This window comes from Daucus carota, chromosome 1 (genome assembly GCF_001625215.2).
Source record: "Daucus carota subsp. sativus chromosome 1, DH1 v3.0, whole genome shotgun sequence".
Classification (NCBI taxonomy): Eukaryota; Viridiplantae; Streptophyta; class Magnoliopsida; order Apiales; family Apiaceae; genus Daucus; species Daucus carota.
In genome coordinates, this window is record NC_030381.2 from 33,002,249 (window position 1) to 33,483,097 (window position 480,849).

At 33.5% G+C, this 480,849-nt stretch overlaps 45 protein-coding genes, 9 long non-coding RNA genes, 3 other non-coding genes and 1 pseudogene across 234 annotated transcripts; 34 read left to right on the plus strand and 24 right to left on the minus strand.

The window, feature by feature from the left end:
• The first annotated feature begins 8,182 nt into the window (after nt 1-8,182).
• LOC108196329 (cysteine proteinase inhibitor 1) lies at nt 8,183-8,767 on the plus strand. Its single transcript, XM_017363568.2, has one exon. The coding sequence runs from the start codon at nt 8,281-8,283 to the stop codon at nt 8,647-8,649; it is 369 nt and encodes a 122-aa protein (XP_017219057.1). The 5' UTR covers nt 8,183-8,280; the 3' UTR covers nt 8,650-8,767.
• A 5,100-nt stretch (nt 8,768-13,867) lies between these two features.
• On the plus strand, nt 13,868-17,368 carry LOC108210045 (inositol monophosphatase 3). Its single transcript, XM_017381296.2, has 12 exons — nt 13,868-14,018; nt 14,142-14,197; nt 14,317-14,367; nt 14,970-15,050; nt 15,155-15,258; nt 15,350-15,434; nt 15,744-15,798; nt 15,882-15,925; nt 16,234-16,302; nt 16,390-16,490; nt 16,568-16,624; nt 16,905-17,368. Exons 1-12 carry the CDS (start codon nt 14,006-14,008, stop codon nt 16,993-16,995), a joined length of 807 nt encoding a protein of 268 aa, XP_017236785.1. The 5' UTR covers nt 13,868-14,005; the 3' UTR covers nt 16,996-17,368.
• Nucleotides 17,369-17,564: 196 nt separating this feature from the next.
• Nucleotides 17,565-19,305, minus strand: LOC108195890 (cytochrome b561 and DOMON domain-containing protein At5g47530). The gene is made up of 3 exons (XM_017362904.2): nt 18,587-19,305; nt 18,243-18,497; nt 17,565-18,163 (listed from the first exon to the last, which is right to left on the minus strand). The coding sequence occupies exons 1-3, from the start codon at nt 19,196-19,198 to the stop codon at nt 17,843-17,845; spliced, it is 1,188 nt and encodes a 395-aa protein (XP_017218393.1). The 5' UTR covers nt 19,199-19,305; the 3' UTR covers nt 17,565-17,842.
• Nucleotides 19,306-20,280: 975 nt separating this feature from the next.
• LOC108210659 (uncharacterized) lies at nt 20,281-22,514 on the minus strand. Its single transcript, XR_001804884.2, has 3 exons — nt 22,251-22,514; nt 21,004-21,304; nt 20,281-20,610 (listed from the first exon to the last, which is right to left on the minus strand). It is a non-coding gene; the product is annotated as an uncharacterized LOC108210659 (long non-coding RNA).
• Nucleotides 22,515-22,795: 281 nt separating this feature from the next.
• Nucleotides 22,796-22,875, plus strand: TRNAL-CAG (transfer RNA leucine (anticodon CAG)). The gene has a single exon. It is a non-coding gene; the product is annotated as a tRNA-Leu (tRNA).
• Nucleotides 22,838-28,756, plus strand: LOC108208796 (pentatricopeptide repeat-containing protein At4g16470). Of its 10 annotated transcripts, none has more exons than XM_064080358.1 (8): nt 22,838-23,169; nt 23,756-25,719; nt 26,797-27,041; nt 27,173-27,236; nt 27,468-27,598; nt 27,699-27,843; nt 28,303-28,458; nt 28,534-28,756. In XM_064080358.1, the coding sequence occupies exons 1-2, from the start codon at nt 22,955-22,957 to the stop codon at nt 25,062-25,064; spliced, it is 1,524 nt and encodes a 507-aa protein (XP_063936428.1). In that variant the 5' UTR covers nt 22,838-22,954; the 3' UTR covers nt 25,065-25,719; nt 26,797-27,041; nt 27,173-27,236; nt 27,468-27,598; nt 27,699-27,843; nt 28,303-28,458; nt 28,534-28,756. The 10 variants fall into 10 exon arrangements, with proteins under 10 accessions (XP_063936428.1, XP_063936443.1, XP_017234879.1 ...); XM_064080373.1 differs by having other exon boundaries at nt 27,468-27,519; nt 27,755-27,843; XM_017379390.2 differs by having other exon boundaries at nt 27,520-27,598.
• A 1,550-nt stretch (nt 28,757-30,306) lies between these two features.
• Nucleotides 30,307-36,469, plus strand: LOC108193180 (phosphatidylinositol N-acetylglucosaminyltransferase subunit C). 21 transcript variants are annotated; one of them, XR_010284788.1, is made up of 4 exons: nt 30,307-30,438; nt 31,587-35,812; nt 36,015-36,128; nt 36,205-36,469. XR_010284788.1 is itself a non-coding variant. In XM_064080384.1 (2 exons), exon 2 carries the CDS (start codon nt 31,605-31,607, stop codon nt 32,514-32,516), a length of 912 nt encoding a protein of 303 aa, XP_063936454.1. In that variant the 5' UTR covers nt 30,307-30,438; nt 31,587-31,604; the 3' UTR covers nt 32,517-36,469. The 21 variants fall into 21 exon arrangements, 1 of the variants encoding a protein (XP_063936454.1); XR_010284796.1 differs by having other exon boundaries at nt 36,015-36,114; XR_010284797.1 differs by having other exon boundaries at nt 36,062-36,128.
• A 50-nt stretch (nt 36,470-36,519) lies between these two features.
• Nucleotides 36,520-41,337, minus strand: LOC108193127 (pentatricopeptide repeat-containing protein At5g64320, mitochondrial). 6 transcript variants are annotated; one of them, XM_017359673.2, is made up of 6 exons: nt 38,723-41,330; nt 38,516-38,613; nt 38,348-38,377; nt 37,396-37,562; nt 36,828-36,917; nt 36,520-36,714 (listed from the first exon to the last, which is right to left on the minus strand). In XM_017359673.2, the coding sequence occupies exon 1, from the start codon at nt 41,010-41,012 to the stop codon at nt 38,814-38,816; it is 2,199 nt and encodes a 732-aa protein (XP_017215162.2). In that variant the 5' UTR covers nt 41,013-41,330; the 3' UTR covers nt 36,520-36,714; nt 36,828-36,917; nt 37,396-37,562; nt 38,348-38,377; nt 38,516-38,613; nt 38,723-38,813. The 6 variants fall into 6 exon arrangements, with proteins under 6 accessions (XP_017215162.2, XP_063936451.1, XP_017215170.2 ...); XM_064080381.1 differs by having other exon boundaries at nt 37,396-38,613; nt 38,723-40,861; nt 41,182-41,337; XM_017359681.2 differs by lacking the exon at nt 38,348-38,377.
• Nucleotides 41,338-42,317: 980 nt separating this feature from the next.
• Nucleotides 42,318-55,261, minus strand: LOC108193248 (protein ANTAGONIST OF LIKE HETEROCHROMATIN PROTEIN 1-like). Of its 8 annotated transcripts, none has more exons than XR_001801124.2 (3): nt 49,207-49,792; nt 48,717-48,799; nt 42,318-42,990 (listed from the first exon to the last, which is right to left on the minus strand). XR_001801124.2 is itself a non-coding variant. In XM_064080463.1 (3 exons), exons 2-3 carry the CDS (start codon nt 54,621-54,623, stop codon nt 42,464-42,466), a joined length of 612 nt encoding a protein of 203 aa, XP_063936533.1. In that variant the 5' UTR covers nt 54,624-54,641; nt 54,857-55,253; the 3' UTR covers nt 42,318-42,463. The 8 variants fall into 8 exon arrangements, 3 of the variants coding, with proteins under 3 accessions (XP_063936533.1, XP_063936529.1, XP_017215319.2); XR_001801123.2 differs by having other exon boundaries at nt 49,196-49,783; XM_064080463.1 differs by lacking the exons at nt 48,717-48,799; nt 49,207-49,792 and adding exons at nt 54,539-54,641; nt 54,857-55,253.
• Nucleotides 55,262-56,257: 996 nt separating this feature from the next.
• On the minus strand, nt 56,258-58,356 carry LOC108193166 (pentatricopeptide repeat-containing protein At5g64320, mitochondrial-like). The gene is given in 1 exon segment (XM_017359705.2): nt 56,258-58,356. A coding segment is annotated over 1 exon segment (1,590 nt). The 5' UTR covers nt 57,848-58,356.
• A 79-nt stretch (nt 58,357-58,435) lies between these two features.
• LOC108193283 (protein ANTAGONIST OF LIKE HETEROCHROMATIN PROTEIN 1-like) lies at nt 58,436-64,195 on the minus strand. The gene is made up of 3 exons (XM_017359881.2): nt 64,011-64,195; nt 63,641-63,728; nt 58,436-59,112 (listed from the first exon to the last, which is right to left on the minus strand). The coding sequence occupies exons 2-3, from the start codon at nt 63,723-63,725 to the stop codon at nt 58,634-58,636; spliced, it is 564 nt and encodes a 187-aa protein (XP_017215370.2). The 5' UTR covers nt 63,726-63,728; nt 64,011-64,195; the 3' UTR covers nt 58,436-58,633.
• Nucleotides 64,196-67,641: 3,446 nt separating this feature from the next.
• Nucleotides 67,642-144,902, minus strand: LOC108202719 (uncharacterized). Of its 6 annotated transcripts, none has more exons than XM_064080416.1 (12): nt 144,762-144,902; nt 137,079-137,362; nt 135,655-135,849; nt 134,183-134,377; nt 132,712-132,906; nt 131,278-131,433; nt 129,797-129,991; nt 128,325-128,519; nt 126,851-127,045; nt 124,577-124,771; nt 123,689-123,883; nt 67,642-68,362 (listed from the first exon to the last, which is right to left on the minus strand). In XM_064080416.1, the coding sequence occupies exons 2-12, from the start codon at nt 137,359-137,361 to the stop codon at nt 67,866-67,868; spliced, it is 2,496 nt and encodes an 831-aa protein (XP_063936486.1). In that variant the 5' UTR covers nt 137,362; nt 144,762-144,902; the 3' UTR covers nt 67,642-67,865. The 6 variants fall into 6 exon arrangements, with proteins under 6 accessions (XP_063936486.1, XP_063936481.1, XP_063936478.1 ...); XM_064080411.1 differs by lacking the exon at nt 67,642-68,362 and adding an exon at nt 100,912-101,593; XM_064080408.1 differs by lacking the exon at nt 67,642-68,362 and adding an exon at nt 122,267-122,968.
• On the minus strand, nt 72,357-78,433 carry LOC108193158 (pentatricopeptide repeat-containing protein At1g74630-like). 2 transcript variants are annotated; one of them, XM_064080434.1, is made up of 3 exons: nt 76,422-78,433; nt 76,246-76,290; nt 72,357-72,571 (listed from the first exon to the last, which is right to left on the minus strand). In XM_064080434.1, the coding sequence occupies exons 1-3, from the start codon at nt 78,340-78,342 to the stop codon at nt 72,495-72,497; spliced, it is 2,043 nt and encodes a 680-aa protein (XP_063936504.1). In that variant the 5' UTR covers nt 78,343-78,433; the 3' UTR covers nt 72,357-72,494. The 2 variants fall into 2 exon arrangements, with proteins under 2 accessions (XP_063936504.1, XP_063936502.1); XM_064080432.1 differs by lacking the exon at nt 72,357-72,571 and having other exon boundaries at nt 72,701-76,290.
• LOC108193237 (protein ANTAGONIST OF LIKE HETEROCHROMATIN PROTEIN 1-like) lies at nt 83,112-97,144 on the minus strand. 2 transcript variants are annotated; one of them, XM_064080467.1, is made up of 3 exons: nt 96,747-97,144; nt 84,930-86,586; nt 83,112-83,784 (listed from the first exon to the last, which is right to left on the minus strand). In XM_064080467.1, the coding sequence occupies exons 2-3, from the start codon at nt 85,009-85,011 to the stop codon at nt 83,258-83,260; spliced, it is 609 nt and encodes a 202-aa protein (XP_063936537.1). In that variant the 5' UTR covers nt 85,012-86,586; nt 96,747-97,144; the 3' UTR covers nt 83,112-83,257. The 2 variants fall into 2 exon arrangements, 1 of the variants encoding a protein (XP_063936537.1); XR_010284848.1 differs by lacking the exons at nt 84,930-86,586; nt 96,747-97,144 and adding an exon at nt 86,839-87,608.
• Nucleotides 89,269-120,061, minus strand: LOC108202756 (pentatricopeptide repeat-containing protein At5g64320, mitochondrial-like). 13 transcript variants are annotated; one of them, XM_064080440.1, is made up of 4 exons: nt 119,280-120,061; nt 118,010-118,050; nt 95,698-95,832; nt 89,269-92,689 (listed from the first exon to the last, which is right to left on the minus strand). In XM_064080440.1, exon 4 carries the CDS (start codon nt 91,143-91,145, stop codon nt 90,234-90,236), a length of 912 nt encoding a protein of 303 aa, XP_063936510.1. In that variant the 5' UTR covers nt 91,146-92,689; nt 95,698-95,832; nt 118,010-118,050; nt 119,280-120,061; the 3' UTR covers nt 89,269-90,233. The 13 variants fall into 13 exon arrangements, 11 of the variants coding, with proteins under 11 accessions (XP_063936510.1, XP_063936516.1, XP_063936513.1 ...); XM_064080446.1 differs by having other exon boundaries at nt 119,646-120,060; XM_064080443.1 differs by lacking the exons at nt 118,010-118,050; nt 119,280-120,061 and adding exons at nt 95,936-95,976; nt 97,601-98,005.
• A 104-nt stretch (nt 144,903-145,006) lies between the features above and the next one.
• On the minus strand, nt 145,007-148,188 carry LOC108202732 (pentatricopeptide repeat-containing protein At1g74630). Of its 2 annotated transcripts, none has more exons than XM_064080429.1 (3): nt 146,159-148,187; nt 145,983-146,027; nt 145,007-145,182 (listed from the first exon to the last, which is right to left on the minus strand). In XM_064080429.1, exons 1-3 carry the CDS (start codon nt 148,077-148,079, stop codon nt 145,007-145,009), a joined length of 2,142 nt encoding a protein of 713 aa, XP_063936499.1. In that variant the 5' UTR covers nt 148,080-148,187. The 2 variants fall into 2 exon arrangements, with proteins under 2 accessions (XP_063936499.1, XP_063936501.1); XM_064080431.1 differs by having other exon boundaries at nt 145,041-145,193; nt 146,159-148,188.
• Nucleotides 148,189-160,727: 12,539 nt separating this feature from the next.
• Nucleotides 160,728-164,335, plus strand: LOC108204782 (OBERON-like protein). The gene is made up of 3 exons (XM_017374392.2): nt 160,728-160,961; nt 161,570-162,734; nt 163,398-164,335. The coding sequence occupies exons 2-3, from the start codon at nt 161,591-161,593 to the stop codon at nt 163,967-163,969; spliced, it is 1,716 nt and encodes a 571-aa protein (XP_017229881.1). The 5' UTR covers nt 160,728-160,961; nt 161,570-161,590; the 3' UTR covers nt 163,970-164,335.
• A 2,980-nt stretch (nt 164,336-167,315) lies between these two features.
• Nucleotides 167,316-169,537, plus strand: LOC108197972 (uncharacterized). The gene is made up of 3 exons (XR_010284882.1): nt 167,316-167,518; nt 167,687-167,938; nt 168,684-169,537. It is a non-coding gene; the product is annotated as an uncharacterized LOC108197972 (transcript).
• Nucleotides 169,538-171,466: 1,929 nt separating this feature from the next.
• LOC108204401 (CASP-like protein 2B2) lies at nt 171,467-173,513 on the plus strand. The gene is made up of 3 exons (XM_017373809.2): nt 171,467-171,884; nt 172,075-172,207; nt 173,098-173,513. Exons 1-3 carry the CDS (start codon nt 171,658-171,660, stop codon nt 173,347-173,349), a joined length of 612 nt encoding a protein of 203 aa, XP_017229298.1. The 5' UTR covers nt 171,467-171,657; the 3' UTR covers nt 173,350-173,513.
• Nucleotides 173,514-174,029: 516 nt separating this feature from the next.
• LOC108204399 (uncharacterized) lies at nt 174,030-187,696 on the minus strand. Of its 11 annotated transcripts, none has more exons than XM_064080492.1 (7): nt 187,540-187,696; nt 186,168-186,589; nt 178,807-178,909; nt 177,464-177,747; nt 175,419-175,804; nt 174,747-174,969; nt 174,030-174,334 (listed from the first exon to the last, which is right to left on the minus strand). In XM_064080492.1, exons 4-7 carry the CDS (start codon nt 177,744-177,746, stop codon nt 174,195-174,197), a joined length of 1,032 nt encoding a protein of 343 aa, XP_063936562.1. In that variant the 5' UTR covers nt 177,747; nt 178,807-178,909; nt 186,168-186,589; nt 187,540-187,696; the 3' UTR covers nt 174,030-174,194. The 11 variants fall into 11 exon arrangements, with proteins under 11 accessions (XP_063936562.1, XP_063936551.1, XP_063936559.1 ...); XM_064080481.1 differs by having other exon boundaries at nt 178,795-178,909; XM_064080489.1 differs by having other exon boundaries at nt 177,903-178,909.
• Nucleotides 187,697-188,273: 577 nt separating this feature from the next.
• Nucleotides 188,274-190,597, plus strand: LOC108213381 (two-pore potassium channel 1). Of its 2 annotated transcripts, none has more exons than XM_017385174.2 (3): nt 188,274-188,399; nt 188,610-189,662; nt 189,765-190,597. In XM_017385174.2, the coding sequence occupies exons 2-3, from the start codon at nt 188,770-188,772 to the stop codon at nt 189,898-189,900; spliced, it is 1,029 nt and encodes a 342-aa protein (XP_017240663.1). In that variant the 5' UTR covers nt 188,274-188,399; nt 188,610-188,769; the 3' UTR covers nt 189,901-190,597. The 2 variants fall into 2 exon arrangements, with proteins under 2 accessions (XP_017240663.1, XP_063936569.1); XM_064080499.1 differs by having other exon boundaries at nt 188,288-188,399; nt 188,732-189,662.
• Nucleotides 190,598-194,204: 3,607 nt separating this feature from the next.
• Nucleotides 194,205-197,972, plus strand: LOC108226947 (microtubule-associated protein 70-5). The gene is made up of 10 exons (XM_017401972.2): nt 194,205-194,546; nt 195,336-195,421; nt 195,583-195,648; nt 195,749-195,919; nt 195,995-196,165; nt 196,307-196,462; nt 196,555-196,701; nt 196,783-196,854; nt 196,948-197,660; nt 197,764-197,972. The coding sequence occupies exons 1-10, from the start codon at nt 194,468-194,470 to the stop codon at nt 197,774-197,776; spliced, it is 1,674 nt and encodes a 557-aa protein (XP_017257461.1). The 5' UTR covers nt 194,205-194,467; the 3' UTR covers nt 197,777-197,972.
• A 920-nt stretch (nt 197,973-198,892) lies between these two features.
• On the minus strand, nt 198,893-200,604 carry LOC108204279 (protein PYRICULARIA ORYZAE RESISTANCE 21). The gene is made up of 3 exons (XM_017373624.2): nt 200,378-200,604; nt 200,025-200,109; nt 198,893-199,889 (listed from the first exon to the last, which is right to left on the minus strand). Exons 1-3 carry the CDS (start codon nt 200,387-200,389, stop codon nt 199,180-199,182), a joined length of 807 nt encoding a protein of 268 aa, XP_017229113.1. The 5' UTR covers nt 200,390-200,604; the 3' UTR covers nt 198,893-199,179.
• A 5,356-nt stretch (nt 200,605-205,960) lies between these two features.
• LOC108204280 (heavy metal-associated isoprenylated plant protein 7) lies at nt 205,961-208,996 on the plus strand. Its single transcript, XM_017373625.2, has 5 exons — nt 205,961-206,207; nt 206,646-206,817; nt 206,928-207,127; nt 208,367-208,457; nt 208,543-208,996. Exons 1-5 carry the CDS (start codon nt 206,199-206,201, stop codon nt 208,866-208,868), a joined length of 798 nt encoding a protein of 265 aa, XP_017229114.1. The 5' UTR covers nt 205,961-206,198; the 3' UTR covers nt 208,869-208,996.
• Nucleotides 208,997-211,663: 2,667 nt separating this feature from the next.
• LOC108217240 (tubulin-folding cofactor A-like) lies at nt 211,664-216,675 on the plus strand. 3 transcript variants are annotated; one of them, XM_017390106.2, is made up of 4 exons: nt 211,664-211,774; nt 214,711-214,924; nt 215,127-215,213; nt 216,331-216,675. In XM_017390106.2, exons 2-4 carry the CDS (start codon nt 214,772-214,774, stop codon nt 216,430-216,432), a joined length of 342 nt encoding a protein of 113 aa, XP_017245595.1. In that variant the 5' UTR covers nt 211,664-211,774; nt 214,711-214,771; the 3' UTR covers nt 216,433-216,675. The 3 variants fall into 3 exon arrangements, with proteins under 3 accessions (XP_017245595.1, XP_017245767.1, XP_017245654.1); XM_017390278.2 differs by having other exon boundaries at nt 211,681-211,774; nt 214,759-214,924; XM_017390165.2 differs by lacking the exon at nt 211,664-211,774 and adding an exon at nt 211,828-211,933.
• Nucleotides 216,676-216,817: 142 nt separating this feature from the next.
• Nucleotides 216,818-220,792, plus strand: LOC108217141 (ras-related protein RABA4d-like). Its single transcript, XM_017390021.2, has 2 exons — nt 216,818-219,185; nt 220,154-220,792. The coding sequence occupies exons 1-2, from the start codon at nt 218,959-218,961 to the stop codon at nt 220,590-220,592; spliced, it is 666 nt and encodes a 221-aa protein (XP_017245510.1). The 5' UTR covers nt 216,818-218,958; the 3' UTR covers nt 220,593-220,792.
• Nucleotides 220,793-229,218: 8,426 nt separating this feature from the next.
• On the plus strand, nt 229,219-233,979 carry LOC108204577 (oligopeptide transporter 3). Its single transcript, XM_017374089.2, has 6 exons — nt 229,219-230,037; nt 230,253-230,350; nt 231,735-232,304; nt 232,475-232,730; nt 232,858-233,040; nt 233,154-233,979. Exons 1-6 carry the CDS (start codon nt 229,564-229,566, stop codon nt 233,766-233,768), a joined length of 2,196 nt encoding a protein of 731 aa, XP_017229578.1. The 5' UTR covers nt 229,219-229,563; the 3' UTR covers nt 233,769-233,979.
• A 668-nt stretch (nt 233,980-234,647) lies between these two features.
• On the minus strand, nt 234,648-238,355 carry LOC108221272 (SNF1-related protein kinase regulatory subunit beta-2-like; annotated as a pseudogene).
• Nucleotides 238,356-242,869: 4,514 nt separating this feature from the next.
• LOC108202301 (sister chromatid cohesion protein PDS5 homolog A) lies at nt 242,870-261,148 on the plus strand. 2 transcript variants are annotated; one of them, XM_017370691.2, is made up of 33 exons: nt 242,870-243,112; nt 245,079-245,282; nt 245,390-245,571; nt 246,579-246,705; nt 246,807-247,025; nt 247,351-247,567; nt 247,644-247,789; nt 247,888-248,036; nt 248,386-248,535; nt 248,630-248,678; nt 248,912-249,103; nt 249,201-249,383; nt 249,833-249,987; nt 250,131-250,257; nt 250,347-250,496; nt 250,581-250,640; nt 250,811-250,947; nt 251,095-251,212; nt 251,392-251,523; nt 251,630-251,826; nt 252,869-253,022; nt 253,202-253,345; nt 254,408-254,488; nt 254,597-255,250; nt 255,334-255,438; nt 256,981-257,060; nt 257,579-257,630; nt 257,722-257,808; nt 257,892-257,929; nt 258,349-258,411; nt 258,484-258,656; nt 260,215-260,612; nt 260,697-261,148. In XM_017370691.2, exons 1-33 carry the CDS (start codon nt 243,020-243,022, stop codon nt 260,745-260,747), a joined length of 5,067 nt encoding a protein of 1,688 aa, XP_017226180.1. In that variant the 5' UTR covers nt 242,870-243,019; the 3' UTR covers nt 260,748-261,148. The 2 variants fall into 2 exon arrangements, with proteins under 2 accessions (XP_017226180.1, XP_017226187.1); XM_017370698.2 differs by having other exon boundaries at nt 255,337-255,438.
• Nucleotides 261,149-262,244: 1,096 nt separating this feature from the next.
• On the plus strand, nt 262,245-265,007 carry LOC108205085 (protein C2-DOMAIN ABA-RELATED 11). Of its 3 annotated transcripts, none has more exons than XM_017374869.2 (4): nt 262,245-262,391; nt 262,626-262,778; nt 263,711-263,806; nt 264,563-265,007. In XM_017374869.2, exons 2-4 carry the CDS (start codon nt 262,665-262,667, stop codon nt 264,851-264,853), a joined length of 501 nt encoding a protein of 166 aa, XP_017230358.1. In that variant the 5' UTR covers nt 262,245-262,391; nt 262,626-262,664; the 3' UTR covers nt 264,854-265,007. The 3 variants fall into 3 exon arrangements, with proteins under 3 accessions (XP_017230358.1, XP_017230359.1, XP_063936602.1); XM_017374870.2 differs by having other exon boundaries at nt 262,251-262,391; nt 262,614-262,778; XM_064080532.1 differs by lacking the exon at nt 262,245-262,391 and having other exon boundaries at nt 262,514-262,778.
• A 190-nt stretch (nt 265,008-265,197) lies between these two features.
• Nucleotides 265,198-268,006, plus strand: LOC108205084 (DNA oxidative demethylase ALKBH2). The gene is made up of 4 exons (XM_017374868.2): nt 265,198-265,517; nt 266,468-266,584; nt 266,673-266,862; nt 267,678-268,006. The coding sequence occupies exons 1-4, from the start codon at nt 265,278-265,280 to the stop codon at nt 267,872-267,874; spliced, it is 744 nt and encodes a 247-aa protein (XP_017230357.1). The 5' UTR covers nt 265,198-265,277; the 3' UTR covers nt 267,875-268,006.
• Nucleotides 268,007-271,634: 3,628 nt separating this feature from the next.
• Nucleotides 271,635-273,760, plus strand: LOC108221281 (WEB family protein At1g12150). Its single transcript, XM_017395171.2, has 2 exons — nt 271,635-271,868; nt 272,100-273,760. Exons 1-2 carry the CDS (start codon nt 271,635-271,637, stop codon nt 273,612-273,614), a joined length of 1,749 nt encoding a protein of 582 aa, XP_017250660.1. The 3' UTR covers nt 273,615-273,760.
• Nucleotides 273,761-276,013: 2,253 nt separating this feature from the next.
• On the plus strand, nt 276,014-284,084 carry LOC108200440 (C2 and GRAM domain-containing protein At1g03370). Its single transcript, XM_017368594.2, has 9 exons — nt 276,014-276,769; nt 277,311-278,561; nt 279,425-279,607; nt 279,728-280,011; nt 280,105-280,221; nt 280,442-280,704; nt 281,813-282,053; nt 283,233-283,502; nt 283,611-284,084. The coding sequence occupies exons 1-9, from the start codon at nt 276,421-276,423 to the stop codon at nt 283,800-283,802; spliced, it is 3,150 nt and encodes a 1,049-aa protein (XP_017224083.1). The 5' UTR covers nt 276,014-276,420; the 3' UTR covers nt 283,803-284,084.
• A 2,361-nt stretch (nt 284,085-286,445) lies between these two features.
• Nucleotides 286,446-289,156, plus strand: LOC108204560 (protein phosphatase 1 regulatory inhibitor subunit PPP1R8 homolog). The gene is made up of 3 exons (XM_017374103.2): nt 286,446-286,600; nt 286,844-287,483; nt 287,986-289,156. The coding sequence occupies exons 2-3, from the start codon at nt 287,008-287,010 to the stop codon at nt 288,815-288,817; spliced, it is 1,308 nt and encodes a 435-aa protein (XP_017229592.1). The 5' UTR covers nt 286,446-286,600; nt 286,844-287,007; the 3' UTR covers nt 288,818-289,156.
• A 3,603-nt stretch (nt 289,157-292,759) lies between these two features.
• On the plus strand, nt 292,760-293,352 carry LOC108196939 (uncharacterized). The gene is made up of 2 exons (XR_001801875.2): nt 292,760-292,977; nt 293,054-293,352. It is a non-coding gene; the product is annotated as an uncharacterized LOC108196939 (long non-coding RNA).
• A 723-nt stretch (nt 293,353-294,075) lies between these two features.
• Nucleotides 294,076-299,321, minus strand: LOC108205480 (glucan endo-1,3-beta-glucosidase 6). The gene is made up of 3 exons (XM_017375459.2): nt 298,854-299,321; nt 297,083-297,832; nt 294,076-294,620 (listed from the first exon to the last, which is right to left on the minus strand). Exons 1-3 carry the CDS (start codon nt 299,201-299,203, stop codon nt 294,266-294,268), a joined length of 1,455 nt encoding a protein of 484 aa, XP_017230948.1. The 5' UTR covers nt 299,204-299,321; the 3' UTR covers nt 294,076-294,265.
• On the plus strand, nt 295,493-296,074 carry LOC108205486 (uncharacterized). Its single transcript, XR_001803991.2, has 2 exons — nt 295,493-295,694; nt 295,771-296,074. It is a non-coding gene; the product is annotated as an uncharacterized LOC108205486 (long non-coding RNA).
• Nucleotides 299,322-301,947: 2,626 nt separating the features above from the next.
• Nucleotides 301,948-305,338, plus strand: LOC108221290 (subtilisin-like protease SBT5.4). The gene is made up of 10 exons (XM_017395180.2): nt 301,948-302,037; nt 302,125-302,240; nt 302,359-302,621; nt 302,714-302,813; nt 302,959-303,496; nt 303,607-303,701; nt 303,811-304,056; nt 304,133-304,247; nt 304,373-304,586; nt 304,663-305,338. Exons 1-10 carry the CDS (start codon nt 301,948-301,950, stop codon nt 305,208-305,210), a joined length of 2,325 nt encoding a protein of 774 aa, XP_017250669.2. The 3' UTR covers nt 305,211-305,338.
• Nucleotides 305,339-305,530: 192 nt separating this feature from the next.
• LOC108204939 (probable galactinol--sucrose galactosyltransferase 2) lies at nt 305,531-309,631 on the plus strand. The gene is made up of 14 exons (XM_017374638.2): nt 305,531-306,013; nt 306,107-306,339; nt 306,537-306,627; nt 306,829-306,877; nt 306,980-307,071; nt 307,152-307,259; nt 307,338-307,466; nt 307,640-308,050; nt 308,142-308,283; nt 308,363-308,430; nt 308,539-308,673; nt 308,779-309,008; nt 309,080-309,168; nt 309,250-309,631. Exons 1-14 carry the CDS (start codon nt 305,664-305,666, stop codon nt 309,535-309,537), a joined length of 2,415 nt encoding a protein of 804 aa, XP_017230127.1. The 5' UTR covers nt 305,531-305,663; the 3' UTR covers nt 309,538-309,631.
• Nucleotides 309,552-314,354, minus strand: LOC108204938 (disease resistance protein RPV1). The gene is made up of 5 exons (XM_017374637.2): nt 313,056-314,354; nt 311,873-312,971; nt 311,496-311,777; nt 310,471-311,388; nt 309,552-310,286 (listed from the first exon to the last, which is right to left on the minus strand). The coding sequence occupies exons 1-5, from the start codon at nt 313,577-313,579 to the stop codon at nt 309,657-309,659; spliced, it is 3,453 nt and encodes a 1,150-aa protein (XP_017230126.1). The 5' UTR covers nt 313,580-314,354; the 3' UTR covers nt 309,552-309,656.
• Nucleotides 314,355-318,814: 4,460 nt separating this feature from the next.
• LOC108211625 (tubulin-folding cofactor A) lies at nt 318,815-321,600 on the minus strand. 2 transcript variants are annotated; one of them, XM_017383275.2, is made up of 4 exons: nt 321,453-321,600; nt 321,068-321,253; nt 320,805-320,891; nt 318,815-319,085 (listed from the first exon to the last, which is right to left on the minus strand). In XM_017383275.2, the coding sequence occupies exons 2-4, from the start codon at nt 321,218-321,220 to the stop codon at nt 318,984-318,986; spliced, it is 342 nt and encodes a 113-aa protein (XP_017238764.1). In that variant the 5' UTR covers nt 321,221-321,253; nt 321,453-321,600; the 3' UTR covers nt 318,815-318,983. The 2 variants fall into 2 exon arrangements, with proteins under 2 accessions (XP_017238764.1, XP_017238772.1); XM_017383283.2 differs by having other exon boundaries at nt 321,068-321,270; nt 321,453-321,579.
• A 3,332-nt stretch (nt 321,601-324,932) lies between these two features.
• Nucleotides 324,933-333,090, minus strand: LOC108204374 (probable inactive receptor kinase At5g58300). Of its 50 annotated transcripts, none has more exons than XM_064080623.1 (17): nt 332,809-333,089; nt 332,518-332,591; nt 332,341-332,366; nt 332,078-332,204; nt 331,540-331,614; nt 330,847-330,978; nt 330,188-330,258; nt 329,285-330,006; nt 329,048-329,159; nt 328,831-328,975; nt 328,632-328,740; nt 328,064-328,191; nt 327,608-327,685; nt 326,559-327,507; nt 326,129-326,185; nt 325,954-326,026; nt 324,933-325,371 (listed from the first exon to the last, which is right to left on the minus strand). In XM_064080623.1, exons 11-14 carry the CDS (start codon nt 328,738-328,740, stop codon nt 327,439-327,441), a joined length of 384 nt encoding a protein of 127 aa, XP_063936693.1. In that variant the 5' UTR covers nt 328,831-328,975; nt 329,048-329,159; nt 329,285-330,006; nt 330,188-330,258; nt 330,847-330,978; nt 331,540-331,614; nt 332,078-332,204; nt 332,341-332,366; nt 332,518-332,591; nt 332,809-333,089; the 3' UTR covers nt 324,933-325,371; nt 325,954-326,026; nt 326,129-326,185; nt 326,559-327,438. The 50 variants fall into 50 exon arrangements, 49 of the variants coding, with proteins under 49 accessions (XP_063936693.1, XP_063936689.1, XP_063936660.1 ...); XM_064080619.1 differs by having other exon boundaries at nt 332,777-333,089; XM_064080590.1 differs by having other exon boundaries at nt 332,690-333,088.
• Nucleotides 333,091-334,329: 1,239 nt separating this feature from the next.
• Nucleotides 334,330-335,460, minus strand: LOC108213258 (uncharacterized). The gene is made up of 2 exons (XR_010285083.1): nt 335,316-335,460; nt 334,330-334,942 (listed from the first exon to the last, which is right to left on the minus strand). It is a non-coding gene; the product is annotated as an uncharacterized LOC108213258 (long non-coding RNA).
• A 3,753-nt stretch (nt 335,461-339,213) lies between these two features.
• LOC108196181 (probable calcium-binding protein CML22) lies at nt 339,214-342,062 on the minus strand. Its single transcript, XM_017363346.2, has 5 exons — nt 341,906-342,062; nt 340,190-340,429; nt 339,868-340,070; nt 339,619-339,793; nt 339,214-339,522 (listed from the first exon to the last, which is right to left on the minus strand). The coding sequence occupies exons 1-5, from the start codon at nt 341,919-341,921 to the stop codon at nt 339,401-339,403; spliced, it is 756 nt and encodes a 251-aa protein (XP_017218835.1). The 5' UTR covers nt 341,922-342,062; the 3' UTR covers nt 339,214-339,400.
• TRNAG-UCC (transfer RNA glycine (anticodon UCC)) lies at nt 341,533-341,604 on the plus strand. Its single transcript has one exon. It is a non-coding gene; the product is annotated as a tRNA-Gly (tRNA).
• A 6,575-nt stretch (nt 342,063-348,637) lies between the features above and the next one.
• Nucleotides 348,638-365,599, plus strand: LOC108205317 (protein arginine methyltransferase NDUFAF7 homolog, mitochondrial). 2 transcript variants are annotated; one of them, XM_064080716.1, is made up of 14 exons: nt 348,638-348,767; nt 348,847-348,923; nt 349,167-349,278; nt 350,307-350,389; nt 351,144-351,209; nt 351,552-351,652; nt 356,006-356,124; nt 356,328-356,365; nt 357,130-357,218; nt 358,790-358,973; nt 359,103-359,219; nt 364,216-364,260; nt 364,390-364,518; nt 365,111-365,599. In XM_064080716.1, exons 1-14 carry the CDS (start codon nt 348,722-348,724, stop codon nt 365,243-365,245), a joined length of 1,341 nt encoding a protein of 446 aa, XP_063936786.1. In that variant the 5' UTR covers nt 348,638-348,721; the 3' UTR covers nt 365,246-365,599. The 2 variants fall into 2 exon arrangements, with proteins under 2 accessions (XP_063936786.1, XP_017230725.1); XM_017375236.2 differs by having other exon boundaries at nt 358,793-358,973.
• Nucleotides 365,600-367,590: 1,991 nt separating this feature from the next.
• LOC108221293 (glycine-rich cell wall structural protein) lies at nt 367,591-368,043 on the plus strand. The gene has a single exon (XM_017395185.1). The coding sequence runs from the start codon at nt 367,591-367,593 to the stop codon at nt 368,041-368,043; it is 453 nt and encodes a 150-aa protein (XP_017250674.1).
• A 2,238-nt stretch (nt 368,044-370,281) lies between these two features.
• LOC108221300 (kinase-interacting protein 1) lies at nt 370,282-373,330 on the plus strand. The gene is made up of 2 exons (XM_017395192.2): nt 370,282-370,403; nt 370,875-373,330. Exons 1-2 carry the CDS (start codon nt 370,310-370,312, stop codon nt 373,328-373,330), a joined length of 2,550 nt encoding a protein of 849 aa, XP_017250681.1. The 5' UTR covers nt 370,282-370,309.
• A 714-nt stretch (nt 373,331-374,044) lies between these two features.
• On the plus strand, nt 374,045-382,241 carry LOC108204984 (uncharacterized). Its single transcript, XM_017374715.2, has 13 exons — nt 374,045-374,446; nt 374,643-374,792; nt 375,297-375,467; nt 376,026-376,169; nt 376,933-377,038; nt 377,124-377,272; nt 377,374-377,499; nt 378,451-378,594; nt 378,791-378,878; nt 379,419-379,792; nt 380,439-380,759; nt 381,308-381,538; nt 381,718-382,241. The coding sequence occupies exons 1-13, from the start codon at nt 374,180-374,182 to the stop codon at nt 381,850-381,852; spliced, it is 2,406 nt and encodes an 801-aa protein (XP_017230204.1). The 5' UTR covers nt 374,045-374,179; the 3' UTR covers nt 381,853-382,241.
• A 10,989-nt stretch (nt 382,242-393,230) lies between these two features.
• On the minus strand, nt 393,231-394,142 carry LOC108221318 (RNA polymerase II C-terminal domain phosphatase-like 4). The gene has a single exon (XM_017395207.2). The coding sequence runs from the start codon at nt 394,140-394,142 to the stop codon at nt 393,231-393,233; it is 912 nt and encodes a 303-aa protein (XP_017250696.2).
• Nucleotides 394,143-395,800: 1,658 nt separating this feature from the next.
• On the plus strand, nt 395,801-402,889 carry LOC108201426 (uncharacterized). 9 transcript variants are annotated; one of them, XR_010285150.1, is made up of 6 exons: nt 395,811-396,059; nt 396,254-396,493; nt 400,053-400,303; nt 400,515-400,776; nt 401,303-401,841; nt 402,333-402,889. It is a non-coding gene; the product is annotated as an uncharacterized LOC108201426 (long non-coding RNA). The 9 variants fall into 9 exon arrangements; XR_010285171.1 differs by having other exon boundaries at nt 400,595-400,776; XR_010285161.1 differs by having other exon boundaries at nt 396,294-396,493.
• A 4,345-nt stretch (nt 402,890-407,234) lies between these two features.
• Nucleotides 407,235-407,795, minus strand: LOC108221327 (RNA polymerase II C-terminal domain phosphatase-like 4). The gene has a single exon (XM_017395215.1). The coding sequence runs from the start codon at nt 407,793-407,795 to the stop codon at nt 407,235-407,237; it is 561 nt and encodes a 186-aa protein (XP_017250704.1).
• A 977-nt stretch (nt 407,796-408,772) lies between these two features.
• LOC108201445 (uncharacterized) lies at nt 408,773-418,208 on the plus strand. 12 transcript variants are annotated; one of them, XR_010285181.1, is made up of 7 exons: nt 408,851-409,144; nt 409,291-409,364; nt 411,184-411,414; nt 415,402-415,657; nt 415,880-416,141; nt 416,668-417,206; nt 417,698-418,208. It is a non-coding gene; the product is annotated as an uncharacterized LOC108201445 (long non-coding RNA). The 12 variants fall into 12 exon arrangements; XR_010285190.1 differs by having other exon boundaries at nt 411,224-411,414; XR_010285177.1 differs by adding an exon at nt 408,773-408,844 and having other exon boundaries at nt 408,993-411,414.
• A 3,168-nt stretch (nt 418,209-421,376) lies between these two features.
• On the plus strand, nt 421,377-431,347 carry LOC108201398 (uncharacterized). Of its 21 annotated transcripts, none has more exons than XR_001802902.2 (8): nt 421,377-421,506; nt 421,669-421,716; nt 422,089-422,318; nt 427,001-427,087; nt 427,208-427,405; nt 427,688-428,844; nt 429,364-430,294; nt 430,634-431,044. It is a non-coding gene; the product is annotated as an uncharacterized LOC108201398 (long non-coding RNA). The 21 variants fall into 21 exon arrangements; XR_001802900.2 differs by having other exon boundaries at nt 422,106-422,318; XR_010285209.1 differs by having other exon boundaries at nt 422,141-422,318.
• A 3,699-nt stretch (nt 431,348-435,046) lies between these two features.
• On the plus strand, nt 435,047-438,613 carry LOC108205522 (uncharacterized). Its single transcript, XR_001803992.2, has 3 exons — nt 435,047-435,461; nt 436,857-437,658; nt 438,151-438,613. It is a non-coding gene; the product is annotated as an uncharacterized LOC108205522 (long non-coding RNA).
• Nucleotides 438,614-441,446: 2,833 nt separating this feature from the next.
• On the minus strand, nt 441,447-442,355 carry LOC108221336 (RNA polymerase II C-terminal domain phosphatase-like 5). Its single transcript, XM_017395221.1, has one exon. It carries the CDS (start codon nt 442,353-442,355, stop codon nt 441,447-441,449), a length of 909 nt encoding a protein of 302 aa, XP_017250710.1.
• A 2,623-nt stretch (nt 442,356-444,978) lies between these two features.
• On the plus strand, nt 444,979-467,136 carry LOC108202646 (uncharacterized). Of its 11 annotated transcripts, none has more exons than XR_010285235.1 (9): nt 444,979-446,374; nt 451,068-451,153; nt 452,634-453,347; nt 453,628-457,465; nt 459,510-459,702; nt 460,060-460,299; nt 464,666-464,751; nt 465,576-466,289; nt 466,577-467,136. It is a non-coding gene; the product is annotated as an uncharacterized LOC108202646 (long non-coding RNA). The 11 variants fall into 11 exon arrangements; XR_010285236.1 differs by having other exon boundaries at nt 460,208-460,299; XR_010285226.1 differs by having other exon boundaries at nt 453,628-457,161; nt 457,281-457,465; nt 459,510-460,299.
• A 4,490-nt stretch (nt 467,137-471,626) lies between these two features.
• LOC108196977 (RNA polymerase II C-terminal domain phosphatase-like 5) lies at nt 471,627-472,538 on the minus strand. The gene has a single exon (XM_064086113.1). It carries the CDS (start codon nt 472,536-472,538, stop codon nt 471,627-471,629), a length of 912 nt encoding a protein of 303 aa, XP_063942183.1.
• Nucleotides 472,539-480,849: the final 8,311 nt, after the last annotated feature.

Genomic DNA, 480,849 nt, shown 5'->3' on the forward strand with positions numbered 1-480,849 from the left:
GAGCTCCTTCCTGCGTATGTTTGTCTTCACACAAAATCATGTTAAGCAATCAATGCATTAAACATACCTGAGGGCGCGCCTTGTCAGAGGGAGGCGCGCAACCTTTGACTTCTTTCGTTTTCACAATGTTTAGGGGCGCGCCCATAATAGGGAACCAATAGAAGGACAACTATCTGAGGGCGCGCTCTGTTAGAGGAGGGCGCGACTATTCGGCACGGCGAAGAGGCGCATTCCTCATCGAGGTAGTCGAACACCACAATACCTGCAGCTTTATACATGCAGTAGTTATAGGGAACCAAATAATGAAGGGGTTTAGTATTTACCTGACGGCGCGCCCGGTCAGGGGAAGGCGCGCACCTTTTATAACTTTTCAAGCTAGGCTCCATTTGAATAACCCCCTTTCGTAGCTTTCCCTTTCATATCATCACATGTGGTTGGGCCCTCAAGATGCGCCTCCCGCGAACTTCGAGGCGAGCCTTATTAGGGGAGAGCTCGTCGTTCACGTATCCTTGTCACTTTTAGTTCTCATTGCATCCTAGGGTGTCTCCTCTTCGATAAAGGCACGACTCATGAAATTCTTTGAAATTTCTTCCCCGCTATTTGGCATGTTCCGTGTGCGCTATCTCCCTTTTATCGCCGATACAAAATATCTTTTTATGTACTCTTTAAGGCGCGTCTTCATCAAACTAATTTTCCTGTGTTGGTTGTTTTTTTATTTTCGCCGCCGCTGCCCGCTTCTGGCCTCTACAGTTACAGTAGCGTCCGTCCTGTATCAATTTTTTGAACCTGGCCTAACATCAATCATGTTTCTGGATTTGTGTTTGCTGTCACAGACATCAGTTAGCAATAATATATGTGAATATATTACTAATCGGCCTGCAATACATATGCCATATTACTAACATAATATTAAATATATTTAATAAGATAAACATGTAACTAAGATATTTTTCTAATTAAAATATACTAATGCATGCTAAATATATTTATACCCTTATATATAAAAAATTAATGAAAGAAAAGAAAGTACATATATTATATTAGATAAATAAATAAATAAAAAAGAAAGTACGTACTATATATAAAAAATAAATAAAGGACATATATAAAATAATGAAAATAAAGAAAGTATATACCATATCAAAAATAAAGAAAGGATATATATAAAATAATAATAATAAATAAAATTTATATAAAACAATAAAAATAAAATATACATATATAAAAATAAGAATATATATTATATAAAATAATAAAAACAAAAAAAAAGTACGGGGAGGAAAGCTTATCTTTATTTTTTGCAGGCTACTTATGTCACCTCGTCCTTGCCATTCTTTTTCATTCGAACTCCTGCATCTCCACGGTTGGCATAATTGCATAGGTCTCCTAGGGTTGTTTTTACACAAATATATCACGCCGACGTGCATCCATTATTGCCTCCGCTTTAATCTTCATATATAAACCTGAATGTACAATAACAATTCTACGCAAATCTAATTTTCAATCCTAAACCAACATATCAACGCAAAAAGTTAGTCAAGCATAATATGAATATTAAACTCATATCACAATAATTAAAATCATATATAATAATATAATATAATCTAATAAAAAAATATGGAAAACTTATCTCATAATTTCCGATGATCGTAGGATACGGTGACACTTCATCCTCCTTCGATAGCCATAGCAGTCGCCTGTGATTGTTTTTGTACACGTTCCTTTGTGTCCTTTAATCTCTTCCTCAAGACAAATACTGTATACTTTTCTTATTCCAAATCAAGTTAATTCATATATAAGTAATAAACTCAACAAATAAAACATTAAGTTACACATCATATTCTGAATACCCATGAAATACAATCTATAAATATATAAAATAATAATTTATACGACATCTTCTGATATAATCCACACAAAATAATATATATATATATATATATATATATATTTAAATATAATATATGAAAAAATAAATAAGATTAACCTTTATCTCTCAAAATAAACAGGTTATCTAATATTCTACGAAAATATAATGAGTAAAAAGGATGAGTATCATCATGCATGATTTTTTTTAACGATATAAATCTCTTTCTAGTTCGTGAGATAATTAAAATTAAAAATAAATAAAGAGAGAAAACTTATCTCTGATGTCGCAAGTTCATGTCGATCAACAGTAAATTTGAAGTTGCGTGCTTCAGTGTAAGGATGTGCGCACTACTCAGAAATCAATACGCGTGGCCAAACTATGTCACTTGCATAAAAGTCTCTTGTCATGCTCCCTCCGTTTCGACAGGTCTAACCACCACCGGATCATACGCTCGGTTTCGTTTGTCCTCCACAAACGATTAATAAAATAAACCCCTCCTTCTAGCGCCAATTTGTTGATGGAGGAATTTGGTAATCAACAAAGATGAGGTTCATGGCCGGAACCAAGATCTGTGACGGTGGTTTTGGTCGCCGGAGTGCGGTGGTTGTGTGTTTTAGGGGGTGGCTGAGATTAGGGTTTTGAGTTGGTCTCACGTGCTCTCAACTCATGATCCCCCAATGTGCCTACGTACCCCTATATTTATAGGGGATCAAGCCGTACGTAGTTCTATTGAACCAAGACTCCTAGTTTGATCAAGACTAGGCCTCTTGGGGATAAGACCAACCTTAAGCCGGTGACTTATCACTTAGAGTTCTACTCCAGTTAGAATTAAGCCTTGAGGCCAACTACCTCAGACTCCTAGTCCAAGTACATCACGGATACGGCATTATCTCCACTACGAGAGATAACACTAACCGCTACTTTTCGTAGCATGGAGGAGACGTCTGGTAGAGCCGTGACCAATCCTTGAGGTGTAGGGATGCGCCCTTCCCCCTTAGTGAAGGTTCTCACTAAGAGGTAAGACAAGTAAGGAGCCAAGTTACACGATCGTCTCAATCCCCCAATGAGGGCTAACTCACCAGAATACAGGATCTAGACATATGATCGGCCTTCGTGTCACCCCTGAGGGCCTTCAAGAGCCATGATCACCTCAAGCCCCCACACGAGGGTTAACTCGGCAGATAGCAGGATTGAGGATTGTAGATCATGCCCGGATGAGCCCGGGAACTATCAGATGAGCCTGACAACTACCAGATGAGCCTGGTAACTAGTCTTCATGTCCCTCGGAAGGTTAGGTCTTCATATCCCTCGGAAGGGTCGTCATTGAGACTCACTCATCCTCTCACACAATATATTTAGTATTATTTACATGTGGACGCGACCCCTGAGGGCGCGCCCTTTGCTTTGCCATCCTGCCTTACCTGATTCCCGTCGAAAGCTGTAGTCAAACGTCTCCGCGAACCAAGGCCGCGCCCTCTGGGTCACAACGAGAAGGGCGCGCCTTTTGCCCAAATCCTATGGCCAAATTCGGCCATAACAATATCTTTGACCAAATCATTCTGATCAGAAATAATTTATCTAAAATATTTAAATTTTATTTTTTTACAATATTAGATATTAATAGCTAAATATCTAACAAAACCTCCTTCAAGTGACTGGTCTATGCAACCCGTGGCCATCAACGCCAGGGATCAGGACCCGTGTTTCTGATTCTTACTTTTCTGAGGATTGATGAGTAAATACTACAGGCTATCAGAAATCCACTTCATTTGGGTTTCAGCCTCAGCCTTGATAGACTGTGTGACTGTTGTATTTCGTTCGAATATTTATTCCCTTTATACAAGTCTCCATTGCGGAGCTGTCTATCAGTTCGGTGTATACTGATTACTGAATACCCTTGTTCTTTGCTTGCGGGAACATCATATGAAATAATAATAGTACCGCAGCTAATTGAGGACATTCGGACCTCTGTTAACGCTAGAGCTGAACAAGAAATCACGCGACTAGCAAGTGAAGAGACAAATGTCTAGCTAGCACGTAGGGAAGGTGCATGCAATAAATCAAGGAAAAACCTCAATGAGAGATCTGAGGCCAAGTATGGGCGTGGTCTTGTAATCGCTGTATCCAGCAGCCTTGAAGAGTTCTTCCCATTCCCTTTGAGTTCTTTCTTTTCTGCTGGTATTAACCATCATCAACATATCAAAAATAGTTGTGTTTGGATTGACGTGTAATCTCCTTTCTTGCTGTCGACTACAATATCTATGATAATCACCTTCCCATCCCTTTTTTTGCTTGACATCGACTCCTTCCATCGACTCAGTATTGTCAGGCATTCAGCAGTGCAATATCCACTGTCAAATTTCCATTCAGGCTGGATTAAAATTCTTTACAGTTCACCATCAAGCAAAGTAGTACTAATTATAAAAAATCTTGTTGTATTTCGGAAGTCCTATTAGGAGTACACAATATATATATGCAGGGGCGGTGCTGGTAAGAGACCTCTCAGGCCCCTAAAAATAAAGGGTCCTGAATTTATAAAAGTTAGTTATACATGATTTTGTTATCGAGAAGAGCTTATCTTTTACATGAATTTTTCCAAGTATACTTCTTGTATAGAAAAAAAGTTATTTACCTTGAACAGGCAGAGTATTAGGCCTATCATCAAAGCTAATTTGTTGATAGCCTATTAACAAATTGATTTTGTTATACCTTAAATTCATCATGTGCCTATTAACAAGCATGCACACGAGGCGATAAACAAATTAGCTTTGTTAATAGGCAGAGCATGGATTAACTCTGAGATAGTCATTGGTTTGCCATGCTTGTTAATACCATCTGGAATCTCTAGTTGAATCGCGCAGTTGGGACACTGAGAAATTTTTAAAATGAAATTTTTTAGTTAGTAAACCAATTCGAGTTGAGCTTTTTGTCTGTTCCATTTAAGCTCGGCTCACCTAATCTCGAACCTGCTCGAGTTTGACCCGCACTCGTCTGATGCGACTTGGACAAAATTTATATATTTTTTTAAAATTTGACATATTATGGATAATTTAAAATATTTTGTTACAAATTTAAATTGTTATCATTATAAATTTGATAAGATGGAATAAGATACTTCTTCTGTCCCGGCTGGTTCTTTACGTTATTTTTTGGCACGCATTTTGAGACTCCTGTAAAGTATAGTTTCCTCTTATTTTTTTAAATTCTTTTCCCTAATATACGAATTTGATGTTTAAACTTTTATTTAAAAAACATTACAATATTATATTTTATAGGAGTCTCAGAATGCATACAAACAGTGTACGTAAACAACCAGCCGGGACGGAAGGAGTGTATAAGACAAGGATATCGTATAATTTAATTGAGAGTCCGAGTGTAAGTGTAGATCTATATGATTATTAGATATTAATTTGTATATTATTTGTAAAATTATAAATTAATACTTTGTCTCAATCATTTTCTTATATTTTTCTTTTTAATATGTGCCTATCAATTATTTATATTTGAAAACTAATGATAAATAATAAAATTTTATAATATAAAAAATAATTACATCCACTATATTTCTTCACTATACTCACTTATATATTAGATTTCAATCGGGCTCACCACTTTATTTTTCTTTCGTTTTCCCATTATTTTATAAATTTTTCTTTATTTCTGTATCTAATTCAATTCATTTATAAATATATGGGAGGAATTCGGGATTGGTTGAATAAAAATATGTGAGAATTGTTTATGAGTCGATTTTAAGTGCGATTGTATGATTATTACGAACTTGAAGACTTGTACAACTGCATAATATTTGTAAAAAGATCTTAAATATAAAATACTCCGTCATACGGCTGTGGATGGTATTAATATAATTAGAAAATGATTTTGTAATGCAATATTTTTGTAGGAAAAAACAAATACTATGTCATACTACTGCGAAACATATATTAATATAATAGAAAATGATTTTATAAATTGTAGAAAAATACAAATTACTATGTATACTGTTGCGGAACATATATTAATATAATAGAAAATGATTTTATTATGCAATATTTTTGTAGGAAAATGCAAATTACTATGTTATACTGCTGCAGAACATATATTAATATAATAAAAAACGATTTTATAATACAATATTTTTGTAGGAAAGTACAAATTAATACATCATACTGCAGTGAAACATATATTAATATAATTGAAAATGATTTTATAATACAATATTTTTGTAGGAAATACCGATATTGTTGTAGAACATTGAAAGTATATTATCAACTAATATAACAAGCAATTTGATCAGAAGGTATTAATTAATTAATTTTAACACAATAATTATTGCATTTAATGCATCCATTAATTACCTATAATCAAGTAAAAAAAATATTAAATAACTAATATTAAATGCAGTATTTGATCATGACCATTGATTAAACAATAATCTAATAATTCTATATTAGTTTTAATTTCTAATTAAATATGAGTTCTAATTTCAACCTCACCTTATGTATATAACTTGTAAATTTATAAATTACATTCAACGAACAAGAATCATAGACGAAGAGCATCTCCAACGGGGTTAACTATAATTTTGACTAAATTGAATCCGTAAGACATTTTATAAAATTTGTTTGACCTGTAATATACCGTGTTTGGATGATATTGGCTATATTTATTGGTTATATATTAAAAATAGTATTTAAATTCTTTAAAATTTTATTGGGATGTTAAGAATTCAAAACGAGCACAACAGACCACGTACACCCTGATTAAAAAAAAAATTAAAATTTTTATTAGGATGTTAAGAATTCAAAACGAGCACAACGGACAACATATGACTTTAATTACTCCTAACTCCTATGATGCTTCCATCAATGACGGCAACAACCAGCTCTGTGGCCCACCTATCTTAAAGCCTTGCGTCGGTGACACAGAATCACCAAATGTTCTCGACGATGATGAAGGTAATTCAGATTCAGAATCACCAAATGTTCCCGACGATGATGAAGTTTTGTCAACGAGCTCGAGCTTGAACAAACTTTTTGTTCGTTAAGAAGGCTCGGCTCGTCAGGAAAAAGAAAAAAGCTCGGCTCTGTTCGATCAAAACTCGGCTCTGCTAAAACCATTTCAAACCTGGAGAGACTTTCTGTGTCTCTTCAACAATTTGTTCTGCTTTTCCGAAGATCATAAATTTGCTTAGAATAATACATTCCAAACACTAACCAGAGAGTACAGAGATTTTCAAACTGGCTAAAGCCTAAAAGGGTTACGCTTCATCTCACTCTCCTCTCCATCCAAGACTTGCTCCCATCTCTTTCAAGGTAATATGCGAGTTTTTTTTGGGTATTTCTTTGTACTATTTTTGGGGCAGGCCTTAAGACAAACGTTATTTTGTCTTGAGAATTTTGGCAATACTTGCTATTGCAACTCTATTTTTCAGGTATCTCTTCGTTTTTTTGTTTGTTACTTTCATTTTCTGATTTATTTGAGTGGAATAGTGAAAAGGTGTTTGACTTTAATCTTGTTTGTTTGTGGGTATGTGTTTGTTTGTTTAATCATTGTGTTTTGTTTGGTTTTTGGTGTTTTTGGCGATTTTTCGTGTTACAAATGAGACGCTTCGTTGTTCGCTTCGCATACGACGAGGCAACTTGACCGATAGCATAGCGGTGGTGGCCGATGGTGGCGGTGACGGCGGTTTCGGGACGGGATCCGGTTTCAGAAAGGAAAGCGCTAATTGTGCCTTAATTGAGGGCGTAAATTGTGCCTCCTGTTGAGGGCGTAAATTGTGCCTCTTGGGCGTAAATTGTGCTCTTTATTGAGAGCGTTAATTGTGCCTCATTTGAGGGCCTTAATTGTGTCTTAATTAAGGACATTAATATTTTATTATTATGCCTTAATTAAGAGCTTAATTGTCTCAATCATGAGTTATCATGATTGTGGGAATATTTTGATATAATCTGTTAAATATATCGACTTATATTCTTTTTGTTTCTCTTGTTTTATTTTCAGGATTCTTGGAAGAAGACCGGTTTTCTTTTCGGACATTAAAGTTTTATTGTCTAAATTTTCCCGGTCATCTTGCATGTCCGACGGTTAGATAATAAGCTTTCTTGAATGAAAAAATTATCACGGTGAACTGCCGACACTCGTTGAGATTCATTCTCATTTTCAAAAAAAAAAAAAAAAATTACTCCTAACTCCTGTGTAATTGTAGGTAGAAATTAATTAGGATATCTCAGAAAATCTTAATAAATACTACAGATATTTTCCTGACAAAAGAAAAACTAAAAATCTCCCAAATCCAATACATAATGCCAAACAAAATTAACATACGTTACAAATGACAGCCAACCAGAACTCCTATATATCCTCCTAAATCCCAAAGTCTAAAACCAACAACAACCGCTCTGCAATCTCAAATGGCTCTAAACCTCCACATTCTCCTCCTCATTCTTTCCCTTTCTTTCATTCCTGCCCATTTTTCCGACGTCGCTGTTGCTCGAAAAGCCATCGTAGGCGGATGGGAACCGATCAAGGACCCGAAAGATCCAAAAATTCAAGAAATTGCCAAATTCGCAGTCACGACATACAACAAGGAGAGTAATAAAAATTTGGTGTACCAAGAAGTCCTCAAGGGCGAAACTCAAGTTGTTGCGGGCACAAATTATCGATTAGTTATTGCTGCTAAAGACGACAAGGTTCTGAACAATTATGAGGCAGTTGTGTTCGACCAGCCCTGGACTCATACCAGGAATCTTAGTTCCTTTAAGAAATTGTTGCAGCTGTAGTAACGTTTTTAGATGCATGTTATGTAGTATCAGATTTGTGTTATTCATGTTAATTGTTCGATGTTTTACCCTGCGAAATACAGTTCAATACAGACTGTTAATATGATTTGATGAACAAGCGATTACTTCATTGTAGGCCCAGAATATCCGATTTTATGTGGTTGGTTTGCAGGTAGATTTAATTTGTACTTATCCGCGTGCCTTTTAAATGTTTATAAGCTCGGGGCAAAAATAAAAAAGGTAATGCTAGGTAAATAAAATTTGTTCCCAAATTCTTTTCTAAAAAACATATAATTGATTTTAATCGGGTAGCTAATTTATCTATATTTTTTTTAATTGTATCTCCATAAAAATACTGGACGTCCCATTATTTATTAGTATGAATGTTGCTAATCACACATTACCAAATAAATTTGCAAAAAAAAAATTTGGGTACAAATTTGATACTTAACATTTTTCAAAATAAAAAATGTTGTTATACTGAGCAGGAGTGCATATGTGATATATGTTAAAGAGATCTGATTATGGTAATCAAATACCTTAAAAATTATACTCCCACCGTCCCACGCGGCACAGATTTTAATGCTCCTGTAAAATGTAATTATGCAATTTATTTTCAAATTTTTTTTTTGAATTAAAATTTGGATGTTAAATTTTTATTCAGAAAAAAAATCTCAAAAATAAGTTATAGAACTATATTTTATAAGAGCATTGAAATGCGTGTCGAACAATTGAATAGAAACGTATAGAATTAAATGGGACAAAGGGAGTACTATTTTTGTAATTCGTTATTTATACTACTGTTTTTCAATGAGTTTATGGGCACACAATAAGCACTAACTCCTGTGAGTTTGGTTCACTTTTATTGGTCATCTAATCATAAATATAGATGGATCCATGTATTTACACCGATTACACCAAACTCATCAAATTTAGTGTTTATTGTGTGCCTTTGACATGTATTAGAAAGACCCTTTATACTATATTATCATTCATATTATTAATGATTTTTTTAAGAAAATTAATTTAATTGTGAAAAGTTATGCCAAATCGAAAAATCAATCGAATTCACTGAACGTAAAACAGTCATATCATTAATTAATCCAAGCTCGTAGAGAGACAAACAATAGATTTGTTGAATCGCCGCGTCACAACAAATCGGGACTATTGACCATAATTAGAATTCTGCATGAAAAAATTTATTACTTAAAGGAAAATCTTGAAAATCCCGCTCTTGGACACTAAGAGAGGTGTATTTTGTTGAGATTTTATAAAATTCTTTTCATTCATGAAATTGAATTGTATTTTGCTGATTTTAAAAGACGTATCGAAATCTTGGGGTATTCAGTTAGAATTTTAAATTATCCAAAAAAAACTTGATAATATTCGATCAGGATTTTAAATTATGCTTAAAAATATGATGATATTCAATAAGATTAATTAAAATTTATTAAGATCTGATGGTATTAAAATGTTGATAATTTTTTTGATTTCATAAAATGATGGATTTTATGAGATTTTCAGTGTATTTTATTCTTTTAATTCATGGGAACTTGAAATATTGTGCTTAAATCCTACAGACAATACATCAACTCAACAATATTTTATATCGAATCCGCATAAAAATAAAATCAGATACAGTCCATTAAAATTCATGAAGTATTATTAATTTTTTAATATGTCACTTGGATACATCAGAGTAGATTACACCAGAACACGCCAATGTTCCGCAGGGAGAAGATAAGACAAAATCAAAACAAATCCTTTGATGAATTCTCGATGAAAATCTGATTCTTGAGAAATAAAACTCACGAAGAAGAGATTTAATAAACCAAACAAATGACCTTGCCAGCTACGAGAATTATTGGAAAACCAAGAAACAATTAAAGAGATTAATGAATTAGGGGCTTTATACCAGTGAAAATTGATTGAAAACGCTAGAAACTTCTATGAAAGGAAGAGAGAAGACGAGCTTTTACCTTCCGGTTAGGATACTCACCAGAACACGTGGCAAAGCCTCCCTCTAAACAATCGGGACATGCGATCAGGAAAAGAGAAGACGAGCCTTTACCCTCTAGTGAGTATCCTCACCAGAATACATGACAAGACCCCCCCTCTAAACAATCAGGACGACTCTTTTGAAGATACGAAAAGTCGTGGCTAGTGTTATCTCCAATCAGGTAGTTGGCCTCAAGGCTAGTGCTTAGGGGAGTAGGACTCTCCTAATGAGCATATTGGAATCGACTTGGCAGAAGAAACTTGAAGACCTTAGAAGACAATTGGATAAGTTACCCCTTTATTTTCAAGAATATTCGTACATCTAATCGAATTAGGTGTCCTAGACCCCATAAAACTACGTCTGGCTTGATCCCTATAAATAGGGTACGTAGGCATATTGAAGGGATATATCGAAAGTTGAGAGCACGAGAGCAACCAGCTATCCCTTTGATCTCAGCTACCCCTAAACCCACAACCGCCACACACCGACAACAAAATCACTGTCCCGGATCTTGATTCTGACCACGAACCTCATCTTTGTTGATTACGAAATTCCTTCATCAACACTTATGTATGCACCTGATCAAGAACATATATTTTTCATCACATACAAATGTATTTATTTTATCTTCGATGTCTTTTGAATTACCTGATGCGAAATTCCTCCATCAACACTTATGTATGCACCTGATCAAGAACATATACTCCCTCCGTCCCTTTTTACTTGTCCCTTTTGAAAAAATAACGCATCTTAAGAAAATGTTAGGTGGATATCTTGTTTTCATACATATCCCTAATAAATGTAAATGTCCGCTGTACAATTGTGTACATTTAATTTCCCCCTTAGATAGAGTTGTGTATATATATATGCTAGTCAAACATTGGAAGTTGTTACATTTTGAAAAAACATACAAAAAGTTGCTTTGAAAGAGAAGTGGACAAGTAATTTGGGACAAAAAAAAATTTCAAAAGGGACATGTAAAAGGGGACGGAGGGAGTATATTTTTATCACATACAAATGTCTTTATTCTATCCTGGATGTCTTTGGAATTACCTGGTGCGAATAAAATCTAACAAAAATTGGTTGATATGATGTTCAAAAAATAGATTGATAAAGATCGTAAATGTCAATACGGATGATATGTTAATAAAAAAATCCAGGACGAACTATGAAGTTTAAAAGATGTTCAACAAATACAGGACGAACTATGAAGATCCTCATTAAAATATGTTCAACATTCCGAAAAGGTGTTAAATGAAAATAAAATTTTAAAAATGTGTTTTTGAAGCTGAATCTTCATCAGCTCAATACACCTTCTCAACACCAACTATCACAATGATAAATCTGGTTAAAAATTATCTACTCCCTCTTTCCGAGAGGGAGGGGTGAGCCATCAGTGAAATACCACTCCAGAAGAGATAGAATTCTAACCTTGTGTCGGGACCTACGGGCCAAAAAACAGTCTCAGGTAAATAATTTTTATGGGGCGTAGGCCTCCCAAAAGGTAACGGAGAGGTGCAAAGGTTTTCTCGGATCGGACAAAGATTGTCCCTCGAATGAAAAGACAGAAGGGAGCTTGACTACAAGACCCACAAGTCGGCTTAGTGATCCGACAGTGCCGAGTGGAAGACCCGTCGCTACTCTAAGAATAACAAGCTGATCTTTCCCAAGAGCTCACATCGACCGGAAGGTCTGACACCTCGACGCCAGCTGTTCACCACCTGAGACTGTAATATGCTCCAAAACATTTGGATGTTCGCACATTAAAGTAATAGATGAGCTGGGTTCACTATGTATATTGTTTATATACTATTGTGTTGGTTGGAAGGTTTTATTTTCTTTATTAGAATTACAAAATTAAACCAGAACAACAAATAAGATATATAAAGTTAAAAAAAAAGTTTGAAATTGCATCTCTCACAATATTCATGCGAAAATCAATATCATTACTCCGTAAATGTGACACGAGTTTTGAGAGACGATATTTCAAGTGTTATATAATTCTGGGAGTAGCGTATTTTTTAAATAGCATAATTTTTATGTTATAATAAATATAAAATTTATCTTATATATGGTGGTGAGATGGAAGCATGCAGTGTGCCATTTTAACTATATAGATGGTATATGATTCCCTGCGATTTCAAGTTGATAGGAGAGATGGGACAAAAGAATAAAGAACTTCAAATCTGGCATATTCCAGGCATCTGAATATATATTTCTACTAACTTACAATCTTGCCCTCCCCCTTCTGCAGAACAAAAGATTTGGCATTTCACCTCTTTAATTCTCCGTATTGGGCCTCCCTTATTTTTTCCACTGACGTGATAAATTTTAAAAAATAAGGTTAGTTAGATATATTTCATTTTACTATAAACTATTGATTAACTAATATGTGACAAATTAGAAGTTCACAAAAATTAATAATTAAAATATACTCCCTCTGTCCCATTTAATTGTATACGTTTCTTTTCAACTGCTCGACACGCATTTCAATGCTCTTATAAAACATGATTCCGTAACTTATTTTTGAGATTTTCTTTTTCTGAATAAAAATATAACATCCAAACTTTAATTCAAAAAAAGAAAATTTTAAAAATAAATTACACAACTACATTTTACAGGAGCATTAAAGTCCGTGCCGCGTCCCCGTCCCCCAATGTATACTACTCAGGGGGACGGAGGGAGTAACTTTTTGGTCTTAGTATAGTCATCTCGACTGATTTATAAATCTCAAAAAATTAATAAATTTAGTGGGCCGGTAGTGTTATTAGTTCATGTAACTTTTGTTAGATGTCGAGTGAATTGAACCTGATCTACATGGTTAATATTTTTTGATTTTATCACAGTATTATTATTTTCACAGAGTGAATACAAATTTCTAGAAAATCTATGTTTTCAATTAAAATAGGAAAATATATTCAAAAGTAAAGTTTTACCGATCATTTTCTACAAAAATAACATCATTTAATTTGATTCACCGAAAAAAATACCTTAAACTTATTTATGACTTCAAATCAGTTTTTAATATATTTTTAATTTTAAACTGAATATTAATTTATTACACAAATATATATTTTTTAATTTAAAGTTGAAAATAACCTAAGAGTTTGAGGTTATCGATTGACGATTGATGTGTTAGCAATTTGAGCAGAATTCAGCAAAAAAGAAACAAAAAAAAAAGTAAAAAACACAAACATTAGTAGATTCTCTATTTGGGTATATTTGTCCATTAAAAATATATCCTGTTTCACCGGTGTTGTATAAAGTGGCTTGTATGCCCACAAACCAAAATCACAAATCACACACTAGAAAACTCTTGGAATATCTCATCATCAGCCCTCTCTTGCTCATCACAACATGGCTCAAAATGGTTCTTTTCAAGCTCCTCATCTCTCTTTATATTTGCATATATGTTACAAGGACTGACATTAGTACTAGTATTTCGTAATTGATTTTCTGATTTTATTTTCTTGAATTTATAATTTTGTTTCAGATTCACACTCAGAGTACCTTGCCATTGCAGTTGATGCAGCCAAGAAAGCTGGGGAGGTACATCAAAATTCAATCTTTTTTATACCCTTTTCATTTGATGCATCAATTTGCTATATTTTTATGTTTTCTTGGATTATTTGTTGATATGTGCACTTGTTTGTGTGTGTGAATTGTAGATCATTCGTAAGGGATTTTATCAGACCAAGAATGTGGAACATAAAGGGCAGGTAGATGTTTCTTCTTTTTATTTATTTTTTGATTTTGATGTTTAAAGTACCAATGTATATGTGTTTCTTCTTGGAGTGCCATTATTTTGAAAAGTAATTTTCATGTTTAATTTGCTATATGATAAGGCTAAGAGGGAGCTTAATGGAAATGTGTGGTGGTGAGTGATTTTTCTAGATGGGCATTAGGTATTAGTATTTCAATAGACGTGATGACTAATTTCAGCTATTTTCGGGTTTTTGTGAGTCGTGATCAGGCAGTCTCCTGATAAGGCACTGCTGATTGTTCTGTGGGAAATATGGATTACAAGTGACTATATTACAAGAAAATGGCTTTACTGAAACAATTTTTGTTTGAAGTGCTTTGCTAGAATAATTAAACATAAAATTATGAATGACTGAATTAGATGGAAGAGGATAGCATGTTGGTTACGTAGGAGACTTTGTTTATATTTTGTGGATGAAATTTTGTGACTTATAATGACTTCTTAAATTAGATGCTATAGCAGATGTGCAATGTCTATATATCTACGTTATCCAATATATTAAAATTTCAAGAACGGTCCAACAATATTAGCCAATTAAATTTGTTTTTTGTCATGCAGGTAGATTTGGTAACAGAGACGGATAAAGCATGTGAAGATCTCATTTTTAACCATCTTAAGCAGAAACTCCCTGATCATAAGGTGAATTATCCTCTTAAAAAAATTATTTGTATATGAGGTGTTCAGAGTTGTTTCCTAGTCAAAAGGGTCTGAAATTCTTGTTGTAATTGTCTATATATTGTTAGTTCATTGGTGAAGAAACAACTGCGGCTAATGGTGTAACAGAGTTGACTGATGAACCCACATGGATCGTTGATCCCCTTGACGGCACGACTAACTTTGTGCATGGGTAATTGCCTAACATTCGTTATATCTCTTATATCCTATAGTGAATCTAGATTGTAATATCGATTTAATGGGCCAAATATAATTACTTTTAGGTTTCCTTTTGTATGTGTCTCAATTGGTCTTACAATCGCAAAGGTTCCAACAGTTGGTGTGGTTTACAATCCAATCATGAATGAGGTGAGAATACTTGTACCGTGTGAAACTGTATTTACTGAATTTTGGTTAAGGATATAGCATCAGAGTCTTGTTCAATCATCTAGTTGATAAAATGTTTTAAAAAAATTACCCTCGTCATTGGTTCCAAGTCATCCATGCTCTTTTTATCATGTTTGATCATATTGATTTCTTAGAGGTTACTTCTATATGCACTTATACTGACATTAACAGTAAAACTGTTTGTTGACAAGTTGCTGTTGTTGACAATTTTATTTTTGCTAACATTTGCTGGTTATTGAATTATAAGATGTTTTGTCTTTTGATATGTAGCTATTTACTGCCATTCGTGGAAAAGGTGCTTTTCTTAATGGAGAACCTATTAAAGGTATCTACTGTGCTCAACTCTGTAAAAGATACCTAATTGCGCTTGGGTTGTTATATCATCATTCTCTGTTCTTGGATTTGCAGTATCTGCTCAATCTGAGCTTGTGAAGTGCCTTCTTGCAACGGAGGTAATCTCCTTTGTTCTTTCTTAAGAGATTGTGCTGCTATATGTATCTGTATATAGCTTAGGCCTTAATTTGGCCCTCTCAGTAATACTTCTATTTGTGCTTTCCATTGCAGTTCTGGTTGGCCAAGTCATTAATATTTAGATGGAATAACTCTCATTGTCTTCACTTTAACCATATTTTATAGTATTTGCTTACCTAATTACAGTAACACCAGGAAGCTTTTGTGTCTTGAATTCTGTCAATGTCATATTATCCTGAATGTCAGCAATTGTTCAAGAAATGAGATAGTTATGTTTGCTTGGTTGCAGGCTGGAACAAAACGAGACAAAAATACCTTGGATGCCACAACAAATAAAATTAATAGCTTACTGGCCAAGGTAAAATCAAAAATCTGCTTAAATTTTATGAAGGAGACATATTAGCAGTAACAGCCTGTTATTAAATGACAATTTATATGCAATTAGGTGAGATCTATTCGGATGAGTGGTTCTTGTGCGCTGAATCTCTGTGGGATTGCCTGTGGAAGGCTTGATCTCTTCTATGAACTTGGATTTGGTGGACCATGGTATGACCTTGTTCTCTACTCTTATTGAAGTTTGATGTGCCACTGCTCCATAATTTTCACAATGATAACTTATGCAGGGATGTGGCGGGAGGTGCTGTGATAGTAGAAGAAGCGGGAGGAGTTGTATTTGATCCGTAAGAATTTGCCTCGCTGAACAACATAAATTGGATGTCCACTGAGATTTTCTGCTATGAAATCAAGACTTGTTTCTGTGTTTGTGTGCAAAAACTTTTAACGTTTCTTCTCCAAACTCGATATAAAGGATTTCACAGTCATCTATATTACAAATTTGATAGTACTAGGGTTTTTCTAATTACTATGTTAGTATTAGTATATTTGTTATATTAGTATATTTGTTATTAGAGGAGGCTTGACAAAAATTAACTTCTATATATTGGAATGGTTCTTTCTCAGGTCTGGTAAAGGTTTTGATATCACATCTCAGCGAGTAGCAGCTTCAAATCCACATGTGAAGGATGCCTTTATCAAGGCATTGCAAGAGTAAGAATAGAGCATCTCTGCAACTAGCAGAAGCTACAATTTAGTTCTCAACTTCTGGAATGTATCAACAAAGAGCTCTATCATTTTCAGCACAGGGTCCTTATAAGTAGCCAAGAGTAACATTTAAAACATTATTACAATGATTCATCCAATTAGCCTGCAATCTTCAGCAGTGCGAAATTATATGTGATATTCAAATAAAGAAAAAGCCCAGGGAGTTGGTACTACATATTGGTTCACATAAGTCATGTATAATCAAATCTGATACCAGGTAGCTTCTCGTAAAATTTTCAATTGTAATGAATAGATTCTAAACAATATTCACTTGTTAGAAAATATACTCGAAATTGCATGAGTAGAAATTCCGTTTTCAGTCATTATTTGTTTTAAACACTGCAGAGAGTATTGCTGATAGCTTATGAAATTTGTTTGAGTTTGTCTCTGTAATTTCCCAAGAATCAGGAGTTCAAAAGTAGGTGTCTGACCCAAACCTAGACAGGGATGAACTATAATATCTTTTTGAGGAGAATTCTAGATCATTATTATATAACATTTTTCCCTGGCAACTGACTCTGATATGAATACCTCTGCATGTTTCTAGTTGGTTCTTCAGCAGTTGCCAGAAACCACCAAGAAAATATATATAGCATGAAAACAAAAGTAGAAACTTAAAAGGGAAATACATACAATATGTATGCTACAAAAACTTAAATATGACTATCTGTCTATAGTGACACATATTTGCTATACTCACCACCAAGATATTACCTATAGCTCAGAAATACAGAGAGGTGCAATACAACATTGCATTGTGACAAACAGAACAACCTAATAATTTCATCGTATCTGAACTACACCCTAGGGTTTGGCCTTCCACCATAAGCATTGTACCGAGCCATGCCATTCGGGGTCTTTTCAACACTGGTCTCGTTTTTCCTTTTCAATACGACACGCCAGGTGAGCACCTCCAAAATTGCAGCACTGATCGACAAAATGACTATGATTGTAATATATCCTCTTTGCCATTTCTTGTCTGGATTCAGGATGTCGAATCCTTTGAATATGTTGATGATGCTCAAGAGAATGACCATGTACCCTGTTGTGTGGTGGTAGATATTCCAGTACAACCTGTATTTGTGATCTTTCTGTGGCCTTACGAGCAAAGCTAATACCTGAAAGTTTTGAACCAAAAATTACTTACTAAACTTCCTTCGCTAATCAAGTTAAGACTGATGCTAAGATCTTATATACCTGGAGTGTCCCGAAAACGAAGAGAGTAATGCCAATGTATCTATGAGAGGAGTACTGAATCCCAGGGGACTCGCTACCAAGTCTGAGACCAGTTCCCCAACCAACCAGACCAATTATGTAGGCTGTGGTCTGGCAAGAAACATGAAGGTAAAACCATCCAGGGTCTGCTACTTCGAATACCTTTACATATCTTGCTATCAGAGCACCAACAGGCATCATAATACCCCAACTGATAGTATTCAGCACCCCGTGAATCTGAAATATGCAGAGAAAGATTATAAGATCGGTGTGTTGTGGTATTACGCCTAGTTTCATTGAAAAACAGTTAAATAATAATGACTTACATTCTGTTGCTTGGTCTTAGAACTCCCTCCTCCCCTGGTAGCTCCAGGCTGACCAGAAAGTAAATTCAGACTCCCCGAAGATCGAATGTTTTCTCCTGTAGTGGCATGCATCCCAGGGTTATCACTTGCAACAGGGCCACTCTGCCAAACCTGGTTCAAAGTGCTAGTATTTTGAATCTTTAACGTAGCAAAAATGATGATCTCATTATTGTCAAAAGTGGCTGATAAATCTGAGACTGGAAATTTAAGATCCCCCTCCTGCAATGAAGTCTTGTAGTCCGTTACAGAGGACGTGTAAACCCTCATGCTTCCATCAGATTTCTGATAAGCAACAAGAGCCTGGGCTCCAATCATGCCTGAACCATCTGGATTGATCCCCCACGCAGCCCAACGGGTAGACATTATCTTTGTCTGTCGGTAAGCAATCTGGAAAAAACCCGAAGAAGGGTCATAGGTCCAGTGAAGAAAGGCCTCCAGGTAAGGAAGATCATTGCAGGATTCAAATAGTCTATTGCCTGCAAAACTATACTTGGCACATTTCTGAGCAGAGGTTGATGCAATCAGAGATACAAGCATACAGAAAATCAGAACCCCTCGTCGCAATTTTCCCATTTGGACCTCTTGAATCTCTTTTTCTGGTACTATGAAAAATCTTTGAAGGTGAAACCTGTGAGAACATAGGGGACAGAAGGTGGTGTAGTTATAGACTATAAAGCAATGAAGTGAATAATGGAGTGGTGGTGGTTTGAATATTTGGTGTGGAAGATTCTATCGTATGATATTGACAAGCCTTGTTGCTGTGTTGTGATTTGGCACTTGTTAATATCTTGCTTAGGTTTCAACAACTATGCCATAACATCTCAACTTATCTAACTTCAACTGCAATGTAAAGTAATCATGAGCTTTACATCTAAGTTTTCTTGGTCAATGTTTTGTCCTTGCAATTTTATGTTTAAATTTTTAACAAAGGTGAAATCACCAAATCACACATATCTTTGCATACCTAATTATCCAACTACTTATGTGTGAAGTTGAGTTATTTTATTATGTTGTGTTTGGTAATTATATGTGTGTTTGTGTATAGTGTGAGCAGGCATGGTCAAACATAAAACCCTGATTGGGCTCAAATCCAAAACCTTGGACTTGATTACAAGAATGATGGGCTTTATGTTGATGAGCCTGGCATTTTCCTTTTGGCAAGTATTACTCATATTAGTGAGCTAGAAATTCACTGTGATCATCTGTATTCTTTGTAGCTAATTCTATGAATGCTAGAATATTACAGGTGTCCTGAGTCAGGATAGAAATTACATTTTACTTTGGTGCAGTTTGGATTAAGGATGAGAATAGAGGGTATGAGAAAGATGATTAACGGGAATGAGAATGGTATGAAATTCAAAGGGGTATGATTTAACCACATAAAAAGATTAACACTGTGTTTGGTTGGGAGGAATGAAATTTGTTAAGAATGGAATGAGATTAGGAATGGAATGGTGAAGGAATGGAATGGTGAAGGAATGGAAAGAAGGTTGAATGGAATGATCAATTCAAAACTCTTGTTTGGTTCATTTTTTTTATGATTGGAATGGAATGAACCATTCCATTCATTTGAGTTGTTTGGTTACTCGAAGGAATGGAATGATAATTAATTATTTTTTTAGCAAATTTTTTCATATGAATTTTAACTTCCAGAATTTATAAATCAAATAGACAAATGGATTAATTTCATGTCAATAGCATACTTCACATTTCATTACACAAATTAGTAGTACCTAAATCAACTATAATAAATATTAAAAATTTACAAAAAACCAAACTTTCGCCACTACTAATTCTCCTTCATAATTTACAAATAAAATACAAAATTTCTCCAAGAAAAGGTCAAGATTTTGAACTATTACTAGCCCTGCCACTTCTCCAGCATGACCAAGATCACTTTCCAAGCCAGCATCAGGGAATAAAGCACTCTGAACAATATCAGAAATTTAAGATGAAGCCGCATTCAGTCAAAGATGCAGATCTGGCTGCGAACAAATTTAGTAGTTTAGCCAAAATTCAGAAAATTGAATGAACTGCATAGTAAAGAACTTGACAGGAAACTTTGTTAGTCCACATTGACAAAACCACAACACTGTTTTGTTGGAACTTGGAACACTTCAAATGCTACCAATCAGGACATTACAAAACACATACTTTATATACAACAATATAACCAAGAGTGGTAAGAATAGTTATAGGTATAAGCTTTCCAGTTGATAGTTATAAGTATAAATTTAGGAAACCTCTAATCGAAAAAACTCCTCCAAATAGTTTTTTCAAAATTAGCTTTTTAAATCCAAGCCGCTACTTCAATACACTAACTATCAAACACCAATATTGCAATGTTTTAAAATAGGCAGAGATTTTGGTGAATATACCAGTGACTAACAAGCTGATGAAAACCAGAGTCATGTGCCAATAAATGAGCTTTAGCGAGCTTCCAAGCCAAACACTTGTCGCATCAAACCCTGGAGAATATGCTTTCTTCCACTGAGGTTTCCCATTCATTGGAGATCGGACAAGCTCAATGGCTACTGGCTTCAATGTGCCAATAGGAGTTAGAAAAAACAAGGCCCTTGATCCATATAGAGATGTCCCTTTTATCTGCCTCACTTTCTTCACATATGGTAGTAGCAAATCATGGTAATCTATCATGAAAAGTTTCTTCTGCTTTATGGCCTGCATTGATATTTATAATTATCATATATAAGCTGATTGATATGTATTATTATCGTATATAAGGGTTTTTGAACCCTTGAACCACTCCCTATAGAGTCTTATGCCACAGATGGTGAGATTTAGGCTCCTAATTTTTAACCTGGCAACCAAAGTTGTTTCGACACATCAAAATGAATGACCAGCTTTGTACCCAACAGTCCAAAATGAAGCAATAATAACAAAACATTTCAGACTCATTAAACACAATTCTTTCTTAAACACCAAACAAATAACCAGCTTGTCTGGCTAGAAATTCTTCCATCCATTCACCATAATCCAGTCATGCATTAACCGTAAATCCTACTGAACCCCCATGAAAGCACTGCAGTCTTACCAAGATAACAGAAGCACCCATTTTCAGAATAATAAGCTATACCCTTGTTTATATGACCAAACAAACCTAAAAAAATCCCTAAAAAAATGCCAGATCACTCTATTGATTGTGGCGCAGTACTCTACTCCTTCAAGCAACCCCGTAAAATTGTTCCTCAACCAATTCACTTCTCCGATCCCTAAATCAACACTTCTACTTTTGATTTTTTGGTTTTATTAAGTACATTACCCCCTGAAGTGCAACCATAAAAAACACTCCAATACCTCGGGCCGTAACAATTAAAATCATAAAAAAAAAACCATACTTTTAGTTAGTGAAAGTCTTGCCATTGCTGTAATTCATCATATAGTTGTTAGAGGCTTTTTATCGAACACCTAATACACATCATTCAAACACAAAAATCATATAATCAGTAATAAACACAAAAAATCGAAAAGTAACTGGAATGTCAGTGATAGAAAGAAACATTAACACATAAATTAGCCAGATTAACAGAGAATTCATCTAAATCAATCTACAAATTACACAATTTAACAAGATTAGTGAAAAATATTCAAATGGATAAGCTCGAACCAGTATGCTCAGATTGATTTAGGTTTCAAAATGGTTGCAAATGGTAAAGTGAATCGCTGAAATGCGTCGATCGGATTTTGAGCTTATTGAAATCGGCGGAGTCGAAGATGCGAGAGTTTGAATCGTCCTTGCCTGAATAGCGAGAGTCTGAAGCTCGATCGGATGCTTCGAGCGTGTTTTTTTGTTTTAGCCGAGAGATTAGAATGGGCTTATCCCACCGTTTTCAGCAGGAAAAGAATATAAAACAATGCTCCAGAATGGAATGAGTTAAAGAATGGACCATTCCATTCCTTTGGCCCAACCAAACAGCAATTTTTTTTGTTGGGCTGAATGGATCATTCCATTCTGTCCAAGATCCATTCCATTCATGCCAACCAAACAGAGCCTAAGATTTTTTACATCCAAATAACTAATCTAAATGAACTGAGGTTCCGATTCCCGTTAACTGGATTTATCATGAACTAAACATCTTCTTTGTTTTCTTAAGCAAATGTTTCTGGTGTAAGTAATACTTTAATATTGGTTTCTTACGTTGTTAACAACAAGTCAGTTTGGCCGAGTGGTTTAAGGCGCCAGATCCAGGTTCTGGTCCGAAAGGGCGTGGGTTCGAATCCCACAGCTGACATTTTTTTTCCCCCTCCCTCCAAAATTTCAAGACCTAATTTGGGTACAAATAGAGAAGATAAAATTTTGAATTTTGAGCTATGAAATCAACAATCACGAGCTTCCCAAAACCCAAATCATACATGTATTTTTTCAGCTTGAAACATCCCAGAAATCCTTTGATTTTTTATGCTAAATCAACCCTTTTCAACAGGCTTCACACTCACCCTTCTTTCTCTCCCGGAGAGATTGTGGGGCCCATGTTCTCCGGCAAGACCACCACCACTGTCTCGCCAAGACTCCCTCCTCTCACCAGGTACCACAAAGTTTCTAACTTTAACAATATGTATGTGTGTATCACTGTTTGTTATATGTTAATTTGTTGGTTTCATTTTGTGTTTTAGAATGTGTAGATTTTCATGTATGTAATGATGTGGGTAGGGATTATGCTGTATTAAAGCTTGGTGAGTTTGGATAAAAATGTATGTCCAAGCTCGAAGTCGATTTGGGTCATGTTGAAGCTAAATGAGTATTGGCATGTTGTTTTCGGGGTTTGTTTCTGTAATGTTGAGTTGGATTCGTGTTAGATTTTGGCTCTGTGAGATAATGTGAACTACATATGTGGAGTATTTTTTACTGAAGTATATGTTAGTGTGCTAGTGATGATTTTGTTGATACACAAGTGAATTTGTTTATCGAGTTTGTAAGCCCATGGAATGGAAGTTTTTTTATTTATTAACCTGTCTTATTAGTCGGTGCCAACTGTTTTAGAAATTGCGAGTCTCTAATATGAGAGTGTCTGTGGGACTTTTGAAGTGTATAATTGTAATGTGTCTGATGACTAGAGTCACGAGACACCTGATTTTTGTTTCCACTGCTTGATTGTAATTATCAATGTTAAGATGTTCGCAGGATGAGGCCAACAAACACTTCATGTATTTGGACAAAACGTTGAAAGGTTTGATATACTCGGGAAGGCTGGTACATGCAATTGATTTGTTGTGTCGCTCAGAGGTGGCAGTGGAATCTCAAACATATCGTCTTCTTTTGCAAGAATGCATATTTAAGGGAGACTATAGTAAAGGAAGAAGAATCCATGCGCAGATGGTTGTTGTTGGATTTGTTCCTGATGAATTTCTTAAGGTCAAGTTACTTATACTGTATGCAAAATCTGGGAATCTAGATACTGCTCATATACTCTTTGATCAATTACGTGAGAAAACTTTGATTTCATGGAATGCAATGATAGCAGGTTATGTTCAGAACAGTCTTGAAGTTGTGGGATTGAATCTTTATCATAGTATGAGACAGTGTGGTTTTCTACCTGATCAGTTCACATTCTCATCAGTCTTGAGAGCCTGTGCCACTTTGACATTACTCGAACAAGGGAAACGAGTCCATTGTCTCTTGATAAAGAGTCAGATTACTGAAAATGTCGTAGTTAATTGTGCCCTTATTGATATGTATTTTAAGTGCAGCTGCCCCTATGATGGTCAGTTAGTATTTGATACATCTCCTGTGAGGAATGTTATTACATGGACTTCTTTGATATCTGGATATGGTCAGCAGGGAAGAGTAATAGAGGTTTTGGCATCCTTTAATAAGATGATATCTGAAAATTTTAAGCCAAATTATGTGACTTTTCTTGCAGTCCTTTGTGCGTGTAGCCATGGAGGTTTGGTTAACGAAGGTTGGGAATATTTTTTGTCGATGACAAGAGATTTTGGCATTAAACCAAGAGGGAAACATTATGCAGCAGTTGTTGATATCTTAGCAAGAGCTGGAAGGCTAGAAGAAGCCTACACATTTGTAAGAGACTCACCTTGTAATGAACGCTCGGTAATATGGGGTTCTCTTTTGGAGGCTTGTAAAATGCATGGTAACATGGACATGTTGAAGTTTGCTGCAAGTAAATATTTTGAGTTGGAACCTGATAATGCAGGGAAGTATGTTGTCTTGTCTAATGCTTATGCAGCTGTTGGCTTATGGGACAAGGTCTCTAAAATAAGGAGTGAAATGAAGGAAATGGGATTAAAGAAGGAGCCAAGTTATAGCATGATTGAGGACCAAAATGGGGTACACTACTTTTATATGGGTCGTAATCCTCACAAAAATATTGAAGGAATATACGAGGTTATTAAAGCATTGACTTGCATCCTAAAGGATGATGGCCATGTTCCTGACATAAGCAGCGTCTGGCAAGAAGATTAATGCAGTCAGCTTAAATAAAGTTGTAGATGAGGGGGGACCTCATAAGTTCTTCTGGGGAGGCTAATTTACTCGAAAGATCAGGAACCTATGTGGACTTTGTTTTTTGATTTAGGTACAGCCTGGTAGGAGTTCGATGCAATCAGCAGGTACTACTCAAAGAAAAAGGCTGAACCATATAAGTTTCTGAGGTACTATTTGAGAGACATGGATCACCGAGAGTTTGAAGTTGAAGATAATTTTGCAAAGTAAATAATATTAGTATGGGGCACAATGTATCCGCTAATAACATGACTTACTAATTTGAATGGTTCTTGGAATACATGTGTGGCCAGTGGCAAGGGCAAGCAACATCATGATGGCATAATTGTCTCAGAGTTTTTGGTTCGTTCAGGCCATGTTGTTGTTTTCTTAACATAAGCTGGAGAATTTTTAGGAAATGTTTATCTTCAATTGGTGTAAGTGGCTGCTTAAGGATGTCATTTGAAGGAATTGCATAATTTTTACCTTCCAGGTAGCTGAGGATCGCTCTCCTGTTCCTGTTCAAACCATTTAGGTTGGCCATCTTCGTAGAAGTCAATTTTATGCTCCACATCTCTATTTTCTGTACACCTGGTCTGAAACCTGGGATAGAAGTGTCAATTGATAACAGAAAAAGGTTAGTATGTGCATGGTTCTAGCAAAAGTCATTCTTCATCAACCGTTGAAAAGAAATATTTTTTTTTATATCCACATGATATAGATATCCTCTATTAGATTGAAAACCTGATTTGCCTAATGGCGCCTAGGCGAACGCCTTTTAACCTAGGTGTGTAGTCAATTCTTTCTGACTTGATTTACCTATGCGCCTTGACAAGGATGCACCTTGTTATGGAATCAGCACTGCAGAGTAGAAATAAAAATATCTTGACATGGACCATCTAACTTTGAGGGTCTCTACTTTTCTTTGTTTTACTCTAACTTAAGTGGGCAAAAATATATTCACATCCTATGGATGAATTCCAAACTGGACCACCTGATCTGCACCTCTATTTACCATATCGCTGAGTAATGTTTTTGTTTTGTTTGGAACAAACATCATTGGTACATTGCTTCCCATTTAATGGAGTGTGATATTTTCTAGATGTGTGTGCCTCACATAAAAATATGTAATTGGGGGAACAGAAACTAACATTTGTATATTTATTATTATTACTAATTTGAACCTTTGTTATACCAACTGGACGAGAAGATAATTAATACCCATTTACTTGCTGCTCATTTTTCTTAATAACCATTGGAAGTGTATGCGTATTGGCAGCTTCATGCTCATATAAGTTCTGTTGTGGCAGTTATATCATGTTGTCTAGTAAGACTGTTAAGAGTCATTGAAGAGCATGTTTGCACTATCTTATGAATAATTTCTTTGTTGAGAACATATCTTGAGATTTAGTTTCTTGTAAAAATACATGGCAGTAGTTAGGCATGAGCAAAAAACGAACCAAAAGCCACAATAAGCCGCACCAATGAAAAATTGAATTAAACAAAAATTAAACTGATAATTTGGGTTCTAAAATATTTGCACTCAAGATTGGCTATGAAATGTGGAAGCTTTTGTTGACCTCCGAGATGAACCGGAAGACTGCAAAAAATATGGAAATGTTGAAAAGTTTTTTTTTTTTTTTTTTATAATAATTATCTTACTCATTTGTGAAGAAAGTTTTCTTATAATTATATATTTTGTATATGAATTTAGGGATCTGCTGAGACCTTTAGATGACTGTTATTGAAGAGTAGCTGAATAGGTGCACTACAATCAGAAAACAGAAACCAGGTTCTGAGAACCCCATTGCAAATTTGTGATAAGACCCATGTTTGGATTCTATTGTCTGTAATTCATTTGGATCGTGATGTAACACTGTATTACTTGCGAAATAACTTTGGCAAATGATAAACTGTGATGTAACTCTGAATTACTTGCAATGTAACTTTCACACCAAGGTACCGTGCAATGTTATTTTCAGTTGTTTTATGCTACTGTTTTTACAGTTTTGTTGCATAGCTGATGCTTCATCAGTAAGTGTATGGAATCATTTTTTACTGTATTCTGGCTTTCTGCTGTCTTCTTTCAGAATGCTTTTATTGGGCGTACTAATTTCTGCTGAACAGACTGATTCTACTGGAATGTAAATTAAGGTATATTATTACTTTTTAATTTTGCAGGCTAGCATTTCCTGTTACACTCTAAACTAGCAGTATGAGCTTATAAATTAATCTGCTATCAAGTACAAACTTGTGGATTTCCAGACTACTTTCGCCATTCTGTTGCTGCCTCCGCAGTTTCTTTATTACACTGTTGCTGCTGCTGCAGCCTGCTGGACTGGTTTTTCTGCTGCCATATAAATTCATATCTCTGCTGTTTTACAGATTCCATACAGTTGTAGCCTTGCTTCTAAACTATGATCATTTTGCAAAGCAGGTATTCACAGAGACTAGAGCACTTGTGCCACTACATTCTTTTTATTCATCAAGAGCTCTCAAACAGCATTGCTAACGAGGTTTTTGTATTTTCAGCGTTGTTGAGAAGTTTAGATCTATTCATTTGCATCTTATGTATATTAAGAGCTTATTTGAAATATATTTTATACTTGGCAGCAGAAGCTTAGTTCGCCATTCTTATGAATTTGAAGCTGACCTTCACCCTTTAACTTCAGGGTAGTTCTGCATGGTGCCATCCTTTCTTGTCTTTGCTTACTCTGCAGTCTGCCATGTGAAATTTACACTTTGTTTCGACACTTACAGGGTGAGGAACTGAGTATCTGTATATGTTAATATCATCTTCTGGCACTTGAACTTGAATTGTAAATTCGGTAATGAAGACTCCAAATACAATTAGATTGATGGCATGGACTATGGTCAAACTGGACTGTTGCCATTTATTTGAGCTTTCAAGTTTTGATGTCTTTTGAATTGAATTTGATGATTCCTTGGATTTGTATTGGTGATAACACCTAATTCGTACTATTTTAGACCGAACCACACCAACCGTGTTTGGTTCCTATATTTTAAAACCACACTCTATTGGTTTTGGTCTGTTTTTAAGTTAAATCGCACCATGCTCACTCCTACCAGTATTTATGTTCAGGCATTTCTTGCACAGATACAATATGGCAACAGTCTTATTTAAGCATTTTGCTTTACGTACTGCTGTCTTTGATGGATCATGATCAGTATGTGGTAATGTTTTTTTCAACTTGTCCAGTGACTGAAGCTAGAGATATGCAAGAAGCAGAAGCTTTTGGAGGATATGTATAAATTTCAAGGGTGTTGATTTTCTGATGGGGACCAACACATTTTAGAATGTGCCTTCTTTTGTTAGGCAGACAGGAAAACTAAAGCAAAAGCCGTCGATAGCCAAGTAAGAAAACGCTACTGACGATGCATTTAGGTTTGGTGTGGCTTATTGTTGAATGTTTATGCTTTCATGTTGCAGGTCCAGAGCTGTTTGGTTGTGCTTTTAAGTTATATCAGATGGAGATACTATTGTACAAGTACTGGTAGACTAGATGGAGAAAAAACAATGTGTTTCTTCACTATTTTTCAATCATCTTTAAAGACTTGATTTCATGTACCTCTTGGTTTATATATGAGATTCAAATGTAGACGGCGAGTAAAGATAAAACAGCACTGCAAGATGGTTATATAGAAAGACAATACATAAGGCTTAGATAAACCTTTTTTGTCGATAACCTCAGACCAATCAATCGAATATATTAATAGACCAATCAATCGAATATATTAATACGTAATCGATCGAACACTAGTCGAAAATGGCTCTTCCGCTCAGAAACGAAATGGTCCAAATGTTCTTGGAAATTATTGCTCCCATTGGATCATTTGTATCTATATGCATCAGGATCCCGATTCGTGGATCTCTCGGTTCGAGAAATCAAAATAAGACCCACATGTAAATGTTGAATGTTTCTTTATTTAAGCATAAACATAAAATTGTTTCTTTATTTAAGCATACAAATTTCTATCGCTTTTTTTTTTTGATATATTTAAAAACAAATTGAATTAACTTGAAAGGAGTTTGGCCGGGACAAATTTCCAACCGGTCATACAATTAGGCCGGAAAGCAAATAAATGAGTTAAACATTTAGCCGGCTTGTATCTGAATCGTTTAAAAGATTTAATACAAATATTTTGAAAAAAAATAAATTTAGTAATTTTCAGAGCAATCCAGCATATATCAATTTTTGATGTCCTGTACATTACAGTAATATCACAGTCAGACTTTTACGCAATTAAACTTACATGTAGTCTAATATTTGAATATTTTAATTGAACCAACTGAGATTGAGATCGAAGGTATAAATTCTTACATAACATGAACAATTTTATGTTATGAAAAGATAGAGTTTTTGCGATTTTCACTGTCATTCCATTCCATACTAAGCATTCCAAATTCCCGAATATACCATGTTAAATATTTTAAAATATTTTAAACAATACATGTTAATCATTTCTTAATGACAAAACAACTCAAAATATACTAAACTTTCACAAAGAGATAAACCAAACAATTTAAGAAATTGAGTATAGAAAATACACTTCCATCCGAAAACGGAATCCATTGAATAAAAAATAAGATCAAAGGAAGAAATAAGGTCTCTTACTATGCTGCTGGATAATAAGGATGAAGGCGACTAATTCTTGATTTATTTTGTCAGAAAATAAAGTCGGTTTCGGGAGTTCACTGATTTAGGATCGTGATGGCACGTCTCCGATTTATCGTTAGAGAATATTTATGAGATTGACCAGCTAGTTGTGTTAGTTTGATATATTCTTATGAATAATAAAAAGTAAAAATGAGATAATTAGGATTTTTGGATGATTAATATAATTTCTTTTAACATATAAACTTCTTATCAGGATATATTTCTTGAAATTAATATTAAATGTTTTTTTCTTCACTAACCGTAAAATAAAAGTAAATATTATCTAGTAAGAAAAATTAATCACTTTAAAATACATACTAAACAAAATAACAAAAGAACAAAAAAGTGTTAATTTGATCTTTTTTACTTTACACAGTTGATTATAATAATATTTTATGACATGGGAGGATGATTTTGACGAGATAAAATATTTAAATATTTGGATGAGAATTAAAAATTTCCTTAAAAATTTAATTAAACATTTAATTTACCAGACAACTATTCACTAATATGAAGTCTCAAAAAAAGCATTAAACTTCAAATATTAAGGGAGATATCTAAAGATCTAAGTAAATCAAGAAATTCAGTAATTAGTAGAGTAGTGCTGACCGGAACCTAAAAATTGGAATGCTGAATAAGATTTTCACAGCATAATACAAGCCTGTCTTCCCAGCCAGGTTAGAACTCTTCATCTTTCTCTCTTTTTATTCATTTTCTTTGACTGAATATACATATATAGACAAAAACAACTTAATTGATTATAACCCTGAAAGATTAATGTATGTGTAATGGAAATCTGTTGTATGCTTAGTTCTTGCATTTTCCTGATTACCCATTAAGAGTTATGCTAAAAAGATTGAATCGTGGGTCTCATTTTGTTAAATTACAATCTTTGTACAAAGACTCTAGTTTTACAATCTGTAATTCAAGTGGTGTGCGGGGAATATTGTTGGTACTTCTAAAGTTGTAAACTTGTAATGATAAAAATGGGTCACACCCACAAACAGATTGGAAGAATTAACTTGAGTCATTTGGCATTGAACAGCTTCGAAAATGGCTTAGAACATGTTTGGCTATTTTTTATACAATTACACATGACTTGAGGTTACTCGAATGTAAAAGTTGAAATTTGAATTTTAAGTTGGTATCTCTTTGGATAATTTTGTTGTTATATATAACTTATAAGTTATTAATGAAACTAAGACAGGTATGCAGATGGGTGTACTCATACTTTTGATGTATATTCTACTTTGACTAATAAACTTGGAGTTGCCGGGGAGTTTAAGTTAATTGTATTGGGAATGAAAGAGAAAATAGTTTTTAGGGAGCCTCTTTTAATTTCTATGGTGAGGTATTATGGCAGGCTCGTTTACCTGGTCAATCAACATGGTTACTTTTTGATATGAGAATGTGTTTAGTTCTGAACCTAGTTATAGGTCATTTAATGTTGTCTGGGGTATATTGGTGGTCGGGGATTGTTTGGTAGTTGCGACCCTAGTTTTATGTTGATTCTTGCTCATTTGTTTTAAGTATTATTGTTGAAGACCAATTGCTTGATGAAAGTGTGAGAGTAAATTTTTCAGGACAAATGATATTCTAATGCTTCAGTCATTTTTTATGCATCACATGTTGTTAGATTTTTTTTTACCTTAAAACCAAGTTTAATGACCGAAGTTATTATAATAGCTTCTTATATGTGATGAAACTAGTCAGTACTTTCAAATTTCTCATACGTTGAGAACATACATAACTTAATAAAAGTTAAGTTGCGATGAACTCTAAACTCCAAGGGTAGTGCAATCTCAAGATTTTTGTATTGGTTTAGGTACACTGCATAATTCAGATGGAGACTGGTCGGACCGACAGCCCTGCATCCAGCCAACCTAAGTGGAGAAAAGTTGCATATGGGGGGATGCAACCGGGGTTTGATGATAACCACATCGATGAGTCTTTCCTTGCAGAAATGGTCATGAATGCTAATGTTGTTAAAAGGTCAATGCTGAAGGTGATGTTAGACTCGGTTTCCATCTCCCAATATCTTTGCGTTGTTGCTTTAGTGGTCTTAGTTTGGACTTACACTCTTCAATCTATTATCAGTGAAAATCTTCTGTTGCTTCTTGATGTTATTGTGCTTGGATTAGGTTTTTTGGTTCTTGTATCAACTGCAGAAACGCTTTCCTTTAGTCTTCTTCTCAATTATTTTCTTAAAATATCCTTTTTCATAACTGCCTTGTATGTGTTGTCTCCGATCTATCATACACTGACCAGGTCTATAAGTTCAGACTCAATCATAGCACTTACAGCTTCACTTATAGTACTCCATCTGTTCCTGCATAACTACTCAGGATCTACTGTTAAAGCTCTTGGTGCTCTAGAAAATCCTAGTTTTACAAGCAATATCTCACTAAATGCCTCAATTGTTGCTTCCCTTTTGATTGCCTCTCGCCTTCCATCCAGACTTCATGTTTTCGCTATTGTGTTCTTCTCCGTACAAGTTTTCCTCTTTGTTCCGCTCGTCACTTACTGTATCAAGAAATATTCTTTTAGGTTGCACATTTTTGTCTCCTTTGTGTTGATGATGGTGACATTGACCTTTGTTTATCGGTTGCACACATTACTTTTTGTACTTTTTTTTGGTGTTTTGGTTTTTGTTAATTTGGTGTGTCCTTATTGGTTGATAAGAATTCAAGAATACAAGTTTGAGATCAATGGTCCATGGGATGAAGCTAAGCTCTGTTTTGATATAACCGAATGAAAATCCCTTTTGTAACTTTGAGATTCATTGTAATTGATTATCAATGAGAAGTACTATCAAGCAATATTACTATTCTTCTCCTTTGTACTATTTCACTGCCTAATTAAGATTTCAGGGATTTTGTTAAATATTTTAAGCATGACTATTCTTAATACTACTTCAATTAAACTGAATGAAAATCCCTCTTGTGACTTTTAGATTCACTGTAATTGATTATCAATGAGAAGTATCGTCAAGCAGTATTACTCTTTTTCTCCTTTGTTACTGTTTTACTGTCTAATTAAGATTTTAAGGATTTTGTTAAATCTTTTAAGCCTGACAATTTTAAGGATTCACAGTTGCAGAGAAGTGTTAATAAGCCATTTGTTTATTTTCTTACTGTTTCTCCAAATTTTTATAAAATTTTCTCCATTGTGCATTGCATCATATCTTAGACATTCATGATAAACTCCGATCCTAACTTTCTTGTCCAGTTACAGGCTAGTGGCGAAGAAAATACACAATCTATGTCCTACTATTAAAGCAAGGCTGTGTTCTTTCACAACTAACAATATGTGTTGCTGGCCTACTGAAAAAGTATAGATTGGTATATTTATGATATTAAAGAGCATGTAATACATTTAATTAAATATTGACATGGTATAACTTGCTTAGTTTAATAAGTTATATATGAATATATTTGTTCTTTTTATTGTAAAAATAATTTTAAAGTCACATTGGTTAATTGTTTGATTAAATCAATCCGACTGATATTGTTATTCAAATAGTTAGGACTGCAAATTAATTAAGTGTAGGTATTAGATTAAGTGTAATCGGCTGAATAGTGAATATAAACGGTATCTGGTAGAAAAAGCGGACACGATTTCATACTTGTTCAATTCAAGTTTGAGTTGAGGTTGACTTGAGTCTTAAATCTGTTGCTGTACAGTCTAACAATTTATACTTATGTTGATATATTGTAAGAAAGTTGAAATAATTCATCCCCTTCACATACTATGATATCACAGAATGCAAATTACAAGCAAAACTAAGTCCATATCTACTGCGCTACTTATAGTTATTGAGCTACTAGTTTATGCAAATATATATTTTTATGAAATTGGGATTATGTGCATCACGATTGCTGGATCATAAGCATCTTGTCAGTGGGAGTAAAACAGGAGAACTTCAATGCTGGGATCCGAAGACTGGAAAGCCAGGAGGCAGCTCACTTATACTAAGTTTAAATCATGAAGAATTGAATTGTGTTTTATGCTATTGTTGGTGTTGCTACAACATGCTCACTGGGGACCAAACAAGCCATTTGTAGTTATATCCTCAATTTCGTAAGGCCTTGCAGAGTGGTTGCAATAAACAATTTTATGTTCGAACTTCAAGGTAAGACATGGTTCTTTTTATGTTCATTGAGCAGCTTAATCGACTTGGCTACAAGTAGTCATGTCCACCTTGAATTTCCTTGGAGAAGTTTACCAATCTTTAGTTTTCATATCCTAACAAAATCAAATCAAGGCATGTATCTTGTTCTTTTTGGTTTTACACATATCAATTCACTTTATTGCCATTCTTAGCCAAACTTATAAACTCAGACTCATAGGGTGAAATCTCCATGATCATATATGCTTTTTTTATTCGTTGGTGTTGAGGTAATTGTTTTTTAGCTGCAGTTTGGTCAGTTTAACATTTAATTTTTTATGTGCGAGTATAAAGTTACGTTTGTATGCACCTTCATAATCTTATGTCTATAAATACAGCTGGTTATGTACAATAATTTTTCAGGATTTCAGTTGCATAAGTTTCTCTTAGTAAGTCTTTTGCGCATCATCTTACTGTGAATACTTTTCTGGGTAGAGTGACTTGATCTGTCAAATTACAGGGTCACTAGAAATGGATTACTGTATATCCTTTGCATATAAAAAATCCATGTCATTGTTATGTAAGTACTGGTAAAATGTCGTCGTTTTGTTAGTTCTAGTAAAGATGGCGATGCACGCAAATGGGACGTTACATTGAGAATTGTGTTATTTGCCGCAGTGGACATGTACTTGCAGTATCATGTGTAAAATGGGGTGGAGATGGAGTTATATGTACAGGATATTGTTACCATTTTGACATTTATAGCTAATTGGTATTGTTCAAGTGTGAAATCTTTAAAGGCATACTTGCGATTTAAATTTGATTCTTGCTTCATGTAGTTGTTTCCTGTGTTATGCAGTTGTTTCTAGTGTTAGCTACAAACATTTATTGGGGCATCAACTATATACATATAAATTTACGTTTGTAGTCTAGCACAAGCTCTACTGCACACTTGATTTATATGGTTCCATGGGATCACAAAGTTTTGTTGCTTTTGCAATTTTCCTTCAGAAGGGTTAAGGATCATTAGGTCCTCAAAAGCGGGATTGAGTTTAATTTTTTTTTTTTTTTGTTTACCTTTTTATACTGGTGTACTGCATCATATTATTAATCAAATCAATTACTTGTAAATGTTTATATATATCTTTGCATATATGTTGTGCATCTGCTCAATGATATATTGTCTTATGGATTTAGTATATTTTTGGTCTGTATACATGTAATTGTGCCACGGGATCAGTCGCGAAGAGTGAATTTTTCCATTATATGATGAATCTTATTCTCATGTTTAGTGATTTATAGACTGAATATTAGATATGTATACATAGAGTCTTACTTCTACTCTTAGATGAATCTGATATATAGAGCTTATCTTGCAAGTTTGTAGGTTTTATAGATCAGTGAGGTTTATCATGGAGCTTGACCCTATATATGTAATTATCTGTATTTAAGTAACATAAAGTGTTGTTAATGAAGAGAAATGTACTAACTTTTGGACAGTGGACATATACTTACAGGAGAGTATTGTTATATTACTCTTATCATTTGTAAGTTCATATAAGTAGACCTTAAAATTCCAGACTTTGCCGTATTAATATCCTATATATTAGGGGCAGAGCCACTTGGAGCCCAGGTACTCCATGGCCTACCCTATATCAAGGGTGGAGCCATATATAGAATTTCTATGTTATTTGTTTTGGTAAACTTAGTTAATTGATTTGTCAAAGAAGTTATAAAATAAATTCTTAGTTCGAAACTTTGAGAAGCAAAAAAGATGAGAATTGCAATTGTATCAGAAAAGCGGTTGAAAGCAGACTACTCCCAGTTCTATAAGGTTGAAAAATTGATTATTAATTTAAGAATATATATTTTGTTCAGTGCAGATCTCATGATTGTACGACTGAAGGGAAAAGACACAGGGCAACTTAAACCATAAACTAAAGGTATATGCTTTCTCTTGGCTTGGTTGAATATATATTTTGCTCATAGAATTCAGTAGTAATTTATCTGAAAGGTTGTAACATGTGTAGAAAATACTTCTTTTGCTTATCTATGCCATTTTTTACTATTAAGTAGAGCAGATACGGCCGATGCAAAATTCTAATTACTGTAATCCTGCATTCTTGATTGATGACTGTTTACTAGACATTACATTTCTTAACGCCTTGGAGAGTGTTGATTCTCAAACACAGCTTCTGTGCAACTGGAAATAATGATTGTTTACTCGTGTCCAGCATTTGAATCAGTAATAAATATCAGGTTTTTATCTATTACCATACATTTTGTCTTTGGCAGGAGACTGACATACACGTAACAATGTGTTTTCTTTTGCTAGGGAAAGACGAGGACGTTGAAGCAAAAGTAGTTGATAGAAAAGTGCATAACACAGCCGTAGATCACAGATGCATGGCTTCTGGTTGAATGTTTATCCTCTGATTTTGCTTGTTTGTACTCTGCAATCAAATAAAGTTTAGATAGCATTGTACAACTGTTGATAGACTAGATGAGAGACGAACATAGCATGTAGAATCTGATTAACCAACTGTCAAGATTTTCATATACTCTTTAATTTTATCCTCAATATATTTTAATTCACTGTATGCGGAGCTGAAATAATCTCTAAAAGCTTAAGTTTAGAGCTGAAACAGAATTTACAACAAAAACATGACTTGTCGATTGCAAACATAGAATAATTGTTTTCATTTCTCTTCCTGAACATATAAATGATTCCTTTACTGTAAATTGTAAACATTATACAGCATAACTTCAAGTACACGCCCAAGAACAGCAGCACGCCACCGCCCACAAAAGCTCATCTACACAAAAGCAGCCCCTGCGAGCAGACCTGCAGAGGCAGAAAACACATTGCAAGTCAATATCCAAAGACATTAGTATATTACTATGTTTGATGTGTTTACTGGATATCGCGAGAGAAGTCACGGTGTTTGGTAAATATACCTTCTCTGGCATAATGTAGAAATTGAGTGGCAAGTATATTAGTACTTCACAAGCCATCGTGTATGACCTTGATACTGTAGTTGACGGCATCTGCAGACAGCAGTCGTTAATTGTCAAAGTACAGGGAATTAGAGAATCTCACTTGACAAAACGAAATTGTTTTATAAAACTTGGTTATAACTATATGATCACATTTCACATTACACATCACACAGACTGCTTACAGGTATTAGACATATCTACCATAGTATACATATAAAAACGAGTGGCCTACACAGAAATAACACGAAGTTTGCATGTTCAAGACCTGCATGAGGCTATGAATTTTAATTTGTTAAAGGTTTTGGTTATCATACACTTTGCTTCTGTTTCCTCCTTACAATGTTTTTCTAACATTACCTTTTTTACTTAACAACTAGTATTACGACAAAACGGAATGCAAAATGACATACATTAAGCAATTAGCATAAAGGTTCTAATAATGATTAAAAGGAAAGAGGGAACGAATAGAACCTTTTCACTATGATTTTTTTAAGGAAAGACTAATGCAGTCTTTTGTAGCACTTACCTTAAATAAGATAGAGAAGTCTCCGCTTTCAGCAGCCATTGATGGACAATTCATTCTTCAACAGGCACAAACTAAAAGTCCCGGGCTCCGCCCACTGCTTGGGAGGGGTTGAGAAGATGCTATGCACTATGCAGTATTTGAAAAGACCGAGTAGTATCTATTTTTACCTAAATTCAACTTATCTGGCGATTAGTCTAGTATGATAAAGACTTAGAGTATATAAACTGGCAAATGACTCATGCATCGCAAAGGTTGCACATTAAGAAATGTTTTCAATTGACCTTCATGTTGGATGGTAACTGTTTACCGCTACACATAACAAGCAGCAAACAGCAATTTCAAAGAGAATAAATCATTTTGTGTGTGTGTCTGTGTGTGTTTCTTGAAGTGTTAAGAACTTGAGATGTTAAAAACAATGAAAAGCCTTTGACCTTCCATTTATTATACCACTTATTTGAAGAAAACAGATACATTACAAAAATCTTTACTGTAAAATATGTAGCAACTCTGTCAATAAAAAAAATTTAGACAGCTTACTGATGAACTTATCTAGCATTTAAAATATAAAAAATGGACTAAGTGAGTTCTCTCTTTCTTTGTTAGGTCATCCTAGCATCATGTTATGTTTGATTTATTTTGTCTGATGTCATAAATCATGATTCTTGGGGCCTCCTCATATCTTTCTTTCAATAATTACATGTGTAAACAAGGGAGGATTTATGTATTTATCCTTTTTTTCCTTGTTTTACAGAAATGACAGATGAATCAATACAACGATAAAATTGCTTTCTTAGCTCGGTTAGAGCACCAGTTTAGTGGGGAGTCTTCAGTTTAACCTTCAATCCAAGCATCTCTGATTTTTCTCATTGCTTGCTAGATTTTACCATAAATTGTAGACCAAGGAAAGGAATAGATAGTAACGCAAGTATCAAGACTTAATAGAATTGATTACCTATATTTTTCCCGTTAAGTGGCCTGACTCCTGAGAATATAGGGCCAAAAGTATAAAATAATCTTACATGACAAGAAATCATGCAACCTGAATAACACACCCTGCAAATATCTGATGAACAGAGGTCATAAGACTGCCAGGATTTTACTCCAGTGTTAATTAACTTACCTCAACAATGCTTGAGAAAAATCTAGACAGTGAGGCGGTGCTTCTCCTTGTCTAGAGTAGGTAAGATACCATTCTTTTCTTTCTTGCTTGAGAGGTAGCTGCTCAGATATAGGCAGTACTACTAATATTAGTTTGTTACAGTACAACTGTACACGAGTACAAATAGCGTTAGCCATGTAATAATTTCACATCATAGATATGCATTACCTGGATTTCAGTTTGAATAGTTCTGTCGAACAAATTCAGCAGGCAGGACTCGTGGAGACTCAATATATTTGATGGGCATAAATATGTCATTTTAGATCCCCAATCTTCTCCAAGTGAGTTCCAAACGATGAACTATTGAGATCTCCTCATACTTTTTCATGACGGAATATCTGATCAAAAAATACCATGTGACATCATTAGGTATGAATCCATTGCTCACGCCTCTGCATAAAAGTGCATATGCATTATCAAGCATGTCTGCTTTACAAAATGAACAGATCAAAGTGCTATAAGTGATAGCATCTGGACGGATTCCTTCAAGTTGTATCTTCTCAAAGAGGTTCAGAGCTTCTTGCACATGCCCCATCTTGCACAAACCATTTATGAGGCTATTATAAGTGACTACATCAGGTTTCAGTCCTCGCTGTATAATATCTTTTAAAAATTCAAATGCATTTTCTATTTTTCCAATTCTACATAAGCCACTGATCAAAATGTTGCATGATATGATTTTGGGATTCAGTCCCTTCCGGATCATTTCCTCAAAGAGTCCCAATGCTTTCTCAACAGACCCCTCCATGCATAGTGCCTTTATCATGGAGTTGTATGTAATTTCATCGAGGGCACAACCTCTATATAACATATCATTTATAAGTTTTAGTGCTTCCTGCAATTCACCTCTCCTCAAAAAAGAATTAATTAAGGTATTGTAAGTTACAGTGTTGGCAATGACACCTTCCAATAACATATCTCGAACTAATGCTAAGGCATCTTCTATCTGATCAACCCTACAGAGCCCATATATCAGAGAATTGAAAGTGAACACATCTGGTTTACATCCACCGTTTACCATGTCAGCGTATAGTTCCAGAGCCTCCTTAACCTTCTCATCCTTAGCTAAAGCATGTATCAGGCAGTTGTATCCAACAGTGTTTAAGCGGATCCCCAATGCGGACATTTCACAGACAGCTTCTTCTGCTTCCTTCAATCTGCCGACCTTGCAGAACCCATTGATCAAACTCGTGTATGTTATTAGGTTGGGCTTGCAACCCATAATTTCCATCTCTTTCATCAAATTTCGTGCTAAAGAAAAAGATTTTCTCGAACATAGACCACGGATGATTATGTTATATGTATAGATATCTGGATTGCAACCAACAGCGGGCATCCTCTGCCTCAAAACAGCATTGGCATCATCAAACTGTCCATTGGCCACATAACCATTAATCAGAGTATTGAACAAAACAACATTAGGCTCAGGCACTCTCTCCAGCAAAGCTCTAGCTTTATCAACTTGACCAGTTCGGCATAATCCATCCATTAAAATTCCATAAGTAAACTTGCTAGGAGTGAAGCCTCGGAGAAGCATTCTATCGACCAATTTAGCACCTTCAGGTATCCTCTTAGCACGGCAAAGACCATGAATAACATCATTAAAAGTATCAACATCAGGTGTGCAACCCATCAGAAACATTTCCTCCAAATATCTTATCACGTCATTTATTCTATTTACCTTGCAAAGCGCATGTATAAGTGTCTGGTAAATAACTGAATTCGGCACACACCCATGTTTTGTCATATCTCTTAAAAGTGAACATGCAGAATCCACCTCATTAACCATACAAAGCGCTTTCATCACCACACCAAACGTGAAAACAGTTGGAGAGATCCCCTTGTGCAACATTTCATAAAAAATATTCGGTGCAACAGCCGGGCAATCCCCAGCAACCAATATATCCAGAACAACATTATAAGACCTAAAACTAGGTTCGCAACTAAAAACTTCCCTCATATCAAAAAGTAACCGCGTCGATTGACCAGGTAAACCAGCTCTACCATAATGCCTCATTATAGAAATAAAAAGTGACTCCTGAAAAACTACCCCGTCATCTTTCATCCGCAGCAACAATCCATCAATCAACTTAAACTCCCCGGCCGCTCCAAGTTTATTAATCAAAGTACAATACACATCAAATGTATGAGTATACCCCATTTGAGTACCCGCCTTACGGAACAAATCCATAGAAGTAGGGACATCAAGGGGGAGCTGAAGCAACTTATTAAGCTGATACGGTGTAAGTCGATTAAGGGACTTTCGAAGCTGTTCAATGTCAAATGGTTCAAGCAAACTTTCCCAATCTGTTTCAGGGGATGACCCATTCTTATAATCAGAATTACCAACAACATTTCCATCATCCCCAATTGAACTACAATATGTAAAGATTGGATTTTTATACAAAGATTGAACCTTTTTGACAAAATGACACCCAAGATTCAATCTTTTGAGCATAACTCTTATTGGGTAATTGTAAACAAGCAAAAGCTAAGCAAACAACTGATTGGCATTACACATACATAAACTTTTCAGGGTTATAAGCAATTGTGTGTATACATGTATGTATATGTGTATATAGAGTTGAAAAATATATGAGAAACAGAGCCGAATGAAGAGCTCTAACCTGGGAACAAGTGTTTGTATTTGCTGCAAAAAGCTTCTGCACTACAGTGAGCAGCGGGTCGGGTCCAAAGTCAAATTTTCAAATCAATTGGGTGTTTGTATCTCATGTATGTGCATGTCAGGCAAATGTATATTTGACTTGTAATCTTTTAGTCAAAAGACATCCATCTTTGCCCAATTTACTTTAAGGATCGCATTATTGAAAAAATGGGATAAGGATCTAAATACTCCCTCCATCCCTTTTTAGTTGTCATTGATTTTGTACCAGTCAAATTGACTAAAGTTTGACTAAAATTTATTAATATTTAATCAATTGACAAAATAAAAAAACTGAAAATAACTTTTAATCTATTTTAAAATGTAATTTTCAGTTTTTAAAAATAATGAGTAAGTGACTTATAATCATTAGTCAAAACTTAATCAATTTAACCAACAAAAATAGAAATGTGACAACTAAAAAGGAACGAAGGGATTAATTAAAGCCTATAATTCAGGAACATTTAAATTAATTATCCCTAAATAAAGGTTTTTTTTTCACAAATAACCAAGTTTGGAATTTTTTTGCGAAAATACTATAATTTCTTTAAAATTTGTAAAAATACAATATTCCAAATAAAAATTAAAACAATACCATTTTCTAAAAAAAAATTTACAAAAATACAGAAGTTGCATACTGCTAACAATCGAAACCAAAAATGCAATTTTGAAAAAATCTGTTAAAAATTACATTTGATTCGTCACAACCGGTTTCAAAAGTTGTTAAAATGATCCTTGAGAAGTCGATACTAACATCACAAAAACAACAAAAAAATCAACTAAAAACAACCATAGAATTAATTGAAAGCAATCAACGATAATGTAAAAGCCCGATGGCCCTTCAAAAAAGACCTTACTTGGTAAAACTCTGGCTTTGGAGTAACCAATAAGCACCACATCAATCTGAGCACATATGGAACTCATAAATGAGAGGCTCTGATATGTACTAGAAAAACTGGTTCACAAACAGTAAGGTATACCAAGAACTCACATTCTGAACGTAAGCACAGGCATGTTCGGATCATCAGTTTGCGTAACTAGTACATTAGCAAAGGCGTCCTTCACTAATATCTCAGATATGCATATAAAAGAGTATACATGTATAATAAAGATACTAAACAAACTCATCAACTAAATATTAGTGACCACAAAAACATATAATTACACAACCACGAAAAAAAAGCGGAAACCAAAGAAATATCTGGAAGACATGATTCAAAGCTTTCTAACAATTACAAAACTAATCTTTAAAATCTGTGATGCAAAAAGTCTGGATGATGACCTTCCAACAGAGATAGCTCACGTTGCCTCTCATCATTCATGTCAATGACAATGTTATGCAAGATGCAGCAGGCCTTGGTCATACTTTGAAGCTTTTCGGATTTCATTCCAGCTGTAAGAACCTTCCATTCTTTCTTTAGCCTATTAAATGTCTCAGCACTCATTCCCTCTTCAGGGGCAGAAGCAGGCCCACGGAGGTGGCGATGGCCATTTTCTGCCAAGACCTCCACAAAGGACCATGTGACCTTAGCAGCGGTAAATGAGTGCGTCCCAATTTCACCACCAATTGAATTCAGCGACTTGCCCAATTTTAGCCTTCTCATAGCTATGGCTACTTTATCAACCACAGTTAATTCCCTGTTATCGTTAAATTTATATATTTGTGAATTTGACATAGGCTCCATCACAAGAGAGCATAAGTATCTGAAGGTTCTCATTGAGATCCCGCAGTATACTTCGACTCTAGTCGAGTCTTCCGCGAGAGGAAAATGTCCTGCAAAGAAGAGAAGAAAATGCATTTTTATACATACGATTAAGACACTGCCATAATGTGTTTATCAGGCTTAAAACTTGAACATATTAGATTAATGTATAACACCATACTATTCCATTCATTTCAGTATACATACACACATCGACCTGTAAACTGTATAAACAAAATGAAGCTAGAATGTCAAAAATGTAAATCAGTAAACTGCTTGTGATTAACACACAGGGATATATCGCTTTCAGTAAGGTTCCAATCTGCAAAGAATGCTACAGCTTTCATATCAAATCAGAATCAATATGAACTGATTATAAGTGGATACTTTCGGTATTCATAGCAAGTTACAAGCTCCCAGGAAAACATTATATCTACCATAATATAGCTGTTTGACTGAAAAAACCCTTACAAGAACTAATTATATAACAACATATTCGAAAACAACAGATTAGATATTGTTCCAAAGACTAAGACAACTGGAAGCAGTTTGACCTTAATTACTACTTTGACCTTGTGGAACCGGAAATAGAAGTATTTTGAATAGCGACTTGCCCAAAATCAATCCCTTGCAACTTTGGAAAAAAAGCTAGTCCTGAATTCTCACTGGTGAGTTATAAATCATATAATCAGAAGATGATTATACTCGGTATAGTTTGGATTTACCTCATATTTTCTTCTATGTATGCCCCAATGCCAAAATCTGAAATGCTTTCTTTCCCATATTATAGAGTATAAACAAAGAAACTAAAATATCCACAAGAACTACATACGAATCACATCACCTTCCTCAACTCCTTTCAAATCTAATGACTCTAATCCCATCAGCAAAATTTATATACACATAACATAACTCCCAGAATTAAAATTTAAATGTTTATATCTTCATTGTACTAAGCAACAATTAAATTCTAGGTCAAATAAGACTCCGAACCACAGACTGAGGATTTATTCATTCTCCATCTAAAGTAATTTTCAATAAATCAAAAGACGAATCAACTGGTCACAAATTAGAATTTCATCATACACAGATGAACAAGCAAACATAAAATTACTTCGGGAAAAAAAAGGTAGTACATACCAAACCATAACGAAATCGACAAGAACAATTCATCACCACCAAATGAGAACTTAAGAATTTGAAGATTTACATACCAGCAATCCTCTTCACGAATTCGGCAAACCAAATAACGTAATTCAAAGGGAATTTGCCACGATTAGCTTCACTTCTTTCCATTCTTTTGTGGTTTGAGGAATGGAGATTGATTTTCCTTACCACCGTACAATAACTCTAAAGTTTGCGACTTTAAAGTTTGTTGGAACACAGAAGTATATAAAGAGTGAGATGGATGGGTCTGGGATGACGTCAGCGCGTTGATGGAGGTTAAAAGAAATAGAATAGTATAAGGAGTATGTTTGTAAATACCTAGGTTGCACGGAGACGGGTACGGGAACATATACGGGTACGGGGACGGGGACATAAAACGACAATTTTAAATTTAAAGGGTACGGGGACGGCACATAATATATTAATAAAAAATTAAATTTTTTATATAAATAGGACAGATGCAACTTTCTCAAATATTAATATCACCGGAGATCAACTCATTCTCCATTTCAGGCTCACAAAGGAGGTTGATTGTTAGATCCACTTCCACTTTCAGCATGTCCAGATCCAAAACCACTACTTTCATGTTGTGATTCCATTGAAAACTAATGAGTTATGTTTATTTGTTTGAGAGAGAAAGTAGTTTGAGAAGAGTTATGATTGTATGCATATATGAAGAACGTGTGTATAATGTATATAACTTGAATAGAAGCCGTTGAGTTAGGGTTTTCTATGTTATGTTTAATTGGGGACGGGTATCTTTATCATTTTACTCCAAGAAACATCCCCAATTTTAACCTGCTGTCCCCAGCTTTTTGGGGACGTCCCCAAGCCGTCCCCATGCCGTCCCCGTCCCCGATACGTCCCCAAACTGCGGTACTCCACCTAGTAGGCGTCCCCGTGCAACATAGGTAAATACTGGGGGTGGGCTTCATATATACAAATTTATCCTAAGGAAATTGTAATTGGGCATAAAATAAATTTTATTTCAAAGTTGTAGCTCATATATGAAGTAAAATAAAGTAATTAAAATATACTCACTCCATCCCATAAAGCATGAGCTAATCAATTTTACGCACATTTAAAAAATTTGAGTATGACTATTTGATATGTATTCACAAAAGATGAGTTAGTGAATGATGACTAAGCATTTACGTGAACATGTGGTTATAGCTATCTTAAAACATACTATGTGGGTGTTTGGGCGGGGCTTTTAAGCCCCACTTCTAGAGTTTTAAGTTAGAAGCACTTATTCGTACCGTTTGTGTAAAAAGTCGAGAAACACTTATAAAAAAGTTAGGATTTTGTTTCATGACTTCTACTTTTTTCCCAAACACTTTAATCACTTATAAGTCTTGACTAACTTCTACTTCACCTTTTTTTACTTTAAGCAGAAAACACTTATTTTAAGTTCACCCAAACAGCCCCTATATAAAGTTAGGTACATTCTTCTCGGGACATCCTAAAAAAGAAAGTGGGCCAAACAAAATGGGAGAGGAAGTATTATTTAAATATAATTTATATTCAAAATATAGTTTCCAGTATTTTATTCATTATTATGTATTTCTCTTTGCCCATTGCACTTCTTTTTGTTAAAACCAGAAAACATTTGTTCAATTTAGCTTGACCATTTTACTATTATCAGTATCTATATAGTATATTATATAAATGAAAATTTCCATACAATATATACATAGCACTATTTCCGGAATCTAATATTTAGTGGTCACAATCGTAATGTGTCTAGTCAGTAGCTAACTAACATATTCAGTGGTGTCACGGAAGAAATTTGCAACATCCCACGTCACTAAGTTATATCAATGCCTTTATTAGCACAAACTTACAACTAATATTGTATCGGAATTGATAGCTCTTTTGTATCAACTTATAGTTGGTTGTTGAATGATGTAGTATGTGTGGCTTGGACTATAACAAATTTTGTTCGAGGTTGACCCTGCCAAAAGTGCTTTAAAGGACTTCTTTAGTTTTTGGGCTCGACGAGGACGTTGAACTTATATAATGTGGAAAACTGTAGCATCCCATAGTTGGTAAGTCTGGACGCATTTATAAATGTTGGAGAAAAGTCGCTAGCTCTTTTGGTTTGGTCTGTGGTGAGTTGTTGAACCATCTCCTTCACTTTGGCTTGGGGTGATACACAATTAATGTATTATAGAATTTTGTTATAATTATGTATTTCTTTATATATATTCAAGTTGATTGAAATTATTAAATTAAATGGTACGATGTATAAACCTTCATAAGCTATAACTTTAATATAATAGACGTACTTGACTACGTCTAGACATATAAATTTATGACAAAAATCTAATTTATTATAAGACATGATTATAATAGAACCTCAAGTACATAGATCCGCCAATTTGGTATACAACAGAAAAAAAATGACACGAGAAATATGGATATGGATTCACCATTTTGTTATACGAATACGAAAGTATACAGTTATAAAATTGGACCTTTAGGAAAATCCCTTTATATTTTGATGTGTTCAGGTCAGAACTCTCAGGTGCATTGCCTAAATGCACATAAGTTTTGACCTGAACACGTCAAAATATAGAGGGATATTTCTAATGGTCCATTTTATGATCGGGTACTTTCGTATTCGTATATCGAAATGGTAATCTTTATCCATATTTTTCGTGTCATTTTCCTTTTGTGTTGTCTAGCAAATTAATGGCTTTATGTATTTTCGGTTTTTATTATAATTATGTCTTCTAAATAATTATATTTTTTTCTCATAAATTGATATGTGTAGTCAAGCAGGTCTACTATATTAATGTAGTAGCTTCAGAAGGTTAATACATTTTATTATTTAACTTAAATAATTTTTCACTCAACTTGAACTTATATATATATGTATGTATGCATGTATGTATGTATCTTTGTGTGTAATTACAATAAAATTATATAATACATTAATTGTATAACACCCTAATCCTACGAGAAACAAATGGTTCAACAACTCACCACAGAGCAATCCAAAAAAGCTAGCGACTTTGCTACAACGTTTATAAAAGCGTCCAAACTTACCTACCGTAGGATGTTATAGTTTTTCCACACAATTAGTTTGACGTCCTCGTGGGGCCCAAACGCCGAAGATATTTTGTGAAGCACTTTTGGCAGGGTCAAGCTCTGACAAAATCCATTACAGTCCAAGCTAATATACTACATCATTCAACAACCCACTATAAGCTGATCCAAAAGAGATATCAATCCCGGTGCAGTATTAGTTATAAGAAGCTTTCTAAAAGTCGGCGTTTAATCGGGATTAATTGTTGTTCGGTCGGCCACAGTCTCGATTAAGCGTTAATCAGTGAAAAAATCATTTTTTCCTCAAAATCGGTCAAAAACGAGATTAACCGGTTAAAAGACGGGATTAATCCGAAAAAATTGGTGTATTTAAAAATTTTAAAAATACAAAGTAATTTTTTTAAAAATTATAAATTATTTTCTAATAAAATGAAAGGCACAATGACAATCATAGAAGTTAAAATTGTTTTATTTACCTTTCACTTTTCAAATATTAGCCTCTAAACTCTAATTACAAAAATCTTCAAAATCTTCCTTCGTAGATTTAATCAAATTCAAATTTATATATGAGATGATTGGACTTGTATGTATATATAGGAACGTTTTGTGTAATAAAAAATCATTAATCTTTCAATTTTATAAGACTATAAATTTATAGTATATATAATTATATTAATATATATATAATTTAAAAAATAATATTAAATTGATTACTATTAATGCTCCAATTAATCACTCTGATTAATCCATGATTATCCGATTAATCGTTGGACAGTGGCTTCACCGACTACGTCCGATTCCCGCTTTTAACAACACTGGTTATAAGTTGTGCTCATAAAGGCATTAATATAACATCCCTAACTTAGTGACATGGGATGTAACAAACTTTCTCAGTGACACCGCAAAATATGTTACTTAGCTCTTGTGATTCCTATATAGCCCTTATGGATATTTTAATTTCCTTTTTTGTACTTCGTAATACGGGAAAGAAAGTAGTTCCGATTTTGGCATTGGGGCTTACATAAAAGAAAATATGAGGCAAATCCAAACTATACCGAGTATAATCATCTTCCGATTATATGATTTTCGAAATCCTTTTTCCTTTAGGTAAAAAAGGTAAATTTATTAAATGACGATGTTTAGGATAAAGTCATGCATCATTGAGAAACATTGGCACTTGATAACATTATTGGTGAAATTATTTGTTTTCCCATTTTATGTGAATAAGATGCATTTATAAATCACCAATGAGAATTCATGACTAAGTTTTACTCCAAGGTAGCAAAGGATTGATTTTAGGTAAGTCACCATTTAACATACTTCTATTTGTATAGGATGTAAGGAACGGAATGGTGGAAGGAATGAAATTTTTGAACAACTTTTCATAATATAGTTCAAATTTCATTCCATTCCTTCGAGATTCATTCACCCAACCAAACACAATATTATAGACAACTTCACGAATTTAAATGGCTTTGTACTGAAGTACTATATAAGATAGGCACCTCTGATCTTAGTAATATGTTGCACGAAAGAAAGATAACATATCAGTATATACCACAGATCACCAACTTTGTACCTGACAGAAACAGAGAGTAATTGAAGTAAACCTGCCAAGTTTACTTGAGCAGCTCCAGTTATCCATCATCTTCCTGTGGAGTACTGTAATAACAAACAGTGTCATTCAAAAAGTATATTTGGAAAAACTTGTAATAAATCCTATCAATTAAGCACAAGAAACAGATGTTTCTAAACATAATTGGGTGGCACTTTATATTACATGGACTCAATGTAATAACTAACAAAAATTATATAACTCCATCACAAGGATGTAGGACACAATATGCTAGTGTCTGAGTTAACTTTATTTGCAACAGATATTCTGCACTGTTTCACACAGTGAACATGATTAATCCCACCAAAAAAGTACCTGTGTTCTAAATAAAGAACTTAGAGAATTTCAGACAATGATACAAAAGTTCTGCTTTTCTTGCTGAGGCTTCAACTTTGTTCACATTGTAATTACATAAGTGAATATATAAATTCTCCATCCATTACCTAGTACCTACTCTGCATGAGTTTCTGTAAATGCTTTGCCGATTCACATCTGGAGTTCCAATCAACGCCGTCTGAACAAACAAATCAGACCCAAAACCTCTGATCATCAGTATCTAAAGTATCCGGTGGTTGGGGACTTGTTTCAAGCAGGTGGCGGGAATACGAGATCTCATCAGTGACCTAATAGCTTGGTTAGGAAAACAACGTTGATATCTGAAGCGGCTTTGACGATTAAAGCAGGGATTTGGAGAAAATGGTTGTGGGCAGTAATTACTTTATGATTAGTTTATAGATTCTATGAAAAAAAATTGAATCCACGTATTTTTTGCACCCAAATTTTTTTGCCAAAGACAAGTGTTCTACGTTAAGGTAGAGAACCTGCATAGATGATTGACAAGATTGAATTTGGAGCCGGAAAGGTTTGTTCAACTTATTAAAGAGGGTCTTGTCATTCTTGATCATAAGTTCGACTGGGGAGGGATGGTTGTATGCTCTTGGTCATAGTCATATAGGTTCGATTTCCGAAAGCAGAAGAATAGCCGGTTCACATGGATTTATCCCGTGCATACCCAAAAGATAGCGGCTGCTACTTCTTCCGTTAAAAAAAAAATATTCTGGAACCCAAATTTCATAATCAAAGATAACTTCGAATGAGTAGTACACACAATTAATTTTAATTTTTTAAACATATTTTATGATAATTTATTGCGTCTTCTAAGTTCTAATTTCACATTCATCTCGAACAACAATTTCAAATTTTTGTCAAATCAGAATCAACATTAACATCATATCTTCCCTGAAGATTATTTTTTGCAACTTCATGGGTTTATATCATGGGTATATGACTGAATTGGTTTCAGCCGCATTGCTTGTTAATGAACCTCGTTGAATTGATTTATATCATCAACCCATGAAGTTTCATCATCTAAACTGAAGCGCCCACAAGTTTCCTCATTTCTTTCTATCCATATTCCCCATGTTATAACCACTACATTAGCAAAGGTGTCCTTTTCTAACATCTCAGATATACATATAAAAGAGTACACATGTAAAACAAAAATACTAAACAAACGCATGAACTAAAAATTAATTACTACAAAAATAAATAATTACACAAAATACAAATAAAAAAGCAGAAACCAAATAAATATTCGGAAGAGATGATTCAAAACTTTTTTGTCAATTACAAAACTAATTTTTCTGAGTCATAAAGCCTGGATGATGACCTTGTGACAGACATAGCTAACGATGCCTCTCATCATTCATGTCAATGACAATCTTATGCAAGATGCGGCAAGCCGTGGTCATATTTTGACGCTTCTCTTGTAAGAACCTTCCGTTCTTCCTCTAGCCTATCCACTGCCTCAGCAGTCCTTATTTCCTTAGTGGCAGTGGCTGGCCCATGGAGGTGGCGAAGGCCATTTTCTACCAAGGCCTCCACAAAGGACCGTGTGACCTTATCAGCAGTAAATGAGTGCTTACCAATTTCCTTACCGATTGAGTTCAGTGACTTGCCAAATTTAAGCCTTCTCATCGCTATGGCTACTTTATCAACCACGGTCAATTCTCTGTTATCGTTAAATTTGCATATGTGTGAATTGGACATTGGCTCCATCACAAGAGAGCATAAGTATACGAAGGTTCTCATTGAGATCCCACAGTATTTTTCGACTCCAGTCGAGTCTTCCGAGAGGAAAATGTCCTGCAAAGAAGGGAAGATGATGCATTTTTATATATACGACTAAGAAACTGCCATAATGTGTTTATCATGCTTAAAACTTGAACATATCAGATTAATTCAAAACACCATACTAGTCCATTCATTTCAGTATACATACACATATTGACCTGTGAACTGTATAAAACAAAATGAAGCTAGAATGTCAAAAATGTAAATCAGTAAACTGCTTTTGATTAACACACAGGGAATATCACATTCAGTAAGGTTCCAATCTGCAAAGAATGCTACAGCTTCCATATCAAAATATCAAATCAGAATCAATATGAACTGATTATAAGTGGATACTTTCGGTGTTCCAAAGACTAAGACAACTGGAAGCAGTTTGACCTTAATTACTAGTTTGACCTTGTGGAACTGGTAACAGAAGTATTTTAAATGGCGATTTACCTAAAATCAATCCCTTGCTACTTTGGAAAAAAAAGCTAGTCCTGAATTCTCACCGGATATTTACAAATCACATGATCAGAAGATGATTATACTCACTATAGTTTGGATTTAACTCATATTTTTTTTCTATGTATGCCCCAATGCCAATTTCTGAACTGCTTTTTTTTTTTTTTTTTTCCATATAGAAGAGTATAACCAAAGAAACTAAGATATCCACAAGAACTACATAGGAATCACGTCAACTTCCTCAACTCCCTGCAAATCTCAGGACTCTAATCCCATCAGCAAAATTTATGCTCCCTCCGTCCCATATAATTCTATACACTTCCATCTTTTGGATGTCCCACCCAATTCTATACATTTCAAAAATTTCTTAAAACAGTAAACTTTTATAAATGAAAAACCCACTCACCCACTACTTTTTCAAATCTATCAATTTTATATTGATGGGACCCACTAATTTACGCACTATTCTTTCTCTTCTCATTATTTAATATTATTTTTATACACTTTTCTTAGTCTCCGCGCCCAATCCATATGTATACTTCCTCGAGGGAGTATACACATTACATAACTCCCAGAATTAAAATTTAAATGTTTATATCTTCATTGTACTAAGCGACAATTAAATTCTAGGTCAAATAAGACTCCGAACCACAGATTGAGGATTTATTCATTCTCTATCTAAAGTAATTTTTAATAAATTAAAAGATACATCAACTAGTCACAAATCAAAATTTCAGCAAACACAGATCAACAAACAAACGTTACTTCCTTAAAAGAAAGGTAGTACATACAAACGATAACGAAATCGACAAGAACAATTCATCACCGCCAAATGAGAACTTAATTATACACGAGAATGTTAAGATTTACATACCAGCAATCCTCTTCACGAATTCGGCAAACCAAATAACGTAATTTGCCACTATTAGCTTCACTTCTTTCCATTCTCTTGAAGCAAAGTTCTTAAAAACTTAAAAGGAGATAAAAAGAAAGTGGTTCGAGGAATGGAGATTGATTTTCCTTACCACCGTACAATAACTCTAAAGTTTGCGACTTTAAAGTTTGTTGAAACACAAAAGTATATAAAGAGTGAGATGGATGAGTCTGGGGTGACGTCAGCGTGTTGACGTAGCTTAAAGAAAATAGAATAGTAAAAGCAGGATTATGTTTGTGAATACCGGGGGTGGGCTTCATATATACAAATTTATCCTTGGGAAATTGTAGTTGGGCATAAAAAAATGTTATTTCAAAGTTGTAGCTCATATATGAAGTAAAATAAAGTAATTAAAATATACTCACTCCATCCCATAAAGTATGAGCTAATCAATTTTACGCACATTTCAGAAATTTGAGTATGACTATCCGATATGTATTTGCATTCACAAAAAGATGAGTTAGTGGATGATGACTAAGCATTTACTTGAATATGTGGTTATAGCTGCTTAGTCATTATCCACTAACTCATCTTTTTGTGAATGCAAATACATATCAATAGTCATACTCAAATTTCTTAAATGTGCGTAAAATTGATTAGTTCATGCTTTATGGGATGGAGTTAGTATATTTTGATTAGTTTATTTTACTTCATATATGAGCTACAACTTTAAAATAACATTTTTATGCCCAATTACAATTTCCTAAGGATAAATTTGTATATATGAAGCCCACCCCAGTATTCACAAACATACTCCTACTTTTACTATTCTATTTTCTTTAACCTCCGTCAACACGTTGACGTTACCCCAGAATCATCCATCTCACTCTTTATATACTTTTGTGTTCCAACAAACTTTAAAGTCGCAAACTTTAGAGTTATTATACGCTGGTAAGGAAAATCAATCTCCATTCTTCAAACCACTTTCTTTTTATATCCTTTTAATTTTAAGAACTTTACTCTTAGAGAGTGGAAAGAAGTGGAACCGAATGTGGCAAATTCCCTCTGAATTACGTTATTTGGTTTGCCGAATTTGTGAAGAGGATTGTTGGTATGTAAATCTTCCAATTTTCATGTATATTAAGTTATTCTCATGAAGTGGTGATGAACTCTTCTTGTCGATTTCGTTATGATTTAGCATGTATTACTTTTTCTTTTCCGAAGTAATTTTATCTTTGCTTGTTCATCTGTGTTTAATGAAATTTTAATTTGTGACTAGTTGATTTGTCTTTTGATTTATCGAAAATTACTTTAAATAGAAAATGAATAAATCCACAATCTGTGGTTTGGAGTCTTATTTGGCCTAAAGTTTAATTGTCGTTTAGTACAATGAAGATATAAAGATTTAAATTTTAATTATGGGAGTCATGTAATGTATTTAAATTGTGCTGATGGGATTAGAGTCTTAAGATTTGCAAGGAGTTGAGGAAGTTCATGTGATTCCTATGTAGTTGTTGTGGATATCTTAGTAAACGACAATGAAGATATAAAGATTTAAATTTTAATTATGGGAGTCATGTAATGTATTTAAATTGTGCTGATGGGATTAGAGTCTTACGATTTGCAAGGAGTTAAGGAAGTTGATGTGATTCCTATGTAGTTGTTGTAGATATCTTAGTTTCTTTGATTATACTCTTTAATATTGGGGAAAAAAGCAGTTCAAATATTGGCATTGAGGCATAAATAGAAAAAAAATGAGTTTAATCCAAACTATAGTGAGTATAATCATCTTCTGATTATATGATTTGTAAATCACCAGTTATGATTACTACTCGGTATATTTTGGATTTACTCATATTTTCTTCTATACATGCCCACGAACTACTTTATTTCCTGTATTACGGAGCACAAACAAAGAAAGTAAAATATCCACAAAAGCCACATAGGAATCGCATCAAGTTCCTCAACTCTTTGCAAATCTTATAACTCTAACCCCAATAGCACTTTAAATAAATTACATGACTCCCGGATTTAAAAGTTGAATGTTTATATCTTCATTTGTACTAAGCGAAAATTAAATTCTAGGTCAAATAAGATTCCGACACTGTAGGTCGGGGATTTAAACATTCCCTATCTACACTCATTTTTAGTAAATCAAATTACAAACCAACTAGTTCCGAATTATAATATCATCAAACACAAATGAACAAGCAAACATAAAATTACTTTGCAAAAACAACAGGTAGCTCATACCAAACCATAACGAAATCGACAGGAACAGTTCAGCACCACCAAATCAGAACTTAATATACATGAGAATTTGAAGATTACATACCAGCAATCCTCTTCACGTATTGGGAATACCAAATAACGTAATTCACATCAGGGAATTCTCCAATATTTGCTTCACTGCTTTCCATTCTCTTAAATCAAAGTTCCTAAAGACTTCAAATTAAAAAGAGATAAAAAGAAAGTGGTTTACGACTTTAAAGTTTGTTGGAACACAAAAGTATATAAAAAGTATATGTGTTCTAAAGCAAGAACTTAGAGAATTTCAGACAATTATACAAAAGTTCTGCTTTTCTTGCTGAGGCTTCAACTTTGTTTACATAGTAATTATGTAAGTGAATATATAATTTTCTCCATCCATTACCTAGTACCTACTCTCCATGAGTTTCTGTAAATGCTTTGCCGATTCACATCTGGGGTTTACAATTACGAGCCCAGAGTATCTCCCGTACATTTCAATCAACGCCGTATGAACAAACAAATCAGACCCAAAACCTCTAATCATCAGTATCTAAAGTATCTGGTTGGGGACTTGTGTCAAACAGGTGGCGGGCATACGAGACCTCATCAGTGACCCGTGAAAACATTTTACTAGCTATGTTAGGGTAACATCTAAAGTGGTTTTGAGGATAAGCAGAGATTTGGAGAAGATGATTGCGGGAGATGAGTGTTCTCAGGGTTGAATGTATCGGCGTTCCTCACGAAGATCCCGTTTAATATTTGAAACATATTTTCAGTATTTGGGGATAACATTCTTGATTTTTTTTAAATCAATGACATATTGAAAAAATTCTCATGAATTGAGGTGTATTTTATTCGAATTTTAATAGTCTGATTTTAAAAGATTGTATGTAATTTTAAATTACGCGAATTTTTGAAAAAATGTTGCAGAATTGATATAGATTATTTAAAATTTAAGTACAATATTTCAAAATCTCATGGATTTTGGTGGGATTTCAAAAAAATTAAAATTCACTCAAAAATCTCGCAAAATCCATCATTTTATGAAATCCATAAAAATCCAATAGTATTTGTATATCATTTGAATTTTAAACAATCCAAATTAAATGAAAAAAAGCCCTAAATAACTGAATTTTTGAGTTTAATGCCCCGTAGAACAAAATTTGAAAAAGTGGCCCCAGTTGACATGTGAAAACACTTAAAATTGCCCGCAAGGGTTGGTTCAGCTGGTTAAAGAGGGGACAAGTATCCTCTTGATCACTGGTTCGACTCCCGAAGGGAGCACGTAGTTTGCAGGCTATTGCGTGGGTTTACCCAGTGCGCACCCCCGAAGTGTAGCGGCTGTGGGTTCCTACGTTAAAGTTTGCAGGCTCGCATAGGTTTACGGGTTTTCTCTTTTCTTCTTTTATTAAACCTTTTCAAACTTCACAGTTTACATAAGTAAAGTTAACATTGAGTACACTGAGTAGACGAAGTACAGAGAAAACAGGTTGCGGGTTGCGGGTTGGGTCAAGCTAATATAAAGAAAAATCAATTGAGATGATGGATTATAATGTAAGTTTTACATTCTTTTGAAGAATTGCAATTCAATTTATATATATTTTCAATGTATATGTTCTATGTGTTTGTTAAAGTGTCTATGATGATTTACATATGAAGCAGTGGTTAGAAATAGCTAGTATTATTTCTAATTGAGTTGTAGTCACATATTACCAGTTAAGTTCGAGTTATGTAATGCATATTTGGAGCTTAATTTTAGAATTTGAAGCTTATCTATTACTTTACTATGAGAAATCTGCTTAGGTTATCCATGTGTATGAAGAATACGTAAGTTTAGGACCAATATAATTGGAAATGGCACTAGTTTAGGAGCATCTTCTACCTGATCAACCCTACAGAGCCCACATATCAGAGAATTGAAAGTGAACATATCTGGTTTACATCCTCCGTTTACCATGTCAGCGTATAGTTCCAGAGCCTCCTTAACCTTCTCATCCTTAGCTAAAGCATTTATCAGGCAGTTGTATCCAACAGTGTTTAAGCGGATCCCCAATGCTGACATTTCACGGACAGCTTCTTCTGCTTCCTTCAATCTGCCGACCTTGCAGAACCCGTTGATCAAACTCGTGTATGTTATTAGGTTGGGCTTGCAACCCATAATTTCCATCTCTTTCATCAAATTTCGTGCTAAAGAAAAAGATTTTCTCGAACATAGACCACGGATGATTATGTTATATGTATAGATATCTGGATTGCAACCAACAGCGGGCATCCCCTGCCTCAAAACAGCATTGGCATCATCAAACTGTCCATTGGCCACATAACCATTAATCAAAGTATTGAACAAAACAACATTAGGCTCGGGCACTCTCTCCAGAATAGCTCTAGCTTTATCAACTTGACCAGTTCGGCATAATCCATCCATTAAAATTCCTTAAGTAAACTTGCTAGGAGTGAAGCCTCAGAGAAGCATTCTATCGACCAATTTAGCACCTTCAGGTATCCTCTTAGCACGGCAAAGACCATGAATAACATCATTAAAAGTATCAACATCAGGTGTGCAACCCATCAGAAACATTTCCTCCAAATATCTTATCACGTCATTTATTCTGTTCACCTTACAAAGCGCATGTATAAGTGTCTGGTAAATAACTGAATTCGGCACACACCCATGTTCTGTCATATCTCTTAAAAGTGAACATGCAGAATCCACCTCATTAACCATACAAAGCACTTTCATCACCACACCGAACGTTAAAACAGTTGGAGAAATCCCCTTGTGCAACATCTCATAAAAAATATTCGGTGCAACAGCCGGGCAATCCCCAGCAACCAATATATCCAGAACAACATTATAAGACCTAAAACTAGGTTCGCAACTAAAAACATCCCTCATATCAAAAAGTAACCGCGTCGATTGACCAGGTAAACCAGCTCTACCATAATGCCTCATCATAGAAATAAAAAGTGACTCCTGAAAAACTACCCCTTCATCTTTCATCCGCAGCAACAATCCATCAATCAACTTAAACTCCCCGGCCGCTCCAAGTTTATTAATCAAAGTACAATACACATCAAATGTATGAGTATACCCCATTTGAGTACCCGCCTTACGGAACAAATCCACAGAAGTAGGGACATCAAGGGGGAGTTGAAGCAACTTATTAAGCTGATACGGTGCAAGTCGATTAAGGGACTTTCGAAGCTGTTCAATGTCAAATGGTTCAAGCAAACTTTCCCAATCTGTTTCAGGGGATGACCCATTCTTATAATCAGAATTACCAACAACATTTCCATCATCCCCAATTGAACTACAATATGTAAAGATTGGATTTTTATACAAAGATTGAACCTTTTTGACAAAATGACACCCAAGATTCAATCTTTTGAGCATAACTCTTATTGGGTAATTGTAAACAAGCAAAAGCTAAGCACACAACTGATTGGCATTACACATACATAAACTTTTCAGGGTTATAAGCAATTGTGTGTATACATGTATGTATATGTGCATATAGAGTTGAAAAATATATGAGAAACAGAGCAGAATAAAGAGCTCTAACCTGGGAAAAATATCTTGCATATAGTGTTTGTATTTGCTGCAAAAAGCTTCTGCACTAATTATTCAGTGAGCAGCGGATCGGGTCTAAAGTCAAATTTTCAAATCAATTGGGTGTTTGTATGTGCATATAATTCAGCACACAATAAAGCTGATCATGGCTTATGGACCAGAAAGCTGCTTCTTCAGCTTTTTCAAAGAAATTTTCTTTCAACATTGCTACACACTATGGTTTCAGCCGCATTGCTTGTTAATCAATCTCGTCGAATTGATCTATATCATCTACCCATAAAGTTTCATCATCTAATTGAAGCGCCCACAAGTTTCCTCATTTCTTTCTATCTATATTCCCATGTTATAACTAGTACATTAGCAAAGGCGTTCTTTTCTAATATCTCGGATATTCATATAAAAGAGTACACATGTAAAACAAAAATACTAAACAAACTCATGAACTAAATATTAATGACCACAAATAATAATCACACAAAATACAAATAAAAAAGCGGAAACCAAAGAAATATTCAGAAGAGATGATTCAAAACTTTCTAACAATTACAAAACTAATCTTTAAAATTTGTGAGTCATAAAGCCTGGGTGATGACCTTGTGGCAGAGATAGCTAACCATGCCTCTCATCATTCATCTCAATGACAATGTTATGCAAGATGCGGCAAGCTGTGCTAATACTTTGACGCTTCTCAGCTTTCATTACAAGTGTAAGAACCTTCCATTCTTCCTTTAGCCGCCTATCCATTGTCTCAGCAGTCATTCTTTCCTCAGTAGCAGTGGTTGTCCCATGGAGGTGGCGAAGGCCATTTTCTACCAAGGCCTCCACAAAGGACCTTGTAACCTTATCAGCAGTAAAAGAGTGCGTACCAATTTCCTTACTGATTGAGTTCAGTGACTTGCCAAATTTTAGCCTTCTCAACGCTATGGCTACTTTATCAACCACGGTCAATTCTCTATTATCGTTAAATTTGTATGTGTGTGACTTGGACATTGGCTCCATCACAAGAGAGCACAAGTATCTGAAGGTTCTCATTGAGATCCCGCAGTACTCTTCGACTCTAGTCGAGTCTTCCAAGAGAGGAAAATGTCCTGCAAAGAAGAGAAGAAAATGCATTTTTATAAATACGACTAAGACACTGCCATAATGTGTTTATCATGCTGAAAACTTGAACATATTAGATTAATGCATAACACCATACTAGTCCATTCATTTCAGTATACACACACATATCGACCTGTAAACTGTATAAACAAAATGAAGCTAGAATGTCAAAAATGTAGATCAGTAAACTGCTGGTGATTAACACACAGGGATATATCACATTCAGTAAGGTTCCAATCTGAAAAGAATGCTACAGCTTTCATATCAAATCTGAATCAATATGAACTGATTATAGGTGGATACTTTCAGTATTCATAGCTAGTTACAAGCTCCTAGGAAAACAAACCCTTACAAGAACTAAGTACATAACAACATATTCGAAAACAACAGATTACATATTGTTCCAAAGACTAAGACAACTGGAAGCAGTTTGACCTTAATTACTAGTTTGACCTTGTGGAACTGGAAATAGAAATATTTTGAATGTACTTACCTAAAATCAATCCCTTGCTACTTTGGAAAAAAAAGCTAGTCCTGAATTCACTGGTGATTTATAATTCACATAACCAGAAGATGATTATACTCAGTATAATTTCGATTTACCTCATATTTTCTTCTATGTATGCCCCAATGCCAAAATCTGAATTGCTTTCTTTCCCATATTACAGAGTATAAACAAAGAAACTGAAATATCCACAAGAACTACATACGAATCACATCAACTTCCTCAACTCCTTGCAAATCTAAGGACTCTAATCCCATCAAAAAAATTTATATGCACATTACATAACTCCCAGAATTAAAAGTTAAATGTTTATCATCTTCATTGTACTAAGCGACAATTAAATTCTAGGTCAAATAAGACTCCGAACCACAGATTGAGGATTTATTCATTCTCTATCTAAAGTAATTTTCAATAAATCAAAAGACAAATCAACTAGTCACAAATTAAAATTTCATCAAACACAGATGAACAAGCAAACATAAAATTACTTCAGAAAAAAAAAAGGGTAGCACATACCAAACTATAATGAAATCGACAAGAACAGTTCATCACCACTGAATGAGAACAACTTAAAATCCATGAAATTTTAAAGATTTACATACCAGCAATCCTCTTCACGAATTCGGCAAACCAAATAACGTAATTCAAAGGAAATTTGCCACAATTAGCTTCATTTCTTTCCATTCTCTTGAAGCAAAGTTCTTAAAAACTTAAAATTAAAGGAGATATAAAGAAAGTGGTTTGAGATGGAGATTGATTTTCCTTACCACCGTACAATAACTCTAAAGTTTGTTGGAACACAAAAGTTTATAAAGAGTGAGATGGATGGGTCTTGGGTGAAGTCAGCGTGTTGATGGAGGTTAAAAGAAATAGAATAGTAAGAGTAGGAGTATGTTTGTGAATACTGGAGGTGGGCTTCATATATACAAATTTATCCTTAGGAAATTGTAATTGGGCATAATATAAATTTTATTTCAAAGCTGTAGCTCATATATAAAGTAAAATAAAGTAACTAAAATATACTCACTCCATCCCATAAAGCATGAGCTAATCAATTTTACGCGCATTTAAGAAATTTGAGTATGATTATTTGATATGTATTTGCATTCACAAAAAGATGAGTTAGTGGATGATGACTAAGCATTTACTTGAACATGTGGTTACAGCTATCTTAAAACATACTATATAAAGTGGTGTCACAGAAAAAATTTTCAACATCCCACGTCACTAAGTTATATCAATGCCTTTATCAGCACAAACTTACAACTAATATTGTATCGGAATTGATAACTCTTTTGTATCAACTTATAGTTGGTTGTTGATTGACGTAGTATGTTTGGCTTGGACTGTAACAAATTTTGTCTGAGGTCGACCCTGCCAAAAGTGCCTTAAAAGGATTTCTTCAGTTTTTGGGCTCGACGAGGACGTTAAACTTATATAATGTGGAAAAACTGTAACATTTCATAGTATGTAAGTGTGGACGCATTTATAAATGTTGTAGAAAAGTCGTTAGCTCTTTTGGTTTGGTCTATGGTGAGTTGTTGAACCATCTCCTTCACTTTGGCTTGGGGTGTTACACATTGAATGCAGTATAGAATTTTGTTATAATTATAAGTATGTATTTCTTTATATATATTCAAGTTGATTGAAAAATTATTTAAATTAAATGGTACGATGTATAAATCTTCATAAGCTATAACTTTAATATAATAGACCTACTTGACTACGTCGAGACATATAAAATTATGACAAAAATCCAATTTATTATAAGATATGATTATAATAATAACCTCAAATACATAGATCTGCCAATTTGGTATACAACAGAAAAAAAATGACACGAAAAATATGGATATCGATTCACCATTTTGTTATACGAATACGAAAGTATACGATCGTAAAACGTGTTCAGGTCAGAACTCTCAGGTGCATTGCCTAAAGCATATAATGCACCTGAGAGTTTTGACCCGAACACGTCAAAATATAAAGGGATATTTCTAATGGTCCATTTTATGATCGGGTACTTTCGTATTCGTATATCGAAATGGTAATCGTTTTCCTTATTTTTCGTGTCAATTTTTCTTTTGTGTCGCATACCAAATTAATGGCTTTATCTATTTTAGGTTTTTATTAAATTATGTCTTCTAATAAATTAGATTTTTTCTCATAAATTTATATGTATATTGTATAGTCAGATAGGTCTATTATATTAATGTAGTAGCTTACGAAGGTCAATACATTTAATTAGTTAACTTAAATAATTTTTCACTCAACTTGAAGAGATACATATATATGTGTGTGTGTGTGTATCTTTGTGTGTGTGCTTAATTATAATAAAATTATATAATTATATAATATATCAATTGTATAACACCCTAATCCTACGAGAAGCAAATGGTTCAACAACTCACCATAGAGCAATCCAAAAAAGCTAGCGACTTTGCTAAAACGTTTATAAAGGCGTCCAAACTTACCACAGTAGGATGTTACAGTTTTTCCACACAATTAGTTTGACGTCCTCGTGGGGCCCAAAAGCTGAAGAAATTTTGTGAAGCACTTTTGGCAGGGTCGAGCTCTGACAAAATTCATTACAGTCCAATCCTAATATACTACATCATTCAACAACCCACTATAAGTTGATCCAAAAGAGGTATCAATCCCGATGCAGTATTAGTTATAAGTTGTGCTCATAAAGGCATTGATATAACATACCTAACTTAGTCAGGTGGCAGTAGCAAACTTTCTCCGTGACACTACGGGAAAGAAAGTAGTTCAGATTTTGGCATTGAGGCATACATAAAAGAAAATATGAGGCAAATCCAAATAACAACAGAAAGTCACCCTAGACCCATCCATCTCACTCTTTATAAACTTTTGTGTTCCAACAAACTTTAAAGTCGCAAACTTTAGAGTTATTGTACGGTGGTAAGGAAAATCAATCTCCATTCCTCAAAGCACTTTCTTTTTATATCCTTTTAATTTTAAGTTTTTAAGAAATTTACTTTAAGAGAGTGGAAAGAAGTGAAGCTAATTGTGGCAAATTCCCTCCGAATTACGTTATTTGGTTTGCCGAATTCGTGAAGAGGATTGTTGGTATGTATATCTTCATGTATATTAAGTTCTCATTAAGTGGTGACTGTTCTTGTCGATTTCGTTATGGTTTGGTATGTATTACCTTTTCTTTTCCGAAGTAATTTTATCTTTGCTTGTTTATCTGTGTTTAATGAAATTTTAATTTGTGACTAGTTGATTTGTGTTTTGATTTACTGAAAATTACTTTAGATAGAGAATGAATAAATCCTCAATCCGTGGTTCGGAGGCTTATTTGGCCTAAAATTTAATTGTCGCTTAGCACAATGAAGATATAAACATTTTAATTTTAATTATGGGAGTCATGTAATGTATTTAAATTGTGCTAATGTGATTAGAGTCCTAAGATTTGCAAGGAGTTGAGGAAGTTGATGTGATTCCTATGTGGTTCCTATGTAGTTGTTGATTACTACTCGGTATATTTTGGATTTACCTCATATTTTCTTCTATGTATGCCCAATAACTACTTTATTTCCCGTATTACGGAGCACAAACAAAGAAACTAAAATATCCACAAAAGCCACATAGGAATCGCATCAAGTTCCTCAACTCTTTGCAAATCTCATAACTGTAATCCCAATAGCACTGTTTAAATAGATTACATGACTCCCGGATTTAAAAGTTGAATGTTTATATCTTCATTTGTACGAGGCGAAAATTAAATTATGGGTCAAATAAGATTCTGACACTATAGATTGGGGATTTAATCATTCCCTATCTACACTCATTTTTAGTAAATCAAAATACAAACCAACCAGTCCCGAATTATAATTTCATCAAACACAGATGAACAAGCATACATAAAATTACTTTGCAAAAACAACAGGTAGCACATACCAAAACATAACGAAATCGACGGGAACAGTTGAGCACCACCAAATCAGAACTTTATATACATGAGAATTTAAAGATTAACATACCAGAAATCCTCTTCACGAATTCAGCAAACCAAATAACGTAATTCACATCAGGGAATTCTCCAATATTTGCTTCACTGCTTTCCATTCTCTTAAATCAAAGTTTTTAAAAACTTCAAATTAGAAAGAGATAAAAAAAAAAAGTGGTTCGAGGAATGAAGATTGTTTTTCCTTACCACCGGAGAATAACTCTAAAGTTTGCGACTTTAAAGTTTGTTGGAACACAAAGGTATATAAAAAGTATATGTGTTCTAAAGCAAGAACTTAGAGAATTTCAGACAATGATACAAAAGTTCTGCTTTTCTTGCTGAGGCTTCAACATTGTTTACATAGTAATTACACAAGTGAATATATACATTTCTCCATCCATTACCTAGTACCTACTCTCCCTGAGTTTCTGTAAATGCTTTGCCGATTCACATCTGGGGTTTACAATTACAAGTCCAGAGTATCTCCCATTTTCAATCAACGCCGTCTGAACAAACAAATCAGACCCAAAACCTCTAATCATCAGTATCTAAAGTATCTGGTTGGGGACTTGTGTCAAACAGGTGGCGCGCATACGAGACCTCATCGGTGACCCGTGAAAACATCTTACGTAATAGCTAGGTTAGGGCAACAACGTTGATATCTAAAGCGGTTTTGGAGATAAGCAGGGATTTGGAGAAGATGATTGAGGTTAGATGAGTGTTCTCAGGGTTGAAACCCTGTATCGGCGTTCTTCACAAAGATCCTGTTTAATATTTGAAACATATTTGGGGATAACATTCTGATTATTTTTTTTAAATCAATGTTCTATTGAAAAAAAATCCTCATAAATTGAGGTGTATTTTATTCAAATTTTAATAGACTGATTTTCATCTATACATTTTAATGTATTGTATGTAATTTTGTTTGACGCAAATTTTGAAAAAATGTCGTAGAATTGGTACAAATTCTTTAATATTTAAGTATAATACTTCAAAATCTCATGAATTTTGATGGAATTTCAAAAAATTTAAAATTCAATGAAAAATCTCATAAAATCCATCATTTTATGAAATCCATAAAAATCCAATACCATTTATATATCATATGAATTTTAAACAATTCAGATTAAATATCATTGGATTTTTTAGTATAATTTAAAATTCTAATTGAATATTATCAGATTTTATAGCATAATTTAAAATCACAATCGAATATTCAAAATTTTTTAATGAATTTTAAACAATCGCAATTGAATATACGCAGATTTCATGAATGAAAAAAAAATATATTTTTTAAAATTCCAATCGAATACACCCCCTAAGTAATCTCGAATTTATAAATCAATGGATAAGTTGTGATTCATGATTTTTATAATCATGGCTCCAATATTTTTATTCACACTTTTTTATATTCTTTATCTTAATCGAGTAATAACAAAAATCTAAAAGATTATCGGGCTTGTTTTATAATTTCCCAACCTCTTAAATTTTTTTATAAAAATATTGTTGCAAACTTTCAATATTTTAAAAATACCATTTATTTATTGTTTTGATACAAAAAATATCATTTATTATAAATTATTTATAAAAATACGACTTGCAACTTCTGCAGCCTCATTTGCAACAACATTTTGCGACAGTTGCAAATGAGAAATTGATTTACAACTTGCTTAACAAATACGACTTGCAAATTCTGCAATCTCGTTTTTCAACACCATTTGCAACATTTGCAAATGAGAAATTTCATTTGCAACTTATGCAACGTCATTTGCAACAGTTGCAAACTGATGTTGCAAAAGCGGGTTGCAAGTGGTACTTTTATAAATAACTAGTTAAGAAACCGCGCGTTGCGGTGGCCTATAAAAAATATATTAATGATTCAATATTAATATTTGTAAAATGCTAATACTAATATATAAAATTGTAAAATTGGACTATAATTCATGGTAAAAAAATGAAAATAAATTTCTACACGTAATTAACAATTTAAAGCACGACGAATCTTAATTTATTTGTGTTTTTTTTAAAAAGTAATCATGTTCTTACATTGTCACCTTCCTCCAATTTTTTTCCGATTGATTGTGCACAAAAACATGTAACTTAAATCCGTGAGATAACAGTCTATAACTACCCTTACTTGTAACAATAATACTGTATGAACAGTTTTCACTTAAAAGTTGCTTGAACGGAGAAAACAGATAATGATGAATAATATTTTTCCTTGTACAATGTAAATCATATAAAAAATTAACAACAACAAACATGTCCGATGAACAAAAGAAAATATTATAAAAGAATAACCAACAAACATACATCACTAATAGTTAATTTATTGATATCATCCATCAATATCATGTCAAGACTATATTTTTCTCCCGTGTTTGGATTTGTCGACTCCCACATAACGGTCTATAACTAATTTTGCTTGAAACAACCTTTATTTTTTTAATACCGTATAAACAGCATTCACTTATCATTGTAGAAGAACGGCACCACCGATTTAGAAATCGAGCAAGAAAATTATCACCAGAGAGAGGTAGGGTTGTGGTATTGAGAGAGAATGTTGTGTTTAGATGATCCAAAACCCTACAACCTATAATTATAAGTGCAGAAAGACTTGTGTGTGTTACTCTTTTCCATAATTAAATAATCCGAAACAAAATCAGATTAAAACTTTCAAGCTGCTATATTCCATAAATAATCTGAAACAAAATCAAATTCTGAAACTTGCGAAAATTCCAGAAAATTAGAAAAATAGAACAGAGCGATGTGAGAGGCGCCACCTACACGCCCCTCGCTTCTCCTTTATATAGAAACAAAATCAAATTAAAACTTTCAAGCTACTATGTTCCATAAATAATCTGAAACAAAATCAGATCCTGAAACTTGCTTCTAATATATCCGAAACTAAAAAAGGTAGTTCTAATTTTTGATATTTTTTATCCAAAAATTTCAGTTATATAGAAACAAAATCAGATTAAAACTTTCAAGCTACTATATTCCATAAATAATCTGAAATAAAATCAGATTCTTGAACTTGCTTCTAATATATCTGAAACTAAAAAAGGTAACTCCAATTATTGATATTTTTTATCCAAAAATTTCAGAAAATTAGAAAAATAGAACGGAGCGATGTGAGAGGCGCCACCTACACGCCCCTCGCTTCTCCTTTATATAAGTATATTGATTTGAAAAAAAAATTGTATATTAAAAAATTTTCAACCGCACAGTATTTTTATAAATAATTTATAAGGAGTTGGTATATTTATAAATATCCCAAAACTGATATTAGAATTTAAAATTTAATCTTTATTTAATTTTAATTATTCTTCCTCACATTCACTACGAGAAGAATGGGGAAGACTTCTTTATCGTGTTGATGGTGATTAAAGATACGAGCATTTACTTTCAAAAAAAAAAAAAAAGATACGAGCATTAATAAATAATTAAAATATTTATGATTGAAATTTAAATAATTTCTTCATATTAAATTTAGAAACTTGTTTTTTGTCATACAAATTTAGGAATTTAGTTTAAGATAAATGTAGGAGTATAATACAAAATTAATTTCTTTAATAAATAAAATTTAGTTTTGGAAGGTGTTTATAGAAAAACGTATTTATTTTAAAAAATATGAGGACTTTTTTATTTAATATTTTTTAGCTATTTGCATCTTATAATCACTGGAACCAAAGATGACAACAAATGAGTAGACTTACTCCTTCCGTCCAATTCATTTCTATAACGTCTATAGGATGTCTCATTATTTATATACATTCTTAAAATAATATCATTTAATAATATATTTATACAATCTATTTATAGGATGTCTCATTATTTCTATATATTCTTAAAATAATAATTTTTAATGATATAAAACATTATTACGAAAATATATAAATATATAAATATATACATTCTCAAAATAATAACTTTTAATAATATAAAACATTATTATGAAAGAATATAAATAAAGACAAACCTTCTTTCTACGAAAGAATATAAAAATCTACTTGATCTTCGTAACAAACCATCTGAACAAAAGCATGTAAAATAAAGATACTAAACAAACTCATGAACAAAAGATCACGGACCACAAAAATAAAGAATCACACAACATACGAATAAAAAGTTGAAACCACATAAATATTTGGAAGAGATGGTGCAAATCTTTCTAACAAATACAAAATTAATCTTTAAAATTTGTGAGTCATAAAGTCCGGATGATGACCTTGCGACTGAGATAGCTCACGATGCCTCTAATCATTCATATCAGTGACAATGTTATGCAAGATGCAGCAGGCCTTGATCATACTCTGAAGCTTCTCAGGTTTCATTCCGGTTGTAAGAACCTTCCATTCTTCCTTTAGCCTATCCAATTTCTCAACACTCATTCCCTCTTCAACGGCACTATCCAATGTCTCAGCACTCGTTCCCCCTTCAGTGGCAGCGCCAGGCCCATGGAGGTGGCTAAGGCCATTTACTGCCTCCACAAAGGACCGTGTGACCTTGTCAGCAGTAAATGAGTGCATCCCAGTTTCATCACCGATTGAGTTCAGCGACTTCCCCAATTTAAGCCTTCTCATAGCTATGGCCACTTTAGCATCCACGGTTAATTCCCTGTTATCGTTAAATTTGTATTTCGGTGAATTGCCCAGAGGCTCCTTCACAAGAGTGCATAAGTCTCTGAAGGTTCTCATCGAGATCCCACAGAATGTTTCAACTCTGTTCGAGTATTCCCGTGGAGTAAACTGTCCTGCAAAGAAGAGAAGATAATGCATTTACATATGTCAATTTAACCTGATGAAACAATCACTCATGAGACCGGAAACATACTTGGTTCAGCCTGTTTGAACTACTACACAAAATGAGAAGAAAATTTATTTCATCACATTATATTCTGTACAGCGGAACAGTCATAAAATTTTGAACTCGCAACCCAGTATAATAAGAGGATATTTGTATAAGAATATGGAAAAAAGATTGTGGACAATCAAGACAACATTAACAACTATCACACACATATGCTAAAATACTCATGCGCACATGCTATCTTTAACTTGATTCTTGGGTTAACACCAAAATAGGATTAAGTGGAAAGTACAGCCTTAAGAATTATTAGATTCGAAAGATGCAAGGACACTAAATTAGAAGAAGAATACCAGCAAACCTGAAATAGAGGTCAGAAATTCCGAAGTAACATTTAAAAATACTTAGAAATTGTGAAGTTTAACAGCGAACACACACAAAACAAGCGGTTCAATTCCACTGATAGCTTAAAGTGTCTAGACTTAGCAACGAGAGGGAAGAATGTGAGAGTCTTAGGTTTGCAAGACATCTATGTCCTTTTTTAACAAAAAGCTTCTGGCTAGTCAGAGAAAGTTTGTTTTCCTTTAAAAAATTCACCTCCATAAGTCAATAAAACTACATTGTATCTTGAGTTCTTGACAGAAACGTCATGTAATTATCGAAAATTATGATTTATTGCATTTGACCTACCGGTTGGTTCACAGCCTGCTTCTTTTGGTGGGACTAGATTTATTGCATTTGACCTGCCAGTATCCTGTTTCTGGTGCACTAAGCTACTCCTTAACTTCTTAGGAAAGCTCTTTATAGGATTTCCCTGGGCAGGCTTCTCCTCTTCATCTATACTTGAACCATGACCATTGTTCTTTGGAACAAGGTTGGAATCTAAGGATAAAAGAATATTTGATCAGTAAAGAAAATACAATCCAAACTTTAACAAGAAATAAAATGGTCAACTCTGTAAGTTGAAATAATATCTGAAATACATATAGAGGATACTTGCAGAGTCAGAATAGAAATTTTTTACTGAGATAACCATAATGAGAATAAAACATAATCCTAGATAAATAATCTTTTACGAAACCAGTGCACAGTCAAATTTTACAATACCAGTGCACAGTCAAATATGAAATACAGATGCAACAAATATACATATAATTCCTGAAATTGTAGTCCAGTGGATCCCCGGACCCATAACCCTTAGTAAAAAGATAAGGATTCGACACCCTGTGGATATAACTGTTTGAGCAAGTACTTAAATTTCTTGTGATTGACCTTACCCCAAAGAAAGAAATAAACATTTATATATAACTAGAAAATTCAAGACTTAAAAACAATTATTCTGTCTCAATAATACTTCTCATAGATGAAATACATGGATACTACCATTATTATATTGTGAATCCCCTAGATATGTCAATTTGAACTAATTAAACAATCACTCATGAGACTGGAAACATACTTGGTTCTGCCCGTTTGAACTACTACACGAAATGCGAAGAAAATTTATTTCATCACATTGATTTCTGTACAATGGAACAGTCATAAAATTTTAAACTCAAACCCGGTATAATAAGAGGATATTTGTATAAGAATATGGAAAACAGATCGTGGACTATCAAGACAACTTTTAACAACTATTACACACATATGCTAATACTCATGCGCACATGCTATATTCAACTTGATTCTTGGGTTAACACCAAAATAGGATTAAGTGGAAAGTACAGCCTTAAGAATTATTAGATTCGAAAGATGCAAGGATACTAAATTAGAAGCAGAATACCAGCACCTGAAATAGAGGTCAGAAATTCCGAAGTAACATTTACAAATACTTAGAAATCGTCAAGTTTAACAGCGAACACACACTAAACAAGCGGTTCAATTCCACTGATAGCTTAAAGTGTCTAGACTTAGCATCGAGAGGGAAGAATGTGTGAGTCTACGTCCTTTTTTTATCTAAAAGCTTCTGGATAGTCAGAGAAAAGTTTGTTTTCTTTTAAAAAATACATCTCCATAAGTCAATAAAACTACATTTTATCTTGAGTTCTTGACAGAAACGTCATGTAATTATCGAAAATTAAGATTTATTGCATTTGACCTACCGGTTGGTTCACTTGCTGCTGCTTCGTTTGGCGGGACTAGATTTATTGCATTTGACCTGCCATTATCCTGTTTCTGGTGCACTAAGCTACTCCTTAACTTCTTAGGAAAGCTCTTTATAGAATTTCCCTGGGCAGGCTTCTCCTCTTCATCTATACTTGAACCATGACGTTTGTACCTTGGAACAAGGTCGGAATCTAAGGATCAAAGAATATTTTGATTAGTAAAGAAAATACACTCCCAACTTTAATAAGAAATAAAATGGTCAACTCTTTAAGTTGAAATAATATCTGAAATACATATAGAGGATACTTGCAGAGTCAGAATAGAAATTTTTTTCTGGGATAACCATAAATGAGAATAAAACATAATCCTAGATAAATAATCTTTTACGAAACCAGTGCACAGTCAAATTTTAAAATCTTAGGTTCCTTATTGTCTTACATCAATAAGCACCAAATACTATACATGAAATACAGATGCAACAAATATACATATAGTTCCTGAAATTGTAGTCCAGTGGATACCCGAACCCATAACCCTTAGTAACAAGATAAGGATTCGACACCCTGTGGATACAACTGTTTGAGCAAGTACTTAAATTTCTTGTGATTGACCTTACCCCAAAGAAAGAAATAAACATTTATATATAACTAGGAAATTCAAGACTTAAAAACAATTATTCTGTCTCAATAATACTACTTATAGATGAAATACATGGATACTACCATTATTATATTGTGAATCCCCTAGATATGTCAATTTGAACTAATTAAACAATCACTCATGAGACCGGAAACATACTTGGTTCTGCCCGTTTGAACTATTACACGAAATGTGAGGAAAATTTATTTCATCACATTGATTTCTGTACAATGGAACAGTCATAAAATTTTAAACTCAAAACCCAGTATAATAAGAGGATATTTGTATAAGAATATGGAAAACAGATTGTGGACTATCAAGACAACTTTTAACAACTATTACACACATATGCTAATACTCATGCGCACATGCTATATTTAACTTGATTCTTGGATTAACACCAAAATAGGATTAAGTGGAAAGTACAGCCTTAAGAATTATTAGATTCGAAAGATGCAAGGATACTAAATTAGAAGCAGAATACCAGCAAACCTGAAATAGAGGTCAGAAATTCTGAAATAACATTTACAAATACTTAGATAATGTCAAGTTTAAGAGAGAATACACACTAAACAAGTGGTTCAATTCCACTGATAGCTTAAAGTGTCTAGACTTAGCAACGAGAGGGAAGAATGTGATATTCTTAAGTATGCAAGACATCTATGTCCTTTTTTATCTAAAAGCTTCTGGCTAGTCAGAGAAAAGTTTGTTTTCTTTTCAAAATACATCTCAATAAGTCAATAAAACTACATTGTATTCTTGAGTTTTGGACAAAAACTTCATGTAATTATCAAAGATGCAATTCCTTCACTCTCCTATGCTGTAAATCCATCACTTAAGCGAACTTATTAAAGAGAAAATTTTTGAATACTAAAAGTTAAGAATTTGCACCTGAGCTTAAGAAAAATGTTATCCACAGATGCATGCATTTAGATTTTCTTATTTCTTTAACCTCTAATATAGATGATAAGACGACGCCTGAAAAATTGATTGTCAAATGCTTATCATGAATGACACTGGACGACTTTCTTAATTCAAAACACAAAGTTTCTCCTTGCATTCAACACAGAGTAATACAATTCCAAATCAAACAATTACTCCTTACATGTTACAGAAGTGATATGTACCTGATATAGCAGGCGGCGAGTCAACATTTCTCACCAATGATATGAGCCACTGCACTACATCGTCCCGGTTTCTCCACTGTGTATATGCATTAATGGTTGCATTCGACCCAAAAGCCTCAAGATACTCCTTCGCAACTACATACATCATCCGACCTTCTCTGTTCTCATTACCAACAGCAGCAAGCAGTGAAATTCCTGAATACGATCTCAAGTGATATTCGACATTGACCTCAGAAATAGTTCTCTCTTCCCAGGCATTGTAGTTATGTTTTTTCCCACCCATCCTAATGACAGACACACACTCAGACAATAAGAATCAAAGTGTAACAATATAAATAGTTAATTACTCAAACACATAACCACCAGCAAACCCCCCCCCCCCCCCCCCCCCTCCCCACCCCACCCCACTCCAAACAAAAATCAAAAATGAAAATAATTACCCAAATCAATTAGAGGTAAAATTCAGCATGACAACCGAAAGGCTCTTCTTTCTTGTAAACACCCCAACCCACCCCACACACACACACACACTTACTTTTCAATCCCAACAATAACACAAAATGAATAAAAGAACTGACAAACTTGGAAATAATTATCTGATTAATATCCATCTCGAAAGGAATACAAACAAATCTATTAGTAGCAGTTGTGCACAAGGTTGAATGACCCCCGAAGGACCTCGACAAGGTGTAGGAAAAACAGAAAACTCAACCAGAGATGTGTTACATATATACAATATAGAGTCAGCCAGTCAGGGAAAACATATAAAAAAATCATTAAACAGATAACTGCTTTATAAGATAATGCAGGGTAAAAGTTATTAAAATATAAATGAAAAAATTGGGAATAGCACCTACCTTGAGTGGCAACGAGTACAAGTTTATGCAAACTATGGCACAGCGTGAGGCACTAAGAAGAAGATTTTTTTGTTTCAAATTAAAAAAATGGCTTTCACCTATACAAGACTAACATAACAACCAGAAGATATAAACACTGTGGAAAAATTCAATTTTGATTGCGATAGAGCCATTGAATGCTGCTGAGGTGATATCTTTGGACAATACTGTACTGACAAATCTTAAAAGTAACATTAAAGAGTAACGTACAATCGAGATAGGTAAAGAGGAAGAGAAAGTCAAGGACTCAGAGATTGGAATATGCTTACATCTTCTGCAGAGATGGCAATTTGACAACATCTCGTAAATGTAAAACCGAAAAAAAAAAACACTGTTGATATATGTGCATAAAGAATAAACATACAGAAAACCAGATGCACACACATAAACCAAGTAAAATGGTCAGCAGCAAAAAACTATTAATTACATCGCTGCATATTACCTCGAGCTAAATTTCCTTTGCTTCTCTGAAAGAACAATTTTTTAGCTAATGTTCTTCTGCTTCTCTGAGAACAATTTTGAAAGATAACATAACACTTATACCCCGAAAACACAATTAGGCATACATTTTCAATTTGGGATAATTGAATCTAGACGTTCTTTTTGTTTCTTTTGCCAAGTAGATATAGATATTTTTTAATTACGCGAGGATAATTTGAATCTTGCGGATTTTGTTGATTTCAATTGGAACTTCAAGTTCGATATGAATATCCAGCTATTATTTCCATAGAACAAAATCAGTGTAAAGGTTTAATGTTTTTCTGAAGTAATCAAATTATACAAAAGTATATATGTTGTAGAGGACAAGATATTAATATTGTATATTATTAAGAAATTGTATTTAAGCGATAAAAATCAATGGGCTACCTTTATCACAATAATAACTATATCTCAGAGTCCCAACCCCCAATATTATCATTTTTATAATGGAGACAAATTATTGTCCCGAGATGTGCTCATGACCCACTGTCCACCTAGAAACAGGCTTTCGAATGAGGTGAATTGATAGAGTATAATTTCGAGTAAGCGGTCCTAAAAAGAGATTATTATTACATAGAGTTTGGACCATAAACTTGTATTATAATAAGGAGTTTATTCTTATATAGAGTAATACTATACAAAGGTTCCATTGTATATGATCCACATAAGCCCACCTCCTACCACACTAAGATTTTAGGATTGTTGATTGCTTAACATGGCATCAAATTTCGGTCAAGAAAGTGGTCTCGGGTTCGACTCTTCTCGCCTAATTTGTATGATTTAATGTGTTGATAAAAAAAAGTAGTTGAAGCTTAGTTAATAACATATTACCTATTTCATTTAATTCCAACAAATAATTTATATGCCTCAAGATTTTTTTTACCAATGTGGTTATTTCCATACATAAGAGATTTTTGTAATAAGAATAAGATGCCAAAATTTTACTAAAAATACCGCTTTCTCCAAAAAAGAATGGCATAATAAAAAATATTGAGTATGTGTGTGCGTGCGCAAATGAAACTTAGATACACTCTGATCACGTGGTCAATTTTTCTTAATATCATTTGATGTCTACCTTAATCATAATTGTTTTGTATTTCTTTACATTTCTCCTCACATGCCTGAAATAGGTTTTGTCTCTTGAAAATGTAACATAAAACAAATTTTACAGGAATATTAATTGATTCTTATTTATATACAAGTGTAAATTGTTATTAGTTATTAGCTTAATAATTGCAGTTAATGATTATTTGTTATTAGTTAATAATCACATAGCAAAATAAATTTAAAACATGAAATATAAAAAGAATAGCTCAGTTTAGTCTATTAAAAAAATAAAATTTTAACCTAAACAATACAGTGTGGTACTCCATGTTGATAAGCCCGGCTCAAACTATGTTGAGGCCCTGTCCATATATCATAAAGTGATGCCCCAGGATATATTCAACTATAATATGTTTTTTTTTAAAATTACACATTCTAAGTGTATATAACAGGGTGTAATATTTTAATAATACATAAACAATTTTTTCTATATAATTCTAAACTCATAGAATTAAAAAACTTCATCTTTCAAAATTTAATATAGTTAAAAAAAAACACTAGAAATGTATTCTAGAGATACATAATTCAAGATCAAGATTTATTTTTAATCTTCTATTTGATGTTAAGTTTTGTTATAATGATTATTATTCAATTATTGTGATTTTGTGTTTGTGATTATCATTATTATACTATAAAAGTTGAAAATTACATGTATTATGTTTAAAAGTTAATGAACAATCATTGTTGATGGAAAATAATGAAAAATAACATCAACAATACTTAAACTTATGATAACAGAGCAAAATAATCACAGAGCAAAATAAATTTAAAACCATCTAAAAATAAAATTTTAACCTAGATCAACTCTATATACAGTTATTACCAGTTAAGATATGGATACATTAGATATAGAATATTACTACTTAAAGTTATCAAGAAAAGAAACATTACTTGCACAAGTTTTGATCTTTATAACTTTTTCTTATCAAGGTTAAATAATGAATACATTGTATAGAATTAGAAGTTTCGATCTTGTATACTTTATCTTGAAGTCTACTTTTATATGAGCTCAACCATATATTCTAAATGGAAATAATTAGAAGATCCATACTTTATCAATCCTTTCCAAATCCATTAGTCTTTAGAGTCTATTCATTACTTTACGTCTTCAACTCAACTCAGTACTTCATTATTAGTATAGAAGTCCTTGCTATTTAAACGCGTTAGGCCCAGAGTATTAATCCTATTATTTGACCCAACATATGTACTATAGACGATGGAAAAAATCCAGTTAGGCTATAACTATAAAGTATAAATTGTGGTATCTATTTTTTTAATCAAAATTAGAAAGAGCGTGCATAATATATGTAATATAGTCATCCTACAAAAAATAATGAAATAAACCAATTATGTTATGCAGAAGGTGTGAAACAAAAACAAAATTTACAGTAATTATTTTAGTACATCGAAATGACGCTGAAGATGTGAAACACAAATAAAATTAACGGTAATTATTTTAGTACATCTAAATGACGTACCGTCCAAGGCCAGCAGTTCCCACTGAGTATAGGAGTCTGAATAACCTGCACAGTGTTAACCTCCATTTCATGAAACCCAACATTACTACTAATCATTAGATACAATAAGACCTGTAACTGCATTTGTAATTGGTAGACAATTTCCCCTTTTTTGGAGCATCACCAGTAATCCTTACATGAGCATGTCCCTGCAACAAAATGATGAAACCGATTCCGGTCCCTAATGATGATCTTCCTATTATAAACTATGGAGATTATTTTTATGGCTGAATGGCAGTCATCACAAACACGGAGATTCTTAACAATTCGAATTGAGACTCCTGGAGCTGTATTAAGAATACCAAAAGCTATTGCAAGCTTTTCGCTGTGACGAACAAGCAATGTCTCTTTCTCTTTATCATTAATATCTTGCAGAACAGAGGTTGTTAAAGGTACATAGCCTGCTTCTTTCAATCTATTCATAATCTCAGATAACATCTTATAGATTTCAACAGATTGCAAGTGTGATTCATCACCAGAAATAAATTCATGGACTTCGTTCCCAATTTCAATTGAACTGCTCCCTGGGATCCTCTGGATTTTGTTGTTTTTCATAATCCTTCTCACATTGACAACCTTGTCCCACTGTTTGGCTTGAGAATATATATTTGACAACAGAACATAATTCCTGTCAACATTGGGTTCTAGTGCTACAAGTTTTATTATAGCTTCTTCTGCCAGTTCTACATTCCTATAAATTTTACACGCTCCAAGAAGGGCTCTCAAAATTACTGCATCCGGTTCGAAAGGCATGCTTCTAATAAGTTCTCTAGCTTCCTGAAGTCTCCCTGATCGGCCCAGAATGTCAACCATGTTTCCATAGTGTTCAATTTTGGGAGGAATACAATAGATATCACTCATAGCATTAAAATATGTCCACCCCTTGTCAAATAAGCCAATGTGACTACATGCTGTCAGCACACCTATGAAGGTGATATCATTGGGTTTAGTTCCTTCAGATATCATTTTAGAAAAAAGATCAAGTGCAGCCTCACCGTACCCATGGTTAGCAAGCCCCATTATCATTGCACTCCAGGCAAAAACATCCTTCTTACTCATCTGCTTAAAACAACCCACTGCATTGTCTATATCCCCACACTTTGCATACATGTCAACAAGAGATGTACCGAGCCTTATACCTATTTCGATACAACTTCTTTTAATGTACTCATGGATCATCTTTCCCATACCTAAAGCACCTATATCTCCACATGCACACAACACACTAACCATTGTGATCTGATCAGGCACTACATTCGATAACTGCATTTCATGAAAAAGTTTCAAAGCATTACTGGAGCACCTGGATTTTGCGCAGGTTGGGAACATGGAGCTCCAAGAAACAAAATCCTTTCTAGCACTTGTATCAAACAAATCTTGGGCAGATTCAATATCACCAATCGAAGCATAGCCATGAATCATAGTATTCCAAGAAACTAAGTCTCTATCAGAAATCTTATCAAAAAACTCTTCAGCCAATCCCATCTCCCTAACTCTAACATATTCTCCCAACATAACATTACAAGAAATACAATCCGGATCCTTAATTTCATCAAACACTTTCCTCGAAACATCCACCAAACCAAATCTCCCATACATTTCAATCAACGCCGTCTGAACAAACAAATCAGACCCAAAACCATGTTTCAAACAATAAGCATGTAAAGATTCCCCATTCTCACTATCAACCAATCTCCCACATGATTGAAGAACCACCGATAAGCTAAAACTATCAATACAAATCCCATCAAAACGACACATTCGCATAAAAAGTGACAGACTCTCTTCAGGGTTGTTTGATTTTAGGTAACCTCTAATCATAGTATTAAACATGAAAGTATCTGGTTGAGGAATTGTGTCAAACAGATTGCGGGCATACGAGATATCATCAGCGATCGGTGTCAATATCTTACCTAATAGCTTGGTTAGGACAACAACGTTGATGTCTAAAGCGGTTTTGAGAATTAAAGCATGGATTTGGAGAAGATGGTTGAGGTTAGTTGAGTGTTGTATAAGGGACATTACATTGTGTTTGATGGTTTTATAGGTTGGTCTCATGTTTGAATGTAACTGTATTAACTACTTTTCGCGGTATACTTACACTTGTACGTACCACCATGAGCTGGACAGTTCTAAAAATCGTCCATTTGATCAATTAATCACCCGATTTATTTACAAGATATTTTTATTGATTCAGTCTTTTAAATATGATTAAAAATAATATATATTTGTAGAACTAGTATAATTGGTAAAATAAATATTATGTCTTTTTGTAATTGAACATTTTTTGAAAAAAAATGTTTCATAAACAGTAACATATAATTGTTAGATTAACACTTGATAAAAGCTATTGAATCAGTTCAATAATTTTGATAACAAGTTATTAAATGAGACCAGATTAATAATTTTAATGATGTGTAAGATCTCAGTATGATTTTATGGTAATACTATATGGGGTTTTAAATCAAATATATGAACTGACTCTAACAATTCCTAATGGTCACCTACACAATTACACCCTAAAATTAAGGCTGAAACACACAATAGCCATTCAAGTTTACACCAATATGCATGTCAACCCTCAAAGTTCAAAAATGTTCGGTCCAGCCACCAAAGTTACAAGAATGTAACTACTAGCCACATGAGACAGAGAGTGCATGGCACACTCCCTGCCTGAGACTTGAGAGTACACTGACATATACTCCCACACTATGCATGTCCTTTTACTCCTCCATCTCAGTTATTATTTCAGTTCTATTAGTTAAAATTATGTTAGTCCGAGTTTGAGAAAATACATTTTTTCGCCAACCAACTCATTGTTTGTTTAGAAATTTGCCACCGAACTATAATTTTTTTCCTTTTTGTCACTAATGTTAGGTTCGGATTTTTTTTAGTCACTAAGCCTAGGCTCAGATTTGATTACTAACATTATGTTAATTTTTTAGTATTATTAAACTATAGTGATAGTCTGCAATATATTATGAAGATCTGATATATGTCTATATCTTTGTATGTAGCACTTACGCATGTCCCCTAGATAGTTCACCTTGTAGGACGAGAGTTTGACATATATTTTAAGGCTCCTACAAAATTTAGTTTCATGAATTATTTTAATTTTTTTTCTAAGTAAAAGTTATGATTGTCTATTGTTTATATTATATATAGTTTCATAAAAATCAAGGTTAGATATCATCTACAATTATTTATACCATTGTACAAAAATAAGGACGAATATCATAAAAAAAGTAAACGATATACAATTAATCTTTATTTTACCCCTCATTTATGTTATTATTAGAGCAACCCCAATGCAAGTTCTCCTTACTCATATTTGGTCTAGGTGGACAAGATTTAGGGGTTAGGATCAAAAATCAATCCTCCAACGCAGCTTCCCATCCCATAAAAATTTTAGGGGAGAGAAAACTCATCCCCTTATTTGAGAGAGCAAAAAGCCAACCCCTTGTTAAAATAATTTATGAAACTTAATCGTTTAGGAGCCTTAAAATATGTGTCAAATTTTCGTCCTCCAAGGTAAACTAGCAGGGGCACATATGGAGTACTACATATAAAGATATAAACACATATCAGATCACCGTAATATTGCGGACTACCATTATGTTTCAATAATGCTAAAAAGAATAATATAATGTTAATAATCAAATCCGAACCTAACGTTATTGACAAAAAAAAATCCGAACCTAACATTAGTGACAAAAAGGAAAAAAATTATAGTTCAGTGACAAATTTCTTAACAAACAATAAGTTGGGTGGCGAAAAAATCTACCGTCCGAGGTTTCTAACCTGCTTTGATTAGCAGTGTCCGTGTATGACTAGAAGATGGCCGGGGCAGCTGTGTTTCTCAGTCGATTATTCTTATTAATATATTAATATATTATTATTAATAAAGTTACATATCATTCGAATTTGTGTGTAGATATTTAGTTTTTATTTTGCAAAATCGAGCAGCATATATCTTCAGTACATTAAAATAAAAAGCATCAAGTTTGGTCCTAAGATAATATCGTAACATTCTATTTATAAGTTATTTTTTTAATTAAAGTTAATCATTATTATAATTTATAATAAACCAAAAATATATTTAATTTAACACACTCGATGATTTTATTTTAAATAAAACACGTTTATTTTATAATTATAAAATCAAACACATTTACTTTTTAGTTATAAAATCTTTTTGTTAAAAAATATATATTATTCTTGAATAACCTTTTCATTAAAAAAAATATATTAAAATTATTTTAATAAATATTATAAATCACATAAAAGTATAACACGGATTATGAACTAAAATATTATATGAGAAAGATATTTATAGTCTAGGCAGACCCGTCTCGATCAAAGAAAGAGGTCATGTTTAAATTTAAATATGGGCACTTTTATTAATAAGATACATACCACATAAATATGTTTTATTTTAAATTAAATTAGAACTTGAAACAAAAACCTTTAACAATACATGTACATCGTCGAGCCTTATTTAAATTTTTTGTTAAATATATTAATTTATTTAATACAAAAAATAAATTATTATTACTATAATATATAATTTGTGATAAGAAATAAAAATTATATATTAATTATTTTACTAAAATTAATTAACAATTTAATACAAGAAGCTCAAAAAATAATTCAATAAATAACACATAAATTTAAAATAAAATACTAACATAAAAATATACCAAAAATATACCAAAAGCGCTAAAAAAAAACTTTATTAATTAATAATACTAGGTGCATTTATTTTAAAAAGAACAATGGGTGTTGCTGCATAGTACTATGGAGGCCATAACGGTGAAAGGAAAAGGGAAAGGTACATGCATCTGTGCAGAGTGTATGTCAGACAGTAAGACTACTCTCAGGCAGGGAGTTTGCCATGCACTCTCTGTCTCATGTGGCTAGCAGTTACATTCTTGTAACTTCGGTGGCTGGACCGAACATTTTTGAACTTTGAGGGTTGACATGCATATTGGTGTAAACTTGAATGGCTGTTGTGCGTTTTAACCTAAAATTAAAAGTGAGAAAAATCTTGAATTCAAACCGAAATCGAACTCAGAAATAAAAAAAAAAAAACCTGACAAAAATCGAACTGCATAAAATCGAGCCGAGCCGAAACTAAAAATTTTAAAACCGAACCGAATCTAACGGATGATGTTCCAGTTTTAAGTGAAAACCGAGCCAAATAAAATCTAACCAAACCGATTATATAAATAAATATTATTAAATATTATTTATTTATATAATATAATTTTATAAGATAAATATATAAACCAAATTAATGTCATAGTGTATTATGGGTTATCAATATGTTAATCGTATGTCGCGGAGTAGTGTAACAGTAGCTAGTGGGGAAGTGAGTATAAACCTCATAAGTTTAAACATATAAGTATGATTGTTATATTCTGAGTGAATAAGCACAAACATATGAGTCACAAGCATGATATTATTAAGTTACTTTATATGATTAGGTTTTTGTTTATATTTTCGTTTTGTTGGATACAATTAAACATACCTAAATAGTTCTTTATTCGAGCAATTGTCTAAATTTAAATTTAAAATTTCTCATTAACATTAATCAAGTTAACCAATTTATTTATCAAACTGGAAGTATGTTTCTTGATTTTATTTTTTGCGGTTTAAAACTGAAAACGAACTGACCGAACCGGAGTTTTAAAACCGAAATCGAAAATGACAGTTCAATTACGGTTGCGGTTTCAACTTTTAAAACCGAGGACTTTCGGTTTCGGTTTTACCCAAACCGAACCGAACTGAGGTTTGCTCTTCCCTAGTTAAAACAACTTTATTCAATTTTTTGAATAATACTAGCTCATCATTGAAAATATCTTACAAAATCTCTTTTCAATGTTATTAATGAATTCTCATGAAATTATTAAATATCTAATTTAAGAAAAAGGAGGAAATTGAAGATATTAACATGATTATAACTACATGAACACAACTTCATTAAATAAAAAATAGCAATAACCTTCCACGTCACTATCATGACGGATCTTTCTTGAACCATCGAGTCGTCAATAATAACATAGCAATAGGTTACAAGAAGTGCATGCCTTAAACTCTTAAGATGACTTCGACTCATCAACAATAACATAGCAATAGATTATAAGAAGAGGATGCCTTGGACTCTTAAGATGACTTTTAATTTTGGTCTGAGTTTATGATAAGAGTTTGGGATATGTAGACCCCGAGCTTAAATGGATGACGGACCTATAAATAGTAATCCCCCAACTGGTTTAAAAAGACCACAAACGCAAACCAAGAACAGCTTAAAAAAGTCCATAGACGGGCTTGCAGAATACATGATCCAAATAAAAGTATATATAATTCAAATATGAAAAACAGGTCAACTTATCATAAATCTCAAATTTTGATGATCACATTTTAGCAAACTGTCTCTATATATCAGCTTAATATTATTGTCTAATTGTTATAATAATGTGTTGTATTTCAGAATCTAATCAAGTTTTGTAGGGTATTAAAGTATCAGAATAATAGCAAGCTTCTATTTAAAAAACAAATGCTACGACAGAGAACAGAATTCTACGTAGAATTATATTCATTCTACGTAGAATTCTACGTAGAGAACACAATCTGAGCACATATGGAACTCATAATGAGAGGCTTTGATATGTACTAGAAAAACTGGTTCACAAACAATAAAGTATACCAAGAACCCACATTCTGAACGTAAGCACAGGCATGTTCGGATCATCAGTTTGCGTAACTAGTACATTAGCAAAGGCGTCCTTTTCTAATATCTCAGATATGCATATAAAAGAGTATACATGTATAATAAAGATACTAAACAAACTCATCAACTAAATATTAGTGACCACAAAAACAAATAATTACACAACCACGTAAAAAAAGAGGAAACCAAAGAAATATTTGGAAGAGTCATTTCAAAGCTTTCTAACAATTACAAAACTAATCTTTAAAATCTGTGATGCAAAAAGCCTGGATGATGACCTTCCGACAGAGATAGCTCACGTTGCCTCTCATCATTCATGTTGATGACAATGTTATGCAAGATGCAGCAGGCCTTGGTCATACATCGAAGCGTTTCAGGTTTCATTACAGTTGTAAGAACCTTCCATTCTTTCTTTAGCCTATTAAATGTCTCAGCACTCATTCCCTCTTCAGGGGCAGAAGCAGGCCCACGGAGGTGGCGATGGCCATTTTCTGCCAAGACCTCCACAAAGGACCATGTGACCTTAGCAGCGGTAAATGAGTGCGTCCCAATTTCACCACCAATTGAATTCAGCAACTTGCCCAATTTTAGGCTTCTCATAGCTATGGCTACTTTATCAACCACAGTTAATTCCCTGTTATCGTTAAATTTAAATATTTGTGAATTTGACATAGGCTCCATCACAAGAGAGCATAAGTATCTGAAGGTTCTCATTGAGATCCCGCAGTATACTTCGACTCTGGTTGAGTCTTCCACGAGAGGAAAATGTCCTGCAAAGAAGAGAAGAAAATGCATTTTTATACATACGACTAAGACACTGCCATAATGTGTTTATCAGGCTTAAAACTTGAACATATTAGATTAATGCATAACACCATACTATTCCATTCATTTCAGTATACACTATACATACACACATCGACCTGTAAACTGTATAAACAAAATGAAGCTAGAATGTCAAAAATGTAAATCAGTAAACTGCTTGTGATTAACACACAGGGATATATCGCTTTCAGTAAGGTTCCAATCTGCAAAGAATGCTACAGCTTTCATATCAAATCAGAATCAATATGAACTGATTATAAGTGGATACTTTCGGTATTCATAGCAAGTTACAAGCTCCCAGGAAAACATTATATCTACCATAATATAGCTGTTTGACTAAACAAACCCTTACAAGAACTAAGTAAATAACAACATATTCGAAAACAACAGATTAGATATTGTTCCAAAGACTAAGACAACTGGAAGCAGTTTGACCTTAATTACTAGTTTGACCTTGTGGAACTGGAAATAGAAGTATTTTGAATAGCGACTTGCCTAAAATCAATCCCTTGCTACTTTGGAAAAAAAGCTAGTCCTGAATTCTCACTGGTGACTTATAGATCATATAATCAGAAGATGATTATACTCGGTATAGTTTGGATTTACCTCATATTTTCTTCTATGTATGCACCAATGTCAAAATCTGAAATGCTTTCTTTCCCATATTATAGAGTATAAACAAAGAAACTAAAATATCCACAACTACATACAAATCACATCACCTTCCTCAACTCCTTGCAAATCTCATGACTCTAATCCCATCAGCAAAATTTATATACACATTACATAACTCCCAGAATTAAAATTTAAATGTTTATATCTTCATTGTACTAAGCGACAATTAAATTCTAGGTCAAATAAGACTCCGAACTACAGACTGAGGATTTATTCATTCTCTATCTGAAGTGATTTTCAATAAATCAAAAGACAAATCAACTGGTCACAAATTAGAATTCATCAAACGCAGATGAACAAGCAAACAAAAAATAAATTCGGGAAAAAAAGGTAGTACATACCAAACCATAACGAAATCAACAAGAACAATTCATCACCACCAAATGAGAACTTAAGAATTTGAAGATTTACATACCAGCAATCCTCTTCACGAATTCGGCAAACCATATAACGTAATTTAAAGGGAATTTGCCACAATTAGCTTCACTTCTTTCCATTCTTTTGTGGTTTGAGGAATGGAGATTGATTTTCCTTGCCACCGTACAATAACTCTAAAGTTTGCGACTTTAAAGTTTGTTGGAACACAAAAGTATATAAAGAGTGAGATGGATGGGTCTGGGATGACGTCAACGTGTTGATGGAGGTTAAAAGAAATAGAATAGTATAAGGAGTATGTTTGTGAATACTGGGGGTCGGCTTCATATATACAAATTTATCCTAAGGAAATTGTAATTGGGCATAAAATAAATTTTATTTCAAAGTTGTAGCTCATATATGAAGTAAAATAAAGTAATTAAAATATACTCACTCCATCCCATAAAACATGAGGTAATCAATTTTACGCACATTTAAGAAATTTGAGTATGACTATTTGATATGCATTTGCATTCACAAAAAAATGAGTTAGTGGATGATGACTAAGCATTTACCTGAACATGTACTTATAACTGCTTAGTCATCATCCACTAACTCATCTTTTTGTGAATGCAAATACATATCAAATAGTGATACTCAAAGTTCTTAAATGTGTGTAAAATTGATTAGCCCATGCTTTATATATGAGCTACAACTTTAAAATAACATTTATTTTATACTCAATTACAATTTCCTAAGGATAAATTTGTATATATGAAGCCCACCCCCAGTATTCACAAACATACTCCTACTTTTACTATTCTATTTTCTTTAACCTCCGTCAACACGTTGATGTTACCCCAAATCCATCCATCTCACTCTTTATATACTTTTGTGTTCCAACAAACTTTAAAGTCGCAAACTTTAGAGTTATTATACGGTGGTAAGGAAAATTAATCTCTATTCTTCAAACCACTTTCTTTTTATATCCTTTTGATTTTAAGTTTTTAATAACTTTACTTTAAGAGAGTGGAAAGAAGTGAAACCGATTGTGGCAAATTCCCTCTGAATTATGTTATTTGGTTTGCCGAATTCGTGAAGAGGATTGTTGGTATGTAAATCTTCCAATTTTCATGTATACTAAGTTGTTCTCATTAAGTGGTGATAAATTGTTCTTGTCGATTTCGTTATGGTTTAGTATGTATTACCTTTTCTTTTTCGAAGTCATTTTATCTTCGCTTGTTCATCTGTGTTTAATGAAATTTTAATTTGTGACTAGTTGATTTGTCTTTTGATTTATCGAAAATTACTTTAAATAGAAAATGAATAAATCCTCAATCTGTGGTTCGGAGTCTTATTTGGCCTAAAATTTAATTGTCGTTTAGTACAATGAAGATATGAACATTTAAATTTTAATTATGGGAGTCATGTAATGTATTTAAATTGTGCTGATGGGATTAGAGTCCTAAGATTTGCAAGGATTTAAGAAAGTTGATGTGATTCCTATGTAGTTCTTGTGAATATCTTAGTTTCTTTGATTATACTCTTTAATGGTGGGGGTGGGGGTGGGGGTGGGGGTGGGTTCAGATATTGGCATTGCGGCATACATAGAGAAAGAAAATGAGTTTAATTCAAACTATAGTGAGTATAATCATCTTCTGATTATATGATTTGTAAATCACCAGTGATGATTACTACTCGGTATATTTTGGATTTACCTCATATTTTCTTCTATGCATGCCCACGAACTACTTAAATCATTCCCCGTCTACACTCATCTTTAGTAAATCAAAATACAAACCAACTAGTTCCGAATTATAATTTCATCAAACACAGATGAACAAGCAAACATAAAATTACTTTGCAAAAACAACAGGTAGCACATACCAAACCATAACGAAATCGACAAGAACAGTTCAGCACCACCAAATCAGAACTTAATATACATGAGAATTTGAAGATTTACATACCAGCAATCCTCTTCACGTATTGGGCATACCAAATAATGTAATTCACATCAGGGAATTCTCCAATATTTGCTTCACTGCTTTCTCTCTTAAAGCAAAGTTCTTAAAAACTTCAAATTAGAAAGAGATAAAAAGAAAGTGGTTCGAGGAATGAAGATTGTTTTTCCTTACCACTGGACAATAACTCTAAAGTTTGCGACTTTAAAGTTTGTTGGAACAAAAGTATATAAAATGTATATGTGTTCTAAAGCAAGAACTTAGAGAATTTCAGACAATGATACAAAAGTTCTGCTTTTCTTGCTGAGGCTTCAACTTTGTTTACATAATAATTACATAAGTGAATATATAAATTTCTCCATCCATCACCTAGTACTCCATGAGTTTCTGTAAATGCTTTGCCGATTCACATCTGGGGTTTAGAATTACGAGTCCAGAGTATCTCCCGTACATTTCAATCAACGCCGTATGAACAAACAAATCAGACCCAAAACCTCTAATCATCAGTATCTAAAGTATCTGGTTGGGGACTTGTGTCAAACAGGTGGCGGGCATACGAGATCTCATCAGTGACCCGTGAGATCTCATCAGGTAGCTGGGTTAGGGTAACATCTAAAGTGGTTTAGAGGATAAGCAGAGATTTGGAGAAGATGATTGCGGTTAGATGAGTGTTCTCAGGGTTGAATGTATCGGCGTTCTTCACGAAGATCCCGTTTAATATTTGAAACATATTTTCGTTATTTGGGGTTAACATTCTGATTTTTTATTTTTTTTTAAATCAATGATCTATTGAAAAAATTCTCATAAACTGAGGTGTATTCTATCGTATTTTAATGGACTGATTTTAAAGGATTGTATGTAATTTTGATTTACGCGAATTTTTGAAAAAATGCTGATATATTTTTTTTAAGATTTAAGTATAATATTTCAAATTTTAATGGATTTTGGTGGTATTTCAAAATAATTAAAATTCACTCAAAAATCTCACAAAATATATAATTTTATGAAATTCATAAAAATCCAATAGCATTTGTATATCATTTGAATTTTAAACAATCCAAATTAAATGAAAAAAGGCCATAACTGAATTTTTGAGTTTAATGCCATGTATAACAAAATTTGAAAAAGTGGCCCCAATTGACATGTGAAGACATTTTTAAAGGGATATGGCGAAATTCACCTGCTGATTCTTACAGACATTAAAACAATGAAATTCACTTGCTGATTCTTACAGACATTAAAACAATGAAATTGTACTATTAGTAAAGCACATCAACTCAAGTTCATTCTTACTTAAAACAGAAAATGTTATGGTAATCTTCACTCCCATCACTCCCATCATACTTTTTGAAAGGGCAAGGAGTCTGAGATAACTTGATGAGCACAGAGAGAGATAGCTTTTTTCCCCCTTCTACTGAACTGAAGTTTTGGTTATCAATACACACACCTTTCTTATGTATACAAAAACTTGTTTTCCCATAATTTGTAAAACAAAAACGGGGTTAGGGTTTATAAGTAGAAATTGGGGTTTTTAATTTGTAAATTAATTGTGGTTGATTGGCTGTGTGTGAAAGGAAAGGGCATGAAAATGTGGGGAGGAGGCCGGAGTCTCGCGTCGGCGACGGAGACTCACGGCGGCAGAAGGGGAGAGAGATAGGCGGCGGTGGTGAGCTTGGTGCGGGGAGGAGATTGAGGAGGTGAGGTGTGTGTACAGGATAGAGAGAGCAACGAGGGAGGTCGCCGGAAATTTCTCCGGCCAGGCCAGTGAGGGAGATGAGGGAGAGAGGAGAGATGGAGGAAGGAGTTTTTTTATATCATCCTTTTAACTTTAGTTCCATTTTAATTTCATTTTTCTTTTTTTAATGTAGGTACAAATCAGCTGGTGATGTGTCGCCATGTCAGCATGATTCAGCGGGTGATGTGTCACCACATCAACAAGATTCTAACTCTGTTAGTATCTACTTAACGGAAGGACTAGATTCCAGCGTTTGGAAAAGTTTAATGACCCGGTTTGAGGAATCTTTTGTTTAGGGACCTATCGAATAAAAGTGGATTAGTTTAGGGACGTATGAATATATTATCCCCATTTTTAAAATAGCGTTTTAAGTAAAGGGTAAACGCTATTGCGTGTGTTTACGGCTTTTTTCTTTTCTTCTTTTATTAAACAAAAAATAAATAATACAATATAAAGGATAAAAACACTAGACGAGTTGGCGTTTTACCGTTATATATATAAGCATAAGACGCCTCACGAACTAAAGTAGCGTCTATAAGTTTTATATATGGGTTTTGTTCCATAGCCCCCGTATGCCATATAAGCCTTAACCAACACACAGAATCAGAATCGTTAGATTCAATTTTTTTTTTTTGCCATCCGTTATAATTTTTCGCGGATCGGACTTCTCCATTCCGCTGATATAAAGAGAATTCAATTGTTATAATGGATTATAATGTAAGTTTTACATTCTTTTGAAGAATTGCAATTTGATTTATATATATTTGTCTTTATATGGATTTTCAATGTATGTGTTCTATGTGTTTGTTAAAGTGTCTATAAGGATTTACATATGAAGCAGTGGTTAGAAATTGCTAGTATTATTTCTAATTGAGTTGTAGTCACATATTACCAGTTAAGTTCCAGTTATGTAATGCATATTTGGAGCTTAATTTTAGAATTTGAAGCTTATCTATTACTCCCTCCATCCCATTTTATGTGACCTCATTTCCTTTTTGAGACGTCCAATGAATCTACAATACTTACTATTTTTGAACACTATTTTTCACTATTACACCCACTACCTCTATATTTTATACTCTCTTTTTATTAAATAAACACTATTACACCCACTACTTTCCTCCACTATCTCAAATCTATTATTAAATATTGATGGGTCCCATCACTTTACTCACTTTTCAACTACATTTACTACCTTTTTCTTAATCTCCGTGAAAGTCAAACCAGTTCACATAAATTGGGACGGAGCGAGTACTTCACTATGAGAAATCTGCTTAGGTTATCCATGTGTATGCAGAATACGTAAGTTTAGGAGCAATATAATTGGAAATGGCACTAGTTTAGGAGCATCTTCTATCTGATCAACCCTACAGAGCCCACATATCAGAGAATTGAAAGTGAACATATCTGGTTTACATCCTCCGTTTACCATGTCAGCGTATAGTTCCAGAGCCTCCTTAACCTTCTCATCCTTAGCTAAAGCATGTATCAGGCAGTTGTATCCAACAGTGTTTAAGCAAATCCCCAATGCTGACATTTCACGGACAGCTTCTTCTGCTTCCTTCAATCTGCCGACCTTGCAGAACCCGTTGATCAAACTCGTGTATGTTATTAGGTTGGGCTTGCAACCCATAATTTCCATCTCTTTCATCAAATTTCGTGCTAATTAAGAAAAAGATTTTCTCGAACATAGACCACGGATGATTATGTTATATGTATAGATATCTGGATTGCAACCAACAGCGGGCATCCTCTGCCTCAAAACAGCATTGGCATCATCAAACTGTCCATTGACCACATGACCATTAATCAAAGTATTGAACAAAACAACATTAGGCTCAGGCACTCTGTCCAGCAAAGCTCTAGCTTTATCAACTTGACCAGTTCGGCATAATCCATCCATTAAAATTCCATAAGTAAACTTGCTAGGAGTGAAGCCTCCGAGAAGCATTCTATCGACCAATTTAGCACCTTCAGGTATCCTCTTAGCACGGCAAAGACCATGAATAACATCATTAAAAGTATCAACATCAGGTGTGCAACCCATCAGAAACATTTCCTCCAAATATCTTATCACGTCATTTATTCTGTTCACCTTACAAAGCGCATGTATAAGTGTCTGGTAAATAACTGAATTCGGCACACACCCATGTTTTGTCATATCTCTTAAAAGTGAACATGCAGAATCCACCTCATTAACCATACAAAGCGCTTTCATCATCACCACACCGAACGTGAAAACAGTTGGAGAAATCCCCTTGTGCAACATCTCATAAAAAATATTCGGTGCAACAGCCGAGCAATCCCCAGCAACCAAAATATCCAGAACAACATTATAAGACCTAAAACTATATTCACAACTAAAAACATCCCTCATATCAAAAAGTAACCGCGTCGATTGACCAGGTAAACCAGCTCTACCATAATGCCTCATTTTAGAAATAAAAAGTGACTCCTGAATAAATACCCCTTCATCTTTCATTCGCAGCAACAATCCATCAATCAACTTAAACTCCCCGGCCGCTCCAGGTTTATTAATCAAAGTACAATACACATTGAATGTATGAGTATACCCCATTTGAGTACCCGCCTTACAGAAAAAATCCACAGAAGTAGGGACATCAAGGGGGAGTTGAAGCAACTTATTAAGCTGATACGGTGTAAGTCGATTAAGGGACTTTCGAAGCTGTTTAATGTCACATGGTTCAAGCAAACTTTCCCAATCTGTTTCAGGGAATGACCCATTCTTATAATCAGAATTACCAACATTTCCATCATCCCCAATTGAACTACAATATGTAAAGATTGGATTTTTATACAAAGATTGAACCTTTTTGACAAAATGACACCCAAGATTCTTTTTTGAGCATAACTCTTATTGGGCAATTGTAAACAAGCAAAAGCTAAGCACACAACTGATTGGCATTACACATACATAAACTTTTCAGGGTTATAAGCAACTGTGTGTATACATGTATGTATATGTGCATATAGAGTTGCAAAATATATGAGAAACAGAGCAGAATAAAGAGCTCTAACCTGGGAACAAGTGTGTGTATTTGCTGCAAAAAGCTTCTGCACTAATTATTCAGTGAGCAGCGGATCGGGTCTAAAGTCAAATTTTCAAATCAATTGGGTGTTTGTATGTGCATATAATTCAGCACACAATAAAGCTGATCATGGCTTATGGACCAGAAAGCTGCTTCTTTAGCTTTTTCAAAGTAATTTTCTTTCAACATTGCTACACACTATGGTTTCAGCCGCATTGCTTGTTAATCAATCTCGTCGAATTGATCTATATCATCTACCCATAAAGTTTCATCATCTAATTGAAGCGCCCAAAAGTTTCCTCATTTCTTTCTATCAATATTCCCATGTTATAACTAGTACATTAGCAAAGGTGTTCTTTTCTAATATCACGGATATTCATATGAAAGAGTACACATGTAAAACAAAAATACTAAACAAACTCATGAACTAAATATTAATGACCACAAATAATAATCACACAAAATACAAATAAAAAAGCGGAAACCAAAGAAATATTCAGAAGAGATGATTCAAAACTTTCTAACAATTACAAAACTAATCTTTAAAATTTGTGAGTCATAAAGCCTGGATGATGACCTTGTGACAGAGATAGCTAACCATGCCTCTCATCATTCATCTCAATGACAATGTTATGCAAGATGCGGCAAGCTGTGCTAATACTTTGACGCTTCTCAGCTTTCATTACAAGTGTAAGAACCTTCCATTCTTCCTTTAGCCGCCTATCCATTGTCTCAGCAGTCATTCTTTCCTCAGTAGCAGTGGCTGTCCCATGGAGGTGGCGAAGGCCATTTTCTACCAAGGCCTCCACAAAGGACCTTGTAACCTTATCAGCAGTAAAAGAGTGCGTACCAATTTCCTTACTGATTGAGTTCAGTGACTTGCCAAATTTTAGCCTTCTCAACGCTATGGCTACTTTATCAACCACAGTCAATTCTCTGTTATCGTTAAATTTGTATGTGTGTGAATTGGACATTGGCTCCATCACAAGAGAGCACAAGTATCTGAAGGTTCTCATTGAGATCCCGCAGTATTCTTCGACTCTAGTCGAGTCTTCCGAGAGAGGAAAATGTCCTGCAAAGAAGAGAAGAAAATGCATTTTTATAAATACGACTAAGACACTGCCATAATGTGTTTATCATGCTGAAAACTTGAACATATTAGATTAATGCATAACACCATACTAGTCCATTCATTTCAGTATACATACACATATCGACCTGTAAACTGTATAAACAAAATGAAGCTAGAATGTCAAAAATGAAGATCAGTAAACTGCTGGTGATTAACACACAGGGATATATCACATTCAGTAAGGTTCCAATCTGCAAAGAATGCTACAGCTTTCATATCAAATCTGAATCAATATGAACTGATTATAGGTGGATACTTTTAGTATTCATAGCTAGTTACAAGCTCCTAGGAAAACAAACCCTTACAAGAACTAAGTACATAACAACATATTCGAAAACAACAGATTACATATTGTTCCAAAGACTAAGACAACTGGAAGCAGTTTGACCTTAATTACTAGTTTGACCTTGTGGAACTGGAAATAGAAATATTTTAAATGTACTTACCTAAAATCAATCCCTTGCTACTTTGGAAAAAAAAGCTAGTCCTGAATTCACTGGTGATTTATAATTCACATAACCAGAAGATGATTATACTCGGTATAATTTGGATTTACCTCATATTTTCTTCTATGTATGCCCCAATGCCAAAATCTGAATTGCTTTCTTTCCCATATTACAGAGTATAAACAAAGAAACTAAAATATCCACAAGAACTACATACGAATCACATCAACTTCCTCAACTCCTTGCAAATCTAAGGACTCTAATCCCATCAAAAAAATTTATATGCACATTACATAACTCCCAGAATTAAAAGTTAAATGTTTATCATCTTCATTGTACTAAGCGACAATTAAATTCTAGGTCAAATAAGACTCCGAACCACAGATTGAGGATTTATTCCTTCTCTATCTAAAGTAATTTTCAATAAATCAAAAGAAAAATCAACTAGTCACAAATTAAAATTTCATCAAACACAGATGAACAAGCAAACATAAAATTACTTCAGAAAAAAAAAGGGTAGCACATACCAAACTATAATGAAATCGACAAGAACAGTTCATCACCACTGAATGAGAACAACTTAAAATCCATGAAATTTTAAAGATTTACATACCAGCAATCCTCTTCACGAATTCGGCAAACCAAATAACGTAATTCAAAGGAAATTTGCCACAATTAGCTTCATTTCTTTCCATTCTCTTGAAGCAAAGTTCTTAAAAACTTAAAATTAAAGGAGATATAAAGAAAGTGGTTTGAGATGGAGATTGATTTTCCTTACCACCGTACAATAACTCTAAAGTTTGCGACTTTAAAGTTTGTTGGAACACAAAAGTTTATAAAGAGTGAGATGGATGGGTCTTGGGTGAAGTCAGCGTGTTGATGGAGGTTAAAAGAAATAGAATAGTAAGAGTAGGAGTATGTTTGTGAATACTGGAGGTGGGCTTCATATATACAAATTTATCCTTAGAAAATTGTAATTGGGCATAATATAAATTTTATTTCAAAGCTGTAGCTCATATATAAAGTAAAATAAAGTAACTAAAATATACTCACTCCATCCCATAAAGCATGAGCTAATCAATTTTACGCGCATTTAAGAAATTTGAGTATGATTATTTGATATGTATTTGCATTCACAAAAAGATGAGTTAGTGGATGATGACTAAGCATTTACTTGAACATGTGGTTACAGCTATCTTAAAACATACTATATAAAGTGGTGTCACGGAAAAAATTTTCAACATCCCACGTCACTAAGTTATATCAATGCCTTTATCAGCACAAACTTACAACTAATATTGTATCGGAATTGATAACTCTTTTGTATCAACTTATAGTTGGTTGTTGATTGACGTAGTATGTTTGGCTTGGACTGTAACAAATTTTGTCTGAGGTCGACCCTGCCAAAAGTGCCTTAAAAGGATTTCTTTAGTTTTTGGGCTCGACGAGGACGTCAAACTTATATAATGTGGAAAAACTGTAACATTTCATAGTATGTAAGTGTGGACGCATTTATAAATGTTGTAGAAAAGTCGTTAGCTCTTTTGGTTTGGTCTGTGGTGAGTTGTTGAACCATCTCCTTCACTTTGGCTTGGGGTGTCACACATTGAATGCAGTATAGAATTTTGTTATAATTATAAGTATGTATTTCTTTATATATATTCAAGTTGATTGAAAAATTATTTAAATTAAATGGTACGATGTATAAATCTTCATAAGCTATAACTTTAATATAATAGACCTACTTGACTACGTCGAGACATATAAAATTATGACAAAAATCCAATTTATTATAAGATATGATTATAATAATAACCTCAAATACATAGATCTGCCAATTTGGTATACAACAGAAAACAAATGACACGAAAAATATGGATATCGATTCACCATTTTGTTATACGAATACGAAAGTATACGATCGTAAAACGTGTTCAGGTCAGAACTCTCAGGTGCATTGCCTAAAGCATATAATGCACCTGAGAGTTTTGACCCGAACACGTCAAAATATAAAGGGATATTTCTAATGGTCCATTTTATGATCGGGTACTTTCGTATTCGTATATCGAAATGGTAATCGTTTTCCTTATTTTTCGTGTCAATTTTTCTTTTGTGTCGCATACCAAATTAATGGCTTTATCTATTTTAGGTTTTTATTAAATTATGTCTTCTAATAAATTAGATTTTTTCTCATAAATTTATATGTATATTGTATAGTCAGATAGGTCTATTATATTAATGTAGTAGCTTACGAAGGTCAATACATTTAATTAGTTAACTTAAATAATTTTTCACTCAACTTGAAGAGATACATATATATGTGTGTGTGTGTGTGTATCTTTGTGTGTGTGCGTAATTATAATAAAATTATATAATTATATAATATATCAATTGTATAACACCCTAATCCTACGAGAAGCAAATGGTTCAACAACTCACCACAGAGCAATCCAAAAAAGCTAGCGACTTTGCTAAAACGTTTATAAAGGCGTCCAAACTTACCACAGTAGGATGTTACAGTTTTTCCACACAATTAGTTTGACGTCCTCGTGGGGCCCAAAAGCTGAAGAAATTTTGTGAAGCACTTTTGGCAGGGTCGAGCTCTGACAAAATTCATTACAGTCCAATCCTAATATACTACATCATTCAACAACCCACTATAAGTTGATCCAAAAGAGGTATCAATCCCGATGCAGTATTAGTTATAAGTTGTGCTCATAAAGGCATTGATATAACATACCTAACTTAGTCAGGTGGCAGTAGCAAACTTTCTCCGTGACACTACGGGAAAGAAAGTAGTTCAGATTTTGGCATTGAGGCATACATAAAAGAAAATATGAGGCAAATCCAAATAACAACAGAAAGTCACCCTAGACCCATCCATCTCACTCTTTATAAACTTTTGTGTTCCAACAAACTTTAAAGTCGCAAACTTTAGAGTTATTGTACGGTGGTAAGGAAAATCAATCTCCATTCCTCAAAGCACTTTCTTTTTATATCCTTTTAATTTTAAGTTTTTAAGAAATTTACTTTAAGAGAGTGGAAAGAAGTGAAGCTAATTGTGGCAAATTCCCTCCGAATTACGTTATTTGGTTTGCTGAATTCGTGAAGAGGATTGTTGGTATGTATATCTTCATGTATATTAAGTTCTCATTAAGTGGTGACTGTTCTTGTCGATTTCGTTATGGTTTGGTATGTATTACCTTTTCTTTTCCGAAGTAATTTTATCTTTGCTTGTTCATCTGTGTTTAATGAAATTTTAATTTGTGACTAGTTGATTTGTGTTTTAATTTACTGAAAATTACTTTAGATAGAGAATGAATAAATCCTCAATCCGTGGTTCGGAGGCTTATTTGGCCTAAAATTTAATTGTCGCTTAGCACAATGAAGATATAAACATTTAAATTTTAATTATGGGAGTCATGTAATGTATTTAAATTGTGCTGATGTGATTAGAGTCCTAAGATTTGCAAAGAGTTGAGGAAGTTGATGTGATTCCTATGTAGTTCCTATGTAGTTGTTGAAAACTACTCGGTATATTTTGGATTTACCTCACATTTTCTTCTATGTATGCCCAATAACTAGTTTATTTCCCGTATTACGGAGCACAAACAAAGAAACTAAAATATCCACAAAAGCCACATAGGAATCGCATCAAGTTCCTCAACTCTTTGCAAATCTCATAACTGTAATCCCAATAGCACTGTTTAAATAGATTACATGACTCCCGGATTTAAAAGTTGAATGTTTATATCTTCATTTGTACGAAGCGAAAATTAAATTATGGGTCAAATAAGATTCTGACACTATAGATTGGGGATTTAATCATTCCCTATCTACACTCATTTTTAGTAAATCAAAATACAAACCAACCAGTCCCGAATTATAATTTCATCAAACACAGATGAACAAGCATACATAAAATTACTTTGCAAAAACAACAGGTAGCACATACCAAAACATAACGAAATCGACAGGAACAGTTGAGCACCACCAAATCAGAACTTTATATACATGAGAATTTAAAGATTAACATACCAGAAATCCTCTTCACGAATTCAGCAAACCAAATAACGTAATTCACATCAGGGAATTCTCCAATATTTGCTTCACTGCTTTCCATTCTCTTAAATCAAAGTTCTTAAAAACTTCAAATTAGAAAGAGATAAAAAAAAGTGGTTCGAGGAATGATGATTGTTTTTCCTTACCACCGGAGAATAACTCTAAAGTTTGCGACTTTAAAGTTTGTTGGAACACAAAGGTATATAAAAAGTATATGTGTTCTAAAGCAAGAACTTGGAGAATTTCAGACAATGATACCAAAGTTCTGCTTTTCTTGCTGAGGCTTCAACTTTGTTTACATAGTAATTACACAAGTGAATATATAAATTTCTCCATCCATTACCTAGTACCTACTCTCCCTGAGTTTCTGTAAATGCTTTGCCGATTCACATCTGGGGTTTACAATTACAAGTCCAGAGTATCTCCCATTTTCAATCAACGCCGTCTGAACAAACAAATCAGACCCAAAACCTCTAATCATCAGTATCTAAAGTATCTGGTTGGGGACTTCTGTCAAACAGGTGGCGCGCATACGAGATCTCATCGGTGACCCGTGAAAACATCTTACGTAATAGCTAGGTTAGGGCAACAACGTTGATATCTAAAGCGGTTTTGAAGATAAGCAGGGATTTGGAGAAGATGATTGAGGTTAGACGAGTGTTCTCACGGTTGAATCCCTGTATCGGCGTTCTTCACGAAGATCCTGTTTAATATTTGAAACAGATTTTCCTTATTTGGGGATAACATTCTGATTATTTTTTTTAAATCAATGATCTATTGAAAAAAAATCCTCATAAATTGAGGTGTATTTTATTCGAATTTTAATAGACTGATTTTCATCTATACATTTTAATGTATTGTATGTAATTTTGTTTTACGCAAATTTTGAAAAAATGTCGTAGAATTGGTACAAATTCTTTAATATTTAAGTACAATACTTCAAAATCTCATGAATTTTGATGGAATTTCAAAAAATTTAAAATTCAATGAAAAATCTCATAAAATCCATCATTTTATGAAATCCATAAAAATCCAATACCATTTATATATCATATGAATTTTAAACAGTTCAGATTAAATATCATTGGATTTTTTAGTATAATTTAAAATTCTAATTGAATATTATCAGATTTTATAGCATAATTTAAAATCACAATCGAATATTCAAAAATTTTTAATGAATTTTAAACAATCGCAATTGAATATACGCAGATTTCATGAATGAAAAAAAATATATTTTTTAAAATTCCAATCGAATACACCCCTAAGTAATCTCGAATTTATAAATCAATGGATAAGTTGTGATTCATGATTTTTATTTATAATCATGGCTCTAATATTTTTATGCACACTTTTTTATATTCTTTCTCTTAATCGAGTAATAACAAAAATCTAAAAGATTATATGGCTTGTTTTATAATTGCCCAACCTCTTAAATTTTTTTATAAAAATATTGTTGCAAACTTTCAATATTTTAAAAATTCATTTATTTATTTTTTTGATACAAAAAATATCATTTATTATAAATTATTTATAAAAATACGACTTGCAACTTCTGCAACCTCATTTGCAACAACATTTTGCGACAGTTGCAAATGAGAAATTGATTTACAACTTGCTTAACAAATACGACTTGCAAATTCTGCAATCTCGTTTTGCAACACCATTTGCAAAATTTGCAAATGAGAAATTTCATTTGCAACTTATGCAACTTCATTTGCAACAGTTGCAAACTGATGTTGCAAAAGCGGGTTGCAAGTGGTACTTTTAAAAATAACTAGTTGAGAAACCGCGCGTTGCGGCGGCTTATAAAAAATATATTAATGATTCAATGTTAATATGTGTAAAATGCTAATACTAATATATAAAATTGTAAAATTGGACTATAATTCATGGTAAAAAAATGAAAATAAATTTCTACACGTAATTAACAATTTAAAGCACGACGAACCTTAATTTTATTTGTGTTTTTTTAAAAAAGTAATCATGTTCTTACATTGTCACCTTCCTCCAATTTTTTTTCGATTGATTGTGCACAAAAACATCTAACTTAAATCCGTGAAATAACAGTCTATAACTACCCTTACTTGTAACAATAATACTGTATGAACAGTCTTCACTTAAAAGTTGCTTGAACGGAGAAAACAGATAATGATGAATAATATCTTTCCGTGTACAATGTAAATCATATAAAAAATTAACAACAACAAACATGTCCGATGAACAAAAGAAAATATTATAAAAGAATAACCAACAAACATAATCATCCATCAATATCATGTCAAGACTATATTTTTCTCCCGTGTTTAGATTTGTCGAATCCTACATAACGGTCTATAACTACTTTTGCTTGAATCAACCTTTATTTTTTTAATACCGTATAAACAGCCTTCACTTATCATTGTAGAAAAACGACACCACCGAGTTAGAAATCGAGCAAGAAAATTATCACCAGAGAGAGGTAGGGTTGTGGTATTGAGAGAGAGTATGTTGTGTTTAGATGATCCAAAACCCTACAACCTATAGGGGTATTTATAAGTGCAGAAAGACTTGTGTGTGTTACTCTTTTCCATAATTAAATAATCCGAAACAAAATCAGATTAAAACTTTCAAGCTGCTATATTCCATAAATAATCTGAAACAAAATCAAATTCTGAAACTTGCGAAAATTCCAGAAAATTAGAAAAATAGAACAGAGCGATGTGAGAGGCGCCACCTACACGCCCCTCGCTTCTCCTTTATATAAGTATATTAATGATTTGAAAAAAAATTGTATATTAAAAAAATTTCGTAAATAATTTATAAGGAGTTGGTATATTTATAAATATCCCAAAACTGATATTAATCTTTATTTAATTTTAATTATTCTTCCTCACATTCACTACGAGAAGAATGGGGAAGACTTCTTTATCGTGTTGATGGTGATTAAAGATACGAGCATTTACTTTCAAAAAAAAAAAAAGATACGAGCATTAATAAATAATTAAAATATTTATGATTGAAATTTAAATAAATTTCTTCATATTAAATTTAGAAACTTGTTTTTTGTCATACAAATTTAGGAATTTATTTTAAGATAAATGTAGGAGTATAATACAAAATTAATTTTTTTAATAAATAAAATTTAGTTTTGGAAGGTGTTTATAGAAAAAAGTATTTATTTTAAAAAATATGAGGACTTTTTTTATTTAATATTTTTTAGCTATTTGCATCTTATAATCACTGGAACCAAAGATGACAACAAATGAGGAGACTTACTCCTTCCGTCCAATTCATTTCTACAACGTCTATAGGATGTCTCATTATTTATATACATTCTCAAAATAATATCATTTAATAATATATCTATACAATCTATTTATAGGATGTCTCATTATTTCTATACATTCTTAAAATAATAATTTTTAATGATATAAAACATTATTACGAAAATATATAAATATATACATTCTCAAAATAATAACTTTTAATAATATAAAACATTATTACGAAAGAATATAAATAAAGACAAACCTTCTTTCTACGAAAGAATATAAAAATCTAGTTGATCTTCGTAACAAATCATCTGAACAAGAGCATGTAAAATAAAGATACTAAACAAACTCATGAACAAAAGATCACTGACCACAAAAATAAAGATACTAAACAAACTCATGAACAAAAAATCACTGACCACAAAAATAAAGAATCACACAACATACGAATAAAAAGGTTGAAACCACATAAATATTTGGCAGAGATGGTGCAAATCTTTCTAACAAATACAAAATTAATCTTTAAAATTTGTGAGTCATAAAGTCCGGATGATGACCTTGCGACTGAGATAGCTCACGATGCCTCTAATCATTCATATCAGTGACAATGTTATGCAAGATGCAGCAGGCCTTGATCATACTCCGAAGCTTCTCAGGTTTCATTCCGGTTGTAAGAACCTTCCATTCTTCCTTTAGCCTATCCAATTTCTCAACACTCATTCCCTCTTCAACGGCACTATCCAATGTCTCAGCACTCATTCCCTCTTTAGTGGCAGCGCCAGGCCCATGGAGGTGGCTAAGGCCATTTACTGCCTCCACAAAGGACCGTGTGACCTTATCCACGGTAAATGAGTGCATCCCAATTTCGTTACCGATTGAGTTCAGCGACTTCCCCAATTTAAGCCTTCTCATAGCTATGGCCACTTTAGCATCCACGGTTAATTCCCTGTTATCGTTAAATTTGTATTTCGGTGAATTGCACAGAGGCTCCTTCACAAGTGTGCATAAGCCTCTGAAGGTTCTAATCGACATCCCAAAGAATTTTTCAACTCTGTTCGAGTATTCCCCTGGAGTAAACTGTCCTGCAAAGAAGAGAAGATAATGCATTTACATATGTCAATTTAAACTGATGAAACAATCACTCACGAGACTGCAAACATACTTGGTTCAGCCTGTTTGAACTACTACACAAAATGAGAAGAAAATTTATTTCATCACATTATATTCTGTACAGCGGAACAGTCACAAAATTTTGAACTCGCAACCCAGTATAATAAGAGGATATTTGTATAAGAATATGGAAAAAAGATTGTGGACTATCAAGACAACATTAACAACTATCACACACATATGCTAAAATACTCATGCGCACATGCTATGTTTGAAATTGATTCTTGGGTTAACACCAAAATAGGACTTACAGGAAAGTACAACCTTAAGAATTATTAGATTCGAAAGATGCAAGGATACTAAATTAGGAGCAGAATACCAGCAAACCTGAAATAGAGGTCAGAAATTCAAAAGTAACATTTACAATTTACAAATACCTAGAAAATGTCAAGTTTAACAGCGAACACACACTAAACAAGCGGTTCAATTACACTGATAGCTTAAAGTGTCTAGACTTAGCAACGAGAGGGAAGAATGTGAGAGTCTTAGGTTTGCAAGACATCTATGTCCTTTTTTATCAAAAAGCTTCTGGCTAGTCAGAGAAAAGTTTGTTTTCTTTTAAAAAATTCATCTCCATAAGTCAATAAAACTACATTGTATCTTGAGTTCTTGACAGAAACGTCATGTAAATATCGAAAATTAAGATTTATTGCATTTGACCTACCGGTTGGTTCACAGCCTGCTTCTTTTGGTGGGACTAGATTTATTGCATTTGACCTGCCAGTATCCTGTTTCTGGTGCACTAAGCTACTCCTTAATTTCTTAGGAAAGCTCTTTATAGGATTTCCCTGGGCAGGCTTCTCCTCTTCATCTATACTTGAACCATGACGGTTTTTTTTTGGAACAAGGTCGGAATCTAAGGATCAAATAATATTTTGATCAGTAAAGAAAATACACTCCAAACTTTAATAAGAAATAAAATGGTCAACTCTGTAAGTTGAAATAATATCTGAAATACATATAGAGGATACTTGCAGAGTCAGAATAGAAATTTTTTTCTGGGATAACCATAAATGAGAATAAAACATAATCCTAGATAAATAATCTTTTATGAAACCAGTGCACAGTCAAATTTTACAATCTTAGGTTCCTTATTGTCTTACATCAATTAGCACCAAATACTGTATATGAAATACAGATGCAACAAATATACATATAGTTCCTGAAATTGTAGTCCAGTGGATACCCGGAACCGTAACCCTTAGTAACAAGATAAGGATTCGACACCCTGTGGATACAACTATTTGAGCAAGTACTTAAATTTCTTGTGATTGACCTTACCCCAAAGAAAGAAATAAACATTTATATATGACTAGGAAATTCAAGACTTAAAAACAATTATTCTGTCTCAATAATACTGCTCATAGATGAAATACACGGATACTACCATTATTATATTGTGAATCCCCTAGATATGTCAATTTGAGCTAATTAAAATATCACTCATGAGACCGGAAACATACTTGGTTCAGCCCGTTTGAACTACTACACGAAATGTGAAGAAAATTTATTTCATCACATTGATTTCTGTACAATGGAACAGTCATAAAATTTTAAACTCAAAACCCAGTATAAGAAGAGGATATTTGTATAAGAATATGGAAAACAGATTGTGGACTATCAAGACAACTTTTAACAACTATTACACACATATGCTAATACTCATGCGCACATGCTATATTTAACTTGATTCTTGGGTTAACACCAAAATAGGATTAAGTGGAAAGTACAGCCTTAAGAATTATTAGATTCGAAAGATGCAAGGATACTAAATTAGAAGCAGAATACCAGCAAACCTGAAATAGAGGTCAGAAATTCCGAAGTAACATTTACTAAATACTTAGAAATTGTCAAGTTTAACAGCGAACACACACTAAACAAGCAGTTCAATTCCACTGATAGCTTAAAGTGTCTAGACTTAGCAACGAGAGGGAAGAATGTGAGAGTCTTAGGTTTGCAAGAAATCTATGTCCTTTTTTTATCTAAAAGCTTCTGGCTAGTCAGAGAAAAGTTTGTTTTCTTTTCAAAAATACATCTCCATAAGTCAATAGAACTACATTGTATCTTGAGTTCTTGACAGAAACGTCATGTAATTATCGAAAATTAAGATTTATTGCATTTGACCTACCGGTTGTTTCACTTGGTCCTGCTTCTTTTGGTGGGACTAGATTTATTGCATTTGACCTGCCAGTATCCTGTTTCTGGTGCACTAAGCTACTCCTTAACTTCTTAGGAAAGCTCTTTATAGTATTTCCCTGGGCAGGCTTCTCCTCTTCATCTATACTTGAACCATGACGTTTGTTCTTTGGAACAAGGTCGGAATCTAAGGATCAAAGAATATTTTGATCAGTAAAGAAAATACACTCCAAACTTTAATAAGAAATAAAATGGTCAACTCAGTAAGTTGAAATAATATCTGAAATACATATAGAGGATACTTGCAGAGTCAGAATAGGAATTTTTTCTGGGATAACCATAAATGAGAATAAAACATAATCCTAGATAAATAATCTTTTACGAAACCAGTGCACAGTCAAATTTTACAATCTTAGGTTCCTTATTGTCTAACATCAATTAGCACCAAATACTGTATATGAAATACAGATGCAACAAATATACATATAGTTCCTGAAATTGTAGTCCAGTGGATACCCGGACCCGTAACCCTTAGTAAAAAGATAAGGATTCGACACCCTGTGAATACAACTATTTGAGCAAGTACTTAAATTTCTTGTGATTGACCTTACCCCAAAGAAAGAAATAAACATTTATATATAACTAGGAAATTCAAGACTTAAAAACAATTATTCTGTCTCAATAATACTGCTCATAGATGAAATACACGGATACTACCATTATTATATTGTGAATCCCCTAGATATGTCAATTTGAGCTAATTAAAATATCACTCATGAGACCGGAAACATACTTGGTTCAGCCCGTTTGAACTACTACACGAAATGTGAAGATTTTTTTTTTCATCACATTGATTTCTGTACAATGGAAGAGTCATAAAATTTTAAACTCAAAACCCAGTATAATAAGAGGATATTTGTATAAGAATATGGAAAACAGATTGTGGACTATCACGACAACTTTAACAACTATTACACACATATGCTAATACTCATGCGCACATGCTATGTTTGAACTTAGAAATTCTTCGGTTAACACCAAAATAGGATTAACTGGAAAGTACATTGTTAAGAATTATTACATTCGAAAGATGCAAGGATACTAAATTAGAAGCAGAAAACCAGCAAACCTCAAATAGAGGTCAGAAATTCTGAAATAACATTTACAAATACTTAGATAATGTCAAGTTTAACAGAGAGAATACACACTAAACAAGTGGTTCAATTCCACTGATAGCTTAAAGTGTCTAGACTTAGCAACGAGTGGGAAGAATGTGACATTCATAAGTATGCAAGACATCTATGTCCTTTTTTATCTAAAAGCTTCTGGCTAGTCAGAGAAAAGTTTGTTTTCTTTTCAAAATACATCTCAATAAGTCAATAAAACTACATTGTATTCTTGAGTTTTGGACAGAAACTTCATGTAATTATCAAAAATGCAATTCCTTCACTCTCCTATGCTGTAAATCCATCACTTAAGCGAACTAATTAAAGAGAAAAGTTTTAACTACTAAAAGTTAAGAATTTGCACCTGAGCTTAAGAAAAATGTTATCCACAGATGCATGCATTTAGATTTTCTTATTTCTTTAACCTGTAATATTAATGATAAGACAACACCTGAAAAATTAATTGTCAAATGCTTATCATGAATGACACTGGACGACTTTCTTAATTCAAAACACAAAGTTTCTCCTTGCATTCAACACAGAGTAGTACAATTCCAAATCAAACAAATACTCCTTACATGTTACAGAAGTGATATGTACCTGATATAGCAGGCGGCGAGTCAACATTTCTCACCAATGATATGAGCCACTGCACCACATCGTCCCGGTTTCTCCACTGTGTATATGCATTAATGGTTGCATTCGACCCAAAAGCCTCAAGATACTCCTTCGCAACTACATACGTCATCCGACCTTCTCTGTTCTCATTACCAACAGCAGCAAGCAGTGAATTTCGTGAATACGATCTCAAGTGATATTCGACATTGACCTCAGAAATAGTTCTCTCTTCCCAGGCATGGTAGTTATGTTTTTTCCCACCCATCCTAATGACAGACACACACTCAGACAATAAGAATCAAAGTGTAACAATATAAATAGTTAATTACTCAAACACATAACCACCATCAAACCCCCCCCCCCCCCCCCCCACCCCACCCCAAACAAAAATTAAAAATGAAAATAATTACCCAAATCAATTAGAGGTAAAATTTAGCATGACAACCGAAAGGCTCTTCTTTCTTGTAAACACCCCCCCCCCCAACCCACCCCACACACACACACACTTACTTTTCAATCCCAACAATAACACAAAATGAATAAAAGAACTGACAAACTTGGAAATAATTATTTAATTAATATCCAACTCGAAAGGAATACAAACAAATCCATTAGTAGCAGTTGTGCACAAGGTTAAATGACCCCCGAAGGACCTCGACAAGGTGTAGGAAAAACATAAAACTCAACCAGAGATGTGTTACATATATACAATATAGAGTCAGCCAGTCAGGGAAAACATATAAAAAAATCATTAAACAGATAACTGCTTTATAAAATAATGCAGGATAAAAGTTATTAAAATATAAATGAAAAAATTGGGAATAGCACCTACCTTGAGTGGCAACGAGTACAAGTTTATGCAAACAATGGCACAGCGTGAGGCATTAAGAAGAAGGTTTTTTTGTTTCAAATTAAAAAAAGTGGCTTTCACCTACAAGACTAACATAACAACCAGAAGATATAAACACTGTGGAAAAATTCAATTTTGATTGCGATAGAGCCATTGAATGCTGCTGAGGTGATATCTTTGGACAATACTGTACTGACAAATCTTAAAAGTAACATTAAAGAGTAACGTACAATCGAGATAGGTAAAAGAGGAAGAGAAAGTCAAGGACTCAGAGATTGGAATATGCTTACATCTTCTGCAGAGATGGCAATTTGACATCTCGTAAATGTAAAACCGAAAAAAAAAAACTGTTGATATATGTGCATAAAGAATAAACATACAGAAAACCAGATGCACACACATAAACCAAGTAAAATGCTCAGCAGCAAAAAACTATTAATTACATCGCTGCATATTACCTCAAGCTAAATTTCCTTTGCTTCTCTGAAAGAACAATTTTTTAGCTAATGTTCTTCTGCTTCTCTGAGAACAATTTTGAAAGATAACATAACACTTATACCCCGAAAACACAATTAGGCGTACATTTTTAATTTGGGATAATTGAATCTAGACGTTCTTTTTGTTTCTTTTGCTAAGTAGATATAGATATTTTTTAATTACGCGAGGATAATTTGAATCTTGCGGATTTTGTTGATTTCAATTGGAACTTCAAGTTCGATATGAATATCCAGCTATTATTTCCATAGAACAAAATCAGTGTAAAGGTTTAATGTTTTTCTGAAGTAATCAAATTATACAAAAGTATATATGTTGTAAAGGACAAGATATTAATATTGTATAATATTAAGAAATTGTATTTAAGCGATAAAAATAAATGGGCTACCTTTATTACAATAATAACTATATCTCAGAGTCCCAACCCCCAGTATTATCATTTTTATAATGGAGACAAATTATTGTCCCGAGATGTGCTCGTGACCCACTGTCCACCTAGAAACAGGCTTTCGACAGAGGTGAATTGATAGAGTATAATTTCGAGTAAGCGGTCCTGTAAAAAGATTATCATTACATAGAGTTTGGACCATAAACTTGTATTATTATAAGGAGTTTATTCTTATATAGAGTAATACTATACAAAGGTTCCATATTTGTATATGATCCACATAAGCCCACCTCCTACCACACTAAGATTTTAGGATTGTTGATTGCTTAACATGGCATCAAATTTCGGTCAAGAGAGTGGTCTCGGGTTCGCCTCTTCTCGCCTAATTTGTATGATTTAATGTGTTGATAAAAAAACTAGTTGAAGCTTAGTTCATTACATATTACCTATTTCGTTTATTTCCAACAAATAATTTATATGCCTCAAGATTTTTTTTACCAATGTGGTTATTTCCATACATAAGAGATTTTTGTAATAAGAATAAGATGCCAAAATTTTACTAAAAATACCGCTTTCCCCAAAAAAGAATGGCATAATAAAAAATATTGAGTATGTGTGTGTGCGCGCAAATAAAACTTAGATACCCTTTGATCACGTGGTCAATTTTTCTTAATATCATTTGATGTCTACCTTAATCACAATTGTTTTGTATTTCTTTACATTTCTCCTCACATGCCTGAAATAGGTTTTGTCTCTTGAAAATTTAACATAAAACAAATTTTACAGGAATATTAATTGATTATTATTTATATACAAGTGTAAATTGTTATTAGTTATTAGCTTAATAATTGCAGTTAATGATTATTTGTTATTAGTTAATAATCACATAGCAAAATAAATTTAAAACATGAAATATAAAAAAAAATAGCTCAGTTTAGTCTATTAAAAAAATAAAATTTTAACCCGAACAATACAGTGTGGTACTCCATGTTGATAAGCCCGGCTCAAACTATGTTGAGGCCCTGTCCATATATCATAAAGTGATGCCCCAGGATATATTCAACTATAATATGTTTTTTTTAAAATTACACATTCTAAGTGTATATAATGGGGTGTAATATTTTAATAATACATAAACAATTTTTTCTATATAATTCTAAACTCATAGAATTTAAAAACTTCATCTTTCAAAATTTAAAATAGTTAAAAAAAACACTAGAAATGTATTCTAGAGATACATAATTCAAGATCAAGATTAATTTTTAATCTTCTATTTGATGTTAAGTTTTGTTATAATGATTATTATTCAATTATTGTGATTTTGTGTTTGTGATTATCATTATTATACTATAAAAGTTGAAAATTACATGTATTATGTTTAAAAGTTAATGAACAATCATTGTTGATGGAAAATAATGAAAAATAACATCAACAATACTTAAACTTATGATAACATTTCTAAAATTTAATATAAAATTCAAGTACAATAAATTTTAAGTGAGGGATAAAGTCAGTTTTGTTAAAAGTAATAATTAAATGTATATTTAATTATATTAAGGTGTTGTGGATTTTGGGCCCCTCTATGGAAGGGTGCCCTGTTCAGTTGCACTGTTTGTTTGCACTAGCTAAAAGCTAGGCTGTGAGTTGAATCCAAGTACCAATGCAAAAGCAACAGTGAAATGCTAAATGCATATCACAATTCTCAAAGTGAAGCCCATTTCATTTCCTATAGCTTCAAAGCAGTGCAAATTAAAAGATGAATATAGTAAGTAGAAATGTAAAAAATAGTGAATATATTTAATGTATTATTCACATACAGAAATATGTGGGTAGGGTGGCACTTCATAAAATACCCTCTTATATGGAGTTCCGTAGCATACTATTATGAAAATATACATAAAATACATATTTATTAATATTATATGAAATATAATTATAAATTTAATTACTAATCAAAAACGAAATTACATAACTTTTTTTATATCAAGAATCACTGAAAATTATATAAATTCCAACATTGTTCTACAACAAAATAATAATTATCCAGAATTATTCTACTGTAGAACCAGTTTTGAGAATCAACCTTTTTGTTCAAATTTCAAGTGTTAAATATATATATATATATATATATATATATATATATATTATATATATATACATATATAGGTCCGGCAACCAAAGAATTAATAGTTTGGCTTTAATAAGATAGCACAAATGGTTGCAATTTTTTTAACGGGTAATTGTTAACAAGGGTTAATTGAGTGAAATGAGTGGTCGCACACTAGGCCACTCCTCAGTGGTTTCAATTTTTTATTTTTAATTCATTAAAGACTTTTATGAATAATTAGATTATAATGATTCTCATAATAAGCTTTTTCTTAATACCTTGAGTTTTAGGTGAACTGGTCTCTCAAAATGATATTAGATTGGCGACCGAGTTCGACTCCCTGCCACCCCTATATTCTCATAATTTATCATGGACATGAAGGCAAAGTTATGACCAAATATGGCACCCATGATCCCCTCTTCAACCAAAAATGGGCTTTTAGAGGGGTAGTATTATAATATAATGATCTTAGTAAAATTAAACTTTGGGGTTGTCGGAGAACTGATAACTTAACATGAATTAATAAATCATTGTTAATTCATACTTTTAATTGCTCACTAGTTTAATTTAGTTGATAGTACGAACAACAATTTTTCTCCAAACTTCTAAATAGAAAGAAGTAATAAACTTGATTTGATATTGTATTCATTCCTTCCCTGAGAACAAACTTTACATAAACTCACTACAACAAATCCAAATATTATTTTTATAACTTAATGAGCAATCACCACAATAGCATAAAAAATCTTGGAAAATTTTGTTGATCAATTAGGACATGTCTGAGAGACTTCTAATTAATCTTAGACGACCAATTTTGTTGATCAATTAGGTGGATGTTGAATAAGACATGTCTGAGAGACTTCTAAAGTATCTTCTTGGGCAAATTCTTCTACGTTGTGCTTCCAAATTTTATCCGGGAAAAATTAGAAAGGAAACAATAGTTTCTTTTCTGCAGCTTTCCAAGTATTTCCTAGGGAAGAGAGAAAGAAATGTTATTCTCTACAAAACTTTCCTCCCAGAAAATGGGAAGATATAAAGGGGTAGAAAAAAGAATTAAGCATCTATGTTCTTATAATTTTAGAAATCACTATCAATCTTTATTGCAATTTTTTTTAATCCTTTCATATCAACGATTTCTTTCCTCACCTTCAGAAAACTTAGGAACACGCAAAGGAAATTAATTTGAAGTTCTTTCCATTTAATTTCCTTGCTTAACCTAAAATTTCATTAGTTTGGTTCAGTGATTTTGATTTCTCAAAGGTACATATGATTTGTCAAAAATTCAAATGAAATATTTAATGACATCTGATGATATGATGAGAACCTTGGTGGATGAGTTACCATCAATTTAATCCGAAATCACTTTGTCATAGTCGTCATTCGTTTTTGTTACTTTGTATAATTTGGTATCTTAATTCTGAATTCTGATTTCAGCAGAGAATATAATTCAAATTGGTATGATATATTGATACATATGATATAACAGAAGAAATATTTGCATGATTAAGCCGCAGAGTATTAACAACTTTCTTTAAATGTGCATTTAATCATAACTATATATTGAGAATTGTATTCTTGCTTTTATCCTTTACCTTTTAATTCTCCAAATAATATTGTTACTTATTATTGTTGCTAGTTTAGGAAACATTTTTTATTCTTTTTGATTGCTTGACTCGTATTTTTTTTGTCAAGGCTTGACTCGTAATTTTAATTCTTTATAATTTCTTGACTCACTATCGGTGTATTTTTTTTTTATGGTAATATAAAATCCATACCATCAAGATTAACAACATATGGAACTACAAATATAATAAAATTTGATGTAGTGGAAATTATGTATTTAAATTACATTGTAAAATTGCCTTGCTTGACCATATCTCCAACAAAAGTTCTGAAAATCTATTACAGTAATGATATATATGTACAATATTAAATTAGGTCAGAGAAAAGGTTGCTTAAAGAAGATGTCGTAGTTAAAGAAAAATTGTTCATTTAACTTTTAATCAGTCTCAACTTGCAACTACTTCATATTAGACTCATAAATGATACAAAAGAGTACATATTTACATCCACAATAATAATAATAAGAATAATAATAATGACGACGACGACGACAATAATAACAGATCGTGCAAGTTTTAGTTTTTCCCACGGGAAGGTTCATAGTTCAAAACCTATGGATTGTGTGAGTTTTAGCTTTCTATACCGAATATTGACTTCCAGAAAAATGGAAATTTCAAAATGTATCAGGCCCTTAAATTACAATAGAAGAGACCGTTGCATTACATTGAACAGGTGACTTGGCTCAGTAGTATAATCCTCTGTTTTTTACATTTTGGTACGGGTTCGGAATTAGTAGGCCAATATAATAGATTTAACAAGTTGGGGTATGTGGTCACGCACCCTGTAACACACTCCACTTGTGCCAGGTCTATGAGCTATGAGTTATGTATTATACCTGATGTTCGATGGTTAAAAAGTAAAAACGAAAAGATTTCAATATTAATCACCATTTTAATTAAGTTGTTTCTCAATTAGCAACCAAAATATATTCAAGTTAGCATTACAGTTTACACACATGCATAGACCTACATATGACATACGCCTTTTATATTATCGTAAGGTTGACTACTTGGAACAGGAGCAAGCAACATAAATCAGAAGCAAGAGAAAGAGTACAGGTATTTGCATACCGGAAAGTAATGGACTGCCAAGGAACAGGGGTTTGCTCTTTTATACAAGGCCATCTTCATACCAAATCCGGAAAAGAAACTGGGGTTAATCACCCTTGTGGAGCTGAACCAGCCACAGCTTAGGTGAATGTTTGCGATAGTGCACTTTCGCGAGACACATATGCAATGCACTGTAACGTTTATTTCGGAATCCACAAGGCGGCGTGCATATATGCTCCTCTTCGAGCACAATGTGCCCATCCATTTTACTGACCCAATCTCCCATACATTTCAATCAACGCCGTCTGAACAAACAAATCAGACCCAAAATCATGTTTCAAACAATAAGCATGTAAAGATTCCCCATTCTCACTATCAACCAATCTCCCACACGACTGAAGAACCACCGATAAGCTAAAACTATCAATACAAATCCCATCAAAACGACACATTCTCGTAAAAAGTGACAGACTCTCTTCAGGGTTGTTTGATTTTAGGTAACCTCTAATCATAGTATTCAACATGAAAGTATCTGGTCGAGGAATTGTGTCAAACAGATTGCGGGCATACGAGATATCATCAGCGATCGGTGTCAATATCTTACCTAATAGCTTGGTTAGGACAACAACGTTGATGTCTAAAGCGGTTTTGAGAATTAAAGCATGGATTTGGAGAAGATGGTTGAGGTTAGTTGAGTGTTGTGTAAGGGACATTACACATTGTGTTTGATGGTTTTATAGGTTAGTCTCATGTTTGAATGTAACTGTACTAACTACTTCTCGCGGTTTACTTCTCGGGTTGGAGAACTTGCTCAAAGAATGGTTCAGAAGAAGAAAAATATTGGGTTTCCTTTGGTATACATGTTGATTAAGTTGGCTTTGATATTGCCTGTTGCAACTGCCACCGTGGAAAGAGCTTTTTCAGCTATGAATCTTATTAAAAGTATACTTCGAAATGCAATGGGAGATGCTTGGTTAAATGATTGTCTTGTGACATACATCGAAAGGGACATTTTCGAGACTATAAGTAATGAAGCAATCATGCAGAGATTTCAAGACATGAAGAATAGAAGAATGCTACTGTGAATTGTAAAATATGTAAAGTGTACTACTTTTGATTTTCAACTATTATCTATTATAGTGTCTTAGAAAAATATTTTGACCCCCCCCCCCTAAAGTTTATGGCTGGCTCCGCCACTGACCATGACATGTTTTTTTTTATGTTTTAGTCTTGTTCTAAAGCTTAACGAAGCTGAAAGGAAACGAATCAGTCAGATCATTTGTCAACTTTTTTTTAACTTAATTAATGATTTTATCTGGAGCCAAATCGGTTAGCTAGATAATGATGAAGAAGCCATTCAGAGCATCTCCAATGATGCTCTTAAGTTATTCTTTAAAAAATAATACATCGAATATCGTGACAATTTCAACCATGCTCTCTGTACTTATTTTTAACTAATATTTTATTATTACTTAAGAGAAAAGTCGGAGAGAGAATTAGAGCAAAGTGAATGAAATAGAATGAAGTGATTATTTTATTCAATGAAAATAAGTTAGGAGCACTTATATGCTCTTTAAAAGAAAGAAGAGAGATGAAGCTCTTAAATTTTTAAAGAGCTACTAGTAGCCAATTGGAACTCTTATTTTTCATATCCTCCTAAAATTTAGATTTAAGAGCTTGTTTAAAAAGTACATTGGAGATGCTCTCAGCACCACAATCAACCAATATATGTACCCTTTATATTACTTTATCTCCTCCGCAAGTCATATATATTATAATATAATTTTGTTATTAATATATTTTCACTATTTTATTATATAATAACCAGATTTAGCATGTGATATCTTCAATTTTATTATCAAATATATAATTATAATAAAAAATAATATAAGTTTAATCAAATAAACAACAATACCTAAATATTTCATAGATGTTATTATGTTTCATTTTGAAAATTACATAAACAAATATATTATTTAACAAAATAAGAAATACGCCTTCATTCATATTTTCAAGAAACAAATACATCAAATGATATTATTCATCCATTATTCAGATAACTTATTTATTCAGATATATTAATCGTTAAGATAATTTACATTCGGATTTGTCAAATGACCCCCTAATCATCCAAAATGTTCAGTTGATTCAATCTTTTAAATATGATTAAAAATAATATATATTTGTAAAACTAGTATAATTGGTAAAGTAAATAATATGTATTATATTATTTTAATATATTTGATTGTTTTTTTGATAATATTTATTATTAGATTCAGTATTCAAAAATGGTTCTACCCATTAAATCCGATTTTCATTTTTTGCATTATTGGTCCTATTTTTTAACTTGTAAATGATCATTTGCTTTTGTAACCACATTAAATTAATGCCCGGAGTTTCCTAAATTATAATTAAATTGATTTAATGTTAATTAATAACTGATCAATTATTCAGATGTTGAGGATTTTTGTAGGAGTTATACAAAGATGAGATGCGGTAAGAATAATAGTTCGTTTGTCTTTTTTTAATTGAACATTTTCTGGAAAAAATTATTTCTTAAAGAGTAACATATAATTGTTAGATTAACACTTGATAAAATCTATTAAATCAAGTTCAATAATTTTAACAATATTAATTGATAACAAATTATTAAATGGGACTAGATTAATAATTTTAATGATGCGCAGGATCTCAATATAATTTTATATAGTAATACTGTATGGGTTTTGAAATCAAAATATATGAACCGACTCTAACCAATCCTAACCTGACCTTCTCAAATGGTTAGTCTATTTCAACTTCACTGGTCCCATTAGCATGCCATCTACACAAAAAGTTTTACATACAAAGAGGATGAGTCGCTCCGGTGTAAATGGAAAACCAGTAACTAGCCCAGCTCTATTTTTAATTTCATTACGGTATATTTTTACTGCTGGTCAGTGCTATACATGGCTAGATATTTACAAGAAATATTTAACAACTCATTATCTTGAAAATACTTACATTCTCTATTGAGATTGATTGCATACTTCATTCATATCTAATTAGAGTGGCTCTGAGAATATAGTTTGAGTTGTAAATTCTCTTATTTTGTTATCAAAATTATAATTTATAGTCACTAAAACTAGCGGGGTTCTCGGATAACAAGAAGAGGAGTTAGATAGTATAGTCACACTAGGTGCATAGGGTTCGATAAACATGAGGAATTCACGGAGTAGAGCTCAAAGAATTCAGAAGTTCTGAAGGAGTAGAGCACAAGTATCTGAAGGTTCCCATTGAGATCCCGCAGTATTCTTCGACTCTAGTCAGTCTTCCGAGAGAGGAAAATGTCCTGCAAAGAAGAGAAGAAAATGCATTTTTATAAATACGACTAAGACACTGCCATAATGTGTTTATCATGCTGAAAACTTGAACATATTAGATTAATGCATAACACCATACTAGTCCATTCATTTCTGTATACATACACATATTGACCTGTAAACTGTATAAACAAAATGAAGCTAGAATGTCAAAAATGTAGATCAGTAGACTGCTGGTGATTAACACACAGGGATATATCACATTCAGTAAGGTTCCAATCTGCAAAGAATGCTACAGCTTTCATATCAAATCTGAATCAATATGAACTGATTATAGGTGGATACTTTCAGTATTTATAGCTAGTTACAAGCTCCTAGGAAAACAAACCCTTACAACAATATATTCGAAAACAACAGATTACATATTGTTCCAAAGACTAAGACAACTGGAAGCAGTTTGACCTTAATTACTAGTTTGACCTTGTGGAACTGGAAATAGAAGTATTTTAAATGGCTGACTTGCCTAAAATCAATCCCTTGCTACTTTGGAAAAAAAAGCTAGTCCTGAATTGACTGGTGATTTATAAATCACATAACCAGAAGATGATTATACTCGGTATAATTTGGATTTACCTCATATTTTCTTCTATGTATGCCCCAATGCCAAAATCTGAATTGCTTTCTTTCCCATATTACAGAGTATAAACAAAGAAACTAAAATATCCACAAGAAGTACATACGAATCACATCAACTTCCTCAACTCTTTGCAAATCTCAGGACTCTATTCCATCAGAAAAATTTATATGCACATTACATAACTCCCAGAATTAAAAGTTATATGTTTATCATCTTCATTGTACTAAGCGACAATTAAATTCTAGGTCAAGTAAGACTCCGAACCACATATTGAGGATTTATTCATTCTCTATCTAAAGTAATTTTCAATAAATCAAAAGACAAATCAACTAGTCACAAATTAAAATTTCATCAAACACAGATGAACAAGCAAACATGAAATTACTTCAGAAAAAAAAGGTAGCACATACCAAACTATAATGAAATCAACAAGAACGGTTCATTACCACTTAATGAGAACAACTTAAAATCCATAAAATTTTGAAGATTTACATACCAGCAATCCTCTTCACGAATGTTACAGTGGTTTGGGTGAAGTCAGCGTGTTGATGGAGGTTAAAAGAAATAGAATAGTAAGAGTAGGAGTATGTTTGTGAATACTGAGGGTGGGCTTCATATATACAAATTTATCCTTAGGAAATTGTAATTGGGCATACTATAAATTTTATTTCAAAGTTGTAGCTCATATATAAAGTAAAATAAAGTAACTAAAATATACTCACTCCATCCCATAAAGCATGAGCTAATCAATTTTACGCGCATTTAAGAAATTTGAGTATGATTATTTGATATGTATTTGCATTCACAAGAAGATGAGTTAGTGGATGATGACTAAGCATTTACCTGAACATGTGGTTATAGCCATCTTAAAACATACTATATAGATTTAGGTACATTCTTCTCGGGACATCCTAAAAAAGGAAGCGGGTCAACAAAATGGGAGAGAAGAAGTATTATTTAAATTTAATTTATATTCAAAATACAGTTTCCAATATTTTAATCTTTATTATGTATTTCATTTTGCCCATTGCACTTCTTTTTGTTAAAACCAGAAAACATATGTTCAATTTAGCTTGATCATTATACTATTATCAATATCTATATAGTATGTTATATAAACGAAAATTTCCATACAATATATATATATATAACACTATTTCTGGAATCTAACATTTAGTGGTCACAATCGTAACGTGTCTAGTTAGTAGCTAAGTAACATATTCGGCGGTGTCACAGATTAAATTTGCAACATCCCACGTCACTAAGTTTATAAGTTATATCAATGCCTTTATTAGCACAAACTTACAACTAATATTGTATCGAAATTAATAGCTCTTTTGTATCAACTTATAGTTGGTTGTTGAATGATGTAGTATGTGTGGCTTGGACTATAATAAATTTTGTCCGAGGTCGACCCTGCCAAAAGTGTCTTCTAATAAATTAGATTTTTTCTCATAAATTTTTATGTATATTGTATAGTCAGATAGGTCTATTATATTAATGTAGTAGCTTGCAAAGGTCAATACATTTAATTAGTTAACTTAAATAATTTTTCACTCAACTTGAAGAGATACATATATATGTGTGTGTGTGTATCTTTGTGTGTGTGCGTAATTATAATAAAATTATATAATTATATAATACATCAATTGTATAACACCCTAATCCTACGAGAAGCAAATGGTTCAACAACTCACCACAGAGCAATCCAAAAAAGCTAGCGACTTTGCTAAAACGTTTAAAAAGGCGTCCAAACTTACCACCGTAGGATGTTACAGTTTTTCCACACAATTAGTTTGACATCCTCGTGGGGCCCAAAAGCTGAAGAAATTTTGTGAAGCACTTTTGGCAGGGTTGAGCTCTGACAAAATTCATTACAGTCCAATCCAAAAGAGGTATCAATCCCGATGCAGTATTAGTTATAAGTTGTGCTCATAAAGGCATTGATATAACATACCTAACTTAGTCAGGTGGGAGTAGCAAACTTTCTCCGTGACACTACGGGAAAGAAAGTAGTTCAGATTTTGGCATTGAGGCATACATAAAAGAAAATATGAGGCAAATCCAAATAACAACAGACAGCCACCCTAGAGTCTAGACCCATCCATCTCACTCTTTATAAACTTTTGTGTTCCAACAAACTTTAAAGTCGTAAACTTTACGGTTATTGTACGGTGGTAAGGAAAATCAATCTCCATTCCTCAAAGCACTTTCTTTTTATATCCTTTTAATTTTAAGTTTTTAAGAAATTTACTTTAAGAGAGTGGAAAGAAGTGAAGCTAATTGTGGCAAATTCCCTCCGAATTACGTTATTTGGTTTGCCGAATTCGTGAAGAGGATTGTTGGTATGTATATCTTCATGTATATTAAGTTCTCATTAAGTGGTGATGAACTGTTCTTGTCGATTTCGTTATGGTTTGGTATGTATTACCTTTTCTTTTCCGAAGTAATTTTATCTTTGCTTGTTCATCTGTGTTTAATGAAATTTTAATTTGTGACTAGTTGATTTGTGTTTTGATTTACTAATAATTACTTTAGATAGAGAATGAATAAATCCTCAATCTGTGGTTCGGAGTCTTATTTGGCCTAAAATTTAATTGTCGCTTAGCACAATGAAGATATAAATTTTAATTATGGGAGTCATGTAATGTATTTAAACTGTGCTGATGTGGTTAGAGTCCTAAGATTTGCAAGGAGTTGAGGAAGTTGATGATTACTACTCGGTATATTTTGGATTTACCTCATATTTTCTTCTATGTATGCCCAGTAACTACTTTATTTCCCGTATTACGGAGCACAAACAAAGAAACTAAAATATCCACAAAAGCCACATAGGAATCGCATCAAGTTCCTCAACTCTTTGCAAATCTCATAACTGTAATCCTAATAGCGCTGTTTAAATAGATTACATGACTCCCGCATTTAAAAGTTGAATGTTTATATCTTCATTTGTACGAAGCGAAAATTAAATTATGGGTCAAATAAGATTCTGACACTATAGATTGGGGATTTAATCATTCCCTATCTACACTCATTTTTAGTAAATCAAAATACAAACCAACTAGTCCCGAATTATAATTTCATTAAACACAGATAAACAAGCATACATGAAATTACTTTGCAAAAACAACAGGTAGCACATACCAAAACATAACGAAATCGACAGGAACAGTTGAGCACCACCAAATCAGAACTTTATATACATGAGAATTTAAAGATTAACATACCAGAAATCCTCTTCACGAATTCAGCAAACCATGTAACGTAATTCATATCAGGGAATTCTCCAATATTTGCTTCACTGCTTTCCATTCTCTTAAATCAAAGTTCTTAAAAACTTCAAATTAGAAAGAGATAAAAAAGTGGTTCGAGGAATGAAGATTGTTTTTTCCCTACCACCGGAGAATAACTCTAAAGTTTGCGACTTTAAAGTTTGTTGGAACACAAAGGTATATAAAAAGTATATGTGTTCTAAAGCAAGAACTTGGAGAATTTCAGACAATGATACAAAAGTTCTGCTTTTCTTGCTGAGGCTTCAACTTTGTTTACATAGTAATTACACAAGTGAATATATAAATTTCTCCATCCATTACCTAGTACCTACTCTCCCTGAGTTTCTGTAAATGCTTTGCCGATTCACATCTGGGGTTTACAATTACAAGTCCAGAGTATCTCCCATTTTCAATCAACGCCGTCTGAACAAACAAATCAGACCCAAAACCTCTAATCATCAGTATCTAAAGTATCTGGTTGGGGACTTCTGTCAAACAGGTGGCGCGCATACGAGATCTCATCGGTGACCCGTGAAAACATCTTACGTAATAGCTAGGTTAGGGCAACAACGTTGATATCTAAAGCGGTTTTGAAGATAAGCAGGGATTTGGAGAAGATGATTGAGGTTAGACGAGTGTTCTCACGGTTGAATCCCTGTATCGGCGTTCTTCACGAAGATCCTGTTTAATATTTGAAACATATTTTCCTTATTTGGGGATAACATTCTGATTATTTTTTTTAAATCTTGAAAAAAATTCTCATAAATTGAGGTGTACTTTATTCGAATTTTAATAGACTGATTTTTATCTATACATTTTAATGCATTGTATGTAATTTTGTTTTACGCAAATTTTGAAAAAATATCGTAGAATTGGTATAAATTCCTTAATATTTAAGTACAATACTTCAAAATTGCATGAATTTAGGTGGAATTTCCAAAAATTTAAAATTCAATGATAAATCTCATAAAATCCATCATTTTATGAAATCCATAAAAATCCAATACCATTTATATATCATATGAATTTTAAACAATCCAAATTAAATATCATTAGATTTTTTAGTATAATTTAAAATTCTAATTGAATATTATCAGATTTTATAACATAATTTAAAATCACAATCGAATATTCAAAAAAATTTAATAAATTTTAAACAATCGCAGTTGAATATACGCAGATTTCATGAATGAAAAAAAACATATTTTTTAAAATTTCAATCGAATACACCCCTAAGTAATCTCGAATTTATAAATCAATGGATAAGTTGTGATTCATGATTTTTATAATCATGGCTCTAATATTTTTATGCACACTTTTTTATATTTTTTATCTTAATCGATTAATAACAAAAATCTAAAAAATTATAGGGCTTGTTTTATAATTGCCCAACCTCTTAAATTTTTTTATAAAAATATTGTTGCAAACTTTCAATATTTTAAAAATATCATTTATTTATTTTTTTGATACAAAAAATGTCATTTATTATAAATTATTTATAAAAATACGACTTGCAACTTCTGCAACCTCATTTGCATCAACATTTACGACAGTTGCAAATGAAAAATTGATTTACAACTTGCTTAACAAATACGACTTGCAAATTCTGCAATCTCGTTTTGCAACACTTACAACATTTGCAAATGAGAAATTTTATTTGCAACTTATGCAATTTCATTTGCAACCGTTGCAAACTGATGTTGCAAAAAAGGTTGCAAGTGGTACTCCTTCTGTTTCTTTAAACATTTCTCCTTTTCTGAATGGCACAGGTTTTAAGAAGCTTTGTACAAATACACTAATTGCACATGAAACACTGCAACTGAACAAGTATATTATATGTTCAATCCATCACAAATGCTTTTAACCAATCAATTTGCAAGGAATGATATTGAGCAACCAATCGGAGCTTACCATTTACATACACATGGATTATGCTAGAATATCGTACACATGCAGACATAACGTGAAAACCAGCGTCTCGTTCATTTTTGTTTTTTATGTACTAAAATAGAAATGAGAAAAGTTTTTTGAATTTCCTTAAAAGGAAAGTAGGAAAAGTTTTAAGAGACGGAGAGAGTACTTTTATAAATAATTTGAAAAAAAATTGTATATTAAAAAAATTTCAACCGCACAGTATTTTTGTAAATAATTTATAAGAAGTTAGCATATTTATAAATATTCCAAAATTGATATTAGAATTCAAAATTTAATCTTTATTTAATTTTAATTATTCTTCGTCACATTCACTACGAGGAGAATGGGGAAGACTTCTTTATCGTGTTGATGGTGATTAAAGATACGAGCATTTACTTTCAAAAAAAAAAAAGATACGAGCATTAATAAATAATTAAAATATTTATGATTGAAATTTAAATAAATTTCTTCATATTAAATTTAGAAACTTGTTTTTTGTCATACAAATTTAAAAATTTAGTTTAAGATAAATGTTGGAGTATAATACAAAATTAATTTTTTTAATAAATAAAATTTAGTTTGGAAGATGTTTATAGAAAAAAAGTATTTATTTTAAAAAATATGAGGACTTTTTTTATTTAATATTTTTAGCTATTTGCATCTTATAATCACTGGAACCAAAGATGACAACAAATGAGTAGACTTACTCCTTCCGTACAATTCATTTCTATAACGGGATGTTTCATTATTTATATACATTCTCAAAATAATATCATTTAATAATATATCTATACAATCTATTTACAGGATGTCTCATTATTTCTATACATTCTTAAAATAATAATTTTTAATAATATAAAACATTATTACAAAAATATATAAATATATACATTCTCAAAATAATAACTTTTAATAATATAAAACATTATTACGAAAGAATATAAATAAAGACAAACCTTCTTTCTACGAAAGAATATAAAAATCTACTTGATCTTCGTAACAAACCATCTGAACAAAAGCATGTAAAATAAAGATACTAAACAAACTCATGAACAAAAGATGACGGACCACAAAAATAAAGAATCACACAACATACGAATATAAAGTTGAAACCACATAAATATTTGGAAGAGATGGTGCAAATCTTTCTAACAAATACAAAATTAATCTTTAAAATTTGTGAGTCATAAAGTCCGGATGATGACCTTGCGACTGAGATAGCTCACGATGCCTCTAATCATTCATATCAGTGACAATGTTATGCAAGATGCAGCAGGCCTTAATCATACAACGAAGCTTCTCAGGTTTCATTCCGGTTGTAAGAACCTTCCATTCTTCCTTTAGCCTATCCAATTTCTCAACACTCATTCCCTCTTCAACGGCACTATCCAATGTCTCAGCACTCGTTCCCCCTTCAGTGGCAGCGCCAGGCCCATGGAGGTGGCTAAGGCCATTTACTGCCTCCACAAAGGACCGTGTGACCTTGTCAGCAGTAAATGAGTGCATCCCAGTTTCATCACCGATTGAGTTCAGCGACTTTCCCAATTTAAGCCTTCTCATAGCTATGGCCACTTTAGCATCCACGGTTAATTCCCTGTTATCGTTAAATTTGTATCTCGGTGAATTGGACAGAGGCTCCTTCACAAGAGTGCATAAGTCTCTGAAGGTTCTCATCGAGATCCCACAGAATATTTCAACTCTGTTCGAGTATTCCCGTGGAGTAAACCGTCCTGCAAAGAAGAGAAGATAAGGCATTTACATATGTCAATTTAAACTGATTAAACAATCACTCACGAGACCGGAAACATACTTGGTTCAGCCTGTTTGAACTACCACACAAAATGAGAAGAAAATGTATTTCATCACATTATATTCTGTACAGCGGAACAGTCTTAAAATTTTGAAATCGCAACCCAGTATAATAAGAGGATATTTGTATAAGAATATGGAAAAAAGATTGTGGACTATCAAGACAACATTAACAACTATCACACACATATGCTAAAATACTAATGCAAACTAGGACTTACAGGAAAGTACAACCATAAGAATTATCAGATTCCAAAGATGCAAGGATACTAAATTAGAAGCAGAATACCAGCAAACCTCAAATAGAGGTCAGAAATTCAGAAGTAACATTTACAATTTACAAATACCTAGAAAATGTCAAGTTTAACAGCGAACACACACTAAACAAGTGGTTCAATTCCACTGATAGCTTAAAGTGTCTAGACTTAGCAACGAGACGGAAGAATGTGAGAGTCTTAGGTTTGCAAGACATCTATGTCCTTTTTTATCAATAAGCTTCTGGCTAGTCAGAGAAAAGTTTTTTTTTTTTTTTTTTTTTTTAAATTCATCTCCATAAGTCAATAAAACTACATTGTACCTTGAGCTCTTGCCAGAAACGTCATGTAATTATCGAAAATTAAGACTTATTGCAGTTGACCTACCGGTTGGTTCACTCGCTGCTGCTTCTTTTGGTGGGACTAGATTTATTGCATTTGACCTGCCGGTATCCTGTTTCTGGTGCACTAAGCTACTCCTTAACTTCTTAGGAAAGCTCTTTATAGGATATCTCTGGGCAGGCTTCTCCTCTTCATCTATACTTGAACCATGACGTTTGTTCTTTGGAACAAGGTCGGAATCTAAGGATCAAAGAATATTTTGATCAGTAAAGAAAATACACTACAAACTTTAATAAGAAATAAAATGGTCAACTCTGTAAGTTGAAATAATATCTGAAATACATATAGAGGATACTTGTAGAGTCAGAATAGAAATTTTTTTCTGGGATAACCATAAATGAGAATAAAACATAATCCTAGATTGTGGACTATCAAGACAACTTTAACAACTATTACACACATATGCTAATACTCATGCGCACATGCTATGTTTGAACGTGATTCTTCGGTAAACACCAAAATAGGATTAACTGAAAAGTACAACGTTAAGACTTATTACATTCGCAGGATGCAAGGATACTAAATTAGAATCAGAATACCAGCAAACCTCAAATAGAGGTCAGAAATTCTGAAATAACATTTACAATTTACAAATACTTAGAAAATGTCAAGTTCAACAGCGAACACACACTAAACAAGTGGTTCAATTCCACTGATAGCATCAAGTGTCTAGACTTAGCAACGAGAGGGAAGAATGTGAGAGTCTTAGGTTTGCAAGACATCTATGTCCTTTTTAATTAAAAAGCTTCTGGTAGTCAGAGAAAAGTTTGTTTTCTTTTAAAAATTTATCTCAATAAGTCAATAAAACTACATTGTATCTTGAGTTTTTGACAGAAACGTATCGAAAATTAAGATTTATTGCATTTGACCTACCGGTTGGTTCACTTGCCGCTGCATCTTTTGGTGGGACTAGATTTATTGCATTTGACCTGCCAGTATCCTGTTTCTGGTGCACTAAGCTACTCCTTAACTTCTTACGAAAGCTCTTTATAGGATTTCCCTGGGCAGGCTTCTCCTCTTCATCTATACTTGAACCATGACGTTTGTGCCTTGGAACAAGGTAGGAATCTAAGGATCAAAGAATATTTTGATCAGTAAAGAAAATACACTCCAAACTTTAATAAGAAATAAAATGGTCAACTCTGTAAGTTGAAATAATATCTGAAATACATATAGAGGATACTTGCAGAGTCAGAATAGAAATTTTTTTCTGGGATAACCATAAATGAGAATAAAACATAATCCTAGATAAATAATCTTTTACGAAACCAGTGCACAGTCAGACTTTAAAATCTTAGGTTCCTTATTGTCTTACATCAATTAGCACCAAATACTGTATATGAAATACAGATGCAACAAATATACATATAGTTCCTGAAATTGTGGTCCAGTGGATACCCGGACCCATAACCCTTAGTAACAAGATAAGGATTCGACACCCTGTGGATACAACTGTTTGAGCAAGTACTTAAATTTCTTGTGATTGACCTTACCCCAAAGAAAGAAATAAAGATTTATATATAACTAGGAAATTCAAGACTTAAAAACAATTATTCTGTCTCAATAATACTGCTCATAGATGAAATACATGAACACTGCCATTATTATATTGTGAATCCCCTAGATATGTCAATTTGAACTAATTAAACAATCACTCATGAGACCGGAAACATACTTGGTTCTGCCCGTTTGAACTACTACACGAAATGTGAGGAAAATTTATTTCATCACATTGATTTCTGTACAATGGAACAGTCATAAAATTTTAAACTCAAAACCCAGTATAATAAGAGGATATTTGTATAAGAATATGGAAAACAGATTGTGGACTATCAAGACAACTTTTAACAACTATTACACACATATGCTAATACTCATGCGCACATGCTATATTTAACTTGATTCTTGGGTTAACACCAAAATAGGATTAAGTGGAAAGTACAGTCTTAAGAATTATTAGATTCGAAAGATGCAAGGATACTAAATTAGAAGCAGAATACCAGCAAACCTGAAATAGAGGTCAGAATTTTGAAATAACATTTACAAATACTTAGATAATGTCAAGTTTAACAGAGAATACACACCAGTGCACGGTCAAATTTTACAATCTTAGGTTCCCTATTGTCTTACATCAATTAGCACCATATACTGTAAATGAAATTCAGATGCAACAAATATACATATAGTTCCTGAAATTGTAGTCCAGTGGATACCCGGACCCATAACCCTTAGTAACAAGATAAGGATTCGATACCCTGTGGATACAACTGTTTGAGCAAGTACTTAAATTTCTTGTGATTGACCTTACCCCAAAGAAAGAAATAAACATTTATATATAACTAGGAAATTCAAGACTTAAAAACAATTATTCTGTCTCAATAATACTGCTCATAGATGAAATACATGGATACTTGTGAATCCTCTAGATATGTCAATTTGAACTAATTAAACAATCACTCATGAGACCGGAAACATACTTGGTTCAGCCCGTTTGAACTACTACACGAAATGTGAAAAAAATTTGTTTCATCACATTGATTTCTGTACAATGGAACAGTCATAAAATTTTAAACTCAAAACCCAGTATAATAAGAGGATATTTGTATAAGAATATGAAAAACAGATTGTGGACTATCAAGACGACTTTAAAAACTATTACACACATATGCTAATACTCATGCGCACATGCTATGTTTGAATTTGATTTTTCGGTTAATACCAAAATAGGATTAACTGGAAAGTACAACGTTAAGAATTATTACACTTGAAAGATGCAAGGATACTAAATTAGAAGCAGAATACCAGCAAACCTCAAATAGAGGTCAGAAATTCTGAAATAATATTTACAATTTAAAAATACTTAGAAAATGTCAAGTTTAACAGCGAACACACACTAAACAAGTGGTTCAATTCCACTGATAGCTTAAAGTGTCTAGACTTAGCAACGAGAGGGAAGAATGTGAGAGTCTTAGGTTTGCAAGACATCTATGTCCTTTTTTTATCTAAAAGCTTCTGGCTAGTAGAGGAAAGTTTGTTTTCTTTTCAAAAATACATCTCCATAAGTCAATAGAACTAGATTGTATCTTGAGTTCTTGACAGAAACGTCATGTAATTATCGAAAATTAAGACTTATTGCATTTGACCTACCGGTTGGTTCACTTGGTCCTGCTTCTTTTGGTGGGACTAGATTTATTGCATTTGACCTGCCAGTATCCTGTTTCTGGTGCACTAAGCTACTCCTCAACTTCTTACGAAAGCTCTTTATAGGATTTCCCTGGGCAGGCTTCTCCTCTTCATCAATACTTGAACCATGACGTTTGTTCTTTGGAACAAGGTCGGAATCTAAGGATCAAAGAATATTTTGATCAGTAAAGAAAATACACTCCAAACTTTAATAAGAAATAAAATGGTCAACTCTGTAAGTTGAAATAATATCTGAAATACGTATAGAGGATACTTGCAGAGTCAGAATAGAAATTTTTTTCTGGGATAACCATAAATGAGAATAAAACATAATCCTAGATAAATAATCTTTTACGAAACCAGTGCACGGTCAAATTTTACAATCTTAGGTTCCTTATTGTCTTACATCAATTAGCACCATATACTGTATATGAAATACAGATGCAACAAATATACATATAGTTCCTGAAATTGTAGTCCAGTGGATACCCGGACCCATAACCCTTAGTAGCAAGATAAGGATTCGACACCCTGTGGATACAACTGTTTGAGCAAGTACTTAAATTTCTTGTGATTGACCTTACCCCCAAAGAAAGAAATAAACATTTATATATAACTAGGAAATTCAAGACTTAAAAACAATTATTCTGTCTCAATAATACTGCTCATAGATGCAATACATGGATACTACCATTATTATATTGTGAATCCTCTAGATATGTCAATTTGAAATAATTAAACAATCACTCATGAGACCGGAAACATACTTGGTTCAGCCCGTTTGAATTACTACACGAAATGTGAAAAAAAAATTGTTTCATCACATTGATTTTTGTACAATGGAACAGTCATAAAATTTTAAACTCAAAACCCAGTATAATAAGAGGATATTTGTATAAGAATATGAAAAACAGATTGTGGACTATAAGACGACTTTAACAACTATTACACACATATGCTAATACTCATGCGCACATGCTATGTTTGAACTTGATTCTTCGGTTAACACCAAAATAGAATTAACTGGAAAGTACAACGTTAAGAATTATTACACTTGAAAGATGCAAGGATACTAAATTAGAAGCAGAATACAAGCAAACCTCAAATAGAAGTCAGAAATTCTGAAATAATATTTAAAATTTAAAAATACTTAAAAAATGTCAAGTTGAACAGCGAACACACACTAAACAAGTGGTTCAATTCCACTGATAGCTTAAAGTGTCTAGACTTAGCAACGAGAGGGAAGAATGTGAGAGTCTTAGGTTTGCAAGACATCTATGTCCTTTTTTTATCTAAAAGCTTCTGGCTAGTCAGAGCAAAGTTTGTTTTCTTTTCAAAAATACATCTCCATAAGTCAGTAGAACTACATTGTATCTTGAGTTCTTGACAGAAACGTCATGTAATTATCGAAAATTAAGATTTATTGCATTTGACCTACCGGTTGGTTCACTTGGTCCTGCTTCTTTTGGTGGGACTAGATTTATTGCATTTGACCTGCCAGTATCCTGTTTCTGGTGCACTAAGCTACTCCTCAACTTCTTACGAAAGCTCTTTATAGGATTTCCCTGGGCAGGCTTCTCCTCTTCATCAATACTTGAACCATGACGTTTGTTCTTTGGAACAAGGTAGGAATCTAAGGATCAAAGAATATTTTGATCAGTAAAGAAAATACACTCCAAACTTTAATAAGAAATAAAATGGTCAACTCTGTAAGTTGAAATAATATCTGAAATACATATAGAAGATACTTGCAGAGTCAGAATAGAAATTTTTTTCTGGGATAAAGATAAATGAGAATAAAACATAATCCTAGATAAATAATCTTTTACGAAACCAGTGCACGGTCAAATTTTACAATCTTAGGTTCCTTATTGTCTTACATCAATTAGCACCATATACTGTATATGAAATACAGATGCAACAAATATACATATAGTTCCTGAAATTGTAGTCCAGTGGATACCCGGACCCATAACCCTTAGTAACAAGATAAGGATTCGACACCCTGTGGATACAACTGTTTGAGCAAGTACTTAAATTTCTTGTGATTGACCTTACCCCAAAGAAAGAAATAAACAATTATATAACTAGGAAATTCAAGACTTAAAAACAATTATTCTGTCTCAATAATACTGCTCATAGATGCAATACATGGATACTACCATTATTATATTGTGAATCCTCTAGATATGTCAATTTGAACTAATTAAACAATCACTCATGAGACCGGAAACATACTTGGTTCAGCCCGTTTGAATTACTACACGAAATGTGAAAAAAAAATTGTTTCATCACATTGATTTTTGTACAATGGAACAGTCATAAAATTTTAAACTCAAAACCCAGTATAATAAGAGGATATTTGTATAAGAATATGAAAAACAGATTGTGGACTATCAAGACGACTTTAACAACTATTACACACATATGCTAATACTCATGCGCACATGCTATGTTTGAACTTGATTCTTCGGTTAACACCAAAATAGGATTAACTGGAAAGTACAACGTCAAGAATTATTACACTTGAAAGATGCAAGGATACTAAATTAGAAGCAGAATACCAGCAAACCTCAAATAGAAGTCAGAAATTCTGAAATAATATTTACAATTTAAAAATACTTAAAAAATGTCAAGTTTAACAGCGAACACACACTAAACAAGTGGTTCAATTCCACTGATAGCTTAAAGTGTCTAGACTTAGCAACGAGAGGGAAGAATGTGAGAGTCTTAGGTTTGCAAGACATCTATGTCCTTTTTTTATCTAAAAGCTTCTGGCTAGTTAGAGCAAAGTTTGTTTTCTTTTCAAAAATACATCTCCATAAGTCAATAGAACTACATTGTATCTTGAGTTCTTGACAGAAACGTCATGTAATTATCGAAAATTAAGATTTATTGCATTTGACCTACCGGTTGGTTCACTTGGTCCTGCTTCTTTTGGGGGGACTAGATTTATTGCATTTGACCTGCCAGTATCCTGTTTCTGGTGCACTAAGCTACTCCTCAACTTCTTACGAAAGCTCTTTATAGGATTTCCCTGGGCAGGCTTCTCCTCTTCATCAATACTTGAACCATGACGTTTGTTCTTTGGAACAAGGTCGGAATCTAAGGATCAAAGAATATTTTGATCAGTAAAGAAAATACACTCCAAACTTTAATAAGAAATAAAATGGTCAACTCTGTAAGTTGAAATAATATCTGAAATACATATAGAGGATACTTGCAGAGTAAGAATAGAAACTTTTTTCTGGGATAACCATAAATGAGAATAAAACATAATCCTAGATAAATAATCTTTTACGAAACCAGTGCACGGTCAAATTTTACAATCTTAGGTTCCTTATTGTCTTACATCAATTAGCACCATATACTGTATATGAAATACAGATGCAACAAATATACATATAGTTCCTGAAATTGTAGTCCAGTGGATACCCGGACCCATAACCTTTAGTAGCAAGATAAGGATTCGACACCCTGTGGATACAACTGTTTGAGCAAGTACTTAAATTTCTTGTGATTGACCTTACCCCAAAGAAAGAAATAAACATTTATATATAACTAGGAAATTCAAGACTTAAAAACAATTATTCTGTCTCAATAATACTGCTCATAGATGCAATACATGGATACTACCATTATTATATTGTGAATCCTCTAGATATGTCAATTTGAACTAATTAAACAATTACTCATGAGACCGGAAACATACTTGGTTCAGCCCGTTTGAATTACTACACGAAATGTGAAAAAAAAATTGTTTCATCACATTGATTTTTGTACAATGGAACAGTCATAAAATTTTACACTCAAAACCCAGTATAATAAGAGGATATTTGTATAAGAATATGAAAAACAGATTGTGGACTATAAGACGACTTTAACAACTATTACACACATATGCTAATACTCATGCGCACATGCTATGTTTGAACTTGATTCTTCGGTTAACACCAAAATAGGATTAACTGGAAAGTACAACGTTAAGAATTATTACACTTGAAAGATGCAAGGATACTAAATTAGAAGCAGAATACAAGCAAACCTCAAATAGAAGTCAGAAATTCTGAAATAATATTTACAATTTAAAAATACTTAAAAAATGTCAAGTTTAACAGCGAACACACACTAAACAAGTACTTCAATTCCACTGATAGCTTAAAGTGTCTAGACTTAGCAACGAGAGGGAAGAATCTGAGAGTCTTAGGTTTGCAAGACATCTATGTCCTTTTTTTATCTAAAAGCTTCTGGCTAGTCAGAGCAAAGTTTGTTTTCTTTTCAAAAATACATCTCCATAAGTCAATAGAAGTATAGAACTACATTGTATCTTGAGTTCTTGACAGAAACGTCATGTAATTATCGAAAATTAAGATTTATTGCATTTGACCTACCGGTTGGTTCACTTGGTCCTGCTTCTTTTGGTGGGACTAGATTTATAGCATTTGACAACTTCTTACGAAAGCTCTTTATAGGATTTCCCTGGGCAGGCTTCTCCTCTTCATCAATACTTGAACCATGACGTTTGTTCTTTGGAACAAGGTCGGAATCTAAGGATCAAAGAATATTTTGATCAGTAAAGAATATACACTCCAAACTTTAATAAGAAATAAAATGGTCAACTCTGTAAGTTGAAATAATATCTGAAATACATATAGAGGATACTTGCAGAGTCAGAATAGAAATTTTTTTCTGGGATAACCATAAATGAGAATAAAACATAATCCTAGATAAATAATCTTTTACGAAACCAGTGCACGGTCAAATTTTACAATCTTAGGTTCCTTATTGTGTTACATCAATTAGCACCATATACTGTATATGAAATACAGATGCAACAAATATACATATAGTTCCTGAAATTGTAGTCCAGTGGATACCCGGACCCATAACCCTTAGTAGCAAGATAAGGATTCGACACCCTGTGGATACAACTGTTTGAGCAAGTACTTAAATTTCTTGTGATTGACCTTACCCCAAAGAAAGAAATAAACATTTATATATAACTAGGAAATTCAAGACTTAAAAACAATTATTCTGTCTCAATAATACTGCTCATAGATGCAATACATGGATACTACCATTATTATATTGTGAATCCTCTAGATATGTCAATTTGAACTAATTAAACAATCACTCATGAGACCGGAAACATACTTGGTTCAGCCCGTTTGAATTACTACACGAAATGTGAAAAAAAAATTGTTTCATCACATTGATTTTTGTACAATGGAACAGTCATAAAATTTTAAACTCAAAACCCAGTATAATAAGAGGATATTTGTATAAGAATATGAAAAACAGATTGTGGACTATAAGACGACTTTAACAACTATTACACACATATGCTAATACTCATGCGCACATGCTATGTTTGAACTTGATTCTTCGGTTAACACCAAAATAGAATTAACTGGAAAGTACAACGTTAAGAATTATTACACTTGAAAGATGCAAGGATACTAAATTAGAAGCAGAATACAAGCAAACCTCAAATAGAAGTCAGAAATTCTGAAATAATATTTACAATTTAAAAATACTTAAAAAATGTCAAGTTTAACAGCGAACACATACTAAACAAGTGGTTCAATTCCACTGATAGCTTAAAGTGTCTAGACTTAGCAACGAGAGGGAAGAATGTGAGAGTCTTAGGTTTGCAAGACATCTATGTCCTTTTTTTATCTAAAAGCTTCTGGCTAGTCAGAGCAAAGTTTGTTTTCTTTTCAAAAATACATCTCCATAAGTCAATAGAACTACATTGTATCTTGAGTTCTTGACAGAAACGTCATGTAATTATCGAAAATTAAGATTTATTGCATTTGACCTACCGGTTGGTTCACTTGGTCCTGCTTCTTTTGGTGGGACTAGATTTATTGCATTTGACCTGCCAGTATCCTGTTTCTGGTGCACTAAGCTACTCCTCAACTTCTTACGAAAGCTCTTTATAGGATTTCCCTGGGCAGGCTTCTCCTCTTCATCAATACTTGAACCATGACGTTTGTTCTTTGGAACAAGGTAGGAATCTAAGGATCAAAGAATATTTTGATCAGTAAAGAAAATACACTCCAAACTTTAATAAGAAATAAAATGGTCAACTCTGTAAGTTGAAATAATATCTGAAATACATATAGAAGATACTTGCAGAGTCAGAATAGAAATTTTTTTCTGGGATAAAGATAGATGAGAATAAAACATAATCCTAGATAAATAATCTTTTACGAAACCAGTGCACGGTCAAATTTTACAATCTTAGGTTCCTTATTGTCTTACATCAATTAGCACCATATACTGTATATGAAATACAGATGCAACAAATATACATATAGTTCCTGAAATTGTAGTCCAGTGGATACCCGGACCCATAACCCTTAGTAACAAGATAAGGATTCGACACCCTGTAGATACAACTGTTTGAGCAAGTACTTAAATTTCTTGTGATTGACCTTACCCCAAAGAAAGAAATAAACAATTATATAACTAGGAAATTCAAGACTTAAAAACAATTATTCTGTCTCAATAATACTGCTCATAGATGCAATACATGGATACTACCATAATTATATTGTGAATCCTCTAGATATGTCAATTTGAACTAATTAAACAATCACTCATGAGACCGGAAACATACTTGGTTCAGCCCGTTTGAATTACTACACGAAATGTGAAAAAAAAATTGTTTCATCACATTGATTTTTGTACAATGGAACAGTCATAAAATTTTAAACTCAAAACCCAGTATAATAAGAGGATATTTGTATAAGAATATGAAAAACAGATTGTGGACTATCAAGACGACTTTAACAACTATTACACACATATGCTAAACTCATGCGCACATGTTATGTTTGAACTTGATTCTTCGGTTAACACCAAAATAGGATTAACTGGAAAGTATAACGTTAAGAATTATTACACTTGAAAGATGCAAGGATACTAAATTAGAAGCAGAATACCAGCAAACCTCAAATAGAGGTCAGAAATTCTGAAATAATATTTAAAATTTAAAAATACTTTAAAAATGTCAAGTTTAGCAGCGAACACACACTAAACAAGTGGTTCAATTCCACTGATAGCTTAAAGTGTCTAGACTTAGCAACGAGAGGGAAGAATGTGAGAGTCTTAGGTTTGCAAGACATCTATGTCCTTTTTTTATCTAAAAGCTTCTGGCTAGTCAGAGAAAAGTTTGTTTTCTTTTCAAAAATACATCTCCATAATTCAATAGAACTACATTGTATCTTGAGTTCTTGACAAAAACGTCATGTAATTATCGAAAATTAAGATTTATTGCATTTGACCTACCGGTTGGTTCACTTGGTCCTGCTTCTTTTGGTGGGACTAGATTTATTGCATTTGACCTGCCAGTATCCTGTTTCGGGTGCACTAAGCTACTCCTTAGCTTCTTACGAAAGCTCTTTATAGGATTTCCCTGGGCAGGCTTCTCCTCTTCATCTATACTTGAACCATGACGTTTGTTCTTTGGAACAAGGTCGGAATCTAAGGATCAAAGAATATTTTGATCAGTAAAGAAAATACGCTCCAAACTTTAATAAGAAATAAAATGGTCAACTCTGTAAGTTGAAATAATATCTGAAATACATATAGAGGATACTTGCAGAGTCAGAATAGAAACTTTTTTCTGGGATAACCATAAATGAGAAGAAGACATAATCCTATATAATTAATCTTTTACGAAACCAGTGCACGGTCAAATTTTACAATCTTAGGTTCTTTATTGTCTTACATCAATTAGCACCATATACTGTATATGAAATACAGATGCAACAAATATACATATAGTTCCTGAAATTGTAGTCCAGTGGATACCCGGACCCATAACCCTTAGTAGCAAGATAAGGATTCGACACCCTGTGGATACAACTGTTTGAGCAAGTACTTAAATTTCTTGTGATTGACCTTACCCCAAAGAAAGAAATAAACATTTATATATAACTAGGAAATTCAAGACTTAAAAACAATTATTCTGTCTCAATAATACTGCTCATAGATGCAATACATGGATACTACCATTATTATATTGTGAATCCTCTAGATATGTCAATTTGAACTAAGTAAACAATCACTCATGAGACCGGAAACATACTTGGTTCAGCCCGTTTGAATTACTACTTGAAATGTGAAATAAAATTGTTTCATCACATTGATTTTTGTACAATGGAACAGTCATAAAATTTTAAACTCAAAACCCAGTATAATAAGAGGATATTTGTATAAGAATATGAAAAACAGATTGTGGACTATAAGACGACTTTAACAACTATTACACACATATGCTAATACTCATGCGCACATGCTATGTTTGAACTTGATTCTTCGGTTAACACCAAAATAGGATTAACTGGAAAGTACAACGTTAAGAATTATTACACTTGAAAGATGCAAGGATACTAAATTAGAAGCAGAATACAAGCAAACCTCAAATAGAAGTCAGAAATTCTGAAATAATATTTACAATTTAAAAATACTTAAAAAATGTCAAGTTTAACAGCGAACACACACTAAACAAGTAGTTCAATTCCACTGATAGCTTAAAGTGTCTTGACTTAGCAACGAGAGGGAAGAAAGTGAGAGTCTTAGGTTTGCAAGACATCTATGTCCTTTTTTTATCTAAAAGCTTCTGGCTAGTCAGAGCAAAGTTTGTTTTCTTTTCAAAAATACATCTCCATAAGTCAATAGAACTACATTGTATCTTAAGTTCTTGACAGAAACGTCATGTAATTATCGAAAATTAAGATTTATTGCATTTGACCTACCGGTTGGTTCACTTGGTCCTGCTTCTTTTGGTGGGACTAGATTTATTGCATTTGACCTGCCAGTATCCTGTTTCTGGTGCACTAAGCTACTCCTCAACTTCTTACGAAAGCTCTTTATAGGATTTCCCTGGGCAGGCTTCTCCTCTTCATCAATACTTGAACCATGACGTTTGTTCTTTGGAACAAGGTAGGAATCTAAGGATCAAAGAATATTTTGATCAGCAAAGAAAATACACTCCAAACTTTAATAAGAAATAAAATGGTCAACTCTGTAAGTTGAAATAATATCTGAAATACATATAGAAGATACTTGCAGAGTCAGAATAGAAATTTTTTTCTGGGATAAAGATAAATGAGAATAAAACATAATCCTAGATAAATAATCTTTTATGAAACCAGTGCACGGTCAAATTTTACAATCTTAGGTTCCTTATTGTCTTACATCAATTAGCACCATATACTGTATATGAAATACAGATGCAACAAATATACATATAGTTCCTGAAATTGTAGTCCAGTGGATACCCGGACCCATAACCCTTAGTAACAAGATAAGGATTCGACACCCTGTGGATACAACTGTTTGAGCAAGTACTTAAATTTCTTGTAATTGTGGACTATCAAGACAACTTTAACAACTATTACACACATATGCTAATACTCATGCGCACATGCTATGTTTGAACTTGATTCTTCGGTTAACACCAAAATAGGATTAACTGGAAAGTACAACGTTAAGAATTATTAAATATGAAAGATGCAAGGATACTAAATTAGAAGCAGAAAACCAGCAAACCTCATATAGAGGTAAGAAATTCTGAAATAACATTTACAAATACTTAGATAATGTCAAGTTTAACAGAGAGAATACACACTAAACAAGTGGTTCAATTCCACTGATAGCTTAAAGTGTCTAGACTTAGCAACGAGAGGGAAGAATGTGACATTCATAAGTATGCAAGACATCTATGTCCTTTTTTATCTAAAAGCTTCTGGCTAGTCAGAGAAAACTTTGTTTTCTTTTCAAAATACATCTCAATAAGTCAATACAACTACATTGTATTCTTGAGTTTTGGACAGAAACTTCATGTTATTATCAAAAATGCAATACCTTCACTCTCCTATGCTGTAAATCCATCACATAAGCGAACTAATTAAAGAGAAAAGTTTTGAATACTAAAAGTTAAGAATTTGCACCTGAGCTTAAGAAAAATGTTATCCACAGATGCATGCATTTAGATTTTCTTATTTCTTTAACCTCTAATATTAAAGATAAGACGACGCCTGAAAAATTAATTGTCAAATGCTTATCATGAATGACACTGGACGACTTTCTTAATTCAAAACACAAATTCTCCTTGCATTCAACACAGAGTAATACAATTACAAATCAAACAATAACTTGTCACATACATCATATGTACCTGATAAAGCGGGCAGCGAGTCATCATTTCTCACCAATGATATGAGCCACTGCACTACATCGTGCCGGTTTCTCCACTGTGTATATGCATTAATGGTTGCATTTGACCCAAAAGCCTCAAGATACTCCTTCGCAACTACATACGTCATCCGACCTTCTCTGTTCTCATTACCAACAGCAGCAAGCAGTGAATTTCCTGAACACGATCTCAAGTGATATTCGACATTGACCTCAGAAATAGTTCTCTCTTCCCAGGAATTGTAGTTATGTTTTTTCCCGCCCATCCTAATGACAGACACACACTCAGACAATAAGAATCAAAGTGTAACAATATAAATAGTTAATTACTCAAACACATAACCGCCAGCAAACCCCCCCCCCCCCCCCCCCCCCTCAAAAAAAACAAAAATTAAAAATGAAAATAATTACCCAAATCAATTAGAGGTAAAATTCAGCATGACAACCGAAAGGCTCTTCTATCTTGTAAACACCCCCCCCCCCCCCCCCCCACACACACACACACACTTACTTTTCAACCCCAACAATAACACAAAATGAATAAAAGAACTGACAAACTTGGAAATAATTATTTAATTAATATCCAACTCGAAAGGAATACAAACAAATCCATTAGTAGCAGTTGTGCACAAGGTTAAATGACCCCCGAAGGACCTCGACAAGGTGTAGGAAAAACATAAAACTCAACCAGAGATGTGTTACATATATACAATATAGAGTCAGCCAGTCAGGGAAAACATATAAAAAAATCATTAAACAGATAACTGCTTTATAAAATAATGCAGGATAAAAGTTATTAAAATATAAATGAAAAAATTGGGAATAGCACCTACCTTGAGTGGCAACGAGTACAAGTTTATGCAAACAATGGCACAGCGTGAGGCATTAAGAAGAAGGTTTTTTTGTTTCAAATTAAAAAAAGTGGCTTTCACCTACAAGACTAACATAACAACCAGAAGATATAAACACTGTGGAAAAATTCAATTTTGATTGCGATAGAGCCATTGAATGCTGCTGAGGTGATATCTTTGGACAATACTGTACTGACAAATCTTAAAAGTAACATTAAAGAGTAACGTACAATCGAGATAGGTAAAAGAGGAAGAGAAAGTCAAGGACTCAGAGATTGGAATATGCTTACATCTTCTGCAGAGATGGCAATTTGACATCTCGTAAATGTAAAACCGAAAAAAAAAAAACTGTTGATATATGTGCATAAAGAATAAACATACAGAAAACCAGATGCACACACATAAACCAAGTAAAATGCTCAGCAGCAAAAAACTATTAATTACATCACTGCATATTACCTCAAGCTAAATTTCCTTTGCTTCTCTGAAAGAACAATTTTTTAGCTAATGTTCTTCTGCTTCTCTGAGAACAATTTTGAAAGATAACATAACACTTATACCCTGAAAACACAATTAGGCGTACATTTTTAATTTGGGATAATTGAATCTAGACGTTCTTTTTGTTTCTTTTGCTAAGTAGATATAGATATTTTTTAATTACGCGAGGATAATTTGAATCTTGCGGATTTTGTTGATTTCAATTGGAACTTCAAGTTCGATATGAATATCCAGCTATTATTTCCATAGAACAAAATCAGTGTAAAGGTTTAATGTTTTTCTGAAGTAATCAAATTATACAAAAGTATATATGTTGTAAAGGACAAGATATTAATATTGTATATTATTAAGAAATTGTATTTAAGCGATAAAAATAAATGGGCTACCTTTATTACAATAATAACTATATCTCAGAGTCCCAACCCCCAGTATTATCATTTTTATAATGGAGACAAATTATTGTCCCGAGATGTGCTCGTGACCCACTGTCCACCTAGAAACAGGCTTTCGACAGAGGTGAATTGATAGAGTATAATTTCGAGTAAGCGGTCCTGTAAAAAGATTATCATTACATAGAGTTTGGACCATAAACTTGTATTATTATAAGGAGTTTATTCTTATATAGAGTAATACTATACAAAGGTTCCATATTTGTATATGATCCACATAAGCCCACCTCCTACCACACTAAGATTTTAGGATTGTTGATTGCTTAACATGGCATCAAATTTCGGTCAAGAGAGTGGTCTCGGGTTCGCCTCTTCTCGCCTAATTTGTATGATTTAATGTGTTGATAAAAAAACTAGTTGAAGCTTAGTTCATTACATATTACCTATTTCGTTTATTTCCAACAAATAATTTATATGCCTCAAGATTTTTTTTACCAATGTGGTTATTTCCATACATAAGAGATTTTTGTAATAAGAATAAGATGCCAAAATTTTACTAAAAATACCGCTTTCCCCAAAAAAGAATGGCATAATAAAAAATATTGAGTATGTGTGTGTGCGCGCAAATAAAACTTAGATACCCTCTGATCACATGGTCAATTTTTCTTAATATCATTTGATGTCTACCTTAATCACAATTGTTTTGTATTTCTTTACATTTCTCCTCACATGCCTGAAATAGGTTTTGTCTCTTGAAAATTTAACATAAAACAAATTTTACAGGAATATTAATTGATTATTATTTATATACAAGTGTAAATTGTTATTAGTTATTAGCTTAATAATTGCAGTTAATGATTATTTGTTATTAGTTAATAATCACATAGCAAAATAAATTTAAAACATGAAATATAAAAAAAATAGCTCAGTTTAGTCTATTAAAAAAATAAAATTTTAACCCGAACAATACAGTGTGGTACTCCATGTTGATAAGCCCGGCTCAAACTATGTTGAGGCCCTGTCCATATCATAAAGTGATGCCCTAGGATATATTCAACTATAATATTTTTTTTTTAAAATTACACATTCTAAGTGTATATATTAGGGTATAATATTTTAATAATACATAAACAATTTTTTCTATATAATTCTAAACTCATAGAATTAAAAAATTTCATCTCTCAAAATTTAAAATAGTTAAAAAAAACACTAGAAATGTATTCTAGAGATACATAATTCAAGATCAAGATTTATTTTTAATCTTCTATTTGATGTTGGGTTTTGTTATAATGATTATTATTCAATTATTTTGATTTTGTGTTTGTGATTATCATTAATATATTATAAAAGTTGAAAATTACATGTATTATGTTTAAAAGTTAATGAACAATCATTGTTGATGGAAAATAATGAAAAATAACATCAATAATACTTAAACTTATAATAACATTTCTAAAATTTAATATAAAATTTAAGTACAATAAATTTTAAGTGAGGGATAAAGTCAGTTTTGTTACAAGTAATAATTAAATGTATATTTAATTATATTAAGGTGTTGTGGATTTTGGGCCCCTCAACGGAAGGGTGCCCTGTTCAGTTGCACTGTTTGTTTGCACTAGCTAAAAGCTAGGCTGTGAGTTGAATCCAAGTACCAATGCAAAAGCAACAGTGAAACGCTAAATGCATATCACAATTCTCAAAATGAAGCCCATTTCATTTCCTATAGCTTCAAAGTAGTGCAAATTAAAAGATGAATATAGTAAGTAGAAGTGTAAAAAATAGTGAATATATTTAATGTATTATTCACATACAGAAATATGTGGGTAGGGTGGCACTTCATAAAATACCCTCTTATATGGAGTTCCGTAGCATACTATTATGAAAATATACATAAAATATATATTTATTAATATTATATGAAATATAATTATAAATTTAATTACTAAATTAAAAACGAAATTACATAACTTTTTTTATATCAAGAATCACTGAAAATTATACAAATACCAACATTGTTCTACAACAATATAATAATTATCCATAGTTATTCTACTGTAGAACCAGTTTTGAGAATCAACCTTTTTGTTCAAATTTCAAGTGTTAAATTATTCATGATATATATATATATAGGTCCGGCAACCAAAGAATTAATAGTTTGGCTTTAATAATATAGCACAAATGGTTGCAATTTTTTTTAACGGGGAATTGCTAACAAGGGTTAATTGAGTGAAATGAGTGCTCGCACATTAGGCCACTCCTCAGTGGTTTCAATTTTTTATTTATAATTCATTAAAGACTATTATGAATAATTAGATTATAATGATTCTCATAATAAGCTTTTTCTTAATACCTTGAGTTTTAGGTGAACTGGTCTCTCAAAATGATATTAGGTTGGCGACCGAGTTCGACTCCCTGCCACCCCTATATTCTCATAATTTATCATGGACACGAAGGCAAAGTTATGACCAAATATGGCGCCCATGATCCCCTCTTCAACCAAAAATGGGCTTTTAGAAGGGTAGTATTATAATATAATGATCTTAGTAAAATTAAACTTTGAGGTTGTCGGAGAACTGATAACTTAACATGAATTAATAAATCATTGTTAATTCATAATTCTAATTGCTCACTAGTTTAATTTAGTTGATAGTACGAACAACAATTTTTCTCCAAACTTCTAAATAGAAAGGAGTAATAAACTTGATTTGATATTGTATTCATTCCTTCCTTGAGAACAAACTTTACATAAACTCACTACAACAAATCCAAATATTATTTTTATAACTTAATGAGCAATTACCACAATAGCATTAAAAATCTTGGAAAAACCCTAATTAACAAAATTAGGAAGGACATGAAAGAACTTAACCTTTGCTAGATCAGAGCATGATTTCTAAACAGTCCCTCCTAATGAAAGTTTCAGCTTGGAAGGAAAAGTAAGTTCACAATACAGATATAGCAGCTGCCAAAACTAACTACCTTAAAAGATTTCCATTTGCTTTATACTCGATAGTTAATCATCAGACAATGTGATATTCGGCCAATGTTTGCTCCTACTCTCAGACATTGAAACCAAACTCATATATTGTACTATTACAAAATGCAACATGTAGTAGGTAGAGACTTTAAACAACACGTTGTAGTACTCATGAGCCTTGTTAGCACATTTTGATATTGAATTTAGAAATTAAAAAAAAAAAGATGGGATGGTTGAGGGATTAATGTAATTTAAAAGAAATGGACGACCAATTTTGTTGATCAATTAGGTGGATGTTGAATAAGACATGTTTGAGAGACTTCTAATGTATCTTCTTGGGCAATTTCTTCTACGCTGTGCTTCCAAATTTTATCCGGGAAAAATTAGAAAGGAAACAATGGTTTCTTTTCTGCAGCTTTCCAAGTATTTTCTAGGGAAGAGAGAAAGGAATGTTATTCTCTACAAACCTTTCCTCCCAGAAAATAGGAAGATTTAAAGGGGTAGAAAAAAGAATTAAGCATCTATGTTCTTATAATTTTAGAAATCATTATCAATCTTTATTGCAATTTTTTTAATCCTTTCATATCAACGATTTCTTTCCTCACCTTCAGAAAACTTAGGAACACGCAAAGGAAATTAATTTGAAGTTCTTTCCATTTAATTTCCTTGCTCAACCTAAAATTTCATTAGTTTGGTTAAGTATTTTGATTTCTCAAAGGTACATATGATTTGTCAAAAATTCAAATAAAATTTTTAATGACATGTGATGATATGATGAGAACCTTGGTGGATGAGTTACCATCAATTTAATCTGAAATCACTTTGTCATAGCCGTCATTCGTTTTTGTTACTTTGTATCATTTGGTATCTTATTTCTGAATTCTGATTTCAATAGAGAATATAATTCAAATTGGTATGATATATTGATACATACGATATAACAGAAGAAATATTTGCATGATTAAGCCGCAGAGTATTAACAACTTTCTTTAAATGTGCATTTAATCATAACTATATATTGAGAATTGTATTCTTGCTTTTATCCTTTACTTTTTAATTCTCCAAATAATATTGTTACTTATTATTGTTGCTAGTTTAGGAAACATTTTTTATTCTTTTTGATTGCTTGACTCGTATTTTTTTTTGTCAAGGCTTGACTCGTAATTTTAATTCTTTATAATTTCTTGACCATAGTTACAAGGAAACGGGTACGCCCCCACGTCCCGAACCAGTTCGTTCGTACCCGAATCCGGAACAAACGCGACCGGAAACGTCGGGAGTCGCGATTGGAACGCCGGCGGTGACGAACCCATATGAATATACATGATTTTTGTTAAGAATGAATCGATCTATGTGTCTGTGATTGTATGATAATGGATAGATCTTCGTTTTTGTCGGTGGTGATGTTTATAGAATGATGAAAGAAGAAGAAAAAGAAGAATGGCAGTGGGAATATGGGGAAGAAGAAGAACAACAGTGGTTGTGTATATATTCTGTATATGTAACGGCGTCTAATAAAATAGGGTTACTATAGCAGATTCCTATATTTGGGCCCTGCAAGCCCATTAACAACATATTTTGTTTTAAGTACACAAGTCATCACTAGCCCAATATATTCTCTAATTATGACTATTGTTTTATTAATATATTTTTTAATATAAATAAAAAATATTGATAAAGTTTATAATAATTATAAATTAAAATGATAACGGGAATAGATGGTTAATAATTATAAAACCATCGTACCCGTACGTTCCGTCGCACCGGGTTCACTAAAAATCAATTTTCACGTATCCGATTTCGTCCCGCGTTTCGAATCGAACCTCGTCCTATGTAACTATGTTCTTGACTCACTATCAGTGTATTTTTTTTTAATAAATGGTAATATAAAATCCATACCATCAAGATTAACAACGTATGGAACTACAAATATAATAAAATTTGATGTAGTGGAAATTATGTATTTAAATTACATTGTAAAATTGCCTTACTTGACCATATCTCCAACAAAAGTTCTGAAAATCTATTACAGTAATGATATTTATGTACAATATTAAATTAGGTCAAAGGAAAGGTTGCTTAAAGAAGATGTCGTAGTTAAAATAAAATTGTTCCTTTAACTTTTAATCAGTCTCAACTTGCAACTACTTCATATTAGAATCATAAATGATACAAAAAAGTACATATTTACATCCACAATAATAATAATAATAATAATAATAATAATAATAATAATAATAATAATAATAATAATAATAATAATAATAATAATAATAATAATAATAATAATAATAATGACGACGACGACGAGGACGACAAGGAGGAGGAGGACGGCAACAATAATAACAGATCGTGCAAGTTTTAGTTCTTCCCAGGGGAAGGTTCATAGTTCAAAACCTATGGATTGTGTGAGTTTTAGCTTTCTATACCGAAGATTGACTTCCAGAAAAATGGAAATTTCAAAATGTATCAGGCCCTTAAATTACAATAGAAGAGCCCGTTGCATTACATTGAACAGGTGACTTGGCTCAGTAGTATAATCCTCTGTTTTTTACATGTTGGTACGGGTTCGGAATTAGTAGGCCAGTATAATAGATTTAACAAGTTGGGATGACTAACATATAGACCACCTACAACTGGAGAGGGTATGTGGTCACGCACCCTGTAACACACTCCACTTGTGCCAGGTCTATGAGCTATGAGTTATGTATTATACCTGATGTTCGATGGTTAAAAAGTAAAAACAAAAAGATTTCAATATTAGTCACCATTTTAAGTAAGTTGTTTCTCAATTAGCAGCCAAAATATATTCAAGTTAGCATTACAGTTTACACACATGCATAGACCTACATATGACATATGCCTTTTATATTATTGTAAGGTTGACTACTTGGAACAGGAGCAAGCAACATAAATCAGAAGCAAGAGAAAGAGTACAGGTATTTGCATACCGGAAAGTTATGGACTGCCAAGGAACCGGGGTTTGCTCTTTTATACAAGGCCATCTTCATACCCAATCCGGAAAAGAAACTGGGGTTAATCACCCTTGTGGAGCTGAACCAGCCACAGCTTAGGTGAATGTTTGCGATAGTGCACTTTCGCGAGAAACATATGCAATGCACTGTAACGTTTATTTCGGAATCCACAAGGCGGCGTGCATATATGCTCCTCTTCGAGCACAATGTGCCCATCCATTTTACTGACCCATCTGAAGCATTAAATCCATGTCACCTACTAGACTCATCCAGCCATTAGACTGCTTTAAACTGTTGGACCCATCTGAACCACTAGATCCATTTTCCTCCAAGCTATTAGATCTATTGGAGCCATTAGACCCGTTACAAGACCCATCATTCTCGCAGTCATTTGTGCCTGTTAAATCACTTTACACATTCAGGGCAAGACCCATCATTCTCGCAGTCAATGATTATTTTCGTTATTAGTTAATAATCACAGAGCAAAATAAATTTAAAACCATCAAAAAATAAAAATTTAACCTAGATCAACTCTATATACAGTTATTACCAGTTAAGATATGGACACATTAGATATAAAATATTACTACTTAAAGTTATCAAGAAAAGAAACATTACTTGCACAAGTTTTGATCTTTATAACTTTTTCTTATCAAGGTTAAATAATGAATACATTGTATAGAATTAGAAGTTTCGATCTTGTCTACTTTATCTTGAAGTCTACTTTTATATGAGCTCAACCATATATTCTAAATGGAAATAATTAGAAGATCCATACTTTATAAATCCTTTCCAAATCCATTAGTCTTTAGAGTCTATTCATTACTTTACGTCTTCACCTCAACTCAGTACTTCATTATTAGTATAGAAGTCCTTGCTATTTAAACCCGTTAGGCCCAGAGTATTAATCCTATTATTTGACCCAACATATGTACTATAGACGATGGAAAAAATCCAGTTAGGCTATAACTATAAAGTATAAATTGTGGTATCTATTTTTTTAATCAAAATTAGAAAGAGCGTGCATTAATATAGTCATCCTACAAAAAATAATGAAATGAACCAATTATGTTATGCTGAAGGTGTGAAACAAAAACAAAATTTACAGTAATTATTTTAGTACATCGAAATGACGCTGAAGATGTGAAACACAAATAAAATTAACGGTAATTATTTTATTACATCGAAATGACGTACCGTTCAAGGCCAGCAGTTCCCACTGAGTATAGGAGTCTGAATAACCTGCACAGTGTTAACCTCCATTTCATGAAACCCAACATTACTACTAATCATTAGATACAATAAGACCTGTAACTGCATTTGTAATTGGTAAACAATTTCCCCTTTTTTGGAGCATCACCAGTAATCCTTACATGAGCATGTCCCTGCAACAAAATGATGAAACCGATTCCGGTCCCTAATGATGATCTTCCTATTATAAACTATGGAGATAATTTTTATGGCTGAATGGCAGTCATCACAAACACGGAGATTCTTAACAATTCTAATTGAGACTCCTGGAGCTGTATTAAGAATACCAAAAGCTATTGCAAGCTTTTCGCTGTGACGAACAAGCAATGTCTCTTTCTCTTTATCATTAATATCTTGCAGAACAGAGGTTGTTAAAGGTACATAGCCTGCTTCTTTCAATCTATTCATAATCTCAGATAACATCTTATAGATTTCAACAGATTGCAAGTGTGATTCATCACCAGAAATAAATTCATGGACTTCGTTCCCAATTTCAATCGAACTGCTCCCTGGGATCCTCTGGATTTTGTTGTTTTTCATAATCCTTCTCACATTGACAACCTTGTCCCACTGTTTGGCTTGAGAATATATATTTGACAACAGGACAAAATTCCTGTCAACATTGGGTTCTAGTGCTACAAGTTTTATTATAGCTTCTTCTGCCAGTTCTACATTCCTATAAATTTTACACGCACCAAGAAGGGCTCTCCAAATTACTGCATCCGGTTCGAAAGGCATGCTTCTAATAAGTTCTCTAGCTTCCTGAAGTCTCCCTGATCGGCCCAGAATGTCAACCATGTTTCCATAGTGTTCAATTTTGGGAGGAATACAATAGATATTACTCATAGCATTAAAATATGTCCACCCCTTGTCAAATAAGCCAATGTGACTGCATGCTGTCAGCACACCTATGAAGGTGATATCATTGGGTTTAGTTCCTTCAGATATCATTTTAGAAAAAAGATCAAGTGCAGCCTCACCGTACCCATGGTTAGCAAGCCCCATTATCATTGCACTCCAGGCAAAAACATCCTTCTTACTCATCTGCTTAAAACAACTCACTGCATTGTCTATATCCCCACACTTTGCATACATGTCAACAAGAGATGTACCGAGCCTTATACCTATTTCGATACAACTTCTTTTAATGTACTCATGGATCATCTTTCCCATACCTAAAGCACCTATATCTCCACATGCACACAACACACTAACCATTGTGATCTGATCAGGCACTACATTCGATAACTGCATTTCATGAAAAAGTTTCAAAGCATTACTAGAGCACCTGGATTTTGCGCAGGTTGGGAACATGAAGCTCCAAGAAACAAAATCCTTTCTAGTACTTGTATCAAACAAATCTTGGGCAGATTCAACATCACCAATCGAAGCATAGCCATGAATCATAGTATTCCAAGAAACTAAGTCTCTATCAGAAATCTTATCAAAAAACTCTTCAGCCAATCCCATCTCCCTAACTCTAACATATTCTCCCAACATAACATTACAAGAAATACAATCCGGATCCTTAATTTCATCAAACACTTTCCTCGAAACATCCACCAAACCAAATCTCCCATACATTTCAATCAACGCCGTCTGAACAAACAAATCAGACCCAAAACCATGTTTCAAACAATAAGCATGTAAAGATTCCCCATTCTCACTATCAACCAATCTCCCACACGACTGAAGAACCACCGATAAGCTAAAACTATCAATACAAATCCCATCAAAACGACACATTCTCGTAAAAAGTGACAGACTCTCTTCAGGGTTGTTTGATTTTAGGTAACCTCTAATCATGGTATTGAACATGAAAGTATCTGGTTGAGGAATTGTGTCAAACAGGTTGCGGGCATACGAGATATCATCAGCGATCGGTGTCAATATCTTACCTAATAGCTTGGTTAGGACAACAACGTTGATGTCTAAAGCGATTTTGAGAATTAAAGCATGGATTTGGAGAAGATGGTTGAGGTTAGTTGAGTGTTGTATAAGGGACATTACATTGTGTTTGATGGTTTTATAGGTTGGTCTCATGTGTGAATGTAACTGTATTAACTACTTTTCGCGGTATACTTACGACTTGTACCACCATGACATGTTTTTTATTTTTTAGTCCTAGTTCTAAAAATCGTCCATGTGAATGTGATCGATCAAACACCCGATTAATTTACACCGTATTCAGTTGATTCAATCTTTTAACTATGATTAAAAATAATATATATTTGTAGAACTAAGTATAGTTGGTAATATAAATATTATGTCCTTTTTAATTGAACATTTTTTGAAAAAAATTGTACATAAACAGTAACATATAATTGGTAAATTAATACTTGATAAAAGCTATTAAACCAGTTCATTCCCCGTTTCTTTTCATTTCATTTTTTACTTTTGTTTATAAGTGTAATTGATTAGATAATAAATGGAAGAGAGAGAAAGAAATAATATAAAATTAAATATAGGGATGGGGTAAGATAGAATGGGGAATGAGATGCAGAAGATTTTTAAATTCATGAACATAATTTTAGAGAATTACTAAATTTAGTAAGTAAATAGGGATAGGGATGAAGAACCCATTGTGAATGCTCTAATGGTCACCTACACAATTATATCCTAAAATTAGGTGAGCAAAGAACCAAATTCAAACTGAAATCCTGATTGAAATCAGTAAAAAATCGAGCCGCATAAAATCGAGCTGAACTGAAACCGAAAATTTTAAACCAAACCGATTCTAATAGATGCGGTTCCGGTTTGAAGTGAAAACTGAAACGACCCAATTATTTAAAAAAAATCAATATTATTTATTTATAAAATTTTATAAGAAAATATATAATCTAAATTAATATCTCATAGCGTATTATGGGTTATTTAAATTTTATTTTTTTAAGCAAACACCACGGAACTAATATTGCAAATTAGAACTTAAAACATCTATAAGAAAGGAAGGCATAAAAAGCCATTCCTTACGATCAGACATTGAACCAGCCTCTCTAGCTATAATGTGAGCCGATGCGTTCGCTGACCGCCGAACAAAATACACAGAATAAGAATATTCAATTATTTTTTAATAATACTAACTCATCATTGAAAATTACCTACAAAATCTCTTCTCAATGTTATTAATAAATTCTCATGAAGTTACTAAATATTTAACTTTAAAAAAGGAGGAAAATGAAGAAATTAACATGATTATAGCTATATGAACACAACTTTATTAAATAAAAAGTAGCAACAAACTTATACGTCATGTCATGACGGATCTCTCCTCCTCATCGAGTCATCAACAATAACATGGCAATAGATTACAAGAAAAGCATGCCTTGAACTCCTAAGGTGACTTCGAGTTCATCAACAACAACATAGCAATAGGTTACAAGAAGAGCATGCCTTGAATTCTAAAGATGACTTTTTAATTTGGTCTGGATTTATGATAAGAGCCTAGGATATGTAGACCCTGAGGTTAAATGGACGATGGACCTATGAATAACAATCCATCGACATGTTTAAAAAGACCACAAACGCAAACCGATAACAGATTTGAAAAGTTCATAGATGGGCTTCCAGAATACATGATCCAAATAAAAGCATATATAATTCAAATATTAAAAATAGGTCAATTGACCGTAAATCTCAAATTTTGATGATCACGTTTTAGCGAACAGTCTTCATATACCAGCTTAATATCAGATAATAGCAAGTTGTTATTCAAAACAACAGGTTAAGACAGGGAGCAAAATTCTATGCAGATTATATTCATTCGACTTCTAAAAAGGTTAGGATTAATTTTGTTCATTTTCTAATTAATATATGAGTAGACTATACATATATTCAAGCTCGGTTTTTAAATAAAACATTTTTCTAAATTAAAAGGAGTTGTTGAAAGATAAATTGTATTCGGTTTAGAACACTTTCAAAACAACGGTCTTATCCCATATTTATAGGGACCAACTTCTTGAACGTTTTTCACTATCTATCTACATGACTCCTGGACGTTGAAATTAACTAACCTGAACAACATTCATGAAAAACTAATGTTTATAGAAGATTAAATTTAATGTAGACGCTATGTTATTCAATATATATACGTTTGGATATATTCAAGAAATACTAAACAACTCATGATATTGAAACTGAGCTTGATTGCACACTTCATTCATATCTAATTAGAGAATATATCTTGAGTTGTAAATTCTCTTATTTTGTTATCAAATTATAATTAATAGTCACTAAAACTAGCGGGGTTCTTGGATAAGAACAAGGGGAGTTAAATAATATAATCACACTAAATCTGAGGTGCATAGGGTTCAAGGAACATGAAAAATTCAAAGAGTATAGCTCAAAGAATTCGGAAGTTCAGGAACAGGCTGCACATGAGAAGTTATTGCCGAACTGTTTACTGTCTATTCAAGGTTTCAGCAAACTGCTTTCAGTGACTGGGAAAATAAAGATATATTATTATTCTGTATTTGTTTGAATTTTCGGTTATAATATATTCTCTTGCTAAGTTGGTAAAGGACTAGGACGTAGAACATTAAACATAAGAGTCGAACCTGGCTAAATTTGTTTGTGCATGATTTACATTTCCGCGCTTTATCGTTTTTGTTACTACTTGCATAACAACTTGATATATTTACTATTAAATTGAAAAGAATAAGCTATAATATGCGGTAAAAGTTAAAAATTATTATATCAAGTCATTGTACACCTATTCAACCCCTCTATGTGTGATTTCATTGACTTCAATAATAAAGGTCCTAAGGGGAGTAGATGGACTCTAGTATTAGCCAACATGGAGTTAGATGATAGAGACAAATTAGCAAGTACTCTATCATTGTATTAAATTAAGATTTTAAAATATTTTTTTATTTATGAAATTCAAAAATATTTAATTCGTATTTTAAAAAAATATATATGAGAATTTTGAGATATTCAACTAGAATTTTAACCTATGTTGTAAAATTTTACTCAAAAAAAAAACTTATGTTGTAAAATCCGATGATATTCAATGACAATTTAAAACATGTTTAAAAATTCGATGATATCAGTTAAAATCATCTAAAATCCACTAAAATATGATAGTATTCAAATGATGAGAATTTTTTTTGGATTTTATAAAATGATGAAATTTGTGTGATTGTTCGGTGTGTTTTATGCTTTTTGAAAGTCAATCATAATCCATGAGATATTGAAATATTGTGTTCAAATTCTAAATGTCACATATCAATTATGCGACAATATATAAAAAAAGGATAAAATCAAAATCACATACAATTCATTAAAATTTATAGATTATTACTCTCTGTGTCTCAATTTATATGTCTTGTTTAACCTTTTGTGATCAAATTTTGACCGATATTTTTTAATTATACTTACATGATCTTGAAAGTCGAAAAAATACATTTTAAAGTAGGATAAATATAGATTCTAATTATATATTTTTCATAATTTTTTCTAATTATTTTATATATGTAAATTTCAGTCCAACTTTGGTCAATTTGACCATAAAAAGTTAAACAAGACAAATAAATTGGGATGACGGGGGTATTAGTGCTTGTTTGTTTAAATCAACTTCGCAGAAAGTTTTTACTTTTCTTGACCCGTTTGTTTAAAGATGTAGAAGCATTTTTAAGAAGTTGAGAATGCGAATTTCTCTCAGAGCATCTACTTTTTTTTTCAAAAACTTTATTAACTTATTTACTTCTCACTTTTAATCAATTTCTTTATTTTAAACAAGAAGTCACTTTTTTTTGAAGTTTGTTCAAACGACCCCTTAATCTATCAGAATCCTAATTTAATACACGACGCAGATGTGAAGGGAAAAAAAATTAGAAGTTTATTCAGGTTTTTTCCAGATTTCGGGTCAGGTTTGGATTGAATTTCAGATTTCAGATGAGATTCTAAATTGATATACCTAATCTCTAAATCCAAATTCAAAAATTTTAATGTTTAAATTAAATTCATATTCAAGTTTAAATCCTAAAAATCGTGTCCGATAAATTCAAAATTTCAGATATAAAATCAAATATCGGATTATTTGCCATCTCTGGTTCGCGCTCAGAATTTAAAAGAAAGTAGTACTTCACGAAGTTCGATTGTGGCATCGTGCTGACAACAAAAAGGGGAGAAGATAATCTTAATTTATACACTGATGAAGAACCGGTAATTGAGTACGAACTTAACCAAAATTATGCCAAGTCAAATAAGCCGCACAAGATACATAATACAAATGAAATACCTTGCCTAATTGGCTTTTAGTATTTGGTCAGTTAGTTAATATTGCTTTTAACTTCTAACTGCTCTCTCTTTACACATCACAAAGTTGGTCCCTTTTAAATTTCTAAGTAGCTCACAAACTCTAGGGTATTCCCATTTGTGACAGTAACTAGTAAATACCTAACTTGCTTGCACGGTTACAAATCATAAATTCTCAAATTACTGTAAATCCTGATTCCGACCCTGCATATTTACAAAAATATAAATGGGTTTTATAAATTTTGTTTCCGGCAACTTTTTAATATATATTAACACATATTAATTATGGATAAGGGTACTCACAATCTCACAACCTCTCATTGACAACAAATTATACATGATATTTTATATAGTGGAAGTAAATATATCTGGAATGGTTGTCTAAACCGCCTATGGGTTCATGTAGATATTTTGCTGTAATAATCATTTGTCGGGGACCTGACGCTAATATTTATGGATGATATTGTGTTGCATGTGTGTAAAATGCAGGAGCATATAAAATGATGGATTGATGGAATTATGGTTGAGAGGGTGATGAAAGATGGAAATTCGAATGGTATAAGGAACAAAAGAAATAATAGAGTGGGTGGGGGCAATTGTTGAGCATAATTTTATAAAGCAATCTATCACTTTCCCTTTAATACGAGCATATGCAGCTTTCACTCCAGCATGCCATTACCTACCAACAACTTGAAGACAACAAGAAGAAAATAAAATTGAAGATTGGTACTAGTAAAAGAGAGAATGTTGGGTTTTGTTTTTCTATCCAAACTCTGCAGAGTTATAGAGAGAATGTTAGCGCTTGGTATCTTCTTTTACTTTCCAACTCTTTTTTATAAAGTACTGTCATTCTTTTTTATACTTTTCTATTCTTTCAATTTGGTAAATAAAATAAAAACTAAATTAGTTTGTATAGTTTGTGCAGCATATATAGGGCGCTCGTCCCGGACATTTTCAAAATGTAAGGATTTATTTTATTTTAAAAAATACAGTTTTTTAGATATAAATGCTAAAAAGATATTCTATATTCATTATTTAGTAAAAAATAAGAGCTTATTTCGTAAAAAATTAGAGTTCTATATAATTTTCTTGAGAAATAAGCCATTATTTCTGATAAACAAGATTAGTGAAACGCCACATAATGTGAGCATTATTTTTTATGTGTATTTATATTAATAAATAATAATTATATAAAAAGAAAGTGAGGAAGATACTCTCTCATTCTATTCATTTATATACATTTTTTTTTATTCTTAGACATGCATTTTAAAAATTTCGTAAAGTATAATTTTATAACTTATTTTTTTTAAAAAAAAATTGAATTTTTTTTATAATATTACAATTTATAACCGTCTTAATAATCATCCGACCATTCCGAATTTATATAACTCAATAGAGAGATCGAGTAAATAGTCAAGACAAAATGTGAAATTAGAGATGAAAAGTAATAATAAAGAAATGATCATAGTACGATTTAATTTGTAGATGGTTGAAACGAAGCATGACGAGCACCTAGATTATTCCCCCATCTACTAGATGTCGTTTTCCTCTTACTAGCCTTTAACCCGTGCAAAGCACGGGCGCGTATATAATTCTTAAATTATTAATTATTAATTATAATTTAAATCGTAACGCCATTTTATTAGTATTTTAGTATTAATGAATTGAATTCTAATTAAATTATATTAACCAACTGATTATATCTTCTAACGGAAATTTAGCTTTCACAATTTATTATCTATCTATAAATATTTTTCTGATATTGATATGTGACAGTTTATTATTCAAATTAATTTTAAATCAAAATTTTCATATATCATATATCTTCATATGTTATGTAATGGTTCATATTTGTAATGAAATATAACATGTTAGAGTTGAATTTCGAGTAGAATATGTTATAATTAAAAAGTAGCGTTTTCAATTATTTATATGTATTTTAGACAAAAGATATTCAAAATTGTATATTTATAATTAGTTATACATTTATTTATAAGTATTTTTTAATATTAATATATGTTATTAACAATAGTTTCACCTTTTTTCAACTAATTATAAATTATATATAAAAGATATTAATATACATCAGGAATGTTTTTAGTATCTGAAACTGTTTAATAGATATCTACATGTTGCAGACTTTTAGTTTTAGAGGAGTGTACCAAACCAAATTTTGTACGACTACAAATTATACCCATGTTGGCTTTTTATAGTATAGTATAGATTTCGCCTCCGCCTCTTTCTCTCGTCCAAACAAACACTACAAGTTAAATAGAAGAGATTTTTGGAACACAACGAAAATGGTTCATCCACCCACTAAAAAAGGAGCTTTTTACATTAATTTATCAACACAAGTTTTTTCTTTTACAGTGCTTGTCGATTTACCCTTGGAGATTGACACCGGAAATGAAGAGTATACACTACTTGTAGCATTTAACAAGTGTCTTCAGCTTTGTGAAATTAGAGATGTGTCGTAAAAGTCGGTTGACGTGGTCGAGTACTTAAAAATTGAAAGTCGGCTAAATTACTTGTAGTCAAATTTCAAAAACACAAGCTCCATAATAATTCTGCTCACATTCGTAATAATATTGAGAATAAATATATACATTATATATGTCATGGAGGGTTTTGAAAAATATTACTTCAAGGACCAGAAATACCTTGTTTACGTATCATTGGAAAGTGCATTAACATAAATACAGCAGTAAGAAGCGGCAATACAAAAGTGTGTAAGCTATAGAAACGAGTCAAAGTGGATTGTCCCACACTAGCACTTCCACGCAATAATTCTACCAAAGGCGACCCTATCACAGGAATAGCTTCAGGTACACCTGTTACAATTTTCACTGCCCAACGAGTTTATTACTTAATCGAAATTCAACCGCGGCATATGAAGTGGATATGGTGTTAAAAGTTAAACCTATCATAAAAGAGAGCACGAAAGCTAAAGGGGGGTTTGTGGGCAAGCTGACAGGCGATCAGCCCTACAAATTATTCTTTGAAACACTCAGTTCCAGGAGCTAAATTTAACATTCTTTTGGACTTATTCTCTCGACATTTTATCCTTCAGTTTACACCTCGCCCTGAGCAACTCAAGAGTCCTTTAGATTGGCCTCACTTGCCTGCTTCTTCTTGGCCCTTTCTGCCTTTCTTGCTTATTCTCCTTTCTTCACCTGCAAAGCTTCCCACTCTTTAAAATTCTTTTATTTCAAAATTTTCACAAGTCATAACTAAACACTATTTCAGGTCATCAACAACACATGCAATATAAGTTTGTTGTGTATACGTGAGAACCGAATCGTTTGTCATGTTTTGTTATCACTGTATAGAATTTAAAATTCAGCCTCATTGTGTCGTACAAGAAATATTACAAAATTTTCTTATCTATCGCCCTTTGTTCTTTTCTAATACAAGTGAATATAACTCGCATCGTATCTACTGTTTTTATGCCCTTCGATCTTTTGCTAAGACGAGTGATAATAGTTCACGTTATATCTACTATTATTTATGATGATGATAAGACTTATAAAGCTCATATTAGTAATTTAGTTTTTCTTATGGAATTTTGTTGAGGAAAAAATTCTATAAACATCGACGTTAAAAGGGGAAATAAATAGTTAATATTGGATCAAGAATGCCACTTCAACGTCTATGATCAATAAACCAAAAATTATATTAAGATTTTAGGAGAACTAATAACTCACGACGACACGTGTCATCTTCATAGTTCCGCCCATCTCCATGTGATGCACATTATCTAAAGCAAGTACAAGATCTGCTTGCTTGTAAAAATAAATTTCATTTACCAAGTGTTTTGGTTAGAAATTACCCCGCGTGGCCGCGCCTATGGCTCAGTATATATATAGTTGCCATGCAGCCTAAACTCCCAACACAATACCAGCTGCTTCACTAGACTATTGCCACACAAATCTCCTCAATTCTCCCCTGAAATACACTTAAACCAAAACAGAAAAATGGGAAGGGAAAGAAGTGATCAAACAGTGATCCGTTCGTCGTCCATAGCCTTGTTGCAAGAAAGATTTCGACAATTACAGAAAGTGAAGGAACTGAGGGAAGAAAAAGAGATGTTCAGATTTTTTCCAGAGTCGGATCGCTGCACAAGTCCTCCAAATTACAACACTCCCCTGCAGAAGCCATTTAGTCTGTTTTTCGAGTCTGAGGTGCTACTCCCTTCTTCAGCAAACGTGGCAGCTCAGGCAATCCCGACGTCGTGCCAAATTAAAACATGTCTGTCCCTGTGGCCGGATCACAGTCATGTTGTTGCAGAGAATGTGATCAAGAAGAGTCATTGCTTAAATAACAAGTCATGGCTTTCTAAAACGACTCCGTTATTTGATGTCAGTGATCATGACAACGAGACCGATGTGGATACTTCTCTTCATTTGTAGAACATGTACTAAGCATATGCATATTACATATTTATGATTAGAAGTATGTGTTTGCATATGAGTTCATGTATGTGCTGTAGTGTTTTCAGGTTATGTGATATTAATTTGAATCAGCATGGCTCGGGATGAATTAATATTAATGTTTATCGAGTATTAACAGATAAATTTAGGCAAAATAACAAAAAATTGTAGCAGTAGTCTATTATTGATGCATGCAAGAGAGACTCTGGTTTCAAGTTCAGCAAGAAACCTACTGTTATCACTTTGGAGTCCGGAAAGTCTCAAGATGATACCGAATAAATAGGGACATAAAAGTAGAAAAGGAAGATGGAATCAGTGGATTGCAGATGAACTGATTCATCACAATTCACATACTATGCTGCATTGATTCTTGCAGAGCAATACGAACCTCTGTCCTATAAAAAATGATGGATGCATCTATGGACTATTCTTCTCTGTCTCGTCTCGACTATAATAATCTGTTGCCAACCCTATCTTGTCTGAAATCAGCAGTGTGTTAAATCAACAATCAACTTAACATGCATTTCTTGGAACAGAGAACTCATGAACTACTTCCTCTCAGTGTTGAGCATTTACTTTTTCGCGGTAAAGATATGATGGTAAATTTTAGAACAGAATCTTTGTAGGGGATTTTGTTATTTTGGTTGACGTGGTTTGTTCCTTTTGTTTTATTTTCAGTGCTTGAATATATTGATTCAGACTGCTATTAATAAATTGAACTTAAATTTGCAGATCAACAACTAACCCGAAGAAACTCCAACTAAATGAGTTTCCTAGCCAAAGATGATTGAAGTTATTTGTAATCAACAAGAATTACAGTCGAATTTTAATTCATATATGTTCGGGATCTCATCAATGATTCAATATATGTGCAGAGCAGATGCCAAATGTATTAACCATAGAAAAGGAGACCTAATAGCTGCTGATCGGTTATTTAAATGGCTAAGTAAACTGATATCACATTATTACAATAAGAGCAAACAACAAAAGGCGCTGCAGACAGAACGGATAAAATTGACTAAATGCGAGAGGCCTAGAGCAGAGTAGAAAAATGAGAGTGCAGATTTTGTGAGGTCTGCGGAGAAAATGAGTAGAAAGGAGAATAGAGAATTCCCTCTCAAATTGGTGAATACGAACTCTAACTCAAATCGTTAGCAATGGAGTTGAGAATTGTATAATACTGTCATCAACTGCTTTTTATCTACAAAGAAGGCCTTGTTTGAAAGTAAGACAGGAATAGGCATTGCAATGGCTGTCTAAAAGTGATAGGTGTATATCGGACACCGAGACATTCATCTTTACATTTTATTTTGATTTCCTTGAGCATCAGACATTTATCCTTATGGAAACGAAGCTGTGCTTCTGGGGGAAACTTGAGCCTCCTTCATAGCACACAAAATGCAACACTTTGCAACTCATTGACCTCCACAAAATAACTTAAGCTGCTTTATCTGATGTTAGAGCAAGACTGGCAGATTTCTTATAAGATTTTCTAAGATATAATTTAACACATTTGACAATAGAGTTTATTGTGTTTTGCTTTTGCACCCCACTAGTTTTGACCAAAATCACTTTATTACCTATATTTTCTATAATTGCACTATGCATCCCTTTACTATTTTTGACGCATCACTTTGCACCATTTCCGTTAAAAGTTCAGGGGTAGTTTGGATAATATAAAAAAATTAATTATAGATAGACCTTTGTTTAATTTTTTTGACCCTCTAAACAGTATTTTTTGAAAATTCTTAAAGAACGAAAGTTGTAGATAACGAAAAGATCCTTTTAAAATGATAAAATTCAAAATTATTGAAATCTTTTTTGTAATTTTTTAATAGATTACAAAAATTAGAGATCTTGTAAAAATTCGTAATAAATTCAATTAATTTTGGATTTCGATGATTTTGGATGATTCGGAAATAATAAAATGTATTTACAACTCATTTTTTTAGTTTAAAATTCAATTTTTCAAAAAATATTTCGAATCATGATATGAGGACACAACATGAACGAAATTAATTGAATTTATTACGAATTTTTATAAGATCTCTAATTTTTGTAATCTATTTAATAATTACAAAAAAAATTTCAATAATTTTGAATTTTATTGTTTTAAAAGTATCTACAACTTTCGTTCTTTAAGAATTTTCAAAAAATATCATTTAGAGGGTCAAAAAAATTGAATAAAAGCCTATCTATAATTAATTTTTTAATATTGCCCAAACTACCCCTGAACTTTTAACGAAAATGGTGCAAAATGATATCACCAGCACAATGATGCGCTAAAAATAGTAAAGAGATGCATAGTGCAATTATAGAAAGTATAGGTAATAAAGTGATTTTGACCAAAACCAGTGGGGTGCAAAACACAATAAACTCTTGACAATATTATCCAATAATATCACCAGCACAATTTCTTGAAGTTTTATTTTTAAGTCAGCTCTTTTTTTATCTTATTTTATAATTAAATTAATATACATATTTATTCTATTTTATATTATTTTTTAATGATGAAATTCTTTTAATAATAAAATATTAATTATATATTGAAGATAAAACATATTACTAAAATTGATTTTAATTAATTATATTCTAAATCACTTGAATATAATTTTTTATATTATATATAAGATTCCAACTAACATATACCTCTTCTATCCACCTCATTTGTTTACATTGGGGGACGGAGGCTCGGCACGCATTCTAATACTCTCATAAAATGTAATTTGATAAATTATTTTGAATTTTTTCTTCTAAATAAAATTTGATGTTTATATTGTTATAAAAAAATTTTAAAAATAAATTACACAACTATATTTTATATACATTTTAAAATGCACCGTAAAGAAATGAGAGGGTAAGAGGGAACAACTCATGTACCGGACGTGCTCTTATTAGTGATAACCTTCGGTGTTGTTCATCTACCAAGATGAGTTGATAACAAAAATAAAAAATTATATTTAGTTGTCATTCTTTGATTATGATTCGCGATTCTTTGATTATGATTTATCATTTGACATTCATATAGACTTAAATTATATGTGAAATTTATAAATTTTAAATATAACTAATGTTTAATATGTGAAATGTGAGATTAGTCGGTGGATATTTTTAAGGAATAGCCAGTTAATCGGTGCTCATCAAATCATAATATAAGTAGAAGATAATTTGATTTAATTAAAAATAATAATAATAATATTATTATTATTATAACAACTATTATAAATTTTATTTAATTAGAAAACTAATTTTATTTTTAAAATACCCTTTTTGATGACTTAGAACTCGTTAGCCTACATGTGACTCGAATACTCAATGATTGACTCAATTTTTGAAACTTTTCCCTTTTGATCTTGAATTTTACGAAACCCATTAGTCTAATTTAATCACTCGATTACCTGGTCTAATGACCAAATTTCAGTCTTGTAAAAAGCGGTCGATTAAGCGGCCGCCTAAGCGGAATCGGTCCTAAAGCGCTTCGATTTTGTACTAAGCGGGAGATTAAACGTTTTTGAATATTAAGCGGACAATTAAACGGATTAAGCGGTCGTTAAGCGGATTAAGCGGTCAAAATGATGTTTGACTTTCTAATTATTTTTAAAAAATTAATTTTGAAATATTAATTTTTTAATAATATAACTATAATTATATTATAAAATTAAAAATATATATAATATCAAAAATATTAAAAATGCATATTCTTAACATAACATAATATTATTTTTAAATATATTAATATTATAACTAAATATTTAATTTTATTTAATTAATCCGCTTATTGACCCGCTTAAAATTCCGCTTAAACATCCGCTTTACCGCTTAAACGCTAGAAGGTCCTCCTACCACTTAGAACCGGTTTCCGTTTTTCACAGCACTGCCAAATTTATGAACACAGTTCAAATATCAAGTTATATTGGACTAAAATGAATTTAAGTCAAAGCCGCGGATGTCACCACGACAACACCCAGTCTTGTTTATGTTGAGTTGACGCGTAAAGTTGACCGGTCACCGGCCCGTCCGGTCACCTGGTCTAATTTCTTTTTATTATTTTATCCTGTCTCTCCTCTCCAACGTTTACTTCTGCTGATCATAATGCAATAGCGCCCTCTTCTCATTTCTCAGCTCATTTGGGGCTTTTTTCATTTCTCATCCAAATCAACAATCACTAAAAGGGTGTTTTTGCTTTCACTTCAATTACAACCCCTTTTCGTTTCATCCTCCATTGCTGATTGTTCTGGTGAGTATGCTAAACCCTAGATCTTGCTTCATTTTGTTACATTTATAGTTCTTTTGTGTATCAATTGATGTGTTATAGTTGTGAGTATGTTTTATGATGATTTTGATTTATTTGCTGGGTTGTATGATATATATAGCTGTGATTGTTTTGTACGATGATTTTGATTTATTTGCTGGTTGGTAGTTGTGGAGAGAAGGTTGTTTTGAATTTTTGTTAGTGTATATCGTACAGGTGTAAACTGTTATTTTTTCATGTTACAGTATCAGTTTTGTATACTGTGTATCCTTGGTGTGGGTAAGGTTATCATTAATTATAGTGCTTCCCTTTCAAGTTTCCGACATGTGACTTCAGGTTTCAAAGATGTTCTGGCATTCTGCTTTCCTAATTTTGCTAAGAGAAATAAGAATAAAATGGCAGCCGTTAATTGTAAGGCTTTTCATTGACAGTCACTGCATGTTGTAGAATACTTTTAATTTTATTTTGCTATTGATATGTTGTATCTTTAGCTTGTTTTGTACTGGCAACTGTTTAAGTAGGATATGCTGCATTGTGATTACCTTTGGTAGCTGTATTGTTACTAAATTGGAATTTTGATGATTTTGGTGTAGTATTGAACTGTTACTTTGTATATGGGAACATCTTCTGGGTCTCATTTTAATCATCAGCCTTCGCCGAATATGCTGCCACCACGTCAACAACCGCGTTCTGGAGGAGGATTACAAACTTCATTGTCTCTAGTTCCTGTGGATCCTTCTGGGTCTCTCAATGTTCAAGAGCGAGTCTCTAATTCAGATCAGGTGCGTGAGTCCCCAACAGAGAGTGCTAGTTCACGGGAAACTTGGCCTAATGCAAATTCTGAAGCTTTACTGGCGCAAAAATTAGAGAAGGAAAGGGAAAATGGGTTTACTGAACATTCTGTCACCCGTCGTGTTTCTAGCTCGGATAGGATGTCTCTTCGCGACTTGGTCAGAGAAAGAGTGGATAGTATCGCTGAGAAAATGCGACGTCTGCCTGATGAAGTTCTGGAAAAGTTGAAGAATGAGGTGCGAAGTCTGCTTGAGGGAACAGGTGGTTCACAACACAGGGAAGAGTTTCTGTTTCTGCAGAAGCTAATCCAGACTCGGACTGATTTGACAGAGAATACACTGAGAATGGCACATAGGGTCCATCTAGAGATTCTAGTTGCTATCAGAACTGCGATTCAAGCATTTCTTCATCCGAGCGTGAGTCTTTCTCAAGCCTCTCTGATTGAAGTCTTTCTTTACAAAAGGTGCCGTAACATATCATGTGGAAGTTTACTTCCAGCTGAGGACTGTACCTGCGAAGCTTGTTCAAAGAGGAATGGTTTCTGCAATTTATGCATGTGCTTAATTTGCAATAAGTTTGATTTTGAAGTGAATACATGTCGGTGGATTGGTTGTGATCTGTGTAATCACTGGACCCATACAGACTGTGCCATCCGTAATGGACATATTGGAATGGGACCTTCTGTGAAGGGTGGGGCAGGCTTATCGGAGATGATTTTCAGGTGTCGGGCTTGCAATAGAACATCCGAGCTATTTGGGTGGGTGAAGGACGTATTCATGAGCTGTGCACCAAGCTGGGATCGGGAAGCACTCATTCGCGAATTGGACTATGTGGGTAGAATTTTCCGTGGGAGTGAGGATTCTAAGGGAAGGAAACTGTTCTGGAAGTGTGAAGAACTCATAGATAAACTGAAAGGAGGGCTTACAGAACCTGTTGTTTGTAGAGCGGTACTGATGTTTTTTCAAGGTAAGGTTTTATTATACTTTATGTTGTTGAACTTATTTATCCCTCTCATTTTTTGTTAAATGCTTATTTCTCTTTCTGCATAATAATTATGAACCACTTCCCTGGTTTACGCTGTTTTGTGCATGATGCTTAATGATTAGTGTTTTCATCTAATACAAAGTGTTGAGCTATTTAAGATTTTTTTATAATATTTGCTGACGTCGTAGTCTATAATCTATAGTCTATAGTAATGAAATACAAACATGTAGGAGCTGCCTTTACTCCAGGAACCATGGAAATCCAGATTATATCTTGGATCAGGTTGAGTTATTGCATGCTTTTTATCAAATGATCCCACTTGAAGCATTGTTAGAAGAAAACAAAAACAAAATTGTTATTTAACAATTTTAATAGCTTTCGACATGTGATTAAATAAGTTCATTCTTGTAGGTCGGAGTTGAGCTTTTACAAAAATTAAAAAAAAAAAAAAATGATATACTGGGAAATGATGAACAAGCTCCAATTTTTGCTACCTTGTCTCCAAAGTACAACAATAAACACGTGATGTACAATACATGTTATGCATTGTTTGGAGCTAATTCATCCTTTTTTTCAAAAATATATAACAGGCTATAGTAAGCAATGTTTAATCTGTTCACTTGTTCGTACTTTTTATTTGTACAGAATTTGAGGTGGACCCTTCAAAGAGTTCGGAAAGTGAGGAAGGTGGGGGGCTAATAGCACCACAGGAGGCATTTAACCGGATTGCTGATGTTGTTCAGGAAGCTGTTAAAAAAATGGAGATGGTGGAAGAGGAGAAGTTGCGGATGGTGAAGAAAGCTCGTCTAGCTGTTGAGGCTTGTGATCAAGAGCTTAAGGATAAAGCAAGGGAGGTGGCAACACTGAAAATGGATCGTCAGAGAAATAAGCAGCAGATTGATGAACTTGAAAGCATTGTCAGGCTCAAACTGGCCGAGGCTGATATGTTTGATCTTAAGGCTAGTGAGGCTAGACGAGAATCAGAGAGGATACAGAGGATTGCACTTGCTAAAACAGAAAAATCAGAGGAGGATTATGCAAGCAGGTATCTGAAACAACGTTTGAATGAGGCGGAGGCTGAGAAGCAGTATCTATTTGAGAAGATGAAGCTTCAGGAGAGTTCAAGAGCATCTCATACCCAAAGCAGTGCCAGTGGAAGTGACACTTCCCAGATGCTAATGTATAACAAGATTAAGGACCTACTTAAGAATATGTAGATTTGTACCTTTAAAAGAGGACCAGTTCAGTAGTCTCCATCCCCTTGGTGCCTATCCCTTGAGTAACTTCATAACTAGGTCTTTATCTTATTGCCGTTAAAGAGGTGTTATTAGACTCAAATTTCTATTTAGCCTGGTGAAGAATCCTGAATGGAAAGAGATGAGGTGTTGTGACTGTTTATACAATCCTGTTTTGTTTTAAACGCATGAATGTTTTGCAGTGAACTTCCTCTCAATCAGGGGTTCATAAATGTTTGTCGTGTTTTGTTTGTTTAATTATATGAACCTAACCCTTCCTGTAAGATGATTGTTGTTTGCTTTTCCTTTGACGGATCAAAATTTGAAATGCATGCAATTTCTCTTCGTCGTCTCAGTTTTAATTAGTTAAAGGTTCAGTTCTTTACGTTATCGTGTTTGTTTCCTTGTTCCCTCCTTTGTTAGCAATCGACAAGTTTCTCAAGTTTCATATTACTTGTTGCTTCAAAGATTTGGCAACACACTTTCCCTTGTGATTCTAAATTTGCAAAGAGATTAGGTTATATCAGTTCTTTCTCTTTTGTGTAGATGCCAAGCTGTAAAATGACAGTAGTCTTTGATTTGGAATAAAGAGGAATGTTAAGTGAAGAATGGAGCAGTATTGTGAAAAGAACTAAAGAAGAATATGGTAGCGTGGAAGAAAGGGACACGCCACTTTTATCTTCGAGACAACTACAAAGTACAAAGATGGCTCATCTTTGATGCTCCAACGTATATGGCTTAATCCGTTGGTCATGCAAATTTAGCTATAGTCTAAAGTCTAAATATCTCCAATTCTGCCCAATTTTTTTCACAAATTACGTGGTAATTGAGTGATTTACATGCATATAGCAGGTCATTACTAGTGTGAGTTAACCAATCACACGTAACATTACTAACTAAAATTTGTGAAAAAATAAAATTAAAACAGTTTTTGAGTACCTAACATTTTCTTTTCTAAAACACTGAAAACAATTTTTGGGATTCCTGATATTTTCCAAATTAAATACTCCTATAAGATTATAATGTGTCAAATGCGGATTAATTGCCCAAATTTGATATTAGGAAGACACGAATTTGTAAAATATGTTTTTCTACTAAAATGTTTAGATGAAAATTGCATATTATATACGTGCATCACAGAATACACACTATGAACGCAACTCTCGTATGGTAAAATTCATGTAGGGTGACTAAATATCATAAAAATGAAAAGCCGACCTTAGTTGGAATATGTGGAAATCCTTTCCCATAACTAATAAAAGAAGGAATTGTTTCAGGAATTTCTGGTACCTGCAGTCTCATATGGTGGGCAATCAAGATCCGTCCCATCACTAATATTCTGATAAAGCGGTTGAACCCGGATTTTTAATCATGAAATTCAATTGTACTTAAAAAAATTACAATTAGTAAAAGAACTTTCAATTTATTAACATCAACGTCATTTAAATTAATTATATATAATATAAAAATTATTTTTGATACTTTTAAAATTCAGGCCCCTTTTCGACTCTGTCCCTTACTAGGTCATCTCATTGTCTGATCTGTACAAGAATTCATGGTTCATCAGTTCCCACACTTCCGATACTTAAAACATGGTACTCCCTCCGTCCCTCCCATTTCTTATCAAATGGGTTGGGCACGGAGGTTAAGAAATATGTATAAAGTAGTGGAAAAGAGAAAAAAAAAGTGGGTGAAGTAGTGAGACCCATTGATTTTTGGGAAATCTACAAAACTACCTATTTTTTCTTTTATTGTTTTCAAAAATACTACCTTCCAGAATTATTTTTAAAAATACCTTTTCATAAAATTTTTTTTTCAAAAATACTGTTTGCAACTTTTGCAACCTCATTTGCAACTACAGGCGGCGCCAGCCGTGTTGCAACCTCTTTTGCAACTTCATAGGCAGCTGAAAATATATATATATATATATATATATATATATATATATATATATATCGGTTCCGAAAATGAGGTCGAAAATGACATTTGAAAACTGGAACTTGAAATCAGGATTTGTAATTGCATATATGGTTGCATATGGTTGTATTCAGTTGCATATGGTTGCATTCAGTTGATTTTATTGTAATCTAATGGCCCCGCCAAGGGCACACCATACATTTGTTGTTACTTAAAGTTTTCAGTTGCATTTAGTTGCAACTGAGGTTGCAAATGAAGTTGCAAAAGTTGCAACTGCAGTTGCAACCTCATTTGCAACTTTTGCAACCTCATTTACAACTATATATAGTTTTCAGTTGCATTTAGTTGCAACTGAGGTTGCAAATGAAGTTGCAACTGCAGTTGCAACTTCATTTGCAACTTTTGCAACCTCATTTGCAACTTACAGTTTTCAGTTGAACTAGTTGCAATTGCAGTTGCAACAGTTGCAACTTTCCATTTTTATTTGTAACTTTTGCAACCTCATTTGCAACTTTTGCAAACTCATTTGCAACTTTTGCAACCTCATTTGCAACTTTTGCGGCTGCGCCGCCCAAGGTTGCAAATGAGGTTGCAAAAGTTGCAAATCGTATTTTTGAAAAAAAAATTTTATGATAAGGTATTTTTAAAAACAAGGAAAAAGATGGTAGTATTTTTAAAAAAATAATTTTTCAGATGGGTATTTTTAAAAAGATCCCATGATTTTTAATGTATAAAAGAAGATAGTGGAGTAAATAGTAGTGTGAAAGGGAAAGAAAAGTGGAGAAGTAGTAAGACCCATTAACTATTTTTGGTAAGTTTTGAAATGTAAAGAATTGGATGGGACACCCCTAAAAGGAAAGGGTAAAGAAATGGGAGGGACGGAGGGAGTAACTCAGCATCCAGCACCTGAGTCAGAGAATCGAACTTAAAATTTGAGATCTATCAGAGTTTAATTAGATCATTGGATATGAAGTGACATGATTTTAACAAATAGAGCAAAAAAAATTCAAATTCAATACCACCGAAATAAAAGGGAAGATTGTCTGACATAAGTACGTTAAGCTACAGTCCACATGCAGTGGGACCTGCTTACCTTGATAAAGTGCATGCATGTCTTCGGACCATCTTGTTAGTTCGTAAAATAAATCAAATCAAATATTTGGCCGAAAATAAATCGAATTAGATAAAAAGGTTTAGATATAAATTTTCAAATTAATATACATATATGTGTGTGTTGCAGAGGAATACAACATTTAAAAATAAAAAATTTATCAAATAATTTTTCATGTAATTCTTAAAAAATGCAAGACAATTATTCTCGATGTTATTCTAACAAGATTGAATCTATTTTTCCTTAAATATATATACATGTACTAAATAGTTGACATGTTCCGATCCAAATCACATGATCCAAGATGTATCAGGAAGTTTCGTTTTCTTTCAAGTTTCAGCTTTCCGCAATCTATTCACTCACAATAAATAAATAGAGAGCGAGTGCAATTAGATCGATTTGTAAAAGCTGAGTCCACCCTGCATCAGTTATGTTGTCTCCAGAGCCAAGAACTCTCATCTCTCTCATCATCCTCTCCTCAATTCTACTGTCACACTTTGCTGGTAATATTCGAGAAACCACCCATAATTCCATATTGGCATCAATAATCTTGATTAATATCGTATTTTCGACTTAGATCTTATTCAATTTGCGAGTCTAGTTACAATGTTGCACGAATATTTTTTAAATTTTGAGTTGATATTAAGTTGAGTTGCAATGTGATCAAGTAGATGGACAGTTTGACGAGGAATGGTGCGTGGCTGATGTGCAAACCCCGGACGATATCCTGCTGGGGGCAATGGACTGGGCGTGTAACAACGGCGCAGACTGTGGTCCGATTCGACCTGACCAGCCTTGCTATTTGCCTAACACAATGGCAGATCATGCTTCTTTTGCCTTCAATAGCTACTATCTCAACATGAAGAGCAAAGGAGCAGATTGCTATTTCAATGCTGCGGCAATTATCACCTCCAGTGATCCCAGTAAGAACAACATTATCTGTAGCTCTTTCTGTTATCTCTGTTGTTTCTTCGGTTTTGTCTGAATATCTTACTTTAACTCAATGTCAGGGGGTGTTTAGTTCATTGTTAATTAGCCCGGTTTACGGAAATCAGAATCTCAATACCATGCATAAGTATTTGGTAGTATAAAATGGGAACCCCAATCCTGTTAGACAGTAAAATCATACCCTTCCCACTCTTTGGTTTCCATCCTATTCCCATTAACCCCCATTCCCATATATACCCTCCATTCCCATTCTCGATTCTCATTCCCAACCTTAATCCAAACGCCCCCTTAATGTTTTTTTCTATGGGAAATAGGTTTTAATCAATCAGCAATTCATGAAATTTATGTTTTGGAATGAGGCATTTCATAACTACATGAGATCTTGATTGAAGGAGATCCATGTGCAGATGTGCCATTTATAAAAATAAATTATACCCCCATGTTAGTCAGAACTGAAATTCTCTCAAATCCAATTCCAGCCAAATCTTAAAGAAACGTATCAAAGTAGGGCCATATTTTGAGAGAAAGAAAGAAAGAAAAAGAGGAAGATTATTAATGATTGCATCATGAATGCTTTTAGTCACCGACATGGAACAAGTTTTTTCATACCAAGATTGTTTTAGCCTTGCTTACTGACAAATAACGAGTTCTTGAGAGTGGGTGTAATTTTGCGTGATTCAGGCAATCTATTAAGCATATATTTACTACTTGTGATGACAGGTCATGGTGCGTGCAAGTTCGGTGCTTCCCATGAATGAAGTGTTTGCAGAGGAATCGGTGAAATTTACAGATATTGAGTTGTCGATTTACAGATGTCTTAAAAACTTCAATACAAATATTTTGTTTGATAATATATACCGGATTATCCCATTTCATGATTAGCATAATCAGTCGTCAATTCCAGAAATCAACATTGGTTGTTAAGCTGATCGCTAAAATATTCAGATATCATATTAATCACTTTTTCTATTACTAATATCTAACTAGTCTGGTTTCAAGTCTGTTCAGCTTCATGGATTTGTGATAATCTGACCTTTAAATAACATTTTATATTGAGTGAAATTGAGGATTAAGCTGAGGTGTCTTAACTTTGGATCATAAGCAGAGTCAGTCATTAGATGCTGAAAAACTTTCAGCTCTAGTCATTCAGGCTTAAAGTGTACAGTATAGGAACAGCCGGTTTCACATCATTTGGCATCCAACCACTAAAATGAAGCGATTAGGCCCGTGTATGCTCAAGTGTTGCTGTAGAAAATCCAATGCCAGCACAAATTCTCCTTCCGGTGCCAAATGGAATGGAATCAAAATTTGCTCCTATAAGGCCAACTTTCCAGACCCATCCTCAAAACTTTCTGCATCATTCCAGGTCACCTGGATGTCTTCCTTCACTTTGTTGCCCCTACTGGCATGGTGTAGTCATCCAGAATGTCTTCCATCACTTTGTTGCCTACTGGATGTCTTCCACAGACTTGAGGCGTGTAGGCATAGTTTTTCTTTGTTCACCCGCTTTAGTTAACTCAGTTTTGTGTATTTTTGTCTTCCCCTTCAGGACTTCTACCAGTTCATCTTGTGCCCTTTTTATCTCCTGAGGATTCCATCAGCTCTGACTACATTCTTTAAAGTGTAGCCTGCATCACATACATATGAGGGGGAGACTGAATCAGAGCAATATTTCAACCTAGATTATGGCATAGAAACTTTATTAGACTATCTACAAATTTATTAGTAAGAAATTTTATCAATTTGGATATACCCCCCTCCTAATTTAGACTATACCGCGCCTCACTGCCCAGTACATCAGACCTGACATGCATACGACGAAATGAATTAAGTAAACTTGCAAGAGTTACATGGTTATATTTGCAAGTAATGGGTATTATAGAGTTTTGCCATTGTTCATTCATAGACAAAAATTTAACTAGATCTTCTTCAGTCGGTCAGTGTCATGGACCCTCTGGTGTTTTCTATTAGACTTCTTTTAACATGCTTCTGGATGATGTTATCAAAAGTGTCTTACAATTTCTTCCTCATCTTTTCTGATGTTGCCTCATTCCAGTAACATATTTGGAATATGAAGTATGGAAAATAATGAAGCCATAAAAAAGCCAGAACCAGATTAGGCTAGCACTCCCACATTTCTAGCCGAAGGTGTGGTATGGGATCACACCTTGCTAGCTGGATAAACTTCCCTGGAAATGGAACTTTTTTTGGACCAGAGGGAATTCATCATTATAATTCAAGAGTATGGGACTGCATGCTCTAACTCTACATTGTCAACTTGCCATAAGAAACACCAACACCTGCAGAGCTCATTAAAACACGAACACATATCATAACTTTGCTGCTCCGTGTCACCTTGGTGAGGACCCTCTAATCATCTAACAATCATGAACTATACACAACACAGATTTCTGAATGTAGGGCTTGCATTTTTTTATGGAAACACCCAGGCTCATGTTCTTGATTTAAACAATTTAGATCACTATTAATTTTCCCAGTTACAGTACAAAGCATGACATAAGGCTAGAAGTTTGAATTTTGAGGAAAATATGAGTGGAAACATGGCACAAGCAGAGAAGTGCACACCTAACCCACCTTCATTATTCCCCACTTCACAAAGTAAAATAAACTTTATATTTATATACCAATATAAAGTGATATGTATCATTACCTTGGTTGATCTTTGCTACCTTTCTCATAGGGAGAACTAAGAAGTGGGAACTCAGGAAATTATCAGTTTCTGGTTTTGGCTCTCCTTTTTAAAATATTTAAGATCTTTTTTATTTTAACATCAGAGTTCATATTTTAAATTCAGTAAAAATGACAGAGAGAGATATTTAAAGCAGGCATCTAGTATTTTTATTTTGTGAAAAAGAAAGATAATCTTTGTTACATTATTAGAATAATTGCTTCCGCATGAGTTTTGCAGTAATGTAGTCAAATCTTCTACAACATACAGGGCAGTCCTGCACAAGTTAGTTCATCGACATAAAGGCTAGGTTGAATGAGAGGATCACACATGTCTTCCTTATCCATCCTTGGTTCTTGGGAGAAGAAATCTTTATCCTTCCTGGAATTTTTTTTTTTATATCTTTTATTCTTAGAAAAGAAAACGTATTTTAGTTTTCCATAAAATAGAAGTATATCATGTTTAAGCAGTACACTGAATGCAAAGTATGGTTGTGTCGTTCTTATATTCAAACATGTGTTCTTACTTTCTAATGTCATGCATTCGCATTTATGCAACATGCTACGTGTCCATCTCTCTTCAACGATAAGATCCTATAGTAAAATAAATAAAAGGAAAAAGATGTCTTATATTCTATTTTTTCCTCTCACTAAGTTCAATTCATAACAATAAAAACAAGATCAACATATGTAAATTGAACTTTTCAATCAGCTTATTGGCTGAGGTTGTTTATGAATTAATTCATGATAGTAATATGAAATGATAAATTAAGATTCTGAATCTGTATTTCACATTATAATTTTTTGATTTATTTTGTATTAAATTTTTGTAGCCAAGCCTACCAACAAATATCTAAATGTAAAAAGGATATTACTGTCTGGCTATAAATAGGGAAAGATAGGTCCAATGTTGATGCATTGCATTTCAGTCTTTAGTGTTTGATTGTTTACTCCTCTTAGTTTGTATATTTGTATAGAAAAGGAAGAAGGGAAAACAAAGGAAGAGATGATGAGTTATTTGGGAGTTGGAGTGAGCCCTGGAAATGTACCAGTACATCATGGAAGTGGTGTGAAGGTGTTTGAGAGGAGAGTTAGGCTTGGAGAGTTGATATTGAGATGTGTTATTTGTATATTAGCTCTTCTTGCTTCTCTTCTTATTGCTTCTGATACTCAGGTCAAGAAAATCTTCTCCATTCAGAAGAAAGCTCAGTTCACAGACATGAAATCTCTTGTGTAATCTCTCTCTCTCTCTCTCTCTCTCCCCCCCCCCCTCTCTCTCCCCCTCCCTCGATCCCTCCCTCTCCCCCTCCCCCTCCCCCTCCCTCCCACCCGCCCTCCCTCCCTCCCTCCCTCCCTCTCTCTCTCTCTCTCTCTCTCTCTCTCTCTCTCTCTCTCATGTATCTAATGTTATTGAGGATGGCAGATTCTTGGTGATAGCAAATGGGATAGCTGCAGCCTACTCAGTGGTGCATGTGTTGAGGTGCATAGTGAGCATGGTTAAAGGAAGTGTCATCTTCAGCAAGCCCTTGGCCTGGGCTATTTTCTCTGGTGATCAGGTATACCTTAACAATTCTGTCTGTATTAAGTACATCAATTAGAACTTCTCATTCACATACTCAACTGTAGCATCATATCTAATTTCTTACTGTGCAAGACTTTAATGAATGTTAATTATGAAATTTGAAAAGATAAAACACTACTGGTGCCATAGAGTAGGTAAGAAGTTGCCACTTGAGGAGCACCTATTAAAGTTACATATATATACAAATCAACATCATTATAGTCGACTGTGAAATCCACTACACTCTTAGCCCATTGTTTAACTAAATATTCTTGATACAAATATGTCCATTTCAGATTAAGAGTTACCATATACTTAGAATTTTAAGACTAGAGCACCTATTCTTATTTTTTGACCTTTATATTAATCATAAAAATTATAAGAAAATATATCAGTACGTTCTTCGCTGTTCTCAATCTCTATGCCCGACTAAAATGTTGATAATTGAGTGGGACGGAAAGAGTAAAGTATAACGCGGTTCTTTACTAGTATGGCATCTGAATATATGATGAAACTATTGACTTATTGGGGAACTTTGGTGTATCACAAATGGTATATTGATGGCCCAGCTGCTGTTCTGGTGGGATTTTAACACTACAGAGTTTCCCAATGACCACATTTATATCAATACAACCAACACCATATTCACATGACAGTACTATAATGGCTACCAAACTTGTAAGTCGTAATTTATTAGATTGAGCTGCTATTGAAGAAACATCTCAATCAGTCCACTTGGTTGTACTCTTAGAAACGGTCATAGTATTGAAAATTGATAATAAATGTTGTATATTTGTTTCTCATTTAAGCTTTCTTTTAAGATACTGCAAAAAAATTGTTGGAAATCTGTCATATTGATATCTTGGAAACTCTTGATCTTGCCAGATTATGGCGTACTTGAGCTTAGCAGCAATTGCATCGGCCTTACAAGGTGCGTTGTTCGCGAAACTAGGAGAGCCTACATTGCAATGGATGAAGGTATGCACCATGTATGGCAAATTCTGTAACCAAGTCGGGGAAGGATTAGCTAGCGCTGTAATTGCGAGTCTTGCCATGGTGATCCTTTCCGCGATTTCAGCTTTTAGTCTGTTTCGATTGTATGGGGGGAACAAGGACAAGAACACTGCAAGGTGGTAGACTTGCTGCTGTTCTTAAAGTGACTAATGTGAAGAAAATGTACTAGTGTCCTAATTTCTACCAGAGTATGACACTAAATATGTGTACCTTAATCATTTGTCATAGGTGGACAAAACTGGGACTTTCGTTTTTTCTGTAGAATAAATCTTGATGTTTGGGTTTCAGAGGTGTGTGTTTATGTTCATAGATTTATCTATCATATGGTTTAGCTTCTTCTGAAGCCCTGTTTTCTGAGGAAATTATTTTGAATCTCTACATTTAAAATCAAATCAAACGCTGATACGTGTGGGCTAATGCCTCATACCTTGGAGGACTGATAATGCAGCTGCATCATACTTGCTGGTATGGAAAAACTGGCAAGAGTTTGCTCAGTTTTTGCTCAGTTAACCCATATCAAGCTGATGTAGCTGCATTCTATAGTTACCTGAGCTGATACTGAAGTAGTATACACTTGCTCGGACTCAGACCAGTACTGGAATCTTTCTACACTTCCCAGGCTGATAATGAAGCGTTCTATCTGTAGCCTTTACAGGTAGAGTACTACAGTAGCCTGATAATTGGCTAGCTTTTGCAGTAATGCTATTTGAACATCTTAACTTCACAATGGAAAAGGGCCAACACCAGAAATTGACAATACTTTCTAATTTATTCAGAAGCTTATTTAAAAAAGGAGGTATCCAAGCATAAACGAGAGATCTTATTGTATGTAGTCATATTCTACTCATTTAATGATAACAATGTCTTGGTAAATTGTATATGACAAAACATTTTGCTCCATGCATGAACTGCAGAACTGACTTATTGAAAAAGTTTGAAACGGTAATATTTTGAAAATTGTAAAGAACTTATTCCTCAGTTTGGTTGAAAGACGAGTGTATGACTGAGAGAACATCAGGCTGTGGCTTTACAGCAACCCATTTCTTGCCAATCCAGTCTTTAGCAATCCTCATATCCTTGATGTGAACAGTCAAGAACCTTTTCTCACCTGAACTTGACAAAAATAACTTAATTAGGCTGATGTGATAAAAAGGAAATCAGTACCACAATTACAAATATATCATGTCGATACTATTGCAATTCATCTTATAAACAAAGGACTGCACCTTTACAGTATAGAAGTGCAACCACAAGAGATTAGAGCTATCAGTTATCTATACAATGGTGGTCTTGGCTATTAATATAATTGTCCTAGAATTTTTGTTTTATTGAGTAATCAATCACAGGAAGTTAAGTACTCAATAATTTATAACTTCGATCTGTAGCCTGTCAACCTCTTAATATCAAAAGGTTAAGCCAGGCTATAAGCTGACGGACAGGTTTACTCTGTGCAAGTTTTGAAAAGGCATTAATAACATACAATATACAACAAATGTTTCTAGGCTTCCAACAAAGCTTACCAGGTAAGAAAACATGGTAACTATCATTGTTGCTACTGAGGGTGACTCCGGTAAGAACAAAACTTTCCCACCATCCTTTGTTCCACCATACTTCAACCGCTGCCCCAACCTCAAAAAACTGACTGGAAGGTTCTTTAGGAGGGCACGGGCGAATAATAGGTCTGCCTGAGCGTCTCAAGCTCAGCCTATTAGGAGCTGCGAGTCTTGAAGCAGAAACCCATTCCTACACACAATATATAGTGATATGAAAATTATGTATCTGCTAACACATTATACAATGCCTAGAAGTTAAGAATAATTAATTCACAGGCAACACACATGTTACAGCCAGAAATTATTAAATTGATAAAACTAAAATTTGACTATCGACATTTCAAAATTCATATATCTGCTAATCCACAACTGACAATACCATCATTAATGAACAGACTCTTCTACACGAGTTTCCAAATACCAAATTGTTGAAAATATCTAAAGAAACATAGACTGAGCACCAAAGTTGTGTTTTCTTAGGTGTCAGGGATAGGGTTGAAATTATATATAACATTTTTACTTGTGATTAAAGTTGGGAAATTTGTGATCATCAAAGAATCAAATGTATAATTCACAAACACAGTTTGTTCATCTAGCATTAATCAGTCAAAGCAGTTTGTTATGGATAAAATGATGTACCTCTAGCTTGCCCGATCTTTCTACATCATCTGCGTCATTGTACTGAACTTTAAAATTGTTCTTTGAAACTTTCACGATCTTGCACATTAACCAACAGCCACGCATGCCACTATCCTCACAGAGTATTTCTATTTTTCCACCAACCTGAAATGATAGCGGCTGATGGGGCTTTGGTTCCCGAGCTTGTATACCGGTTGGTTCACTTGCTGTTGCTTCTTTTGGTGGGACTAGATTTATTGCATTTGACCTGCCAGTATCGTGTTTCTGGTGCACTAAGCTACTCCTTAACTTCTTAGGAAAGCTCTTTATAGGATTTCCCTGGGCAGGCTTCTCCTCTTCATCTATACTTGAACCATGACCATTGTTCTTTGGAACAAGGTCGAAATCTAAGGATCAAAGAATATTTTCATCAGTAAAGAAAATACACTCCAAACTTGAACAAGAAATATAATGGTCAACTCTGTAAGTTGAAATAATATATGAAATACATATAGAGGATAATTGCAGAGTTAGAAAAGAAATTTTTTTCTGGGATAGCCATAAATGAGAATAAAACATAATCCTAGATAAATAATCTTTTACGAAACCAGTGCACAGTCAAATTTTAAAATCTTAGGTTCCTTATTGTCTTACATCAATTAGCACCAAATACTGTATATGAAATACAGATGCAACAAATATACATTTAGTTCCTGAAATTGTAGTCCAGTAGATACCCGGACCCATAACCCTTAGTAACAAGATAAGGATTCGACACCCTGTGGATACAACTGTTTGAGCAAGTACTTAAATTTCTTGTGATTGACCTTACCCCAAAGAAAGAAATATTTATTTATATATAACTAGAAAATTCAAGACTTAAAAACAATTATTATGTCTCAATAATACTGCTCATAGATGAATCCATGCTGTCGCCTTATAATTGTATAATCAATACATCGATTTTGTAATCTGACCAAGATCTTTCAGACAGTAGAAAAAGGAAATTTAGCAGACATGGATACTACCATTATTATATTGTGCATCCTCTAGATATGTCAATTTGAACTAATTAACCAATGACTCATGAGACCGGAAACATACTTGGTTCAGCCTGTTTGAACTACTACACAAAATGTGAAGACAATTTATTTCATCACATTGATGTCTGTACAATGGAACAGTCATAAAAATTTAAACTCAAAACCCAGTATAATAAGAGGATATTTGTATAAGAATATGGAAAATAGATTGTGGACTATCAAGACAACTTTAACAACTATTACACACATATGCTAAAATACTCATGCGTACATGCTATGTTTGAACTTGATTCTTGGGTTAACACCAAAATAGGACTAACTGGAAGGTACAAGGTTAAGAATTATAACATTCGAAAGATGCAAGGATACTATATTAGAAGCAGAAAACCAGCAAACCTGAAATAGAGGTCAGAAATTCTGAAATAACAATTACAAATACTTCAAAAATGTCAAGTTTAACAGCGAATACACAAAAACAAGTGGTTCAATTCCACTGATAGCTTAAAGTGTCTAGACTTAGCAACGAGAGGGAAGAATGTGAGAGTCTTAAGTATGCAAGACATCTATCTCCTTTTTTTATCAAAAAGCCTCTGGCTAGTCAGAGAAAAGTTTGTGTTCTCTTCAAAAATACATCTCAACAAGTCCATAGAACTACATTGTATCTTGAGTTTTGGACAGAAACTTCATGTAATTATCAAAAATACAATTCCTTCACTCTCCTTTGCTGTAAATCCATCACTTAAGCCAAATAATTAAAGAGAAAAGTTTTGGATACCAAAAGTTAAGAATTTGCACCTGAGATTAAGAACAATGTTATCCACAGATGCATGCATTCAGATTTTCTTATTTCTTTAACTCTGATATTCATGATAAGATGATGCCTTAGAAATTAATTTTCAAATGCTTATCATGAATGACATTGGACGACTTTCTTAATTCGAAACACAAAGTTTCCCCTTGCATGCAACACAGAGTAATACAACTACAAATCAAACAATAACTTGTCACATACGTCATATGTACCTGATATAGCGGGCGGCGAGTCATCATTTCTCACCAATGATATGAGCCACTGCACTACATCGTCCCGGTTTCTCCACCGTGTATATGCATTAATGGTTGCATTCGACCCAAAAGCCTCAAGATACTCCTTCGCAACTACATACGTCATCTGTCCTTTTCTGTTCTCATTACCAACAGCAGCAAGCAGTGAATTTCCTGAACAAGATCTCAAGTGATATTCGACATTGACCTCAGAAATAGTTCTCTCTTCCCAGGCATTGTAGTTATGTTTTTTCCCACCCATCCTAACGACAGACACACGATCAGACAATATGAATCAAAGTGTAATAATATAAATAGTTAATTACTCAAACACATAACCAGCAAACCCCCCCCCCCCCCCCCCCCCCCAACACACACACACACTCACACACAAAAAAATTAAAAATTAAAAAATTACCCAAATCAATTAGAGGTAAAATTCAGCATGCTAATTAAAGAGCGATTTATGAAACCCGGACAACCGAAAGACTCTTCTTTCCTGTAAAACAACAAACCCCCCTCCCCCCAAACCCCAACAAAAACACAAGATGAATAAAAGAACTGACAGGCTTAGAAAAATATTATTTAACGAATATCCAATCCGGAAAGAAAACAAACAAATCGATTAGTAGTAGTTGTGCACAAGGTTAAATGACCCCCGAAGGACCTCGACAAGGTGGAAGAAAGACAGAAAATCCAACCAGAGATGTGTTACATATATACAATAGAGTCAGGAAAAAAAATATAACAAAATCATTAAACATATAAGATAATGCAGGATAAAAATTATTAAAATAAAATGAAAAAATTGGGATTAGTACCTACCTTGAGTAGCAATGAGTTCAAGTTCATGCAAACAAAGGCACAGCTTGATGCATTAGAAAGAAGGCTTTTTGGGTTTCAAATAAAAAGAATGGCTTTCACTTTATACAAGACTAAAATAACAACCAGAAGATATAAACACTGTAGACAAATTCAATTTTGATTGTGATAGAGCCATTGAATGCTGCTGAGGTGGTATCTGTGGACAATACTATCCTGACAAATCTTAAAAGTAAAATTAGAGAGTAACGTACAATCGAGATAGGTAAAGAGAGAGAGAAAGTCAAAGACTTATAGATTGGAATATGCATTACATCTTCTGCAGAGATGGCAATTTGGAAACATCTGAGATGATGTCGTGATTGTAAAACCAAAAAAATATAACACAGGTAATATCTGTTCATAGAGAATAAACAAACAGAAAACCAGATGCACACACATAAACCAAGTAAAATGCTCCGCAGCAAAAAAAAAAACTATTAACTTACATCGCTGCATACCTCAAGCTAAATTTCCTCTGCTTCTTTGAGAGAACAATTTTTTAGCTAAAGTTCTTCTGCTTCTCTGAGAACAATTTTTGAAAGATAACATAACACTTATACCCTGAAAACACAATTAGACATACATTTTTAGTTTTGGGATAAGTGAATTTAGACCTTCTTTTTGTTTTTTTTGTTAAGTAGATATAGATATTTTTTTAATTACGTAAGAATAATTTGAATCTTGCGGATTGTGTAGATTTAAATTGGAACTTAATGTTCAATATGAATATCCAGCTATTATTTCCACGGAACAAAATCAATGTTAAGGTATAATATTTTTCTAAAGTAATCAAATTATACAAAAGTATATATGCTATAAATGACAAGATATTAATATCTATAATATATACTATTAAAGCCCAAACATTAAAAGTTTGGTTGGTCGTAGTTGGGCTTTATGGGCCTACTTATATAATCAAGTATCCCTTTTAACAAAAAAAGCTATTACCTTTTTAATATTTTCAAGTAAAAAAAACTCAATTTTCTAATAATAACATTGGACAACATAGCAGTTACCTTTTTTTAACTAAAACACATTATCTTTTTCAGATTCCTAACCAAAAACTGATTTTCTAAAAATACACATGCAACATACATATAAAAAAAATATAATATTATGTTATATAATTATTAATTTACCACCGGTGATATGTTTCAACTAAATACATTAATGTTATTTTTTGCTACTCCATGTCATCACTTTAAAAGTAATATCATAGATCTATACCATCAATTTATACTATACTGTACATATATTATTATTATTATTATTGTTCTATTAAAACAGAAATATTAATAATTTTATCAGTCGGTCGAGTTTTATCAGCCGATCAATATTATTCTACGGGTTACCTTAATATATAATGTATTCTAATAAACCTTTTTATTATCAATTAAGTTAAAATATTTAAAAATTCGGTCAGTATAACCGGTTTGTGTTCAAGTAAATTTAAAATATAGGCGATAAATTACAAATATTATAGATCACCCGTGTATGACACGGGTCACTTTAAAAGTAGTATCATAGTCTATACAATCTATTTATACTATACTATACTATTATTATTATCATTATTATTATCATTATTATTATTATTGTTATTGTTCTATTAAAACTGTAATATTAAATATTTTATTGGTTGGTCAACTTTTATCAGCCGGTCGGTATTATTCTATGGGTCTCCTTAATATATAACATGTTCTAATAAATCTTTTTATTATCAATTAAGCCAAATATTTAAAAAATTAGTCAGTATGATTGGTTTCAACTAAATTTAAAATATAAATGATAAAATTACAAAAATTATAAATCACCCGTGCATGGAACGGGTTATAAGCTAGTTTTCTATTATTAAGCAATTGTATTTAAGTGATAAAAATCAATGGGCCACCTTTATTACTGTAATAATTAAATCTCAGAGTCCCAATCCCAATATTCTCATTTTAATAATGGACATAAAGACAAATTATTGCCCCGGGATGCGCACCCGTAACCTGCTGTCCACCTAGAAACAGGCTTTCGAGTGAGGGAAATTGTAAGAATATAATTTCGAGTACACGGTCCTAAAAAGAGATTATTATTACACAGAGTTTGAACCATAAACTTGTGTTATTAATTTATTACAAGGAGGTTAATTTTATATTGAGTAATACTATACAAAGGTTCTACCACATAAGCCCACCTCTTGCCACATTAAGATTTTAGGAGTGTTGATTGCTTAACATGATATCAGATTTCGGTCAAAAAAGTGGTCTCGGTTTCGACTCTTCTCGCCTAATTTGTATAATTTAATGTGATAAAAAAAAGTAGTTGGCACTTAGTTATTTACCTACATGTTTCGTTTTTTTTCAACAAATAATTCATATGCCTCGAGATAATATTTTATAAATGTGGTTAATTCCATACATAAGAGAATACTATAATGAGAATAAGATTTCAAGATTTTACTAAAAATACCACTTTCTCCAAAAAAGAATGGCATAAAAAAAATTAAGTATATGTGTGTGCGCAAATGAAATTTAGATACCCTTCGATCAAGTGGTCAATTTTCTTTTAGTATCATGTGATGTTTACCTTAATCATAATTCTTCTGTATTTTTGGATATCTCGTCACATGCCTGACACTGTGACATTAAACAAACTTGTACATGAATATTAATTAATTATTATTTATATACAAGTGTAAATTGTTATTAGTTATTAGCTTAATTATTTCTAGGAAGATTCTAGAATTAGGAAAATCATGTATGCAGTAATAATTTACTATTTTATACATTGATAATAAATTTTAGCATTTTAGTTTTAGAACTTGTTTTGTATCAATATATTGGAAACTTTCACGGGCATGTACATTATTGTATAATTAAGAAAATTATATATTTTTGGAGGATTTTGATATGTGGATAAATAAGTATATAACTTGTGTATACCAAAGAAATTATTATTAAGTCGAATATGTTTAATATGATTACATACTACTTAAGATTTAATTGTAAGTATTATCTTTTCTTTAATTTAAATATATATTATTTAATCCATATATTTTTATGTAGTACTCCCCTCCGTCCCCCTCAATTGTTTACATTGGGGACGGGGGCTCGGCACGTATTTTAAGAATCTCATAAAATATAGTTTGATAAATTATTTTAAACTTTTCTTTCTTTTGAATAAAAGTTTAATGATTAAATTTTTATAAAGAGCAAGAAATTTTTAAAAAAAGTTGTGAACCTATACCTTATACTCCCTCCGTCCCATTTTAATTGACCCTTATTACTTTTTGGAACGTCCCAAAAGAATGAACCTATTATACTTACTATTTTTGAACACTACTTTTCACTATTACACCCACTACTTCCCTATTTTATACTCTTTTTTTATTAAATAAACACTATTACACCTACTACTTTCCTCCACTATCTCAAATCTATTATTAAATTTTGATGGGTCTCACCACTTTACCCACTTTTCAACTAAATTTACTCTTTTTTACTACCTTCTTCTTAATCTCCGTGAAAGTCTAACAAGCTCAATCTTTTTGGGACGGAGGGAGTATATACCTTAAAATCCTGTCAAGCAGTTAAAAAAAAGTGTAAAGAAATGAGAGGGACAGAGGGAGCATCAATGTTATTATTACAAAGCTATCCTTTCTTAACTCGATCAAATATACTTTTAGAGTACTTTTTATCAATCTTTCCCAAAGACTTATCATTCCATATGTTACAATTTCAGTTTTATCTTTATAATAGCATATTTTTAGTATTGAACCCCGCCCAAACGAATCCATATTTTAACTATATAAGCCCACCTAAAGTTCCGGCAACCAAAGATTTAATGATGCGGCTTAATAATATAGCATAAATGGTTGCAAAAGTTTTTTTTTAAAGAAGAATTGTTAACAAGGGTTAATTAAGTGAAATGAGTGCTCGCACACTAAGCCACTCATGAGTGGTTTCAATTTTTTATTTTGAATTCATTAAAGACTATTATGAATTGTTAGATTATAATGATTCTGATAATAAGCTTTTTCCTAATACTTTGAGTTTCAGGTGAACTGGTCACTTAACATGGTATCAAGCTGGCGATCGAGTTCGACTCCCTGCCACCCCTATATTCGACAAAAAATGAGCTTTTCGAGGGGTTGAATATAATGATCTTAGTAAAATATCTTTCCCTTTACACCTTGAGATTTTTTGAGAACAAATAACATAACATGAATTAATAAATTATGAGTTGGTTGTCATTTTGATACCCAACCTTTTTTGACTTAATTGTCATTCTAAAGGTATCTCATAAATCATAAAACCCAATATGCTATCTACTTTAACTATTTTTATCTAGCATTTCTAAGGTACAACCTACATCACAAATGCAGACTTCATCTCTCGATCATAAAAATGGAGGGCTCTGGGCTCCCTAGAAGTTAACAGAGGGTCATGGATATTTCAAATTTGCAGATTAAATTTGTCACTAAGAACCAAATGTGGCGTCTTCTCTCTTTAATCGGTGGATAGGAACATACTCTGGATCGGAATTTGGGGAGTACTCCATGATTTCTACCAACATAAAGCCCCAATTAGGTACTATAAATGAATTATATAGCCTATTAATGCAATATTATTTCTTTATAGTACCATATATGAAATGTGCAATTTGGCAGTTTATTTTATTTATGTTCCAGATATATTAATAGGTAAGCCTTCCTTGCTAGTTGCCAGCATTTATGGTTTTTTGGTGAACTTGCACACTTCTAATGTACCATATTATAAATTATTATGAGTCCTTTCAACTTATCCTGAATTACATTAATATGATTTGCTAATGAGTACATTGTTCAGAGTCTGCTTTGTTCTTCCATTCAACTGTACCACATGGACAAACCTAAGAATTTCTCGATTGAACATCAAATTTTGCGCCCATTCATTCACTCACAGGTGAAATATGGCAACAAACTAGACGAGGAAGCTAGATGGAGCTAAACATACATACGAAATAATTTAAGCACTACTGAAACTCCTATATATATGTATTCAATTGATGGGTGTGATTATAAGAACTATTTAGATAATATCAAGTTTATTATAGAAGGCGACTAAAGTCGAACTTTATCAGGAAGGGAAAATGGAGCTTCGATAAATTAACCACAGATTTTGACAAATGCATGCTTAATTGGTGTATAACAGCTTGACATTAAGTTCATTAACTAGAAATATCTATCATCAAACTGTAAGGGAATTACTAAATCGGCATAGCAAAGATTTTTACAATAAGCCCACCAAATTAAATGCTTCAAAATAATAAGAAATTCGCTGGTTACTCTACCAAATGTTATTTTTGTAACTTAATGAGCAATCACCACAATAGCAAAAACAATCTTAGGAAAACTCTACTTAATAAAATTAGGAAGGATAATAGAGAATTTAACCTTTGCTTCAGAGCATGATTTCTAGACAGTCACTCTTAATGACAGCTTCAGCTTGGATGGAAAAATAAATTCTTGATATAGATATAGCAGCTGCCAAAAACTAACTACCTTAGGAGATTTCCATTCCTTTATAATCGATAGTTAATCATCAGACGATATGATATTCGACCAATCTTTGTTGCTACTCCCCGACATTGAAACCAAACTCGTATATTATACTGATCACAGAATGCAACATGTAGTAGGTAGAGACTTTAAACAAGACGTAGTATTCATAAGCCTTGTTAGACACATTTTGGTCTTGAATTTAAAAAAAAAAAACCATGGGCCGGTTGAGGGATTAATGTAATTCAAAAGAAATGGAGGACCAATTCTGTTGATCAATTAGGAGGATGTTGAATAAGACGTGTTTGAGAGACTTCTAAAGTATCTTCTTGGGTAAATTCTTCTACGTTGCGCTCCGAAATTTGATCCGGGGAAAATTAGAGAAGAGAGAAAGGAGTGTTTTTCTCTGCAACACTTTCCTCTTAGAAAATGGAAAGATTTGAAGGGGTGGAAAAATAAATTTAAGCATCTATGTTCTTATAATTTTAGAAATCGTTATCAATCTTTATAACAAATTTGTTAATCCTTTCAAATCAACGATTTCTTTCCTCTCCTTCAGAAAACTTGGGAACACGCAAAGGAAATTATTTTGAAGTTCCCGCCATTTATTTACCTTGCTCTACCTCAAAACTCATTAGTCCGGTTCAGTGAATTTGATTCCTCAAAGGTACATATTGTTTGTCAGAAGATAAAATGAAATTTTTAGTGACATGTGATGATATGACAAGAATCTTGGTGGATGAGTTTCCTTCACTCAAATTCGAAATCCCTTTGTCATAGCCTTCATTCATTTTTGTTACTTTTGTATCATTTGATAGTTTAATTCTGAATTCTGATTTCAGCAGAGCATATAACTCAAATTGGTATGATATATTGATACATAATGATATAATAGAAGAAATATTTGCCTGATTAAGCCGCAGAGTATTAACAAACTTTCTTTAAATGTGCATTTAATCGTAATTATATATTGAGAATTGTATTCTTGCTTTTATCCTTTACCTTGTAATTCTCCAAATGATATTGTTACTTTTTTGGGAAAATTAAATTATAGGTGCCTGAACTATTGACGTTTTATTGTCTAGGTCCCTGAACTAAAGATTCCGTTTTTAGGTCACTTAGCTTTTCTGTTTTCTGATCCAAGTCCTTTCGTCAAAAAGATACTAACAGCGTTATAATCAGAAAACTAAGACTCTTGATGTTCATACGGATCAAAGCAATTTGAAGGTGTTAGTGATATTCAAACTTAAAGTTCAAGTAGTCAAATTGAAAGTTGAATCGCTAGCGACACTCATATGACACCAATATTCACAAACTAGATTTAATTCAAAAAATCCTAAATTGGACCATAAAATTGGTGTCATATGAGTGTCGCTAGTGATTCAACTTCAATTTGACTACCTGAACTTTAAGTTTGGATGTCACTAACAACTTCACAATTGCTTTGATCCGTATGAACATCAAAAACCCTAGTTTCCTGATTATAACGTCGTTAGGACCTTTTTGACGGAAAGACTTAGATCAAAAAGCGGAGAAGTTAAGTGACCCAAAAAAACAGAATATTTAGTTCAGGGATCTAAAGAATAAAAACATCAATAGTCCACGGACCAAAAATTTAATTTACCTAATAATAATGAGCACGATTGGATAGCCCAATGGTTAAGGGTTTATCCTCTGTTGTCCTGGGTTCGACGCTGGCTCATCTCAAGAATGTCTACAATTCATAGTTCAAAACCTATGGATTGTGTGAGTTTTAGCTTTCTATACGACTATACCGAATATTAACTTCCAGAAAGTGGAAGCTTCAAAATGTATCAGGCCCTTAAATTACAATAAAAGAGACTGTTGGCATTACATTGACAGGTGACTTGGCTCAGTAGTATAATCCTCTGTTTTTTACATTTTGGTAAGGGTTCGGAACTAGTAGGAATATAACAAATTTAACAAGTTGGGTTGACTAGTATATAGACCACCTACAACTGGAGAGTGTATGTTGTCACGCACCCTGTAACACACTCCACTTGTGCCAGGTCTATGAGCTATGAGTTATGTATAATACCTGATGTTCGATGGTTAGAAATGAAAAGATTTTAATATTAATCACCATTTTACTTAAGTTGTTTCTCGATTAGCAGCTAAAATATATTCATGTCAGCGTTACAGTTTACACACACGCATAGACCTACATATGACTTGCTATATTATCGTAAGTTTAGTTACTTGGAACAGGAGCAAGTAACATAAATCAGAAGCAAATAACAGAAGCAAGAGAGAGTATAGGTATTTGCATACCGGAAAGTAATGGACTGGCAAAGACCATGGGGTTGATCTTTTATACAAGGCAATCTTCATACCGAGTCCGGAAAAGAAACTGGTGTTAATCACCTTTGTGGAGCTGAACCAGCCACAGCTTAGGTGAATGTTTGCAATAGTGCAATTTTGCGAGACACATATGCAATGCACTGTAACATTTATATCGGAATCCAAAAGGCAGTGTGCATATATGCTCCTCTTCGAGTACGATGCGCCCATCCATTTTACTGACCCACCTGAAGCATTAAATCCATGTCACCTACTAAACTCATCCGAGTCATTAGACTGCTTTAAACCGTTGGACCCATCTGAAACACTGGATCCATTTTCCTCCAAGCTATTAGATCTATTAAAGCCATAAGACCCGTTACAAGACCCATCACTCTCGCAGTCATTTGTGCCTGTTAAATCAATTTACACATTCAGGGCAAGACCCATCATTCTTGCAGTCAATGATTATTTTCGTTATTAGTTAATAATCACATCAAAATAAATTTAAAACATGAAAATATAAGATATAGCTCAGTTTGGTCCATTAAAAAAATACAAATTTAACCTAGCTCAACTTTATATACAGTTCTTACCAGTTAAACAATGGATACATTAGATATAAAATATTACTACTTAAAGTTATCAAGAAAAGAAACATTACTTACACACGTTTTGATCTTTTATAACTTTTTCTTATCAAGGTAAAAGAATGAATACATTGTATATAAGATTATTATAACCAAATTACAAATCTTTAGTGCCTCTAAATCAATCAAGCATTGCAGAGACCGTGCAAGGCATGGCTATGTATCAATAAATATTAAATTATCATTTAACAGATAACAAATGTCTAATGTAGTTTGATAATAAGCTTAATAGCTATACTTTATCTTGAAGTCTACTTTTATATGAGCTCAACCATATATTTTAAATAGAAATAATTAGAAGATCCATTGGTATAAGGTCTGCGTACATACACTGGTTCGGTTCCGTTAGTTCTGTATGATTACAACCCTCAAATTCTACTACCCTAATGGGTATTTGTAGTAATGGAACTAGTGGTTTGAATCTTGTATTCTTGTTTTTATGAGTTCAAAGTCAATACTTTTATTAACATAACTTGACAATATGACATCATGGCCCTTGTTCTATATACCCAACTTCATTCTAGCACACACAATTTCATAAACACAAACAACAATATTGCTTAAATTCTTGAACAACAAGAAGCTAGAACTTGACTATCCTATGCAAAAAATTATGAAACATGCTCAAAGCAAACATATTAAGTGAACATATGATATGGGTAATAATGATTGAGACTTGTAAATACATATATGCAGTGTAAGTATTTGCATACCCAGTAAAGCAAGCATCTTTCTGTGTCTTCTTTCATGCATTAACTTGAAGGCTTGAAGCTGCTTTCTGCTTGTGATTAAAATTGCTCAAGAATCAAACGGGTCTTGCTAACCCGACCCATGTTACAATACGGGTTGCTTCAAAAGTTTGTTGTTTTATTTATGGTTTTTTCTTCTCTCCATCTTATTATGTTGTTTAATAAATTACCAAAAAATATGTGTAGTTGATCGGGTGGAAGATTTAAGGACTTGTATTACATATTTAACACTGATAAAAGTATACTTTATAAATAATATATAATAAAATTTCAACTGCAAAGTAATGAATTGAAATAGCTAATTATAAAGGAAAATTTACAAAAAAAATCAAATATACTGTTAAAGTTACGTATCGAATTGCAACCCTAAAACAGTTACTTTTCATGTTACAATAATTACGATTGAGGTGGTTGTATATATGATTGTTCAGTATTTTTAAAAAATATTGAAATCAAGATATTTACGATTTATAGAAGTTGTCAAATATCTTATTAATTTGAACTAGGTCAACATGTACACAAAATTCTTATAAGTTTTTATCATGGTTAATTTTCTTGGGTAAATGATTTATCAAAATTACAACTGTTTATAGACTGCATACGAAAAAATAACTTAAAAAATGAAAATGTACAAAAGGTATATTAATTTAAGTAGACCAGGAATTCCCTTTTCATGTATAAAAAATTCAAGTCACTTCAGTTGCTGTTAGATAAACAAGGAATGATCTCATCTGTCCTAAAAAAAGGTGCAATGACCAAGAAAGATCCTAAGATTAAGGACTTTCTGAGAATACCAAAAAGCCTCTTATCTTTCTCTTTCTCTGGTAAGAGTGTTTCTCCATCCCATCTTAGCCTTTTCTGATGCATATGTAATTGTCTTGTACATTTAGGTCTATATTGCTTTGTTCAAATGCATTGCTCTTGTAGAACTGTAAGATTTGAGTAGCATGTGTTCTGTTTTTATGAGTTTCACAGCTTTAAGTTGTTTGTTTGATTTAATCTTTAAAGTTTACCAGAAGTTCTTCTCTTTGCAGGGATTTATTTGTTATGTAAAGCCTTATATATCAACATAAAGTTCCTCCCTTGATAAGATCTACTGCTGAGTTTAGATTAGTACAGTTCACCAATTATGCACTTGTTATACATGATCATGCAGCTTATCTATTGCAAGATGTGAATTTGCTGATACGTCGAATGGCTAGCAATGCAGCTAAGGAGGCCCTGCTACCAGTATCCTCAAGCCCTTCTGATTTTAGGAAACGAAACCTCCTTAAGGGGAGCAAAGACCGAAACCATGGTAGCTCTTCTTCAGTGGACAATAGTACACAATTTGAACGTGGGAACAAAGCTCCTCCAGAACTTGCTGAATCCATTTTTGACCAACAAGTTCACTTTAAGAAAGTTATAATAATTTTTCTGTCCTATATTAGTATAGGCTCTCTTTGCTTTTACCTAGTTAGGAATCAGATGAGAGGTAAGAAAACAAATGGGGTTCTTGATTCTATATATTTTTGTGTTGTGACAATGACTACGATTGGATATGGGGACCTTGTGCCTGATACTGTCTTGGCGAAACTCTTAGCTTGCGTTTTTGTGTTCAGTGGAATGGCTCTTGTGGGGTATGTTCTGAGTAAAGTAGCGGATTACATTCTAGAAAAAGAGGGAAATCTTTTCTTTAAAACTATAAACGCAAGTGACATGTTTGATCCAACTGATATAGCTGCAGATAACAATAAATCCAGATTGAAATTCTTCACCACATTGACCATCCTATTGATTCTCGTGTTTGTTGGAACCTTATTCTTGCATAAAGTTGAGGGATTGGATCTTTTTGATGCCTTCTATTGTGTTTGTACCACTATGACCACTCTAGGCTATGGGGACAAAAGCTTCTCCACTGGAGGAGGGCGCTTATTTGCCATCTTCTGGATGCTAACTAGTACGATATGTTTAGCACAATTATTCGTCTACTTTGCTGAATTCTGGAGTGAGGAGAGGCGAAAATTGCTGGTGGATTGGGTTCTTGAAAGAAAATTGACAGCTGTGGATCTTGAGTCAGCTGATCTCGACAATGATAAAGTAGTCAGGTAAAAAGGACTCATTTCACTAATCCAGTTAATGACCTGTTTCTTCCAAACTGATTTTGTCACCAGATGAACTTATAGGTTTGTTGTAATTTTTGTATCCAGTGTTGCAGAATTCGTTGTGTTTAAGCTAAAGGAAATGGGAAAGATCAGCAAGGAAGACGTGGCAATGGCCATGAAGCATTTCAGAAATCATGATATTGATCACTCAGGGACCTTGACAGCATCTGATCTCGCCTAACCAGACATCTCAATCACAATGCTGACAGACACTACAAAGAAAATCTACAAAAACACGGAACACAATGGTGCAAAACACTTGCTATTCCTATTACTCTTAAAAAGTATGAATCGATGCTTAATTCTTATTTTGCAATTTATAACTTGATCATGAATTGTCTGTCCTTTTTCATTAGCTTCGACAATTTAAGCTTATGAAAGACAAATGCTCATACTTATTCATCATTTACATCTGCAATCTGGTATAAGAAACTAGTAGGAAGAGCAGATGTGGATTACATATATACCGTTACACAAAACGTAAAAGATTAACCACATAGTCACTCTGGTTATCTTTTTCAGCCCACAACTTCAAAAGTCTTCACTTTTCATCTCCAGTGTCTCAGATTCCTCAAGATACTCTGGCTGCCCTGCGACGTATTCCATAATTCCTTCACCCTCCTTATCGCCATAGAATTCGGTTGGAGTTATCTTACCAAAGACAAGAATTAGTACTAGAAACAGAGCTGTTGAGATGAAGAGAGGCCAGAAGTAAGTGAGAATTGTAATGAACTGAGGGGCTACTTGAAGTAAAAATGCAAAGACTAAAGAAACAAAGATTGTTATGACAAAGTGTGCCTTGAATTTCAAAAGCTTTGGTGAGATTTCCATTGCTTATTTAGTGACAATGAGATCTTAATAATAGATCAAAAGGGTGTTTCTAAGGGGAAATGGTGAGAATGGGGATGATGATAAGATCATTATTATTTGTCTTTTACAAAGATTCTTTGTTCAATATTTCTTCAGTTTTTTGCATGACCGTCTTTCAGAAAATATTCTCTTAATATTAATTCATTTATAATGACTTTTCTGCCCTCTCTACACTTTAGTGTAATGAGAATAAGGGAAATGTATATATTCTAAATCTTTTTAGTTTTTAATATGTTACACTTTTTAAGGAAAATTTTTAAAATGAGATTCTGTCCCGGAAAAAATTTCTCAAATATCATGACAGACATGTAACTGATTTTAATTAGATGATTTATGTGTATACGAGGATTTTATTATTATTAGTATGATCGGTGAGTTTTAATTCAGACAAAGGGTATTTCTGTCAAAATAAAGTATAGTACAGGGGATTCTATCTCTTCTTTCAGCTGGTCGGTTATCTTTTGTCTGCTTGTAATGACAATTTTATTCAGGAGAATATGGTGTTACGAAAAAGTCATATCTTTGTGTACCTTCAATCTTGTTGCAGCAGATCTGAATCTCCTAAAGCATCTGTCATTTATACAATTCCATTACTTCAGATGATCAAAACTTGCGCATATTTTTCTGCAATTTAAAGCCTTTCGAAGTTTTATCAGTTAATCTTCCCGAACTTCCAACTTTTTCTTTTCTTATTTTAATATCATGTATTTAAAAAAAATTATCAAATGACATGATAGACAGATGACTGATTTTAATTAAATAATTTATGTGCATACATAAACCCCATCGGTGTTGGGGAATCACACATGTATTTTTGAGAAAAAGTTAGACACAAACAATGGATACCTATTATTTATCAGAAGTCAGAACCATAACACAGAGGAGTTGGGTTCGAAACTTGAATGTTAAGTGATTATTCTGCTGATCCATTTGTTAACTCGAAAGCAGGAATCAGAGATATCGATATAATATATTTCAATTGTTGTCACGTGAGATATAATCCTCGTCCAATTCCCATAAAAGATTCGCAAACCCGATATTTTATTTTTAAAAAGTTTTGGGAGTAACACCTGTAAAATTATTGGAAGTGTTTTGGAGTATATGGGACTTTGCTCTACTGTCATTTCGTCATGCTTACTGCAATCAATAGAAATTAAAAAAATACGTTATAATGAAGAAGGAAAATAAAATAAAGTGTAACAAAATGAAATAAAATTGTTAGTATTTGAAATAATAATTTCAAACAAAAAACCAAAAGGATCCTAAATTACTTTAAACTTAAAATCATTTTCTGAAATTATCCTTAAAAAAATTAAATTCGAGGCAGGGGCGGAACTAGTGGGGCGAAGGGGGCCGGAGCCCCGGCTCGGAAAAAAAAACAGTAGAAAACTTTTTTTCCAGCCCCGAATGTTCTCTAAAAATGATATAAAGAAATTTTTTAAGTCCCAGTAAGTTTCAAAAATCTTTGTATTAACTAATATTTTTTTTCAATCAAATGTTGTTAAATATTTGAGTTCCGAATATTTTTTTAGCCCCGATGATTTGATCTCCTCTTTCCGCCACTGATTTGAGGGGATAATAAAACTACACACTTCTGCCATTATCAACATTCACCTACTCTGAATAAACAGTAACAAGCACACAACTTTATATGGAAACCTTTGAAAGCTTGCTTGACCATTTTGAGTCCATCAAGTTTTAATCACATTGATGAGTGGGCAGGCCATTTATCCAAGAACAATTGACTAACATCACAAAAACCACATTCACAATGAATGAGTTCATATCAACACACATTTGACTTGATCATCTAGTCTTGTCATTTGCCATTTGTCCATCTTAAGAGCATTTGGGTGTTGGTAAATATCAGTAGTCTTTCGTTTGTCGCTTAAAGAAAACCATCCATTACTCAATTATTTTTCACATAATTTTTTGCAAATATCATGTAATTATTATACTTTCAAGCAAAGATGTTATTTCTGTCATAGTTATCTTCTACTTTGAAGCCACTTTTCAGTTTTAAAATTACAAATAGCTCAATTGGTAGAAACTTATTTCATATCATCCCAAATTCAGGATTCGATTCTGACTCATCCCGAAATTTCTGTGAACAAATAATTATTTATTGAGTATTTAATTAGTTTAATTGTTCAAAAATTTATAAATAAACAAGAATTCATAATACTGTAGTATTTTCTTGGTTTGTGTCTTTTCTTGGTTAAAACTAAGCCATAATTAAGAACCCACTAATGTCCCATTTCATGATTTAAGGAGAATTTAACGCCCAAGTAATTGATTAACTCCTGAAGAAGCTGAAGAATTGGCTCCATTAACATATGCATGATGGTGACAAGGTGATATGTTATCAGAGTAAGCCTTATCTTAATTTGTCCAGGTCTGCAGTCTGACTATATAATTCAGGGTATCGATCAAATGTGACACACACTTGGGTGAAGCCAGTGTGTGCTTATGAAGATTAATGAATTATCAGCTATTACCTACTCATATTTCTTCTTCAACATGAATCTTCTCTTTAGAAGATTCTATTGTTTTCTTGAATGAGTCTTCTGGTGCATCAGGTGAAAAAATGGCCAAATTCTCTCAGGCTAGAGAAGGGTGCACCAAAATACTACGATATAGAAATAAATTTCATTATTAAACATAGACAGTTGATTCGGCTGAGAACATCTTGTTTGGGAGAATAGTGAAAACAATTGTTCAACACTTCTTAGAAAGTGCAGAACAATTATTTTAAAAACTTTTCACTTTTTAAATGTTGTATTAATTTATACTAGAATAATAGTGTTCTCAGTTCTCACATTAAAAACCGGTAGACAAGTTTATATAACTAGCCAGCCTCCTACAATTTAATCTCGTATACTATAATTTATAACTACAACAGTTGTATTTTTAAAAATATGTGTAAATTATTTTGCTATATAGGAGAACTAAGTATGTTATGTATTTATATTTACATTACAGGTTCTGTAAACACTTTTTCACTATTTTTTAACCAATTAATTAGACCATTTTATAATTATCTTTTTATTTACATAGATTATCAATCAATTTCTTAATAAATGATGTCATATTTTCACAAATCACAATTTATAAAGAGTAGTGCTAGGTGCACATAATTGTGTACAGAAAATTTGTACATAATGATGTGGCAAGTGATGTGGTGGGTTTTAATTGGGGTGGTTGGTGTAAAGGGGCCATCCAATTAAAATTCGTCACATATGTCATTATGTAAATGTTTTTGTACACAATTATTTGCACCAAGCATTTTCTATTTATAAAACTAACATGCCCATGTTCTTCAAGTAGTTTTTATATTTTTTAATACATAAATGTTCTCATTATTATGTTTTGATTACAAACACATATATTTTGAATTAAAAAATATAGTTTTCTAGAGAGTGGAATCCAACCCATTATATTATATGATGAATATATGTAAAAGAAAAGGGAAGATGATGAACATCTGATAACTTTACAGAAATAATAGTAGATTCATGACAAGTAGCATGTACATATATGGATAGATTCATAGAATACAAATGTGTTTACTCTTGAATGACATTACAAAGTGATTCTACATTCATTTAATTTAAAAAAAACGAAAATGGGTAAGTGGAGGATGTAACTGTTACTATCAAGAAAGAGAGGGAAGAAGGCGTTAAGGCCGGCTTATGATCTTGCTTCAAACCAAGGAAAAACCAATCCCTCTCTTTGCGGTCTATTCCTTCAAGACATGGACTCTTTCTACTTCATTACTATATATACAACTATAACACCCTTCAGGCTTCACAACACTACTAATATAATATCTCTGCTTTTGAGTTTTGAGTTTGGAAAAACACACACAAAGCTATAAAATGGTGGGCTTGGAGGAACTTGTTGCTCACCCTGATCCTGTGATTTTGGAGCTCAACAGATTGCAAAACCAACTCAAAGGTAACATATGTTTCGTTTATGTTAACACTTTTTTTGTGATTTGCATGTTTGTGGGAACTTAACTTGGTGGGGAAAGATTGGTTTGTTTTCTTTATGGAGTGTTTTTACTTTTGAGAAAGTCGATGGCCAAGTGTCTGCATGTAATCCGCGAGTTGGCGTTTTTGAACCCGAATAATAGCTTTTTAATAAAGTAAGAGTAAAAGTATGTGAATCCGAGGGAGTCTTGTCCAATGAATACGAAAAGATTTTGAGGAAGTTGTTCAAGTCTTAGTAGTATCTTGTAGTCCTTCCAGCATAGTAGAGGCACTTCTGGAGGGTAAAAAAAGATTTGGGAGAGTGTTTTAAAGGCTCAGCACATCAATACAGAGTAGAGGCACTTTGATGAGCTGTTGATCATCCTCTGGTCTCATTATGGATTTCCTTGTAAACTAATATCAACTAGCTAGGTGTAGATTGATATACTTGATTTTCTATGATTCTGCAGCTTTAAGCCGATTCTGTCACGCTTTCATTGCCTTTGACAAATATTAAATCCAGGGTTTAAAAAATTAAAAGTATACATTAGAGAGTAGAAAACAATTGCACAACATTTAGTATCCTAAGTAATTCATATCAGACCCATGCTCAAGCTCAACGATAACACGTCTCAGAATACAGTTGCAGATAACTAAAAAGATTTAGATATTAAGAACGAATAAAGTAAAATGAGCATATGCAGTTCCCCGTATATTGAAGAAGATAGAGAGCTTGCATAGTCATCGTAAAATATATATGTGCTGTGTCTTACAGAAAAGGAAAGGGAGCTAGGAGACACTCGTAGTGAAATCAAGGGGCTCAGAACTGCTGATGTATTGAAGGCAAAGGCTGTTGAGGAGGTACTGTAAATTATTCGAATATTAATTCATAGCTTTATGAGATTATGATAAATGAATAAATGCTAAGGAAGGGTAAGGCTAGATGTACGATCATATATGCATGGTTTCTGATATGTTCTTTTGTCATACCCTGTATTGTTGATGAATTTGTTTCTTCTCAGCTGGCAAATGAATTAAATAAATTGGATGAGAAGCTCCGACTCAACGAGGCTCTTCTTGAGCAAAAGGTCTGTATTTCTTTTCCCTGTATTCAGGGGCATATCGTGTATGGCAATCATGCAGGTTAAAGCTCATGTTTTAATATATTTTTCCTGAATTTGAATTCAGAATCTTGACATTAAGAAGCTTACAAATGAAAAGAAAGAGGCTTTGGCTGCACAATATGCTGCAGAAGCAACTGTTAGAAGGGTTCATGCAGATCAAAAGGACGACGATTCTTTTCCTATTGAATCAGTCATCGCTCCTCTAGAAGCAGACATCAAGATGTATAAACACGAGGTATAGCATATCTAAATGGCTAAAGTGTGGATACATGATTCTTTTAGGCTCATACGCCTTTGTTTCTTCTCCCAGGTGATGACACTGCAGGAGGAGAAGAGGGCTTTGGAACGACTCACTAAGTCGAAAGAAACTGCACTGCTTGAAGTGGAGAAGATTCTTAAAAGTGCTCTAGAGAGGGCACTGGTTGTAGAGGAGATTCAGAACCAGAACTATGAGCTTAAACGACAAATTGAGATCTGCCAGGTTCGACACTTGATCTTTTCACTCCCTCCTTTCCAGAAAAGAGTTTCTGCGTTGCCGGACATATATTGATATTGTATGCTGAAAATTTACAAAATCCTTGAGAACTTTTTTTTATACAAAATATGAGTTCTCCACTTTCAGGAGGAGAACAAAATCCTTGAGAAAACAAATCGTCAAAAGGTGATTGAGGTCCAAAAACTTGGAGAAACCATTCAGGAACTTGAGGAGGCTATTCTAGTTGGTGGAGCAGCAGCTAACACCATCCGTGACTACAGGAGACGGATCTCTGAACTAAATGTAAAAAATTTATGTTGTGAGAGTACCTTTCGCTAGTGAAGTATAATAGCCATTTATGGATAATTACATTAGTTTTGGCATAATCTTATCAGGAAGAGAACCGGACATTGGAAAGAGAGCTGGCAAGAATCAAGGTCTCAGCTAACCGGGTAGCAACTGTAGTGGCTAATGAATGGAAGGATGAAAATGACAAAGTTATGCCAGTTAAGCAGTGGCTAGAAGAAAGAAGGGTTATGCAGGTATCTATTATGTGTTTTCGCTTATGCAATGATGTCCACATATTCAGAAAAATATAAATAAAAGCTCTCTGTGATCTGCAGGCTGAAATGCAACGACTAAGGGACAAGTTAGCCATATCAGAGAGAAGAGCTAATACCGAAGCACAACTTAAGGTGAACTTATTTGTCTATTTATCTTAATTTATATATAACACAAACATAAAATTGTTTTGCTAATATATCAGCATCGTTCACTTCTGAATTCAGGACAAACTCAAACTGAGACTAAAGACGCTGGAAGAAGGTTTGAAGCAAACACCTAATATAACTGTCAATCAAAAAGCTTCTTCTGGAAGCCCAAAACCTGGAAACTCTAGCAGTACTGAGAATGTATCTAATGGTGAAAGGATGAGGTCTGTATCACAGCCAAGGGCGTCCGCCATTAATAGAAATTTACAAAAACCGATTTTAGAGAAGGAACTTAAACGGGGAAATAGCTTGAAAATGAGATATGGGTTTGGAGAGCTTCTTGTAAGAAAAGGTTTGTGGTCATCCAGAAGTAAGGTTGGTAATATTGATGAACTAGAAAGAGCTAAGACGGGTAAAGAAAATGACGTGAACATCGACAAGATGAAGGAGAATGGAAGTGAAGTTCTAGACAATGTTGAACCATATGTCGCTGTGAGAGAAGATTCAGAAAGTATTACAGGCTTGAATCCTCAGACGGATGACTCAGTGTCGGGGTTTCTGTATGACAAGCTGCAGAAAGAGGTCATAAGTCTTAGAAAGTCTTGCGAGAAGAAAGATAACAATTTAAGTGCAAAAGATGAAGAAATTAAGGTACTCATGAAGAAGGTAGACACATTAGTAAAAGCTCTGGAGGTGGAGTCTAGGAAAATTAAGAGGGAAACAGCGGAAAGGGAAAAGAATTCAGCGGCAAATATGATTAATGGCTACAACAATAGCAGAAAAACAAAAAGGTCTGATCTAGTCTATCGTCGTTTCCAACAGTATTGAATCCTTCTAAATCTTGTTTCAGTACTCAAAAGTTTGATTGAAATTAACAATTGTCATTATGTGCAGTGGTGTGAAATGACAAAAGTTGGATGAATGTGGCACAATGATTCAGAATTGAAGTGGTTCATCAGCCACTTGTGTGTATATCAGTGTGATAATGAGTATATGATGTGAATATGGATAGATAGCATCCGAGAGAAAAGAGCTGAATAGTGAAATGTTGAACACTTTATTTATTGTGGTAATAACATTATTTATCCCTGTTATTAATTTAATTACAGCCAATCTGATTTGATCAGAGTGTATTAGATCAGTATTCTCTTATGGGATCTTTGAATGTGGTTCCGATTATCGTTACATGTAAAGTTGAAGTATCAGCTCTGATATTGTTAGCGCGGAATATGAATACAAGTATCCTGCAGGATTTGGAAATCCATACTGAGAATGGATTTTCTAGTTTGTGCAACAACCATTTTTTATTTAGGTAGTGGATTTCTATTGGCTCCAATCTCATTAATAATGATGGCCCCCTGCATGCACAAAGATCTTCGCCAATTAAAATCTTCCACCTAAGTAAAAAGTAGTTGTTCATGCTCACACACACTATATGAGCACATACTAGAAAGACCTACCAAGAAAATGTGTAATGAACTTGTGAGTTTGAAACACTGGAGACAGGGGACAAGGTTAAAAGGATTGAAGAGTGAGAGAGTGCCAAGTCCTTTGAACTTGCATAACTACAGTTGCTCATGGTACTTTGTATTTAATAAAAATCTCCATTATTATTGGAAACTGAAACCCCCCTGTTGATCTCTATACCACTAGTGCTAGATCTTCTTTTACACACTTTGTGAACATTTCTTCTTCATCAACAAACTCCGAAACTCCTTTCTAGAAAAAGGATGCAACTGCGCTAATGCAATGCCCCAGTAATGAAACATATCCGACGATCTTCTATGAAAGTTGAGCTTTCACATATAAATTTTAGAATCCAAACTTGCTAAACTGTTGTATCACTACAAATAGGACAGGCTAGCCGTGAAGGCGTATCCTCAATCTTAAAAAAATGAACTCGAGTTCGGTTCTCATATTCCTCTCCTGGTTAATTGAAAAGGAAAAAAAGGGAAAGTGTACATATAATAAAATGTAATGCAGCAAGGAGATGCTATTTAATAGTTGTAAATGAAGATTCTGCTATCTTAAAATAGTTGAACTTTATGTTATTATACACTTAAGTACAGGTACATGAATATTAGAAACTTCAACATAATCAAAATTGAAGATATGTTGCTTGATCTCATTGTCAACAACCAAATGGTCACTAACCTTATTATAATCATTCTTTCTACATACTAATGAACTTGTTTTCTTTACCACTAAAAAAACCCATATACCTTCACCAAAACAGATGGTAAGAACTTTCAAGGAAAAGTTACTTGGAGAAGTAGTACCAGGGGCCATGAAGCTGACATCCCACCACTCTTACATGATTGTGCACCCTTGTGGATTTTCTTCACTGAAGTAATCAGTGTTCACACAACATTTGCTCCCGCGGTACCCATATCCATAATCGTAACATGGAGCTGGAGGAGGTGGAACAGGCCGTCCATACCCGTGAAAACATGGCCCCCCACCATAGCCATCGTAACAAGGCCCACAACATACCCCGCTTGGATACATGGGTATGGGTGGATATCCCGGATATCCTTGAACCGGTTCACACATATTCACTTGCACCGGCTCAGGTCCTTTTGGGGCTGGGGCCGGGGCAGGGGCAGGAACTGGAACTGGTACTGGAACCGGAACAGGGGCTGGAGCCGGTTCCTTTGGCTTGGGTTTTTCCGCAGGCTTATCAGCAGGAGGTTTAGGCTTTTCTGGCTCTTTAGGCTTTTCTGGTTCCTTAGGCTTCTCAGGCTCTTTAGGCTTTTCCGGGGCTTTAGGTTTCTCAGGCTCCTTAGGCTTCTCGGGAGCTTTGGGTTTCTCAGGCTCTTTAGGCTTCTCCGGAGCTTTTGGTTTCTCGGGTTCCTTAGGCTTCTCCGGAGGTTTAGGCTTAGGATCCTCCAAAATCTCAATACTCTTAATATATTTACCACCTCTGTAACAAAGCTTGTCACGAATCTTCTCAGGGCTGCAGCATACCACCTTAATTCTGACTCTACTACCCTTCTCATCATATATCTGGTCCCTAATTTCTACAAACCAAAAATCCCACACCACATAAAATATCTCAGTTCACATCCACAAAAATAAATACAGCTAATAAAAAGGAACATTTTAAAAAGCAAAAAAAAAGTGAATGTGAATAAGTAAAAAGGTGGAGAACTTACGAGGGAATTTGCAGAGCACTTTCTTCACCTTCTTGTAGCAGCTATGACACTGCAAGTCCACTGTGTTCAACATCATAAACGTCACCTGTTACATGTCCCCGAATCCATTAGTCTTCACGAAAACAACCTCTCTCAGTATCACTAAATTACCTCGACCTCCCTTACTTCCGGGCTGGACATACTAAAATACATATATATTTGTGGAGGTCTTATTACTTTAACAAGATTATGATCAATACATAGAGTTCTAACAAATGCACAAGATTCATACATAAACCAAAATGAAATGAAAACACATAGATGAATCTAAACATATATGTTATGCAACCTTCAAAGTTAAGAAAGAATAACACCTTTTCCGTCATGGTGGTGAAGTGTGAAGGATGAGATGTGAACTTCTTGTTGATCAGCTTCTCTCTGTGTGCACAAAGAGAGATGGAGAAAGAAGACAAATAGATGTGAATGGCCTTAATATCAATCCATTCGATTCGTTTGGTACTCCTACCTTATAACTCTCAATTACCAAATTGACCTTGTATACTATATATAGTACAAATGACAACTCATTTTGTTAATACTTGTAATTATTAAACAAACATCAGTGCATGTTAACTTGAAATAGTTTAGCACTGTGTACTCAATAATTAATGGTTTTGTTTTCTTAGTGTAAGTTATTCATGTGTTAGAGAATTCTAAGTAGAATTTAAGGAATAAATTAGCGCACCTTCTTGAATTTAAACATACTTAAAGTTGATAGTTTTTTGTGAATCGTGTTAGATCTTTGGAGTAGTATATTTGAGTCAACTTCTGGCAATGAAATTAAATTTTCACCTATGTTGGATCTTGTCCCACAAATTTCTAATTCTATTACTTAGATCTAATATTCTATTAAGTTGTTATAAATGAATTGAAACTTGAATAGGTATTAGTGCTATGTACTTTAATTTTTTAAGCAATTGTAAGTTTATAATAGACTGTAGTTGCAAGATAATTATTAATTGACTACAATTTAAATAAAATCAAATATATCAATCATATATATCTAGGAAATATATCTTATAATTTGAGAGTTAGTATCAGTGTTGTAAAAATCGAGAATCAAATTTTATCGGTGAGGACACAGGATTTTTATCGAAAATAAATTGAATTGATTCAATTGATCGTATGATTACTTGAAGATTCGGAAATTTAATTCGACGAGTTAATTTTTTTGTTTATATATAAAAAGATAAGGAAAAACAACTAAACAAGGGGTGGGAGACGCCGGATGATATAAGAAAATTGTCGGTATACAAAAAGGAGATATGAGAGATGGTTTTTCAATGGATGCTGATCCGTTACGCTCCCTCTTGCCTCCATTTTCATGTGATTTGATGCATCCACCTCACCTTCCTCTGTCAGCTGTATTATTCAGCTTAACCAAATTATTATTTTTTGTATTTTATTGATTAATATTGGGTGCTAAATCAGTTAGGTCAATTTTCAATGAGTGATGGGAGAAATACATGGAGGCTCTCTTATTTTATTTATTTTCACATGACTCTGGTCACTCCTATGTTTTGCATGTACATGCATTTGCGTGCATTTTCATCCAACTAATCTTATTTTCATCACACTTCCCTTTGTTCGGTTGTCATAATCATATAACCCCCTAGTTGAATTGTAAGCTAATATATTATATTTTGTTAAGTTATAGTAGTAAACTTTTTGCATATAACTTTTGACAAAAAAATTATTATAGTAACAACTTTTTCTATTAATGAATATTTCATAGTCTGAAAATACATCAAACTGATGGACTCTACATCCAGGAAGAAGAAGTTAGTTCACATATCATAAATATAAAATATTTTGAAATATATGTATTTTTTTCTTTTTGAAACAAAATAAATATATGTATTTTTTTAAAAAGACATTTAAGGTGGTTTGGTTCGCCTGATTCTGGTATGAGTTTTGACCCACACTTGTTTGGTCGATCATTTTTAAAATTTGGAAGATGGGGAATGAAATTTGATACATAAAAGACAGGTAGGTGGGTTTGAGAGAAAGGTATGAGATACTTAAATACAATCTCAAAATATATTGTTTAATCTCATATAAGTTAAGCTTATTTTTATTTAATACTAATTAGTAATATTTTATTTGTTCCTAAAAATACTAATAATATTTAATTTTACTAAAAAATAAAGTGATTCTCATATTAAAAAATGTACAAATATTATCAGCAATGGATAAAAATTTTGAAACAAAATTATTTTTTCTTATAATAAAATCTATTGGGACCAAACACTCATATCAGTTTAACCCGATTTCTGATTCCAAATAGATAGATCACACTGTATCCACAGGCCAATTTAAATCCAATTTATTAGGATTTCAGATTATTCCATAGAAAATCAGACCCACTTATTTTTTTCTAAATTTGAAATATTATTTATAAGATAATTTATATAGTTAAATATGGACTATTAATTTATTTATTTTATATTAAAAGAGAAAATCAAAAAAATATGAATTTTAATTTAAAGTGTCGGCACTGTTATAACGAAGACATTTCTATTAAATTAAACTAATTTTTTAATTGAACCTGAAAAATAATTTAATTTATATAATAATATATAAATGATTTAATTAAAGTATAATTCAAATTTCAGATGCACTTTTTAGAAATCTTGTTTCATGTTTATAATTTTGAATTATATTATTTGAACTGACGAAATATGTATTAATAATCATTATTATTATATTTTAATATTTTAATAAATAAGAAGTTATCTATAATATATAATTATTCAAACATAGAACAATTTAAAATATTTATTTCGAGCTTATCATATTAATCATTTTAAATTATAAATAATTTTACACATCCGACAACAAGGTCCACAGTGTTATCTCGCGGAGCCGGTCGACATGGTGATACAGTACACATGTGTTGTCTGGGCTCAAAGGAACTGGACTTTGAATAGTTGGACCCAACGTTGGAAATATAATGTCATATGATGATCCAAGATAATCGGTAACTACGAAGCCTGAATTAAGTGAATCTGATACTCCATAAACAAGAGTAATCTAATCAACTTTAAGAACCTTAACACGGAGCACTGACACAGGAGGTCTATGATTGAAGTTTTGGGTTTTGATTTCTGAAAAGATTTGAGAAGACAGCTTAACGAATATGGACCCAAACCCCATTCGACGTATAAACATTTGCTTGTGAATATTTGGCAAAATGTTTTTCTTGTCACAATTAATTAAGAAGATAAAAATAAATGGGTAAATGGTTTTTCTAGATCGGGCGTCATTTGGTACCGACAAATAAAAAACATGAAAAATATGGATATCGATTTATCTTTTTAATACACGAATACAGAAATACGACATAAAATGTTAGATATAATTATGTATAGCCAAGGATCATCTTAAATATTATCAAGGTTACAATAGAACTGTATATCGGAAACGTACCTGATTCCATAGCTGTAGATAATAACCCCGGATTGTGGGACTTGATCTTCCACAGACTTGATTCGCCTCTGGCCGTATCTCGCTCCAACTGATGGGAATAGAGTAGAGGTTGGAATAGCCTTGGGGACCAAAACCCTATATTTTTCTTTATATAGAAGCCATATCAGACCCCATTAACCCTAATAAGGCTTACTATTGGATATTACACATTACAAAGCCCATACCGAATAAGATGATTTAAGTGCTCTTTATTTTAGACCACTTAATTAGCCCAATATTAGAATAAACATAATAAATATAATTGTTTTTAATTTGTATGCCCGCATATTATTATTAGATTATTAAATATAATCTAACAAAAAATACGTGAAATAACATTAAACGAATATAGAAATACATGATATATAAACGAAGTATACACGAAACACGATAATACACGTTATACGACACGTAGGGATGGGCACGGCGCACTTCGGGGTCGGGGAATGCTATCCCCGAATTCAATACCCGTCCCCGCCACCGCCCCGAACCCCGAACGGGGATTCTTTTCCTCCCCGATCCCCACCCCGAACGGGGAACGGGGATCCCCGCGGAGATTCGGGGAATTCTAGTTTTTATAAAAAAATAAATAATTTTATAATATATAATATACTTTTCCAATAAAAAACAAATTACTAACTCATAATATACTAATAAAATAATATTGTCTTATATTTTTAACATTAAATCATATTAAAATTGATTTATAATATAAATAAACGACAATTTTCAAATTATTAAATATATTATATTACAATATAATAATAATCGATCAATAAAAATTAAGATTATTTTTTAATTTTCATAATATTATAAAAGGTATCTACTTTTAATACTATGTTTAGTAGTATATTATATATAAATATATTATTATTTACTATAAAAAATTATTATTTACATATATATACAATTGGGGTCGGGGATCGGGGCGGGGAGACACTAAACCCCGACCCCGCCCCTATCCCCGAACTTTTTATAAAATTTTCCCCGACCCCGAGAAATTCCCCGAATCCCCGACCCGAACAGGACGGGGATCGGATCGGGATCGAGGGGGACGGGGTAAATGCCCATCCCTAAATAGCAGTTAAAACAAGTTAAACTTATTAAATTTTGTGCTTATTATGTGCTCATGTGCACACCATTCACCACAAAACCATAGCAATTAATAACCACATCCACCACTATAATTTAGTTGTATATAACAAAATTATGTGAATCACGATTAATAGCATAAATGAAAAGAAAATTTGAATAAAAAGTTGCTTGGATATGAATTTTTATGAAGAAAATTAGAAAATGGAGTAGCTAGCTAGGTGGTGTAAAGATGATCAAGTTGATGGAATGGGATGTAGAGATTGGGATGGCGAGATGAATCAGCTTCTAGTTTTCTTTTTGGTTACCACTTGAATGAATGCAGAATGCTTATCAATTCACTTGTACGCGTCAACCACTCACTGGCTTTCACTAGCTACTCAGAGATTCCACCCTTTTCTTTCCATGATCCTGATTGATAGTCCTTCCTTGCTCAACACCCCCACAACTTTTATATTTTCGCTCATGTTTGTTTTACTAATTAAAACGTTCGGTCCATGTTATAAACTTAGCTTGAAAAATTAAATTTATAAATCTCAAAAATCAAATACAAAGATGGTTATATAATTTTATTTCCACTCCAAGATCAAAATCACATAAGTAACACAATTCAGTTATATTCATTTCCTCTGTCTTCGTTTCCAATTTTATCCCGTCTTCCGAGTTGAACCAAACAGCCCCTAATGTTATCGATGTTGTGTTAAAACAAAATAATGTTATAATTTTTTAAATACGTAATAGATGCAGTTATAATTGTCAAAAAAAATGTGAAAATAATGGGCTCCTTACTATAAAATTATCTTAAAAATTAATTTTGGAATTAAAAAATTGGGTGCTTGGAGAATAAGTTAAATTTGGAATAAGATATAACACGCGGTGTTAATTGTAGAAACAGCTTTGTGTTGAAAAACATGTGAGAAACTATAAAAACAAGATATAACACACAGTGTTAATTGGTGTCGTAGTGTGCTGAAAAACATGTGAGAAACTGTTTCATAAATCAAAAACAGCTTCTCTACAACAAAAGTTTTAGCTCAAAAGCTATATTTAGAAGAAAAAAAGTCCTCTCATACTTTTGTAATAAACTGTGTTTCAATTTTTGTCAGAATAATTACCAACAGTTATTTGATTTTTACAACTCCTTTTAACCTAATACAGCGATTTGTAACTTAATCCCCGAAATACATACCAAGGAATGTGTCTTCACTCTTGAGTTTCCTGTTTTCATACAACTGATGACCCAATATTAGAATGACATGGGTTTAAGAGGAAGATCTAAGAATTAAATGTAGAGTGTCCCCATTCTTTTATTACAGTACAGACATCTTTTACACGGTACAGTACCATTCCCAAAATAATTGGCAGCCGACTCTGCAGCTGTGGACCCTCTCACATATACTAGTATTATTCACCTCAGATTTCCAACTTCACCTCACTCTTTAAATCTTCTCATCCTTCTTTACTCCCACTAGAGAGTCCTGCTATCAAAACTTTGTTTATAAACCACCAAGAGAGCTTTGCATATACACTTAGATTCACTCAGTATCTCACAACTGTTCTTTCACAAGCTCATATATGGGTGAAGTAAGTACAAATCTTTATTTCCTTATGTGATATATCTGTATTTGTACATGCATGTACTGATAACTCGTCTCGCTCAGCGTGACTGGATAGTCTAGATGGTGGATTTATCATTTGTTGTATCGGGATATCTGGATTCTAACTTTCACTCGTTTCGAGAAGTATTAGAAAATATTTATGTTGATATAGTTTATGCATGCATGATGCAGAGCAACAAGTATCAGTTCTCCCATTATTAACCTTGAAATTTTAGTAGATAGCCTCAACTAAACCATGTATTTTCAACAATCTCATGAGTCATGACTCGAAAACCGAAGTTAAAGAACTAGATTGTGGATCTACTACAAACTTATATCCTTGTCTTTAAGTGTTATGATGGCTTGTTAAGTTGCTAGCTTTTTGATAATTTTAGGTGTTTACTAATGAATTTTGTTTATGAAGGACAAGAAAGAGGAGGAGAAAAAGGAGGAAGAAAAGAAAGAAGAAGCAGGTGGTGCTGGTGAAGAGAAGAAAGAGGAAGAAAACAAGGAAGATGAGCCTCTTGTCCTCAAGGTTGAAATGCACTGTGGAGCTTGTGCTAAGAAGGTTGCCAAATCTTTAAAAGGATTTCAAGGTATATATTTTCTCTACTCCACAAAATTGATTTGCTGTGTTACAGCTTGCAGTTTCAGACTCTGCATTGAACTAATTCAATACTGTATTATCAAACAAAAACACAAACAGGTGTGGAGGAAGTGATGGCAGATTGCAAGGGGAGTAAAGTGGTAGTGAAGGGGAAAGCAGTAGATGCAGTTAAAGTGTGTGAGAGGATTCAAAAGAAAAGTGGCCGCAAAGTGGAGATAATTTCCCCCTTGCCAAAGCCCCCGGAAGAGAACAAGGAAGAACCTAAAGAAGAGCCACCAAAAGAAGAGAAGAAAGATGAGGTAAACTCTTATGAATCAATTAATTATGCACAATAGATCTGGATTTAGCTTTCAGGTATCGGTAAATTTATGGTTACATAAGTTGGATTACATTGTAGTTATGCCGGTTTAGACATTGATCTTATCAGGAAGTGGATGTACATTAATTTTAGTTTCATAAGAGTAGATTTTTTCTCTCTTGTTGATAAGAATTGTGCAGTGGCCGACCTGTGACTGAGAGTGCCAACTATTTTATATTGGCTGGCATGAGTGAGAGCAACAGAACAAAGCAGAGGTAAAAGTAGCATCCAAAAAGACCTTACACTAGGTGGACGGTGGTGGACACATTTTACGAGGAAAATTAACTACTAGTGTCTCGTATCATATATCCGTTCTCCCTTATTAAAGTTTGTGTCATATCGTTTTTTTCCAAGATCTGGTATATTATATGGTGAGAGACACTCTGGGAGACTATTAATTGATGACCCCGTTGTAGCAGCAGGATAAAAGTACTATGGTACTACTATGGAAATGAGGTTTAAGATTAATCTGTGCAGATTATATAAATATTAGTAGGACTTAGTTGCATGTAGTGTACGTTGAGGTCTTCCCAATGTTCGAAACTTTTGGAGGTAATCTATCTTTTGTTAAATCTTCTGGAGATGATCTTGTTATGCATATGGTGGTTTATTCGCCATTATTATTTCAAATTTGCAATTAAGTACTAAATGTTGTGTAGAAAACTGCTAGTCTGCAACAATAAAAGGAAAAAAGGGGAATGAAAACTTGAAAACAGTTCTGAGAAGGCAGTTATAATTCTACACATTGGTTTTATTTTCTTATTTGCACCCTTAGTCACAAATAATACACTTCTTTTTATACAGGCTAGAAGAAGGCTACATGTAAATCTCGTATTTTTAACTTCCTAAACTATTTAAAAGTTTTTACTGCTATCTAAGTGTAGTTCTAAAGCTCCAACATTGCTATATTTTCTCTTAAGTTTCGTTAGCAATTTCTAGATTGTTAAGTTTTTCCAATCATTTTCTAAAATCTTACCGAATGTTAAAAACTTACTGCTATCTAGATTGCTATTTTGAATGTGCTTTAGTTACCCATTATCCAAATAACAGATGAAATAAAATGCTACTGCTGGACAACAAAGAGCAGAATTACATACTACATTATGCAGAAGCCGGAAAATTATTTGTGTACTAGTTTAAAGATTATGCAGTCCTGACAATCACGTATGTTTCTTTGCAGCCTCCTCCGGTTATCACCTTGGTGCTAAAAATAGGAATGCATTGTGAAGCATGTGCTCAGCTTTTGCAGAAGCGAATTCGGAAGATTAAAGGTACTTGAACTGGTAAATTGATTCTCAAAAGCATAGTATGACCCTCCTTTATTAGTTTTACAGTGTGTATATATTTCTTGAAAAGGTGTTGAGTCGGTGACGACAGACTTAGCAAATGATCAAGTAACTGTGAAAGGTGTTCTTGATCCGGAAAAGTTAGTGAATGATGTGTACAAGAAAACCAGGAAGCAAGCAAGCGTGGTGAAGGACGAAGAGAAAAAGGAGGAAGAAAAGAAAGAGGAAGAGAAGAAAGAAGAATCTAAAGAAGCGGAAGAAGCCAAGGAAGATGAAGATGATAAAGCAATGGAAATGAAGAGGAGTGAATATTATGGTCCCAAGTACTACACTGAGTATTCTTCTGCCCCTGAATTGTTCAGTGATGAGAATCCAAATGCTTGCTCTGTTATGTAGCCATTCATCATAAGGCAATTTTTCACTGCTTTAATAGTCGATAATAAGTTTTTGACACCTATGTCACATATGAGACTTAATGCAATCTTGTAGTTGCGATAACAATGTTAATGTGCAAGTTCAAATGAGCTCATTTTGTTGGATAACCGAATCAAACCAAACATGCTTGTATGTCGAACATGGAAGTAGAATTAAGAAGAGTAAGATGTATGTTACATTGTATCTGTAGAGCAACTCCAAGAGACTAGCTAAACAGGCTCTTAAATTAAAATATAAGGAATTCGAAACAAAAACTTGTTCCAACAATCTCCTGGCAAAACATTACAAAGTTAAGAGAGCTCCACTTCCTTTCTTGCTTCTGAGAGTTCCTAGCTAGTCATCCCTTATATTATCTTTGTGAATAAAATATACATTTCCCTCCACTTTTGATCTTCATTTATTTATCTTTCATTCGAATATAATATTTTAATATTAATAAAATGTATATTTAAGGAGTGTTGTCGGAGCTACAATATCCTGCAATGTCCTAAATCAACAAGAGCGTATTATATATAAGGGATGCACTAAGAGGCTCTTGGAGTTGCCCTGAGCGTAATTTTAAAGTCTGAACACATGCAATTGTGTAACTTGTAAGTGTATATTTCTTAAAGTATGTGCATAACCTTATGTCACTTTTTTCTTTCTAGTTTAGACTTTGAACCTTGAAGGATGTTTACTTTCTTGATTTGAGCAAGTTACAACCTCTAAGAAGTGAGAACTAATGTTCGAATCTGGCAAGATGGTACCCAACGATGGTGGATCAGTGGAGGACTGAATTCAAGATTCTTTGGCCATTTTTAGAGCAGCACTCAGAAAGCTTCACATTAAATTCTTCTCATATATGCCTGTTGTAAATCACTAGGTCGCTCTCCTGGTCCAGTTTTTTCTTTCTATAAAGCCGAGTCGAATAATTTTTAACCATGCAGAGATGCTCGCCCATCCATCAGAATCAAGTAGTTCTCTGAATTTTAAGCTTTTCATTGGACACAGATAGATAAAATTGAAATGCATGAACACGCATGGATGCTAAAGATTGTGAGCTTTGTAAAAATTTATATTTTTAGGTGTCTTAGTTCGGGATGAATTAAAAAGATAGGCATCTTATATATGTTTTGAAACAAAAAGATGAATCCTCTTTCTGGAATCATTTGCAGAATCCTTGTGGCCTATCATGGGCATTTATTTGTTTGCAGAAAGTTTCGAATATGCAAATTACAGAAGAATGCTTTTATAAAGGATAAAGCAGGATATAAAGTAGATTTATTGCATGACATTTTCAACTCATTGCTTCTTCACCTTACTTGCCACAGCTTTTCTCTGCAATTGGCTGGAGAGCTCAAACTTGTAATGGGATTTAGTTGGTTAGAAAAGAAAGCACACCACTTTTGTACTAAATCGACTTCGCCTCAAAATATTTGATATCGAACTTAATTGCAAATTTTGTACTCCAGAATTGATTGGTTTGCAAAAAGATGATAGTGTTCATTTAAATAAATTTGTGGACCTTAAATTTCCACTCTGCTGCAAAGTGTGTACCTGCTGGGAAATGAAAACGAAAGGCGTCCTTAAGGTTAGCGCGGACAAAGTTTTAAACGAGGACGAGCCGGATGAGCTTTTAATCGAGTAGCATCTTATTCTGGGGGTGTTTGGCTAAGATTTAAATATCTAAATTCTGGTTTTATACTTACTAGCCTTTAACCCGTGCGAAGCACGGGCGGGTATATAATTCGTAATTAATTATTTATAAATTCAAATTTTAACATCATTTTATTAGTATTTTAGTATTAATAAATTGAATTTTAATTAAATTATATTAACCAACTAATTATATTTTCTCATAAAAATTTAACTTTTACAATTTATTATCTATTTATAATTATTTTTCCATTATTAATATGTGTTAATATATTGTTCAATTAATTTTAAATCAGATTTTTCATATTTCGTATATATCTTCATACGCATGGAAAAAAATATTTGTTGTATAATAAATTAGAGTTAAAAAGAATTATATTAAAGATAATAATGTATTAAAACTCAAAAAACAACAATTAAAACTTAAAAAACTATTAAGTTTACCTCTTTGACCTATTTCTTTACCTCTTTGTACTGTATTTTATGTGAAGCTACTAAACACGGCAGAGACGGAGACAAAAAGCGAATGCTGAGTGTATGTGTGATGGAGAGGGAGACTGATAAGATTTGAATTACCAACTAAGGCTTGGAATCTAATAAGAGATTGATTGTTAGTTGTATTCTTTATATTTTTAGTAGGGGTAAAACGGGTAAATCAATAAAACATATCTAAACCAAAAAAACCTAACCAAAATTTTGTACGACTACAAATTAAACCTATGTTGGCTTTTTATAGTATAGTATAGATTCGTATCGTTTGCATATAAAAAATAAGAGGTATTTATAAAAATTTGAGAAGACTAGCTTTTGTTTTATAATTTCTACTTATTTCCCAAGCACTTTTGTTTCTGATTAAAAATACTTATTTTAAACTCATCCAAACTATCCAAACTATCCCTATAGCTTAAAAAGAAAAAAAACTATCCCTATATCATTTACATAAAATGTTATAAGTGAATTTATGATTTATAAGTTAGGAAATTAAATTTTTAATATTTTTATAATTGTTTTTTCAAAAATATGTACAAATATGAATAAGATCATTTATCGATACATCAATAAAATATTTTTAAAACTCAATCAGAAATATTTAAATAAACCAGAAATTTTTATACTCCATAAGGTAAATAATGTTGAATCAAATATGAAAAGGCTTTTGCCTAAAATTGTTTACAATACGCTGGAACTTGGGTGAAGCGAGTCTGAGCGGCAGTACACAAGCAGCCAACACGGTACCTTCTCCATCTCTATTTAATCAACTAATTATTCTTGTACACATTTACATTATTCTCTTTGCTTGGCGTGAGATTGTGAACCTAGCTTAGTATGTAGTGTTGGTTTGCCCCTTTCTGTATTCTACTAGATTGGAGCTTCAAGAATTTCATTTTATTGTAAAAGTTTCAAACTTTATGCGTTCTTGTATGATTCTGTTTGTGGGTTTTGTGTATCTTGTGGGTTTTGCCAAGTCTTGACATGCTATTCATATTAAGTTATTAACTACTACTGTAATTGTTTATGTTGTTTGCGATTTTGTCTTTGGAGTTGGAGCCACATTCGTTTTTTATGATGTCCATGTCAATGTTTTGATGCTGTCCTCTGTTCTTTGTTGTATTTCTGTATCTGTAGCTAATCAAACGCTGTTAATATAATCTTTATTGTGTTAAACGCGAATTTAGTTGTGAGAACCCCTTGTGCTGCAATCTCAGGTTTGAGAAACGACATTAAGATGGTAATAGATGATAGTCCTATGGTCATTGTTTGACATTCGTATACCCGGTATTAATCAATATGATTGCATCAGATCAGTTCCAACTTGCAACACTAGTGGCTATCTATCTTGGCATTTCCACCTATCTCAATTTCTGAATATCTGTACCCCAAATGCTCAAATTTTGTATATTATCTTCATGCCTTGTGTCACTGAAATAATTTCCAGCTCTGAACACATTTTTTTCTTATGGATACTTCCCAAATCACCCCTATTGTATGCCTCTCTATGGTCCAACATTTCATTGCATAATTCCTCCATAAGTGCTCTCTCAATTTTTACTAGATTATGTTCAGTTCTTTTTGCGATTGCAACTTTTCAATTTCCTATATGATTCCAAGAATGAAGTGGTGAATAAGTACTAAGGTACCATATCTAGCATTTTTGGAGGTAGTTGTATTCAAATATTTACTTAAGAAAATGTATTAATTTTTTAAATATCAGATAAAAACATGAATACAATTGTATTTCGATTTTAAATCAAAATGATTATTCCATTGTAATAATTTATGACTCGTTATAATTTTGGCCCCTCCAGAATTTTGTTCAGTTGCTCTGCCAGGACACCCTAATAAGCATTATGTTGCTAGACTATTGAGATTTTTGGCCACGTGAACTTATATCTTTAATTATTAAAGAGTAAATTAGAGTTTAGAGAATAACTTACTTTTGCAAATGCTTGTTTTATGTATCTAGTATTCATAAGAATAGATCGTGAGAATGGTAATTTGTAGATAGTACAAAGAAATATTGTATGGTTTTCTTAGCACCTATAAAATATTAACAGAAGTAGTACAAAATACTTAGAGCCATTGATTGAATAGTTCTGACTGTTAAACAATCTGACTGAATTCTGTGTGCTGTGCCAAAAAAATTTACCATTTGACTCCTAGAATTAATATATGCAACTGGCGTAGTTTCGATTTTCTGGATTCTCGTAAGGCTAATTGTCTAACATACACTAATGTAATGATCCTGTTCATTTCTTTTTCTGACTATGCTCCTGTGTGCAACAAACTGGAGTCATAGAAACTTGTTCAAAAACCTGTCATGGACACATAGATAGGGAGTACCATGTTGTATATTTAGTCAAGTTGTGAGAATATAATTAAGTGAACAAAATAGGTCATTTGCTTCACTATTATTGGTAACCGTGTCTAAGATCTCCTTAAACAAAGAACTTGGACACGAAGCCTGGTTTATACTTTATACACATGGTATGGACTATGGAGTACTTTACTACAATATTACTATTATATTAATAATCATTAAAGTCTTCACCTTTGAATCCCTATGTAATTATTGTAATTGGTTATTTAGTAAATGTAAAATATCACTTAAATTTGAGGTCAATGTATATGTTCACGTTCGTTGAGCCTACACAATAATATGGACAAAGCTACATGTACAAAGCGAAATTGCGTAATGGACAGGTGATTTTTTAGCTTGTTGAGCTTCATGATCTGAGTTGAGCTCTAGCAGTTTTCTTGTAAGTATAATTTTGTTTTTGCTGTTTGTGAGCCCTGCAAAGCTGCATCCAGCATCTTTCATAGGCCTCGAGCATACTGAGGCCCAAACACAAGACCCGGTAAACCCTCACCCACACAAAACCTCCCTCCCTCTTACTTTTATGACTTCTGTAACATCAGATTTCATTTTCTGCAAACACAACACCACCTGAATTTGACAGATATAATAATATGGGGACATGGGTGCAGGGGGGATACTGCATATATATTGTTTATAATGCATATATATTGATTTTATAAATATATATTTCATGCTATGAATGATGAAATCCACTAGCAAACCTAAAAAAATTATGTGAATTGAATATATTGCATATCTCAAGTTTCTCTGCTTTTTTGATAGGTTATATACCAAGCATCTGAGTATCCTGCTTTTACAAGAATAGAAATTTATTTATGTTAATTTCCCTAAGTGTCCGAGTACCTCATACAGGGTGTGGATTGTATTGGATCCACCCATTTATCCCTGCTTCCTGGATATTAATTAAGCACTATTTGCAATCAACTGATGTGCTGTCCTCATTGAATTATTATTATCACTTCATCCTTGTCATTTATTATCTATTCGTTGTTACCAAATGCATCTCTCTTTTTGAATGCTAGGGAAAATTTTATAATGGGTTCTGTACTCCAGTCCTCTATTTGTTTTTCGAATGAGAAGTCATGGTTTTTTCTGCTAAAATAAAATTACAGTGTTGATTAAATTTAGTGGTTCTCAAGTGAAGGACAATTGGATTGTGTTTTGCTTTTCTTTGCTTGATCCCAGTTTACAATTTTTGATAATCCTTTTTTGTTATCAAATTGGGGGCAAGTCTGAAAATTTTGTACTCATCTTTCTCTAAAATTATAAATTGATGGCTATTAACTGCAGTGTATATATTTGAGCGGTTATCGAAAGTCTGAGAGGGATTTTTGTTAGGTAGAGGATAAGAATGGCAACTATCAGGAATCTAAAAATTAAGACCTCTACTTGCAAACGCATTGTTAAGGAGCTCGATTCTTATAAGAAAGAAGTTGAGAGGGAGGCTGCTAAGACTGCTTCCATGAAGGACGCAGGAGCTGATCCGTACGACATTAAGCAACAGGTATGGGATTTTCCAGTTTTTCTTCCTGTACATGTTTCATATTACCTAAAGATACTTGATTTATGTATCGATATTCAATAAGAAAATAAAATTAGGAGAAAACAGGTATGTGATAGTGCTCGAGAAGCATTTTTAAATCTTTTATAGGGTCCGCGTACATTAATTTTTCCCTCCATTGCGTAACTGAATCTCATTTTATCAGGAAAATGTGCTTGCTGAGTCAAGAATGATGATTCCTGATTGTCACAAACGCTTGGAAGCCTCTCTCGCTGACCTAAAAGGGATTTTGGTAGGTTTATCTTATGGATTCTTTAGTTTCTAATTTATTGCACTAAATTATAACTTGAGCTCGTTGGATACCACAATAGGCGGTAATTGACTAGAATAATTATAATATACAACTGATGCGTGAACATGGATAAAAACATGAAAGCTCCCTTAACTTCAGAATTTTTTGGTCCAATTGCTAAAGGTTAGGATATGAACCTGTTGGTCAGATTAAATGAAGGAAGAGGATAGAGTAGTTCTTCATAGGTGGTTGCTTAAGCTTGATAGGTTAAAGTGGTGTAAATCGTTTTAGTGCTAAATCATATATCAATATTTGAACTTTTAAATTACAGAATAATACCAAATGGGCACACATCATTGGCCAGGGAGTATAAAAGCCGGGTAAAGGCATAAGTAAATTTCGATTAGGTCTTGTTCATTTTCATTGTTTGTAGCACACATCATTCAGTAATGTTCTTTCCAACTGAGTTTTCGTGTCTAATAAGTAATACCTTAATATACTGGGTTCGAAAGGGGGTTAAATATCGCATACTCGTTGGGCTCAAATGTATCACGTGAGTCACTGTTACAAGTGTGACTCAACATAGTCACTGAAGTGAAAATTAGTATCAACTTGGTCATTAAAAAGTTGAAATTTGTATCAATTTTTAAAGTAGTGATTAAATCGAGTCACTTTTGCTATGAAAGACTCATTTGATATATTTGGATACAACGAGTGATGTATTTGATAATCAACCCGTTCCAAATTTGTGCACCATAAACTAGGTTCCATGATGTGTGGATACATTAGATAAACAAAATTTCTGTATGTCTGGCATTCAATTACGATGAACTTGTGTTACGAATTTTGCGAGCAATACTGGCACTATCTCGAGTATTTCAACCTGTTCACTGGGTGAGACAAAGAACAGGCATTGTATGTCTCTTCATTCATATACTGAATGTCCATATTAGTTTTGCAGTCTGCTCTTGAGCTTGCAGTTCGAACTTAAGCAGGATATAGCATGCTATGCTATACCAGTAAAGTGGTAGCTACATTGATCCAAATGCATCAATTTTGTTTGTGCTAAACCAGTAAATTCAGGAATTGGATTCTGATTAACCAGATTCCACTGCAGGCTGAGCTGGAGGAATCGAATCAGAAAGATGGTCCAGAAATTGATGAAGCTAAAAGCACTATAGCAGATCTGGAGAAGGTGGTCGAAACAACAGACGACTAGCATCTAGCTGTCGATAACAAATTTACCTCAGAGGACTTGAATTATGAATTTGTGTTGGATTACCTAGCTTTGTCTGCAATCAGTACCGATGAGCTGTGGTCATGGTATTGGTAAAAACCTATATATTCCCCTGGTTGTTGTTGATTCTATACATGATGGGAATATATCATCAAGTAATCCTTATTGTGAGGTTTACTGGGATTGAGTCAATGTCCGCGAGTAAAAGGTTTTTCTTCTTCTAAACTTGCTAAATATAAATCTCGATTCATCTGTGAGTTACACCAGGTATTCTATGCAAGGGCTGGACTTCCTTGACACTTAGTGTGATGGGTATTCTTGCTGCAGGGCCTGTAGAGCACTGCGAGAGGGTATACAATTAATGCGATGGTATAGTCCCTCAATTTTTTACCAATTATTGAACATTCTTTAATTTGGTGATCCAATATGACCTTTACCTTGTCAACTTCCTCTCATTAGCCTCTGAGTATTCTGCTGCATCACCATTTAGATGCTGACTACATAATATGTACTTTCTTTTTCTCTTTTAAAATTGTTTGTGTCCTCGTGCTGGTTCTTTACTTGGTTTAAAACCTTCCATTTTCCTCTTCTTAATTCTCGTTCAATCACGGCGGAAAAGCAAATTAAAAAGAAAAACTGTCACTGGGTAGGTTTAAGGATAATCTGGCTTGAACTGATGACTTCTGCCACGTCAAGGTGAAACTACTGCTGAGTTACATTCCTTGTCAAGGTGAAACTACTGCTGAGTTATATTCCTTGTCAAGGTAAAATAAGGGTCTTACATCCGACGATTACTGGCTGGCAAAACCACGCTTAACTTCAATCTGTGGGCACTCTAATGCTTATTCCCCGGATATTGTCATTGCTTCTTCTCAGGTAAAAGTTCACTGACCCGTGGGCCTTCTACCTCCACATGGCTGTCAGGTTTATGTCCATCGCAGACGTATGTATTGAATTCTGGATTCTCTTCATCGAATCTAGGAACTTTTGTTTGCATTGTATCATTTCGTCTACGTGCTGGAACCAATAACATTCGAGATTATGCAGGATTAAATACGAAAGATCCTTTTTCGCTCTATCTTTAGCCCCGTGTCTCTTATCCTTGGGAGGTTTTTCTCCCCTGGTAGGTTTTCTTCATAAAACTCTATTTATTCTGGCCTTGATGGCAGGCTGGCCCTATCTGCTTGCTTTCCTGCATGGTAATTCTGCCTTCATTTCCCTTTTCTATAGCATTGCCCTTCGTAGCTGCACTAGGAATTAGTGCCTTCTCATGATAGCTATGATTATGAGAGCAATGACAACTACTGTGATAGAGCAATGATAGCTATCATGGTAGCACTTCGTGTGATTCTTCTACTAATATTATTCACATAAATGCGCGGAATATAAATGATTTTAGAAGGGAAATAAAAAAATATAATTCGGACCATGTTCAAGAAGTCTTGTTGGCCCATCCAGTCTTACCATATTCCAGCCTGCCCCCGGGCCAGAGTCCCACTCGTGTCCATGTCGGGCCTATTTCCGGATCACACCATTCTTCCCATCTTCTTCGGATGTTATACTTTCCGATGAAAAGAACAACAGGTGTTTTTATTAAAAAAATTTGATGATATATGATATAACATTAATATATAAGTACTCGAATTTTCAGGAAAGGTACGATCCTAAAAGACAGTTTAGAAATTTTAAAAATTTAGATGGTCGTGATACCGTGATATGATATTAATAAAGGTTTTGTAGTTGTTACTCCCTCCATTCTTCTCAATTGTTTATATTGGGAAATGGACGATTGGCTCCGTTCTTCTCAATTGTTTATATTGGGGAATGGATGATTGGCTCCGTTCTTCTCAAGTGTTTATATTAGAGAACGGACGATTGACACGCATTTCAAGATTCTCATAAGACATAATTTAATAAATTATTTTGAATTTTTTTTTCTTTCAGAATAAAAGCTTAATGATCAAAATTTTATACGGAAAAAAAATTAAAAATTTATGACACTATATTTTATATATGAACTCTTAGAATGCATGTCAGAACTTAGTGTCAACTTTGAGACACAAAAATTAGATGTAACATTGATTTGTCTCTTGTAATAATAGATATAATGAAAAGTTAACATGTAATGAATCTATGATAACAAGCCGTTAACAATGGGGTACTAATCATTTTTCCTTGACTTTTTCTTTCTTCATAATTTTCCAGATTCAATCTTTTCTTCCTCAGAAAAGCCACTCAAACCCTAATCCATTCCATCCTGCTGTTGTTTCCATTTGATCTTAAACACAATAGAATCCTCATTGCTATTTTCAAAGTTACCTAGATCATAACATCAACATTTACCATAAATACAAAATTTATTAAGCGTTGCTCAGATTTTTCATCAAGTCTTGCATTGCATGGTTGAGCAAGATTGGCCTGTGCTATGCATGTTACCTCATGAAGAACAGATTTCATTTTTGAGGTTTGCAGGTTGATTAAAATACCCGACATTGTGTGAAGGGTGAGATGTCGAATTCGTATGGAGATTTTAATGCAAAGATAGATTATGTTTTCAAGATTGTACTAATAGGGGACTCTGCAGTTGGAAAATCACAGCTTTTGGCTAGGTTTGCTAGGAATGAATTTAGTGTAGATTCAAAAGCTACGATCGGGGTTGAATTCCAGACCAAGACCCTGATTCTTGATCATAAGACCGTCAAGGCGCAGATTTGGGACACTGCAGGCCAAGAAAGGTCAGCATTTCCTGTTATTCCTGCATGTAGATTATACTTGTTCCTTTTTGGATCATCATACCATGAAAACTTGCTGTCTGATCCATGACAACACTCCTAACCTGCATTAACTTGTATATTTGACGTATAAATGATTAGGTGCTGGGTGCACACATGTTGAGTTTGTACCATGCAATTTAGATAGAATGATAGTGGCAGTTCTTTAGGCATGGCTTTGATCACTTCTTCACAAAGTCTTTTGTTCTTTACATTGGTAGTCCATTTTTAAGAAATAATAGGAGATTGTTAACATAAAAGATTCAAACAATTCTACTTCTTTAGAGTTAGCTGTGTTAACTCTACCATTAGAAAGTGGAATCTGAAGGATCACCAAGCTGAGTTGGAGTCATTTAACAGATCAGTTGATTAATTGAGAGACAATATTCAGTGTCAATCATGTGGTAAACATCCATAAGTCCATCACTTGTATGCGTTGATAAGACGCTGTATATGTTGTAGTTATAGCAAATTGATTTTATCAATTCACACAGGTGCTGAAGCAACGAAACAGGAACAGTCTAGGTCTGTGCTTCTCTTTACAAATTTATTTTCCCCGGTCTCAACTAAGTTGTGAACAACTTAGTATGAATGAACATGAATTTTCTCTAGTAATGATCATCCAATAGCTGGTATAGTAGTTTCTGCCGTTTCTTAGTGGGCTTCTCGCATAGTTCCTCTTCCTCGTTTTCCCCTTTAATTTATTACCAGTTTTCTAGATAACAGGATAGTCCACATTTAGATTTCACTTTTCAGTGATGATACTGGAAAATAAATCAGATGAACTTTAATCTGTAGTTTTACATGCTTTATTAGTTTCATGCTGTATACATGCTTTACTAATACAGTTATTACAGCGAATTCATTCATTGATAAGCAATTTAAGTTGAACATGTAAGACAGGGGACTGAACATTATATCTGCAATTTCAGGTATAGAGCAGTAACAAGTGCATATTACCGTGGTGCAGTGGGGGCAATGTTAGTATATGACATGACAAAGCGACAGACATTTGACCACATTGCTGGTTGGCTTGAGGAACTAAGAGGGCATGCTGACAAGAACATTATGATTATGCTCATCGGCAACAAATGTGACTTGGCAAGTCTCAGAGCAGTACCAACTGAAGATGCCCAGGAGTTTGCAGAAAGAGAAAATTTGTTCTTCATGGAGACATCAGCCCTCGAGGCAATTAATGTTGAGAGTGCATTTCAGACGGTCCTAAAAGAAATATATCGGATCATAAGTAAAAAAGCCCTCACTGCTAATGATATAGACTATAGGGCCATGTCTCTCAAGGGTACTCAAATAGTTATTCCCGGCCAGGGGTCAGATTCTAGTGGAAATAGTGGTGGTGGTTGTTGCGTCTAGTAATTTTCTCTCTACCTCGCGCCTCATCTCTTCTTTCTGGGAACATATGTATATCGTAGCTTAGGATATTGCTGTCCAAACGGAAAGTTACTGTGTATAGATAAAGAGAATGTTGTCATTTTAGGAACAATGTGTATGATACATGTTGAAGTGATTTCAAATCATACCTTCCCATTTCAGCAAACTGCAGATCAATTAAAGCTTCTTAGTCCTTAATTGGAATTTAATCCTTTCTGACTGGCAAAAATTATTTAGTTCAAGATTTCAAAAACTAAATTTCCACCTTTCTACCCTTTTCTGTCATAGTAATATAGTCTATGAAATTCATTCACTGAACATTCCATGTCGCGTAAAACACATTTCTGAGACTCGGTTTTCCTTCGATGTGTGATTTTCTCTAGCTACCGTTACTGGTCAGATACAGGGCATCTGATCAAAGACGCGCCTAACACACACATGTTAAGTTACCGATTCTCCTAAAAAAACTTAATGTATTATAATTTATGCGCATAAATTACTTAAAACTCCATATGAGGAGATAACCAAGCGTCATCTGGGCCGAATAAGAACTCCAAAACAAGATCTTTTGTTAGACATGCATAATGCTTTTCCAAGATATTCTGTATTTAGATGGTCACAACAGCTACAGAAACCACATATAAAAAGGTTGCCTATGTAGAGGTCCATCCAACGCTTGGCACCCCTATATTCTTTCTTCCTTATCCCCATCAACAACCAACACTCTTTGTAATCTAACAGCCCTTGAAAGTGCTAATTGTCAACCAAATCTTTATCATTCATTCTCTTCACTAAGCTTAGGTCGATACAAATTTGAAATATTCACTTCCGACAAAGGTCATTCAACTTTTTGATAATGGACAATTTTCCATTCACTTCAAGAAAGACGGTCATTGCTCACTGCCGAATCAGTAAAAATTGGCGTCGGCGTGCACAAGTTTTGTAGCACACATGACACATCTACCATTTCCCACAGAATAATACATCGGTACAAAATTCCTGACGTTTCCTACTAATTTTTCAGTAAAAATTGGCGTCGGCATGCACGAGATTTGTAACGCACATCTGCCGTTTCCCACAGAATACGGTTGTTTTTCCTGCACCGGTTGCGGAAAATTTAAATAATCACGCGTCTGTCTTCTACTTTAATTCTCGACCTCTTGTGACCTAATGGAAGAGATCCGTTATTTAAGAGATTTGTAACGCACATCTACCGTTTCCCACAGAATACGGTTGTTTTTCTTGCATCGGTTGCGGAAAATTTAAATAATCACGCTCCTGTCTTCTACTTCAATTCTTGACCTCTGGCGACCTAATGGAAGAGATCCGTTATTTAAGAGATTTGTAACGCACATCAACCGTTTCCCACAGAATACGGCTGTTTTCTTTGCACCGGTTGCGCAAAATTTAAATAATCACGCACATGTCTTCTACTTCTTGTGACCTAATGGAAGAGATCCGTTATTTAAGAGGGGGATGTTGTAACCATGTCAATAAAGATAAGATATGTACTGCAAATCATTTGTAACCATTATCATTGTACAATTGCACTCAGTACTCACTATGTATAGGATTAAAGCCCCGCTGCAGGACATAACTAAACGTACCTGCTGGATAGATTATAACATTAGTGGTAAGATTTGCATGCAGTACTCTGAAGAAAGAAGAATAAGAGATGTGTAAAGTATCGAGTCCTACATTGGCTTTACAGTGAATTCTGCATGCTTAATTGGGTACCACAAGTCACAACACCACTTGCTGTTCAAATTTATGTGTACAATTCCATGTTTCATTTGCAAAATCCAAAAGCAAAAGAACAAATAAACTTTGAGAGTTAAGTTGATCATTCAAAAAAAATTTTTAAAAAAAATGCTCATTTTTAATATCTGGGTATCTAGTTATATTTGGTCCCATTAAATCTCCATTTTCTATATTGGGTCAATCTTTGTGCTTACTTATTTCAAAATGTATTGGTGGGATGATTTATTATAACTCTGTTTCAGACTAGCTGTGACTATTATTAATTTTAAAGATCGGTTAGTTGCAAAAGAATTACTATCTATTGTTCAAGTAGCTCATTTAAAAAAATTCCCTTCAAATCTTGTAGACCGGCACTTGTGCCTGGTTAGTCTAATTCTTGGTTTGATTTTTTTTTTTTTTTTTGTCATTTTAAAGTAGTATTTCCAAGTGATTAGTATATAATATTTTCAATTATAATTAACTCAAATGTGACGCTTTAACATTATCTTAAGTTCTTTACCATTTTATGAGAGTTTAGAATACTTGCTCAATCCCTCAATTTTCTAGGAATAGGAAATCATGTCATTCTTTTATCATTAAACTATTTATTTCTCTTGAGCATGATTGGATAGCCCAAGTGGTGGGCTTATCCTCTGTTGTCCCGGGACACCCGGGTTCGACTCTGGCTCACCCCGAGATTTATTAGAACAGATACTAAATTGTAAGGCGTATAAGCCTGCATTGTCAAAAAAAAAAACTATTTATTTCTCTCTTTTCATACTTTTTTCTTTTCCCTTACATTAATTTTCTTCTATTGGATTCAAATTTCATTATGTAATAATAACAAAAATTATAAGTAAGAATTGTTGTTAAAATCGTTATTTAACGTACTAACTGTGCCTAAATGAAAACTAAAAGTAGGCACAAAACAGTGGCCCATATCTTTTCCCACAATACCTTCCTTTCCCTAATTCCCTATTCTATAAATCCTTCATTTATTAACTAATAACACATAGTCAGTGTTGTAAAAAGCGGGAATCGGACTTAGTCGGTGAAGGCACCGTCCAGCGATTAATCGGATAATCGGAGATTAATCGGAATGATTAATCGGATCATTAATCGTAATCAATTTAATATTATTTTTTAAATTATATATATTAATATAATTATATATAGTATAAATTTATAGTCATATAAAATTAAAAGATTAATGATTCTATATAACATAAAACATGCTTTTATATACATATACAAGTCCAATCATCTCATATATAAACTTGAATTTGATTAATTCTGCGAAGAAAGATATTGCAAATTTATGTAATTAGAGTTTAGAAGCTAATATTGAAAGATTGAAAGGTAATAAAAACAACTTTAAAATCTGTGTTTTGTCATTTCCGTGCCTTTTGTTTTATTTAAAATTAAATTTAAAATTTTAAAAAAAATTCTTTTTATTTTAAATTTTTTAAATTCACCGATTTTCGACCGACTTATGGTGGTTTTGATTTCATGAGCTTTGGGAATCCCATCTAAATGTTGCCCCCTTTAAAGTTCACATTTTAACTCCTCCAACTCATAGGAGTATTCGTTAGCATGACATAAATAGTCAGATTCAGTTTCTCATTTTGACATCGCAATATTTGTCCAAAAATAGGCTATGAAAAAAAAACCTCACGTGACTCGAGCAAAATACTCCCAACATCCCAATTTAGATGAGCTTTTTGCTCATTTCACACATATTAAGAAGTATTAAATGGTTGTTTCTTTTTTCATCTTTACTCGTATTTATTGTGTGGACTTTATTTGTATATTTATTACATTGGAAATGATAAATAAGAGAGGATGAGAATGGAAAATTGTTGGTAAATATGCATTGAAAAGTGAGAGGCTAACTATTTTGAAATAAATTTTTTTATCAAAAGGATCATCTAATTTGAGATTAATTTGAGATAGAGGGAGTATAAACATAACGGAAATTTATATTATTGCAATAACTCGTATGATAGCATTTAAATAGTGATCAATTGTGAAGATCTTTTTTAAAAACAAGGATTGTTTTTGTTAAGTGAAAATAAAGTCGCATACAAATTTATTTGTTGAATGAATAATAAATGATCAGAAAACAAGAAAACAAGTTGATATGCAGAATAATGATCAAACAGGTTGATGGTACAGAAGAGGCCAAGTGCAAAAGTACAAAGTTTCATATCATCATAATTACAAGCTGAAACAAACCCGGCCCTTCTTTTTCACCCTTTGTTTCTGGGAAGATTCTTCTATTCTCATCACCTTCCGTTCACACAAAATGTGGGGTTTTTTCCACCCTGTGCCCTACAGAGTTTGGCGTGGACACGCTACTATAAGTCAGTAAATATTCTGATCAGTTGCAAAAATAAATTAATTTTGTTAGAAGATTGAATTTTTATGACAAAAGGGGGGACTAATATTAGATATTGTTTACAACAGTTTCAATAAATTTGGATGAATTTATTTTGATTAGAGATTGATTAAAGTTTTTAACTAGTACTGTAATATTTTTAGATTTTGATTCAGGCTCTTAAAATATTTTACTAAAATTATTACAATTTTTTGTTCCATTAAAGTATTGAAATTTTGATATATTTTATATAAATTTTTTTCCTAACTTGTAATCTAATGGATACTTAATTAAAGTACATGTGTTAATATTTCGTATAAGCTTCGACAAAAGCATATGTCACTTCGTATACCTTGTCAACAAAATCATACTACTCCCTCCGTTCCTTTTTAATTCTATGCGGGGAACGGAGAAAAAAAAAATTTATGTTTCAAGACGGGTATAGAATTCGGGGATCTTGGCTGGGATAACACTCCCCAACCCCTGAAGTGTCCTCGTGCCCTTTTATTTCGAATTAGTTTATTTTTAATTTTTTGTGATTGGTTTAATTATAAATTATAAATTGTTTCTTCTATAATTTTCAGAAATTTAAAATACATATTAAAGATAATTTATTTGTATTTTTATTAATATAAATTTAATAATATTTTTTAAATATGTAGATTTTGAGTCAAAATTAAACTAATCTAATTGTGAAAAGTGGAACGGAATGCTAGTTAAAGCCAAAGTAGTAGTTCGTGTTATGAATCCAAATCCCCATACATGAGGAAAGATTGGCTTATATATTACTCCCTCCGCCCCCTGAGTAGTATAGGACGGGGATGCGGCACGGATTTTAATGCTCCTGTAAAATGTAGTTGTGTAATTTATTTTTAAAAATTTCTTTTTCTGAATTAAAGTTTGGATGTTATATTTTTATTCAAAAAAAAATCTCAAAAATAAGTTACAGAACTATATTTTATAAGAGTATTGAAATGCGTGTCGAGCAGTTGAAAAGAAACGTATACAATTAAATGGGACAGAGGGAGTATAATTTTAAAACTAAAAGATGCGTTCTGAAAATGAGAAAATTAGAATAAATGTCTCTTTATCATCCAAATATGTACTTATAATAGGGAAGTATGTACTTACAATAAAGAAATGATCCATTAAACAAAAGCAAGTAGTTCTTAAAAATCTTCCAAGAAATGGCAAAACTAGTACTTCTATATATATAAACTCATGAATGAAGGATAGTAAAAATAATAGTTCTATCATCATCGAACAGACCCGAGCACTCGCATCGGTGAGAGTCCTCCTAGTGTTGCAAAGTGGGACCATTTTGGTTGAGAGTCAAACAAGTGGACCCCAACTAATCGGAACTTTAATTATCTGAATTCAAAAATGTAGTTTTTCCATGTATCTTTCTTGATGGTTAATACTCATAGTCAAATTTATCAACAATGAAATGTAAAAATTTGTAAGATATATTTTAAAACAAAAATTGAAAGAAATAGATGAGACAAAGGTATTATTATTTATAATTTTTACATTTATAATTACCCAATTATGTACTTTATGATCAATGAAAATGTACACCAATCAGTAATTTATATAATACCACATCTTCATGTTAATTATATGAAATAGTTAAAGTTATTATCCATAATTTTTAAAATTTTATATTCTAAACACAATGTTGCATTCTGATGATAAATCCTGAATGAATTAACACGTCTACTGCCATGTTGGATTAGTTTAGGCAAGACGAGCACAAAAGTGTGGTGAACTCTTTATGCCACATGCCATCCGTACGCTCAAAAAGCAAGCACCATCATTAATATTTGATTACTTTATTGTTGTAATTAGTGCATGGTCAACTAAAAATTCATTTACATTTTCTTATTTTGATATTGTTCAGACTCACTCATCCACCGTGATCAAGTTTTTCCCACTTTACTGGCCGCTTAGATCCTTTTTAACATGTGCATGAGTACTGATTTGCTACTAATATCTTTTGCATGGCTTTAGAGGATTACATAAGTCCCACAAAACTACCTCGTGATATTATAACTCTTTCATATCTATTCATATATATTATATTTATTTATATATTATAATATTAAACATGACAAATAAACAATTTAGTTATGAAAGGTTATCATATCAAGAAAATTAGAAACTATTGCGAATCATTTTAAAGGCAATAATACCAAAAATATTTTAAAGACAATAATATTTTAAAAATTATTATATCAGAAAAGTTAAAAAACAAGCAAAAAGTTAATAGCATCATGATATTTTAAATCATATATAAAATTACATATTTTTTACGGATAACCTTACATTCACTTATCTCTCTCTGAGCGTGTTTGTGCATGTTTTAAGTCAAGATTTGAAGTTGTCTCCGTTTTAAGTTGAAAATTGTAATTTGTGTGATAAGTCGAAAACTGACTTAAAATCAGAAATTGACTTAAAATCATGAGTTAGTTTGATATGTTTTTTCCAATGATTTAATTATTATTTTTTTTATAAGAGATACTCATGAATCACTTTTATTTATTATTATTATATATATATTTAATAACCTATAAATTATTACCAAGTAAAAATTATCTCATGAAATATTATAAACTCCCAACTTATCATATTAAGTCACGTTAAGTCATAAATTACAATTCTAAACTTAGGCAAACACGTTTTTATATAACAAAAGGGAGAGAAATTTGCAAAAATACCCATATTTTGAAGCATATTTTCAAAAATATAGTTGAAGTTGCATATGAGATTTCAATATAATTGATTTTCAGATTATTGGCGTTGCAAGCAACATTACACCGTATTTTTGAAAATATTTTTATAATTTAGTTATTTTTAGAAAAATATCCTAAAAAGAATTTACCGTGTGAAAAGAAATAGGAAAAAAAATTACTTCTTTATCAAGAAGTTTTGAATTCAGATTTAACTAAAAATTCTCTGCGGTGTCCAATTTTTGGTGATGGATACATGTTTATTTTGACTTCGGACCAGTCAAATTGACTGTATCTCGATTGAAATTTACATTTATCATATGATTTAAAAAAAATTATATCATTAGAAAGTATATTTAGACTATTTTAATATATAATTTTCAGATTTTAAAAATAATGAATAGATAATTATAATATTTAGTCAAAAATTGGTCATTTAATCTTTTGAAAAACAAAACGACCATGTAAATGGGAAGGAGAGAGTAACAAACAAATAAGAGCAAGTCTAATATGTTACTTATCTCGTTACCTATTAATAATATAAAATAATAAATGCTCGTGAGTCTTAGTGATTTAGGGAATCGATTTTTAGTGTCACTCCAATAGCAATCTCTATATTTGTTTCCTTAATTATTATTTTAATTTGAGGGAAAGAAGGGGAAAAGTAAAGAAAGGAGGAGAGAGACGAATTTTTTTATTGAGATATATTAAACATGTAAGTGTCACAACTAGGTTCCTTAAATATATAATAAAGAATTCAAATTCTAAAAAACAAAGATCCTGTATTGATTAACAACTCCAACAATAATCTCTATTTGTGTTCTCTATCATTATTAATCCCTCCGTCCCATTTTAGTTGTCACATTTCTATTTTTGTTGGTCAAATTGACTAATTTTTGACCAAAGATTATAAGTCAATTTTTCATTATTTTAAAAAACTGAAAATTACATCTTAAAGTAGATTAAAAGTTATTTCCGGTGACATATTTTTTTTATTTTTTCAATTGATAAAATATTAATAAATTTCAGTCAAATCTTGGTCAATTTGACCGGCACAAAACCAAACGTGACAACTAAAATGGGACGGAGAGAGTATAGTATTAAATTCAAATTCTTTTAACAAAAAGATAATAAGAATAAAGTGGGAAAGAGTGTCCAAAAAGTGAAAGTTGAATATTTTATAATTAAAAAAAGGAATGGGTTAGGAATTACCTATTTATGATGAATGAAAAGTGGATCCTAAAGTATAAGGAATGAGTAGGGACTCTGCTGGAGTGAATTTTTGCTCATATTACTCAAAATTTTAGCTTAAGATCTCATATAACTAATCTGCTGGAGATGCTCTAATGATTAGAGATTACCTAAAAATAGGTAATGTCTAGAAAATTTGAGGATATACTAGTGATTGGAATAATCACTAGAATAGTTGGAGCACCTCTATTTCTGATACATTACCTGAATGTGAGTTTAGGAACTCATTTAGATAAAGTATTGAACTTTTTAATATTTGTACTATTAAACATATTCATTATGACCAAAAAAAAACTATTAAACATATTTATGGAGAGCACATGGTATCTTTTTTAGAATAATTTCTCGATGAATCATTTAAAAAGTATATTGTCTAATAATATGGTGGACCCATGAAGCAAATTACCTGAATTTTTTTGTCATACATGGTAACAAAAGTGTGGTAAAAGCTGAGCTGGCAAGTGAATGAGCGTGGACTTGTAGTCCACGACAGTGAAACAATATATGATTCATAACAAAACTGCGAAAGACTCGTGACTATGTTGTGCCCAGAAACTGCTCTCTTTATACCAGACTTATTATACATACAATTATACACACTCTCTCCACTATCTCATTCTGTGTGCCGTTTCCACACATAACCTACGTACATGTTTCTTCTCACTGGATGCATATTTCTATAAATACCCACAATTATTCTGCATTATCCCATATTAATATCTCTCTTACCAAATACAAACAGAGAGAGATTAACAGAAACAGAGAGAGATTGGGAGAGAGTGGGAGAGAGTGGGAGAGATTGGGAGAGATTGACAGAGAGTGGGAGAGATTGGGAGTGAGAGAGATTTAGAGAGAGATGAAGCAACAGCAGCAAGACACGGCGGTGCCGGAGGAGAGATGCTCGGTGGAAGAGGTGGCCCTGGTGGTTCCAGAAACAGATGACACATCTCTCCCTGTGATGACATTCAGGGCATGGTTCTTGGGGCTCACATCATGCATAATTCTCATTTTCTTGAACACTTTCTTCATATACAGGACACAGCCCCTGGCTATATCAGCCATACTCATGCAGATTGCTGTGTTGCCTGTGGGGAAACTCATGGCGGCTACTCTCCCCACAAAGAGTTATAGTTTGATGGGGAGGAGTTTCAGTTTGAATCCAGGGCCTTTTAATATGAAGGAGCATGTGATTATCACTGTGTTTGCTAATTGTGGGTTTTCCATGGGTGGTGGTGATGCTTATTCTATTGGTGCTATTACTGTTATGAAGGCTTATTATAAACAATCCTTGAGTTTCCTTTGTGCCATCATTCTTGTCCTTACTACTCAGGTACTATTTCTTTCCCATTTTTTTGATTTTAAGGTACAATTCTTGATTATATGCATTCAATTGAATTTAGTAAATAAGGCCAATTCCCTTTTCTTTTCTTTTCTTTTTTTATGTTTGAAGTCATCTTTACTTTATTTGTTTTGAATTTTTTGAAGTTCTATTTCTTTTCTTTGATTTGAGATTTGTGAAACTGAAGAATTGCAATTGCTATGTAGATTGTTGGTTATGGATGGGCTGGTATGTTGAGGAGGTACTTGGTTGATCCGGTTGAGATGTGGTGGCCTTCAATTGTGGCACAGGTCTCTCTGTTCAGGTATGTCTTGCTCGTTTAAATTCTAGTAATCTTATCGTTGATAATCTGTGCTAATGTTATGATTTGTATGCCAAATCCTTGGTGATTTTCTTTCGGGATTTGTACTGAATTCCCAGTTACTATGTTTTCAGTTGCCTTGTGTTATTGAGTCTTCTGTGATTTTCTTTAATAATTTGTGCTGAACTTTTTGATTATATCAGTACATGTTTAATTGCTTATATAATTTGGTTTTCTGTGATTTTCTTTTGAAAATTTCTGCTAAAGTTTCAAACTTTAAAGTTTACGATGACCTTATCATAATTATCTTTCTAAGAGTTATGCTTAGGTACTGAATTGTGATAAAGTTTCACTCTTTTTGTTTACAATTGCCTTGATATCTTGAAAATGACTGTTAAACATTTAGTCAAGGCGGAACTGTATAGATGACTTGGTTTCATAGAAGATGATTGATATTTTTAATTGAATGGATGGAATACTTTTGAATTTTCTTTGGCTAAAAGAATATAATCTTCTGTGGGACATATTCATCTTGGTACAAAATGTTCTTTTGGATTCCACTTGAATTGGCACATATTGTAAGAATTTCAAATGCATTATGCATGTAACAGAACAATATATATTTTCTAATTAATAGCCAAGGGAGCATACTTACAAAATACCTTCTATCACTGTTTTGATTGATAAGTTTCTTCCTGTTCTAATTTTCTTTTCATTCATGCAGATCTCAATCAATTGCTAATATTCTAAAAATTGTCCGTTATCTTCTAATAAAAGTCTTAAATGAAGCACATATTCTTCATGTTTCCCATTTAGTTTGTATTTAGAACTTATTGGCTGACCTATTACAAGGTGCTAACAATATATTCCCCCTTTCGAGCTAAAGAGGTAAGACATCCAAAGAAATGCTCATAAATTCACAATCATCCAGTTGGATGAAAACAACTGCCACATGCTTCTGTTGCCTGTGGGTGCAGTGTATCTTTCAAGAGCTAAGGGTGATATTCTAATTATATAGTAATATGATGCTACAGACAGGAAGATCGAACCATTTGCACGAAGCATTTTCATTGTCATATTCCAACAAAGTTCACATAAAGCATAAGTTTGTAGTGTATTTTGCTGTACATAGTCTTATAGCCATACTTCATCTGTGTGCTGAAGTCAGTCTATGTCTTTACTTAAATTTCACAAGTATCTAAATGGAATTAAATGAATATGCATGTGCTTCCTTTTTTTTAATTTCCTTGCAATATTCTTGGAATTAAAAGTTGTTTCAGTCTAGCTAAAGTTGGAATTTGTAAAATAAAAGAAAGAAGCAACTACAGGTCAATCTAAATATAAAATACACATACTTACACTTTTGTTTTTTTTTTTTTTGTAACAGAGCACTTCATGAGAAGGAAACAAACAAGAAGGGTCTGACTCGGATGCGATTTTTCCTTATTTTCCTGGTTGCCAGTTTTGTTTATTATGCACTTCCGGGTTATCTATTTCCAATGCTGACATTCTTCTCATGGGTCTGTTGGGTATGGCCTCGCAGTATCACTGCTCAGCAAATTGGTTCTGGTCACAATGGACTTGGGGTTGGTGCCTTTACAATTGATTGGGCTGGAATCTCAGCTTATCATGGAAGCCCCCTAGTTACACCATGGACTTCCATTCTCAATGTTGGAGCTGGTTTTATCATGTTTATATACATAATTGTTCCTCTTTGTTACTGGAAGTTTAACACTTTCGATGCACAGAGATTTCCCATATTTTCTAACAAGCTTTTTACTGCTTCCGGCCACGAATATGATACTACCAAGATTCTGACCTCTCAGTTTGATCTGAACATTGCTGCTTATGAGAAATATAGCAAGCTCTATCTGAGCCCTCTGTTTGCCCTATCAATTGGATCAGGATTCTTGAGGTTTACTGCTACCCTCACCCATGTTGCGCTATTCAATGGCAGGTATGCGCTCTAGTTATGATTCTGAATGTCAGACACACTTCTTTCTTATAAAATATTTCGTATCACTGGCTTACTAATGTTGTCTGAGGCTTAGAATATAATCAAACTTTAGCACAAGCAATTCTTTGAATCATAATCAACTGGGTGAATTCGTGGTTTCTGTTGTTCAGGGATATATGGAATCAAAGCAGGTCTGCAGTGAAGAATACCAAAGTAGATATCCATACGAAGTTGATGAAAAGTTACAAAGGGGTGCCTCAGTGGTGGTACCTTATCTTATTAGCAGGGAGCATCGCGTTGTCACTCTTAATGTTGTTTGTGTGGCAAAATGATATACAGCTGCCATGGTGGGGTATGCTTTTGGCGTTTTTCTTAGCATTTATAGTTACCCTTCCGATAGGAGTTATCCAAGCAACTACCAACCAGGTAACATAGCTGAACTTTTCTCCATCATCCTTGACATGTAGATGACCGCAATTGTTTTAGTTGTCGTGCAAATTATATCTTCAACTACATGGCTATTTTGTAATTAGCATTTTCAACAATTTTGCAGCAACCTGGATATGACATAATTGCTCAATTTATAATTGGGTATCTTCTGCCTGGAAAACCCATCGCCAACCTGATTTTCAAGATATACGGAAGAATCAGCACTGTCCATGCTCTCTCCTTCTTATCTGACCTTAAACTAGGGCACTACATGAAGATTCCACCACGATGCATGTACACTGCTCAGGTTTGTGACACTAGTATATGTGAAATAAAACCACCAGTTCTATTTTTTTTGGTTTAGAGTATCTACCATTCTTCTACTATTTTAGTTTTTCTCATGTCTATTCCTTTTTCCAGCTGGTGGGTACTCTAGTTGCTGGCACAGTAAATCTTGCAGTCTCATGGTGGATGTTAGAGAACATAAAGGATCTCTGTGATATAGAATCAGCACATCCAGATAGCCCTTGGACCTGTCCCAAATTCAGAGTCACCTTTGATGCCTCCGTCATCTGGGGCCTGATTGGACCAGAGCGTTTGTTTGGATCAGGAGGATTGTACAGAAACTTGGTATGGTTATTCCTAGTGGGAGCTCTTTTGCCAGTACCAGTTTGGATTTTGAGCAAAGTCTATCCAGACAAGAAATGGATTCCACTTATAAACATACCAGTTATATCATATGGCTTTGCTGGAATGCCACCAGCAACACCTACAAACATTGCTAGCTGGCTTATCACAGGATTCTTCTTCAACTTTTTTGTGTTCAAGTATCGGAAAGGATGGTGGCAGAGATATAACTATGTTCTGTCTGCTGCATTGGATGCGGGGACAGCATTCATGGGTGTTCTCCTGTTCTTTGCTCTGCAGAATGAAGGCATAAATCTGAAGTGGTGGGGAACGGAGCTTGACCATTGTCCGTTGGCAACTTGTCCAACTGCGCCTGGCATCAGTGTTCCTGGATGCCCCGTTTTCTAGTTGCCTGCAGATCATAGCCCATGTATAGAAGAAAGGAATGGGTAGTAAAAACACAAGATGGAATGAAGATCACTATTTAGTAGTCTTATTAAAGCAAGTGCTAGTGTCTAATAGCCTTTAGACTATTGAAGTGAGCAATTTATCTTTATCTTGTATCAGTTGAATTGTGTTGGGCACAGCTCTGATGTTACAATTTTCTGTTCCTTGATCACAGTTGATGTTTGCTCTTGATATAATCTTTGCATGGCCATTGGTAATGCCGTTTGTTATCATTGCTACTATCAAGTTTAAGCACACCATCCGCCGAAAAGTGTTGGTCGTGGGTGTCACAAATTTGCAGAAAAAGGTACCAAATATCATCGTCGGAGAAGATGGTCCTGACCTATCACTTTACAATCCAAAACGCTAGATCGTGCAGCTTTTATTTTCATTTTCTTCTTAGCTACATGATCACATTATATTAAAAAAATATACTAAGCTTTTGCTTAATCATTCCAATTATCTTGTTAATCTTGAAATAATACTTCTAAACTCTGATTCCAGCTTTTTATTATATAACTGCAAATAATCAATATTGCTCTCCTACTTCCTCACCAGTAGTCACCACCACTCCTGGAAATTGTTTTTGCTAAGAAAAAAGACAACTTTACACGCCAACTTTATTTCGGTCTATTAGGTCCGGACTGAATGGACCGAATTTTCAGAAAATTAGGACCGAACCGAACCGAATTTACACGGTTCGGTTCGGTTTTTCGGTTCCGGTTCGGTTTTGCTCACCCCTACCAACAAAATTACCTAAGCTGACTTTTTTTGTCACGACAAACCACCTACTGTATATGGTTTCTTGACCTCCATAATAACACAGCTTTTAACCAACACCATAATGAGAGATTATGTGTTTTGAGTTGATCAAATTATTGATCAAACTAATTGCTCTTTCAAACCGGGGTAAAGCCAATAATACCGAATTCACAATAATTTGTCGGTATCACATATAATATCATTACCAATTCTGATGACGTCCAATGTATGTTTATTGTCACCTCTGTTTGGATTTGTAAAGCACAACCATCACATACTTGGACAAAAAACGATGTGTAGAACCTAGTACCACCACCGAAGGGCTGGCTCTCCCCTTTTGCCCGTAAAGATGGTTAAGCACTACATGCTGAGGTCTTGAAGGCGGTTGAATCTCCATCTGGTAAGAAGACACCGTTAAGCAAAGTCATTTGTAGGTGAGGAGGAACTAATGGTGGCTCCTTCGCAAAGTCCTCAGCACTGAGCTTTGTGTTGTTGTAGCTTGAATCGGGGGACTGGAGGTTCAGAACCAGCTATGCTTTCAATATCCTCCGAATGTATTCCTGCACAAGTGACAATATTGCATGAATAAGAAACCAGGAGCATGTGCTCTGTCTACTAGAAGTCTAGAAGCATGTGTGTGTGCTTGAAGGCTATACATACAGGGAAGAACCCTTGTTAAGTGGCAGATGCAAGGCAGGCCAATATATAAGTTAACTACTAATCAACTAATAAGAACACTCAGAAACATCATTAACATGGGACTGACAAGGGCCTGACAGTAAGCTAAGACTTCTGCAGTTCTGATCAATTCTTATTTAACAAAAGTAACCACTTGGGCTTATCCAATCGCGCTCAACCCAGATCACTATTAATATGCATATGGATCACTGATTTTAGCGATTAGTGTGAACCAAAGCAGGGACAAGAAAGATTAACAAAAAAAACAAGGACGGTAGGGATGAGCAGAGGAAACGAGATAAACAATAAAATACAGAGATGACGATGGCAATAAGCTAGAAGCCTAGAACATATAGCCAGGATATTCTGGCTGGTCAAAAGCATAACAAGCAACCTCAGTCAGTCTGTCAGAGAAGAATCCTCGTCATTTCGTTAGCCACTTTAACAATAACGAGCCCATTGGAGTTGATCTAAGAGAAAACAACTTAATGCCACTATTGACGAGAAACTAGGCAAGGTAGAGCTAGATGTTAAGCATAAAACTGTTTTGTACACATCACTGATATTACTGTTTTTCCGAAGATATATTGAAGATGTGAAAATTGGACCAGCAACATGAGACGACATAGAATCAGCATATAAAACATCACTGCATTATTGAGTACTACATCTAAACACACAATGCTCACAGACATAAGAATATGCAAACTGTTTGCTGGTGACTCTGGAAATTTCAAAATATTTTTCAAAGCAGAACTAGATTTAAGACAAGAAATGAATGATTTGAGGGAAAAAACTTATGCTGAAAGTTAATAGATGTCATCAAAAGAGTTACAGTACTATAATGCTAAGATGTTCAATAGCTAGCTGTCAGAAATACCTTCAAGCAAGCATTCTATGTAAACAGAGGAGTAGGATATCCTCTCAAGGAGTTAACTAAAATATCACTTGTAGTAGGATATCCTCTACCTCCTTCGCACAAATGTCAATTGCTGCTGCAACAGTAGCGACCAAGTTTCCAAAGGGTGACAGAAATCCAGCATTTCGTTCTTTCTCAGACCATGAGTGAGCTCTATTTAAATATTCTTTAAAGGTTTTAACTTAGTTATACTAGGGCTTTGAGCAGGTGTTACAAATTGCTCGCTTTAGGTCTACAGACCAGAGATTTTTAAATAGGTTCCAGCCTATTTTAATCTCATTCTGTCCAAAGAATAAATATGCTTAATGTGTGTAGTTGTCTAGTTGAAGTTATATTTGTCTTTGCTAATTAGGGCTGTAAAATGATCCGGGTGATCCCGGGTACCCCTCTGCTCAAGTACCGGATCATATTATTTTTAGCTTGTCCAGATTTGGGTCCGGGATCGTTTTATTCGGATCTAAACCGATCCCGGGTATTTGAGATTCGAATCTGAACCGGATATGATCCAGTATCGTATTTTCTATTTTTTAACCGGGTAGTTTATGATCCATCGAATATGAACCGGATATGATCCACTAACACTAAGTATCATTATTATTTCATTTGTTCAAATAACTATCATTAGTCTAAGTAAACATAATATTATAAAGTATAATAATTTTAAATTAAAACTTATAGTTATATATTGATATATATCATCTATTAAATATATATGAAGATAATAAGTATGATCACATTAAATAAATCATAGCTTATGAAGATATAAACTTAAATAAGATATTAAAATTTTATAAAATGATAACTATTTACTTGCAAATATGATGGTGTTAAAATATAATATGTATATGAGTTTGAATCGAATATGAACCACGGATCATATTCGGTTATTCGGGTAGGATCATATTATGAAAAGTTATATGAGCCCGAATCTGAGCGGGTATAAGTGTGCTCGTATCAGGGATCATATATTATACGGGCTTAATTTTTCCGCCAGATTTGGATCGTTTTCAAAACGAATATGAGACATGTATCATATTTTCGAGCCGGATATGAGCCGAGACACCGGATAGTCCGTATCGATTTACAGCCCTATTGCTAATATGTGTTTATCGCATGAAAACTACTGAGCAATATAACTAGGTAACTAAGACTTGTTCTGAATATTCCTGTGTAACTTCACAAGCAGAAACAAAAAAAATCATGTATATGAGTAATGGTCAACAATTTAACATCATTAGTCCATCATTTGATCCACAGCAGACACAAAATAGGCTGCTTGGCAAGAGCTGTACTGCAGAGGAGTATTTTGTATTGTATACTAAAACACCGATTCCTCCTAAAATTTCGACATTATATTATGAATATGACGAAAAGGAATATAGAGAACAAGGCAGAGCAAAAATGGGATGGATTATATAGCTTAAAAGCCATCAGCTTAGTAAAGTTAGTTTACAATATTGAGGTGCTAAATGTCCACAAGCACCTAATAGGAGGCAAGAATGGTTACATTGTCTAATACTAGTAAATAGAAAGAAAATTAAAATTAATTGCAAATCAGTATGTTGTAGGAGTTGCCTGCATCATCCTGGGTCCATGGCAATTGGCAAGTCAGGTGCATACTTCCATTGTCCGTTGACAATAAACCTCTACTGGTAAACACCTGATCGGAGAACTTTCATAATAGTGAAGTCTTTTTCTAATCTTTGCAACGGTTTCCTGATTACCATAAGAAGTTAGCGGTCAATTGCTCAATTTGCAACAAATAGGTTCAGGTTATATAATTCTTCATGAAGGAAACAGAGGTTTTTACCTTGTTTTCCAATCATCCCATGATCCCTCCACAAACACTTCCTTGGCATCATAGCTCCATGTTATCATTGTCTGAATTCCTTGTTCATGAGACATATCTCCAAATTCACATGTGGTTTGCATATATGAGGGGATTGGAATGTGCATCTCCTCCGGTCTTTGCAAAGGAACCACTGGGGCCTGGAAAAAGCATAACAAAAGCAAGAACTTGGTGATCATCCAAAAGCTACATGTACTACTAAACAAAAGGAACAACTTTGCCTAAATATAATGTAAAGAAGCAACATATTTTAACATGATCACAGTATTACACTTTTTCTCTAAGAATTAAAAAACACAGATCAAGGTTATCTGAATAAATTTAAACCTTTCTAATCAAATTCTTCGAACTAAAAGTGGTATCCATCAGAAACAACCTTTTTCAGTCTCAAATAAAATTTCTGAATTTAAGCAACAATTATAACAAAAGTACAAACCACTTCTTGACACATTTAAATAAAGCAAAAGGCATATCATATCCCATACCAGTTACCATCTCTTAGAGCAACTGCAGCAGTGAGCGCCAATCTTCCTTCTTTCTGTCCCCGCCAAGTTGTCAACCAAGCAAAAGTTGTCCCAAGAAAAAATGTATCCAATTCTCTCCAACGCAATGTCCAACTTTCCTACTCCCTCCGTCCCAGCAGGTTGTTTACGTTCACAGTTTGCACACATTTTGAAACTACAATAAAGTATAGTTGCATGACCTTTTTTTTTTCATTTTTTTGAATAAAAGTTTAAACGTCACACTTTTATTTAGGGGAAAAAGTTTAAAAAAATAATTACGAAACTATATTGTACAGGAGTCTCAAAATGCGTGTGAAAATGTAACGTTAAAAACATGCGCTAAACTGATGGAGTATTACTTTTTATATACACCCAAACAGATATTATTCACCATCAAAAAGAAGACCACCATCCTCCTCAACCATATCAGCACCAGCAGATGGCCTATCAAGGGCCTTACCATCTTCTTTACCATTCATATTTCCCATCACTGTATGTTCTTACAATTTACATAACACCCGCAACATTAAAATACAAACTTTACCCACTTAGAATCTGCACACTAAAGATTTTTTCCAACAAATCAGTATATAATTATTTCTGCGAGTATATTGCACTTTGTAACCCCAGACTTTGGCTCATTAGCAAATTAGACCCCACACTTTGAAACGTGGTAGTTTTTAACCCTAGGTTTCATTTAGCTTTCGGTTTGTAACTCTGCCTACACATCCGTTAAAAACAGCAGTTAACTTAAACTCTTTGAGAGGTAACAATGTGTATATTATTTTTTAACACATACACCGATGTAAAAAAATTTATAAATAATTTTTAAAATATCTATTTATTTTAAAATTTTAAAATAAGTTACATCGTTTATGTAAAAATAAATAAATTTTCAGATTCTAAATCTAAAAACATATTTTAAAATTTAGTTTAAATTGTTTTGCATCGTTGTTTGTGTTCACAAATAATTTTAAAATATAATACATAAATTTTGAGGGGTCACATGGGGTAAAGTAACTGTTAGAAACTAATATACACGTTGTTACCTCTCAAATAATTAAAGTTAACGGTTGTTTTTAACGGATGTGTGGGCCAGGGTTACAAACCGAAAGCTAAATGAAACTTAGGGTTACAAACTACCACGGCTAATGAGCCAAAGTCTGGGGTTACAAAGTGCAATATACTCTTATTTCTGCACTTACAACTGATATATACATATATGTATGATACGAATAGGATGACCAAAAAATCCGATCTGAATGGATACCCGACTGTTTCAATCCGAATGAATTTACGAACCCGCTATTTTAGACGTGGATATGATTTTTAGACGCGGACGAGTTTGGATTTGGATGTTAGATATTCCATACCGAAACTCAGACCCGAAATCCAAACCAGATTCGAACCCGAAAAAAAAAATCCAAATTTCCAAACATACAAGGTATATTAAATGTACTTCTTTTCAATTTTAAATACTAAATTTTGCTTATAATAAATTTTGTTTACTTCATTGCTAAATAGTTGTAATTAAATAATAAGATTGATGTGGGTGCTCGCTTTCTCATGTTAAAAATAAGTGACTTAATTCTGTAAATGATAATTATTAAAAACGTATTAATTATTTAACATTAAAAATTATCAAATATGACTCCTCAGAATAGATACTTATTTTTACACCGAAAACAAAATTTATTTAGGTTTTTATATGATTATTGAGTTTGTATTTATATGATACATGACAGATAGGTGATCATATAACACATTTTTATCTAATGCATTTCGCCTTTTACACAACCGATTCCACCTAGCATGTCAATTGTGAGTAAGATTTTTCAATTTCACGCTTTATTAACTCTTGAAAACTCCACTGTGACCAAAAAAGGAAAAAAAAACTCTTAAAAACTCCACAACATTCTTACTTTGATCAACTTCATCTTTGAAGTCAGCTTGACAGTTTTGTTAACACTCAAAATTTATGTATTTTATTTAATCTATACGATTACATGCCAGATAACGGATTGAAATATTTAGAATTAATTTGAATTGTTTGACAAAATCCGAACTGGTTTTTATTACCATCGAATCAAATTTTATCCGGAATTTGAAAATTCGAAAGTGTGAAAAAGAGTTTAAAACAGAAATTTGATATATCATCGTCAATTTCAACATCGCTTATTTGTCTCATCTTGTGTATGAACAGTGGCGGACCAGGACTAAAAGTTAGGGGGCTGAAATATTTTTTCATCTATACTTGCATAAATAACTTTCTCAATATATATCGTCATACTATCATTCAGTTATGCATCTCCAATCCTATCACGCTGATAAGTCTTGATTGTTTTTATAGTTAGAAAAAACTCTCAACAATAGCAATGACAATAAGTAAAACTAGAACTAACTCAACCAGAATATAAACTAAGGGATAAGCAGTGTGTCTGTGTGTCTTAACCGTCATGAAAAAAATATTTCATATACTTTGAAATCCAGATTAATCTTTATCCACGCTCACATCATAGATAAACTTGTCTAACTCATTTGATAACAACTCGAGGTCTAGTAAAGAGATATCCTTTGGATAAAATTGTGCAAGGTAGAAAATTAATTCCTAGGATCCAAAGAGCAAATATAAAGTAGTAGCTCTATTTTTCCTTCTGTAAAACGGTTATCCATCTCATGGGAAATAAGATCAATAAACTGTTAAATAAAAAGGTTAGTAAACAAGTTTTAATATTTTATAACACTGAACATCTTCTAAAAATGTCTCTCATTCTTTCTCTCTTAATAGCTGCAATTTAATTTTCATATTTCGAACCATTGTCATAGTATTTATAATATTTCGAGTTCTTTGTTGTAAAACTTATGACAAATCATTAGTAATTGCGAAGAAAATTTTCATCAAAAGAACTCCACTGAGTTAGGGTAGTGTCAATGTGTGCGTATGACTTATGAGAGTATATCCAAAAGATTTTTCATATGAGCTCTTTAGCCTAAATTTGAAGAATATGGAGATGAAATGAACTCCAACAAGCTCCAAGCAGATATAGATAGAGAGCGCATGTAGGGAATATTGTTGGAGATATTGTGTAATTTACTTCTTAAATAGTTAGGAGTTGATTGTTTATATTATTTTCAGAGAAAAGTTAAGGAGTTTGTTGTAGTTGCTCTCAGTTTGAATGTATTTGTTAATTAGACTCTCTTTAGACTAAGTGCCTTTTCTTTTCCTTTTTTTTCTAACAAGTCCCTCACTATCACATTTATAATTGAGCGGGGGCTAAAAAAAATTATACTAACATCACACTAATTTAGCGAGGGCTGAAAAAAAATATACATTGTTTTTTCCAGGTTAGGGGGGGCTCTAGCATCCCCTGGCCTCCCTCTGGTTCCGCCACTGTGTATGAAGACTTATTCATTTCTATGTTTATTCGACTCGATCATTTTTGTAGATGCCGTATGGCTGTTATCTATTGAATTATCTTTTTTTTTTTCTTAAAAAAAACAGAAATTTGATATATATTTTTGAACATTCTTTTTAGTTTGATGATTTTGAACAAGAATTTTTATCTACCATCTGAGACAAACCTTTTATCCAATATTTTCCAATCTTAATATTATAATTTGAAATTATTTGATAAAATAGTAATTGAAATTTTACTTTCAAAATACCATAGTAAATGAATTCAAACTACAATTTACCAATTATGACAAAAATAAATTAACGGAGGTGTATTCGATTGGGATTTTAATGAATTGTTTTTAGTCTATGGATTTTAATGGATTGAATGTGATTTTGATTTTGTGCGGATTCTTGATAAAATGTGGCAGAGTTGATATGATTTAAGCACAATATTTGGGATTTCAAAAAATATAAAATACACTGAAAAATGTCACAAAATGTCACAAAATTCATCATTTTATGAAATCCAAAAAAATCCATCAACATTTGAATACCATCAGATTTTAATAGATTTTAAACAATCCCAATTGAATACCATCAGATTTTAAAGTATAATTTAAAATCCCAATTGAATACCACTAGATTTTGTAACATAATTTAAAATCCCAATTGAATACCTCAAAATTTTAATGGATTTCAAACAATCCCAATCGAATACCCTCGGATTTCATGAATGTTAAAAAATGCTTTAAAATCCTAATCCACACCCCTCTAAATTATAAATTACTATTTTAAACAAATCATTCACATGCTACCGCTCATCCAAATAGTAGAATTTAAGTAGTTGAGGACAAATCTGAAAAAATTTAAATAAATACCCGAAAAACAACAAAACTCATCCAAACATAAATCTATATCTACAAAAAAATCTTTGTAATATATATACTTGTGTAATAGACGCCAGACGGAGGCACGGAGCAAAGGTTACTTGTTCGAACGAGAAACCCTCTTTTAACTTGAGCAACAGATACACACATATACATACAGACATATATCTTATATAAGCTGATGTTGAGGTGTAATTAGCTACTTGTTGTAGTAAGAATGGCCCAGAAGCCTCAATTTCTGCTCAAGGAGCTTGGATCCAAGCTTCATAATCTACCCACTTCTAAGGACACTCTCATCAAGCTCTTAAAGGTACAATTTCCCCAATTTAACTTCAAAGATTTGGCCTTTTTAGGGTTTTCTTGGAGTTAAAATTTTCTGTTTGATTCTTGGTTTTTTTATGTAAATTACTCATCTTTGTTGTGAATTCTTGCTTGTTTTCAAGAAAAGTTTGAATCTTTAGCTTCAATTAGGGTTTGTAATGCATGCTATACTTATCTCCTTGTTGTTGAGTGATAAATCTTGGGTGAATTTATAAGAAAGAATGATTTGAAAGGATATAGCTTTATGGAAATTCTTATTTGAAATTCAATTCTATCGGGACAAGTAATTTCTTGAAGCCCCAATTTACTTGATATCTTGTACTGTGGCCAAAGAGGTGCATCGTCTGTTGATTCCCCGTATCTTCACCTCGGTAATTTTGTGGCTACATGCTCTTTTAGGAAGAAAGATATTTTGTGGTTAGGGCACCGATATATATGGATTTTTGAATTTTATTATGGCCCTGTTTGAGTTGGAAAATATGCAAGACTTCATATTGTATTTCCTTAATGTTTACTGTTTTATTTGGTCTACTAGGAAAAAATGTACTTTGTTTAAAGGAATGTGCAATCAATTATTTGAACGAAGTAATAGTGAGAAGGCACGATGTCTCCGGTTTCAGTTGAATAAAAATTAGATCCAATACATCCACTTTATATGTAATGACTGCATTAAATGTAAAAGATCGAGTAATATGTAACATGAAAAAAATAGGCTTTATGAACTGTTTCTTTGTCACTACATATCATTGCAATCTGTAACAGTCATCTGGTCCAGATTTGAATTAGAAATTGCAGTTTGTCAATTCTACAATAAATACAAATTGGACTGCTTTGCAAATAACTTCATGGTTAATGAATAATATTGACTTTGATTTGGCAAAACTTGTGGCCAACTGCATGTAATTTTGGTCCCCTGGGTACTGTTCCTGTGACATCAATTAATTTGAGGTAATTTGGACTCCTGAAGTTGTTTAACTATTAGGAAGTTAATATAACTATAAGGAAACCATGATATTTTTTGGAAGATTTGGTGGCAAGCAATTTAATCTGTAGTTATTTAGGCCAGAGTCTACTTGTTTCTTTGGTTCAGCAGGCTGCGTTTGTACTTGGGTTGACCATGATGTAGGTATTGATATTGGAAGTTATATTTTGGCGCCTCTTTTGCAGTACTCATAATAAAATATACGTTTTTGCCTGCATCAGTAGTATCATGAGTTCATGACTGCGTATATGTAGTAAATGTAGAGAAGTGGAAGCCTATATGCAAGTAGGTGAAACAATCAGAATGATGATGCTAACAAATACTATAAAATAATTACAAATAGAGCTGGAACAGCTTTAAAGAAACAATTATATTATGGATTACATTTTATGCTGTGTTGTCCGTAGATTGAAGGAAATACTATCACTTAAATTTTTTTAATCTGTATCTGATCTAGTGATTTAAACCCAAGGTAATGGGCACAACCTAAATGGACAAAACTGTACAGATTTAGTGCATGTAGTACAAGGAAAAAAAATTCTTATAATAATAGGTGATGTATGTCATTATCATCAAATTTTCTTCTTTGCATATTGTGTTTGTCGTTCCCTGAATTTTGTTTTTATTGTTTTCTTAATATTCACTATTCATTCCCCATGTTCTGAAATGGTTGCACTTATAAAACTATCAGCTCATTATAAAAAGAACATTTAATAATACTTTCTTATGTGATAATAGTGATAAATTAATTAGAGGAAGCTAAAATCATTTGTCTTTAGAAGTTCTGCTATTTACTTAATTTGCATCTTTGTTTGTCCTGAGGGGTCAAGATAATTTAGACCCATATGCCATTTCTCTCATCCCTTTCGTATTTATTCATTTGTTGTTTTAATATGAGCAACTGTCTTTTTTTTGTGGAAATTTCTGTGTTTCCACTTAGTTAACTCTGATATGGACTTGGCTTGTTGAGCAGGAAGCCGCAGCCACTCTTTCTGAGATTGATCAGTCACCTCCAAAGTCTGTGTTGACATCCATGCAACCTTTTCTAGATGCCATTGTGAAACCAGAACTGATAAAGCATCAAGACCGAGAGGTTAAGCTCCTCGTTGCAACCTGTATATGTGAGATAACCCGGATCACTGCACCTGAAGCTCCTTACAACGATGACATTTTGAAGGTTATTTACCAAGATGACATAAATATAATTGTAGCTATAAGTACTTGGTATTCGTATTCCTGTTATCAGGACATTTGTTTTTGGACCTCATGTTTCGAATGTTTCAGGAAATCTTTCATTTGATCGTAAGCACCTTTAGTGGATTAAGTGATAAGAGTGGTCCATCATTCGGAAGAAGAGTTGTTATCTTGGAGACTCTGGCAAGATATAGGTCATGTGTTGTGATGCTAGATCTTGAGTGTGATGATCTGGTTAAAGAAATGTTCAGTACATTTTTGGCTGTTGCCAGGTTGGTTCTCAAACACACTGTGTCTATTAATAATCATTTATTGGATCATCTCTACTTGATAAGCTACTGTTTCTTTTTTGGCCTATCTCAATGTTATTTGATCAATCCAGCAACTTTGTTCCAAATACTTACATAATACTTTTGCAACCATTATGTATTTCACTTTAATTCAAGTATGACCCTGTATTGTATCTCATATAAAGTTGTATGTTTTCTCTTTCCTTTCTTTGAAGAGTATCGTGATGTATTTATCTGCGCTGTTTAACGGTGCAAGTGATATTTCAGCTTCCTAAACTTTATTTGCTTCATGATCATCAGTCAAATTCCTCTTTCTAATTTTAGGAACAGTGGTCTCTGTCTTTTGTTCTAATGTCTTCTAATCTTATGTCCCTGTCAGATTGTTGTGTTTGTTGTTTTCATTAGTACTGAACACATGGGAACAAGGGGAGAACTGAAAGAGCCTAAATAAAACATTAAGCAAGTCATTGGAGGATAAAATAAGTAGTCCACTTGCACATCTTGTTGAGTTTATTTATGTTAAACAAATAAGAAAAGTTCTTTATCATTTTGTTGCTCTTATCTCGAATGGCACTAAAGCATACTCCAAGCTGTCTTCTATAGGATTTATTATGCTAAGCTACCCACTTCTTTGATGAAAATTAAAAATGATAACCTTTTTCTTCAAGTATCCTTGATTGGTTAAGTGCTGCTATATTCTTTTTGTTTTGTGCTTGTTTAACTTGGTGGGGGGTTAATATGAAAACCCTCACATGTATTACCTCAAAAAGTTCATGGTGGACTTTGTATAAAATTGTTTTAATTATTATTTAAAGGGCCTGTTTGCTGAAGTTCTTCCCCCCGACTTGTAAAAAAAAGACTTGTAAAAAAAAGAAAGTAGTAGGCAATGAATTTGACTTGTGTCAGGGAAAAGCTAGCCAAATGAGCTCTTATTCATGTTATTAATTGTGATCAGTTAACTTCCTTCTTCTCTTTTGTATATGTTGCAGTGATGGGCATCCAGAAAGTGTTTTAAGTTCAATGCAAACTATTATGGTGGTTCTTTTGGAGGAGAGCGAGGAAATTCAAGAGGATCTCCTCCTTGTTTTATTGTCTATTTTAGGCCGGAATAAAAATGTACTCATACCTGCTGCTTATGAACTTCCGGCTACATAATTTTATTATCGCTGATTACTTGAATATATTTGTTGATACTAATGGGTTCACTTAACATTTAGGACGCCACCAAGGCTGGGAGGAGACTTGCTATGAATGTTATAGAGCAATGTAGTGGAAAACTTGAGCCTGGCATAAAGCAGTTTCTTATATCATCAATGTCAGGTGATAGCAGGTCGTTGGATTCTCAAATTGACTACCATGAAGTCATGTATGATATTTATCGGTGTGCTCCTCAAGTATTATCAGGAGTTGTTCCATACCTTACAGGAGAGCTACTGGTAAGAACAGTAAAGCAGTTGCTTCTTTGTGCTGAACTAAAATATTGAAATTGAATCCATGTATGCACTCTTCCTTTTTTGTCGCGTCTCATTTCCAAGTCCGGTTTTACCGTGTTCTAGTGTAGAACAACCCCCCCGCCCCTTCTTCTCAACCTGTACTGGTAGGGAAGTGTATATGTTTTAAATATTAACCAGTATTTTGTCAAGATCTGAATGTACTCTGTTGGCACAAGTAAAATCCCCACATGATATTATAGATGAGTCTCCAGTGATGTACGACACTTTTGGCGAATTAATCTTAGCTTTGGGTATATGCTCTTTACAGACGGATAACATAGACACAAGGCTGAAAGCTGTACAATTAGTTGGCGATCTATTTGCACTCCCAGAATCTGCTATCTTTGAAACATTTCTGCCAATCTTTTCTGAGTTTCTAAAGAGGTTGACTGACAGAGTTGTGGAGGTTCGGATGTCTGTCCTTGAATATGTTAAGAGATGCCTACTGTCAAATCCTTCAAGGGCTGAAGCACCTCAAATTATCTGTAAGAAATATTAAATTTATCTCTACCTAGTTACTGCATTTAACATTATTTAACTTCGATATGTGAATATTTTTAGCTGCTCTCTTTGACCGGCTTTTGGACTATGATGAAAATGTTCGTAAACAAGTTGTTGCGGTTTTGTGTGATGTGGCATGTTGTTCCCTGACTTCTGTTCCGGTTGAAACTGTAAAGCTCGTTGCAGAACGTCTCAGGGATAAATCGGTATACAACAACTTCTCCGATTTCAGAGGGCTGTTTCTTTTGCCGGTTTAACCAATTTATGGCTTTATACTGCATTCTGTAATTTTTTATCCTTGCAGATTCTTGTGAAAAAATATGCTATGGAGAGGCTGGCTGAGATTTACAACAATTATTGCCTAAAGTGCTCTGATGGTTCGTACACAAGTGTTGATGACTATGATTGGATTCCTGGGAAGATCCTAAGGTGTTTTTATGACAAAGATTTCAGGCAAGATACAGTATTCTGTTACATAATTATATTAACATATGTTCTCCTCTGCACTAAGGATATATCTCTGTAGATTTGTACCAGTTAAAACCTTGTTCAATTTAATGCTTTTGGCCAAGAAAATTGCAATCTTTTTTTAGAAAAAGAACATAAGTTCAGGTAAGGAGATGAGGTACATGTTATGAGAACCTTCAATAACTTCTTGAACTTGATTGTTCCAAGTATCTAAACATTCCTGCAAAACTTTTAAAATAATACTCTTTAAGATTAGTAGTTTACTGAACAAGTTGATCTGTGATGGTATAGATGTTCCCAAAAACATATTTGAACACTTTATCTAATTCTACAGGTCAGATGCTGTTGAACCTATCTTATGCTCATCCCTGTTTCCCAGTGAATTTTCTGTCAAAGATAAGGTTAGACATTGGGTTAAAGTGTTTACGAAATTTGACAAAGTTGAGATAAAGGCTCTTGAAAAAATTCTGGAGCAGAAGCAAAGGTCTGTCATATTTACAAATATAAAATATTTTACATTTTACTTTTCATCTATATCTTGCTTTATCATATTGGGTGATTTTTCTCTTGGATTTTAGGGTACAACAAGAGATGATAAAGTATCTTTCCTTAAGGCAGGTGCATCAGGTATTCAACTTGAATGTTCTTGTCAACAGAACATAAAAAGATTTTCTTACTGTCTAATTATAAACTGAAAAGTATTAAAATGTTTTATAACTTTTCTGCGGAGTACTCTTCGAAAATGCAAGGCCTAGTATTGATTCCGTGGAAACTGATGTGATTTAGCAGTAACTGGGTGCTTAATAAATCGGAAAGAGGAAGAACTATTAATCTACAATGCCATTCTCAATTGTGTGCAGGACAATGATGGTGCAGAGTTCCGGAAAAAGGTTTTGGTTTGCTTCCGCACTATGTCTCGCTGTTTTATAGACCCAGGGAAGGCAGAGGAAAACTTTCTAATACTTGATCAATTAAAAGATGCTAACGTTTGGAAAATATTGTCTACTCTACTTGATCCAAATACTACATGTCTACAAGCTTGTCGTTGTCGGGTAAGGATCTGGTTATTAATCTTTCCAACTTTGTGAGAGATGACTGTTGGTGCATAAAATAGTTCTGTAATGATCCCAAAACAATATTCTTTTGCAGGATGATGTACTAAGGATCCTTGGTGAAAAGCATAGACTTTATGAGTTTTTGAGTGCTCTCTCAATGAAATGTTCAAATCTGCTCTTTAACAAAGAATATGTCAAAGAAATCCTTCAAGAGGCTGATATGCAGAAATCCACTGGAACTGCCGAGTTTATTTTGTCTTGCATGAATATACTTGTGGTAAAAATAATATGACATAATTTTATAATTATTAGCTTCTTATTTGCCACTAGTATGTTAAAATGATTTTATGTGACAATATTTCACTGGATAACACATTTTTAATAAAAATATAATTTTTAATTATAATTTATTTACAAAACTATAATGAATTTTTAAAGTGAATTATTTTTTTAAATATGTATTGCATTAAAATATTTTGTACCCCTCTCATCTGAATGTCTAGTTTGTTACTGTGTGTGTATGCTGTGTAACCCAGTTTATATTCCCTTGACAATAATCTCGTTTTAAATTTTATGGTAGAAGCTATTTTTGCTAATGCACTTTCCCCATAATCTTTATAGAATTCATAATGTAATTAATTGGATCTGATTCTTTAGCTACTTTTGCATGTGAAACATAAAAGAAAAAGATATTTATGATATTTTTATTTACTTGCAATAATTCAGATTCTTGCTTGCTCCATTCCTTCGGTGCTTAGTGGGATTGAAGAAGATGTTGTACATCTCCTTGAAGATGAAAATGAAGTAATAAAGGAAGGTGTATTGCATGTTCTAGCAAAGGCTGGTGGAACCATTAGAGATCAACTGCGAATTTCATCTAGGTACAAAAGCTAAATTGTGTATTTAACTATTTACTGATTTCAATAATACACAAACAGCAGCCATTAATTTTTCTGTGAGAAAGCTGAAGAGTTCTGAGAATTAATATCCATGTATTCTTTAGCATTATTTGTTTTCTCTGCAGTTCTCTGGATCTTATATTGGAAAGAATATGTTTGGAGGGTAGTCGAAGGCAGGCCAAGTATGCTGTACATGCACTAGCTGCAGTGACAAAGGATGCTGGGCTTATGTCACTCTCTGTTCTATACAAGGTTCCTCCGACAGTAATTATACAGTACTTTTAGATCAAATCCTATTCATTGAATATCAAGTTGTGACATTTTTCTTGCTCCCTGTGCAGAGGCTATTGGATATGTTAAAGGAAAAGAAAAATTTACCAGCTGTGCTACAATCACTAGGATGTATAGCTGAAATAGCAATGCCTGTCTTTGAAACAAGAGAAAATGAAATTGAAACTTTTATAAAAAAGGAGATTCTTGAGCAAAGTCATGTATGCACCCCCAAGTTTCATTTAATTGTATACTCATAAAGCTCTGTACAAATAAACTCTTTTTAAACAATATCATTGCTGCAGATGGGGGATGACAAAACAAAAGAAAGTTGGGATGAGAGAAGCGAACTGTGCTCCTTGAAGGTCATTTTGTTTGTGTGCTGTAGATTAATTAGTTTTTTTAATATATAAAGTTCTTTTAGTATCTTTTTGCCAAAAGTTTATTTTGGTACTGTTCTGTACATCGTATCTTTGTTTATTCACCACCTGGGTAAACTCTTAGTCATTGCAATGAATCCTGAACGTTTATGCAGATATATGCATGGAAAACCTTAGTTAAGAGCTACTTGCCTATCAGAGATGCTAACCTTCGTCTTGGAATTGAAGACCTGATGGCAATGCTTAAAAATATGCTTCATTTTGGGGAGATTTCGAAGGATATTGTATCAAGGTATGATGGCTATTTAGGAATAGTGATTGCTAGCGTGGCTCTTAGAACCGTATAGACGGGATAAGAGGTTATTTTCACCGTTGATCATTTATACCTGTTTTAAAAAGGTTTCTTATTATGCATTCTTGTCTTCTTTCCATTTTGCAGTTCAGTTGTCAAGGCCCATATGAAGCTTGCTGGAGCAAAGTCTATTCTTCGATTGTCTAGACATTGGGATCATATGATTCCCGTTGATCTCTTCTACCTTACCCTGAAGACTTCAGAGGTTAAGTTTATGGCATCTGTACTCAAAATAAAAGAAACGCTATATAGTATTCCTTCTATACATGTATGATGGTTATGTATGCTGAATTATATTATGGATCTGAGTTTTTTAGTATTTTCTCCTCCGTCAAAATTGACAGACTAAATCAAGTTTTAGAACTCCTTTTGCTATATATGTAGGTTGATTTCCCTCAAGTCAAGAGACTATTTCTAAGAAAAATTCATCAATACATAAAGGACCGGCTTTTGGACCCCAAATATGCTTGTGCATTCATATTTGATTTAGAACCTCAGCAACCTGATTTCGAAGAGGTACTAATCAGATTGGTTACCAGATATTTGGTCTAAAGTCTAAACAAGAGTTGCTAATTTGGTTTCTTTTCTAAATTGTGACATCCCCCTTATGTTGCTATCACAGGATAAACATAACCTATATGATATCGTTCAGATGTGTCAGCAAGCAAAAGCACGGCAGTCTGTGCAATCTGATGCAGCTTCATCTGCGGCATATCCAGAATTTATTCTCCCATATATTGTTCACGCTATTGCTCACCATTCTTCATGTCCTAATGTTGATGAATGTAAAGATGTTAAATCATTTGAGCCAATATACAGGTATATACCATTTTAAAATGTTTACTGCTTTAAGGGACTTTGTCCGAATGCATAAAAGTTAATTAGAAAAATAATGAAATAAAAAATGTTGTAGAGAATTGCTAAAGACACATAGTGGATGAAGACCCTTCTGGTTCTTTAAGTTTTGTCTTCAATATCACAGGAATAGTTGCATCTATTCAAAGCCCAACTATTTTCTGTGTTCTTTGGCTTATGTGTGAACTTAGATATTGCCTGTTACAACAATTGTGGTGTTTTGAGTTTTAACCAAATCTCTGAATATTAAAATTTCCTTAAGTTAGATAATATTAATTGTATTTATCACGTTGGTTTATCATTTCTTTATGTTGTAATTAATTCAATTATGAATTGATTTTATGAGAGTTTAAAAAGGATTTCGCGAAACTCTTACCAAAACTAGTGATCCATGAAAACAAACGGCTGCTGAATTTACTATACATTACTTAAGAAAAGATTATTATGCAAGAATTAGGATCTAACGTATTTCTATTGCTTCTATATATTATAAATGAGTGCTCCTATTCTATGATTTCCATGAGTTTGGCATCCCTTTCTTCAAACTTTGTGCATAAAAAATTTAGTGTATTGAATGTACCTTGTTGAGTTGGAATTTTAAGGTATGTACCTACATATTCAAAAACTTTGCCCAAACTTTTTGTGATCTCAGTTATGCTTAGGACACTACTGCCACACATTTTCATGTCTTGCTGGCCGACCATTGCCTACAGAAAGTTGTAACAAGCTCATCGTATATATTTAGAATATACCTGCTTAAGAAACAAAAGCTGATATCTATCTCCAATTTTTTTCAAGTGTAGCTTTTTGTTCCACACATTGTCTAATATAATAAAGAAATAGTTGTCCAGTACTACATAGGAGTGTAGTTGCTTGTTGGTCTTATCACATAAGAGCCTGAATACTCTTCCACCAGGTCCTGTCTATGTTATCAGTGACCCTGATGGACAGATTTGATCTGTTGCATTTTTGCCCAAGCAGAGTATTTACCGCTGTTTTTTTCCAGGCGATTGTATGTGTTTCTTTCTATGCTGGTGAATGGAGAAGAAGATGATAAGTCAGAAGATGTTATCAAGGAGAAGGAGAATATTTCAACGATAGTTTCAATACTTGAAACTATAAAGCTTTCGGAAGATTCTGTAGATACAACCAAGTCAAAGGTAAGAGAGTTGGGTGATTAGTTTTCCCTTGTATTCAAGCTCTAACATATGTGGTGCCGCAGGGGTCATGTAAATAAAGATAAAAACATAACTTCATATACTTGCAATTTTGAAAATTAAGGAAAATAAGACAATTTAGTGAAAGCACACATCTTCATTCTGATCCAATTTCTTTTCAGAACTCTTATGGAATCTGTGACCTCGGTCTGTCAATCATCAAGCGCTTGGCTAAAAAACAGGAGAACCAGCAAGTCTTGCGCATGTCTGCATCCCTGCCTCCTATCTTGTACAAAGAACATGATACCAAAGAAGCTGAACCTCAGGCGAGTTTTTTTTTTCTTGAGTAATATTTAAATTGTTAACTCAGTAAACCAAACACCAAGTGCATGCGTAAAAACTGAATAGTTTTTTGTGGACCAAGTACTTCTTTGATCTGAATATGTGTAGTACAAGCGAAGGGCTATTGACTGAGAAAATTACATAGATTTCTTTACATTATGTTTATAACTGTCTGGTCTTACCTTAACTTTAGATATTACTTTCTCTATAATTTTTGTTGGTTTGGACATTATGAAGGTCATTTAAATCAGTCTTCAAACAGCTGAGAATCTAGATTCACACCTAGTTGCAGGTTCTTCCAAAAAAGAACCTTGTAAATTAAAGGCCATTTGCATTGAGGGGTATCTTGCTTTAGTCCCTTCTGCATTATCACTTTTCATTTATTTTGGTGGTCATAAGCTGTAGTGCGAAGTAGTGCTTCCTCTAATGCTCCGAGGAAAACCATAACAAGCCAATGTTTTCCTATATCTAAAAACCCTATCACAAAATGGCTCTATGGGTAGCATAAAACACTAATAAATCAGTACAGAGCGTAAAAATTGATTTGACTCACCTACCCTTCCCCATATAAGAGTATTCAATATTATATTCCTGAAATTCTTGGCAGTGCCAAGTGTTCCATGACTAAACGAGTCCTCTTCCTCTTTGTTTTTTCTTGGTTTTTACTTGATTACTTGGATATTCAACCATTGAAGAGTTAGTTGCCATGTGGAAATATTGCATTTTGTGAAAGGATATAGGCAACGTGGTCGATACTGTTGTTCTAACTGGCAGAACCAAATAGAATATAAAAGAGGGGTTGGGGCTGTGGGGGTGAGATATTTTCTGTAATAATAGTTTATAGTTATGGATGTCTCTGAAGTATCCATTAGTCATTGAACAATTCTCTCATCATTTATTGTTGCAGATATATAGTATTGTGTTTAAGAATTCAGCAATTGTAACTTAAGCATCATATTAGGTTTTTTTTTTTTTTTTTCCTTATCTGATTGTAGCGTGGAAATTTCTACTTGTTACTGACTTGGGTTGCCACCTTAATCTAATAGGTCAACGAAGGGAGAACATGGTTAGCTGATGATGTTGTGGTATCCCACTTTGAGTCTCTCAGTTTAGAAGCTAATGCAACTGTATGTCACTTCTTCTTTTAACATTTTTAGTATCAGGATAAGCACCACACTTGAAATGATCTGGACGGAATGTAACCTAGTCAATTTTTTGTGTGCTTCCTACATCAGGTTCATGCGGGAATTGCTGCAGATGAGGACATAAAAGACAGTGATACTGATGGAAATGAGGTTCCTTTGGGGAAAATGATAAAACGTCTAAGAGCCAAGAGTATGAAGGCAAGAAAAATGATGAAGGATGAGCGTTCACCACCCAAATCGAAAACAAAAAATGATATTGATATCTTGAAAATGGTGAGGGAAATGGATTTGGACAATGCAGGAAAATTGGATAAGTATGAACCAAGTAGTCATGAATATGCTCGCCACAGATCTGATGATCGTAAGCGCAAAAAGATCAAGAGAAAGACAAGTGAATCTGAAAATGCTCCTATACTGAAACGCCAAAGGTCATCATCTGCCCAAGCTCATAATGTACCATCTGTTTCTAGAGCTGCTACTAAACGAGTAGCCAGTACTTTAGCAGACAGTTTATCTCAGGAAAGGAAGCCCACATCAGAATCCATGGAAATGGATGACAGACTAAAGAATGATTCTGAAGAAAAAAGTTCTCAGGAAAATACTAATGAAGCCGCCGAGTCAGACTTTTTGGCACCTAGTCTTCGGAAAAAAACAGGCTCCTTATCAAAATCTAAAGGTAGAGGCTCTGCTAATGATCGTAACGGGGTTCACAAAGCTGAAGAAAATTCTGACCATGACCTGGAAGTAACATTTCTTACTTGATGCAGTTTCTGATTTGAATCTTAATTTATTGAGTTTTGTAATAAAAAAAAATTCTTCCTTTGTAGAAGCCTGAAAAACATAGGGATGCAGATGGTATATATACTGGTACCGATAGCAAATCAGGATCTGTCAAGAAGCGCAAACGGAAAAGCGTTGTGGGGTTGGCAAAGGTCAGTTTTCTGAATCTAATCTAACCTCTTTTATTTAATTGAGCCTGGTTGATATCAAAGATGATTTAAATCTATGTGTTTTTTTTGACTACTTCAAGTTCTAATTTTCTTGGTTGTCTGGACAAGTGTATGATAGTGCTGGGGCCATATCTAGGAACTGGTTTGGCAAGTGATCATCTCTAGAAACTTAATATGATATGCGTCCGTCAATTTCATCTATTTACTGTCACTTCAGTAATCACTAAGAAACCTGGATTGCACATCTGTTTTTGATGTGCATATAAAAATTTTGATTTTTAAATTTGGTTCTACTGTAGAACCACTATGGACGAATATGGTGCTACTGTCGAACCAGTTTGGATATTATGATTAATTTTCAACGTTTTTTTGGAGGAAAAATGATGAAATTTTAATTTTTGATTTACTAACTATATATTTGATTAAGAATGAGATTAATACATGTATGTGTATATATAGGTGTTCTCTACTAGACTCTATATAAGATGGTTCTTCATGGAGTGTGACTCTCTCTCTCTATATCAATATAGGAGAACAATGTGAGAACACTGAGAACATTATTGTACTGTTGCAGAACAATACAACATTTTAAAAGTTAAATATCTACAGAACAGTTTTTCTGCACTTTTTGAAAGTGCAGAACAACTGTTCTTACAAAACAAACTGTTCTCACGTGAATCACTGCATATATATATACATGTATATACACACACACGCGCGCGCGCGCGCACACACACACATATATATGATAACATGAAAACTGAAGTACCGAGCTGTAATTTGAATACTTCTCACACACACACATATATATGATAACATGAAAACTGAAGTACCGAGCTGTAATTTGAATATTATAGTATAAATACTGAGACCCCACTGGAGGTGAATTAGAAAAAAGCAAAATTTCAAAACTTAAGGCTGACAAATCCATTGGATCCATTAATATATTCGGTTTTCATTTTGATCATGACCTAACAAAGACATACTAAATGTTTAAAACAACAGGCTGAACAATCTTGCCAAGGTATCAGAAGCATTTGCATTTTTTTCTTCTTTTTCTATAAATGGTCAGTTGCAGGAAGCAAACGCCAATGCACTTAGGGTCTTCACTCAGGCTTAAATCCTCAACCTCTAATAAACTTGTACTTGTGAATTACTGGTGGAACTAATAGTTACTGGCAGCTTAACTTTTTATCTGGGTCAAATGTTACGATTTTGTCCCTATTGCCTGTGCATGTTTACATGTAAAGCTGATATATAAAGATTCTAAGGAAACAAGTGAGAAAACTACGTGACTGTGAAATATGACAAGAGTGATTAATATTTCAAATGATCAAGACAAGAGTTTAAATAATAACATCTTTCTAGTTTATATATTCTTTGTGTAAACAAACAAGTGTGTCCGCCTCATGTTTTGTTAGGTATCTCATATCTGTGACAGTGTGACATATTTGAGACTTAAGGGTAACTGTGCAAGCTCTTTCTCAATCTTTTGTTGACGTTCTGCATTTTTATTCACTGCAGTGCACTTCAAAGGAAGCACGACATTCTACCGCTGACTTGATTGATTGCAAGATCAAAATTTGGTGGCCAATGGATAAGCAGTGAGTGCTTTTCTTTTGAATAATAAACATTTTCATGAAAACGGCAGTTTTAAGAATAAGGAAGAAGAGATAAAGGAAAAATTCAGATGTAAAGTTCGGCATGTTCTCATGCCTTTAACAAGTGTCAGTTCTCTTTTGGGCCCCTAATACATTTGTATATGCATCCAAAATGTTTATCATGTTATATTTTTGCTTCATGCATTCAGTTAGTTAGGATGGTTGGTCTGTATATTTTAGGCATTACAAAGGAACTGGAATGAGTAGACTTATTAATGACAAGAAATTTGAATTGTGTTATATATTTGACATCCAAGCCTTTGAGAGGTTCTGCTATGATAATGATTTTTTCACCTTTGCCCTTCCCGAGGCCATTTTCTTGCAGTAATCTTTTGGGAAGTAACTATGTAATCACAATCTTGACGGCTTTAAAATGTATTGTTTGCAGTTTTAGTTTGGATTAAAGGAGAAATTGGTGATATATCAATTAACTTGCAACTTCTTTCTTTCTGACTCCACAGGTTTTATGAAGGTGTGGTGAAGTCATATGACCAAAATAAAAACAAACACGTGGTAAGTAGTACTGTCGTACTTCAATTGGCAACTCATTCCATACTAGTTGTATACTAGCTTATATGTTTTTCATTGAATTTTTTGTGAAAAGATCAAATATGATGATGGTGACGTTGAAGTGCTCTGTTTAGACAAGGAACGCTGGGAGCTAGTTGAAAAAGGTCGAAAGACAACAAAGGTCTGAATTGTTGATTAATTTTATTTTCATTTGCGAATTCTGTTGGTCTCTGGTTAATTTTAATACCCGAACCCTTCTTGCAGAAAGTAAAAGTTTCAAAGAATCGATCAGCTAAAGGACTGTAAGTGCTTCCTGCTAATTCATATTTATTTAGCCCTCTTTCAGAAAAAAAAACATTTGTCTGCCAACATGAGCAATGGAAATAGAAAATGATAAATAACTACAACGACATGTAGAAAATAATCTAGTACTTTAGTACTACCCTGTTCTATGCCCTTAAACTAGTAACTTTCCTGTTCAGGGAAATCTGTAATCCCTTGAACTATGCATCTTCTCTGAAGTGACAAGAGTACTATTGTTTCTGTTATTAGTGTACTACAAAATACCATAATTGGTTGAAGTTTTTTGGTTACATGAAGATTACTATTCCTTGTCATGTCCTAATATATATTTGTGTGCTTCCTTACGAAATGTATAATCTAGTGATTTTATTCCTTGCTAATGTATAATCAAGTTATGAACTCCTCTTTTTGTGCCTAGATCTAGTGAGAAGAAAAAGAAGTCTTCAGGTAATTCAAAGGAAAGCAAACAGCCAGCCAAGATGTGAGTAATATATTGCTTGTGGTCTGAGATGTATCCACTATGTTTACTAATGTAATAAGACTTAATTTGCAGATCTCTGTCATCAAAAGTAAGAGGGAAACGAACTCCAAGGAAAAATTTGAGGCATGGTCAAAAGAGGGTGTCAGAAACTATTTCTGCTGAATTTGGCGAGGATAGCTGCCACAGTCCTGGCGGATTAGATTTTGAACCTGTGACGACATTGAAAGCTGAAGAGACTGATACAGGTGTGATTCAGTTATAGATGTTATCTACCTCCTGTTACTCAGTAGTGCATACATATATTGCAGTCTAGTTTATTATTTATTGAAAAATTATGTCATTACTCCTATTATAAATATACCATAGACTTTGTCCTAAGTTGCCTCTTGTGATTTAATTTACACGAACTTGGATGTAGTGTTTTAGAGTACATGCCGTTTGGAGGTTCCAACTCCCAAATTCTTGCTCGATTTTGAGTTGTTGACCATTGGGATGATAAACACTTGGTTTTTGGTTCTGTTCTGGAAAAAGTACTTTGAATTCATATGCAAGAATATATAGCGCAGTTGTCGATCACTTTCAGATTTTTTGATGTTTATAAGTTGTCTAGGAAGCAAGGATACATCACAAATTTTTTGATGTTTATAACGTGCTAGGAAGCAAGAGTACTTGGGTTACCTGACGTATCCTGTGTCCGGCATGGGACACTTGTACAATCCCAGAGAATATGTCAATATGATAATGTTTCTTAAACTGTACTCAAAATTGGAGCTTAAGTAACTACATACCCAGAAGCAGAGTACTCGCAGTAACGCTAGTCAGCAAAATTATTAACCTAAACTTCTGGTGTTGTAGATGCTTAAGTTTTGCATTTGAATTAATTTGCATAAGTTTATTTAGTTTTGTTAAAAGACTTTGTCATACATATATAGATGGCATATTACCCCGCACCCTAGTCCCCAGATTGTCATGTTTGTCGAATCCACATATCCCTGTAATTCACATTCTCACACCCATCTCCTGCTTTTTAGTAATGTGTTATGATATATGTGCAATTTTTTTGCACGTGCTTATATAAAATCTTGAACCAGTCTTACAAATGTAAATATAATTTTCGTGACCCTGTAACCTTAGCATCACCAATGTTTACCAGGATTCCATATTTGTACATAACAAGACACCACAATTTATATGATTTTAGTTCCTTGGTGATTGATTCCTAGATAATTAATACTGTGCTGAGAGATTAACAGTCAGCATACAGATGAATTATAAGTACAATCGTGTTTGTATGTCTTCGAAATCTAAGTCTGGGGATGTTTACACTTCTATGATGCTAGAAACAGAACATATTTTAAATCTTTTTTTGATCAGGAGTAATGCTAGGCATTTTTTCTTATCTGTTCCGAGCTAATGATACCTAGCATCCAAAGTCATTGCTTTAAGTTTAACTTGATGTCATAATTTTTGATATATACTGTTAGCTCTTTAATTATGCAAAGCGAAACACCAGTTATAAAATTTTTAAAAGCTGAAGATCAAATTTTTTATTATAAAATGCTTGGCATATTTTTGGGCGTCTCCGTGGTGAAGTGATCCAATAGCATAATAGAAATTTCAGTGTAGATAGAAATGTTTATTACCATAAGAAATCTTCTGGGCTAGAATATCATTTGTTTCTGCAAGTAACTTGTGAATCCAAATCACAGAATCCACCATATTTAAAATACTTTTTGGCATTATCATACAGAAGAAATCACAGAATCCACCATATTTAAAATACTTTTTGGCATTATCATACAGAAGAGGAGCAAATTGATAGGATGGAAGAAAAATTAGGCACCGAGGAGGATCCTGTTACTCATGGATTTACAATTTCCAGTGAACATCAGACGGATGCTGGAAGTGACTCCAGTGATGCAGAAAAGCCGAAGGAAGACGATGATTTCAGAAGAAAAATTAAGCATGCAGCAGGTACCTCTCATACTTTAAGTGGATCCGAAGAACATGGGTCTGATGCAGAAGGGACACAAGAAGCAGTTGTATCAGGTAAAGGCTTCAGGGTGGTTACCAGCGAAATGCAGAATTCAGATCAAGAAATTGATGTAGATGATGCTCATAGTTCTCCAGTGGGTGCAGATGAATTTAAACCTTCATCTACCAATGACTCTGAGGCAGAAATATCCGACGACGAGCCTCTTGTACTCATCTTCCATCTGCATTCAGCTTCATATCTTTCCTATATATGCATCTTTCAAATTGTTAATTCTGTCTTCCGTTTGCAGGGGGCTTGGAAGCGTAGGGTGGTGAAATCAGCAGCAGGCAAAAGTCAATGATAAGAGCATACTGGTATTTTGACGAAATAAAGAGGACAGCATCAGAATGACATGTATTGAAGCACCGTGTATTAAGATTACTATACTACCAGATAAGCTGCCGAAGAAGGGGATGAAGCCCCATGTAGTATTAGTAGGTAGGTTAAAAGTAGGGTTTACCAAAGTTGTGAGGTAGTTAATGTCAAAACAATGTCAGTCGATGGTATGTTTTGAAGGGTATTTTGCTAGTGGATACTTGCGCTCTTGTCTTCTATCGAGACCACCTAGACTTGCTTGTTACGTATGACTCTGTACAGCTATAGTTGATATATGCTGTAGTGCTAGTTGTGAGGCTTACTAGGCTAGTTTATTCATACTGTATAAACTTCTATCTGATTAAAGAGACTTTCAACTTTGTTCTAGCTTGTCGACATGAGACTCAACTGCTCAACTGCAAAATCGCATGCCATTGATTGTAAGTTGTAATATTTCTTAGAGGTGCATCGCCTGGACGATCTTTGAATCATAGACAGCAGCCGGCATGAGTGTTTAGGGTTTATGCATTGATTCATGTTATTAATTATTCAAGTGACATGTATGAATCGGAGGAACCTTGTTCTGATAACACAAACAAATGATAAAGATATCCATGTTCCGATTGCACATTTTAAGGAATTTTAACGTATAAAGTAGATGTAGAGGAAAAAAATAGTAGATATAGTTAAATTTTTATTTCATACTGTAAATTTTTAATGTTTTTAGAATGTTATATATTTGAGTGGAAGGTAAAAAGAAAGAAATTATATAAAAATGAATGAGATGAAGAGACTACCGATCATCATACACATCGTATATTTTCGTTAAGAAATAATAAACATCAAATATGAGTAAATCAGATTTATCATTCTCAAAATGAAAAAGTATTATTTTATTTCATCAGTTTAAAAAAATAATATTTTTAATGTAATTATATAAAAATCCCGACCATAACAAATGATTAAAGACAAGGGGTTTTCCCATAAATATCTAAGTTTAAAATTATTTTTGTGAAAATACTATATCTTTTTTAAATATTTTGCAAAAAAACCAAATTTTGAAAATATTTGCAAAAATACCGTAGGCAACCCGTTGCAATCATATTTGCAACTCCTGCGAGGTCAATTAACTGAAGTTGTACCTAGTTGCAGACCATATTTTTGTAAATATTTTCTAAAAAATTAGTATTTTTACCATTTTTTAAAAAATATAGTAAAATCACAAAAATATTAAAAAAAAGAAGATATTTTTGATAAATTCCCTGAAAAAACAAAAGACCGACAATACATACCAGAATAATGTCGCGTGCGCACTAATGCGGCGTAAGAATAATTCTGGGAGCAAGCCATTATCTAGCCACGCGTAGTCGCGTACTGACCAGTCTGGTCCGGTCAACTATCAGCGTTTCACTACCGCCACCTGTCAGTCATCTGCCCCTTCTTCAACGTTTCTTCTCTTCCAATTGCCCTCTTGCTCTTACCGCTCACCGTTTCACTTTATGTACTATTCTTAACTCTCATTACAGACTAGAAACTTATAAATGAAACAATTAGCAACTCAAGTTAATCACAGACACAAAATATAGCTGAAATCAGGTTGTCTTGATCTCAAAACACATTAATCTTCTTGGTCAGTCTTCTTGTCCTAAAAGCTTCCAATTTTACACACTTGCTGATTTTTGTTTCTTGTTTAGTAGATCATGTTTCTTGATTTTTAGTGTTTTCAATTTTGTGCATTATTTTAAGATCTTAACTTTGCTTATGGGGTTATTAGTTTCTTGATTTGTGTAATTGAATTAATGGATAGAAGTCACAATAGGATGTTGAAGGTGAATCTTTGTTAATTTTGTAGTTGCTACTTCAGGTAAATTTGTGTGCATTTGGTGCTTGTGGATAGTAGATTATGGAGGAACTTTCGGGACAATTGTTGAAAGTGGTGGTTGTGCGAGGAAAAAGATTGGTGATTCGTGACTTTAAATCCAGTGATCCTTATGTTGTTCTTAAGCTGGGAAATCAGGTATCGTTGCTGCTCATTACTACTGCTTTCGGTAGAGATTTGGACAATACATTTCACTGATATATCTTAGAGAGGACCTATAGAGGACTATGTTTAATAGCTTATGTCGGGTTATACACATGCGGTGTATACCTTTGTGGCATGCTTTTCTTTTGTTCCGACATATGTAATATGGAATCATCCCACATCTCCTAATATAATTTCAGTTGTACATAAATCAAAGTTTAAACTTCTTTTATACCAATGTCTCGATTTGTTATTGCGATGTATATAATTAAAATGCTTGCTTACAATTTATTTAATGAAAATAAAATGGTGGATGCTATTCAGTAGTTTGGCCTTTTGGACCTTATTTGGAAAGAGGGTGAATTTCCTTGCCTCTGCGAAAATGCATCCTTAGAAATCAGAGGGTTCTTGGATAATATTTTCTTATCCCTGATCTAAAAAGATCTCACTAATTAACCATTTATTGCACAGTTGCGTTGATTCCTTTCCTCAGTGAACCCGTACTATAAGTTCGCAGAGTCAAATTGATCACCTTCATTCAAGTCTACCAGTCCCTTTTGTGGAACTGGATGATCACTCAAGGAAGTGTCATAAATAACAAACATTGAGCTGTACAAATATGTGTATTAGGTTGTAGATGGACTCTTCTTCCTCATGTGCAATCAAGAGAAGTGATTGTTCTCTACTTTGTTTATTTCATGAATCTTGACACGGACTATAATAGAAAGAATATATTGCAAATCTTCCATGCTTGGAATATTTGACTTGGGTGTCAATCTTTGTGTCATTTTAATCATTTGTTATCTTCTGATCATTGGACAATACTGTCTATCTTTACACCGGAGAAAATACAATGTTAGTATATGATTGTGTAAATTGTTAATTTTCCTCAAGGCATACAAATAACTTCTTTTCCTTCCTGCCAGACAGTAAAAACCAAGGTCATCAACAGCTGTCTAAATCCTGTGTGGAATGAGGAACTGACGCTTAAGCTCACAGAACCTGCTGGAGTTCTAAACTTGGTAAGCTCAGATTTTCGCATAATTGACATCTTCACTAATGTTAACCTTAGAGCAAAAAGTTAAATAATTGTTCGAGTCAGTTCCAGGTTGAGAAACAGTTATTCTGTTGTGATTTATTTAATCATGTATCTCTCCATGACATTAATTCTCGATGTAATGGATTCTGTTCCTTTACCAAGAAGAGTATATTATGCCTGAGGCTACTGTAAGGAGAGACATTCACTTGGTGTTTTTGCTTAAATTCGTCAAATGCAATGTTTTCTCTCACCATTTATGTGCATTGAGGTATATATATAAATATAGAGGTGAATCTTTACCGCAGTCTGCAGTATACATTAAGTCATATCATGTGTCCGAGACTGGTTTGGGTTTCTCATAATTTGAAGTGTCATGGTTATTTGTCCTGAATGCATACTTTTTTTGGCCAAGCAAATACCTATATTAAGAAGAAAAGAGATGCAAATAAGCAGGACATGCCCTGGAGGAACGGAGTGTGATGAACAAGCTCAAACCGAGCAGTCTAGAACTAAATAACAATGCCATACAGGCAGGTTGTCGAAATAACTACAAAAGACCTGCCATAGCTGTAAACACTTTTTTTTTCCCTTCTAAATGTTAATTCAAGTCAGTCCAGTAGTTCTTACATGTTCAATGATTCAGTAATAAGCAAAGAATTGATACAAACTTGAAGTTTGTTAGCTTAATGGAGACAAGATTTCCCATTCTGTTAAACCTGACAAAGCTGAGCTTCTACAGGAAGTATATGACAAAGATCGTTTCAAGGCTGATGACAAGATGGGGCATGCTCATGTTAGCCTCCAACCATTTGTGAGTGCTGCTCGACTGAGGCAGATACTAGGGGTTTCTACCGAAGGGGAGACTCTGAGAAAGGTCATCCCAGACGGTGACAATTGTCTAGCAGCTGAAAGCTGCATAAATTTTAAAGATGGCGAGGTTGTGCAGGATGTTTGGCTGAGGCTCTCTGGAGTCGAGTCTGGAGAGATCGAGCTGAAGATCAAGTGTAAAAATCTTCATGTTCGAGCATAGATTTAGAGGGATATCAATGCTAATGAATCAAGGAAATGTTAGAGTGTTCTACTTTTGACTTGCCGAGGTAGGAGTTAGAATGTAATATATGTAATGCAAACTTGCAACCTGTGATAATTTGTTACATCAATAACATTCCCATGCTTATGAATTATGACAGAAGAATACACACAACTAAAGCATACAACTTATTTACTCTACTTATTTTTTTTTTTTAATGGACAATGGTAACAGATAATAGAGATTTTGAAATTATATTCTTAAATTCTTAAGAATCATCTATTATGCTACACTTAATATTGAAATTGAAAAAATTAATAAAATGTTACATTTGCAACAAATTTAAAGTTTTGTATAGGAAATGAACAGGCAGTAAAATCAGTATGAATAAGAAGTGAATAAACATAAGAAAAAGGAGTCGGTGATGGAGGCATTTGTGAGCAGAAAGAAGTTGAAAACAACACAACAAGAAGATGATGAAAAAGAAGAAGAGGCTCATAAAAGAAAAGGGGAGGTCTTAGTGAATCTGGGAAATGAAAGCCAAGTGTTATATATACCCAAGCTCTTTTCCTTTCAAGATTCTTCTCGTTATCTCAAGTTTCTCAACAATCAAATTCCCTGGACCCGTCCCACCATTCGGGTCTTTGGCCGTTCTGTTCTGCAGGTCTCTCTCTCTCTCTCCTCTCTCTCCCCCCCCCTCTCTCTCTCTCCCCCTCCCTCCCTCCCTCTCTCTCTCTCTCTCTCTCTCTCTCTCTCCCCCCCCCCCCCCCCCCTCTCTAGCTATACATCAGTATTGTTGGGCAATGTTTGTTTCTGTTCTTCTCTTTGTTGAGGGGTATAATATAATTAATCAAGAGTTATGTTGAGAAATTCATTTTGAGAAAAGTTTCAACCTTTTTTATATGGGGTTTCAAGAATTGTTTCCCTCCCCTATGCAAGACGAGGACCCACATATCAGTTAGGGTGAGATGTTATTGTGATTGGGTTATGATTAAGTGTGGTTTAACATGTTGTGGACTAAATAGTCTGTCTTGATGGTATTGAAATTAAAAAATTGGCAAAGAATGAGCTTTTAGTTAGGGCATGTGTTTGCAGATCGAATTCATGAGTCTTCTAGACTTATAGTGAACTTTATTTTAACTTTTCCTCACAGTAGGCAATATTCACAAAGTCTAGGAGATACGAATTACTTGCACTCACAAATATGGTTCAGTGGAATGGGAAGGAGTGGAGGGAATGGTGAAAAATGTGGAGAAATGAGAAAGAAGGATGAACAAGGGTTGATGGAGGATATTATAGAGAGGGGTTGTATGTATCTCGAGATCGTGTTTATGAGGAATGGGAAACGAATGACATGAGTAAAAGAAATAATGAGAATTGCTATGTAATTGTGTGGAATGAGCTAGTTTAGTCTTGCAGAATGCGATGCAAGAACTAAAGAATATTATTGTTATTATTGAATGTTCAAAATAGTCTTGAATTTTGGTTTAATTTGTCCGACTAATGTGACAATATTGCTACAGTAGTGAACCTGGTGTCCAGTGATCCATACATCTCTATTGAACTTGTTCATTGCATATAGTGTATAATATATGAGTTTATTTTCTTTTTCAGCCACGAGACACATGTTATGTTGGGAGTGCAGGGATAACAGAATTGGTATACAGTGGTTATAAACCAGAAGCACATTCGTGGGATGATTACCCCCCACTCCAGGAAATACGGGAAGCAGTAAGATTCCTTGCATTGTACATCTCAAACATATTCATTTATTGGTTTGTTTACTCAAATGATCCTGACCTTCATCTTGCCCTTGTAGGTCCATAGAGCTCTGCCAGGGAGTTACTTTAACACTGTGCTCTTAAACAGGTACAAGGCTGGTGATGACTATGTTGGTTGGCATGCCGATGATGAGAAACTCTATGGACCAACTCCTGAAATTGCCTCTGTTTCATTTGGCTGTGAACGTGATTTCTTACTGAAGAAGAAACCTGATAAGACATCTAAAGGTTTTTTCTTACTATAATGTCACAAGTTTTGATTTTAATGTGTTTTTTCCTTTAATCTTTTATTTTCTCTGAGATTTGCCATTACACACATAGATAAAGCATGTAGTCCCTGCTTCACCTTGTTGACTAAAATCACTCTAAATTGCCTTTCATCCGGTCGCATGTAACTTGATCCTGGTGTACTTATATATAAGCAAATTCAACTAATATGCAGTGCAATATAATATACTTGGAGCATCTTCAAGAGACTGTAGTACTCTGAAATATAATATAAACCAAAATTTCCTCTTAGTAATTTTATGTGGGCTCATCCTCAACAATGGTCCTTAAATTTGCTCCTTAATATGTTATTATTAAAAACAAATTGCATTTATAAGAATACAAAAACGGAGTGGAGAAAGAAAGAAAAGATATTATCTCAATGTTGTTGAAGAGTGGATAAGAGCTCTTCATAAGTGAGGAGAGAGAAGATGCTCTTAGTGATTTAAAGAGGCACCGGGAGTCTCTTCGAAGAACTTTTTTCCCTCTCTACAGATTCTAAGTTAAGAGCCAATATAGAGAGGCTCTGATGCCAGCTGCACTCTGATTGTTGTTTTGAGATGGTGTCTTTATCATTGAATAATGAAATTTGTGGTGCATATTGCTGTCTCAGTACATAGTTTGGAGGGGGGAGGGGATATTTAATGTGTGACTAGAGTAAAGATTAGTGTGTAAAGTAGCTGATGTGAAGGTGGCTAGCAAACTATACTATTGTGTATTTTCGTTGCAATTACTATATTTCCCATTTTAATTAGTTTACACAACATATCTTGCAGCAAGAAAAACCGAGGGTGAAGCTTCTTCCATGCAAAGAAAGAAGAATGCATGTTCATATCAGCACTCATTTACGCTGAAGCATGGTTCGTTGCTTGTGATGAAAGGATATACACAACGGGACTGGCTCCACTCTGTACCAAAACGTGCAAAGGCCGATTCTGTGAGGATTAATCTTACCTTTAGGCATGTGCTCTGACTTTTCACCATTTGCCATGTACAGTAGTAAAAAGTTTTGGTGGAACAGGTTGCAGATGGGTTTCCAGTGCTGGAAAGCAGTTGGATGTATGCTTCGTCTAAATCCTAAATCAATGTTTGTTTGTTTATTTTATTCTTACTAGCTTATAACCCGTGCAAGGCACGGGAACTTTTTAATTATTTATAAACTTTTTAAATATATTGTAAGTGGTGTGAAAGAATTTAATTTATAAATAATAAATTAAAATTTTCATTTAAATAAAATTTGAAATTATGATTTGTTTGTAAGTCAGAACTATTGTAAAAAAAATATATATACTTGTTTCTGTAAAAAAAACTGGTTACACATGTTGGATCATCCGACGATGCGGTATAAAATACACTGTCACACTCATTAATGGCTTCAAGTAAACTATTGTAATCAAGCCATAACTTTTCTCTTATGTATCATGCCAAAGTATTATATTTTTTCTATCAAATTTTAATATATATTGAGAAGAATATGTGACATCAACTTCCATTAGATTATATTTATAAATGTATTTTATATAAGAATTATTATAATATGATTTAAATTTGGCTTACTAATTTTAAAATATATTTGATAAAAATAATTTTGGGACAATGCGATTTATAGGATTCTACAATTAAAACTGGTAGGAAATATTTATTTTGAATTAAAATATCCGGCTTATTAATTTTAAAATATATTAGATAAAAATAATTTTGTGACGGTGCAATTTATATGATTCTACAATTAAAGCTGATAGGAAATATTTATCTTGGATTAAAAAAATCATAAACATGTGAAACACAGAATTTGTTTTGGATTCAGAAAAGGAATTATAAACATGCATATCAGTTAGCCTAAAAGTTAATTTTGTTCTAATCTAACGGTACTTATTTGTTCAATATACGATCCAACGGATGATAAGCTTTTGGACCATGCGACCATGCGACCAAATTATCTCTCTTACGCTTATTATATATAAGTATATATGAGAAGTGCGTTGCAATTTATCAATGCCAAGGGGAAAATTGGATGTGCAACTTACTATATACAGTAATACAAGTAAATAGACCAGAATTTACCCGAATTTAGAACCAATTATGAATGCATGAGAAAATTTGAATGTGTGATTTATTGTATAGGAGAACCAACTCTATCAAATTATAAGATGCTCTACCACTGAGCTAATAGCTTGTCGTGCGAGCCTCCGTGATTATTGTATTTGGTGGGGGAGAATGGAATTACTTCTCCGTCCCACGATACAAGTCTTTTTTGGAAAAAAAAGTTGTCCCATAATACCTGTCCACTTTTAGTTTTCAATGCAAATATATTGGCAATATTCCAAAATTACCCAACTTGAAAGTTGCATTAACAATTAATGAGAGTTGAATAATAGTCTACATTCATGCATTTATGAGCGTTACAAGTGAGAAAATATTATCTAATTAATGCATCTTTAATATGCGTAAATTTTTTAAAAGAGACATGTATTGTGACGGAGGGAGTAAATGAAATGAAAGAATAAAAATAAATGAAAAATTGCAGAAGCAGGAGGAAAGTTTTGAAAAAAATTGGGTTGGTGTAAAATTATTATGATGAGATTTGAGAAAAAAAATAGTATGGCGAGAACTCACCTTGCACAACGGAAGATTATTCAATATATGGCGACATCTGTACCCCTAGCCTCCTCATGAGTATGAGTACGGGATTATCATCTGTTTTTTATGTGCATAGGACAATTGTGACGTTATTATTTTCAGGCGTGTCAATTGGATTGTTTGGAAAATCTTTGTAATCATTTTTATTATCAAGAATATTTATATTCAGTTTGTTAAATAATCTGAAAATAACATTTAGCTTATTTTTATTTTTATTTCCCAATCAGGTTGTATTATCAATTCAAGTATTTGTCGTAACAGTGTTTCGGTATTTTAATGAATGTATATTATCAAAAAAAGAAGAAGAAAAAATGTCACACATTTCAAAAAATACACACAAAATTATCTAATTCTGGTTCATTATAATATAGTCTTTAATTTATTTCACATAAAATCTTTTGTAACTACGGATAACCCAAAATTTTAAACATACAATCAGCTCATAAATCTTTCGAATATTATTTGCAACTCCATAGATTTTCTATCATATTGATCAGACAATTATCACACTTGACTCTTTACTTTGATCTTAAAATCTTTTTTCATGATTTTTCTTTATAATTTTAAGAGGAGTGTATTTGATTGAGATTTCAATGGATTGTTTTTAATTTATGGATTTTAGTGGATTGCATGTGATTTTGATTTCGTGCGGATTCTTAATAAAATGTTGCAGAGTTGATAGGATTTAAGCACAATGCTTCAAAATCCAATGAATTATGGTGGGATTTCAAAAAACTTAAAATACACTGAATAATGCCACAAAATCAATCATTTCATGAAATCCAAAAAAATTCATCAGTATTTGAATACCATCAGATTTTAATGGATTTTAAACAATCCCAATTGAATACTATCAGATTTTAAAGCATAATTTAAAATCCTAATTGAATACCACCGGATTTTGTAGTATAATTTAAAATCCCAATTGAATACCTCAAGATTTTAATGGATTTCACACAATCCCAATCGAATACCCTCGAATTTCATGAATGAAAAAAATTTCTTTAAAATTCCAATCCAATAAATATACGCGACAACATTACTTTTGTATTTATAATTTTTGAATAAAATAATTTATTAAATATTTATGGTGGTTAATGGTTATCTATTCACTTTCACGAAACTCACAAAAATATTTATAATATGTGGGATTAATATATGATTTGAGTGTGATTTTTTTTTTTTGTCAGGTGATATGAGTGTGATTGAATAACTTGTTATTCCATATTTTCCACTCCGCCTCGTCTAAAAAACGCTATTATTATAATATAGATAAGCTCACAAAAATGTTTGTAAAAGAATGAGAGTGTTTGTTTCCGGTTTAAAAGCTGGGTTCCTGATTTATAAGTTAGAAGCACTTATTTGTATTGTTTGTGTAAAAAATAAGAAGCACTTATAACAAGTTAGGAATGCTAGTTTTTGTTTCAAAGTTTCTGCTTATTTTCCAAACACTTTAATCACTTATAAGTTTTAACTTGCTTCTAACTTTATACTCCACTTTTTTATTTTAAGCAAGAAACACTTATTTTAAACTCATCCAAACGGCCTATGATTCCATACTTGTCGGAAATAAGATTAGTATAAATAGACTATGCGAAGTAGAAAAAGAGTCTGAGCTGCGAACGGTTTCCCGGGAATTGAAAAACAGTGAAATTATAAACATACAAGTGGATGATTGTGAATACTAATCTCCCGGAACTCTCTCCTTGAAATCCCTTGTTTTTTCTCCATCTTCATCTTTTCCGAAACAAATTGCCCAAAAACAAAACAATATCCATACCAATGCTGACAAAACCATTCTTTTTTCTCCATATACATAATATTCTACATGCAACATCATCATCATTCTCCAGGTATCTGCGATATTCTTTTTTGAGCATGTCTTGAATTTGTCACAGAATACAACCTCTGTAATCTAATAACGTCGGAATTGCTAAATTTTATTAATTATTGAGATTATTAATTACGAGATTAAATATGCACTTTAGGATCAAATATTTATGGTTTAAATATTAATTTAGCATGATATATTAATTAATGGAGGTTTTACTGTACTTCAACTCATAGGTTTATGGAAGGAAACATAAAGAAAAATGCATGGTATTAGCAGCATAAAAACTCAGCAGGGGTCTGGTACGAATTCTTCGCCAAAGTTGGGATCAGGTTCTCGGGGGAATAGTAGTACTCCCGGAGAGATTTCTCCTGCGAGGGAGATTGAAACTGGAACTCCGATTGCATCTGTCAGGGCTGCAGTTAGTTTATTTGGGGAAGCTAATTCCCCAAGCAACAGGCAGCTTCTAAAGAAAAACAAATCATCAATTGACGAGGTATTTTGTTTTACGCTTTGTCTGGCGTATGCTCATGGACATATGCTAAGTACTAAATTCTGTACATTTAGCTCATTTTTATTAGTATAGTTTTTGTATATGCAGGCGGGTCTACCATTAGTTAGAAGTAGGAGTCAATCAAAATAAGCTAAATTTATAATTTAGTGCTTAGCATGTGTCTCTGAGCGCTGAGCACATACTAGAATAACCGTTTTTTTTCTTGTTTGAAAGGGAGGAAGGATGGAGAAGGAATCACAACTTCATTTGTTACTTAAGGATCTGGACAAGTACAAGGAACAGCTGAAAAATGCAGAAAGTACAAAAGGCCAAGCACTTCGCGATTTGGAAGCAGCGAATAAAACACTGCAAGAATTAACATCCAAGCTGGAGACTATTAGTGACACAAAGCAAGCATTGATCCAGGCCACAGAGTCTGCCAAGAAGCGAGTGAAAGAACTTGAAGAATCAAAATCCAGCAATGACCAAGAGGTTGACGTGGAGATGAATCCGGACCTGGTCAAGGAAAGAGAACGGTACAAGGCCTGTAATGCTGAGCTAGTTTCAGTGAAACAAGAACTCACAACCCTTAAACAGGATTTTGATGCGGCCTCAAAAAAGAAGGAAACCGCGCTTCAAGAGGCTAAAGATGCAGAACAAGCTGCCAAACTTAACAAAGAGAAGGCAGGTGGGCTTTCTGAAGAAATTGCTAACATGAATGAAACTCTTAAGCAGGCAAAACTTGCAACCACTAAGGTCCAGGATGAGCACTCGAAACTTATGGAGGAGAGAGAAGCCCGGTTCAGATCTCTTGCTGAAGCCAAGGCAGACAAAGAGGAGAAAATCAAGATCTTAAAGAAAGAAGCCGAGGGTCCAGAACTGGGTGGAAACCTTGAAGAGAAGATGGAAGAAACATCAGAAGCCATCAGAGTAGTTCAAGAACAACTTAAAGATGTTCGTGCTGCGGATCAAGAAGAGTTGAAGACTGTAACTTCAGAGCTGGAAGAAGCCAAGAAACATCTGCAAGAAGTTCAAGCAGAAGAAAGCTCAGTACGAAAAGAAGTGGAACCCCTAAAGCTTGAACTAGAGAATCTTAAGAAGGAAACTTCAGACCTGAAGGAGAAAGAACAAAAAGCCGAAGAACTCACAAAGACTTTACAAGCTAAACTAGACGAAAGAAAGAAGGAACTTGAAGCTGCGGTGGCTGAACAGAAGAAAACATTTGAGGAATACGAAAGCCTCCAGTCAAAACTCCAAGAGGTAACAGCTGAAGCAGAGAAAGCAAGAAAAGAAGCCGAAGATATGTATAAAAACATAGAAGCATTGAAAAAAGAGGCTGAAACATCCAGAGCCATTGAGAAGGAAACCGAGGAAAAACTGGAAATTGCACTGAAGGAAGCTGAAGAAGCAAAAGAAGCAGAGAAGCTTGCTAATGAGAAAATGAAGGCTAGTCAGGAAACAGAACCAGAGAAAAGCGGAAAGATCAGATTGCCAAAAGAGGAATTTGATTCTCTGACAAAAAAAGCGAAGGAAGCTGAAGATGCTGCTACTGCGAAAGTAGCCAGTGCCATGGCAAAAGTGGAAGCCATCACCGCAAGTGAAAGAGATACGCTTGCAAAGCTGGAAGATATCTTGAAAGAGACTGAGGATGTTGAGGCTGCAACTAATGAGGCTATTAAGCAAGCTGAGACGGCTGAGATGGAAACAAAGGCCCTTGAGAGTGAACTTGAAAAGCTGCGCAGCACTTAAGTAGAGCAGCTTCTTAATCTGCATCAAGGATATAGAGAAGGAGATGTGATACATATCTGAGATTTAGGAGTAAGAATCAAACTATTGCAGCAAGTATATAACTTGTTCTTAAAAACAAAGATTTTTTTTTTTTAATTTTCTGTGTAATTATACTCGCTAGCTTGAGTCTGAGATAAATTTTTGCAATTTTAATTGAAAACAGAAATATAAAAACAAACGAAATCCGGACAATGACATATGAGTAAGGATACTGATGAAAGTTGTTCATAAATTTATTACTTGAATGTTGCATGCTAATGCTAAACCCTGACCAAAATTCCTTGTTACTTAATCCTATTGCTCCACTAAAACAATAACTGTCTGAGAAATCCAAGGTTGGTTTCGATACTATCGATGATGCACCTGTATTTCTTTGATGAAATGCTGAAAATGAAACCTGAGGCTTCCTGTTATTGGCTTCAATACGCCGCACTTGTTTAATGAATAGGGGGAAAAAAAAACTTAGTGACCATCTCGTTGTTTAGAGATATGTGTCTTTTCGCCATTCGGTTGATCTAATTACCTTTACTCTTGCGTTCCATGGTCCTTAAGTTGTTTACATACATATATGGAGAAAAAAGCCTGCAAGTCCGATACAGTAACTTATGAAATGATTACTGATTGTTTGTGCGAAACCAAGTTAATCGATCTTCCTATGAGTTATTTCTGAAATGAGCTGCAAAGGCGTGTAACCTCCTGTCTGGAATGCAGCCCAGGGACGGAGGTAGGGGTGGCCGGGAGTTGCCTCGGTCATTCCAAATCTGGATATAATGTTTATATCCACGGGGCACGGTCTCCATTAAGATTTAAGCCTTAATCGGTGAAAAAAACATTTTTTTCTGAAAAATCGGTCAAAGACGGGCGGGATTCATAGGTCAAAAGACGGTAAAATCGGTAAAAATTGATAAATAATCCGTAAATTTAAAAAAAAAATTAAAATCCATGATAAAAAAATTTAAAAATTTAAAAATATTTTTTAGACACATTGTCCTATTGTCTTATAATTGACCTATATATTTAGAAAATAGATATTTTGTGGATAAAGATTTTTTAATTTATATGATTATATATCTATTCTAAATATAAATATAAATATATTTATATTTATCTAGTTAAAAAAATAATATTAAATTGATTCCGATTAATCCCCGATTATCCGATTAATCGCTAGACGGTGTCTTTACCGACTAAGTTCGATTCTCGTTTTTTACAACACTGTTAAAAACTGGTAATATAAGGCTAAATTTAATTGATTCTCTAAATTTCGCACCTTCAAAAATTCAAATCTATTAAAAAAATGCGTGAAAATCATTGTTGTTTCGAAATTTCATGAATTTGACCTTAAAATCAGATTATTTTTGTCTTTATAATTTATATGTTTTAAATTAATAAAATCACACAAAAATATTTAAAAATATTTATATACTTTTACTAAACGAGTCCATAAAAAATTTCGCCCCTCGTTCTCCGAAACCTAGCTCCCTCTGAATGCAGCAGCTTGATCCCCGATATACAAATGCACAATATTTTTATTGACGGAATGAAACATTACATGGTTATCTTTTTATTTGAAAGCATACCAATTTTTTCTATAACTATACGCATGTATTTTGTAGATACTTTTCTATATTTCAAATATATAAGTTTTCATTATTATGATCAAATTTAAAGAACACTTCATTTAAAAAAAAATGATAGATTTTATAAAATAATACTCCCTCCGTCCCCCTGAGTTATATACATTGGGGGACGGGGACGCGACATGGATTTTAATGCTCCCGTAAAGTGTAGTTCTATAACTTATTTTTAATTTTTTAACCTGTATAAAAGTTTGAATGTTATATTTTTATTCAAGAAAAGAAAATTTTAAAAATAAGTTATAGAACTATATTTTATAAGAGTATTGAAGTGCGTGTCGAGCAGTGAAAAAGAAACATATAAAAATAAATGGGACAGAGGGAGTAAATAATTTCTTGAATAATCCAATTAAGAAAATCTTTATCCTAAATAATTTTTTATAAAACTCATTTACTCTCACACATATATATAAGATTAATTTAATTTTATATTAAATAAATTATATGTAAATTTTATCGTTTTCAATCGAAAACTGAACTTACCAAAATAGCTGCTTTTCAAAATTGTATCTCTGATTTTTTATTTTTTTTTGATGGATGAATCTCTGATACTTAAAATACATACACAAATGACAATAAAATATCTTTATATATCTTATTAAATTAAATAAAATAACAACTGTAAAATTTCAGCAATGCATACAATATATCCATACTCCTAAAGTCTAAAGTGAGCCAGCCAAGCCAATCAAATACAAACCAGCCCACAAAACTAATAAAAATTGTTCTTGTTTTCAATTTCAAAGCCTCTCCTTAATATTAAGAATTTATTCCCTTAATTTGTCACTAATCAATTTGAATTTCAAATTTCATTCTTCGGTGATCATAAGCTTTCGTGGCAATTCTTGAAATTTCATGAGCTTTCTTTTCTGGGTATTTTGTTAGATTCTTCCTTTTCTATTTTCACAAGATCCCAGAAAGCTTAGATTTTCACACCCTTTCCATCTTTTGTCCCATTTTGTGTCTTTAACTGTGTGTTAGAATATGTAACCTTTGTACATGTGTATCATCATTCTCTTGCAACCTTTTCATGTGACCTGGTCTTTTCTTGACATGCATAGCCTATGTATATAATCATGTGTATATATGTCTGTTGGGTTATTCATGATTTTGTGTTTTGCATGTGAATTATGAAGCTTTTAGTTCGTGTGATTGAAGCTAGAAATATACCTGCAATGGATCAAAATGGCTTTAGTGATCCATATGTCAAAGTTAAAATAGGGAAACAAAAGTTTAAAAGTAAAGTGGTGAAGAAAACTTTGAATCCTATGTGGTGTGAAGAATTTTCCTTGAAGGTGGAAGATTTAAAAGATGTGCTTAAGGTGTATGTACTGGATGAAGACAAGTTTCGAAAAGATGATTTTGTTGGACTTGTTGAATTCCCAGTTTCGCAGGTTTTTGATGCAGAAGGTCAGTCATTAGGCACTACTTGGTACACCTTGAAACCGAAGAATAAAAAGGCGAAGATTAAGGAATGTGGTAAGTCTTGATTATACTCTAATTTGATATATAGGTGATGGTCTGTCTTTTCTTGTAGTTAGATACTTAATATGTTTGTTTAAGTACACATTAATTTAGCTTATAAACTATCATACGGTCGATGTAGCAATGTGATGGTGGTTTGCAATTTGTACCTGAAAATTTGCAGTTGATTTGTGGGCTCTAATGGTTCTTAGTGGAACACGATACATATAGGTTGTGGTTGCAAAATTTGAAAATTGCATATTTTATTTATAGGCTTATTGGGGTAATTTGAAAATTTCAGATTTTACTTATCGCTTTTATATTATGCTTGCTATGCTAGTAAATATGTGTTTTCTGCTGGAGCTCTTCTGATGTGTTTTTTATACTTATTTAAAGTAAAATCTTATTTGGAGTTCATTAGTTATGTTGCTTCTCATGGAGTTGTTCTTATTTTATTATGTAGTTGCTCTGGTAATTCTTATAACTGATATTTGTCTGCCCACAGATGTAGACTTATAATTATGTTTACTTGTGGTTTTTTGATATATTTTACTAGGTGAAATACTTCTTACTGTCTGTTTCTCACATAGCAATTCTGTTATGGATATGCAATCTCTTGATAGCAATGCGTCAGGAAATTTTGATACTCAATCTGATTATTCACGACTAAGATCCTTATGTAGTCAGCCTTCTTCAGTCAAACTTGATGAAGTCGCTCCTCCCAAGGAGGAGAAGCCACAAAAGCAAAAATTTGCAGAAAAAATTGCTCATATTTTCAACAAAAATTCTGATGTCAGCAACAAAATTTCTGATGCACTGTCTAGAACCTCTAGTAAAGCAACAAATTTACCAGAGGTACCTGAGACTGCCAACAAGGAGTCTCATGGGGAAAAGTCTGAAGAGTCATCATCATCTGGTTCTTATGAAGAAATGATGAAAACCATGGAAAACAGAGATCAAGGAAGTGAAATGCCGAACAATCTTCCTGGTGGAGTAGTTCTAGACCAACTTTATGCTATTGCTTCGTCCGAAATGAACTCTTTACTCTTTTCGCCAGATTCAACCATCATCAAGTCTTTGGCAGATGTACAGAAAACTACAGAATTGCAGATAGGACCTTGGAAATTCGAGAATGGTGGCGAGACCCTGAAAAGAGTAATTACTTGTACAAAATCTGCTACTAAATTAGTTAAGGCTTTAAAAGCCACTGAGGAGCAGACATATTTAAAAGCAGATGGGAGGGGTTTTGCAGTCTTAGCAAGTGTAAGCACTCCAGATGCTCCGTATGGGGGCTGCTTTAAGACAGAAGTGCTTTACTGCATCACTCCAGGTCCTGACCTGCCTTCAGGAGAACAGTCTTCTCAACTTGTAGTATCGTGGCGGATAAACTTTTTGCAGAGTACTATGATGAAAGGTATGATAGAAAATGGTGCAAAACAAGGTATAAGGGACAGCTTTGAGCAGTTTACCACATTATTAGCGGAGAGAGTAAACCCAGCTGATGTAAAGGGCAATGCTTCTGAAAAGGAACAAGCTTTGGCATCTCTACAAGGGGAGCCCCAATCAGACTGGAAACTTGCAATTCAGTATTTTGGTAATTTAACATGTATATCCGCCATCGTTATTGGATTGTACGTCCTTGTACATCTGTTCCTAGCCACGCCTAGCACAATACAAGGGCTTGAGTTTGTTGGGTTAGACTTGCCAGATTCAATTGGTGAACTGATTGTTTCTGGAGTGTTTGTTCTCCAAGGTGAAAGGTTTCTGGCACTTATATCACGTTTTATGCAGGCGAGGAGGCAGAAAGGTAGGTCACTTCAGCATACTATCTTCTTCACTAACTAGTGCAAAAATAGTGTGTAAGATATAAACTTTACAATAATATCATTGATCTTTTAGTCTCTTTTTACCTGGTGCAGACAATAGACAAAGTTTGTTCTACATGCAATGCAATTTTGATGTTTTTTTTCCATTCTCGATTCTAACTGCATTGTTTTCATTTTCTTTTCCCATTAAGAACAGAATGAGCTACTTAAAGTATCAAATAATTGGCATTGAATCATGATGCTCATTCCATAGGCTTATTCCATTATGCACTCAACCCCTACTTTCCTCTTTCACACCTGCCTTTTGGTGTCATGCAACTTAAGCTTGCACCTGATTGTATTCTCTACATCTTTTAGAATTACACGCTGCAACTCAACTGTGGAGGGTTGACTGTTTCTTTTTGCCTGTGCTATCTATTCAGTATCCAGGGGCGAGTCAACATTCATCCTTCTGTGGAATACTCATGCACCTTTTTATGTTTTGATAAACTAAGAATTTTGTATTATGTATTGTGATGCATGAAAGTGTACATGGTCTCCCCCAACCTGTCCCCCTAAACGAAAATGGATGATAGTCTTAACTGGAATCTCTTGGGTCGACAGACTCCGAACTTTGTCTACTTCTCTCTCAAGTTTCTTCTTTATATCACAATGGGACTATGGTAGGGTTGTAGAACTATGGGATAAAGAAGAATTATTAGTGTCGTGAGGGGTTCTTAAATAATATGGTGCAGTGATTCAAATGGGTGCAGTGATTCAAATGCATTCATGGGATGAGAAACATAAATAATTTTTTAGCCCACATTCGCCGAAGTGTTTTATCTAATTTTTTTTATTTATATAGGCAGCGATCATGGGGTTAAAGCACAAGGAGACGGGTGGTTGCTAACTGTTGCCTTGCTAGAAGGAAACAATATGGCAGCTGTTGATCCAAGTGGGCTGTCTGATCCTTATGTGGTGTTCAGCTGTAACGGCAGAACTAGATCCAGTTCAATTAAATTTCAGACATCTGATCCGCAGTGGAATGGTTAGTTATATGATTTAGTATATTCATTATATAACACTCGCTTCGTTGCTTAATTGAATAGGCTCATAAACATAAAAAATAGTGGAAATGCTTTATCTTGACATGGCCATAATTTTGTAGAAATATTTGAATTTGATGCCATGGATGAGCCTCCATCTGTGATGGATGTGAATGTCTATGATTTTGATGGACCGTTTGATGAAGCTACATCCCTGGGACATGGTGAAATCAATTTTGTGAAAACTAACATATCAGAACTATCGGATGTGTGGTTTCCTCTTCAAGGAAATTTAGCTCAAGCTTGTCAGTCAAAATTGCATCTAAGAATTTTCTTGAATGATACAAGGGGTAGCAATGTTGTTAAAGAATATTTAAGTAAGATGGAGAAAGAGGTCGGAAAGAAGGTACATAACTACTTCCTATTTACTACAAATATTACGTATTCTATTATTTTCTCTGTCTAACGTCTCTCATTAATTTCTTACGTGTATTGACAGATAAAATTGCGGTCTCCTCAAACAAATTCAGCATTTCAGAAATTATTCAAACTACCACCAGAAGAATTTCTAATCAATGACTTCACATGTCAATTGAAACGTAAATTGCCTCTGCAGGTACCGTAAAACAGTTGCTTTTTGATAGCAACTGTCAAAAAATGATGGTTGACGCGTCGATTGACACATTGAGTGTGTAGTGTACTAAACGATGTAAATACTTGAGATTTATGCATCTGTTAAGTATATCAAATAAATGATTCACATTTTGTAGTTTTTATTTTGTTATGCAGAGAATCTTCAATCTTCAGGCTCACACAATTGTAATTTTTCTACTCAGGGTCGTCTATTTTTGTCAGCAAGAATAATTGGATTTCATTCTGATCTTTTTGGACGGAAGACAAGATTTTTTTTCCTCTGGGAAGACATAGAAAGCATTCAAGTAGACCCTCCTACTTTGTCATCAATGGGTAGTCCAATTATTGTTATGACTTTACGACCTGGTAGGGGTCTAGATGCAAAACATGGTGCAAAAACTCATGATACTGAAGGCAGGCTGAAGTTCCATTTTCAGTCTTTTGTGTCTTTCAATGTTGCACACAGGTAATGATTTCTTATTACAAGGTATTCAAGAACATTTTTATCCAATAAGCTTATCTTACTCCTGGATTTCCAAATTGTAAACTTATTTACTATTCCACAACATAAGATAAAATAAGTTTTGATCCCCCCCCCCCCCCCCCCACACACACACACACAGCCTCCAAGTATCTGAATAACTAATGATATCTTAAACATACGAGAGCTTTGTTATAATTCCTGTATATAAAAGTAAATATCATATTTGAAACTAATTGAGAAAATTCAACGATGCTAGACTATACATGGCTATGAACCAGGAGGAGTATTTTAATCCATGTGCTAGACTATACATGGGTATGAACAGGAGGAGTATTTAAATAATTTCCTAATATTTATAGTTCTCTATATTTGGCTGCTTCTTGAACCCACTCTATTGTTGTCAAGTATGTCTAGTTACTTAAAGGCTATGGTGACAAAAGTTTATTTTCCTTTATTAAGTCATTTCTGTGTTATCTTATTGTTTTTTCAAGTTTAATGATATGGAATCCCTTGGACTCAACAATAATATAGGGTACACGTAGTTTACATTTTCCTTAGTATAAATATAATTGGAAATAATATTCTGCAATATTTGCAATATATGAAGTGAGATATGTATTCTTGCATATAAAATTTCGTTAGTTTGATTATTGAAATTCTTAAGTATGTGCTAAAAAGTATGCATAAGAGGACTAACCAAATGGGTGTGATAAAGTGGAAAGCAATAAAAATGTAGGAACCAAAGGGTTTGGATGTGTTTGCCTGAGCATTTTATTAGTTGCTTGATTTCACTTCTTTTTTTCAACAATTTTTTTTTTTACTTGGCTCATAGGTATTTCTGTACACTAGACAAACTTAATGAGCTTCCATTTTTATATTTTGTACTCTTAGATGAACAGAAGGCATGCCACATGTGACATGTCCTTATAGCGACTGCATCTTTATTTCTGCTGATTCAGAACTTTGACCCCTTATCCTTACTATCAAGGGCATTTATAGATTGCAATTATGTTCCAGTTGGTTGTCAATTATGATTTCAGTATTATACAATAGAATATATGTTATTTTAAGGGATAATGTGTAATAATAGGACAATCATGGCTCTATGGAAGGCAAAATCCTTGACTCCTGAGCAGAAGGTACGGATAGCTGAACAGGAAGCTGGAGGTAAGGAACTCCATATACTTGAAGACGAATCCTTTAGCAAAAGCCAGCATGTATCTGAAGATGAATCAGATACCAAAGGACTCCAAAGTGAGGATAATGGGTCATTATTTGGCTTTGGGGATGTTGGCATGTCTGTGATTTATAGTTCTGTTCTCTCCGTTCCTGTGAGTGTGTTTCCCTCCTTTATATATCTGCAGTTATTCCAAATATGTATAGTGTATTTATGTTTATAGATCACAAGTGGTTCTAGTTGTGAGCACTAATGCATGTGCTGGGAATGTGTACTATTGCCTAAGTGAAAACCTCTATTATTACGACATCAGATTAAAGACGAACACCGGTCATACCTCTATTAGTTCGCTGTCATATTAGAGAAGAACAACGGTCACCATTTGGTATGGCCGGTATTTGGAACCAACGACCTGGATGAATCTGTTGCTAACGCAATAAGAAACATATAAACCAGATGATGATGTAAATTACATGGGAGTACTATTGCTATTTCTTGTATCCTATATATTTGACCTAAATATGCAGAATCCTAATTGACTTAAATATGCTGATAATCAAGAACTAAAATAAAGGTAGTAATAGAGGGACTGTCAGTTGTATGTGGCTAGACCTTATATTCATAGTCAACAGGCAAAGAACATTGGCCTACTCGTATAAACTAGACAAATAGCTAAACTGTAGCTACAATCAACTTTTTTTTATGCGCATGGGATAAATAACAATTCTGGACGCAAGTCACTTTTTGGCAGATAAAGCATCTTAAGTTGCGCATGTCCCTGTTCACTCATAATAAGAATGCCTCTTTCTGTATTGTACAGCAAACATAATTGATGTCTACTCACTAGGTAATATGACTCCGTGAAAACATCAAAAAATCATTTGGAACAAGTCCTCATTATATGCTACTATATACACTAAAAATAGGGTGTGATGTTTCCTGTTTAGTCTTTGTGAAAGTGTTCCAAATTTTGCCTCAATATAACCAGTATAGTGGCTGTATAACCCAATGTCCTGGGTATTTGATAAACTTTCAGTTATTTACAAGGCTAAATGTAGCCCTCACAGATATTGAAAAGTATAATTAATATACGGAGAGTATTGCAAAGCATAATCATTAATTGGTGTTAACTGATGCAGGTAATGCCAAATGACTACTTAACTGTGGATTCATCTATAGTATGTAGCAGTACTAAATAATAAAATTTTATTATAATCCCAAATGAGAACTAGACATTTATATGCTTATATTTTTAAACAAATAGCTTTGAAGACATTCGCATGTTCTAGATATTTAAGCCAATGTTAAGTACAAATAATACTATCTCTTTCAGGTTGACTCTGTTATGGAGTTATTCGGTGGAAATGAATTAGAGCAGAAGGCTATGGAAACAGCTGGTTGTATTAATTATTCTCAAAGCCCGTGGGAGTCAGAAAAGGCAGACATATACGAGAGGCAGATCTATTTTAGATCAAAACAAATTTCACAGTACAGAGGAGAAGTGACAAGCACACAACAAAAATCTCGTCTTTCTGATATTGATGGTTGGGCTATTGAAGAAGTTATGACGTTCCATGGGATCCCACTTAGCGATCACTTCAATGTATGATATACTAATAGATCAAATGCTTTTGAAAACGATAAAAAAAGGTTGTATTTCTATAGTCAGTGTCTTGCATTATGGTCATCTCATGTCTTATTAATGTTACAGGTTCACCTAAAATACCATATTGAAGATGACGCGAGAGGCATGGGATGCAATGTTCAAGTTTTTCTTGGAATAGCATGGTTGAAAGGCACTAAACAAAAGAAAAGGTTCACAAAGAACATTTTCTCAAATATGCAAGAGAAACTTAAGGTTATGTTCAGTATAGTTGAGAAGGAATATGCATCAGCAAAGTAGATATCTGAATTTGGTGAGGACATGTCATCATTCACCGGTCACTCAACTCTATCATATGATTTACCCGATGAGCTTTCCATGCAGACCGAAGCTTTTTTGTATGGTGCATTATCATGCATCTTCGTCGCAGTTTTGAAATCATGTGGATATACGCTTTTAACACAGAGTAATGCGGTGTATAGGTTTGTGAAGGTGGCAGAAGTCTTGGAACATAGGTTAATTACCAATTGCAGTACTGAAATGTCTATAAAGCTTAGGTTGGTTTGTACTTTATTTGTGTATAAAGCTTAGGTTGTTTTGTACTTTATTAGGTGCTGATTAGTATGATCTTTTTCTTACATTTGTAATTCATATTATTTATCTTATGTGTTCATGTAACTCTTAGTATTTTACATATAATCACCAACCAAAGAGATGCTCTTGCCGGCTAAATTTATACACAATTTCCTTAAACTTAACAGTGCAATTATCCAGAAAAATTGGCTAAAATAAGAGTCAATATATCAACTAATTTTGTTAAATTTCTACCTCCAATCATATAAACTATCTCATAAGAATCATATCTTACATAAAATTTTATTCAATTATTATTTTATATCATTTTTTCGAAATTGTGTTGAATGTTTGAAAAAAATAATTACAATAATTGTGATTATTGTGTTTGGAAAGGGAAGACAAGGATCTTCTTTATACGAAAGAATATTATCGGTCTATATTTGTTATAGAGTAGCCTCTAAATAAAAAAGATAGAATTTTGCATACACGACAATGTATTAGAGGAGAGACACTATATTGGTATCAGAGGAGATAGTAATTTTGAGTAACCCTACACTCAAAAGACTAAAAATGCTAAACTACATTTAATGTCTCTAAAATATTTGAAAATCACTATAATTTATGATCATTTTGAGGGAAGTAAAAATCATCTTGTTACGATGATTATCAAATTTGAAAATGAGATGAGATGCAAGGATTTTGTGTTTCAGATATATTACCATATTTTGGAGACATATATGATGTCTTTGTTAAACCTAATTTCAGGTAATTATAAAGCAGTGTTCTTAATGAAAGAACTTGAGGTGTCCACCTCACAGTAGGTCCCACTAATCATGATAATTAAAGAAATAATATAAAAAATAAATTTTATAATATTATTTATTATTATTGTTGTGCATACGAATATTTTCGTACAAAATCAAAGGAAGAAGATGTAATGATCACGAATAATGATCAAACGAATACTAGCAACGATAATTTATAATTTTATAATTGTTAGTGTCAATAAACACATGATCTAATTAAGATGGACATATATGAATATAAATATAGGGAAATCTACAAAACTACCTACCTTTTCTTTTATTATTTTCAAAAATACTACCTTCCAGAATTATTTTTAAAAATACATTTTCATAAAATTTTTTTTTCAAAAATACGGTTTGCAACTTTTGCAACCTCATTTGCAACTCCAGGCGGCACCAGCCGTGTTGCAACCTCTTTTGCAACTTCATATGCAACCGAAATCCTGATTTGTAATTGCATATATGGTTGCATATGGTTGTATTCAGTTGCATATGGTTGCATTCAGTTGATTCTATTGCAATCTAATGGCCCCGCCAGGGGCACACCATACATCTGTTGTTACTTACAGTTTTCAGTTGCATTTAGTTGCAACTGAGGTTGCAAATGAAGTTGCAACTGCAGTTGCAAAAGTTGCAACTGCAGTTGCAACTTCATTTGCAACTGCAGTTGCAACTTCATTTGCAACCTCATTTGCGACTATATATAGTTTTCAGTTGCATTTAGTTGCAACTGAGGTTGCAAATATATATATATATATATATATATATATATATATCGAAACAGAGGTCGAAAATGACAACTGAAAACTAGAAGTTGCAACTTACAGTTTTCAGTTGAACTAGTTGCAATTGCAGTTGCAACTTTCTATTTTTATTTGCAACTTTTGCAACCTCATTTGCAACTTTTACGGCTGCGCCGCCCAAGGTTGCAAAAGTTGCAAACCGTATTTTTGAAAAAAAAAATTTATGAAAAGGTATTTTTAAAAACAATGAAAAAGATGGTAGTATTTTAAAAAAAATAATTTTACAGATGGGTATTTTTAAAAAGATCCCTATAATATATATTATTTGAGTTGAGTTATTTATAACACAATTTCATATACCCATTGCATTTGTTTCTCAAAAACTAATTATATTTGATTAGCTGTCAAGATTATATTCCTTTTATCAACCGAAAAATTATATTTTCTAATTGATAAAAACTCCTTTGATAATAAAAAGACATTAACCCACTGTCTTTGTCTAAAATAAATTTTGAAAAAAAAAATGATATATTTATTCATAGATTTAAAAAACAAACTAAGAACTACTCCCTCCGTTTTTGAATATCTGCCTTTTAATTTTTCGGCACATATTTTAAGGTGCTTTGATTAAATAGTTAGGAATGTTATTTTCAAATATTTCTTTTTGTAAATAAAAGTGTTGATATAATATTTTTATTCAGAAAAAGAAAATTTTAAAAAAAATATTTTTAACTATATAGTCAAAACACTGAAAAATGCGTGCCAAAAAGTCAAAAGGCGGAGGAAATAAGAAGTAAGAACATGATCCAGTTCGGGTCGGGTCATCTGATAATAAAGAGAAAACTGAGGTTCCTCTTTCTCATCCGCCTCTCGCTATCATCCCCGTGCGTGCATCTTTGATTCATATCGAGATGACTTACATATATGTCAATATATTCTAAGCTCTTTTTATCATCATCTTCTTCTTTAAAGGGTAATTATTATATCGTTACCTAATCTAATTTCAATTGCATTTGTCTGTTTATTAGGGCATATACATAATTACATACATGTGTTACTTTTTAACTGAAGTCACAATCTCTTTACTTTGATTTTAATTGCTTTATTGTCTGTCTTTATATGTATACCTTTTCTCAAATATATATGATTTGGTGATTTCTGTAGTTTTAAGTGCTGATTTGTAGTGTGATGCTGGTTTTTTTGTTGTTTTTTACAGACTAAATTGGTTAATTTTTAGTGGAGGATGACTGCGTATGTCGGGAATTGTAGCATTCTTGCTTAATTGCTTTGCTGGAGATAGTTGTGTGAGTTTGGGTTGTAATTGTGCACCCTAGGTGAGTTGGTAGTGGACTTTGATTTACGTGTTGAGGGAGATAGAAGATGTATGGAAGGTCGGGTCTTGATCGTTTTAAAAAGGCGCAGACTTTAGAACCATTTTCGGTTGCTACGGGTTCGACTGCCAAGACGACCGTACAATCTGCCTCTAATGCTGTTTCGCAACCTTTGGTTTCATTTCCTCGGTCGCAGATATCGAACCAGCCAGCCCAATACAAGAACGAACATCAGGTTTCTAGGGTACCTGTGGTGTCTGATGTATCTACTACACTTTCACTAGCTCAGAATGCTACCCAGATTGGAGGAGGACAGTCCACTTGGCAGCCTCCTGACTGGGCAATTGAGCCCCGTCCAGGAGTTCATTATCTTGATGTTTTGAAGGACGGCGAGGTTCTTGATCGGATTAATCTAGACAAGCGAAAGCACATTTTTGGGAGGCAGTTCCAAACTTGTGATTATGTGCTTGATCATCAATCTGTCTCACGCCAGCATGCAGCTGTAGTTCCTCACAAGAACGGAAGGTTTGCTCCTATCCACATATATATAGATCTTTTCCATCATCATCTATATGTTTTAGAAAACATTCTACTTGTTATGTATGATAGCATGATCTAGAGAAAAATAGCGACCAGGCTGACCGCACCTTTGGTACTTTATAGTGTCATCGTTGAACTTTCACGTGTCAGCCCAAAAGTTTTAATAGTCTTTTAACTTACATATTAATCTGGAAAATATGGATATGAAGAAAATTATAAATTGAGGACACATTTCCCCTGTAGGACACGTATAGCATTTGATGACATGTATTAATGCTGAACACTCTTGATGTGTCTGCATAGCAACTAGGTAACTAACATGTATTTGCAAGACAATGAGTAGAAATTATTGGACTTTAAGTTATTGAACTACATCCTACTGAATACAACTCACTGGTTTCATGATTTTATCTGCTCTATAAGCCAAAACTTATAAAACCTTCTCTGCTTTTTTGTGAATTAACCTTGTTTGTCACTCTTTCTACAGTGTTTATGTAATTGATTTAGGATCTGCCCATGGTACATTTGTTGCAAATGAGAGACTAACAAAAGACTCTCCGGTTGAACTTGAGGCTGGGCAGTCGTTGCGTTTTGCTGCTTCAACAAGAGTCTATATTCTAAGAAAGAATGAAGCAGCCCTGTTCCCTGCACCTCCACAATTAAAAGACATAAGTATTCTTCCACCTCCGGACCCATCTGATGAAGAAGCTGTTTTGCTTTATAACACTTTTGTAAACCGTTATGGTCTGACAGACTCTGGGTTAGAATCTGAATCCAAGCAATTAGGAAACTCTTCAAGTAAAAGGCAAGGAACCCAGCAGAATGAGGAGAGGGCTGCCAAAAGATTAAGGAAAATAAAGGTGGCATTCAAGGATCAGGTTGGAGGAGAGCTGGTTGAGATTGTTGGGGTGTCTGATGGTGCAGATGTAGAAACTGAACCTGGTCCATTAGGAGTGAAAGAAGGAAGTCTGGTTGGGAAATATGAATCCCTTGTTCAAACCACGGTTATACCGAAAGGGAAGGAAGCAACTTCTGTGAAGGAAGTTAACCCATCCCAAAAAGGTGTCACAGATAAATTGAAAGAAGTTTTAAACAAAGTTAAAAATCCATCAAAAGGTGGAATTTACGACGACTTATATGGTGAGGCATTACCAGACAAAGTTGGTTCATCTTGGGCATATCCATCTGCTAGTGCTAGTGGTAGGCACCCTTCTCCAACTAAAAATTCAGAAACAAAGTCTCTTGGTTCCCTGACTAAAAAAACTGAAAGTAACTCATTGTATGATGACGATGAAAATGATGAAGATTTATTTGGGTAGCTGAGATGACAGAGAGCTTTCAGATGGTTAGTTTCCCATTTGCTTGTGTATTTAGACGAATTGAAAGTGGAAGAGTATACTTTCAGATGACAGAGAGCTTTCAGATGGTTAGTTTCTCATTTGCTTGTGAATTTAGACGAATTGAAAGTGGAAGAGTATATTTTGTAGACAATAGCAGGTGTGGTTTCCTGTTATAATTGATACAAAATTCATTCCCCATTTTACTTTGGGTTTAGAATTTGTCACCTGAAAAGAACTACAAATATATCTCGTACTTGGTGAGCTTTTCTTTTTTCTTTTAATTTTTGAATGCCAGATGCTGCTCTCATTTCTATCTGATTATCTTGTCCCGTGTTGCTCTAGTTATTAGGATATATGGAGATATCTCTTTACACGTTTTCTCTTTCTTTCTCACTTCTCTTTGTTTTTTTGGCTTGCATAAGTTTCTTGAGTTGATATATGGGTTAATTATCAAATTCATCACACGTTCAATAATAATATCAAGTGGACCATCGTTTTCCACGGGGTCTCACTCGACTCACGAAAGTGGATGAGTGATATCAATTAGGTCATCACCATTAAATTTATTCAATTTTTACAGAAAACGTAACGGGTGGGCCATGATATCGACATAGCGTGTGACAGGGTGCTGAGTTAGATATTGAACAAATAAATACATAGAATAAAAGCACTTTGTTAGCGAAAATAAAAACATTTTGACAAAAAAAATTGTTTAATTTATGTCTTAGTTTGTATATGTGTTAAAACCCTAATTATTATTCATGTATGGATTTTAGTATTAATTATTTGTCTAATGTCTAACTCAGCACTACGTCGCACAACCATGTCAACGTCATGGCCCATTGGTTACGTTTTCTGTCAAATATTTGAATGAATTTAGTGATGGTGACCTACTTGATATCACTAATTTATTTTAGTGAGTCGAGGGAGACCCCGTGTAGATCAGGGACCTAATTGATATTATTGAACGACTTAGATGATGAGTTTGATAATTCACCTGTTAATATATATAAGCTTCATAATGGGTCTCCTTGTTAATAGGCTTTTATTGAATTGATTATTTTATAGCTAAACTTAATATTTTTATATCATATTAAAATATACCTCTTACTCGGTACAGGTGGGATAAATTTATTTAGTTGAAATTATTTTTTCCTGGGATTGTTCATTTTGGTGCTTCAGTGACAGATTTACTGATGAATTGCTTCTTAGAAAGTGCTAAGAAGATTGATATCAAGAGTATAATCACATATATAGTAGAATACTAATATTAATGGTTTTAAATAAAATACCGAACTATCCAGTATGCCTATCAGCCACTAACAGAAAATGTTTACGTTGAGCATCCTCGGATACAATAAATGGCATGTTTTGGTGTTTGATCTCTTATGAAATTTCTCCATTTGTTTGAACTAATTGTGTAGTTCTGAACTTCTGATGTTGAAGTTTAAAATATAAAAAAAAAAATAAGAGAATGTATCATGTTGAATCTGTATATTTACTTATGATATGCATGCATTAATCATAATTGAATGTAATGCTTTACGAGAACATGATCACCAGTTCTTAGAGGGAATTACATGTTTTTCCTTATATGCCTCTGCTAATCAATGTTACCCTTTGTTTGATTTATTAGGCTCTCTTGTTTGAGTATTGCCTCTTCTTTATGAACTACTCTATGTTGATGCTTTGGCGTTTCCTCAGATCCTCCCTGTAGCCTAGCAGCAATATTGCTGATGCTGTTGAGTTATGAAAAAATCACTCATTATCCTCACTCCCAATCCTCCACACTTGTTAAACCACAACTTGACCCTTAGCATAGATTACCAGTGATGTAAATTCAACTCTACTGCTTTTGTTTCTTCTGCTAGTGCAATAGCGACAATGCTCGCTGCAACATACATCAGAAGTAGTGGAAGTGACGTGAATATATTATCTATATTGCTGTTCCTACTACTACTGTTGATGTATGTTGCATTGAGCATTGTCGCTAATGAGCCTCTGCCTTTGGCTCATAGATGGTCGGGATTGTTAGCTCTAAAGAATTGAGGCGACAGACATATATTGTCGCCCTCATTCTAATATCGGTCTATTGTCTTGAGCTGTGAAGGGAAAACAAGTGAAAGAACTCGAATGAGAATTAAGCTTTTTTGCGACTACATGTTATCGACAATTTACTGGTGTTTGACTAAATGAGAGTATCTGTCATGCTTTTTGGCACCACAAGTCCACGAATTGTGAATGAAGCACCTACTTCAGATGACTTGGTACTTTGCATCTGTAGAAGCTGTTTAAACTGTGTTAATTGTTATAGAAACTTGTGTAATGCAACATGGAAGTTCCATTCTAAGCAAACAGTAAATGGTTGTATTATTTATATTGGTAGAATGCATGAAGTAATATTCTGCTTTGTATCTTCTAATTACCTACAAGTTCTTGTCTCAATAGCCCTGTTTGAAATGTCTGGAAGCTGGCGGAGTTCATGTGTAAACGGATTCGATCTGCTAGTCAAAATAGTGTATCACTGCCAATTGATTATGCTCAATTGGCAAAAATTGAATGTTGAGCATAACATCTAAACCGAACAATTATGATAATAATTATAGTAACATCTAAACCTAACAATAATTCCCTAGTTATGGTTGTCTCCTCGATATAGACCTGTCCTTGGTTTTTGTAAGAAATTATTTGATTCAGCATTTAGCCATATTTCCGGTTAAGCATGTCTGACTTTCTTGGGTGATCGGATAAAGTAAATTCTGTTTCGAATATTATGGCATTTAGTCAAAGTCAGTTGCAATGGAGTTCTTCCGGGGATATCATCATTTTGTGACATATACATGCTTGTAGTTGCCAGGTTTGACTTCACTTCAGAATCATAATTTTCTTACCAGGAGCAGGAGGATTTTAATTCACAAGGCAATTTTATAGCAGAAACTTTTTAACTCAATTAATTTAGCTCCCTGCAATTCATAATTTTGTGCACACCATAAAAATAGAACACATCTGAGAGTTCCTCTTTAGTTTTTCATGCACCCTGATTTTATAAACAGAATCATGGGAACTCTGAAACTTATTTTTGCAGCAGAACTGAGAAGTAGAAACGAAAATTAGTGCTTTACGGAAAGATAATGATAAATCTAGATATTTGAAAAGAGTTCACAAGTGAAGTGGATATTTAAGTGTTTGTATTTCTATCCATATTCAGTGGCCTAACAAGGCAATGACTTAAAAAGACCAAGTTGGCTCAAAATAATAATGTAATGTAATAAGTAATGGGTCAATCCGCTGTTCTTTTAGCGGAAAGACATTAAATTTTTTCTTTCCACGATAAAAAAACCCAGATAGTTGTGGGTGTTTGGCAAAGGAACTTCCGGGCTCTTTTGACATAGAAGTCCGCTTCTGCTTAAATGGATGTGTTTGGCTAATTTTAAGAAGCATTTATAGTGAAGCTTAGAAGCCCAAAAATTTTTTAGCTTATTTTGGAATTTTAGCTTCTTCTAACATTTATAATCAATTTATATCCAAACACTCTTAATAACTTACGAGTCCAAACCAACTTTTCACTTATAATCTACTTCTTTATTATAAGCAATAAGTCACTTCTTTTAAACCCAGCCAAACGGCGTCGTCAACAATCAATTGTCGGAGACCATCTCCTCTAGCAAGTGCATGAATTTGTTTCTGGAAATGATGTTAGAATCTCCTTTACTGAAGTATCCTGTATGAATGTAATCAACTTGCATTTTGTAGACAAAGATCTGCCTAACATGACAACAGACTAGGAAGTCGGTCAACAGATAAGGCTTCATGGATTTGGATGAGAGTAAGCAGTATCAGTTGACTACTGAGCATGCCGATAGGAAATTTCTATCTTGCTTTGAAATTATTGTCCGAATTTTTGTATAAATAGAGCGCGAGATGGAAGTGTAACAGCATCAAGTCATATACTCTGCACATCTATAAGTTCTCAGTCAGGAATAACAAAACAAACACAGAGATGGTGTTTCAGAACAAGACCTTGTCGATTTCTCTGATATGGCTCATTGTCGCCGCGTCTTTCATGATGTGTGCTTATGCAAGTGCTGAAACAAGTGCTCGACCTCAAAATGCAGACCCGAGATTCCCTTCTCTGGCTGGTAAGAACTATAACTAGATAATAATTTGCTGGAAATTATGTTTTGCATTACTGACCTGACCCGTATTTACTTGCAGGTTGTCGCTGCTGTAATTTTATCCTTGTGAAGAATTTCATCCAGTGTGGAACGGTATGCTGCAAGGATGGATGTTGTGGTCGCAAGTGAAGCTCCTGTCAGCCACACCATGCATCAAGCCATGAATAATGCAGTCGAACGACGATATATCTCCATCTGGAGACGCTTCATCCTTGATTGTCAATTTACTTCTATTTCCTGTTAAAAATGTTTGGTAACTGAAAAAAGTGTAATAAGTTCGAACATGTAATAAATAACACATATTACTAAAATATATATGCAGCTTTAGGCTTTTCATAATACCATATGAATGTCTACATAAACAAATGAGGCTCTTTATAACATCCACAGATTATACTCTCCCGTCTCCACCTAGAATCATCTATTAGTTTCCACTGTCTAACACTGTAATGGTACAGTGTGGTATAATATTAGCCGGAAGTAAAAGCTCTGGTTGACGTCTCAACCTCCACATGAACTATTAGCAAGTAGAAAGCTGAAGACCGAAAACACATTCAAAAAGTGAAAATTTTCCAAAACAAATTTTCTACACTTTCTAAAAAGTGCAGAACAATTGTTCTCACTGTTCTCATAAACAAAATGTTCTCACCTAAATCACTGTCTGTATATATATAATAATTTTCAACAGGAGTTCATTGTTCGGGTTGACCCGTACAATCTACCAGAATCAACCTGATTTCAATTCGTTCCGAACTGAAATTGAGACAAGGTTTTTGAACTCTTGGCGGCTGACACTACATGCTCCGACGTGCATGATGATGAATCAACAGAAAACGGTACATTGATCTCAATTCTCATCTATCACGATTTTCCGATGCACGGCTCTGTTATAAACTGTAAAAGTTGAATAGAAAATAGAGAACCAAGAACTTAGTTTTACACCTCCATTGTAACCTGTAAAATTTTAATAGAAAATAGAGAACCAGAACATAGTTTTACACCGCTCTAGCAAAATACTAAGAAAAGCAGCAGCTTCATGCATTTCATAATAAGATATGAATCTTCACACACAAAATGAGTCTCTCTTAATATATATGAAAACATATGAATCCAAAAATGGGACTGAAGCTACAATAAAATCTGTGTGCCTAAACTCTAAATTGCACCATCTATATAGTATACATTCATTACACCTACTAATTTTCTAATTAAATGGAAGTGGAACTGCCTTGAAAAACCACTTCGAAATCCCTCACTTCATCAAAACCCAAACCACCCAAATAATCAACAACAAACCCGTAGCCCACCTGTTATCCAAGCCACAGCCTAAAGACTTGCTGTATTCAGTGACCCCGACAAGAAATCTGCACTCGCCTATGGAGGGATCAAGAAAAGTGATCATCCCTAATCCATCAAAGTCACAGCTTTGTGAATTCTGTTTTGTTATCTGATAATAACTGTTAAAAGCATATGAGATATTCCCATTTACCCCAATGTCATTACACGATCCTCCATAATTAAGCGTAGTGCAGTCTGCAACCGTACAGGCGAGTTTAAAGTGGTTGGCCACCCCAGAAAGGTCCCTGGATGGGTTTGCCACACACCACCTCGATGGTAGATATTTGACATTCCTTGCTTCTTTTAGAAACTTATTTCCCAAGCCCAGATTAAGGGCGTACTTTGCCTGGCCATCAAAAGAGAAGATACCCCAATGTCTTTCAAAGTTTCCTGGGAGTACACTCTTTGCCCCTTCATCAAGAAGACTTAAAAGATAGATATCAACTGGTGGGACATCTGGGAGTTCCTTTTTAGTTTTTCATGCACCCTGATTTTATAAACAGAATGATGGGAACTCTGAAATTTATTTTTGCAGCAGAACTGAGAAGTAGAAACGAGAACTAGTGCTTACGGAAAGCATAATGATAAAACTAGATATTTGAAAAGAGTTCACAAGTGAAGTGGATACCTGAGTGTTTGTTTTTCTATCCATATTCAGTGGCCTAACAAGGCAATGACTTAAAAAGACCAAGTTGGCTCAAAATAATAATGTAATGTAATCAGTAATGGGTTTGGGCCAATCCCTTATTGCAGCAAATTATCCGCCGTTTTTTTAGTGGAAAGACATTAACTTTTTCTTTTCACAACAAAAAAGACCGGATAATTTGTTGTCAACAATCAATTGTAATTGTCGGAGACCATCTCCTCTGGCAAGTGCATGAATTTGTTTCTGGAAATGATGTTAGAATCTCCTTTACTGAAGTATCCTGTATGAATGTAATCAACTTGCATTTTGTAGACAAAGATCTGCCTAACATGACAACAGACTAGAAGTCGGTCAACAGATAAGGCTTCATGGATTTGGATGAGAGTAAGCAGTATCAGTTGACTACTGAGCATGCCGATATGAAATTTCTATCTTGCTTTGAAATTATTGTCCGAATTTTTGTATAAATAGAGCAAGAGATGTAAGTGTAACAGCATCAGATCATATACTCTGCACATCTCTAAATTCTCAGTCAGGAATAACAAAACAAACACGAAGATGGTGTTTCAGAACAAGACCTTGTCGATTGCTCTGATATGGCTCCTTGTCGCCGCGTCTTTCATGATGTGTGCTTATGCAAGTGCAGAAACAAGTGCTCGACCTCAAAATGTGGACCCGAGATTCCCTTCTCTGGCTGGTAAGATTGTAAATAAATAAAAAATTTGGTGGAAATCATGTTGTGCATTACTGATCTGACCTGTGTTTACTTGCAGGTTGTCGCTGCTGTAATTTTATCCTTGTGAAGAATTTCATCCAGTGTGGAACGGTATGCTGCCAGGATGGATGTTGTGGTCGCAAGTGAAGCTCCTGTCAGCCACAGCATGCATCAAGCCATGAATAATGCAGTCGAACGACGATGTATCTCCATCTGGAGATGCTTCATCCTTGATCATCAATTTCCTTGTATTTCCAATCAAAAATGTTTGGTAACTGAAAAAAGTGTAATCAATTCGAACATGTAATAAATAACGCCTGTTACAAAAAAATATATGCAGCTTCAGGCTTTTCATAATACCATATGAATGTCTACATAAACAAATGAGGCTCTTTATAACATCCACAGAGTATACTCTCCGGTCTCCACCTAGAATCATCTTTAGTGCAGAAGTTCAACTGTTTTAAAAACATCCACTTCCACTGTCATGAAGTAACACTGTAATGGTACAGTATGGTATGGGCTGAACCGTACAATCCACCAGAATCAACCCGATTATAATTCGGATTCAATTCATTCCGAACTGAAATTGAGACAAGGTTTTTAATTCTTGGCGGCTGACACTATATGCTCCGACATGCATGATGATGAATCAACAGAAAACGGTACATTGATCTCATCTATCACGATTTTCCGATGCACGGCTCTGTTATAAACTGTAAAAGTTGAATAGAAAATAGAGAACCAAGAACATAGTTTTACACCGCTCTAGCAAAAAATTAAGAAAAGCAGCAGCTTCATGCATTTCATAATAAGCTATGAATCTTCACACACAAAATGAGTCTCTCTTAATATATATGAAAACATATGAATCCAAAAATGGGACTGAAGCTACAATAAAATCTGTGTGCCTAAACTCTAAATTGCAATATCTATATAGTATACATTCATTACACCTACTAATTTTCTAATTAAATGGAAGTGGAACTGCCTTGAAAAGCCACTTCGAAATTTCTCACTTCATCAAAATCCAAACCACCCAAATAATTAACAGCCAACCCGTAACCCGCCTGTTATCCAAACCACAGCCTAAAGACTTGCTGTATTCAGTGACCCCGACGAGAAATCTGCACTTGCCTATGGAGGGATCAAGAAAAGTGATCATCCCTAGTCCATCGAAGTCGCAGCTTTGTGAATTCTGTTTTGTTATCTGATAGTAACTGTTGAAAGCGTATGAGATATTCCCATTTACCCCAATGTCATTACACGATCCTCCATAATTAAGCGTAGTGCAGTCTGCAACCGTACAGGCAAGTTTAAAGTGGTTGGCCACCCCAGAAAGGTCCCTGGATGGGTTTGCCACACACCACCTCGATGGTAGATATTTGACATTCCTTGCTTCTTTCAGAAACTTATTTCCCAAGCCCAAATTGAGGGCGTACTTTGCCTGGCCATCAAAAGAGAAGATACCCCAATGTCTTTCAAAGTTTCCTGGGAGTACACTCTTTGCCCCTTCATCAAGAAGACTGAAAAGATAGATATCAACTGGTGGGACACCTGGCCTCAGAGGGGTGCCGGTGTTACGTAAAACATGATATATGAGGCCTTGGTTAAAAGCCCTTGCCGCAGTAAGATTTGCACCAGGGGCTCCATCTGTAGGCCAACCCACTTCCCCTATGACTATAGGCATCTGACCATACCCAAGTTTACTGAGAGCAGATACCAAAGTGTCATAATTTCCATCAAATGCATTGTAATAAACATTCGGCCCATCTGTCACAGGATGATTTGACCCTTCAAAGAAGGCATAATCTTGAGGAAAGTCTGAGTTTCCATATAGGCTTAGAAATGGGTAGATATTAACCATAAAAGGTGAACCATTGGAGTTGAGGAATGAAACAAGTTGAGTCATTATCTGCATTAACTCACTACGGAACGTCCCTTGAGAAGGAATAGTGGCCTCATAAGCATCAGCGTTACAAGGGACAACTAGCTTTACTAATCCTCCAAGATTTGCCTTTGCCAAGGACTGCTGTAAATTTGTTAGAGCAGGCATCACGTAAGACTGGAACTGCCCTGAGTAACTTGTAAGGAAAGGTTCATTTCCCACCGCAATATACCTGTTTCATAACATATAATTTAGATATATGTATGTTTTGCATATCAATGCACTCAGTCCATAGTTTTTTACATGCTTAAGATTCTCATATAATTCACTTTTTGCATAGATGTTCAGACAGTTCCACCAACGAAGAAATTTCGTCTCAGAATGTAAACTTTGAACAAGAGTATCTACGTTCTACTCTGTCACTCCGTGTGCAGCAAACAGAATTTTAGCCAGAGAGGATTGACAGTAGTGAGGACTAGAGTGCTATATCATAAGAATGGGACAATTTCTTCCAGGCACCACTGTTATTGCTATAACAATAGAGTTAACAAATTGTCTGCACATTAGTTACAGACTTACAGCAGCCACCGCTATAGCTGCAGTGCGTTTTTTCCACAGAACGCAGTGACATCTGTACCCTAGGCATCCATCACAGATTTCCTTAACCAAACATCTTCTTAAAAGTGACTGTCACCAAGTGACTTAATAAGGTGTAAATTTGTGATCAGATTCTTAAAATAAGCCGAATCAATAATGCAAAATTCATGATTCAGTTTATGGGCCGAAATACAGAAAATGAGATAGTCTATGTTTTGGCAAATTGGCAATCACTGAACCACTGTTAAGTTCTAAACTATCCATAACCTGAACCGATTGTCTTAACTACCTTAAGGTCTTAGAAGGGAGGGTTTAACTGAATCATACATTATCTTAACAGGTTCTGTACATTTTCTTCCAGTTGTACCCTATTTGTTTCGACATTATAATCCCTACTTAGCTATTAGGTAACCTACTAAGTACCAAAATTAAAAATCTTTTCTAGTTACACAGTACCAGATCATACACCAGAATCACCTCCAATCCCACAACTAGTCTTAAAAAAGAGGTATGTAGCAAAAAACTCAAGTTCCAAACATTAATCTTCATACAAAACAAAGAATACAACTTTACCAAAACTTAAGAACACCCAGAAAACACAAAGAAAACACCTTTACTAAAATTCAAGAAAACCCAAGAAAGAAAGTAGAACATACTTAAGATTGATGCCACCTCTGCCCACATATCTGGAAACATTCTGAGCAACCCAAAGATCAGAAGCAGCAGGTAAAGAGCTGATAGCTCCCAAAAGCTCATTGGGAATCCCAATAATAACCTCAATACCACTACCCATAAGAGCTCTAAGTGAACCTGGGTCTGCATCAAACAACTTCACCTTCTTAATATTGTTGTCTTTGAGAAGATCTACAACAGTGGTGGGTGATAATCTGTGGGAAGAAATGGTTCCCCAGTTCACTCCTATCCCAGTTGATTCTGCAACCTTGCTACACATTATCATTATTACTGATACAATTAATAAACCACAAGCACTCTTGCAGAAACCCATGAATTCTTGTATTACAAAAAATGATTCAGACAGAATTTACAAGTGACAGCAGAATTGAAATGGGAAAGAGAAGGGTGAAGTACAATACAACATGTAAAGGCTTTAAGTAGTTTAAAACATGGGAACACATAAAAGATAAAATAGTTGTAAGTCGGTTCCTTGTATTTGCGTACATGTACATGACATGTGTACGCAAGTTTGACAGAACATGGGTAGGCTATATTTTGAAAAATGACGCAAGTATCAACAAATTTTGTTGCTGGTCGACTGTATTATTAATGAGAAAATGTTTATTAGAGAGTTGGACACAAGTTAATTTTTTATTCAAAGCTTACTGTCGGAAACAAGTTTGTTTTAGGCTTAACCCTAAGCGTGGCGCTAATCAATCCTTACAAATAAAACCTTACCATCAGTAAGTTTGCGGTACAAATTCTAAATTTTAAATAAAATTTTACGATTTAAATTTAAATATATATATATATTTTTCGTTTGATCGCGTGTTCAAAATATGATATATAAACACAACATTTTTAACATATACAGTTATAATAAAACCATGTACTGAGACAAGTAATGGTTCAAAGCAGGGCTGCTCATGGGTCGGCGAACCCGCATAAACCAAACCGACCCAACCCTTAATTAGGTCGTCCAAACCGAACCATCCAAACCCATGGGTTAGTTGGGTTAATTTTCAATTGACCCGTTTATATTGGGTTGGGTCAGAGTTTACCTATTTAAAACCCTAACCCAACCCAACCCGATCTAACTATTATAAAAGAGTAAATTAATATATAGTAGTAGTATTAAGTCTTGCATCTAATTGGTTGTTAAACTCCAATCTAGCTAGGAAGTTAATAAGGTCTGTTATTAGATGTGATAATCAATCCATATAAATAATATGGTCACTCTTTTAGTATAGCACATTCAGATATACCTTTCATATTGAGGATCTTTATGTTTTGATATTTGATTAACAGACTACTAATACCGGTTATTAGCAGCATTTCTTTCTTTTAACTTGCAGTATGGACTTTCTCTTTTCTTTAACTTGTAGGACTTTATTTCACCTAGAGTCAATGTTAGCTACTTAACTTGTGAAAATATAATTGTTATGAAAACTTTTTTGCTTGCTCAACCCAAACCAACCTGACCCAACCCATCGCATAAGTAGTAGGGTTGGGTTGTAGGATTTTTTTGATATTAATGGGTTATTTTTTTGTGACCCGAACTAAATGGGTTGGGTTACCTAAATGGTTAAAACCAACCCAACTCGGCCCATGTGCAGCCCTAGTTCAAAGGGTTAAACATGCCCTTTAATTCCGAGCTTAAGATATTTTTTATATTAATTTTTATTTGTTAAAATTGGAAACTATCTTAAAATTTAAAGTTTAAAATAAATTGATTTAGAAACATTAGGATATATTTTGTTCTATTTATTTTAATTTATATTGTTTTTAATAAAATTTATTCTAATATTAAAATAAATAACTTATTAATTTTTAAATTATATTTGTAAAAACTCATAAATTGCCTATAATATAAAGTTATCCAAATAGGGAATTTAAACTGTTCATTTATCATATTAAATAATATAAGTCATAAGTTATTATGAATTACATATGTCAAATAAAATTAAACTAACTACTTATCATATTAATATTAAATTAATATAATCGCAAGTCAATGTGAAATAAAAAAAATTACTTGATTATCTAGAAAAATCTCGTAAAACGGTTAGATAGGGAGAGAAAAAGGAAATACAATCAGAAAGGAGGAGGGTGCGAGTAGGGTCTCTAATTTTGAACCAGTAACTTCTGCTGAATTTGGTCGACACTCGACATATATATATTCGATTAGGTTGAAATAATTGTTCCAATTTGATGCAGTTAAAATATGTCATTGTAATTTCTGACAGAACCCGATAAATTATTATTTTTGACCAACTATCATATATTCGACTGGAATTTGTCAAAATTCCTAATACTATCATAAAATATATTAATTTGTTGGGACATATTTTGTAACAAATTTTCTTAGATTTGATAAAAACATCTTACAGGTTATTAGCATGAATATTTTCGACACTCCCGAAACAAAGTGACTAATTATTTAGTTTGTTTATTTATTTTTCAACCTGATTGCATATCAGGCTGGGGTTTGTCTAAATTGAGTATCTTTCAAAGTATTAATGAAATTCGCTTTAAATTTAAAAAAAAAAATATGTTTCAAGTAATGTAAAAAAATGCATAAAAATGAGTGGTATATAAGAAGTAACTATTATAATCTTCGGTTACAACCGAAATATAATTGCTAAATCACTATTTCAAAAATATCTATACATAAGATGAATTATTAAGTTAACATAAAGTTTTTGCATAATATTTGTGCATAACACTAGTTATATAGTAGATACGACGTTATGGGGTGTTTGTACTAATTAAAGAATAAATATTCAATAATAATATATTTCTTGCAAAAGCGGATTAGAGCTGAGAAATCTGCTCTTGACGTGGAATCGAGCTGAGAAATCTGATCTTGACGAAGAATCAGGGAACCACAACAACAATGTAAGTATATTATTACAACAAGGATTCATTACATATGCTAAAAGTGCTTACAAACGTCCTAGAACAACACTGTTTCCTCGACTTCTCAAGAGTCATGTACAAATTCTAAGTACTCGCAACAACTTTATATACACTGCTACAAACTTTTTTACCCTTGTCAAATAAGAACTGATCGATATGGCTTCTTTTAAGTTTCATGCGTCTACTGCACTCTCATATGTGTTATGTCTTTGTTTGCTTTGTTCTCCAGCACTAGCTATCAAAAGGGTACGTGCATTCTGTGCTTTTACATGCATAATATATAGTTGAGTTTTTATTTTAGTTTTTGTGTTATTGATTGATTGATGCATGCAGGCTTATGTGGTGTACTTGGGAGAACACTCGCATCAAGACTCTGATTTGTACTCTGCAGAACTCAAACAACGTGTCGCGGATTCTCACCACCAGTTCCTTGCTTCCTCACTGGGAAGGTATTGGCTCTGTTGTGCTGTTAGTGCATGTTTTTTTTTTCTGAATTATCTATCTTTTTTTGTTATGTTTGTGGTTTGGTTGAGGTTTTGTGGATATGTTTGTTATGGTTTCATGCAGCAAACAGAGGGCTAGAGAGGCGATCTACAACTCGTACCATAACCACATTAATGGTTTTGCTGCGGTTCTGGAAGAGGAGGATGCAGCAAAGATTGCAAGGCATCCGGATGTGTTGTCGGTTTTCTTGGATCAAGGGAGAAAGAAGCATACAACGAATTCATGGGAGTTTTTAAATATGAATGCAGAAGGCTTCATTCGACGCGATTCTCTGTGGAAGCAAGCCAATTTTGGTGAAGATATCATCATAGCCAATCTTGACACTGGTGAGTACATGTGTATATCAGATGTTCTTGTACTTGTTTCTTTCTTTGAATTGTGTATTATAGTAGTGAGTTCTCTTTTGCTCTAATGATAGGTGTGTGGCCTGATTCGAAGAGTTTTAGTGATGAGGGATATGGACCAATTCCAGCCAAGTGGAGAGGCACATGTGACAAAACTAAAATCTCTTGTAACAAGTATGTCAGAAGCAACCTCTTCTTATTTTTCGTAGTTCATCCCTGTAACTTATGTTTGATCTTGGTGTTTTTACATCAATTTTCCAACATTATGTGCTTAGTTTAGACTTCTAATGTATATGAAGGAAACCCTTTATTGTTGCAGGAAACTTATCGGAGCAAGGTACTTTAGCAAAGGGTATGAAGAGATTTCAGGGAAACTGAATGCTTCTGTGAAGACTCCTGTGGATCATGAAGGACATGGAACTCACACTCTGTCAACTCTTGGTGGAAACTTTGTACATGGGGCGAAAGTGTTTGGATTTAATGCTGGAACAGCAAAAGGCGGTTCTCCTAGAGCTCGTGTGGCTTCTTACAAGGTTTGCTGGCCTCCTGTGGGTAAGAATGGTGAATGCTTTGATTCTGATATACTGGAAGCCTTCGACTGGGCCATTCATGACCAAGTCGACGTTCTTTCACTTTCCATTGGGGGCATGCCTACTGCCTACTTCAATGATGCTGCTGCTATCGGGGCCTTTCATGCTGTCAAAAAAGGTATTGTGGTAATATGTTCAGCTGGGAATGAGGGGCCAGGAGAAGGAACTGTAACTAATGTTGCACCGTGGATCATAACTGTTGGTGCAAGTACTATTTCTCGCGAGTTTCTATCTTATGTCAAACTCAGAAACGGAAAGCTCCTAAAGGTCTATTCTCATTCTTAGTTATGAATATTAGTATTCTGATTATAGCTAACTAAATATAACTACTTCATTGTGCTGTCAGTTTGTTCACATGCTGTTTTGAATGATAATAGGGAGCAAGCCTTTCGGGACCCTTGTCAATGATGAAATTTTATCCCCTCATCAATGCTGCAGATGCTAAAGCTGTTAATGCATCTGTTGACAAAGCGTAAGATCAAACTGTATCCTTTCATCAGAACTAGTAGTTTGTTCTGATGCAGTATGATATGTTGAAGGCTCTGTGGTATCTGAATTATTGTCGACGTTATGTATTTCAGGTTGCTTTGTGAAGCCGAAACACTGGATCCTAACAAGGTAAAGGGAAAGATAGTAGTTTGCTTGAGAGGTGAAAATGACAGAGTCGCCAAAAGCCTAAATGCTTATCATGCTGGTGCAGTTGGGATGATTCTCTGTAATAATGAAGAAAATGCTAATGATATTTCGGCTGACGCTCATATCATAGCCGCTTCCCATCTTACTTACGACGATGGTCAAATTCTCTATGCCTACCTCAATTCCACCAAGTATATAATCCTCTCCTGAATAACCTCTGAATTTCGTAATTTTCATATAAATGTACCATAACAGTATTTTTTACAGATATCCAGCTGGATACATTACACCTCCATCTTCACATCTTGGCCAACTTCGTGCTCCGTCCATGGCTGTTTTTTCCTCCAGGGGTCCAAACACCGTTACACCAGATATTCTCAAGGTTCTAACAGATACCTTAAAATAAGCAGGACAATATGTTTTTTTCTTATGAATGGTGCTTGTTTTTTTTTCATATGATTGTAATTTAATTATATAACTATTAGTCCATGTTATTGTATTTTTCAGCCAGATATAACTGCACCAGGAGTGGATATTATAGCAGCATTCTCTGAAGAAGTATACCCAGATGGACACGAAACTGATCATCGTGTAACTCCATTTAATATAGAATCTGGTACCTCCATGGCTTGCCCTCATGTTTCTGGAGTTGTTGGCCTACTCAAGAAAATCCATCCTGGCTGGAGTGCTGCTGCCATAAAGTCTGCAATCATCACTACTGGTAAAAGGCCTACATAATCTTATTTATAAAAATTATAGTTTGGATTAATGCACATACATAATTTTCTCTTGCACAGCCACAACAAGGGACAATTTCAGAAGACTGATTCTTAGCGGTCCTAGGAAAGAGGCCACGCCATTTGACTATGGAGGTGGACACATTCAGCCAAATCTTGCCATGGACCCTGGTTTAGTTTATGACTTAAATGTCGACGACTACCTCAATTTCCTCTGTGGCATGGGCTACAACAGTACAGTGATGAAGACATTCTCTGATGGAAGCTACAATTGTCACCACAAGTACAATCTTCTCAACTTCAACTACCCTTCCATCACTGTTGGAAAACTCTCAGCAGATGGCACCACCACTGTCTTGCGGACATTGAAGAACGTAGGCACCCCAGGAACGTACAGAGCTCGGGTGCTGCAGCCACAAGGAGTGTCGGTTTCTGTCTTACCTTCCACTCTCACATTTGACAAGATTGGCCAGGAGAAGAGTTTTGAGCTCATTTTGGAGCCCAAGATAACTAAAGAAAGCAATAATTCTGTTTTCGGAGAATTATTGTGGTCAGATGGGAAACACAATGTCAGGAGTCCTATAGTAGTCTCATCAATAGTAGCATAAATAGTATTTAAGTATAGGCAACTTAGGAATATTGTTCAAAACCTATTAATTTTTTAGTATTTACCATGTTTATAGCAAGGCTTGATAAAAAATTTGATTATCTTGGTATGTACTTTTTAGCCTCTGCAATGGTTAATCTGCAATGGTTTCAGATATCTACAGGGCATGTAAAAGTTAAAAATGTAAAGGGGTAGGGGTACAAGAGTCTAAAGAAATATGAGAGGATTATATACTCTGTAAAGATTACAGAAGATAAGATATGATGATAAATGACTGAGCACTTTGAAATATTGAATATAGATCATATATGTAACTGTCTTGTTAGTTGTTACCTCTCCAACACAACAAATAACGGTATCTACTATTTGTAGCTAAAAAGTTGAGACTTTTTTCAAGAAAAACAAGAACCAAAAGAAAAAAACTTACTGTAAAGTTGAAGAACACCCCAGCATCATGAGCAAGCTGGTGCTACTGTCATCACCAGCTGCTCGAAAGCCGATGCAACTCAGTGTTCCTGTTCTGTCATCTTCATGTGCATTATCATCTACTGGTTTGAAGCACAAGATTTGGTCACATGCTTATGGTTTACAAGCTAGAAAGAAATGGAGACATTCTGTTGTGTCTGTGTTAGTTGACACAAAACCAGTGGTCAAGGATGGTGTTCTTAGCTATAATGGAAATGATGCCTTAACAGGGATGCCTGATAATGTGGTGGTTACACCATGGTCTAATTCGTCTTTCTTCCTTGGGGCGGCTTCGAGTCAGAGTAGTTCCAGACATGTCTTTAAGCTTGGTCTAATTCAGTAAGAATCTCCCACTGTTGAATGATTAAGAAAAGATCATTTTAATTTACAAGTATAAATGAAGACGATGTGTGTTTGTTCCTGATGCTGCAGGGATGTCCGACTACTTTGTCTGTTTCGGTTTAAGATTTGGTGGGTGATACCAAGGGTGGGGAAGTCAGCAAGTGACATTCCTGTTGAAACTCAGATGTTGCTGCTAGAATCAAGTTCACAAGAAGACGGAGAAGAGCCCAATTATATTGTTTTCTTGCCCGTGTTGGATGGCGACCTTAGAAGCAGCTTGCAGGGAAACTCTGATAATGAGCTTGAAGTATGTGTTGAAACTGGTAATACTTTCAATTCTCATATTTGTATCTCAATTAGTCTCGCTGATTACTGGCATACCATTGTCATTGTCCGCGTTGTTTTAAACATATGTTGAACATATGTGCGCTAGCTAGAGCAGTACTAAAGAAATTGAGTGGCTTGTCTTAGTAGAATTGATTTGCTTAGCCTGCTAACGAGTTGCTATCTCATTCAATAGGCGATCCTGCTATAGTGGCTTCAGAGTGTCTGAAAGCAGTGTTTGTGAATTATGGAAGCAATCCATTTCATCTTATGAAGGAATCGATGAAGTAGGTAGGCCCTTTGAGCAAAGTATAACTACTCTCTTGAATGACTCCTTGATTCAGTCTTATTTAGCTTGAAATAGTGTGTGAGTTTTCATGCCAGACATGAAAAATTTCTGAACTGCATTCATGATGTGTATTTCGCGCTATATTGGGCTTTTCTGCTTTCTTTGTTATCTCATAGTGTTGGATTGTTTTGAAATGTAGAATCCTTGAGGAGCATTTAGGAACATTTACAGTTCGTGAAAAGAAACAGGCAAGTAGATTTTTAATTAGGACAATCTTGCGATCTCTAAGCTATATTTCTCAGAAGAGTATGCAGATGAATTAACACCTTTTCTTTGTTGCCCGGATGCAGTTGCCTGGAATGCTGGATTGGTTTGGCTGGTGCACTTGGGATGCTTTCTACCATGCTGTTAGTCCTCCAGGAATCAGAGACGGTTTAAAAAGGTTGATATTCTATCATCTATAGTTGTATTCTAGAGCATGTACACCATTGTAATAGCCCTTCTGATGTTGTTTGATCTCAGTTTATGTGAAGGAGGCACTCCGCCAAGGTTCTTGTTAATTGATGATGGATGGCAAAGTACAAGCAATGAATACCAAACAGAAGGAGAGCCATTTGTCGAGGGCACACAGTAAGTTAGGCTTTCACCTCGTTTCATGGTAAAACAATTATCTACTTACCCTCACACTGAGTTGATTTAAAACTGCAGATTCGGTGGCAGATTAGTAAGCATAGAAGAAAATAACAAGTTCAGAAAGCCTGGAAACGAGGCTGCAGGCAAACCAGCAAGTGGTCTGAAGGATTTTGTTGCAGAAATTAAGAAGAGCTATGGCCTAAAGTACGTTTCTTGCAATCTGTAGCTTTTTTTGTGTTTGCCCTTCTGTACAGATTGTAAGAAAATAAAGCCTTTGAGTTTGAACAAAAAGGCTGGTTGGACCGAGACAGATGATATCTCTGCTCTGCAATGCAATTTCTTACCTCGTGCACTTACACATTTGATGATATCTTCAGGTATGTCTATGTATGGCATGCACTTCTGGGATACTGGGGTGGACTTAATCCAGCCGTTCCAGGAACTGAGAAGTACAACCCAAAGCTTACAATCCCAGTGCAATCACCTGGAAATCTTGCCAACAAGAGGGACGGATCAATGGACTCAATGGAAAGCTATGGTGTTGGAGTGATTGATCCATCCAAAATAGTTGAATTTTATGATGATCTTCACAGTTATCTTGTTTCACAGAACGTGGACGGGGTTAAAGTTGATGTACAGAACATACTGGAAACTGTAGCTACAGGTTTAGGAGGCCGAGTCGCTCTCACTAGGCAGTTTCAACAAGCCTTGGAGCAGTCCATTGCCAAAAACTTTCAAGATAATAGCATAATTTGCTGCATGGGCCAAAGCACAGATTCCATGTACCAGTACGTTGTCGTTGAACTCCACTCTCAATAATTTTCATTGACAATAGAGCAGAGCTGCCGCACTTTTTATATATCTTTGATTTTGATTCAGTTCAAAGAGAAGTGCCATTACGCGAGTATCTGATGATTACTACCCCAAGAACCCAACTACACAGACACTTCACATTGCAGCTGTGGCTTATAACAGCATTTTTTTTGGTGAAGTAGTTGTCCCTGATTGGGACATGTTCTATGTAAGAGAATGTCTTAATTGAACATTATGCATTCCTATTGTATCTAAGTCATTTAGTAACTGATTTACAACTTTTTCAGAGCAAGCATGATGCGGCTGAGTTCCATGCAGTGGCTCGAGCTGTAGGAGGTTGTGGCGTATATGTCAGGTATATACTGATAGTTAAAGACCTGAGAAACAAAGTTAGGTTCATCAAAATTATAAACTGTACCTTGACAAACTACGTTCATCACATTGATATTTTGACTGATGGCAGTGATAAACCAGGACAACATGACTTTACAGTACTTAAAAAGCTTGTTCTGCCGGATGGAGCAGTCCTGAGAGCCAAATACCCCGGGAGGCCAACTCGAGATTGCCTATTCAGTGATCCAGTTACAGATGGGCAGAGGTAAGTCTGTCTAACCAGTCTAGTTTTTCCATCTACCCTTTTCTATTTGTCAGCAGTGTCAATGAGTTGATAAGGTATACATAAACATATCATCAAATAAACTAGCCTTCTGAAGATCTGGAACCTGAACAAACATACGGGGGTTATTGGAGTCTTTAACTGTCAAGGAGCAGGAAGCTGGCCTTGCTTGGACCGTATCAATACTGCTGAGGGAGAGACTAGTAGTTATGAGCTATCTGGACAGGTATCACCTTCTGATATAGAGTATCTCGAAGAGGAGGTTTCAGGGAATTCATGGACAGGAAAAGATTACGCAGTCTTCTCCTTCAATTCAGGTAACAGTTCATGTCTAGTCCAAAAAGAGAACTAAATCAGATCTTACATTAATCTTTTTTATGTGTACTAGGATCACTGTCAGAACTTTCGAAGCAAGACACATTTGCAATCACATTGAAAACATTGGAATGCAATGTCTTCACTATCTCTCCAATCAAGGTTCCTAGCTAATTCATATGATCATAGTTAAGCTTCTTTCAACCATGGAGTGACAATGAGCTTGAAATTTTATCTTTGCAGACATACAATCAAAGTGTTAAATTTGCGCCAATTGGACTGATAAATATGTACAACTCTGGAGGGGCAGTTGAGGTAGTTGAATCGGAAGGCTCTGCAGGACGTAGTTCCAGAATAAAGATCAAAGGGAAAGGAGCTTCCGGTTGTTTTGGAGCGTATTCCAATCCAAAGCCAAAGTTGTGCCTTCTCAACTCTACTGAAGAAAATTTTGAATTCAGTACAGAAGATCATTTTTTGAAAGTAACAATTCCCAGCGACGCAAATTCTTGGGAAATCACACTTTGTTATTAAAGGAAGCATTTAGATCAGTCTGAAAAAAACATTACTCATGTATACCACAAATTCTGCTTTCAACATCTAATGTGCACTACTGACATTTCTACGACGTATATTTGTAGAATCAGTGAAGTTCACTGTAACGATTCCTTCATTAGAAAATCAACTCCTACACCCCATGGACCACAGCTACCGAGGTAGTACAATCGTGTTGTTCCATAATGTGCATATGGCTTTGCTTCCACCGGGATCATATACTGAGAAGTTCTGTCACATGTTTGTTGCATTTTTTGTCGCTTGGCTGAATGAACACGCGCCTCTTCTTCCCTCTCATACACAAGATCGACACCAATCTGTTTCACCTCAAAACTGGTATTAATACTATCCAATCTCCAGGGCAAAATTGAAATACTAATCTCATCTCCAGCTCCCACCTCGTGACTGCCTAATTTCCAATGGCTTAACCATGTCATATACTCATCTCCCTCGGAAATGCCATAACAAGCTGGACTATATATGATAACTCTATCCTTGGTCTTATTATTGATTACCAGAAAGACTTGATGTTCTGGACCCGAGTTGAACTTGTACACAATGCAGGTGTTTAAGTATCTAAGTTTAGAATGAGATACAATAAAGGATATTGAAGATGCCTTGCGTTGCCTATCAAACCATATTGGAACACCCTTCCCAGGGTAAAAAATGCTGAACGCCTTGCCATGAGGCAAATATTCCCTTCCATTATACGAATCCTCAAATATTCCCTGTAAAATCGCCAAATAAACTTGTCAATCTACTCCTAGTAAGTTGTCCTTCTAAGCAATAATCAAAGATTCGTCCGTTATATATCAAAGTAGGAAGAAAAGAACGTATACAGTAAGCAGAGGACGTGCCTAATGTGCTGTTATTTTGCGTAAAAACGTGACTGGGAGAAATTAGAGAGATCACCTGGACTGAGCATCTCATGACCCTAGATGTGTAACGATTGTACATCTTCATCTGGATTTTTTTCTTCACTTGAGTATCATAAATACCACAACATTGAAGAAACTCTGAGTCTAATTTTCCGACTGGTACAAACTTAAATAAGCTTTGCATCTCAAGTAAGCTATCGCATCCCAGTGGATATGTAAAAGATTTTGAACTCGTGCTTGGCTCATCAAATGTAATTTTCTCCAATAACGGGCAATAAAAAGCATGAAGGAACTTTAACATGTTTGGTATATCTTCAAGTGCTAGAAGCTGGTTGCAGTCTATTGTGCGGAGAATCTTGAGCCTTTTCAGACCTTTGAAGCAATCTGGGAGGAAGCAGATTGGGTTCTTACTCAAGTCCAAGTGCTCAACTGATTGTCCAAAACACGAATCCCTGGGAAAATCATTGTCGCGGAGATTGCAATTTACCAAACTCAACCTAGTAATAGATTTGTAAGGTAAAGAAGTCAAGGAGAGTTGAGGACCTATTTCTGATTTTGAAACCAAGCCCCAGAAGAAATCTCGCCATGATTTATTTTCTTGAGTTCTGGAGCTTGAATTACCAAAATCCAGTCCATCTGCATAAAAAACTTCCAAGGATTCCAAGTTTTTCATTTCTGAGGGAAGCTTTTCAAGATTCGAACATCCTGAGATAATTAAAGTTTCCAGAAACCTCAGCATGCAAATACTATTTGGAAGAGTCTTCAGTAGTTTGCAGTCCTTTAAATTTAACAACACAAGACCTTCAGCCATTCCAATAGATTCATCAATCTCGACTAAACTCACACAATCTTCGAGGATCAATTGCTCCAGAACATTAAGTTCTGCAAAGTTTGGACTTTTCACAAGGTCATGGGAATGGCTCAGATTTAGAAACTTGAGTGATTTAAAAAGCTGTGAGATGAAGATAGAGAGAAAGAAGTGTTAACTTAATAAAAGTGTAACAGAAACTTCTCTTTATATATTACTTTTTGAAGCAAGGCATTACTTGGCAAGCTTACCATGCTTCCCTGCCCCAGTTTTTGCAATTTACTACTTTGAATGTCAATGGCAACAAGGCTGGCGAAAGGGAATCCTTTGGGTAAAGCTTTTAAAGGGCATCTGTGCCAATATAACCATTTCAGCTTTTTGGGGAATTCCTTGTAACCTCCATTTAGCCACACATTATCGAGCTTAAGTAGTGTTAGCTTGTGCATCCTGGAGAAAGCTGATGTTCTCAACTCCACCTGACATACATTAGTCCTATTCAATTCCAGTGCTAAGCCTTCAATTGCTCTAGTACCCTGGTACAAGAACAAATATAAGCAGTGCAAATATGATAGCACTTCCACATGACAAGATGTAATTGTTTTAATGATCATACAATAAATTTTCTTACTGTTTCATCTTTTAGTACTTCGAGGGATTCCTTATAATGCCACAGTCTACTTCGTTGGCCTGGATCTCCAGGTGATTGCTGACGTATGATTTCTCTTCCCATGCTCTGGATTGAATGATGCATTTTGAGTTTTCCAAGTTCAATTTTCAACAGACATCTGTCGACAAGTTTTTCAATTCCAATTCTTGTGTGATATTTACACTCATCCAATATCATGACCACCTGAGACATGGCCTCTCCATTAAAGAAACAAGCAATCTCCAGAAATAAATCTCTGTCACGGTCGTCTTCCAAAGATTCATAGCTTATTTGCAATATTTTGTGAATCTTGTAGTGAGAAATCACATCCAATTTCTCTACTGCACTTCTCCAAACATCCAAATCTTTGTCACGTAGATGAGCACCTAAAACTTCAAGGGCTAAAGGAAGACCTTCACATTGCTCTAATATCCTCTCCGAGTGCTCTATGTAATAGTCTGGGGGGCACCTGTCTTTGAATGCATGGAAGCTGAAGAGCTCTAACGAATCCCTAAAGTTGAGTGTTTCCACAGCATGTCTCGTACAAGGTTCACGCAGTTTCAGCAAATCTACATCCCGAGTTGTAAGGACGATTTTGCTTCCAGGGTAAAAACACTCTCTCAGCCCAAAGATTGCATCTAATTGTTCAACTTGATTCACATCATCCAAGACTATCAACAGTTTCCTACCGCGAATGGCATTTTGAATTTTACAAAGGCCATCATTAAGATTGTTGATGGTCGGTGTCTTTCCCTTGGAAATGTCTGAAAGAAGCTGTCTCTGTAAATACACTAAACCATCAGATGGTTCAGAATACTCCCTTATATTTTCTAGAAAACTGCCACCTTCAAATAGTTGGAAGTTCATGTTATAAGCGTATTTGGCAATGGTTGTCTTTCCCACTCCACCAATGCCGTACAGTGCAAACACTTCCACACCAGTGGAACCATTTCTTATCCATGAATTTATGGCCTTTGCTGAACTATCAATTCCAACAAGATGAGGTGTGATACTTAAGATGTTAAAAGCCACTTTACCCTTGACGCGCTTAACTATATCCTGTATAAATTTTGATTCGTACCTAAAAAATGGGAGATGCATTACCAAAATGTTGATTATACTGGTATGTCAGTAGTGATCATGTGGATATTATAAAAAAAATTACCCATTTGTTCCATTCGGAAACGTCAGGCCTGACAGGTTAGCAAGCTGAGTAAGAGCAGTCCTCCAGCGCTTTATTTTATCCATCAACTCCTTTCTTCTTGTATCATCCACTTGCCTCTTAAATTTCTCTTCGTGCATATGCAATGCTTCAGAAATACAGCCAGATTGATTGCGAATATCTGACAGATCAACATGATAGAAGATAGGTAACAGGAGACGCTTTGAGTTGTTCTTGCACTCCAAAATCATCTCAAGTTCGTCAAGACACCAGCGGGAGCCAGCATAGTTCTTTGAGAAAACAATGATCCAGCTTTTCGAGTGCTGGATAGCATTTTGTAATTCAGATGTAATGATCTCCCCTCTCTCCATTCCCTTGTCATCTCTAAACGCGAGTAGTCCTTCATTTAGAAGAGCAGTATAGAGGTGATCCGTGAAAGTTGTGCGCGTATCTTTGCCTCTGAAACTCAAGAAAACATCATACTTATATTTCTCAGATGACAAGTCTCCTGGTTTCAGTTTCAGCATGACTAAAAGATATTAAGCAGCTCTCTGATCTCTATGATCTCGTTTTGATGAAGAGCCTGCAGAGAGATTAACAACATAACATATACTAGCCTCTGCCTCTAAATGAACAGAAGTGTTTTGTTGATAACCAATCCATCTAAAACCTTAAGGTAAAAGAATGCCTCAAATGGATCTTATTCTATATTTCAACACTCCTCTTCACTCGAAATCTCATTTTTGGGTTGAAGAGTGGATCACGGACCCCATCTTTGGGGCAATTAACCTTCGTGTCCATATTAAATTGTGAAAATATTGGGGTGACAGAAAGTCGAATTTGAGATTTTGGGGGTGACGGAAAGTCGAACTTGAGACTTCCGCCAAACCAGAACTAGCATGTTGGGAACCAATCCATCTAAAATCTTAAGGTATTTCAACATGATTCATCAGATTTTTCAATGCTGATAACAACATTAAGTTAGAGTAAACCATTATTGGCAGTAAGCATTTATCAAATTCACAAGAAGACATGAGAAAAACATGGAAAGGAAACAGGGGTGCAATTACTACTTTAAATAGCTAAAATTTAAGCATCAAACAGCATCAAACATCAATATGAAACCGAAGTAGGTACTTAACTTATTGACTAACATATCATAAATCTCCAATGGTCGTGTTAAGCTGAATTGAGTTGTTTATCTCCTAATATTGGTATGCTTTTGTCCGGGGATAAAGACTTGCCGCCGTAGACTTAGCCAGGCGAGACTATTAAAAATATCAGTAGTGATGCTGTGGGTTTTAATTGGGGTTGTTGATGTAAATGCTGAGATTCTATTCTAATTAAAACCCACCACATGTTATTATGTACATGTTTTTGTACATAATTATGTGCCTAATCTTTTAATGATTTATTTATTTTCATAAATTTGATAAAATATAGTTTTATAATTTATTTTTAAATTGTTGAAAATACTATATTCATGAAGAAAAATAAAGTTAGACAAAAAGAAGGCACAAAAACTCAAGAAAAGCAAAACTGGTGAAAATTCTAACGAACTCCCGAGAACACGAGAACATGAGAATTGTTGGATACACAAGAGCTGGATTGAATTTCATTTTAATTTCATGACATTCAAAAATCAAACACCAGTATAAAGTTAAGAAATTTAAATGACATTTCAAATTATGTTATTTTAAAGGGAAAATAGATTTTTTTGCCACCCAACTTATTATTTGTTTAGAAACCTACCACTGAACTATAATTTTTTTCTTTTTTGTCATTAATGTTAGGTTCGGACTTTTTTTTGTCACTAACGTTAGGTTCGGATTTGATTATTAACACTATATTATTTTTTTAGTATTATTAAAAATATAATGTTAGTCTGCAATATAATAGCGATCTGATATGTGCCTATGTCTTTATGTAGTGTCCTAGGTAGTTTATTATGGAGGACGAGAGTTGGACACGCATTTTGAGACTCCAAAAAATTTCAAAAATTATTTTATTTTATTTTTTCTGAATAAAATTTAATGTTGGTTTTTTTTCCTTAAAAAAACGTTGGATTTTTTTTTTGTCACCAACGTTATGTTTTGATTTGATTATCAACAATATGTTATTTTTTTAGCATTATAAAAACATAGTGATAGTCTGCAATATTATGATGATATGATATGTTTCTATAACATTATATACAGTCATCTATATGTCCCTTAGCTATTTTACCTTGAAGTATGAGAGTTTAACAGGCATTTTCAAAAACAATCTAATATCTTTTACTCCCTCTGTCACTCTCATTTCTTTACAGTTTTTTCACATTACTCGACACGCATTTTAAGGTGCATATAAAGCATAACTGTGTAATTTATTTTTAAAAAATTTCTTTTTTTTATAACAATATAACATCAAAGTTTTATTTAGAATAAAAAAAAGTTCAAAATAATTTATCAAACTACATTTTATGGAAGTATTAGAATGCGTGCCGAGCCCCCGTCCCTCAATGTAAACAAATGAGGGGGACGGTGGGAGTATAACTTATTATTTTATATAACGATCTAAAATGATTTATGAATGTTATATACTTTATCAATTTATTTGTTTTTTAAAAATAACATATTTAATTTTTATATCCAATTTAATTTTTCAGAGTTTTAGTTAAGTTGTCTATACAGTGCTTGACAGATGATCTGAAATATTACTATTTCTTTATAAATATCAAGTTAATTTACATATGAATGAAGAACGGGGAATACGCTTACCATGTGGCCAACCTTACCAGCAGCAAATGCATGCTCTATAATCTTAGAGATATACACGGAAGAGATAATTATATGTATATCTTACACTTAAATTTCAACCAATAAACTATATAGTATACACACATGCATTAGAGATTCATAGGCTTCTTCTGATCAGCTCTTCCTACATGTAATTTATGTTTTAGAAGATCATGCATGCAAGCTCTGATTCATTAAATGAAGCTGCAGGTACCAAATATTACAATGGAGAAACCCGAGAACAAGAAGAGGAGATCGAGAGAGAGGCCGGATCATGAGAAGAAGAGGAGGAAGAAAAAGAATCATACATTGCTCAAAACTACAGAAAATAAAAATTTTTATCCTAATCAATTTTATGAATCGGACAAAAATGACAGGGGCCGAGATAAAAGTGATGTGAATTACCATCATTGTGATCGGGAAGAGGAGGATTTTAATCATTCAGCTTTTTCATCTTCGTCGGAGATTATAGGGGAATCAGGCATATTTGATTTCCCTTGGCTTAAAGACGAGGATTGCATGTTCAGAACAGATGATGTGGACCAGTTATGCAGGTCGAGTTTAGAGGACATGGCGTCTGAGGAACAAATGTCGTTCCATCTCTACTTTGATCATCTTCAAGATACGGATGATTGGATTGACATGAACCAAGGTTCTGATAAACAAGGGTTTTGTGTTGACAGCAAGTCTGATTTTGATGAGGAGAATGAGCTAGGCAGGATGGAATATTACATTTGGACCTCTGTGCTTAATCAACCTCTTAACTGACTCATACCACATAAACAAGTCATGAACACCTTACTGCAGAAACATACATCATAAAATAGATTATGCAGTGGTCATAGATCGGTTTCAGTACCTTATCAGAGAAACTTTTAAGGATCATCGGAACACTTTGAGTGCCTTGGTAGTTCAGTTAGTCCGATATATAGCGCGAGCTAGAAGGATCAGTTCTTTTTTGTTAGTTGCTGAATTGGCTCTGTTTCAGAATATCCGACTTGGTATTTCAGTCAGCTCCTCTTTAATAATTGCCATTTTTTTTGTTCATACTTGAAGGCAGAGCAGCTTCTATTCAAGTGATCATGTCAAGCATGCATGAGTTACGAAATTTGTCTTTTACAGTAATTTAGATGCTATGCGTCAGACAAATTATACTCGATCCCTCTGTTTTTTGACAAGTCCTTTTACATTTTTGCATAAAACTTTTAAGTCCTTTGCCGTATCTGTATTCATGAAGGAAAAGCACTCATCAACAGAACACTCTAGAACTAGAATGTTGGAGCCGTTGATTCAATTACGCGAACTCTAAAACAAAACATGAAAAAAGAGCGCCATATAATTGCCAGGAAATGTTATTTCCAGAGCTGTTTTCTTATTTTCAGACCAAAAATATATGAAAATACAAAATTACCATAATATTGATTCTTTCCAAAGACCATTGATGTGCAGGGTCAGGTTTGTCTTCCCAGTCTCTCTCTATTGAAATAAAAAACAACTCTGGATTTATAAATTTCTTAATTATCACCTACTCAAATGTTGATCAACAGTGCGTTCACGGGGTTTTATGCCCGGCTTTAACCCAATTTAGTCGAAAGTGGGTTTATAATTAACAATGTAACATATAATGATTATAGTCGATTATAGTCGATTCACGCATTTTTGCATAAATTAAGATATAAATTTGTTAAATTAATTAATTTGAGAGAATAAAACCACTAATATTAATTTATAATTAATAACTAATAATCCGATACAAGTGAAGGATGTTAGATTCCTAGACTTCATGTTGATTGTTGAGGTACTAGGAAAACGTAGTTTCATTAAAATTCATGATCTTCGAAATTTAGTCAACTGAGACGAGAGAACATACACACGAAATTCATTCACACTCATAATTATATTTTTATTTTAGTTTACATTAATATCCTTATAATATCTCATTAAATATTATAGTTTACAAATTGTAAACGTATAGGTAAAGTTTTTTTAACCCATTATTTGACAACATGATAAATAAGTATTTTTTTATTATAAGCGAAATATTCATGATAGTGATATGCGGCAAGCATTCATGAATATTACTCTTATGAATTTTATATTATCCTTTTCTTGGAATAGATAATAAATCTCTTATTTTGTTAATATTTAAAATTTACTATTCATGTAATTGTTGTTGGGAAAACTGTTAAAACAAACCTTTAATTATTATTTGTACGCAGTTGAATTATAAGTTCTTGTCTTCTTTTTATTATTCTTAATTCTTCTTTTATTTTTCTTTGATAAATCTCCAATTTATTCGGTTTTGTTTGGTATCTTTTTGGGAGAGTTTGGTTTTTGTATAGGTTTTTTCATTAATTTTCATGTTTGGGACTACAGTATTTTCGTGGTGTTCGATTTATTGATGAAGATTTATATGGTGATATATTTATGATCGATTGATAAAAATAACAGTGAGAGTATTAGAGCATGCACATATTTTTTTCATTCAACTGTAATATGATTATGCATCTATTCAATTTCGATTATATTTAGACATGACGCATGATTTTTTATTATTGAAATATCTTTCTTTTAAAAAAAAAAAAAGAGTATGAGTTGAGTATTAAATATTCAAATGTTAATCTCTGACTTTCAAAAAAGTTCATTATAAGAAATATTTTCTAATAAAAATTTACCAATCAAAGACGAGTGAGCTTGAATGTTAGTATCAAGTATCGGATTCCCTAATTCATTAGAAAATTATCAAGTGTCGGGTTACTTAATTCGTTAGCAAAAAAAACCCTTCAACAATGTTAAATAGCCATGATATATATAGATCGATGCGACAATTGATACAAAGTGCTGTTTCATTAATTATGTTTAATTATTAATTTTTTTTAAAACTAACTTGAGATGTCTAATAGTTTTTACTACTGTTGTAAATGTGAATATGGGTAAGATGATCCAAAAATAAAAAGGGCATCAGAAATTCAGGATACAATACTCTAACACACAAAATGTTCAGATTTATATTTAAAACAAGTTAATGAAAAATTCTCTTACTAGCACAAATGACTGAATCCCAGTAAACCTCACAATTAGAAGTACATGACAATATATAAAACTAACAATAACCAAGTCCTCTGAGAAAAATCTGTTGTCTGACAGCTAGATGCTAGTCTTCTGTTGTTTCGACCACCTTTTCCAGATCCGCTATGGTGGTTTTAGCTTCATCAATTTCTGGGCCTTCTTTCTGATTCGATTCCTCCAGCTCAGCCTGCATGTGAAATCTTGTTAATCAAAGTCAAATTCCTGAAATTTGACTGTTTATGTTCAAACCAGCAGGCCAAACATTAAGAACATAAATTGACAACAAGATTATCCAAACAAATTAATAACACAAATTGAACCGGACCAACACTCTTAAAATGATGACCAACAACATATGCAGCAACTGAGAACAATGCACAAAAAAATAAGATTCGTTTTATTAAGAATCATTGTTCATGAACTAGGATAAGTATCGGCCTCCAGTGCCTCGATAGATGTATTCCTGCAACATGAACTGTCTATCATCATGGGTACTGACTACTTCTGAGTTGATTTTAAACAATCGCAGGACTAGATTAAACTGTGTGTCCTTGCTACCTATTCCACGACAAATTAAATAATGATCTGTTATGACATTGAAAAATCATATTAGAGAACAAAATATGCGTCAGCATTCGGATGCTATAAATGCATGCAAGGACCCAACTAATATTTGTTCATCTGGATCAATACAGCTACTACTTTACTGGAATAGCAAAGCACTATATCCTTCTTCAGTTCCAAATGCGAGGTAGGAGTAGGAGTAAAGTAGAGCAGGAAAAACTAATTTAGACATTCACAAAAGTGAAAGGAAATACAATTCCTCCACTTAATCTCACACCCCTGAGAGCAAGTCCAATACTAAAACTAAAATAGCTATATTTATTGCTATAATTTGAGACCAAAAAGTAGTTTTTGGTATTAAAATACAACTAGTGATCCACTGCATAGTTCTAAAATAGGACCAACTACATTCAAATCCAATGCATAGTATATTTTAACATTTTTCGATGATGAATAAATTTCATTTTCCCTTCATATTCTAGTTGGTTGGATGATGTGGCAAGGATGGTTATAGTTATCTTTAGTCCTAAATACAGGATCAACAGTCCATTTATGCATTTACATGACCAAGTATAGCTATGCATTGGAGTGGTGATTTTGCAAACTTTGTTCTATATTATAGCTGTATAACCAATTATAGCTATGCAATGGACTTGCTCTGACAAGTGAACAGCTACCCAAAAAAAAAAACAGAGTTTTGCATACTCAGTTGGGTGCCAATTTTTTCGCAGAATTTTGAAACACAATTCCTTCTATTTAAATGCTAAACATAAAGAATTGGATTTTTCTATACATGCACATTGTAGAACCCAATCTATTATACACACATTTGAAGCCCAGTCCACAGAAACTCAGTTGGGAAAACAGTACTAAACACAACAAACTGACTGTTAGTCTGTTACAAACACTGAATACGAACAAGACCTATTAGAAATTTGATTTGGACCATCTCCAAGTTTTTATAACCCCTAGCAAATGATGTGTGCCAATTTGCTAATATTCTGTAATTTAAGGGTTCATATAAAGATATATGACTTGGCACGAAAATGTTCATACATCGCCTTAATCTATCAAGACTTCACACAACCACCCAAGAAGCACTACCCTATCCTCATTCTTAATCCTATCTGCTCAATATATTCCTATCCTACCTAGCCTTTAACACTCAGACTAAAAAGTTCTGAAGTCGGACCATGCAGGTTTCGTGGTTGTATCCATCTTCACACTTTGGATTATAACTTATTCATGTCAAGTACCGCCTATTGTGGCATCCACGAAGTTCAAGTTAAAATTTACTGCAATAACTTAGCAACCAAAGAATCAACATACAACACAAACCTACCAAAATCCCCTTAAGGTCAGCAAGCGAGGCTTCCAAGCGTTTGTGACAATCAGGAATCATCATTCTCGACTCAGCAAGCACATTTTCCTGATAAAACGCAATTCAGGTACACAAAAGAGAAAAAAATAACCTTCCACAAACCCTCTTAAACATTTAAAAACTCTCATCAAGCACTATCACATTCCTGGTTTTCCCCAATTTCGATTCTTTTCGATACATAAATCAAGATTATTTAGACAAAAAAGGTCAGAAAAATCCCAAACCTGCTGTTTAATATCATAGGGATCAGCTCCCGCGTCCTTCATGGAAGCCGTCTTGGCAGCCTCCCTCTCGACTTCTTTCTCATAAGAATGAAGCTCCTTAACAATGCGTTTGCAAGTAGAGGTCTTAATTTTCAGATTCCTAATACTTGCCATTCTAACAAAAACCCTTCTTTACACTTTCTTTATCTGCTCAACAAATACAACTGCAACCATCATTCTAAATTTCCTACCAGATAATTTTTAACCAAGTCGAGAATCGTAATTTATGCAAGAACTAAAAACTGAAATGGGGATCGAGATCATTTTAGCATAAACCCTAAGATCAGAAATTAAACATATTTGCGAAACAAACAACGAAAGATTAGCTTAATGATTGTTTGATTACCTGTGGAGTGTGGATGGATTGCTTTGATCTCTGGATGAAAGAGCTTACTGATAGCTTCGATCTCTTGTCGTTTAGAGTGGGGCTCAACTATAATTATTCTGAGGGGATGCTCTAAAGTATTTTATTTGAAATTAAAGGGGGTATTCGATTAAAATTTTAATACATTATTTTTAGTTTAAATTTTAACTAGTGAATAAAGTCGCATTTCGCGGTGGCGTTATAAATTTTGATGCGAATTAATATTATAATAACATAAAAATTTAAGTCATTTTTCCATTAAACATATCACTAATGAAAAAAAATATTATAATTAGTAAAGAAATTTGTTTAAGTGGCCATCTTGTCAAACACAATACTAATAATAAAATTAGTTTGAACTGGCCTTTTGTGAAAAACAATATTAATCCATAATTATTATTTTTATGATAAAATTAAATATTATAATTTAGATCAAAATTAGTCTGAGCCGCTCTCTTGTCAAACACAATACTAATAACAAAATATTATAATTAAGATATTAGTTTGAGTCGTCATATTGTCAAACACGATACTAATAAAAATTATTATAATTATGATAAAATTAAAGATTATAATTGGATAAAAATTATTTTGAACCGTCGTTTTAACAAAAAAATATTATAACATAGATAAAAATTATATTAGCCACTATTCCGTCAAACATAATACTAATAGGAAAATTATTATTATTTAAATAGAAATTAGTTTGGGCCGCCTCTCGTGCCCATCAAACACAATACTAATCGAGAATCATTTATATTATTAAAAAATCAATATATGATTCCTATTTTATATATACTATTTTTTTTGTAAATATTTTGAACCGCCGTTTTAACAAAAAAAATTTTATAACATAGATAAAAATTATATTAGCCACTTTCCCGTCAAACATAATACTAATTGAAAAATTATTATTATTTAGATAAAAATTAGTTTGGGCCGCCTCCCGTGCCCGACAAACACAATATTAATCAAGAATCATTTACATTATTATAAAATCAATATATGATTCTTATTTTATATATTCTATTTTTTTTGTTAATTATTTTTATTTTATGATTCCTATTTATTAGTTAAAAATTATTATTCTTTTATGTACCTAATTTTTTGCTATTAGTTTTTTTAATGATTAATATCTTTACAATCCTTGATATTCTATACGAAATTTTAAGACTAAGTCGAAAATAAAAATCGTACGTATTATCCTACACATCCTAAAAATAAATTGTATTTTTATCTATGATTGTTAGTTTAAATACATATAATCCTACTCGTTTTAGGATTCCTAAGTAAGAAAAGAATAATAAAATAAGTATTAAAATATATTTTATAAAATTCTTATAATCCTTGGCAGTGATTTATAATATTTATTTGTTATTTTATAAAATATGTTTTACTATTTATTTTATTTTTTGTTAAAATAGACTTTTTTTTCGTTAAACTGCATTTAATTAAACCCCGTGCAGATTTTTCCCAAATTGCCCCTCCCTTCTGTTAGACTTAACGGTGATTTGGATGGAAAGTGTTAAGTGGGTGTAAAACGTTACAGATTAAAAACTTATGAGTGCAACCTACAAAATTTTAAACAATGAGACAAAATCGCAAAACGCCCCAAAGTTGCAGGTGCAAAGTGTGATTTATTCTTATTAAATTAAAAAGAAAATATTTAGCACACTTAACTAAAATAGTATATCAATTCAAATATGTTCGCATTTTAAAAAAAATCTATTAAAAAATACGTTATTCTATCATAATTTTATATTCACAATAAAATCAATTAAATTTAAAATATGTACGTTAAAATAATAAATATTGTAAATCACTTGTGTATTGCACGAGTTATAAGTTATTATTATACTGTTAAAGCCGAAACATTGAAAGTTTGGCCGGTTGATCGGTATTTGGGTCGAAATACGGGCCTATTTATTTAACCAATTTTTCTTTTTAACTGAAATATATTGTTTTTATATTTTCTAATTAAAAGAACTCAATTTTCTAAAATAACATTGAACAATATAGTAATTAACTTTTTAACTAAAATACCTTATAAAATTAATTAAATTTAGAATATATACGATAAAATAACAAATATATCAACCGCCCGTGCGTTGCACGGGTTATAAGTTAGTAAAAGTAATAATCAAACAAACAAATTATACCTCTTTATATCTATTTAGCCAACCAATTATAACTTACCAATTTAGCCAAGCTTATAGCGACATGCTCTTAAGAAAATCTCCAACGGGTTGGCTAAATCAGTTGCATAAAATAATAAAAATACTGATTTGCTACACATTTACTAAATCGGTACAGTTTTGTTATAGCTCAGGACATGATCAATGTTGTCTATAATTCTAGCCAAGAGTTTTGTTTTGAAGGAGTTACATAATATACTTTAGGTCCTGTAGGATGATTTTGCTAGGGTTTCCATATACAGCGATAGAGTATTTTCAAACTTTGGAATGTGAGGTTTATTCAATTTGCTAACATAAGGGGATCATGTATCCGTCAGATTAGATTTTTTTATCATCCCAAGCTATTTTGTCTACCGGATCAAATATACTAACATAACTAGCAATCTTGCCCGTGCTTCGCACACGAGTAATACTATATTTGTAATATTAATATTTAAGTAATAGATTTTAATGTATTCTAAATTGTAACGCGCAGACCACAGTTATTACCTTGATCGCAGTTATAACCTTGATCAATAATTTATTATTAAACTTTCAGTGATTCAGACTATAACTCACTCAAATTTATTTTTTTAGACCAGACTGAATATCAGATGCTTCAGACACGGTCGGAGCATTAACCTTCTAATTTGATGCCAAACAAACAAAGTGCATGCAGACACAGGGCAGCTGGTTGTATATTTGTGCAAAATACAAAAATTTGAACAAAGCCCGAGACTAATGAACTACATTTTATCACCGCTTGCATATTTGAAGATAAGCACCAAGACAAATGAATGAAATAATATCTCTCGTCATGCCAGAAGTAGTTTCTTGGTTAAGCTTAAATCATCAGAAGTAGTTTCTGAGATAAGCTTAAATTAGAATATAAGCTGTAGATCAAAGTATCCTAAACTGGTCACATTGCTTGCACGTGCAGATTTAATCACTTTTGTGAACCAATGCTTTGAAGTTTGTTTAGCTTATTTCGTGCAACTGAAAGGATCATCTTATTTTCACGCATGTGCGGCACTGTTGTTAAATTTGATAAGTAGCCAAAAACAGAATACTTCAACCAAACGCAAAGCCATCCATTATGAATATAACATTAATCTGAAGCATTCAATAAGGTTTGGAAAAAACACAAATAACTTAACTAACATCTATTGCGAATAGTTTGTTTAACTAACATCGTTTATTTTTCCTTCTATATTTGAAGTTATTGAGTATAATAATATTGAGTAAGATGACCTACATAAGAAGTTATTGGCATGGGATCAAAAGAATACAGTATAGAAATCATAAACTACATTATCCTAGTGCAACATAAGAAGTTATTGGCATGGGATCAAAAGAATACAGTATAGAAATCATAAACTACATTATCCTAGTGCAAGGAGTTCACTTCTCAGTTGGCTGACAAAATGTGAAAACCTGTACAGCATGACATGTAGAATAGAACATTTCTGATTGTGCCAAGTACCACATCAAGTTAAAATGCAAGAAAAATTATCAAGACTATACAAAAGAACATATGCTATATGTTGAACCCTTTTAACAACTGATTATGTGGAATAATAACCTCCAGCCGCATATTCTGGAGCTACATAACCGGATGTTTCAAAACTCTTGTAGACACATGGGTTCTTTCATGTTCTGACACTTCTTTTGCCAGCCGAAAATTGTTCTTTTGCCAGCCGGAAATTGGAGAGTTTTGCAGCCTACTTCTGTTAATCAGTAATGAAGTGTTTGCAATGCAAAATTAATTTAATGGGAACACAATAAACAATCAATATGTTCCACATACAGAATCAATATTCTGGATGTTCTAAAATCTTGATGAATCACATTGACTTCTAGACTCTGAAGAAATGCAAGACCCTTTGCGCACCAAGAGCAATACTTTTAAAAAGATTCCAGGAGAGCGGTTGAAACTTAAAAGTAAGAACCCACTATTAAGTACCCAACTCTTTAAAATTATGTAATAGATTTATAAGAGAACCACATAAGCATAAAAAGTTAAAATTTCCATATATAGCATGTGGCACCTCTTCCTTCCATCAACACGGGACCACAAAATATGAACTAAAAATCGATGCCTATGAAAAGCAGCCTCCTAGAGTTGGATTTTGGTTCTGAAGTTCTTTCTCAACAATGATCGAAAATTCGAAATTGATTTTTTTTTTAAGGTATAATTTACAGCTGCATACGATCTAGAACACATAACAAATATTTTAACCTTTAACCCCTATTTTAGCAAAAAAATACAGTTCAAGTTAATTTAAAACAGAAATTGCTGCTAATTTTACCTTGTCTCTTGTTGCTAATTGCTGCAACGGAAACTCCTTATAGGAGGTTGGAGAGTATTGGCCAGCAGACCATCTGTTAAACCAAATAACAGCAAACTGGAATAATGCTCCATCATAAGATCACAAACAAAATATAGCATCTCAAATCATTAAATTTTTATGTTAAGAAAATTACCAGCAACAGTCGCTCAAATCGGCAACATTATCGGGAATGGAGTTCCCTCGCTATTTCCTGTCAAGAAACAATATTGGTGTTGTAAATTGCATGCATATAAATTGTTTTCAATTTATCAAAATTTCTAAACAGATCTGAATTTTATTTGTCCGTCATAATTACCTTTGGAATCTTGCTCTGTGAAAATGACAGCAGAAAAAAGACTAAAGAAGAGCATCCCACTTAATATAGGAGGCTTCTATATTAATCCAGAAATGAAAATTTTATTATAAAAATATTATATATGGAAGGCTCTTGCGGTCCAGTGTTGCTTATCACCACTTTTCTATCCCTAGTAAGCCTCTAAAAGGCATGCAAATGGCAGTGCTAGGCTATGCAATTTAAATGCTCCAACACTGAAGCTACTTGTAAATATCTTTCCGGCCCTTACCTGACTAACCTTCAAACGATCATGTTGTATAATCTTGATGTATAATCAAGGTCACTGCCCAGCTCATGACCAGATTCTGGTCATGTTGAGTTCTAGTTGTATGCCTGGAACAAAAAAGAAAACAGAACTCAACTTTAAATGCTATAATCTTATAAACTTGTCTTGTCATTATCTGCTAGCTGTATAATTATTTGTCCTTGGATTTAATCTTGATTCCTTATTGAAGATATTGCTCTATCTTTTCCCAGTATTTTTTTCATTTTATATGATCAAAGAGACAATGCTAGAATTTTCGATGGTTGTTGTAGTTACTTTACCTTACGATATCACTCACATTTTTCAGAACAAATAGATCTGATTAACATATGAAAAATATAAAAAAATTCTTGTCCTGTGAATGACCAAAACTTTGGCATTGAAATTTATCGAGGAAAAGAAGACTAATACTATTGTCACAGATTCACTCTTGTACTAATAGAATTCCATGGCAGACTTGCAAATGACAATAGGCGAAAGACTAAAGAAGAGCATCCCACTTAATATAGGAGGATCCTATATTATTCTGGAAATGACAGTTTTATTATAGGAACAGAAGATTTGGCAGGCTCTTGTGGTCCACTGTTGCTTATCACCCCTTTTCTATAATTGATAAGCTGGAGTCTATAACTTTCAATCACAAAAGTAAATATCTTTCAAACACAAAAGGGGTTTATGGAAGGGTACATTTTGCTCGTAAAACTGGTGATACAAAACTATTAATAACAGAGGGTGAAACTAACTTGATCAAACACATAACAGCCATAACTTAAATAGATTGAGCATCTGAAAAGAACATTACCTGGTGCTTGAGTTGATGTTGATAAGCTGGAGTCTATAACTTTCAATCACAAAAGTAAATATCTTTCAAACACAAAAGGGGTTTATGGAAGGGTACATTTTGCTCGTAAAACTGGTGATACAAAACTATTAATAACAGAGGGTGAAACTAACTTGATCAAACACATAACAGCCATAACTTAGATAGATTGAGCATCTGAAAAGAACATTACCTGGTGCTTGAGTTGATGTATGGATCCATGACTTAGATGACTGGCTAGAGTCCGAATACCAAGTGGTAGGTGGGGAACCTACATTGTAATTGAAAATTTTTTAAAAAGGCATTTCACGTGCAGTAGATGTCTCATGATCAGCAACATGACCATCGTGCATCATGCGTATAACAATGATAAGTCTGTGAATAACGTCCCCGTTGTTTTTTATGCTATCCTAAAAGGGACATAAACAGAGCTCAGTAGTTGTATTAAAATATCGTATGAAGCTTTCCAGGTAATACTAAAAATTCCCTTACCTCACCCACAGTTTCAAAAATTAGAAAGGTAGGTAATCACTTAGTGGTCCAACTGTATTCTACCAGTTTTGTATATTATTGTGGGATTTAAATTGTGCCTGTATCTAATCAAGAAATCCAGAATGCTGGAGGTGTCCAAAATGCTGTAGCAAAGAACCTGTAAAGCATCAAGCTTTTCGATACTTTTAACTGGTGTGGATCCATAAAGCCCAACACCTGGAAGATGGACAACAATTACTCTTGTTCCGTTCTTATTACATTGAATGCCAACCCAATAAGTGCACACTGGAACAGAAACATTCCAGTTTAGTTTGCGTTGATGACGTAAGCAGCAGTGAAGTCGAGCAGAGCAGTTTACTTATTACTTTTGCATTATAATAGGAAACAGATCTACAATTAGTTATAATTAGATGTGTAATCTGAAGAAGCTTATTAAAAGCACGAAGCAGTAATCTTAAAGCCAAACTCAAATTCAAATTTACCTGAAAAGCATCATGAATTTCAGCATTAAAAGCATGAATGATAAATGGTCAACTGTTGATCTTGCAAACATATTGCCCAAAACTACCATTGACTCATTCTTTTTTATCAAACTATTAAAAACACACGCCTTTGTCAGCCAAAACTAATTGAGAATCTAAGACAAAATCACACAACACTAAGTGCAAATCATGATCAACTTAGCATAATACAAACAGCAAATCCACAAATTAATCAAATTTTACCGTAACCTCTTAATAGTGATACTTGTCCTATGTCCATCAAATTCAGCACCAAAACTATAGTATCTGATTTCACCCGTGAATCCATGCCTCTCCGAAGCATTATAAGCATCTGAAATCACAACAAAATGCTTTAACCAATCAAAATGACACCTAATCCAAAAAGACATAATGGCGAATGTAATGGTTTGAGATTGCATACTCTGATTTTGTTCGCCACAAAAAATCTTCGATGATCAGCATTTGATCAATTATAATTCACAACTTGCTGTCAAGCCAAACCGAATGTAACATAAATAAGCTCTAAGATCTATAGAGATGGATACCCAAATGCACACGCCTACGACCTGTTTGTTATCAAACCAGAAATTACAACACGGATAACTTATGCAAAATTATCACAAACCAGAAATACGCACCTCTATGCTCCATTGAAGACGAAGGATCACCATTCTGTTGAGTTAGTGAAGACAAATTTGAATTTTGAATTCAAGAAGCTTTTTGTGAAATAAGGAAATCCAAGAATATTGCCTGAAGATCAGGGAAAAAAATCGAGATGAAATTAAAGAAATGTAGAAACATAAAAAACAAACAACTGTTTTCGACAAACAACGTTCCAAAAGCAAAAAAGGATGTGCAAAAGATCAAAACATTACCCCTGGATCAGTGTCCCACAGGCGCTTACGACCTGCTCGAGAAATCGTCACAACTACCGGTCAAAACTCAATCTCAAAAGAACAAAAGAAATTTTCACCACTGACACACAATGAAGCACACATTGCGAGCCTCGTATAGGATTGAGAAGAAACACAATATGAACCTGTCTCGGTAGAAAGAAACCTAAAAAACTACTATTATATTATTCAAAGAAACCTAAAAAACTATTATTTTATTATTATATTATATTCCAACATAAATAAAATATATAAATATTCATGAACAAATTATAATCTTTTTAATAAAATTTTGAGAATTAAATCAACCAGCTGCTCTACTCCTACGGTGCATTACACCAGGAAGTAAAAAAAAAATCATGCCAGAATATAAGGCAAATATGCCAATAAGAACAATGTAAATGATAACCTGCTTTATAGGCAAGCCAAAGGTATGATGCTAAATTTATCAAGAAACTTGTAATCAAGTGTGGATTAATCCATCAAACTCTGACTATATTGTGATAATATATATCTACAAATTGCAGGAGACTTCAAACTCAGTTTCAATACACCTATATGAACAACAGAATTCCTACTTTACCATGTTGGTCCCATAAATTATATACTACCTCTAACTGATCCTTTCTGCCCATACAAATTGCTTTCCCTTGCCAATACCTTCACTTTCAGGATAATTGTGGCCTCCCATGAGGTGCACAGACCTGGTTAGAAGTGACAAAATAATAGTTGTAATAAACACAACTGCAGAATAGTCACTCATTAGCCGACGGATATCAAGTAACTACTATAATGGCTGCCAAGCTAAAATATATAATAAAGTGAGCTTCTCAGGCAACTGCTATATGATAAATTTTTTGTCACTTATTTAAATAATGGAAATACCTTTTGGTGTACGGTAGACAGAACTGGACATTGCACCTTCACACAAACGCTTGAAGAGCAGGTAGCGTTTGCTGTTTTAAAACATGTTTATGGTATCAACATGTGTACTTTAGCTATATACATGTACTTTCTAATACCTAAGCCTTTCATTAAAAAAAACAATTACACATTTGATAGTGGAAAATGACTTGTAGCTGGAACAGAAAGGAGTGATCAATGATGGTTTGCTATTATGATTCTACATTTAGGTTCTGCGTAAAATATTACCGCATATTAAGATACTTATTCACTGCATCATGAAGGATTCACAGAATAAAATAAACCAAACTGGGAAGATGAAAAGCATATTACTACTCCAAAGATGAAAAGCTTATGGTCTATGACTATTACAGGGAGGGGAGCTTATCAGCAATGCTGCATGGTAATTTACATTTTAACTTTGATTGCCATGTGCTTCGAGCATTAGCACAGATTTTATAATATTTAACCTAAAATAACAAAACCAATACTTATGCACTGAACATATATTTACATTTGGTTCATGGGAATTAAACGTAGTTGTAGTTGAAGTATGTTGGCCTGCAATAGAATTAGTTATGGTCAATTCTAAATAGCCTTCTCTGATTTACTCATTATATGAAGAACTACATAATGGTTACCTGCTATAACCTTTGGGCCTGATTGTGGCTTTCACATTTTAGTGGCCAAGCTTTAAATATCAGCTCAAGCTGCATTTGAGAAGATTTTTGAATAACATTTAATTTATCTTTCAGATTTTATATCTCTTGCTCCTGTTGCATAATAAAATTTGTCAGCTCAAATAGAATATGTGCTAACCTATCATCAGTTAAACAGGACACCAACCTGAAAAGAAAATCAGTAGAGCTCCTTTAGTTTTAGGTAGCATTTCAATTTTTTGAATTTTATGTAAATATTATACAGTCTTAAATTTTAAATAAAATTCATAAACTTCAGCTCAAATTTAAGATAATGAAAAATTAGGTTAGTTTAAGTTTTTAGGTTTGCGTCGCAAATGAAATGAAATATGTGCATATTATGTATTCCTTAAATAATTTCAAGAAATATGTAGGCAGCTGGTAGTTTTTGCTCAATTCTACTTTTCCCTCTTATTAACTTTACAACTTTGTTGTTATCCAATCACACATTACATGTGCTCGTATATTGGTTGTGCCTAGGATAATTATTCTAATGTGTCTAAATTTTGCCAGCAAATAGAGAGAAAAAGAGAACTCCATTAGGCTGGGAAGCTCGATTAAGGATAGTTGTTGGTGCCGCAAGAGGCATTACTCATATTCTCACAAAATACAATGGCAGGCTAAACAGATTTGTACCTTTGACAGCAGAATCCAACAAAGAGCCAGCGGATGCATTCTGATGACCATTTGATAGTGGAAAACGACTCGTGGCTGGAACAAAAAGGAGTGATCAACGATGGTTTGCTATTATGATTCTTTAAGAGAAGAGCAAAACAGTGTATGCCGGATTTCAGATTTAAGTTTGGTTTTCACAACCATGATCCTTGTCTAAACCGTAATTTTGTTATATTGAATTCATTTATTCTTGTATGTCCGCACAAAATTAGTAGCCAAAGTACATACTACATCAAAACGATGATATTATAATTAGAATCACGCAATATGGTGAAAGTTAAACAGAGATAGTCTCAAGCACAAAACCAGGAATGTTCTGATTCTATTATGAAGGTAATGATATCATGAAATGGCTAAATGAATAGAAAATGTGATAACGAAACACACGATAAGAACATGTAATAGAAAATGTAATTCCTACTTAATTGATAAATGATGGTATGTGTGTCCATCCTCGATAACAATTCACAATTTCAGTATAATTAGTAAGGATCAATACCACGTATTTTTGGAGCTGCAATCATCAAAGGCAGAGGAAGTACTAATGTTCTTGGATTTCTTAATGTTTTCCAGCCGTCTTTGGAGAAATGAATCCAACGCATTACCGGATGCATGTTCACGACTGCCTGGAATTCATATCTGATGGTGAGTCCAAAAAGCAAACACTTGTTGTTCCTAAATTCAAGTATAATAGAGTGGCCTATATATGCTTGGTCATATGAATTCCAGACCATGGTTAAGGTGATACCAGTAAAGAAATACCTGCTAATTCGTCTCTATCAAATTAGCTGCAGAAAATAACTAATGTTTAAAAACAAATAGTACATAAATAACAAAGTCTGATAATCAAAAGTCTGGTTAAAAAGATACTCATTAAATCAATCAAAATAGAATCACTATAAACAAATCACCAAAGGATGTTCTTGATCTTTCTGATACCTTATTTGCATTTCTTTTCCATTGCATCACTTCATTATCTTCCAGGATCTCACTGATACCTTCCCTTCAGATGCCTGTAATATCAACAAAAAAACACGAAGAGTAAGAAGTTATGTTCAAAAACTAATTCATAGTTCTGTATCACAAAAAGAGACGAAAATGGCTATCACACAATGAAACGTAAGTAGTGAAGATGAAATCAGATCATTATCCATGATCAATAAGAAGAAAGCGAGGTATCAGAAGGAAGTGGGATCACAGGTATGCGAATTTTGAAATTCACGTCGTAACTGGCTGCTGAAATCAAGGGGTGTCACTACTGAAAAACAAATTCGAGAGAAACTGAATGGATCGCCCGACCAAGTTCGGATCTTCCTGTAAATCTTGCACGAAAACGCTGCAGAATGCACCGGGTATAATATGCACCGGATCTTCCCGTTTTGTAATGGATGGTCCAGGTTACTTGTGCAATTACGCCGAAGTCCCTAGATAGGGTTTTATATTTTAAAGAAGAAGGGCAAAACCTGTAATTTGGCATATCCTTTGTATTCAAAAATTAGGATTATATAGATATAGATATAGATAGATTAGGATTATATAGATATAGATATAGATATAGATAGATTAGGATTATATAGATATAGATATAGATTCTTTAATGCTTTAATGTTTAAAATTGCAAGAGAAAACTCAAGATGTCATGACTGACAAACCCTTACAACACAACCAAAATGAAACATCAGTCCACTGCCCCTAGAGCTCTTAGTGCTAGAAGTCGTCTAGAGTTTGATTCCCAGTGTCCCCTGCCCCTGCAGCTGATAGACCTATACTGTATATAAATTGTCAAAAGTAAGATATCCCCATAGCTGACTATATAAGAGCGAATGGAAGGTACCATATGGGCTCAAATGTGTCGTTATAAAGGTACCATATCGGTTCAAATTTATCGTTATATAAACTCAGTCGTAGACCTGTGTGCAGTAGATTATTGTAGTTTCAATATTATTCCCATTCTGATTCATCTGAAGTATTTAGTGCTGCAGGATAAGAAGAAGGCTATTGGTAGATGAAAGAGCAACACAGATTATGTCAAACAACATTCCGGATCTAATTGCGTAAATTAATTAGGCTTTATTAGCATGGTCATACTTTATTCTGCAACATCCAGGTGTCCCAGACCATCTTTCTTAGACCAGACATTTATTAGCATGGTTTTATTAGAACCATGAAGTTCTGATATATGTCAAGGGAACTTACCTGTATTAGATACTAGTATTTTTGCCCGTTTCGCTAAGGCATTTTTAATGTTTAAATTTTTTTTCTTTTTAAAATAATAATTAATATAAAATATTTTATTTGCATGTTCGAGTTGCTTTCCCAATATTTTGTTCTCCATTTTTAATTTACTCTTGTTAAACTTAAACTTGATATTTCTAATATGGATTAGTATTGGGCTGTATATAAGTATATTGGGCTTTTTATTTGTGAATGGGTAATATAAATATTCTATACGGGGTTTGCCTTTTGTTTTCAGTTTCAAAACAGCTCTTCATCTTGCAAGCATGGGGTTTTTCTTCTCCGCTTGGTAATGCCCCTCTTCTGTTAATGTTTCATATTTTTTGTTAAAGTTTTATTTTCTCCAATGCTTCGTGATATTCTGATCCGTGGTTTGCTAATCTAATTTCTAACTGCAGGTATTTTCAAATTTAGTTTAGAGGATAACAGTAGATTTCATTTGTGTCCGCTTCTTCACAACTGAAGCAAACACATGCCTACCAAATGAGAGCTCGACTAATCATACAAAAATAACCATGCTAGTAAAAGATTTACTAAATTAAAAATCAGTCAGCATTCACACTTTGTAAACTTAAGAGAGTAAAAAGGTCATAGCATAGTCTTCTTAGTCGTCATCCCAAAATACATCAGTTTTCACCCTCGTCAAGGGTTTTTTGCGGTCCATCGACAAAGTCAGCAAGATCATCGGCGTCAGCTTTGAGAAAATCAGTTTTCATCAACTCGTCAACGACACTGGCATATGCATCATCAGCATAGTGAGGAGTGCTAGAGCCGCTGACACAAGTTTTGCCTGAGTGGCTATCTTTGTCCTGACGGAGCATGATGCTATCAATATAGAGTTTTCGCTCATACATTGCAAGCCTAATTTGTTTAAGAAACTCCTCTACAGGCATCTGACATCTCTTCCTTATCTCAGGCTCCATAGCTAGCATACTTTTACGTTGCTCCACTCTCTCTTTTAACTCTTTGTGGAAATCGAAATTCTCTGCTGCTGCTGGTACTGGTTGCTTGTCGCCCTCACGATACAGATTCTCGAGAAGCTTAATCCTGAGGATTTCTTGCGGATCCTGTGTATTCAAGTTTGAGAATTTGTAATCAGCCATGGGAAAAGCCCTCTGCAATTACTTTCCTGCAAACCAAAACCTAATATATTAAATCAAAATCAACTGAGCCAAAAATACATGTATAAATGTATAATTAGGTATAAATATACTATAATCGACAAAAGCCCCAAATTCAAACACCGCGAAGCCCTAAATTAGCAACAGAACCGAAATCAAAACCTAAATTCATCCAAATATACATACATATGCATAGAAACAAACAAATTGACAAGCTTAAATTGCACAATTACCGATGAATACACTAATAAAAAAGCGCCTATATGAAATCGATACGATTTCCAAATTATCACAAAAACTCACATACGATTAGGGATCGGTAGTTACAAAACAAATAATAAACCTCTTTCGCAGATCGTCGATGATAAACAAGGTAGTTACCTGGATGATGATGGTGATGTTGGAGCTTCTGCTACGCAAATCGTCGCCGATGGTGAATGAATGAACCTATTTCGCCTTTATATATCCTATCGGGCTGCGTTTGGGCTTTTTAAGAATCGACCTTACTTCCCAGTGTTCTAAATCCAGTTAGAAGTCCTATTTCGGCTTTATGTATCCTATCGGTGCTAGAAGTCCGGTTTCATATTTTTTTTAGTCATTAGTCCAAATCGGTGATTAATCGGATTGATTAATTAAAAATAATTTAATTTAATAAAAAAATATAATTTTATTCAGATTTTATCAAGCTTTTATAAAATTTTAATTAAATGTATATATATTAAATTTTCGAAGAAGTCGGAAGAAATCATCTTATAAGTAAGACATGTTTTTAAGAAGAAAAAAACGGGGATAAAGCGGTTATAGTACATACTTATTCAACAAGAGAGCGGCTCAACATGTTAACTTTTGGAATCTTATGATCATATACTCATGTTATATCGTTTCAGTTAAATGTATATATTAAATTTTGGTTAGATGGAAGTGAATTACATATCAAACTTAACATTTTGTATTTAGATTTTAAATTTATTTAAAAACATATATATATATATATATATATATATATATATATATATATATATATATATATATATATATATACATACATACATATATGTAATGCCACCGCAAAGCAAGGCTTAATCGACTAAAAATAATTCAAATAATATAGAGTTTAGAATACGAGGGCGGTGATTTGGCGCATCTACCATTGCTTGTTTTATTTTATAATTTTCTGATTTTTTTCTGAGATAAAATAGGTGAAATAGTTAAAAAAAAATCAGGATCATAAATGAGAAATTAATACTGTTATCAGCAGTGTTCTAAAAATCCCCGATTTAACCGATAAATCCCCGATTAATCCCCTGCAAGATCGGTCACCGATCCGATTTTTGAAATCCGATTAATCCTTATATATATTTCATAATCGAAGTATATGTGATAAATTATTAAAATTAAAATACTATATTACTTTAAATATGAATAATTATAAAGTTTATAAATATAGTAAATATATTAGTTACTAAATAGCTAATATAATAATAACTAAATATTAAATAATATTTTAAAATTAAAATAAACCCGATTTTAATTCCGATTAATCCTTCCGATTAATCCCCGATTTCCGATTAATCCTTGAATCGGTAGCTCAACCGATTAGGTCCGATTCCCGATTTCTGTAACACTGCTGTTATGATGATTTAATTAACAAAAATTTAGAATGCCGATATATACTTAAATTTTTATCATCACGTACATTGAAAAATAAAAAATAAGATAATATTAAATTTATATATTTTATTATAAAACTTGTGAACAGGGTTTGAAAAAATTATTTTGAATTAAGAATAATAATAACTACTTATCGTATAATAAATTTAGAGTTGAAAATATAGGATTTAATAATTATAAAATAAGATCAATATAAAATTTCATCAAAAAGTATAATAACAATAACATAATTAACATTAATGTAAGTTAATAGATTATTATAAAATCATCAATTGTGTTTGTAGTTATAATTTAACAATTTATGTCTGAAAAAATTACAAAATTGAGTTAATATGAATAAAGAATCTTATGCATTACATGCGAATAAGAATATTCTTTCAGTTACCTTATTTCATATTCTCCAAAATATTTTAATCTCTTTATAAATCACCTTTTATAATTAAAAAAAATTAATATGACATAATCCATGTTGAAAGTCCATCAATTTTTCCTTTCAAAGATGCTCACTGGAACCTCAGTTTTTGTACTCGCTTAAACTATTAAGTTGGATTTGAATTCGTTCATTTTTATTCGAATATGAATTATATATATTTTCAGAAATCTGAATCATAGTTCGACCCCGATTACTCAGATTCTTTTTCAATTTTAAATTTATTGACGTAAATAATTAATTTATAGATATTAATCTATCATGTAAACAATATATGAGACTTAGATGAAATAATAAATTATTCCAAACAAATAAGATAATGAAAAGAATATAAATACAACAGTTTTAATATATGTACGGAATTAATGTTTGTGAATAATAAACTAATTGATTGTGTAGCTCAAGTGGTATTGATTGAGGTACTTGGTTCGAATCTCATGATTAACATTTTTTTATATATAGGAGGAGTTAGGTTCAGAGTTAGGAGTTAGGCTCAAGATTTGTGATATAAGAAAAAGATCAACGGAATTGTAAATATTAATTTGATGAATTTATATGTTTAGGTGAATCCGCCATTGAGCTCAATTATCTCCGTTTCATATACATGCAAGCACAAGTGCACAACCAGTCCAGTTTAAGCACATTTTCAGCAGCTCTGGCAAATTTGTTTCTTTTCTTTACTTTTAGGATGTGGGATTTGGATTGACAACCACTAAACAAAATATGTACCCCAGAATTGGGAAGGGCGGATGGAGATCACAATACAAGGAACTCGGGTTGATGCTAAAACCAGAAGTGACATGCACAAACTCTGATCCAAAGCTAAGACCAAGAATCAAGCATATTGACAGTAATTAGAAGAATCAAAGCTCCAGGGATACATAATCTACAAAAGTACTTATCTTTTTTTGAAATATCGATTCAATTGTCGTTTGAGGGTTAATTTCAAATTTTAATATTTTGTGAAATGCATTCTCATTTTTGCAAGTAAATAACTAGGGGTGTTCGTGTTCATCAAACCGCCCACACCGCATAAACCGCCCGCACCACACCGCAAAATGCGGTTTTTCTTTTTCGTGGTGCGGTTGCGGGTTGAAGTTTTAACAAACCGCGTGGTGCGGTGCGGGTTGCGGTTTGACATTATACAAGTGCGGTTCAAACCGCACCGCTATTTTCTAATATATAAAAATATATCACATATAATTACAAATATTTATATTATATAGATAGATTGTTTATTATGATGTTATCTCCTATGTGTGCATATATATGTTCTAGGGGTGATCGCGGTCCGGTTTGGTTCGGTTTGGAGGTAGAACCGGAACCAAACCATACATTAGCGGTTTTTTAAAATCTCAAACCAACCCGTGACCCGCAAACCAATTAACCCGGACCAAGCGGTGCGGTTTTTGATGGTTCGGTTAAGCGGATTGATCGGTTTATAACTAAGGCTTATAATCAGAGATGAGGATTCATGAATAATATTAGAAAATAAAGTATCATTTTGTCTCCATTTACACAATTTCACATAGTTAAATTAAAATAAAAAATTTAGTCTAATAAAATGCATAAACTTGAATATTCGAAGTCGTGAATTACTGAATTGATATGACTCGTAGTTGGTATTGATAAGTTAAGTACCTAAACAACAACCTAACAAGTATAAACTAAAAAATTAATATATTTATATAAAATTAATATTTTGTATATATATAATATTAAATATCTATATTGTATATATAGAAATATGCGGTTCGGTTTTATAACGGGTTGGGTTAATATAAAACCGAAACCAACCCACAAACCACGGTTTTTTAAATTAGTCGAACCGAAACCGTAAACCTCATTTCGGTTTCGGTTTGGATTGGATTAATATCGGATTGGGTTATGCGGATTTTGCGGTTTAAACCAGACCGTGATCACCCCTAATATGTTCAAGTTACTCAACTAAATTTTAATAATTTTACAATACGAATTAAGGTTAGTATTAAGACGACAAATTAAATATTATAATTACATTTGTTTTTTATAAAATAATTTGTTAGTGTTGAAATCTTTTCATCTTCGTCAGTATCACAATCATATTTTCAGCAGATGGAGAGGAATAAAGTATTAGTAAGATAAGTAGAATGCACACATTGACAGTGTCATATATACAGGTCAAGAAACAGAAAGAGATGTTCATAACCAAGTTTTCCTGGACTCAAATTATTATTAGTTTGAACTATATATAAGACATATCATCAATGTTGCAGTAAGATAAGTCGATGACTGTTAAATATATACACAAATACATGAATTCATACACATTTAACGATCTATCTGCATCTCAGATAGTTTACCTCACTCCAGGGGTAGCTGTATTCTATTTTCTTGAACAACTGATGACTGGATTTTCATCTTCACTACCAAATCCAACCCACTTGATCAGAGCAAAGAGAAATTCTCTAAAGCTGACCTGCCCATTTCGATCCCAATCCATTTCTTCTGCACATTTAAAGAACCAAAAGAATTTAACAGCCTGCACCTATTCGAAGAAATTCATATTATTCCAAGATAGTAGCTCAAAAGTAACGTTCTTACTGAAACGGGTTCTTGTTATGTGCGTAGGAGATCTTTCAAACTGGGATTCATTATTCATTGCATTGACCATGTCTTTCTTGTTCAACTTTCCGTCCCCATTTTTATCAAAGAACATAAATGCTTCTATTATAGCATCAAATGTGGATTTAAGCTGCGGAGAGCCCAGCTCCAATTTCTGAAAAAAATTGGAATGATTAACTAACACAATTAAGTGAGGTGATATATTTAGGTTGAAGTCTAGTAGATTACAGAATGGGAAGAGGTCGAAGGATCTAACAAGAGATAAGCCAGACACAAGATAATGATAAACTCGTTGAGTTGTATCCCATCAGTGCCATCCATATCACAATAACCAAATAGATCATCAATTTCCTCTTCTTCTAGTGGGAGATTCAATATCTGAAAGCATTTCCTCAGTTCCTTGTGGTCAATAGTACCGTTAGAATCTGCATCTGTGTATGAAAGCACACTTGTAAAGGGACGATAGCTAATAATCTTCTAGTGGACCTTTATAAAACCTTCAGTTCACAGATACTATAACGCGATCAAACATGTAAGAAAGTATACTCACCACACTGTTCAAATACACCCTTGACCTCTTTCAGTCCCTCTCGGAACATGGGGAATTTCAATATTATGCTATTGACTGATCTAAAGTTGTTGCGCGCTGGTGAATTTCTCTTCACCTCCATAATTTTCATTTCAAGCTTCGTATCTAATTTTTTGTACTTGTTTCTTGTACTCCCGCAACAAAGAACATCTCCTACCTTGTCAGACAATGACTTTAGAGCAGGGAAGGGTGAAGAAGTTCCTAGAAGATATAGCACAAAAAACACTTTGATTAATGGCTACTTCAAATATAAACTTTTACATGATTGGGACTAATAATACATCTACATATATTGCATTTATAAATAACCTTTACTGTTCCACTGCTTTAGGGACAATACAGTGACAATTTTTGGTACACTTAAATTAACAATGAAAGTAACATGATTAACCCTGTCTGTTTTCCCATAGCACTAGGCAAAATACAAAATAACCAGCTTTGAAGAGTAAACAAGTAAAACGTAACTGACAGAATGGTCAGCTGAGGTTTTGTTTAGGTAACGCGGAAGGTGATTGACTAGTGAGCATGCTGATCCATCATCTCATAATGCCACTTATGGTTGCTTGATTGCCACTATGAGAGATGGTTGCTGCAGCCTGCAGGCAGGGACTTAAATTGTGCAGTAATAATAACAGGCAGGTAGGCTACATCCAATTTTACAGACAAAAGCAGCTATTCATGTTTGGAAAATTTGCAAAATATACCCTTATGTTTCCAAACTTATTTCCAAAAATACAGTCAAAGTATTGCAATTTTGGTTGAAGTTGATTTTCAGGTAGGTTCAACTGAGGTTGCGACTTGCGAAATAAGTAACGGTATTTTTACAATTCGGATATTTCTGAGGAAAAAGTCCCTTTATGTTTTTTGGGTTTTGGTCCCTGACCACCGATTGTCTGAGAGACTTTATCTAACACACAGTTTCATTACCCATTACCATCAGATCTGTATTTCAAGGGTCTAGATTGATTTTTTTTTTTTCAAGTATCCGCTATAATTTTCCGCGGATAGGAAAAGTTCCTATCCGTGAAAATTTTCCGTGGATAGGAACTTTTCCTATCCACGAAAAATTATAACGGATACTTAAAAAAATAGTTTTAATCTGGATCCTTAAAATACAGATCCGACGGCCGACGGCCCTGTAAGTGTGTGTTAAATAAACTGTGTCTGAGAACCAGTTGTGAGGGAGCAAGACCCATGTTTTCGTACTCACGTGGTATGTGTATGGCTAGAACTCTCAAGTCTTAGCATATGTTTATACTAGGAACTACGTTCTTTTAAATAGAAATTTGGCCTGATCCTCATCAGCGTTTGTAGTCCAACGGTTAGGATAATTGCCTTCCAAGCAATAGACCCGGGTTCGACTCCCGGCAAACGCATTTTCATTATTTACATTTTTCCAAAATAAAACACTCGCCATTTCAAAACGATCAAATTTCCAAAACCTTCTTCCTTCAAGCATATAAGCATGACAAGACGCAGATCACATGATAAGAAGGAAAAAAAGAGCTAAAAGATCAAATTTTTTAAACCTATCGAAGACCCACAAAAAATAAAAATAAAAACCACTAAGAACTCAATTTCTTGATCAAATAATTAATAAAAACTTTTATCATCCATAGTGGAGCTGTTTCATATATACAGGCAAAATCAGAGAAATAGAATATAAGGAGAACTTACTCGGTGATTTTTTCATTGGGTTGTGGCTGAGAGAGGAGAAGGACGATGATCATACAGCCTTATGAAGCAAAAAGAAGCTGGAAAGGCAAAGATTAGTATTAGTGCACAAGAAGAAAAGTGGGATAGGTTAAGAAATATGAGAGGGTTTGGAACATTATGTGTATAATCGTTATAGTGGGATATACAGGAATTCTTTCCCGTAGTGGTACAAGAATCTTCATCATGCGTTGGATATAGCTAGTTTTCTCATTCACTATGCGGAGCGGGAATGCCATGAGAGCATATCCTATTTTCTGTATTAACTTGATTATGCTTTTTCAAAAAAAAAAAAAACTTGAATATCCATGCTCATATTAGAATATTTACTTGCTCCTTTCATTTCTTTAAAAAATTTAAGTATAACTTAAGTACTAAATCTAGAATATATAAAATTTTATGAAAATTTCAGATATACGTTACACGTCACAAGGAATATAAGCTAGTATTATATATATCCCTACTATTTTGTTAAAAAAATTAAACGATTCATCACTATTTATATCAAAATACAAAGCATTTATTTTAAAACTTGTTTTGACGAAACTGCTCATTTTAATTATAATATCTTTTATTGTTATATAATTTTATTGGCGATGGATTTCAATATTTGACTAATTAAAACACACAAATAATTTAATTCAATTTCATGCAATCATGAGTTAAGGAGTAGTAGTTATGAAGAGAAATTATCCGATCAATATTTTCGAATAACATGTACTCCCTCTCATTTTAACTGATGTTTGACTTTCTGACATGTATATTGAGGTGTGAGAAAACAATATCTATACTCAATAAAAAAATTAAATTCTTATATCAAATAAAAGTTTAGATTCTAAACTTTTATTTGATATAAATTTTATAAAGAATAATTATGTCTAGATGTGATTTTTTTAACATCTTAAAATACGTGTAAAAAAGTCAAAAGCAGTTAAAATGGGACGGAGGGAGTAGTTATCATACAAAACGAAAGCTATGAATCTAATAAATGGGTGGCAGACTGGTAGGTGTTTGCGTCGCTTTAGTTTCTCTGACCTTTTAGCCTTCTGCATTCCATCCAACATATATAATACAGCAGAATTGCTTCTTGTTCCCAAATTTATTCATCATACAGCATAATGAAACGTAGAAATTTTCAACTGAGGACCTCAAATGAGGACCTGCCCAATCTCCCCGGTGGATCAATCAAGAAACAGAAAATGAATGAGGCAACAACGCAGTGCATTCTATATGTTCCAGATGACAATGAGGAGAGATCACCTCTTGCTCTATGTGCAAATATCAAAGGCATCTCTCAAACTCACCAAGACCATCAGGTTTGTGCTTATGTCATCGGAATCATGATAAACATGGTCCCGGCACGGAGGCAACAATTGCTTGACTTGATCAAGTTTCGTATCGATATCATCGCTCTACCTTCACAAGCCGAGGTCACCATGTTAGACCTCACCAATTTGCCCATATATGACAATTCCACCTATTCGGTCCTCTTGGGCTTTTGCTTTCTGCTTCTGTTTAAGAACTGCACTCAACAAAACTACTCGAGTTTCGCGCATTTCGCTGGAGTGGCCCCGGACGAGGAGATCCCGAATCCTTCCTCGTTCAAAAAAGCTCAGGCAGTCAGAGAAGTACTAGGCTCCATCCCGGAGCTTAAAAGGCTTGTCATTGAATTCATTATCAATTGGTCTAAGAGTGGTCGAACTAGCTTTAACTGCATGATGGCACATCTCGCAAGCCTCCTAGAGTACAATGAAATGAGTGCTTTTAGGTTCTGCTACGAAACTCTTATCTTAAGCGAGTCCCCTGTGCTGAAGGACCCAAGAGTGAGTGATGAGGTTTCTAATTTGTATGAAGCTTTAGGGTTGGTTAATAGGTCCGAGTACCCTAAGTATTTCAGGTATCTGGCTCCGAAGGAACAGTCGTCGAAGATCGACAGGGCGAGGTTTCCAACTTTAGCAGCGGTTGCGCAGAAGATCAAGGCTGAAGTTATGGGGAACAGGTCTGTGCTACAGATGGTGTCGTTTTCTTCGAAAGGAGTTACGTGAGGATTTGGTTGCGGATCTGTTTGCAATGCATAAGAGATCAATAGGGAAACATACACCAGCATTTGTTCAGCGTATGGTTGATAAATTGTTTGCTCTTCCAAAGATGCGAGCTTCGGATGAAAATGAAGATGAAGAATACTAGTAGTTTGTTGAATGCTTCGCATTACGAGGGATTTTAATTATGTTTATTATCGATGATCTGCGTTGTCATCTTGTTTCCTTAAAATAAAACAGGTTAAGTGTGGTGGGCCTACGTGCATTTCAGCAAATACTGAGCTGACCATTCATATATCAACCATCAGAATTGAAACTAATCTTGGAAACGAGTACTAATCTTCATTCCCCCGTCCCGTTACTTACATTTACTTCCCGATGAGAGGTGTAAAAGGCTTTCTAGCATTTAAACCCAGGCTTCACTAGGCGAATTAACGATATACTCCCTTGGACTCCCAATCCTTCGCATTACAAAAGTTTTTTTAAAATAACTAATCGATCCACCCTTCATCCACTTTTCATTTTCTTTTGCACTGCTTTATATTTTTTAACCTCCGTGTCCCAACCTGATATAAAATTTTTCTTTCTCTTTTACACTGCACTATATTTTTTAACCTCAGCCCCAACCCAATGTAAAAAAATTGGGTGGGACGAAGGGAGTATATGTTAATATTTAATTATAATATTAATATTTAAAAAATATAAAAATGATTTGTTAATAATTTAAATTTATAGTCTTTGTAATAAAATATATACCATTTATTTATTAAATATAATTATTTTATAAAAACCTAATATTTTAAAATTAGAAAATTAGGAAGTCAACATTATTTTGATCGTTTAATCCGTTTTATTTAATTTTTAAAAAATGATTAATCAACCGTTTAGTAAAAAAATCAAAACGCTTTTGTGCCTGATTCCACCTAGGCGGCCACTTAAGCAGTCACTTAACGTGATTTTTACAACAATGCCTTCAGTTACCTAAATTAAATAGCATATGCGGCCCTTTAGATTACTCACTTTTTTTGTTATAGATTGTTTGATTTTTTTAACACGTATTTTTATGTATTTTCAGTACATAACAAAAATTATTATTTTTAAAATTTTGTTGTGAATTATAATAATTATTATATACTTTTGTTTACAAAAAGAAAAATTTAAAAATAATAATTTTTACTATGTAGTTGAAGCATCTAAAAGTATATGTAAAAAGTTCAAACGACATATATAACAAGATAGAAACATGGGGTGTATATGTTTTTTCCCCCAAAAAATAATAATTCAATCATGAAAAGTCATATGAAATTTATATATTATTGAAATTAAATCAAATGCATAATCATCTAGGTGTTGAATTCTTCATTTTTGGACGGACTGGACAGACAAGCAAGCGATTTTTTCAAGAAATACGATGCAATACTCTAATAGTTGTTTTAAGCAATCGATCATAAAATGCATTACCATATCAAGTAATTGTTTGACGAGATGTACACATGATGCGATACTGTAATTATTGTTTTTAACAATCGATCATAAATGTATAAACATAAAATGCTTATTATTGGATTAAAGTCATCAAAATTAAGACTAAAATGTTCATTTTTAAAAATATTATATATTAAATTTAATTTCTTAAGAGAATTTTTACTTTTCATCCCAATTTACAGGACTCCTTTACCATTTACAGATAAAAATGTCTAATATATTGAAAACGACAAACAAAAATATGTAATTTGAAAAAAAAATAATAAACATATATAGGCCAACATTCCAGGGAGGGACTCCTTATATGGAGTTACATAGTGCGCCACTATAAATCATCAATTTTATTATAAATTTTGTTATAAAATACATATAAAACGTGATTCTAATATAGAATACTATAAAATAAATCTATTTTAAGTAATTTAACACTTAAAATTTGATTAAAAAAATATATTTTCGAAACTGATTCTACAACAGAATAATTCTGGATGATTATTATTCTGTTATAGAATCATGTTGAGATATTGCATAATTTTAGATGATCTTTGGAATAAAAAAATTGTATAACTTCGTTTTCGGTTTAATAATCAAAATTTGCAATTATATTTCATAAAAAATATAATAGAATATATATTATTAATATATTTATAATGGTGTGCTACGTAACTCCATATAAGAGGGTATACTATGGAGTGCTACCCAACACATATATATATATATAGGGTCGGGTTCCAGACAGAACCGCTTAAACTTAGAACCTTAGAACCACATTAATAGTCATTAAATGAAAGTAATTTTAATGTGTGAAATTAAACATATGAACATGTTTTAATATGGTACATATTTAAATATACATGCCTTCAATTAATGCACATTCTTAATTTATATTGATCGTTTTATAATAAAAATACATTTAATATTTAATTCATCTATCTCAGTAAAATACGAAGAGTTCGAATGTGTATGTTTTTATATCTTATTATTATTTATATGTACTGCAGCAGAATTTCGTATTTTGTAATATTATATGAGCTAGATATGTACAGCATCAGAATATCGTGTTGTGTTATATTATATGAGCTAGATATGTACTGCAGCAGAATCTCGTGTTTTGTAATATATTTTAGTTAGATATGTACAGCAACATAATCTCGTTTTTTGTAATATTACATGTACTGCAACGGAATCTCGTGTTTTGTAATATATTTTAGTTAGATATGTACTGCAACATAATCTTGTTTTTTTAAATATTACATGTACTGCAACAGAATCTCATGTTTTGTAATATTTTTTAGTTAGATATATACTGCAACATAATCTCGTTTTTTATAATATTACATGTACTGCAACAGAATCTCGTATTTTACAATATTATATTATTAAAATTGATTGAGAATCACAAGTTGTAGGTTTGATTTGCATTTATAACAAAGTGCATATACATTAACTGATTATTATAATGAGTAGGCAGTAATTAATGATTATTATGATTTGTAATAATAATTTACATATAAGATAAAGTATATTAAATGGCAATAAGTTGTAATTTATATTTATGTAGCTAGGCAGATCATGACCATTGAATTCTTATTCATCTAATGGATGTGTGTGGTCCTAAGTTCTAATTTTAATATTGGTTCTAATTTGAACCTCACCCTATATATATATATATATATATATATATATATATATATATATATATATATATATATATAGGCAAGTGCTCAAATGAGAACCCAACTAATTGGAGATATGAGATCTAATCTCAGCCCCACATTTTTATCCCTAAATCATATCACAACCATACATTTATATTTTTAACATTTTCTTTTATTACACTCCCCCTCATCCCTCCCACCCCCCACTGCCAACTATCCACTGCCCACCTCTTCCTCTTTTATCTACTGCCATCCGCCACTACCTATTGCTGCTGCAGCGACACAACCACCAACCACCAGATCTGCTACAACGTCGTCGTAGTCGAGGCGGCGACCTCGTCTCCAGTCACGCACACAAAAAACACAGATCTCTCTCCCTCTCCCTCCCCATCTCTCTCGCCAGAAACGCGACTACTGCCTCCCCTCTAAAAGCCCCGTCCTTATTCTTCCATTTTGTTTCTTCTCTATTCATCGCAGATCCACATCACCTCCGATTTCGATACTCCAATCTGGAGATGGTATTGGTGGAGGTTCAGTGATTTTTGTTTTTACGGTGGTGATTTCATTTTGTTGATGGTGTTTGTTTGTGGTAATATAGTAATTTTTGTTATGGTCGGAGTTAATGATGGATATGGGGCAGAAATAGAGATTGGATGTAGTGAATGAGAGAGAGCGTGTGATGTAGAGAGAGAGAGAGAGGAGATTGAGAGAGACAGTGAGGAAGCTGATGAATTGGAAATGATGATTTTCTGTTGTGTTTTTTATTTTTTCCGAAGGTGATTTTGTTTTGTATTTGGTGATTTTTCGGATTCGGGGGTGGCGGTGGTGGTTTGTAGCTGGTGTTGGTGTGGTGATTTTAATTTTCTGGCGTTGATTTTTGATTTTCTGGCGGTGATTTCTTATTTTCTGGTGGTGATTTTATGTTTCCGATGGTGATTTTATGTTTGCCGGCGGTGATTTTCTGGTGGTCGCCGGAGCTGGTGGTGGTGGTCAGCGGTGGTTGAAGGTGATGGGTAGTTGAATTAGAAGATGGTGAAATATTAAAATATTAAATGAATGGTGAGAGATGAATATAATGTATTTAAATGAGTGGCTGAGATTAGATCTCATATCTCACTATAAGATTGGTTCTCACCGGAGCATGACTCTATATATATATATATATATCGAACAAGTGATGCTCAAGTGATTTGAGAATTTTTTTTGTAAGTTGCTAGCACAGAGCGAGTATAATATATTTATTGTAAATAAGTAATTGAAATACATGATTTGGATGAGATCTCCTTTTTTTTTTTTCCCAACAATTCAAGTTTAGTTGCATAACTTTGACTCTTCTATAATTTTTTCCCTCTTGTAATCAACAAAATAATTGTGATTTATTATAAAAAGCAATTATTTCTTAATTAACTAAATAATTGTGATTTATTATAATAAATTAATAATATAAAATTATTAAGAAAAATAGTAATAAACTAATAATATACACAAAAATGTGTGAGGAACGGAGGCGGCCACTTGAGTAAAGTGTAAAACTAAAACCCCCTTGGTTCTAAAGTCTAAAACCCCAAACAACCTAACCAGAGAAAGCTCAACTGAAGATGGCTTTCTATCGTCATCTTGTCTCTTCCAAAACTCTCTCTAAAGGTACCTTTCTCTCTCTAAACACACGCAGACACACAGAGTAACTATTTTTCTCTAACAATTGAATTCATATTTGTTCTAGTGTTTTGTTGCGGTCCCTTTACTCAATTAGCTCCTGCATTCTACTCATCCCACCTTGTTGGAGACTCTCCCATTCTTGTACTCTCTCTCTCTCTCTCTCTATATATATATATATATATATATATATATATATATATATATATATATATATATATCTCTCCCCCCATTCTTGTATTCTCTCTCTCTCTCTCTCTCTCCCTCTCTCCCCCTCCCCCCTCTTCCGCCCCTATCTTTATATTATGCTTAGCTTCAATTTGATAATTCATATACATTTTATGTCCAACTTATGTGATTGGATTCACAATGTTGGACCTTTTTTAGGTTAGGGATTTTATTCACTCGGCTTTGTATAATCCGGATCATGGTTACTTTTCTAAGCAATCAAGCTCTGTTGGAGTGCTGGATCAAGCCATTAAATTTCATAATCTCCAAGGTATCCAAATTTGCGTCCTTTCTATGCAATTTCAGATTTTCTAAGGTTTATTATTAGCTACAATACAGTCAATACTGTTCATTGGAAGGGAAGTTTGTATTGTATGTGTAGTTTACTTGGTTACACGAATATCAATTTGGATTTTCATTTATGAATAAAATATGGGTACTTATGTTAGTGGGCTTGGAGTTTTTTATTGGCTACACGACCATACCTGCATTTAGAGTAGTATGTTTATACAATCATTTAGTATTCCATTTTTATTATGATGTTGAAATAGCTTGTCTGGGCGGCTCAAACACTACATGTATAATCCACAGTGAATAAAGTGTTTTATTCCAAACAACAACGTAGTGTTATTCATTTCGTTTGTAAATGTGTTTCTGGAGTTGAGAAATGTTGTCAGTATATGGATGTATCCTCTGTTCAAAGGTAGATCAATTGTACAAAAGGTGTAAGTTTTGATGAGTAAATGTAGTCTAAATTATCTCGACAACGTCACACCAGTGACGGACACTGAAGTAGAGAAAGGGGATAGGGGTCCGGAATAATTAATAACAGAGGCAATTATATTTCTATATCCTGAAGTTATTTCCATAGCACAGATGCTACTAGTAGAAAGAAAAATGATTACAAAAAAAAAGCAGAAATAAGGGTTCAAAGACGGGGAATGAGGAATTTTGCATAAACAAGGGTTCAAAGGCGAGGAGTTAGAAACTGAGCCAAATATGAAGTGCAGAGGGTTGTGAACTCTTGTCCTTTTGAACCAATACATGTTACACAACCATGTATGCTGCCATGTATTTGCTAAGACTAATAACATAAACATCCAACTTTCTTGTATTAACTTGTTTGGCACCAGAACAATCTTTTAATTGTCAACTGTAAAACTAAAATATTGAAACAGTTTTTTTGACTGTTTATCCTCTTAAAAGGGGCAGATGGTACAGTGTTATGTTTACACTATATTAGAACATGTATAAGTTTAATCTGTAGTCCTTTACAAGTGAATTTTATGAGATTTTCAGGCAGAAAAGCTTATATGAAGCACTTGGATAATATCTACAAGCAGCATGACGTGTCATGGTTTACTCCAGTTGAACTATTTAAGGTAGTACAGATGTTACCTTGTTAGTACTCCAGCTTGTAAAACTTAAATATTAGAATCTGTCTATTGGCAACCATTTAAGTGAGTTCCAGATACCTTCAATGGCAAATGAGTCTGTTTGGCAACCCATTAAAGCCCTGGAGAAAAGTGGCTCCTAGCTATTTGTTTTTTGCTTTTAACTTCCAGTTATGTTTCTTCTCATTGTTCTTGTTTTCCATGTCTTATTCTAATTTGTTTTCTATCATGAATGTAAGCTCTGATATCATGTTAAGTGACCAGTCCATCTAAAACCGACTTAAGGTGTTGGAGAAAAAGTTTTTTACCAGAAAAAATTTATCTTATTTTCCGAATATTAAATTTTATATTTTTAAATAATAATATTTTGATATCAAGATTTATCAAACACATGAGATTCTAATATAAACTCGCACATTTGTTTTACATTTTTGTACTTTATACTTTTATTATATGTTCAAATAATATTATTTTTTTGTCGAGATTTACCATTTAAATCGACTTAATTGAAATTAGCCAAACAAATACGTCCAATTTAAAGTAAAAATATCACTTTTAACTAGCAAATGAGTTGCACTTGAACCACAATATCAGGTGTGGTTAGGACTTATTCTGTATTCTCTAGGTATCAAACATGTTACTTGACTGGTGTTTTTTTCTTTAATGTCCGTGTCCGTTGTAAAGGTGTCAAAAATTATGTTCATTTGTTATTGATATAATGTATCCTCTTCTCTTTGTGTAGCCCTGGTATGCTCATGGGATTGCTGAGGCTATATTACGTACTGCTAACCTCTCAGTTCCACTGAAAGTAAGCTGCTCCACATTTGACTCTTTGATTCTCACCTTTGTTTCTTTATATATTCTTCTCCATTTCTTTATACATTCTTTTCTGTTTCTTTATGCATTCTCTTAAAATTAATCTGTTCTGGTCTACTAGCATTGTAATATTCTAAATCTAAATTTTCTCCATCTTATCAAAACCTTTTGATTTGAGTTATTTTTGCATAGGGTCTTTTGTGTAGAAGTATATAATTCTGTGGCAATTAGCATGTTTCTCTAGTCAACGGAACAAGCATTGATAAAAAAGAGTAATACTTGCAGTTGACACATATTTAGGCCAGACATAATTCTTTTGGTTATTTTCATTCAGATATATGAAATCGGGGGTGGATCAGGAACTTGTGCAAAGGGCATAATGGATTACATGATGTTGAATGCACCTACAAGAGTTTACAATAATATGACTTACACGTATGTGCAATATTGCTACTATTTTAACTGTGATAACAAGTCTACTGTTGTCCCTGTGATTTTAGATTTAAAATTTTGCATGCGAGTGTAATTTTCTTCTATTAATTGTATACTACACATGAAATATTATCAATGATGGACCTAGATAAAGGTGAAGACATGGAAATGTTAGTCCTCTTTACAATTTCCATTTTTCACTATTTTGACCTAGGAAACTTGTAAATTGTGATGTAGATAATTCCATATCATTATTATTTCCTCTAAAACATATTATGTTCTGATGTGGTCACTTATCTTGAGAAGATTATCTTTTATTTTGATGCATGCTCCCGTCGGCACTCCTAAGACCAAATGAACATCTCTAGTATTTTATTTCTAAATACTTCAGATGATTATAAGATGTATTTGGTAGAATAGTTGAAGCGTTAATATATAAACTCATAGGATGGAGCTGTATACTACAAGTTTATTATTTATTTCCCTTCTTTGTTGTGTTTTGAGCTGGATTCGCTAGTTGTAGTAGAAGATGTAGTAGAAGAGAAGCAAACTTGTCATGTAAGCAGTGATAATCCACATGGGTGGAGTATCGCGTATGGGATACGCACTGGTGTGGGGGTGCGCCACGGTGTTTACGTGGTGTGGCACGTGGCGTATCCACGTCGTGAAAGCAATGATACTCCACATGGATGGAGTATCGCGTATGGGATACGCATCGGTGCGCGGGCAATGCCGCAGTGTGTACGTGGTGCGGTAGGTGGTATATCAACGTGATACAATGTATCGATACGTGGGGGTGTGGCGATTGCATTGCGGGAGGGGCAAGAAACATAATTTCACAGGATTTTAAAATGAAATTGAAACCCCCAATTTCAATGCAAATACCTAATTGCAATTGCATCGCCTTCATCCCCCGTCTTCCGCAGCAGCCTCCTTTTTCATTCATCATAGCTTATCATTCTCTCATGTATTGTGTGTATATACGTGTGGCAGTGTGTATATATACGTGTTTCCGAGTTGTTGATGTGTGTAGTTTGATGGGTTAAGTGTTATCGTGTTGACTGCTTAATTAATCCTCGGGGGCCTGTTGTAGTGCTATCGTATATGTGCACTCCAGCCACTCCCTATTTTATTTTAAATTATAGTATTTTTTGATTATGCTCCTTTGATTAGTTTGTGGTTGATATATATTAGGTGGTGTAACTTGATGTACTTGACTATTTGTTTTAATTTGAGGGTGCTGGTACCCAACAATTATATGCAAGTAATCATATGCTCGGGAGCCTTAAACAATAGTCAGGTTTCTAGCCATTGGATCTGGCGAGGAACAACCCAGATTAGAATTTGATGTTGTCTCGTCCAACGCATTTTAAGCGTTGTACGTACTGTGTCAAGTGCTTAAAAACCGCTGGACGGGAAGAATTTTTCTCAGCGTCCAACACTTAAAGGCGCTTTTTAAGTGCTGTAAGGACAAACAACACTTTTGATCGCTCATAACACCCCTAGGTCATTTGGACACTTCATTTCTATCAAGAAAGAGCAAAAGAGAGAGCTTGAAGTTGGCTCTGTGAAGTGAGATCTTTGGAGCAAAGGAGACTCAAATTTGTGGTAATATTTTGCTCTGAACTAGTTAATTTCTAGTGTTATTATTATGGCGGATTATTTATTTGAAGATTCTGTTCCAAGAAAAAAATTTAAATAGTTCATAATAATGATTTTGTATATGCAGATGATGTTGATAAAGTTAATAGTGTTGTAGATAGGGTTTTATTGATATTAAAGATGATGTTGATGATAAAAAAATGTTAGTGTTGATGGAGATGTTGATCAATATATTGTTAGTGGTAATGACGAGGTTGATGAGAACATAGATATAGATGTTAAAGTAGATGATAAAAATAAAAGTATTGATGTCCTGTATTTAAATCAAAGATTTGGGAATTTAGATGTGGCGGATGGATTTATTAGGACATATGCCCTTAAGAATGAGTATGTCATTCAAATACAACAAACACAAAAACGTGCAAAATTGGATGAAATATATGCTCAGATGTTTTTTTGTAGACTAGCAGGTGAAAATAAAGATAAAAGTGTTGCGGATGAAGAATCATGTGTAGGAAGTAGTAAGGGTACACGGCGTCGGGATACACTTCATAGAAGCATGTGTAGGAAGTAGTAAGGGTACACGGCGTCGGGATAAACTTCATAGAAGTGGTTGTAAGGTTAGGATGTATGTTGTCAACAAAAAGACAAAAGATTATTGGGAGTTGACTACACTTGAATTACAACAATTGTGAAGTCGTGTCGCATAGTAAATTGAGTTTAATTCAATGTGAAAGACATGTTTCTAGCCGACACAATTTTCTAGGCGACACGACTTCATGATTGTGTTGTAATATAAGTGTAGTCCTAACCTTACAACCACTTCTAGGAAGTTTATCCCGACGTCGTGTACCCTTACTACTCCCTACACATAATCCTTCATCCATAACAGTTTTATCTTTTTTTCACCCTTGAGTCTACAAACAAACATCCGAGCATATATTCCATCCACTTTCGCCCGTTTTTGTCTTTGTTGTATTTTAATGGCAAATCTAGTCTTAAGGTCATATGCCCTTATAAATCTATCCGTCACATCTAAATTCTCAAATATCTGATTTAAATACGGGACATCAATATTCTCATTTTTATTATCAAATATATTATCATCTATATCTACGTTCTCATCAACCTCGTCATCACTACTAACAACATTTTGATCATCAACATCATCTTCATCAATGCTAACTTTTTTTTATCATCATCATTAATATCAATAAACACCCTATCTACAACACTATTAACTTTTTTAACATCATCTACATGTACAAAATCATTATTATGAACTACTTTAATTTTTTTTCTTGGTACAAAATCTTCAAATAAAGAATATGCCATAATAATAACACAACAAATCAACTAGTATGTAGTAAAATATTACCACAAATTTGAGTCTCCTTTGCTCCAAAGATCTCACTTCCCAAAGTCAATTTCAAGCGCTTTCTTTTGCTCTTTTTTGTTGGAAATGAAATGTTCATATGACCTAGGGGTGTTATGGGTGATCAAAAGTGTTGTCTGTCCTTGCAACGCTTAGAAAGGGCTGGACATCGAGAAAAATTCTTCTCGTCCAGCGGTTTTTAAGCCGGACGAGCCAACATCAACTTCTAATCCTAGTCGTTCCTCGCCATATCCAATGGCTAGAAACCTGATTGTTGTTTAGGGTCTCCCCAGTATATGATAGCTGGGGACCATCACCCTTAATTTGAATGCTAGTTTTTATTTTTACTAAATTAATATATTTATAAAATATATTTTTATTTTTGCCGTATCCCCAATTTTTTGAATTTGCTGAGTTCTCGTATCCCCGCACCCTACAGCGGCGCACCCACACCCATTCTTCCTAGAAACTCGTATATGAAGGAATTGTAACTTGACTTGTATCACACAATAAATATCGTTGTGATCTCCACTACTGACTAAGAGCATCACCAACCATTAGAAGCCCCTGGCTAATAGTCTAGTTGGCTTACCAAAATTATAGCCAATGCACACAAAAAACAGCACTCCAACCATAGCAAGCCCTTGTCTATAAATATAGCCATCTTCCTATGGATGACTATATTTGTCGAACCACTACAGATCTGTAGTGAATTCCACGTCATCTCCCGCAGTTTATTTTCCTCCTTCTCGCTGATTACAAATTATTTATTACCATATTAAACTGATATATTCTATTTGTAACAATCTAAATATTAATAACATATTATTTTTAAATTATAGCCAACCAACATAGCCAATACCATCGAAGCACAATGTCTTACAGGTTAAGCAAATTTTACATAATGTCTTACAGGTCCAATTTAGCCAACGATTATAGCCAACCCCGTTGGAGATGCTCTAAACTAGTTGAACACTGCAGTTGTATCTAGTTATTACCCCTAACAATTGTTCATAATAGAGCTTTCTATTTAGATTAATACTCCCACTGTCCCATTTTAACTGATGTTTGACTTTTTAACACGTATATTGAGGTGTAAAAAAACAATATCTACAGTCAATAAAAAATTTCAATTCTTATATCAAATAAAAGTTTAGAGTCTCTTTTATTTGATATAAATTTTATAAAAAATAATCATGTTTAGATGTAATTTTTTTAACATCTTAAAATACGTGTAAAAAAGTCAAAAGCAGTTAAAATGGGACGGAGGGAGTATAATATTATCCTCCTGTAATGATGTTTAATATTATTAAAATGTGCAAAAGGAAAACTGAAGTTGAAATTTTCTTAACACCCTTTTCAAGATAAATTTAATGCAGTTCAGTGGAAATTAGTCACGCGTTGGCCAAGAAACAACTGGAAACTGTTGCAGAAGTTGGCAGTCACTTGGCAAAGTTTAATGTGGAGTGTCGTGATGCTACTGATCGTAGTGGATGGGGTATAGTGTCTTTATCTGTTTATAGCTCTAATAATCTATAAAAAGTAATCATCCTTTGACTGTGTGGACCAAGATTTCGTCAACTACAGAGTTCACATTTCTGTCTTTTTTTAAACATGTCGGATTTGTGTCTTATATTAGCATGTTGAGTTAAATTGTACTACACAGAAAATCTTAGATTAAATTTATTTCTTGCATAACAGGTACTGAAGAACTACCTTGCTGGGTCATAATGCTTGAGGTGGGTTTTATCTGTATGTGTTAGGTCATCACTTTATAGATCACTTAGTTGATTACTTGATTACTTTTGCAGTTATTAAATTGGTAGCTACTTTTTTTAATAAGTTTGAATTTTCGTGATTGCTTTAGCCTTTAGTACTTATATGCTGCTTTAATACTGCTATAGACAACATAAAATAATTTTTTTTTTCTTCAGTATAAATAATGGAAATTGGTGCATCTGCTTTTTAGTTTGATAAATATGGTTTCAACTTGTTAAAATAAGGCTGTTCATATTTTTTGAAATCCTGTTGTGGCTGTAGTTTGTACGAATGTTTGGAAATTGTCGATGTGCATGCAAAGGTGATTTGGCCTTAAAACTCTCCTCGGTATGAAATAGGTTAACAATTTGTTTTTCCAATTTCCTGCTGGAGTCATTACAAGATTATATCTTGCCACCCAAACTGTAAATGCTCTCTATCAAGTTACTATACTAAATTGTTTATGCTGTCATGTTTTTGGTAAAAATTGACCAGAAGAGTCGGGTACATGGCATTCTGGTATTTTGTACAACTTTTTAATTTATATAATTTGATTGACTGGTGAATAAAGGATAGTTGTTTTTAAGCAAAGTTATTCTTTTGAGCATGTTTGCATTTATATATAATATCAAAACACGTAGGATGACATTGGTCACATTTAGGTGGGTTGCAATATTTTTGCAGCATCGTGTTTGCCTGCATTATCTCTGGTATATGTTAGATAATGTAATTTGCAATTCAGTAGGTACTTGATAATCTTCCACATGATCTCATCTATACGGAAAATCAAGTTTCGCCTTGGATGGAAGTTTGGGTTCAGAAGCAACATGATAGGTGAAGTTATAAATTAAATGATTGCTGCTATATATGCTTGATTGATTCATTTTATATGGCTGCTTATGGATTCCTACTACTTGCATTTAACATCCTACAGTTCTTTACATTAAATGAAAAGTTACTACGTTGATCATATCTGATAAATTCATCACTCTGATAGCGCCAATTACGATACTGTATGTCTGTACACTTGCATTTATAAAGTGAATTTGTAAGACTAGTGATGTCCTATTCTCTAATGGCGTATCTGTACCAAGCTCAAAAGAATGTCGTCATCAGATTACATCTAGTAAAACTGTTGTGCAGGCCTGCGGACATCTTATTGAATGTTGTCCACACAAATGTATACTGGAGACAACATGTATTGATATTCCAGAATTTGACCTTTAATCTGTTTGATGTCTGAGTTTAGTCGAATACAATAGGTTAGAATTTACTTTTACCTTAACCTCATTGCTGTCGTGAAGAGTCTGTTGTTATAAAACATTGTGCTGGTGACAGATTAATCTCTACCAGGTCTCTCGACCCCTTAAGATTTGCCTACCTGCCTGTATACAAGCTTGTATCGCATATAATATCCATTTTGATTTATTAAAACAAAGTCACACACTTGTACTCAGATGTAATTTTAATATACATATGTCACATTTTTGTACATAAAGTTACTTTGTGGTATACTATCTGCAAAGTTATATATTTTCAGTTTCAGTTTTATGAATATAGGATGTATATAATTATCTATGTACACCCTTGTAACCTGTAGAGGTTCCCACTTCAGACATACCTGGCACATTGACTAGGCGTGTCTACAATTCCTAGGTGCTAGAAATTATTATTATTGCATACCTTCTTCTATCTGGTTATAGTAGATTTTTCGCTTTTCTTTCAAATATGTCATTGAACACCCTTTTATTACAAGAATTCTGTTCAATCTTTCATTTCTTATGTTAGTGTGCTCAGACATTCCATAAGCATCGTCTATGTCCAATATTTCTGCCCTTGTTTTTTCTTTTATCAAAATCACTCTCGATTGTTTTCCTTGTATACATTTACATGCTGCACTCCTTGATAAATAGTTGAAAAAGAAACAAGTTGTTTTTCTTTGTTGTGCTAGATACAGAGAATATCATTAGTTTATTACCCAAAGATGAGTGAAATAACCAAGTTATAGGTATTAGTCTCCACTTTTTTAAAATTTGTAGAGTAAATGAGTATTGTGTAGCAGTTTTCCTTCTCTTCTTTACTTGTAAGGTCTCCCTTCAAATTTTTTTATTTTGCGGTCAGGGATGATGGTCACAAGTTATGAAGGTTCATATTTTTTATCAACAGATTTGGGTGAACTTGAAGTTTTTATAATATAAAGCAGTAAAACAGAAGACATTAAGAGGGTTCTACGTCATCTTTGAAATCTAGTTTTCATGTTTTAAGCGTGTGCGAAAAGCGCAGTTCTCGTCAATTAATTTCTAAGAAAGTGCTAAGAACACTGATCTAATATAGAACAGTAATTTCAGAATACTCATATTTTAGCTGTACAAGATGTACTAATTACTGGCCTTTTGATACTCTAGCAGGTCTGAGCTTTCTGAGTTGTTTAAGCCAATACAAGATCCATTAATTACGAAGTGCATGGAGATATTGGATGTAGACAAGGATCAGAAAACACAAGGTAGCAATGCGATTTTGGCTGCAAAAAATTTATGGGCTAAGCTATTTCCTAAGCCCAAAAGATGTTGGCTACCAACTGGTTGCTTGGTAAATGTCTATTAACTTGTTTAAATAGTTGTACTTTTCTAAAACTGTTTTTGTTGTCATTGGTCAAATGATTTCTCTCTATTCTGTATGATATACGTAGGGAACTTGATTCCCCTTAAAACCTTTCAGGAGCTTCTTGAAGTTCTGCATGGTGCACTGCCAAAGATGTCTCTGATTGCTTCTGATTTTACTTATCTTCCTGATGTGAGAATACTTGGTGACAGAGCTCCATTGGTTTCAACCAAGGTCAATTCTGATCCATGCTTTGCAATATTTTTATCTTTTCAGATTTTGCATATCTAAGGCTATTCATCATCCACCATGTAAATGATATTTATAGGCAATAAGGGTTTTGGGACATTGATGGCCTGATCATCCATATAGTAGCAATTCATATATAATTAGGTACGACGTCATTATAAGAATATGGACTGTTATCATCTTTTTCGAAATTCATTTGAAAATTTCTGACTGGAATACCTTGTTAGTTTTGTATATGCTGCCATGTAGCTTAATTTTAAATGCCTTGATATCAGTAGTATCACAAGGTACAACTAAAATCCTGAATCCTTTTTATTTAATCTGCACACATTTAACGGTAGACCTCAGGACCATTTTGTGTACTGTTACATACAGTATGAGCTTAGGGAGGGTTGGACAGCTGGTACTATTATAACTCATATTTAAAAGTACATAATAATAATAATAATAATAATAATAATAATAATACTTATTTTTATGTGGTTTATATTTTTTAGAAACCATTTTCCTTTTATTATCTAACCTAGGAGGTTTTCCTAAGTCGAAAGCGAATTGTTCACAGAATTCACCAAGTTGTTGTTTTTCTGAAAGCTTCTGCTTTTTTAATTGGTTTTTTAGCTTAATGTCATTACATAAAGCTAATCCTTCATTAATACAACTAACAATTAGTTGTCCGTAGGTTAAATCGGAATAATTAATATTTATTCCATCGTTCTTATTTCTAAGTTGTTGCCGAACTTTTTCAGCAAAAAGATGAGGTAATCCGTCTATAAATTTAGACTTCCAATGAATTGAATTAGGGTTTCTTAACTGATAAACCCTTGATAAAAAAGTGTCTTTATACCATCTAAAATGAGTTAAAGATGGACATCTAAGGTTTTGTAAAAGAGTTTGAATTTTCTCTCCTATTGGGGTTGTAGTTCCTACAAAATGTTGTAGAATAGCTAGACACAGTGTATAAACCGCATCTTCTTCCCCAGTAGTAGTTATACTACTACTAGCATTGTTAGGTTCTATTTTTATTAATTTCTTATGATTAAGAATTTCTTCTTTTTGGGTATCATTTAAGTAATGATCCCACCATCCTCTTAACTGGCCTATGAAGCCAGTGGCTATGAAGGATGCTATAGTGCTATCACTATTTCCATGTTGTTTACAAACAGTAGAATACATAATAATTCTATGTATTACATCAACTATCTGTTTATCATTCAAGCCATCAATGTTCCATTCATAGATAGCTTTTCCTGAATAAGAATTTTGAAAAGATTCAGGTTCTTCAAATAGAAGATCCTGCGGGGAAGGTCTCTTGTAATAATATTTTTCAAGAGGTTTTGGAGTATAAATAGGATTTATACTTTCATAATTTAAATTCTGATTTCCAAACATTTCAATTAATTGATTGGCATCGCCTATTTGGCTGTCATTCTCGGAGGCTTCTGTTTCATTAGAAGATTCTACTTCTGACTGTTCCTCTTCAGATTCAGTTCTAAGACTCATTTCTTTGAGTTTTTGTTCAAGAATTTGAACAAAATTATCTTGATTTGTTTCCATCTTAAATCCTTGTATGGAAACAGGAGGTTGAATCATGGGAGTTTCTTCTTTCGAAGAACATGACTCTTCTTTCTTCTCCTCATTTTTACTAATCTTTTCTAAGATTAATTTTTGTTGCTCAATTTGAGTCTTAATGAGTTTTTGAAGATTACAAACTTCTTGCTCAACAGAGATTAACTGATCTCCTATGCAATTCAAATACGTATTAGTATAGTTTTGTGACCTAATAATCGAATTTAATTCTTTTAGGGTCACTTGAGCATTCTCAACCTTTTGCAAATTTAAATAGGCTGTAGCCTCAGTATTAGTATTTAAAAAAATTGTTTTTTCTGGAGGAAACCTAGATATGGTTTCTCCTTGATTAGTCTTCCAAGTTTTTTGTAAGACTAATATTTCACCTTTAAGGTTATTAATATAATTATTAATAAACCATCTGGCAAAAAATATAATATCATTAGTTTTTGTCATATAATCATAATATTGATTTTTAAAATTTTTTAATTCTTCAGGATTGTATTTATTAAAATACCAATCCCTAAATTGTTTATTATCTTCTCCTAGAAATTCTCTATTGAGAATTTTTCTAAACTCACTTCCTGGGTTTAAATTAATCATTTAAATGGAAGCTCATTTCAGATTGAGTAGGCGACTGTCTACTCTGATTATAAATTCCTTCTGGAATTTTATTTTGACTTATTCGTATTGTTTCTACAGATCCTGTTTCTTCTCTTATTTGAGAAGTGGAAGCCCTAGCTGATTCGTTAGGGACCGAATAGTACTCACTAGGAGTAGAGTGAGTGGAGTACCTAGAGGATGTGGTCCTAGGGAGTCTTAATGTTCTTTGAGAACTAAATCTTACTTCGACATCTCCTTCTGATGTCTCAACAATTTGATCTATTTCTTGATTTATTATCGGCTTGGGTTCTAATTCTTGAGGAAGATTCCAAGTCTCAGGGAAATTGATTTCATTCCACTTAATCAATCTATTAGTGGCTATGTTTGAAGTTAACAAATTAGTTTGAACCACAGTTGTAGTTCCTGGAGGGGCTAATATCTTTTTATTGATATTAGGGTTCAAAGTTTGTAGAACCTTATAGTATACTCTATAGCATATAGCTATTATTTCACTACCTGGTTTAAAATTATAACCACTAGTATGAATTGATAGTTGCATAGCATCTAACAAATTACTATCTGTTAAAGATAGGGTTAAGTTTGGAGATACGTCAAAATAGACGGGTCCGTGGCATAGGCTGGTTTCTATTAAAGTAGCTAGAGAGGGTTTAAAGTCTCTACATCTACCATCTCTTATGTATGCCATGATACTAGAGTTTACTCCTAACAGTGTTAGAGGCTTAAAAGCTACTTGGATTAATCCAATATGGATAAATCTGTGTTGTTTAAAAGGAGCTAAATCCTTTTTAGTTAATAACCTAATCGTCTGAGAACTATCAGATATTCTAATAGTTTGTTCTAAAGTCTTAATAGCAAATCTTGCTTTTAGATCTAGAAACCCTATTTCATAGATCTTATTAGGAGCTACTGAGGGTATTACCCACTTGTTTAGTTTATCCAAATTCTTTGGATATTCAATCAATTCTGCATTTTTTACAGAATCATTTTGATGATCATTATCATCCCATTCACCTTGAGACATATATCCCAAAATCTAAAAGCGTTGTGGTAGTAAGCTAACTGTATCTAGAATCAAGACTTATTAAGAAAAACATAAAATTTAAATCTTTTTGGTTATCTTTGTTTTCACTATCAACCTAACGGGATAGACAGGAAAAAATCCAACGAAAACAAAGATGAATAAAATACTTTTAGCAAAAACATTCCAATATTTCTCATCAAACAAATCGCCTTTTCTTCTCAACGGCTTTTAAAAAGATGATACTTTCAGGAAGACACTAAAAGCATTTCAAAATTTTCAAATTTTACTTTTTTTTTTTTTTTTTTTCTTCTTCTTCTTCTCTGATTCTAGAACATTATCTTACTAACCACAACTGCAGTTTAGCTATTCATTAATATAATGTAAATAGTTTGAAAGATTTTGAAAGATTATGTACCTTTCTTCCAACCTGGCTCTGTAACCTGGCTAATTATTATTATTATTATTATTATTATTATTATTATTAGTTAATACTTTATTGTCTCTTGAAGGAATGAAGTACACTGTAGATTCTTTATGCAGATTAAGAAGGCTAGTTTTAGGATCCTGTCACAAATTTAGATTCTAGAAATCGGCCCACGCGACAGGTGTAGCAGATTAGATCTTATACAGATACAGGGTAGCTGAGGATGATCTTTATATTCGAACACCGTCAAAAATGCTTTTATCCTTATTTCTGTGTTAAATACTCTCAGACATTCCTTTAAGGACGAGAGTAGCACTATTAGTTCATACAGCGTATTTGAACTTCCAACAGCTAATCTTTTTGCGATGATGTGTTATTATTCTCTGTTTTCTCACAACTAGTGACAAAGGCTATGCGGGCTGTTGTTGAATATCAAGCTTTTAGTTATATATGTAGCTATATATAATTACTAATGGGTGAAGCCCTTAAAAACACGATTGTGGGAAAAAATGACAAAAAAATAATACTGATTTTCAAAAATAGGGCTCTATTCCTGATGTAATACACATTTAGGACATGCGTAATAGGCCCTAAAGGGGTCGCGTATCTGCAACATGTCTATCGGGGTGAATTCCTGTAAAAATCAGTATTTTGGGCCTAATTCCCGAAGATCAGTTTTTTGGGCCATTGCAGCCCGATAATGAGGTATTTTGGTCAGTACCAACTTAGTTATGAAAGTAACTTAAAATTTTCCATTCTAAGATATTACTCCTATATAATAGTTTTTTCATGTGAGAACTAATTGAAAGTTCTAGTCATTATCTGACATATCCTCGTTGTGAAAACTACTGTTCTTACCTAGAAATGCAGTAGAAGAGACATTATGGAGCAACTGACCTAAATTGTAACATATTTTACTTATATAATTAACTAGGGAAAAACATCTTTTAAATTATGGCATTCGATAAAGGTAATTTATCTTCTTCAACAATCTTATGGAGGCAGTGTCAAAATTTGGTATTCTCCTTTTTTATCTTCATCCCTTTACTAAATTTCAAATATATGTCCACTTCTTTGTCTTGAGGCTATCGCTCTCAAAATTCAATTGCTACTTGTCTGATAAGCACCAATATTGTATGATTTATTTGGTTTATTTCATGTTGTCAAGGTCATTTATCTATATTTTGATGTGTCATTGGGGGAAAGGATTTCGTGTTGATTTTCACTAAATCTTTTGCCTCTTATCTTCTTAAAAACTTCCTTGTCCTGCTAATCAGCAATATGAAGTCAGGTAGCTGTCTGACAAGATCAGTTCATCTTATCAACTCTTTTTTTCTTTTCTGCAGAAAGATGGCAGTAGCAAAGACCACAATAGTTATCTAGATGCAAAGGTTATTATTCTGTCTTCATTCTTCTGTTTGTATTGTTGCATGGACCATGGTACCATGGAATTATGCATCACACATATCAGACTACATGTATTAATAAAAAAAAATTATTCAACAACTTTATATTGCTAGGGAGATGCTGATATATTTTTCCCAACGGACTTTGTACTTCTGGAACGCATGGACCACTATTGCTCAGGATGGTTGAAGCCGGACTTGGACAAGTCAACCAAGCAAGGGAAGAAAAGGCGAACGATCATGGTACATTTTTATTGTCTATCTGAATTTTCTTTATGCACACACATTCATATCTGCAGTATATGTAAGACTAAGAGCACATCAGGAAAATATAGTCCAAACGAAGAGATACTCTCACCACTGACAATCTTTAGTGGTCTGTATGTCTATGTCCCAAACCTTGGTGAATATGTAATACTTGTACAATAAGAATTTTACTGGCATCTGGAATAAACAGAAAAAGAAAAAATGCATCTCAATTTTTAGAACAGAGAAGGTTTGCAGGTGGAACTTTGTAAGTTTTTTAGATTAATGACTGCCTATGTATATTTATTGTTCATCATACTGAAAGTATAAAAGTTAATTACCAGTGTTAGAATATAATGATTGTGGTAAAAAGCTTTCCCCCGGCACCTTGAGGTTTTAAGTGAAACTTGTCACTCAGAGGACTCGTTTTCAATTTTGAGAGACGGGGGCTGTTAAAATATAATGATCTTGATAAAAAGTCTTTCTCTAACACCTTGAAGTTTTAGGAGAACTGGTCACTTGATAGCATGATCAAACTTTTTCGTGTTACCAAAGTGTGGTTCTTATGTTTATATCTGGTATTTTGTAGCTTGATACATCTTTATTCATGGAAGAATTTGGTATGCCCACAAAGACAAGGACCAAAGATGGTTACAACCCGCTTCTGGACGATTTCAAGAATACGAAATTTTATCTGAGTGTGCCTACCCATAACACCAAATAGCTAGGATGAATTGCCCTATACTATGAGGATGTGCCGCCTTATGATGGATGCTGAAGAGCAGTCTGGCAAGAGGAAGGTGATAGGTTCATAAATATAAACTGATATCAATATTCTACAACATTTTTGAATGCACATGAACCATAGCAGCTTGATAAGAAAGTCTCTTGCTTGTACTGCAGCTACATTCTGAAGTATATTTTATTCATCTCTGTAGGATGTTACCGACCTCTAATAATGTATGTTAGGGGATATTTGATGTTGACGACGCTTAATACTCAGACACCTGTAAGATGAATCTCGTTTATGTTGACCTGTAAACAGAAGCACAATGTATTCGAATCATTAATTTCGATAGTGAAAGATCAAAAAGTGGAATTGGCTGCAGGAAAAAAGATGTCGAGAAATATTGTTTTTCCTTGTTGTTTATTTAAAGCTATGAAGTCAAATGAGCCTTGCAATTTCTATCAACAATGGCACAAGTATAAATAAATGGAATTATATAAAAATATAAGAACCTAGATTTATGGAAAATGCAACTCCTTTTTTGGGCTACTCAGCATGTTTCCGGAGGCTATTTTTTAGTTTAAAATTATTATATAAATGAGTCATAGATACAAGTCCCTCTTTGTCTATATTAGGATGTTATCGTGTTATATTTTGAAATTTTTGTTGTTTTGGTAGTTTCTTAGAAATTTTTACATTTGATGAACTTTGAGCACGTAACTTTAGGTGCATTGACCGTTTAGTCCTAAAATTTAATTTTTTGATTTTTCTTTTGTTAACGAAAATTTCAGATCTAAATTTTTATTTGCAAAAACAAAATTTTAAAAATAAATAATATAGCTATGCAGTCAATGAACTTTAAAGTGTGTGCCCGAAATCAACGAGCTCATCTAATTTGGGATGGAGGGAGTAATAGTTTAGGTGATCCATAAGACTTGCATTGATTTTGGGTGAATGTTGGATACCGCAAGAATTCAACTTTCACAACAAAAAAACTTAAACTCGAAAATCAAGTTAAAAGATGACAAAAAGTGGCGTAAAATCGATATGTTCGACACTATTAAATCTGTACAACCACGGACTCTGCAAATTAAACTACAGTTGCACAAAAATTGATGAGGTTTAGCGAGGTATCCTTGCGTGCGCCATGTAGCTGCTGCAACATTACTGTCAGCAGCTGAGGACCATTAACTTCATTTCTACATTCAAAATAATGCAGCGAGGAGACATGGGATGATCTCTTGGCCTTTAAGTTAACCTTGCCTGACAGTTTGTTATTGCGAATTCAAATGTGAACTTCTCCGTGAAAAAATTCAATGAGCTGCATATATAAAGAGTGCGTGACATGAGCTAGCTACCGCAATTTCTGGCACAATTTGGAATGCTATACAGATTTAAGTTTTTTTACAACATAATAATCACCCAAACTTTAATACGAGTATGGCCCCAAAATGATTCGTCTATGGAAACAATAGTTGTTACAGTTCCGTTCACGATTAATAACTAGTCCGTCACTAGCTAGTTAAAGAACATCGCACTTGAATAATTTTAAAGTGGAGGGAATGATTTCACAGTGATTCCATGATGAAGAACAGTGGAAGTGGTTGGGGTTGGTCGAAAAATAAATAAGCAGTAACTAGTACTCGTATGTTTAATTTTTGTTGCAGAGTAAGTATGTTCATGGACCCTCCATCTGGCGAAGCTATTTATTTACTCATCAGCACGAGGTCCCCCTGATAAACGCTTACTTCAGACTGCTAATTCGGCCTGCAAAAGATATGTTTAAAGATCGGAAATGTTGTTAGTTGTATACTTGTTTCGGTTGTAAAATTTTATGAAAAACATTTAGACATGGTTTGGTATATATGGCAATAATTTTTTGCTGAAAAATACGTAAAATCTTGTTTAAAAAATTTTAAAAAATGACACCATGTACTTTTGAAAAAAGTTGTTTTTCAGTATTTGCATGCCGATGTTACAAATTTGAATATCGAAACTTTTTAAATATATTACTTTTTACTGTATATATTATACCTCAAAACCGGCAAATATCAAAAAATAACCCGACAATTATCTGATTTCTTTAAAGTTATATTTAACTGCATACAAACCCTTAAAAACTGAGTATCAGTATCGATTTTTAAAAATTCAGGCATATTTCTGCAGGAAAAAAACTTCCCAGTCATTTAGTCACTGACACTGTTATGTTAATACCGTTTATCCCTGCACTATCCCACTATATAGATTCTTTTATTCTACAAGTGTCATCACATATCAAGCCAGTTACTTCTTATTCACTTCTATTTTTAACCTAAAGCCCTGAAACAAAACCTAGATTGATCATGTACCGCTTTCTTGGTGCCTTTCTTCTCTTGATTTTACTTATAAGTAACAGGGTTTTAGGCCAAGATGGAAACAGAAGATTTGGTATGGGCAGTGGTGCCGGAGGCGGTCTTGGTGGCAAATATGATACTCCTGTCGGAGGTATTGGCGGAGGTCTAGGCGGCGGCGCGGGGAGTGGAGTTGTCCGTGAGCCCGGAGGTGCGGTGATCGGAGGTGCTGGTGCAGGAGGTGGCGGTGGTCTTGGTGGTAGAGTTGGCGTTGTTGGTGGTGGCATTGGAGGTGGTGCTGGTGGAGGCGTTATAGGAGGTCAGGCTCCGAATGGCGATAGTGGCGTCGGAGGAGGGTTTGGTGCTGGAGGAGGATTTGGAGGCGGCGGATTAGGTAGCGGTGGGTTTTTTGGTGGTGGATTTGGTGCTGGCGCCGGTGCAGGATATTTTGGTGGTGGACATTAAGTTGACAATAACATGGTTTTTTAGGGCATGCATGAGTTAATTATAGTTATTATTGTTAAGATCTACTTAATTTTTATATGGATTAGCTGGCCTATATAGTTAAACAGCTAACTAACTATCATGTGCTTTGGGTTAGTTTCTTCTGTAGTGAAACAAATTTACATGGCTTATATTTTAACATTATGTTTCTCCGGTTAAAAAACGGCTAAACCACCCCAACCCCATTCATATTTTAGGAAAACACCCCAGCAGTACTGCTCTACGTCAATTTTCATTTATAACTAACTATCATGTGCTTTGGGTTAGTTTCCTCTCCGGTGAAACAAATTCCCATGGCTTATATTTTAACGATCATGTATAGATAATAGACTATCTAAACATTATGTTTCTCCGGTTAAAAAACGGCTAAACCTCCCCCAACCCAATTCATATTTTAGAAAAACTACACCCCGGCCAGCACCGCTATATGTCAATTTTTATTTATAATATTTTATTTGTGATTTGAAAAACAAATAAATACTATATATGACGCAACATAAATGAAGTTGAGATTCTGATTTTATATGTTAACTTTTGACATCCACGTTGACACCTGTCTTACCTCCATCTAGGACATCCACGTTTTTAATTTTATAAGTTAACTTTTGAAATCCAAATTGACACTGTCTTGCCGGTTATTACAATCTAAGATTTAAATTTTGAAAAAAACCAAGCAAATTTTTGGAAAACATTTATATATTTATCAAATTTTGTGAGCATACTTCTATATTTTTTCAAAATTTAAAATAATTAAAAATATAAAAATAAATTTAGGAATTCCTAGATCCACCCCTTGACATGTATGTTATATACGGTTCGATGTCGGCACCGTTCTTGACAATTCTTTGAAGTTGTTCTGCAATGCAAAATGCATATTTTCGTGTCTTGTTACCGCACTTGCATCAAGTGGCAAACAGCCAAACACTGCAGTGAAGAAATATAGAGTTGTTTCGCTCGACCCCAATTTCTACAAATCAGACATTTTATTTAATATACTTAACTTGAATTTAAAAATTTTAAAATTTGATTTTATAAAAAAACAAGATTATTTTAAAACTTATTAAATTAATAACTTTTTCCCTAATAAATTATAAATATAAAAAATTATCTTTAAATAACTTCACACTTACAGTAGTAAATAAAAAAATAATTCTTAACCAAGCCAAGCAGACCAGTCACTTTCCTCTTTTGTTGGACCGAAGCTCGTTTCTTTGATCATGTCCCACCTGGTAAATGTTCTCGGCTTCTCGCGCTGATGGTTGCACGAGCCTTTTAGACAGTTTTTGGATCCAATTGCTCTCCACAAACGACATCAAATAAAAGTTGGGCACGAATAAAAGTTGGCTCTTTCGCACAATACACCATCCAAGTCACCAAACTCAATTTATATAATAATTATGTTATTTGATTCATGAATAATTGAAATTAACAAAATACAATTTTTTAATTTACATAAATCTAGAGATAAAAATATTTTAAATTCAGATACATGACATATAATTAAAAAAAACATTATAAGAACAATATAATTATAATTAAAAATATAATTTTAAATAATTTAATGTGAATTATGTATTGTGAGATGTGTTCCACCAAATCGGTCAGTAGTTGAATTGATAATATGTATATTAATTACAGATTTTAAATCTTCTGTTGATATAATTTTCATACATAATAAAATACCTCTCACTTAAAATTGGTTGTGATATTTCATCTAATTCGTCATTCTAAAATGACAGAGATCTAATAATATAGTATATATTTTCTTTTTATCATCGATAGATTATCGTGCAGATGTACGCTCTCATCATTTGTTAATATGCATAAAATGAGGTTAATCATCTCAACAAGTTACTAGTTAGTGGATATATGTTGTAATTTGAATAAAATGTATTTAGAGGTTAACTGTGTAACTATTAACTAGCCAATTAACTAGTAGTGTAAGTGTAACTATCGTACAGTCAAAAGGCGAAACGATAAATTTGGTTCAGAAAGAAGCTCCCAGCCATGCACTGTATAGTCAATTAGCAACGTGGTGCTTTGATCTTTTCTTTCATGATTACTTGCTTTTTTTTAGAATCTATTTCTATAACACTACTTTATCGCTTTCATCACATCTGAAATAACAAATTTCATCAGCTTTAGCTTGGGTAAAGCTACATTTTAAACTTGGGTAAATTGTAAGAGAAATACATACTATTCATATGCATATGTAAAAACTTAAGCAATGTTGCAGAGAGCTGCAAGCAACGCTTATTCGTGGTGGTGGGCTAGTCATATTCGAACTAAACAATCAAAATGGCTCGAACAAAGCCTGCAAGGTAATTTTCGCAACTGATTTTGATTTTTAGATTATACTGATGCGGATTCGAATTGTGTTAGATACAGTTTTACAACTAACAAGTATCATTTTGATGGAACATGGATGAAACTTATTTTAAAAATTTTGGTTGTTACGCTCTCTCTGTCCCAATGATTTCATTACTCTTTCCTTTTTGAATGTCCCGTCCAGTTCTTTATATTTCAAACTTATCAAACATAGTAAATTTTTATGGTATAAAAATCAACCCCAGTAGATATATATTTGGGTGGGACGGAGAGAGTATTATACGTAGTAATTCTCAAAATTATATAATCCAAAAAAACAAATGACAGGTTTAAGGCAATAAAATATGCAAAAAACTTATTTTCTTATTTGTAAGATTCGCAGATAAAAGTGCTAATGCCACGACCAAACTATAAATTGTTAAAGTTTCCGTTGAGGTAACTCTTCGAACTCTTTTATGTTACAGAGATGGAAGAGAAGGTGGAGTACATCCTGAAACTCTTTCAAGAAGATGGAGACTCCTTTATAAAGAAGGCAGAAATGTACTACAAAAGGAGGCCAGAGTTTATAGAATTTGTTGAAGAATCCAGTCGGGCTTATCGAGCTTTAGCACAAAGATATGACAAGTTATCAACAGATTTACAAAATGCCAACACCACCATTGCTACTTGTCTGCCAGAGCAAGTTCAGTTTTCTATGGAAGACTACGACGATGATTATGATAAAATTAATAAAGCTCTAAAAGGTGGTGGCCCTCCAAAAGACATCGGAAAAGGTCCACCCCCTCCTAATGCTCCCAAGGTGCCTAATGCTCCCAAGGCTCCAACCAGGTCCTTGAAGGGTATTTTAAGTGATGCCTCAAAGAAACTGGTTAAAAAACCAGTAAAGCCAACTTATACTCAGATTAAGCCTAAGCCTCCTCCCAAGTCTGGTTTGACAGAGACTGAGGCCTCTGAAGAGGTTGATAAGCTTCAGAAAGATATATTAGCATTGCAGACAGTGAAAGAGTTTGTGAAGAGTTCTTATGAAAATGGATTAGAAAAGTTCCGCAAAATTGAGAGTGAGATTATGGAGAAACAAACCAGGGCTAGTAGATTATCAGATGAGTTTGGGATAACTAGTGTAATTGAGGATCATGAAGCACGAGATTTGATGGCAAAAACAGCGCTCAAGTCTTGTCAAGAGAAGTTGGTTCAACTGCAAAGTCAGCAGGATAAGTCTGGTGAGGAAGCTGAGGCAGAGATTAAAAGACTTGAGAAGGCTAATCTAAGATTGAAAGCTCTGCGACAGAAGTTCCTCCCTGATGAACCTCTTGATAATGAAATACCTGATGATCCAAAGGCACTAGCTGGAACAAGCATAAACCAGGAGGTTGGCCTAGAGGGACAGAAATTGGAGGCAATGATAGAGAAGATTAAAGAACTTGATGAATCGAGTGGTTCTATGACAGTGACAGAACTAGCTGAGAAGATAAATGAACTTGTGAATCAGGTGATTTACTTGGAAAGTTCAGTTTCATCACAGACTGTTCTAAGAAACAGGCTTCAAACAGAAGCGGATGATCTTGATGCACACATCCAACACATTGAAGATGGTAAAGCAACCACGGAAGATGGAACACTAAGTGTAAGCAAAAGAGTGAAAGATTTGGAAAAGAAGCTGAAATCAGTTCAGACTTTGAACCAGAATGTTGTGAAAAACAACACTAAACTTCAAACACATTTCACTGCTGTCAATAGTGGCCTTGATAAACTATCCGAGAAGCTTCAGACTGTAAAACCAGATGAAGAGGGGACACAAGAGACTGAAGCAGATGAAACCAAAAAGATTCAAAGTGCATCACCTAGTGAGAATCAGAAGGGTGAAGGTGGAGCAATAAATTCTGATAAACTAACCAGTATCAATATATCAGATATTGATTTTGATGATGAGGCAAACTTGCCGCAAATGCTCTTGAATGGTGTGGAAGATAAAGACAAGTTACTTAAGAAAGAATACACTACAATTATAAGAAACTACAAAGAAATCAAGAAGAAAATTCTTGACGAGGAGAAAAATAGTGATGCCCTCTTTCAAACAACATTACAAGTAAGAGAACTGAGAAATGCTGTAGCTAAGAGGGACCAAGAAATTCAATCTTTGCGAAATAAGTTACAAGAGAATGCACCAGAAGCAGGAGTCTCGACTGAAGGTGAAGATGCACATACTCAACCAGAAGTTGAAGTGGATGTGGAAATCAACAGTTTGATTAATGAAACTAATCCAGTATCACCTTTTGAGGAAAAGCTAAAGAGTCAGATTGATGAGATGCTGGATGAGAACCTTGATTTCTTCTTAAGGTTAAGTACTACATTTCATCAGATACAGAAATTCAGAAGTGGGATAACAGATTTACAAGAGGAAATCTCGGCATTTAAGACAAGAGAATCAAAGAGAGCAGACGGCATTGATATAGAATTTAAATCAGATGTGCGTGCAGTATTCAGGCACCTCAACGAGATAAAGTCTGAACTAAAAGTATGGTTAGAACAGAGCGAATCATTGAAGGAAGAAGTTGAAAGCAGACTTTCATCGTTATGCACAATTCAACAAAGAATAACAGAAGCTTTAAAGGAAGGTGCTGAAGAAGATGAGATAGCTTTCACTAGCTATCAAGCAGCAAAGTATCAGGGTGAAATTTTGACCATGAAGCAAGAGAACAAAAAGGTGAATGTGGAGTTGCAAGGAGGCATAAATAATGTAACTTCACTCCAAACTGAATGTGAGGATGCAATGAAAAAGTTGGATGAGGAATACGGACTAACAGAAAACGCTGCAAGGAACGTTAACAAGCCTGGAATTCCATTGCGCTCATTCATATTTGGTGGCAAAGAAAAGAAGAAGAAGCCTGGACTACTCTCTTACATGACACCAAAAAAGTGAAACGAAAAATAAAAGTTATATGTTTGCTATTTTCTCTCTCAGTCTTCTCACAATTCATGGTTAATAGGGCGAGGATGACATTGATATATCCTGTAAATGAGATCTAGATACAGCAGAAAGAGTAAATCTTTCATTTTCCATATGTTGTAGGGAATTTTTTGTTCTTATTGTTGAGTATGTTTAGCATCAAGGTATTTAGTTGTTTACTCAAGTTAGGAGGTACCTGTAGATCAACATTCCTTGTGAGATTCGGAACAGTTCCACATTTCGGTTTCTTCAAATGAATATTCCTCTCAGGCATTAACTCGAATGCCAGATGAACATTTTCTCTTTTGTAAACGGAGCAGTACATCTAAAACCTCAAAATGAATGTTAAGAAGACTTACAAGGATCATATTATATTCTAACAGTCCAATCTCGAGAATTCGCGGAGTCTCTCCGAAAGAATGTTGAAAACTTACCAACCTTGTTTTGAGTTTAGAGTACAGTTTTTTTTGTTACAAAGACAATCCAAGAAAAAGACCAACAAGTCCACTCACAACAAATATTTTTTGAGTTTTTTCTTTTTGCACTAAATTTCTTTTATTAAATAGTTAAAATGGCAATAGTGCTGATAAAAAAACTAACGGCACAAAATGAAACAAGGCGTTGGGTAGCGCCAAAAGCATGAGGCCTCTATAAAGAAGCCACGTGTTCTCTTCTGCAACCAAATATACAGAGACCCCCAATTCATATACTAACAAACATCTTGTTCACTTTACTCCCCTCCTTTCACTTAAACTCATCTCCCCCCCTCTCTCTCTCCCCCCCTCTCTCTCAATACTTAAGTTTAAAGCTCGAATCTTGGCCATGGACGCAGCATCGCAGCTCGGTTACTGCGGAATCGAGCCTCTCCGTCGCACATTTTCCACCACTAAAACCTCCTCGCTACTTCACCTTTCGGTTCCGAGAAGAAATCGGAAGCTTTCGAGGCGTAATCGCCTCGATGTTCGCGCCGTTGCCACGGAGCCTAAACCTACCGCCACAAAAACCTCCGGCACCGGCTCTTCCACCTCTCCGGCGAGTAGTAAACCGGTCAATGGATCCTTTAATTCCACTATTAACGGTTCTTCTACGGTATTGATCCCGCTTTTTTCAATTCCTCAGTTTCAGAGTGATTTAGATTGTTATGCAAGTCAATTGTTTAGAAACTATAAATAGGCTTGTGATCAGTTATCGACTGGTTCTTCACAGGGAGCGACACTATGTGTGTAAGTGTGAGTTGGTTAATTGATGATTAATGTGTGTTGGATGTTGATTTTTGGAATGGCAGAGAATGGAGACAGTTTCTCAGGAAATCAAGAGAGTCAGAGCTCAAATGGAAGAAAATGAGGACTTGGCAATACTAATGAGAGGACTTCGTGGTCAAAATTTAAGCGATTCTCAGTTTGCTGATGATAATATTCAGCTCCGTTTAGTTGAGGTCTGTCACTAATTACTGAATTCCGAGTTTCTGGGTTGTTTTACTTTTCTCGATTCGGTTGTGTAAGTAGGTCATTATATTTGTCTGGTGTGCACAATATCACATGCCTTTTGTGCTTTTCCAAGTACAAAAATGCTTATGGGTTAATTTTAGTTAAATTGCCCCCTCTCCTCGGGATAACATAGGTTGTTTTCTAATTTTTTGAAGTTTCATTGTTTAATTACAGTCAGCTGTATATATGGAGCAGTTCACTCTCTTTTGACCTTTTTAAGTACATGTGAAGGATGGCATTTTGATTATTTTTTTTAATAATAGTTGTTAGTGACACGAGGACACTTGAATTTGAAAGTATGTTTGCTGCTAGAAAAAGGTCAAATTGCTGAAGATTTAAGCATTTTAATCCTAGTGATGTTTACATGTTAGTCTATCCATTTAGCTTCCTTGTGCCCTTGTTCTTACAAGCAGTGGTCATAAGATAAATCATTATGGTTTTATTTTCTTCAGGTTGATGAAAGTAGTGAGTTTCTACCTATGGTGTACAATCCTGACAGCATCTCCACATACTGGGGAAAACGACCACGTGCTGTTGCAACTCGTATTATGCAGTTAACATCTGTTGCTGGAGGATTTCTTTCACGTCTTGCCTGGGATGTGATAAATAAAAAAGTTAAAGAGGTGTGGGCTGTATTTATAAATCTATACAAGTTTGGCAGTTTTATTATTTGGGATTCACAGTTTAGCACTTTGGTTACTTTTCCATGCTTCATATAATTTTTTTTTCTAGACCTCGTCCTTGTATCTCTTAATTGTCCGACTGCTTACAGTAAAACTACATCTTGGTGAAGAAATTGTGCTAACCATTTAATTGTATATAGTTTAGTATATTTGATGAGGAACAAGGAATTGAATATTCATCTGTATGTTTTATGTTATTGACTTATTGTATAACAATAGAGTTAATTGTACGTATTAGTGCTAAACCGCTTTGAAAAAGACTTCGTCTATTTTCACAGTTTCTTTTGATTTGCTCTATCTTGAGCTCTCAGACCCTTTCTTATATTGTGATTAGATACTACTGAATACTGGTAAAGCATATTGATACTGTATTATAGACTGTGAAAAGTTCGAGTAAGCATTGGCTCAATGTTTATATATTATACTGAAGTAAATAAATCTTTTTACATATTATTGTACTTATCCAATGGTTCTCTAATACTTTCTCTTTGTCATTAGAATGAAGTTACTCGAGCGATTGAGTTAAGAGAGATTGTAACCTCTTTGGGTCCCGCATACATTAAACTTGGCCAAGCATTGAGCATTAGGCCTGATATACTTTCTCCTTCAGCAATGACTGAGCTGCAAAAGCTCTGTGATAAGGTAAATATAAATTTATGGGTTCCAGCTTTATATCAGGCGTAGCTGCATCAGCTGAATATATGAAGTTGCTATGATAAATTGACTTTATCAGCAAAACTTCAAGGAAGTTCATCTGTGTGTGTGTATTTGAGGGTATTTAAGAGATATCTACAGTTGAGTAAAATCCATGCTTCTGTTACTGAAGTCACTTTCTTGCTTATCCTAAATTCAGTTGACTGATGATATGAAGTACTATGTACACAAACACACACATGACCTTTTTCAGGCACACACATGAAAACATGACAATGAGAAATCTAATATTATACAAAAAAATTAAATACTTGTATCCCTTCTGGATTACATTCACTTGTAACTTTATCCATAAACTCCTCAATTTTTTTTAAGGTTTATAGCTCCTACGCCCCTTCGAGCCAATCCATATCTATTTATTAAGGCTCAGGTTCGATTGGATATCCGATCCATTGTAATTACAATTAGTGACTTTTATATCTTTTGAATTACATATTCTTGTAACTATATCCATAAACTCCTCGCGTTCTCACCATCGCTCATTTGTTCTCGTCTTTTTAAGCTTTTACTATTATGAAATCTGCTGCACACTGGAGTAGTGTTGCAAGTACATCTATAAGCTATCTATGAGCTCAACGATTTCATTATGAGTGCAAAAATCTGTATAAAATGCATCTGTTGACCATTGTATCTAAATGGGTTGCAGGCTTGCAGCAATAGCTGACTGTTTCTTTTTCCATGCTCTTTGAAGGTTCCATCATATCCAAATGACATTGCTATGGCTCTTATTGAGGAGGAGCTCGGTCAGCCGTGGTATAACATCTACTCCGAACTTACTTCCTCGCCAGTAGCTGCAGGTAAGCTTTATATATGACTTTGAAACTTTGTTATCTACATTTCAGTATTGCAAGTGTGATGATACTTTTTTCTTATGCTTGGCAGCCTCACTTGGGCAGGTGTATAAGGGACGCCTCAAAGAAAATGGAGACTTGGTAGCTGTTAAGGTACAAAGGCCTTTTGTTCTTGAAACCGTGACTGTTGATTTGTTTATCATCAGGAACTTGGGATTGGTACTTCGTAAGTTTCCTCAGGTAGGCTAGTCGAATCCTACCCTTTGCTTCACTGTACTTAATTGTCTTATTTTGTGCTTGTAAAGGGTAAAGTGCTGTATTTAATGTTCCTTATTTTCCAGATATCCGTCGATGTGGTTGGATTGGTTGATGAATGGGCAGCTCGATTTTTTGAGGAGCTTGATTATATTAATGAGGGTGAAAATGGTACAATATTTGCAGAGATGATGAGAAAGGACCTTCCACAGGTGACTAGTACTGTCTAAACATATCTGTCCCTGACTCACTGTGCAGCATAGGATACAATTGCTAATATTATATGTTATGGAGCCGAGTTCTATTGAAAAAAGAACACTAAGGAAAATCACAGTTTTTCGTCGAAGGTCATGTTTTTTTATGGGGAATGCTGCAATGAATATACCTTTGTAGGACATGCTACGTAGGCTTACAAGCTTATATCTACCTTACTTTTTCCTGAACCTCTAGCAACAGCCGATATTTATGAGGAAACTGAAGTGTTTTCTTACAATTATTGACATTGATAACTTTTTCTTACGAATTGGTAACTGCACTTTAATACGGAATGTAGTTTTTTTTTTTTTGCCTTACCGGAATCTTTATTTTATATTACTGACACGAGTTCTTATACCATCCGTCTTCCCTAATCGTCTAGTAGGAATAGTTTGTGTTTCATAATTCTTTTACAAAACCTGTCTTATTCTTCATGTTCAAAGATGTAAAGTATCTTTATTTCAAGTATATATTGAGACACCTTTTCTGGGATCTATTTCAACTTTGAAGGTTCTGGCATGAATATAGGCAGCAATGTTGCTATTGCACCTCTAAAGTCCTTCAACAGATAGTTATGGGATCTTATATTCAATTATTTATCATCTAAGTTTAAAGAATATAGCATACATATTATTCACATACAGACTAATAGCTTGAAACAATTTTGGTTTCTATCCTCTCACATCACCAAAAACGATATTGTACTTGAAGTTAATACCTTGCATTCTCCACAACTTAAGATGAGTTATTAAATTTTTTTAATTATTTACTTTATCATAATTGAGGCATATCGTCTCTTGTGGCCTTGCACAGAGTTCTGAACACAATTTTAATTTTTCAAATGTTGACTATTCTCTCTGCTGATTCTTGAAAACAGTTTAAGATCTCTAATTGTCTGGATTTCCCAGGTTGTTGTTCCTAAAACATACACAAAGTATACTTCAAGAAAGGTTCTTACTACACAATGGATAGAAGGAGAGAAGCTCTCTCAAAGTACTGAAAGTGATGTTGGGGAGTTGGTTAATGTTGGAGTCATATGCTACCTGAAGCAGGTAACTGCTAAAATATAATGGATTATGGATCACATAAAAACATACTGTTTCTCTGTATCGCACTCGCATTGGACCCAACCCAACAGAAATGGCTGATTAATGCAATAATGCATTTTCTCCTATTTTTGATTTAGCTTTAGAATGTATGTTAAATTTCAGAGTTGGTATGAAGTGATTCTTATCTGGCTTTCTGCAGTTGCTTGATACAGGTTTCTTTCATGCTGATCCGCATCCTGGAAATATGATTCGCACTCCAGAAGGAAAGCTGGCTATACTTGATTTTGGTATTACTTTAACACTCCACAGTGCAATCTCATCTTTCAACATATATGATGTCTAAAATACAGGTGTTGGGCAAAACACTCTTTCTGTATTTCCTAATTAGATAATAATCTAGAAGAGCAGTTATCTGTATCCCATTATAATCAAGATCATAGTTCATGCATAAAAGGCTTGACTTAATCTTAGAATTTGACTTCCTCTGTGTTCAGTGTAGTGCTTCTTTTATGCAGTGTATATATTTATCTGTCAGTTAATTCAGAGAAGCAGTAGCACCGACACTAATTTCATCCTGCAATAGAGAAGTAGTATATGAATTTTGCAAAATAAAATTAGCTCTGATCTCATATATTCACCAAATTGGACTAGAAGTTAATCTTGTATTCCGAAACCAGTTTAGCATATTCAGATTGAAGTCATTTTGAGAAGTGCATGTACTTGTTGATCATTTCTTAAAATTCAAAAAAAGGCCCGTCATTATCTCCCGAAATTCAATAATCACGTTTGATTAAGAGTAGTCATTGTGTATGTTTCCCTGATTTCAGGCTTAGTCACAAAATTAACCGATGATCAAAAATATGGAATGATTGAAGCTATTGCTCACCTCATTCATCGAGATTATGGTGCTATCGTGAAGGACTTTGTCAAACTTGATTTCATTCCTGAAGGAGTAAACTTGGAACCTATATTGCCTGTTCTGGCAAAGGTCTTTGATCAGGCTCTTGAGGGCGGTGGGGCAAAAAACATCAACTTTCAAGAATTGGCATCAGATTTAGCACAGATCACGTTTGACTATCCATTCAGGATACCTCCTTATTTTGCGCTTATTATTAGGGCAATCGGAGTGCTAGAAGGCATAGCTTTAGTGGGGAATTCTGACTTTGCTATTGTAGATGAAGCATACCCATATATTGCGCAGGTATCTTGAAACTCAAACTGCCATGGTGTGATATATCTGTAGATTATTCTTTTTAATATATATATGTACTCTGTGCTTGCTTTACCCATAGAATTTATTTGGTTTATGCAATATGGATCTGGATATATAGTGGACAGAATAATATTCTTTCCACTTTCTTCAATGATCCTCTCTAATTTACAATTAATTATTTGATCATGCAAACTGATTCGAAATTTGAGTAGATACTCCAGGTACAGGCTGTGAAATTAGTTGTGTTTGAGATTGCCCTAGGCTTGGGGTAAATCGTATAGTCCTATTATATTAGGAGGAACCAGAGTGTTATTCTGAAATCTAGAAAATGTCTATTAAATTACTAAGCGATAAATGCTCAACACTTCATTTTGACCAATAACCTGCATGACTTTCAAAATGTAGCCGAGGCAGACATGTTGGTCAAGAAGTCCGGGAATTATAGATTAAAACACAACACGAAGTTCTATAATACTCCGTAATTATCATTTCTATTTAAGGTTGTGTTGTATGCCCAATTTGCTCATTAAGTTGTGTTGTATACTAGGTTTATTCAGCAAATTGATATTATTATCTTCACATGTTATATGTACCCATGAAAACAAAAGCTTAAAAGTGCAACATCTGTTTTCAGAGGCTCCTTACTGATGAATCTCCACGTCTAAGGAGCGCTTTGCGCTATACTATATATGGAAGGTCAGGAGTTTTTGACGCGGAACGATTTATAGATGTAATGCAAGCCTTTGAAAGTTTCATAACCGCTGCTAAAAGTGGAGGAGGAGAAGAGCTGAGTGGGGACATGGCTGGGCTGGGAATCGTGCAAAGCCAAACAAACTTTATGTCTCTTGGATTTCCGTCAAGTGTATCTCAGACACAGCCAATTCAAACAAGAGCAGCTTTGGCTTTTATTCTGTCTGAAAAGGGAAACTTTTTTCGAGAGTTTCTCTTGGATGAGGTATTTCTAAACCCAATTATGAGATTATTATTACCATATATTATAGTTGTTGGTATTCGTTTTTGTTGGTTTTTTGGAACAAAAAATAGAAGTAAATGGTGCATAAAGGGTGTTAGTATTCATATAAATGCCAATTCACTTCATTTATAAAAATGTTGTAAAATTCTTGTATAGGCTAGCTTATCCTATATAATTTGAAACTAATTTATGATTATGTGACTAAAGACCTACATTAAACATTGCCAGGAACATTTTTTTTAAAACTTGTTAGTTAAATTACACTGTATTTCCTGGAAGTACATTTTTTCTGCAGCACAGAACATGAGTTTTGTTTTTGATAGTCAATTAAGAACTAGTGGAAAATTTCACTCCAAATAGAATAACCCAGTGCCAGACACTACTGCTGGGACTTCTCTCAAGATTATGAAACAGACCTCATTAAATTCTGTGCATATTATATTATCTGTTCTTTCGATGTGTCCGTAGATGTCTGGAAATAATGTCATTAGAATAAAAGACAACTAACATAAAGCTTCATATGCATAAAGGTAGTGAAGGGCATTGATGCAATTACCAGACAACAGTTGGTGCAAGTGATGGCACTTTTAGGAATCGGAAATACTGCTCCAGTTTTCAGCATGGTTCCAGCATTTGGTTCCATGAGACCTGTAGGACTTTTACCAACAATAACTGAAGAGGACAAAATCATTTTAAACAATGTTCAAAAAATTGCTGACTTTCTAACTTCTGGAGCATCAACACCAAGATCATCCAATCAGGTATACACAAAGTATATTGTGCTTTATATTTAATTGTTTCATATCTAAGACACTCAAAATATAATCTGATCATATCCATTCAACTGATAATACTAATTATCATATTAACATTAAAGTTATATAAGTTCACATGTAACTTATGCATTTAACTTGCTCTGCATCATTCTTTTCTTCCACAGGTGGAGAATATTAGACAGGCGATTCAAGAGCTGCTTCCCTTATTACCAGGTCTCTCGACCACGGTACTTCCAGAGGTCCTCAATCGGTTATCTCAAAGAGTGGCAGCACGTATCCTTCGTGATGTATTCTTGTGAATTCAACACAAATTAGATAATGTGCACGCATTGCAGCTGCAAAGGATGTTTGGGATAAATGTACGAGTGGAACTTGGCTTCTGAATTTACGAGTACCGATATCGTTCTCCAAAGCAGACCAGCCAGAGTTTGGATAACATTTTTTCCAGAGGATCACCCATGATGCCCGACACTCCACAGATGTGCATATCTCTTGTACATGTTAAATATATAGCCTATATAAATTTAAGTATATATCATATATATTCAGTCTGCAGCTAAACTAATGCAGAAAGTAATTTTGTAAGAACTGCAATTTGTAAATTACTTCTTGTAAAGTTTAGAAAGTAATAAAATTTAGACGAACAAAATTTTCTTGAAAATAAAACGCGTGTTCATCAGTTCATGCAGGAGATTATTGGTCTGCAGTGTTTGCCCTTGAGTAAATCTTTGGTTGGAAAATTCTGGGTTTCTACTTTTAACTAAAGTATGAAGCCTGGTGAACACTCATGAAATTCCAAGTGCCAATTATAAAATGATACTCTAGCCTTTTAAAATGATAAATCAAAAACACTTCAACCAGTTGGTTGTAAATGAGACGCAGGTGTATGGATAATAAGTCAAGGATAAAAGAAAAGACATATTTACACCTTTAAGAGTATCTCCAAGATACTCCTAAATTAGTTCTTCAATCATAATATAAGGAAGATGAGAAAAAATAGAGCTTCAAGAAGTGTTTGGTGGCACTTAAAAATTTTAAGAGCCTTTTCTCTCTCCAATTATTTCCTCCAATTTGTACATTAGATTCCCACTACATGACAAATATTTGAATTCAAACTATGAATAAAATATAGGTTAAGAAAAAATATAAAGAGTATTGTTGGAGTTGGCACTCTTAATTAAGAGGAGTTTAATATTGTCAATTATATATAGGAACCAACTAGGAGACTCTCAGAGATGCTCTAAGATAATAATTTCAGTAGAAAATATTCATTGGACATGTTCTCAGCTGAGATCAATAGTTTATATAGGAATATGCATACCGAGGAAGGCGATCTTAAAGAAGGTTGAGTTTGCAAGTATTTAGTTGCTAGTACACGAAATTCAGGAGAAAATTCAATCTTCGCTCGCAAAGCAATTTTATTTTCCTAATTTTCACTTGTCTGTAAACAAGTTTTACTGCATCACAGTTTCCTTGTAAAAGATGTGAAGAAATACTTTGATATTTTAAGTAGAGATGACAATGGAGATATATGATCAAGATGAATGCTAACAAACAAAGAAATCTATGTAATCGTAAAAAAAATTAATATTTTGATGAGAGATGATATTGGATGTATGTACAAGATACCTGATTCAAGAAATAAATTATGTGGTAGCAGTAATTTGAAGATGAAAAGTTTCCGTTTAACATTATATTTTATCTTATTTACTCTAAAGTCATTCGATCGTATTTGTCCAGAATCGGAACGAATCGAAAATCGTATTGTTATTTAATCTAGACCGAAACAGAGCGAAATTGACTCATGGACCAAATCAGAACCAAACCAAAATAATGTTCTCTTTGTTGAAATCGATTTTTTCAAATTCAATCAAAATAAACAAATAGGTGAAGACTTTATAAATTACTTGATTCATCAACCACACCTGTTTACAATTTACTTAACTACTAATCTAATGAACTTATTTGTTTAAGTTAATCGTGTAAGGAGCCTAATGATGTTGTGTATGTAATAAGGCCAATTTTAGAGCTTCACCTTTTTAAGATTTCGGTCTAAGACAATAACATTTGGATTTCAAGCAATATCATATAAGGCCTAAGGTGATTTAAAAAATATTTCTTAATAGCACTTATTGCTTAATTCTCCGAGATGGAGTTTTTTTTTTTTTTTTTGGATGGGGGTGTGGTGGTGGTGGTGGTTTTTTGTGGGGTGGAGTGGGGTGGGGTGGGGGGGCTGACCACTATGTTTAAGCCTTAGCATGGAGATGTAAAGGATCATTCTAAGGAATGATACATCAATGGTACTTTCAGTTATTATTTGTCTTCTAATTGAGAACTTGACGTGATCTTATAGTTCCATGGCAAACAGTACCACGAAGTTTGTAATAATTAGTTACAAAATAGGAAATTGATCAAGACTTGTGGGCATCTGAATATTAGGCTTGAACTATTTAATTTATGACCCTATAATGTCATTTTTTTTGCTGAATTTTCTAAACTTCTCTAGAATAATTTAGAATATCCTAGAACGTTCAAGTGCATTATAGCATTTATGGGATTTGTGTGAGAAGGTTTAGAATTTTATCGTGATATATTTATAATATTTCTTATATATATAGCAAATCGGTTCAGAACCTTCCTTAGTGGTGAACAGTTGTAAAGAATCCAGATGCTTCTTAGGAGGTGTATAAATTGAAGAGCTACTCACAACCAAGAAAGTTGTAAACTCAAGCACTTGTTCAATATACAAAAAAATTCTTTGTTATAACATTTGATGTGTTTCTATAGGGCTACACTTATACACATAAGGAAAAAAAAATACACATAATTTTTAAAACCGAATCCGAGGTTTTGGAACCGAAACCGAATCCGTGGATGAGGTTGCGGTTGAGGTTTTCGATTTCTAAAACCGAGGGCATGCAGTTCCGGTTGCGGTTTTATCCAAAAACCGCACCGAACCCGCATCCGCTCTCCCCTACTTATATGTACTAGCTTATAGCCCGTGCAAGGCACGAGAGCTTGTTAATTATTTATAAATTATCTAAATATATTTTAAATGGTTCGAAAAAATTAAATTTATAAATAATAAATCAAAATTTTCAATAAAATAAAATTTGAAATTATGATTTGTTTGTAAGTTAGAACTGTTGTAAATACACCATCACAACTGTTAATGGCTTCAAATAAACTATTGTAATCAAGTCATTCCTTTTCTCGTATGTATCATGCCAAAGTGTTAAATTATTTCTATCAAATTTTAATAAAATTTTGAGTTGAATATGTGATGCCAACTTCTATTAGAATATATTTATAAATGTATTTTATATTAAAATTATTATAATGTGATTTAAATATTTTTCCAAATTATGGTTCTAGATTAAAATTGATAAACATAATTTGTTTTGAATCAAGAAAAAGAATCATAAATATGCAGTAAGAAGGTAGAATCTGTTTTGGGTTAAGAAAAAGTTTTTGTATTCGTTCCTCACATAAATCCGGCTTATTAATTTTAAAATGTATTATATAAAAATTGTGACGGTGCGATTTATATATATATATATATATATATATATATATATATATATATATATATATATATATATATATATATATATATATATATTGAAACATATGGTGCGATTTATATGATTCTACAAAAAAAACTGGTAGGAAATATTTATTTTACATTTTAAAAAATCATAAACACATGAAAGACATAATTTGTTTTGGATTCAGAATAGAAATCATAAAGATGCAAATAGCTATCAGTTGCCTTATAGAACAGAAGTTAATTTTGTTTTAATCTAACGGTGCTTATTTGTTCAATGTACGATCCAACGGATGATAAGCTTTTGGACCATGGAACCATGCGACCAAATTATCTCCCTTACGCTTATTATATATAAGTATATAATATCAATTTTCAAATATCATAGGCGGATCACTTTCACAAATAATGAAGAAGATGCTCCAAATTTACAACATCTCCCAAATTAGCGCACTAATTTCTCTTTAATTTGCAAAATCATCCATTTGATGTCTAATGCTTCCGTTAATGTTCGGCCTCTTTTGATAACTTACAAATACGTTATCACTATTCAACAAAATTTAAGAAATTTTTCTTGTCTTTTGAAGTTGTCCGGGTCACAACGAACGCATTCTTCTAAAATTTTCTTGATCTTCTCCTGAGATCATAACCATTATTGATAATTATATCAAACAACGGTGCCCATGTGATTCATGCAATCCAAGTAGTCTGATACTTTTAGCGAGTCACCTACAAAATATTTTTTATATTTTCAGATCAGTCGAAAGATTCCCATGATGAAAGTACGGATCAGTTTTTTCATCTACTTTTGGAACATGCACATCAATGTTGGCTAGAAAGTGCAAAAGTCCTTTTAGATTTTGAAAGGAAGTTTTTCCGTTATATAAAAATCAATAACAAATCAATAATACCTTTAACATCATTTTTGTGTAAGAGAGGATTTTCATAAACTGAATTCCATTGATATCGATATATTGGTCATTCTGATTGGGCTTAGTTCCATACATAAAATACATAAAAAAACAAGTAAAGTCAAGTTGTTGTTTTTGACCGTGCAAAAATCTTTGTTACCTATGCAATGTTTATATCAATGTATATCATAGAATCACATCCACTATTCATCAGTTATCGTACTTCATAAGTATGACCTGGTCATGTAGTTTAGAAATATTAGTATTTTTGTTCATATTCTCTTTGTAACGTTTGGTATATTGATTACATGTTTGAAATAGTCTACACATGTGCTAATTGTTGCTTTGAAAATAAATTTATTTAAGAAATAAAATGGACATGTGATACGATGTATAAGTATAAACACCTTTAGTGTACATGATCAATGATCAATTATATTAAAGCATAGCTTGAGACTTTTAAGATTTGATAAAAGGTATAACTGACAACATTTTTATGGTTAAAATATTTTTTCATTGTATTCTTGAAACTATTTTTTTTATAGTATCCCGAAATTTTGTACCATTTGCAGCTATAATTTAGTTTAGATGATTCTTTTAGAAGGATATATACACAATTTCTTGGTTGACTTGTCATTCTTATACATCTCTCTTTTTCAAAAATATAGAGGTATTGTATTCCAATTTGGAAACAAAAATTACCTCAAATATAGGAAACACTGGATTTGAATAATTTGTGGAAACCAAAAAGCTGGTATTTAAGCCTAACAAGATTATGGACCGGAAAGATTCATAAAATGAAGAAACTTTAATGATTAATGATTAGAGTACTATTTACCAGAGAATGTTGTTAACACATACTCCCTTGGTCCTTAAGGTCGTTAACATTTGGGATTTGACACATATTTTAAGTCTCCTTTAGAATATAGTTTCAAAAATCATTATAACTTTTTTCATCTAAATAAAATTAACTTAATGTTTAATTTTTTTTTTTATTTAGAAAACGGAAATTTCAACAATAAGCTATGAAACTACGTCTTAAAATGCCTGTTAAAAAATGTTAAAAAAATGGAAGGGATGAAAATAGTATTTGATTCCAACACTGCTAATCAGGTAACTAGTTTAAATCATATCCAATATATGATCGATGACACAAGTTTTGAACTTTGGTTGGTGTTGCAAACATCACACTATGGGAAGAGAAAAAATTACAGACATATATTGGCGATCTTGTTTACCTTCCTAGGAAAAAGAATTTACTTAAAATTTGGGGTCTAAGACAAAAGTATTTGGGAATTCAAGAAATATCATTTAGGGTCTGAGGTGATTTTAAGAAATATTTCTAAATAGCACTTGTAGTGTACTTGACTAAAATGATATCATTTGGGTAGGTGTTGTACGTTGGGTGTGGGGTGTTCGGGGGATGGACCACTGTTATATTGAATCCTTATCATGGGGATGTAGAGGATCACTCAAGGAATGATTCATCAAATGTATATACCTTTACTCATTATTTGTCTTTTGATCAAGAAGTTGACGTAATCGTATATTTGAAAATCAAGTGGTACAACGAAATTTTCAATAATTAGTGATGTGAAATTTACTCGCAAAGCTACATAGTAGGAAATTGATCAAGGCTTGTGATATTTTCAGAGACACGTTATTGACTATAAAGTATCAACGTGGACAGTGGCGGATCCAGTATTTTATCGAGGGGTGGGCTTCACTAACATTTAAAAAACATACAAAAGTCTTAAACGAGTTTTAAGAGTAGCAGAGCAGTGAATCGGCCCCCGAAACAGCAGAGTAGCTTGCACAGGTTCAAAGCGTGGCTTGTCTAAATCAGTGGGCAGGCTTGTAATAGAAAGGAATGGGCTCAAGTAGTTGGGTGGGCTCACTTATCAAACTTAAAATTTTTATAAACACGTCTGAAGTTGCTATGGGCTCAGGGGTGGGCTTAAGCCCCCTGAGCCCCCCCTTTTGAATCCACCACTGAACTTGATGACGTAATAATGTCATTTTTTCCCTCAATTTTTCAAACTCTTCTCTAAATTATTTTAGAGAATCCTAAAATGTCCACGTGTATTAAAGTATTTATGGGGTGCGTGTGTAAAGATTTAGAATTTTGTCGTGATATAATTATTAATTTTCTTATATAAATACATATATATATATATATATTAAATCCCTCCCTCCAGAACCTTCCAGCTTAATGGTGAACAGTCGTAAAGAATCTAGATTCTTCTTAATAGGTGTATAAATTGAAGAGCTCTCTCCACCCAAGGAAGTTGTAAACTCGTACACTTCTTCTCGATCTATAATATATAAAAATTGTTGTAAATTTATGTGTTTATATGTGGCGTACAATATTTATTTATAGAATTTTATCAATCTTCAATACCTTGTACGAATTACTTTCACAAACAATGAAGAAGATGCTCCAAATTTCTCTTTGATATGCAAAATTGGCAATTTGGTGGGTTAGTGTTCAAACTCTTTTGATAACTTACAACTACGTTATCAACGTTCGACCAAATTAAGAAATATTTTCGTCTTTTGAGGTTGCTTGTGTCACAGCAAAGGCAATCCTCTTCTGTTCTCTATTTATCTTCTCCGATCCTAAGATCATAATCATTTTTAGCAACTTTCTACATGATTCACACAATCCACTTAATTTGATACTTTTAGTCAGTTGCCAACACAATTTCTTTATTGTTTTTTCCAGATCAGCCGAAGAATCCTCATTTGGGTTCTTTTATTTTGGACGGCGTACCCATGACAACATGACATGACACAGGACACAACACGGTATACGCTATACGGGGAGGACTCATCCGTTGAAAACTCGACACCGCTCCTTCATCATCAGAAAAGTTGATGGTTAGCAAAGAAATCAAAATCGAAGGTCGCTGAGGATTATAAAAGAAAGGATGTAGGAAGCGATGTTATGAAAGCGGGGGAACAAGAAGAAGATCGGAAGTGGTGAAAAGGTAAAGAGTAATCAAGAAGATGATAGTAATTGGGTGAAAGAATTGACGTACACATGTATTCAGATGTATTATATATTACAAATGGATATATGAACTTCTTTAAGTCCGCATTCATTATCTAGTTGTTTCCCACTTGTCACTTTCTTTTATTTTGATGTGCATAATTTTTACTTTACATGAATATTAGCAAAAAAATGTTAAATATATTTATTATATTTGTTAATTATTTGATTTTGTAAAATAATAAATGCATACTTTTTTATTAAAAAAATGATGAAATATATATGTTTTATTTATTTTATCAAATAAAATTAAGTAATTATTTTAAAATTTGTCGTGTCCCCGTATTCTTTTCCAAAATTTGGACAGTGTTCGCGTGTCTGGAATTTTTGAGAGACCTGACACTCGAATGTGTGACGTGTCAGATATTCCGAATTCGAGTCAGAATAAAATAGATCCTTGTCATCGGGGTAGTACCCGTCAGTTTATTCATCCAATTTGGAAACATGCACGTCGATTTTTGATAGAAAACGCAGAAGTCCTTTTACCAAATTCAATAACATAATTTTTGTGCTAAAGAGATATTTGGTGAACTGCATGCCATTAATATAATTTGATATATTGGAGTCTCATCCTATTTAGGCTTAGTGCCATCAATATATGTTTCTCTTTTATAGGAACATAGTGGTCTTGTATATTAATTTATTTATTTTTATCTCAAACATAGGTAACACTAAATAAGAAGATTTATAGAAACCAAGAGGCCGGTATCTATGCACAACAAGATTATGGACATGAAGGATTCAGCAAGTGAAGAAGTTTTAATGTTTACGCCAAAAAAAGAGAGATTTGGACCTATACATGATTACGAATGTGAGCATAATGCCTAATATGAAAATGCACATCGACAAAATTATTGATCAATATTTAGAAAGAAGATATAAATCTTCTACCGACTAATTTACTAACCGATGTAATCACTAGGAATGATAGTTCTTATATGCAGAGAATGATATAATCATCGGGAATGATAGTTATTAAAACTAGGAAAATGTTAGATTTATAGATTTAGGAAAATTTTGTCTTTTTAGACAATAAGTTGCATTTCCTCTTATTGCCTGATTCAGACATGCACATCAACGAGATGAACATCGATTGGAATTCGAAACCTCGAGAAAGCAAAGAAGATGAAGATCCGATGCGGTCTATATCAGATGCAGAAGATGATCTTTTGAAACTTGGAGAAGTGAATCAGATGCCTCCTCTAATAAGATTTGAAATTATCGTACCTACGTGATCGGATGTGAATGTTCCGGAACCAACAACTGTGTTCCTAACTGGTTTATTTGTTGCCGATGATGATCCAGAGAATAGTAATGTCCTACAAGATTCGATAGATATTGCCGTGGATTTACCAGCACTAAGAAAATTCCGTCAAGGCGTCAACTAATTAGATAATAAGTTTAACGGATTTTCTAGTGTGTGCCCATGGGCACACACTAACAACCTCTTTTTGAGTAGCTGGAGCACTTCTATTGTACCTTATCTTTTGTTCTTTACATTGGTGCTGCAATTAGTACTTGAGAATTTTTCATGTGGTTGTATTGAAGTGGTCTCTTTATTCCAATAGTCAGAAAGTATCGTTGTATTAAATTGATCTTTTTATAGGAACTTGTATCTAGCAACGAAAGAAGACAACTTAGATAGAAAGACTGAGATTCTGGACGGGTCCTTTATATGAGAATGTGAGTTGCTTCTCCGATGTTCTACAGACTTGTGCTAATTTGAGATCTATATATGTTATGTGTTACAGATTATTGTATCATTCAAGCAGATTGTCTAGAAGTCCATCTAGATTGTTCCCAGGGGACGGGGGAGTAATTTCGAATTGTTAAAGCTGGAGGCGTAGTCGAGTTTCTTGCTCTTACGGAATAGCTTTTTCCTGAATATGTCAACATCATCGATAGAAATTGGCATATGTTTACCAGACAATGTTCTAGGCATGACACGTATCCAATTCAATCATATCAGATCCTGGATAGGAAACAACACTTGGTAAGCAAGTAATTAATAAAAATTCTATCCTACATCTGATTAACAAGTACTCACGCTATTTAAGTGGTTTTGGACCTTGATTAGTGTTGCAAACATTAGGCTAGGAAGAGGAAATTTTTACAGAATGCCTGGTAATCTAAGGATGCGTGGAGCTCGTTCCGCGAAGAAATATATTGCTCGAAAGACATCTCAAACATGTAAGTTTCATCTACAATTTTTGGCTTGATTTTTTGGTCGAAGTATGTGTTCTAATATATTACTCTTTTCCAGACATATGGCGGCCTTGTGTACCTTCGTGGGAGAAAGAATTTACTTGGAAAGTAGGTAATTTTAGATGGGAGGATTTTGTAGAAGCCAGGAAGATGATATTCATGAACAAAAAGATTATGGACTGGGAAGATTCAGCATGTGAAGAAGCTTTCATCGCTGCCAAAAAAAGATTTTGGGATCATTACAATGGTTACGAATCTGAAGTCTTATTGCCTGATCCAGACATGCACATCGACAAGAATATTGATTGTAATTTAGAACCTCGAGAAAACAAACAAGATGAAGATCCGATGTTGTCTATATCAGATGCAGAAGATGACCTTTCGAGACTTGGAAAAGTGAAACCGATACCTCCTCCAATAAGATTTGAAGATATTGTGCCTACGGGATGGGATGTGGATGTTCCGGAAACAACTGATTTACTGACGGGCTTAGTTGTTGGGGATGACGATCCAGAGAATGATAACGTCCTACAAGATTCGATAAATATTGGCAGAGAATTACCAGCATCAGGGAAATTCCAAATTAGATAATAAGTCTATTGTACTCAGTATTTTGTTTGCTACATTAATGGTGCTATGATTTGTACTTAAGAATTATTTATGTGATTGTCCTTGAGAATCGTTGAATTAAATTGATCTTTTAGTTTTAACTTACACAAAAATAAGCGAGGTGCTGCATATATCAAAGTCCCTTGAACTACAGGAGTTGTTTGAATGTAATACACATCTGGTAATTCTAGAATTATTTGGCGGACTCAAATGTTTGGTCTCAACTTAAAAACAGTAAGAAAATACCTATGCAATGGAAGGCTAATGAATACAATATACCTATGCCATGGAAAGCTTGACCTGTTACATATTATTTTTCAGACTAGTCTGTCCCTAATAAACGATTTTGTGAAGCTCTGCAGCTTAAACACTTCTAGACATATGTTCTTCTGCAAAGTATATATATCTGAAGAAAGTACAGTTGTAACTTGAACCTCATCTCTTATTTGGGTCCGCGACGATTATGAAATTTTATTGGCTCTTCATGATGAGAAGTGAGAACAATCACCAACATTGTCTTCTTGATTCGCCCATTTTAAAGGAATGCGGATAGACATGGAAGTAAGACCAATGGTAAGAATTAAGATGATGATTTAGACCTCCAACAGGCTGTTAATGAGAACAATCTCATAAGCAAGCAGCTAAATTTTTTGTATCATCTACACAAGGCAAGCCTCTGGTAACTGTTAACATAAGATGTGCATCCCATGTTAACAGGACATATAATCCAGAATCAAGAAGTTTTAGACCTATAATACAAACCTTGCTGCTTGAAATTTTTATCAATCTACTTTTGGCCAAACCTTGCTGCTTATATGGAGAAAACTGAGAATGGCAGACAGAGGTGGATTTTAAAGAGAAACTTTCCTGACATGTCTTGCTGTCACAGGCAGCTGATGAGAGTAAGAGGATTGACAGAAGCATAGCCAATGCAGTGCTGAAGGCTAGATATGATACGGAAAAATCTGCAATTTGTTGTGAGCTATCTCGCTGAGATTCAGGACATCCATTATCAAGTTTTCATAGGTAATCCTATACGCTGTCATATTCTTCTTCGTTATAGTCTTTCTATCTTCTTGTGATATATTGTTGGTCTGTATTCTTGCTAGTTAATGTTTTATAGAAGCAGTACTTTGTGGTTGCTGATTTCCCCTCTCTTTAAGGTAAGCTACGTGATAAGGATTAGAGTATTCGACAAATCCAGCAGTCAACTAAAGTAACCAAAATCAATGTTACTGAATTAGACCAAAAAACTAAAGAAGTGTATACAAGGCTCAAACAAGTGTTGATAAAAACAATATTGTTTCATAAATTTGGTCATCAATTTGATACACCAAAACAGCAAGCTACTAATTAACATCTTTGCCTTTTGGTAAAATCCAGTGATGAACATTCATCACTAACCCTCAATCGCTTTGAAGATCCCAAATCCCACGAATAGCTTTCTTTCATCACTTCTTGCAGCTTCTCTTCATGAATCCCATTGTCCTCCAGTAAAGTTCCCCGAAGCTCTTCCTCAACCTTGTAGTAGTTCTCAAAATACGACTTTTGCATTCCTTTTAGGAGCCACAATGCACAACTCAGGGGTCCTGCACTTCCACTTTCATCCATACCCTCTTCAGATAATGATCTAGTGCCATCAGGCTCTTTTGGGGCAAAATAATCATACGGTTTTATCAACACAAGGTTACTTCGATCTCTTGCCCATACATTCTCGGTATCATCAAGTATAAGAACTCCACTTTTATTCACATGCACAACATCAAGTCCCTTCTGGCCTTTTACAGTAGAATCCTCCTTGGATAAAACTCTTGAGCCGAAGTAAACGCCGTGAGGGTCAAGAAAGCCAACCATGATCCTAGCATAATCGCGTGATCCATTCGTGTACACATACATATGAAACAACTTACTAGCCTCTCGCAAGAATTTCCTCACATAAGGCCTTAACTTTGTCAAATACTCAACGCCCATGGCTTTCCATCTACGTAAATCTTTCTTTCGGGTAGAATTACACAAACCAGTTATTTCTTCGGGGGAAAGTTTGTGTAGAGGTTTGGTGTGAAGAAGAGTCTGGTCCAAGTCCAAAACCAAACAGAGCTTTTCTCGATTTCGTAAGTTCTGCAAATTAATTCGTTGAATTAATTCATCCCTGCCGATCTCTGCTGCAACCTGGTGGGAAATTTGAGCACGCAGTGCACTATAGACAGCATCTTGCTTACATAAATCTGGTGATGTAACATCAGGTGAGATTTCTTGATTTCCCATGATTATAGAAGTCATAACTCATATGTAGTTCAGAGATTTTAGTAATGAATTCTGAATAGTTTTTTGATATTTGTAAATAGATTTTGATATAAATTCGAATGGGAATGGGATTAGGATTTAGGAAAACACAGTTCAAAGAGTCCATGTACTTTCTTTTGTCTGGAAAGTCCATGTCCAAGAATAACTTTTCTTTATTATAAAAAAAAAAAAAGAATAACTTTTCTTTTATTACTTCCCCTTTCGAGATTTAATAGTTGTTTGATTTTTTTCACGCATTTTTAAGAGTTTTGACCGTGCATATAAAATTATTATTTTTAATTTTTTTCTTTTATGAATAAAAGTATATCACTAATATTTTTATTCACAACAAGAAAATTTTAAAAATAATAAATTTAAATGTGTGGTTAAAATTAGGTTTTTTTTAAAGAAATTATTTATTATTTATTTTAGTAGTTATAAATAAAGTATATGAATATTATAATGAAAACTTAGATATAATTCCACTAACATAATAATTTTATTATTGAGTTTTGGAGGTACACTGAATTTATCGTTTGAATCATAATAACGTATAGGACACAAATGTTATGTCTAGTATTGTGAAAAAACCATAAAACATTAATATGGCTCGATAATTTATTATTAAGTTATTAATATCTCTATTATTAGAAACTAATATTAAATAGTATAGTTCAATAATAAAAATTTAATATACATGTGGTCAGGGAGCTTAAATGGTGTGGGAAAATGTGAAATTTTTGAGAATTTAACATAGTATGATGATAATATAAATGGTGTAAATTAGTAAAAATAAAACATATTACATGTTATGCTCGATTAAAATGTAATATATTATAAAATACTTGAGTAAAACGTGGAAATATTGAGAACAATCACTGGGGATCTTATTTGCCTTTCAAGGGAATACAGTATATATACTATATATTGAAAACAACAATACATTATCATATAATATTTTATAAAATAATTATAATGATATTAAAAATAAAATTATAAATATACATTTTTGAATATCTTTTTTAACAAGAACCTTCGTATAAAACACGAACCATTACGTAATCCTTTATAATTCTAATCTGTTACAGACAAATATCTTTTTTCATACGTAGGTGGATATATGAAATATGAAAATTCAGATATAAAATTAATTGAATAATAAATTATCACATATTAATAGTAGAAAAATATTTACAAATAGATAATAAATTGTAAAAGCTAAATTTTCGTGAGAAAATATAATCATTTGGTTAATATAATTTAATTAGAACTCAATTCATTAATATTAAAATATCAATAAAATAATGTTAAATTTTAAATTATAAATAATAAATTACGAACTATATACCCAGTTCCCCCTGTGCTTCCACGAGTTAAAGGCTGAAATAGGTTATAGGGTTAAATAATAGGTCAATTTGTCCCCACCCGAACGAATCAAAGATCGAACTATTATTTCTTCTAAACTGAAACGGAGCGAAATTGAATTATGGACCGAAACAGACTGAATAGGAACCAAACCAAAATGAAATTCTCTAGATAGAAATTGTATTTTTTTTAATGAAAGCAAAATAAACAAATAGCTCAAGACTAGCAAGTGTTTGTTACTCGATTAAAATATTAAAACCACACGCTCAGCCCCTTTTAAAAAACGCTCGCGCTCTCTCCCTGTCTCCCATATGTGGGTATGATTTAGGACTACCAATTGGTATTTCTTCAATTGACCACCATAAATTAGGGTTTTTGGTTTGAATCAGGGGTTCCTTTTTATTTCAATTTATCAACTCAAGAGTTCAATTGCTCTGATTAGTTTGGTTTCTCTCTTTGTTTCAGGGTTCTGAGAGAGAGATTGTTTATCCTCTTCCTCATCCACAGCCCAAGTGTATCACCACTACCATATTGGTAATATTTCTCTCCCTCCCTCCCTCTGTTCTTGTTATATGTACTTTCTAATTTTTTTGTCTTGGAATCAGACAAGTGTTTGCTTTGTCGAAGGTGGTACAAAAACTATAATGGTTTTTTAAATATTTTATAGAATATGTTTAACTCGATCATATTTATTTGCTTGATGTATAATGTTTTCGTATTCAATATAGTAATTTGTTTTATCAAGTGGAAACACTCGAATAAACATAGGAAAGCTTAAAGGTGTTTAGTCAGGAAGAAAAAATCAGTAGAAAGATTGAGTTGGTGGAAAGAAATTGGAGAAGGGCATTTGATGAGTCAATTCAGTGCCTCCTCCAGCGGCAAAACAAGTGAGAACTTCTTGAACTTCTTAAACTTCAAACACGAGGAATGACAGGGAAGGCTATTTGCACCCGTCTAATAATTTTAAGGTGCTAATTTAATGATAACCTACACCTGTATAGGCATTTATTCCTATATTTGTTTATGTCTAGTTCCTGGAAAGTGAATTACAATACAAACTAGGGTAAACAAAAATATTAATTTTGGATATAATCCAACCAATGTAACTTTATAAACATTTTAATAGTGTTCATCTTGTATATGTCTTCCCATTATGACAATATAGATTCTTGTTACAGAGGAAGGTTGCATTTTATTCAATTTGATAGTTTATTCTCCATCTCGATTATCTTATTTCCATCTAAGTCGTACTGAAATCTTGGGGTATGTTTAGGACTAGTACCAGTAAAGGGAATCTATTGGATTGAGCAAAAATTATCAATCCAAGAAGATAAAGTTTTCACGGGCGAATATTGACTCAATTTTTGATTTTAAATCATATTCATCCTCATGTACTTCAAAATCATATTCACTGTAGAACGACAATACCGGAAAGTGATCCGTTATACCACAGTGGTAGTTCCATATATAGTAAATGAATTAAACAAAACCATTACACTCAATGCAATGACAAAAAATGTTATTATGAACATTGGTAGAGTTCATGTAGCTTGGCAAAATGGAGACTTTCAAATTGGAGGGGATCAAGTGACCCTTACAAATGTTTACGGGACTGATGCTCTATAGATTCTAAATCTCATTCCAGATCAAGAAGCCTTAGGTTATTTGGGTGGAGGAATTTATTTTGATGCCTTACTGTGACACGGGCAACCTCAAAAGATGAAAATATTTCTTAAATTTTGTCAAACATAAATTTGGAGCATCTTCTTCATTGGTTTTGGAAGTAATCCGCATGTGATAGTGATGATATATATTGAAGATGGATACACATATATGTGTATAAATGTAAACCACATAGAAACAAATCAAATGTTTATAAAATATATTATATATTATGGAGAATAAGTGTTTACAACTTTCTTGGTTGCACAGCTCTTCAATTTATACACCTCTTAAGAAGCATCTAGACCCTTTACCACCGTTCACCACTAAGGAAGGTTCTACAGGGGTTTATTATAGTTATATACCAAAGAAATTTTATAATTATATTAAGAGAAAATCTAAACTTTTTCACACGCATCCCATAAATACTAGAATACACTTGCAAATTCTAGGATGCTCTAAATTATTTTAGAGATGTTTAGAAAATTCAAATAAATAAATAAATAATTACTTCATAAAATAAATTGTGCAATATACTATGCGTAGCGTAATATTAAGTTTCTCACTTTGATGCTTTGTAGTCAATAATGTGTCTTTGAAACGACCATAATCAATTTCCAATTATATAGATTTATGAGTTGCTTCCAATCACCAATTATTGCAAATTTCGTGATACTGCTCGACTTCGAACTATATGATTACGTCAACTTCTCGGTCCAAAGATAAATAATGAATGAATGCATTTTTGATGAATCATTCCGTAAAGGATCCTTTACAGATAAGGATTCAACATATTAGTGGTCCATCTCACCAACACCCTACTCCCAACAACCATAGAGATGATATTTATTTTTTGTCAAGTACACTATAGGTGCTAATAAGAAACATTTTATAAAATCACCTCAGACCCCAAATGATTTTGCTTAAATTTCCAAATGTTCTTGTCTTAAACCAAAAATTAAAATGGAAATATTTTCTTATATTGCATCTACGAGGCTTACTTTTGACATATATTCAACACTTTGTGTGTCTAATGTAACAAAAGGAAATGAATTACCTTATGCACATAATGCAACACCACTAGGATATAAGGGTAACCCTAAATTTTGTTGCCTAAGATGATTCATTAGCATAGTAGATAACATAGTAGATCGAATTTTATTATGGTTCATATAACATCCGAGCCCATAACTGAATGCATACCGGACCAAACAACCCAACACATCTAGTTACTTGATTTATGAACTAAGTCTATTTATAATGTACTTAACTACTATACTAATGAATTAATTAGTTTAAGTTAATCATGTAGAGAGACATGATGATGTTGTGGTATTTATAATGGGACCAATTTTACAGTTTCATCTTTGAGTCAACAAAATTTAGCGTAACATTTTTATCCTAGTGGTGCATGTCGCATTATGTGCATAATGTAATTTGTTTCCCTTTGTTGCATTGACATACAAATTGTTGCATTATATGTCAAAAGTAAGCCTCGTATATGCAATATTACAAAAGAATAGTCTTTTTTACTTATTGGTCTAAGACAAGAGCATCTGGGAATTCAAGTAATATTATTTGGAGTCTGAGGTGAATTTAAAAAAATATTTCTTGTTAGCACTTATAGTGTACTTGACCATAATGAATATCATTCGCCTTTTGACCGAGAACTTGACGTAATCGTATAGTTCAAAGTCGAGTAGTACCACGAAATTTGCAATAATTAGTGAAATGGAAGCAACTCGCTAAGCTATAATAGGAAATTGATCATGACTTGTTATTGTTTCAAAGATAAGTTACTGACTACAAAGCGTCAACGTGGGCATCCTAATATTAGGCTAGGGATAGTATATTGCACTATTTAATTTATGTCATTTTTTTGCTGAATTTTCTGAACTACTCTAGTATAATAGTATAATTTAGAGCATCCTAGAATGTTCTTGTGTATTGTGGTATTTATGGGATGCGTGTGAAAAGGTTTAGCATTTTGTCGTAATATAATTGTAAATATCTTAGATATATACCTATAGTTAACCCCTCCAGAACCTTCCTTAGTGGTGAACAGTCGTCAAGAATCTAGATGCTTCTTAAGAGGTGTGTAAATTGAAGAGCTCCCAGCAACCAATAGTTGTAAACGCATACACATACACTTGTTCATATGCACAGAATTTATCTTATTTGTATATCCTAAGGTACTCGGACTCGGGTACGGAGTGTCCGATACGACACACATCTGAGTGTCGGATTCGCTAATCTCGAAAATTTAGGTCACAGGCACACCGTCCAAATTTTAGACACCGGTACGGGGACACGGCAAATTTGAAATAAATAATATATTTTTATATGTAAAGATTAAATAAAAATATATTGTTATTCATTATTATTATATTTAATGTAATTATGAAAAAATATTATTAATATAACTGATTTTTAAGATATTTAAAATAAATAATTTATTTAGAAAATAATTTTTTAATTTTAAATCATATTCATCCTCATGTACTTCAATATCATATTGACTATAGAACGACAATACTGGAAAGTGATCCCCAAATTGTGTTGGTTATACACATTTTAATACTTTCAAAAAAAATAATACATGAATTTAAAAGGTAATGTATTTTGTGAGTTGATGCCAGCTGGATCTTTATATTTGAAATGAACCTGGACTAAATCAAGTCTAGATACGTTATGTTATTTTGTGGAGCTCATCTATACACACGCATATACTCCATATACATCGTCTTCTTCATCTGCTTTTCCTATTCATCTCTTTCAGTCTTCTTTCTTCTTCTTGTTTTCGATCTTTAACCTCGTCTAATCTCTTCTCAATACATGACTTATCTCTGGCGAGCTGTGATTTAGATGCTCCGACGACCTTCGACTTTTCTGGCGACGGAAAAGAAGTGTCGAGATTTTCATCGACGAATCCGTCCCGTATCCCGTGTCGTGTCCCGTGTCGTGTCGTGTCGACACATGTACGATCGCCGGAGTAGGCGAGTCGGAGTAACACAGTGTATATCAATGCTCAATATCATAGGTGGATTACTTTCACAAACAATGAAGAAAATGCTTCAAATTTACAACACCTCCCGAGTCACTAATTTGTCCTGAAGGTATCCTTCACGATTCTCTTGATCTTCTCCTAAGATTAATTTCTGGTAATTTTATTTGACAAGGCTTCCCATGCTTTATACAATAGTCCATGTGATTCACGCGATCTAATTAGTCTAATACTTTTAGTACGACGTTGATGCACAGTGTGTTAGTTTTGACCATAATTACTTCCCAACCTTGTACTTCTCTCAAAAAGCGTTCCTTTAATAGGTTTAAAATTATGAAGAGGGCAATGCCATTGGATGATCAGATGAACATATCTTCTGATGAGTCATTATCTTCTGAACCAGACATTGCAGAGTTGGCTGGCAAGCTTGTTCAGGACATACCAATTGATCAACCAACTGACATTGTTATGACAACTGATCTGGACGGCTTTCCCCTTTAGAAAAGATCATATATAAATGGTGTAAAGTCAACGGATTTGAGATCACAATGACCTCTTCATATACGGTCTTGGGTTGATTTTCAAGTAAGTTTTTACCTTTGTAAAGTTGTAAAATCACATCAAAAAAGGAGATCTTTGTCAAGTTAGTTTTAATATATCTAAATATTAATGTCAGTATTTTACAATTTGGAGGTTAAATATTAGTATCATATTTTGATATCATATATTTTTCCATAAAGAGTATGATTAATGATTTTGTTTATTTTCCTGACAAAAAATATAAAATCCTTTTTTAATGTTATTTGTTCTAACAAGAAAAGATTAATATGAATTATGAATATTTTAGTATTTGATTGATATAAAAAGTAAGACAAAATCATACCAGAAAGATTAGTACAACATTGCATACAATTTAGTTCCACGTCACTAACTATATTATTTATATTGAAAGAATTAGGAAATATTGCCATTTAAACTGTATTAAATTGCAACATTAAATTATCTTTCTTTCCTCATGATTATAAGCTAGTAAAATACATTTGGTTCTTCCTATTTTTAGAACTTAATTATATCACATTTTAAATTACTAAATCTTCCATCTTCTTTGCAGAAACATAGAAAGAAAGAAAAGCACTCTGTTAATCTGCCTAGAATTGCTAGTCCAGTAATGTCAACTGTGCTGCCTGCAGCACCACTGAACATTTTCCCACAAGAATTATGTTGCAAATATGAGGGGACAATTTAAAGTGGTTCCTGGGAGATTTGGTCTTGGGGCAATGGAAGTCCCCCGGCCCCCAGAGGTACTGGAAAGCGGTCACTTGAGCAGTGGTCTGCAGACTCTATATCATGAACCAGCTGGTGCAACCGAGGCGTGATACCATCAAGCAGTCTCCTGAGTAGTGGGTGGCAGACTCTGAACTGTCACCCGAACAATGGCCTGCAGGCCCTGAACCAAGAAAATGCTGGTGATACTGCGATAGCGATGTTGATCTGGGAAATCCAGTTAACATGGACAGTCACAGCTTTGAAGAAGGCACTAGTGCAAATCAAGTGCTGGACGATCTGCCTAGTGAGGAGGAAGTTAGTAATATGATACAGGATCTTGAAGCCTATGATTTATTTGATTTGATAAATTAAAACCAAACAAAGGTATTCTCTTTCAGTTTTTTAGCAACTATTCAGAAGTTTAACATAAAACAATTGAAATCAATCAATACTAAATGCTTTTGTATGTTCATGAGATCTCTGTTTTCTGAGAACACTATCTTATGTTTAGTATTAATGGCTCATTAATGGTTGTATTACTTCATGTTTAGTGTGTTTTTTGTATAATTTTGGCTCGATTGTTTTTAATACTCGTTTCCTGTAGTTAAATCTATATTCAGTAAACTATTAATATAGAATGTATTAATAAATTGTTAACTATAAAAAAAATTTACCTCTGCAATTATAATGTATTATGTATAACTGAATCCACTGTTTTCCAAGCAAGTAAAACTGTATACTAGCAGTATACAGCTTTGGCCCTTTGTCTGGGTATATGTGAGTACTTGTTTAACAGAAGTTAGCAATTAAATGTTTAGCTATAAAAATTATGAAATCCAGTTATTAATAAGTATTAAATATTATCTGTCTTGCAGGAGGAATATAGCGTAAGTTCGTTCTTTAAAGGCTTACTTGACTTGTCTGGCTGGCCCCAAATGCTCAAGTTAAATGATTGACCTCAATCTGGGTTTTGTGGATCATCTCCCAAGTCATAATGTGGAGTTCTTACACACATCCACAGAGCGGCTACTTGAACCTTGCTGTCAAGTTACCCGAGGGCCATCTGAAGCCAGACAAAGGGCCAAAGCTGTATACTGCTTATGGCTTTTCCCAGCAACTCGGACGTGGTGACTGTCTCAAAACTCAGCTATTATAATTCAGATGCGGTATGATCTAGTTTGTAAATAGAGTGAATAACTTTCACAAACAATGAAGAATATGCTCCAAATTTACAACCTCTCCCAAGTTAAGTTGTTTTTAATTGTGCAAACAATTTTGTTACCTATGCAATGTATATATCAATGTATGTCATAGAATCACCTCCACTGTTTATCAATTATCGTACTTCATAAATATGACTTAGTCATGTAGTTTAGAAATCTTAGTATTTTTGTCCATATCTTTTAATAATTTGTAAAGTTTGGTATATTCATTATGTTCGAAACAGTCTAAACATTGGCCAATTGTTGCTTTGAAAATAAATATACTTTTCAAACAAAACGGACATGTGATACCATGACATACCTTTAGTGTGACCAATTATATTAAAGCTTAAAATGAGACTTGTTAGACATGATAAATGGTACCACCGACAAAACATATATGGTTAAACTATTTTCTCATTGTATCCTTAAACTATTTTTTATTGTATCCCAAAATTTTGTAACATGTGTAGCTATAATTTAGTTTGAGATGAATTGTTTTTTAAAAAATTTTTACACACAAGTTCGTGGTTGACTTGTCATTCTTATACATTTTTATTTTGCAAAAATATAAAATATGTAACACCGATTATGAATAGTTTGTAAAAACCAAGAAGCTCGTATTTAAGCCTAACAAGATTATGGACTAGAAAGATTCATAAAGTGAAGAACCTTTAATGACTGATGATTAGAGAACTATTTATTATTAGATAATATGTGAGAACTATTTATCAAATAATATGTGAACACATAGGTTGTTAACATTTGGGATAGAGGTTTGGCACGTATTTTAAATCTTTTATTTAATATAGTTTGAAAAATTATTATAATTTTTTTCCTTCTACATGAAAACTTAATGTTCAATTTCTTAATCAGAAAAAAAAATGTCAAAAATAAGTTATTGAACTACGTCTTAAATACCTGTTAAGCAATGAAAAAAATTGTTAAAAAAATGGAAGGAACGGAGAGAGTACGGAAGAATGTTGAACTACAATGTGCTAAGGAGTTTGAAACTTTATAAATTAAATTAAAATAATGTACATACAAGCACTCAACCTCGATGTGGGCATGGTGTACTGAAACAGGCTGAAATATGGCAGAAAGTCCCTGAATTAATCTAGCTTAAAAGCTGAATTTCCCATGACAGATTTGGGGCCTTTGACTTATTTTCTCGAATTGCAGTACAACGTCATAGCAAAGGACTATTTTAAGCCAAGAAAAATATGCTGAAGCTATTATTGAAAAGGCAGGAAAGGCTGCTTGTAAATGGGTTTCCACTCCGGTCGATACAAAAGCAAAAATTAGTGCTAATGAAGAGGAGCTAGCGAGGATCCCACATTGTATCGTAGCCGAGCTGGTGCACTTCAGTACTTAACATTTACACGCCCTGACATTAGCTATGCAGTCCAGCAGGTTTGCCTACATATGCATGCCCCTCGCCAACCGCATTTTAATGCTCTTAAGCGCATTATTAGGGCCTCGTTTGGTTCCCTGATTTTGTAGTTACACCGCAACTTTCTTATCCTTGGAACTAGGTTACATGGTACATAAGTCGTGTGCAAATTAAAAACCTGTGTTTGGTAATGTGTGGTAATGTACGGTTCGGGTCTGTGTAACTAAAATTTTGAATATATAATAAAATTTTGTTGTCATACAAATTATATATAAAAAATGAAGTTATTTATATAATAAAATAAGTTAAATAAATAAATAAAATAAATATAGATTTCAAATTAAAAATTATGATACTTTTAAAAATTAAATAAATATTACAATGAATTAATATCTTAATAATATATTACAATGTGGCAAATAAAATAAAATAATATATTATAAGATTTTTAGTTTTGAGAAAATAAATAACAAAAAAAGGTATTAAGAAAAACATTCAATAACACTGAATTTAAATATATTATTATTAAATCATGAATAATAAAAAAATATACATATAATATAATATGTTATACATATAGAAAATAAATTGTGTATATATAAAATAATTAAAATCGGATATAAAATTTAATATTAAGTGATGTATGTATATATATAATGATAATATAAATAAATTTTAAATAATATTATTATATTAGAGGTATAATTTAGATTAGTGTCTTTAACTCAAATTTTGACAGATAATTACAATTTTGATATGCTATATCATTTTAATATATAATATTTTATATTATGTGTAACTCATAGTACCCGCCTCTCAGCTATGTAACTAGGTTACCGTGTTTCACTGCAAGTAAAAGATCCTAGGAAATTTGAGTTACATCATAAATTAGAAAATCATGCAACCAAACGCTGTAACTAAAATAAGTTCCATGGAACTACAAGTTACGGTGTTGGGTTCCATCATACCAAACGAGGCCTAGGTACATACATGGTTCATTTGTATTCAGCACCAGTGTCAAGTTTGATAGCTTACACTGATGCAGATTGGGAAAAATGTCCCGACACCCGTCGATCTACTTCTAGGTATTGTGTTTTTCTGGGTATTGTTGCCAACATCGTGGCAGAATCTTGTTGGATTAGAAATCTTTTACTCGAATTACATTGTCCAATTCATAAAGCTACAGTTGTATATTGTGTCAATGTCAGTGCTGTATATTTATCAAGCAACCCTGTTCAACATTAACGGACGAAACATGTGGAGATGGATATACATTTTGTTCTTGAACGGGTTGCCTTAGGCCGTGTTCAAGTTCTTCATGTTCCCTCTTCCTACTAGTACGCTGATGTTTACACAAAGGGTCTTCCTCGACATCTATTCCTTGATTTCCGATCCAGTCTGAGCGTTCATCCTCCTCCCGCTCTGACTGCGGGGTGTGTTAGAGAATGAAACTTCCCAAAAAATATATATATTAATGTTTACAAAAAAAGAGAGATTTGGGCCTATAAAATGATTCTGAATGTGAGATAATGCCTAATCTGAAAATGCACATCGACAAAATTATTGATCAATATTTAGAAAGAAGAAATAAATCTTGACTAATTTACTAACCGATGTGATCACCGGGAATAATAGTTCTTAAAATAAGGAGAATGATATATAATCATAGGGGATGAATGTTAATAAAATAAGAAAAATGTCATTATTCTGCGACACTCGATAAATAGTGTTAGATTTATGGATTCTTTTACTCTTATTGCCTGATTCAGACATGCACATCAACAAGATGAACATCGATTGGAATTCAAAACCTCGAGAAAGCAAAGATGAAGATCCGATGTTGCCTATATCAGATGCAGAAGATGACCTTTTGAAACTTGGAGAAGTGAATCAGATGCCTCCTCCAATAAGATTTGAAAATATCATATCTACGTGATCAGATGTGAATGTTCCGGAAACAACTGATTTACTAACCGGCTTAGTTGTTGGGGATGACGATCCAGAGAATGATAATGTCCTACAAGATTCAATAAATATTGGCAGGGAATTACCAGCATTAAGAAAATTCTGTCAACTTAAAAATATCTCTGTTTTTTGTTTGCTACATTGGTGCTATGATTTGTACTTAAGAATTATTCATGTGATTGTCCTTGAGAATCGTTGAATTAAATTGATCTTTTAGTTATTACTTACACAAAAAATAAGCGAGTTGCTGCATATATCAAAGTCCCTTGAACTAGTATACAGGAGTTGTTTGAATGTAATACACATCTGGTAATTCTAGAATTATTTGGCAGACTCAAATGTTTGGTCTCAACTTAAAAACAGTAAGAATGTACCTATGCAATCGAAGGCTAATGAATACAATATACCTATGCTATGGAAAGCTTTACCCGTTACATATTATTTTTCAGACTATTCTGTCCCTAATAAACGATTTTGTCAAGCTCTGCAACTTAACCACTTCTAGACATATGTTCTTCTGCAAAGTATATATATCTGAAGAAAGTACAGTTGTAACTTGAACCTCATCTCTTATTTGGGTCCGCGACGATTATGAAATTTTATTGGCTCTTCATGATGAGAACAATCACCAACATTGTCTTCTTGATTCACCCATTTTAAAGGAATGCGGATAGACATGGAAGTAAGACCAATGGTAAGATGATGATTTAGACCTCCAACAGGTATATGCATGCGGATAAATATAACCAAACCAAAATCAATGTTACTGATTTAGACCAAAACCTAAAGTAGTGTATACAAGGCTCAAACAAGTGTTCATAAAAACAATATTGTTTCATAAATTCGATCAACCATTTGATACAACAGAACTACAAGCTACTAATTAACATCTTTGCCTTTTAGTAACAACCAGCGATGAACATTCATCACTAGCCCTCAATCGCTTTGAAGATCCCAAATCCCACGAATAGCTTTCTTTCATCACTTCTTGCAGCTTCTCTTCATGAATCCCATTGTCCTCCAGTAAAGTTCCCCGAAGCTCTTCCTCAAACTTGTAGTAGTTCTCAAAATACGACTTGTGCATTCCTTTTAGGAGCCACAATGCACAACTCAGGGGTCCTGTACTTCCACATTCATCCATACCCTCTTCAGATAATGATCTAGTGCCATTAGGCTCTTTCGGGGCAAAATATTCATACGGTTTTATCAGCAAAAGGTTACTTCGATCTCTTGCCCATACATTCAAGAACTCCACTTTTATGAACAGGCACAACTTCAAGTCCCTTTTGGCCTTTTATAGTAGAATCCTCCTTGGATATAATTCTTGAGCCGAAGTAAACACCGTGAGGGTCAAGAAAGCCAACCATGATCCTAGCATAATCGCGTGATCCATTCGTGTACACATACATATCAAACAACTTACTTGCCTCTCGCAAGAATTTCCTCCCATAAGGCCTTAACTTTGTCAAATACTTAACGCCCGTGGCTTTCCATCTGCGCAAATTTTTCTTTCGAGTGTAATTACACAAACCAGTTATTTCTTCGGGGGAAAGTTTGTGTAGAGGTTTGGTATGAAGAAGAGTCTGGTCCAAGTCCAAAACCAAACAGAGCTTTTCTCGATTTCGTAAGTTCTGCAAATTAATTCGTCGAATCAATTCATCCCTGCCGATCTCTGCTGCAACCTGGTGGGAAATTTGAGCGCGCAGTGCACTATAGACAGCAACTTGGTTACATAAATCTCGTAATGTAACATCAGGTGAGATTTCTTGATTTCCCATGATTATAGAAGTCATGTAGTTCAGAGATTTTAGTAGTGACATAGTAATGAATGCTGAATAGTTTTTTGATATTTATAAATAGATTTTGATATCAATTCATAGGATTAGGATTTAATCCTACGAAACTTAGGATGTAGGAAAATACACTTAAAAAAGTCCATGTACTTTCTTTTGTCGGGAAAGTCCATGTCCAAGAATAACTTTTCTTCAAGCCACTTTTAAGAATTTTGACTGTGCATATAAAATTATTATTTTTAATTTTTTTATGAATAAAAGTATTTCACTAATATATTTATTCACAACAAGAAAATTTCAAAATTAATAAATTTAGATGTGTGGTCAAATCTCTTAAAAATGCGTGCAAGAAAATCAAAAGACTAATATATCCAAACAGAGGGAGTAATTAATATTAATTTTATTTTGGTAATTAGGTTTTTTTTAAAGGAATTATTTATTATTTATTTTAGTAGTTATAAATAAAGTATATGAATTTAAAATTAATTGAATAATAAATTATCACTACTAATAGTAGAAAAATATTTACAAATAGATAATAAATTGTAAAAGCAAAATTTTCGTGAGAAAATATAATCATTTGGTTAATATAATATAATTAGAATTCAATTCATTCATATTAAAATATTAATAAAATAATGTTAAATTTTAAATTATAAATAATAAATTACGAACTATATATTTATCCGTACTTCCCACGAGTTAAAGGCTGAAATAGGTTATAGGGCTAAATAATAGGTCAATTTGTCCCCTCCCGAACGAATCAAATATTGAACTATTATTTCTTGTCAACTGAAACAAGCGAAATTGAATTATGGACCAAAACAGAATTAATAGGAACCAAACTAAAATGAAATTCTCTATATAGAAATTGTATTTATTTTTTGACGGAATTGTATTTTTTTTTAATGAAAACAAAATAAAGAAATAGCTCAAGACTAGCAAGTGTTTGTCACTAGATTAAAATATTAAAACCACATGCTCAGCCCCCGTTTAAAAAACGCTCGCGCTCTCTCCCTTTCTCCCATATGTGGGTATGATTTAGGACTACCAATTGGTATTTCTTCAATTGACCACCATAACTTAGGGTTTTTGGTTTGAATCAGGGGTTCCTTTTTATTTCAATTTTTCAACTCAAGAGTTCAATTGCTCTGATTAGTTTGGTTTCTCTCTTTGTTTCAGGGTTCTGAGAGAGATTCTTGTAGTGTGTTAAAAACTCTAAGAAGAGTTAGCTTATTGATTCTGTTTGTGACCATGTGCACAGGCTCCAGTGCTCTGCAACTGTTTATCCTCTTTCTCACCCACAACCCAAGTGTATCAAAACTACCATATTGGTAATATTTCTCTCCCTCCCTCCCTCTGTTCTTGTTATATGTACTGTCTACAGTAATTTTTTTGTCTTAGAATCAGGCAAGTGTTTGCTTTGTCCAAGGTCGTACAAAAGCTATAATGTTTTCTTAAATATGAAACACATGTACAGCCACTAGGCTTCTTGGAGTTGGGAGGCAATGGGTCCTCTTACATTATTTGTTGATATGAAAAGCTCTTCTTCAGGTTAACTATCCCCCTCATTTTTCATTCAAGCATTCTTTTGACATTTTCTTATGGTTCAATTGTTTATTAGAATTAGCCAAATGGTACCAATGACTATTTTGGGCTTCCAAGTGGTAACACCCAACTTTTGACTTCATCCATCACATACCACTCTGTTAATCAAACGTTAATCAAGCTGTTAAGTAGTAATTAAAACCATATTTCCCTCCAAAATACTGTTACCAGCAAGTTAATACAATATCCAAAACAACCAACAAGTCTGAATCAATAATGAACTACAAGAGTTTCACAAATTTCCCAAAATATGTTCTAACCATTTAAAGCATAATAAGCATAATAAAACAGGTCAGATTTAAGGCTGAGATTGAGATGGTGGACATTGAGACGTGTTGATTTCAGTGGACTGTGATGTGTTGCCCTCCTTAGTCTGATTTGAAGCTTCCTTTTTTAGAGCTGCAGTTGCTTTCCTTGCCTTGGATTGATCCCTAATTCTTGGATGTCTAACCACTATTGGTCCATTCCCTGCTGCCTTCTTTTCTTTTGCAGTCAAACCTCCCTTGCAAGTTCTTGAATTGTGGCCAAGGCAGTCACACTTAGTGCATTTCACTGTTTTTGCTCTCTTCCCTTTCTGGTTTTTTCCTTCTTCCCTTCTCCTGTTTCTGCTTGGTCTCCCAACCCCTCTCTTCATTGCAGGTGGCATGACAATAGGTAGATCATCATATGCAGGCCATTGGCTTTGGTCAGGTATGGGGTTAATGCTAAAACTATAAGAAAGCTTGTATGTCCTAACAGAGTACCATGCACTGACAACATTGTGAGGATCAATCTTGGCATGAACAATAATGTCCAGTAGTGAGGTTTTATCTACATCAACCTTAACCTCTACTTGAGTACCCAAGTGAAAAATTAATACTTTCTCCATCTGCACATATGTTGACAATCATATTACACCCAATGCACCAGTTAACAGTTATGAGTATTATACATATCAATGTATATTATGCAAACCCAAAAAACCTCATTTACAGGGGAGTCAAAAATCGTTCACTATCATACATAAACACATATACACAGATAAACTCGCACATATACACAGATTAACCCTAAAACAATGAATTAAGCCGCGAAAGATATATATGTATCGATTATATAGAGTAATTGAAGGTGAAATGCATACCTTATACTTTGATCAGTGTTGAATTAAGTGGCGAGTGGCTGTATTGTTCACTATCTCGATCGATCCCCTCTTTCCATGGAACCCTAATCCTGCGTGTGTGTTTGGTTCTGTGACATTAAACTCTCGTACCCGACTAATGACCCAAATTCATGTTTTTTTACTTTTAATTCATTTTATTTTAATTACTTTTTTAATTAAATCATAATGGATTAACGTTTTATTAACGTTAACTAAACAGAGTGGTATGTGATGGATGAAGTCAAAAGTTGGGTGTTACCACTTGGAAGCCCAAAATAGTCATTGGTACCATGTGGAAAAGCCAATTCTACAATGGTACCATTAGGAATTTCCCTTAGAATTATAACTTTTGCTAAAGTTTTTTGCTTTTTAGTTAGTGAATTATATAGTAAAAGCTGTGATTGGATTCTATTGGTTTTATATTATAACATTCATCTCAATTGCATTGTTCATTTTTTGTGTCGATTTCTAAGGCTTGATTACTTTTCCGGAAAAACCAAAGCCATGTGTATTTTTGATATATTCTTGACAAAGAAGATATGGAGGAGATGAATATTTTATAGAATATGTTTAACTTGATCAGATTTATGTGCTTGATGTATAATGTTTTCGTATTCAATATAGTAATTTGTTTTATCAAGTGGAAACACTCGAATAAACATAGGAAAGCTTAAAGGTGTTTAGTCAGGAAGAAAAAATCAGTAGAAAGATTGAGTTGGTGGAAAGAAATTGGAGAAGGGCATTTGATGAGTCAATTCAGTGCTTCCTCCAGCGGCAAAACAAGTGAGAACTTCTTAAACTTCAAACACGAGGAATGACAGGGAAGGCTATTTGCACCCGTCTAATAATTTTCAGGTACTAATTTAATGATAACCTACACCTGTATAGGCATTTATTCCTATATTTGTTTATGTCTAGTTCCTGGAAAGTGAATTACAATACAAACTAGGGTAAACAAAAATATTAATTTTGGATATAATCCAACCAATGTAACTTTATAAACATTTTAATAGTGTTCATCTTGTATATGTCTTCCCATTATGACAATATAGATTCTTGTTACTGAGGAAGGTTGCATTTTATTCAATTTGATAGTTTATTCTCCATCTCGATTATCTTATTTCCATCTAAGTCCTACTGAAATCTTGGGGTATGTTCAGGACTAGTACCAGTAAAGGGAATCTATTGGATTGAGCAAAAATTATCAATCCAAGAAGATAAAGTTTTCACGGGCGAATAATGACTCAATTTTTGATTTTAAATCATATTCATCCTCATGTACTTCAAAATCATATTCACTGTAGAACGACAATACCGGAAAGTGATCCGTTATACCACAGCGGTAGTTCCATATATCATAAATGAATTAAACAAAACCATTGCACTCAATGCAATGACAAAAAATCATATACATCCTCATGTACTTCAAAATCATATTCACTGTAGAACGACAATACCGGAAAGTGATCCGTTATACCACATCGGTAGTTCCATATATCGTAAATGAATTAAACAAAACCATTGCACTCAATGCAATGACAAAAAATGTTATTATGAACATTGGTAGAGTTCATGTAGCTTGGCAAAATGGAGACTTTCAAATTGGAGGGGATCAAGTGACCCCTACAAATGTTTACGGGACTGATGCTGATCTATAGATTCTAAATCTCATTCCAGATCAAGAAGCCTTAGGTTATTTGGGTGGAGGAATATATTTTGATGCCTTGCTGTGACACGGGCAACCTCAAAAGATAAATATATTTCTTAAATTTTGTCAAACATAAATTTGGAGCATCTTCTAATTCATTGGTTTTGGAAGTAATCCACATGTGATAGTGATGATATATATTGAAGATGGATATACATATAAGATAAATTTTGTGAATAAATGTAAACCACATAGAAACAAATCAAATGTTTATATATTATTTTTTATATTATGGAGAATAAGTGTATGAGTTTACAACTTTCTTGGTTGCACAGCTCTTCAATTAATACACCTCTTAAGAAGCATCTAGACCCTTTATCATTGTTCACCACTAAGGAAGGTTCTAGAGGGGTTTATTATAGTTATATATCAAAGAAATTTTATAATTATATTAAGAGAAAATCTAAACTTTTTCACACACATCCCATAAATACTAGAATACACATGCAAATTCTAGGATGCTCTAAATTATTCTAGAGATGTTTAGAAAATTCAAATAAATAAATAAATAAATAAATAATTACTTCATAAAATAAATTGTGCAATATACTATGCGTAGCGTAATATTAAGTTTCTCACTTTGATGCTTTGTAGTCAATAATGTGTCTTTCAAACTACCATAATCAATATCCAATTATATAGATTTATGAGTTGCTTCCAATCACCAATTATTGGAAATTTCGTGATACTGCTCGACTTCGAACTATATGATTACGTCAACTTCTCGGTCCAAAGATAAATAATGAATGAATGCATTTTTGATGAATTCTGTAAAGGATCCTCTACAGATAAGGATTCAACATATTAGTGGTCCATCTCACCAACACCCTACTCCCAACAACCATAGCGATGATATTTATTTTTTGTCAAGTACACTATAGGTGCTAATAAGAAACATTTTATAAAATCACCTTAGACCCCAAATGATTTTGCTTAAATTTCCAAATGTTCTTGTCTTAAACCAAAAATTAAAAAGGAAATATTTTCTTATATTGCATCTACGAGGCTTACTTTTGACATATATTCAACACTTTGTGTGTCTAATGTAACAAAAGGAAATGAATTACCTTATGCACATAATGCAACACCACTAGGATATAAGGGTAAGTGGGTAACCCTAAATTTTATTGCCCTGAAGATGATTCATTAGCATAGTAGATAACATAGTAGATCGAATTTTATTATGGTTCATATAACATCTGAGCCCATAACTGAATGCATACCGGACCAAACAACCCACCACAAGTCGCCCCAAAAGTGCTAGCAAATTGGCATACATTAGTTATTTGCTTATGCTTATAAAGGACCCGAATACTTTTTATCTTAATAATGTGCGATGTTACAAACACCCCTCTTATATGCTTGACGTCCTCCTCGAGCCCATAACCCAACTTACGAAACCCGGTCAGTGGCTTTGCACTTCCGGCCGGGTAGAGCTCTGATACCATTTATAACATCCGAGCCCATAACTGAATGCTTACTGAACCCAACAACCCACCACATCTAGTTACTTGATTTATGAACTAAGTCTATTTATAATGTACTTAACTACTATACTAATGAATTAATTAGTTTAAGTTAATCATGTAGAGGGACATGCTGATGTTGTGGTATTTATAATGGGACCAATTTTAGAGTTTCATCTTTGAGTCAACAAAATTTAGCGTAACATTTTTATCTTAGTGGTGCATGTCGCATTATGTGCATAATGTAATTTGTTTCCCTTTGTTGCATTGACATACAAATTGTTGCATTATATGTCAAAAGTAAGCCTCGTATATGCAATACAAAAGAATAGTCTGTTTTACTTATTGGTCTAAGACAAGAGCATCTGGGAATTCAAGTAATATTATTTGGGGTCTGAGGTGAATTTAAAAAAATATTTCTTGTTAGCACTTATAGTGTACTTGACCATAATGAATATCATTCGTCTTTTGACCGAGAACTTGATGTAATCGTATAGTTCAAAGTCGAATAGTACCACGAAATTTGCAATAATTAGTGAAATGGAAGCAACTCTGCTAAGCTATAATAGGAAATTGATCATGACTTGTGATTGTTTCAAAGATAAGTTATTGACTACAAAGCGTCAACGTGGGCATCCTAATATTAGGCTAGGGATAGTATATTGCACTATTTAATTTATGTCATTTTTTTGCTGAATTTTCTGAACTACTCTTGTATAATTTAGAGCATCCTAGAATGTTCTTGTGTATTGTGGTATTTATGGGATGCGTGTGAAAAGGTTTAGCATTTTGTCATAATATAATTGTAAGTATCTTATATATATACCTATAGTTAACCCCTCCAGAACCTTCCTTAGTGGTGAACAGTCGTCAAGAATCTAGATGCTTCGTAAGAGGTGTGTAAATTGAAGAGCTCCCAGCAACCAATAGTTGTAAACGCATACACATACACTTGTTCATATTCACAAAATTTCTCTTATATGTATATCCTAAGGTACTCGAACTCGGGTACGGAGTGTCCGATACGACACACATCTGAGTGTCGGATTTGCTAATCTCGAAAATTTAGGTCACGGGCACACCGTCCAAATTTTAGACACGTGTACGGGGACACGGCAAATTTAAAATAAATAATATATTTTTATATGTTAAGAATAAATAAAAATATATTTTTATTCATTATTATTATATTTAATGTAATTTTGAAAAAATATTATTAATTTAACTTATTTTTTAAGATATTTAAAATAAATAATTTATTTAGAAAATAATTTTTTGATTTTAAATCATATTCATCCTCATGTACTTCAATATCATATTCACTGTAGAACGACAATACCGGAAAGTGATCCCCAAACTGTGTTGGTCATACACATTTTAATCCTTTCAAAAAAAATAATACATGAATTTAAAAGGTAATGTAAGTTGTGAGTTGATGCCAGCTGGGTCTTTATATTTGAAATGAACCTGGACTAAATCAAGTCTAGGTACGTTATGTTATTTTGTGGAGCTCATCTATACACACGCATATACTCCATATACATCGTCTTCTTCATCTGCTTTTCCTGTTCATCTCTTTCAGTCTTCTTTCTTCTTCTTGTTTTAGATCTTTAACCTCGTCTAATCTCTTCTCAATACATGACTTATCTCTGGCGAGCTGTGATTTAGATGCTCCGACGACCTTCGACTTTTCTGGCGACGGAAAAGAAGTGTCGAGATTTTCATAGACGAATCCATCCCGTATCCCGTGTTGTGTTTCGTGTCGTGTCGTGTGGACACGGGTACGGTCGCTGGAGTAGGCGAGTCGGAGTAACACAGTGTATATCAATCTTCAATATCATCGGTGGATTACTTTCACAAACAATGAAGAAAATGCTTCAAATTTACAACACCTCCCGAGTCATCAAAGTAATTTGTCCTGAAGGTATCCTCCGCGATTCTCTTGATCTTCTCCAAAGATTAATTATAATCATTTCTGGTAATTTTATTTGACAAGGCTTCCCATGCTTTATACAATAGTCCATGTGATTCACGCGATCTAATTAGTCTAATACTTTTAGTACGACGTTGATGCACAGTGTGTTAAGGTTTTGACCATAATTACTTCCAAACCTTGTACTTCTCTCAAAAAGCGTTCCTTTAATAGGTTTAAAATTATGAAGAGGGCAATGCCATTGGATGATCAGATGAACATATCTTCTGATGAGTCATTATCTTCTGAACCAGACATTGCAGAGTTGGCTGGCAAGCTTGTTCAGGACATACCAATTGATCAACCAACTGACATTGTTATGACAACTGATCTGGACGGCTTTCCCCTTTAGAAAAGATCATATATAAATGGTGTAAAGTCAACGGATTTGAGATCACAATGACCTCTTCATATACGGTCTTGGGTTGATTTTCAAGTAAGTTTTTACCTTTGTAAAGTTGTAAAATCACATCAAAAAAGGAGATCTTTGTCAAGTTAGTTTTAATATATCTAAATATTAATGTCAGTATTTTACAATTTGGAGGTTAAATATTAGTATCATATTTTGATATCATATATTTTTCCATAAAGAGTATGATTAATGATTTTGTTTATTTTCCTGACAAAAAATATAAAATCCTTTTTTAATGTTATTTGTTCTAACAAGAAAAGATTAATATGAATTATGAATATTTTAGTATTTGATTGATATAAAAAGTAAGACAAAATCATACCAGAAAGATTAGTACAACATTGCATACAATTTAGTTCCACGTCACTAACTATATTATTTATATTGAAAGAATTAGGAAATATTGCCATTTAAACTGTATTAAATTGCAACATTAAATTATCTTTCTTTCCTCATGATTATAAGCTAGTAAAATACATTTGGTTCTTCCTATTTTTAGAACTTAATTATATCACATTTTAAATTACTAAATCTTCCATCTTCTTTGCAGAAACATAGAAAGAAAGAAAAGCACTCTGTTAATCTGCCTAGAATTGCTAGTCCAGTAATGTCAACTGTGCTGCCTGCAGCACCACTGAACATTTTCCCACAAGAATTATGTTGCAAATATGAGGGGACAATTTAAAGTGGTTCCTGGGAGATTTGGTCTTGGGGCAATGGAAGTCCCCCGGCCCCCAGAGGTACTGGAAAGCGGTCACTTGAGCAGTGGTCTGCAGACTCTATATCATGAACCAGCTGGTGCAACCGAGGCGTGATACCATCAAGCAGTCTCCTGAGTAGTGGGTGGCAGACTCTGAACTGTCACCCGAACAATGGCCTGCAGGCCCTGAACCAAGAAAATGCTGGTGATACTGCGATAGCGATGTTGATCTGGGAAATCCAGTTAACATGGACAGTCACAGCTTTGAAGAAGGCACTAGTGCAAATCAAGTGCTGGACGATCTGCCTAGTGAGGAGGAAGTTAGTAATATGATACAGGATCTTGAAGCCTATGATTTATTTGATTTGATAAATTAAAACCAAACAAAGGTATTCTCTTTCAGTTTTTTAGCAACTATTCAGAAGTTTAACATAAAACAATTGAAATCAATCAATACTAAATGCTTTTGTATGTTCATGAGATCTCTGTTTTCTGAGAACACTATCTTATGTTTAGTATTAATGGCTCATTAATGGTTGTATTACTTCATGTTTAGTGTGTTTTTTGTATAATTTTGGCTCGATTGTTTTTAATACTCGTTTCCTGTAGTTAAATCTATATTCAGTAAACTATTAATATAGAATGTATTAATAAATTGTTAACTATAAAAAAAATTTACCTCTGCAATTATAATGTATTATGTATAACTGAATCCACTGTTTTCCAAGCAAGTAAAACTGTATACTAGCAGTATACAGCTTTGGCCCTTTGTCTGGGTATATGTGAGTACTTGTTTAACAGAAGCTAGCAATTAAATGTTTATCTATAAAAATTATGAAATCCAGTTATTAATAAGTATTAAATATTATCTGTCTTGCAGGAGGAATATAGCGCAAGTTCGTTCTTTAAAGGCTTACTTGACTTGTCTGGCCGGCCCCAAATGCTCAAGTTAAATGATTGACCTCAATCTGGTTTTTGAGAATCATCTCCCATGTCATAATGTGGAGTTCTTAAGTGCTTTGCCTTTCAAGGAGTACACACATCCACAGAGCGGCTACTTGAACCTTGCTGTCAAGTTACCCGAGGGCCATCTGAAGCGAGACAAAGGGCCAAAGCTGTATACTGCTTATGGCTTTTCCCAGCAACTCGGACGTGGTGACTGTCTCAAAACTCAGCTATCATAATTCAGATGCGGTATGATCTAGTTTGTAAATAGAGTGAATAACTTTCACAAACAATGAAGAATATGCTCCAAATTTACAACCTCTCCCAAGTTAAGTTGTTTTTGATTGTGCAAACAATTTTGTTACCCATGCAATGTATATATCAATGTATGTCATACAATCACCTCCAACCATTTATCAATTATCGTACTTCATAAATATGACTTAGTCATGTAGTTTAGAAATCTTAATATTTTTGTCCATATCTTTTAATAATTTGTAAAGTTTGGTATATTCATTATGTTCGAAACAGTCTAAACATGGGCCAATTGTTGCTTGGAAAATAAATATATTTTTAAAATAAAACGGACATGTGATATCATGATATACCTTTAGTGTGACCAATTATATTAAAGCATAGAATGAGACTTGTTAGAAATGATAAATGATACCACTGACAAAACCATATAGTTAAACTATTTTCTCATTGTATCCTTAAACTATTTTTTATTGTATCCCAAAATTTTGTAACATGTGTGGCTATAATTTAGTTTGAGGTGAATTGTTTTTTGAAAAATTTGTACACACAAGTTCTTGGTTGACTTGTCATTCTTATACATTTCTCTTTTGCAAAAAATATAAAATATGTAACACCGATTATGAATAATTTGTAGAAACCAAGAAGCTCGTATTTAAGCCTAACAAGATTATGGACCGGAAAGATTCATACAGTGAAGAAGCTTTAATGACCGATGATTAGAGAACTATTTATTACTCCCTCCGTCCCAATCATTTGTATACAAATGGTTGGGACACAGAGACCAAGAAAAATTATAAGAAATGAGTAAAGTTAGATGAAAAGTAGGTAAAGTGGTAGGACCCATTTATTTTTAAGGGTTAATTATCAAGTTGGTCACTGAAGTGGGCTTAATGTATCAAGTTGGTCACTGAACTCAAAACGGTATCAAGATGGTCACTGAAGTGGCCATAAATATCAAACAAGTACCTTGAAATATGAGTTCAAGCACTAAAAATATTATTTATACAGTTTTACACATTATTTTTGAATGTTACCAAAACCAAGTAGAAGGTTATGACTTCTAATATTTATGACAAAAAATTTAGATTTTATCAAATTTATTTATTATTTATTTTTAATTAAAACAAAGAAATAACTATATAATAAAATATAAATAATAAATAAACTTGATAAAATCTAAATTTTTTGTCATAAATATTAGAAGTCATAACCTTCTACTTGGTTTTGGTAACATTCAAAAATAATGTGTAAAACTTTATAAATAATATTTTTAGTGCTTGAACTCATATTTCAAGGTACTTGTTTGATATTTTATGACCACTTCAGTGACCATCTTGATACCGTTTTGAGTTCAGTGACCAACTTGATACATTAAACCCACTTCAATGACCAACTTGATAATTAACCCTTTATTTTTAATAATAGATTTGAGATAGTGGAGGAAAGTAGTGGGTGTAATAGTGTTTTTAATATTATAAAATGAAGATAGTGGAAGAAAGTAGTGGGTGTAATAATATTTTATATTATAAAAATTTACTATTTTGGGTATGTATACAATTGATGGGACGTACCAAAAAGGAAACCGTATACAATTCATTGGGACGGAGGGAGTAGATAATATGTGAGAACTATTTATCAGATATTTGCGTCCAATCAATTCATACCTGCCGATCTCTGCTGCAACCTGGTGGGATATTTGAGCGCGTAGTGCACTATAGACAGCTCGTGATGTAACATCACGCGCGATTTCTTGACTTCCCATGATCATAGAAGTCATATGTAGTTCAGTGATTTTAGTAATGAATTTCTATAGTATTCTGATATTTACAAGTAGATTTTGATACTCCCTCCGTCCCAACCAATTCTTTACGTTTGGTTTGGGCACGAAGGTTAAGAAATATGTATAAAGTAGTGGAAGGAAAGTTGGGAAGTGGTGGGACCATTGACTATTTTTGGTAAGTTTTGGAATGTAAAGAATTGGATGGGACATCCCAAAAAGGAAACTGTAAAGAACCTGATGGGACGGAGGGAGTATCAATTTGAATGAGAGGATTAGGTTCTCATCCTACGAAACTTAGGATTTAGGAAAACACGGAGAGTTCCAAGAGAGTCCATGCAGCTTCTTTTGTCGGAAAGTCCATGTTGAAGAAGTAACTTTCTTTTATTAATTAATATAATGCCCCGTTTGAAAACTAAGATTTCATTTGAAATTCTTGATTTGATCAAATAACTTGTTTGGTACTTTGGATTTGGATTTCATTTCAAATCCACATAAATTTGAGAATTTGAAATAACAATTCAAATCCCATCATTTGAAATCCATCATTTGAAGTGAAATGCATGTTTCTAAACGCCCCCTAACGTTTATTTTACTATTTAGGAGGGTGTTTACCTGGGCTAGCCATCTCCGGCTTTAAATTGAAAAATATCTCTTTGTGTAATAAGTCAGAAGTTAGCATAAAGTCTGAGGCAGAAACTGACTTAAAGTCATAAGTAGGTTGAGTTACTTTTTTCGGTGGTTAAATCTTTTTTGAACTCTTTTTTGATAAAAATTACTCTTAAATCATGAGTTACTCATAAATCACTTTTATTTTTATTATTATATTTCTATTAACTCATAAGTCATTAATAAGTCAAAATTATCCAAACAGACATTTTAATCTCTTAGCTTATTAGATAAGTCACGTTAAGTCACAAGACACGTTAAGTCATAACTTATAAGTTCAGCCAACGGGCTCTAGGTTTTATTAAAACAAATTAAACAATGTATTGTAGTAGTACTAAATAAAGTATATAAATTTTAATAATGCAAACTTATTAGATATAGTTTCACTAACATAATCAACCCATAATTAGGTCCACTTTATTGACCAACGAGATAATTAACCCATAATTTTATTATTGAGTTTTGAAGATACACTGAATTTATCGTTGAATCATAATATAATATAGGATACAAATGTTATGTCTGGTATTGTGAAAAATCATAAAACATAAATATGACTCGATATTTATCTCTATTAAAATTATTAAAAATTACTACTTCCATCCCAAATTAGATGAGCTAGTTGACTTCGGGCACGCACTTTAAAGTCCATTGACCGCATAGCTACATTACTTATTTTTGAAATTTTATTTTTGCAAATAAAAATTTAAATATGAAATTTTCATTTGCAAAAGAAAAATTTTAAAAATAAATTTTGGAAGTCAATGCACCTTAGGTTACGTGCCCGAAATCAACTAGCTCATCTAATTTGGGATGGGGGGAGTATTATAATCCGTATAGTTTAATAATGAAAATTCTCTCTATAGTAGAAATTGTATTTTTTTTTAAAAAAAAGCAAAATAAACAAATAGCTTCAGATTAGCAAGTGTTTGTGGCTTGATCAAAATATTAAAACTACACGTTCATAAAACTCTCTCTCTCGCTCTCTCCTTTCTCCCTCTCACTTAGGTTCCTCTCTGCGTCTCTCAACCGATATGTGGGTATGATTTACGACTTGGACTTGACTCCGTCTTCTTCATTTAGTTATACCCATTGGTATTTCTTCAGTTGACCGTAGGGTTCTTGGGTTCCTTTTTATTTCAATTTTTCAACTCAAGATCGTTCAATTGCTCTGATTAGTTTCGTTTCTCTCTTTGTTGCAGGGTTCCGAGAGAGATTCTGTTTATACAAGTTACCGAACCACCATATTGGTAATATTTCTTTCCCTTAATTTTTCATTCAAGCATTGTTTTGACATTTTCTTATGGTTCAATTGTTTATTATAATTATAACTCTTGATAAAGATTTTTGCTTTTGAGTCAGTGAATTATATAGTAAAAGCTGTGATTGGATTCTATTGGTTTTATATTATAACATTCATCTCAATTGCATTGTTGTTAATTTTTTGTGTCGATTTATGATATCGTAAAGGCTTGATTACTTTTCCGGAAAAACCAAAGCTATGTGTATTTCTGATATATTCTTGACAAAGAAGATATGGAGTAGATGAATATTTTATAGAAGTATGTTTAACTTGATCAGATTAATGTGCTTGATGTATAATTATTTCGTATTTAATATAGTAATTTGTTTTATCAAGAGGAAACACTCGAATAAACATAGGAAAGCTTAAAGGTGTTTAATCAGGAAGGAAAAAAACCAGTAGAAAGATTGAGTTGGTGGAAAGAATTTGGAGAAAGGCATTTGATGAGTCAATTCAGTGCCTCCTCCAGTGGCAAAACAAGTGTGAACTTGAACTTCAAACACGAGGAATGACGGGGAAGGCTATTTGCACCCTTCTAGTAATTTTCAGGTACTAATTTAATGATAACCTACATCTGTTTAGGCATTTATTCCTATATTTATTTATATCTAGTTCCTGGAAAGTGAATTACAATACAAACTAGGGTAAAGAAAATTATCATTTTTGGATATAATCCAACCAATGTAACTTTATAAACATTTTAATTGTGTTGATCTTGTATATGTCTTTCCATTATGACAATATAGATTCTTGTTACAGAGGAAGGTTTATTCAATTCGATTATCTTATTTTCATCATCAAGTCGTACTGAAATCCTAGGGTATGTTCAGGACTAGTATACAATAAAGGGAAATTTTTGATTTTAAATCATATTCATCCTCATGTACTTCAATATCATATTCAATGTAGAACGACAATACTGGAAAGTGATCCACAAACTGTGTTGGTTATACCACAGCGGTAGTTCCATATATCGTAAATGAATTAAACAAAAACATTGCACTCAATGCAATGACAGTTAATGTTATTACGAACATCGGTAGAGTTCATGTAGCTTGGCAAAACTGAGACTTTCAAATTGGTGGGGATCAATTGACCCTTACAAATGTTTACGGGACTGATGCTCTATAGTTTCTAAATCTCATTCCAGATCAAGAAGCCTTAGATAATTTGGGTGGAGGAATATATTTTGATACCTTGCTGTGACACGGGCAAAATATGAAAATATTTCTTAAATTTTGTCAAACATAAATTTGGAGCATCTTCTTCATTGGTTTTGGAAGTAATCCGCATGTGATAGTGATGATATATATTGAAGATGGATATACATATAACATAAATTTTGTGAATAAATGTAAACCACACAGAAACACATCAAATGTTTATAAAATATTTTTTATATTATGGAGAATAAGTGTATGAGTTTACAACTTTCTTGGTTGCACAGCTCTTCAAGTTATACACCTCTTAAGAAGCATCTAGACCCTTTACTACTGTTCACCACTAAGGAAGGTTCTAGAGGGGTTTATTATAGATATATATCAAAGAAATTTTATAATTGTATTACGAGAAAATCTAAACTTTTTCACACGCATCCCATTAATACTAGAGTACACATGCAAATTCTAGGATGCTCTAAATTATTCTAGAGATGTTTAGAAAATTCAAATAAATAAATACATCATAAAATAACTTGTGCAATATACTATGCGTAGCGTAATATTAACATTCTCACTTTGATGCTTTGTAGTCAATAATGTGTCTTTGAAACTACCATAATCAATTTCCGATTATATAGATTTATGAGTTGCTTCCAATCACCAATTATTGCAAATTTCGTGATACTGCTCGACTTCGAACTATATGATTACATCAACTTCTCGGTCAAAAAAAAAAAATGAATGAATGCATTTTTGATGAATCATTCCTTAAAGGATCCTCTACAGATAAGGATTCAACATAATAGTGGTCCATCTCACCAACACCCTACATCTAACAACCACCACAGAGATGATATTTTTTTTGTCAAGTACACTATAGGTGCTAATAGAAACATTTTATAAAATCACCTCATACCCCAAATGATTTTGCTTAAATTTCTAAATGTTCTTGTCTTAAACCAAAAATTAAAAAGGAAATATTTTCTTATATTGCATCTATGAGGCTTACCTTTGACATATATTCAACATTTTGTATGTCTAATGTAACAAAAGGAAATGAATTTCCTTATGCACATAATGCAAAAACACTACGATATAAATGTAACACTAAATTTTATTGCCTCGAAGATGAAGTTCTAAAATTGATCCTATTATAAACACCTCAACATTAGCAGGCCCCCCCCTACAAAATTAACCTAAATAAATTGATTCATTAGCATAGTAGATAGAATTTTATTATGGTTCAGATAACATTCGAGCCCATAACTGAATGCATACCGGACCAAACAACCCACCACAGGTCGGCCCAAAAGTGCTAGCAAATTGGTATACATTAGTTATTTACTTATGCTTATAAAGGACCCGAATACTTTATATCTTATCAATGTGGGATGTTACAAACACCCCCTCTTATATGCTTGACGTCTTCGTCGAGCTCATAACCCAACTTACGAAACCCGGTCAGTGGCTTTGCACTTCTGACCGGGTAGAGCTCTGATTCCATTTATATCATCCGAGCCCATAACTGAATGCATACCGAACCCAACAACCCACCACATCAAGTTACTTGATTTATCAACTAAGTCTATTTATAATGTACTTAACTACTATACTAATGAATTAATTAGTTTTAGTTAATCATGTAAAGGGACATGTTGTGGTATTTATAATGGGACCACTTTTAGAGTTTTATCTTTGAGTCAACAAAATTTAGCGTAACATTTTTATCCTAGTGGTGCATGTCGCATTATGTGCATAATGTAATTTGTTTCCCTTTGTTGCATTTGACATACAAATTGTTAAGTAAGCCTCGTATATGCAATACAAAATAATAGTTTTTTTCACTTATTGGTCTAAGACAAGAGCATCTGGGAATTCAAGCAATATTATTTGGGGTCTAAGGTGAATTTAAAAACATATTTCTTGTTAGCACTTATAGTGTACTTGACCATAATGAATATCATTTGTCTTTTGACCGAGAACTTGATGTAATCGTATAGTTCAAAGTCGAGTAGTACCACAAAATTTGCACTAATTAGTGAAATGGAAGCAACTCGGTAAGCTATAATAGGAAATTGATCATGACTTGTGATTGTTTCAAAGATAAGTTATTGACTACAAAGCGTCAACTTGGGCATCTTAATATTAAGCTAGGGATAGTATATTGCACTATTTAATTTATGTCATTTTTTGCTGAATTTTCTGAACTACTCTAGTATAATTTTGAGCATCCTAGAATGTTCTTGTGTATTGTAGTATTTATGCGTGTGCAAAGGTTTAGCATTTTGTCGTAATATAATTGTAAATATCTTAGATATATATCTATAGTTAACCCCTCCAGGACATTCCTTAGTGGTGAACAGTCGTCAAGAATCTAGATGCTTCCTAAGAGGTGTATAAATTGAAGAGCTTCCAGCAACCAATAAAGTTGGAAACGCATACACATACAATTGTTCATATTCACAGAATTTCTCTTATATGTATATCTTAAGTTACTCGGACTCGGGTACGGAGTGTCCGATACGACACATATCCGAGTGTCGGATTAGCTAATCTAAAAAATTTAGGACACGGGGACACCGTCCAAATTTTAGACACGGGTAAGGGGACACGGCAAATTTAAAATAAATAATATATTTTTATATGTTAAGAATAAATAAAAAAATATTTTTATTCATTATTATTATATTTAATGTAATTTTGAATAAATATTATTAATATAACTGATTTTCTAAGATATTTAAAATAAATAATTTATTTAGAAAATAATTTTTTGATTTTTAATCATATTCATCCTCGTGTACTTCAATATCATATTCACTGTAGAATGAGAATACCGGAAAGTGATCCCCAAACTGTGTTGGTTATACACATTTTAATGCTTTCAAAAAAAAATAATACATGAATTTAAAAGGTAATGCAAGTTGTGAGTTGACACCAGCTGGGTCTTTATATTTAAAATGAACCTGGACTAAATCATGTCCAAATACGTTATGTTGTTTTGTGGAGCTCATCTACTAAACACGCATATACTCCATATACATTGTCTTCTTCATCTGCTTTTCCTTTTCATCTCTTTCAGTCTTCTTTCTTCTTCTTGTTTTCGATCTTTAACCTCATAATCTCTTCTCAATACATGACTTATCTCTAGCGAGCTGTGATTTAGATGCTCCGACGACCATCAACTTTTCCGGCGACGGAAAAGAAGTGTAGAGATTTTCATGGACGAATCCGTCCCGTATCCCGTGTCGTGTCGTGTCAACACGGGTACGGTCGCAGGAGTAGGCGAGTCGGAGTAACACAGTGTATATCAATCTTCAATATCATAGGTGGATTACTTTCACAAACAATGAAGAAAATGCTTCAAATTTACAATACCTCTCGAGTCATCAGACTAATTTGTCCTGTAGGTATCCTCCGCGATTCTCTTGATCTTCTCCTGAGATTAATTATAATCATTTCTTGTAATTTTATTTGACAAGGCTTCCCATGCTTTGTACAATAGTCCATGTGATTCACGCGATCTAATTAGTCTTATACTTTTAGCCCGTCGTTTACAAAATATTTTAAGTATTTTCAGATGAGTTAAAGGATCCCGATGATGACGATTCATGTCTACTGCAATGCCATATGAACATCGAGTGTTGCAAAATTATGTTGTATTAGAGGCACTAATCCATACCTACTGCAACGATAACCATACATGCCCTACTACTAAACATTGGATAGAGACAAGTTTCCCCCATTTTTCTTCTTTCACTCCACACTTGGGGACACACCGACATTTCACTCCACAAACTCGCCTCACTCCACACACTCACCTCACTCTCTAAAGCTCACCTCTCTGCTCAAACTCACTAGCGATCAGGTAAAATCGGAGAACCTCTCCCCTCAAACTTACCTCTCAATTGATTAGGTTTGGTTTGAGGTCTTTAATTGGGGGTTTGATTGGCGGCTTCTTCATTCCGCGGAACTAGGGCTTCCGGTTTATAGTTCCTTTGAATTTTTTTTACTAGCTTCTTCATTTTTTTTTCACTATAATGTTTTTAGTTGTGTCTTTATTTTTCTCAGGGGCTTCGACTGAATTGGGGCTTCTCTAGAACTAGAGCTTCAACAGCTTTTAACTTTAAGTGGGGTTTCGGTTTGCTTGGATTTAAGGTACAATCCGCTGTCGTCCTTGTACACTTTAAATGCATGCTTTGTTTTTGATTTTAGGTGTAAATACGTGTCTATCTTTGTTGTGATATGTGTTCCTATGTTATGTTATGCATCTCCAAGTTCTATAGACATTCAAGCCGGGGATCGGAACTCGGAAGCATTTTCAGACCCATTGGTCAAAAGGGGAACCAGTGATTGTTACTATTGTGCTTGACAGTACATATGGTCTAAGCTGGGAACCAATGGTGATGTCTCTAGCAATCCATGATAAGTCCCACACTGATGTGATTTGTCTTAAATTGTTTGAGCTGGTGCGAGGTAAGTTGTTTCTTGCTTTTATAGTATATACAGTTTTTTCTGTCTTATTTAACAAAAAACATTTACCTCTGCAATTATAATGTATTATGTATAACTGAATCCACTGTTTTCCAAGTGCGTATATAGCAGTACTAGCAAGTAAATCTGTTCCAAATTAGTAAAGGGTTTATGTGTGTACTTGTTTAACAGAAACTAGCAATCAAATGTTTAGCTATAATAATTATGAAATCCAGTTATTAATCATACAACTAAGTTAAGTATTAAATATTATTTTTCTTGCAGGAGGAATATAGTGTATGTTCGTTCTTTAAAGGCTATACAGAGGGTATACACTTGTCTGCCTGGCCCCAAATGCTCAAGTTAAATGACTGGCCTCAATCTGGTTCGTTTGATGATCATCTCACGTCATAATGTGGAGTTCTTAAGTGCTTTGCCGTTCAAGGAGTACACACATCCACAGAGCGCCTACTTGAACCTTGCTGTCAAGTTACCCGAGGGCAATCTGAAGCCAGACACAGGGCCAAAGCTGTATACGCTTAGATAATGCACAAACACGCCTAACCAATAAGCATCAGAACATAAATAGTCTTGGCTAAAAGGTTGATAGTACAACACGTAACAGAAAATCTGTAGATGTCTGTAAATAGTTAGTTAAAGCCCTGAACATGCCTCTTGGCAATAGCTACAAGTGTAGTTTGATTTTTAACTTAAAATAGAATAAGAAAATAGCTTTTGGTTTCTATTTTTGCACATTTTCGGAGCTCTGAGATTCATACATAATAGTTTTCCTCGAGTTGTTTAACCATATGGTTATATTGAATAGGGTTCCTATCTGTTTTACCTTTTGCATCCGGTTTTGATGAGATTGTACAATTATATACTTGCTTATATCAGGCAAGTCATGGGCTACCAGACTATGTACTTTTTGTAATTTGAATCTTATTTCTGTAACTTTGGCTTCATTTTAACTTATTGCCTCTATTTCTTGGTTTGTGTGGATGCAATATCTCTTACCTAATTTCCTGTCCAGTAAAATGCTGGAGACTATTATCCTTAGAAACTGTAACAAATCTCCTGATGCATGCATCAGCCTGTCAATCCTTGTAACTATTTTTGCCTTTTGAATCCAAATTCTGACCTGCTTGTTGGTTATGAAATGATATTGTAAAATTATTGTTAATTTAACTGCCAGAGTAACCTGCCCAAGTTAGTCATAAGCTAAAACAACTTGTGCCAGTGTGTCGTATGAATTCAACTGGCTTGGATTATGATTTTACCATCTGAACGCTTTTGATCAAAAAGTGCCTGGCATTGTAGGAATATTTTCTTTACATAAATTTTACACCGAGGGAAATGAGCTGCCTCATCTGGTTTATGTTTCTCGTGAGAAGAGGCCTGGATTCGAACACCACAAAAAAGCTGCTGCTATGAATTCTCTTGTAAGTTTATCGCCTACTACATTAATGCATTTTCTGTCTTCGTCTTGTTTTAAGTTTGAATAAGTTTTAAAGTGTTTGTTAGTATATATTTTATTTTCGCTTGATGTGTATCATGTGGTCTTCTAGATTCGAGTCTCAGCGGTCATCTCTAATGCTCCATTTTATTTATACTCTAATTTACTTCATTTTATTCAAATTTCCTGCTTCTGTATCGATTTTATAAGTTTGAAATGCTTGGATAGCAGTGTAGTGTTGTCGATGTGCGTAATTGATATCATGTTAAAGCGGCTCCTATTATCTAACTTCTGCGATTTTTTTGGGTGTATGTATATGTCCTTTTGGAGGTGATGAATTGTTCTGTATATATGCAACTATTGCCACAGTCGACACCGTCGCGGAAATTCTTAAAAACAGTGGCTTTGCTGTGGAAAAAAATAAGGCTGTTCTATTGTATATGTCTCGATGTTTGGCAATAACGATATTGCATGATATTCAGTAATTTAATTGTTAATGCTGCAGAAATTTTGGTAAGCTCAGCACCAACCCGCTCTAACCTTCCCTATGACTGCAACCCCATGAGGTATGTTCAATTTTTGTTGAAGTTAATATAAATATGAGTGCACCTATTCAATAATGATTTTGAAGCTCTGAAGAGACTTGGCAAGCCTAGAAATGGCTATTTTCTAACTAAAAGCTTTGATTTACACTAGTTCGTATAACTTGTGTCTGTGTAGACTCAAATGATTCAAAAAAGTGTTACATCTAATATTGCCTAGACAATATATACCCTGCCTAGCAAATGTTAAGAATGTACTTCTTTGCCGATATAAATCAACCTTCATACCTGATATCGGCTTGATCAGGTTGTGAAAATAATCTGATTGACTTCTTTGTCTTGCTTTTTCTCTCTCTTGCCAAAAGATCCATGTTTAACTTTAAAAAGAACATTTACTGAATGAAACTTTCTTTAATTTTTAAGTAGACACTTGGTTTTATTATAGTTTCTATAGCACATAAAATTTACCTAGCACTTTTTGGAATTTCATAAATCCCTTAAATATTAAATCCTGTTGCCAAAAACCAGCTTTTTTTACACCCCTACCCCAATAGTTGCACCTTAATTACAAAAAATGCCATCAACCTTTACCATTTTCACACAACGTTTCTGATAAAACAAAAAACCCTTATAATAAACGAAAGCTTTTGTACCTCATATAAGCTTTTGTCCGGGACTCATACATACAGATCTATATATGTTCACATCATATTGCCATATCTTTCTTCTCTATTTCAGAAACAAACGAAAGTGCAGCGGCAGTACTGTCTGCTCTACTTCCCCATTTGATTTGTTGTGATTTCAAATTCAAAATTCAAATTTATATCCTCTGATTAGATTCAAGCTCATTTAAATCTCATTTCAAGCTCTCTAACCTCGCCTCTCCTGCTCCAAGTAAGTGCCCCTCTCCCTATCTCTCCCTTCCTGAATGTATCTCTCCCTCTCTCCGGCTGTCTCTATATCTCTCTCTTTCTGTTTTTTCATGTTTTCGTCCGACCGTCTCTCTCTTTCCCTTTCCCTGTCCCTCTTTATTAGTATGATATATGGTAATATACATGTACTACTTAGGCAGGTAAATGACTCCATCACATATTGTTTATTATTATTTTATTTTTTTTGTAGATTTTTGAGTTTCGATGTTGCAGCTGTTTGTTTTATTTTTCAATTCACATCCTCTTATGTATTTATTGATGAACTTGAGGTAATGTTTATTTGGAAAGCTAATCTTGATAGGCGATTTTACCAATATCCATGAAGTGTTTGATAAAATGTGAAGATTTGGGGGACTTTCTGTCTTCATGTTTGGTGTGAGTGGAATTGTGGAGGAAGGAAAAGACGAGGAGGGAACGGAAGGCAAAAAGATGAGGTATTTAATTTGCAGAAAATGGGGTATTTGAGACTTGCAAGCTGCGGATTACTGTCAAATATGATACTGTATTTTTATAATGGATTACAGGATGAGCTTGACAAAAGGCCTTGGGTTCATCATTGCTTCAAGTGTCTGTCATTGCATAATTACTGTGTAGTTATTTCTTGTATGTTACTGTGTAGTTATTTCTTGTATGTTGTTTGTATGTTGTTGTTTGTAGTTATTTTGCTAATGGAGTCCCACTAATAAGATCAAAACTTAATTTTTCTTTGAAATTGCACATAGTGCAGGTAGAATTAAGCTGCTGTAGCAGTGGAACTCTTGATATATTGTGTCCCTCTATCCTCTGGGAATGGCAACAGCATTTAAAGTGAAGAACAATGCTCGCAAAGCTATTAAACTAACCGGTGCAATACCAAGTCATTTCAAATTCAAGAAGCGAAGTGGTACTGGGATTTAGGGCCTGAGAAACTGCTCTTACTGCTCTTAATTGTAATTACATAAGTTATTAGGAAGTTCAATAAAATGAATGCAGGAACCATTTGATTAAAAAATTTAAACACGCCGTTATCTTATTATTTGGGGTATGCGAAATTTATGTCAAATCCTTTTGTCCATTCAAATATATTTAAAGGAATAACAAAAGATTGAAATTAATTAAATGGTGTGACCATTTTAAGTTTTTTTTTTTCATTACAATTTGGACTAATTATGAACAACCACAAAATTTATTAAAGGTAAAGCTATTCTGACTAATACAGATTTGATTTTACAATTTAAAATTGTCGATTTTGGGTAAAATAATTTATTCATAATATAAATTAAAAGAAAAGGAAAGAGAACATAACACTAAACTGAAATAAACAGACAAGAAAACATAAAATCAAATACGATTGGATTACATTTTCAAAAGAACCTGTGATCTATGACACTTAAAAAAAAGACTTTATTGAATTAAAAACTTACGGAGCAAATTTTTTTAATTATTATTTTAATAATATATTAATGATATGAATTTAATAACAAAATTTACGATAATTATTAGTCGGGTATTCATTCACCCATTAAACACTGATTTTTTAATTCCGTCTTTTTACTACAAGAAATATTTATATAAATTTAAATGAGAAGCAGTTGTTAGACTAATTTAAAATTTTAAAAACAACACATTTAAAGAATTAAAATAATTATAATATAATTACAGGAATATTATTCTATTAGTATTTGGTGTTATGATGTAGAAATTGGTGTTCAACTTTTTATATTAAAAATATTACTAATTATGGACAACCAAGAAATTTATAAAGATTAATGCTTTTTAAAATACAGAATACTAAACTAAACTATTTTAAAATGTTGAATTCTTTTTAAAATATTTTCCGATATTATTTTAGTAATAGATTTATCGTACGAATTAAAAAAAATTAGGAATACCTAATCGATTGTAAAGACATTTGTCGGATATTTATTCATCCGTTAAAGACCGACTTTTTAATTTCATCTTTTTAAAACATTGAATATTTATATATTATAAATGAGAAGGAGTAGTTAGACTAATTTAAACATTTTAAGAACATCACATTCAAAGAATTAAATTTATTAAAGTTGAATTAGAAAGATAATCTTAAATAAGTAATTTAACTGATTTAGAAAAACAAAAAATGGGTGCACAAAGGTATGAAAATATTATTTTAATTATATTAAAATATAAAATAAATATTTATTTTCAAAGCCCTTGCGTAGCGGGCACAAATACTAGTGATTCATATATGTCCTGAGGCTTCAATCTTTGATATAATGGATTTTATAATTGACGCTCAAATAGCAAAGGCGATGACATTTTTTCACGGAGTTGTTTGATGGAAGCAAGGTTCTTGAAATTTATAGCTAGAGCAACTAAATGGCTTTGTTTGGCGGCTTTGACTTAATTATTGATGGTCGTTCATTCAACAATCTGCTTTAGTACAAGCAGATTGTTCAATCAGATACTCGACAAACCTAGATTAGGTTATTTTCTAACTAAATTTTTTTATTTACACTAGTTCGTATACCTTTTGTCTTGTGTAGAATCAAATGATGTAAAAAAATGTTAGATCTGATATTGTCCAGACAATTTATGAATTTCATTTGGTATTATAAATAAGTACTGCATGACATCTTAAAATTATACTGTAAAAATTGATAATTTCGGTAAAGTAAATTGTAAAAATCCTCTCTGTAGAAACTGTATTTTTTTTAATACAAGCCAAATAAACAAATAGCTCAAGACTTAACTAGTTACTTGATTTATCAACTAAGTCTATTTATAATGTACTGAACTACTACACAAATGAATTAATTTGTTTAAGTTACTCATGTATAGGGACATGATGATGTTGTGGTATTTGTGATGGGACCAATTTTAGAGTTTCATCTTTGAGGCAACAAAATTTAGTGTTACATTTTTATCCTAGTGGTGTCGCATTATGTAATTCGTTCTCTTTGTTGCATTAATCGACATACAAATTGTTGCATTATATGTCAAATGTAAGCCTCATTTATGCAATACAAGAGAATATTGTCTTTTTTACTTGTTGGTCTAAGACAAGAGCATTTGAGAATTCAAGCAATATCATTTGGGGTCTGAGGTGAATCTAAAAATATTTCTTATTCGCAACTATAATGTACTTGACTATAATGAATATCATTTGTCTTTTGACCGAGAACTTGACGTAATCGTATAGTTCGAAGTCAAGTAAAACCACGAAATTTGCAATAATTAGTGAAATGGAAGCAACTAACTAAGCTACATAATAGGAAATTATCATGACTTGTGATTGTTTCAAAGACATGTTATTGACTACATAAAGTATAAACATAGGCATCTTAATATTAGGCTAGGCATAGTATATTGCACTATTTAATTTATGACGCATTTATGTCATTTTTTTGTTGAATTTATGGACTTCTCCGGAATAATTTCGAGCATACTAGAATGTTCTATTTATGGGATGCGTGTGAAAAGGTTTAGCATTTTTCCGTGTAACATATCTTAGATATATATCTATAGTCAACCCCTCTGGAACCATTCTTAGTGGTGAACAGTCATCAAAAATCTAGATGCTTCCTAAGAGATGTATATATTGAAGAGCTCCCCGCAACCAATAAAGTTGTAATCTCTTACACTTGTTCATATTCACAGAATTTCTCTTATATGTATATCAATCTTCAATATCATAGGTGGATTACTTTCACAAACAATGAAGAAAATGCTTCAAATGTACAACACCTCCCGAGTCATCATACTAATTTCTTTTGAAGGTATCCTCTGCGATTCTCTTGATGTTCTTCTGAGATCGTAATAATTTTTGGTAATTTTATTGGACAAGATTTCCCATGATTTGTACAATAGTCCATGTGATTCACGCGATCTAATTAGTCTTATAATTTTAGCCGGTCGCCTGCAAAATATTTTTAGTATTTTTAGATCAGTCGAAAGATCCCCATGATGACCATTCATGTCTACCGCTAGGCCTGTAAATCGATACGGACTATCCGGTGTCTCGGCTCATATCTGGCTCGAAAATATGATACATGTCTCATATCCGTTTTGAAAACGATCCAAATCTGGCGGTAAAATTAAGCCCGTATAATATATGATCCCGGATACGAGCACACCTATACCCGCTCAGATTCGGTCTCATATAATTTTTCATAATATGATCCTACCCGAATAACCGAATATGATCCACGGTTCATATTCGATTCAAATTCATATACATATTATATTTTAACACCATCATGTTTGCAAATAAATAGTCATCATTTTATAAAATTATAATATCTTATTTAAGTTTATATCTTCATAAAATATGATTTATTTAATGTGATCATGCTTATTATCTTCATATATATTTAATAAATGACATATACCAACATATAATTATAAGTTTTAATTCAAAATTATTATACTTTATAATATTATGTTTACTTAGACTAAATGATAATTATTTGAACAACTGAAATAATAATGATATTTGATGTTAGTGGATCACATCCGGCTCATATTCGATGGATCATAAACTACCCGGTTAAAAAATAGAAAATACGATACTGGATCATATCCGGTTCAGATCCGAATCTCAAATACCCGGGATCGGTTTATATCCGAATAAAATGATCCCGGACCCAAATCTGGACAAGCTAAAAATAATATGATCCGATACTTGAGCAGAGGGGTACCCGGGATCACCCGGATCATTTTACAGCCCTATCTACCGCAATGGTATGAACACGACTATTATGTTGAATCCATACCTACTAAAACGATAACCATTCATGTCCCACTCCTAAAACATTGGGTAGAGGCAAAATCCCCTCCCCCGCCCCTTTCTTCTTTCAGTCCGCAGTTAGACACACACCGACATTTCACTCTACAAACTCACCTCAGTCCACATTTCAATTGATTAGGTTTTGGTTTGAGGTCTTTAATCGGGGATTCGATTAACTGCTTCTTCATTCCGCGGAATTAGGACTTCGAGTTTATATTTCTTTTAAATTTGTTTACTAGCTTCTTCATTTTGTTTTTCACTATTATGTTTTTGATTTTGTGTCTATATTTGCTCAGGGCTTCGACTGAATTGGGGCTTCTGTGGATTTACAGCTTCAACAACTTTTCAATTTAATTGGGGCTTCGATTTGCTTGGATTTAAGGTACAATCCGTTGTCATCCTTTGTTTTTCACTTTAAATTCATGCTTTGTTTTTGATTTTATGTGTAAATAAATATCTATTTATGTTGTGATTTGTGGTCCTATGTTATGTTACGCATCTCTCCCCCTCTCCGTCTCCCTCTTTCCCTCTCTCCCTCTCTCTCCCTTTCTATCTCCCTCCCTCTCTCTGTCCTCTCTGTCTTTCCCCCCTCTGAGAGTCTATGTCATGTTAGTTTATATTAGCTTATGTTAGTTTATGTTAGTGGATGTTAGTGTATTCTTGTTCCTGTACAGTAACGACTTAATTACACAAAGGCGTGTTTACCTGTTCTGAGCTTTCGGACCAGTCATACTCAGTTGAAATGACAGTAAAGTGAACACTTCCTTGTTCAATAGAATACCATGGCTTATCCTTTGCAAGATGTTGGCAACGGGAAATAAGTCTGATATGGAACTCAGCATTCTCCTCCAGAGTCCGCGATCCAGTGCCTAAAATCCACTGTTAAACCATCCATGATTCATTTATGTGTCTTATAATTCTACAATCATTATTCATTAATCTTTTTCATCTGATACCAAATCTTGATTTTCTATAAAGGTAGAAACTAGATAACGACAATAGCATAGAAACTTCCTTGTGATATTACTTTCCTCTTTATAATTAAAATACCATGTACCTAAATTTATCAAAATTATTGATTTCTGTATAGTTATATTCAATAGGACTACAAGCCCAACATGAAAACCATATCATCTAATATATATTCTAGCGGTTTAGAGCTATTGAGGATAAGCCTCTAGTGAAAGATCTACTTCATAAAAAAGCTCTCTTATCTGTAAGGCTTTTAAGCATTATGAATGAGCCTGGCTTGTCATATCACAATGTTGCTAGCCATTTGCAGGTAGTACTTTTTTTTGAAACTTACATGATCTATTTAAGTTAACTCATTCGAACTTGTTACTCTTTCTGCATTTATTTGTATATAAAATCACTACAACGAATCTGACTTTTTACAACGAAAAATTAACACTAGTTTCATCATAATTGGATGTAATTACAAAGGAAATATTCGGGCGTTTTTGAAAGCGTCTAAAGTTCACATTTTAGTCGCCGTAAAAGTCTGTCCGGACATGTTTGATTGATATAAAAAGTAAGACAAAATCATACCAGAAAGATTAGTACAACATTGCATACAATTTAGTTCCACATCACTAACTAAATTACTTATATTGAAAGAATTAGGAAATATTGCAAATTAAACTGTATTGAATTGCAACATTAAATTACTTTTCTAACCTCATGATTATTAGCTAGTTAAATACATTTGGTTCTTCCTATTTTTACAACTTAATTATATAACATTGTAAATTAACTAAATCTTCCATCTTCTTTGCAGAAACATAGAAAGTAGGAAAAGCACTCTGATAATCTGCCTAGAAGTGCTAGTCCAGTAATGTCAGCTGTGCTGCCTGCAGCACCACTGAACATTTTCCCACAAGGACGAACATCTGGAAGTATTGCAAATTTTAGCTATATGGAAGCCCGCGGAACTTCACAAATTCAGAGATCTTGGAATCCAGAGGAAGCTCCTAACGTTAAGGGCTACGGTCTTGATGATGGGAAACAAAAGCTGGACGCTTTGAACTACTACTCCTGCAACAATTCTAGGAATGCTATCATCGCCAATAGAGGTGTTCATTCAGGGGGCAGTGGAAGAGTTGAAATGGCTCAGGTCATTGACCAGGACCATGACAATACCATGGAGAATTATGTTGCAAATATCAGGGCACAATTTAAAGTGGTTCCTAGGAGATTTGGTCTTGGGGCCATGGAAGTCCCCCCAGAGATACTGGAAAGCGGTCACTTGAGCAGTGGTCTGCAGACTCTATATCATGAACCAGCTGGTGCAACCGAGGACGTGATACCATCAAGCAGTCTCCTGAGTAGTGGGGTTGCAGACTCTGAACTGTCACCCGAACAATGGCCTGCAGGCCCTGAACCAAGAAAATGCTGGTGATACTGCGATAGCGATGTATGATCTGGGAAATCCAGTCAACATGGACAGTCGCAGCTTTGGAGAAGGCACTAGTGCAAATCAAGTGCTGGACGATCTGCCTAGTGAGGAGGAAGTTAATAATATGATACAGGATCTTGAAGCCTATGATTTATTCGATTGGATAAATTAAAACCAAGCAAAGGTATTCTCTTTCAGTTTTTTAGCAACTATTCAGAAGTTTGACAGAAAACAATTGAAATCAATCAATACTAAATGTTTTTGTATGTTCATGAGATCTCTGTTTTCTGAGAACACTATCTTATGTTTAGTATTAATGGCTCATTAATGGTTGTATTACTTCATGTTTAGTGTGTTTTTTTTATAATTTTGGCTCGATTGTTTTTCATTACTCGTTTCCTGTAGTTAAATCTATATTCAGTTAACTATTAAGATAGAATGTATTAATAAATTGTTAACTATAAGAAACATTTACCTCTGCAATTATAATGTATTATGTATAACTGAATCCACTGTTTTCCAAGCAAGTAAAACTGTATACTAGCAGTATACAGCTTTGGCCCTTTGTCTGGGTATATGTGAGTACTTGTTTAACAGAAGCAAGCAGTTATATGTTTAGCTATAAAAATTATGAAATCCAGTTATTAATAAGTATTAAATATTATTTTTCTTGCAGGAGGAATATAGCGTAAGTTCGTTCTTTAAAGGCGTACTTGACTTGTCTGGCTGGCCCCAAATGCTCAAGTTAAATGATTGACCTCAATCTGGTTTTTGAGGATCATCTCCAATGTCATAATGTGGAGTTCTCAAGTGCTTTGCCTTTCAAGGAGTACACACATCCACAGAGCGGCTACTTGAACCTTGCTGTCAAGTTACCCGAGGGCCATCTGAAGCCAGACAAAGGGCCAAAGCTGTGTACTGCTTATGGCTTTTCCCAGCAACTTGGACGTGCTGACTGTCTCAAAACTCAGCTATAATTCAGATGCGGTATGATCTAGTTTGTAAATAGAGTGAATAACTTTCACAAACAATGAAGAATATGCTCCAAATTTACAACCTCTCCTAAGTTAAGTTGTTTTTGATTGTGCAAACAATTTTGTTACCTATGCAATGTTATATCAATGTATATCATAGAATCACCTCCAACTATTTATCAATTATCGTACTTCATAAATATGACTTAGTCATGTAGTTTAGAAATCTCAGTATTTTTGTCCATATCTTTTAATAATTTGTAAAGTTTGGTATATTCATTCTGTTCGAAACAGTCTAAACATGGGCCAATTGCTGCTTTGAAAATAAATATATATTTAAAATAAAACGGACATGTGATACCATGACATACCTTTAGTGTGATCAATTATATTAAAGCATAAAATGAGACTTGTTAAACATGATAAATGGTACCACTGACAAAACATATATGGTTAAACTATTTTCTCATTGTATCTTTAAACTATTTTTTGTTGTATCCCAAAATTTTGTAACGTGTAGCTATAATTTAGTTTGAGGTGAATTGTTTTTTGAAAAATTTATACACACAAGTTCTTGGTTGACTTGTCATTCTTATACATTTCTCTTTTGCAAAAATATAAAATATGTAACACCGATTATGAATAATTTGTAGAAACCAAGAAGCTCGTATTTAAGCCTAACAAGATTATGGACCGGAAAGATTCATAAAGTGAAGAAGCTTTAATGACTGATGATTAGAGAACTATTTATTAGATAATATGTGAGAACTATTTATCAGATAATATGTGAACACATAGGTTGTTAACATTTGGGATAGAGGTTTGGCACGTATTTTAAGTCGTCTATTTAACATAGTTTCAAAAATTATTATATTTTTTTCCTTCTACATGAAAACTTAATGTTCAATTTCTTAATTAGAAAAAAAAATGTCAAACATAAGTTATTGAACTACGTCTTAAATACTTGTCAAGCAATGAAAAAAATTGTTAAAAAATTGGAAGGGACTCAACCTCGATTTGTGCATGGTGTACTGAAACAAATGGCTGAAATATTCAAGAGTCTAGCATTGAGGCAGAAAGTCCATGAATTAATCTACTTGCTTTGAGATTTCAACTCTGATGAAGCAATCGCTTTTGCATAGTGCTTGGCATCCAAGTGAACAAGATGTATGGAACTCTTTACCCAGTCAATAACTCTTTACGGATTTAGGTAGTGAAGGGCATTGATGCAGTTACCAAATCATTGCTACATTGGTGCTATCATTTGTACTTATGAGTCATTAGTGTGATTGTCCTAAAGGTCTGTTAATTCAATTAATCAGGAAAAATAAGTGAGTTTCTGCATGTATCAATGTCCCTTGATGGAGTTGTTTGAATGTAATAATACACATCTGGTAATTCCAGATTTTTTGAGAAGAGCTCAAATTTTTAATCTTGACTTAAACACAGTACCAAAGTACCCATGCAATGGGGGGCTGATGAGTATAATATATCACCATAACCCGAGTCGGTAGTCTATTTGAACAACCACATCCAACCAGCTTTGGTAAAGTTGACATGTTTGAAGCTATGATGATTTTGGGCCACTTTCCATATCTGTTCAGGTGAAATATTGTGATGAGTTCTACTGAGATGTGTTTATTAGTATGTATGGTGCTTGTAATTATGAATGTTTAGAATAACTGCTTAGACAATGAAGAGAGAAAATTGGAGAAGGTAGAGAGAATCTAAGAAATACAAGAGATAATCAGATCATAATCAAAGGATAGAATTAGAATAACAGGGACAATAGAGAGGGAATGTAGACTCTGCAACTTATTAGTACTAATAATGTTAACTTATTAGTACTTTTCAAGATTTTGACACAAGATATATGTGGCCACATTACCTTTGTTTACACTGATGGAATAAGTTCAGACATATATAAACAAAAAAAAGGGCTCTAACATTTACTTTAAATCTTACCTGCATTAAGATATTACCTTTAAACTATTACTACTGTGAAAGTACATACCACCATGATAGTTGAACGTTGCCGTCTGCTGCAGAAGCCAGCCAGAAGCTTTTATATCAGTATGTATTTACTACCGAAACATCTATAGACAAAATTCTGGATATTAGACGCAAATTGCAGTGCAATTCAGGAAGTAACAGAAGCAGGGTGTCTTCTTGATTCACCCATTTAAAAGGCATGTGGATAGACATGGAAGTGAAGCAAAGATACTTGTGATTCCATGTTAACAGGACATATAATCCAGAATCAAGAAGTTTTAGACCTATACCCAAACCTTGCTGCTTGAAATTTATATCAATCTACTTTTGGCCAAACCTTGCTCCTTGTATGGAGAAAACTGAAAATAGCAGACAGAGGGGGACTTTAAAGAGAAACTCCCCTGACATGGCTTGCTGTCACAGGCAGCAGATGAGAGTAAGAGGATTAACAAAAACATAGCCAATGCAGTGCTGAAGGCGATATGAGGCGGAATAAACTGCAATTTGTTGTGAACTATCTCGCTGAGATTCAGGACATCCATTATCGAGTTCTCATAGGTAATCCTATATGCTGTCATTTCCTTCTTCGTTATAGTCTTTCTATCTTGTTATTGTTGGTCAATATTCTTGCTAGTTAATGTTTTACCGAAACATTACTTTGTGGATGATGATTTCTCCTATTTTTAAGGTAAGCTTCGTGATAATGATTAGCTATGTATTAGACAAATCCAGCAGTCAACTAAAGTAAACCAAAGAAACTATAACACAACAATTATCCCTCTTCCTGAATCAAACTTCAGAGCAGAGAGGTTACACAGTTTGAGGTATATGCATGCCTTACAAATTAAAGAGACACGGATAAAATATAATAGAAGCAAAATCAATGTTACTGATTTAGACCAAAACCTGAAGTAGTGTACACAAGGCTCAAACAAGTGTTCAAACAAACAATGTTGTTTCATCAATTTGGTCATCCATTTGATACACCAAAACTGCAAGCTAGTAATTAACATCTTTGCCTTTTAGTAACAACCAGTGATGAACATTCATCACTAACCCTCAATCGCTTTGAAGATCCCAAAGCCCTCAAATAACTTTTTCCATTAACTTCTTGCCGCTGCTCTCCATGAATCCCATTGTCCTCCAGTAAAATTCCCTGAAGCTCTTCCTCAAACGTATGGTAGTTCACAAAATATGACTCGTGTAGTCCTTTGAGGAGCCTCAATGCACAACTCAGCGGTCCTGCACTTCCACTTTCATCCGTTCCCTCTTCAGACAATGATCTAGTGCCATTAGGCTCTTTCGGGGCAAAATAATCATACGGCTTTATCAACACAAGGTTACCTCGATCTCTTGCCCATACATTCTCAGTATCATCAAGTATTAGAACTCCACTTTGATGAACAGGCACAACATCAAGTCCTTTTTGGCCTTTTACAGTAGAATCCTCCTTGGATAAAATTCTTGAGCCGAAGTAAACACCGTGAGGGTCAAGAAAGCCAACCATGATCCTAGCATAATCGCGTGATCCATTCGTGTACACATACATATCAAACAACTTACTAGCCTCTCGCAAGAATTTCCTCACATAAGGCCTTAACTTTGTCAAATACTCAACGCCCGTGGCTTTCCATCTACGTAAATCTTTCTTTCGGGTAGAATTACACAAACCAGTTAGTTCTTCAGGGGAAAGTTTGTGTAGAGGTTTGGTGTGGAGAAGAGTCAGGTCCAAATCCAGAACCAAACAGAGCTTTTCTCGGTTTCGCAAGTTCTGCAAATTAATTCGTCGAATCAATTCATCTCTGCCGATCTCTGCTGCAACCTGGAGTGCACCATAGACAGCATCTTGGGTACATAAATCTGGTGATGTAACATCAGGTGCGATTTCTTGACTTCCCATGATAACAGAAGTCATAGGTAGTTCACAGATTTTGTTATGAATCTTGTATAGTTTTCTGATGATATTTATAAGTAGTTTGATATAAATTCGAATGGGAATGTGATTAGGATTTAATCCTACGAAACTTAGGATTTAGGAAAACACCTGGAGTTAGAAGATAGTCCATGTAGTTTCTTTTGTCCGAAAAGTCCATGTTTAAGAATAATTTTTCTTTATTAATTAATATAACTTTTATTTTACTAGTTAATTAGGTTTTTTTTTGTTAGAAATTGTTTATTATTTATATTAGTAGTAATAAATAAAGTATAGGAATTTTATAATGCAAACTTTGATATAGTTTCACTAACATAATAATTTTATGATTGAGTTTTGGAGATACGCTGAAAATTTATCGTTTGCATCTATTTATGTTATTTAAATTTAGTGATCTTAGATTATGAAATTAAATTATTATATTCTCTCATAAATTCTAAAACAAATATTGCTAAGAACCACACCGTATCTCGAACTCGAATGGATATATTTTCTCTATCAATCGTATGACATTTTTTGTTTTCAAAATTAAAGTATCCTGATAACTCTCATATATCTATTAAACATAACTTGAAATTGAATAAGATGATGATGATGATAATCAAAAAATTACACATTCCTGTAATAATAGATGTTGATGATGATGGTGATAGTGATGATGTAAATGATGATGTTGGTGTTGATGATGATGTTAATGACGATTTTGGTGTTTATGATAATAATATCGATGTTTATAATATTAGTGTTGTTGACATGTGCATTTTATGATATAAGTTTTGTAATTCTCAACGTAGCGAAAATACATATTAATATGTAAAGGACATGATATGTAATAACATTGATCGCTACGTTGATTTTGGTGTATAAAACTTCTGAGACTTCTTGATATAGGTATTTTTCAACTTCTCGACATATAGTGAGTCTAGCCTATTTGACATCCGACTTTCCAAAATTTCAACATTTAATAAATTGTATTTTTGAATATGAGGCATGGATAAAGTTTAAACTTCTTTCAAAAACTTAATTAAGTAGCTTGACAATTTTTAAACTCGTGGTGGATAAAATAAGACGAGTCTTCAATCATATATATGCTTTACAAACTTCACTACAAGTATATTTTTTTCTTAAATCAAAACTGATATTCACAACCAAAAAAAAAAAAAACAAAACAATATCAATGTCAAGTTCAGCATAAACTGCCAATTTTTTTTTGCCATATTATTTTAGTAAACAGGAGCATTAAAGTCCGTACCGTGTCCTCGTCCACCAATGTATACTATTCAGGGGCGGAGGGAGTATATAAGTTATTGGGTTAAACAATAGGCCAGTTTTGTTCACACCGGAATGAATCAATTATCGAACTGTTATTTCTTCTAAATCGAAACGGAGCTAAATTGAATTATGGACCAAAATAGAGCGAAACTGACTTAGGTCGTTTGGTTCGTGGAGCGGTATCGGGTTGGAATTAAGAATCGGTTTGGAGTGGCATGAGGTTAAGGTATCAATCCTGATATCTTGTCTTTGGCTGAGTGTTGGAATGAATTTATTTAATTAAAAATAAAATCATGTTGTTGATTAAAATAAATTATTTTATTAAATACAAAAATATAAATATTTTTTATTATCAATAATAACATTTATTTGTATATATAAATATTTTATTTATTATTATTAATATCTTTTTCTAAATATAAGAAAAGAATATTAATGCTCATACTCATACCAGTATCTCATACCCACCCCTCAACTTGGGTTTTAAAAAGTCATAATTTGGAGATTTCAGGTAAGACCATATGGGTATGAAGATAAAAAAAAATCCAACCAAACATTAAATATGGGTTTGGCTGGTTTCATAACCATACCTGATTCCCCATACCACCCAAACAAACGACTCCTTACGGGCATCGAATCGGAATCAAACTGAAATTTCTCTATAAAAATTACTCCCTCCGTTTCAAAATGTATGACGCTTTGACTTTTTGCACATAGTTTAAAATCCTTTGACCATATACTTATATTTATTATTTTTAAAATTTTATTTTTTTAAATAAAAATATACAGTCAAAATTTTAAAGTATAATTTTTTAAAAAAAGAAATGATGATTTTAGGTATTTGGTCAAAACACTTTCATATGTGTGTAAAAAGTCAAAACGTCATATATTTTGAAGCGGAGGGAGTATATGTTTTTAATAAAAACAAAATAAACAAGTGTGCATGTCAGTACAGTTGATCAAAATATTAACCACACACGCTCAGCCCCATTTAGAAAACTCTCGCAGTCTCTCCTTTTCTCCCTCCCTCACTTAGGGTTTCTCTTTCTGTCTCACAACCCATATGTGGGTATAATTGACCACCGTAAATTAGGGTTATTGGGTTTGAAACTTTGAATCAGGGGTTCTTTTTTGTTTCATTTTTTCAACTCAAGAGTTCAGTTGCTTTGATTAATTTGGTTTCTCTCTTTGTTTCAGGGTTATGAGAGAGTTTCTTATAGTGTGTTAAAAACTCTAAGAAGAGTTAGCTTATTGATTCTGTTTGTGACCGTGTGCACAGGCTTCAGTGCTCTGCAACTGTTTATACATGTTGCAGAACCACCATATTCAGTGTTGTGAAAATCGCGCTTAATCGCGCGATTAATCGCGCTTCGCGAGTAAGCGATGGTTCCGCGAGTTGCGTATGAGCGATTTAGCGCGATTTTGAAATTGTCCAAAAATCGCGTTTAACTCGCGATTACTCGCAAAAACTCGCCAAAACTCGGAATAAAAAGCGCAAAAACTCGCAAAAGTATAGGAGGACTGAAATACCCTTAGGTTAAAAAAAAACTACTTATATCTTCATAAGTTATAAACTACTTCCTCACAACTTATTGTATATCAGCCGTCATTTTCACTCAGGTATGTCCTATCTCTCTCTGTCTACTCTATCGATCTCTCTTCATCTTCACATCTCTGTTTCTCTCGATCTTCTCTCTTCATCTCTCTATATTTCTTTGATATCCTGGCCTTAAATATATAGCATATATGCTAAATTTTATATACTATTTACAGTGTTTGTTAGGTGTTCGATTAAATTCCCCTTAGAAATTACTCTTTTAAAAGTTACTGATCACTTGAGCCATAGTTAAAGATGACTTGAAATGTTGATATTGGGTGGAAATTTGGGAATCCAGTTCATGTTACTAAATGTTATTGATTGATAATATGATAGTTATGTGATATTTCCACTATGTTGAAACTATTATTTTTGTTTGAAACTAATATTAGAAGTAACATTCTCGAAATTTTATAATTATATAGATAATTTCATTTTTGTCCAAAAATCGCGCGAGTAATCGCGCTTCGCGAGTTGCGCTTCAAAATTGGATCTTGCGCTTTTTTTATTTTGCGTGTTTCACAACACTGACCATATTGGTAATATTTCTTTCCCTCAATTTTTCATTCAAGCATTGTTTTGACATTTTCTTATGGTTCAATGGTTTATTAGAATTATAACTCTTGGTAAAGTTTTTTGCTTTTTAGTTAGTGAATTATATAGTAAAAGCTGTGATTGGATTTTATTGGTTTTATATTATAACATTCATCTCAATTGCATTGTTGTTAATTTTTTGTGTCGATTTCTAAGGCTTGATTACTTTTCCGGAAAAACCAAAGCCATGTGTATTTCTGATATATTCTTGACAAAGAAGATCTGGAGGAGATGAATATTTTATAGAATATGTTTAACTTGATTAGATTAATGTGCTTGATGTATAATTTTTTCGTATTTAATATAGTGATTTGTTTTATCAAGTGGAAACACTCGGATAAGCATAGGAAAGCTTAAAGGTGTTTAGTCAGGAAGAAAAAATCAGTAGAAAGATTGAGTTGGTGGAAATAAATTGGAGAAAGGCATTTGATGAGTCAATTCAGTATCTCCTCCAGTGGCAAAACAAGTGAGAACTTCTTGAACTTCAAACACGAGGAATGACGGGGAAGGCTATTTGCACCCGTCTAGTAATTTTCAGGTACTAATTTAATGATGGCCTACATCTGTATAGGCTTTATTCCTATATTTGTTTATGTCTAGTTCCTGGACAGTGAATTACAATACAAACTAGGGTAAACAAAAATATTATTTTTGGATATAATCCAATTAATGTAACTTTAACCATTTTAATAGTGTTCATCTTGTATATGTCTTCCCATTATGACAATATAGATTCTTGTTACAGAAGAAAGTTACATTTCAATTCGATAGTTTATTCTCCCTCTCGATTATCTTATTTCCATCAAAGTCGTACTGAAATCTTGGGGTATGTTTAGGACTAGTATACAATGTAGGAAATATTTTGATTTTAAATCATATTCATCCTCATGTACTTCAATATCATATTCACTGTAGAACGAAAATACTGGAAAGTGATCCCCAAACTGTGTTGGTTATACCAGTGGTAGTTTCATATATCGTAAATGAATTAAACAAAAACATTGCACTCAATGCAATGACAGAAATTTTATTACGAACATCGGTAGAGTTCATGTAGCTTGTCAAAACGGAGACTTTCAAATTGGAGGGGATCAAGTGACCCCTACAAATGTTTACGGGACTGATGCTCTATAGATTCCAAATCTCATTCCAGATCAATAAGGCTCAGGTGATTTGGGTGGAGGAATATATTGTGATGTGTTGCTGTGACACACGCAACCTGAAAAGACGAAAATATATCTTAAATTTTATCAAACATAAATTTGGAGCCTCTTCTTTATTGTTTTTGGAAGTAATCCGCCTATGATAAATTTTGTGAATAAATGTAAACCATATAGAAACTCATCAAATGTTTATAAAATATTTTTTATATTATGGAGAACAAGTTTATGATTTTACAACTTTCTTGGTGGCACAACTCTTCAATTTATACACCTCTTAAGAAGCATCCAGACCCTTTACGACTGTTCACCATAAGGAAGGTTCTAGAAGGGTTTATTATAGCTATATATCAAAGAAATTTTATAATTATATAACTAGAAAATCTAAACCTTTTCACACGCATCCCATAAATACTAGAATATTCATGCAAATTCTAGGATGCTCTAAATTATTCTAGAGATGTTTAGAAAATTCAAATAAATAAATAATTACTTCATAAATTAAATTGTGCAATATACTATGCGTAGCGTAATATTAAGTTTCTCACTTTGATGCTTTGTAGTCAATAATGTGTCTTGGAAACTACCATAATCAATTTCCAATTATATAGATTTACGAGTTGCTTCCGGTCACCAATTATTGCAAATTTCGTGATACTGCTCGACTTCGAACTATATGATTACGTCAACTTCTCGATCCAAAGATAAATAATCAATGAAGGCATTTTCGAGGAATCATACCTTAAAGGATCCTCTACATCCCCATGATAAGGATTCAACATAATAGTGGTCCATCTCACCAACACCTTACTTCCAACAACCACAGAGATGATATTCATTTTTTGTCAAGTACACTGTAGGTGCTAATAAGAAACATTTTTTAGAATCACCTCAGACCCCAAATGATTTTGCTTAAATTTCCAAATGCTCTCGTCTCAAACCAAAAATTAAAAAGGAAATATTTTCTTTTATTGCATCTACGAGGCTTACCTTTGACATATAATTCAACACTTTGTATGTCTAATGTAACAAAAGAAAATGAATTCCCCTATGCACATAATGCAATACCACTAGGATATAAATGTGACACTAAATTTTATTGTCTCGAAGATGAAGTTCTAAAACTGGTCCTATTATAAACACCACAACATTAGCAGGTCTCCCTACAAACCAAACCAAACATACTCAGTATATCCCGCTTAGAGCAGGGTCTGAGGAGGGTAAGATGTACGCAGCCTTGCCCCTGCCCTTAAAGCAGAGAGGCTGTTTCCGTGAAGACCCCCGGCTTAGTGCACAATAAATAATATAGTGTGTGATATAATAATAATATACCTTAGCCCATGGCCTTCTTCACATGGGACTTACCTAAATAGTTCCCGTTTGTTGATGATGGGTGACAATGATCTGAAACAGTGACAATAATCTGAAACGGAGATATCAAACTGGATAAGAAATAAATTAATTCATTAGCATAGTAGCTAACATAGTAGATAGAATTTTATTATGGTTCATATAACGTCCGAGCCCATAACTGAATGCATACCGGACCTAACAACCCACCACAGGTCGGCCCAAAAGTGCTAGCAAATTGGTATACATTAGTTATTCGCTTATGCTTATAAAGGATCGGAATACTCTTTATCTTATCAATGTGGAATGTTACAAACAGCCACTCTTATATGCTTGACGTCCTCGTCGAGCCCATAACCAAACTTACGAAACCCGGGCAGTGCCTTTGCACTTCCGGCCGGGTAGAGCTCTGATGCCATTTATAACATCCGAGCCCATAACTGAATGCATACTGAACCCAACAACCCACCACAGCTACTTACTTGATTTATCAGCTAACTCTATTTATAATGTACTTAACTACTATACTAATGAATTAATTAGTTTAAGTTAATCATGTAGAGGGACATGCTGATGTTGTGGTATTTGTAATGGGACTAATTTTAAAGTTTCATCTTTGAGTCAACAAAATTTAGCGTAACATTTTTATCCTACGGGTGCATGTCGCATTATGTGCATAATGTAATTTGTTTCCCTTTGTTGCATTCGACATACAAATTGTTGCATTATATGTCAAAAGTAAGCGTCCTATATGCAATACAAAAGAATATTGTTTTTTTTACTTATTGGTCTAAGACGAGAGCATTTGGGAATTCAATCAATATTATTTGGGGTTTGAGGTAAATTTAAAAAAATATTTCTTATTAGCACTTATAGTGTACTTGACCATAATAAATATCAATCGTCTTTTGACCGAGAACTTGATGTAACCATATAGTTCAAAGTCGAGCAGTACCACGAAATTTTCAATAAGTAGTGAAATGGAAGCTACTCGCTAAGCTATAATAGGAAATTGATCATGACTTGTGATTGTTTCAAAGATAAGTTATTGACTACACAGCATCAACGTGGGCATCTTAATATTAGGCTAGGGATAGTATATTGCACTATTTAATTTATGACACATTTATGTCATTTTTTTTGCTTATTTTTCTGAACTACTCTAGAATAATTTAGAGCATCCTAGAATGTTCTTGTGTATTGTAGTATTTATGGGATGCGTGTGAAAAGGTTTAGCATTTTGTCGTAATATAATTATATAATATCTTAGATATATATCTATAGTTAACCCCTCCGGAACCTTCCTTAGTGTTGAACATTCGTCAAGAATCCAGATGCTTCCTAACAGGTGTATGAATTGAAGAGCTCCCCGCAACCAATAAAGTTATAATCTCATACACATACACTTGTTCACATTCATAGAATTTCTCTTATATGTATACTATGTTACTTAGACTCGGGTGTGGAGTTTCGGATACGACACATATCCAAGTGTCGGATTTGATATATTTCTAAAATTAGGACACGGGGACACTGTCCGGATTTTGGACACGGGTACTGGGACACGGTATAATATAAATTAATTAAATAATATAAAATTATTTAATTGATATTTTTTTATTTTTAATTATTATTTCAAGAAAGAAAAAATGAACTGATAAATTTTTTTACCAAAAAATAAACATTGACCGAAGATGTGAGGTTATATATAACAACTTTAAATATACACATATACTATAAATTACAATACTTCAGTGTTATTAAAGACAGCTGTACACCAATCCACCTAACCACGAATGAATGTGGACCACATGATGTCCAAGTACAGTCCTTTCTTATGCCTTATCATCTTCTTTTCCTTTTTCTCTTTCATCTGCCTCATCATCCTCATATCATCTATCTATTTCATCGTCTTCTTCTGTGATCATCTTCTTCCATTTTTATTCTTCATCTTCTCTCTTCTTCTTCCCTTCTTATTCTTCTGACACACCGCCTTTAAATTCTCCGGCGACCTTCATATTTTTCCGGCGCCAGATAAGAAGTGTCGGTTTTGCATATGGTGAATCCACCCCGTATCCCGCGTCGTGTCGGGTCGACACGAGTACGGCCGCCGGAAGTGCCGAGTCGGAGTAACACAGTATGTATATCAATCTTCAATATCATAGGTGGATTACTTTCACAAACAATGAAGAAAATGCTTCAAATTTACAACACTTCCCGAGTCATCAGTCTAATTTGGTTTGGCTGGAAGGTATCCTCCACGATTTTCTTGATCTTCTCCTGAGATTAATTATAATCATTTCTGGTAATTTTATTGGAAAAGGCTTCCATGTGATTCATGCTTTATACAATAGTCCATGTGATTCTGGTAATCATTGGATAGAGACAAGTTTCCCCCATTTTATTCTTTCAGTCCACACTTAGGGACACACTGACATTTCACTCCTCAAACTCCCCTCACTTCCACACACTCACCTCACTCTCTAAAACTCACCTCTGCTCAAACTCACTAGCGATCAGGTAAAATCGGGGAACCTCTCCCCTCAAACTTACCTCTCAATTGATGAAGTTTAGTTTGAGGTCTTTAATTGTGGATTCGATTGACAGCTTCTTCATCCCGCGGAACTAGGGCTTCCGGTTTATAGTTCCTTAAAATTTGTTTACTAGCTTCTTCATTTTTTTTCACTATAATATTTTTAGTTGTGTCTTTATTTTTCTCAGGGCTTGGATTGAATTGGGGCTTCACTGGAACTAGAGCTTCAACAGCTCTTAACTTTAAGAGGCGCTTCGGTTTTCTTTGATTTAAGGTACAATCCGTTGTCATCCTTATATTTTTACTTTAAATGCATGCTTTGTTTTTGTTTTTATGTGCAATTACATGTCTATCTTTGTTGTGATATGTGTTCCTATGTTATGTAAAGCATCTCCCCCCCCCCCTCTCCGTCTCCCTCTGTCTCTCCCTCTCTCCATCCCTCTGTCCCCTCTGTCTCTCCCCCTCTGAGAGTCACTGTCATGTTAGTTTATAGAGTATATTGCACTTTGTAACCCCACACTTTGGCCGATTAGCAAATCAGACCCCACAATTTGAAACGTGACAGTTTGTAACCCAAGTTTCATTTAGCTTTCGGTTTGTAACCCTGGCCCACATATCCGTTAAAAACAGCCGTTAACTTTAACTGTTTGAGAGGTAACAGTGTGTATATTAGTTTCTAACAGCTACTTTACTCTACGTGACCCCTCGAAATTTATGTATCATATTTGAAAATTATTTCTGAACACACACAACGATGTAAAACAATTTAAAATAATTTTTAAAATACGTATTTAGATTTAGAATCTGAAAATTTATTTATTTTTACATAAACGATGCAACTTATTTTAAAATTTTAAAATAAATACATATTTAAAAATTATTTGTAATTTAATATATATTGTTGTGTGTGTTCAGAAATAATTTTAAAATATAATACATTAATATTGAGAAGTCACAGGGGGTACAGTAGCTGTTAGAAACTAATATAAACACTGTTGCCTCTCAAAAAGTTAACGGTTGTTTTTAACGGATGTGTGGGCCAGGGTTACAAACCGAAAGCTAAATAAAACTTAGGGTTACAACCTGTCACGTTTCAAAGTGTGGGATCTGATTTGCTAATCGGCCAAAGTGTGGGGTTACAAAGTGCAATAAGCTCTAGTTTATATTAGCTTATGTTAGTGGATGTTAGTGTATGGTTGTTCCTGTATATCACAGTAACGATTTAATTATTTGCTTAAATTTACACAAAAGCGTCTTTACCTGTTCTAAGCTTTCGGACCAGTCATGCTCAGTTGAAATGACAGTAAAGTGAACACTTCCTTGTTCAATAGAATACCATTGCTTATCCTTTGCAGACATTCTCCTCCTGAGTCTGTGATCCAGTGCCTAAAATCTACTGTTAAACTATCCATGATTAATGTATGTGTCCTATAATTCTACAATCATTATTCAGTAATCATTGCCATCTGATTTCAAATCTTGATTTTCTATAAAGGTAGAAACTAGATAATGACCATATCGAAACTCCCTTGTGAAATTACTTTCCTCTTTTTATAATTAAAATACCATGTAGCTAAGCTTATCAAAATTATTCATTTCTGTGTAGTTATATTCAATAGGACTACAAGCCTAACATGAAAACCATATCATCTAGTATAAATTCTGGTGGTTTAGAGCTATTGAGGATTAGCCTCTAGTGAAACATCTACTTCTAGTGAGAGTACTTGTGATTAGTAAAGCAATGTTCTATGCAGCAACTATTACGGAACTTCTATTGCTGACTACCACCGGAGCTGCACAAAATGTCCGTATGATCTATGCATCGCTTGTTGTCGGGACTTCCGTGCTGGCTCTTTGCATGCAGGTCATATGAGAAGCATTAACCAATATAAAAACCTCAGGGTGGGCTATTTACATGGTGAAACATGTAAACTTTGTAGCAATAGAACTGTGGGCACATCTACTGAAACATCCCCTGAAGGCAAGACCTGAATGGAGACCTAACAAGGATGGTAGCATCTCTTGTCCACCTAAGAGTATTGGTGGGTGTGGTGGTAAAGGGATTCTAAAGCTGAACCAAGTCTTGCCAGACAGTTGACTTTCAAACAAGATATTGAAAGCTGAAGACTTGTATGAACTGTATAATCTGGATGGCATGCCAGAAGATCCCATACACTGGTGCTCGTGTTATAATTTGGCACGTGATAACACGGCCACAAAGAAAATAAGGAAAGCCACTTCTCGAGAAAACTCTGATGACAACACTTCTACTCTCCAAGTTCTATAGACATTCAAGCTGGGGATCAGAAGCATTTTCAGACCCATTGGTCAAAAGGGGAACCAGTGATTGTTACTAGTGTGCTTGACAGTACATATGGTTAAGCTGCGAACCAATGGTGATGTCTCGAGCAATCCATGATAAGTCCCACACCGATGTGACTTTCTTAAATTGTTTGAGCTGGTGCGAAGTAAGTTTTTTTCTTACTTTTATAGTATATACAGTTTATTCCGTCTTATTTAACAAAAAACATTTACCTCTGGAATTATAATGTATTCTGTATAACTGAATCCACTGTTTTCCAAGTGCATATATAGTAGTACTAGCAAGTAAAACTGTTCCAAATTAGTAAAGGGTTTATGTGAGTACTTGTTTAACAGACTGCAATCAAATGTTTAGCTATAATAATTATGAAATCCAGTTATTAATCATACAACTAAGTTAAGTATTAAATATTATTTTTCTTGCAGGAGGAATATAGCCCAAGTTCGTTCTTTAAAGGCTATACAGAGGGTATACTTGACTTGTCTGGCTGGCCCCAAATGCTCAAGTTAAATGATTGGCCTCAATCTGGTTCGTGTGAGGATCATCTCCCACGTCATAATGTGGAGTTCTTAAGTGCTTTGCTGTTCAAGGAGTACACACATCCACAGAGCGCCTACTTGAACCTTGCTGTCAAGTTACCCGAGGCCAATCTGAAGCCAGACACAGGGCCAAAGCTGTATACGCTTAGATAATGCACAAACCACGCCTCTTGGCAGTAGTATGTGTAGTTTGATTTTTAACTTACAATAGAATTAAAAAATAGCTTTTGATTTCTATATTTGCACATTTTTGGAGCTGAAAGATTCATACATACTCCCTCTGTCCCTCTCATTTCTTTACACTTTTTTTACATTGTTCGATACGCATTTTAAGGCGTATATAAATATAGTTTCATAACTTTTTTCCAAAATTTTTCTTTTTTGTATAAAAATTTAGATAGTAAACATTTTTTCAGAAGAAAAGAATTCAAAATAATTTGTCAAGCTATATTTTATAAGAGCATTGAATGCGTGCCGAGCCCCCGTCCCCCAATGTAAACAATTGAGGGCGATGGAGGGAGTAATAGCTTTCCTCAGTTGTTTAAACATATACTTGCTTCTATCAGGCAATGGCTACCAGACTCTGTACTTTTTGTAATTGGAATCTTGTTTCTGTGAGTTTGGCTTGATTTTAACTTATGTTATGGCCTCTATTTCTTGGTTTGTTTGGACTTTGGATGCAATATCTCTTACCTAATTTCCTGTCCAGTAAAATGCTGGAGACTATTATCCTTAGAAATAGTAACAAATTTCCCGAAGCATGCATCAGCCTGTCAATCCTTGTTACTAATTTTGCCTTTTGAATCCTAATTCTGACCTGCAGGTTGGTTATGAAATGATATTGTAAGATAATTGTTAAGTTAACTGACAGAGTATCCTTCCCAAGTTAGTCATAAGCTAAAACAACTTGTGCCAGATGTGTCGTATGAATTCAACTGGCTTGGATTATGATTTTACCATCTGAGCACTTTTGATCAAAATGTGCATTACATTGTAGGAATATTTTCTTTACATAAATCTGACACTGAGGGAAATGAGCTGCCTCATCTGGTTTATGTTTCTCGTGAAAAGAGGCCTGGATTCGAACACCACAAAAAAGCTGGTGCTATGAATCCTCTTGTAAGTTTATTACCCACTACATTAATGCATTTTCTGTCTTCATCTTGTTTGAAGTTTGAGTAAGTTTTAAAGTGTATGTTAGTATATATTTTATTTTCCCTTGTTGACGCGTATCATGTGGTCTTCTAGATTCGAGTCATCTCTAATGCTCCATTTTATTTATACTTTAATTTACTTCATGTTATTCAAAAAAATTTCTTCATTTGATATGCTTGGGTAGCAGTGTAGTATTGTCGATGTGCTATGAATTCTCTTGTAAGTTTATCACCCACTACATTAATGCATTTTCTGTCTTCATCTTGTTTGAAGTTTGAGTAAGTTTTAAAGTGTATGTTAGTATATATTTTATTTTCCCTTGTTGACGTGTATCATGTGGTCTTCTAGATTCGAGTCATCTCTAATGCTCCATTTTATTTATACTCTAATTTACTTCATGTTATTCAAAAAAATTTCTTCATTTGATATGCTTGGGTAGCAGTGTAGTATTGTCGATGTGCGTAAAAATGTTGTTTTGGTTTGGTTTTGGTTCTTATAAAATGGATTTGGTTTGGATAGATTAACCAAAACCATTTCCAAACTATATATTAATAAATGTGGTTATGGTTTTAGTTTGAATTATGGATAACTAGTTTAGTAAGTAAAAATAAGTATTATATAATGAACAAAAGTTAATACACTCAAATCACAATATAATGAATACTAAATATAACAAAAGTGTGTGTGAGTGTGTGAGTTGATGGAGTGGTTTAAGCTCTTGGCTTCTCCAAGTAAGGTCATGAGTTCGAATCATCGGATGGGCATGTGTGATAATTAGCAAAAAGAAAGAAAGAAAAGAAAAGGAACATAATAGTGTGTGTGGAGAGTTATAAGAAATCTTAAAAGTGAGACCAAATGTGGTTAGAACCATATTTTGTGAGAAATGTGAGACTAGAAACCAAACCAAATCCATTTTTCTAAATGTGATTTCAAATGGATCCAAATTCACAATTTTGGTTTGGTTTGGATTGGTTTAATGGTTTTGCATCCATATTGCCACCTCTATGCGTAATTAATATCATGTTAAAGCTAGCTAGCTGTGCAGGCTCTTATTATCTAGCTTTTGCGATTCTTTTGGGTGTATGTATATATGTCCTTTTGGAGGTGATGAATTGTTCTGTATATATGCAACTATTGCCACAGTCATCACCGTTGTGGAAATGAATTTCTTAAAAACAGTGGCTTTTCGGTGGAAAAAAGTAAGGCTGTTCTACTGTATATGTCATGTTTGGCAATAACGATATTGCATGATATTCAGTAATTTAATTGTTAATGCTGCAGAGATTCTGACATACACTGTTGACATTAAGGATGAAAACAGGCCATGCCCGTTCAGATGAAATCAGGCTGCGCCCAGCAGCTACATGATCAGAATGATATCTATATTACATTCTCAAAGATATCTATATTATCTTATAATTTCTACGTTGGGAATGGTAAAGTTCTTCATTTCACTAGAGGTGGTCAAGAAGTGGGCACTGGAACTGTATTAGACCTCCTTTTGGTAATCTCAGCACCAACCCGCTCTAACCTTCCCTGTGACTGCAAGCCAATGAGGTATGTTAAAACAGGGATCCAATGCATCAGGATGAGGTATGTTCAATCATATGTTCAATCTTTGTTGAAGTTAATATAAATATCAGTGCACCTATTCAATAATGATTTTGAAGCTCTGCAGAGACTTGGCAAACCTAGAGGAGGCTATTTTGTAACTAAAACCTTTGATTCGCACTAGTTCGTATAACTTTTGTCTGTGTAGACTCAAATGATGTAAACAGGTGTTACATCTAATATTGCCTTGAGAATTTATACCCTGCCAAGCAAATGTTAAGAATATCCTTCTTTGCCGATATAAATCAACCTTGGTATGTGATATTGGCTTGATTAGGTTGTGCAAATAATCTGATTGACTTCTTTGTCTTGCTTTTTCTCTCTCTTTACTTTTGAAAAAAAACATTTACTGAAAGAAACTTTCTTTAATTTATAGTAGAGACTTGGTTTTATTATAGTTTCTATAGCACACAAAACTTACCTAGCACTTTTTGGATTTTCATAAATGATTCATATTGGTCCTGATTCCTGAAGCTCCAAGGAATTGTCTGATGGAAGCGAGGTTCTTGAAATTTATGGCTAGAGCAACTACATGGCTTTGTTTGGCAGCTTTGACTTAATTGTTGATGGTCGTTCATTCAACAATCTGCTTTAGTACAAGCAGATTGTTTAATATAAGGGAAACGTTAAGATGGTTTTGGTTGAATATATTAGGTACTTTAGTTTGTATGAAAAGTTAGTTTATTGGGATGTTTAATAATTTAAATTATATTTTCAATTTGATTTAGTAGATGATGTTGCCTTTAATAAATTAAATGTTGCAACTGATACAGTGAAATGTTGCAAAATTGTTATTCAATGTTGGAGTAGCATATATAACAAAAACAGAGCTTTTCTCGGTTTCGCAAGTTCTGCAAATTAATTCGTCGAATCAATTCATCTCTGCCGATCTCTGCTGCAACCTGGAGTGCACCATAGACAGCATCTTGGGTACATAAATCTGGTGATGTAACATCAGGTGCGATTTCTTGACTTCCCATGATAACAGAAGTCATAGGTAGTTCACAGATTTTGTTATGAATCTTGTATAGTTTTCTGATGATATTTATAAGTAGTTTGATATAAATTCGAATGGGAATGTGATTAGGATTTAATCCTACGAAACTTAGGATTTAGGAAAACACCTGGAGTTAGAAGATAGTCCATGTAGTTTCTTTTGTCCGAAAAGTCCATGTTTAAGAATAATTTTTCTTTATTAATTAATATAACTTTTATTTTACTAGTTAATTAGGTTTTTTTTTTGTTAGAAATTGTTTATTATTTATATTAGTAGTAATAAATAAAGTATAGGAATTTTATAATGCAAACTTTGATATAGTTTCACTAACATAATAATTTTATGATTGAGTTTTGGAGATACGCTGAAAATTTATCGTTTGCATCTATTTATGTTATTTAAATTTAGTGATCTTAGATTATGAAATTAAATTATTATATTCTCTCATAAATTCTAAAACAAATATTGCTAAGAACCACACCGTATCTCGAACTCGAATGGATATATTTTCTCTATCAATCGTATGACATTTTTTGTTTTCAAAATTAAAGTATCCTGATAACTCTCATATATCTATTAAACATAACTTGAAATTGAATAAGATGATGATGATGATAATCAAAAAATTACACATTCCTGTAATAATAGATGTTGATGATGATGGTGATAGTGATGATGTAAATGATGATGTTGGTGTTGATGATGATGTTAATGATGATTTTGGTGTTTATGATAATAATGTCGATGTTTATAATATTAGTGTTGTTGACATGTGCATTTTATGATATAAGTTTTGTAATTCTCAACATAGCAAAATACATATTAATATGTAAAGGACATGATATGTAATAACATTGATCGCTATTTTAATTTTGCTGTATAAAACTTCTGAGACTTTTATATAGGCATTTTTCAACTTCTCGACATATTGAGTCTAGCCTACTTGACATCCGACTTTCCAAAATTTCAACATTTAATAAATTGTATTTTTGAATATGAGGCATGAATAAAACTTAAACTTCTTTCAAAAACTTAATTAAGTAGCTTGACAATTTTTTAACTCGTGGTGGATAAAATAAGACGAGTCTTCAATCATATATATGCTTTACAAACTTTATTACAAATATATTTTTTCTTAAATCAAAACTGATATTCAGAACCAAAAAAAAAAAAAACAATATCAATGTCAAGTTCAGCATAAACTGTCTATTTTTTTTTTTTGCCATATTATTTTAGTAGGCAGTAGCATTAAAGTCCGTGCCGTGTCCCCGTCCCCCAATATATACTATCCAGGGGCGGAGGGAGTATATAAGTTATTGGGTTAAACAATAGGCCAGTTTTGTTCACACCGGAATGAATCAATGATCGAACTGTTATTTCTTCTAAATCGAAACAGAGCTAAATTGAATTATGGACCAAAATAAAGCGAAACTGAATTAGGTCGTTTGGTTCGTGGAACCGTATCGGGTTGTAATAAGAATCGGTTTGGAGTAGTATGGGGTTAAGGTATCAATCCTCATATCTTGTGTTTGGCTGATTGTTGGAATGAATTTGTTTAATTAAAAATATAATCATGTTGTTGATTAAAATAAATTATTTTATTAAATAAAAAAATATAAATATTTTTATTATCAATAATAACATTTATTTGTATATATAAATATAAATATTTTATTTATTATTATTAATATTTTTTCTAAATATAAGAAAAAAATATTAATACTCATACTCATACCAGTTTCTCATACCCACCCGTCAACTTGGGTTTTAAAAAGTCATAATCCGGAAGTTTCAGGTATGACCGTATGGGTATGAAGTATGGGTTTGCCTGATTCCTCGTACCACCAAACGACCCCTTGCGGGGAGTATGGGTATAATTGACCACCGGTCCACCGTAAATTAGTGTTATTGGATTTTAAACTTTGAATCAGGGGTCCTTTTTGTTCATTTTTTCAACTCAAGAGTTCAATTGCTTTGATTAGTTTGGTTTCTCTCTTTGTTTCAGGGTTCTGAGAGAGATTCTTGTAGTGTGTTATAAACTCTCAAGCATGGATTTCGTTTTGCTGCTGATATCTCAATGATGTACATTAAGACGGTTTCTTGATTAGCAGAGTTAGCTTATTGATTCTGTTTGTGACCGTGTTCACAGGCTCCAGTGCTCTGCAACTGTTTATACAAGTTGCAGAACCACCCTCTTGGTAATATTTCTTTCCCTCAATTTTTCATTCAAGCAATGTTTTGACATTTTCTTATGGTTCAATTGTTTATTAGAATTATAACTCTTGGTAAAGTTTTTTGCTTTTTAGTTAGTGAATTATATAGTAAAAGCTGTGATTGGATTCTATTGGTTTTATATTATGACATTCATCTCAATTGCATTGTTGTTAATTTTTTGTGTTGATTTCTAAGGCTTGATTACTTTTCCGGAAAAACCAAAGCCTATTTCTGATATATTCTTGACAAAGAAGATATGGAGGAGATGAATATTTTATAGAATATTTTTAACTTGATCAGATTTATGGGCTTGATGTATAATGTTTTCGTATTCTATATAGTAATTTGTTTTATCAAGTGGAAACACTCGAATAAACATAGGAAAGCTTAAAGGTGTTTAGTCAGGAAGAAAAAATCAGTAGAAAGATTGAGTTGGTTGAAAGAAATTGGAGAAGGGTATTTGATGAGTCAATTCAGTGTCTCCTCCAGCGGCAAAACAAGTGAGAACTTCTTGAACTTCTTGAACTTCAAACACGAGGAATGACGGGGAAGGCTATTTGCGCCCGTCTAGTAATTTTCAGGTACTAATTTAATGATAACTTACATCTGTATAGGCATTTATTCCTATATTTGTTTATGTCTAGTTCCTGGACAGTGAATTACAATACAAACTAGAGTAAACAAAAATATTAATTTTGGATATAATCCAACCAATGTAACTTTATAACCATTTTAATAGTGTTCATCTTGTATATGTCTTCCCATATATGACAATATAGATTCTTGTTACAGAGAAAGGTTACATTTCAATTCGATAGTTTATTCTCCATCTCGATTATCTTATTTCCATCAAAGTCGTACTGAAATCTTGGGGTATGTTGACGACTAGTATACAATATAGGGAATTTTTTGATTTTAAATCATATTCATCCTCATGTACTTCAATATCATATTCACTGTAGAACGACAATACTGGAAAGTGATCCCCAAACTGTGTTGGTCATACCACAGTGGTAGTTTCATATATCGTAAATGAATTAAACAAAAACATTGCACTCAATGCAATGACAGAAAATGTTATTACGAACATCGGTAGAGTTCATGTAGCTTGGCAAAACAGAAACTTTCAAATTGGAGGGGATCAAGTGACCCCTACAAATGTTTACGGGACTGATGCTCTATAGATTCCAAATCTCACTCCAGATCAAGAAGTCTCAGGTGATTTGGGTGGAGGAATATATTGAGATGCCTTGCTGTGACACATGCAACCTCAAAAGACGAAAATATTTCTTAAATTTTAACAAACATAAATTTGGAGCCTCTTCTTTATTGTTTCTAGGATGCTCTAAATTATTCTAGAGATGTTTAGAAAATTCAAATAAATAAATAAATAATTACTTCATAAATTAAATTGTGCAATATACTATGCGTAGCGTAATATTAAGTTTCTCACTTTGATGCTTTGTAGTCAATAATGTGTCTTGGAAACTACCATAATCAATTTCCAATTATATAGATTTACGAGTTGCTTCCTGTCACCAATTTTTGCAAATTTCGTGATACTGCTCGACTTCGAACTATATGATTATGTCAACTTCTCGATCCAAAGATAAATAATCAATGAAGGCATTTTTGAGGAATCATTCCTTAAAGGATCCTCTACATCCCCATATCCCCATGATAAGGATTCAACATAATAGTGGTCCATCTCACCAACACCCTACTTCCAACAACAACCATAGAGATGATATTAATTTTTTGTCAAGTACACTATAGGTGCTAATAAGAAACATCTTTTAAAATCACCTCAGACCCCAAATGATTTTGCTTAAATTTCCAAATGCTCTAGTCTTAAACCAAAAATTAAAAAGGAAATATTTTCTTTTATTGCATCTACGAGGCTTACCTTTGACATATAATTCAACACTTTGTATTTCTAATGTAACAAAAGAAAATGAATTACCTTATGCCAATAATGCAACACCACTAGGATATAAATGTGACACTAAATTTTATTGTGTCAATGATGAAGTTCTAAAACTGGTCCTATTATAAACACCACAACATTAGCAGGTCTCCCTACAAGATTAACCTAAATAAATTAATTCATTAGCATAGTAGCTAACATAGTAGATAGAATTTTATTATGGTTCATATAACATCCGGGCCCATAACTGAATGCATACCGGACCTAACAACCCACCACAGGTCGGCTCAAAAGTTCTAGCAAATTGGTATACATTAGTTATTCGCTTATGCTTATAAAGGACCGGAATACTCTTTATCTTATCAATGTGGAATGTTACAAACACCCCTCTTATATGCTTGACATCCTCGTCGAGCCCATAATCAAACTTACGAAACCCGTGCAGTGCCTTTGCACTTCCGACCGGGTAGAGCTCTGATGCCATTTATAACATCCGAGCCCATAACTGAATGCATACTGAACCGAACAACCCACCACAGCTACTTACTTGATTTATCAACCAACTCTATTTATAATGTACTTAACTACTATACTAATGAATTAATTAGTTTAAGTTTATCATGTAGAGGGACATGCTGATGTTGTGGTATTTGTAATGGGACTAATTTTAAAGTTTCATGTTTGAGTCAACAAAATTTAGCGCAACATTTTTATCCTAAGGGTGCATGTCGCATTATGTGCATAATGTAATTTGTTTCCCTTTGTTGCATTTGACATACAAATTGTTGCATCATATGTTTAAAAGTAAGCCTCGTATATGCAATACAAAAGAATATTGTCTTTTTTACTTATTGGTCTAAGACGAGAGCATTTGGGAATTTAATCAATATTATTTGGGGTTTGAGGTAAATTTAAAAAAATATTTCTTCTTAGCATTTATAGTGTACTTGACCATAATGAATATCAATCATCTTTTGACCGAGAACTTGGCGTAACCGTATAGTTCAAAGTCGAGCAGTACCACAAAATTTTCAATAATCAGTGAAATGGAAGCAACTCGCTAAGCTATAATAGGAAGTTGATCATGACTTGTGATTGTTTCAAAGATAAGTTATTGACTACAAAGCATCAACATGGGCATCTTAATATTAGGCTAGGGATAGTATATTGCGCTATTTAATTTATGACACATTTATGTCATTTTTTTGGCTTAATTTTCTGAACTACTCTAGAATAATTTAGAGCATCCTTGAATGTTCTTGTGTATTGTAGTATTTATGGGATGCGTGTGAAAAGGTTTAGCATTTTGTCGTAATATAATTATATAATATCTAAGATATATATCTATAGTTAACCCCTCCGGAACCTTCCTTAGTGTTGAACATTCGTCAGGAATCTAGATGCTTCCTAACAGGTGTATAGATTGAAGAGCTCCCGGCAACTAATAAAGTTATAATCTCATACACATACACTTGTTCACATTCACAGAATTTCTCTTATATGTATCCTATGTTACTTAGACTCGGGTGCGGAGTGTCGGATACGACACATATCCAAGTGTCGGATTCGATATTTTTCAAAAATTAGGACACGGGGACACTGTCCGGATTTTGGACACGGGTACGGGGACACGGTATAATATAAATTAATTAAATAATTTTATATTATTAAATTGATATTGTTTTTTTATTTTTAATTATTATTTCAAGAAAGAAAAAATGAACTGATAAATTTTTTTAACAAAAATAAACATTGACTGAAGATGTGAGGTTATATATAACTTTAAATATACACATATACTTCCACTGTGTCTTTTTTCTTTTCTTATTTGCAATGTCGGGACTGTTCATAACAGGATTCGTATTCACGAGTACTTTAATACGGTGAAGTTTTTATATTTAATATCAATACGAAACTAAAGATATTAACGATCAAAAGTGTGTATTGGCAAACGTGTCAAAGACAAATAGGAAAAGTATTAAGAGACGGAGGGAGTAATATAAATGACTATACTTCAGTGTTATTAAAGACAGCTGTACACCTATCCACCTAACACAGCTGTACACCTATCCACCTAACCACAAATGAATGTGGACCACATGATGTCCAAGCACAGTCCTTTCTTATGCCTTATCATCTTCTTTTCTTTTTTCTCTTTCATCTGCCTCATCGTCCTCATATCATCTATCTATTTCATCGTCTTCTTCTATAATCATCTTCTTCCCTTTTTATTCTTCATCTTCTCTCTTCTTCCCTTTTTATTCTTCTGTTACACCCCCTTTAAATTTTCCGGCGACCTTCATATTTTTCCGGCGCTAGAAAAGAAGTGTCGGTTTTGCATATGGTGAATCCACCCTGTATCCTGCGTCGTGTCGGGTCGACACGGATACGGCCGCCGGAAGTGCCGAGTCGGAGTAACACAGTATGTATATCAATCTTCAATATCAAAGGTGGATTGCTTTCACAAACAATGAAGAAAATGCTTCAAATTTACAACACCTCCCGAGTCATCAGACTAATTTGGCTGGAAGGTATCCTCCGCGATTTTCTTGATCTTCTCCTGAGATTAATTATAATCATTTCTGGTAATTTTATTGGACAAGGCTTCCCATGCTTTATACAATGGTCCATGTGATTCATTCTTTATACAATAGTCCATGTGATTCTGGTAATCATTGGATAGAGACAAGTTTCCCCCATTTTCTTCTTTCAGTCCACACCTAGGGACACACTGACATTTCACTCCACAAACTCCCCTCACTCCACACGCTCACCTCACTCTCTAAAACTCACCTTTGCTTAAACTCACTAGCGATCAGGTAAAATCGGGGAACCTCTCCCCTCAAACTTACCTCTCAATTGATGAGGTTTAGTTTGAGGTCTTTAATTGGGGATTCGATTGACAGCTTCTTCATTCCGCGGAACTAGGGCTTCCGGTTTATAGTTCCTTTAAATTTGTTTACTAGCTTCTTCATTTTTTTTCACTATAATGTTTTTAGTTGTGTCTTTATTTTTCTCAGGGCTTGGATTGAATTGGGGCTTTACTGGAACTAGAGCTTCAACAGCTCTTAACTTTAAGAGGCGCTTCGGTTTTCTTTGATCTAAGGTACAATCCGCTGTCATCCTTATATTTTTACTTTAAATGCATGCTTTGTTTTTGATTTTATGTGCAAATACATGTCTTTGACTCTTTGTTGTGATATGTGTTCCTATGTTATGTAAAGCATCCCCCCCCCCCTCTCCCCGTCTCCCTCTGTCTCTCCCTCTCTCCATCCCTCTGTCCCCTCTGTCTCTCCCCCTCTGAGAGTCTATGTCATGTTAGTTTATATTAGCTTATGTTAGTTTATGTTAGTGGATGTTAGTGTATGGTTGTTCCTGTATATCACAGTAACGATTTAATTATTTGCTTAAATTTACACAAAAGCGTCTTTACCTGTTCTAAGCTTTTGGACCAGTCATGCTCGGTTGAAATGACAGTGAAGTGAACACTTCCTTGTTCAATAGAATACCATTGCTTATCCTTTGCAGACATTCTCCTCCTGAGTCTGTGATCCAGTGCCTAAAATCCACTGTTAAACTATCCATGATTAATGTATGTGTCCTATAATTCTACAATCATTATTCAGTAATCATTTCCATCTGATATCAAATCTTGATTTTCTATAAAGGTAGAAACTAGATAATGACCATAGCATCGAAACTTCCTTGTGAAATTACTTTCCTCTTTTTATAATTAAAATACCATGTAGCTAAGCTTATCAAAATTATTCATTTCTGTATAGTTATATTCAATAGGACTACAGGCCTAACATGAAAACCATATCATCTAGTATAAATTCTGGTGGTTTAGAGCTATTGAGGATTAGCCTCTGGTGAAACATCTACTTCTAGTGAGAGTACTTGTGCTTAGTAAAGCAATGTTCTATGCAGCAACTATTACGGAACTTCTATTGCTGACTACCACCGGAGCTGCACAAAATGTCCGTATGATCTATGCATCGCTTGTTGTCGGGACTTGCGTGCTGGCTCTTTGCATGCAGGTCATCTGGGAAGCATTAACCAATATAAAAACCTCAGGGTGGGCTATTTACATGGTGAAACATGTAAACCTCGTAGCAATAGAACTGTGGGCACATCTACTGAAACATCCCCTGAAGGCAAGACCTGAATGGAGACCTAACAAGGATGGTAGCATCTCTTGTCCACCTAAGAGTATTGGTGGGTGTGGTGGTAAAGGGATTCTAAAGCTGAACCAAGTCTTGCCAGACGGTTGACTTTCAAACAAGATATTGAAAGCTGAAGACTTATATGAACTGTATAATCTGGATGGCATGCCAGAAGATCCCATACACTGGTGCTCGTGTTATAATTTGGCACGTGATAACACGGCCACAAAGAAAATAAGGAAAGCCACTTCTCGAGAAAACTCTGATGACAACACTTCTACTCTCCAAGTTCTATAGACATTCAAGCCGGGGATCGGAAGCATTTTCAGACCCATTGGTCAAAAGGGGAACCAGTGATTGTTTCTAGTGTGCTTGACAGTACATATGGTTAAGCTGGGAACCAATGGTGATGTCTCGAGCAATCCATGATAAGTCCCACACTGATGTGACTGTCTTAAATTGTTTGAGCTGGTGCGAAGTAAGTTTTTTTCTTGCTTTTATAGTATATATATACAGTTTATTCTGTCTTATTTAACAAAAAAAATTTACCTCTGGAATTATAATGTATTGTGTATAACTGAATCCACTGTTTTCCAAGTGCATATATAGTAGTACTAGCAAGTAAAACTGTTCCAAATTAGTAAAGGGTTTATGTGAGTACTTGTTTAACAGAAACTTGCAATCAAATGTTTAGCTATAATAATTATGAAATCCAGTTATTAATCATACAACTAAGTTAAGTATTAAATATTATTTTTCTTGCAGGAGGAATATAGCGTAAGTTCGTTCTTTAAAGGCTATACAGAGGGTATACTTGTCTGGCTGGCCCCAAATGCTCAAGTTAAATGATTGGCCTCAATCTGGTTTTTGAGGATCATCTCCCATGTCATAATGTGGAGTTCTTAAGCGCTTTGCCTTTGAAGGAGTACACACATCCACAGAGCGGCTACTTGAACCTTGCTGTCAAGTTACCCGAGGGCCATCTGAAGCGAGACAAAGGGCCAAAGCTGTATACTGCTTATGGCTTTTCCCAGCAACTCGGACGTGGTGACTCTGTCTCAAAACTCAGCTATCATGATTCAGATGCGGTATGATCTAGTTTGTAAATACAGTGAATAACTTTCACAAACAATGAAGAAAATGCTCCAAATTTACAACCCCACCCGAGTCATCATACTAATAGTCCATCCTGAGATCATAATCATTTTTGGTAATTTTATTCGGCAAGGTTTCTCATGCTTTATACAATTGTCCATGTGATTTAAGCGATCTAGTTAGTCTTACACTTTATACTTTCAAAAATTATTATATTTGTTTTCCTTCTACATGAAAACTTAATGTTCATTATCTTATTCAGAAAAAAATTTGTCAAAAGTAAGTTATTGAACTACGTCTTAAATGCCTGTCAAACAATGAAAAAAATTGTTAAAAGATGGAAGGGACGGAGCGAGTATGGAGGATTGTTGATATGCAATGTGTGAAGGAGTTTGAAACTTTATAAATTAAATTAAAATAATGCACATACAAGCACTCAACCTCGATTTGTGCATGGTGTACAGAAACAAATGGCTGAAATAATCAAGAGTCCAGCATTGAGGCAGAAAGTCCCTGAATTAATTTACTTGCTTCGAGATTTCAACACTGATGAAGCAAACGATATAATGCCGATATAAAAGCTTTGTCCAAATGCCAAGAATAAATAATCGTTTTTGCATAGTGCTTGGCATCCAAGTGATCAACAAGATGTATGGAACTCTTTACATGAGAAGACCGTAGAAGAATGTGTAGATGAAAATAATCCGTATAGCCAATAACCGTGTCAATAAAATCAGCCACTGCCAGACACTACGTATTGCTGGGACTTCTCTCAAGATTATGAAACAGACCTCATTAAATTCTATGCACATTATAATATCTTGTCTTTTGATGTGTCCGTAGATGTCTGGAAATATTGTCATTTGAATAAAAGACGACTAACGTATAGCTTGATACAGATTTAGGTAGTGATGGGCATTGATGCAGTTACCAAACAACAATTGGTGCAAGCATGGTTCTAACATTCGGTTCCCTGAGGCCTGTAGGACTTCTCCCAACAGGCCTCATGATGGAACCGAATGTTCAAAAAAATTGCTAACTTACTGACTATTTAGTGAAGTTTGCAATATTTAGTGAGATGGAAACAACTCGCAAAGCAGAACTAGTATCAAAGTCATGTACTCATGTTATTCATTATAAAGCATCTCCTTGTGCATCTTAACATTAGGCTAGGCATAGTATATTGTACTTTTTAATTTATAACCCAGTTAAGTCATTTTAAATTCTTATAAATCTTATTAGCACTTATATATAGTGTACTTGACCAAAATGAATATCATTTGGGTGGGTTTTTTATTGGGATTGGGGTGGGTTCGGGTGAGGGTGGTGGTGGAACACTATTATGTTGAATTCCTATCAAAGGGGGGCAAAGGATCATATAAGGAATGGTTCATCAAAAGTACCTCCACTAATTATTTGTCTTTCGACTAAAAAGTTGACGTAATCATATATTTTGAGGTCGAGCACTGCCACGAAATTTGCTATAATTAGTGATATGGTATACTCGCAAATCTACATAATAGAAAATTGATCAAGACTTGTGGTAGTTTGAAAGACACGCTATTGACTACAAAGTAACAACGTGGGCATCTTAATATTAGGCTGGGCATAGTATATTACACCATTTAACTTATGACATAATTATGTCATTCTTTTGCTGAATTTTCTAAAATTCACTAGAATAATTTAGAGTATCCTAGAATGTCCACGTCCACGTAAGTATGGGTATTTACCCCGCCCCGCTCGACCCCGATCCGATCCACGTAGGGATGAGCATAATGCCTAATCTTAAAATGCACATCGACGAAATTACTGATCAATATTTAGAACGAAGATATAAATCTTCTACCGACTAATTTACTAACCGATGTAATCACCGGGAATAATAGTTGTTAAATTAAAAAGAATAATATATAATCATTGGGGATGATAGTTATTAAAATAAGGAGATATGACATTCGATAAATAACGTAAGATTTATAGATTTAGGAAACTTTTGTCTTTTTAGACAATTATAAGTTAATTGTTTGAGGGTCAATTTTTTATACTATCTAGCGCAAATATTATAATAGGAACTGTGTATTTTTAATCTCAATAAATACCCCCGCCAAAGGTATTCATTTATCAAGGTTTCACTGTATTAGAAACCCTAATGCAATAAATCTGCATGTATTGGAGCTTTAGAGCGTGTTTGGAATTTAGAGGTTTGGGATAAAATTAGAAATTTGGGGGTGTTTTAGAAGCTTAACCGTTTCAATCCGCTAATATTAGTGTCTGATAGTTAGCGGATTGAAATAGAGGTTTGAGCTCAAAAGCTAATTTTCAAAAAGCTAGTTTGAGTAGTTTTTTGGGTTAGAGGTTTTGGTATGTATCATAAAAAGCTAATCAAACAGCTATTTACCAAATAGTTTTACAAGATTTCGCTAATTCAATCCGCTAGTCAAAACATCTATTTCAATCAGTTAGTCAAAATATCTAATTCAATCCGCTAACAGCTAACCGCTAATTCCCGAAGAAGGCCTTAATTTTATTCGAAACTGATTTGCTCTGGTCATAGTCATTCCAATCAGCATGATCTGGAGGGCCTGAACTTGGATGTTGTTCCCAGGGAATGGGGGAGGAATTTAGAATTGTTAAAGCTGGAGGCGTAGTCGACTTTCTTGCTCTTACACCTATTGAAATCCAATAATTTTCTGGGGTATGGCCCTTGGTACTAAGAAAAACGGAATAGCTTTCTCCTGAATCTATGTCAACATCATCGATAGAAATTGGCATATGTTTACTAGACAATGTTCTAGGCATGACAAGTATCCAATTAAAACATATCAGATCCTGGATAGGAAACAACACTTGGTAAGCAAGTAATTAATAAAAATTCTATCCTACATCTGATTAACAAGTACTCACTCTATTTAAGTGGTTTTGGACCTTTATTGGTGTTGCAAACATTAGGCTAGGAAGAGGAAATTTTTACAGAATGCCTAGTAATCTAAGGATGCGTGGAGCTCATTCCGTGAAGAAATATAATGCTCGAAAGACATCTCAAACATGTAAGTTTCACCGTTTTATGATATAAAATTATTTCCGCAAGTTCTGACTAGAGATTATTATTACTTTTGTGTATAGATTTTGTGGCTTTCGATTCAATGTATGAATTCTTTTTCTGAAATCTACAATTTTTGGCTTGATTTTTTGGTCAAAGTATGTGTTCTAATATATTACTCTTTTCCAGACATATGGCGGCCTTGTGTACCTTCGTGGGAGAAAGAATTTACTTGGAAAGTAGGTAATTTTAGATGGGAGGATTTTGTAGAAGCCAGAAAGATGATATTCATGAACAATAAGATTATGGATTGGGAAGATTCAGCATGTGAAGAAGCTTTCATCGCTGCCAAAAAAAGATTTACTAACCGGCTTAGTTGTTGGGGATGACGATCCAGAGAATGATAATGTCTTACAAGATTCGATAAATATTGCCAGGGATTTATCAGCATTATGAAAATTCCGTCAACTTTGATAATAAGTCTGATTGTTCTCTGTTTTTTGTCTGCTACATTGGTGCTATGATTTGTACTAAAGAAATTATTCATGTGATTGTATTGGATGCAAAAATACTGACATTATATTTCACTTGCAAACTAAAACAGGGAAGAAGGGATTTGTATTTTCTACACAAGGCAAGCCTCTGGTAACTGTTAACATAAGATATGCATCCCATGTTTACAGGACATATAATTTAGAATTAGGAAGTTTTAGACCTATAACACAAACCTTGCTGCTTGAAAATTGTATTAATCTACTTCTGGCCAAATTTACAAAGCTTCTAATACGCTTAAGTATCTAGTAACTCCTGTCACTTGACCATACCACAGATGAACCCAATGGTGTTAAGCATCCTACAATTAAACTTATACAAGATGCTAACAATCATCAAAGTTGTACATTAATTCCATTGATTAATCTCTCAAATAAAATAACAAGACTGCCAAAAAACAGATTAAACATCAATAATATGAATCTTTTGGGTTAAATCACTTTACCATGGGGTTAGCACTTATATGGAGAAAACTGAGAATAGCAGACAGCGGTGGATTTTAAAGAGAAACTTTCCTGATATGGCTTGCTGTCACAAGCAACTAATGAGACTACGAGGATTGACAAAAACATAGCCAATGCAGTGCTGAGGGCTATATATGATGCAGAAAAAACTGCAATTTGTTGTGAACTATCTCTCTGAGATCCAGGACATCCATTATCAAGTTTTCATAGGTAATCCTGTATGCTGTCATTTCCTTCTTCGTTATAGTCTTTCTATCTTCTTGTTATTGTTGGTCTATATTTTTGCTAGTTAATGTTTTATAGAAACAGTACTTTGTCGTTGATGATTTCTCCTTTATTTAAGGTAAGCTTAGTGATAATAATTAGCTATGTATTCGACAAATCCAGCAGTCAACTAAAGTAAACCAAACAAACTATAACACAACAATTATCCCTCTTCCTGAATCAAACTACAGAGCAGAGAGGTTAGACAGTTTGAGGTATATGCATGCCTTACAAATTAAAGAAACGCGGATAAAATATAATAGAAGCAAAATCAATGTTACTGATTTAGACCAAAACCTAAAGTAGTGTATACAAGGCTCAAACAAGTGTTCATAAAAACAATATTGTTTCATCAATTTGGTCATCCATTTGATACACCAAAACTGCAAGCTACTAATTAACATCTTTGCCTTTTAGTAACAACCAGTGATGAACATTCATCACTAACCCTCAATCGCTTTGAAGATCCCAAAGCCCTCAAAAAACTTTCTTCATTAACTTCTTGCAGCTGCTCTCCATGAATCCCATTGTCCTCCAGTAAAATTCCCTGAAGCTCTTCCTCAAACGTATGGTAGTTTTCAAAATACGACTCGTGTAGTCCTTTGAGGAGCCTCAATGCACAACTCAGCGGTCCTGCACTTCCACTTTCATCCGTTCCCTCTTCAGACAATGATATAGTGCCATTAGGCTCTTTCGGGGCAAAATAATCATACGGCTTTATCAACACAAGGTTACCTCGATCTCTTGCCCATACATTCTCAGTATCATCAAGTACAAGAACTCCACTTTTATGAACAGGCACGACATCAAGTCCCTTTTGGCCTTTTACAGTAGAATCCTCCTTGGATATAATTCTTGAGCCGAAGTAAACACCGTGAGGGTCAAGAAAGTCAACCATGATCCTAGCATAATCGCGTGATCCATTCGTGTACACATACATATCAAACAACTTACTAGCCTCTCGCAAGAATTTCCTCACATAAGGCCTTAACTTTGTCAAATACTCAACACCCGTGGCTTTCCATCTACGCAAATCTTTTTTTCGAGTGGAATTACACAAACCAGTTAGTTCTTCAGGGGAAAGTTTGTGTAGAGGTTTGGTGTGAAGAAGAGTCTGGTCCAAGTCCAAAACCAAACAGAGCTTTTCTCGATTTTGTAAGTTCTGCAAATTAATTCGTCGAATCAATTCATCCCTGCCGATCTCTGCTGCAACCTGGTGGGATATTTGAGCGCGTAGTGCACTACAGACAGCATCTTGCTTACATAAATCTCGTGATGTATCATCAGGTGAAATTTCCTGATTTCCCATGATTATAGAAGTCACATGTAGTTCAGAGATTTTAGTAATGAATTCTGTATAGGTTTTTTGGTATTTATAAAAAGATTTTGATATAAATTCGAATGGGAATGGGATTAGGATCTAATCCTACGAAACTTAGGATTTAGGAAAGTTTGAAGAGAGAGTCCACGTAGTTTCTTTTGTCCGGAAAGTTCATGTTCGAAAATAACTTTTCTTTTATTAACTAATATAATTTTTATTTTAGTAATTAGGTTTTTTTTAAATTATCTATTATTTATTTTAGTAGTAATAAATAAAGTATAGGAATTTTATAATGCAAGCTTAGATATAGTTTCATTAACATAATAATTTTATTATTCAGTTTTGGAGATGCATTGTATAATTTGTATTTATCGTTTGAAGCCATTTATTTTATTTAAATTTAGTGATCTTCGATTATGCAAATTATTATAAATGTTATTTCTAGTATTGTGAAAAATCATAAAACATAAACCTGGGTCGATATTTTATCATTAAGTTATTAATATCTCTATTAGAAATATTAGAATCTAATATTAATCAAGTATAACTCATTAATGAAAATTTAATATACATGTGTTCAGGGAGCTTAAATGGTGTGGAAAATGTGAAATTTTTGATGATTTGATATAGCATGATTATAATATAAATGGTGTAAAGTAGTAAAAATAAAACATATTGTATTTTATGCTTGATTAATATATAATATTATACAAATACTCGATTGAAATAAATCAAACCAAACATACCGAGTATATCCCGTTCCGAGGTACTCAGTTTTAGAACTAATCACACGCAATCCATAACTCTCTACCTCTCTAGCGATGTATTGTATGCCACCATTCTTGTTTTACATTAACCTCATTTCAAGATTCAGCGATTAAAACAATATCATCGACAAAAACATATACCAAGGAACAGGAACTTTTGGGTAATCACATCCAAAACAATAATAAAAAGTAAAAGGCTTAATATCGAACCTTGATGAGGTCCTACCTCAATAGAAAAATACTGAGTATCTCCGACGGGTATCCTGACATATGTCCACATCGCTAAATATATATCTTGTATGGTCCGAATTACACCTCCAACTCCTCGCGCTGCTAAACATCTCCGAAGAACAGCCCGTGGTACATTATTGTAAGACTTTTCAAGATCTATAAACACCAATGAAGATCATTATGACGCTCTCGATACTTCTTCATGAAACAACGAATGAGACTTTTCAATTGTATTTTTCGCATTTTTTAAAGGAAAATACGGAATTAATACGGTAAACTAATGGTGACTTAACGTTTTGATGGACGGAATGAGAGTTTTGATAATGGATCATATACTGAGTGGTACTGCCTATACGTCAAAAATACGAAATGATACCATTGAGAAAAGTCAGTAACACAATGATACCACTAATAATTTTCCTAAAGTAACTAATATTAATCATTTTTTTCTTAAAGCCAAATTGATATTTAAAAAAAAAAAAAGGAATACCAATATCAAGTTCTGCATAAATTATTTCTTTTTTTTCGCCATGTTATTTTAGTAGACATAAACATCTTCACTTCACATGGGAGTGAATAACACAACAGAGACACGTTTCACCTACATACGTAACAATCACGAGTCCATACCAGAAAAAGGGGAAGAATGAGATATTTAGAGCTACATAATGCCAAATTCTATATTACAAAGACTATATGGCCCATCAACGTAAAAGCCCACTAGTTTATTAGATGCTAGTCATTTCTTTTTCAGCGCTTTCAAGTTGTAATTTGTAATCTTGTGTGAGTCACTGCAAATTTAACACACTCAAATTTATGAATATTATAAAGCAATTTTCACGAATGAAAATTGTTATTTTATATTTATAATTATTTATAGATATATAGTCGACTTCATTATGTAATTATGATTTATGTATAAGGTACTGTTTGGGGTTGCTGTTGCAGACAGCAACAACAGCTTTTTGCTGAAAAGCAGGTGAAAAACTGTTTGGTAAATCGAAAAGTAGCTTTTCCGAACAGCAGCTTTTAGCTGAAAAGCTGCTGTTAGAAAAAGCAGGTCCTCCCATGCTTTTGGAAAAAGCTGTTTTTCAGATTTTGCAGAATGCTGTTATAGATTTCATTAAAAACCCTCACCATAAACATTATTATTTTTTATATTATAACTCAAATAAGTTAATATCAAAAAATTACCAAACAGTTATCTGATTTCTACAACAACACTTATTTTACCAGCACTTATTCTGACAGCACAGCAATTTTTAACAACACTCCCAAACAGACCCTAAGTATATTTAGTGCAGATGATAGTTTTGACAAACAAAAATTTTAATTTAAAAAATCGCATAAAATTTAATCTGCTAAAACTAGTACTGTGACAAGATCTATATACCAAATTAGCACGTTATATTGCTAAAACTAGTACTGTAACAAGATCTATATACCAAATTAGCACATTATATTACGATTCTTTACTCACGAGTCAAGAGACTAGAGGCTTAGGGCTCATTTGATAACAACTTAACGAGCCCATCTTAACCGGACGAGTGAAATTCTTTGATTAAGACTGTTTGTTTACTGCGTCTGACGTCTGGACGAGACTAAAAATTTGCTGGACGACTGGATCATATAATCGTAGCTTAACCATTGAGAACACGCATGGGAACTTCCTGAGTTTAACATACAAGAGTTGTTTTCCTTATGTATCAGAATATTATATATTACTAATGTTGAAATCATATATTTATATCAAAAATATTAAGTTATAATATAATAATTATAATCAATATGCACAATAGCTGTACAATTAGATGTGGAGTACTGGAGCAACACATTAGTTTTGTATTTTTATTATGATTATTAATATTTTTATTTAATTTTATTTTAACAGGGTTCATGTCATTATATTAAATAGAATATTAATATATGTGTGTGTATATATATATATATATATATATATATATTAAATGTAAATATTAAATATCATCCAGATTTATCAAATGACCCTTTAACTACAGCTTCACTATTCATTCACAAATTCATTCCGTTCAGATATTATTGTCATCCAGAAATATCATCCAGATTTATCAAATGACCCCTTAGTTGCTTCCTCAAGCGGGGTCTGAATGGAAGAGTTTTACTTACTGAGTAGTCTGGTTTTGAATTAAATTCATTCTATGACTAATATTTAGCGTTCTATCGCAAGAATAGGACTCCATAGTACGCGACATTCAAGCCTAAACGCAGGATAGAAGCGGCAAAGAGTAGCCGTTAGGACGAAGATGATGTTGATAATAAATTATGTTAACTAATTAAGTATTATCCAGTTATAGGGTTCTACCCAGGGGTTCTACGTAGTATCTACGTAGTTTTTTTATTTGACCTAGCTTAATCAACTAAAAGAACAAATTATACTTAAATGTATATGTAGTTTGTTCGATCATTTTATGTAATTCCAAGATGTTTATTACTCTTTGAAGAATAATACTCCCTCCGTCCCATAATTCTTGGTTTGTTTGACTTTTTATAATCAAATTGACCGAACTTTGACTACAAATTACATGTAATTCTATTGTAATTTTAAAAATATAAAATATGCATAATAAAGGAGTAGCTTATAACCCGTGCAATGCACGGGCGGTTATAATATCTGTTATTTTATCGTATATATTTTAAATTTAACTAATGTTGTTGTGAAAATAAATTTATGATAAAATATGTGGTTAAATAAATTTGTATTTAGCAGTTGAATAAATTCCTAATAGTTAAGTATGTCAAATGACTAATTAAAAATTAGGTCGAACATATATATACTTTTAATGAGAATGTTAAAATATTTCTTTTTACATGTTATAATATGAGGAGATTTTTAAACACATATATAAACTATAAACTAACTCATCAACCTTTTAATATTTCGTTATTAATAATTAATAATGTAATATAGAAAATATTATAAGTTGAAGAGATGCGTAAAATCCAAATACCGACCCATCATACTAACCTAATTTTCAATGTTTTGGTTTAATAGATAATAAAAAAAATATTATAACATGTATAAATTAAGGAGGTTCGTGAGTCGAATACCACCGGCCCACCAAACTCGACCGACCGACTAAACTTGTCATGTTTCAGCTTTATTACTTTAATAGTATAATAATATATATAGTATATTACGGATTTTTATATATAATATTACTTTTTAAGTGAGATTATTAAAATATTTAAATATAATGTTATTTTAATTAAAAAATATTACCGATTATTTATTAATAATTATATGATAGTATTGTATCAATCAATATACTTATTAATGATGGTTTTCATTTTAGTTTTAGGTATAGTCAAATAGGTCTTATTTGTTTTATGTTTTGATTTGTTTATATTTTGTTTTGAAGCCCATTAATCATAAAAACCCATATAAAAGTCCGTGTACCGACCGATCAAACTTTTAATGTTTCGATTTTAATAATATAGTATAGATGTAAAGTATATTTTTTAATGATATATTTTTTATGATTGTTCTTAATCATATTATATATGTAATTTGTAGTCAAAGTTAGGTCAATTTGACCATCAAAAGTCAAACAAGCCAAAAATTATGGGACAGGGGAGTACCAAATACCAAAAGCATTATATAATTTTTGTGTATGTTTTACAATAAAAGGTAATCTCATATTTTTATTAGTGATAACTTAATCTTAAATAAATGTCACCCCTATTTTAGCACGGTTGAATATTTTGTTAAATACTATCGGAATGTTTTGGATATTTTTATTAGTGATAACTTAATTTTAAATAAATGTCACCCCTATTTTAGCACGGTTGAATATTTTGTTAAATACTATCGAAATGTTTTGGATTATATAAAGTTTGCGATGGTGTTACACCGTGATTTGTTAAATCCAAAAGCGATGCCCTAAGAATAATACACTCCTATAATATAAGGTTTTGATGGAAATATTGTTAAAAAATTGTTATATTATTAAAAAATGGTATTGAAAAAATACGTATTTAGGATTGGATAATTGTTTTATAATTTTTTGACTGTTGCATAATTTGAGTTATAATATAAATAATAATAATAATAATAATAATAATAATAATAATAATAATAATAATAATAATAATAATAATAATAATAATAAGTTTGATAAGTTTGATACATTAAAGGGGTGATAGTTTTTCGAAAACTGAAAAGCAAATTTTTTTTCCAAAAATATAGAAGGTCATGCTTATTCTAAAATTAATTTTTCACCAAACTGATGTTCTTTTTATTTATTTTTTGAAATGTTCTTAAACACTATTTTTAAATTTATCAAATAAATCTCCAATTATGTTTCAGTAAAAAACTAGTTGAGAAGCCGCGCGTTGCGGCGACCTATAAAAATTATATTAATGATTCAATATTAATATTTGTAGAGTAAAATAATTTTGTGGATGCCTATAAAATGTATATTAATATTTCAAAATTAATATTTCTAGGATAAAATAAATTTTATATTATAACAATCTTGATGCAATACTAATACTAACATATAAAATTGCAAAATTGGACTATAAATAATGGTGAAAAAATGAAAATAAATTTATACACGTAATTAACGATTTAAAGCACGATGAATCTTAATTTTATTTGTGTTTTTTTAAAAGTAATCATGTTCTTGCATTGTCACCTTCCTCCAATTTTTTTGGATTGATTATGCACAAAAACATCTAATTTAAACCCGTAAGATAGCGGTCTATAACTACTCTTGCTTGTAACAACCTTTATTGTTTTATATTGTATAAACAGCCTTTACTTAAAAATTGCTTGAACAGAGCAAACAGATTATGCATAAATAATTTTTTCCTGTATACAAAGTAAATGATATAAAAATTAACAACAATAAACAACATGTCTGATGAACAAAACAAATATTATAAAAAAATAACCAACAAACATACATCACTGATAGTTAATTTATTGATATCATCCATTGTCAAGACTATATTCTTATCCCGTGTTTGGATTTGTCGACTCCCACGTAGCGGTTTATAACTACCTTTGCTTACAACAACCTTTAATTTTTTAATACTGTATAAACAGCCTTCACTTATCGTTGCAGAAGAACGACACCACCGAGGTAGAAATCGAGCAAGAGAATTATCACCGGAGAGAGGTAGGGTTGTGGTATTGAAAGAGTGGAGGTTGAGGCGGCACCTACACGCCCTCGCTTCTCTTTTATATAGGTATATTGAATTGATGATTGATGATCGATTGATGCTCGTCGGAAACCTAAATTTTGTCGAGATCTACCAAGTATAAACCTCACAGGCATGGACTATCCGGTAAAAAATCATAATCTTTTAGTCAGGATAAAAGTCATAATCTTAAAAAAAAAATGGAAAAAATACATGCATATAAACAAAATATCTATAGTTTGCAACACCTTCTCCCTAATCAAACTAGACACGTGGCACATCCTGAAATATGCTTGCTGGCAGTTACCTTACATATCTCCTGGACAGCACTTTTTCACACCATACAGTATTTTTTGATATGCGAGATTCTATATAAATCTATGTTCTTTCACTTATCACAACTCACAAGTCACACTTTCTCCACTCTTCTACATAAATCTCACTCTCTCTCACACTCGCACTCTCTGAAATCATGCAGCTTACTCACCAAATCACCACCCCATCACACACAGAGTTTAAACCATCACACCCCTCTTCCTCTATTCTCAACTCCAACGCACTTGCTATTAAACCAAACTCGATACTTATTTCCCACACAATCTCTTCTAAAAATCATAATGTTGCGCCAACTCAAAACCCGTTTCAGAAACTAGCTGCTTCGGCTCTACAACTTGTCGAAAACACACTCATAAAAAATCTTGCGAAGAACCTCTTAACTTGTAGTAAGCTTCAAATAACAGTATAATATGCAACAATGGAGCTCTGAATCATTAAGAAACACAGAGTATCATACAAGAACTAGAGAGAGAATTACATGAGAGAGAGAAGATAGAGAGTGGTGGAATATACAGTAATGAATGTGTATTCTAACTAACTCTGCTATAGCTATATGTATTGATTCATTGTGATAGGTACTAACAGATTATAACAGACTATAACAGACTGGCAACTAGTAGTGCTGAACTGTCTTCATCCATGACATCATCACATAGTTCAATATCCCTCCCTCAGATGGAATGTGCTGATAGAACATTCAATCTGGCAAGTAGCAACCAATGAGCACGCTTGTGAAGACCTTTGGTTAGGAGGTCAGCTAGTTGATCAACACTTGGTACATACTGAGGACTAATAAGGTTGGACTGCACTTGTTCTCTAACAAAATGGCAATCAAGAGCAAAATGCTTGGTCTTGGTGTGAAAAACTGGATCTGCAGCAATGTCTAGAGCAGCAGAATTATCACAGTGAATTACAATAGGTGGTTCTTGACTTACACACAACTCATCCAGAAGAAGACTCATCCAAGATATCTCACAAGAAGTGTCAGCAATTGCTCTCAATTCTGCCTCAGCTGTAGAACGAGATACCACCTTCTGTTTCTTAGACTGCCATGAAACAAGTGAATTCCCCAACATTAAACACATGCCAGTGATGCTACGGGAAGTATCCACACAAGCACCCCAATCACTGTCACTAAAAGCATGTAATTTGAGGTCAGAAGTAGTAGAGAAAAACAGTCCATGATAACTAGTTCCCTTTAAGTATCGTAGCACACGTTGCACTGCAATCAAATGTGGCGCTCGAGGACTGTGGAGAAACTGACTTAGATGATGAACTATATAGGAAATATCTGGGCGAGACACAGTGAGATATAACAGCTTTCCCACAAACTTTCGATACAAACTGGGATTATCTATGAGTGCCCCTTCTTGGGTCGAAAGTTTGACATTAGTATCAACTGGCAGATTGACGGGCTTAGCATTCTCCAGACCAGCTTCAACAATTAAGTCATAAACAAACTTGTGTTGATGTAAGAACATCCCTTGAGTAGTACGATGGATTTCAAGTCCTAAATAGTACTTGATAAATCCCAAATCCTTGATGGTAAAGGTGGAATGGAGAACTGATTTGACATGGTGGATGAAATCAGTATCTGTTCCTGTGAGCAGAATATCATCGACATAGACTAAGGCAACAGTAAATGAATCACCCTGATGTCGAATGAATAAGGAATAATCTGCAACCGTCTGTGTAAAACCCAGTTCCATGAGTACAGAGCCAAGTTTCTCAAACCATTGTCGAGAAGCTTGTCTTAAACCATAAATGGATTTAAGCAAGCG

Excerpts from the sequence above, each read along its gene's own strand:
- LOC108196329 (XM_017363568.2), top strand. The coding sequence starts at position 8,281 with ATGGCTCTAAACCTCCACATTCTCCTCCTCATTCTTTCCCTTTCTTTC.
- LOC108210045 (XM_017381296.2), top strand. Across the intron at positions 14,368-14,969 it reads ATGTGGAACATAAAGGGCAG|GTAGATTTGGTAACAGAGAC; the intron begins GTAGATGTTTCT and ends TTTGTCATGCAG. Across the intron at positions 15,435-15,743 it reads ACAATCCAATCATGAATGAG|CTATTTACTGCCATTCGTGG; the intron begins GTGAGAATACTT and ends TTTGATATGTAG.
- LOC108195890 (XM_017362904.2), bottom strand. The coding sequence starts at position 19,198 with ATGGGAAAATTGCGACGAGGGGTTCTGATTTTCTGTATGCTTGTATCT. Across the intron at positions 18,498-18,586 it reads CTAAGACCAAGCAACAGAAT|ATTCACGGGGTGCTGAATAC; the intron begins GTAAGTCATTAT and ends TGCATATTTCAG. Across the intron at positions 18,164-18,242 it reads TCGTTTTCGGGACACTCCAG|GTATTAGCTTTGCTCGTAAG; the intron begins GTATATAAGATC and ends CAAAACTTTCAG.
- LOC108208796 (XM_017379331.2), top strand. The coding sequence starts at position 22,955 with ATGAAATCAACAATCACGAGCTTCCCAAAACCCAAATCATACATGTAT. Across the intron at positions 23,170-23,755 it reads AGACTCCCTCCTCTCACCAG|ATGTTCGCAGGATGAGGCCA; the intron begins GTACCACAAAGT and ends ATCAATGTTAAG.
- LOC108193180 (XM_064080384.1), top strand. The coding sequence starts at position 31,605 with ATGGAGACTGGTCGGACCGACAGCCCTGCATCCAGCCAACCTAAGTGG.
- LOC108193127 (XM_017359681.2), bottom strand. The coding sequence starts at position 41,012 with ATGCTCAAAAGATTGAATCTTGGGTGTCATTTTGTCAAAAAGGTTCAA.
- LOC108193248 (XM_064080463.1), bottom strand. The coding sequence starts at position 54,623 with ATGGAAAGCAGTGAAGCAAATATTGGAGAATTCCCTGATGTGAATTAC. Across the intron at positions 42,991-54,538 it reads ATACGTGAAGAGGATTGCTG|GACATTTTCCTCTCGCGGAA; the intron begins GTATGTAATCTT and ends TCTTCTTTGCAG.
- LOC108193283 (XM_017359881.2), bottom strand. The coding sequence starts at position 63,725 with ATGGAAAGCAGTGAAGCAAATATTGGAGAATTCCCTGATGTGAATTAC. Across the intron at positions 59,113-63,640 it reads ATTCGTGAAGAGGATTTCTG|GACATTTTCCTCTCTTGGAA; the intron begins GTATGTTAATCT and ends TCTTCTTTGCAG.
- LOC108193158 (XM_064080432.1), bottom strand. The coding sequence starts at position 78,342 with ATGAGACCAACCTATAAAACCATCAAACACAATGTAATGTCCCTTATA. Across the intron at positions 76,291-76,421 it reads TGTTGCAGGGACATGCTCAT|GTTATTCAGACTCCTATACT; the intron begins GTAAGGATTACT and ends AACACTGTGCAG.
- LOC108193237 (XM_064080467.1), bottom strand. The coding sequence starts at position 85,011 with ATGGAAAGAAGTGAAGCTAATTGTGGCAAATTCCCTTTAAATTACGTT. Across the intron at positions 83,785-84,929 it reads ATTCGTGAAGAGGATTGCTG|GACATTTTCCTCTCGTGGAA; the intron begins GTATGTAAATCT and ends TCTTCTTTGCAG.
- LOC108202756 (XM_064080440.1), bottom strand. The coding sequence starts at position 91,145 with ATGGGGTATACTCATACATTCAATGTGTATTGTACTTTGATTAATAAA.
- LOC108202719 (XM_064080416.1), bottom strand. The coding sequence starts at position 137,361 with ATGGGCGGGAAAAAACATAACTACAATTCCTGGGAAGAGAGAACTATT. Across the intron at positions 132,907-134,182 it reads AGGACCAAGTGAACCAACCG|ATTCCTACCTTGTTCCAAAG; the intron begins GTAGGTCAAATG and ends TTTGATCCTTAG. Across the intron at positions 129,992-131,277 it reads AGGACCAAGTGAACCAACCG|ATTCCGACCTTGTTCCAAAG; the intron begins GTAGGTCAAATG and ends TTTGATCCTTAG.
- LOC108202732 (XM_064080429.1), bottom strand. The coding sequence starts at position 148,079 with ATGAGACCAACCTATAAAACCATCAAACACAATGTAATGTCCCTTATA. Across the intron at positions 146,028-146,158 it reads TGTTGCAGGGACATGCTCAT|GTTATTCAGACTCCTATACT; the intron begins GTAAGGATTACT and ends AACACTGTGCAG. Across the intron at positions 145,183-145,982 it reads GGAACTGCTGGCCTTGAACG|GCACAAATGACTGCGAGAAT; the intron begins GTACGTCATTTC and ends GTGATTTAACAG.
- LOC108204782 (XM_017374392.2), top strand. The coding sequence starts at position 161,591 with ATGGGAACATCTTCTGGGTCTCATTTTAATCATCAGCCTTCGCCGAAT. Across the intron at positions 162,735-163,397 it reads GGTACTGATGTTTTTTCAAG|AATTTGAGGTGGACCCTTCA; the intron begins GTAAGGTTTTAT and ends TTATTTGTACAG.
- LOC108204401 (XM_017373809.2), top strand. The coding sequence starts at position 171,658 with ATGATGAGTTATTTGGGAGTTGGAGTGAGCCCTGGAAATGTACCAGTA. Across the intron at positions 171,885-172,074 it reads ACAGACATGAAATCTCTTGT|ATTCTTGGTGATAGCAAATG; the intron begins GTAATCTCTCTC and ends TGAGGATGGCAG. Across the intron at positions 172,208-173,097 it reads CTATTTTCTCTGGTGATCAG|ATTATGGCGTACTTGAGCTT; the intron begins GTATACCTTAAC and ends TGATCTTGCCAG.
- LOC108204399 (XM_064080481.1), bottom strand. Across the intron at positions 175,805-177,463 it reads CTCGCCGCCCGCTATATCAG|ATTTCGACCTTGTTCCAAAG; the intron begins GTACATATGACG and ends TTTGATCCTTAG. Across the intron at positions 174,970-175,418 it reads AAAGATCGGGCAAGCTAGAG|GAATGGGTTTCTGCTTCAAG; the intron begins GTACATCATTTT and ends TATTGTGTGTAG.
- LOC108213381 (XM_064080499.1), top strand. The coding sequence starts at position 188,297 with ATGATCTCATCTGTCCTAAAAAAAGGTGCAATGACCAAGAAAGATCCT. Across the intron at positions 188,400-188,731 it reads CTTATCTTTCTCTTTCTCTG|CTTATCTATTGCAAGATGTG; the intron begins GTAAGAGTGTTT and ends ATGATCATGCAG. Across the intron at positions 189,663-189,764 it reads GACAATGATAAAGTAGTCAG|TGTTGCAGAATTCGTTGTGT; the intron begins GTAAAAAGGACT and ends TTTTGTATCCAG.
- LOC108226947 (XM_017401972.2), top strand. The coding sequence starts at position 194,468 with ATGGTGGGCTTGGAGGAACTTGTTGCTCACCCTGATCCTGTGATTTTG. Across the intron at positions 196,463-196,554 it reads GACGGATCTCTGAACTAAAT|GAAGAGAACCGGACATTGGA; the intron begins GTAAAAAATTTA and ends TAATCTTATCAG. Across the intron at positions 196,702-196,782 it reads AAGAAAGAAGGGTTATGCAG|GCTGAAATGCAACGACTAAG; the intron begins GTATCTATTATG and ends TGTGATCTGCAG.
- LOC108204279 (XM_017373624.2), bottom strand. Across the intron at positions 199,890-200,024 it reads AGTGCTCTGCAAATTCCCTC|AAATTAGGGACCAGATATAT; the intron begins GTAAGTTCTCCA and ends TTTGGTTTGTAG.
- LOC108204280 (XM_017373625.2), top strand. Across the intron at positions 206,818-206,927 it reads ATCTTTAAAAGGATTTCAAG|GTGTGGAGGAAGTGATGGCA; the intron begins GTATATATTTTC and ends AAACACAAACAG. Across the intron at positions 207,128-208,366 it reads AAGAAGAGAAGAAAGATGAG|CCTCCTCCGGTTATCACCTT; the intron begins GTAAACTCTTAT and ends GTTTCTTTGCAG.
- LOC108217240 (XM_017390106.2), top strand. The coding sequence starts at position 214,772 with ATGGCAACTATCAGGAATCTAAAAATTAAGACCTCTACTTGCAAACGC. Across the intron at positions 214,925-215,126 it reads CGTACGACATTAAGCAACAG|GAAAATGTGCTTGCTGAGTC; the intron begins GTATGGGATTTT and ends TCATTTTATCAG. Across the intron at positions 215,214-216,330 it reads CTGACCTAAAAGGGATTTTG|GCTGAGCTGGAGGAATCGAA; the intron begins GTAGGTTTATCT and ends ATTCCACTGCAG.
- LOC108217141 (XM_017390021.2), top strand. The coding sequence starts at position 218,959 with ATGTCGAATTCGTATGGAGATTTTAATGCAAAGATAGATTATGTTTTC. Across the intron at positions 219,186-220,153 it reads GACACTGCAGGCCAAGAAAG|GTATAGAGCAGTAACAAGTG; the intron begins GTCAGCATTTCC and ends CTGCAATTTCAG.
- LOC108204577 (XM_017374089.2), top strand. The coding sequence starts at position 229,564 with ATGAAGCAACAGCAGCAAGACACGGCGGTGCCGGAGGAGAGATGCTCG. Across the intron at positions 230,351-231,734 it reads GCACAGGTCTCTCTGTTCAG|AGCACTTCATGAGAAGGAAA; the intron begins GTATGTCTTGCT and ends TTTTTGTAACAG. Across the intron at positions 232,305-232,474 it reads GTTGCGCTATTCAATGGCAG|GGATATATGGAATCAAAGCA; the intron begins GTATGCGCTCTA and ends TCTGTTGTTCAG.
- LOC108202301 (XM_017370691.2), top strand. The coding sequence starts at position 243,020 with ATGGCCCAGAAGCCTCAATTTCTGCTCAAGGAGCTTGGATCCAAGCTT. Across the intron at positions 245,572-246,578 it reads ACATTTTTGGCTGTTGCCAG|TGATGGGCATCCAGAAAGTG; the intron begins GTTGGTTCTCAA and ends TATATGTTGCAG. Across the intron at positions 258,412-258,483 it reads AGCAAACAGCCAGCCAAGAT|ATCTCTGTCATCAAAAGTAA; the intron begins GTGAGTAATATA and ends CTTAATTTGCAG.
- LOC108205085 (XM_017374869.2), top strand. The coding sequence starts at position 262,665 with ATGGAGGAACTTTCGGGACAATTGTTGAAAGTGGTGGTTGTGCGAGGA. Across the intron at positions 262,779-263,710 it reads TTCTTAAGCTGGGAAATCAG|ACAGTAAAAACCAAGGTCAT; the intron begins GTATCGTTGCTG and ends CCTTCCTGCCAG. Across the intron at positions 263,807-264,562 it reads CTGCTGGAGTTCTAAACTTG|GAAGTATATGACAAAGATCG; the intron begins GTAAGCTCAGAT and ends GAGCTTCTACAG.
- LOC108205084 (XM_017374868.2), top strand. The coding sequence starts at position 265,278 with ATGGAGGCATTTGTGAGCAGAAAGAAGTTGAAAACAACACAACAAGAA. Across the intron at positions 265,518-266,467 it reads TTGGCCGTTCTGTTCTGCAG|CCACGAGACACATGTTATGT; the intron begins GTCTCTCTCTCT and ends TTTCTTTTTCAG. Across the intron at positions 266,863-267,677 it reads ACCTGATAAGACATCTAAAG|CAAGAAAAACCGAGGGTGAA; the intron begins GTTTTTTCTTAC and ends CATATCTTGCAG.
- LOC108221281 (XM_017395171.2), top strand. The coding sequence starts at position 271,635 with ATGCATGGTATTAGCAGCATAAAAACTCAGCAGGGGTCTGGTACGAAT. Across the intron at positions 271,869-272,099 it reads ACAAATCATCAATTGACGAG|GGAGGAAGGATGGAGAAGGA; the intron begins GTATTTTGTTTT and ends CTTGTTTGAAAG.
- LOC108200440 (XM_017368594.2), top strand. The coding sequence starts at position 276,421 with ATGAAGCTTTTAGTTCGTGTGATTGAAGCTAGAAATATACCTGCAATG. Across the intron at positions 278,562-279,424 it reads GCAGGCGAGGAGGCAGAAAG|GCAGCGATCATGGGGTTAAA; the intron begins GTAGGTCACTTC and ends TTATTTATATAG. Across the intron at positions 280,222-280,441 it reads AACGTAAATTGCCTCTGCAG|GGTCGTCTATTTTTGTCAGC; the intron begins GTACCGTAAAAC and ends TTTTCTACTCAG.
- LOC108204560 (XM_017374103.2), top strand. The coding sequence starts at position 287,008 with ATGTATGGAAGGTCGGGTCTTGATCGTTTTAAAAAGGCGCAGACTTTA. Across the intron at positions 287,484-287,985 it reads GTTCCTCACAAGAACGGAAG|TGTTTATGTAATTGATTTAG; the intron begins GTTTGCTCCTAT and ends CTCTTTCTACAG.
- LOC108205480 (XM_017375459.2), bottom strand. The coding sequence starts at position 299,203 with ATGGGTTTCTGCAAGAGTGCTTGTGGTTTATTAATTGTATCAGTAATA. Across the intron at positions 297,833-298,853 it reads AGAGGTGGCATCAATCTTAA|GTATATTGCGGTGGGAAATG; the intron begins GTATGTTCTACT and ends GTTATGAAACAG. Across the intron at positions 294,621-297,082 it reads GTCAAATATCTACCATCGAG|GTGGTGTGTGGCAAACCCAT; the intron begins GTGGTGTGTGGC and ends TCTACCATCGAG.
- LOC108221290 (XM_017395180.2), top strand. The coding sequence starts at position 301,948 with ATGGCTTCTTTTAAGTTTCATGCGTCTACTGCACTCTCATATGTGTTA. Across the intron at positions 304,057-304,132 it reads GCCTACCTCAATTCCACCAA|ATATCCAGCTGGATACATTA; the intron begins GTATATAATCCT and ends TATTTTTTACAG. Across the intron at positions 304,587-304,662 it reads GTCTGCAATCATCACTACTG|CCACAACAAGGGACAATTTC; the intron begins GTAAAAGGCCTA and ends TCTCTTGCACAG.
- LOC108204939 (XM_017374638.2), top strand. The coding sequence starts at position 305,664 with ATGAGCAAGCTGGTGCTACTGTCATCACCAGCTGCTCGAAAGCCGATG. Across the intron at positions 307,467-307,639 it reads AAGAAGAGCTATGGCCTAAA|GTATGTCTATGTATGGCATG; the intron begins GTACGTTTCTTG and ends TGATATCTTCAG. Across the intron at positions 309,169-309,249 it reads TCACTATCTCTCCAATCAAG|ACATACAATCAAAGTGTTAA; the intron begins GTTCCTAGCTAA and ends TTATCTTTGCAG.
- LOC108204938 (XM_017374637.2), bottom strand. The coding sequence starts at position 313,579 with ATGCTGAAACTGAAACCAGGAGACTTGTCATCTGAGAAATATAAGTAT. Across the intron at positions 312,972-313,055 it reads TTTCCGAATGGAACAAATGG|GTACGAATCAAAATTTATAC; the intron begins GTAATTTTTTTT and ends CCCATTTTTTAG. Across the intron at positions 310,287-310,470 it reads TCATGAGATGCTCAGTCCAG|GGAATATTTGAGGATTCGTA; the intron begins GTGATCTCTCTA and ends GCGATTTTACAG.
- LOC108211625 (XM_017383275.2), bottom strand. The coding sequence starts at position 321,220 with ATGGCAAGTATTAGGAATCTGAAAATTAAGACCTCTACTTGCAAACGC. Across the intron at positions 320,892-321,067 it reads CCTATGATATTAAACAGCAG|GAAAATGTGCTTGCTGAGTC; the intron begins GTTTGGGATTTT and ends GCGTTTTATCAG. Across the intron at positions 319,086-320,804 it reads CTGACCTTAAGGGGATTTTG|GCTGAGCTGGAGGAATCGAA; the intron begins GTAGGTTTGTGT and ends TTTCACATGCAG.
- LOC108204374 (XM_064080643.1), bottom strand. The coding sequence starts at position 328,740 with ATGCTTATAATGCTTCGGAGAGGCATGGATTCACGGGTGAAATCAGAT. Across the intron at positions 328,192-328,631 it reads ATCACTATTAAGAGGTTACG|TGTGCACTTATTGGGTTGGC; the intron begins GTAAAATTTGAT and ends TTTCTGTTCCAG. Across the intron at positions 327,686-328,063 it reads AAAAGCTTGATGCTTTACAG|GTTCCCCACCTACCACTTGG; the intron begins GTTCTTTGCTAC and ends ATTACAATGTAG.
- LOC108196181 (XM_017363346.2), bottom strand. Across the intron at positions 340,071-340,189 it reads GGGTGTATTTGAACAGTGTG|ATGCAGATTCTAACGGTACT; the intron begins GTGAGTATACTT and ends TTTCATACACAG. Across the intron at positions 339,794-339,867 it reads CTTCGACCTCTTCCCATTCT|AAATTGGAGCTGGGCTCTCC; the intron begins GTAATCTACTAG and ends AATTTTTTTCAG.
- LOC108205317 (XM_064080716.1), top strand. The coding sequence starts at position 348,722 with ATGGCTTTCTATCGTCATCTTGTCTCTTCCAAAACTCTCTCTAAAG. Across the intron at positions 351,210-351,551 it reads ACCTCTCAGTTCCACTGAAA|ATATATGAAATCGGGGGTGG; the intron begins GTAAGCTGCTCC and ends ATTTTCATTCAG. Across the intron at positions 359,220-364,215 it reads CTCCATTGGTTTCAACCAAG|AAAGATGGCAGTAGCAAAGA; the intron begins GTCAATTCTGAT and ends TCTTTTCTGCAG.
- LOC108221293 (XM_017395185.1), top strand. The coding sequence starts at position 367,591 with ATGTACCGCTTTCTTGGTGCCTTTCTTCTCTTGATTTTACTTATAAGT.
- LOC108221300 (XM_017395192.2), top strand. The coding sequence starts at position 370,310 with ATGTTGCAGAGAGCTGCAAGCAACGCTTATTCGTGGTGGTGGGCTAGT. Across the intron at positions 370,404-370,874 it reads GCTCGAACAAAGCCTGCAAG|AGATGGAAGAGAAGGTGGAG; the intron begins GTAATTTTCGCA and ends TTTATGTTACAG.
- LOC108204984 (XM_017374715.2), top strand. The coding sequence starts at position 374,180 with ATGGACGCAGCATCGCAGCTCGGTTACTGCGGAATCGAGCCTCTCCGT. Across the intron at positions 378,879-379,418 it reads GCTGGCTATACTTGATTTTG|GCTTAGTCACAAAATTAACC; the intron begins GTATTACTTTAA and ends CCCTGATTTCAG. Across the intron at positions 381,539-381,717 it reads CACCAAGATCATCCAATCAG|GTGGAGAATATTAGACAGGC; the intron begins GTATACACAAAG and ends TTTCTTCCACAG.
- LOC108221318 (XM_017395207.2), bottom strand. The coding sequence starts at position 394,142 with ATGGGAAATCAAGAAATCTCACCTGATGTTACATCACCAGATTTATGT.
- LOC108221327 (XM_017395215.1), bottom strand. The coding sequence starts at position 407,795 with ATGGGAAATCAAGAAATCTCACCTGATGTTACATTACGAGATTTATGT.
- LOC108221336 (XM_017395221.1), bottom strand. The coding sequence starts at position 442,355 with ATGACTTCTGTTATCATGGGAAGTCAAGAAATCGCACCTGATGTTACA.
- LOC108196977 (XM_064086113.1), bottom strand. The coding sequence starts at position 472,538 with ATGGGAAATCAGGAAATTTCACCTGATGATACATCACGAGATTTATGT.